Source organism: Macrotis lagotis, chromosome X (genome assembly GCF_037893015.1).
Source record: "Macrotis lagotis isolate mMagLag1 chromosome X, bilby.v1.9.chrom.fasta, whole genome shotgun sequence".
Classification (NCBI taxonomy): Eukaryota; Metazoa; Chordata; class Mammalia; order Peramelemorphia; family Peramelidae; genus Macrotis; species Macrotis lagotis.
The window spans coordinates 688,860,644-689,351,613 of NC_133666.1; the positions used below are offsets into that span (position 1 = coordinate 688,860,644).

General features: G+C 43.6%; 1 protein-coding gene, 1 long non-coding RNA gene and 1 pseudogene across 3 annotated transcripts; 1 reads left to right on the forward strand and 2 right to left on the reverse strand.

Annotated features, from left to right (window-relative positions):
* Positions 1 to 44,929: 44,929 nt before the first annotated feature.
* TTC28 (tetratricopeptide repeat domain 28) lies at positions 44,930 to 475,816 on the reverse strand. Of its 2 annotated transcripts, XM_074206222.1 has the most exons (22): positions 475,759 to 475,816; positions 322,468 to 322,615; positions 309,253 to 309,525; positions 307,965 to 308,095; positions 210,167 to 210,674; positions 144,330 to 145,671; positions 143,015 to 143,538; positions 137,513 to 137,622; positions 133,819 to 133,948; positions 132,713 to 132,931; positions 129,480 to 129,645; positions 90,794 to 90,934; positions 77,632 to 77,779; positions 65,951 to 66,130; positions 63,278 to 63,998; positions 61,697 to 61,821; positions 60,709 to 60,940; positions 59,529 to 59,605; positions 57,755 to 57,778; positions 56,454 to 56,583; positions 51,514 to 51,621; positions 44,930 to 51,013 (listed from the first exon to the last, which is right to left on the reverse strand). In XM_074206222.1, the coding sequence occupies exons 1-22, from the start codon at positions 475,783 to 475,785 to the stop codon at positions 49,398 to 49,400; spliced, it is 7,080 nt and encodes a 2,359-aa protein (XP_074062323.1). In that variant the 5' UTR covers positions 475,786 to 475,816; the 3' UTR covers positions 44,930 to 49,397. The 2 variants fall into 2 exon arrangements, with proteins under 2 accessions (XP_074062323.1, XP_074062324.1); XM_074206223.1 differs by lacking the exon at positions 57,755 to 57,778.
* On the reverse strand, positions 300,251 to 307,958 carry LOC141501855 (uncharacterized). Its single transcript, XR_012472319.1, has 2 exons — positions 301,311 to 307,958; positions 300,251 to 300,836 (listed from the first exon to the last, which is right to left on the reverse strand). It is a non-coding gene; the product is annotated as an uncharacterized LOC141501855 (long non-coding RNA).
* Positions 384,390 to 385,837, forward strand: LOC141496982 (X-linked retinitis pigmentosa GTPase regulator-like; annotated as a pseudogene).
* Positions 475,817 to 490,970: the final 15,154 nt, after the last annotated feature.

Consider the following 490,970-nt stretch of genomic DNA (forward strand, 5'->3'; position numbering starts at 1 on the left):
AAGAAGTTAGATGACAATTGGTTTGGACTCTGGTGAGGGAAAGTTTCAATTTAACAACATTAAATGTCTACTGATCAGCATTATACATTATGTATACTATGTTATAGTTACCATACAAAACATTAAATAATATATTTTCTGTGCAAGGCCTTGGGTTAGACTCAATTTCCTCTGTGATCCTTAGGAATTAATAGATAATCTTTGCACTTCTGTCAGTTCTCAAGTTCCTTCAAGTTCTCTCCTTTTTGCTGGCTCACTTAAAAGAATGGTGCTTGCCTGCCCAGGCAGAACCCAAACAGGTCAGAAGCAGAAGGTCTGTCCCGTCCTTCCTTTGCAAGTTGTGCAAGCCACTTGTTCTCCACCCCTCAGGTTTACCCTCCTTGTAAAATAGGTGATTAAACCTGATTCAGTCCAATGAGCATGTGTCAAGACACTTTGTTGACCCTGGACATAGAAAGATTAATGACCCCTTCACTCAAGGAGCTTGCATTCTATGAGAGGAAAAACAGTATGTACCTAGAAAACTGATTAAAAGATATATACAATTATATGCTTTATGGTTGTATAAAATATATAAATATATGCTTATATATTTGTATTTACATATGTTTATGTTTTACATGTTTCTCAGTAATTTATTTCACATTACATATAAATGTATATATAGATGTAACAATTGTGACATTTTATTTCCATAGATGTTTATATCTAAAAAAAATGTAAACAGAGTTGTTTCGGGGGAGAGGGAATTAACTTCTAAGTAGATCTATGACTTGTGGGGAAAAACTCCTCTGTGTCTTATTTCCTTCTGTTTGAATGATAGCCTCTTGAGAGCAGGGACTACTTTTCTGTTTTTATCTCCAGCCCTTAGCACAGTGTTTTTTGCACATTGTCAGTGGTTAATATTATTATTTTTTCATTCATCCCGATCTGGATAGGCTTCCGATAAAATATCAATCAGTCACTAAGCCTTTACTAGATACCTAATATAGTGTAACTACTAGATACCTACTATATTCTAAGAGCTGGGGATACAAAAAAGTAGCAAAAGAAGGAGCTTCCAATCTAATGGGAGAGACAATGCAAGCAAATATATTCAACGGCATTGCCTGACTCTATTCTTGAAGGAAAGTAGAGATTCCCAGAGGTGGAGGTGAAGAAGGGGGTCCCTTCTAGGCTAGGGAGATGACCCATACAAAAGCCAGGAAGTGGGAGTGATATTGCCTGAGACCAGTCATCAGACAGGTTGACCACAGAGAAGAGGACACAAGACAGTGGCAACTTCATCTAAAGAGAGAAGTGCTAACAGCCACTGGTGCTTCTTGAGCAGGGGGAAACCCGGTTAGACCTGGCTTCATGAAGAGCAATTTGGCAACCATATGGAAGATACATTAGAGAAAGGAGAATTCCTGGAGACCAATCAGGAGGAAATCCAAACCAAAAAGTCTAAGCCCAAAGTGGTGAGGACCTGAGCTATGAGTGAGCAGGGATAGTCTCACATTTATATTTCTAGTGCAGAACCCATAGTAAATGCTCAACAAATGGTTGCTCATCCATTCAGAGACGGACAAGCAAAACAGGGAATTGAAAAAAGCCACACTAAAAAGATAACAATTATTTCATTTGTCTACTTGCATTTCTTAAGCACCTGCTTTGTGCTAAGCACTTGGGATAGTGCTCTTAAAGAACTCTGTAATGGAATAGAAAGTCTGCATGTGCTAAAAACAAATCGCCCTACCTTTTCTGTCCCTGCCAAACTGCCTGGTTATGAACCCTTTTGATGCATTAGTGCATACTTTGTATTTATGCCATATATACTTGCATCTATGAACTGGTTTCCCCTCAGAAGGTGTTTCATCCTTTGCCCACGTATCCTCATCACCTAGCACAAAGTATCACGTGCTAGGCTCTTAATAAAGATTGTTTTCTTGAATCAATTGATGTCTGGTAGGATCACGATAGGTTATTGGGAGAAAAACAATCAAATTAGGTTCTATTTGTAAATCACTTAGCACAATGAGTACTGCTTAAATGCTAATTGTTTAAAGAATTTCACTTTTTTTTGTCTTCAACTATGATCCTGTGTGCTGCTTCATAGAAAATGATGGCCACATGGAAGTAGGTAGGCAGTACAATGGGCCTGGAGTTAGGAAGACTTGAGTTCAAATCAAATAGCTTGATGCATGACTCCTGAGCAAAAACACCTTCACTTTGCCTCAGTTTCCTCAACCATGAAATGGTTGTAAGAATAAAAGGAGATAATATTTGTAAAGTGCTTACCACAATTCCTATGTAAATGGTAGCTAGTAGTAGTAGTAGTAGTAGTAATTTAGTATGGTAGTTCCTTTGTTCTTGTTTTGTTTTGGTTTTTCAAGTCAATGGAGTTAAGTGACTTGCTCAAAGTCACACAGCTAAGTAAGTATTAAGTGTCTGAGGCTGAATTTGAACCCAGGTCCTCCTGACTCCAGAGTAGGTACTCTATCCACTGAGCCACCTAGCTGCCCCAGGTCCTTTGTTCTTAAGGGTGAGAGACAAACAATGGAAACTTTCTGCTGGCAAAGGTCGAAATTATATATTTTAATCAACTATATATATATATAAAAAAAGGAATGATATGCAATAAACAACTCCTCTGCTTTACTCTTTGGAGGCAGTAATAGTGTATTAAGCCCTGAAAGACTTGGGTTCAAATGTGACCTACCAGTCATTACCTCAGTTGACCACAGACACTTTAACCTACTTTCTTCATTTATAAACTGAAAAAGTTAAAATAAATGATCTGTGATATTCAAATCCTGAAATGCTATGATCTAATTTTTAAGATAATTAGTGGCTGACAGGACCATAATAGGTTATTGGGGAAAGAACTTATTTTAAAGAATGTCTTTAATGTGGAAAGCCTTACTGCCTCAAACATAAAATCCTATTCAATAGAGAAGTCAACTAGCCTTTATTAAGCACCTACTATGTACAAAAATGTTAGGATGAATACCAGAGCTACTTTAAAAAAAGGCAAAAATCAATCCTTACTCTCTAGGAAACTACTGGTGATTAAAAAAACTAAACTCAGTTATGTTCACTTAAACAGCAAGAATGCATATAGGATATTAAGTAGCAGAGATAAAGAACAGAGCTGTTCAAAGAAAGAAAACAAAAGAATTTGAATAGTTATACTTAACACTTAAAAAAAGTTTTCATTGTTGCAGCTGAATTTATTAAAGGGAGGAAAAAATGAATAAAAGAATCAGAGATAGATTTGGATATATGTTTAGAGAGATAGATGAATAGATATGGAGACCTATTGAGAGATGCACACATAAATAATGGATGGATGGATAGTTGGATAGATGGATGGATAAATAGGTAAAAGAATAGATGATAGATGAATGAATGGATGGAGTTACAAACAGGTAGAAAGATGATAGATGGGTGGATGGTTAAAGATATATATGTGAATAGAATGAACAAGTCTATTTTAAGCCCTTACTATGCTAGGCACTGTGTCAATATATGAGCATGCAAGACAGTTGTTTACAGTCAAATGGGAAAGATGATGCCTAAAGGGTGGACATATACCAACTCAGATGCATGGTAGTGGCAGGGAAATGAGGTAAATCTAAGGAAGTTAGGGAAAAAAGAACCCAGGGCAGTGGCAAGGTCAGAATCCAAGTTTCTACTGGAGAGGAAGTTATGGTATTAATAACTGTTATAGAGAAGGCATTCTAAGGAGATGACCAGGAAGTAAGATAGAGGTCTGGCCCATTTTTGCAAACAGCAGCACTAATCTCACAGGCTTGATGATATTGCAAAAGTCAGGGAAAGGATTCAGGCTGACAACTAGAGTTTTCAACCCCTAGAATGAGGAGAGAGAGAGAGAGAGAGAGAGAGAGAGAGAGAGAATGGGGGTGGGGGGGAGAAATACATAATGTCTGATAACGCTTGTCCTCCAAACCTATCTCTCTGAAGAGTCAACACATGAACTAGGGAATAGATATGTTCCACTCTGTCCCAATGGGCAAGAGGTAGAGTCCGGGAAAAGGAGCTATTGATGAGTTATTCAGGAGAGGAATGGGCAACCTCAGGAGGTAGTGGGCTCCTCTTTACTGGAGATCTTTAAATGAAGGCTGGATGCTCATTGATGGAGGTATTTGAAAGGAGGATTCTTTTTCACACATGAATTGTCCTAGATGGTTTTCTGAGACCCCCACTCTAGCTCTAAGATTCTATGTGATTCTGCAAATATATATATATATATATATATATATATATATATATATATATGTATATATATATACATAAATGCATATACATGTATGCATATAGTCCACATAGATAAGCATTCTCTAAATACCCACCTTGTTCCAGAGGCTAGGATTGCAGAGACTCAAAACTGACCCTTTTTTTTTTAGTTTTTTGCAAGGCAATGGGGTTAAGTGGCTTGCCCAAGGTCACACAGCTAGGTAATTATTAAGTGTCTGAGGCCAGATTTGAACTCAGGTACTCCTGACTCCAGGGCCAATGCTCTATCCACTGTGCTACCTAGCCACCCCCTTTTCTTGATTCAAAGTTCCCACTTTCATCAAACCCTCCTCACCTCCAGCCTGAACTGTTTCAATAGTTTCCTCATTGGTTTCTCGGCTTCCAGTCAGTCAGCTGGTATGTGTTACCTACTTTTTATCAGTCAGGCATTGTGCCAAGCTTTGGGGAAATAAAGAAAGTCAAAAAACAATCTCTACTCAAGATGACAACATGTGCAAACAAGATATATACAGGACAAATGAGAAGTAAGGAGTTCTAAGAAAGGCTAATTTGCAGAAATATGGAACTTTAGCTGACACTTAAACAGGGAAGCCATGAGGGAGAACATTCCAGGCAGGAGGGCAGGAAGTGAATGGAGTGCTGACCAAGGTAGGGCAAGGAGGTCAATGTAATTGGATTGTAGAGTACCCAGAAGGGAATAAGGTGGCAGAAGACTGGAAGGGGAGGAAAAGGTAATGTTATAAACAACTTCATAACATTATGTTTGATATTTGACATAATAGGGAGGCTTTGAGGTTTATTGAATAGAGAAGTGTTACAGTCAAATGTCAGTCTCTTCCCTTACTGATCAAGCCATCCATAGCTTCTAAAATGAAATGACCATGTCACTGCTCTGCTCAGAAATTTACAGTAGCTCATTCTTACCTTTAGGATAAAACACAAAATTCTCAAACTAGCATTTAATACCCTCTACAAAATAATTCCTACTTGCCTTTCTATTGTATTTAAAAATTAAATTCCAGTCAAACTGGCCTTCCATTTGTTTTCCATAAATGTGTAATGTAGCCTTTCCCCATATAGTGAGCACTAATATTTTGCCTCTTTCCAATGGCCCTATAGGAAAGACAGAACAGTTTCAAGCCACATATGACCCTTTGCTGGGAGATTGCAGATTAGTTGTTGGGATAGAAGAGCTGATGATTTAAGATGCCACATCTATTTTAAAAAAAAGAGGCCACTTTTGATGGGTAGGTTGTTGGATGAAGCTCTCCAGGTGACAGGATGTGATTGCAGTAAAGAGTTATAGTTTGTGTTCCATGAGGACTAACTTTTAGCTTTCTCACTAACTGTTCTAGTAGTGATGAGTTAAGCTACTGAATTCTGTTCTGGTTATTCTGCAATGCACATTATGGTTTCTTAAGCTTAGTCTAGTTTTTTAATAAGAAATCATCTGTGAAGGCAAAACCAAGATGGCAGAGTAAAGGCAGAGACTCACCAGAGCTCTACCCCAAACCACTCCATATACCCCTAAATAAGAATTGTAAACCAATTCTAGAGTGGCAGAACTCACAAAAAGTCTGAAAAAAATTTTCTAGCCCAAGTCAACTTGGAAGATTGGTGGGAAGGGTCTGTTGCAGAAAGAACCTGTGGTGCTGCCCAGATCATGCTGGAGCAAACCAACCCCAGATTGCCGGGCAACTAGTCTAGTGGCAGGGGTGGCAGTTTCTAGACCTCTCAGCCCAAGGATTGCCAAGAAAACCTTGAAGGGTCAGCAGGAAAACTCTGCTACACCAGGTCAGATTACAGCCCAGTCTAGCACAGGTCTCAGCAGCACAGCCGCAACTCCAATAAAGCAGAAGCAGGTCTCGGGAGCCACTGAATGAGAAGCAGCAGTTGTTTCCAGAACTCTCGGCCCACAGGTGGTACAGGGGTATTTTTGCTATCACTGAGGCAGGATTCTGTTATTTTGCCCATTCTCAAATCTGAGTTGCAGTCTGGAGCCCCAGGCCCAGGAAGAGGAGCAGAAGCAAAACAAAGAGCTTATTGCCACAGCAGAGCAGGAACTCTCCTCACAATTCTAGGGCAGAAAGGAGTGCTTGTGGTCACCCTCAGACCAGAGCACAAGACTGGGAGAGTAGTCATAACCTCACATAAGATTTGGGAAGAATTGGAAATTTTTAGGTCCCTAGAAGTATCTCTGAAAATACATGCAAAAACTTCAAAAGCTTAGCACAGTGCACTCTCCACCCTGGAAGCAGAGTTCCACCTTAACAAAGAGTTAAAATCAAGTCATGGGCTGAGGAAATGAGCAAACAAGAGAAAAGTTACTATGGTCATAGGGAAGATCAAAATATATACTCAGAAGAAGATAACAAAGTCAAAGATTCTAAATCCAAAGCCTCCAAGAAAAATATGAATTGATCTTAGGCCCTAGAAGAGTTCAAAAAGGATTTTGAAAATCAAGTAAAAGAGGTAGAGGAAAACTTGGAAAAAGAAATTAGAGTGATGCAGGAAAATCATGAAAATTGTGTCAGCAGCTTGGTGAAGGAATTACAAAAAAAAATGGAAGATAATAACATCTTAAAAACCAGACCTGGGTCAAATGGAAAAAGAGGTCCAAAAAAAAAAAATCAATGAGGAGAAGAATGCCTTAAAAAGCAGAATTGGCCAAATATTAAAGGAGATACAAAAGCTCACTGAAGAAAACGATTCCTTAAATCAAGAAATAATGCAACAAAACCAACAGAGTGAAAAACTAGAAAACATCAGAAAAACAACTGACCTGGAAAAAAAGATCCAAGAGAGAATTTTAAAAACTATTGAATTACTTGAAAGCCTTGAACAAAAAGATTGTATACATCATTTTTCATGAAATTATCAGGGAAAACTATCCTGATAGTCTAGAAGTAGAGGATAAAAATAGAAGTTGAAAGAATCCTCTGATCCCCTCATAAAAGAGATCCCAAAATTAAAAAAAGTTAGCAATATTATAGCCAAATTTCAGAGCTCTCAAGTCAAAGAGAAAATATTGCAAGCAGTCAGAAAGAAACAATTCAAATATCATGGAGTCACCATCAGAATAACACAAGACTTAGCAACTTCTACATTAAGGGATCTTAAGGCTTAGAATATGATATTCCAGAAGGCAAAAGAACTTGAATAGCAACCAAGAATCAACTACCCAGCAAAACTGAATGTACTCTTTCAGAGGAAAAGATGAATGTTCAATGAAATAGGAGATTTTCATACTTTCCTGAAGAAATGACCAGGGCTGAACAGAAAATTTGATCTTCAAAAACAAGACTTAAATGAGGCAAAAAAAAGTAAGCAGAAAAGGCAAATCTCTCTCACCCTAGAGGATAGTAGGAGAGGAAAGGGATGAAAGAAAGTAGGTAAAGGAGGGGGTGGGAAGGTAGTAGGTAATAGAAGGGAGAGAAGATTATGGGAAGGGCTAGCCAGATGCAAAACATTTTTGAGGAAGGACAGGATGACAGGAGAGAGAAAGTCGAATAAATGGGCATATGGGGGGGGAATAGAGTAGAGGGAAACAGAGTTAGCAAAAGTTATTGTGGAAAAAAATTAAAATACATTTCTCTGATAAAGACCTCTTTTCTCAAACAGAGAACTGAGTCAGATTTATAAAAAAATGAGTCATTCCCAAATTGATAAATGATCAAAAGTTATAATATTTAAATCATTTTTTGAAAAAATAACTCACTATTGATGGGAGAAATGTGGATTGAAACATTTCTGACACTACCTTATAGCTACTGAATTGGCTAATAGAATAGAAAGAGAAAATGACAAATGTTGGAGGGATTATAAGGGAAATGAGATTAATGCACTGTTGGAGAAATTGTGAAATGATTCAACAATTCTGTTGAGCAATTTGGAACTATGCCCAAAGGGCTATAAATCTATGCCTTCCCTTTGACCTTGCAATGCCATTACCAGGTCCATATTCCAGAAGAGATAAAAATGCAGGAAGGAAAAGGATCTCTATATATAAGAATATTTAATAGCAACTCTTTTCTAGTGGCAAGGAACTGGAAATTGAGGGGCTGCCCATCAGTTGGGGAATGGCTGAAAAAAATTGTGGTATGTGATCGAAATGAAATGCTATTCTGTTATAAGAAATGATGAACAGGATGCTCTCAATAAAAAACTTCCAGGAGCAGATGCCATGGGAAATGTATTGGATATAAAGTAACAGTAGGGTGATCAACTGGGAATGACTTATCTTTACTCAGCAATACTGCCATCTGAAAGAACTCTGAAGTACTTTTGATAAGGAATATTCCATCCCAAAGACAGAGCTGATGGGGTCTTAATACAGATCGAAGCATATTTTTTAACTTTATTTTTCCTGAGTTATCTTTTTTTTTGCTGGGGGGGGGAGCTATGTTTACTTCCTACTAAATGACTATTGTGGTAATGTTTTTCATGACTACACATTTTTAACCTAAATCAAGTAATTTGCCTTCTAAATGAAAGGGAGTGGGGTGGGAGAAAGGGAGAGAATTTGGAATTCAAGGTTTTAAAAGTTAATGTTGACACTTGTTTTTGCATATAACAGAGAAAACAAAATAAAATACAACATAAACAGAATAAATCTAATGTACTATATTGGAATATATATTTGATTAGATATACATACATATATATATATATATATGTATAATTCATGCTTGAACATCTTTTTACTTCCCCTATTTTGGGGAAAATCTTGGACTAGACCCCAAAATACAAAATAAAAAGTTCCTGGCCCATAGTAGGTGCTTAATAATGCTCAATTGAGGTACAATGGGGGTACTAAGTCAACAAATGTGAAAATAAATAACTTACTTTCCCTACAGAGAGGTCAGGTTTCCTCAGAACTGAATTCAGGCCAAACTTCAATGGCTGGGTATAGGAAATGGCAAATCTTCCCCTATCAGCTCTCTATTCCACTTTCCACAGCCTCTCTTATCAACCTTTTCAATTATCCTAAAATCTCCCAAGATCTCCCCTACTGTCTTGTTTTTCTCATATTTTACTTTTAAAATGGAGGTCATTTACTGAGAGTTTCTTCTTTTTGCCCTCTTTTTCATCTGATCATCTAGGTAGCCTCCTACCACTATCACCTTTATCCCTATCTCTCATGATGATGTGGCCCTTGCCTGTGCTAAGTTAAAACCCTTCTATCTACACAAGTGATTCTATCAGATTGTCTACTCTGTCTTGTCTACAATCATTCCCTGCAGTCTACAAACATGCCCTTAGCTCTCTTATCCTCAAAAAAGTCTCTTTTGTTTTGGGGGGGTGGCAAGGCAAATGGGGTTAAGTGGCTTGCCCAAGGCCACACAGCTAGGTAATTAAGTGCTTGAGACTGGATTTGAACCCAGGTACTTCTGACTCCAGGGCCAGTGCTTTATCCACTGTGCCACCTAGCTGCCCCAAAAGTCTCTTCTTGATCTATCAATGATAATTATCACTTTGTGACCCAGCTCCTTGAGAAAGCCATTTATAACAAGTCCCTCCACTTTCTCTCCTCTTATTCTAATTTTAACTCCTTCATTTCATCAAATCTACTGCCTCCAAAGTTACCAATGATTTCCTGTTTGCCAAATCCTATGTCCTTTTCTCAATTCTCATTCTTGAATTCTATGACCTTTGATATTGTTCAGAAATAACTGTCCCAGATAGCTAAACAAAGAAATCCCCTTTCGCATTGCTGTGGCTTGGGATTTCCCTGACTTTTCTTTTTTTAATTTTTTTACTTTTATGGTTAGTAACTTAGAAGGGAAGGTAGGTACTATAGTAGATAGAGCATCAGCTCTGAAATCAGGAGGACCTGAGTTCAAATTCATCCTCAGACACTTGTGAGTTGAATGATCTTGGGCAAGTCATTTAACTCTGATTGTCTCAGATCCAGGGCCATCTCTAGTCATCCTGATTCCTAGCTGGCCACTGGACCCAGATGGCTCCAGAGGAGAAAGTGAATTAGTGACTTAACACAGTCCTCCCTCACTCAAATCTGATTCTTTTATTTGTCATGGCATCACCTCCCTGATCCTTCTATCCTTGTTGTCATGGTCTTCTTTGAGAATGAAGGACAAATGTCATCATCAGTACTTTAGAAGTTTAAAATCAAATCAAAGGATAAGAGCTATTTATATTAAACATTAAGGTTTGCAAAGTGCTTCTCAAATATTATCTCAAAAGATCCTGACAATAATATTGGGAAGTCAGTACTGTTTTTATCTTCATTGTATAACTGAGGAAACTAGGATAGATGGAAGTTAAATGACTTGCTCAGGGTCACACAGCTAGGAAGTATCTGAAGTTAAAGTTGAATTTAGGTCATGTTGGTTCTAGACCCAATGCTTTATTCACTGTACTATCAGACAACAACCACCAACTATCCCCATGGAATAAGTGGAAGGATCCTATTTACAAAGTTGGCAAGATATAAGACCCTCTGCTAAATACTGCAGAAATTGCAAAAATAAATGAGAGGCATAGTATCCAGGATTGTGGTGATATTAATACTGCTATCAGATATCAGATGTCAGATATCTGAAGTATTCTTCTGTTCTTGGTACCATATTTTAGGAAGGATAAACTAGAGAATAGCCAGGGACAAGGATAGGAAAAAAACCTTGAATTCAATCAACATGAAAGTTGGTTGAAAAGAAAGTAGTACCAGAGAAACCATGCTAGATTTGAAGTACAAAGGACTTGGGTTCAAATCCCAGTTCTGCCATTTGTGACTTTGGATAAAATCATTTTGGTTTCTATGTTGTTGTATAATCATCTCAGTATAATCATCTCTATTCTTTATTGTTCAATCATTTCATTTGTATCTAACCCATTTGGGGTTTTCTTGGCAAAAATACTGGAATGGGTTTGTCCTTTCCTTCTCCACTTCATTTTACAAATAAGGTAAGTAAAGCAACAGGATTAAGTGACTTGCCCAGGGTCACACAACTAGTGTCTGAGGTCAGATTTGAACTCAAGTCTTCCTGACTAGGTCTAGAACTCTATTAACTGCTTTACCTAGATATCTGTATAATTCCTTCTAACTCTAAATCTATTTGTCTTTAAATCTTTAATTCTGAGAAGAGAAGACATGATTACTATCCAGAAATTAACCCGGAGTTTGGAGCTCAAAGTCTCCTTCAGGATGTAAATGAGAAATGGAAGCCTAGAGAGGGAGAGCAAAAAGCAAAAGAACAATTTAAATACACTACATTATTCCCTTTCTCAAGATAGTGGGGACTGTAGTGAGAAATAGGATCAGTGAGTAGAAGTTCCCGAGTGACAGATAAGGCAAATGTTGACTTAGCATTTCCTACTAATTAGAGCTAGGAATGGACCTTTGGAGGAGGTCATGGGTGTCTTCTGATAGGTCATCTTCAGGCAAAGGCTGGATAGTCCCTTATTTTAGAAAGCCTCTTTCTAAATCCATACTGAGCAGGGAGACTGGAAGTGGGACAGAGGCACCTGCCACAAAGAAAAGGTTTACATCCCAGAATTTAATGTCTGCTATTACAAATAGAGTATTGCTGAGCACCACTCACCCCATTCCTCCTTACAAATCTTAAGGTGTTAATCTTGCATCTACTTTCTCCCCCTTGGGGGGCCCTTCATGGAATCCTGAAAAACCTTCCTTCTTGGTACAAACAACATTTGTTTACCTTAATTTGCTTTAGGTTCCACAGCTTTTGCTAGTTCAGGTGCACTTTGGGAAATGAAGGGAATTGAGAGGAAGGGGAGCATTCTTAGACAAAGTAATTTAACACAGAAAGCACTGTTTCTCTCTGGGACATGGAGATAAAAGAAAATAGAGATTTTTTTTACCTTTATTTTTTTTCTCAATTTCATGTAAAAATTTTTTAACATTCATTTTTTAAAATTTTGGGTTTCAAATTTTCTTCTTCCCTTTCTTTCCCTTTCCCCTCATTGAGAAGGCAAACAATTTGATATAGGCTATATGTGTATAGTCATGCAAAACATTGCCATGTTGCAAAAGAAAATACTAGCCAAAAGAAAACACGAATAATAAAGTTTAGAAAGTGTGCTTCAGGGGGCGGAGCCAAGATGGCGACAAGAAAGGATGGAGTCTTAGGCGCTCTCTGATAAAACTCATCAGCTAAGGACTCTAACTAAACTTTGGAGAGACAGAACCCACAGAGGGACCCAGTGAGGCTGTTCTCCTACTCAAGGTAACCTGGAAAAGAGCAGAAAGGCTCTGCTCCCCAGGGTCAGAGGGGAAGCCCGCCAGAACAAAAGAACTTCAGCCTCCCGGAGGCAGCACCAGGGCACTGGGAGCCAGCTCACAGCAGCAGGGGAGTCTCCTGAGCTGCACCCCGGGGGAGCACTGGGCACAAAGTGGGGGAACAGTGGGGGGCCTCTGCCAGAGAGAGCACGTGGAGCCCAGCCCTCAGGGCACACAGCCAGCAGCCCAGATCCAGGAACAGAAGCAGGTGGAGCCGGTAAGCAGGAGGAGCCGTAAGCAGGAGCCCCCAGGGCATGAGCCCATTGAGTAGAGGGAGGGGAGTGAAGAGAGAGAGACTGCCCAGCTCTGTCCTCTGCTCCTGGAACAGGACTCTGGGGCTCTGAACACATTCAGATCCTGATCGCAGTCTAGGCCCCCCATAGAACAGCAGAGCCCCCCCACCTCAGGCCCGTGGCAGACGGGAGCGCATATGGTTATTCACAGACCAGGAGGGAGGACAGAGCCTCACACACTGAGACCCTTGTGGGAGTGTCCCAAAAGCTCAGGAAGCACCCCAAAAACAGGCTTAGACTGGGAAAATGAGCAAGCAGAGAAAAAAGAGGAACACCATTGAGAAATATATTATCTATGATACCAAGAAGGATGGATATACTCAGTCTGAAGATGAGGGAACACAAGCTCCTGCATCTAAAGACTTCCAGAAAAACAGAAACTGGGATCAGGCTATGACAGAGCTCAAAAAAGACTTTGAAAATCAAATGAAGGAGTTAGAAGAAAAACTGGGAAAAGAAATGAGAGAGATGCAGGAAAAACATGAAAATGAAGTCAGCAGCTTAGTCAAGGAAATCCAAAAAAAAAAAAGGCTGAAGAAAATAGCATGCTAAAAACCAGCTTAGGTCAAATGGATAAAACAGTTCAAAAAGTTATTGAGGAGAATGCTTTAAAAAGCAAAATTGGCCAGATGGAAAAAGAGATAAGAAAACTCTCTGAGGGGAACAAATCCTTCAGACAAAGAGCAGAATTCAGGGAGATCGATGAATTTACCAGAAATCAGGAATCAATACTTCAAAACCAAAAAAATGAAAAATTAGAAGAAAATGTGAAATATCTCATTGAAAAAACAACTGATATGGAAAACAGACTTAGGAAAGATAATTTAAAAATTATTGGAATACCTGAAAGTCATGATCAGGAAAAGAGCCTTGACATCATTTTCAAAGAATTACTACAGGAAAATTGCCCTGATATTCTAGAAGCAGAGGGCAAAATGGAGATGAATGGAGAAAATCCACCGATCCCCCCCCTGAGAAAGAGATCCCAAAAAACCAACCCCTAGGAATATTACAGCCAAGTTCCAGAACTCCCAAGTCAAAGAGAAAATATTACAAGCAGCCAGAAGGACACAGTTCAAATATCATGGAGCTGCAGTCAGGATCACACAGGATTTAGCAGCAACTACATTGGAAGCTCGTAGGGCTTGGAATACAATATACTGGAAGGCAAAAGAGCTTAGAATGCAGCCAAAAATGAACTACCCAGCAAGGCTGAATGTCCTCTTCCAGGGAAAAAGATGGACTTTCAATGAACCAGGGGAATTTCAAATGTTCCTGTTGGAATGGCCAGAGCTGAACAGAAGGTTTGATCTTCAGATACAGGACTCAGGTGAAGCATGGAGATTGGAGGAGAGGGGGAAATATGAGGGACTTAATGATGATGAACTGCATGTATTCCTGCATAGAAAAATGACAATGCGAATACTCATATGAACCTTCTCAGCTAATAGAGCAGGTAGAGGGAGCTTTTATAGTTGAAGCGCAGGAGAAAGCTAAATTCGAAGATAAAATATGGCGTAAAAATGGAGTCAATAGAAAAAAAGGGAAATGTAATGGGAGAAAGAAAAAGGAGAGGGGGACTAGGCCAAGATATTTCATATAATAAGATTTTTCTTTATTACAATGAACTATTGCAATGATATGGAAGGGGAGAGGCAAGGGGGAATGAGGAAACCTTTGCTCTCATCAGAGGTGGCTAGGAGAGGAAACAGCATATATACTCAATGGGGTATAGGCATCTGGAGTAAGAAGGAGGGGGAGCAGGGAGAAGGGGTGGGTATGTGAATAAAGGAGGAGAGGATGGACCATGGGGGGGGAGAGTGGTCAGATATAATACATTTTCTTTTTTACTTCTTACAAGGGGATTGGATGGCCTGTCCAGGACCATGGGGCCAGGTGGATTCTGGGCCTAAGGGGTGGTATGGGGGCTCAGGGCCTCTTGGCCCCAGGACCAGGGATCTTTCTGCTGCACCACTCAGCGACCCTAAAGCAGAGTCAGAGTGAAAGGAGAGAGAAAATAGAGTACATGGTAGTGGAGAAATAAGAAAGGAGGGAGTTGTGATCAGCAATGGCAATGTTGGAAAAATATGGATGTAACTTTTGCGATGGACTTATCGTAAAGAATGTGATCCACCCATGACAGAGTTGTTGGTGTTGGAACAAAGACTGAAGCACGTTTTTTATTATTATTATTTGGGGGGAGGGTGCCGGGGAAATGGGGCTGGGTGGCCTGCCTGGGGCCACATAGCAGGGTGGTCTTTGGGTGTCTGAGGCCGGATTTGGACCTGGGTGCTCCTGGCTCAAGGGCCAATGCTCTGTCTGCCACCCAGCTACCCCTACTATTATTACTATTTTATTTTATTTTGGGTCTTTTTTTTCCTTCTTTTTGGTTTTTGCAGGGCAGTGGGGATCAGGTGGCTTGCATATCACATAGCTGGGTGATTGTTGGGTCTACAGGACTGGATGTGGGCTTGGGTGCTCGTGGCTCCAGGGCTGGTGCTTCGTCCATTGTGGCACCTGGCCATACCTACAATTATTACTATTTTTTAAAATTTTAATCTTTTTTTTTCTCTCCCCTTTACTTTATCGCTCAAGCAAGTCTATATTCAGGGGGGGAAGGGGGTATTTCGTTTATTCTTAAACAAGAATATTTTATTAATGTAAAAAAATTTGTACAAAATGAGAATAAAAAAATTAAATTAAAAAAAGTGTGCTTCAATCTACATTCAGACTATATCAATTCTTTTTTGGAGGTGGATAGCATTTTTCATCAGATTCCTCCAGAATTATCTTGGATCATTGTATTGTTGAGAATAGCTTAAGTCATTCACAGTTGACTATGTACAATGTTTTCCTGTTTCAGCTCACTTTACATCAGTTCATGTAAGTCTTCCTAAGTTTTTCTGAAACCATCCTTCTCATCATTTTTTATAGCACAATAGTACTCCATCACATTCATATACCACAACTTGTTCAGTCATTCACTAATTGACGGACATCTTCTTGGTTTCTAATTCTTTGTCACCACAAAAAGAACTGCTATAAATTCTTTTGTACATAGAGATTCTTTTCCTTTTCTAACTCTTTGGGATACAAACCTTTTGTGGTATTTCTGGGTCAAAGGGTATGTATAGTTTTATAGCCTTTTAGGCATAGTTCCATTGCTATCCAGAAGTTGGATTGGTTCACAATTCTACCAGCAGTAGGTTCGTGTTCCTATTTTCCCACATTCTTACCATTTGTTATTTTTATTTTCTGCCATATTAGCCAATCTGATAGGTGTGAGGTGGCACCTCAGAATTGTTTTAATTTGAATTTCTCTAATCAATGGTGATTTAGAACATTTTCATATTGTTATACACAGCTTTGATTTCTTCATCTGAAAACTACCCGTCTATATTAGTTGAAGAATGTCTTATATTCTTATAAACTTGACTCAATTCTCTATATATTTGAGAAATGAGGCTTGTATCAGAGCAACTTGCTTCAAAATCCCCCCTCAGTTTTCTGCTTTCCTTACAGTTTTGGCCATATTAATTTTAATTATGCAAAAACTTTTTAACTTGACATAATCAAGATTATCCATATTTTATCCTGTCATGCTCTCTATCTCTTCTTGAACATAAATCTTCCCTTAACCATAAGGCTGACAGGTAAAATATTCCAAAATACCCTAATTTGTTTATATCACCATGTCTAAATCATGTACTCATTTGGAACTTATCTTAGTATACAGTGTGAGAGGTTGATCTATACCTAATTTCTGCCAAACTGTATTCTAGTTTTTCCAGCAGTTTTTGTTCCCAAAGCTTGGATCTTTGGGTTTTTGAAACTCTAGAACACTATGTTCCTTTATTACTGGGTTTCATGCACCTCATCTGTTCCATTGCCCCACCACTTTATTTCTTAGCCGGGACCAGATTGTTTTAATGATTATTGTTAAGACAGATCTTTTTTTTAGTTTTTTTTTTGCAAAGCAAATGGGGTTAAGGGGCTTGCCCAAGGCCACACAGCTAGGTAATTATTAAGTGTCTAAGACCAGATTTGAACCCAGGTACTCCTGACTCCAAGGCTGGTGCTTTATCCACCATGCCACCTAGCCACCCCAGATATAGATCTTTTTAAAAAAAAAAAACTTTATTTAAGGCAGTGGGGTTAAGTGACTTGCCTAGGGTCACACAGCTAGGTAATTATTAAGTGTCTGAGGTCACATTTGAACTCAACCCTCCTGATTCCAGGGGCAGAGCTCTATTTCGCCACCTAGCTGCCCCTAAGATACAGATCTTTTGATGCAACTTCCCAGATGAGAGAAGGAGCATTTATAAGTGAGAAACTTATCTAGGTCAATGGTGTCAAACTCAAATGGAAACAGATCCCTGCTAGCCTACCTATGACTTAGAAAACCACAGTTTCCTCTTGGGGCCTGTGGGCCTTGAGTTTAACACATTTAATCTAGATAATTAGTCAGCAGGAGATGAGAGAGGAGGTGTGGGAGCTCCCCAGCTCTCTCCATCACCACTGAAAATGAGGGTACCGGGCTCTCTTAAAAGCCTAAGTACTATCAGAGTTTAGGTGACTATTAAGCTGAGTCTTTAGAGGTGGATGAGATCTAAATGAAATGTTCACTCAGTTGAATGTAAACTGATTGAGCTGTTTCATTATTGTCTTTTTTTTTATCCCAAGTCCATAGGCCAATGGGAAGCCCAATCTTTCAGTCAACAAGTATTTCTCATATGTCTTCTGTGTGCCAAACACCACGCAATCCCTATAGATTATTGCAGGTTACATTCTAATGAGAAAGATAAGTTCCTATATAACCATATACAGCATGAATATAAATGAATATAAAATGGAAAGTGTATGAATGAACAAATAAACTTATGAGTTTATAGTTTTAACGATATGGACATATGTGTGTACACACAAAGTCTTTGGTAAGTTAAATAGATCAGGGGGATCAGGTAGCAAGAATTTGGCAATGACAGGCATGGACATGGGAAGTACAAAGGGCATTTTGGATTTTTAGAGTCTTCTTATCTCTGGGCTATTTCCCAAAGCAGCCACTCCCAGATCTGTCTCCATGCTGATCACCACAGCTTGAACCTGCTCTATTTTTTTTGTTTTTGATTTTTCACCTGGGTTGGTTCACACCTCTTTAAGAAGTCTGGTGTCCCTCCACTCCCTTGAAATCCTGTCAGTGGGGCAATTCTTAGTGTAGAGACCTGATTGGCATGGACCCTACTGGTACTCAGATCTCTAGAGCAAAAGAGATCCATCTGCCATACCCTCCTCCATAACATGGACACCATACTGGCAAGATGCATTTGCTGAGGAGAGAACCATCTATTTTGACTAGAACTAGAAGGATTATAGAGTTTGATGATGATGGAAAGGTAAGTCAGACTGTGGAGGACTTCAAAAGTTTTGGTGCCTATTGGCATTGTCTACTCCATCTCACTGAAATAATCTTTCTAAAATATTGCTTTGTCTAGGTTAGTCCCTGAAGCAAACATCTAGAATAGCTTCCACTTGCCTAGAGAGCATCTCTGGGCCCACCTGACAAGTTATTTCCCATTTCATCAATATTTCCCAATTGACTTTACTTTCAAGGTCATCCTGAATCAACTCAGACCTACCAATGGGAAAAGAAGCAAGACTGAGACTTTGCCCCAATGATACACTTTCACTTCTGGAATATATGTATCTTTTTTTTCTCTAATTCAATAAATTTAAGAAACACCTACTCTACTCCAGGAACATAGCAGTACACTTATGTTTTGCACTGCATTTGAAATTCTATTTGGGGATGATATGGATTGGAAGTGAGGAGTTAGGTCTTATATACACAGTACCAGAACCATATGGCTTCTGGGGAGTATGCAGCTTATTTTAAAAAATAATGGCATTCTTCCAAAAGGCTACCCCCAAATATTTTGGGGTAAAGGGAGTCTGATCAGTTCAAAAGTTGTTATTGCTCTCCACCAGTCCCCCACCTCATATTATGGCTGCCATTGCAAATTGTTCAACCACTGATAGGAAGAAACCCTAAATCTCAATTTTATATTTTTATCTGGACACAGAGCCACCTTAGGGGTTTGATAAATGTTCAGTATAAAATTGTTCATCTTAAGCTCTGGTAGGTACTCCATAGAATGGATAACTTAGAGTGGTGATGGATTTGTGGTTACTAGAGGAAAAAGAAAATTGCCGACAATATTGGGAAGTTCAAGATACATAACCATCTGTGAATTGTTGGGGGGGCTTTAACATAAAGATGTATGATGCCATTTGTAAAACTAATTTCTATTTCCATTTAATCTCTTGTTGCCTGAGAAAATGCAGCTAGTAATTAAGATACCATTTTGGTTTTGCTTGTAAATGTTGCTGCCTTTCATTAAATTTCACACTTGTGAAAAGGAGCCATTAAGAGGCAGCCTCAGGTAACACTCTGGAATAGCTAACTTTGTTAAAAATACGTTTTCCAAATTTCTTGCAATAAAATGTAATTGCATTTTCTGCTTTTCACTTGTGTAGAAACTACTCACACATTATCCACTGGAGAGGAGATTTCCTGCTAGAGGGGATATTCTGCTAGACTAAGAGTACAGTGACTTCTGATTTCTTCTTTCATTGCCATTCATAATAGATAAGGTAAAATTGTATGTTTCCTAATGCTGCTTATGGTCCCCTTGCTATGAGACCAAGATTGGACGCAATACTTACAATGTCAAATCTTTATTAACCATCATCTTGGGTCTGTATTGGGAATCGGGACAAGAAGGGAATGGTCTGCAGACTGTGAATGTGATGGGGCATCAGTTATCAGAAGACCAATGAATTCAGAATTGGGAAATTCTGATTTGAAAACTCTGAAAAGGAAAAAAGGAGATTGGAGATTGGCAAGGACAAAGGGACCCTATTTGTTATAGACTTGGATACTGTACACATGATTCAGGGTGACTATAAAGTGACCAAGAATGAATTGTGAAATTTGTTCTAATGCCAAAATATGTAATATCCTAACTATAAGGAAGAAAGGAAGGGAGAGAGGAAGGGAAGAAGAGAGGAGAAAGGAAGGAAAGGAAAAAGGAAGGAAAGAAGGAAGGGATAGAGGAAGGAAAGAAAGAAGAGAGGGGAGAAATAAAGAAGGATGGAAGGGAGGGAGGGAGGGAAGAAGGAAATACAGAAGGAAAAAAGGAACAAAGGGAAAGAGGGTGGAAGGAAGGGAGGGAAGGATTAAGGATGAGGAAAGGAAAAAGGAGGGAAGGACAGAGGAAGGGAGGGAGAGAAAAAGAAAAAGCTTAGGGAGAAAAACAGAAGAACCAGTTGCACAATCATACTATTAATCAGAATGGAGTGGGGGGAGGTAAGGAAAAAGGAAAGAACAAAAAGGAGGTGTTACTGCAAAATTTCTTTCTTAAGAGGTATGCCTTAACCCAAATCACTCTGGTTCTCACTCATTGGCCAACAATAGGTTGCTCAAGCTTCACTTAGGTATAGTTTGGACACAGATTGACTCATGATGAATGTAAATAGCAATTGTTTCTCTTATGGCCAGAAAACCTGAAGCTTTTCCTCTCCCAGATTGATTTTTTTCTCCACTAGGTAGAAGAAGTCATTCTCTGCCTCATTTCTTACCTAGCCTTAATCACTGAATGGGCATTGCCTCTGTCAAACTGAGACCTACTAAAGACCTAACCTAAAAAGGCCAACATCTCCCTCTCAAAAGGACCATCTCCAGATATTCTGATCCACATCTGGAGTGAAGTTGGTGACTTAGCACAGACCTCCTTCATTTTAATCCAATTAATTCACTTGCATGTCATGGCATCACCTCCCTGGTATCTTGGTCCTCTGTGAGAAAGAAGGGCAAACAACTGTTAATCACTGCAAAATACCAAATAGAAGCTTTGGGTTGGAAAGACTTCAGGTACACTCCCCATAGACTGTTGGGTTATTTTATTTTGGGTTGTTTTTGTTAGTTTGCTTCATTTTGTTTTTTGTCTGAGGACCAGCAATGCCTAATATGGAGAAGGAAGAAGCTTGGTATCAGGAGGCTAACCTTGAAGTCATGAATTCCTTGCTCAGAGGAACTCATGAAACAAAAAAATATACAAATCAGTTCTCATGCCTGGGCAGATCCCAAGTTTTCTTCCCCCCATCCCCGAAACAGTCACTTCAGAGGACTAAGAATTACAGTTTAACTTCCCCCTTGCTGCATTAAATGTGAGAAATCTGGAGGAAGGTCGATTCCCCATTGGGTGGGTGTGGTTGGGCGACAATTGAGGTCCCAATTAATCTGAATAATAAATCCTGAGGACTTACCTGAATTCAAATTTGCAATGCATATTTCAATTGGGCTGGAATCAGTGATCATATTTTATTGAAATATAATTTTGAATTGGAACAATTTGAATCAGTGTGACCCCTTCACGGGATTCCTTAGTTACACTAATAGAGAACTAGTTGTAACACCCACACTGATGAGGTTATGAATCAACTGGCTACATGGAATGAGGTTGAAACCTCAAATTTGCATTGACAGCATTAAACTGTTGTTAGATTGCAATCATTTTAAATCTCAAGTTGAAATCCAATTATTGTCATGAAATAGAGATGAAGGCTCCCACATCCTTTTCCTGACCTCCCAAGCCCTCCACTTACTCCCATTTATTCTTGTTTACAAGGAAGTTAATGCCTTTAAGAAGACATCCTGCTATAGACAGGATAGTTTTAGATTACTACTTCCTGTCCCTCTTGGCTCTGTGTCCAGTGACATGCATTGACTTAGCTTATCTGTCACTGTGTCTCTTTGTTTTCTTTTCTTTCTCACTTTCTTCTTGTTCAGTAAGAGTAATGTTTTTAAACATAAGAAAGCCAAAGACTAAATTGGAACCCATATATTTCCACTTTCTAGGGATTCTTCATGGCTGTTTCCATCTGCTTCTGCAAATGGGCCCTTTTACTCTACAAATTCATCTGTCTCTTAATTCACCTTCCTTTCCTAGTCTAGGTACCTGAAGATTAATTTATACTCCTATTTCTAAGAGCAAACAACCATAAGGATAGACACCACTCACCTGTCCTGGATAAATCAGTTTTACCTAAAGATATTTATTAAGAGTCTGCTCTGTATTAGGTACAAAGGCAAAACTGAAACAATTGAGTTACATCTATTGGAGGATCAACCAGGTTTATCCAGTGTGTATTATTATGATGAATCTGAAAATCTAGAGACTTTTACCATTAAAAGAATGTTAAAAATAGCAAATATTTAGGAAGCATTTACTGTATGCAGAGTGTTGGGAAAACTTGAAAAGTAACATAACCTGGGGCAGCTAGGTGGCGCAGTGAATAGTGCACCGGCCCTGGAGTCAGGAGGACCTGAGTTCAAATACAGCCTCAGACACTTAATAAATATCTAGCTGTGTGACCTTGAACAAGTCACTTAACCCCATTGCCTTGCAAAAACCTAAAAAAAAATATAGCATAACCCTTGTCTTTTAAAAATACAAATATTTTTGTTTTCCAATTACATACAATAGTAGTTTCTACCTATCATTTTTTGAAATGTTTTGAATTTTACAATTTTCCCCCAATCTTACTTCTCCCCCACAGAAGGCAGTCTGATAATCTTTACATTGTTTCCATGCTATACATTTATCAAAATTGAATGCATTGAGAAAAAAATAATATCCTTGAGGAAAAAAATAAAAGATAAGAGATAGCAAAATTATGTAGTATATAAGACAGCTTTTTTTTAAAAAAAAATTGAAAGTAATAGTCTTTGGTATTTGTTTAAACTCCACAGTTCTTTCTTTAGATACAGATGATATTCTCCATCACAGATACCCTAAAATTGTCCCTGATTATTGGGCTGAATAAATGAGCAAGTTCATTAAGGTTGATTATCACCCCCATATTGCTGTTTATGGTGTACAGTGTTCTTCTGGTTCTGCTCATCTTGCTCAGCATCAGTTCATGTAAGTCTTTCCAGGCTTCTCTGAATTCCCATCCCTCCTGGTTTCTAATAGAACAATAGTATAACCCTTGTCTTTTAAAAATTCACTAGATTATTTCCTAGATGGGTATTTTATTTGCAGAAAGAGTCAGGAAAAAAGTCATTTGTATGAGAAAAGCAACTTGTAAAAGTTTTAAGAATCCCCACCTTCAGTCTATACCTCAGATAAATAGGCTGAGAGCACCTTTGTGAAATTAGTTCAAAGGCACAAGTACTGACTGAAGGTGAGGGATAACTATAGGGTGTGATGTCCATCAGACATTTACACATCATTATTGGTTACTGGAATGATAGAACTGTGGGTTTTGAGTTTTCAACATGAATTAGCAATATATAGGTCCCTCCTCATGAGGAAGCCCAGATTTGAAGCAATGGATAATATGAGATATATGAAAAGGAAAGGAGAAAACAGAGCAACCATCTGAGGAGAAAAGCTGGTGGCAGAGACTACCTTCAGTTTTAAAGAGGCTGAATAGAAAACAATCTAAAGACAAAAACTCTATGTTTGTGTGTGTCTGTGTGTGTGTGTGTGTGTGTGTTGTGTGTGTGTGTGTGTGTGTGTGTGTGTGTGTGTGTGTATGGGGGGGGGTTATGCATAGGGAATCAGCTAAGAGACACTTTTGAAGCCGAGCAGGTTCTCCATCTACAAGGAGATCATTGTAAAAGGGCTCTGAGCCTGCTTTCAGCTGATTGGAAGAAAATGAAATCTTCCTGTGAGAATTGCCTAGGATTATTGCCTTTCAGCACTATTTACAGCCTGAAAAAGAGGAAATATTTCAGGGACATACTGTTATAGCTGTTTATTGCCCTTTATGTCTTGGAGAAATGAAAGGAAAAGTCAGGTTTAGATCTGTTTTGCTGTGAGGTGTGCTGATTGGAGATAAGGAGTGCTTTGTTGAGAGCTGATTGGAGAAAATAGAATTTTATGCTTTTTGAAGATCTGGGGTGGGTTGTCTTATCTCTGCCTATACTTTGTATTTGTAGGCAAGTGATGAAAATACCACCTTTTTCCATTAAAGATGAGAATTCTAAGCTTTTAGAAAGATCATTTCAAGTTTCATTTGTTGTCTGGAGTAGACCATTTATGTTGGTTCTCTATCAGCTTTTAAAACAAAAACAAATAACAATAACCTCCCAAAGGTAAAATGGTTTCTTTTGCTTTTATATCACAATATTTCTGTAGAGCATTTCTCATTCTCCTTTCCCTCCCCCTTCTCCTTTTCAGACATCAAACCTTCCCTTATAACTAAGAAAAGGAGTTTCATAAAAACAACTGGCAAAGTGAACAGTATTCTGTCCCATAATATCTCAATATCTCACTGCTGAGAAGAATATATATATATATATATCATGATCTGTTTCTGGGCCCAAGATTAGTTACTACTCAGAATTTAGGTCTTTTTAGTGTTCTTTTCTTTTAAATCATTACAGGATCAATGGAGCTTTTATTCTTCTGGCTTTGTTTCTCTTACTTTGTATCATCATACAGGCCTTCCTATTTTTCTTTGAGATCTTCACATTAGTCATTTCCTCCTGTACAATGATATCTCATCACATATACAAGAGTTGTTCAGTCATCCTGAAAATGTAAATATGATTATTCTGGTATAGGTTAGATCTTTCTTTCTGCCTTGATTTCCTTGGGATACATACTTGCTAATTGTATAATTCTGACTCAAAGGGTCTGAACAACTTAGTCATTTTTTTCCCTAAACTTTTTCCTAATACAATTCATTTCTACTAACAGCCTTATTAATATTCCTTTTTCTCCCCATGCCTTCCAACATTGTTTTATAGTTTTGTCACCTGCCAATGTGATGAATATGAAGTATTGAGTTGTTTTAATTTCCATTCTTTTTACTAAGTGATTTGGAGCATGTTTTCAAATGATCATTGATTGTATACAATTCATCTGAAAACCAATAGTAGCTTTGACCATTTATCTATTGGGGAATAGCTTTTAAGTGTCTGTGTGTGTGTGTGTGTGTGTGTGTGTGTGTGTGTGTGGTCTATATAATGAACTCAGAGTTTTATAGAAGATATTTGACACACAATTCTCCCCAACAATGATTTCTTTTGTTATTATATCTCTATTGACTTTATGTAATCAAAATCATCTATGTTTTCTTTCCATTCCCTTTTGCCTTTATTATGATGTCAATCTTTTGTATTTTGGTAATGTATAAGGTCAGAGCTTATTATGGTATATATGATATAATACGCTAGCCTAAGTGCAATTTCTACCAAATTGTTTCCAGTTTCCCCAGAAATTCTTGCTGAATATTTTCTTCATGTTTTTAGATTTGTAGAGTACTGGGTTGCTGTTTTTGGTGACTCCATTTCTTCTTTACAAAGTCTATTCCTCTGATCTACTTCTCTATTCTTTTTAAACAAAGGTCAATTCATTTTTGTTATATCAGCTTTTGATTTAAATCATACTAGAGAAGAAAATGATTACAGAGAAATGTTATTAAGCTTTCTCAGTTTATTCTGTAGACCAGTATTAGAATCTACAGGCTAATATGATAATGACCATGATATAACAAGATTTTAGCTGTTAGCAAGTTTTCATTTAAAATTATGACTTATGAGGGGCAGCTAGGTGGTGCAGTGGATAAAGCACTGGCCTTGGAGTCAGGAGTACCTGGTTCAAATACGGTCTCAGACACTTAATAATTACCTTAGCTGTATGGCCTTGGGCAAGCCACTTAACCCCATTTGCCTTGCAAAAAAAAAAACCTAAAAAAAATAAAATTATGACTTATACTTGAGAAAAAATCTAGAATAGAATTATTCAAAAGAATGAGGACAATCTATATTTTCCTATTTTTAAAAACTATGGAAAACTAAATCATCTAAATCAATCAAGGAAAAATAATAATGATAGACTTGTTGACTCTTCATGACACATTTGGGATATCCTTGCAAAGATACTAGGAATGGAATATGGAACTCTAAACTTAAATAAACAACAAATGTTAAAAAAAATTCCAAGTAAATGGGGGAAATAAAATATCATTTTTAAAAAAAGATATTAAAGGGGTTTGTCATTTCCTTCTTCAGCTCATTTTATAGATGTGGAAACTGAGACAAACAGTCGATGAAGGAACTTGCCCAGGGTCACACAGCTAATAAGTGTCTGAGGTCGAATTTTAACTCAGGAAGATGAGTCTTCTTGATTCCAGACCCAGCGCTCTACCCACTCTGCCACCTAACTGTCCATTATATTTGCAAAGCACTTTACAAAATAGCTATTTCACAACAGATCTATGTCAACCACGAGTATAAAATAAAGATCAATAAAAATAAAGATCAATCTACTAAATCTGGTACTTTTTTCCCTCCCCAGGCTGACTCCTATTTGTGCACAAATTCCAAGTGTCTCCACTCATTCCCTTTGGTCAATTCAGCTTGTCTTTTTGTTTTTTTTTGGGGGGGGGGTTATATTTTTCAAGGCTTAAGTAGCTTGCCCAAGGCCACACAGCTAGGTAATTATTAAGTATCTGAGGTCGGATTTGAACTCAGTTACTCCTGACTCCAAGGCCAGTGCTCTATCCACTGCGCCACCTAGCCACCCCTGAATTCAGCTTGTCTTGAAGGATCAAGGCAGATTTTTAAAAATCTCCACCATCACCCTTCTTTAATACAAAGGATTCATATTATCTGTAGAAGGGGTTAATGGGTTGTCCAATAAGGGTTCAGTCCTGGGGTGGGGGGGATTGCATATGGTACTCTCCTGGCTTCTAGGACCCATGAAACCTGGGGAACTTGTCTATGGCAATGTATGAAAATGTGTAACGGAGGGACCCTGTTTTTCTTGTTCAGAGCACAGAAGTTAGTTTGTGACCATTTTCTGTCTGCTTAGCAAGGGATAAAGAAAAGTCAAAAGATCCGCAGCTATGTTGGTGCTAAGTATACCTAGAGAGTACACCACCTGGAAAAATTGCCATCTGTTTCCTGTTGGGATTGAGATAAGGAAGGCTGTTGGCCTCTGGGTGGGGAGAGAGAGAGGACCAGCAGTTTATTTTCACTTCCTGGACCAACATGTGGTCTGTGCATGTATGGTCAGATTGTGGTTTCCGTCTTGATTGTAGCTATTAGGAGAGAAGGTGAAGGATCACTGGAGATGAAACAGAATAGATTTTAGAAGCTCATAAGCCCAAAGAGGCTCAGAACCTGGCATCCACATCAGTCTGCTGGCAGCTGGGTCCAGTGGGAAGGTAGTGCGAAGGCAGGATCTTCCAGGAGCTCCTCTACTCCCCTAGAGTAGAATCTTGCCCAAGAGTGAATTGAAGTTATCCTTGAAGCCACATCCTGTACATAGGAGTGTGTGGCTCAGCCAGAGTTGATGCCACATTTGGAGCTTGCAGAGACAAGTTCTGTATAGCAACCCATCGAGTGACATCCCTCTCCCCACTGGCCAAGGTGGCTAGAAGAGAGAACATACCCTGCTTCCTGGGGATATTCTATACTTTGGTTCATGCTGGATCTGTTCAGGAAACATTCCTTTGTGGAAACTAATTGATGTTCATTGATATTAATAAAAAATGTTTAAATTGATAGACCATTGAATCAGTCACATCAATGGAATTGATGAGATATTAGTTGGTATTGATCGATATTGGGGAGGAATAACTAAAACTGTGGCTTGAGATGATCACATCAGAAAGCGCCAACCAAGCCCAGAGTCCTGAGAGGAAGATCTGACCTTCTTCTGGGGACTTGAGGCCAGCAGTGACAGTCATCAGTTGCTACTTCTTTGATGGAGGAATTTGAAATCATCCCCAGAAAGCATCGGAGATGTTTGCTAGCCCATTAACTAACGATGTTGCAAATCTTTCTGTAAAAACATAAATTTTATTTTCTATGTGCTAGTATTTGTCATTTAAAAATCCTCGATGATTTTCAGAAAGAAGAAAATGTAGACATTTCATTCCCTGGCATTTTGCCCTTTAGAAATCTTAATACAAGAGTAGCAAGATAGGAGAGCCGTGACAATTGTAGCATCTCTTGAGGTAATAAACCATTACAGTTTATGAGTCATGTTAACAGAAAAATCTCCATTCCACCATTTCCCTTTAGCTTCTCTTTTTGCAATGAACATAAAATCTTGTGCCCGGAGTCTGGGGCTCAGCAAGGGAGAAAAGTGGCAGAACAGAAAATCCTGTAAGTAACATTCAATCAGGAAATGCAGAATAACATGTCACCTCCAGATTCACTGAGGAGATGCATGGCACAGCGCCCAGACCTCCAAGGTCTGCAGAGTGCCCCCATCCTAATAGAAGGCCCTCACTTTAGTCCCTCACCTGGTGGATTCCAGAAAATCAACCAGTGGCAGCCAGAGTTCATGGACTCTTTATCTTTTGTCAACCAAGTTACTACTAATTCTGCAAGTGTTTTTTTTGAGGAGGAGGAGGAGAGCTGAAAAGCGGTCTAAGGATGATCAGTCCAATTTTCTCATTTTTCAGAGGAACATCACACAAGAAGTTATTGGGAGAACCAGGGCCCCAGGTCTTCTGACTCCCAGTTCAGATTTTTTGTTTGGTTTTGTTTTGTTTTCTTTTTCCATCACTACTTCACACTACTTGGCTAGATGGTATATAGTAGTGAACATTTAAAGATGGGGCAACTAGATAGTACAACCACCCTGGAAGACCGTGAGGACCGTAGATGTACTTGACTCTAATGTAGCCCAGTTGTCACAGTATATTAGAATTATATCTTTCTAGGGAGAAGCTTTCTATTTTTTTGAGGTTTTCATGATGAAATAGGAGTGTGTGTGTGTGTGTGTGTGTGTGTGTGTGTGTGTGTGTGTGTGAGAGAGAGAGAGAGAGAGAGAGAGAGAGAGCAATAATAGGTTGAACCCTGCCTCCTCCTTTCCTCCCTGAAATGTTCCCCTTGCCTGAGGGTAGTCGTGGCAGCTGTCTTAGGAGCTTGGCCAGCAAGAGGTCCCTCGAACGAGATTGCTCAACAATCCAAGAAGTGAGGAATAGAGCTTGCTGATAGGTCTTCCTGCCTCCTTTCCAACTGCTCTCCAATTCAAACCACTGCCAAAATAATCTTAGGCATAAATTTAGAATGCTCTGCTCAAAAAAGCCTTCAGTGCCTCTGGAGTAAAATTCAAATCTTATCTGCCTGTCCCTTCCTCAAGTAATCTCCCAACCTGGTATCACCCTACCTTCTTAACCTTATCTCAAATTACTCCAAGTACTTGCCCCACTGAACAGCTCCCTACCTGCCTCTAGGTTCTGGAATGCCTTTCTTCTTTCCCTCCACTTATCTGAATTCTTACCTAGCCTTCAAAGCCTAAACTGGAATGGGAGCTCCTTGTGAGTAGAGATTATCTCATTCTTTGTACTTGTATTCCTAGCATATAGTAGGCAATTAATAAATGATTTGCTGACTGTGGTTATTTATCTGTGTTTGGGTCTCCTCCTCACTCCAGACTATGAGTTTTCTGGAAACAGGGGCCACTTTTGGTTTTGTTTTTGTTTTTAGTTTTTGCAAGGCAATGGGGTTAAGTGGCTTGCCCAAGGCCACACGGCTAGGTCATTATTAAGTGTCTGAGACCGGATTTGAACCCAGGTGCTCCTGACTCCAGGGCTGGTGCTTTATCCACTGCGCCACCTTGCTGCCCCGAGGGGCCACTTTTTATCTAAACTGTGTATCTTTAATTTATTGTTTGATAGATATTTATCTGTGTTTGGGTCTCTCCCCGCCCCCAGATTGTAACTCCTTGAGAGAATGAACCATCTCTTATCTAAATTGTGTATCTCTCTCTCTTAGCTTATGATTTTTGTAACAAATTCTTCCTAAAAATCTGTTGTATGATATTGGAGCAAATGAGTAGGAGAGAATGATTTGGTAAATTATGATGATGTTTGTAATGAGGGAAAGCCCTAAGAAGCCAGAAAACTTGAGTATCCCAGTGATGACTTGGATTGAGGTACCTAGGGAAGATGGAAGGAGATACATCAACTCACTCATTCTCTGATGAAACAGAGGTCCTGAGATGTCCTCTGGTCAGATGGAGATAACCTCTGTGGTCTAGTTTGTTCTTGGAGGGATACAGATTTATGTAATGAGGATTCTGATCAGGGTCTCACTTAGGACATTTTCAGAACCTTGAGGGGGGAAATGTTCTCTGGTCTGGGGATCACTGGCACTCTGAAATTCATCTCATCATCAAAAGAAACACTGAAAGTTTCCAATCCCATACCCTCCCAACTAGAATTAGCTGTAGGCCCTAGGGTGTGCATGTCAGGCCCCACAATTTACTGGTCAATCATGATTAACTGGTTATTTAGTCATCAGTCATTCAAACTTAGGATTAAACAGCATTATTGAATTCTATCCAATTTAGGAAAGCATCTGAAAACTCCCTCTAATGATACAAATCAGATGAACAACTGTTGGAACTAGTCCATGGTATATAGCAAGAGTTCTTACCCAGAGGTCAATGGACATTTTTAAAAAAATATTTGATAACCATATTTCAATAAATTAGTATATTTTGTAATTTCATGCATCTTATTTTATTATTTGAAAACATAATTCTGAGAAGACCCATAGGTTTCATCGTACTGATTGTCAAAGGAGTCCATGAGACAATAGAGGCTGAGGTCTCCTGGTAAAGAGAATTTCTTGAGATTAATTGTTTTGCCCACAGTCACTTGGCTAAGTTCCAGAGTCAGAATTTGAACCCAGGTTTTCCTGGGTTATTGTAATTCTAACCATAATTCTGTTTCTAACCCTCATTCCATTTCTAACCTTCAACTACAGCTACTCTATTTCTCTATATAGCCTCCCATTCAGTTATTAAATATCAGAAGTTATCTACACACCCAGTATTTTCATGAATGTAAAGAGAGTCACATTAAACCCTTGATCATATGACATTTCCTTCCAAAGAAAAAGAGGAAAGTCCTGAATTACTTCAAACTTATGCTTTGAAATCAATTCAAAGAACCTGCAAGTAGTCAAATGTCCATTTGTGGTTAGGCATGTTTACAGACTGTCTTAGCCATCTTATTTTCTATGAATTATAAAAGACTAAACTCTCTCTCTCTCTCTCTCTCTCTCTCTCTCTCTCTCTCTCTCTCTCTCCCCCTTTGTGTGTGTGTGTGTGTGTGTGTGTGTTGGGCTATGCAGGGATGCATGGTCCTAGGGTATGAGAAGGCATAGGATTAATGACTTGCTATCTTTCTATATGCTTTGACTGTGTATACATGTTCACTTAGAAAATGTCATTAAAAATTATAATGGTGAGGAAGAGTGAGTCTTCATTCTCATCAAAAATGGCTCAGAGAGGAAATAACATACACACATAATAGGGTATAGAAATCTAGCTTACGCTAAAGAAAAATGAGAGAAAGGGGATGGGATAAGGGGCAGTAGGGGGAGGGGAGGGGGAGTAGGTGATAGAAGAGAGGGAAGATCGTGGGAGAGGGTGCTTAGGGAGAAAGAAGAAAGAGAATAGAATAAATGAGAGTGGGCAGGAACAGAGTGGAGGGAAATGCAGCTAGTAATAGCAACTGTGGGGAAAAAATATTGAAGCAGCTTCTCTGGTGGACTTATGACAGAGAAGGCAACTCATCCCAGAGACAGAGTTGTTGGAATCTGAACACAGACTGAAGTATATTTTTCTCTCTCTTGTTATTCTTGAGGCTTCTTGTCTTTTTTGGGGGGGGGTTTATGTTTACTCTCACAACAAGATTATTGTAATAATATAAAATAAATAAAGAGTATATCTAAAAAAGTTATAATGATGTTTGTTCTTCATTCTTGAAGACTGTGACATCAGGGAGGTGATGCCATGACAAGAAAATAAATTGAATTTGAGTGAGGGGGAGATGCTGTAATTAGTCACCAATCCCATTTTCTTCTTCAGAATCATCTGGGTTTAAGTGGCCAGATAAGGGTCAGGATGACTAGAGATGGCTCTGGATGTGAGGTAATTAATGTTAAGTGACTTGCCCATGGTCATATCTGAGGTTGGATTTGAACTTGACTTTTCCTGACTCTAGGGCTGGTGTTCTATTCACCTAACTGCTGATCTAAAAAGGAGTTCCCTGATGTATCTATTTCTTACATATGCTTTATGCCCAGTTGGGATCTTTGGTGGAAATTTTGGGTGACCTTTGTCTAAATGCCCCAGGGATCTTTGACATCCTAAGTAAATACAGTTTGGTATGTCCTCTATGGAATAGGAGGTATGTAGATGTTTTGCCTAGATTTTCATGTTCAATCATCCTGGATGCAAAGAGGATCATGGAAGTATTTTCATTCAGGAAAATTTCATTTCTCACCTGAGGGTTATGGGGATGGTTTCCAGTCAAATTCAGATCCCAGTCTCTTATAGAAGTCCACATGTTCCAGGGGTTCTGTATGCCCCAGGCTTGCTCTCTGGAAAGGGAGGCTTAATTTGCTTTTCTTATTTTTCTTTATTGCCTGTGGGATGGGAAAGGAAGCTTTTTTGGCAAGATCAGTAAATGCATTAATCTATAAGAATTTGGTAAAAATGATATGTTTACCATATATCTGCATATATTCTAAATCATGGAGGGATGTTAATTTCCCATTGAACCATTCCACATGGATTTTTGTATCTGAAACTTCTCAGTATATGGCAGTGTGGAAGGCACTGGGAAAAAAAGCTGTGCTTGAACCTCACCCAACTTATTAGAGAGTTTTGAACCATGGACTATGCCAGACATTCCAATTGATTTTTTGCTATAGTAAATATTTGACTTTTGGGGGGAAGAGTCATATAAGAAAAGAATTCAACACCATCTTAATTAATCAATAGACTTGACAGGGAGGTTAAAGTGTGTAAACAAAATTATGTCTTCCTGTGATCTCTTTAGCAGGTATGATTGGCTTTTTAATTGAGTCAAGAAGAGAGAGAAAAAACAGTGCAAATGGTTAATCAAACAAATTAACCATATCCCTGAGGACTTTAAATAATGGTAGAAATTTCAGCAGTTCCTCAGTTGAGAGTGGTCTATTCAAGTGGGGAATAAAGATATCGGTGGACAAGGCTAAATTCAGGGGCTGAAGATTCCAAGTTTTTCAGAGGAAATGACTTTTGGGAAGAAGGAAGTTTCTTCCCTTCTATCTTCTTCTCTTCTCGATCATTTTTTTTTTTTTTTGGAGAGACTGGACCAGCATCTGGCTGAGAGAGTAGAGGGAATGGCACACACCAAAAGCCTTATCCAAGAGGAATTTGATGAGGACTCTACAGAAGAAGCAAAAGCTCTGGGAGTCACCCATCATAGATGTATTCTCTACTGGAATGCTTCACTGCTATTGTACCAGGACCTTTTGTTTGCAGGGTTTGCAAGGAGAGAGTTTGGGGGAAAAGATTTTATAATTTCTGTTCTTGCCATTCCTTCTTAATAAATACCGTTCCCAAAACCCAAGTAAGTCTGACTGAATATAAACAGGGATCACAGTGGTGGGGGCTTGTGAGCAATAGCACTAAAAACCACAGTTCTTCAGTAGAACCGGAAGGAAGAGTAGTTAGCTGTCCAATGGGGATGCCAAGCTTTACAGTGAGAATCCAACTGAGGTTGTGGCCCCAGAGGGCATGCTATGAATGTATGTATAACAAAAACAAATCAAGATTCAAAATTAGGCATGCTTTTTTTCCTTACTAAGGGCAAAATCATATCGGTTAAATCTCAAGAAAATAATTTATTATATGGGTACAGAGATCCCTAATGAAACATATTTAAACAAATTTGCCTTAGCAGATGGATACCTGGCCACATCACTGGAAGGGTTTAATGAAGAGGGGGAAACGTAAAGGGGGGAAAACAGACAAACCATAAACCTATTCTCACTGGAAAGTATGGAGTAGCTATCCAAACTCTCCTTACTAGAAGGTCAGTCCCACCCCACCCTACCCTCACTTGCAGTCAGGAAGATTCTGTTCACGTACAAGGAGGGGGAAAGACTAGTTGAACAACATAGTCTTTGTCGTAGAAAAGCCTGGAACAACTGTCCAGCTCTGGACCCAGACAGATAAACAAACCAGCTCTTCCACAACAGAGAATGAATTCAGCTGCTCTATTATCTCTTGCCAGAACAAAACAAATAGAATGGAACTCAAGTCAACCATCAATAAAAACAGAAACAGAATAACAGGAATAACCAGAAAAAAAATCTCACCCAACAACCCACAAACCAAGAGGGGAAATCCTTGTCTTGGAAAAGCGAAGCCACTTTTCTCCAGCTCCCTAAGAGAGAGATTTAAAAGAAATCTATTATTGGGGGCAGCTAAGGTGGTGCAGTGGATAGAGCACTGGTCCTGGAGTCAGGAGTACCTGAGTTCAAATCCAGCCTCAGACACTTAATAATAACCTAGCTGTGTGGCCTTGGGTGAGCCACTTAACCCCATTGCCTTGCAAAAAGAAAAAAAGAAAAAAAGAAATCTATTATCTTGGGAGTCATTTCAGTTGTGTCTGACTAGTGCGATTTGGAGTTTTCTAGGCAGAGATACTGCAGTAGTTTGACATTTCCTTCTCCAGGATTTTACACATGAGACTGATGCAAACAGGTAAGTGACTTACCCAGGGTCACACAGCTAGTCAGCATACAAGGCTAGATTTGAACTCAAGTCCTCCTGACTCCAGGGCTAGTGTTCTTATCTCAAATCTGACACCAGAAGGGAGACCTAGGGAAGGAGGAAGTTTTCCCCTCATTTCCTTGTGTTTAGTGTATCGCAATTCTGATAACAAACTGTTGTGACAAGAAAACCCAAGTAACTACAATTTAAAATACAAGTCTATAAAAAAAAAAGCGATTCCATGCATTCAGTTACAATCTTAGGCAGGGAGAAGCAGCAGTTGAAAACAGACAAGAATGTCTCTCTAGGGCAAAAGGACTTCTGAATAGGAGACACTTCCCACAGGTAATTCTACAAGGTCAACAGAAAACACATTGGGTTCATAACCAGGTAGCATTGGCCTTGGAGAAAATTTGTGTTCCAGGGAAGGGGGCAGAGCCTTTGTAATCTGGTGGTCTGATGTTGGCCTGAGTAATCTTAATGCAGATTCTACTTGTTCTTTGGCCTGGAACAAGAACTGGGGTAAAGGGAGGTGAAATATAGACCTGCCTGGCCATTTAATAGTGAACTGGCTGCTTATTCTAAAATGACATTAGTCATGGCAAGAAGGGAAAACATAGTGCCCTCTCCCCCACTTCTCTTTTTCACCAGACTTCTCAGTGATTAAGTTTCTTTCTCTGCAAAAAGAGAGATTGGACACTCTTGAACGTAATATTTCAGCCACTTTACCGCACCACCACTACCTCGTAGTCCCCCACCCTTTTGCCATAAAGAAATAAACAAAAACAATCCAGCCCCTATTCGCAAAGACTTCATGGTCCAATGGAGGAAGACAACTATGTGAAGGCCACATCTTCACACAAATAAAGCCAGATCTAAATAATACGAGAAATAATAAATGTTTTTAAATAGACAAAGTCTACTTAAGTTCTAAGAATCTGCCTCTTAGAATCCTTTTGAGGCTCCGTTTATGTACCATTTTCTCCTAGAAGTCTTCCCTGATTTTATCCTGACCTCAAGTACCAGGTACTCTCTGTCTCCATCTGTTTGTCTATCTTGTCTTTCTGTCTTGATCCCTTCTCTCTCTCTCTCTCTCTCTCTCTCTCTCTCTCTCTCTCTCTCTCTCTCTCTCTCTCTCTCTCTCTCTCTCTCTCCTTAACCCCCCCTCTCCACTTCTGTTAAGAAAGTAAGAAAACTAGACCCTGTTACAGTCAGGTAAATTATACTCATCAAAAAAATTCCTTCAATAGTCGTCCAAAACTATGTCTCAGAATTCGTCACTCTCTATCTAGAGATGGGTAGCATATTTTATGAGTCTCTTGGAATTGTGGTTAGTCATTATTTTGATCAGAGTTCCTACATTTTTCAAAGTATTCTTGTCTTTACAATATAGTTATTCTTATAGAAATTGTTCTTTCGGGGTCTGCTCATGTTACTCTGCATCTGTTCTTACAAGTCTTCCCAAATTTCTCTAAGACTGTCTCCTTAAAGGACAAGAATATCTGGTCACATTCACATACCATAACTTGTTCTGTCATTCCCCAGTTAATGGGGAGTCTCCTCAGTTTCCAAGTCTTTGCTGCTGTGAAAAGAGATGCTATAAATGTTTGGGTCCTTTCACTCTTTCTTTAGGTAAAGATCTAGTAATAGTATTAAAATATCTACATTATACACAGTTTAGGGGATAATTGCAAATTGCTTTGCAGAATAGTAGCTCATTAATATACTTGTCTTTCCATGGCTGCACCAGCATTTATCATTTACCTATTTTGTTAACCTCACCATTCTGGTGAGTGCAAGATGTGGCTTGGAGTTGTTTTAATTTTCAATTCTCTAATCTTAGGAAATTTGAGCATTTTTATATGATTATTAATAGCTTGGATTTCTTCCTTAGAAGCTTGTTCATATACTTTGATAATTTATCAATTGGGAAATAGTTCTTATTATAATTTGAATCAGCTCCTGAGACAGCTTAGAAATGAGATCTTTTCCAGAGAAACTTGCTGTAAAGTTGCCCCTCCCATCACCCCATTTCCTACTTCTCTTCTCATTTTAGCTGAACTGGATTTGTATATGGTTTCCTAATCTGTTTCACTAAGCAATCCCTCTATTTCTCATTCAGTACCAAATCGTTTTAATGATTCAATGTTTTAATATCATATAGTTTGATAATTGATACTGTAAGGCCCCCAGTTTTACCCTTTTTTCAATGAATTCCCTCGACATCCTTGATCATCCTCTAGATGATTTTTGTTACTTTTTTCTAGCTCTATAAAATAACCCTTTGACAGTTTGGTATGGCACTGAGTAAGTCAATTAATCTAGGTAATATTTTTGTTTTTAGTACAATGACTTCATCTACTTAAGAACATTTAATATTTCTCATATTATTTAGATCTGGTTTTATTTGTGTGAAGATGGTGGCCTTCACATGGTTGTCTTCCTCCATTACACCATGAGTTCCTTGAGAATAGGGACTGGATTGTTTTTGTTTGTTCATTACTTCCCATGCTTGGCGCAATGTCTGACCCACAGTATATGTTTAATAAATCCTAGATGATTGACTTATCTATAGATCCAGTCCCATTCTTGCCCCTGAATTTCTGTCCCATTTCACCCAATGCCTAGCCTAATGCAGTAGTCAAACCCATCTCCCCAGTTTTACTCTCTTCATCTCTCCAATCTTTCCATCACATTGATGGCAGAAGACTCTTTCTTATACATACCCATCCAATCACATTTGAGCTCTGCTCAGAAATCTTTACTGACTCCTTGCTGCTTCTGAGACCATTCGCTATGAGTTCTCTCTTCACCCTTCTGCCTCTTCTCCCTTTTTCCTCATCTCCTATCACTTAGATGCTTTTGGCAGGCTATGATCAACCAACTCCTTTAATAGACTCACATGATGAAGTGGCCTTGCTCCTTATCAAGGCTGACCCTTCTGACTAACTCTCTTTAACTACTATCTCCTTCAATTCTTGTCATCCCCCATAACATTTATTTTTGATCTCTCTCTGTCTCCTGATTCCTTCCCTATTGCCCATAAATATTTGCACGTTTTCCCCCCTCTCAAAAATCTCTTCCTTGATTCTTCCATCCATATTCAAAATCATTCCATATCTCTTCTGTCCTTGATAGTTAAACTCCTCCAAACAGGAGCCTCCATTTACTTTCTTCATCTTTTTTCTTAACTCTTTACAATTTGACTTCCAACCTCATCATCCCACTGAAATTGCTCTCTTCAAAGTCACTGATGATTTCTTAGTTGCCAGTTCCAACTTTTCTCTTGTCTCCATTCTCATTCTCCTCTACCTCTCTGAGGCCTTGGATACTACTGTTCACTCTCTCCTCCTTGATGATCTCTTCTCTTTAGGTTTTGGGATACCCCTTTCCTGGTTCTCCTCCTACCTCTCTGACATTGACTCCACCTCTGTCTTCTTTGCTGGATCCTTCTCCTGATCACCCTCTCTAACAGTAGGTGACCCCCAGGAGTCTGTCTTGGGTTCTCTTTTCTCCTCATCAGCTCCCATGGATTTAATTACTATATCTATGTTGATGGTTCTCAAATTTACCCCTCTCCTTCCCTAATTTCTCTGCTGACCTCCAATTTCACATCTCCAAAAGTCTTTCAGACATCTTGAACTAGATGTTCAGTAGACATCTTAAACTCAATATATCCAAAACGGAATTCACGATCTGTTCCCCTTCCTAAAATCACCCCTATCATATAGAGGGGCAATACTATCCTCTCAGTTCCTCTGGCTCCCAGCCTTGGAGACATCCTGGACTCCTCACTATTCATCATCACCATTCCCCATCCAAGCTATTGCCAAAATCTGTCAGTTTTAACTTCGCACTATTTTGAAAATGCATTCCCTTCTCTTCTCCCACCTTGCAGGCCTTGATCACTTCATCCCTGGCCTATTGCCATAGCTGCCGAGGGGGTCTTCCTACCTCAAGTTTCTCACCATTCTAATTCAATCTCCATTTATCCTCTAAAGCGATTTTCCTGAAACTCAGGTGTGATTGTGTCACACCCCACCCCCACCCTCCCCCTCAGTAAGCTCCAGTGGCTCCCTATTGCTACCACAGCAAATACAAAATACTGTTTGTCATCTGAAACCCTTCATCACCTGTTCCCCTCCTACCTTTCCCAGCCTTCTTACATCTTACACTGGACATATATTCTTTGATCCAGGGACACTGGTCTCCTGACTGTTCCATGAATGAGACACTCCATCCCTTGGCTCCAGTCATTTTCTCTGGCCATCCCCATGCCTGAAATCCTCTCCCTTTGCTCCAACCACTGACCTCCCTGACTTCTTTAAGTCCCATCTAAAATTTCACATTCTGCCCAAAGCCTTCCCCAAGGCTTCTTAATTCCAGGGCCTTCCCTCTCATAATAATCTCCTATTTATCCAGTATATAGCTTGCTTTGAATATATTGGCTTGCATGTTGTTTCCTCATTGGTTTGTAAACTTGAGGGAAGGACTGTCTTTTGCCTCTTTTTGTATCCCTAGAGATAGTAAGTGTTTGATAAATATTTATTGATTGATTAACTTATTTTAGCTAAGTTCGACAGCATTCAAAATCTTTTACAAATTGGTCTTTCCAGTTGATTCCATATGACTTTTTTCTACATTAACAGGCAGCAAGATATGATGGGTGAAGGAAGGCCTCTATCTGTTGCTGTCACTTACTGGTTGTGGGACCTTGGGCAAGTCACCAAAGTCAGCAGCTCTCTACAGATTCTTAGCTCATGACCCAAGAAATAACAGTAGGAACAATAATGATAATAATAAAGATTCTGATTTCTATATTTGGCACAGTTTTCTTTGTAATTCTATATATTTTATTTCACATATTTGAAGGGGACCATAGGTTTCACCAGACTGAAGCCAAAGGAATCCATCTCACACCCTCAGACACACTCACAGACACACATATACAATACACAAACACACATATATCCACACATCCTTAATATACAGACACATGGGCATTCATATATATATATGTGTGTGTATATATATATATATATATATATATATATATATACACATACTCATACACACTTTCAAGTTCAGAAGCTCTGCTCTGAGACTCTGGCTTGCACTCCTAATGGGACTTTCTGAGTCTGGGTGGTCCCAGGCTTCCTTCCTCCCTCCCTCCCTCCCTCCCTCCCATCACAGGTCTCTCCTCACATGCTCTGCCCTCTGGCCAAACCTTCCAAGCCTCTGCCTCTGAGTTCTCTGGCCTCTTGCTTCAGGTCATTGTCCTGTTCCCATGAGGTCCTTCCTCCCTAGCTTTGCCTGTTGAACTTGAGCCTATCAGTTAAGGCCCAATTCAAATACTGCCTCTTCCTCCATGACCTTTTCATCAAACCTCTCCTGGGAGCAACCCTCTCTTGACTTTGGGTGGGTGGCATCACCCCATCTTTGTTAGTCTCCTCATGTAACACTGTAGGGTCCATATGATGTCTCATCTCCCTAGACTAGGGGTTCAGGGGACAGAGAGAGAGAGAGAGAGAGCATCTTAATGATTTCCTTAGCTTCCTACCCAAGAAATCACACACAGCAGGTGCTAAATAAATGTTTGTGGTTGTTTCAGAGGTTTTGTATTTAGACCTGAAGAGAATTCACCTTCTTTTGGTAAAGAATTCTGGCAAAGGGGTGGCTAGATGGTGCAGTGGATAGAACACTTGCCCTGGAGTCAGGAAGACCTGAGTTTGGGTCCAGCCTCAGACACTTAATGATTACCTAGCTGTGTGTCCTTGGGCAAGCCACTTAACCCCATTTGCCTTGCAAAAACCTAAAAAAAAGAATTCTGGGAAAGACTGAAATCAGCATCCCTTACCTGTCTCTGCCAACCAAAGGGGCAGCTTCTGAGCTCTGCAGCTCAGATGTAAAGTTATTTGTAAATGTTTTAAACTGTGCATTTTCAAGAATATTATGGTACCCTGAAGGCCAATAGCACAATTGCTACAAATTTAATAAGTAATTAAGTATCTTGAGATTGGATGCAAATTCATTGGTGAGGCAAAATGTTTCTGTAATGCAGACATGTCCCTCTAATGGATTTAGATCCAGATGCCACTGCCTCATTTGCCAGGGTGGTTGCAGCATTAGGCTGTCAGTCCCCTGCTGTTTATCATTATTTAGTATTAGTAGAGGTTATAAGCATATATAGTGCTTTAGAAAGTAATGGGAAGGTATGAAGTTGGGAGAGATGGAACTGGGGTCTTTGCCCTGAATATCTGAAGTAGAGAAAATAAGAGTAGGGGTTATAGTGAATAAAGGTTCCAGGTCTCCTTTATGAGAGAGCTCCTGGAAAAATGCAGCTGCCCAAAGGACTCTACTAAATATATTTGTTTTCCTCCCTCCCTCCTTTCCTTGCTTGCTATCTTGTTCCCTTCTTTCTGCCCCTTCTTCCTCTCCATCCCTCCTTCCCTCTCTTTCTTCTTTTCTTTCCTCCTTTCTTTTCTTCCTTTCTCTCCAACTTTCCTTTTCTGTTCCTTCCTTTTCTCTCCTTCCTTCTTCCTTCCTTCTTCTCCCTCTTTTCCTTTTCCCCTTCCTTCCTTACCTTTCTTCCCTTCCTTCACCTCTCCTCTTCCTTCTCTTCCATTTTTTCTTCTCACCTTTCATTCCTTCTCTTCTTCCCTCGCTCCAACTTTTCCTTCCTTCCTCCCTTCCTTCCTTCCTCCCTTCCTCCCTTCTTCCTTCCCTCCATCCTCCCTTTCCTTCCTTCATTTCCTCCTTCCCTCCCTCCTTCCTTTCCTTCCTTCCTCCCTTTAAACAAGGTCTATCTTCCCAAACTGCACATGCAGTGACCACTTCAGCCTGATTCCATCACTAATCACCATGACAACTTTGACTGGGGGCATTTTCAACCTGGGCAGGTGTGGCCCCCCCTTAGACAGTCTTTGTCTCATGATCCTGGGGCTACTCCCAGATCTAGCCTTACTCTAGCTAAGAATTCCTAGCTCAAGCGAACTCCAGCCTCCTCTTCTCTCGGAACAGAAACAGTAAACATGCACCACCATGTCTGGGTCTCAAGTGTCTTTCTTATTAGCTTGTGTCCATTGAATTCCTTTGACTTATAATCAAACCTTCATTAATGGCCATTGTCCTCCTCTAAATATCCATTTAGCCATTGGATGCACAATTTTCTCAGAAATAGCAACATAACAAAAATTGCATTTCCTAAGGCAATAGGGGTCAAACTCAATTAGGGCCCATAAATCCCCCACCTTTCTGCTGTCCTTCCTACTAAAATGACTTAACCTGGAGATTGTAAGCAATGATTTAAAGCCTCATGACAAGGATAGCAACAGGCTGCATTACTCCATGGTTCCTTCTTAAGGAGAGGAGGAGGCCAATTGGAGGTTCCAGGACTTTGCCTTATGTAAGTCATTGAGTGACCTTGTCCAGAAGCATCACAACTCTTAATAGATAAGACCGGTGGGGCGCAGCCTGAGCTTCAGAATACAAGGCAGTTTGCTTTGTGATGGTCTCTGCAGCCTAATGCTTTTTGGCTTTCAAGATGCATATGTGTTTATCGATGTCCCCCAGGGCCATAGCTCTGGCCCCATATGGACACCATTTGTCTGTTTACCTAACCAAGGCGTATTTCATTGTGTGGCTGGAAATGCCCGTTTTGTCTTGTTTATATCTAGACTATACCTTGCATGATAATATCAGCCAACAAGACTTCAGTGAACTAGAACTCCATCTTGGGCCTGTATTTATTATTTTCTGCCCTACCCATAGTTTTCTAGGTGAAGAGAGATTACGTCTCACATAGTCACAGTAAGAGTCACACCGCAACTTTCTTGGCCCTCGGTTCTAAAGATAGAAAAGTTTGACTCCAGGCTATTGTAAATAGCTGGAAGTTTCTATTCCTATGAAGATTAGCCTTTTGTTGCATACTTTGTGAAATCTGAAATGGATAGAAGCAAAATGCTATGGTGAGTTAAAGCTGAGACTTGGAGGCAGAAGAACTGGATTCTAAGATCTAATAAATAAGACTACATGAGAAAAAGAGCTGGGGAGTTTGGAGAATGGCAATCAAAAAATGAATCAACTCAATGCGGCTAGGCTACATTGAATGGTGGTACCCAAATGTGAGTGGTGATGATCCTGCTGTTTGTTGTCTGCCCTCGTTGGACCCCATATAGGTCATCTTGTCCAGTTTTAGCTACCAAATTTTAGAAAGGACATTAACAAAATGGAAGAAAACCAGGTTGATAAAGAGACTTGAAACCAAAAGCATGTGACAGAACTGGGAGAAAATTTAAGGGACAGCGTAATTGTCTTCAAGATTTTGAAAGTTTGTTATATGGAAGAAGGATTAAAAAAAATTTCTGCAGGGTCCTAAAGGGCAAAACTAGGAGCAGTTGACAGAAGATAAATACATATTTTCCATCAACTGACCTTTTCATGTGAATGTTGGATGGAGGAGTTGTTTTGTTCCTGAATGGGTTGGACCAGGTGGATCTGAGGTACCTTCCAGCTCTGCCAGGTGACTATGTTCAAGGCCTTTCCCTTTCTGACCTGGTTTCCTCCTCTATAAAGTATCTAACAATGATCACTCACATTTAGACAAGACCTTTATAGTTTGCAAGGTTTTATAATATTCATTGTCTCATTTGAACCTCACAGTAACCTTGTTGTTTTAGTTCTTTTGGACTCTTAACCCAACGTACTTAAGCAGGGATAAATAGTACCCACACCAGATAAGATAACCCTCATGGGGCGATGAGGAGCCTTTGTTAAGTCACAAAGCACTGTAAAAATGGGAGTGCTGTTAATACAAAATAAACATGAAAGAAATATAGACTTCTTAAAGCCAAAGGAGGATCTGTTATCTGTCCTGTTCCATCTTCTGGTAGTTAGGAAGTCAGTAATATAATAATCCTCTTTCCATGAATTAATTTATTAAATTTGTCTTCCAACTCAGGTTATTAAAAAAAATACCATGCCTTTGGGGTTCTTGTCTTTAGGGTCTTGGAAAGGGAGCATTGTTTAATGATCTGCCCTGGAGATCATTGTCTTAATGATCTCCAGGTCAGATTGAGGTCATTTGAGTCCACAGCTTTTGGTCTGAGCTCAAGACTGGACTAAATGATGATTAAATAACTGGGGGTATAGGAGGGCAAAGGCACCCCGCTGCTTCCCTGGCAATGTGCAGTCTTTTTGTAGTCCTTTTTATTTTTAATGCTAGTCATTCCCTACCATGCAGATTTGACAGCGCCTAGCACGGTTCGGAACTCAATAAATATTTGAATAATTTTCCTGGTGGTTATTCTGTTTTACATCGACCCACACTGAAGAGGAATATCGAGAGTGCAGAGGTAGCTAAATAACTTGAAGGCAGCCCAAGATGATCTTCCCTCAATTCTCATTTCTTATAAAAGTACTGTGTTCATAAAATAAGCATTTACTCAGGTATCTAATAAATACAAGGTAGGGTGCCACAAATCTTAAAAACAAACAAATGCAATTCTTCAAAAGACCCGTGAATCCAACAACATGGCAGCCTTGAGCAATCCAAAGCCCAGTTCCTGAGTGGAGAGGGTCAATGAAGTTTTATCTCTCAGCAGCCATTCTCCCTAAGTTTACCTAAGCTGGTCCATGGATATGAGGATTCAGTGACATTCAAAGCACTTTAGAAGACTGAGCTCTGGTGCAGGTGCATCCACAGTGGTGGTTTTCCAAGTCTGTGCTTTGTTGGAAGAGTCTTGGGAATGTGGCACCACCTTCATGTCAAGGCGAGGCATTGGAATAAAACCCTAGTGGAGGAAATCATAAATATGAAAGAGACCACAGGACAGGTGCCGATAATGGTACTGACCAGTGTCTAGAGGGAATGATAGGATTCTAGTGAGCAGGAATGAGACCATTTTGACTGAGCAAAAATAAGGAGGTGGGAAAGATGGGGTATATTTGGAAACCCCTGAGGAGTCTTTATTTCTTTCATGTTTATTTTGTATTAACAGAAGCTCACATTTCTATAGGGCTTCATGATTTACAAAAGAATCCTCATGGCCCCATGAGGTTTATCTTTTGAAGCAGAAACCCTATTCCCAAGGAAATTTACTCTGGGAATTTGAATGACTTAATATGGTGATGATATTCTGAATCTGTTATTTTTTTATTTGGCAATTTACTTTTTATGGTGTTTGTCTACATAGCTTTAAGTTGCTTTTGAATCAAACCCCATTTCCATATCGTTGAATTTTCCAATTGTTGCCTTTGTGATGCCTCATTGTACATATGCAAAATACTATGATCCACAAAACAGGAAATAAAATTGTTTCTATTTGTAAGAAAGAATTCTTCATCATAAAACCATCTCCTAATTTAGCTTGAGAATAATAATAAAAAAATGGATTCATACAACTCTAAGTACTTATACTTTAGCAGATAAATATTGTCTAGATCTATAAAGCATGAGTTCCTGATTCTTGGCTTTTAACATCCTTCCTCATTTACCTATATCCCAAACTTAACATCCACGGCCTCTCTGGGCAGACCCTCTCCTTGGGACCAAACTGATCTGCTTCCCCAAGCACTGCCATCTTGGTTTGGAATATTTTATGGCAGAATGTCTGGGCTGGTCTCCCCCACTCATCTAAATCATAGCCTTCCTTCAAGGCTCAGCTCTGATCTCAACTTTTCCATGAAAATACACTTTCCCATCTAGTTGCAGGAGCCTAATTGCTCTTTCCTTGAAGCCCCAAAAGAACTTGTCATCAGGATCTTCCATCAGGCTCCTGATGCTGGCATGTAATGAAAACAAGGGGAGACCCCATCCTTCCACCAGTCTCTCAGCAGGAACAGTGATACCTTCAGAACATATCAGGAATTCAAATTTCTATTTATGATGTTAGAAAAAGACAGCTCTAGGAGTGGTATTAGTTCAGTTTTAAATATTCTTTGACAGAGGTCAAATGCTTTAATGCAAAGGAAGAATCAAAGAAGAGACTTAAGAGTTGGCATCAGTGCTTGAAGGCTCATCTGATACTGTTGGCCACTCAGAGAATCATCTAGAACTCTGGAGAACATGCAGAGGATGACATAATATGACAATGGAAACTGAGAGAGTTCATGCTTTTAATAGACACGGAAATCACAAAGGGAGAAGGCCAAATGCCTTAGCAATTTCAATAAAAATATGAAATTCTTTTTACATGGTAAATTTCATAATATAAAAAGTGTAATGTTGTCTGAAAACACAGAGTGTCATTTACAAAAAAAAAGTCCACGCAGGCCAAACATGGCTAACACTGCATACAAGGAGGGGCTGCTACCTGGGGGACACATCTGGAGGACTACAGTTGACCAGTGATCATCCTTGAGTTGAACATCTTTGAAGGATCTGGCAAAAACAAGGGCTCAGTTCACAAACCACATGTACAGTCTCTTTAGACAAAACAGCAAAGTGGGGTATGAATGTAATTCCACTTCCACTTTTCTCCTACTTACTAAAAACATTCCTGATGATTACTTCAACCTGAACCGAAAACAGTTCTCTTTGTGGGTTTTGGGTAGACGGGGTAGATGGGGAGACTGATGGGAGACAGAGGACGCCTACCCGATTCATTGCCTATTCACAGGGGGAGGCACCTGTACCCGGGCAGTCGTCACTGTGGGCCATTTATTAAATTAGGGGGTGAGGAGAGAAATCTGTCACTGAGATACATTGGTCTGAATCAAGTGAGGTGGTTTTTATTTTTTATTTTGGGGAGCTAATCAAAAATCACCAGAGTCACAAGATCATTTACTTATCATATGTAGAAAAACAAAGGTGGAACAGCAAGTCTAAGAGTCTTACTGTCTCAAGTTTGTCTCGGGGCTAAGCTTATCAGGAGGAGCAGACCTACATTGCTTATTATATTCGGTGGTAATATAATTTTCAATTGGCAGAGGAATATTTCAGGAAGGGCATTTCACCTTGCTGGCTTTGAACAAACATACAAACAAACAAACCCCGTGATTCACAAAATGGGAAATAAAACTCTTTCTGTGAATTTTGGGGACTCAAATCTGGCACCTGTCACATGAATGAGGGAAGGAGATGGATGAGGGAAGGGGAAGGCAAGGGGACTACTCTCCACATGGGAAAATGTGGGTTCGGAATTGACATGAATGCCAGTCAATCATATACAGAGTATGACAATGTCAAACATTAGTCATGGAAATCCAACTCCCAAATCTGGCTTTAAGCTTCATTCTGATAGAGTTCATTTTCCTTTACACACAACCATCTTTGCCAAATCTTCATGCTGTCTAAATTGCATACTTCATCCCTAGCTGATTTTATATTAGCAACTCAACTGTGTTCTGTAGCTTTATACTTATTTTGACCAGTGTAAAATCTCTGGGAAGGAAGCTCTATAAAGGGAGAGAAATGGCTCCGATTCTGTGGTATTATCTGGAAATATTCCCATTCTTCTTTCACGACTTTGAATTTCACACACATCTGAAGTTTTCATCAAAAAGGGACAAAAAGTTGCATATACCATTTTGGCTACTAAACATGAAAATAGTCCACATAAATGGGAATGCTGCCCAGGACATGGCCTCACAAATAAGTTATGACTTAAAAACAGGGCTCTTAGCTGGCTAGGTTATCATAAGGTATTATTTCCATTGGAAACAGCTGTAGCAGTCATGGGCATTCACCCAGATGGCCTGTCCCTTCTTAGATAAGAGATTTTGAGCCGGGAGGGGGCAGTGACTGTTCCTTATTTTGGTGCTGAGTCCATGGCTTAGGGAAGAGTGGGCAACAACAGCGTTGTGAGGGAATTGGCCATATGACAAAACACCCAAGGGCAATCTCTCTCTTTTTACTTCCAGGCTAATTTTTTTTGATGTTTTAGATCTCATTTTTCTTTTTTGACCAAATATGCAGTGCTGCAGATTTGGCTTTCATCTGTGGCTGGAGTTTTTATTATCACTGAAAATCATCCCCACCAGCCTCATCTGTTGCTTGAGTCCTTACAAAACAAGGGCCTTCAAATCTGAGGATTTAGAGTTGACATGGCTACAATGGTTTTTAAATGTAAAAAACCCCAACCTACATGGATTATGTTCAGGAAGAGAATTTAAAATGATTAACTCTCTACCTTGTACTTCTCTGACACATTTCTTCGGAAGATTTCCTAGTGTGAAAAATATGAATTAGACCAATATTATTCCATCCATTTTGCAAATGGATAAAATGAGGCACAGTCAGGTTAAGTGGCTTGTTTGTGAGCATAAAGTGATTTAGTGCGAGAAGTGAAGGTAGTACCCAGGCATCTCAACTTGAGTCTGCCATCCACCTAGCATGGTGTTTCTGCATCTGTCAGGGGTGATGGCATCCAACATTTTTGGGGTAAGGCCCATAGAGAATGACCATGGTGGGATTTTAACTTCTGTTAGCATATTTAAATTCTCTAACTCAACACTACATTGACATGATGATTTGGGGGCATTTCTTTTCTTGACAAATGTATACAATCTAGAGCTAATCTCCCCTTCAGTAGGGCACTTCTTCTCTCTTCCAATGGTGACCCTGGAAATTTGTGGCCTGAGTTACAGAAATGCTCTGCCCCATCTTTCTCTCCTGCTCCTCTTTCCTGCCATGTTCTAATGGATGTGCCAGCTAGAGGCACATCTCATGGGCATTCAAACAGATGAGTCTCCTGCCCGTGGGGCAGAGGACCTCTCTTGGGAAAGAGGGAGATGAGTCTTCCACTGCAGTCCAATCTACACTGCATGAATCATGAACGTGTCAATGGATGGGATTTTGAGAGATTTTGGACCTGGAAAAATGAGACTTTGCTGAGGCCAGGGAGAGAGAGGGAGAGAGAGAGAGAGAGAGAGAGAGAGAGAGAGAGAGAGAGAGAGAGAGAGAGGAGTGTTAGAATGGGGGGCAAGGGCTGGAATGCCACACTCCTCTGGTGACACCTACTGAGTCAAACAACTTACTTTTGCTTCTAACAAAATAGAGGAATTCAAACCACTTTTCTGCCAAACTTGGCCACTACCTATTGATGAGCATCAGAATTTTTAGACACATTTTAGAAAACGTTTTGAGTGTTAAAAAACAACAGTGTTGTATAAATGTAAAGTGTTATCATCATTAATAATAAAACCAAGTTGTTTCTAGTTACCCAAGTATAAAAAGGCCCAAAATGTTTTTAAAAGCATAAAAGTTGCATTTTTTTCATCATATTTGCATAGCTCTAAAATGCCTGGAGAAGGTTGATTCTTGAATTTTGAGAAAATTCAAGTTTGGCTGACATTGGGACCCAAAGGGACATTTTTAGAGAGAATTAGTAACTGACAAAAGTTCAGAGTGGAAGCACAGTTTTAACCTGAATTATTGCATTGTTGCTGTGAAATTACAAGACTATGAGACCCAAACTTCTATAATTTAATTACAAATCATTGGCATCTTCTTACCGTAATTCTATTTTTGGCTAATATAACACTTTCATGTAGGCTTTGACTAAGAAAAATTTTATATATACCACTTCTGCCAGCACCTGGAGGCCTTAAAAAAATCTATCTGTATTTGTGTACAAAAGGTATGTATGGCATATATACCTCTTAGCAAAATAGGTGCTCCCTTTCCTCTCCCCTCCCACCCCAGAGCATGAACAAGTTCTGTATAAAAATCCTCCTGCAGAATCAGATCAAGGATGAGAATCAGCAAGTTCCAAGGTTGCCATTTGGTGAAAGGTGTGGAGACTCTTCCCTAGGCTCCCCTACCCTGGCAGCCCAGTCCATCCTGGCCTTAGGTGGCTCGGGAGCTGAAGGGAGGGCAGGGGTCCCAGGAATCGGCTGTGTGGCCTGGGGAGTGTGATATGCAGTGCCCATCACAGAGCTGATGGGTCTTTAGCAAAACTGGCTGGTGAGCCACTTGAACAAGGCAAGTAGGCAGAAGCGAATCCAAGGCCCTCCACAGGATTGTAACTGGAGTTGACTGATGTGAAAGATAGTTTAACATTTGGAGGAAGGGAAAAACCTCCCAGGAGAGAGGAATTTGTAGCCATTGCCCGACGGCAGTCTCAAGGGGCGCAGGGCCCCTGGCACAGCGGGCACTGGGGAGGAGGTCAGGGAGGCGGCATCTGGGCGTCTGTGCCCATTGGGAGGGTTCACGGCTGGAGGTGCTGGGGTAGGCTGCAGGGACAGTTCTTTCAGCTCCAGCTTGTCCACCATGCCCTCCTCTTTTTTGTGGTGGCGGGGGGACAGATTGAGCAGATTCAGCACGTCCCGTTTGGAAGTCATGGTGCCTGGTGCCCCGCGGAAGATCTTCACGGGGCCCGGGGGAGGCTGGGGGGCACTCTGCCAGAACATCTTCAGGTTGTGGATGGCCTGCACCTTCTCGTCGATGGCTGACATCTTCAGCTTGTCCAGATCGGGGGCATCGGCCGGGCTGGAGCGGGCTGACCCTGCTGACGAGTAGGACAGGGCTGGTGAAGGGGCGCTGCCAGCCGGTGACTGATGCCCCGAGCTGGGTGACTTGGAAATGTGGGCACTGTAGGGAGAGCTGGGGTACTTTAACTTAAAGTGAGGCTGGTCCGTCAAGGAGCTAGGGGAGTCTGTGCTGGGCGAGGGCCGGCCACTGTGCTGGCTGGTGCCTTCCTTGGCTGACGTTTCTGAGGTGGTCGGGCTGTTGTAGCCTGAGCTCACCTTCTGGAGGGAAGAGCTCCTTGTGGGGGGCTTGGGCCTCCCGGTCACCGGGGAGGATCTCTGGCTCCTTTGGCTGGAGAGTAGAGGCCGGCTGAAGGCGCTGGTCTCCGAAGCTCGGAACGTACAAGGAGCAGTGGTTGGCATGGAAGGCCCCTCTTCGGGATGGGCACTTGGGGGGACCTGGGGGCCGCTCCGCTGGAGGCGTTCCACAGCAAGCAAGTGACTCTGGGTCTCCTCCAGAATTTTCTGGGCCAGTTCTTGTGGGTCAAGGTTTGGGTGGTTTTCTTCTTGGGATTTAACAGTACTATCGGTTTCAGTGCTAGACTGGTCAGATTCTCCAGTATCCGAACTTGCAAGTTTTCCAACTTTTTGGAAAGGTGAGTTTGGACTGGGAATAAGAGTCATCTTAACGGGAGAATTGGGGGTACTTATGCTCCCTTTGGAGCTGACAGATATTTTAATGGCCCCAGGAGCCCCAGCTTTGGATGGTTTGGGATCCGGAGAAAATCTCACTTTGACATTTTCCTGGTAAGTTGCCAAAGGCTCATTGCTAATGATGGAAAACCCTTCATATTCTTCTTCCTCTTTGTTGGTCGGAGCACTGGTCTGTGGAGACAGCTGGCTTCTTGGTGCCGAAGGCCGCTGAGAGGAGGAGTTTCTGGACTTGTCACCGTCCTGTCTCCCTCTGGACACGACACCTTCTAGTGTTCCTTCATGCTTGGAAACAAAACTCATGGAAGAGGCGATGGAGCTCAGACTGTACACAGAAATAGCATCTGATGCAACACTCTCTGGGCACGTTGGGGAAAATGGAGGGTTTGGATACCCCAAGGGAGCCTGGTTGGAGATGGACTGAGCAGATGCTAGAGACTCCAGCGATGAAGAACTGTCAAGACTAAGGCGTTTGGGGAGCTCTGTGGAATCTAAATAAAACCAGTAGTCTGTTAGAATCAGAAGCCTCAACCCAAGCTAAAATTTAAGACTAAACTGGGAACCCTGATGGATTTTCTTTCATTCTAATAAGCAATATGTGTGTGGGGGGGCATATATATATATATATATATATATATATATACTATATGTTATATAGTATATATATATAAATAATATATATACTACATTATATATACAGGCCATATATATATATAATATATTCAGTGTATATTATATACAATAAAGAAGACAGTAAGAAATAAAAGAAATGCTTACTCTACAACTTTTGAAAAAATACAAGCACTTATGAAATTGCATTTAAAATTTACAGAAGGATATATTCTAAAGAATAAATCAGGATCCATGCCAGAAATAGTCCCTGATGTTTGATCCTTAGGACCACGAACATGTTTAGATGGTCAAAAGAGAATGTAACTTAGCCGCACGTGACGTGGGCTCAGCCTCTTGTGCAGGTGGGATCTCATCTTACCAAAGAGAGACAGCAGGGACTGGAGAGCAAAATGGATGGTTCGTCGATTTGCTTGTTTTCCAGTTTTCAGAATCACCTCTTCCTGACCAACTTCACAGAGGTCAAAACCTAAAGGAAGAGATAGTTCAGAAATCCATGTCTACAGGGAAGGTTCTATATCTCAATGGGGGCTTGTGAGAAGCAAGTCTTCTTACAGTTTCCCTAAGAACCTGTCTCACCAAGCTGTCACCCTGTTCATCATCTACTCCAACCCCACTTTCTTGGGCTTTCACCTTCACTGTGCTCCTAACTTAGGATTTACCTAAATCAAAGTGAAAAATGATAGCTGTCCCCTCTTTCATTTTTCTTAGGGCATATGGAAATTCTGGTCCAAAAAGCTAAAGAGGAGCTGTCTACTTTATCCATAGCAAATACACAATGGACTTTTCTCTTCTCCCTGGGGATACCATTTTCATTGGATAACCTCACTGAGGCCACAGGTCAATTCTACTTCTGTCCTTCTCTTGAACCAAGTACAATTTCCTAGTCTGAAACCCAGAAGCTATGGGAACACAATTACAAAATATTTTTCACGCAGATAAAGTCAGAGATAAACAATTGGAAAACGTTAGACTGAGCAAATATAATAAAAAATGAAATTTTATCCAAATTAAATTACTTATTCAGTGCCATACCAATCAAACTACCAAAAAACTATTTTACGGAGCTAGGAAAAAAAAAGTAACAAAATTCATCTGGAGCAATAAAAGGTCAAGAATAACAAGAAAATTTATGAAAAAAATGCTTAATGGCCTAGCAGTACCAGATCTAAAACTATACTATAAAACAGCAGTCCTCAAAGCTGCCTGGTACTGGTTAAGAAATAGAGTAATGAAGCAGTGAATTAGGGTAGGTACAAAAGAAACAGTAGTAAATGACTATAGTAAACCTATAGTAAATGCTTGACAAATCCAAAGACATGAGTTTCTTGGATAAGAACTATTTGCCAAAATCTGCTGGGAAAATTGGAAAATAGTATAGCAAAAACTAAGGATAGACCCACATCTCATACCCTATACCAAAATAAGGTCAAAATGACACAGGATTTAGACATAAGGGGTGATACCATAGAGCAATTAAGAGAACAAGAAATACTCCGCCTGTTGGATCAATGGAAAGAGGAAAGATTTATTATCAAACAAGTAATGGAGAACATTATAAATTACAAAATGTATGATTTTGCTTATATTAAAATTAACAAAAGGTTTTACATAAATAAAACCAATGCAGCCAAGACTAGAAAGAAAATAGAAAGTGGGAAACAATTTTCATAGTTAGTGTTTCTAATAAAGGTCTCATTTCTAAAATAGATAGAAAATTGAACCAATTCTCCTCATCTATAACTTCACATAGTTGTAAATATTAAAATATTTTAAAATAATAGGATTGAGGGGGTGGCTAGATGGTGCAGTGGATAGAGCACTGGCCCTGGAGTCAGGAGTACCTGAGTTCAAATCCGGTCTCAGACACTTAATGATTACCTAGCTGTGTGGCCTTGGGCAAGCCACTTAACCCCCTTGCCTTGCAGAGAGAGAGAGAGAGAGAGAGAGAGAGAGAGAGAGAGAGAGAGACAGAGAGAGAGACAGAGAGAGACACAGAGAGACACAGAGAAAGAGTCAAGAGCAGAGACAGAGACAGAAAGTCAGAGATCAACAGAGATAGAGACTGAGAGACTGAGAGAGGGACAGAGAAGGACAGAGAAAACATATACGTGAAAAGCCCAGGCATCCAAAAAATACTGTACTAAAACCCAGGAGTGGCCAATGATAGATGTAGCGGTTTTCTTGTCCCAGGCTCCCCTCATCCACTCATTGAGTGCAGGTCAGAGGGTGAAGGCTGGACTAGTTGGGAAATGAGCAGCCCGCCAGCTGGAGCTACACAATCTAAGCCTCAAAGACTGTCTGGGACTGAATTGTCCTGAACTGTCTATCCCTGTCTCATCTAGTGAGGGATTTCATGACTCAGAGTTTACAGAAAGATGTAAACAAGAAAATCATGATGGTTGTTGTTTGTTTTTTCCTCTTAAGCCTGCAAGGTCCTAGACTAGAGAAACAGGGCTGGTCCCTGGACACTAGGGTTCATCCCAGTAGCTACCTGGGGCACTGGTTGCTATGAGACGTTTTCCTATGTGAGTGTGAGAATAAACAAACCCTAAAATCTATAGAAAAGTGTCACGAAATTGGATTAAAACAAGAATAACCATCAACAGTGCAAGGGCTAGGCCTCAAGAAAGGGAGGGAAGAGGGAAAGTTGAGGGATGACCAATGATCAGAACGAAGTGACCACTTCCATCAGAATCCATTGCCTTGGCTGCCCTGCCCCAAGAGAATTAAACTTCGGGCTTTTTTATATCATCTGATGCAAGAGTCTGAGGAAGGAATATTTATTTTTCTGTGCCCTGAAACCATCCTGTGAAATCTGTTGTATTCACAGAGGGGGAAACGTTCACCCTGAATCTGAAGTGGGTCCGGTCTGTGACTCTGGAGATGTGTGGGAATGGGAGGGCTTTCTCTTTTGTTTAGTTCTGAGGGATGGAGGAGATCCCTGACTGATGAGCTAGAAAGGATTTTACAGAAGAGGAAACTGAGGCCCCTAAGGTTTTGTGAATTTTCCAAAATCCTTCAGGCAGAAAATGGTGTCACAGCTGAGATTCAACCTTGGGACTCCTGACTCCAAATGTAGTATTCTCTCCACTAGATTATGCATCCAGAGCCAACCTTCCTTCTAAGCCCTTTGGCCTGATCCTGGAGCTAATACATGAATCCCCCCCCACCCCATGACTTCCTCATTTGCTTAAATAGTCCCAGAGAAGAAGGTTCAGTATTTCAGCTTTAGAGGGCCTCCCCTGAGTCCATCAAGTATAAGAAAATATTCTTTACAATATCCCCAACAACTATCACCTGTCATCTTCTTGAAGATCTCTGCTATGGAGGACGTTACAATCTCCTAAGTGGCCCACTTCACTTGGACTACTCTAATTGTTAGAAAATGTTGCCCGACTTCAAACCTAAATTTGTCTCTTTATAGCTTCTACTCGTGACTCCTGGCCCTGGCCTGGGGGGGACAAGCCTAAGAACAAGTCCTCCTAATTATCCTCCCTCCATTCCCCCCCCCCCCCCCGTCTTCTCTTCACCAAACTAAGCCTGAATGTCTCCATTTTCTTCAACTGGTCCATATGTGGCCTTATGCCATTGTGGACTCTGCTTTAGACAAGCTCCACCCATATGGTGCCTGGAATGGCAAGACATCTGTTGCTTGCCCAGTCCTGACATGAGGCTTCTCAGCAACTTGAGCAGAAGCTTCTTGGAGCTGTCATTTCACGTGACTGAGCTACATCTAGCTTGTGATCCACTGAAGTTCCCAGATCTTCAGATGAACTATTGTCTAGTCACTCCTTCATCATGTAGCACTTGTGAAGTTAAGTGACTTGAAATGTATACCAAATAAATTTTGTATTACTAAACTCAGCTCTCCAGTGTAGCGTGTTGGTCTGGGATGTCTAAAGGGCCACCAGGGGTACAGGGATCCCTGAGAGCCAAGATCAATTCTTTAATTACATCCTTGACTCATGGATAGACTGAAGATGTCTTCAAACCTTTTACAAGGTCATCAAAGGCGCTCTCTTTCCATCCAGCTTGACGACAAACTTTTTGTTAAACCTTATTGTCACATTACTGCCCCCTGGGATGAACGAGGCCATGGCAGATCCACCTGGGGCCATCTGATCAGCTCTTCCCAATCCACTATAACTCACTAACTCATGAATTAAAATCTCCTCATTCTATGTCTGGACAGTTCAAATGGTTAAGAAGACTGGCTTGATGGTGTGTGGAGCTGTTAGCCACAGTCACACAAGATCAGAAACCACTAAAGATGACAATGTGGAGAAGTGAGTACAAGAAGCTAGTGTTGCCCTTGGTCAATGAAAAGCAGCATTCTATAGAGAGACTTAGGGTGAGGAAGACCTAGCCTCTAATACTTCTTAACCTATATCTCTCTGAGTCTCAGTTTCTCCATCTGTAACATACCCTTAGTACCTGCCTCAGAGGGTTGACATGACCCTTAGATGGGGTAAGATATGTAACACATTTTTCAAAATTTATATTTTCATTGTTAATTTTAATAATACCTGTCATTATTATTACTGGTCTTTAGAAATCCTTAGGAAGACCTTAGAAACCAGTTCAACATCCTTATCTATTTAAAAAGAGGGAGTTCTTTAGGAGGCCCAAAGAGACAAGCCCACACAGGGATTTTTTCAGGTGTGAGCAGGTGCTCTTTGTCCATCCTTTTCTAATGAGTTAACAGGAAAATGAGAAGAAGTGATTCTCTGGCACTATCAGGGAAGCTAATATGCTTATGGTTCACTGCAGACCTCCGCGGGGGGGGATGCACCTCTAGGCCAAGAGAATTGTGTCCGACTTCTACTACCCCAAAATGCAGCAAATGTTTCTGAGAGAATAAGTGAAAAAAAAAGAGAAATTCATTGGAGCAAAATCAGGGGCTTGGAGGGGGGCGTTGACTGAATCTTCAGAATCACAGAATGGGAATTTTTAAACAAAGCTTCAATACCCCAAGATAATATTGAGAAGAAATGTTCAGTCATTTTTCAGTCATGTCCAACTCTTTGCGAACCCATTCTAGGTTTTCTTGCCAGAGATACTGCAGTGGTCTGCCATTTCCTTCTCTGGCTCATTTTATGGATGAGGAAACTGAGGCAGGCAGGGTGAAGTGACTTGCCTGGGGTCCCCCAGCTAGGCTCGATTTAAACTCAGGAAGAGGAGTTCTTTCTGATTTCAGGCCTCACACCCTACAATATCTAGTATCTCTTAGGTAAAGGCAAGAGAGGAAGCAACTAGAAACTGAGGAATGACAACTAAAGGAGGAAACTGTTTTCTTACCTAGGGCTGCCAGGAACTCATGACAGCCCGGGAGTCGCCAGAGCTGGACGCTGATGGAGACTTGGATTGGAGCCGAGGCAAAATCCTGTTCCTTCTCTCCGGCTTGGAGCTGGACCAAGACCTGGTGGAGCTGGGAGACAAGGGAGAGGCGTCAATGCTGGCCATCCTTCGAAGACTCACCATTCCCTGGGTCCCCCCCCCCCCCAACCATTTCTCAGCAGAACTGCTATCAACTGTTTTCATCACCATTGCAGTGACAACAAGACTAGCCACACTGGGCATGGGGATGGCATCTTTAAAAAGCCCGGCCAAAGAGAGAGCCCTAGGAGCCAGGAGACATGGGCTTGAGGCCATACACCCACTGGCCTCTGAAGCAATGATGGCTGACATGGATGTGGGGTCTTGTGGTTTTCTCATGTCATCTCTATCGACACCCAGGGAAGGATGGTGCTGTGACCATCCTCTGCTGGGGCGGTGAGATGAAGGGGCTGCTCTGAGGCTGGCCAGGAGCAGCAGGGTAAGGCTGGCTCCCATGCTTCTGGGAGGAAGTCGGGTCTCCAGCTCTAGGCTCACCCCCTCTGATGGACAAGGAGGATTCAGAGAAACACGGCAAGTCAGACAGTAGCAGAACCCTGAAGCTGCCGGGCCCAAGAGGAAGAAATGTCAAAGGGGAGCCGAAAGCCCCAACACCTGGGGACAGCCATCAGCGTGAGGAGCTCTGGGCAGGAGACCAGAGCCAGGGAAGGCCAGGGATGGTCTTGTTGGATTCCTAGAGCTGATAGGAATAGGTAGGAATGAAGAACTCTTATTTCAGAAATTCTGGATTGGATTAGACTAAAAGTTCGAGTCCCCTGAAGATTTGCATGGAGCTCGGCAATCGAATCAGAGAGAGACTAAAGAGGAACAGAGGAGGAGCAGATGGTGAAGCGCAAAGGGGAAATTGAGCCAGGAAAGGCCTCGGGGATGGGCTTTGGTTTCTCGCCTGACACCCCTCACAATGGGGAGTCCTGACATTCTCGTGTCCTGTCACCCTTTGGTCTGGAGAAGCCTCCAGTCCTTCTTGGAAGGTCTGGTGCCTCCATTCTGTATGGAAACCGAGGCTCCCTTTCAGGGTGAAGTGAAAACAAAGATGTTTCCTTCCCATCCCAGCTCCTGGCTGTCTGGGAGTCTGAGGAGCCCATAATAGAGGTCCTGCTCACTAGAGGTTAATGCCCGCTGGCAAATGCCTCCCAGAGGTCACCTGGGGGTGGAGGGTTCTTGGGCTCACCTGAGTCACAGCTGCTACACAGAGGAGTACTCACCATTCCAACCATATTTTTAACAGCCTTCAGCCAGCAGATTATAAGAGAAGGAAAGAGAAATGAGAGAAAGAAAGGGAGAAAGAGAGAGAGAGAGAGAGAAAGAAGGTAGTTTAGACTCAAGCATAGGTGGTTGCGCCACATGAATTGCCCATTGTCATTTGCAAGCTCCAGGTTGGGCCTACAGACTAGCAGCCACATCACAGCATCACAGGGGAGGGAGACAGAGTCAGGAGGGACGAAACAGGGATGTGAGCAGCCAGATTGGGAAGCTTTGCCTCTTGGGAGTGGTCCAAAGCCCCCCCCCCACCTGGCTGCCCCTACCTCCCACCCACTGTTCTCCAGAGGGGTCTGGGCAGGCTTGAAGGGGACCCAGGGGAAGAGTGGGGAGATTTTCAAGCTGGTCTAACAATGACTCTAGAGACACTGGGGACAGGTCAGCCAGCTGACCCTTGGAGCAGAGCCCCAGTCAGACCCCCAGGGGTGGGGGGTGGGGCCCAGGCAGAAGGTCTTGAGCTTCCCAAGGGGAGTCCTTGGGCCACTTGAGTTCTTCTCTGGAACCCAGTTTCCAGACTTTTCCCAGGGCGTCTCCTCCAACTTCCACCCCATCCCAGTAGCCCCTTCTCTCCTGGGTGCCGTAAGGAAAGCAGATGCCACGAGCCAGCCAAAAGGTGGGAAGGAGCGCAACTTCAGAAGGTGCCTCTGAAGACGCAGAGAAAGCCAGCAAGCTGGGCTGGGGGTCATGGTGAGCCTCCAAGCCATCCCTGGTAGAAGAAAGTCCAGGGAGGCCAATGGACTTCAGAGGGAGCTCCTGGACCAAAGAGTGCTATCTCCACACAGAAAAGGAGCCTGGCCAGCCCAGGAGGACAAGGGACAATGGGAGGGAGGGTTGTGGTTGTGGCTTTGTTTGGGTTTCCTCAAGTTTCCCCATTTTGGGGTTAGAACCAACGATGGCCGGGAGACACTGCCTATCTTTAGACACTGCCTTGCTTGTGACTGTCAGAGTCTTATGGCTTCTGGGAACGAGGGCCTCAGCCTGGGTGTGTGTGCGTGAGTTTGCGTGAGCATGAGTGTAAATGTGTGTGTGAGTAGAAATGTGTAGATGAGTATGAGAATAAGAACATGAGTGTGAGTGTAAGTGAATAAGAGTCTGAGTGGGAGTGGGCCAGGGCCACCAGGGAGGACTGGTCCCAGGGAAAGTCCAGCTGAGGGACCTCCAGAAGTGGAGAGCTTCGTCCCCAGAATCATCTCCTCCCCACCCCCCCAGGACCCCAGCCAAGGCCTCCTTTGCCAGGTGGACACAGTGAGGTTGCGCTGGGTCCCACAGCTGCGTCCTGTGCAGGCCACTTGGCACGGAGCGCTTTGGGCCGACCATGGCTCCTTAGTCCTATAAGCTGATCCTGATCCCAAGTTTCTGGTGGGTGAGGTGGGGCAGCGAGGGAGGTAAATAAAATCAGGGAATGGGGGGACCCTGAGGTCTTGGAGCCCCTCTTCTGAAGGTGCCAGCTGAAGGAATTGTCCTTCACAGAAGAGATTCTGGTTTTCACCAAGAACTGTGGGATCCAGTAGTAATGTGCCCCCCCCACCATCCCTGGCCCTACTCGTATCCTCTCAGGTCAAGGTGAGGGTGGTCCCCCCAGGGTCACAGCCTGCCCCACTCCCATTCCCTTCTGCGCCATGCCTGGTGCTTACAGGGACCACCATTCAGGGTGACATCACTCCCGCCTCTCTCCCCCAACCCCCAGTCTCCTGCACTGCCCGGGCTCTGCCCACTTACCCGGCTGATAAGTTGTTCTCCGGCTTCCGAGGTAGTGATGAGCTTGCATAGTGCTTGGAGGGCAGGGGCTGGCAAGCCTACAAGGATCAGACAACAAGGCTCCATGGGAGGGCTGCCCTGGTGAGGTGGGTACCCCAGAGGGCAGTGCCCAGGACCAGAGCAGCTTGGGGGGTGAGTGGATAGAGCATTTTCATTATTGGAAAATGGGGGGTAGCCAGGTGGTGTAGTGGATAGAGCACAGGCCCTGGAGGCAGGAGTTCAAATCCGTCCTCAGACACTTAATAATAATTCCCTAGCTGTGTGATCTTGGCCAAGTCACTTAAGCTTAGCAAAAACTAAAAAAAAAAAAAAATAATGAGCCAGTGGTTCCCTAATTAGCATCTGCACTGACTGTGGTGGGGGTCCCAGGGGTCCAGGGCTGGCTGTTCCTCAGTGGGCTCCAGAGCATTCTGGACCCTCTTAGGTCTCAGCATTCTTCTTCAAGGCGTCACCATGCTGGGAGGGAGCTGACCTGGGGCCAAGCCGGCTGCAGCCCCCCAGGCTCTGATCCAGCAGCTCCTCCAGACTGGGCAGAAGGTGACACACAAATAAAAAGGAGGCCACCCAGGCACGGGCTCCCTTGTGCGCCCAAGGGCGCAGGGGAGATCAGTGGGGGAAGCTGAATCCAAACTCCCATCTACCCCTTGCTCTTCCCCCACACCTCAAGAGGTGACCTTCTGTTAGAGGGACAAGGGGAAGTGCCTCGGGGGGGCAGAGAGCCAGTCCCTCAGGGTGGCCGGAACATAGAGTGAAGGAAGTAAGGTGGGAAAGCCTGGAGCCCAGGGGTTTGTCTCCCCACCTCCTTAGGACCCTGGACCCTGCCTCCAAACCCAGGGGAGCCACTAGGAAGAGTCTTCCAGGCCCATGGCCCCAAATCAACAACTCAGTACATGCTAAAGGAAGCAGAGCCTGCCCCCAGGAGCCTTCATTCTGTGGGGCGCAGAACACGTCTATAAAGTCAATACCATACAGAGGCTTGTTTTGAGGGGAGGAAGATGGAGAGCTAGGGGTGAGCCACGGGGTTCCCAGGTTTGAGGGTACCTTTCACCCTGGGACCCAGAGGCCCCCTTGACCTTGCTGCTTCCCCTGCCCTCTTTAGTGGGGGGGTCTCCATTGCCCCCAACCAGCACCCCCTTCTTACCCAGCAGAGACTGGATGGTGGTGCTGCACTGCTGGAGCCTCTCGCCAGGGTCCGAAGTGGGGAAAAAGACGGCTGCGGGCAGGCCGCTGGCAGGGGGGTCCAGTCTGAAGCCCACGGCAGTGAGCAGCGCCTGCCAGCCGGGGATGCCCCCCACCTTGTTCTCCACGCTCTGCTGGGAGGTGTACATGGCATTGCGCTGCCCATTCTGGATACGCTGCAGAGACTTCTCCACCTGGGGGGCAGAGCAGGGTGGGCATGGGTGGGGGGCTTCTGCCAGCGGGGCCCCCCACTACCTAGGGAGAGGTAGCACCTGCCATCTGACACACAGTAGGTGCTTAATCAAGGCTCATTGGAGGCCCCCTGGTGCCGGAGCTTGTCCTGAGGGTTTTGGGCTGGGAAGGGGAGCAAGCGGCAGCTTCCCTGGACACAAAGGTGACATTCATGGGGATGGGGGGATGAGATGAACCCCTCATTCACCCTGGACACCCAGTGCTGTCACTTTCTGGCAGGGAAGGGGGCTGCCTGACCCACATCTGTGGACTCAGGTCTGGGGCCTCCCATGGCTGGGGGCATCTGGAGCAGGAACTTTGGGAAGCATCTGGCCTTGGGCATTCCCTCCTTGAATGTCCACAAGCAAGTGAGGGACTTCCACTCTTGGAACTTTTATTTCCACATCTGGAAATTTCAGAGAGTGGGGGAAGAAGCACCAACCATCGGGCAAGGGGGGCCCTGGGAGGTGAGGGGCACTGAAGCCAAAGGAAAGTCTCTACTCTAGGGTATGGAATGGGAGGACTCAGGGAGGGGAGCCTTCCTGGAGGCTTGGATTTGGGGCTGCCCCTTTCTCTTTGGGGGGAGATGAAGCCCTCCAGTCTTCTTTCACTGGCACCTTCCATGGCAATGCCTGCTGTGCCCGTGTGGCATCCATGGGCCCGGTCCCCAGCCCCGGCCTTCCTGAGGCCCCAGAGCTTCCCCAGGGAAGCTCACTCACCAGGTGGAGCAGCACCCGGAGCGCATCTCGGGCTCGCTCTGGGTGCTGGAGAATCTCCGTCAGGGCCTGGCCGATGAGGGACGAGGGGCTGTTCAACTTCACGTCGCTGCCAATGAGCAGGAAACCTGTACAGGGCATGGGGAGAGCCGTAAGCCCCCTTGGTCACCTCAGAAGCACCTGCCCTAAGCCTCGTCACCCTACTCCCCCCAATCTCTCCAGTCCATTATTTGGTCATCCCCATTTGCCTAACGCCTCAGACAAGGCCCAGGGGACCATGCTCTTGGAGGAAATGGAGCAGGACACCTCAGAAAGGGCAGGGGGCACTGCTAAGCCACCCCAGCCCATCTGAGGAGTCCAGCCTCTTGGCCCCTTGCACCCACCATGGGCAGCACCTTTGTGCCCACCCTTGGGACTCATCCCTTGTAGTTTGGAAACTCTGGGAGAGGTTTTTCCTCCAGGGCGCCGTCCCCCTGTCACTGCAGATACTGGGCTTGGGGAGTGGGCTGGTGGGCCAGGCCTCTGTTCCCTCCACTGGATGAGCTAGCTTTCCATGGGGTCTCATGGGAACCTCATAGAGTGCTGGATAAATGCCAGCTGTTATCATCATCATTATTATAAGCATTATCATTATTATTATCTTCCTCAACATCCCGGCACATTGCAACCTTCTGGTTGTTAGAACGTGTCGTCATAACAAGACCACTCATGCCGCCTGCCCCGGGTGGAACACCTGTGGATGGTCGAGCTGGCCAGGGTGGCTTCCCACCTAACTTATCTTGTGGTGGTCTCATTTCCAAAGTATGGGCTTTGAGTGGAACACCAGAATCTCCCTTGGTTGGGGACAGATTTACGTCCACCCCCCAGTCAGAAATAACCTCTCCAGGAGGGTCTGAGTCTGAGGAACACACCGGGTGGCCTCCTGCCTTGCTCTGCCTTGGGAAGACCCATCTGGGCTACTCCTACCCCCGACCCTTGGGTCTGAGGCTGCTCTGTCTCCATTCTGCTCAGCGGGGCCTGCTCTGAGGAATACAGCTCCCAGAGGTCTCCCCCTTGGGCTGTCCTGCTCTAAGCTCCCAGGTGAGGCAGGTAGAGGGGAGAGGGTGGGAGACATGGGGGGGGGAGGGATGGAGACATCCGTGGTTCTGGAAGGCATCTGGGCCTCTCTAGGTCTTGAGTCAGAAGACTGGCTCTAGGTCCTGGTTCCAGGATGAACTTGGGAAAATCAGAGCCTCTTGGACCCTCCATTTCTTCATGGCTAGAACAGGACCCCTTAAGACTAGTTGCATGGTCCAGTGATGCCCCATCTGTAAAGGTGCCATGCAAAGGGAGGGGGGGGCTTTATAATGATGCTAAGAACCAGGGGTGAGGAGTGACCCAGATTGGCCACGGGCTGTCTCAAAGGCAGAGGGAGGGTCTGGAGTTCACCAGGACTCTGCCCCAGAGGAAGTATGCTCTTTGTGCTGCTCAAAAATCTGCTCATTGACTTGAAATCCAAAAATTGTTGATTTGCCTCCTGCCCTCTGTCCTCCCTGTGCCCTGCCCAGAGGCCCAAGGCCAGGCCCAGGATCCGGCCCCTCCTACCTGCCCAGTTGGAGGGGTGGGAGAACTGCTTGCTGCTCTGCACCCCCTTCATGGCTTCGCCCAGGGCAGCACTGGCCCGCAGTCCATTCAGCAGGGAGGAGTAGAAGGCCTGGATCAGCATCTTGGAGGCGGCCACTGGGACCGGCCACAGGGACACCAGGACACACTGGGCTCCTGCCGCCAGGAAGGCCCGGGTCAGGCCTATGACCCCATCAGCCGTGATCCTGCTGCTGGCCTCCTGATAGGAGCCCAGGACCACCAGCTTCCCAGGAAGCCGCAGGTCCAGGATATCGGCAGCCGTGAGCAGGAACTCCTGCAACGGTGGACAGTCGGAGATGCTTTCGGCATCGCTGGCATCGTCCTGCATCCTCAGGGACTCAGGGATCGTGTAGGGGTTCCCGAAGGAGCTCCTGCTGCCCCCGGGGGGGCTGTCGGTGTTGGGGGTGAGCACCAGGGCCGACAGTTTCCAGGAGATGTGGGTGGCGAAGTGGACGCATTCAGCCTGGCTCAGGGCGCTCATGACCCTCTCCTTGGTGGCCACCTGGCCCACCAGAGGCTGGCAGCCCAGCAGCTCCGACACCATGTAGGCTTCCTCTTCTGCGGATGGGACGGGGCCCCACAGCCAGCGGTCCATGACGGCCGAGGGCAGCTTGGGATTCCCAATGACGGCTGCCATCGAGGCTGAACTGGAGGGAGCCGGTGTGCTCTTCCTTAGCTGAGACTGGGAGGAGAAAGGACCCTAGTTGGTGCCCACCAGAGAGAAGACTTGGCTCCCCCCGCCTGCTTCTTCTCATTCCCGAGTCATCCTCCACACAACTGCTAAAAGAAGCATCCTGAGGCCTATGCCCAGACACCGGCCCTTCTCTGCCAAAGTCTGCGGCAGCTCGCTGGTGCCCCTCTCCCTAGCCAGGCTTGTGGCAACCAATCCTCTCAGAGACTGCCCATTCCAACTGTTGCAAAACTCACCATTTCCTCTTGGATCTCTCTCCTTTTGCCTAAGCCATCCCCCATGGCTGGGATCCTTCCTTTTCTTCTCCCCTTTCTCCTTTCCTCTACTTCTTCTTTCTTCTTTCTTCTTTCTCTCTCTCTCTCTGCCTGTTGGTCTGTCTCGACTCTCTCATTCTTTCTTTCTCTCTTTCCTTCCTTTCTCCCTCCCTCCCTCTTTCTTTTCTCTTCTCTCTTTCTTCCTTTTCTCTCTCCTCCCTCCCTCCCTCCCTCCCCTTCTTTCTTTCTTCTCTCTCTCTCTCTCTCTCTCTCTCTCTCTCTCTCTCTCTCTCTCTCTCTCTCTCCCTCCCTCCCTCCCTCTCTATACTTTCTTCCCAGAGAACAAGAAACAAGTTGATTCAGTAATAACTGGCACATGATTCGCCCCTTGGGTAACTTCCACACCAATGTTTAAGTTGGCATATCTGCTTCCCATGACTATGGAAATCCTCATGACTGACATGAGTAGTAACATTGCTATTTGCTATAGTTTATTCATAAGAGAAGATGCCCAACTGTGAGACAGAAACATCCAAGGTGGTCAATCAGACATTTATTAATTATGTGACCCCCCCCAACAAGTCCATCACCTCCCTGGACCTCAGTTTTCTCAATTGTCCAAGAAGGGGGCCTTCAAAGTCCCTCCTACCTCTGGGATCCTAAAACGGGCTCAATGAGAGCACCTCCTTCACTGGGATGTTTTTGGGATTAAAATAAGAGACACATATATTTTGTAACCCTGAAAGTGCCACATTGATGTAATTTCTTTATAAGTATTATGCAGATGTGACTCAGTTAACATCATAAAAACAATCAGTAAAAATGACATTCCCTCAAAAAATGGTGACCTAAACATGGTGCTCTTAAAAAAATGCATTTCCACTGAGCTGTCCATCATGGGCCTCAGGATCCAGGGGATCCCCCTTTCCCTACCACCTTTACTATCCACCAGGCCCCGACCCATCTGTGAGAGGGGAGGGGGCAGAATCATTTATGGGAACACCTTAGTAACTCCAGGATGGCTTGTCGGACAGGACCCAGGACTTCCATGGGTCCCTCTCCAAGCTGGGGACGGGATGCATAGGTCCAGGGAGTAAAGATGGTTTGGGTCCTGTATCTCGGGCAATGCCAGAGGGAATTTAGTTCTAAGGGGAAAGACCAGAGGGGACTCAAATGTGTTCTTAGACCAGAGTGGCAGCTACACGTTAGGAATGGGTAGGGGGCAGAGGCTGGCTCCACGGGGAGCCAGGCCAATTTGCCCCCTGCTCTCCCAAGGCTTGGTTACTGATTGGGGCCTGGGGTCTGCAACTTGTAAGCAGTTTGATTTCTTCTCCTTCATGAACCCTGCTCTGGTCTCTGTGAGCATGTGTGTGCCTCCCCAGAACATGCATGACGCCTCTACATAAAAGAGCATCCCACAGACGAGCAAAGGCTCCTGTTGGTAGATCTAAAGACCACCAGATTGCTGGGGATACACAAGGAGCAGCTGCTTCCCTGGCCCAAAGCCTCAGTGTCCCATGGGATCATTCTAATCAGATCCCCAGGGTCCTTAGAGATGACCCCCAAGGAGACCTGCAAGGTCAGGCCCAGAGAGACAGTGGGGCTGGACCTGAAGGAGCCACGAGGAGCCATGCAGGCCCACCCTGACACCAGACTAGGGGGGTTTCTCTGTCAAGCACGCAATCCTACCTTGGAGCTGGGGCTCAGGGCCCGGATGGAGGGCACAGCAATGAGGGTGAAGCGCTCATACAGATACTCGTTGGAGGCGCTCCCCTTCAGGAGGGCAAAGGGGATGAGGTACAGCTCCCCTTCCAGCACCAACACCAACTGCCGGTGACGTCCCACAGGCCCACTGGAGTGCATCAAGCCCTGGGGAGGAGACAGACACACAACTGAATGGGGGGGACCCATTGACATCTCTGGAAGCTTCCAAGTGACCTCACGCAGCTGGACGGAAACAGATCTATTAGTGAGCAAACAGAATTGCCACACCAGCCCAGGGACAGTCCTTGGACCCAGACGGACAGGCGCAAAAAGTAGTCCAGGAGGACAGGATGTGAGCTGGGTGGGGGTTCAGTTCATGGGTTGAGGGACTCGTTCAGTTGGGGTATGATCCCAAACTGGGGCCAAAGTGTTGCCACAGGGTTCAGGGTTCAGGTTACATAGAAAGTAGAAAAGAAACCATACTTTAATGAGATAGGGAATGTATGTTTGACTGGAAAAGTTGGTGGTCACAGTGGACCCACAATTTGTGACCCCTCCCCTTTGTGCAGAATGTCAGATTGGTGAACAATGAAGCCTTCCTTTCCTTATGCTAAGGCTGGCTATCAGCCTGGTTTAGGCTTCCTATCCCAGCATAGACATGGAGGGACATGGAGAGAAAAGGAGTCTGGGCTGATGGTACATGCTCCTGGAGAAGACACAGTTGCCTGGCAGGGAAGGAGGTGGGGAGGGCAGCCACGGCTCTGTGGTCCCTTCTAGACCTCTAAGGACCCAGGGGTGATATGGGTAATATTGATTTATTAATGTTCTGTAGAGCACTCTCAGCTCTTCAGAGAAAGGTGACCCTGAGATAAAAGTGAAGATAGCACAGCAACCTTCTCACCCTGCCTGGGACACCCACTCCCTCAAGTTTGCTAAAGAGGGGAGATTTCTTTCAAAAAGACCTGCTGGGTGAGCAAGGCTGCAAGAATATCGGTCTAAGAAAACGAGCAAAACATGTAAAAATGGCATTCAATCCAAGGGCAAGAGGACAAGAGGAAAGTGGGAACCGCAATTGTAAGAGGCGCTAAGCATCTTGGGGATCAAGGATAGCTGAGCCAACTGACACTCAGCCTCTGGATCATAAGGTGACCCACCAGCTCCTCTTCTGAAATCCAATTCTGCCAGAGGCAGAGGAAGGAAAAGAGTTTTCTAGTCCTAGAGGAAGGCACTTCCCAGTGTCCCCGGAGCTTCTCCCGTGGGCACCTGCCTGCCCAGCCCTCACTCTGCCACTAGGCTGCCGGGGGTCCGACCTATTCCTTCAGGAAGGTGGCCCACTTATCCTGACTGATTGGTACCAGTGCCTGCTGGCCCCAGCTCTGGGTACTCCTACTCCTCCTTCTGCTGAGCCCAAGGTCCCATTGGGGGACAACTGCTTTCTGGGGGGGGGGTGCTGCTCTCTTCCATTTTGACTTCCTGCCCTGAGAATTTGGCTGAAGGCATGCATGGTGGTCTCAGCTTAGCCAGAATGACATGTGCTTAGCAGAATTTTCAAGCGTCCCCAACGGTTTAATTTTTTCTCCTCTTTTTGCATGCAAGGGAGACATAAATAAAATTATTAGACTGCTTTGCATATGGCATGCCTTCAAGAGCTCTTTTTGAGGATGAGTTTACAACAAATGAATCTGTTCAAAGAAAACCAGGAGGCAAAGACTTTGGCGGGAACTCTTGGGTGCCATGGTTCCCCAGCACCATCTGTGGGAATATTTCTGGGCTTTGGGATGCTACAGAGGTGGCATTATCCAGAAAAGATTCCTGCCAGGAGGATCAGGGTCTTGGGTTCTAGGTCCAGCCACCATAAGACCGGGAACAAGCCCTTCACTTCTCTACAATGCAACATCGGTGGGAAGGCAGTGGGGCCACATCTCCACCCCACTTCTTGCTATCTCTGTGACTCCCAGACAGGTGTGGATCAGGTGATTGTACCTCTAGCAGGAGTGGTTTTAGGATCACTGGTTCTGCCTTCCTCAAAGGGATCCAGTGAGATTATAGATGGGAGATGTTCAAGAGAACAGTCCAAGAGAAGCATAGGAGAAGATGGACGATGAATGGGAGGCTCGGCCCCAGGCCTCAGGCCGGGTTGGGCAGCTGCGCTGTGGTTGACAGCCTGGACCACTCCAGGGCCCAGAGTCAGTGAGGAGCCACCAGCCTCCAAATGGGAATTCTGGGCCACCTTCCCTGGACAAAAATGATACCAAGGTGCAAGCAGCCTCCTGAATAAAATGATGGCAATGAGAGGCACCCAACAAGAGCTGGGTGCTTTTCTGCAGTTCTGTCTCCCCACCCTGAGGCTAAGATCACCCCTGGGAGAAATAAGGTCAAAATTGGCAAAAGCATAAAGGTTTGTGAGCTAAAGATTTCCCCTCTACAAGGTCCTGAGGCCAAGATCTATTTAGGAAAAAATACTCCAGGACAAAGCATCACCTCTGAAAAATCTCATTGCCAGACCCAGGGTTGGAAGAGGTATCATTATTATGGAAGAGTTGGTGAATCTGATCTGATGCACAGCTCCTGGTCCTGCCAGGCCACCCTGAGACAAACTGAACACACTCCAGTAGAACCCTTGTTTTTCTTTCCAAGCATATCCATGTCTTATTGGGCAATCCCAATGAGCTGGGGGAGGGAGGCTAGAAGAGGCATCAATGGGGAAGGCATGTCCCTGTGGGAAGCAGCAATTAATGGATGAGAAGGCATTATGTGGCAAGACCAGGACTGGGGCAAGGGCTGAATAGACAATAAACGCAGCAAGAGAACCAAGCGTGCGCAGTTCTCAGACCTCTATCCCTAGTCTTCTGCTAGGAAGGCAGGAGACAGAGGAGAGGGAAACATTTCAGGAGGGAGAAAGAGTGTGATATATGTGTGTGTGTGTGTGTGTGTGTGTGTGTGTGTGTGTGTGTGTGTGTGTGTGAGAGAGAGAGAGAGAGAGAGAGAGAGAGAGAGAGAGAGAGAGAGAGAGAGAACGAACCTCTGCCTGGCTTCCATGACCCTCTGTAATTGGCCCTGTCAGAGAAGGCTTCATGCCATGGGCGAAGGGGAGTCTGGAGCAGGAGGGATCAGCAGGAGGGAAAGTTAACTGGGAGGCCAAACCAAAGGGAGAAAGAACAGGTAGGAGTCAACTCCACTAATCCATAGCCTCCAGAAAGTGGTTGTAGGTGTAGAAATGGAGACAGGAATTCTGAGAAACATGGCAAGGGCAGAATGGACAGGTTTTGGCAAATGGTCAGTGAAAAGGGCCAAGAAGGAGGAGGAAGCCCAAGGCCCCCAAGGCTTTGAGTCTGGGAGAGGAAACACCTTTGCCCCTTTGATCCTTTTTACACTTGAGAATGGGCGCACCTCACTGGGAGAGGAGAACTTAAAACCCTATTCAGGAGGCTAGAACAGGCTAAGTCCTCAAAAACCTTAAGATGACGATGAAAAATAGCAATTATGATAAGGGCAGCTTTTTGATGCAGACAAGTATGAGGAAATGGGGCTCAACCACTCAACTGACAGCTCCCCATCAGAGGTGGTAAGGAAAGGATTGAGTCGTGCAGACTAGACAGAGCCCTTATCTGCTCTGCTGCCTCCAGGATGGGAGCTCTCGCCTCCTGAGAAGGGAGATCAGCTCTAATCCAAAATGAACTTGAAAATGGAAAGGAAGGTATGGTCCCTGTCTCTGACATGTTACCTGGAAGATGCTGCTCCAGGAGTCATATCAAGGAGACTCAGCCCAAGGAGAACCCCACTAACTCTATGGAAGAAGAGATGGGAAAGTGCCGGCTCCTCCTGGAGCCCTAAAGATGTATCAAGATTAGAAATCCTTCAATGATCCAAGTGATAGTACCCCTAAGGAGCTCATAAATTGGCTCCTTTGAAGCAGGGCACTAGGAAGGGAATCAGTTCACTAGATGCCAAGAGGGCAGAACTTCCAACTCTGTGTAGATGTCCGGGGACAGGTGGTCCAGACTACCCAAGTCAGAAGGGAGGCCAGAGAGTGGCTAGTTTAGTGCCCTCATTCTACTCATGAGAAAATGGAGGATTTGAGAGACCATGCGACTCACCCAAGGTCACCCTGCCCATCACGGTGGGCTGGTCTTGAAGCCCTGGTCTCTCTCCACTGTAGAGTGAACATTGGCCTCTGGGATCTGTCTTTTCTGGACCAGGAGGGTTTGGGAACTTTTTTTCTTCCTTGAGGGTGTATAAACATCTTAGAGGAAGAGTATACCCCCCCCAACACACACATTTTTATAACTATGGACCCACTTCTGACCCTCGAGTCTGTGCTGATAGCTCATCCCCAAGCAGTCAAGATGCCAGCATTAGGAATAACACCATGCACTGTGGTGACTGTAAAAGTTACAGAGCTGTTGCAATCACCTTCCCTCTCTGGGCCTCAGTTTACTTAAGTGTTAAAAGAAGAAGGTGGAACTAGTTGATCTCAAATCTCAGTCTCCGGCATTCTACCCTGTATTCTAGGGTCACTTCCATCTCGCATTCTATGCTATTCCAATCCCTTCTAGATTTAGCATTTTATTCTTCTTTACTCTAAGGTCCCAATTCTAGAATTCTCTGTTGTTCTAGTGTTAAATTTCTCTTAATAATTCCTGACTCTCCCAGTAGAGTTCAAAACCTTTTCTAGTAAATTCCCATTTATCTAAATTCTTGAAAGGAGGGAGATAAATAACTGAATATTCTGATATACTGGGAAGTGTCATACAAATCACACCATCAAATTGCAAACAATTGAAATATGATAAAATGTTACTACTGCCGATGCTATACTGTAGAAACATCCAACACCCAGCTCATGATACAATCGAGTGTGGCCTGAACCAGATTAAAATGCAATTGGGAAATATTTACCAAAAGAAATAAAAATTCAGTAAAACATAGATAACATAACATTTTACAACTAAGTCACTCTGCAGCCCATAGGGAGTTTATGTGCGGATTGGTGACCGTCGTTTCTATTTGTTTAACACCATGGCTGTACAGAACACAACTTAATTTTTCTTGGATGATACAAAAGATGTGGGCAAAAATACCAACCCATATTGGTGTTTGGGCTCTCTGGTTGTTTGGACTTGTGATAAATGGGTCTCTGCCCCAGGGAGAGGCAAAGGATCACCTCCCATCACATGCCTTTTCATAGGGCAGTTGAAAACAGTATGGAATGGTGGAAAGCGTTCTATATCGGAGGCAAGAGAATGAAGGTCACATTTCATCATTGCTGCAGGTAAACTGTGTGATCCTGGGTATGTCCCTGAAACTCTCTGACCCCACTTTCCTCTTTTAGATCACCAGTAAGGTGGAGCAGATGATTTCCAAGGATCTTTTTTGATGCGATGATCTATAAATCTAAGTCAGGAGGGCCTTAACAGCAGTTTCTCTTTGGTCTGTGTTTTCTTTTGCAACATGACTAATATGGAAATAGGTTTAGCATGATTGCTCATGAGGCCACCTCAGGAAAGGGAGTTCTTCATCACTGGGGGAGTTGGGGAGGTAATGAGTTCCCCATCACTTTATTATCTTCCAGTTGTTTCAGTCATGTCTGATTCCCTGTGACCCCCTTTGAGGTTTTCTTGGCAGAGATCCTGAAGTGTTTGCCATTTCCTTCTCCAGCTCATTTTACAGATGAGTAAACTGAGGCAGACAGGGTGAAGGTACTTGCCCAGGGTCACACACACACACACACACACACACACACACACACACACACACACTCTTTACCCCTGTTCTAGCCTCTTGAATAGGGTTTTAAGCTCGCCTCTCCCAGTGAAGTGCACCCATTCTCAAGTCTAAAAAGGATCAAAGTGGGAAAGGTGTTTCTTCTCCCAGACTCAAAGCCTTGGAGGCCTTTGGCTTACCACCTCCAGAATGGGGCAAAGGTGAGAGAGGGAGGTATAGATGTGAATTTAAAATGAATGTTAAAGAGTACTTTTACATGTAACTGAGAAAAAATAAAATAATATTGTAAAAAAGCAAGGTTTCTCAGAAAATAGATTAAGAAATATATTTCTTAAACAAAAATCAATTCTCTAAGAGACAAAAACAAACCATCAATGGAACTGACCCACAACAGTGCCAAAATGAGGGTGACAACTCAGTCCCTTTGGACTGTTTGGCCTACACAACATTAATCAAAGTGCTTCCTTATTTTCCTATGGAAATGATGCAATGGCAGGGCCGGAGCTGCCCTTTGAGGTGTGGCTGTCCCATCCATCCTGTCACTGAGTTCCTTCTGATGAGTTTGATAAGGGGAATGCTTCATATTTCAATTAGGAGGAAGAAGGCTAGGGAAAAGAAACAAGTCTTGTATCTTGGTCATCACTGAGTCAGCCCAAAGTTAGGGTTGGACATCGGCCTCTTGCAGGAGAGTGAAAGGTCCAGGTGAGAGGGCCACTCTCCTGCTCTTCCTCTCTTGGGGAAGCTGGTGGGCATCTCCCAATGGCTTGCCATTTCTGTTGGGGCAGACAGAAAGCCTGCCCTTCTAGATGGGCTTGCAGTCCCTGCATGGTGCCTGCCCTCATCTGGATATTTCTAGAGATGGCTCAATAGTCTTGCAGTCCCATAAGCCCTGGGCCACATCGTTCACTGTACTCTGGAATCCAAATTGGATTTTTTTGGTTTTTGCAAGGCAGTGGGGTCAGGTAACTTGCCCAAGGTCACACAGCTAGGTAATTAAGTGTCTGAGGCCAGATTTGAACTCAGGTCCTCCTCACTCCAGGGCCGGTGCTCTATCCACTGTGCCACCTGGCTGCCCTGGGATCCAAGTTTAATATCTGCATGAAAAAACCAAAACAACAACTTGGCTCTCTCTAGGTGTTTTACTCTCTAAAAGGTACACACAAGTGCCACTTTCATCATCACCCCTCTTTTAAAATCCATTGAAGAAGAGACTAGCTTATCACCCTCCCTTCCCTGACTATGGACGGATCAGAATAACAGGAACTCCCAAATCCAGTGAGGTCCAGCCCAAGTCCCCGTCAGGAGCCCATGAGGTGTGACGTCTGGCAATCCAGTCCATATGTCTGAGGACCAGCCTGAACCCCAGTGAAACCAAGGCCAGGGCAATGAAGGCTGAATAGATGGGAAATGTGGGCATGAGAATGATGTTGGAAGTATCTGGACCTTTCCAAGAGGCATGGCTCCTAGCCTCGCAAGTTAAGTGACCGTGTCTCCTTCTCTTTGGTTTCTAATTAGAAACAATCTGGCCAGGACAAAGTCTCAGGCTGGAAACTAAGTGTGTGCTTTGTCTGGTGGAATGTTCCGGGCACCACCTCTCTGAAACGGGAATTAAAGTGATGCTCCACAAATACCAGGGATGAGGCTTGTCCTGACTGCAGAGGGTAGAACTGGGAACAAGGAGGAAGTCACAGAGAGAAGTTCAAGTTTGGTGGAAAGAAAAGCCACTTCTCACACTGAAGTTGGTCAACCATGGAGAGGGCAGCCTCAGGGAAGGGAGTTCTTTATCACTGGGGGAGTTGGGGAGGTAATGATTTTCCCATCACTTCATTATCTTCCAGTTGTTTCAGTCACATCTGATTCCCTATGACCCCCTTTGGGGTTTTCTTGGCAGAGATCCTGAAGTGTTTGCCATTTCCTTCTCCAGCTCATTTTACAGATGAGGGAACTAAGGCAGACAGGGTGAAGGGACTTGCCCAGGGTCACACAACCAGGAAGCATCTGAAGCAGGATTTGAACTCAGGAAGAGGAGTCTTCCCAGCCCTGTGTCCTGTGGCACCCCCCAGACGATGGGGAGCATCATCCAATGAGCACTTACTAGATGTGGCGCAGGGAGCTGGCATTCTCTGGGTCTGAGATGAGGACATTCCTACAGTGGGAATGCTAAGCACAGTGGTTGTGGGCTGGGGAATGACGGGAGCTTGGTTTCCATCACCCTTCACAGAATCTGTGGTCAGGACAGATGGGCCTGGCCTTGGACTCGGGGCTCCCCATCACAGCTCAGATTCCACCAACCTGTGTGCCCATGGAAAAGATGAGGAAGACCTAGGAAGATGAGGACCGATGGACTTCTTGGCCCCCAAGGACCTTCCAGTTTGAGCTTTGTCATTCAGTGACTCGCGAGGGTCTTACCAAAGGGCATCCCCACAGAATTCACTTGCAGGCTGAGGCACGGGTGCTGCATCCTTTGTCCAAGCATGAATGGTGCCCTGGATGCCACCTCTCGGAGGCAGCATCAGCTCCTTGGAGGACGGGCAGCCTTGGGTGGGATGCCCAGCAACGGGGGGATGATTAGTGTGTCCTCTAGAGAAGGACTCGGATGCTGCCCGGCCTAGCAGTGATGCTCCCTCGGCCTAAGTCCACAGTGGGAAAGGGTACCCAAGGCCAATCCACTATCCCTGGGCAGCCAGGATGGGAGCAGGGCCTGGCTCACACAGTCTAAGTCCCAGTGGTGGTGAGGTGGGGTTGTGCTGCCCTCTGGTGGCCACTCACCCACCACTGCCTTGAGGACTCAGCTCCTGGGTGACAGAACCTCTCCTGGCCCCTCACTCATCCTCTTTGTTTTACAGTCGTGGGGTAGAGCTGGGAGACCCCAAAGGGTTAAGGGTCATCCTTGAGTCATTAGCAGGTGGTCAGCAGTGGCTCCCTTCTCTTTCCTGGGATGTTTTAAATGGGAATGGCTGCCTCAGCTCTCAGAGGATGACCTGGGGTGGGGTGGGGGGAACGCCGGGCTCTTCTCAGGAACTCTCCACTTCTCCATTTGGCTCAGACCACCTCTTCCTTCCAGTGGGCAGCACCTGAACCTGGCTGATCCTTGGGCAAAAATGATAGGACCCAAGACATCTTTTATTCTAATCGAGGGGAGCTGAGAAAGAGAGGCTTTTTGGGGGGGAGCTTGCTTTGCTGGCATGGCCTAGCAGCTTGCCAGATTCAGAACCCACTGTGGTCAGAGATCTGACCCACAGCAGAGCTTGCCAGACCATCTGCAGTCTCTCTGAGGTCCCCCAGAGCCCAGGGGAAGCAGTGTTGATAAATGTTTGGGGAATGAGTGAATTAAAAAGTAGTGAGAGGCCCAAACAGACCCCAAATGGGCCCTAAAACTACGCAGTCACATGGGGGCAGCTAGATGGTACAGTGGATAGAGCACTGGCCCCAAAGTCGGGTGGTCCTGATTCAAATCTGGCCTCAGACACTTAATAAATGCCTAGCTGCGCAATCTTGGGCAAGTCACTTAACCGCATTGCCTTGCAAAAACAAAAACAAAATTAAAATTTTTAAAAAAAATACAGATACCCAGTCCCACTAAGTGCCTGGCGGCACAAGCAAAGTGTGAATGAGGCTGTCCAGGAGGGTGGTCACCCCTTCATTTGCCTGATAGCACAGTCCCTGTATTTTCTGGTCACCGTGTCTGAGAGTGACCCTGTCAGATCAAGTAAGACTCCGTTTCAAATGTTGCTCTAATTCTCTAATTTATTTACGTCTCTGTGACTCTACAACTCTGCACCCTCCTGACACCCTTTTGTAGGAACAGGAATTTTGCAAGATAGGAGCTGCTACTTCTTCTTGGTGTATCTTATTCTCAGAGTCACTGGGGAAAGTCTGAAGGGAGGAAAGAGCTCCCCAAACACAACGTTCATCTTCCACAGCTCTTGTTACTGCCTTAAAAAGCAGCTTAGACCCACCATCTCTCTCTTTGGAGCCAAAAATGCTCCCCGCCCTGAGCCTGGGCCTTGGCAGAAATGCCCCCCAACTCTCAAGGCCTCAGTTTCCTCATCTGTAAAGTGGGGGGGTCTCTTCCACTTTAAAATGTTATAATTCTATGATTTCCTCTTCAGTGCCCTTTTTCTAATGCCAATTTGCATTGCAATGCAAAGAAAAAGAAAGCCCGTCCTTGCCAATCATGCCAAGTTCTTGGTAACCATTTTGCTCTAAGGAGCTATTGGTTGACAAGCACCACATTGACCCATCCAGGGCCTCTTCAGAGGCCTGCAAAAGGGGGCAGGGATCTGACTGGTGCTTCTCCCTCGCATGGCGCCCATTTGGCCACCACAAAGGAAGACCATTTGGGGGAGTCCGTGTGGAACAGCCAGGGCCACTGGCCTTGGAATGGCGAGGTTAGAAAGCAGGAGTGGGGGGGTCAGGGCTTGTTCTGGGGCCCTCAGAGATGCTAAGCTGAGGAAGAGGAGGAGTGAGGACAGTGAGAGCAATAATTCACAGAGCCTATTCTTGATGGTGGATGGCCATAAAGAAAACTCAAGATGTCCTCGTGACGGTTTCTATTTCTTTTGAGGCAGTATGGAACATAAATCAGGATAAGTTATGATGGCGTCTCTGGGAGTTGGAAAGACTTGTGGGGCAGAAGATGGAATATGAGATGGGATGGTAGGTCAGGACAGTGGGCTCCTGGACTCCACTATGGACTCCTTGTGTGACTTTGAGGTCTTATTTCCACAGAAAGAAGGGCCTTCGAGGCCTTTGGCTGAATCCCATCCATTTCATAGAGGAGTCTGAGGCCATGAGAAAAGAAGGGAGGGCCCAGGACGCAAGGAATGGAGGCAGGATTTGAATCCAGGTCTTCCATTATTCCAAATGATCTCCTCTAGACCTTAAAGGTTCATTCTAGCTGAGTGTTTTGTAACATGGCAAAATCAGAGACTATGAATTAGTTGCTGCCGGTCGGGAGAACAAAAGATCGGATGTCTTGAAGAGATCTGGGGGACGGGCCTCCCAGGGGACCACTGCCGACATCTGCAGGATGCAGAGAAGCTCTTACCTGGGGAGCTGGCGCACTGCCTGCTGATGGCAGCCCATCAAATCTAACACTCAAGACAGAAACTCCAGGCCCCTTGGGAGAGTTGAACATTCATCTGCCTCTAGGACGGTTTGCCTTCCGAGCCCACTACAAAAAGGCTTCTGAGAGCCACAGAGACCCCTGGGCTCTGGGGGGCAGTGGGGGCTGGGCTGAAGACCAGGGGAAGCACATTCACCCACTAGGCATCTTAGAAGGAATCTCAGGTGAGAGGGCCCCTCCGCCAGGGCACTCACCCAAGGCTGGGTGTCAGAGACAGAGGGGAATGAAAAAGGGGATCCCCCTTCTCTGGGACTCAAGGCCACTGGAGAGCACCAGTGCTGAGAGATGGGGGTGGGGGGATATCACATGCACACACACACACACACACACACACACACACACACACACACACACACACACAGAGGCAGGCTCTGGTTTCTCCTCTGCCTTTTCATAGCAGAGCTTGAGTTTGAGGCCAATGCTATAAGGAAATGACCATTTCTGAGGGCTCATGGCTCTCCAAGATGCCCCACAGAAATGGGAGATTTATTTTCCTTAGGGTTTCATAGTGCTCCCTGAATCCCCCAGATCTGAATGATCCCATATTCAGTCAATATCTTTTCCTTCCTCTACTTGGGCTTTCAAACACTGCTATTAGTGGTGAGACAGGAAAAAAGATGAGAGAGAGAGAGAGAGAGAGAGAGAGAGAGAGAGAGAGAGAGAGAGAGAGAGAGAGAGAGAGAGAGAGAGAGAGGCAGCAACAGAGAAAGACAGTGCAGCACTGTAGAAAAAAATCTTTCTTGACTTGAAGAGCGTGTCACCTAGCAGGAGATTGCTGTTGTTGACCTCAGCAGTCAGTGCTGCAGCCACTTACCCCTTCCATGGGTGCGATGAGCAGGTCATACAGAGCCCGGAGCGGAGGTTTGGTAAGGGAGCTGGGCCTTCTGGGAAGAGAGGATGTCCCATCCTTAATAGGTGACACGGCGGCGTTACTGAACAGACTAGTCATGCTGTGGCAACTCCTGCAGAGAGAGGGGGTGAGAGATTAATGGGGACCCAGAGACCTACAAGGGAAGGGATGGACACAGTGGCCCGGCCGCACGCCTTCCCACCCCTGGACAAGCCGGGGGGGGGGGTCAGCCTCCCTCGAGGGAGCACAGGGGGCTGCCTGGGGATGATTTCCCCATTTGCTTTCCTGGAAGGTAATTTTCCCAGTCCAGTGAACACTGACAGAAGCTGAGGTTCATCAGCTGCAGCCAACAGCTTACATTTCTATGGAGTTTTTTTGACATAATCAACCATCCCAAAGTGCTGTTCAAAGGATTTAATTACATCCTTGTGTGGTGGGCTTGTGCACAGACAAACATGAAGGTTGTTTAGAAGTGGCATCGTTGTTGGTGCTGGGAGGAGGAGGCCAATTAACTGGCAATGGCATCGGAAGACCGACACCCAGAGAACGATGAGGAGAGCATTGGTTCCACGCTGTAGAAGAGCGTGTTCACCTGAAGAGCTGGCCAGGAGGCCCCAACCCAGCCACTGTGGGCCGGGGGGGGGGGGGGGCTCTGGAGCAGATGGCTCTGGAGCAGGGGTGGGGAATGCTTTTACTGCCAAAGATCATTTGGATATTTAAAACATCATTCACAGGCTATATTTGGTTAAATATTTAATGAATTCACTTCTAAAAGTTCCTAGATTTTTTTAATTTTTTTTTTTGTTTTTGGGTTGTTGGGTTTGTTTTTTGTTTGTAAAGCAATGGGGTTAAGTGACTTGCCCAAGGTCACACAACTAGATGCTTGTAAGTGTCTGAGGTCAAATTTGAACTTAGGTCCCTAAGATTTATTGAATTTCGAGAACCACCCGCAGTTACCCTGGCAATGCCAGACCAATCCAGCCTGGGGGCTGGAGGCTCCCCACTCTTGCTTTAGAGAGACAGTCACATTCTCCTCTTTCAGCCCAAAGAATCTCTTCTGGTCCATATGTCCCCGCTGTGCCGTGGCTCGGGTTGTCTCTGGTCCCAAGAACGCACTTGTTCCTCATCCCACACGCCCAGTGGTCAGTCGGGTTGCATCTATCTATCGTTTACAAGAGATGCTGTGCGAGCACTAGGATACCAAGAAGGCAGAAGCACAGCTCCATCTTAATGGGGAAGACACACACAAGATGCACTGAGGCTCCTTGGGAGATGATCTTCAGACTATGATCTATGGCTGAAGGCGGAAGCTGAGTCAAGTCTTGAAGGGAAGGCAGGAGGCCGCGGTGAATGGGGGACCAATAGTCAGTAGGAGGGTACCCAGAGGAGGCCATGCTGGAAGGAGACTGGAAAGCTAGGAGGGAATCACATCCAGAGAGAGCTTAAGTCAAAGCAGAAGACTTTGTGTTTGATCCTGGGGCCACGGGGAGCCACTCGGGGCCAGATCTGTGCTTGAGGAAGACCATTTGGTCTTCACTCGGCTGAGTGGAGGATGGATATAGCGGGGAGAGATCTGAGGCCACAGACCCCCAGGAGCCACTGCAAGTGTCCAGGTGTGAAGAGATGAAAGTCTGTACCAGGCTGGTGGCGGTGTCAGAGGAGAGAGGAGGTTCAAGAGGTTCTGTGAAGGAATGAGAGTCAAGGATGATCTTGTTGTAAGTCTGAGAGTCAGGGAGGACTGTGTCGCCTTTGACAGTGATAGAGAAGTTTAGGAGGAGGGTTGGTTTGGGGGAAATAATCACAAATTTTGTCTTGGACATGTTGAATTTGAGATTCCCATGAGACTATGTTTGAGATGTCCAAAAGGTAAATGAGTGAGGGGAGCCTGGAGCTTGGGGAGAGATGAGATCTGGGAACCATCTCCATAGAGGTGATGATTGAGCTGCTGAGAGGGAGAAGAGAAGGGGGCTGGGATAACAGATGGGAGGCACATCCAGTTACCAAGCATGACCTCGAGGAAGATCCAGGTAAGGAACCTGAGGAGTGCTCCTCCAGGGAGGAGGAGAGGCAGCAAAGAGGAGAGAGCCCAGCCTCAGTTTCCTCCAGGGTGTCCACCCCCAGCCATGAGCTCCTAGCATTCCTGCTCCCTTTTCTACTTGTCTTTTCAGACCCAAAGAAATATGTCACCCACGATTTTTCATTCACTCTCTTACTGGACAGGATGCCGAGTCTCAAATAGTCTCTCTGTCCAGGCCTCACTCTACTGGCCAGTCAGACCTTCTGCATTCTGGATCAACACCCATGCCAAGTCACCACCCATCCTCTGTGGTGCAAAGTGAGATACCCATGAAATTTTCTGGCTCTGCAGAACCTTTTAGTATGGCTTTGGAGAGCATTCCACCAGGGAGAAGGAGCTGAATGAATGAGATCAGACAATTGACAATAGTCCTCACCCGTTGGCCAAGACAGAGAGATGGCCACATGGCTTCCCTCCTAGACTGGCTCATGACATGGAGTGGGAGGGCATTGAAGACTACAGACATGCTAATGGCATTTGTATGTCTCTCCAGCTCTGTGTGTGTGTTCACATATGAACAGCGTGATACTCAGGAGCCAGCCAGGCAGCTCAAAGAGTTTCTCCTTGCCAGAGTTGGGCAGCACGTACAGGCCCAGGCTCTGTAAATGAGGATGACCAGGTCAGAACCATTCGCCTTGGAAACATGTAATTACTAAGACCTCAGTCACATCACTTTTCTGACACTGCAGTCAGTGAGGCAGACACAGCCCTCAAGTGACGTCCACAAGCCCATTTAGATCACTCTGCCAAGTACACGGCAAAGCGGTGAGGTCTTGCTGGAGGGAACGTGGCCTGGCCGTCCTCTGGAAGGGGTCACTCTGGTGTGCCTGGCAGACGAGGCTCTGCATTAAACATGGGTAACCGGTGCCCTTGCAGGTAGACGCTGCAGAGGCGGGAGAAGATACCCCAGGGCTCTGGCTTCCCGAGCGGCTCCTTTCCGACACGAGGCAAGGCTGTCATAGAGAATGGGGGGCCACGAAACACCTGCTTGAAGTCATTTTCGCAGGGGGCTTGAGTCAACCTCATTCAATCACATGAACTGTCTGAAGAGGAGCACGCTGTCCTCCGGCGACAGGACTCACCAAGGGATGGATGGCACGGTCACTCCATGAAGGACTTTGGATAAACAAAGCCCAGGGGGCTGTCCAATGTCATTGTGTTAGAGAGCTCCTGCTGGAGAAACACTCGGTCAGACAGCCATAGGTCACTACCCATAGGCCTCTCTTTGACATGCTAACTTATAAGATGGGTACCCATAGCCACAGAGAAAGTCACATGAGGGTCACACAGCAGCTGGTCCAAATGAGGGCCATAGCTTACGTGTTTAACTTGTCCTGCCACGGCTCTGCGTTTGAGGGAGACAGGGCTCTTGTCTTCTCAAGCCTTGTGGAATTTCTGGGAAATGGGTAACGCCATCATATTAGCATCTTCATTTCATAACCTCTTGTGCTGTGGTCAAGTGCAAGTAGATGACATTTTTTCCTGCTTGGCCTGGATGGTCAAAAGGAGGGACAGTGGGGCAGCTAGGTGGCACAGTGGATAGAGCACCGGCCCCGGAGTCAGGAGGACCCGAGTTCAAATCCGACCTCAGACTTTTAATAATGATCTAGCTGTGTGGCCTTGGGCAAGTCACTTAACCCCATAGCTGTGCAAAAACTAAAAAAAGGGGGGGGCAACAAGAAGAAACTACAGAGAGGAGACAGAGGCAAGGCAAAGGCAAAACTGCCCAATGATTAGATTAAGGGGCAGGGGAGGAACACAGCTGATGTTCTTTGTTCTCCCCACCCCTCATCAAACATGCTACACACAGTCCCCACCCACTGCATGGAGTAGGGAGTTCTTTGAGTAGAAGTGCAACCATGGGGATGCGGAGGCAGGGACCCCTGTTTGCAAAGGGACTTCTGAGGACCCTTTCAGGTCTGTGATTCTAAAGGTGGGCATGTTGTTGTTGCTGTTTGCAAGGCCATGGGGTTAAGTGACTTCCCCAAGGTCACACAGTTAGAAAAATCATTAAGTGTCTGAGGTCGGATTTGAACTCGGGTCCTCCTGACTCCGGGGCCGGTGCTCTATCCACTGTGCCACCTAGCAGCACCCTCAGGGATAACATCTTAAGTCCTAAGGTCTATTCTATTTGTAACAGTAGTTCTAGTTTTACAAAATATATAGAAAGACCAGAAAACTTGGTCCTGCCACTTACTAGCAAGTACTCAGCCTCTGACTCTATTTCCTCATGTGTCTAAGGCAGACAATAAGCCCCCCCCCCCCCCCACCATTGACCTCACTGGGAGGTTTTCTTTTATTTACTTTTGAATTTTACAATTTTTCCCCAATCTCGCTTCTCTTCCCGCCCCCCCACTGCGAAGTAGTCTAATAGTCTTTACATTGTTTCCCATTGATCAGAATTGAATGTATTGAGAGAAAAATCATGTCCTTAAGGAAAAAAAAAGTATGAGAGAGAGAGAGAGAGAATTACACAATATGAGAATGGTTTGGGGTTTTTTTTTAAATTAAAGGCAATAGTCTTTGCTGAAACTCCACAGTTGTTTCTCTGGATACAGATGGCACTCTCCATTGCAGAGAGCCCCAAACTGTCCCTGGTTGTTGCACTGATGCGATGAGCGAGTCCCTCAAGGTTGATCATCACCCCCCATGTTGCTGTTAGGGTGGACAGTGTTCTTCTGGTTCTGTTCATCTCGCTCAGCACCCGTTCATGCAAATCCTTCCAGGCTTCGCTGAATTCCCATCCCTCCTAGTTTCTAATAGAACAATTCACCGGGAGGATTTGAGGGAAATGTTTTCTGAATGATAGAAGGGCATGTGAAATACAGTTATCGGTGTTCTGTTTGATGTTCTAAGTATGAGTATGATCACCTCTGCTCTGAGGCCCTCTGAACACAGAATCTTCCTCTGCCAAGGGACAGAACTGAGCTAGCTTCTCCCTGGGCTCTGCCTATGACCTGAGAACTGGGAAAGAAGGAGCATTTTTGGAACTCTCCTTCTTTGCATTACTTTATTTATTTATTTGGTTTTTTTTTTATCTTTTGCAAGGCAAATGGGGTCAAGTGACTTGCCCAAGGCCACAGCTAGATCATTATTAAATGTCTGAGACCAGATTTGAACCCAGGTACTCCTGACTCCAAGGCCGGTGCTTTATCCACTGCGCCACCTAGCCGCCCCTTTGCATTACTTTATACATTCTAATTGATTTCTTGGGTGTTTAAAGCAAAAATCTGTTCTTGATGCCTCAATATTGGCTGAGCCTTGCTTAAATGGAGGGAGGCTGAGTTCTTAATGGGGGCTAAAGAGGAAGAGAAGTCAGAAATAAAACAAATGTCAGAGCCAGAAGAAGAACCTGTGGTGAGAGAGCCCCAAGTCTTGGGTTCCAGTGCTGCCTCATCTGTAACATGGGAAGGATCCAGGGTGGGTGACCTCTAAGGTCTCTTCCTTCCCTAAAAAATGGCCCCCAGGGAAGCAAATCCTCCTGTTTGCTTCAGTGGGTATGGCACAGGACCAGTGTTTGCTGTTAGAAATAGAGCTGTGTTAGCATGGGCTCTGTGACTTGAAATCCAGGTCCAGTGACCGGCAGGCCTGAACCCCCGCCCCCTTTCAGGGTCAGACTCAGGGGTTCCAGCCCTGGGGAGATGGGCAGCCCCGGGGGCCTGGAGCAGCTTCTAGGAGCAGAGCACCCAGGCCACATGAAGGATCTCTCAGAAGGGCAGAAGCCCCCCCTTTATTTTATTTCTTGGACTTGGGGGGTCCTTGATTGTTGTGGCCTCAGCTCCCCCCGCCATGAGATGGGGGACAGCCCTCCTCCCTTCGGTGTGACACACATGAACTGTGCCACGGGAAATGGGATCACGGGCCGGCGCTGGCCGCCCAAGAGAGGCGCCCGGAGCACCCCCAAAGAGGAGGGGCGGCGAAGCCCCGAGCCCCCCCAGCCCAGGACTTCAGGAGGGCCGCGGGGCTCACGGTCACGGCCGAGGTGCCTCGAGGGGACCACGGAGGAGCCCCTCCCCCAGCGAAGCTCCCACAGAGTCGGGGCGGGGGGCCTGCTGCTGGGGTCCCGCGGGCCGGCCTTGCTGCCCGGCCGCGCCCGGGAGGTGGCGCCAGAGAGCCGCAGGTCCTCCGGCCGGACCCCGGGACCGCGGTTGGGAGGGCCGGGGCGGCGGGGCCCGGGGAGCCCCCTGCCCGGCCCGGGAGGACGTGCGCGCGGCGGGGCCCGGGGAGCCCCCTGCCCGGCCCGGGAGGACGTGCGCGCGGCGGGGCCCGGGGAGCCCCCTGCCCGGCCCGGGAGGACGTGCGCGCGGCGGGGCCCGGGGAGCCCCCTGCCCGGCCCGGGAGGACGTGCGCGCGGCGGGGCCCGGGGAGCCCCCTGCCCGGCCCGGGAGGACGTGCGCGCGGCGGGGCCCGGGGAGCCCCCTGCCCGGCCCGGGAGGACGTGCGCGGCGGGGCCCGGGGAGCCCCCTGCCCGGCCCGGGAGGACGTGCGCGCGGCGGGGCCGGGGTCGGGCCGGGGCCGGGGCGTCTGCGGCTCTGCGCGCGCATCAGCCCCCCGGGCCGCCTCGGGGCTCCCCATCGCTCGTTTTCACTTCCCAGGCCCCTCCCCGGCCCAGGTGCCCCCGAGGGGCCGGACGCGGGCGCCGAGCCTCAGTTTCCCCAGCGCTGCGGCCCCGGGCCGAGCCCCCAGGTCCTGCCCCATCTGCCCCTCTCAGTGAAGGCACGGGGGGGGGGGGGGTTGCATCGAGCTCCACTTTCCACCCGGTGACTCCAAGCCCCCCCCCCCCCGCTGCGGGCCAGCCTCGGGGAGCCCCCGGCCCCCCTCAGAGAGGTCCTGACGGGGGGGGCGGGATGTGGAGGCGGGGACCCCCCCTTCCATAAGACCAGGGAGACGGGGCCCTTCCAGCCGGGAAGGCCGCCGCCCCCCGCCCCCTCCCCGGACTCGGACCCGTCCTGCGCCTGCCCGGGGGCGCTGCAGCTGCGGCCAGGAGCCCGCGGCGCCCCTCCAGTGGTGCCGCAGAGGCCCCCGCACACCCCGGGGGGCTGCTTCTCGCCTGCCGGGCGGCCCGGGGCCGCGGCCGGGAGTCCCGCGGGGGGCCTGCGTGAGCCCCTCTTCCCCCGCGCCCCCACGGTCCTGCGGCGGCTCCACGGGCCCCGACGACTCCCAGCCGCCGCGCTCGGGCCGGCCCGTGACCGGCTCTCTGCGGTGGCCTAGAGATGGGGCAGTGCCCAGAACCCGGGGGCCGCGCGGCCCCGCTCCCTCGCGGCTCCCCGACGGCCGAGCTCTCGGGAGGTCACACGGGGACCAGCCACCAGCCAGGCCAGAAGGATGCCAGAGCGGGGGGCAGGGCGTCTCCGAAGCACGGGCAGCCCGCACCCACCAGCCCGCGGGCACCGTGGTCAACTGAAAACCAAGGGTTTGTGGCAGCCCGACGGGGAGGAGGTGTCGGAGACTACGCGGCCCCGCTGCCAGTCCGCATCCAGTCCCACCGTGGCTGGAAGGATGCGCCCCCGGGGGGAGGCCACTCTCCAGAGCCTCAGGAGGGGGAGTCCAGGAATCCACACAGGTCCCTCGGTCCGACGTGCCCTTCTTCTGAGGGGCCTCTGGGCTGGGGCCAGGCCCCGCAATCCTGGAGGGCCCCCAGTACCAGAGTGCAGCGGGAAGGTGGTCCCTGCAGAGATGGCTTCAGGTGGTCCGGCTCCACCCGGTCCACACGTACCTGCGCTCCACATTCATGCGAAGCTCTAGGTCTCTGAGTTGGGTGGGAGGGTCTGAGGTCAGTGAACTTCGACCTAGACTCTCATTCTTCCCTTCTCAAGGAGGCATCTGTCCGGCCTTCTCCTTTCTACTTCGCTATTGGCCCAGGGATCAATCCCACATTGGAGGAAAGAGTCAGGAGGGTGAAGCCCCCCTGCCATTTGCCGAGGCTCCCTGGCGCTCTGGGGGTCACTGGCACTGAAAAGGCTTTCAGACAACAAAGGCATTCTGGGTCTGAGTCAATGAGTGGCATTCTGCCTGTGGTTCAAAATACTGATTTCTCTTCCGTCTGGGGACCAGAGGCACAGCGGCCATTGCAAAACCCCAGGAAAAACCCAAGACTATTTCTCCAACATGGAAGATAAAAACCACAAAAACCCGTGCCTGGAATTATCGGTGGGGACCTCATCTTCCAGCCTGCCAAGACAAGTCACCGCCAGCTCCTGCGCCCCCAATGCTCCTATCAAACCAAATGGGGGAGAGACATTGGTCAATACTGAGATGCCTCCTGCATGGCTGACCAATTTGCCTCTACCAGATCTATCCTGGGTTCAGTCAGAAGCTGGGAAATCCCGCTCAGTTTTGGGGGGCACTCCCCTCTAGCTCCAAAATGAAACCCCAGCAGACCCAATTCAGCTAGATTTGGCAGAAGGAAGGTGACTTGACTCCTACCTCCTGGTGGGCTAATTGAAGCAGCGTTGGCCCTCTGCCAAGGCTCCAGCTGCTTTCTCATGCCCCCAGCCTGGCACCCTGGAAAGGCAGCTGCTTGGCTCTGAGAAGCCACTCTGCCTCTGGTGGTCTCCCCTCTCCATATTGCTTTGTGGTGATGTGGCACTTACACAAACAACACTTCACTTGATCCCCACAAGAGGAAAAAGTCCCCTCCATTTTACAGCTGGGGAAACTGAGTCTTAGAACCATTAGATGATGACCTCCCAGGTCCAAACCAGCTACTGCAGAGCCCCCTCAAGCAATGAAATCATGGAGTTGCAGATCTCCCCAAAGAAGATCCTCCAGTTAGAGGATCACCAAAGCCAGGGTTAGAAGGGGGGTTATGTCCCAAAGGAGCCAAGAGATGGGAGACCCCACCACTCCTCTCACTCCATTCTACTTTTTCCTTACACAAAACTAAATTTCTTTGCCTTCTTTAGCTTCCTTCTCCTGCTCCTCACTCTGCCTTTGGGTCAAACCATAAGAAGGTTAATCCCTCTTCTATCCAATAGTCCCTCCAATCCAGGGAGGCAGCTCTCTCAATCCTCCCCAATCCTTTGCTCTGGGCAAAATCTCCCCAGGTTCAATGTGGCCTCATTGAAGGTCTTTCATCATCCTTCTTGTTCCACTGATGCTTGAAACATAACTGGTGGTGGAATATTGAACTTGGATTCAGGAAGTGCTAGGGTCCATCCGACCTCAGCATCTTCACCTGGAAAACAAGGGGGACTGGACTAGATGCGTCTTGAGGTCCCCCAGGTCCAAATCTGTTTCTGCAATCATGCTTCATTCGGTGCCCCTGAGGGCTTGTGGAGAGGGAAAGTCCCACTCCCTTGTCCACATTCGCCCCTGGGCAGCCATAAAGACTCTCCAAATCTTCATGACAAGGCAGGTGCTGTGCCAGACAGCCCAGGAGCAAAACTTACCCAGGTCCTTCTGACATGATGCCCACTTAGAGCCACACACAACTGGGCAACAGATGGGGAGGCCAAGACCTGGGCCTCAGTGTGAGGAGAGGCCAATGCCAGCTGGTAACTAGAGAGAGTATATCATTAATGAGGTCAGGATTGGGGGACAGAGGATCTGGATTTTTCTTGGGTGGATCCACTGTTTACTAGTCACATGACTAGGGACAAATCAATTCATTTCAGTTTTATCTTCTCTAAAATGGGAATACTAATAATTGCCTTCCCTTTTGCCACTAAAATTTTGGGGGAGGGAGTGGTGGGCATCATCAGGAAAGGTCTCCTGAAGAATGTGGCCCTTGAATTAAGCCTTGAAGGGAGCTAGAGACTCCAGGCTGGGTCAGAGGAGCTGAAGGTCATCTATTGGGAACAACAAAGAAGTCACCTTGAATGGAAGGTCGAAAGAGGGGAGGATTAGTGTGAACTCAATCTAGAAGGAGAGCATATGGCAAAGAAAGAAACTGGCGCTTCATCCTGGGGCATGGAGAGAGCTCCAGAAACTCCTGGAACAAGAAGGGCCATGAACATATTTGTGCTTCTCACAGCAAGTGGAGAAGGGTGAACCAGAGAGGCAGAGAGGCAGGAAAGAGAGGCAGTCCTGAATGTCCAAGAGCGGCGGCTGTGTGTGGGGAGAGAAGGGCATGGATGTGGGAGGAACAGGAGATCCAACTGGCAAGACTTAGCAGCTAGTTCAGGGAGGGAGTGGTGAGGATGTGGATGGTGCTGCCCTCAATGGGAACAGGAAAGCCAAAAAGAGAGGCTGGTTTAGGAAGAGAATCCTGCCTCAGATGTGTTTAGTTTCAGATCTGAGTAGGACATCCTGGTGGAGAAGTCTGACAGGTGGGAGCTGGGGAGGTGGAGAGAAAGAAGTGCAGGACCATAGACCTGAGAGTAACCTTCATGGAGGAGGTCAGTAGACCTGTAGCAGCTGATCATCACCAAAAGAGAAGAAACAATGGTCGGGCCGAGGCCCAGAGATACCTGCTCACAGCCATATCTGATGAGCGGCAAAGAGGGATCCCAGGGAATCATTCTCAATACTCAACTATTTAAAGGGCTCTGGGATCAGCCCAAAGCTTCCTTTCAATGACAGAGCTGACCCTTCTGCCACAGCTGCCATCTTTCGAGGCTTCTCCCTATGTTCTCTTCCTACAGCACCCTAGCCAGGGTGGGCTGCCTCCCAGTGCTTGCCACATTGTCACATCTTTTCTTTATTCCTGTCTTCTTTGAAGGTCTTCACTGGACCAATGTCACAGCCACCTTGGACCACTCAATTGTCCTCCTGGACTATTTTTTTTTTTTTTAGATTTTTCAAGGCAATGGGGTTAAGTGGCTTGCCCAAGGCCACACAGCTAGGTAATTATTAAGTGTCTGAGGCCGAATTTGAACTCAGGTACTCCTGACTCCAAGGCAAGTACTCTATCCACTGTGCCACCTAGCTGCCCCCCTCCTGGACTATTCTTGTCCAGTTCTTTGGATACCATTACACTAGCAGAATTTTGGATTAGAAGCCAGGGCCTTTGTGGGAGAAGCTCCAGGTCATTAAAAGAGCTTTGTGATTTCCTAAAGGTGGTCCAGTCTCTTCTCTAATTCTGGGTTCAATTTGTTGTCTCTTGGACTGCCTGGACCAGACACACACACACACACACACACACACACACACACACACACACACACACGCACGCAGAGGCAAGCAAGCTCTAGAGGTCATCCATCCAACTGCAGCCTTATTCTGAGTGATAGATACTCTTCATTTGCTTTATTTTTCCAGGGAGGATGGTCAAGGGAAACTCATCAAAGACACATTAATAAAAGACGAGAACCTAATAAGAATGGCAGCACCATTTTATCTGTGCTCAAGAAATGTTTACAAAATACATAATGCCTCCACTAACTGGTGGCAGCGTCCACTTGGTTGTGGCAGGGGTGGGACGGGTCTCGGCTGGAGACCAAGGGCTGGGGCAGACTTCCTCAGTGGCTCTGCCCACAGCTCCTCTGGCCCTTTTGTCTTGAAAAAGACTCGCATTTGCTTGTGTCAGGAGACATCGCAAGTTGAGGCCTGCAAGTTATGGGAGGGGGACAGTTTTCTACCTGTCACCGTTTCTCTAGGACAGTGTCATCATACTCCAATTTGTCCCTTAATATAGCAATCATTTTGAAACATTCTCATTTCCAAAGCAAGAGTTAGAGCAGAACTGGCTTTGCTGAAGGATCCCCACCATCCTGACTCCCCAGAGCACAAATGTCAGCACCAGTCACAGGGAACACCACCCCGAGTTCTGAACAGCTGCCTTCAATACTCCCCTTAGGCATCACCTCTGAAACAAAACCCTGTTTGATTCTCTCAATTGTTAATCCTCTCTGCCTCTCTCTCTGTGTCTGTCTCTGTCTCTGTCTCTCCCCCCCTCCCTGTCTCTAGCTCTCTCCCCATCTCAAATGATCTGGATTCGACTTATTTGTGCATATGTCCTTCCCCTCAGCAAGGTCTGCTTCTCGAGGGCATGGACTGTTTCATTTTTGGTGTTTGTATTCCTAGTGCCCACATAGTAGGGCTGGCACAAGGTAGGCTCTCAGTTGATGTGTGTTGTATTGGACTAAACTGGGACACTGGTCAAAGCAGGGGCATCAGGAGCCAGACTCTTGGGGATGTCTTTCATGTGCTGTCCAGTGGGCACCACAGGCCCCTTGGCTCCCTTCCTGCCCATCTAGTGTATGGGAGAGGAGACCCACGTCCTGTCACCTGAACATAATGAGGACCAAGGAAAAGCCAAGGGGAGCAGCAGCCTCTCAGCTTTCCACCTGCAGGCCTTGTCTCTCTGTTCCCTATTTCAGGGCCCCTCTGTTCCTGCACCTAAGAGGACAACACCCTTTCCTTCACACCTGGTCCAAACTGGAGCCCCTCATTTGTGGCGGGGCCCCAGCCTCACCCCAAGGGGCTAGCAAGATGCGGCTGCCAGCCAGTTGCTAGGCAACCAGTGAAAGGGAGCGACAGCTGCCTCCCCAGCCGCCTGCATGCAGGTTGTCTCCCCATAACGGAGGCTGGGGGTTTATATAGATTCTCCCACCTGCACCCAAACCAGGAGAAGCCTTGGGGGAGTGGTGGTGGCTCCTTGGTGTGTCTCCACCTAAGCTCTGTGGAGGTTTAAGGGGGCTCCTTAAAACAATGGAGAAGGGTGAGGGTACAAGGAGGGTCCCTCCAGACTCGAGAATAAGCTCTCCCAGAGGAGTCCCTTCCCTCTGTCTTCAGTTTTCCCCCTCATACAAGGCTCATCTCTCCACTATTCCTGGATGCTCTAGGCCCTGGGGAGGGAACCTGGCCTAGGGGGTCAGTCGGTCACTCATAGAACTTAGTTAATGGGTGGGTCAAGGCACCTTGCCCTGTTTCTGTGAGATTATTGTTCCAGAGACAACAGAGAGATTGTTTGGAGAACCAGCTGATGCCCACCGGTTCCCACCTCTGCCAAGCCAAAAAAGGCTTGACCCCAAGGCTCGGCTTCACACTTTGAGTTAAGGAATGGCTTTGGAGGCCATGTTCAGGGAGGCCACGTTATCCTGCTGGAGGCTGCTGCTGCTGAGTTGGGGTCCCAGGACCCCAGCTTGGCCCCATCCCAGCACTCACCGATTAAAGAGATGATTCCGGCTGACCATTCTCAGGAAGCCAGTTGGGTCCGTGACAGAGGCAAGCTTGTTGTGCATCTCCTCAAACTGTTGGTCCATGATCTCTCCGGCCTCACTCTCTGTCTCACTGCTGGCACAGGCTCTGCAGGGAGGGCAGCAAGAAGGACAGATGTCATGGAAGGAAGAGGGAGGCCAGAGCCCCAGCCTTGCTGGGGACGTCCTGGACCTTGGCCTCTGCCATTACATTTTTGGGTGATTCTTCCCTTCTCTGCCCCTCACAGTGTTCTCAAATGTAAAATGAGGGTTGTGGACTAACACTCCATCCTGTGATTTTACAGAGTCAAGTAGCCAGGTGGTTATTGCTAGCCCTTGGGTGGGGGTCTACACTTGACCCAGGGAAACCCAGGGTGGGTCAGTGTCCCAGGTGATGACTCAAAGAGATTGAGTACAAGGGGAGAAGGAATTTTTTACACTGATGAAATCATTAATCAAAACCCCCAATTCTACCAAGTTCCCAAGGGAATTCAAAGGGCAAAAAGGTCTGCCTGCTTGCCAACACTGAATCAGGGTAGGTGGAGGCGAGATGTCCTTCAGACCAGCCCCTCAGTCAAACAACTTCCATGGCTCCCTGGCTAGTTCCAAGTCCGAGGCCAGGTCTGAGGACAGGCGGTACAGTTGGGGCTCTGATCCCTCAGGGAGATGGTGACCTCTATAAAGCATCTAAAGGTGGGTTCTGGATCGCCATCACTTCATGCTGGTTTAAATGGGCACTTCCCTGGCTGGAAACTGTCCCAGTGCTTCCCCAGGGCTATGAATCTGACTAGAAACCAGTCATTCACCCCTGCATATTGTCTATCACTTGACCAAAGCCCACAAGACTGAGCCCTAGTTGGCTGGAGGCTCCTGCAGGCCTCATTCGCCCTGGGCCATCTCTGGGAACCTTGGGAAGGCTCAACAGTGGGGGGATTCACCACAAGTCTAGAAAGGCTTTCCAAGAGAAATTTGGCCTACAGACAAAGGCAAGAAGATGCCCCAGCACCACATTGACCCAACAGTCAACAATGACCTTCAGTAGGCTGACCAGTTCCCATGAGACCAAGGTTTTGGACAGAGCTTCCAGGACACAGATGGCTCCAGGGAGGGGATTCAGGGGACAGTGGAGTAGGGAGCAGGAGATTGAGGACAAGGCTGCTCCACCCCCCCAATCCTCCTTACCACCTCACCTTGATTTCTGGCTGGCCTGGGATGATCTTACATGGGATCTTCAATTACGCTGGCCTTTGTAAGAGTGATTTTATCTTTTTTTTTGCTCATATTTATAGTCTAAGCCCACAGTGACCTTGTGAGTTAAGAAGGCTTCCTAAATTATTCCATTTTCCAGAAGGAGATGGGGCCCAGAGACTGTCGGACTTGCCCAAGGTCACATAGCTAGTAAAGTACGCAAAGACTTTGGAGCCCAAGCTTTTAAATCCTAGCCATGGGGTCTCTTCACCCCATCCTGCTGCCTTTCCTCATGGCTTTGACTCCCCTACAAATCATATGCCTTCTCTCTGATAGCTAGGGCTTGATCAGAAAAATAGAAGAGCGAGAAGTTACTTGTCTCCAGACGTCACTGCCCCTTCCCCACCAACCTTGGCTGAAGAGAGGGATGGGCAAAGACGCAGCCCCCTCCCTGGGGATTCTGGGCCCCTTGGAGAGTGTAAACATCTCAGAACAAGCTCTTTTGCCCAGGGACACATAATCATCCCCATGCCACCGCCAGCTTGGTTGTGACAGATTTTTGCTTGTCACTCAGCAAGATACAAAGGTGAGAAGAACGAGTTGTGGCCTGCGCTCTCCTCCATCATCTTTCACACTCTGGCAGCAGACATAATTCTCTCTGTGATTTTAATTCCTAATAGGATTACTTCCTGTTTCTTGACACTCAAGTACCAAACCTAAAGGGAAAAACAACCAGGCGAGGTAATGGATATTTCTAGCCAAGTCTCTGAGGGGAGGCGGTGACGGGCAGGCAGGGAAGGGACTGCAGGTGGGGGACTCTGCCCAGCCAGAAGTGATTGAGCAAGGAGCCATAAGCCCTCGTCTGGTGTGGGAGGGAGGAGGGATTTGTGGCTTAATTCAGATGGAAGGGTGGTCTCTCTGCCCTCCCTCAGAGGGAGGATTCCCAGCTCTGACGCTGACCGGCGCGGTGGCCCCAGGAACCTTAATGAGGTCCCCTAAACCTTGGCTTCCTCTCCTGTAAAATGAGAATGACTTGTACTACCAGCCACAGAAGATTAGGGGTAGGGACCAAGGCTATGATTTCACCAATGTAGAGAACTCTCACGAGAGGAAAAGACCCTCTGCCAGTGCAGGTTGGTACCCTTTATTCAATGGGTTGTCTCAGAGGGGAGTTGGATCCCTGGGCAAGACAGTTGTGACCTTGGGCAAGTCAGACCCTCTCTGGATCCTTGAGGGGTTCAATGACTTGCCCAGGGTCATAATGCTGGTATCTGTTAGAGGCAAGATCTGTACCCAGATCTTCCTGATTGTGAGCTGGCTTTCTCTCCACTCCCCTTGGTCACCTCTCTACCAAGGGGCAAACTATTATGGAAAAAAGTACTTTTTAAACTTGAAAGTGCTAAGGGATTGTAAGTTGCTATTGTGCAGGTGAAAAGAAGGTCCAGACAAAGTCTTGAGTGATTTCAAGATTGAGAGTCTTTGGGAGGAAACGTTGTGTGGCCATGACAAGGCCCTTTTCCTCCCTGGGCCAGAAGGGGAAGGTTCCCTGACTCCAAGGCATCTTAAGCCACATGCAGTGGAAACAGCCTGTACTGTTTGTCCAATGGAGTGACCATGAGGATGAGCATCAGAAGCTCCCAGGGAGTCTGGGGGGCTTCCTGAAGGAAGTGGCCCTGGAGGGGGAAGGTGGCTGGGGGCAGGGAAGCTGGCCATCCTATGCCCAGAAAGCAGCGAGATCAGACTCAGGGTTCCAGAAGGAGCCCGGACGAGGAGGGAGAACAATGGACAGACGGCGGTGAGCATGACTTGAGGAAGGCAAGAATAGCAATGGGCAGCATCTAGACAGCATTTTGAGGCTGGCAAAGCACTTTGTGTAGGTTGGTATTTTATTCAAAAACAAAACCCAATGGACTGGCTCCAGGTCCCAAAGGATGTGCTTCTGGCGACGGTGACAGTCAAGGATGTCCTCCAGGCCTTTGTCATCTGGGGAGCACCAATTCAACAGAAATCACACCCTCCAAAAAAGGCAATTTCGAGGGGAGCCCATGAACCAAACTTGGTGGGAGTCCTCATCAGAGCCTCTCTCTTTCCCTGCTACAGAACTGAGACAGAAAGTATTTTTATTTAAGCCCAGTGTCCCAATTTTCTTCCTAATTCTCAGCTGTCCCTTTGGTGTTTGTTGTTGTTGAAACTGTTTTTAAGTTTCCTAAGTCACAAAAACGATAAAACACATAGGATTATATCAAGAGATGCAGAAAAAAGTCTTATGTTTCGGAACCCTTAAAAGCAGGGGTATGGGAGATCTCTGATTATGGTAAACACAGGTCTCTAACTGAAGAGCTAGAATAGTTTGTAATGATAAATACTAGACGTTTTCTCTCTAGGTTCAGGCATCAGATAAGGATGTCCCATCCCTCCACTGCGATTTGACATTCTAGAATGCTAATTATAACAATATGAAAAGAGACAGACATTGAGGGAATATTAGCAGAGAGGAAGCCACCAAGATTCTGACGATCCATCTGACCAGACTCAGACCTGGGCCCCAGTGCCTTGGCTCATTCACATCTGTTTTGCCCCTGCTTCCACATCCGTTGTTCTGTCCTGAAACCTGTAAATAATCGTCGACCACAGGTGAGGAGCTTTCAGAGGAAATGGCAGCAGCAGGGCTATGTCACAGCTGAACTTTGGGATCAAACCACCTCAAAATGACCTATCGTTTCCAGAAAACTTATCTTCACAAAAAGATAAAATGGAAAGAATGAAAAGTTCATTAGGCACTTCCTCTCAGCATGTGTTCCTGATCAAGTGTAATCAGTTCAAGGCCTCTGATTGTGAGACAGGCCGGGAGCAATGAGCTTTCTTGTTCCTTCATGGTTTGTTGTGGTTTCCAGGCCACACCAAATGTATTGGAAAAGTAAAAGATGCCCAAACCCCGAGAGGCAGGGATAGAGCTCTCTTCTGCTTTGGAAGGAGACAGCAGACACTGGTGTTTGGCATCAGGGAACCTTGACTTGGGGCAGGTCTGTGACTAGTCAAGGAGATTACAGATACAAAAGCAAGAAAGACACCCTGAGAGCCCACGAGGCTCAAACCAACATCTCTTGGATCGATTCCTTCTTGGATCGGTTCTCCTTCTTAGGAATCAGAAATGTTATGGCCTCACTGGCTGGTGGCTGGTGGCTTCTCCTAGTGCACTGGGGGGGTCTTATCCTTTGCTACTGAAGAAGGTCAGGACGACATCACTATGTCTGAGACAAATGACAGTGGGTTCAGCTGTGACTGATCAGACCAACATGAGCTCGGAGTGCTCTGCCACAGGTCGGGCACATAGTCCATGGGAACACCTGGCTCCTTCCTCTAAACTTAAGTATCTCATGTTTCTTTTAACCTGCTTCCATTCTACTTTCCTCATAGGGCACAGTTGCCTCTCTCAGGAGGGTATACCATGCTGGGCAGTCCCGTGCGAGGGTCTCCCATGCTGCACAATCAATTCCAAAGTTCTTAAAGAGAATCTTCAGGGTGTCCCAGTATTGCTTCTTCTGACAACCCCTTGTGCACTTGCCCTATGGGAGTTCTCTATAAAATAATCTTTGGCAAGTGTACATCTGGCATTCTAATGTGGCCAGCCCATTGTAGTTGGACTCTCTGTAGTAACGTTTGTGAATACGTGGCTTTTGTCAAACCAAGGGCTCTCATGCATAGCAATTTCACTCCATTTCCCCTCATTGTGGGAGATAAGAGAACAATTAATTAGTGCCTTCTTTCTGACAACAAACCAAAGCTCTTTTCCATGACACATTTTTTTCTGTATGACTGATACATGGAGGTCTATAACACTGAGGAGAATTTCAGATAGCCCATGAGCATGGAGGATGATGACTCTGGGGAGTCCTTTAGATAGTGTATGAACATGGAGGCCAATGGCTTTGAGGAGACCTTAGCCCATGAGCATGAGACCAATGGCTCTGAGGAGACCTTAGCCCATGAGCATGGAGGTAATGGGGCTTGGGAGCTGCCTCCTCCTCCCTCTCCTTCTCTGACTTCCTGCCCTCCACTCCAGAGGTCTGGCTTTCAAACAAAATTGTCCAATTATACTCCTAGAGTTCTGATTTTAAACACCACCTTTTCACTCCTGATTGATTTCTGATTGGAAGGTATAATACGACCCCCCCTCCTCTCTTCCTGGTATGATATGCTATCCAGTCTTCTTCTACCTTGTGATCTCTATAATTCAATTTTGTTTAGCCTGGGTTTTCTCTTGTGTCTGTCCCTATCAGACTTTTGGATTTACCATTCAATAACAGCATGAAAATGTAGGCAGGTCAAAAGTTTAATTAAGAAAAACAAGAAGAATATGTAATATTCCCTCACTCTCATGGTATCACATTCTCTCTCTCTCTCTCTCTCTCTCTCTCTCTCTCTCTCTCTCTCTCTCTCTCTCTCTCCTGCTTATCTATTGCAAACCCCAGGACAGAAGAGGAGAATTCAGTAAGATGCCAGGATTAACTTGCATCTCCAGTCATTTAATTATTGCCTGCCTCAGTTTCCTCATTTGTAATATGAAAATAGTAATAGTACCTACACCCAGGGTTGTTTTAAGTATCAGATCATATTTTTAAGTGCTTAACAAAGTCCCTGGCCATAGTGACCACCATATACTTATTTCCTTTCCTCAAAGGCTCATAAGATTGGGTTAGGAAAAATGCATATTTCTCTCTCATTTAATAACTAATTATTGTATTTAGACCAAACTTTTCCCCTTTCTACTTCCTCATCCAGAAATCTGCCAATGTGGGAAATCTTAGGCAGAGATTAGCCTAGGCAAAAATCTAATCACAAAATAAAAGGAATTCTAAGTTTGGGCTAATGAATACTTTCCTGCTCATTGGGTTTGCTCAGACAGATCTGGACAGGAGTGGATTCTCCCTTTTTGTCATACAGGTGATATGGAAATGAATAAATCTCTGCAACCAACATTGGAGTGATTCAAGTCACATATCCCAGGACCCTCATTGTAATATAGCTCCCCCCTTCTTTGTGATATTCATTTTCTCATTGAATGCTGACCAATCAGAGTTGATCACCACCCTTAGGCACACCTACTCTTCAAAGGGCATATAAACTATGACCCATTGCCAGGATAGGGCTTTGGTCTAAGAGAGATATCCAAATGATCATCCTTTTATTAATAAATCTGCAGGCCTTATTAACAAAATGACTAAATTCCAGAAACTATGTCTGTCAGAACCGTTTTAATCATCACAATCCAATCGTGGATGTAGTACCAAGGAGGGAAAATAGATGGATAAACTGAAGCTTGATTCCCAAGTCCCAGAAGAGCCTGGGGGGAGGGAGAGGGTCCCTGCTGCTCTTCCAGAGCTCAGGAAAGCAAGGAACACTCTGCATGATGTGTTTTTGACTTAGCTATGCTTCCTCCTGTTTGGGAGGTTGAGAGTAGTGATGGGGGGATAAGAACAGCAACTTGACTTATTTTTAATGATTCATCCCCAAAATACTGATGGAGCACCTGGCTCCATGTCTGCTTCTGTGCTAGGGGCTGAACATGCACACTCAAAAGGATGCAGGCCCTGCCCTCAGATAATTCATAGAAGAGAAGAGGTGACAAAGGAAACAAACAAATCCTTTGGATAGAAGAGATGAGATTTGTGCGTTGGAGAGAGGCAGTCCCAGGCAGGACTGAGCCAACCAGCTTTATGGAACAGTTTCCTGGTGTCCTGCCCATGTCCTGAGTATTTAAGGTTTTATATACTTAAAATACAAAGAGCCCTGAGAGAAGTCATCCTTTAAGCCTTATCTGTCATCTTTGAGGGCCTGGGGTGAGCAGACCCCACTTCTCTGGTAGCTGTGGATGGGGGAAGGAAGGCTGAAGACAAGCTTTGTCAGCTCCACTCCAGTGGCTGGTGATGGAAAGCCTTCTGTTTTGAACTCTTGAAATTCTTTCATTTTCCCAGAGCCTCAAGATCTAAATCTCTTTGACGTGGCATAGGAGTTATTATAGTTTCTTTTCAGTAACTCAAGTCTTTCATACACATGCTCGTCTCTTTGGAAAAGCTGATATTTTTGTGTAATGGGATTTCATCCTTTGCTTCTGTATATTATACTATGAAAATTTTTTCCATATCATCTCAATACCCCTAATCCATATTTTTATCTAACAGCTGTTATTTATAGAACCTACCTTCTGTTAGTCTGAAGTCAAATGACTGTATTTACTATCCCTGCCAGGAGTCTACACACACACACACACACACACACACACACACACACACACACACACACACGAGCCATCAAGCTCTAAGCCTGGCTTCAGTTTTCAATCCTGTTAAAAAATAAAAATCTTCAAAGGGTCCTTCTCACTGAGTTTCATTTTCTGGGAGCCTTTCAACAGCACTCCTATTTGACAAATCTTAATTCACCAGCATGAGGTTTCCTTAGTGAAGACCAACACCCTGCTCCCTCTTAGCCCAGGCTTCCTCCTTTCCAGGTCTTATCTCCATTAATAAACATTTAGACAATGAAAATGAAGACTGAGCTGCAGCAGAGCGCCATATTGGAGAACTCGCAAGGTGGATGGATGAGCCTTTATCAGACAAGAATTGGGCCATCTCCAAGTCCCATCTGGAGGATTAGTTCATACCATCATTTGGGGTTCAGAACAGAACTAAATTAAAAACTATTTATCTAGCTAAAGAAATGGTTGTCTGAATTTGAAGATAAAACTAGAGGTGACCAGGCATTGAAATGCAAATGATGCTTTCCAGTTAGAAATACCACACCTAGAATCTCACACAAAAGACTACAGAATTGAACTGGGTCTAGAGCTTTCTTGGGAAGCTCAATGAATAGAATACTGGGCTAGGAATCAAAAAGACCTGAGTTCAAATCCAGCTTCAGACACTCCCTAGCTGTATGATCCCCAGCAAATCATTTCACCCTGTTTGCCTCAGTTTCCTCATCTGTAAAATTAACAAGAGAAAGAAACGGCAAATTGCTTCAAAATCTTTGCCATGAAAACTGTCCAAAAATGGGATGACAAGGACCTGGATGTGACTGAACAACAGACAACAATAACAATGCATGCCTGTGGCCAGAGTTCCTATTCTGCTCACTGTCATCTAGTGTGGCTGTGCAGTTGCCTCCCTTCTCCTCCTCTTCCTCTTCCGACCATGTCTTTCTCCAACCAGTTTGGGATCCCAGTCCCCCACGAAGTCCTCCTTGGCCAATCCCATCCACCCTGCCTTCCCATGGCATTAACTTTATTCTATGTTATCAGCATGCCTTATGTTTCCTATAGCCTGGCATTTAATTTGGTTCTGGGGATTCAATGTCTGAATTCCCATGTCTGAATGTGCAGAAAATGAGTATAAAGTGAATCCTTGTGTCTACATGTGAAGTAGCTGAATAGGTGGTTTGGAAGGGAGGGCACTGGTAGCTGACAGGATCGGGGAAAGCTTTGAGTTCAGTCGCATCAAACTTCTGTTGACCCCATTTGAGTTTTCTTGGTAGAGATATTGAAGAGATTCACCATTTCCTTCTCCAATGTATTTTATAGATAAGGAAACTGAGGCAAAAACGAGGAAGTCGTCTGCCTAAGGACACACAGCTAGGAAATGTCTATGGTCATATCTGAACTCGGGAAGAGGAGTCCTCCTGACTGTAGACCCAGTGATCTATTCCCTGAGCCACCCAGCTATCTTGAGAAAGTTGGGTATTCATAAATAAGAATCTTATTCATAAATAAGACAAGGTGTGCTACAGGTGAGGTACAGTGAGAAGCTAGGTTTGAATGGATTGCTGCATTGGGGGTGCCATGCACAAGACGCTGCCAAGGGAGGTTGGGCTGAGGTGGGAAAGGGCCGTGAAAGCCAAACAGACTCCAGAGGCAGCAAGGAGGCAAGTGCCGGGGTCAGTTCTACACTGAAGGGAAACCTGAGATCTGGTGGAACCACCTGGCCCCTCAGTCCATTCTCCAGAGACCCAGAAATTGTGTCTAGCTCATGACTCCAAACCCACTGGTCCTGCCTCTGAGCACTCACCTTCCTGGTGAGTTCTCCCTCTTGGCCTCACACTTCCCTTGGTGCTTCTTGGTCCTGGTGGTTCAGGTGTCTTTGCCTCTTGCTTATCGGGGGGGGGGGGGGTGTCTTCCTCCCTAAATACCCAAAGGAGACCTTGGACACAGGAGGACCAAGAATATGTTTGCTGCCTATGGGACACATTAATTCTAGGGACATGGACACAAGGCCCCTTTTTGGAGGTGGGTTCCATTCTTCTTCACGGGAGCCTCTGCTTTATGAAACTCTATCACTCTCTTCTCATGAATCCTGGCCAGGGGTTTTATCTTTAACTCCAGGTAGAGTATGATGCCAGACCCCTTGATGTTTCTTTTTTTTTTTTTAGGTTTTTGCAAGGCAAATGGGGTTAAGTGACTTGCCCAAGGCCACACAGCTAGGTCATTATTAAGTGTCTGAGGTCGGATTTGAACTCAGATCCTCCTGACTCCAGGGCCGGTGCTCTATCCACTGTGCCACCTAACTTCCCCCTAGACCCCTTGATGTTGGAATTCACAGAGCCCAGGTCACACAGAAATGTTACGTCATATGGAAACTGAAGCCCCCTAAGTCTGCTGATTTTTTGCTGTAGATGTGTCTGTGAAGAGAGGGCGAACCATCATTTTTAAAATCTTCCTCTTGGGGTGGCTAGGTGGTGCAGTGGATAGAGCACCGGCCCTGGAGTCAGGAGTACCTGGGTTCAAATCCAGCCTGAGACACTTAATAATGACCTAGCTGTGTGGCCTTGGGCAAGTCACTTAACCCCATTTGCCTTGCAAAAACCTAAAAAAAAAAATCTCTCCTCTCCAAAAGTCACTCCTCCCCAGGAAGCTAACAAAATAGTGGGACCAGAGAATGATTGGGGTGGGGAGGGGCAAGAATCTTTCCAAATGGAACAAGGTTTTGAACTCTAGAAAAGGGAACCCATAAAGAAAAGAGGGCAGGCCTGGCCAAACCTGAACTGTCACTTGTTTTTCCCAGACTCGGGATAGGTCTAAACTGATTTTTCTCCATTCTTTCACATGATCCTATGACTGGATTGGGGGAGAAGCAGCTTGTTTCAAGGGGGCACAGCTTCTCTCTAGTGACAATATAATAAGATCTGTGATCTTTGTCTTTGTGAGCTAGGGATACTTTCTAGGCTCTTGTTTTATCTTCAGGCTTGGGGTCAGATAATTTCACAAGTAGAGAATGGGGTAAAGTGTGGCTCGCCTACAGGGATGAGGAGATATTATCCAGAGAGACTCGGGGGGTCTAGGGCAGGCAGTGGGAGAGATGCCTTGCAACGCCCCTCCCCATCATCATGGTCTCTTTAGTTTTGGGGGGGTCATATTTTTAGGAGGACATTGACAATCTGGAACATGTTCCAAGGAGTGAGACAAGGATGAGGCTGCATATAAAACCTCGGAAGACATCATCATTGCTGGGCTCCTCCTTAGCTGAGCCTTGGCTTGCAAGTGTGGGGACAGGCAATTCCCCAAACCTTCCCAGGCCCTCAGGCCATATGAAAGAATCATATCATAATGGGGCTGGAAGGACAGTCCAGAGAGAAGACTAAATTAGGTCTCTTTACCTCTGCCTGTTGAGTCAGAAAAGTAGAGAATAGAATTTACGAAATTACTATCAGAACCTAAATGCCTCATAATAGAAGAATGGAAAATAGTGCCTTACTAACAGGACAGATTACTACGAAAATAGTTTAATGATAATTATGGATTAGGCATACAAAAAGTCCTGGATTTGTAGTCACAGATCCTGGATTTTTTTATGTCGTGACCTCCCCCGAATCACTGGAAATCTCTGAATCTCAGTTTCCTCCTCTGTGAAATGAGGATAACAGCTCATTACCCCACCTTTCTCACAGGTTATTCTTTTTGTTGTTTGTCCATTGACCTTTGATTGAGGGGCACCAGCCTCACTCTCTCTCCTCTCTGGAGCCAGATATGGATCAGGACAGATTATTCTATAAATCCATTGAGAGGATATTGACCAATGTGGTCGAGCACTGTCACATGCACATCTTGAAAAATAGTCAGCAGGAAAATGCCTCAAGAAGCCCATTGAAGAACCCACTGTCCACTCTGCAAAGGCATAGGAGAGAGGATGGGGATGTGACAAGATTATAGAAAGTCAAAGTCAAAAGATGAAAGCTCGGAACGGGCTTAGGCCAATACAGAAGCCATGAAGTTGGGGTTTGTTTGCTTTTTGAGCTCTAATGGAGGAAAATAAAATTCAGAAAATGGACAGGTCTACTTGTTGGAGAGGATGGGAGGAACATAGCTAACAACAGAGGGCAGCAGAGCTGCCCAAATCTCCTTTATCTTTTGTTTTCTCTTCCTAAGAAACTAACCTTGGGGCGGGAAAGGAAAGAACAAACCTGTCAAAGTGATCCCCAAGATCAGTAAAAAGACACTGAGAGAGTAGGGGGTTGTCCAGGACCCAGGTGAACTCTGTCCTCCAGGATCAAGGGAGAGAGAGATAGTTACTACTGAGCCACAGCCATGAGCAGGGCAAGCAGCAACTGTGAAAAGGATAGCAAGGGCCGCAGCCTGGGTAAAGGCAAAAGGACTGAGAGGAGAGGTTGAAAATTACAGTCTAGGGAGTCTGGGCAGATTCTAAGCTTGATCATTAAAGAACTGATTAGTGACCAGGGACAGGGAAGTGGTATCCACCAAGCACCAACCCTGCTTCCCTTTCTCCCAGGGTTGCTCTGAGAGAAGATCAGAGAATGCCACGGGCATTGCCTCCTTATAGTGATGATGATCTGTGCTTCACGTTATTTTATGGAAAAGACAGATATGGGTGAGACGTTAAAACAGCCTGGTGGGTTGAACATTGGTCAAATAGCTAACTCAAAAGTCATTTGTGGTTTTGTGGCAGGGTGGCAGGGGTCTCCAAGAGGGCACTGCCTTATTAATAATTTAAATAGCAAGGCTTGGCTGGATTAGATGGGTGGATGACACTACAATGGAAGGGATCTTCAGCCCATGGGAGGCAGCATCAGGAGTCAAAAGGTCTTGCTTGGTTCGAGCACTGAGCTGAACCAGTGTAGTTTTACTCTTGACTTCAAAAAATCAACTTCACAATTACAGGAAGAAGGATGACTGGTCAGACAGCAATTCATCTGAAAAAGAGCAAAGGTTTTGGGGATCTGCTGTAGCAGGTCGAGAAGCTCCTTGTAGCTTGTAGGGTTCAGAAGGAGGGTCTGGGTCAGCCCAACATAATCTGGACTGAGATAGTACAAGAAGGGAACTGAGATGCCTTGGGTTAACAGAGGAGAGCCCCTGGGACAGTGATGGGCCTTAAAATCCTCGACAGGAGGATTTACCAAAGGACCTGGAGAAAAAAATGGGAGCTGCCTTGGAAGGTCATGTGGAAGCAGGATCAGATTTATTCTGTGTGGCCTGAGAGGGCAGAGTCCTGATTGGAGCCAGGTGCAAAGATATCAGGGGAGAGTTCACACCATGACAGCAAAAGGGGCTCTGTCCCCCCCTTCCTAGAGTGGACTCTAGAGAGGATAGTGGGAGATGAGGGGAACTTGGTGGCCGTTCCATCTCCACCGATCTTGGATCTCTATGGTATAAAATGTACTGAAGGGCACCGCCTAGATGAGAAGACAGTCTGGGGAGAGGCAATGGTCAGGGTCTCTTGACTTGGACAGCCCAAGAGTCAACAAGCTTCTGAGGCATTTTTCTCGTCTCACGGAGTAACATGCCTGAGAAATATCGAACCCCTGCAGAAGCTGGGGCTGAACGAGCCATCCTTGCTGAGGGACACTTGGCTCTTTCCTAACCGCCTTCTAGGGGATTTCTTTGTTTCCTTTCTTTCTTCTTAACCTTGCTATTTAAAAAGTCTAAGTTGTCGCTGCCTCGTCTTTGATTGGAAACCACCAGAGCTTTCAAAGCCTCCTACAAAGCGATTGCTGCTGCTCTGTATGTCTCATTAAAAGAAGAAAAAAGAAAAGTCTAGAATACATCCCCATTCTTCCCCAAGCCTGTCTGACAGCACCATGGGAGGATGAAGCCGACATGTGGTTGAGGTAGAATAGGACTTGGGGGCAGGCACCCCGACTCCCCTTCCCCACTGAGGCCACAGTTTTCTCCTCTAAAATGAGGGTGATCACACTGGGCTGTTGTGAGCAGGTTGCCTTGTCACCTTGGAGCATTCCACATAACATGGGTTCCCGTCCTTCTTAGGAACCACGGCCACTTGCCTAATTGGACTGAACTGAACTAGAGAACCCCAGAACCCACATCCTGAAAAGAGAAGGAGAAGTGGAATTTAAGACTGTCTGAATGAAGGCAGAGGAGCTGAGGTCCCACTAGGTCTGGTGGCCAAGTCACCTATCTTTGCCGAGCTTCGATTTCCTCATCGTAAAATGGGGGTAATAATGTTTAGGGATATACAAGATTAAGAGTTGGGAGGCACTTGAGAGATGAAGGAATTAAGGTCCAGAGAAGGGAAATGACTTGTCCAGGACACTCAGGTTTAGGAAAAAGTAAGGTTCAATCAACATCCGGATTCTCTGGCTCTGTCCATTTGCAACACAACTTAAACAGAGGTGCTTGTTTGACTCTCCTTCCTCCTCCTCGTCTCCTCCTCCTCCTTCCATTCTTCCTCTTCTTCTTTCTTGCCTTCCCCCCTCCAGATCCTACCCACTCCTCATTTTACTTTCTCCTTGGAAACAGTCTGTTTCATTGAATTGTGGGCACTTGGCTATTTAGTCATCTCTGAAATAGTCCCCGGCAGGCTGATGCAGCTTTCCCCCATTTGTCCCTCTCACCTGAAGTTCGTGAGGTATCCTATAAATTATATCCCATTGCACAGCGTCCCTGAAATTTTCACCCTTAAGCTTCTGAAATATCAGCAGCTATTACAGCTAGGCTCCCCTGGCTTTATAGTTTTCTTCTCCCCGGCAGGCAAGGAGCAGATGAAGGGGCTGCTGTGAGCTTTCAAAGGGGAAGCTGTAGGATCACATTCATGTAATGGGGAAAGGAATTCAAACCATCACGTGACTTATTCAATAAAAAAAAAATCACTGCAGGGCTGAACCCTCTCCCCCTGTATGTACTGGGAACCTGTCGTCCCCCACCGTGTCTTTGTCTTTCTCCCGTCTTCTCTCCTCGTTTCTGGCCTCTGCCCAACTGGGTAGAGAGGTTCTGGGCCTCTGATGCCCTCGATGGGGGTGCTCACAGCTATAGTCGGGGCTCATAATGCAGTATGTGTGGGAAGGATAAGGGATGAAATTGGCCGTCAACTGGATAGAATGTTATGGATGGGAATGAGGATTTAACCCACTCGTCAGCCTCCCTGCGTTTCTGGATTCACTGCCCTTGGATGATTAAGCTCTGGGCCTTGCAAAAGTAGGGGCCTCATAGCTACTAACTGAATTGGATTTGTGACTTGAGACATGGGCTTGGCTTTTGGGGTCCTCAGTTCCTCAGATGGCCAGATGCTAGGATTTCAGAGGGATGCCCTCTCTTTGAAACGGCAGGTGCTGACCACCAGTCACCAACCTCAGGGTTCGGGCGACTGCCGAGAAAGGGGAGGAAGGACAGCCGGGCTTTGTCTGGACCTCATGCTCCACCTGGAGGGGTCTCCCCTGCAGACTCTGGCAGCTGCACTCACTCGTTGCCATGTCTCTACCCTCAAAGTGGATGAAGCTCCTGGGAGTCACGCTTCTCCCAGAGATGCCTATTGACTAGAAGCTTGGTTCTGGGACCAGTGTGTTCAAACTGCCTCTGTCATGGAGCTGAATGACCCAAGGAAGCACCAGATACAGCTGGGATCGTTGGGGGAGTTGCCAGCCCATGGGTGGGTCATCCTGGCCACCTTCTGCTGCCTGTGTGACGGCCTCCCCAAATCATTAGCTTCTCTTGGGGGCTGCAGGAAGGCTGGGGACAGAGGAGGTGACTCACATAATAAATTAAGTTACTTGTTATTAGCTTGAGCCACAGGCCCGATGCATGAGGGGAGTTCAATTTAAGGATTAAAATGAGGTTTGGGATTTTCGATGAATTTCAAATTATTATTAGTTGTGCCCAGAATATTGCAATAGATTTCCAGTGGATCTTTTGTCCTCTGGTCTCTCCTCACCCCAAACCTTACCCAGGCTGCCAGACTAGCTGTCCTAAACTGTTCCTTTCACCCCAGCCCCCTCCCACTCCAACACTGGAAGTGGCTCCCCATTCCCTACACAACTGATTCTGCCTAGTCTAGAAACTCTCCAATATACTCCCACAGAGCCGCAACTGGGTTAGGGCACCCTGGGTGTTGTGGAAGAGCACCTGATCTGTTTTTCTTGGGGTCACAGGCAGTTCTCTCCCATTTTTCTTCCAATTAAGTTCTTTGGAATTTCCTCTTCAATCTTTTCCCTTCACACTTTTTTGTATTCTGGACTCATGGAAACCTGTCTTTCTCCAGAAGATTCCACATGACTGTCTGCTCCTCTCCTACTCCTCAAAACACTGGGTTAGAAGGAGAAAAAAGACCAGTGAGTGTGGGGGTCCCACAAAGCTGTTTTAGATCTGTTTCCTTTCTCCCTCAATCTCCCCAAACTCAAAAGCTCCAAAACAATCTGAAATATCCAAGTATCTCTATGCAGATGATGGAGGCTACATCAGCCTTCATCTCCTATGGTTTCCAGGACAGCTCCACCTTGCCGTCCCAGGAGTATCCTAAAGTGGGACAGCAAAACGAACATTAGCTCAGGTGGAGAACCTTGGTTCAAATCCCAACTCAAATATTAGTATGTAAAAAGAGAAGTATCTTCACTTTCCTCTGGCTTAGGGTTTTTTTTTTGGGGGGGGGGCAGTATAACATAGTGGAGAAAGCACTGGACTTGGGAGTCAGGAAGACCTGGGTTGAAATCCTGCTTCAGATGCTTACTAGTCTTAATCTTTGCCTGCCTCAGTTTTTCTCATCTGTAAAATGAGTAGGTTGAGTTTGGCCTTCAAAGATCTTTCCTGGTTCTAAATCTTAATCCCATGAACTTGACATAACCAAAAAGAACCAATTTGCCCCAAATCCATCTAGTGGAAAAACTGGCACCTTTTTTTTTTTTTTTTAGTTTTTGCAAGGCAACAGGGTTAAGTGGCTTGCTCAAGGCCACACAGCTAGGTCATTATTAAGTGTCTGAGGCTGGATTTGAACTCAGGTACTCCTGACTCCAAGGCCAGTGCTCTATCCACTGCACCACCTAGCCACCCCAGAACTGGCATCTTTTTTTAACACAGAATGGCATGATTTTCCTTTAAGGAGGCAAGGAGGCTGTCCTCAGGAGTTTGGTTGGTCTAGGAGATGACACCGCTTCCTGTGAAGTCCATGGAGAGCTGGTTTGCCAGAGGTTTCGAGGAAGTGGTCCAATGGTGCAGCTGTGGCAAAAGCACAGGCAAAGGAGAATAGGTCTGTTGGAATCAGTAAATGAATCTTTCAAAATCTCTTGTGAGCATGTTGATTTTTATTGGATTTTATGAATACTGTTTCTTTGTATTTCATTTTGGAACCCAAACCAGGACTGTTCTGTGGGGCCTGGCTTCCCCTGATCCTGCTGCTATCTTTCCAGTCATGAGGTTCTCACACCCAAGACCCCCAAGCAATCACAGCCTTTGCCCTGGCTTTCACTGACCCAGGAGAACTGCCTCTCCATGGATCCTCTCATTTCTGTCTCTTGTCCACAAAGCCGCCAATTCCTAACACACAGATCTGAACAAGATTCTCCTACTCAACAATCTTCTATGGTATCCCATTTCTTGTACCCCTGTATTTGCCTCCCTCTGCCCCTCAGGGGACCATCACTCTGGGGTCTGCATTTTTTCCTTCTAGAAATTCCTTCAAAAGACTCATATGGCAGAGAGGGCACTGAGTGGTATTGACAGGAGTCACCTGGAAAGGTCCCTAGGTGAAAGAAACCACAGATATAGTCTTGGTCTCTGTCTCTCTCTCTCTCTGTCTCTCTCTCTCTGTCTCTCTCTCTCTGTCTCTCTCTCTCTCTCTCTCTCTCTCTCTCTCTCTCTCTCTCTCTCTTTCCCTCCCTCCTTCCCTCCCTTGTATTTTCTAGTCTGCCTCTTTTGCCATCAGGTCAGAGATTTTTGTCTTGGTCTTTGTACTAACATTTTATTGAGCTCAATGGGATCCAGAAGTCTGACATTCTTTCTCATACCCACCCCTCCCATTGTTGCCTCAATCATCCTAAAATGAATCTGAGCTTCACCTCAACCTCCAGTCTCTCCTGGTTTTCCGGCTCTCTCCAGGCTTGACCGTTCACCTCCCGGCTCTCTTCCACCCTTGACGCCCCTGCCTACTGTCCAATAGGCCAGTCACGCCCAGCTGGGCTTCATCACCTCCACAATCCAATTTCTCGGCTCATTTTCTCGAGCTGCTCCAGAGAAGTGTCCTGTCAAAAGTCACCCCGAGACGGGCCTGCACCCCAGATTTATTGATTCTGAGGGCAGCGCTCTACATACAACTCATCCTTTCCCCAAGCACCAAATCTACCATTTATCTTTGTATAGGAAAAGAAAGAAACCTGCCAACTTAAATAAGAGCTTTCACCGGAGCTGTAAAATGCTCTCCTCTTCTTCCTACTCAGAATTCAAAAAATGTTTCCCCCTAAGGTGTCTGGAAGGGAAGGGTGAGTCCTAGAAAATGGATTTTATCTGATTTGGGGGGGAGAGAGAGAACAGGGAGCTTGGTACCTTTTGTTCTCTTTAACCAAAAAAGTGAGTGGGGGGTTAGGAGGATCCATATTTGTGTGTTTGGACACACAGATACTGATATGTACATATAGAGTCACCCAATGCACCTGCAATTTATATGGTCAAATATGCCCACATAGGCACATGATACATACATGAAGTGTTTTATATTCCATCCACATGTCAGTATATATGCACATATATTCACATAGACATATATTTGCTGTGCGAGTGTTATTCAGGAGTCTTCCATGTAGAGTCACTTCTTGTCAATGAAGAGATGGAAATAAATGAATCTAAAGTCTTTCTTCTTGAGTAGCGGCTACCCCCAAGTAAACTGGGCTGAAGGGAAGGTAGAGCTTGTGTTAAGTTGCTATTGCCTTCTGGCCACTGTGCTCTTCTGTTTACAAAATCATAGATTTGAGAGTTGGAGCAGAGCTTTGAAGTCCCCCAGGGCGGGCACACCGATGAACTTATTTCAGAAAATGATTTTGATGACCATATTTCAAGACCTTCTGTTTCCACTGGAATCCCCTGCATTTTGTTTTCGGCATTTACAGCTGTGGTATGAGAAGGGGTCCTCAGTTTCACCAGCCTGACGCTGGAGGGGTCCAAGATGCATCAAAAATGATGGACAGCCCCTGGCCATCTGCGCCCTCTTCACTACTGGCTGTGAGCCCTCCGAGGTCATTGACATAAGATCTTCCTTTCCAGGTCAGGTCTGGAGCCTGGGTCTTTAGTCCTCTGTGTCTGGTTGCTTCCATGTCTCTTGGCAATGGCCCTTTGAAATAAATGGTCCATCCTAGCCCCCGGGGGATCTGGCATTGGCAGGCTGATCTGGGCTTCCGTGTTAGGTGAGGGAACATCTCTTCAGGAGTCCCAGACCCTGGGGGCCATTCATGGCTCTAGGGACTGGGTGGCCTTGGGTGGGTCAGATCCTTTCTCTTGAGTTCTCGGAAAAACCGGCTGGGGTGAGATAGGTGAACAGCTCTTAACAGAATGCTTCAGCTGCGGCAGGAGCGGGTGTTCTAAGGGGAGCCAAGAGTCAAGAAGCTCCGGCCTCCCATTCCATCCTGGCCTCCCAGGGTCTCTCAGCAGCCCCCCTCCCCAGCCCCTGCCCCCTCACCACTACATCCTCCTTCAAGGGCCTCCACCAAGGCTCTTTGTCTCCACCTAAGATAAGAGAATGCGAGCAAGCAGGGATACTGGTGTACACAGGATCCATCTTATATATTATTTACGGGTGTTTGTGCGCCTGGAACAAAGGAGCCTGCAAACCCACCATCTGAGTGGGGCCTGGGAGCTGGGCCTGGGACTACTGGCCTGGGAGGCCTAATGAGCGGCTCCCACCATGGGCCCCTTGAAAGGTTTTTGCCTCCAACGAGGCTGCTCATAGAAGCCAAATGACCCTTTAACCAATGACAAAGAGATGGGGTTTAGGATAATGAGGACATTGTCGCGGAGCCCCCACTGGGCCTGTTTCTAATGGGGGTCCTGCGGCTCTGACTCTGGGCAGTGCTACAAGAATGCCCCCCCCCCCATGAGAGCTGCCATCTGTCAGAATGAAGGTGTGGGTTTGGCACCCCAGGTTCCCCAATGAGGAGGGGGCACCATTCATCATCCTCCCACAGATGGGGTAAGGCCCCTCATATGTGGATGAGTCCAACCCGAGAAGGAGCTGCTTTCTGGGGGCTCTTGGAACCGGCATTTTCCCGTTGTCTGGGGGTCCTGGTAGCCCCCAAGTGTGGGTCCACGGCTGACCAAAGGGCCTTCTCCTCCTGGGGTCCCGCAGCTTCGTGGGGGTCAGAGATACCCCCACTGCCCAGCCACACCTCCCGCCGGCTCCAGGGCCTTCAGGGCGTGGCAGCATGGGGCGGGGTCCAGGAGGCCCCCCTCCATCCAGTTGCCTGGGCTGGTGCCTGTCTCTGGGGCACCCTGTCAGCAAGGAGCCCCGGGGGACACTCTCTGCCCTTCCAGCCCATCTGAGCCACAGTGATGACGGTGACCCCCCCCACACCCCTCTGGGGGCGGGGCAGGCGGGGGGTGCTTAAGACCACAAGGCAGCTGGGCGGCAGGTGGGGGTCGCCCTGGGCCCTGCTGAGGCCTGGGCTGGATGGGGCGTCTGGACGGACTGGGCGGGCTGGGTGGCACCAGCACCTGCCTCTGCCTGGGAGGGCATCAAAGGCACTGCGGGCGGGGAGGGAATAAAGGGGGGGGCCTCGGTGGGAGAGGGGCCCCCTCTAAAGTGGGGGTGCACATGGGTGTGTCGGCGGCCCCAAGCCCCCTGTAGAACGACTGAGGCCTACATGGGGGACCTTAGCAGGGGCGTGGGCTCGGGGCATGGGCAGAGTCCACACCGGGCCCCTCTAGACTGTCCAGACAGGAAGAAATGTCTTGGGGGGCAGCCAGTCCTGCCCCCCAAGTTTCCATGGTTACCAGGAGGACACTGTGTTCCACGCCAATACTGAAGCACCAGGTTTGGGGTTGGAAGCCCTGATTTAGGGAACCAGGAGGGGCATAGGTGGAGGGGGGCGCTCTGAAGAAATGACGCAGAGAGCCTAAGCAGGAGTCCAGCTGCTGGAGGGGAACCTGGCTCACTCTGCGCCCCCCTCCAGGGCTGGATGCCGGTGTGGGGGGCTGGAGAAGGGACCCCGCCCTGCGAGGATGGAGGATCTCTCAGGAGGAGGCCCCCCAAGGGTGCTCCCAGGCCGCAGTGTCTAGGCCCCGGTCTAGCTGGCCCCCAGACTGCCCCAGCAGGCCTTGGGCTCCCCCAGACTGCGGATGCAGAGATATGCTGCTGGCCCCCCCCCCCCCCAGCATAGGGGACAGGGCGGGCCCAAAGCCACCCCCAGGCCCCAGTCCACTCCCCCTGGTGCTGACCCTTGGGATGCCACTAAAGAGATGATGCCGAGAAAGAGCTGGGCCAGCCCTGGGCAGTGGGAATGCTGCTGGATCACTAGGCTCCAGGGAGGCTTCGACCACAGACACCCCAAGGGGAGCGTCGGGGGCTCCCTCACCCAATCTCTCCCCTGGGGGAGTCTCTCCTCTCACTCACAAAACAGGGAGAATGACTCCTGCTTAATCTCAGTGACCAGAAGATGTCTGGTCAGGTCCTCTGCATGGGAGAGGAGTGGGCATTCTGACAATAGCAGCAGCACCTGTAGCCCAAAGATAGAGGGCCAACACAAGCCTGGCAAGCCTCTGTGGCATTTCAACACCCCGGCCTGCTTATTGGTAGGAGGAGGGCAGGAACGCCGACAGTAAGCAACCGCTTCACCAGGAGGCTGTGTGGTTCTAGAGTGTGTGGAGGGTTTGGAGGATCTTCATTATCAACAGCACCCTCATCTTCACGACTGTTCTTTGAGAAGAATGAGCTTTCCTTGGTCTCTCAGACTTCTGAATATCCTGGAGCTCCAGAAGCCCCTGTTGGGGTCCAGGAACCTTGTTCTGATGTATGTACAAGAGAACAGTCTGAGTTCAAAAATACTAGCGAAGAAAAGGGAGTGCCCTGTCCTGCTGGTGAGGGGGAATGTCTTCCAGTGCCCACCTAAGGACACAAAGAATGTTTGATGCCAGCTGTGCTAAAGCCACATTTATGTGTATGTCCTTGGCTCTAAAAGAGCATCCCTATGATCAGAAAATGGGATGGACAGGTCCCTTATGGAGGAGGAGTCCTTTGGCACCCAAGTACTACCCAACAAGAACAATTGCCATGGGATGAGAAGGCCTTGTGGACACAGGGGTAGCCCTTCACCCCCACCCTCACTCCTTCAAAGCAGAGCCCCTTCAATCACTGGTGACAGTTTGCCATTGTCTTCTTAAATGTTAATACATCCAAGGGCAGCTAGGTGGTACAGTGGCTAGAGCACTTGGAGTCACGAGGATGGGAGTTCAAATGCAGCCTCAGACACTTGGCTCTTAACTATTTTTGTGATATTGGGCAAGTCCCTTAACCCTGATTGCTTCACATCCAGGGCCATCTCCAATCATCCTGATTCTTATCTGGCCAGTGACCCAAATGGCTCCGGAGGAGAAAGTAAGGCTGGTGACTTAGTCCACCTACCCCTCACTCAAATACAATTCACATGCATGTCATGACATCATCTCCCTGATGTGGTCTTCTTTGAAAACAAAGGACAAAACATTATTATGATACATCCAGATGGTTTTAGCAGCCAGGTAAACAGAATTCCTACATACCTCATAAATACTGAAATGAAAAGGAATAATTCTGGACAATAAGATCATTCCCTTGTGATCTTTAAGTTAAATCAAGGATCAGCCTATGTTTGTTAGACTCTAGGGATACAAAAAGGAATGCTCCCCCTTCTATTGGGGAGACTATGGGCACAAAGAAGTCTGTATGAAATCAGTACAAGGTAATGTCAGAAAAGGAGGAGGCAGAACTGAACTGGAATGAATGATAAATCATGATATGTACTGACGGTGCAGATTCTCATTGCTCCACATCTGTTTCAAACTACAGCAGCTGCTGGGGGGAGGGGTCCAAGTCTCTCCCCACGCCAATCTATGCTCTACTCAGCCATGAAAGTGATGATTCTAAAATATAGGCCTGATTTTATTGGATGGTAAGCCCCTTGATGTCAAGGTCTCCCTTTTGCCTCTTTTTGCAGGTGTTCAAGAAATGCTGATTGATTGCAGGCACTGGACTGATCTAGAAGGAGAGATTCCAAGAGGTAGAAAAGAGGAGAGAAGATGTTTCAGGCATGTGGGAACAGCCTGGGCAAAGACATGGAGATGGGAGATGTAGTATCACATGGGAGGAACAGCAGAATGGATAGCCAGTTTGGCCAGGGAAGCAACATGGAAGATGACTAGAAAGGCCCATCTGACCAAGTGGCTTTGGATGAGAAAAAAAGCTTAGTTTTTTGATGCTCCAAATAGTAGTGAGCCATTGGACTTGATGGAGTTGGGTGGCACAGACCCACCTGTGCTTAGGGAATAGGAGGGAATGAGAACAACAGCCACTGAAGTGAGAAGTGAGGAGACCTGAACCAGGGAGATGATTATGGAAGCAAGAGAGGTTGGTTGTTAAGGAAGAGTCAACAAGATTTGTCTGTGGAAGGGAGATCAGGGGATCCTGAGGGCTTGAACCTAGGTAACTGAAAGGATGGAAAGTTGAGAAGATGGCAGATGGGCCAGGAGGAAATGAAAGTGAGAATCCTGTCTTGGACAGGACAAGTCTGAGATGCCCCTGGGGCATCCCATGATGATGGCATAGGAAAGACTAGGGCTGGATAGAGAGAAGTGTGAGTTATCTACATAAAAATGATTGTTCAACCTTGGGAGCTGGAGAGAGCTAGGGAGGGGGGAGGGCAGGAAATGCATTATGACCCAGTAAAGAAAACCCTGAAAGATCATTTCAACAAAAGGACAAACATCTGAAAACACAAGAGAGGACAGACTTTCCAGGATGAGAGAGGGATCAAGAGAGATGGCTGCCAGAAGGATGAAGATGGAGAAGAGGACACTAGATTTGGTAGTTCAAACCAATGGTAACTGGGGAGAGGAAAGAATCGGCTAAGTGATAGAAATGACTTTGAACAAGAGGAAGGGAAGACCCAGATTTGTGTCAAGTCTAGAGCTCTGAAAGGGAGAAGGTGGAGGAGAAGGACTTGAGGGAATAGTAGAATCAAGTGACAATATCTTTAAATAATGGAGGAGACTTTGGGGTGTTTGGAGGCAGCAGAGGAATCCACACATAAAGGTTGAAGATTGGCAGAGGAATCATCGTGAGAGCAATCTCTGGGAGAGTATGAAGATGGGATAAAGAGCATATGTGTGGATATACACACATATCGTGTGTGTGCTCACATATGTGTTTGTGTCCATACATTAACACATACTTATATAATCATACACACACATATATATTTAGAAGAGCTAGTGTTGGTAAGACAGACAACTGAGTCTTCAGAAACTAGAGAAAAGAGAGAGAATGAGATGAAGTCAAGGGATTTTTTTTAGGTTTTTTTTTTTTTGCAAGGCAATGGGATTAAGTGGCTCGCCCAAGGCCACACAGCTAGGTAATTAAGTGTCTGAGACTGGATTTGAACTCAGGTACTCCTGGCTTCAGGGCTGGTGCTCTATCTACTGTGCTACCTAGCCGCCCCAAGGTCAAGAGATTTTTAAAGATATCAAGTAGGAGAAAAATATTGGCTTCCTTTCTGAGTAAAGCATGAGGCAAAGGCCTCTGCTGGGAGAGAGGAGGGCAAGATGCTGCCAGAAGTACAGAGAGACCTTAGACAGCAGCTATGGGCAGCATGACTGAGAATCATTTAGGGCTGAAGAAGGAATGTGCCTGCAGGCCTTGCCGAAGGTCCAGTTGAAACTGGATGACCCAGATGTGGGGTGATCTGCAACCACTGCAGTGTCTGGGCAACACCTACAAAAAGAAGGTGAGGCAGGGCTTCTGTAACTGTGCCCCCCTACCTCCCACCTCCTACCACCCAGGACCTCTATCAGCTGGATCATCTGGGAATGGCCTCATTTTACAGGATGACAGAGGTTCACTTTCTGAAGAGCAGCCTTGATCTTGATTTACCTGGATGGCACTGGGAGAATTCATTTCAGGACAAGGCCATGCCCACAGATTCTTTCTTGCTCAGGACAGTAACTGCCTTTTTCTCATGACTCAGAACATTTCTGATAGAGAAACTGGGGGTTCAAAAAGTAGGCAGTCTTATCAAGCTCCTGTTAAACCTTTGCTTGGCTTCCTGACATGGAGCTGGAAGGGTAGAGTTCAGAGGGTTTGCTCTCTAGCAGAGAGGGCTACTGCTTGGCTTCCACCCCAGGGGCTTGGTCCTCTTTTATCTCACCATATTTTGCTAATACATCACATTCAGGTCCCTCTAATTCCACATATGACTCACCTGCTGCCATTCCCAAGATAAATAGGAAGATAGTGAGAGATCCCATAGCTGAAATTAAGTCCCTGGACCCAGGTTATCTCATGGGATACTGAAAGAACTAACTGATGTGATTAATGAGCCACTCTCAGTGGTCTTCAAAAGACTGAGAAGAATGGGAGAAGTGCCACAGAACTGGATAAGGGCAAACGCCCCGATTTTCTAAAAAGAAAAGAAAAAATGAAGTTTGTAATCTCAGACCAATGAACTTGACCTTTGAAAATTCCTGCCAAAAAAAATAAGTGAACTGCACTACTAAGGAATCGTTTGTGAGCATGGAGAAATGACATTGGTGACTGCAAAGAGAGGATGGCTTCGTTAAGAACGGGTCACTGCAGACTAACCTCATTTCCTTTTTTGACAGGGTCCCTGGAGAGTCAGCTTGTAGATCAGGGGAACACTGTAGATAGAGTTTAACTAGATCTTAGCAAAGCATTTGATAAATTTGTTCATGCTATCCTTGTGGACAAGATAGAGATGTGAGCTGCATGATAGCGCAGCCTGGGGAATTGGGAACTAGCAAATGGCTGGGCTCAAAGAGGAGTCATTAATTTTTTGATATCAACTTGGAAGGTCTCCAGTGGAATACCCTAGTTATTTGTAACATTTTTTATCAATGACTTAGATCAGGAATTCTTAACCTGAGGTTCATGAACTTGTTTTTCAAAATATTTTGATAACTGCATCGCAATATAATTGGTTTCCTTTGTAATCCGATGTATTTTGTGTCTTTAGAAGCATTATTTTGAGGCTTGGTCCACAGACTTTATGAGAGTGCCAAAGGAGTTTATGTCACAAGAAAAGTTAAGAAACCCTGACTTAGATAAAGAAATAGATGGCATGCTAACCCAATTATCAGTTAATAAGGATCTGGTAACTGTGTATTGACTGGATTGGAATGGGAAGAAACCGAAATGAGAAAAACCTGTTAGAATGATGAGTGATCTGGAGTGCAGGATGTGACAGATGAGGCTATGAGGCTATGACAGTCACAATTCATATTTATACATGTAGATTTTTGGATTTGCAAGTCAACACACAAAGCATGGAGGAGAAGAGAGATACAAGATAATTCCATCTTAAAGCCTCAGGGCATAAGGTTCTAGATGAGGTCATTTACAGAAATGAAGAATTTGGGAAAGACTACTTAGGACCCACTTGAGGCACTGTTTTTGTCTTTAGGTTATTTGGGTAGTAACATAACGTTACATTGTTCTCGACTTCTCATTCCAGTCTTATACAATACTTCCTTCAATATACGCTACTGGATACAGCCATGCTTGACCTCTTGGCTGTTCCTTGTGCATGTCCCTTGATCAATCGACTTCATGTCTTTGCACTGCAGTCCCCATGCCCAAAGTGCTCCCTGTCCTTACCTTTTCCTCTTAGACTGGCTTCTTTCATGAATTGACTCCCATCTCCCTATCTGCAGAAGCCTCCCCCAGGAGCCTTCCCGTGTGAGCTACCTTGTGTTCGACTGTGTGAATTGTATATGGGCATGTATATGTATGTTTATATACATATATATGTTCACAAAACATATATAATATACATACCTACATATGTATATTCCTCTCCCATTAGAAGGCAGGCATCACTTTTGCCTTTTATTGGCACCTCCAGCATGGAATCCAGGGTTTGACACAGAGCTGATCACCAGACATTGTCTCACTTTGCTCTTTATTTTTGGCATTGTTGCGTTCAGATTCTTAACCTGTAATGCTTCTGGAACCCTCAGAGTCTTCAGTTGCTTCTGTGCATTCAGTCTCCAAGGTACCTTGCTTGAACTTGAATAGATTTTGTCTATTCTTTGATCACGGTTGCCTTTTGTTTCTCTTCTGCTCAATTTTCTTCCACTTTGGAGTTTTGTTTCCCAAATTTGCTCATCTCTCTTTCACACCTTTATATAAACTGCTAAGTGTTTTAATTCTGCATTGAGTTCACTTTATTTTTAATTTCTTCTTTTGTGGGTTTAATTTCCTTTTTAATTCATTTTGGAGGGTTTTTTGTTCCATACTCTTTGGGGAGTATAAAGGAGTCTGTATTTCATCAGGCATTGCTTTAGTTTCTCTTGTCTTGTGATATTTAATCTTTCTTTTAAATTTTTTTAGGTTTTTTTTGCAAGGCAAATGGGGTTAAGTGGCTTGCCCAAGGCCACACAGCTAGGTAATTATTGTCTGAGGCAGGATTTGAACTCAGGTCCTCCTGACTCCAGAGCCGGTGCTCTAGCCACTGCGTCACCTAGCCACCCGTCTTGTGATATTTAACAGAAATTTGTAGATATTGATTTTTTTGATGATGATGATGATGCTTGCTTGTCCTTTGCACTAGAAGATGACAATATCAGGGAGGTGTAGCCATGAGAAGTAAGTGAATTGAATTAGAGTGAGGTGGTGTGGTGCTGTGTCAAGTCACCAGACTTACTTTCTCTTCCAGAAATTTGTATTTTTCCTGGAGGATGTACTGTTTATTCTTCTCTTTGGTTTTAGGATTCTCTGTGTTCCTTTATTTGCTTATGCTCTGGGAATTTTTCCCTCTTAAAAGTCTTCGGAGTTTCAATCTTTTTTATGTGTCCTATCACTTTCTGTTTTATTTGAGTTTGCCATGAGCACGCTTCTGAGGCTAGACTTCAGGGCTTTTTCAGTTTACTCCATTTATAGGCATTGGGATTCACTGGCCAAAGTAGAAAATACATATAGGAAGTTTCTGTTTGTGAGCTGGATGGAAAGACCCCAAGGTCCTTAGGGCACAGTTGTAAAACAGACAACAGTGGATCTTCCTTATTGTTGTTTCTCCTAATAAAATTATATTCTTTTTAAAAAAATATTTTATTATTTATTAAATACTTCCCAATTACATTAAAAATTTTAATCTTTTAAAAAAATTGAGTAGTATCCAATTCTATTCCTCCTCACCTCTTCCCCTCCCTTAAGAAGACCACTTGTTTGATTACACATGTAAGATCATTAAATACATATTTTCATATTGCCCATGTTGAAAAAAAACAAATGAAAACAATAATCTGAATTCAGAGTTTATCAGTTCTCTCTCTGGAGGTGGCTATCATTTTTCATCATGGATTCTCTGGAATTGTTTTGGATCTCTACCATGATCAGAATAATGAAGTCTTTCATAGTTGATCACCATTTATTACCTTGAACCTATTACCTATTACCTTGTCCAGTGTTCTTCCACTTCTGCTTACTTTACTTTGCATAAATTCATATAAGACTTCCCAGGTTTTTTGAAGTCATCTTGCTTGTTATTCCTTATAGCACATTAATATCCCCATCACAATCACAGACCACAACGTGTTCAGCTAGTCCCCAATGGATGGATATCCCTTGATTTCCAGTTCTTTGCCGCAACAACAAAAAAGGCTATTTTTTTTTTGTACAAATAGCTACTTTTCCTTTTTCTCCTTTGACTTCTTTGGGATTCAGACCTAGTAGTGGTATTGCTGGGTCAGAGGTACACAGAGTTTGCGATAAAACTCTGTTTCTGACAACAGACCATTGGGCAGGACCGAGGACATTCTTGTCCAGGTCATCAGTCTAGACTACTGAAGTAGCCTTTTCTGGGGCTCCTTTATCCTCCTGCTTTTTCCTCTGAGCCTGCCTCCAGTTAACTGTGCTTGTATGGAGCTGTTTGCATCTTGTTTTCCCATGCTCCTTGAAAACAGAGATTGCTTTACTTTTGGGGGGGCAGCTTTTTTTTGTAGTGCCAGGGTCTAGCACTCAGGAAGTGTATACTCAATGATGGTTGACTGACTGATGGGAAGTAAGGGCTGCTGGGTGGGCAGAATGGCTCCCCTCAATGTTGTATAGGAGGACCAAGCTAGAAGCAGGCAGATGACTTGGGGAGCACAGCTATTGCCAAGGCTGTTGGCCTCAGGCTGCTTGGCTGGAGGTGGTCCTTAGTGTGGTGAGAGTACCACCATAGGAGTTGCTCCCATGAATGATAACTTCACTGACTGACCTGGAAGTAGAGTGCTCTGGAGTGGGGTGGACTATGGTTTTTGGGTCTCTGTGATCTCTTAGGCTTGTACTCTTGGGTCCCCATCAGTTGGTCAGCAGTTTGGGCTACCTTGTTAGGCAGTGAGTTCCCTAACACTGCAGGTGTTTAGAAGCTAGATGAATTCTTACTGGGGATTTTTTTTAGGTTTTTGCAAGGCAAATGGGGTTAAGTGATTTGCCCAAGGCCACACAGCTAGGTCATTATTAAATGACTGAGGCCTGCTACTCCTAAGGTCAGCTACTCCTGACTCCAGGGCTGGTGCTCTATCCACTGTGCCACCTAGCCACCCTGACTGGGGATATTTTTAGGAGAATTCCTACACTGAGGAAAAACTTGGATTAGATGACCCATTGAGGTCCCTTTTGGTTCTCTTGCTATATAGTTGATCTTAGATCTTTCCCCAAATTTGGTCTGATAGGATTGATTTTTGATGTATCAGAGTATTTCTTCTCTTTACAAAAGAGAATATCCAATGATAATTCTATTTCCTCCCAAAACTGCATTATTTAAAAACAAGGAATTAAAAACATTTGTTTGAACTTCTTTTATGTGCCTCTCATGTTTTATTTGGTATTATATTATTTATGTATTATACATGTATAATACATGTGGATAATAATATATAATATATATGTATGTATGCATTTTTCATAGCTCCCTTCACCTTCCTGTCCCACTAAGCCCTAAGAGAAATGATTATTTCTTTCTTGAATTTAATAACTAATTATTGAATTAGTTATTATTGAATTTTCTATTTCCTCATCAAAAAATCAATCGAAATCAAAAAATCACAGTGTGCGAAATTTTTCTCAAAGACTTGCCCAAGCTAAAGATCTAATCAAAGACAATAAAAAGAAATTCTAAGTTTAACCTAATGGGATTCCTGCTTATTGTGTTCACACAATGACATAGTTTATAGACATATCTGTGAAAATAAGGATTTTTCTTTTTTGTCAGACAGGTGATATGGAAATTGATAAGTCTTTGATCAAGACATGGATGATCCAAGTGACATACCCCAAGATCCTCATTAGAGTGAGCTCACATGTCATTACAATATCCATTCTCTCATTAATTGTTAACCAATCAGAATTGATTGTCCCCCTCAGGAACAGTGAGCCCATAACTATAAGAGGTCTTTGGCATTTGGCCTCTTTTATTAACAACATGCTCCTTACTAATAAAATGATTAAATTATTAAAAAATTAGGTCTCTCCAACTTTTTAACCATCACAGGAGGGTTGATCTTCTTTCTCTGTCTTGCACAGTCTTCTCTGCACATGGTATGCCATTTTAAACTATTTAATGAATTAAATCACTGGCTGCTTGACACAATATTGGTGATTCCTCCTCAGCTCACAGCTGGAGCACCTAATCTTGAATCTTTTTTCTTTCATCACCCTGGAACAGTCTTTTTCATAATCAAACACAACCCTTTGATCATTACCAGACAGTTACATCTAATGACTATCATCATCATCATCATCATCATCATCACCACCTTCTTCTTACTCTTCCCCTTCCTTCTTGTCTTTTGTACCACACAGGCATCAACAATATATATGGATGGTCATCAATTTTCTTTTGTTCAGCAGGCTAGGATGTTTTTAAAAATACTGTGACATGAGCAGGGTCTTATTTTAAATTAGAGACAAAAAAACCCCACAAAGGGACTAGTGACTTTGCTATCTTTGGACTCTTGTCAGATAGCATGGGCTTGTACAGAAACTCAAGGAACATATTTCTGACTTTTTTTCTGACCCTATTCACCATATGACTGTTACTGTCAGAATTAGCAGAGACCTTAAAACAGAGAATTTAAGAACAAGGTAGGGTGGCCTTAAAACATAGAATAAAGAACGTCAGAGATGGGAGGAACCTCAGAACTAGAAGAGATCTAAGAGATCATCTCCAATCTCCATAATTCAAAGAGAATATTTGGGGGCAGGGGAAAAATCTATGTCCCTCATCCTGCTAGGCCACCAGTTCCATGAGTTTTTGCTATATTAGCTCTGATTATGGCAGGCTGGGCTACAAAGGCCTAGATTCTTGCTGGGCCATGCACAGCTAAAATATAGCCTGCCCCTCTGAAAGTTAATTTTTGACAAGACCAAAGTCTTCAGTAGAAAATGTATATTTCCCCTTCATCAGCTCTGTAGTGTTCAGTGGGCCAAATCCAGAGTGAGAAAGGAAGGAAGGAAGCCTCCCCTATTATGGGGACTCAGTTACTTACTCAGGGACAGATGTTCTACATGGCTTTTAATGTCCAACAGTTTTAGTGAATGTTTCTAATGTCGTTTGTCTTAAGGCAGCAGGCTGTGGAGTCTTTTATAAGCTCCTCTGGGCCCACAATTTATGCTAGGAAATGTTCAGACAGCTGGGGCTCAGTAGGGAGAGTTTGGGCTGGCTTGGGTCAGAGAACTGGTCTGAGTTCTGCCCCTCCACGCACATGAGGCTGGTCCACTTTGCTTCTTTTGGACCTCTCTCTACTCATATTTAGATGGGTGTATACACTCCCTTTAGAATGGGCCTCCCATGAGGCAAAGAGACCCATGAGGCTACCTACCTGAGGTAAAGGTAGCTTGGCTTCCCTTGGTATATCTATGTAGCTACCCAGTATGCAAAATACTTTCAGATAAATGTCTTCACCTAGTCAAATTAATAAAAATAGGAGCTATTCTTCAATTGCTATATGGTCAGATGATCTGAACAGGAAATTTTCAGATAAGGAAACCAGAGCTAGCTATAGTCATATGAAAAAATGCTCTAAATTACCAGAGATAAAAGAAATGAAAATGAAAATGGCTCTGGAGTACAGCCCCACACCTATTAGATACACTAAATGTCAGAAAAGGGAAATGACAATTGTTGGCAGGAATATGGGAAAATTGTGACCTGATCCAACCGTTCTCGAGAACAATTTAGAACTCTGCCAAAAGAACAAGACCTACTCTCTAAGCCAGCAATACAAAGACTGGGTCTGGATCCCAAAGAGATTTGGAAAAAGTGGGGGGAAAGACCTATATGGACAAAATTATTTATAGCAGCTCTGTGGTGGCAAAGAATAGAAATTGAAGGAGTACCCATCAACTGGGGAATGGTCAGACAGATTGTGGTGGATGATTGTGATGGAATACTAGTGTGCTATGGAAATGATGAGCAGGATGGTCTCAGAAAAACCTGGAAAGACATGATGCTGAGCGAAGTGAACAGGAGAACACTGGACACAATTACAGCAATGTTGTACAGTGATCAACTGTGAATGGCATAGTTCTTAGCAATACAAAAATCCAAAACAATTCCAAAGGACTCATGATGAAAAATGCTATCCACCTCCAGAGAAAGAACTGATGGAGTCTGAATGTAGAGCCAAGATTTCTCTTTTTTATTGGGGGGGGGTTGGGGGTACATTTTCTTTTATAACATGACCAATAGGGAAAGTTATTTGACTTAACAGGTATAACCTATATCAAATTGCTTGCCTTCTCAATGAATGGGGAAGGGTAGGAAGGAAGGGAGAGAAACTGGATTTCAAAATTTTTCAAATGAATGTAAAAATTATTTTTACATGTCATTGGGGGAAAAATGAAATATTAAATTAAAAAAATCCATTGTCTCCCATGACCTTCACAATAAACCCAGTGTGGCCCCAATGACTACAAATCGTTCAGTGAAAAAGTCTTAGAAAGGCCCCTGACCTTGCCATTCACTAGCTAAATAAGCTTAGAGATGTTTCATAATTTCCCAATTGCCTCCCCAGTAGAAAAGGGGTGCTAATTCCTGCCCTGCCTCTCAGCAGCCTCCGTTAACTCTGGGCCAGGGATGCTACTATTGGTCTTTTCTTCCCATGCTCTTTGAGGGCAAAGGAGCTTCCCATTGTGTCTCTGCCCCCCCCCCCCCCCCCCCCCGGTAGATGAACCAGAGTTTTCCGTGTTTTATTCAGATCTCTTGGCCACTGTACATCTCAGCCTCCTCTATTGCTCAAAAGCTCTGGTCCAAAATGCCTGCCCACTATGATATTTTTAATCCTCAGAATTTCAAACACAACCCAGGATTAGCGTCTGGCTGGACAAACATAAAGAACACAATAGCTATTTGACTTCTGGGTTATGAGTCCCGTGTCAAAGGACACATCGCCACCCCTAAATGGGCTCTTTTTTCCATTCACCCCAGAGAGGACTCAGTGTGTTTGTGAGGCTCCTCCCTCTCCCTCACAAACAAGATTGCTCAGCCCTCTTTTTAATACAGAGGGCAAGGGGCAGGACAAAAAAATGGTCTATTTTGCTGACTGGCAGGTCATAAGGGTTGAGCTGCCTGGGGATGTGTGACACTTACAGATGGCATAAACCTAAGAATTATCTTCCAAAGTGTCCAACAACTTGGTCTCCAACACCATTAGAGAGAAAAATCTAAAAGGAAAAAGATGGTTTGAAGTGAAGTGACCGTCTAAAGAAATGAGAATCAATCTTAGGTATTCCTCAGTCTTTTCTACTTAATCTTCATCAAGAAAGGTTGACTCTAACCTTCTGATATAAGATCAATACGGAATACTCGCAGTTTCAACCCCCATTGGTGAGTCTAAAATTTAAAAAAGACAAATGAACCTAAAATGTAATTCAAAAGTTACCCAGAAGAAAGAGGACGTGTGACTCGTGTCAGAAGATCTCACTTCAGATCTTAGCATCACGTGATTTCATAGATTGAGGGCTGGAAGAAAGAGACCCAGTGGATCAGCTAGCTCAGGGGTTCTCATACTTTTTTGATCTCAGGATCCCTTTATACTCTTAAAAATTATTGAGGTTTCCCCCAGAGTTTTTTCTAAATATAGCTTATATCTCTATAGCTATTAACCATTTAATCAAAAATTAAAGCCTCTTAGTATAATTAAGAAAACAGTTTTGATCTCTTGGATGCCTTGAAAGAGTATGAGGGAACTGGGGGTTCCCATTTTGAAAGCCACTGAGGAAAGCTAAGACTCCCACAGGCCCTCTGACTCCAAACCAAGGTCTTGGTCTTAATCCCTGATACTTTTAATAGAAGGATGGCCTTGGGGAAGCCAGTCCACCTGTGCGAGACTGTTTCCTCTTCTGTAAAATGGGTGTAGCAGTCTACATCTCTTTTTGGAATAGTTATAAGAAAATCATTGCTATACTAATAAAGGATGTCCTTCATTCTCGATGAAGACCATGCTATCAGGGAGGTGATGCCTTGTCAAGCTCATGAATTGAATTTGAGTGAGGGGAGCTGTCTAAGTCACCAGCCTCACTTTTTCCTCCAGAGCCATTTGGGTCCAGTGGCCTTGGATGTGAGGTAATCAGGGTTAAGTGACTGGACTAAGGTCACACAGCTAGTAAATGTCTGAGGCTGGATTCAAGCAGTGCTCTATCCACTGTACCACTGCTACAAGCTCCACAGTGCTGTATAAATGGGGTTAGAGGATTCTTTTGGGGACAGGGTACTCTCCTACTATTTCTCTAAAGTCAGGGACCAGATGTCTCCAGGAGTTTAAGAGGCAGAAAAGCTGAAGGCCACTGAGGCTTGTAATTCTTGATTTTGCATAAATAAAGGGTCCTGTCATCAGGGTTCAACAAATGACATTCTCTTTAGAAGCTCTTGGGCCAGGGCTGGAGGAAGAAACATTCATCCTGTTCTAAAAACCCTGGCTCCAAAGAATTAAAACATTGTTTTCAAATGTCTATAATTAGGAGACAGACAGATAACAGTAAGAGAGGAATAAGGGGAAAGACAGATTGAAGGCCCCATGAATCTGTCTCTATTGTCAGTACATGATTTGGGAAGTGATAAGCTTCTCCCTATGTTCTCCCTTTCACTGCTGATTGGTTGTTACTCAGCATTTCATTAGCCCAAGCTTATACAAGCCAACGATGAGATTTTTCTCCTTTTTGAAGTCTTAATAAGACTAAAAGATAATATTGTTCGTGATCAGGGGAGTTGAGCAGACAGAAGACTGGCCTCAGACTCAGGAGACACAGATTAGGTCGTACCAGGTCCATTGGGGACAGCATGATTGTGAGTCTTTTGTCAGAAGGAGCCCAGACATGGATAAGAACCTTCATATATGAAGAGCCACCTTTGCAGATATGGAAGAAAAGGGGGGCACGTATCTGAATTATAAATAATGACTATAAGCCCCAACCTAGTTAAAGGTCTATAGCCTCATATAAAAGGGATAATTTGAAGCTATGAAAGAACTATAAAAGAGACACAGAGGGTCGGCCTGGAAGGAAGATCTGGGTTCGAGTCTTCTTTCTGACACACACCAGCTGCGGATTCATGGCCAATCCTTCTCCTTCTCTCTATGGATGGGAAAGATTTTCCAAACTCACAAGCTTCCTGTAGCCATGAAATCCCAGGTGTTGACAAAAACCAGAAAACCAAGAAGCCAAACCTGAGCATTGATGGATAGTGCTGTGAATTCCTTGGGGACAGGGCCAAGCATGGGGGTGATAATTCAGGATAGGAAAGGGACCTCTTAGATTCAACCCCAAAGGGCCAGCAGGCCCCAAGAGCATTGGGGTGGGTTGTGTAGGGACCATAAGTATTTCACTAGGATATAGGGAGTTGAAGAGGAGAGTTCTTTAGCCAATTTGATGTTGGTTCAGACTGTTTGGGGGACTCTGTACCTGCCTAGGGAGGGTGGGCACACATACACCATACTTCTAGATCCATCCACAGCTCAGTGAAGATGCTCTCATCTCCATCCCTCTGGATGACATGACTGGTTCAGACAGTTGTGGACAGCCAGGGTACAGATACCACATCTGGCCACAAAATCAACCCCAGGACACTAACTTCTTTAGCACCATGATGAATGAATTGGTTATCCTTTAGATTCAAAAAGTGCTTGGGTTAGCTCACTAGGATGCCCTCTCAATTGAGATGAGCAAAAGTAGTAAAATAATCCAAGATCTTGAACTTTTCTATCCTAAATTCAACCTGCCTAGAATCAATCAGAAGGTTAAGGAAGTAAATCTGGATGAGGAGACAAGGCTTCTAGGGTTCAAGACAGTCTGAGAGGATGAACAGAGTCAGCAGTGACAAGAGCCAACATTTAGATCTGTTGGGGAAAGACAAAGGGATCTGACGATTGGGATTAGTTTCAGGTGCCTTTCCCCAGGAACTAAATAAGGCACTTTCCTACCACTGAGGCTGCTCAGCAAAGAAGGAAGAAGGACTGGGGTTGGGGGTGCTGTCTGTGCCTCCTAAGGCTTACCCCCAACCTGATCAGGGACTTGCAGCTCTCTGAAACAGCTCCCAAGGTTTCTCCAGAGATGAAATTCAGAGGTTGGATTCTGAGCAGGATGGAACCCATCAGTCTCTGCAGGTGGGGGCTATGCTTTGTTTACCTTTACTCTTCCTCCTCTGCCTCATCCACTGGAAGATGCTCAGGAAGCAGCTGTTTAATGAATGAACCAGAGATCCCCCATCCCTCTCAATTGGATAAGCAGGACTTCCTACACTGGACTGTTACTGGCCTCCAAATATAGAAATCAACTCACATTTTTGGTAACCTATAGTTTCAGTAACTGTTGTAGAAAAAATGCTGAAGGGAAATTGGAAAAGGAGTCTTGATTTGGAGGTCACAGAGAACACAAACTGAGCTGACCCTGCTTGCCCAGGAGCTGACGCATTCTAAGAAGCTTGGGGAAAGCTTGCTGAACTTATTGTGTGCATTGTTTTTTGGAAATAATACAAATTCTGCCACAAATGTGCTCTAGTCATCTCAGATACAATTCACACACACACACACACACACACACACACACACACACACAGAGGTTGGTTGGAAAGACAACTGGAGTCAAAGGGAATCAGGGAGGGTCTGTGGGAGGGGAAGAGGAGCAAGGATTCAGGGAGGGATTGGGCAGAAGCAAAACGAACTCCATGTTTAATTGTGTAGTTGGGGGGAGAAAGAACGGAGATCAAGAAAGGAAGAGAAGAAAGAATAGAGAGCAAAGGAAGGAAAGGAGGAAAGGAGGAAGGAAGGAAAGGAGAGAGGGAGGGAGGAAGGGAAGGAGGGAGGGAGGGAAGGGAGGGAGGGAGGAAGGGAAGGAGGGAAAAAATCAGCAGGAAAGACCCAGTACACAAGAGTTCATCTGGGAAAATACCACATGAAGAAGGACAAACTGGGAGAATGAGGGGAGGAAAGATGGAGAGACAGAGTGTGCAAGGACAGGCACAGTTCCTCCACCCAGAGCTGGACAAGCTGTACGCAGGGTTTGCCTTCCCTTTCTCTCCCTTCCACCCCAGTTGTCCAGAGCTTCCTGTCCTGCATCATCTGCAGGCTCCTAGTTTGACTAAAGACTCTTGCCAACCCTCTGCTGAGCTCTGTAGCTGTTCTGTCTGCACCCTCTTCACTGGGCACAGTCCCAGTTGCCCTGCTCCAGGTCCTGCCCTGGGGAAGACTCCCTCTCATTTGACCCTTCAGACTGTATAAAAATGCTGGGGGCCAGGAATGTGCATGGCCAGGGACGTGCAGGACGAGTAAGATGACTCCAATGACCAGTGAAGATGCTCAGAGTATGATGGAGAGGAAAGAAGGCGGGATCTCCTTGTGGTTGGGCCAGAAGCCATAGGTCTCCTGTTTGTATTCTCTATTATGCAAACTGTATAGGAAAATCAGGAAGCAGCAGAGTAAAACTGAGTCCCAGAGGCTTGCCCAGGAGTCCTGACTTTGTTGGTTTGTTGACCTTGGTCAGGTCACTCAATTTCCTGAGGCTTCCGTGTCCTCTCCAAGGCGAGGGATGAAGCTGAAGTGATCTCTGGGCTCTCACGTTTTGTGATTTTGTGGATAATGAAAAGGGCTTTGTTTCCCAGGTGGAGATCTCTCTGTCCTCCCCCAAGTGCCACAAACGAGCCTTGGAGTATCACACCATAGCCATGTGATGCCACACTCGAGAGTCGAGCCTCAGCATCTCTAAAGAAGTCCGATAGGTACCCAAGGACTTTTTAGAATTACAAATGGTATCATTCAAGAGATAAACAGATGCTGCACACTGGTCTTGGGGACCCGACGCCAGCGGGGAACACCATGTTAATAGAACAGATAATCTGACAGACTGCTCGCTTCCACATAAGCTAATCACTGAACAGAGAACTGGGAGGGACAAGGGTGGCTTGGGAACCCCATGACAGGGCTGCACACAGACACAACCTGGGTGATTTTTCCAATGAACATTTGGGCACTTTTTCATACGACAAAATAATCTGATGATTCCACAATCATGCCGGCTGTTGGAACAGGTTTACAATCTGCCTTCTCTCTTCAGGTCAGACGGGCCAAGCCCCATGCACAGACACACATTCCATTCCTTATCACTAGCACTGAATTATTCTCCCCAACTGGCTGTCGCCTACCACACAAACCTAATCACTCTATGTCGGCTTATGACGGAAAACGGAGCTCCATTTTAATTAGCTGGTTACACTGAAATTAAATTGCTGGTGATGGCTGAACCACCTACACATTCTACTAAGAGAGAATGCCTAATTCTGCTGAGACTCTTCCCTACCTCAGGGGAAATTACTGAAAATGATCAAGACAACCCACCAATGTGTCATTTCCTGGGAGTCTGCACTCAATAAAAACCCACCGTTCTCTAGATAAAACATGTCAACAGTCAGATCTCAAAGTGTCCCTTATGAGGGCTCCTGGCACACACAGGATGTTCATGCCAACAGCTTCAAAGGTTGGGCTCTAAGGCCCCCCACCCAGGAATTTCTTGACCTACCTGCTGTAATAGGAATCCACTCCCAAAGCCTCCCGAACACTGGCGATATACTGTTCCAGGGCAGAGCTGGTCACTGTTTGGAGAATCACGCTGCTTGTTTCTTGGAAGTCACTGGAGGTTTCTGCCATGTTGTCACCCAAATAATATTCATGAAACTTGAGAATTCCTGCAATGAGAAATGAATTTCTGGTGGGACACCAGGTAGGAGGACATCACACAGTGATGACCATCCCAGAACAGTAGCTCAAGCTCACAAAGAATCAGGACAGCACCCAACATTTATAGAGCACTGAAGGTTTACAAAGCTCTCTACATGATTTCTTCTGGAAAAAGAATGACCTCCCCCCTTTCTGTCTCACCCTCCCCAGCTTTTCCCAAGAAGCAGAGAGGGGGCCAGGATGCCAGGGTGCCGGGTGGGCCTTTATGCCTTTTCAAATCTGCCTTGGTGCTTACAAATGGAATGGGTACTCCGAAGAGCCCCTCAGAAGGACCCAGTATCCTAACCACCTCATATCTATTTGAGAACAGATGCTTCTCAGCTGCGCCTACTAAAGAAAGTCCCTTTCCAATAACCACACAGAAGAGCAGCTCTGAATGGATGCTGATAATGCCTATACACAGCATCTGAAAGGCTGAACAAAAAAAATTGCCTTTATATCAAACACCTCTCATTTCTCAAAAGTGCATTAAAACAGATGCATTTTTAAAAGGGCAAAGGACTGCATATCAAAGTGTGTGTTTTTAAAAAATCTATATGGAGCAGACCCAGGCAAACAATATATGCAATGACTACAATGATGTAAACATAATGAACAATAAAACCAAACAGAATGCTAAGTAATTACAATGACTGGGCTTGGCCGCAGGCGAGACTGGAGGGAATGGACCTGCCTCCCTCCCTCCTTCCCTCCTTTCTTCCCTGCCTCCCTCCTTCTCTCCCTTCATACACTTTGGTCATGGAGAACGATGGATGTGGAATACTGTCAGGCGTGACTGATGGGATGGCAGGTTTTCCGGAACTGTTTTTCCCTCCTTTTCTTTTTTAATCTTTGTTACAAGGTTAGATTTGCTGGGGAGGTATCTATCTATTGTTAATAAATGTGATGGAAAAAGAAAAGACATCAATAAAAATAAATAAATTTAGTTTTTTTCAAAATGGTGTATCTCTTTTAAACACAAATGTTTTCCCAGTAATGCTATGGATCACAGGATCCTGCAATTTCCAATGATTCAAAATCGTGGACTAACCACAGGGCAATGGAAAATCTCTGGACACAAAGAGCTGTCACAGATTGTGAGAAGTGATGTGGGCAAGAGGAGGGAATCCCAGAATTTCACACTTGGAGGGGTGTTCCTTAGGCCACCAGGGAAAAGGAAATGGGCTACTCTGGTAATGAAGAAGAGTGAGAACAAGCAGGTAAATGGCTGGCCCGTGCACTGTGGTGGTGATGCCCATGCAATGGGGCAAGGCTGAGGAAAAAGGCAGGCCTCCTGTGCCCAATCCCATGGTATAACGGGGAGGCCTATGGGCAGCAGCGGCTCCGAGTCATTGGCACTGCTGGCAGGACCATCTCCAACCCTGGGATTATGGATATGCTCTAGTGCAAATGTGTTTGCATGGCCAATGAAGATGGCAATCATCAGCAAAATCAAGGCAGAAAACAGTGTCCGGGGCAGAGACAGAGATGAATAAAATTAAAACAACACACCACGAAAGCTAGGACAAGGCACAGAATACAGTAACGGGGCATGTCGGCCTTGGAAGACCCTGGCCAATTCCATCTGATCGGGGCTCTGTGAAGGAGGATTCCACCTTCAGAATCCCACAAACTATGAGGAAGAGAAACAGAGTCCCCAGAACCTCTGGAGTGCCTGGTTCATTATTACACATATCTGGCTTTAGAAGAAGCTTGACATCACATCCCAAGGGGGTTGGGCCTGCCTCTTGAGATCCTCATTAAAAAGAGGTTCTGCCATCATGGATATTCAAGGAATCCCAATGGGAATCACCAGCAGTCACAATTTCTAATGTGAAAAGGTCAGAGGGAAGAAGATTCTTTACGTGACACTGGGGAAAAGGTTATAGAAAAAATCTGCAGTCTTAGAGAAAGACTTCATAGGCAACAGAATCCAGGGGCTGGGAAACCTCTATGACCATCATTGAGGCAACATAATTCAAGGACAATTTCTCTGAGGTCCAAAAAAAATTCCCCAAATTAGTCAAAAAAAAGCTTGGTAATCCTTTTTCACTGCTATTCCTTTAGAAAATAGTTAGCACAAATTCAAAGAAGCCTGTGACTTCCAATTATAAGACCCACTTCTCCAGTCAATAAACTCTTATTGGATTTGGTGTCTCTCCAATGTGGGAGAGCCATCAGCATTTTATTATGCAAAAAATATGGCCCTAGCAGCTAATTAGTGATTCTGTATTTAGTCAAACTGTACAGCCCTTGCATTTAATGTTAATTTAATCATTAAGGATTTGGATGTAGGGTAGTAACGGAACCAGTTAAAATATGTACTGCTAGCTCAGAGATCCTTAATGGGAGGCTAGACTTAAAAGTCTGATGGAATCTCCGTTATCAGTTTAGACTCTTGAGCTGTCATGGTGAAGGGTCACAATTATTAAATTATATCCAGAAAGAACCCATTAAGACTTGCAGTCATCACTTTATTAGATAATGAACAACAGCTGCCTGCAAATAGGACTCTCCTCAAATTAATCCTCCCTGCACTTGGTCCTCCAAGATAAATGGTTCCATATTCACAAGGCGAGACTGTGAGATTTCTGGGGGAATGAGGAAGTTGGGCTGTCTTGTTAATTGAACACCCTACCATGAAAAACGCACTGAATCTGAATTTCTGTTGAAATTCCAGTGGCTTCTTGGAGTAATATATATATATAGGATCATGCCTTTCTTCCATTGAAATGTCACCTGTCTGGTGGGACAACACCAGGCATATATGAGAGACAGAGACAGAGATGGAGAGAGATGGAGGAGAGACATGGAGGAGAGAGAGAGAGAAGAGAAGAGAAGAGAAGAGAAGAGAAGAGAAGAGAAGAGAAGAGAAGAGAAGAGAAGAAGAAACAGAGAGACACAGACAGAGAAGAGGATAGGAGAGAGACAGACAGAGAGGGTCAGAGACAGAGACAGAAAGAGAGGAGAGAGACACAGACAGAGAGACAGAGACAAAGAGACACACAGACACACATACAGAGAGAGAGATGTTACCTGCCCCAGGAGCGAGTAGCCAGCTGTACAGATAGCCAGCTGCCAGGGAGTAGTAGAGCACGAGGCCCCGTTGGCCATTCACCATCTCTAAGATCTGGTCAATGGTCACTGGTGAGTAAGGGTCCGAGTCCTGATGACCCGTCTGCCGTTCCACTAGAAGATCAGCAAACGCCCTGGTCCTTCCCCTCTCTGCCACAGCCAGGGCCTCATCATGATGGCCTGGAACAGAGAGGCAGAGAAAGGCCTGTAAGAAGGCATCTGGCCCAGGGGGCCATCCCTCCAGTTCCAGCCCCACCTTCCTTTTCCCTCTGACTTCTGGGATGTAGCAACAGGCCAAAGTGCCCCTTCCCCTCTGGGTGCCCTGTCTTGGGATCCGTCCCCAGAAGGATGCTCGACTGCTCTGCTGAATGATTTATACACATGTCTAATGAATGCGCTTTTCAAAAATGCTGTTGTCATTCACTGGCAGAGGAGCGCTTGTTTTGTTTACATTTAGAAATCATCTCCAAATGCAGCATGAACCCAATGCTCTATTAGAGCTGATTAGATACAACTGCGCCAGATGACAGATACTCCAGAGAAGGGATCAATGCCAATAGGTGACTGAGAGAGTAGTGGGCTCAAAGGTACAGAGCACAGGTGAGTCACGGCAGGATGGCTCCCGGCATGGCCCACTACAGAGAGCAAGGACAGTGGGGTCAGGACTGCCGTGGATGCTCACCTATGGGCTTCAGGCTATGTCCACACACAAGTCAAATGGGATTAAAAATAACTTGCTTTTAAAATACAAAAATGTGAATTCAGCATTGCTTCTGCAAAGGGAAAGATTTCTGAGACCTCCCATTTGTCAGAAGACCTGGCTTCAGATCCTGACCCTACCATCTGGCCTGGGTGCTCATGGATGAGGAAGTGTCCCTTGGCCTCTCCTGGCTTCACACTGGATCCCTCTAAAGGAGCAGGGAGACTAGAGGGTCCTTCAATCTATGCCATGAGGTCCCTCAACTCTCCTGGGCCAAGATTCCAGGATTTCTTTGCTCTACCTCCTGGCCTCCTGAGGTTAAAAATCAGATCTTATCTGAATGACTCCAAAGTCACTTCTCTCTCACCGAGGCTGACCAGCACCCGCTGCAGGGCCTGGTATGATGATGTCTGCAGGTCGAACAGCGACAGCTTGTAGTCAGTGCTCAGCTGCACCTCGTGGCGGATCGTTTCAAACAAGGCCGAGGCTCGGTAGAGCTGCAGAGAGAGAGGCGGAGGGTGAAGGCCCCCCAAGCCTGTGCCCAGGCTGTGCCAGGGACCTGCCAGGATGAGGGGCCTGGAGCTTGCCCCACCTACTGCCTGTTCTGATGGAAGCACACAGCCCCTGAGTCAAGAGCCTGGGAGAAGGCCCTCAGCTGTCCTCCTGGGAAGCTGGCCTGCTCCCCCCATCTGAGTCTCAGGGGCCAGGATGGGCCCCCATTTCACAAACACAGCCACACTTCCCTCCTCCATCACAAAGAATGAGACATCCCACAGGACTGAACCTTTCAGATCAATATAGCTCAGGCCTAATATGGGCTCTGGGACCAGCATGAGGGTGGCCAATGTCACACATCTCTGACCTCCTTCAGGAGTTCATCAATAAGCTTTCCGATGGTGCAGACACCTCGTCCCAAACATCCCTCAGTTTGCATCCTGGCCATCCTCAGGGACCATGGAAGCCTAAGCCCCACTCACCACAACCCCAAATGGCCACAGGCTGTTGGGCTTTGTCATGTCTTGGGGTTCCCCCCCTTATTCCTAATGATAGGCTGCCTCACGAGGTCCCCTTTGCCACTCTTATCCAACAGCTCACAATCTGCTGCCTGGGTCTGGGACTTGGGCAGGGATCCACAAGGCTGCCTTTGGGTAAGTGTGTAAAAGCCCCTGCAAACATCAGCTCTGATTGCTTTCAGTGTTCCCAGTGTGGGTAGCACACGCTCTGTCATGGAGGAAAGAAGTATCTGGAGCTGGAAGGGGGCCAGCTCCTTCATTCTACACAGGTGGAAACTGAGGCTCAGAGTGGTGAGCTGGTGTGTCCTGGCTCACACAGTCAGGAATACAGAAGCAAGAGTCTGAACCCAGGACACCCTGCTCCAATGACTGGCCATCTCTGCCAAATTAAACAGCCTCCCTCAGGTCCTGAGCTTCCCAGATATTATGGAGCAAATGGATGGATGGATGACTAGATGGATGGTTGGATGGATGACTGGATGGATGGATGGTAGATGGATGGATGGGCTTTTCTATCTGTGGGTTGTAGCTTGCACTGGCTTAATGAGACTATCACATACCTAAGGCATCTTCAAGGAAGTGAAGAGACAATTTGGGATATACAGAATAGAAAAAACTTTGGAGACTGGGGTTTGAATCCTGGCTAGAATCTTTACTGTGTGACCCTGATCAAGTCATTTTCCTCTAGAAGCCTCAGTTTCCACATCTCAGTAATTAATAGCTATACTTGTTCTACTGCCTTAGAGCATTACTTTGGAGAAAGCACTTTGTGGGCCTTTAAATGCAGTATAAAATGAACTACTATTGCTGCCGCCGCCGCCACCACCACCACCACCACACCACCACCACTACACCACCACCTCCCATCTCCACCACCATTTCTGACCTCAGTGGAATGGGTCTTTGTAACCCTGTGTCTCCCTATAAATGTTCCAGAGGAGGAGAAATTTCCCTTGTTCTCACAGACATTGGGACAACAATTGGGCTGTCCATGTGATGGCTTGGACTGGTTGATTGGAGGACATCTAGCCTCCCTTAGTAGAATCTAAGCTGAGGGCAGGTTGGGTTTCATTTTTGTTTTTGTATCTCCTGGCTTGGCCCAGAGAAGCCACATCACTAGTCTTTTTGCAGTTGAGGTGAGTTGCTCTTGGGCAAGGGTCTTTGGCAAGAGATCAGGGTCTCTGTTCTGACTGCCCCAGAACAAGTTTGGCTAAGCACAGTCGACACACCCCCATGAGGGGGGCCACAAAGTGAGGGATCAGTAGATGTGTGTTTAGTGCACTAGTGACTTTATCAGTGAAGGGAGACACAGATAGGAGCCCTTGGTTCCCACTGAGAGTCATGGATGGTCTCTGGGAGTTGTCTATGGAACCAGGGACTCACGTCCCTTGCTCAGGGTCTTCTTGCCGGTAAGCAGCAGGCCGTGAAGTGAGGTTGTCTCTTTTTTAAAATGAGCTTGAGGGGCAGCTAGGTGGTGCAGTGGATAGAGTACTGGCCCTGGAGTCAGGAGGACCTGAGTTCAAATCTCACCTCAAACTCTTTTTTTTTAGTTTGTTTTTTTTTTTGCAAGGCAGTGGGGTTAAGTGGCTTGCCCAAGTTCACACAGCTAGGCAATTATTAAGTGTCTGAGGCTAGATTTGAACTCAGGTCCTCCTGAGTCCAGGGCCGCTGTTCTATCCACTGCACCGCCTAGCTGCCCCCTCCGACCTCAAACTCTTAATAATTAGCTAGCTGTGCGACCTTGGGCAAGTCACTTAACCCTATTTCTTTGCAAAAACAAATAAACAAAACAAAACAAAAACAAATAAAGTGAACTAGAAAGAAGTCATTACTTTCAAACAAGCCTTCGTAAGCCCTTGACCCCTTTGTTAAAGGTGGAACACTAACAAAAGAAGAGCAGTTCATTCAGTGGCAGAGCTCTAGCCTGGTGCTTGCTATGGACCACGTTCAGCAAACACTTACTGGTGTTCATGTTGTTTCTGAGGGCGGGGGCTGTTGCTGTAGCCCTGCTCCCTAGAACTCTGTCCAATGTGAGTGGAGACAGGCAGGTCAGTTGTCATCAGGTACCAACTTGGATGAAAACTTGGGACAACGCCGCCCCCTCTACCCCTCTCCTCCATAAGCAGGGGGCAGATCATCTCCTTCTAAGGGGAAGGACTGGTGACAGCCTCCCTACATGGGTCAAGCCCTGTGGTCCAGAAGACAAACTGACCATGTGGAAGTCACCCCTGGCTTGGGGGCTTTGGGGGGAGGATTTGGGACCCAGGCTGCAAATTGTTCCCCAGCCAAGGTCACAGTGGAGGCACTGAAAGCCCTGGGAGGATGACTGGGGTCTTGGAGGTCATCCAGCCTGGGCTGGAGAGGGCAGTGACTTGCCCAAGGTGACTTGGAGAGTTAGTGACAAGAGTCTGATTTCCAACAGATCCTCTAACCCCAAACCTAATATCTCTTCCACCCTAGCACAGGTGTGGCTCCTAGTAATAGTCCAAAGTGTTCCAAAGCCATGCTTGTGAGCCTAGTGTCTGTTGGCTGAGAGGTCTGTGTGGGTCTCCAAGCAAGCAGATGTTCGGGAGCAGGTTTGGGCTTCTGATGCCTCTGATGCATGCAAGGCATTTGAAAATAGAGGCTAAAACCCCTTTGTGAAGCAGCTGGACACCCCAGGCCACGTAAACACATCTGCACCCCCATGGAGGGGCAGAATTCTATACACAGACCTGATCTGGAGGCACTGGGAGAAGGGGTGCCCAGACTCTGGGTCCATACACACACACACACACACACACACACACACACAGAAACATGGACTCACACAGAGCCACATGGAGACATAGAAACATAGAGACACACATTGACACAGACACATAGACACAGATCATACATACAGAGACACATCACACAGACACACCCAAAGACACAGAACACACACACACACACACACACAACACACACAACACACACACACAGATACATGCCGACCCAGACATACAGACCCCTTCTGAGGAAGGGGTCCTCTCTGGTCTCTTGTCTGCAGCCCCTCCACCTGCTCACCTGGTGCTGAGACTCCTCCAGGTTTCCGCTGGCCCAAAGGGAGAGACCAAGACCATGGCGGATTTTGGCTTCGTCCTCTCTCCGCCCCAACTGCTCAGCTAGCCTCAAACCTGAAGCAGAGAGGAGACAGATGGAAGGAATAGAAGATCAGAGTTCTTCAGGAAGAAATGTGCTCTTTCTGCTCTGACAGGAGAGGAGAGGCTCAGTCTGAGACGGTGCCCACTGCCCTGGAGACCCTGGCACTGCTGTGCAGCATGTCCTAAGACCTGGCTTCGAGGCTGGCCAGATCGGCGGAGCTTGCGGGGCAGGCACAGGCTTGACATCACCAGTGGACTCTGACCTGGCTGCCCCTTGCCCCTGATCGGAAAGCCTTGGCCCCCGGGCCGCCACCCTCTTTTCCTGACATCAGGTTGTCCTAGTGTGGAAGCTGAGAGAAGCCGGTGGAAGGCAGCTTCCTGTACCCCATCTAAGCAGTGTTGAAGGACTTTATGATGGATTGGGGCAGGGGAGCAGTAACGCTGCTTGGTCCCAGACTGCCCAGCTCTGGGTGAGTGGGGGGACGCTCCCAGAGCAGCCTATGGACTGAAGTCTCTGATGTGTCCTCTGAGCCTGCAAAGCCAGTGGGTTCCTGAAGACGGCGCTCAGGTGAGGCTTCTGCCCATAGCCTCTGGCCCTCACCTGTGGTGAGGGGCACCCCCACCGACCAGAGCAGCTGGGAAGAACACTCCTTACCTTTCCATCTCCAGAAGGAAGCTTCTGGGTGCAGACTGAACCTGCCTGTCCCAAGACAGAAGAGACCAGGACAGGCCCGGCTTGGTGATAAAAGAGCCTAGACCTACAAGAGACTGTCAGGACTGGGCGGGGTGTCTTAGAACAGGGGAGATCAGGGCTGGGAGGGGGTCTTAGAACAGGGGATGTCAGCTGGGAGGGTCTTACAGTCTAGACTTTCCATGGAACATTTCTACCTTTTTTTTTTTTTTTTTTTTTTTAGGTTTTTGCAAGACAAATGGGGTTAAGTGGCTTGCCCAAGGCCACACAGCTAGGTCATTATTAAGGTCCTCCTGACTCCAGGGCTGGTGCTCTATCCACTATGCCACCTAGCTGCCCCCATGGGCCATTTTTAAATCCTCTCCTATCCCCCATACTTACTCCTGTCCTAACTTCTCCACTTCTGTGATGATGTCCCTTTCCTGCTAGACTCAGAAACTGAAAGGAGGGTCTCCTCGCCTCTCCCCTCCCACCCCACACCTAGGACCGCTCTTCAGCTCCTCCTGTGTGTCTTCTCCACACCTGGCCCCTCCTCACCACTTCCACTCATTCACCTTGGTTCAGCCTTCCCCCCTTTTCTTGTCTATATTATAATATTAATATTAATGCTAATACTACACTATAGTACTAATACTGATACCACTATTAATAATGTTAACTTTCAGATTTCAGGGCCTTCTTCTTACAAACCCAGCCAAGGGGCTGCTGGAGGCCCCACCTGTGTTATTCTATTTTTACCAATGAGGACATTGAGGTTCCAGAGAGGTTCAGTGGCTTGTCAGAAGCAGGATCTTATCTTGGATCTTTGCCAGTTCCAAGCCCGGGACCTTCCTCCCAGATGTCCCCCTCCTCTTGCTGGAGTGACAGCCCACACCCTCTACAGTTGTGGGACCCACAGCTGCTTCAATGACCCTGCTGCCCTCACAAGGCCCGGGGTCTCCCTCTGTCCACTCAATGATTCTCCAGTCCTGGCCTTCAAAGCTCTCCAGGTCTGGCTCGTCCTTCCTACCCTTCGACAGTCCATTCTTGATTCTGGATTTTGGTGACCCCATTCTCCGGGCTTTCAGGACAGGCACCCCTATCTCTGGCTGCTGGAGCTCTTCCTTTCTTGAAGTCTTTTCTGACCCCAAATGGAGCTTTCCTTGGCTCCGGGCCTCTGAGAGCTCCATGGTGGGGGTGGTTTCTCCTCTTCTCTGGTCTCACCTTTCCATCACAATTATTTGGGTGCTTGTTCTTCCCTCCAATAGAACAGAAAGGCCTGAAGGATAGGGGTTTGGTCTGCATTGCTTTAGATGGCCCCCAGCCCATGGCTTAATAGAATGGCTTCTTAATAAATGTTTAATTGAGTTGACTCCAAGGGAAGAGCCTGGGTCCCACGAATTAGAGCTGGGAGGGCTCTCCTCTCACTTAAAGATTTCTCTTGACAGAGGAGGAAAATTTCCTTATAAAGCTGACATGCAAGGAAAGAAAAAATAAATATCTCTGTATATATGAGTATGTCTATGTGTGTGTAAATAAACATATAAACACACTTGTTTCCTCCAAGCAGGGCAGAGGCCGCCAGGGAGCCAGGAACCACAGCCTCAGGGCGACCGGGGCAAGTCCCTTAGAACTCTGCCTCAGTTTCCTCAACTCAAAAACAGGGCTGACCCAGCCACCTCCCTCAGAGGGTTGCTGGGAGGATCAAACGAGATGATCTTTCCAAAGCACTTAGGAGAGTGAGATCTAGTAACCGACCTTATCTCCTGGTAATAAGGCAGGAGGATGGAAAAAAGCAGAATTAAAATCAAGCCGGCGTGAAACCACCTTCTCCAGACAGGCCCTCCATCGTGTTCCTGGGCAGAGGGCAGGCACCTCCTCCGGTTCAGGCCAGGCTCTGCCTCCAAATCCCCTCCTCCAGCTCAGAGGGGGTCAGTCCTGCAGCTTCAGGTATGGGGGGCCAATGGGGGGCTCCTGGTTCACCCACTTAATAGGTCAGTGGCCTTAGACAAGTCACTGAGAGCCTGCCGAGACTCATTTTTTCTCTTCTGCAAAATGGGAATGACGACATATCCACAGCCTCAGGTGGGGAGCTCTTGGGAGAACACTGAGGACCTGAGTTCAAATCCAACCTCAGACACTTGCCACTTATTAGCCATGTGACCTTGGACAAGTCAGTTCACCCAGGCTGCCTCACACCCGGGGCCCTCTCCAGTCGTCCTGATTCCTTTCTGGCCACTGACTCTGGAAGGAGGAAAAAGTGAGGCTGGGGACTTAGCCCAGCACTCCCTCACTCAAATGCAGTTCATGTGCTTGTGGCGGCATCACCTCCCTGACGTTGTGGTCGTCTTTGAGAACCAAGGGCAAACATCAGGTGGTGGGATCAGCGTAGACGCTAGACCAACGGCTCTCTGACAAGCAGCGCCTTTTCAGGTCCTCCGATGCAGCCTGTGAGGCAGGCAGTCACCATTGGCCCCTGCCTTCCAGGGCCTTCCATCCTTGTGAGCAAGGCCGCAGGTATAGAAGGATAGGCCAGAGAACCAAGAGAAGGTTCCTTCTGGCACTTGAGGTCAGTCTGAAAGGCACAGGTAGGCCAGGCGAGCACCCAGGCTCAGGGGACAGCTGGGGTGAAGTTCGGGAGGCGGGAGCTGGAGGGCCATGTGTGTGTCTGGACCCAGTACTGGTAAGGAGGGCCCCGTTTGTGAAAACCCATCAGGGCCAGAGGGAGGGGTGTGCAGTTGTGCTGGGGAGGCCCTGGAGCTGAATGAGGAGGGAGGAGGAGGTCAGATGTCCACGATGGGAGCCTCACTGTGGCAGCGGGTGGGTTCAGGCCCTTGGTTGGCCTAGGGGGCATGTCCGCTCCTCACCAGGGCTGACTCCAGGACCTTGGACAAGTCCATTCAGAATGCTGATATCCTTCCCAGCTCTGACATTGTGCGTGGAGGGGTCAGAGAACCTGGTGTGAGGACCTGGCTGTGCAAGGCCCCTCTCAGCCCTCTCCCTCAACCCCAAGGAGCCCTGGAGGCCAGGGTTCTTTAGGTGGGCTTCCCCCAGCTTGGCTCCTGCCCGCTCCCCAGGGCCCAGACCAGGCTCTGCTACCAGAGGGAAGCATTTGCTCCACATAAGGAGACTGGGCACATTCATGTGGCAAATAGCGTGGAAATGCTACAGATTGTGTTTGAAAGCTCTGAAAGATGATAGTGAGAAAATGAGAATGATAAAAATGTACGTGAGTAATTCCCATGAACACCGAGTTCTGTGAGAAGGCCTTGGCAAGTTGGCAGCGGACCCCACGTGGGACCCCAAAGGAGCACAGCTGAAATGTCACAGTGGGCTCCTCTGGATGGAAGGCCTGGGCTGGCAGAAGAGCAGGGCTCTTGGGGGTCTGCCCTGTCGGAGAAGCAGCAGGGCCTGGTGGGAAGACCTGGCCCGGCTCTGTCAACCTAGAGCAAGCCACCTGCCCTTTGTCCTAGAAAATGGAGACTCCAGGACCTGGGGAGCCCTGGAGAAGTTGGTGGTGGGCCAGGCTGTCCAGCCCGTAGCAAGGGAAGGGACCCCCGTGGCCTCCATGCCTCCCCCGGCCCACTACATGTTTGCCTTGTTGTCTTAACTGTCAAATGGGAATAATAATAGTGCCAGTGTACAGGGATGTGGGGAGGACCCCTAGCCGGTGCCCTGTGCCCCCTGCCCTTCCTTCTGGATCCCAGGGCTCTCTTAACACAGTCGAATATTCACTTGTGTGAGGTGTAATGAGGGTGGGAGCCTGGAGCGACAGGCAGAGACTTGGCCTTGGGCTGACCAAGCCCTGAATAGGCTGCATGACCCTGGGCAGCTTCCTCCACCTGCCCCCCAACTCATCCCCACCTGGGAGATGCTTAAGGGGTTCACTTACTTTCTGGGAACCCCCTGCAGAGAGGAAGCTGCAGGTCTCAATGAACCCCACAGTTCCCCTCCAAAGCCCGTGACCGCTCAGCCCCAGAGGGTCCACAATTCAATGAAGACCCTCCTCTTCTTCCACTGCCCACAGGCCAATGCTCCTCCTCATGCCTCAGGACCCCCACAAACATAAGGCTCACCATCAGTGACCCAACCCTGGCTTAACAGAAAGAACCGAGGCCCTGGGCCCAGGAGACTGGAGGTGAGGCCTCGCTCTGGCACCAGAATTGAGCTGGGGAAATTTAACAGCTGGCTCCCTGAGAAAAGAAAGTTCTGCAGGATGCACTTTTAGGTTTGATTTGCATTATTAACATTCCCTCCATCGCTCCACAAAACAAGCCCAGGTGTGTAGCATTGTTGGCTGTATAACAACTGGCATTGTGGTGCAGTGGATAGAGCACCGGCCCTGGAGTCAGGAGGACCTGGGTTCAAATCTGACCTCAGACACTTCATAATGACCTAGCTGTGTGGCCTTGGGCAAGCCACTTAACCCCATTTGCCTTACAAAAACCTAAAAGAAAATGTAGCAATTGGTTCTCCAGAGCTGGGTATAGCACCCCCTGCCCCTTTAAGACCTCCCCCTTTTGGGGCTCAGTTTCTACATCTGTTAAGTGAGGCCTTGAGGTCCTTCTAACTCTGAGCCTCCTCCTCTGGACCTCAGTTTCCCCATGGGCACACTGCAGGACCCAGCCTGTGATAGGAGGGGCTGGGAGTCCAGGCTCTGAAGATTCATGACCCAGCCCACCCCATGTGTTTAGAGCTGGCGAGCAGCGCCCTTTGGAGACCCCCAGGCAGACCCCGCAGGCCTCATTCACCCACCTTCCTGCAGGTACATCACGGCCTGCGAGTAGTTCTGCAAGGCATGGTGCGTCCGGCCCAGGCTGCTGTAGGACACGGTCTTGGCCACCAAGTCGTTCATCTGGGCTGCGATGCTGAGGTGTTGTTCCTGGTAGACCACCGCCCTCTCAAAAGTGCCCAGAGACTCATAAGTGAGGCCCAGGTTGCCATAGGCTCGACCCTGGCCCGTGGGGTTGTTGGTCTCCTCGGCTATCTGCAGGTCCAGCTGGTGGTACTGCAGGGCTGTGTCATACTCGCCCATCTGCTGGTAAACGCCGCCCAGGCCACAGGCGGCGTCGCTCTCCAAGGCCCGGTCTTGCATCTCGCGGGCCAGGTTCAGCTGGCGCTCCAGGCAGGAGATGGCCTGTTCGTAGTTTCCCAGCTGGCTGTGCAGGCTCCCCAACTCACCATAGGCCTGCGCCTTGTTGGCGGCCTCCCCCAGCTCGTGGGCCACCACCAGCCTCTTCTCAAAGCACACGAGGGCTTGCTGCAGACTGCCCATGGCCCTGGAGGGGGACGGAGGGGAGATCATGGGTGAACTGGGGTGGACCTTGGGCCGGGCCATTAGCGGCCCTCTGAGAGGACCTGGAGACCCCTCCCAAAGACCCCCAACTGACCTTCCCAAGAGCACTCAGGTGATGGCTGAGTCTACTCCTGCCCAGTTTCTGGAAATCTAGGCTCCTTTTAACCATAAATATTGGGGTATGAGAGGCCTGGTTCTGATACAGAGTGGGAAAGGAAGATGAAGGTCATCCAACCCAACCAGGATCTGGACAAGGTCCTGACAAGCTGAGCTTGTGGGTGACCGGACACTTTCTTAACCATTAAATGAGGATGCCCATGTGGCCTGGAAGGGACCCCCACCAGTCCAGCCTGGTCCCTGCAGATGGCTGTCTGGGGGCTCCTAGTGGGCTCTGCTGCTTCCTGGCTATAGGACTATTGGCCTAAAGGTTTCTTTTTCCTTCCTCATTCGCTAAGAGGCTGGTGGGGAGGAGTCCAAGGAGTGATTCTGGGGAGCAGGGGGCTTGTCATCTGCAGGGGTGGTCACAGACCCTCCAAATCAGAGCAGAGAGCGTGTTTCTCTGATCATCTCGGGGCAGTGGGAGCCCCTCTGAGCTACAAAGCACCAGAAGCCCCCAGGGTCCTTAACTAGCTGTTTAACTTTGGGAGGGGGTTGCTCCCCCCTCTGGGCCTCTATGAGGAAGACCTCTCCTGGAACAGCCATCCTATTGGGACTCTGTGACGATGGCCATCCTGTTCTCAGCCTTTGTGGGGGCAGGGTGGCATCCCCCCTTACCTGTGCCCATTTCCCAGGCCCCGGTAGGCCTTGGCCTGGTCCTGCATGCGATTCAGGCTCTGAGCCACCGACAGGTACTGCTCATAATGCTTGATGGCCTCCTCGAAGTCCCCCAGGGCCTCGTAGCAGTCGCCCAGGTTGCCGTAGGCACGGCCCCGGTCCAGCACGGCTTCATTGCCACTGAGCTGCTGCAGCATGGCCAGCTGCTGTTCAAAGTAGCCGATGGCCTCCTCCATGACGTTCATGTTCATCTTGGTGATGCCCATGTTGCCGTAGACCTGGGCCTCGACGCTGGGGTCCTTCAGCTTCTGGGCCAGCTCCAGCTGCTCCTCGTAGCACTTGAAGGCCATGGTGTACTTGCCCAGGGACATGTAGACGGCGGCCAGGTGGCCATGGGCGCGGCCCTCGCCAGGCAGGTCGCTCAGCTCCTGGTAGACCTCCAGCTCCTGGGTGTGGTAGCCCAAGGCCTTGTCGTACTTCTGGACCAGCCGGTAGGCAGTGCCCAGGGCGGCGTAGGCGCTGGCCTCCAGGCGCCGGTCTTTGACGTGGTGGGCCAAGCTCAGCTGCTGCTCATAGAATTTGATGGCGCCATTGATGTCTTTTTTACAGACAAAAATGTCCCCCAGGTTGCCAAGGGCTCTGAATTTTGCCTGGGGGTTGTTGAGAGCCTGGGCCAGGGACAGCAGATACTTCTGGCACTCCTCAGCCTTGGCCAGGTTCAGCAAGGCCTTGAAGGCCAGGCCCAGGTTGCAGTAGGCCTTGGCTTGGCTCAGCTTATCGTGAAGGTCCTTGGCCAAGGCCAGGTCCTGCTCGTAGTACTTGACGGCCTCCTCGTAGTTCCCGAGGCAGTAGTGGGCATAGCCCAGGTTGTGGCAGACCTTGCCCTCCCCTTCCATGTCCTGCAGCTCGGGGGAGAGCCGCAGGTACTGCGAGTAGTAAGGGGCCGCCTGCGCGTACTCTCCGCGAGAGCAATGGAAATTGCCCAAGTTGCTGAGGGCACGGGCCTCGCTCTGGATGTCCCGCAGCTCCCTGGCGATGTTCAGGTGGTTCTGGTAGTGTTGAAGAGCACGGTCGTGGGCGCCCAGGGCCTGGTAGGCCACCGCCAGGTTCCCATGGGTGGAGGCCTGTGAGGCACGGTCATTCACCTCCATGGAGATCTGCAGCTCCTGCCGGTGGTACTTGACAGCCTGGTCATAAAGGCCCAGGGCATTGTAGGCATTGCCCATGTTCCCGTATGCCCGGCCCTGCGCGGCATAGTCATTGAGCTCCTGGGCGATGGACAAGTGGGTTTTGTGGAGTTTTAGGGCTGTGTCATAGTCACCTTTCATCTGGTGTATTATCCCTGCAAAAGAAGGTAAAAAGGCAAGTCAAGGAGAGGAGAGGACCTGGGCTGGGGGCCCTGAGATGGGGATGCCTGTAGGGCCCCTGGGTCTGCTGCCCCCCTCATTAGCAGGCCATGATGCGACTCTATTGTACCTGCCTGCCAGGGATCCTATGAAGTCCCACATGAGCACGGTCCTCACTGTTATTCCATCACCCCCCCCCCCCAGCGGGTCACTTCCCCGGGAGAGCCTCGGTTGCTTTATCTGCACAATGGGGATCATCCTTGCCCTGCTCTCTCCCACTCTGGGAGTTAGAATTAGCTTCTCTGATCAGCTTGACGATAAGATGGTCCAGGGGCCAGCAGGAAATCATCTCTTTTTGCAGCCAAATCCTCTCTGTGTTGATGACCACAGGGATCAGGCTAAGGGGCAGCTAAGCCCTCAGGATGCCCACCGTGCAGAAAACCAACAACCAGGACCCAAAGATAAGCTGGAGAGCCCAGGGTGTTTCATTTCTTTTACTGCTTAGAATAAGACGGACTAGGAAAGACTGGACTCCAAGCTTCAGTGCCCACCTCCTTGGGGGGCAACAACCTGGGCACCAGGCTCACTCCAGGACAGTGGTAGAAGGGGTGGGCTGTTCTTTGACGGGCTCTGAATTCAACTCAGTAAAACAGCCAGTCCTGTATCTAGTACCTCAAAGACTCAGGGGGAGAGGCCAGGCTGGTGGGGAGCACCAGGAGGAAGAGACATAGTCCTGCCCTGCCCCAGGAAGACCCTAGGCTAGCAAGTGGCTGGGCCCAACACACATCCCAAACCAACCCAATGAGTACCAGTGGCAGCAGGTTGCGGCTGACCGCGCTGAATGATCTCGGGGGTTTGGGTCACGAGAGCTGTGACAAGGTGATGCCCAGAGCCTACGCTATGCTTGAGCTAGCCCAAGGTCAGTGGGAGGGGGTGCGGCCCAGGGCTGGGGTCCCCCTGCTGCCTCCCAGGGAGGTCACTTCCCACCTGACACAAACACACTGCTCCCACTTGGTCCCTGTGCTGCCAATTCTCCTAACCCAGAGGCAGGACTTTCCATTTATGCTCATTAGGATTTCCCTTCATTTGATTTGTTTGGCTGTCCCCACCTTTTGGGCCCATTTTATTACCCAGTCTTTCATTCAACGTGTCTGCAGCCTCTCCCTGCTTTAGGTCGTTTCCTGATTTTACAATCATGCAATCCATAGCTTCAAGTCACTGAGACCCTGTTTATCCTGGAGGACCACCGATCCCCGGCAACTTGTCTAAAGAAGGTCTTTCCAGGGGGCGGCTACGTGGTGCAGTGGATTAAGCACTGGCCCTGGAGTCTGGAGGACCTGAGTTCAAATGCGGCCTCAGACACTTAATAATGACCTAGCTGTGTGGCCTTGGGCAAGCCACTTAACCCCATTTGCCTTGCAAAACCCTAAAAAAGAAAAAAAAAAAAAGAAGGTCCTTCCAGGAGGGGGCCAATGGGCCGCCATATACTTTGTCTCCCCTTCCAAGTCAGCATTGTGGTCCTCTTGTTGAGGTTCCTAGTCCCAGCCCCTGCCCCTCCTGTCACAGTCATCCACTTTCTTTCAGGCTTCTTCCCCATCCCATCTCCCACCATCATCTTTGACCACATTCACATCTGCCTCAGGGACTCTTCTTATCTTCCAGCCTTGGCCTCCTCAGCTCCAGCCATCCCTAGATCTTCCTGACTCGCAGAGAAGTGAGAGGGCATGGAGCCTTGTGAAGCTGGGGGCAACATCTGTGTGACAGGGACCTGAGAGCAGCTGCCTCCCGGGGCCATGGTGAGAATCAGTGGAGACACGGCTATTAGGCACCTTGCCAGCCTATCATTACTCTCCCACCTTCCGTGGGCCCAGTCCTTCATTGTCTGCAGTCGTCCTCTTTTCTCTAAGGCCAGATGGGGCTCCAGGTCTCCAAGTGGCTGCACTTCCCAGTAAACACTACCAGAAAGAACAAATAGCCAGAGACTTTCACTTTGGATCGATTCTGGCGTCTCTTCTTGAGAGGTGGCCAGTCCCAGCTCTGGCCACCCCTCAAGTCACCAAGGACAAAAATGGGTTCATGTCTTCAAATAAGAGAGAATGGCTCAAGAAGAAAAACTGAAGGTTCCCTGGAGCTCCTTCCCTTTTCAAAGTTCATATTCATGGGAACCTTTTTAAACTTACAGTTCTGAATCTGTGCTTTCAGACAAAGGAGAGACTTGTAGCATTTATGTAAGAACTCTAAAGGAAACCCCTCAGCCATGCGGCACTTCACTCTCCACGTCTGTACAATGGGGATGACAATAGCAGCCATCCTCCTAGGGCTAGGGAATGCAAATCAAGGAGCAGATGTGACAGGGCTTTACAAATATGAGAAGGGAGGAGAGAATGAGGTGCCCGAGCAGGGCGAGGGAGAAGAGGAGGGAGGAAGATGGCAGGAGGGCCCAGAGAGAAAGGGAAGGAGGCAGAGCCAGGCAGCAAGAGGGGAGAGGAGGGAGATGGGGAGAAAGAAAATGAAATTGCCTTCTATCTCATCACATTAAAAATCTGGGCTTGTTAATAGAAGGCTATTGCTGTAATGACGGCCACTCAGGGCTCGTTGATTTGTGAAAGGAACTGCCTGCTGCTTAGAGCAAAATGATCTGAACTCTAGCCAGTTCCCTGAGTCAGGTCCTCCTCCTCTCCCTCCTTCTCCTCCTCCTCCTCTTCCTCCTCCTCCTCCTCTCCCTCCTTCTCCTCTAGTTCCTTTTCTGCCCTCCGTGTCTTAAGCTTCCAAAAGGCAACAAAGAACCCTGGGAGGTCTCCTAAAACAAAGATTTCTGTGTATGACCAAGAGAAGACTAGATGGGTCTGGCACTGAGTAGAGATGCCCACCTGCCACCTATGTGTCTACCGCCTTGGCTGTTGGCAGCCAGAAGGGCTCTGAACAGAACACCACCAGCTCTTGGCAGCTTCCCTCTTTGTTAAAGCAACCTGACAGGGATCCTGAGTGTGGCCAGCCACCGAACAATATCACCTGCATAGCCCCCTTCCCTTTAGAGAGTGACCCCAGGGCCCTCATCAGGGACTGCAGAGAGGAGGATTCAGAGAAGATTCTGGGGGCAGTTTTCTGTCTGGTCAAGGCCACATTCTCCAAGCGGAATGCAGGAAAGGTCACCCAGATATGATGCTGCCAGCTGTTCTCCTCAGCTGGGATGGGGTAGGAGATGCTAAAAGGAGCTGGGAATCCCACATGAGGCAGGGGAGATGCAACAACAAAACCAGAAACTCAATTAATTTAACCCAGATACCAGGGTTCTTTTCAATGCAACAAATTCTGTAAACTGAGGTTCTGCTTTTCAGGTCCCATGACTGCCAAGGAGGAGACGAGGAAAATGAAGAGAGCCCTGGACCTTGTGGTTGTCCTGCAACTGCCATTTACTGGCTGAGTGACCCCGGGCAAGTCCTCTCAGCTCTGGGAAACTCAAGTTTCCTCATCCACAAAATGGGACGAAGACTAAGTTGCATTATATAATGCGTGTGATTAGAGTGAGAATTGATTAGCCTTTGATGATCACAAAATGCTAAAGAAACTATTGCTATTATTGTTATTTGTTAGTCTGCTATGACTACACCTTACTTCTAGGCCAGAACTCTAAACTGAGATAATCGAAAGGGGGAAAAACTCTGTGTGTGTGTGTGTGTATGTGTGTGTGTGTAGACACACATACACACACACACATACAAACACATTGGATTCAGAGCTGAAAGGGAATCCAGAGGTGATCCATTTTACTACCTGCCCCCCCCCAGATGCTCAGAGCCATTAAAGGCCCCCTAATAGGAGATGGCTGGGCAGGAAAGCCAAATCCGCACGTCAATGGGGTGTGTGTGTGTGTGTGTGTGTGTGTGTGTGTGACACTGTGGATGGAGCTCACTACTGCACTCCTCTGCAGGGATCTCCAAGGCCTCTGGTATTTTTACCAAGAAAGGATTGATGGCCTGCCATCAAATCTTTAGCAGGGATTTGGGCTGGGGGGTCACCCGCATATTAATACAATTGGATGTCAGGGTCCTTGGCAGAACTAAATGGTGAGCTGAATCTAAAAGAATAAAAGTTAATAGGGATAAATATAAAGTTTGATGGTTGTCTTCAAACAATCAACTTCACAGATACAAGATGAGACGAGGTGACCAGAGAGCAGTTTGTGTGGGAAAATGACTGGGTCTTAGCAGGTGACAACCCAAGGTGAATCAGCAGTGGAACAAAGGCCAGCAGAGGGAGACCTGCCCATAGGGGTAAGAGACCCAGAAGGGCAGGTCTGGAGGGGGGTGGTGATCCCCTCAGACTGAAAAGGGAGCGGTCCAAACTCCTAGGATCCTGGCCGTAGGCTCTTGCCGGTGCAACCTAGTCTTGACTCAACAAACAACTAATTATTTCTAGGGGTCTATGATATGGGTTGGGGTTACATAAAAACAAAAACAAAAGGGTTCCAGGTCTGAAGAAGTTAACATTCTACCTGGTGCTATTTTCCTAATGGAAATGCACCTACTTGCTTACTCAAAGGCCACCCGATATCGCCAGGAAGAGCTGCCATGGTTACAAAAGGTATGTCACCACTTTTAAAACATTTGTCTTGTGTTCACTGCACACAAGGCTGTGCCACGAGCAGAGGGTGTCAAGATTGAGGCGGTTATAAGGTGTGGGCACTGACCAGAGAGCAAGGATGGAAGGGGCCCAGGGACACAAAGCTGCTGGGCTGGAGGCATCTGGGCTGGGATGACAGAGATCCAGCTGGAAGCCCTCAAAGAGATGATGGCATTGCTGTCAGATTCTAAAGGACTGCTGTCAGTGATCTATGGAGTAGGACCATCCAGCTTTGGGCCTTTGGTGCCCACCAGCAAGATAACGAGTAGTCCCTGCAATATCTGGCTTACAGTTTAATGGGGAGCCTGAATACAAGGGGCAGTAGAAGTAGGAGGAGAAGCAGGTAGAGAAACCATATGGAGAGGGAGATGAGTCAGGGGTCCTCCTCAAACAGTGGCTGGGGCAAAGGATTCTCCAGCCAGGAATGTGGGCCAGGGGCATGGCACCCCCATGCTGAGAAGAGGTGAAGAGAGTGTATCACACCATTCTACGGACCCCCGTGGCAGGCAAGGGCAGGGATGCCAACTCTCTGGGCACTGTGAGACCATGCCAAAATGCTGAGGTGGCCACTGCAGAAAGGCTGACCAATGCACTGGGGTCCCACAAGATTACAAATGCCTACTCACATCGCTGGATGTGTCCCTGGTGGCTTCATGCTCACATCACAGAGGGAGCAGAAGAGCAGATGCATTTGAAAAGGAAACAAATCCATGTTTCTTGAAACAGTTTTTAGAAGCTATTCTATATTAACTAGAAAAGAAATAATATAGAGTAGGGGCAAAAGATCATGCGAATATACAAACGGGACCATGCTTCTTAAACAATCAGGTGGCTACTAATAGCTCTATAGCGTTTTTGGACAGTATGGTGTACATGGTGCATAGATCCCTGACCCGAAGCTGAGAAGACTCATCTTCCTGAATTCAAATCTGACTCCAGACACTTACCAGCTGGGTGACCCTGGACAAGTCACTTTACATGGCTAAGTGACCTGTTAGGTGAGCTATTAAGTGAGCCAAAAAAAAGAATGGTCAAATCACTCCAGAATCTTTGGCCAAGAAAACCTCAAATGGGGCCATGAAAAGTAGGACACGGTTGAAAGGACTGGACAACACAACATTGAGATTTTCCTATGTGTGAGGCCTGGGAGGTGGGTGCTCCTATTTTGTCCCTATTTTACATTTGAGGAAATTCAGTTAAACATTAAATGATTTTCTAAGAGTCACCCATTGATTATCTGAGGCTGGAATTGAACTTGGGTCTTGCTAACTCCAGACCCAGCACTCTGTGTAATGTGGTGGCCCATCACAGAGGCTCATCAAGTAGATTCAGAAGTGAAGCAGGGGCCTGCCCCTGGGTAGGGAGACACAGACTATGTGAACCCAATTTGGGAGGTTTAGACGCCTGTTAGACCTCTACATAGTGAGTCAGGCCCAGCTGATTAAAGGGGTGTTGCTAATGGTGCCGCTAATGGTCAATGAATTTATCATTTCACTTTGGTGAGTGTATTGGTGGTGTGGTGATAAGGGCAAGGACCTAAGGGGAGCCGGGAAGTGAGGTTAATGAGAATGGGGAAGTGAGCAAGTTTGGAAGCAAGGCTTCTTTGTCCTTGCAGGGCATCCCTGCTGAGCTGCTTTTTCACCTGGAATCTCCAACCTTGTCAGAGCAGAGAATAAGCTAATGGCACAGTTCTTTGTTAGAATTATCCCACTTCCAAGGCTTCCCAGCACAGGAAGAGAAGGATGCTGGCCTCACGAAGCCCAGTCCGCTTTGGGGACAAGTTGTAGCTCTGGAACCCTAGGGTGGGAGATTGACTTGCCAAATCCAGACCCATTGACCAATCAGAGGCCTCCAGTGCCGGCCATTGCCCTCGGATTTCCGCCTCATCCCATGTTAACTGCAGATCTGCCTGTGGTCCGGTACTCATTCCATACTTTCCTGCCATGGAATTCCCAGCCCCTGGCCCATCTCCACTTATTGAAATGGAAATGATTCTCATTCTTTACCTCTCAGCTCAAATGTCTCCCAGGAAAGATCCCTGGAGGGGTGCGCTGCCCTCCCCCCCATTCATCCCCCCTCATGGCCCCCTACTTTGCAGAGTACTTTATATTTCCCTGATGTGTTCTAATCCATTATCTTGTAGAGGGTCTGTCTTGTGTATGTCTTATCTCCTTACTAGACGATGCTTCAAGACAGAAGGAACTGTGTCTGATTCCATCTTTTTTTTGTCCTTCAGTTCAGTGACAAGCAGGGCTCTGAACATCTCTAGGACTTCATAAACGTTTGTTGATTGACAGAATGAATGAGTTAATCTGGCCTGATATCACCTTTAGAAAAATCCAGCCCCACCAAGGTCCGTGGTCCCTGATCATTAATCAAATGCCTTTTTAGCCAGATCTCCCAGGTTCTCCGTTTCCTCCAAGAGCCCATCTGCAGCCTGCCGTGTCCTTAGACATCAATCACGATTTAGCCTGTCCTTGTTTACATTTAGGGGGCTGTGGCTCTTCAGTCTACAAGTCCAATTTCCCTTCCTTTCCTTTTCAATATTGAGGAAGATACTGAAAAAAGGGCTGGGGAATTCTTGTTATCCCTCTACCCTTTGACAAACCCTCCATTAGACCTTCGAATCAAACTGGGAGGAAAGAGCGAGAGATAGTGAGGCCCTAATTTGTTCAACTGCTTCTCCAGGAAAGCCTCCCACTGTGTCCCCAAGAGGCCAGGGTCACTTTCTCTTGGCCTCTTCCTGATTCCCATTTCAGAGGTCTGTGCCGGTGAACAGTGACACAGAAAAGAGACCTTCACCCTCAGAAGCTCGTGAACAGGAGGACCTTGTCTTCCAAAAGCTCTTGTCTTCTTTCCCCCGTTGAGTTACAAATTCTAGGGTAACCGGGGGCTCATTAGCCCAGTCTGACAACAGAACTATTCACAGATTTCCTGAGCCTGTGCAGGAATCTCAGCAGTAAATCCTAAGGCAGCCGGCAAGATTAATTGTGTTGCTGAGAAGGGGAAGTAATAATTACAAATATGAAAATGAAAGAGTAAAGATGGGGGACTCTGGTGATGGATGGTTAGGTACTAGGGGCTGCCATCCCTAATGGGTCTGGCCAGGACCATTGTGATAGAAATTGGTGGGGAGCCCAGACCATAATGAAAAATGTGGTGGTTCGGCACATCTGAGCTCCTTCATCAGTCACTGTTGGGAGAAGCCAAATGTGCTCAGTCTGGGCTCAGGTTCCCAGCAAGCAGAGAGGAAAACTGGAGAACCAAGGGAAAAAAATCCGAGCATTGTTTAGGTGCTAGGCTTTAGTTTGCAATTGGAATTTAAAGGCTGAAGGATGGATTCATAGGAGACAAAGAAGGGAGTGAGTTGCCATAACCAGGGTATAAAGATAGAAGAAACCTGATTCCACCTGTCAGACTGTGTCTGTTGGACAGTTCCTTTCTTTCCCAGCTCCATTTCACAATGGATGGCCTGTTCTGTCATATGTTCCCTGCATGAAACGGGGCAAGACACATTGTAGGAATACAGACGCAACACTGGATTTGGAACCAAGGGCTCTGAGGTCAAATCCTATCTCTACTACTCACTCTGAACATGCATGACCTTACCAAACCAATAGCATACATGTGAGGCAAAAATAATATGAAATACATATATATTCACACACATGTAAACACACACGTGTGTAGAGATCTCTCTCTCTCTTTACACACACACACACACACACACACACACACACACACACACAAGTCACTGACCCTTCTAGGCCTCTTTCCTTCCCTATCACATTGTATTAAGCACACACTCCCTTCCATGAGAAGCACCCTAAAGGAGAATGGGTTGCTCTCAGAGGCTCTTCCTTTTCGGGGGTGCTCTAGAGGGGTATGGGTTAGACAGTTTGGTCTCTGAGATCCCTTCTGACCCAGTGACTCTATGTCCACCTCCCAGGGATGCTAACATACACGCAGTCCTATAGGAAAGGAACTGACCATGGCTATCATCAAGGGTCCATACCTCTGTCTGAGGCAGGAAGGGATCTAATTCACCTTTTAGACAGGAAATGAGAATAACAGGGTCCAGGAATTTCAGGAAAATCATCGAACTTCTGCCTTATAATAGGTAACAAAGGAGCAATGAGCTTCTCTAACAAATCTGGCAGAATATATGAAGATGACAAGGTTGTCAACCACCTGCATAAAGATTCAAACAGACTAAGGTAGAGGAGAGAAGACAAATAAAAGGTAAGCAAAATTATCAGCTCATTTAGCAAGGGCAGATCTTGGGGAGCTGGTTCAATAACTTGTTTCTGGATTCCTAAAATCACATAGTCCTCTCTCCTGCAAAGCAGGAGCTATTTGCTTTAATCAAATGTGAATCATATCCCCAAACTCCTTCCATTTAATTCCTAAGATCATAGGAGGAGGTGAGTGGAGGCCAATTCAACAAGCAGTTATCAGGTCCTAATAAGGGCAGGGTTCAGAATTGGATACTTCAGAAGAAAGACCCCAAAAAGGCAGAAAATCCCTAACCTGAAGGTTTCTAATACCTGTCTGGGTTCCTAGCTTCCTACCTGTCAGGGCTTTTGATAATGTCCTAATCCACCCCCACGGATGCCTAGCTCTGCCAGGCCTGGCATCAGCCCGCAATTCCTTATCTGCATAGACATGGCTCGACAGATGGTTTTGCTTCCAATTAATATCTTTATTCAGACACGGTGCAGGGGCCGAGGAGGCAGGCGAAAAATGAAATTGCAACCTCCCTGGTACGCAGCTTCTGTTCTCGAATACTATTAGCTGAAGAGTCAAAGACTGTCTGAGGGAAGGTTTTACCTAGAGTCAATCCCAAAGGATGGCACCTGGGAATACTCTCTATGCGGCAATGACCCGCTTTCTTCAATGCAACCCAAGATCTGGGGCACTTTCACATTGTGAAGCCCTTCAAGGGAATCATCAAAGTTAATTATCCAATTAATATCAAGGCTGGATATACAGTAATCTGTCAAAAGACAAAGGGTTTAGAACTTCTATGCTGATCAGTTTCTTATCTTTTAAATGGAAATGAGGGAATTAGTCACCCTTCCAATTCACTCATTGTGAATATTAATTTGTCTTTTTTCTGGTTGAGTGCCTCCCTAACTTGATGGTTGTAATTAGTGAGGTTGAAGGGGCCCCCACTGCAGTCCCCCCCAGAGGAGCCACTGCGGCTGAATCCAGGCAGCCTGTCTAGGGCAGAGAAAGAACCCGGGGTTAAGGCCTAGGGGAGCGATGACAGGAAGAAATCAGGGCTGGGCAAAGAGGCCGGAAGAGCCATGGGAACACAGTAAGCATTTAATAAGTGCTTGCTGATTCTAATTTGTCTGCAGCAATGATATTTTCTGGCACAGGTCTGACCAGGTCAGTCTCCTGCTCCCGGTGGCCTGGAGGATAACAGAAAAACCATGCTCCGCCTCTAATGCCCTTTACAATCCGGGTCTGACCCATCTTCATCTGCTGATTTTATTTGACTCTTCCTTGGATACTCCAAGCTTGTTCCCTATACAATGGGATTTTTCTTGCCTCCTTGCCTTTGAATAGCAATTCCCATGCCCAGGAAATGTGGGGTGAGGGAGCTGACCAAGACAGCCTGGTGAGTGAAATCCCAGAAGAAAAGGGGCAGAGAACAGAAACAACACAGTGTCCAGATGAGTTTATATGCTGTTGCTCTTTATGAAATGGGAAGTCCTTGATAAAACAGATGGAATTAGAAGTTGCCTGGGCACTGGATGGCAAAGGGATGGTCACGACACCCTGCCGTTCTTTAAAAATCAAGAAACTTGCAACAGGAATCTGCCTCTGTTGTCCAGAGGACTGTAACCTTCAGTGGCAGAGAAGGGAACTAGCTATGGAAGATGAGCCCTGACCCTGAAAGGGAATTGATTCTTACCTCTGGGTGCAAAGGGGCTGGGGGGCATGTTCCCCATGGCCTTCCTTTCTTGTGACAGAGCTATTTTCCTGGGAAGAGTTGCTGTATCCAGTAGGAAGGGAAGCAGTACTAATTAAGGGCTTCCTATATGACAGTTGCTAAACTAATATTATTTCATTTGGAGAGAGTCCAGTGAGTTGAAGTAGGATATGATTCTAAAGAGGGTGAGCTCTGCAAGTGGAGAAAACCAGCCCTGGCCACTGGTTGCTGAACTCCACAGAGAAAGAGACTGGGGATTTGAACCATCTGTCCAGCCAACTCTCCACTAGGCAGACCACCTGAGACCACCAAGAGAAGGAAAAGGACAGGAGCCTGCAGAGCTGGCTGTCCATAAACGGGTTCCTCCAAGGGGTGCTCTCTGTGTGGACACACTCTTCCCCCAGAAACTGCTCATCTTTGTGGAAGAGAGACACCAGGAGGGAAAGTTTGGACCTATTGTTGGTACTTTGCCATCTTGGTAAATGTCTTTGTTTTGAATTAATCAAGTCTACTGGCTAATGTTTAAAGGAAGTGTACAAGTGGGGACCTATGAGTTAAATAGTTTTAGTAGTGTGAGTCCATAAAGGAATCTGAGGTCACTGCTATGCCTCCAGAGGACCCAACCTATAAGTTGGAGGAGTGGTCTCAGAGGGAGAACACCCCTGGAAAGTGTCCCTTCCTCCTCTCTGGCTTCCTTCCAAACCCAGTTCAGCTGTCATCTCCTGCCTAGGTTTCCTGGTCTCCCCATGGTGTGGGTGGTTCTTTGCATTTGCTCTTCTACATTTTGTATATACTTCCCTAAGTGTACCATTGATTTTTCTCCAGAGGAATCTCAGTTCTTTGCTGACCCAGGCTATGGAACTGCTGTCTACATCCTGGGTCCCTACTCCTCAATCCCCATCTGGAAGTATCCCAAGGATACTTGATAAATGGGACTGAAAGTGCTGCCTCCAGTCTGGGTGAGCATGTGAGGGGCACTGGCTCCAGACCCTGGGCAAAGTTCAACTTTGTAGACTTACTGCCCATGAGATGTCTTGGGTGTTAGAGCTATAAGGGAATACCGGCTCTTCCCTGAAGACATCACTCGTCTCTCACCTCGGGGCCTTTGCTGGCTGCTCCACATGCATGGAAACTTTCTCTCCTCACTCTTGATGGGTCAATCAGCTAACGTTTTATTTTCTGGGACCAGCCTACTGGTCCCAAGTGCTGGGAACCACAAACACAATGCACCAAGTCCCTCCTTGAAAGAAGCTTCCATTCTGACAGGGAGACAAGTGCCGGTTGAGGAATATGGGGAGTACATTCAAAGAAAATAAAACCAAATGAACAAAAAAAAAAGGATAGTCTGGGAGGGAGGGACAATCTTAGCCTCTTTCAAGGTGCTGTCCCCTTAGAAAATCTTTCCTGGGGCAGCTAGGTGGTGCAGGGGATAGAGCACAGGCCCTGGAGTCAGGAGTACTTGAGTTCAAATCCAGTCTCAGACACTTACTAATTACCTAGCTGTGTGGACTTGGGCAAGCCACTTAACCCCATTGCCTTAAATAAAGAAAAAAAAAAAGAAAACCTTTCTTGATGATCTACTTTTCTCATTCCTCGTCTGATCAGCAGGAATGGAGTTAATTACATAGACACTGTTTGTCTCTAAAGACTGTAAGCCCACTGAGGGTAGAGGTATCTTTGTGTCCTAGAAAGTATGGGAATTACTTGAGAGAGAGAGGTTCTGGAGATCAGAATGTAGCCGAGACATATTGATCATGTAAGAGGCCCCGACCAGCACCATGGGAGATATAATGAAGCAACATATGCAGAGACAGACACACATATACACATATACCATGCAGTCACACACACCACATACACACCAACACCACACACACACACACACACACACACACACACACACACACACACACACACACACACCCTCCTTGCAGAGCTCTCTGACTAGCAGCAATGTGGTAAGCTTGCTAAGCCCGATGGTTCTGTGCCCAAGGCCGGGATGCAGGCTATCCAATGTGCTCTCCACAGGCAATCAGGTCTGAAAAGCTTGATTTTAAGAATTTACACCAGATGGAAACACAAACCTTACTGGTGAGGGAGGCACTCTGGCTTGGCTACAACCAGCCAGTTTTGTCTCACACACGGGATCCTTGAAGCCGCCATTTCCAAAGCATGGGAAGAGCCACGGGGCCGACCTAAGCATTCTGCTGAGTCTGGGCTCTCCTTCTCCTTCCTTCCATTCCCTCCCGGGATGGTTCCTGGACTGCAGCCTGGGAAGCTGGCCCTGACTGCCCTCAGGAATTTCATTGACCTGCAGTTTCCCTCCTGGCCCAGATGAAGAACACCTCGGGGAGGGCCTGGTCCTGATCTTGGCAGGCATGGACCTTATGTGTACCATGCAGACAGATGGATATACATCTATGTGCAAAATGTATATATGAACACAGGGGAGCCACCCTCTCTGGGTACCTGACAAAACCTCAAACACAGAGAGGAAAACTAGCATTTTTGAGGCACCTGGGTAGCAAGGTGCGCTAGCGAAGAGATGATAGTGAAGGGGATCCCTTTGCTTCAATAGGACACACCACAAACAAGTCTGTCAATATACACCCAGAGAGATATGGAGAGAAATCTAAATATCCATGGCACATACCACATCTATGGACAATCTGTGCCTGACCCACAGCAGAGCTTCCAAGCTCAGATTGGTCTGATCGGTCATAGTCAGACACGCAGTACCTAGACCCCAATAGAGTGATGTCATTTTTGGTCATCTTTGAGAAATGAAAGACAACAACCAACCAACACACGCATATACACAAATATACATCTGTGTGTGTGCATGTGTGCGTGTGTGTGTGTATATATATAGAGAGAATCGAAATATATGTGTGTCTCATTATAACCTTGCTATAGATATGGGTATATGCATACACACATATATATATATGTATATATATATATATATATATATTTATATACATAGTCCTTTATTAAATTGGAAAGATTCTCTTTTCAAAAGAAGACCTCAGGAAAGCTATTCCTCTCCTCCATTTTATAGACTGATGCCAAATTCATTTCCTCAAAAGCCTTCCACCAATCTTTCAGCACATTGTACTTGCCTTTAGAGACAAATTCTAATTTGTACAACATTTATTTGTGAATGTAGCTTATAACTCTTACTAGATTACATTATCCTTGAGGACATATTTATTTATTTTTTTAAGAAAGATTTTATTTATTTAAATTTTACAATTTTCCCCCTACTCTCGCTTCTCCCCCTCACAGAAGGCAGTCTGTTAGTCTTTACATTATTTCCATGCCATACACTGATCTAAGTTGAATGTGATGAGAGAGAAATCATAGAGGATAGATGTATTTATACATGTAGATATGATAAATATATCCTAAAGCACCAATTTTATAGATGGAAAAACTAAAGAATAATATAGATACACAACTAATCAAAGACTTCTGCCTGTTCCTGCTCTCACCAAGACCCGCCCTACCAAGGCATGCATGACCTTTGAAATACAAGTGTTATCGCCTCATAATCTTAGGGATCTTCTGGTCAAACCCCCACATTTTAGAGATGAGTGAACTGTAGCCTAGGGATGTGAAGTGGCTTGCTGCAGAAGCGGAGTAATACATTAAGTAACTGATAAGGAAGAAGAGTCAAAAATTGGAAATTAGGTTCTTGATCCCCAAACCTCATTCACTTTCCACTACGCCACATTTTCATGCTATTTGTTTAATCCCAGGATTAGAACATCGGTTTTTTCTATACTGTGCTATGATCAGGAATTCTGAGTTTTCCATTCAAAATTAGACAGCTATCTAATTGAGAAAGAATATGCCAGATTATCAAAACTTCAATGAGGTAGAATAATGATAAATTCATGGATCTGAAATTTACTCCAGATCAAAACTCCTGTTTTAAGTCATTTCTGCACATATATTATCAATGCAATCAGAAAATCTTTCCCCAAAGACTCTAGAGGCAATGTGGCATAGTGGAGAGTGGTGTAGTGGAGAGAGCTCTGAGCTGACCCTAGACAGTTTGCTTCTGCCACTCCCTCATTCCCTGCCTTTTGGGTCAGGGAGGTCCTCACACTCTCATCCTCTCCAGGCCTTATTTTTGTCCATTGTGAAAATGAGGTTTGCCTTGATGTCCTTAATGTCCCTTCCAGCTCTGCCATTTAGGATGCTGCTTTTGAGGGTTACTACATACTTCAGGGGCTGCAAAAGATAGAAATCTGAGGATTATGGGAAATATCTGAAAATATCTGGGAGAGGCTCTGGGATTAGTACTAGTAGTAGTAGTAGTAGTAGAGAAAAAGGAGTTGTGCTCCATGGTTTTGATACAGATGCTCATCCATTTAATGCATCAATAAGCAGTGACTATCTACACGGACCAGAATTCTACTGGTTCCTGTGGCAATCGAGGTCCTGCTTTGAGTTTAGGTCCATTAACTACAATATGCCAATGATTATCAATGTAGGACAAATTTCTTTCTCATTAATTTTTCAGTGTTCCATTAGAAATGCCGAATAGGAACACACTCTGTACCAATATTCACAGAAAGGTCCATTTTTCTTAAAACAAAAAGCTAACCCAGTGATGCAATCTAATGTCACTAAGGACTTCTCTTATGTCTCAGTTGAGTCTGAGGAAGCCATTCAGGGAAATCAATCTCATAGTCAAACTCATATAATTCAACTGGAGACAGAGACTCTTTCATTCCACTCAGATCTGTCTGCAGTCAAGAGAACTGGAAGGACCAACTGGAAGTGGAAACCAAGGTTTAAAAGGGTTGAGTGACTACAACCTTAGTTACTCAAAGAGCTGAGACATGAACTCTAACCTTCACTCCCCAAATAAGAAGTTAAAAATTCTGAAAAACCACCTTCATTATCTCCTTTTTAAATCTGGGATCCCACATAGCCATAGAGTATTAGAAGTACATTGTGTGTGGGGTGCACTCTGCCCCAGGCCAAGTATCAGCAGTGAATGTGAAACAGTGTCACCTAGGCTTCATGTTCAGGAGGAATATCCTCAACAGTTTACCTATTGTGATAATTTCCCTCCTTCCTTTCCTTCCTGCTTTCCTTCCCTCCTTCACTTCTCTTCTTCCTTCTCTCCTTCCCTCCTTTCTGCCTCCCTTCCCTCTTTCTTCCTCCCTTCCCTTTTTCTTCCTCCTTCCTTCCTTCCTTCCTTCCTTCCTTCCTTCCAAGATGGTGTGGACAGTAATACTCCTGGGTAAACAAGAGATGGCAATCACACTTATTCCCTTCTAAGAAAAAACACTGATATGGAGATAAACTACGTTAAAAAGAGAGAACTCTCTCAGTCTATTTTGATCTGCTGGTTGGGGACACCCAGTCTGGTGACCCATTTTTCAAGAGTCTGGGCTTCTCTATGGGTGTCTATTTATAATAAGGGTATTGGAGGGGAATGGGGGAGGGGAGGTCTCTGGACAAATGCCTATTTAATTTTCTTTTGATTCTTGGTTTGATCACTGCATTATGGGGTGAATCAACTTGACTTCCTTTGTAATAATAGATAATAATTATTATCTTACAGCAATGCCTCCAGCTGCACAATCTCCTTGGGTGTCAAAGCTAACACATGCTAACTTCCAGATGTTGGAATGGGCAAGGGGAATGAGATTAGCCTGTCGTCTTCCCAGCCAGGCTCATGAACCAAAGGATGGGCAAGACAACTTTCCATTGCTGAGTGAGTGTGAACTCTCTTTATGCAAATGGAGGATTCCTGAAGAGTTGGGAGATGGCTTCCCATTCATAAATGCAGCCCAGCTTCCACTGGCCGGGATTCCAGTGTAGAGGTGTCCTCCACCTCCACAGAGTGGGTAGAGCTGAAGGAGCAAGGAGATGCCTGCTGAGATCCTGTGACCTGGTTTGAGCAGACAGGATAGACAGGACTTTGGGAGTTTGACTTCCAAACTCTTCCCAGCTCAAGGCGGGAGAAGCCCAGAAACCTTGCTTCTCCACTGCCTCTTGTGCATATTGGCCCAGATCATGAGTGTGTAGTCCAGCTTAGCTCTGCCACAGACCTGGGCTGAGGAGCAAAGGCTGGGCTTTGGAGACTTTTCCCTTTCCTTTTTCTCTCCTACAATCTGCGTGAGGAGTTGAGAAGTCCATGTTCTCTAGCTGGGGGAGGTGGGGACCAGGCACAGGCCTAGAACAAGTTTAACTGTTATCCATTAGAATCTGTGTCAGAGCATTATTGCTAAGGACTCCTATAGAAGAAATCTCTTATAAATTTGGTGATTACATTACTAAGATAAGAATTCCCCTGGAGATGATATTCTGGTGATCCCTTACTTGTGGGGTTCAGTTTTATTAGCATGTTGACACCAAGGCCCAAAGTTCCCAGAAATGGATTTAAGGGTACAGAGACCCAATGGCTAATGGAAGTTGGGGGAGGGACCCAGCGATGTGGGCATCTGTAATCTGCACTTGGATTAAAAGGAGAGATGCATGGCCAAGATTACTGTGTGTGTGCAAGTGTGTGTGTGTGTGTGTGTGTGTGTGTGTGTGTGTGTGTGTGTGTGTGTGTGTTGGGGGAAAATCCTCCTTGTTCTCCTCCTTTCCAGTGTGTGAGCCTCCACATTGCACCAGTGTTGCTTGAAGACCAGAGGGGGCAGAGTAGGTGACTGAAGAGCCAGGCCTGCCAGGTAAGTGATAGGTACTCAGCTTAATGGGCAATGGTTCCAAGTGCCAGCGACGTTCTTTCTGGACCAGGTGTGAGGAGCCCTCTCCTGCCTGCCAGTCTCCTACCACCCAGGGTTCAGAGGAGGGATCCAATGAGATAATAAATGTAAAATACTATGGAAAACCAAAAAGTATAATTAGAGAAATAATAGCTATTGTTGGCATTTGTTCACAGAATGATTCCAAACCAATTCAAAAGTGAATGGATAGAGCACTTTTCCTAGTAACCCTCTCAGTTCTGGAAGGAATGTGTTAGAACAGGGAAGAGGTTTTTGTTTCTCTCTTCTTACTACAAAGGCTTAGTAAACAAAGATGAATTAAAAGGAAATGAGGCATTCTAGAAAGCACTCTCGACTCATTTGTTAGATGCATCTGTTCTTAGGAAATTAGTGAGAAAATTTTGAGAAGACAAAGTGACTAGGCACTGGCCCCCAAGGCTTGGCACCAACCATTTCTTAACTGTGAGACCCTTGGACAAATTCCTCCATTGCCCTGTGCCTCTATTTCCTCATATGGGTGAAATGGGAATGTTTATGCTCCCTAACAGCACAGCCAGCAGGGAGCTGTCAGGAGGATCCCCACTGACATCCTCCCATAAGTCTGTCTATGGCAGTGAGGTGACACATGGAGGACTTTTCTCCTCTTTTTCCTTGTAATAAGGGGTGACCTGAGGCTTTTCAGGTTCTGCTCAGAGGTCGAAGCTCAGGCAGCTCCAATGAGCTCAAGAGAGAGCAGCCAGCATCAGAATGGGGCTCAGGGTTAGGCTGAGCACCCCTTGGGACACATATTGGAGGATACTTGTGGGGACATTTTTGACCCCTCCCCCCCAAGATTACCTCCAAACTGTAGGTCCATTCTGATGAAATCTCAGGCCTTTGACCTAATAAGTAAGAAGGGAAAAACTTATTGCCATGTTAGTACTCATTTTTGTTCCAGCCCCCATAGCACTTTTTTTTTAGGATTTTGCAAGGCAATAGGGTTAAGTGGCTTGCCCAAGGCCACACAGCTAGGTGATTATCAAGTGTCTGAGGTCCCATTTGAACTCAGGTACTCCTGACTCCAGGGCTGGTGCTCTATCCACTGCGCTACCTAGCCTCTCAGATCACAAGATTCCTAACAGCCTCCAACCTGATTTTCACTTCCTCCTGTGTTATAAGCAAATAACAATAACATACTGGTTGACAATTGTGGCTTTACCAATCAGATCGCCATTCTCATATGGCCCAGTTGGTCTCTTTTACACTGATAAAGCAGATTTATGCAAATGAAAGTATATTTTAGAGGAATGGAGAAATGGGCATTTACAGAAATCCTAAATGAAATCAGTTTAAGAGAAAATGAGAGCTAAAGCAGTGACCAGCAGTCAAGACACAGGGCTCTCATCTTCACTCAGTCTCTACGTCACTGAGTTACCTGGGGCAAACTATTTCAATCCATCAAGCATGAATTAGGTAAACTACTGTTTGCAAAGTGCTGTGTGAGGGATACAAATGTCAAGAGTGAAACAATCTCCATCATGAGCAGTGAACATGTTTCTTGGACTCAGTGTCCTCAACTGTAAAGTGAAAGGATTCAACTAAATGGTGTCAAGGCCCCTTACATTTCCCGCACTCTCCAGTCCACATTGGTGGCATCAAACTCAAAGAGAACAGGGGCCACTAGTTATACATAATGATCTTGCAGGCTACATATTAAATTAGAAAACCACAGATTAACATCTTTTCTGGTCTACAGCATTTTTATTTATTTTGTTAAATACTTCCCGAAGACACTTAAAATTGGTTTGAGCAGCACAACACATAATTTGACACTTCTGGTTTACATTTTGTTCTAAAGTGCTAACATGAGAAGACTCTAATTTATCATTGCCTTGATTAGGAAGTGTTCTCTCTGTGAAACTTGTCTTTTACATTCTATACTGGATTTATTAAAAAAGGGAAAAACCATTAACTGGCATTGGACATGATCATAATTATAGAGGATAATTCTATAGCATTCTATATGCCATTTTACAGAGGACGAAATAAGGCTCAGAAAGGGTAAATGGCTACATGGCTTGGATCTCCTGGCTTCAAGACCAAGGCTTTGTCCACTACACCAGAATGACAGAAACAACCAGTTGTGTACCACCCATTTCTAGCACACTATTGATACTGTGCTTTGGAAGCCCACTTCCTTCTGCCAAGGTCCCCTTTGTACAGTCCCCATTTGGTGGGTCTGGAGATGAGGAGCCATTGGCTCTGTTCATTCAGTTCCTTTAGTGATTCAGGGGTAGCAGAGCAATTTGTTATGTCTAGGAGGACCATGACCACAGTGGAGACTAATGAACAGTTACTGCATGTTTATCATGTCCATGGCAAACCACTCCAGTATCTGCTAAGAAAATCCCAGTTTGGGGTCAAAGGAGAATCAGACCCAACTGAAGAATGACTAAGCAAGATCTGCTCAGTGGCAAACTCACAGGTCTGATAACTGCTTCCAAGGGAGAGAGTTTTGCCTGAGCTGCCTGCTCCACTGCAGAGGCAGCAAACACCTAGCTTAGAGTCAGGAGAGTCTTGGGTTCAAATCCCTACCCCAGCACTCACTAGCTGTCAGCTCAGTGGATCATTCACCTGTGTGGAGCCTCAGTGGCCTGATTTGTAAAATGAAAATAATGGTTGAAGGGCCTGCCTCACCAGGTTGCTGTGAGATTAAAAAGAAATAACAGGGAGATTCACTTGGAAGACTTTAAGGTACTGTATGATTGCAGGTAATATTTGTTAACATGTGTGGTAGAAGAAGAGTTTTTCAGCTAAAATCACCCTTACTCTCTCCATCCCCTCCACCCCCTCCCTCTTCCTCTTTTTTTTTCCTCCTCCTCATTTCCTCCACCCCTGCACATTCCTACAAAGATAGCACAGGGTCAGCTGAGGACCAATCTGAAGGTTCTAATTAATAAAACCAATTTGTGGTCATTCTGCAGAGTAGCTGGTACCAAATCTTAATGTTGGGTCACCCCAGAAGCCACATTCTTTGGTCTTGAGATGGTTCCACACCAAGATGGGGAGGTGGAAAATGTGACCAATCTGTAGCAAGTAATTGAAGGAGAGGGAATGAAATGAAAGGAATTTCTAGACCAACCTAAACTACTGTGAGTAAATAGGCTAAATACAGACACATCCCAAAGTTGGTTAATTGAACAAAGGTCAGGATAATGTGTTTCCAGAGCTGTCTCTCCATGAAATGACAAATTTCACCAAGAGTCAGAAATGCTGAAAGCCATGTTGGTTGGTATGTGGGATGCTGAAGGGGAGTCAGAAGACTGAGGTGCTGCCTCAGATTGGCCATTTCCCATTTCCTACTTGGGTAAATAAGAGTTGAACTCAATGTTCTCTAATGCCTTTCCCAGATACATTCTGTCACTTATGTAGTTTCTGCATAAAATCAGATAGAATTCTATTCATGGGCCAAATTTCAATCTATTGTAAAGCCTTTACCCTTGTTTTTAGTGAAGTGTAGACTGTCTAATGAGGCTGCTCTCCCTGCTGCCCTGAGGGATCACCTCCATCTCTAAGCTCAAGGGCTACCTCCTGAGGAGGTTTTACCTGCCTCTGTGCTGCTGGTCCCTTCCCCTCCAAAATCACCCTGTGTCTTCTTCATATGTATGTTGCAACATACATAGCTCCATATTTACATGGTATTTACATGGGTTCCCAATGGGCTTTTGCTTAGGTCAATGTGTAGTATACAGCAAGTGCTTACTTAATGCTTTTTGTTGTTGATGATGGTGGTCCTGCCCCTGCCTCCATATTTATATGTTATTTCCACTGTCAGAATGTGGGCTTCCCAAGGGTTTTTGCTTTTGTGTTTCTATCTCTGGTGCCTAGCATACAAGAGGTGCTTAATGAAGGCATCTTGGTGTTGCTGATGAGGGAAGTGTTTATGGAGGCTGCAGATGCATAGAGTGCTACCGGAGTGCCTGAAATCCTTGGGAAGACTTTTAGGAAAACTGATACCTTCCCTGGAACAGAATGGATTTATAAGAAGCTATCGTCTGGGGAGCTTCTCTATCACTGCTACTAAAAACTAGTTAATAAAACAGCTCACATTCACACATTGTTTTACAGCTCACAAAGGGCTTTCCAGATGTGCAAATATGATTATCCCCATTTTATTACTGGAAAAACTAAGGCTCAAAAAGGTACGAGAATAAGTGGCAGAGCCAAGAGTCAGACCTGTCTGATGCCACGTCCCATGTGCCAGCCAGAAAGAGAAGTTGATCTCCAGACTGGTTCATGCTCCTGAGTGTGAAGTATTTCTTGGAACTAGAAATAACTAAACTGGGGACACTTGTGCTCACTCCAGATTTCAAAGCTTTATTTGTGAGGTTTCCAATCTGTCCCCCAACATGGCCTCAGAGAGGGAGGGCAGGAAGGTAGGAAGGCTGGGAGGGAGGGAGAGAGGGTGGAAAGAAGGAAAGAAGGAAGGAAGGAAGGAAAGAAGGAAGGAAGGGAGGGAGGAAGGTAGTGTCATTCTATGCCAAATACTACACTAAACACTTAAGACATCTTCCATGTGATGCTCACCATGATCCTGGAAGTAGATGTCATTATGATCCCTATTTTTCAATGGAGGAAACTGAGGCAGGCAGAAGTCATAGAACCCATTTTTTTTTGCCAGAGTCACACAACCCATTCTCATTAGAGGCTGGATCTGCTCTCAGAGATCATGGCTCAGGGCTGGAGCTCCAACTCCTGGACCACCAGCCTCTGAAGCTCCCACAGGTGGCCATGCTCTTGTTGTGTATCCTTTCCATGTAAATGGAAGTCTGTGGGCACTACATAGACCTTCATTCCTAACTAAGAATCAATGAATCCCCCAGCCTTTATTAAGCACCTAGTGTGTGTCTGACCCTGGGCTGAGGGAAGTAGCCCTGGTCAGGACTCTGGGAGGGTCAGATCAGCCCCAGCTGGAAGCCGTTGGCTGACCAGGGCCATTCCTAGTTATTTGGCAGGATCACTTCATGCCCATCTCTCTCTCTCTCACCCACCAACTGAATGATTGGAATGCAGTCTGTGAGTCCTGGGCCCGGAGTTCTCTCCTCTGACCAGGGAGCCCCTAGACTGGAGAATGGTGATGTTCACTTCTCTTCAGCTCTTCTCCTTCCTCTACAGGCATCCCCACCTCCTAATTAGTCACTTTAGGAAGGTCCCTTCTTTTCCTCTCCTCCTTCTGTAGTGTTTCTTCATTAAAATGTAAGCTCTATAAGGACAGAGACTGTCTTTGGCTCAATTTGAATCCCTAGTTCTTAATGCTGGGTAAACAGCATCTACTTAATAAAGGATGGCTAAGCAGCACAATGCTGGGCCTGGAGTCAGAAAGGCCTGAGTTCAAATCCAGCTTCAGACACTTACCAGAGTAAGCTACTTCATCCAGCCTCAGTTTTCTCATCTGTTAAGTGAACTGGAGAAGGAAATGGCAAACATGCACATGGTTGTGGGAGGCTGTGCTAAGTCAGAAGCCTCACTTTCTCCTTCAGAGTCACCTTGGTCCAGGGGACAGATATGGATCAGGACAACTGGAGATGGCCCTAGATGCGAGGCAATCAGGGTTAAGTGACTTGCCCAAGATCACACAGCTAGTTAGAGTTAAGTGTCTGTGGCAAAAATGCCACAAAACTTCCCAAAAAAGTCATAAAATGTTGGACATGACTGAAAAATGACTCAATAACAATGACTAATAAATGCTTTACCTTCTCATCTCTAGTTTACAAATTTTAAGGTGGACAGATTAAGATGAGATTAGATTAGTCAACAATAGTTCATAAGATCATAGGATTTAGAGTTGGAAGGAGAAAACTGAGTCTAGATTGGTTAAGAGATTTACTCCAGGACCTTCAGAGAAGGGTCTAGACATGATGTGGAGGCACTGGGGACTACTGTAGATCCCTGAAGAAAAGAACATGATCCAAGGGATGTTTTAGGAAGAACAGTCTGGCAGTGATACACAAGATGGATTAGTCAAAAGTAGAGAAGGTTTGTGTTAGGCTGGGAATAGTGAGAATAAAGTGTGGATCCAAGAGTCTTTCAAAACCTGAAGCAATAAACTTCCTTGCCAAATTCAGTACATGAGGTAAATACAAGGAGAAGTGATTCTCTTCTTAATCTCATTCAGAAAGCTTCCTGTTTCATTCTTTAGTTGTTTCAGTTGTGTCTTCCTCTTCATGACCCCATTTGGAGTTTTCTTAGAGAGATACTCAAGTGGCCATTTCTTTCTCCATTTCATTTTACAGATAAGGAAAGTGAGGCAAACAGAGTTAAGGGACTTGTCCAGGGTCACAATCTAGGAAGTGTCTGAGGTTAAATTTGAATCCAGGACTTTCTGACTCCAGGTCCAGCACTCTATCCTGTGTTCCCCCAAGCTGCCTATTCAGAAAGCGACCTGGTTCCAATAGCTGCCATGGCCATATTCCAGAAAGCAGATTCAAAGATCTGAACTTAAAATTCAAAAATTATGACTTCAGAAAAAGACCTTAAAATAAATGTATAACATGAAGTAATCCACTTCTCAGGGACCATCTCTACCCATCACCTGCTACTGACAAAGCCAGATAACATAAAGAGAATCTTCAGAATAATCCCTGAAGAAGATGTGCCCTTCTAAAAATGACCAGGCACCAACTGGACTGGCTAAATAGTCTCCCATGAACTTCTATTAATTTTATATACAGATGTTTTCCCTTTCAAGTGTGAATGGGCCAGACCTGCTGACTGCAGAGAGCATCCCATTCTTGGCATAAGCTCCCTCTGAACATCATCCAGCCTACACCAGGGGCACTGCCTGTACTGGAATCTATGGCCAAGGCACAACATGTTGGACACTTCGCCAATGCAGTGTCAGCACAAGATGGTGGCCAAATGACATTTAAAGACTTTGTTTCAAGAGGAACAAAAGGTCAAGACTATCAAGGGAATTAATGAAAAAATGCAAAGAAAAGTAGCCAACCTATACTAGATCTAAAACTAGATTATAAAGCAGCAGTCATCAAAGCTGTCTGGTACTGGCTAAGAAATAGAAAAGTAGAATAGATTAGGTACACAGTAAGTAGTACATAACCAGAGTCACCTACTGTTTGATAAACCCAGACTCCAGCTTTTATTTGACAAAAACTGCCAGGAAAACTGGAAAATAGTCATAGACGGACATCTTATCCTTGATGATGATGATGATGATGATGATGATGATGATGTTTGTCCTTCAATCTCAAAGATCCTGACTTCAGGGAGGTGATGCCATGACAAGCAAGTGAACTGGATTTGAGTGAGGGAAGTACTGTGCTAAGTCATCAGCCTCACTTTCTCCTCCAGAGCCACCTTGATCCACTGGCAGATATGGATCAGGAAGACTGGAGATGGTCCTGGATGTGAGGCAATCAGGGTTAGGTAACTTGTCCAAGGTCACACAGCTAGTTAGAGTCGAGTGTCTGAGGCTAGACTAGAACTTAGGTCCTTTTGAATCCAAGGTCAGGACTCTATCCACTGTGCCACCTATACTCTATACCAAGATAAGGTCGAATTGGGTATGTGATTTAGAGAAAAAAAAGGTGATATAAACCAATTAGGATAACAAGGAATAGTTTATCTATCAGATCCATGGAGAGGAGAGGAATTGATGTCTAAATAAGAGATAAAGAATATTATAAAATGCAAAGTGGATAATTTTGATTGAATTAAATTAAGAAGTTTTTGCACAAATAAAATGACTGCAAACAAGATTAGAAGGAATGCAGAAAGTTGTGGGGGGGGGGAAGGCAGCATTTCTGATAAAGGACTCATTTCCCTTTTTAGGACTCATTTCTAAAATATATGGAGAACTAATCAAATTTATAAGAATACAAGTCATTCTTCAATTGATAAATGGTCAAAGGATATGAACAGGTAATTTTCAGATAAAGAAATTAAAGGTATCTATAGTCATGTAAAAATGCTCCAAATCCTTATTGATTAGAGAAAGGCAAATTAAAACAACTCTGAGGGAGCCTCACACTTATCAGATTGGCTGACATGACAGAAAAGGAAAATGATCAATGTTGGAGAGAATGTGGGAAAACTGGGACACTGATGCCCTGTTGGTAGGATTGTAGTCTGATCCAATCATTCTAGAGAGCAATTTGGAACTAAGGCCAAAGTATAATAAAATTGCTTATACCCATTGATCCAGCAATACCACCACCAGATCTGTATCCCAAAGAGATAAAAAAAGATCCACATGTACAAAAATCTTCATAGCAGCTCTTTTTATAGTAGCAGAGAATTGGAAATTGAGGGAATATCATTGGGGAATGGCTGAACAAATTATGGTATATGAATGTGATGTTGCATTATTGTTCTGTAAGAAATCAGGATTTTAGGAAAACCTGGAAAGACTTACATGAATTGATGCTAAGTGAAGTGAGCAAAACCAGGAGATCATCATACATCTTAACAGCAATATTGTAGGATGATTAGCTATGTCGGACTTAGCTTTTCTCAGCAATAAAGTGATCAAAAATAATTTTAAAAGACTGGTGTTTGAAAATGGCAACTACACACAGAGAAAGAATTATGGAGCCTGAATGCAGGCCAAAGCATCCTATTTTCACTTTTTAAAATTTGTTGTATGCTTTTTCTTTCTCCCAGTTTTTCCCTTTTGATCTGATTCTTCTTTCACATGACTAATATGTTAATATGTGTAACATGATTACACATGTAATCAATATCAGATTACTTGCTGCTACGAGGAGGGAAGGGAGAAAAATGTAGAACTTAAAATCTTATAAAAATGAATGCTGAAAACCATAGTTACATGTAATTGGAAATGAAATAAAATAAAAAAAATTTTAAAAAGACTTTGGTTTTTGTTAACATTTAATAATGAGCACAAGGGGAGGCACTGTTAGTCCCCTGGGAGATAAGGCCCAAGCTGCATGATATGTTCCGCTCAGCTTCCCTACCACTACAAATCTTCAAAAAACAAACAATGAGGGAATGTTTACAAAGTATTAGCCCAATCTGAGCTAGTAAAAGAAGGCAGTGGAAAATTCGACCACCCAGCTTTGCCCTCACCTGGCAATCCCAGCAGAGGCTCCTTATGAGCAGGAGACTTGATCATGATGTATTAAGTGGGGGGAAGGTCTGATTTTAGACAGAACTTTGGGGACCCCTTCAGCACAGAGAGCTCCTGAAAAAGAACTGATTTCTCAGTCACTGTGACATTCAGCACCTTACTGAAGGGTCAGTGATGAACCGTGCAGTCACAGGGTGTATCTGGACCTCTCTCCTCCACTGTACAACTCAGAGGATCTTGAAGGCCCCTTCTTATTAGGCCATCCCCACTTGTTGATTTGGGGTCTGTGTGATAATAAACATATGCTCAAATCAGGGAAATGCTCCCTGGTCTTTTAGACTTTGTCATCATCTGTTCCAGCTAGTGGTAAATAGTCAAGCCTTCAGTTAACTAGAACTCAACTAGCCAGAAGTCCTACCTGAAAGTAACAATAATCAAAATAATCTGATGATTAGAAGACATAATGTTTAAATGCAAGGCAAGACTCAATGTGCCAACTGGTTGGTGTGGTGCTTTTTTTTGGGGGGGGAGGGCTGAGATGCTCCCAGAATATTTAACGATAAACACAATAGAGTTTGTGGGATGGCAGGCAAAATGACCAAGAGTCCAGAAAAAGCCTTTTGTTCTCAACAGCCATTTGGCTCCAAACTCCAACTGTCGCGGGGAGGCTCATCCCCTAGTTGAACACATAGAATGAGTTTAATAAATATTTCATAAATGAATGAGAAGCCAAGGAATGGTATCTGCCCTCCAAACCTGTCCTGGGCTGTCCCCAAGATGGTTCTCATTTGATGTCAAGTGCAAAGTTCGAATGGGTAGGGATTCTTGGTCAGTGCTTTTATTGAGAAAGAAAAAAGACAGCAATGTCATGGAAACCAGGTCAGCTCTCTTCTCCAGGAGCTTTAATTAAAGGGGAAAGGCAGTGCATGTTGAGAAAGAGGCAGCACAAAGGTCCTGAAAGAGGTGGGGGAGTCTCAAGGCTTTGACCCTGCTGGGCTGTTCTCACTTTCTCCTCTCCCTCTTGGAGATTTCACCAGCTTTTTCTAGGCATAAATAAATATATATATATATATATATATATACATATAAATATATAGATATAAAATTCTATAGAAATATAGATGCATGATGGATATGACTGATAGATGCATATGCACAGATGAATAAATGTTTATATTTACACACATATGTAATAATGTATACAAATAGGTTTATGATATGTATATGTATATAGCTTATAACATATACATTTCCTAAGCTTATATGCATGTGCACACTATGCATAAATGGTTATGTACAAACCCATAAATCTGTCTATATGCATATATCTACATCTATCACCTCCATCATCTCTGTCCATCCATACATTATCGATCTATCCATCCATCCATCTGTCCACCCTCCCACCCATCCATCCCTCCGTTCACTCATTCATTCATCTATCCATCCATTCATCTATCTACCCATCCATCAATTTGTCCATCTATCCATCATCCATCCACTCACCCACCCATCTGTGCATCCATCCATCCACCATCCAACCACCCATTCATTCATCCATACATCTATCTACCCACCCATCTATCTGTCCATCTAGCCATCCACTCACCCACCCATCTGTGCATCCATCCATCCATCCATCCATCCATCCATCCATCCATCAATCCAGCCAGCCATTCATCCACCCACTTATCTATCCATCCTCCATTCATCTACCCATCCGTCCATCTGTCCATCTATCCATTTATCATCCATACACCCACCCATCCATTCACTTACTCACCCACCCATCTGTGCATCCACCCACCATCCATCCACCCATCCATCCATCCATCCATCCATCCATCCATCCATCCACCCATCCATCCATCCATCCATCCATCCATCCATCCATCCATCTATTCACCATTCATCTACCTCCCTCTATCTCTCCTGATCTCTGGTCCTGACCAAGAAACTTTTGTTTATTAGAATTCATAAACTTCTCAAACTTAACAGGCATGAAACAGAACTTAGCTTTCTTTAAAGTCTAGATCTGGCCATGTGTGAACTCAAGTTACCTCCAGAAATGAAAACCTCAGTTTGACTTTTAAAGCTCTTTGAAAGCCAACCTTCCTGCCCATCCAGTCTTCTTCCACTTTACTTCCCTCCATATATTCCATGACCCAACAATGACCTCCTTACTGATAATAACACCAGCCAGTCTTTCTTAAGATTTGCCAAGAGCTTTACATTATCTCATTGGATCCTCACAGCAATACTTGGCAATAGGTGTTATTTTTTTTATCCCCATTTGAAAGATGAAGAAATGCTGACTGGTCCAGAGCCATACAACTAAGCAGTGTCTGTGGCAGAATTTGAATATACGTCTTCCTGCTTCATTAGCATATGGTGGGACCAAGGAAACATCACTTCAGGTGGCGGCGATTGAGCTGAGTCTTGGAGGAACCCAGGATTCTTTCAGGCAGAGGACAGCAGGGAGGGCTTTCAGGTGTGGGTCTGGCCAATGCAAAGGTACAGAGCTAGGCTCTTCTGAAAGAAACCGTACTTGGTCTGGTCCCACTTCTGGAATATTCTCCCTCTCCATTGCCACCTCCTCATTTTTCTAGCTTTTTTTCAAGTCTCAGTTAAAAACTCTCATTTTGGAGGAAGCTGTTCTTTGAAAGTTGGTGCCTTTCCTCTGAGGCAGTCTCCAAATTTCCCCATATATATCTTTTTTTGCATCTCATTTTGCTTTCCTGCATATATCTCATTTACCCTATATAATTCCCTTCCTTAGGAAGTGGCCTCCTGGAGGATAGAGCCTTCCTTCTTTGGCACTTCCCCGTCGCTGCCAAAGGCCCTGTCCAACTCCAGTCATCCAAATTGGTAACCTTGGTGTTATTCTCAATTGGTGTTATTCTCAACTCTTCATTTTCATTCACTCCAAACAGCAGATCAGTCTTCAAATCTTACAGTTTCATTCCCTACAATATCTTTCATCTACAATCCCTTTTTTTCCATTTACAGGGCTGCTACCTTGGAGCCCTCCCTGCTGTCCTTTGCCTTAAAGAATTCTGGATTCCTCCAAGACTCAGCTCAATCGCCGCCATCTGAAGTGACACTTCCCTGGTCCTACCAAATGTCAATGAAACTGAAGTCTGGATCTATCTTGTACAGACCTAGTTACATACTCTTCCCCAAGGGCAGAGAAGTGACACAGATGGCAGAGCTGAACCTGGAGAGACAGGAAGACCTGAGACCAAAAGGAGTTTCAGACACTGCCAAGTCAGGTAACCTTGGGCAAATCACTTCATCACTGTCTGCCTCAGTTTCCTCAACTATGAAGTGGGGATAATCATAGTACCTTCTTCCTAGGATTGGGGTGATGAACAAAGCAAATATTTTAAAGTCTCTGAAACATAACAGTACTTCCTTTCCTCTTTCCTTCTCTCCTTCCTTATTTCCTTTGCTCATTCCTTCCTTCTTTCCCTCTTCCCTTCTTCCTTCCTCCCTCCCTCCCTCCCTCTCTCCCTCCTTCCCTCCCTCCCCTTCCCTCACTCCCCCCTCCCCTCCTCCTTCCCTTCTCTTTCTTCCTCTTTCCTTCCTTCTTTCCCTCTTTCCTGTCCTCCTTCTTTCCTTCTTCTCCCCCTTCCTCCCTCCCTCCCCCTACTAGAATAGATGCTATCTGAGGGCAGACATTGTTTTCACGTTTCATCTATATCCTCAGTTTTTATCATTTTGACTGGTGACAGTAAGCAGTTCATAAATGTTCGTGGATTGATTTCCTGAACAGTGAGGATGAAATCAACAGATAGGACTGTGGGCGCCTCTTTTTGGAGCTTCTCCTCTGTAATTATGTATAGTGAGAACCTTCCCTTTCCTAGGTCTAATCTTCCCCAATCTATGAAGAGAGGGTTGGACACTGTGACCTGAAAGGTCCCTCCTAGTTCTATGACTAAAATTTTCTATTAAATTTGAGAATTGTGACCCATGGCCTAGCCCATTTAATAGGCCACACCAATAGGCAAAGTTGCAAGTTTATTGGGTGAAACATAAATGTACTGTGTGGGTGAATTAAAACCTCTTTTTTACCTCTCTCCTGTCTTGGCATCTGAGGAGCAATATTTGCCACACTAAACCCCTGATGCTCACTGATGCCCACACTGAACAAAGTCTCTTGAGGTCATTCCATCTTTGGAAGTAAAAGAAGGCACCTTAGAAGTCACCTCATGTAGAAGCTATCTGAAAATAAGCCCTTGTGCTTTTGCCTAAAGCCCTCTGGGGATGGAGGCCTCATCAGCCAGACCTTAGTTGCCCCCATTTGGGGTCATCCAGACTACAAGACTCTGGGCGAGCAGCTCTCTCACTTTTGCTTGGTGGTGTTGTGTAGAGAGGTAGGGGATGAGTCGTGATTTCTGAAGCAGCCCCTTCCCATTTTGGAAGCACTCCAATTCAGAGGTTCTTAACCTGGGGTCTGTAAACTTGGTTTCAAAAATTTGATAGCAATATTGCCATAGGATAGGTTTTCTTTGTTCTCATCTCTATTTTAGTTTGTACATGGTTCTGAGATATGGTCGAGAGGTTTTCCCAGGAGGATGGGGAGGAGGAAGCATGACACAGAGAAGATGAGGAGCCCCAACTCTCCCTGATATCAAGTCCACCTTCTCTTTGCATCATTCACACACTGTCCCTGTTCTGCTTCCAGGCAGTTCCAAACCAAAGAGGTCTAGTCTCTCTTTCACAAGTCCACTCCTGCCCCTGGAGAAATATTTTTCTTTCCAATATATACTCCATATTGAATAAGTGTTTTCAGTTCTCATATCATACCTTTGACCCATATTATACTTTAGTCTACTAATTCTCCCAGATCTTTTTCGTCTTTTCCTTTTTTTGCTTTAAATTCTTATTATTTTTAAATGGACACATATCTGTGATCTTGCTTTTCTACTTCCATCCCCTCCCCTTCCAATGAAAAAGAAAGAAAAATAAAATTCCAGTTATAAACACATAGTCAAGTACAACCAATTCTTCCATTGACCAAGATGACTCAATTCTCTCTGAGTTCCAAAAAGTGAACCCCCTGTGCCATCATGAATCTTCTAGAATCACTGTTGCTCACTGATCAGAATTCTCAAGTCTTTCACCTTTTTTTTATGTTATTGTATAAGTGGCAGCTATTTCTGTTCACTTCTCTCTGCATTGATTCCTTCTTTAAAACTATCCCCTTCAGCATTTCTTATAGCACAATAGTATTCTATCACATTTATATGCCATAGCATTTCACAACTGAATGGTAAGCCCCCAGTTTCCAATTCTTTGCCACCATGTAAAGAACTACTATGAACCTAATTGTTCATGTTGCTCCTTTTTCTCTCTTTTGGTCTCTCCAGGGTACAGATGATCTAAAATTGATATTGCTAGGTCCAGATATATGCACAGTTTAATAATATTTTGAACAGAGTAGCAAATTGCTCCCAGAATGGTTGGGACTAGCTCACAGCTTTACCTACACTGAACTGTTGTAACCTCTTTTCCTGCAGAGCATTTAGAATTTGTCATTTTCTTTTTTTTTGTCAACTCTGCCAATCTAAAAGGTGTGAGGTAGGACCTCAGGGTTGGTTTAATTTGCATATCTTTCATTCTTAGTGATTTAGAGTATTTTTCCCCACATGACTATTTCATATGAATGTTTCATCAAAAACAAATTACTGTCTGAGCAAGCCTCCTCGACCGTGGACTTACAGGTTTGATTTTTTTGAGCCCAAGTACAAAACTTCACATTTATCTCTATTGAATTTGATCTTCCAATATTCAGTCATCCCATTCTAGCTTATCAAAATCCCCTGCCTTTTTGATAGTCTCTGGACTGTCTCTGTCTTCCAGGGTGTTAACTCTCACTCACAACTTTGAATCACATGCACATGTGAAAAGGAAGACATGTGTTTATTTAAGTCACCAATAAAAATGCTAAGTAGCATCTGGTTAAGCAGTGATTTCTAGGGCACTTCCTTGGAAACCCCCTTCCAAGATGAATGTAGTTGTTCAGTTGTTTCAGTCATTCTGACTCTCCCTGACCCCATTTGGGGTTTCCTTGGCCAAGACACTGGAGGGATTTGCCATTTCCTTCTCCAACTTCTTTTACAGATAAGGAAACTAAAGCTAACATAGTGAAGTGACTTGCCCAGGCTCACAAGGCCAGAAAGAGTTTGAGGCTGCATTTGAACTGGGGAAGATGAGTCTTCCTGACTCTGGCCCTTTGGGTACTGGGCACCCCCTAGCAGTCCCTCCACACTAGACAGATAACCAAAAATGACACCTTGATGAGGCCATTTCTAAAAGTCTGAGCTGAAATCTCCCTCCCTATAACTTGCACCATTGGTGCCTCTCCAGGTCCTCCAGACCTTACCATGTGTGGAGCGCCTATGCCCAATAGTCCCCTGCCACTGGGATCTGAACCACTCAGGTAATCGAAAGCACTTCCTCTGTCCTTTTCATCTGCATAATGTATCACTGGACCCCTCAGGCTTTCTGTCTAAACGGTAAGAGGGGCAGCTGAGTAGCACAATGGATGGAGATCTGAACCTGGAGCCAGCGCTGAATTGAATTCTGACCTGAGACATTTATTAGTTGTATGAGCCTGGATAATTGGTAGATAGTCCATCTACAATCTCATCTGTAGAACACCTGCCTCCCATTGTGGTGCAGACAAAATGAGATCCTAAAATTGTTTATAGATTGTCATGATGATGATGATGTCTCTTCTGCCCAGAGAAGGAGGTAGCAGGAAGTGGCTCCATTTTTCTTTATCATCAGAACTCTCCTGCACTTATTGTTCTCAACAGGCAGGAACAACTTTATAAATCCTTTTTCATTCATTTGTTCATTCTTTCCACATGATGGGGCTTCAACTGTTTAAAACAAACAACAACAACAAAAAAAACACAACCTCCTTTCTAGGCCTTTGAGCTCATTTTCCTGTAATTTGAACATTTTGTGCATGTAAAGTAGCTGCTCTTCCCAGATGCAGCAGAATGCCAAAGCAGCTGGAGGAGGATCGATTTTAAAATGCATTTTGCCAAAGAAAGAAAATTGCTTCCTGAGAACTGGGGTCACCTGAGCGGATGCGAATTTTCCTTTATCTACTAAGACAAGGCCATGGAGTTCAACTATGCATCAGAGGCGTAATGAAAGACAGTCAATGCAGGAAGAGCAGGAGCCGGAGTCTCGCTGCCAGAGGAAATTCTCCTGGGAGGAAACTCTCCCGGTACAGGCCTAGGACCTTTTTCTGGAGCACTGATAAGTTAAGTGACTTGTCCAGAGTCATGCAGCCAGGATGGGCCTGGGGTAGGAAAGGACCCCAGGTGTTTGTTACTTGTTTTGAGGTCAGCTCTCTATCACTAAGCCTCTATGCCTCTCATCTAGTGTCACCAAAGAATAAGTGAGTCTTAATGATGGAGAGGGCCCCAAGTCCAGGGACTATCAAAGAGGCAGGGGGTTTCAACTAGAAAACTCCAGCTGGCAGGGAGCTTAGAATATAGAATAATAGAATTGAAAGGACCTGAAAAGACAGCCTGTGATGGCTAAGTAAGACCTTAGGGTCCTTAGGGATGAGGGAATTGAGGCAGAGAAAGAGGGAGTGGTGTCCTGGTCCAAGGCTGTGGAGGCAGCAGGAGCCACCACTGATGCACCCTTGGGCAAGGAGCCTGAGGCTGGATCTGAGTGACAAACCCCCTAAGTGGAGTAGAGGCTGGGAGAAGGAGGAGGAGGAGGACTCTGTGTCCTCCTGGGCTCGGCCTTGGCATTGCCCACTCCCTGGGTCTTCTCCCTTTGTCAGGAGGCTTCTGAGGAACAGCTGGAGAAACCCTGTGACTGTCCTTTGATCGGACATGAAAACCGCAGAAGCCAGTCTCAGGGTCCAGACTGCGGACTCCACGGCCGTCACATTCCATTATTTCTAGTGGAGCCATTTGCTCACATTTTGGAATGGAGAACATAAATTATTCAGAGTCTGAGCAAAAGAGCTGAAGATACAAACTGCTGTCATAAAGCTCCTGGCACTGGAATAATACAAAAGGAACAAAGGAAAAGCCCAGAAGAAACCTCAAGGTTGGACTTCCTGACCTGGTTAATCACTAAGCATGGTGAGAGCTGTTTACTGTGCAAATCCCTGCTCTGGACACCATCCATTTTTGCCGCTGAGAGCCTGTGGGGCCTTCGAGGCCACTCCAGTGCTGTGGGCCCAGGCAGAAACTGCTCCTCTTTCATGTGCTCCTGACCCAGCACTCTACCACTTTCCCATTTGCATGATTAACAGAATTCTGGGAGCAGCACTAGTTCTGGGCTAGTTAGATCATCCCTGTCTCCAGGGCTTCCATTCTCCTAGGGGAAGAAGGAGCAGAGGGTCTGGAGGAGGCAGCAGGAAGACCTAGTCCAGGGATCTGAGGATCAGAGAGGAGATGTGACCCACTCCCTGGGTCTCAATGGGAGTAAGATGGGAAGCTGAGATTCACCCCAGGGCCAGGGACCCCAAATGTGCTGGCCTCTGCCTTCATGAGCTGCCTCCTCCCTCCCAAACATTCTCCAAATGCTTTAGAAAGAACGGAGAGTTCACCAGGGCTGGAGGACTGGTAGGACTATATGCTCTCCTTCCCAGACTCTGCCCAGACTGGGCCCAGGTAGGCCAAGAGAGATGCTGCTGCTCTCTGACCTTTTGCTTCCACTTTGTTGGCCACTGTGAATCTGATCTCGGGGGCCATGGGCTGCAGGAGAAATTGGAGGTGGCCTCTTCTGACCCCTTCATGTTCCACTGGAGGAAGGTGGGACCTGGACAGTGTCCACACGCCCAAAGGCGGTAGAGTAGAGCCTGCAGATGTTTTTCCATTGAAGAAAATCATGAATAACTGAATAAATTAAAATATCTAAGTAGAACTCGCAAACCAAATGACCATCCTAGCCTTCCCGAGGTCACTTAAGTGTGAGAGAAGGTCCTGGGAACAGAGCCCTTGGTAGGGGAGGGAGAACATTGACTGCTGGGCTTGAGATGGTCTCTGGTGCCCAGCTCAAAATGTTCCATATGTGTAAAAAGTCACAGGGAGACTGGTCCCTTCCAATTCTTTAGAAATAGAGAAACCAGGGGAAAGAAATAAAAGTTCAGAGAGAAGCCTGCAGAGCAGCAATCTCATCCTGCTGGCGTTTCACTCCCTGGAGTAATAGATAGCTATTAGATGGTGAACACCCTCCATCCACAAATGGCCCAGAGCAGGTGGCATCTCCTAGGTGCAGCTGCTAGTGGAGGCATCACTGCCCACTGCTCTAGGAGGTCGCCTTCCACCTTTCTCAGGAACGTGGGAGGTGAAAAGAGACCAGGGGGCAGGACTGCCAAGAGGCCTGGGATTGAAAGCAGCCGAGGAAGTCCTTTGTGAGAGCATCTCTGCTTCTGCGTTTATAATTAGCCCAGGCTGCAGGAAACAACATGGTTTCCAAGATGGCACAGATGGAATAAGGAGTGCAAAAAGGAATCACAAAAAGGCCAAGGAAAAATAAAAACCATATAAGGGAAGAAAGTGCTTAGTTCCCTAGCCCCTGGCAGGAAGAGGAGAGCTGTTTTTTTATCCCAAGAATTCCACTGAGGGAAGTGATACTTTGGTGAGGGAGGCAACAAGGTGGAATGGAAAGAGCCCTGGCTTAGGCTCATCAGATGACCTGGCTTGGAGTTCTGGCCCAGGCCAGGGCTTGGCAAGGACACCGGGCAAGCCACTCTGCCAAGTGAGCAGAGGAGGTCAGAGCCCATACAGAGGGAAAAGGATGGGAATGAATGTAAAAGATTTCAAATCATTACCTGGAAAGCAGGAGAGGAAGAGATAATGTGGGATGGCACTGCAGAGTCCCTGGCAAAGCCTATGGATGGAAGTGGGCAGGGCAGGCTCCCATCCCGGGCAGATGATTCTAGCTAAGTCAGGGGCCACTCTTTGTGAACCTGGGGCCATTCAGAAGATCCAACAAGGTGTGCAGAGCTGACCTGCACTCAAATCCAGACTTAACACCAACCACAGGCTTAGAGACTTTCAGGCAGTTCCACAATGCTCCAGTCAATGCTGCTTTACTAGACTTTCCAAGCTCTAGACTTGCCTTCTGAACAGTTGTCCTCTTGAGGAGATGTTTCTTCTCCTTCCTTCTCCCAAGCAGATATGATAGTTGGACCAAACCAGTCCTGCAGCTCAAATCACCCCAATGAGGTTCCTATGTAGGGGAGCCCACACTGTGGTTTTTACTCAATTATTTGAGCCATCTTACGATGCCAGATCCTTCCCACCAACATTCAGGGTATCACACTATATAGCAGAGAGACCACTGGAAGCCTCAATGAGCCTGCTCTGTAATATGGGAAGAATAATCTTTCTCCTTCCATGCTGTAGAGATTGTTGAGAGGACCCAAAGATCAAAAGTGGACTGCATGAAAATGCTATGGGTTGGACTGTCCCTTAATTAGTGTTTTACATTGACTCTGCTTGTCTGAGCCACTGGTAGCCACAACATCCCAAGAGCATTGAAGGAAGGCCCTATGTAGAGGTTTGAGAGGGACCATGACCAGATGTAGGATGGAAGAGCATTGACTGGGTGTAAGCCACATCTCTGCGGGAAACATCCTCTGTCTCCTCTTCCATGACCCAAAGTTAAAGCAATGGAGAAATGTCATCTTGGCTAGTGCTGCTGAGGCCTATGCTGTGGTCCTACTCTCATAATGGAAGCTGTCTTCCATTATGGTCCTTGGAGGGGAGGGTACTTTTAGGTTCAGAGGATTTAGGTACTGTCCAATACAATCCTTAATTTTACAGATGAGGGAAGTGAGGCCCAGCAAGGGTAAATGATAGGCCCAAGGTCACACAGAGAGCAGCCAGAAGTACACCTGAGGTGGGAACCCAAGACCGTCTGACTCCAAATCCAGTTCTCTCTCCTTGTTCCACACTAAAACTACTGGTGGAAGTCCAAGAATAACTTCCTCATACCAAGAACCACTTGGCCAAAAACCATGTCCTAGGAAGGTTCCTGCCTTGCTCCTCCAGTCCCTTGTAAACTGGCAAACCCAGAAGCACTTGGAAAATTCTGGGGCACCAAAGTTCCCTTGAAGATTCTGTTAATATCCTAATAGTTTGGAATACTTTTATGGTTCTTTTTCATTTACAAAACTAAAAGAGGCTTCTCTTGCCAGATGTAATTCAGCAGAAAGTTCTTTCCAGTGGGAAAGGCAGCAGAGTTTGTTAGAAGGCGAGAGAAGAGATATAAACCAATGACGTGTATTCTCCCCCAACTCTGGCCCCTCTCCTTTCTCTGCCAAGTCTCCAACTGAGCCAGGGAAATGGGTAAGAACTTTGAACTGATCATTATAACATGTCGATAAAGAGAAGCATGTATTTTTAGTTACCTATTCTCTCCTTTTAAAATCACAGAACTGCAAATTAGAAAGGGCTTCCGAGACCAGTCTGGTTCCCAAGCCAACATGTTCTTGATACATTTGCATTGTTTAGGAAATGGAGTCTGGTCAATAGAGGCCAGGTCCCTGGAGTAGGAGCAATCTGTTCTGCTTGGTGCCACCACACACAGATCCTCAGTGAATCCGCTTCTGGAAGTGTGTGATGATATGGGGATGTAGGTGTAGACAGACTCCTAGTTCCAAGGACTGAACCTCCTTTGATCAGGCCCTCAGCTCTTGAAAATTTTACTGAACACACAAGCTACAGACCCAAAGAGTAGCAATATAAAGGCCTTATAAGTTGAAAACAAGAGCACTAATTCATGGATGAGCTCTCATAGCAATAAAAATAGTAAGCAAATGGCTGATTTTAGAGGTTGGGGAAAAGGTAGGACTATGGAGATGCTTAAGTGTGATAAGGAAGCACAGAATTAAAGACAGAAACAGAATGCCTTCAAAAAGGAAATAAAATGAGTTATCAGGTCAAAAGAGACCACCACCAAGGACATACCCTGGAGAGATCAGAGACTTCTAAGAAAGGTATGGGGTGGCTAGGTGGCACAGTGGATAGAGCACCAGCCCTGGAGTCAAGAGGACCTGAGTTCAAATCTAGACTCAAATCTAGACTAATAATTACCTAGCTGTGTGATCTTGCACAAGTCACTTAACCCCATTGCCTCTCCCCCCAAAAAAAGAAAAGAAAGGTACCCTATAAAACAAACATTTGTTACAATATATCTGCGACAGCAAAGAATTGGAAAGCAAATAGATGTCCATCGATTGAGGAATGACCAAACATCCTATGATTCCTCAATGTGATGGAATATTACCAAATCACAAGAAAAAAAAACATGAAAAATTAAGAGAAACATAGTAGGACTCACATGGAGTGATACAAACAAGTAAGTACAACCAGGAGGGCAATATATACATAACAATTACAATAATGTAAATAGAAAGAACAAAAAAAGGAAAACTGAATGTTCTATAATTGTAAGAAGCAAGCTTGGCCTTCGGCAAGAGCATTCTGGCCCAGTACTGAGTCCAGTTAAGCTGTTCAGTTCTCTCCTCTATCTCTCTTCTCCTCTTCCTCAGCTAGGACTGAAGTCAGGAAGAGCTGAATTCAAAACCAGTCTTAAATGCTTCCTGGCTGAGTGACCCTAGACAAGGCACCTCTACTCTGTATGCCTCAGTTTCCTCCATTGTAAAATGAGACCATCATAGGACCTTACAGTGAAGACCAAATGACATGACAATGGCAAAGTCCTGCCATTGGGGCTGGCCCTCCTTATTCCCTTCCCTTCTCTTTTTTAAAAATCATTTTTCCTTTTTTTTTAATTATCAAGCAGTTTTCCCTCTCTCATCTCCCCAAAACACTCACACCACTCACATATAGTCAAGGAAATAAGCTTCCCCCCAGTCATCATGTCCACTCATCCTCTCTCATTGATTTTTATTTTAAGGTTTTTGCAGGGCAAATGGGGTTACATGGCTTGCCCAAGGCCACACAGCTAGGTAATTATTAAGTGTCTGAGGCTGGATTTGAACCCAGGTACTCCTGACTCCAGGGCCAGTGCCCTATCCACTGCGCCACCTAGCCGCCCCTCATCCTCTCTCTGTCATGAGGTGGGCTGCCTTCATTTTTATCATTCCTCTGGAAATACAATTAGCTATTTTGCTGCTCAGAGTTTCTATGTCTTTCAGAATTGCTCTACCTTACAACACTGATGTCATAGTAAAAGTTGCTTTTCTGGTTCTGTTCACTTCATTGCATCATGCATAAGAATCTTCCCAGGCTTTGGGAATTGTCTATATTAATTTCCTACATTAAAATAGTATTCCATAATCTATTTAACCATTTCGCCAATGATGGTCACTACTTTAGTTTTTATTTCTTACTGCCAAAAGAGATACTATACTTATCTTTGTCCATCCAAGACCTTTTCTTCTGTCTTTGATCTCTTTGATGGATCAAAGAACATGCACAATTTAATAACAGTTTGGGTTTAATTCCAGATTGCTTTCCAGAATGGCTATACCAATACATAGCTTTACCAATGGGACATCAATGTACCTGTTGTGCTGCAGCCCCTCCATCAATTGTGTTTTTGTGCATTCACTCATATCTTAAACCTTTGCAATGCGACTTTGGATGGCATCAGTTCATTGAAACTGCTCTCTTAAAAGCTGCTAAAATTTCTTAATTTCTTCTACTCTGATTTCTCTGCAGGATATGTCATTGGTGACCACTCCTCCCAAACCAATTCTCTAAGTTTTTATGACTGCTCTCTCCTTTTACATAAATACTACTCCTTCTCAGTCTTATTTATTGGATCATCATGCATCTCATACTCTGCTCATACTCATGCTCTGGGACCAGTCTTAGCTTGCCCTGTTCTATCATCACCTTATATCTTTCTGATCTCATCAGCTGTAATAGGTTTATTATAATCTTTATGTTCAAAAATCCTGAATCTATACAACCCGCATTAATCTCTCCTGAGTTTGAAATTTGCATCACCAACTTCCTGTTAAACATTTTGAATAGATATCCCATAATCATATCAAACTCAACATGTACAAAGCAGAATTCAATATCTTTCCCCATCCATCAAAACTTATCCCACATCTAACCAACCGCAGTTATAACAAATCCTTTTCAAATCGTATTTATAAGATCATCCTTATGGTATTCCAGATTTGTAACCCTAGCATAATGTTCTATTCCTTACTGTATCTTTGTTACATGATGTTGGCGTCTTTCCTTTGTTCTTGAAGAAGACAATGACATCAGGGAGGTGAAACCATGACATGCACAGGTACTGGACTTGAGTGAGGGGAGCTGTGTTAAGTCACCAGCCTCACTTTTTCCTCCAGAGTCATCTGGGTTCAGTGGCCAGATATGGATCAGGGTGATAGGAGATGACCCTGGATGTGAGGCATTCAGAGTTAAATGACTTGCCCAAGGTCACACAGCTAGTAAGTGGTGAGTGTCTGAGGTCAAATTTGAACTCAGGTCCTTCTGATTCCAGAGTTAGTTCTCTATCCAGCATGTCATCTAGCTGCCCATCTGTGATACATACTGAACAGATAGAACCTATAATAAACCCAACGTACCTCTGTAGTTTTATTTCATGTTACTCTCCTTCACACTCACTAGCATCCCAGCCACTCCATCTCCCATGTCCATGCCTTTGCCCTGACTGATCCTCATGTTGGAATGCCATCCTTCCTCCCTGCAGCCTCTTTGAATTCCTTGATGTTTCCTTCGAGGCTCAGCTCAAATGCCACTTTCTTTTTTTTTTGGCAAGACAATGGGTTTAAGTGAATTATCCAAGGTCACACAGCTAAGTAATTTCTTTTAAGTGTCTGAAGCTGGATTTGAACTCAGGTCCTCCTGACTCCAGGCCCAGTGCTCTATCCACTGTGTCACCTAGCTGCCCCCCATACCACTTTCTATGTAAAGTCTTTCCTGCCTAATTCCCACCCTCATCTTCTCCTGCCTTAGCCCTTAACTTACCTAGTATCTATTCTGCATCCATTTTGTAGCTGCCTCTGTAAACACATGTGCCCCCTACACATCACAAGGCCATCTCCCAAGAGTGGAGTTTCCTTCTTGTCTTTGTATCTATATAGGTATGCAGGAGGCACTAGATAAATGCTTACTAAAGGATCTGATGGTGGCGTGAGGGATGACCTAGAGATCATGAAGAGGCAGGGCCAAATGACAGCACAATGACATGAACTCAGAGGTATTTAGCTGGCACCCAGGTTGTGGATCTTAGTAACCTTGTCAACTTGGAAGGTTTCCTAAGGACTGTCCATGGTCCTGAGCTGTCATTCATACTAAGGACACACATGGAATGATAAAGGCAGAGATGATGCTGTTATCAAATCTACAGAGAACCCCAAACAGGAAGGAAAGATTCAGGCTCCAAATGGATCTTCATTCACAGGTAAGGACATTCTATTGAATCAAGTAAGAAAATATTGGGTCAAGATCAATTTTAAGTTCTAGATTTGGGCTGAAAAACCCACATTACAAGTTCAGGATGGGGAAGGCAGGATCAGGAGCAGCTTGTCTAAAAGGACAATGAGTTCTAGAGGATTGCAAGTTCAATCTGACCCTAAAAATGTGCCAGAGTGGCCTGGGAACCTGATACAATTTTGGGCTGCATTAAATGTGGCATCACTTGTAGCAATCAGACTAGAGGGCATATTTCCATTGTATTTTGCCTAGGTCAGATCCCATCTGGAATTTGGAGCATCATTTTTTTTTTTAGTTTTTTTGCAAGGCAATGGGGTTAAGCGGCTTGCCCAAGGCCACACAGCTAGGTCATTATTAAGTGTCTGAGGCCGGATTTGAACTCAGGTCCTCCTGACTCCAGGGCTGGTGCTCTATCCACTGCACCACCTAGTCGCCGTGGAGCATCATTTTTAGAAGCTGGAGAGGACCCAGAGAAGTATAATCAAGAAGGTAAAGAGCCTTGAGTTCAAACCATGGGAGAATTTCTTAAACTTGTTTTTAAAATTTAAATTAGTTTTAAAAATTATAACTTGACATAGATCAACAAACAGACATTTCCATATACAAAGGGCAGAAAAAGATGATTGTATATGAAATTATAAAGCTATTAGATACAACTTATTTGTATGCTTGAGAAATAATACATCAACTGTAGTATTGCAGCACTAACACTTCCCTTTCCATCTGTATCCCCTCCTTCTTCCTGAGCTCTTAAGTGGCATTTTTATGTGTTTTCACTGACGTTTTCTTTCTTTCTTCTTCCTTCCTTCCTTCTCTCCCTCCTTCATTTCTTTCTATAGCACTGTTACATGGCCCTCACAGCCTTCCCCTTCCCCCAATCAAAACATTCTCTTGTAACAAATAAATACACCTGAGCAATACAAATTTGTATTACATCAATTTGGTCTAACATTGACCATCTCATTTTCCAGCTATAGGCCCACACCTCACTATCGAGAGGTGGGAAGCACACATAGTCATTAGTCATCTGGTATCCTGACTGGTCACTGAATTGATTAGAGAGGGTTCTTAGGTCTTTTAGTGTTATTTATAATGATGTAGTCAACATACAAATTGTTCTTCTGGTTTTATTGACTTTACTCTGCATTAGTTCATTTGACTATCCCAGGCTTCTCTGAAGGCATTCCTTTTGTCACTTCTAATGACGCAGAAAGCATTTCATTCCAAGAACACACCACCAGCTGTTTAGTCATTCTCCACATGATAGGTCCTAACTTTGTGTTAAATTTTTTGCTATAACCCAAAGGGCAACTATAAAAATGTTTGCGCGCATGGGTCCCTTCCCCCTTGCTTCCATCTTTTTTTTTTTTTTAGGTTTTTGCAGGGTAAATGGGGTTAAGTGGCTTGCCCAAGGCCACACAGCTAGGTAATTATTAAGTGTCTGAGGCCAGATTTGAACTCAGGCACTCCTGACTCCAAGGCCAGTGCTGTATCCACTGTGCCACCTAGCCACCCCTTGCCTGCATCTTAATTGAGGTATAAATCTAGTTGTGATATTTCTGGGTCAAAGTATATGTACAATTTCATGACTGGGGAATAATTCTCACTTTCCAGTGAGTATAGTGCGCTGGCCTTGGAGTCAGGAGGATGGGAGTTTGAATCCAGCCTCAGGTTACTTACCAGCTATGTGACCATGGGCAAGTCACTTAACCCTGATTGCCTCACATCCAGAGCCATCTCCAGTCACCCTGATTCATATCCAGCCACTGGACCAGATGACTCTGGAGGAGAAAGTGAGGCTGGTGACTTAGCATAGTACCCCCTTCACTCAAATTCAATTCATGGGCTTGTCATGATATCATCTCCCCAATGTCATGGTCTTCTTTGAGAATGAAGGACAAATATCACTTTCCAGACTCACTTTTCAGTGCTCCAGCAACAGTATGTCAACCTGTCTGACTTCCAGCTTCCATTTTTATCACCTCTTCCAGTCTGAGAGATGTGAGGTATGTGTTGTGCTGCTCTCTTAATTTTAGAGATTTGTGGTATTTTTATATATGATTGTTGATAGTGAGCATTTCTTCTTTTGAGGACTATCCATTCATAACTTTTGACTATTTATCTGTTGGGGAGATTATAATCGTTAGAAGAAACTGGGGATATTTAGCCTGAAGCAAAAGCCTAGAGGTAACACCTTTGAAAGTCTGTCATGTAAAGAGAGAATAAGGTTTGTTCTATTTCACTCTAGAGAGTAGAAGCAAGAGCAATTTAAGGTTCATGGTGGGAAAATATTCCTAGTTATGGGAATTATCCAAAGACTGGATGGGTGGCCTCCTTGGGAATAGTTGAGCAAAGGCTAGGTCACTGGACAAGTACCTTGGAGAAGGAATTCATTTTCAGGTATTGTTTAGAGAAGATCAGTGCTGGGATTTCTTTCAACTTTGAAATTTTGTGATTTTATGTGTGACAGACTAGAGATGTGGAGACCTGTTGGGTTCCTGAGATGATCCAGGTGTGAGCCAATGAAGGCTTACCCTGGCATGGTGCAACTTCAGTAGTGCTGTCTGAGGCAATTCAAGAAAGTTTAAATTTCTATGAGGATTGGTGGGTACCAATCCCTTTTTTAATTTTTATTAGATACCTTCTAAATGACATTAATGCACTTTGCAATAGAAGGTCCAAGCTTTCAGCTCTCGTAGTAACTTAACCCCCCCCCCAAAGGAATCAGATGGAAATTGAGATCTAGCTTGAGAAACAGCAAAGCAGGCTATTCCAGAGTGAAATGGAGAGAGGCTGAGTCAGCACTTCTGACTCAACATTGCATTCAGGCTTTAATCCAATTCAATAAATACATTTTCTGCTGCACCAAGGAGCTCTCACAGGGCCTGAAAAAAAAATTTCTGGAACAATATGTTGAAAATGTCTCTCAATAAAAAGGTCCTTTTTTAGAAGCTTCCATAAAATTGCTAATTATACTAAGAAAAGCCTTAAACAGTTTAGCCTCTGTGGATTTTATGCTGGAAAAGAGGTGACAATCGAGCTTTAATGTGAGAGAACACACATTTCTTCTAGACTGCAGCCTTTCTTCATGGTTATGAAATTCTAATTGCCAATGGGGATTGGGGAGCCTTTGGTGAAAGAGGAATAGCCAGATTCCATTGTGTCTTCCTTCCTTCCTTCCTTCCTTCCTTCCTTCCTTCCTTCCTTCCTTCCTTCCTTCCTTCCTTCCTTCCTTCCTTCCTTCCTTCCTTCCTTCCTTCCTTCATCTATTCCCATCTCTACTTCTCCCAATCCTCTCACTTCCATGCACAAAGAAGCGGTGGTGGAGCCAGGCAACACCCCTTCACAAGATAGGGTTTGTGTGAGTTTTAGTGACTAACAAATCCACCCTGGTTGACCTTTCCAGTGTTGAGGGACACTGAGTCTTGCTCCATGGCTTCTGCAGGCTAAGGACCCATGGGCTCCTATGGGGCCTGTACCCCTGGTTTTCCCAACCTGCTAGGATCTGTCACAGGCTGCACCCCAGTATAGTAGCATCTAAGAACAGAGAGTCCCCTCCAAAGCATCCCTTTTTCCACTTCAGGCTGGACCTCCACTATCCAAGGAGTAGGGCTTCCTGACTGACAGCCACAATCCAGACTGGGTCAAATAGCATCACCCACAGCCTTAGAGCCCAGATGCACTGGCCTCCTAGGGATTCAACTTCTATGCTTGCTCTAACTTAGGGATTTCATAGAAGAACAGTGAGGTGTGGGTGGCTAGGATTGTATTTTTGTGACTTTATAACATTTCTTTGGCAGATTAAGATTTTCAAAGCCATTTTACACATCAATCAATCAACAATTGACGATTGAGCCCCTCCTCTGTGATAGTCACTATGCTGAGCAGTGGGGATCTCAAAGAGGAAGGAGATAGCTACTGCCCTCAAGGAGCTTACAATCGAATGGGGGAGACAACACACAAACCAATTTCTACCCAGCAAGCTAAATGTAGAATGAATAGGAGATGCTTAATGGAGGAAGGAACCAAATGAAGAGAGGTTTGGAAGAACTTCTTTTTTGAGATAAAGGAAGCCAGAGATGTCACTTGTTCAGGCATGGGGCACAGCCAGAGAAAATTCCCAGTCATGAGACAGAGGAATATGTTCAGGGAACAGCAAGTTGGGGTCACTGAATAGCAAAGTACATTCTATTTGGTTCTGTAGGTGATAGGGAGCCAGTGGAGTTTATTGTGATCTGGCTGAAATTGCATTTTAGGAAAATCATTTGAACGACTGAATGGAGGCTAACCCTCCTTCCAAAGCAGGTTATTGCCAAAGTCCAGGGGTCAGATGATAGGGACTTGCAGAGGGGTTAGCTGTGTCAGAGGAGAGAAAGAGGCTAGTTGATAGATCTTGCAAAGGTAAAATCAACAGACTTTGGCAAGACATTATATGTGGAGTGAGAGAAAGTGAGGAATGCAGGATGACTCCTAAGGTGAAAGCTTGAAGTACTGGGAGATTGATGTTCTTTCCAGGAAGAGGGAAGAAAGGACTAGGAAAGATTTAGGGGAGAGATAATGAATTCCATTTGTGAATATAATCAAGTTTAAGATGTCTATTGGACATCCATTTTGGGATATTTAAAAAACATTGGAGATGTAAGACCAGAGGTGAACAGAGGGGTTAAGGCAGGCTAGATAGATTTGAGAATCAACAGATGGAAATTAAATCTATGGGAGCTGAAGAGATCACCAAGTGAAATAGGATAAAGAAAGAATAAAAGAGGGACCAGGACAGAACCCTGAGGAACACCTAGATCTGGATGAAGATCTAGCAAAGGAGACAGAGAAGGAGTGGTCAGAGAAGTAGGAGAACCAGAGATGAGGGCGGGGAGGAGAGAAAAAGAGACAGAAAGGGCACAGAGTCCTGAAAACCTAGAGAGAAGAGAGTACCAAGAAGGAAAGAGTAATCAATAGTGTCAAAGGCTACAGAGAGATAAGGGAGAATGAAGATGGAGAAAAGGCCACTGATTTGGTAGCTAAGAGATCACTGATAATTTTGGAAAGAGCAATTTCAGTGGAATGATAAGGTCAGAAGATAGACTGATCCCATGAGGCCTGCACTTCTTTTGTTGGAAGAAGAAAGTGAGAGGAGAGAAAGTGGAGATGCCGATTGTAGATGGCTTTTTTCAAAGAATTTCGCTAACAAGGGCAGAAAAGATATAGGATGATAATTAGCTTGGATGAAAGGATCCAATGAGGGCACTTTCCGGTTGGGGGGAGACATGGGCATGTTTATAGGCTATAGGGAAGAAGCCAATATAGAGGGAATGAATCAAAGTAAGTGAAAGAGTGGAGATGACAAAGTGGGGTGGTCTGTTGGAGGGAGATAGGACGGAATGGGATTATTTGGACAGGTAGAAGGGTTGGTCTTTATAAAGGTAAGGCCACTTCATCAGGTGAGACAGCAAAGTAAGAGGAGAGGGGCACAAGGCACATGAATGATAGGAGAGGAAGAAAAGGGGAGGAGAGGGCATTCATAGCAAATGACCTTATTTTTTTTCTGTAAGATCTGGAGCAAATATCTTGGCTTGAGAAGTTTGAGGAGGGGAACTATAAGAGGTTTGAGGGGGCAGCTAGGTGGTGCAGTGGATAGAGCACCAGCCCTGGAGTCAGGAGTACTTGGGTTCAAATCTGGCCTTAGACACTTAATAATGACCTAGCTGTGTGGCCTTGGGCAAGCCACTTAACCCCACTGCCTTGCAGAAACAAACAAAACAAAACAAAACAAAACATAAGAGGTTTGAGGAAGAATAAGAAGGCTCAGGAGAGCCACTGTGGAGAGCAGGACAGCAAGTGGACAAGAGAGGCAGAGGAAGATTGCCAAACATCAGTGAGGACCCAGTTGAGCTCGTGTAACATAAATTTAGAGTGGGACTAGTGAAAACATTGTATGAACATAAACTCATTTGATCATGCCTACCACCCTGGGAAGTTGGCACTATTTATTATTCTCATTTTACAGATGAAGAAACTGAGGTAGAGGTAAGTGATTGGTCCAAGGTGCCTCAACTAGTAGACAGATAAAGAAAACACTGTGGAGGACAGTGGACCTTGGGTTCAGTATAGACTAAGAGATCTAAGTCCTGCCACTAATGCCACGTCACCTATATCAAGTTATTTCTTGCTGCTTCCTGGGGCCTCCATTCATTTATCTTTCAAATGCAGGGGTTGATTGGGTGGGTCAATCTTCTGTGATCCCAATAGTTCGACAGCCTCAGAGGTTTTTGCTGCCAGTGGTTCCGAGCCAGGAGAGGCATGAAGCACACCAGCTCCTTTTCATCTACTCTTTGGAACCTGCTATTTGAATACTAAGAACACAGAAGATAGCATCATTTTCCTCAGGCTAGAAGTTAAACACAAAGGGAAAATATACAATTAAAGATCATGTATTGAACAATGAGATGCGCCCTGACTTTTCATTCCTGAAGTCATAAATATTAGGGTTCTTCAAACTCCCACAAAGCCATTCTTTGGAGTCATGCTTTGTGAGCGACTTGGCGAAAGCCCAAAAAAGGTGAACCTGTCATTTGGTTAGCTTGCTTATGTCCCATTCTTGTGTCACTGTGGGGCAAAGGACTATATGAAGGAAGGGAAAGAATCAGCTCACTTCAGGAGCCTTAGTCAAAGTAATAATTAAAACTAAAAAGGTGTCATAAAATCTAATCACTGTCTGCTGGGTTAACTACCAATTTCTCAGGTCTGAGATCATTTAAGAGACTCTTGGAACCTTGTTCCATCTTGTATTTACATGAGTTTTTCCTCTGAAGAATCAAAGTCCTTTATCAAATTCATTAAAATGGGCTGCCATCCTCCCGACCCTAAACAGCCTTCTTGTGTATTGGGAGCAGAGTTAGCAGCAGGTATGAATTGCATGGGAAGAAGGTGGGCTGGCGGCGACAGGGAAGGATGAAGACACGTGAGAGCTAGCGAGGCCTCTGGTGTAAAGACAATCTGAAGTTGGTTTCTGAGGCTGATCTGCCTCATCATTTCAAGCCTGCCCTAAAAGCTCTTTGACTACTCTAGGCTTCTGCTACCATGACTGTAATGGCAGCTTGGCCCATCTCCTGGCTAAAGAGGACCAGGGCCCATAATTCTGGGTCAGGAGCTCCTGGGTCTGGCTGTGGTGTAACCATAGACAAATCATTTCATGTCTCTGGGTGTCCATTTCCTGATCCACAAATCAATCAAAAAGTATTTATTAAGCAGCTACTCTGTACTAGTCATTGTCCTAAGCACAAATATCGAACAATCCCTACTCTCAAGAAAGCCCTATGTAACCACACGATCACAAGTTGGCTGACTCCAACATGGCTTTGGAGAGAGGATGCCCCCAGCAGCTAGGGGGAGCAGAAGAGGCCCATGATGGAGCTTGGGCTGCATCCTGAAGAACTCTAAGACCAAGGTAAGGATAGACCACACTCCAGTCTTGAGGGACAGCCCAGTCCAGTCAGGGATGTGCATAAGGAATAGAGAAGGCAGATCGGTGGAGCACAGGAAGGGTCATCATGGAGAATGAGGCAAGGACCAGGTTGTGAAGGGCTGTAAAGGACAATAAGGAAGCTTCAGTTGTAATCAGGAAAAATCTGGAATTTACTAAGTATGGGAGTGATGGAATCAGATCTGTGAGAAGGGAAATGACTCAAAAGCAGTCGAGTTGAGAGAGGAGCTGGAGAGAGGAGACAAAGTGGAGGCCACTGCAATCACTTAGACAAGAGGGGACAAAGACACAGACTCTGGAGACAACCTTGGGAGCAGAGAGGAGTTGAAGGCAAGAGATGCTGTGGAGACAGAAGTGTTGGGGAAGGAAATGTGAAGGAGGAGGAATAACCTCAGTGGGAAAATGGAGGGGTGGGGGACTACACAGGATGAAGTTAAGAAGATGGTAGAGATGAAGAAGAAGGTCTTGTCAAGTCTGAAAGGAACCAGGACTTCGAATGTGAAATGTCTAAGAGACAGTTGGAGATGTAGACTGAAGTTCAGGGAAGAGACTGGAGGCAGATAGATAAAGATGGTACCTGCAGATACTGAAATTACCTGGCAAGGGAGCATGGGAGAAGAAGAGAAGGGGGCCCAAGATGGAGCCTTAAGGAAAACCCACAGTAGGGGCAGTAGATGAATGGGGATTCAGCAAGAGAATGAGGAGGAGCCTCCACTCAGGAGGGAGGAGAAGCAGGAGACAATAGAACCATGTGAAATAATTCCAGGTCAAAACGATGAGCACCTGGTGGCAATATCACAGCTCCTCTTTATTTCTGTAGAGAGTTCGTATTAAATGATAAGTTAAGAACACCATTGCAATCTGTCTATGAGACCCCAGCTAGGAAAATTCCTAACATTTAGAAGCAGACTTGGCTCTCTGCCTTAGATTACATTTATATCTTGCTAATGCTTGACCTTTGGTGAGTTGTTGTCTCAGTTATGTCTGACTCTCCATGACTCCATTTGGGGTTTTCTTGGCAGAGATATTGGAATGGTTTGTCATTCCCTTCTCCAGCTCCTTTTACAAATGAGGAAACTGAGGTAAACAGGATTAAGTGACTTGCCCAGTTAAGCGTCTGAGATTGGATTTGAACTCAGGTCTTCCTGAGTCCAAAGGCCAGCAGAGGCAAAATAAGGTCCAGTGAGAAGCAACAGAGCATATTTCAGCGCTTGTTAATCCTCCCTTGGAGGGGAAGTGAGGAAAGAGCAGCCTTCAACTTGGACCTTCCTTTAGTCCTGGAAGAAGAGGGAACAATAGCAGTCACCTGCCAGATGCCTCTGGGACCAGAGGTTCTCCTCAGTCTCTGTCACTCATCTCCACACCAAGAGGTGGAGATAAAAAAGTAGAGATGGAATGAGAAATCATTCTAGGCCTGGAGAACTGTCTGTGCCAGGGGTGCAGCTAACCAAGGAGGGCAGTATGGCTAGATGTCAAGGTCTGGAGAGGGGAGTGAGGGATTTAGACACTGGAACTAGAGGAAGTGGGGCTTGTAAGGAGATTGAATTACAGAATAGTTTGTAATTCATCCTGGAGCCAGAGACAGGAGAGGGCCTGGTTTCCCTCTACTAGCCTGGAGGTGCAGGGCAAGGCCTTGCACCACTGCCCTCCACCCTACAGCAATGCCTCCCCAAGAGCCAGGGGGCATCACAAGTCATTGTCACCTTCCAGCATGCTAAGCAAGCAAATATGTATCACAACTCATCTTAAGGTGATTTAATCACCGGCTGAGAGGAGCAAAGCATCCTCAATGCCCACACATTATTATTCTCTCTTCCCCATCCTCCTCAACCCTATCCCACCCACATCCTACTCTGGCTTTTCCCCTGTGCCTTCTAGAATTTCCATTCCAAAATGAACACATTTCCCTTCATTTTGGATTTCTTTCTAATTATAGCTAGGTTTTACATATTGCCTTTCTAAAAAAAAAGTTTTAGAAATATTATTTCATTTGATTCTCATGAAGACCTTGTGAGGTAGTATGTAAGACTAAATTTGAACTGAATTCTTCCTGATTCTGTCAATCACCCTACCCCATGAGTCACCTAACAACCTACTTCTTTCATTTCCATAGTCGTAATAAGATCTGGTTTCCCTCATAAGACAACACACCCTGGCCATCCGCAGTGGCATCGACCACCTCTTCTCTCAGAGCCCCCAAGACATGGTGGGTTCTTGTTCCCCACTATCACTTCTTCCATATCCTTTTGCCTCCATCACTATCCTCTGAAGTTTACCTTATAACTCTTCCCCAAGAAAGATCACGGTGACTCCTGATGTTCTCCCTCCTTTCTCAAGTACTTGGCTCACAGAGGAAAAATGAAATACTTTAGGCCATTTGTTATCAGCTCCTCCTCTTCCTCTCCAACACTGCTTCGGATACAATTTAGCCTTCCTTATCACAGCCAAGTTCTCTGAAAGAGTTCTTGATCCCAACCCCCTACTGTCTTCGCCCATCACCTGCCACCCCAAATATCTCTCCCCTTTCTCGACTCTTCAATCTCCTACCATTTTATGATTTCTTTCCAAAGCTAATCTAAGTCTCGCATCATACAACCTTAAAATCTTTCCTATACTTACCCATCCCTTCCAGCTACAATCTTATAAAAGAGGAGGTGGGGGCGGGGGTGAAGTGATTTCAAAAATAGCTTCCACCTCTAGCATTCTGTTATATAGTTCTCAAGTCCCTTGTGACTCTGATATTTTATTTTATCTAAGACCCCTTTTGGCTTAAATATTCTATATTCAGTTCTGACATTCCCTGTTCTAAGACCCCTCCCAGCCCTGAGGCAAGTCATTGAACATTTTCTGTATTAGTTTCTCCATCTGTACCAAGATGAGGAAGGAGAGAATTGCAGGCATGGGAAACACAGCCAGAATGTGGCAGAGGAGCTTGAACCCAGGTAGTCTCTCTCTACTGTTGCTGCTTCTTATTCCATTTAATAACTTTTACAAAGAACTGGAAGCCATTAAACCCCATAGAAAAGTCCCTAGTACACAGTAGGCACTTCATAAAGGTTTGTTAATTGACTAATGACCTTAGAGGGAACAGGATAAGGAGTTGATGCTTGGGGAAGTGGTGGGGGGGGTTCAGACTTGCCCAGGATCACAAAGGTGGGAGATGTCTGACCCCAACTTCTGACTACAGACCAAGCACCTCTGAACACTGATCGGACCTGGCATTGCCCAGTCTTTGGCTCCTGCTGCCCTTGGCTGCCTATGCCCAGCCATCAGGAATTTGGGAGGGGTTTGTCATCAGCCCCTTCTGCCGCAGCTGGCGTCCACCCCCAGCCCGTGAGGCCTCCAGATGGTTCATCTGTGGGGGCTCCTGGGCAGCACAGCGCTGTGCCAGCAGTGGTGTGCAGGTGTGACTAGGGCCTCTCCATCTGTGCTGGGCTCCTGCACACACTGCCCGTCGTCTGGAATGTTTACTAGCACTGACCCCCATTGGGGTCTACTTTTAGTCCAGGCTCTAGAAACCATTCTCTACTCTTCCCACAGGTTGTGTGAAGGCCAAAGACAACATGCAAATCAAGGTAGAACAGGGAAGGGGTGTCAGAGCTGGAGGGACCTTAGAACAGGGGGAGATGTCATAGCCCTGGTCTGTCTCCCAGCAGCCTCCTTACAATTTTTGGGGGGGGGTGCTCTTACTCATGAAGGAGGAGGAAGAGGAGGAAAGGGAGAAGGAAGATGAGGAGAATGAACCTCTCCTGGGATTCTCCCAATGGTCCCTCAAGCTACAGAGGACATGGGTGCTCTTAGCCCAGACTCCCCAAAGAGGAAACTGAGGCTCTGCTCCCTCCAGGGACTGGCCCTGCTCCCTGGGAGTCAGTTGGCTGGAGGAACAGGGCCAGATTCTTAACTGTGAGTCTGGGGCTTTTTCAGCTTCAGTCTTCCGGGGTGAATGGGACAGCGAACCCACTGATGGCAATGCTGACCCCAAGACCAGGGAAGCAGGAGGAGCTATGATCACAATTGCTCCCTATTTCTTTGGGAGGGGATCTCTCAGTCACCTGGGATGGTTCAGGCCCTGATCTCCATGAGTTTCTTTTCAGTGGTTCCTTCCTGTCATAGTAATAGAAATGTTATCAATGCTCAGTCCTGGGCTTTCTAATGGGAAATACCCCACAGGGCCTTTTGCCTCATAAACCCATTTAGCCTCACATGTTCATAATCATTTGTGTAAAGAAGAAGAAAACTCCAAGCACTAATTAGAAAGACAGAGCTGTTGTGTTTTCTTTCTCATCACCTTATCTTCCTTATTCAGTTCTTGAAGACTCAGCTATTAAAAGAAATTAAGTAATTCATCAGGCCCATTTCAATTACCTGCTGCTGATAACATCAGATTACAATTAGCATCGACAAATGAACCAAGTGCCAACTGCCAAGCAGAAACATAAGCTAATTTACTGCCAGGCTCTGCCTGCTGGAGATGGGATCCTGGAAGCTGGCAGCCACTCCATTATGGCCACAGTGGTCCTCTGCAGCCGCGTCCACCACCTACCGCCTACTGGACAGACTTGGAGGCCAGATAAGATGAACTGGAAGCGGAGATTCTACTGATAGTCACAGAAGTCCACAGCTGAATAGGGTCAGAGCAGAGAAGGTTGGAGTTGAGGAGGGCTGGGGAAAGTCAGGGCTGGGAGGGGCCTTAGAACAAGAGATGTCAGAGTTGGGAGAGGGTCTTAGAACAGGGGATGTCAGAGCTGGGAGGAACCTTAGAGAAGGGGATGTCAGGGCTGGGAGGGGTCTTAGAACAGGGGATGTCAGAGCTGGGACAGACCTCTCGGATGAGCGAATCTTCCACTTTTATAAAAGAGACAGCAGCGGAAGGAACTTGCCCAAATTCACAGAACCCAGAATAAGCAGATCGGGGACAAGAATCTTTCTTGAGGGTTATTTATGTAGGAACAACTTCAGTCACTTCAAGGCCACGGTTTACAGAAAGACCATGTCTTCAAGAAAGTCATTATCTTAGGTAACAAATTAGATCAAAAGGAGATCATCAAATGAGGAGACATGGTGGAGGATTATAATTGAATGATTCTCTCATAATAAAAATATCGGTGGTAGCCCAGTAACCACTGAGCCTGGAGTCAGAAAGATGAGTCCAAATCCTGCCTCAGACACTTACTGGCCATGAGACTGGCAAATCACTTCCTGCCTCAGTTTCCTCATCTGTGAAATGAGGAAAACAATAACCCCTACCTCCCAGGGTTGTGGTGAGGCTCAAATGAGAGAACAGTTGCAAAATGCAGAGCAAACTATAAAACCCAATACCTGCAAGTTGGCATCATGATTACAGGAGTCAGTCAAAGCGCTTCCCTTAAAAACCACCCATACTGATGGGGAATTGGGAGGGGCTGCCACAGAAAGAGTCCAAAGATAAGGTATGGAACCTCAGATTTTTTATTCCTAGACCTGTACCACGCAAACAGTTCACAGATTAAACTTCATCTGGAGAAACAGGTGGAATAACAAAGGTTGAGGAAAGAGTGTCTGAGGGAAAGGGAGAGGAAAGGGGCACCGCCGTAAGAAAGGACTGGACTTGGACCCGCGTGAATGAGTGAGTCCAACTCTGGAGTGGGGCCCATCCTGATAGTTACAAGCTGGGAAAGATGGTGATTCACTGAAAGAGAGAAAGAGAGGAAAAAAAGCTTAGAGCCCATGTTAGTTATGGATCCAGAAAGAAGTAGTTTCATTGAAAGAGAGAGGAAAAAAAGGCTTAGATTAGACCAATTAGCATTGGTTCAGGACAGAATTTAGGGGAAAGAAGGGGGAAAGAAATGGCCGGGAGCCCAGGAGAGGAGAGAAGGAAGACTTAGAGCACTATAAATCTGACCACGTGGATCTAGGGCCATATTGCTCCAGCAGTACAGGCCAGACTCTGTGGTTCTAGCTTAGAGAGAGAAATGTGGTAGAGAGGCCGGGAATCCAGAAAAGACAGCCCTCCCCCGCTAAGGACCTTGCTTAATTGAATTTCATTGATGGCCAGGACAAGGCAGGAGCTTGGGGAGTGACCTAGCACCTGGCTCCAGGTATTCTCCAATGTGTATACCACAGGGACAGCCCCCAAGGAGTGGCATTCTGCGCACTAGTCTTTCCTGTCGCAAAGGCTGTGATCTTCAAGTCCAGAAAGGCCAGAGGATTACATCATTTCCCTGTGCCCCACTTCAATATTAGCAGGACTGGCGTGATTATCTCTGAGAGAGTTGGAATGACTTGAGTCTGGGTCTCCTTTCTACAGAGAACAGGGTTTTTCCTATTATGATACATATGCTCTCTCTGCCTTCCTGTTTCTTTTTCTCTATGTCTGTGTGTGGATGTCTTTCCCTATCTCTCTGTGTGTCTGTTTGTCTGTCTCTCCATCTGCCTCTCTGTCTTTCTTTGTCTATCTCTCCCCCTTTCTCCTCCCCTCCCCCTCTCCCTGTCTCTCTCCCCCCCTTCTCCCTTTCCCCCTCCTCTCTTTCTCTTTCTCTCTCTCACACGTAAGTCTGTTAATATTTAATTAGAAAATATCCTTTGGGGTACTTTATATTTCTCATTTCTCTTTCCAAGAAAGAGAACGTTATTTCTATTGATGTTCGGGAAATCCGTTTCAGGCTCTGGGCCATAAAAGTTTATACTTTTCTCCTCACCACCTGACCCCTTGGAAAGACTGTTCTAGAAGAAACATGAGTGAATGAATGAAAAAGCATTTTTAAGTGTCTCCAATGGGTCACGGACTGTGCTAAGCACAGGACCTTCAATACACAAATGAAGATGACAGTGGGGCATCCCTTGCCTCTAAGGAGCCCACACTGATCTTAGGAGGCCACAATTAGAATGTTCTCTAAAGTTTCTGAAGAAAAGGGATGGCATAGGGGCAGCTAGGTGGCACAGTGGATAGAGCACTGAACCTGGAGTCAGAGGACCTGAGTTCAAATCCAACCTCAGACATTTAATAATTACCTAGCTGTGTGACCTTAGGCAAGTCACTTAACTCCCTTAAATAAACTAACATAAAATAAAAAAGAAAAGGGATGAATGAGATGCTTCATGGAGATGCTCAGCCTCATCTGTGCTTCCCAAGTAGAAGGTTCTAAGAAGAAAGGGTGCTGAGGATACAGTGGCAAGCTGAACCACAGAGGAAGGGCTGCTTGGCGAGGTAGCGGGGAGGGATCCCTCTCAATGGAGGCCTATAAGAAATGAATGGATGACCACTTGTCAGGGGGTGGGGTTCTTGAGTGGAGGATTAGACCCACACATGGTATGATGGAAAAGGTATTGACTGTGCTCCTGGACATGAATTCAAATTTCACCCCTTACGCCCTGTGTTATTTTGTACAAATCACTTACATTTCCTTGATCTCAGTTTGGTCACTTGAAAAAGAAGAGGTCCCTTCTAGCTCTCAAATCATGGCTCTGTGGGTAGATGGCTGCTGAGGTTTCTAACTGGGAGATTGTTCTTCTGCAAAAATGAGCCTGTGAAGGAGCAGGACAGAAGGACAAGGGAGAGGTCCACAAAGAACAGGACCCAAATGCTGCCACTTGCTACTGGCTCTCTAGAGGAGGAAAAGGCTGGATGAAGGGAGTTCCTGGCTAAGGTCAACACTCCCTCTCCAACCATTTTTTGGCATCTACCATGGTGGCTACAAGGGTTAAGCTCCAGGAGACCATTCCCCAGTGACCTCCTCCTCCTCAGTAGCCTTGGGTTTGCTGCTCTTCCCAGGCTCATTGGGCAATGTCAAGCATTCCCATGGGGTCCATGATCATTGCTATGAAAATATAACCAAATTTATTCTCTCTCTCTCTCTCTCTCTCTCTCTCTCTCTCTCTCTCTCTCTCTCTCTCTCTCTTCTGGATTCCAATCCTGCATCAAATTTTCTACTAAATATTTTAAACTGGATATTCTTCTCTTTATCTCAAATTTAAAACATCCCAAGAACATCACCCCTTCTCCCCAGACTCCACATCTTCTCCAGGTCACTACCCTCCTTTCAGTGCCAGCTACAAAACTGTGGAACTGTGGTTCATTCATGCCTTTCCATTGGGGCTGCTGCCCTCCATCTGGAGCATCCTCTGGAACACTGCCCTAGCCTTCCCTCCCTGCTCTAACCCAGCTGCCAATGTGATGTTCCCAAAGACCCTCCCTGGCTTCAGAAGCTCTGGGGGATCAAATATATTTGTTCAACATTTAAAGTCCAGCTCACACCCACCTTTCCTGGGCTCTACTATCCAGACAAACTAGTGATATTACTGCTTGCATTCAGACAATGCTGCCTGGCCTTGAGCGTCTGACCAAGCTGGCTGACCTTGGGTCTGGCATGTTCTCCCTCTTAGGAGCCCTCATTTCCTTCAAAGCACCCCTCAGATGCTACCTCCCTATTCTCCCCAAGTGCTGGCACCCCCCACCCCCACCACTGTGTGACCCTGCTGTGTGAAATGGAATGGAAACTCCTTGAGGGCAGGGTCAGTCTCTTTTTCCTTCCTACCTCTAATGGCCTGGTAAGGAAAGGACCCCTGCCATCTATTCAATCTCAAAGCCTCTCCCAGTCCTAATGATCCCTAATGAGACCCAGAGGTTCAGTCAACTCTTTGGAATGCAGAACTCTTTATTTAGGGAACTCAAAGTTTCAAAAGTTTCACATTTTAAATTCAGTGAAGTGGCATTCTTTGAATCCCAGAATTGTGACAGAAGTTGAAAACTGCCAACAGTGTGTTTTCCTTAGAATCTTTGTTGACTCCTTGCAATTGCCCTTCATCCTAATGAAACAACCTTGCCCTGGGGTCTTCCAGGACCACAGCAGCCCAGTCATAGAAGGGCCCAGGAAGTTTCCCCCATCACCAGGCCATGCATCTGATAGAAAACCTTGACTTGTGAATCTTTAGTGAATGGGAACTCATTAGCTCCTGAGTTGACACAGTCCATTGTTGGGCAGCTTTGAATATTACTGGACAAAGCGCTGCCTTCAATTTCTCTATTTATTATGCCCCTGCCACGAGTCCAACATTGGGGGTCCAACTGGGAGGATGGAAGAGTCACAATCCCTGCCCTCAATGAATGGACCATCCAGCAACGGAGTTGCCCTTAGACAAGTCCCAGTCACTTTTGTCTCTCCTCTCTCTTCCTTACTGACCCTGGATCCAAGCTCAGGGCAAGCATACTGCTGGCGCTAAATAGGGGCTGATTGAATGGCATCGAATTCTCCATTCTTTACAAAACAAAGGGGTAACACCATGGGTATAATATAGCAATGCTGATACACTTGCACCCCTATAGTCTAAAAGTTCGGATGAGTGTCCATATTCAAGGATATGTAGAAAACACAGAGGTTCCCAGCCTAAGGACATTAATTCATTCTCAAAACTAAATTAGACCAAACAATCTTCTAAGGAAGGGACACTGGGGTACCAAGAAACATTGTCACGCTTGGGTGACTGCTACACCAAACCACTTTACAAGGAGTCTTTGATGTTGAGGGGGATTTAATAAAAAATGCATTAGTTACATTATTATTAGAATATGTTGCTTGGGGCACTATGACGTGTAGTATACCTGTATTAGAAAACGATTTTCTCCACTTTGAAATGTAGTGGGACCTGTTTTTCTGTCTAAACAAAGATTTGCCATGTAGAAAACAAAGGGAAAGAAAAACAGTCAATTTCTTTGGCCTGAAAGTCAGAAAGCCGGCATTTCCCAGAGTATCGCATTTCTGAAGACAAGCTCTCCGGTTAGGCATGGCAGGGGAAATGGCAGTGGCTCTCTCAGGCTGCCCAATGTGCCCATGGCCTGGTACACTGTGGCAGGTGGCAAAAGTGCTTCCCCAGGCCCGCAGCCAAACAAAACAAGGAGGTGCCTACAAACTATTCAGATTCAGATCGTCAATAATGTGGGTGGCAAGGCACTGGTGTCATCATTGATCTGGTTCCCAGGTGAATGAGCAAAAGGGCTTGAGGAGATGACCTAGGAGGGTTGTTAGAGTTAAAGAGCAGGAGAGGGCTTTCCTCAAGTTCCCATGGATTTTCCTGTGCTGCCTACTCTACAGGGTTAAGGAGATAGCCAGACAGAACTGTGGGATGTCTACACTTAGGAAAGAATTGCTCCACTGTATGTGTGACCCTGGGTAAGTCACACTCTCCTTTCTGAGGTTCAATTTCCTTATCTATAAAAAAGGGAAATGATTTCTGTTGGATGACTTCCCTGTTTCTGAGTTTCAAATGACTGTTTAAAGCTGAAACAAAGCCAAAAGAGAAGGAAAAAGAAAAGGGTGATGGCGGAGGGGTGGAAGGTGGGGAGAAAAGAGAAAAGTAGAGGGAGACTGACAGACACCAGAGGCTGATGGGGACAGTTGAGGAACTATCACCCGCATTTGTAGCTATTGGGGGCAATTTTCCCAAGGTGGAACCAAAGCTTACTGAAGTATCACTCCGAACATGGAAGATTTACTTTCTTTAGAATGTCAACAAGTCTACAAGCAGTTACTATAGGGTCACTGGTAAATCAGGCATCATGGAAGCAGTGGGAAATGAAGGCCAACCCCAACCAAGCGACAATCAGCCAGCCCCACTCCCCAGGAGCTCACGGTCCATTGGGGGAAGCCTCACTGGGGAAAACCAAGATCAAGGAGGCTCAGGAAAGGTTCCTGTAGAATGTGGGCCTTCAAGCAGAGATGTGAAGAGCAGCAGGGAAGGATCTAGGTGTGGGGTCAGCCCGGGCAGATGCCTGCAGTTGGGCTGGAGGGGGCTGGGAAAAGAGGAGCAAGGAGGCCAGGCTAGCCTCGCTAGAGCAGAGGCCATGGAGGAGGACAAGGCAAAAGAAAGCTAGGAGAGGAGGGGGCCAGGTCCTAAAGGACTTTTAAAGCTAAACAGAGGATTTGATATCTGATGCTGGAGGTAAATACAATCTTTTTATTGATCATTAAAATACCGAAGAGTCTAAATCGGCTCCATCCCCCTTTCTTTAAAAATTAATAAATGGATAGGCAGTAAGAGCTTGTCCCTCCCTACTCCTGCAGAACCCACTCCCTCTCATGTCTCCAATGGCACCATGACCCACTCTTTCCCACCCACCCAGGGCTCCGCCTGCCTGGAGCCTGCCCTTCATCCTGCTGGCATCTATGGCTGCCTCCCCTTCTTTTCAGGGGCAAGCTATCCTGGGGAACTTGGCACCTGCTTTGCCCAACCTTTAATGACCTACTTATGTGTATGTGCATGTGTGTTTGTGTATGAGTATGTGTATGTGTGTACCTGGGTGTATGTGTGGTGTGGTGTGTATATCCCTGTGTGTTTCTGTGTCTATGTGTGTCTGTCTTGCCACTGGACCAGATGGCCCTGGAGGACCCTGCCCAGCCCAGCCTCCCTTTAATCCCATTCACCTGCAAGTCAACATAAGCCCCTCCTGATGCTATGGATACTCTTTGAGAACAAGGACAAACTGCAACACTATGTCCCAGCACTCTGTGAAGCCGTTTACCAATGTCTCATTAGAGACATTGTTAATTATCCCCATTATACAGTTGAGCAAACTGAGGTCGACAGCAGGGAAGTGCTTGCCCAGATCTCACAGTCTGAGGCTGTATTTGAACTTGGGTCTTCCTAACTCTGCACCCAGGGCCCTTTGCATGGTCACTCCTGGAAGAAGGCAGCAGATGCTTAGCAGATCAGCATTAAGATGGAGGGGCTGGGGCCAGAGGCAAATTGAACCCCAAGGTCAAGTTGAGGGAAGGAGGAGAGGGAGGGTCCCTGGATTCGAGTCTGGCACAAAGAACTCAAACCTGCTGTGATCAGATATTGGGATGTCAATGTTCATAAGATGGAAGGGATGCATCGATGAGGGTGAGATCAAAAGAATGACCCCATGGGTGTAAGGCTAGAGTTGGGTGGAGAACTGGGTCATGAGAAAGGACTAAGGTGAAGAACTGGGAGTGAGGAGTTTTAGGACATCTGTCCATTTATTGGAGACTACAGCCTGAAGCTAGCTGCTGGGGAATGGGACGAGAAAGACCATGAGCTGGGCAACCATTATGGGAGGAAGGAGAGAGTCCTGGAGGTTGGTAGAGGGCTGTCAAGTGAATCATAATTGGGTGATAGCGACAGATTGAGCAAATGTCAGAGGCAGAGGGAGAGCCTCTGTCACAGGGTTATAGTCATCATAGGGAGCAAGGAGGACATCACCTCCCCTTACTCGACCGGTGAGAAAGTGTGGCTAAGGACGGGAGGCTGTTACTGGGAGGGAGCCAGAGCTCAGACATGGCTAGGGATGCCAACCAAGATCACGTGTCAACTGCTCAATTTGTCATCTTTAGTCCTTCCCAACCCAGTTTTGACCTCCCTCTCCAAGACCAGAGATTGCTGGTCTAGCCAAATGGACCTTCCGGTGGCTCCTCACGCGTGATCTTCCCTGTCCTCACCTCACCCAATTGCTAGCATAGGCCCTCCAAAACGGCCTTATATGTATTGTCTACACATTTAAACATCCCCATATGTCCATGGATTATCTCCCCTCATAAAATGTAAACTAGAGAAGAGATTGTTTCCTTTTTGCCTTTTGATCAGCCCTATCTAGCAGAGCGCCAGTAAACAGCCAACACTCAATAAATGCCTACTGATCGACAGATCCGAAGAATCCAAACTACTCCTTGTCTTCACTTAAGATTAGGGAGGTGGCAAGGGTCAACAACTAAGAGGTGATGATGTTTTGTCCTTTGTTCTCAAAGAAGACCATGACATGCAGGGAGGTAATGCCACGACAAGCACATGGACTGGGTTTGAGTGAAGAAGAAGGGGCTGTGCTAAGTCACCAGCCCTACTTTCTCCTCCAGACTCATCTGGGTCTAGTGGAGATGCCTTGAATGTGAGTTAAGTGACTTGCCCAAGGTCACACAGTTAGTGAGTATCAAGTGTCTGAGGCTGAATCTGAACCCCATCCTCTTGACTCCAAGGGCAGTGCTCTATCCACTTAGCCATCTAACTGTCCACATCTAAGAAGCAGCCAAGGGCGACAGTATACCTATGCATTTATACCAGAACATTAAAGAAATATTTTCTAAATGCCTATGTGTACAAGAACCTCCCAACTCTGGGCATGACACACCTGAGGGAACCGATAATGGTAAGACATGGCTCCTGCCCTGGATGGAGATTAAACCTCAGAGAGATTTTGTCCTCTTTCCCCATTGTTTCAATCATTTTGTCCATTTAATAAATGAAGCAAATTGACTAAGGTCAGAAGAGCTCAAAGAGGAATGATCAAAGCTCTACAAGGCTATTTCTAGCTGCAGTTTTGCACAATCCTGGAAAATGCATATAATATTGGTTTTTATTTGATTTCCATGACTATTAAATCAATCACTATGATTTTAATACTTTTCAGTGCTATCCCTAGGAAAATATAAGAACCCCCCACCTACATATATATGTGAAATGTGATTAAAATGAAAATCACATTTGGGAGAGAGAAGGGGCAGAAAGATACAGATTAAAATGGTAGCTATAGTGGGGAGGAGGGAGCTACTTGGGAGGAGGAGAGTGGGAGGTTTGTATCCTGAGGCTGATTGTATGGGATTGTAGGAACATTACCTCCTTCTCCTGCCCCTCCCTTCTACCATGAGTCTCGGAGCACCAGGTTCGGCTGCATGGTCCCCAGAGGACTCTGGGGCCTCTCTGAACTCCATACTCCGGCATATCACCCTGATTTTTGCAATCTTTCAATATTTCTTAACATATGTAAGCCTCTCATATATTTTTGGTTATAAGAACCCCATGAAGCCCAGGGGCAATTCTTTTAAAGCAATTCCAGGTTTCATCAGAGTAGGCATTCCTCCTTACAATGCGGTTTATAATCCTTCCATTCCTTAGCAGATGAGCTCTCAGGACCAAAACCCTGATTGCCTGGGGTTCGACCATCAAGTCTCTGCACTCAAGCTAGTCCTAAGATGATAAATGTCATCAACTGCATCAAAACTTTTCCAGTCTGTTAGGCCCTACCACCACCTCTATTCTACTGGAACTAGAAAGTAAGTAAAATGACATCCCTCTAACTTTACCTAGTTGTTCCATTCATCGATCCCAATCTTTTATTATTTGACTCAATGCAAGTCTGCCGAATTCTAGAAGTCATGACCTCGTGCCTCTCCTTTCCATTTCTACCCAAACAATCAGACTGACTCATGTCGCATTATGGTCATCCTCCCAGTTAACTCTTCATGGCTGCGGGGGATCCCCATTCAAATGTGTCATTCTCTCTACCCAGATCCTTCTGCCACTACAGAAGATGAAGGACACCACAAGACCAGGGGTCACTTTGTGTTTTTCTTTCTTTCATGGGTTACCATGGCCAAAGGATTCATCAGCTAGGAAGAAGGGAGACTAGACAGTCTCTAAGGTCCTGCCAAATATTAAAATGATGATCATTGCAGTTAGTTGACTTATCTAGTCTGGTTCTCAAAAAAGGAGACATATTCTTGAAGGTTTTTCAGTGTGGCTGGCCTTGCCAGAGTTTGCTTTGGGTTGGCCTTGCACAAGAACCCAGGAGCATAACCATAACCCAACAAGTTATCTCTATAGTTAAAGGGGCTCTCTATAAACCAAAAGAGTTTACTTCTATATTTATCATTGTAACTGAACATCACCCCAACAGTCACATAAAAATGATTTGATTTAAACAGAACTTTCCCATTTAAAAATAGAAGTCTGTGTTCACATACGACTGCTTTCATTTGTGAGCAGAGTAGGAGTCTGGTAAGCTACATTCTCTGTGATATTAAATGCACTAACTAAAGAAATCTCTTTAAAACAACCTCCAATTCTAGTCAATTGATGACTACCTAGGAACTGCTTTTTCATTTAAACAAACACAGCCTTGTATCATTTCATTCCCTTCTCTCTAATTAAATAAATCTGGTCTTCTACTTTCCAGACAGATTAAAAGGCTGGGGTGTTTTGTTTTTCTCTTGCTTCAGTGTTCCAGTCCTAAAGCTTACTGGGATGACAAGGAGGGTTTGTGAGGTTTCTGAGTCGGTTCTTCACCAGAGCATCTGAAGGTCAGAGGCACCGATCAATGTAAAAATGAGTCTGACACTGAACCAACCTTGTAGTGACAGACCAGCCAGACTTTCTCTTCTCCCTCCTCCCTCCCCAAGGATAAGAGTGGGCATCTCAGGCCTTACCCAGATTGGAGGAAGCCCGGCCCTCAGCAGCTCGGTCCTTGAGGTTCTCAGCGATGTCCAGTTGCTGTTCGTGGTACTGCTTGGCCCTCTCCAGGTCCTGCATACATCTGGCTGCATGGCCCAAGCCAGCATAGGCACGCATTTCAATGGCCTTCTCCAAGAGCTCCTGGGCCAGTTCCAGCACATAGTTATGGTAGGACATGGCCTTGTCGAAGTTCCTCCTGTAGTGGTAGGCACTGCCCAGGTTGCTGTAGGCCCGGGCCTCCTCTCGTTTGTTGCCCAGCTCCTTGGCTATCTTCAGGTGTCGCTCATGGCACTGGACAGCATTCTCAAAGTCTCCCATAGCGATATACACAGCACCCATGTTGCCCAGCTCTCTGGCTTCAGATAGTTCATCTTTGGACTGTTTGGCCAGAAGAACACATTGCTTGTGGCTGGCCAAAGCATTAGGATAGTCTCCGATGGCTGTGTAGACATGGCCTAGGCTGCTCAGGGCTGAAGAGGCAGCCTAGAAGGAAGAAAAAAGAAGACAGGTTAGGAAATCCAAGTCCTTCAGAAAATCACGGGCAATGTGATGGGCTCTCAGAGAATACTGCATGTTCCCCCATTCCCAGAATCCTAAGGGCAATTTTGCTAGTGCTCCGTGAACCTCATCAAAGGCAAGAATTATTCAACTGTACAATATAAGCAATAACAACAATTATCTTTAGAAGCAACAAGATGCAGTGACCAAAGAGAAGGCCTCAAAGACACTGCGTCCCGCCTCTGAACCACATGTGGGGTTTGACCCTCAGGGTGCAAGGCCCTTCACCTCCATTAAGCCTAGACCTCGTGGAGAAAGCGAGCTGTAGTGGCAGAGAGCATTCCCTCCCCAAGGAAATCACAGGTTCAATCCGCATTTCTTCAGAAATACTTCTTATGAAACAACTGAACAATGAAAGGGTTTCCCCACACAATCTCATCTGATCCTTACAATTCCTGTGGTTGGTAGGCTTATATTGGGATACCCCTTTACAAGTGACTTCAAGAAGGATCTGCCAAGGGCATCAACTGGACACTTCTGACCCTGAAGGGACCCATTTACACACAGTTCTCCTGACTCCAAATCTAGGGCTCTTCTCCTACATCCCTTGGAAACCTTGTCACCTGAGATGGGGAGAAAGGATTCACACTTTTTGGCAAGCATCTTCATCAGAACTCTGTGCCATTTACAGAATAATTTGTCCTAATTCTTAATGTGCCTGATGGGATAAATCTATTATCCCTACAAATCTCTCTGGCAAATGATAAATAATGATCAAAAAGTGGAAAAACAAATTGTCAGGCTTCATTCCAATGAGCACAAGTGACCGATGACCATGAGCCTCTTCCAGTGGTGTGAGTATGCAGAGATGAACCCCCCCACACACACACACAGTAGGCCATAGGCAGAATTCGACTTGGGGGAGGGGGTGGTTGAGGCACACTTGGAGTCGATGGAGTCGATGTGCCTACCTTTGGCACCTTTGTAGCAAGGCAGCAGGGCCTTGGGTGCATCTCTGGCATTGATGACAAGAGCAAGGCTGCTGTGGAGTGATTAGATAGTTGTGGTATGGGCAGCAAGAGTAATGATTCCACTGTGATGTGAATGTGTATGTGTTGAATGGAGGCACAGGAGACAGTAAGGGGGCTGCTGGGACAGAGAGGCAGCTGTGAAATGGGGAGCTTGCCCAGGAACATGCATTTAGCCAGAGGCAGGCACTGAAGTCTGGTGCCCATGTGGTCCACGTGACCCAGCAAAGCCAAACGGTTACACAGAATGCAAACAAACTGCAACTCGGATCTGCAGAAGTCTGGACTCCATCCATGGCCATCCCTGGTAAGCCAGATCCTGCCCTTCCCCAACAGCTCTTGTTGCCTCCCCACAACAATGTCACCCCGATTTTTTGGTAGAAATTTTAAATGTCCTTCTCTTTGTCTGTGTTATCTCACATGAGCATGTAGGCTCTTGGAGGGCAGAGATGATTTTATTTTGGGTCTGGCATACAGTAGGCACTTAATAAAGGCTTGCTTCAGTGCTGGAGACATGGGGCTTAATAGAGGCTCATCCAGGAAGAAGCAGTGAACCCCATGGGTGTGATGGCCACCTGATGTGGTGGAAAGAATCTGAGGTTGGGAAATCCAGCTTTGAGTCCCCTCTCAGATACTTCCCAACCTAGTGACCTGGACAAGTGTGGACATTCTCACTTCCTTCCTCTGCCAGATGGCAGTAGCTGGACCTTCCATCCCCAAGGCGGTTGGGAGAACAGTCTGGAATGCTACAAATCCCAACACTGTGCTACCTCTGGACGAGCTGTTGTTGGTGGTTCAGAGCTAGACCAGCTCTGGATTGTGGCTGCGGTCGGGCCCTTTCTTGAAGGCTCCAGGCAGGTCTGCACGGCCTGGGCTTCTGGGACCCTCCCATCTGTTCCAAGGCAGCTCCCAAGGAGATCACGGGAGGGAATCCTGGCCTCAGCAGCTGGTTCTCTAAATGCACTGTTTTAGTTGCGGAAGCCCCAGAATTCCTCTATTCCCAGAGGAGAGCATCTCTGAACAGAAGGCCAATGACTTTCCTCGGCTTCACTCTCCCTGCACCTGTTCAAGTAACTGCTGTGTCTACTCTCTTCTGCTGTGATTTATCCCTTCCTATCTTTCTCATCCAAGGGCAGAAGTTATGGAGGGGCGGTCAGCTGGCCTATATGGAACACATCCACCACAGAAGTGAGAAGGGCCTTTCCTGACTCCTTGAAGCCTTGGATGCTCGCTGCCCTACGCAGAGTGGTAGAGAGTAGTGTTGTGGGAAGGAGGCACCTCAGGCAGGATACAGGGCTTCTCTGAGCCTCGACCTCTCATCAGAGGACCATCTAGAAGATCTCAGGAGGTCCTTCCAATTCTAAGTTCTATGATTCTCTCTCCAACTTTCAGTGTGGCAAAGAGGGGCAAGAGAGGCTAACCTTCCCCCAACCTTCAACGAGCAGACAGGATCAGAAAAGATCAAGAGAAACCACAATTCCAGACATTCCTTTTCTCCTGGTTTACCTAAAGAAAATTGTATTTTTAGTGGAAAGAACATTGAACAAGAGGTGAGGAGATCCAGGCTCAAAGACTGACTCTGCTACAGACTAGCCGGGAAAGTGTGGGCAAGCTGCTCCAGTCTCTGACCCTTGGTGTCCTCATAGGGCAAATGGGATAACATCATCTCCATCCAGGATGCAGAACTGTGAGCTAGTATTCATTCAGTCCACATTCATTCATGGAAAGCACATTTATGAAACTCCGATCCGGTGCACTCAGAGCCAGAGGAGATGAGACTTGGCCCCTACCTCCGGGAGCTTACAGTCAACTTGGGAGACAATTCGCTAATAATATTATTATTAGTGCATCACACAAAAAAGTTAGGGAAGGTCCAAGGGGAAGACCATGACCTACCAATGGGAAGTCAGGGAAGGCTTCATGGAGAAGTTGTGGTTGACTGGGGATTTAAAGGATTCCACAGATATTGGAGGAGGGAGCACCCTGGAGAACTGAGAGCACACTGTATGTATGTATGGAGGGAGGGAGGGAGGGAGCAGCTGAAGAGGGTAGTGGGAAAGCATAAGATAAGGCAGGGATTCTCCAGTTGAAAGGAAGGACTTTCCCTCTTTGCCAAGGTTAGGAAAGCCCCCAGATCCTTGAGGAGGTCAGAACAGACACAAATGTGAGGCTACTGATAACTAGCTCCTCTGGGATGGGATACTTAATAGATCTCTGATTGCACTAGCCTGGGGAGTCATGCAGACCGGCCCAGTGTCCAGGGGTGTCCTCCCTTCTGTCGGCAGCTTGCTCCCAAGAAGGCCTCAAGAGAGACTCTCTTCCACAGTGCTGGCCTCCCCCAACGTCTGCCACCAGAAGTGGGTAGCAGGAACTCCCCGTGTTATAACCTGACTCAAGGGCCAGATTCCCATCGGTCACTACAGCAAAGTCTTGGTGTTTTATGGCTCCAAGGCAAATAGTCTTGTAACAAGATTTATCAGTTATATGAACTACAAATGAATAACTTGCTTTGGTTCCTATTGCCTGGAATAAGGTTACAGCTGTAACCAGCTAAAGTTTCAAGTCGCCAAGCCACCTCACAAGACTACCATCTATGGGAAAGATGTGGCCGGACCACAAACAGATGTCACCACTTTTGACCCTGAAGCTCACTGGCCGCCTAAGAATTGAGTTGTTTGCGATCTGTAGGCCAGGACCATGGCCCCCAGCCAGGTTGAGCGGGACAGAAAGCGGCCGTCTGCTTCCCACAATGGGAAAATATGTGAGCATCTGTATTCAAATAAATACATGCAAATAGTTATCATCAAATATTTGGTTGGAATAAAACAATGTTTTTTCTCTTTCCACAATAAATGAATCACTTATGGTCTCACCAGAGCATATAATCTTGACCAGAGATGCTGAGTCGTATTCCAAGGAATCACTCACCCTGGGCTGACATTGAAAAAAGGAAAGACACCAATTTAGTCTTCAAGACCCTAGAATCACAGACTGGAAGAGGTGAAAAGGATTTTTAGAGACCCCTTCATCAAACCCCCTCGGCTTCTTAGATAAAGAAATGGAAGCCAGGCCAAGAAAGTTGCCTGCCCATCCTGGGGTCTGAGGTCCCACAAGAAATCAGGGAGAGGCCGGGAACAGAACCTGGGTCTCTCTTCAATGCTCTGCAGGTTGGGGCAGCAGGAAAGGGGAGGGGTTCATCCTGAAGCAGACTGCCAACATTTTAGTTTGAGATATTCTAGAAGGCTCCTCCTAAAAGCATCCTACAAAAATACACAACCTCGATAATGGAAATGATGAGGATGATGGAGTACGATGATAATAGCTGTCATTTCATTTCAGCTCAACAAATATCTCTTCCAAACCTACTATCGGCCAAAGACTAACAAATACAAACCATTTTCCCACCCTTGAGACCCTCATCTCATGGGTCATTCCCCTATATACAAAAAGATATAAATATAGGCAAGTCAGCAGAGGAGAGCGCACCAAGGACTGGGGAAAAGAATAAACCCTTTGTGAGGAGGTGGTATCTGGTGTGATCCTGGAGATGAAGGGGAGGTGGAAGGGCAGGGAAGACACAGGGTTGCCAGCCCAAAGGCATGCTGATGGGGGATGGAACAGAGAGCTTGAAGTCAGTCTGAATGGAAGCTGGAGTCTGCCCCAGACTGTAGAAGGCTCTTACAGAACCTGTGGAGGGTTCTATTCTAACTTAGAGCCAGTAGGGAGCCACAGGAGGTTTTTTAAAACAGGAATGATGTATCTTGGGAATATTCTTGAGACAGTTGGGCAGAGGATGAACTGAAGAAAAGAAGATGGGATAAGGACAAAAATAAGGACTATCATCTCTATATTGCTTGCTTTTGTGTCATGCACTTTACAAATAGGATTTCATTGGATCCTCAACAACCCTGGAAGGGAGGTGCTGTTATTATCCCCATTTTACAGGTGAGGAAACTGAGGCAGACAGGAGCTAAGTGACTTGTCCAGAGTCATATGGCTGGGAAGTGTCTGAGGGTGGATTTGAACTTGGGTCTTCCTGACAGCTCTATTTAGGGCTGTGTTCATTGCACCCCCAGTTGACCCAATTAGGAAGTTGTTCATATAATTCAATTAAAGGTCATATGAGCCCAATTAGGGGGCAACTATGTGAGTGGAGGGTGACACGGACCAGATATTCTGAATGTGGCGAATAAATGATTGCATTAGAGGCAATAGGCAAGTAGAAACCCATGTGCCCCAGAGGGTGGTGACAACCTGAACAGAAGAGTCTATTTTGGAGGGGGGGCAGGATGGGGGTGGGGTGGGGCATTGGGATGGAGTCTTTGACATAAATGTGGTCAGAACTGATTCCATTTTTATAATGATTTATGTAGTCTTGGTAGAGTGCAGTAAATGATGATTGTCCTTTTGACAATCTTTGATCTGCAGACTGAACCCTAGGAGCACTGCCACTGTCTGCAATATGGTCACGGGCAGCAGCTTGCCTCCTCCATGCCTCAGTTTCCCCAGCTTTGCAGGGAGCCAAGCACAATACCAATACGAGGTGTTGGAATGACTGTGACCGCTGCTCCTGCTGTCACTCTGGAGCTCAGTGAGGCTCCAGGCTCTGAAAGGAGAGCCCACAGGCACAGACCCTGGATCCAACATCCACCTGAACACACAGTGCACCCCAACCTCCCTGTGAGGGCTCAGACGTCTCAGCATCAGGTCCTTCAATTCCTGAGGGAGAATTCACCACCTGAGGCCAGACACCAGCATTCTTCAAGGCCAGGGACCCCGATTTGGGGTTTCAACCCACCTGTTGAGCTATTTCTATTCTTTTCTTGCCAATTCAAAGATTATTTTCCTTGTCAAAGAAAACAGATGCAAAATAGCCAAGCAGAGATGTCTTCATGGCACCTGGTCTCCTTCCTGAGCAGGTCCTTGTTCTTCCCATGATCCTCTTCTATTCTCCACTTTATACAAAAACATAGGAGTCAATCGGACCCTTTTGGGCTGTCTTCATCATTCTCCGCTCAGTGGTTCCAGTATCCTAGCCCTCATGGGAATCTTACCTACTCCATCCTTCTACAGTTATTCTCTATTACCAACCTGACCGTTACTCTTCAAGTCTTTGGAAACAGAAAGTGAATCTAGGAAGTCTATTCAGATAACTTCCCCCATTTCTCATGACAGTGGTCTCTCTCTTTGCTGCCTTTACAAATTCATTCTTGACAGCTTCCCCTCTCTCCTGGGATAGACTTCCTCTCCTATCTCCATTTAAAATCAGCTCTTCCAAAACTAAGGGCCATGTTATATTCTCTTCTATCACCAATCTGAAGAGGAAGAAGTCACTTTTTAACCAAGGTCCTCCTCCCTCTCTCCTATGTCCAACCCAATCCTACCCTCCTGTCCCTTTGAATAAAGTAGAACCTCCCAAAGTCTTATTTCAGTCATTGGTGCCTTCCTAGCAAGATTCAGGATAACTAGAAGGTGATATTCTTCCTCTCTGCTTTTCAATTTTAAGTCTTTATATCTATATAAAATTCATCCTTGTTAGATGCAATTTATCCTTAACAAAGAGCTCATCCAACCATTCTGAAATCCAAATTTTGTGCTCAGATATGCTCTTCTAAAACTTTCTTTGTTGATATTTTATTTTTACATCACCTTCATTTCTGAATACATCACCCCCGTCCCCACTTCCTTTATAGAAAACCATTGCTTATAATAAAAAATAAAAAAGGGGAAAAAAGCATTTCAGTGGAAGTAATCAATACATCATCCATGTTGGACAATCTCTTCTGAACCTGTTGTGACTCAAACCAAAGAGAGCCCTGTCTCCAAAGCCAGTGTTCTCCCCCCAATTCTAAGAGTTATCTCTTTTAAACTTGTCCTGCCTTTCCCACCAGATCTTCTTCTGTAGCAACTTAATTATACTCTTCCTATTGCCTTCCCACCTTCTAACTCTGAATCCCGATTAGACTGGAGGCCAGGAGGATTGACTGATTGATAGAGACGCTTAGTACCCACTTAGTGGGGCAAATTCACCCCAATAAAGACTCGTTCCATGACGCACCCATGTTTCCCAAGCTGCAGCTCATTCCCAGAAGGTTAGTGTTCTGGTGATTAGGCCTCCCTCTGTTCTTCATGAGGCATCATCCCAGGACTGCAGAAGAGGGCATTGCATGTAGTAGACACTTAATAAATGTTTATTTGTCGGAAAGGCTCCTCTGGCTTAAATCTATATGGCGATAAATCTAGAAAGGTTCCTTTGATGTCTGCATTTATTTATAAAGCCTTCTGTGTGTACTCAGCCCACAAAAGCTGCCAGGTAGGGGGGCATTCAATAAATACTGATTAAAGATGATGAAAATGGCCAAGAAGTCGCCAGGAATACTGCTTTCCTTCCCCTTTATCATTAAAGTCAGCCACATGTCTGGGGTCAGGGAATTCAGATGCCTCTAAAGAAAACAGAGCCCTTGGAAGCCCAAGGAGAAACTGTGCTTACTTAGTTCAATCTGGTTCAACAGTTGGCAGCTGCCCTTAGAGGGAGGGGGGGCCACACATCGCTCAAGAACCCAATGGGTCATTTTTAACAGTGGATCCTGTTCTTACTCTAAGGCATAATATTACATTGGAAAGGTCGTTGAAATAATAATAACTCAGAGTGCATTAGGATTTAAAGAGTTTAACCCACAACCACCAAAGCTGATGTTTATATACAATTTCACAAAGCCAGGTGACGTGAATGAATAGAATGGCATACTACAGTGTTGTAAGAAATGACATGGGAAAAATGAAAGGAAATGATTCAAAAAAGTAAGCAGAATTAGGAAAAAATATCTTTAATAACCACAACAATGAAATGTTAACTGGTTTTGATTTTTTTTTCCCCTCTTCCATTTTTTAAGTTCTTTGTTATAATGGTACCTGGTTTTCTGGGAAGAAAAGAGAAATGTAGGGAATGTAAAATCAAAATACATCAATAAAATTGATTTTTACAAAGTAAATAGGAGACATAATATCAGAATTAGAAAAGACCTTAGGACATGAACTGGCAGAACTAGAAGGGGTGGGTCCTGAAACTCTGAACATTAAACCCAGGAGCTGGAAAGCTCCTTGGAGCAGAGACCAGAGAATATTAGAGCCTTGAGGAAACCAGGAGATCATTTATTCATTTACTGAATGCAGGGCTTTTAATTTGCTTTATTTATGAATATTATGCAAATTGAAGGTTTGCCAGGAAACTGGTTAGTGTGCACAACCTTTTAAAGGTGCAAATCAACCATGGGTAAGACCCACCAAAGAGTGCATTCAGGTGTTGTTGTATTGTTGTTGTGATTACGGTAAGAAAACCTCCTCGATGAAACTCTGAGCAAAGGGACCTCAGAACCACAGCCTCCAAAGAAGAATGGGCTTCGGGCCACTGACATGGAAAGGAATTTGGCTCCGTGGTCTGGGAAATCGTCAATCTTTTCCATGTTGCATATTTGTGATTCTCGTCCAATGAATTACAGTGCATCGAAGCCTCTCTTGCCAGGCCTCCATCTGGTCATGCAGGAGGAGCCTTCAGCGGCTCCTGAAAAGGAAAGGGAAAGTTGTCGGACACATGGGGCTTTCCTTGGACAATAACAGGGAACGGAAATGGAAGAACGGGAGCTTCCCAAGGCTGAGAGGTAGCTGCAGTATCTCCATGGTAACTGGGAGGCTCTCACTAATACCGACACGCAGAAACCTTCCAAATAATTATTTTTATCAACAATATCTTAGCATCAAAAGAATAACGCCATGCCAGAAAGAGCTATTACCTGGACTTAGGACTTGAGATCACAGGTGACAGATTATTCGTAATGGCCAAGCATTAATACACAATGTTTTCAAACTAAGAATTTGTAAATGTGCTTGGCTGATGCAAATTAACAAATTAATAAGGAAACCAGCTTTCTGGTACAAGACGCTGAGGTGACGGATTAGCTATTAAGAACAATTTATAGGTCATAAGATATGAAAGTTGGCAAGAAACCTTCCCTCTGCTGGCTTCATAAACAGTAAAGCTACATTTGGTTCCCCAGAGGTTTCCTGTTAGGCATTTTAATTATACCATAAAACCTCCAGAATTTATAAGGATTTCTTTTCTTTTCTCAAACTTGATGCAACACCCAACAGGCAGGTTGGAGCCGGCCAGGAGAATCGCACTGAAGCTAATGACAGCCACCAAGGGTGCAGGCAGCTGTGTTCAGTTGTCTTCAACGCCACAGACCCCAAGTGGCGCTTTCTTGGCAGAGATCCTGGAGAGGTTTACCCTTTTCTTCTCCAGCTCATCTTCCACATGAGGAAACTGAGGCAGAGAGGGTCACACAGCTAGTAAGCATCTGAAACTGAATTTGAACTCAGGAAGGCGAGTCTTTCTGACTCCGGGCCTGGCACTCCATTCCCCAAACCACCCGAGTTGGATGAGGTTGGGTCACGCAGGCAGGACCAAGTGATGCTGAAGACCCCCAGACTGTTCTTCAGTCCAAACATCTGCTTCCTGGCTATCCTGCCTAGGAAAACCACATGCCCACTGCCCACCAGGTGGGCAGCCCAATGAACAGCTCCACTGGTGCATATGAATCTATGGCAGGGAGTGTCTATGTGCTTCAAAGTTGCAGTCTCATTGGTGTCAGGAACTCCCAAGAAACAACTCTATCAATGCTCATTATCACTTTTTTTTTATGTTTTTGCAAGGCAAATGGGGTTAAGTGGCTTGCCCAAGGCCACACAGCTAAGTAATTATTAAGTGTTTGAGACTGGATTTGAACCCAGGTACTACTGACTCTAGGGCTGGTGCTTTATCCACTGCACCACCTAGCCACCCCTCATTATCACTTTGAAACAAACTCTCTGGCAAAGTGAATTAGAACGTCAGTCTCTCAAAGCATCATCGTTATAAGGGAGCCCAAGATCATGGAAAGATACCTCTAATGGATGTGGGAGGGCTACAGTTTCTGACCAAGCACAGCTGATATGTAAGAAGGGCTGGGTGACCCCGGGAAAGTCTCTGCATCTTGCTCTCCTCCACTGGGGGGGGTCTTATCTGGAAGTTGCCTAACTCCCTAAATTTCACCCTCAGTGAAATTACTGGTCGGTCCAATCTTCTATCCCTCATCCCCAGGGAAGAAACTAGAGGAACTAAAAATAGAGGTGAGGTAGGTGGCAGGAAATGGCAGGCATGGGGGCCAGCCACTACAAAGGCCCAGAGATGAGTCTTGGGTGCTGTGGTAAGTTGGGCAGAATGGCTAGATCCTGGAAAAGTGTTGGGGTGCATGGTGAATTGGAATGCCAAACATGACTTTACATGTAGTCCTAGAGGTAATAGGGAGTTCTGGATATTAGGGGACAGTAACAACTTCAGGAAAATCCTTTTGGCAGCTGAATGGAAGACAGATGGAGGGAGGAGAGGGACAAGGCAGATGATGGTCCTGAAAAAATTTTGCTGAGAACTATGCCGGGGGTGGGGCAGCTGGGTGAGTGGGCAAAGCATGGTATGAGATGGGGCTAGGAGCTCCCGTCTCCTCACATCTGGACCACAGTGGTCACTTTCTGGTGGCTCTTCCTGCCGCAGGTGGCTCCCATACAATCCCTCCTTCACTCTACTGACCATGTGATCTTCCTGAGCATGGGGCTACCCATGAAACCCCTCCTACACAATGACCTAGATGATGAAAAAAAAAAAAAAGAAAATCCTCTAGGTCTCCAATCTTATATTATCCTTACTCTTTTCCCCATACTTTGGCTTCTCCTCACCTAAGACCCTCCTACAGTTCAGTCTCCCAGCTTCCCTGGCTTCTGCCCAGGCTCAACTAGACCTCAGCCCATCTTTCCTCTGGCACCCTCCCTATCAACCCTGGGGGCAGGGTATTTGTGCATCATAGTGGCTGGTTGGTTTCCCCATCAGACTTGAGAGCAGGGTCCTTCTGCTATGGCTGCTTCTCCTCATATTCCCAGCCCTTCTCAGCATTAATCTTCTCTTGCTGACTTGACTTGAGTAAGCATGATGCTTGAGGATCACATCAAGGTCCAGGCCAGGTGACCAGGAAGATGGTGATCTTGGGAGGAGGAGGAGAGTTGGGATGAAGGAAGGGCTTGGGGTTTAAAATAAAGATTTCAGTTTGGCCCAAGTTTGAAAGGGCGTCCCTCCCCCATTTCCAGCAACCAACACAGGCCTAGATGAAGGGGGAGCTGGGTGAATGTGTGAGGTTGACCCACCCACCGATGAGGTGTTCACTAACTTTGGCCCTTTGGGACCAGCCATTTTCCCCTCCCTTAATCTCAGTTTCCTCATCTGTAAAAACCGCACAGGAGAAGCAGTGAAAATGGTGGCAGGAGAGCGATACAGTTGGAAGAGGAGGCCAGCCTAGCCCACCATGATGATCAAGTCCTTAAAGACCAGCTGTCAGGGTCATGTCGAAGAGAACAGCCAAGAGATTGACAGAAATGGGAGTCACTGTTATTATTAGCTTCAAATGCTCCATTAAGCTTATTCTGGTGACTGTTACAGCAGGAACCAGTCACCCTTGATTTCCCCTTCCTGGTCTCCCCAACATCTCAAGTTTTATTTGGGGGGAAAAGTCTCGTCTCAAATGAGCTCCTCTAGGCACAAGACTCAGGTTTCGTCATTAATGACTTGCTCTGGACCGTGAGATAGACTCCAGCCCAGCACACACCATCCCCAAGTTGGTCAGAGCCAGCCCCCCTTCCACACTCCCTGGTTAACCTGAACTACTGGGAGCTGTAAACCATTCTTTTGTAGGAGGCACTGGAACATGGCCAATCCTCCTTCAAAGGAAATATTTATCCTGAACAGGAAAACTTGGTGTCGGGGGGGAGGGAATCAAAGTTAGGCCAGAAAGTGAAGAGGCGGGGTGGGGGGCATGATGGGGGGAGGCCAACAGGGTGAACATTGAGAAGGTAGATGAGGAAAGGAAGGGGTGACTGTAGCTGGCCCAGGTCCCCTAGCCCAGGGAGGTTCTCCCAAGGCCAGGCCTCCATCCAGGTCTGGTGGAAAGGGGAAGTAAGAAATCTTGGACACGAGGAGGCCACACAGTTTCTCATTTTACCTTAAGGCATTATGTTCCAAGCCCCTAGTAGCATGCAGCTCTAAATCTATGCCTTTAGTCAGATTCGTTCTTCTTTAAATTCCAAAATCTGTTGAGCTATTAGCGAGCGAATCTGACGTCTGACATGAGAGGCCTGAGGCAAATATGTCAAGAAAATTAACAACTTTCAGGAAAGGGATCTCCATCCAGTAGACCCCAGCCAGCCTGCCCGAAGGCCCATCACCAGCATTTCCCAATGAAACATTGGTCCTGAGCTCATTCTGCCACCCCCTCACCCTCCAAACTCCTCAATTCTGGTTTTCAAATGCTGTAATGAATCTTCCCTTTTTTGCTTGTTTGTTTTTTGCAAGGCAATGGGGTTAAGTGACTTGCCCAAGGTCACCCAGCTAAGTAAGGATGAAGTGTCTAAGGTCGCATTTGAACTCAGGTCCTCCTGACCCCAGGACTGGTGCTCTATCCACTGCATCACTAAGCTGCTCCGGGTCTTCCCTTTATTAAAAAAAAAAAATCTCCCAAATTAGTGAAGGACCCTTTGCACACTTCATAAAACAATCTCTGCTAATAAATTTCCTAGCTCATATTTTATCAAATAAATTAGAAATTTATTATAATTTTATAAAATACTAAACAAGAAACAAAATTATGGTATAAATTAACAGATAACTGCTCTACTAAATTAGCTGTCAAAGTAGCAGAGAATTAGAGCAGGGAGAGGAATTTTAAGGTCATCTCCAGCCCCCTTATTCTATCTCTGTAAGAGTTAAGGCCCTGAGAAATTAAGTGGCTTGTACAAACACACATAGGCAGCACCAAGATTTGAACCCAGATTCTCTGATTCCAAATCTACCACTTTTTCTTCTGCACCATGATGACCTACAAATGGGAAAGGGGAATTTAATGATGCTGTATAGTCCCCCATGATCCCCAAACCTTCAGACTTTAGTGGTTGAAAACCAGCTATTGAGCTCAAGTTAGAAAACTCTGCTTTGACATTAAAGGTCCTCTGCAATTTATTTACCTTTCCCATCTCATACTACTCCCATTCAAATGCCTACATGTAAGCCACACCTTGGGTTGCAGGTCATGGCAAGAGTCTTATTTTTCTTCCTTCTGACTTTTTTATTTTATTATTAGGGTTTTTTTTTTTTTTGCAAGGCAAATGGGGTTAAGTGGCTTGCCCAAGGCCACACAGCTAGGTCATTATTAAGTGTCTGAAGCCGGACTTGAACTCAGTTACTCCTGACTCCAGGGCCAGTGCTCTATCCACTGGGCCACCTAGCTGCCCCTCTTCATCTGACTTTTGCCACAGTGTTTCATAGGTCTGTAAAACCTACCATGTGAAATTCTGCTGCTCTTTTATGTATCAATTCAAGTGCTGCTTCACTGAAAATCTACCACTCCCACCACCATCATCACCACCACTACCATCACTACTGCCACCATCACTACCACCACCACCATCACCACTTTCACCATCACTATCACTACCACCACCATCACCATCACCACTAGCGCCACCACCATCATGACCACCATCACCACTATGACATCACCACCATCAGCACCATCACCATCACCACCACTAGAACTATCACCATTAACACCACCACAACCATCACTGCCCCACATTACTGCCACCACTACCACCACCACCTACCACCATTATCACCACCCCCACTGCCACAACCACCACTACCACCACCATCAGCAGAACTACCACCATTAATACCACCACAACCATCACTGCTCCACATTACTGCCACAACTACCACCATCATCATGACCACCACCACCACCACTACCACTACCATCATCATCACCACTACCACTATCACCACCACCATCATGACCACCACCACCAGAACTACCACCATTAACACCACAACAACCATCACCACCCCACATTACTACCATCACTACTACCACCACCACCATCACCACTACCAAAATTACCACTACCATCAGCAGAACTACTACCATTAACACCACCACAACCATCAGCACCCTACATTAACTGCTAACACTACCACCACCACCATGACCACCACCACCACCACTACTACCACTACCACCACCATCACCATCACCACTACCACTATCACCACCACCATCATCATCACCATCATCATCATCACCACCACAAGAACTACCACCATTAACACCACCATCAGCAGAACTACCACCATTAACACTACCACAACCATCACTACCTCACATTACTACCACTACTACCACAACCATCACCACCACCATCAGTGGAACTACCATTACCACCACTGCAACCTTTCCAGACTTCCTTCCCCATCTCCACCTATATCTTTCACCTGGAATTCTTAAAACCCTCTGGATCTCTCTAACACTTTCCTATTCTGATTGGTATTACATTTGCACACATATTAGCCCTCCCCACTGGACCATAAGACCCACATGGACAGAGGCCATTTTTAAATCTTTGTCAATTTGCCAATATGGGGTACAGCAGACTCTAGCTAATGGTGGCCCAATGAATGAATGTTCAGTTAAGTAAATTGAGTTGCTAAATTGTAGAAGGCTAGAATATCTCTGTTGTCTCTTTCTGTTCCAAAGTCCTTGTGGCTATGAATATAAAATGCGCATAGAACAGGCAATGTTGAGAGGCTATGCAGCACAATGGAAAATAACCCCAAGGCAAAGTAAGGAAGCCCCCCAGTTTGAGCCCTCCCACTGGCTGGCCCCAGGCAAGTCCACCTCTACTGCTGACCTTAATCCCATGTACATTCATTCGATAGCTACTATGTAAAATACATTATGCTAGACATGGGACATGGAAGAATAAAAACTGGGATAGTCTGACTTTGAGAAAATGAGTTTGTTGTAAGGAAGGGGCTAGAGACCTTAATGTATCATCCAAACACCTAATTATCACAATAATTATCATTTCCAGGCACTGAGGCCCCTTCTGGCTCTAGCATTCTGTACTTTATAGTCCAAAACCAATTTAATCCAACAAGCCAACATTCAGTGAGTCCCTACTCTGACAGCCTCTCATTCAGGGCCAGTCCTGCTGATCCATATCTGGCCCCTGGACTCAGATGGTTCTGGAGGAGAAAGTGAGGTTGGTGACTTAGCACAGCCCCCCTCCCCCAAATTCAGTTGACAGGCTTATCATGGCATCACCTCCATGATGGCATGGTCTTCTTTCAGAACGAAGGATAAACAACAACAGTTTCACGGCCCCACACTTCCAGCTCCAACAGGCTATGGCATGTGGATTTTGGCTTCTTCACTTACTAGCATTAACAAGCTCTCTAAAACATACATTTATGGTAAGAGAAAGCTAGAAACAAAGTGTGTCCTCAACAGTTAGGTAAACCATTGGGTAGATGATGAATTTAATGGTCTATTATCAAAGTATAAAGGAAACAAAATGAAAAATTCAGAGAACTGCACAAGGATCTATGTGAAGGAATATAAGGTGAATGTTCAAATATATATGTATATATAAATTATATATGAAACCATATCCAATAACTAAAACATCAGAAATTATGTTACCAACATTGGTGTCACACTGCTGTCATTGGCCCATCTTTGAGGAAGGCCAAAGGGCAGGACCATTCATTCCAACATCAAGCAGTTTGGCTTCACTCTCAGAGGGATTGTGCTCTGAGTTCTGGGTCTGGAGTTAAGGAGACATGAGTTCAAATCTAGTCTCAGATACTTCCTAGCTGAGTGATCCTGGGTGAGTCACTTCACCCTGTTGGCCTCAGTTTCCTCATCTGAAAATGATTTGGAGAAGGAAATGGTGAACCCCTCCAGTATCTCTGCTGAGAAAACCTTCTAGACAATGAAGAGTTAGTTAGCCAGGTCTGAAATGAGTGAACAACCACCACCCTTTGTAAGGTCACTGGAGCCCTCTGTCAGTACCCTCACCATGACATGGGAAAGTGAGAAAGTGTCTGTTGAGTTTTTGAAAAAGGGATAGATGGAAAAAATGACATTTTGATGTACCCAGGCTTATCTCAATAGGATTCACTGTTTGCGAGACATCCAGTCTATGAAATTGTAAAACAGTTCCTCTCTGTGCAGGCTTTCCCCAAAGTCCACAAAGCTCAGTTTACTTAAAAGATATTTCTGAGAGATGAAGGTGGGAGGGAGAAGAGCTGAAGGTGAAGGGGTAAGTTAGCTACAGTTCTGTGGATCTGTTGGAGCCTACTTGAAATGAGGCGATGCAGGCTTAGAAGGTAAACTCAAGATTTCCCTTGAGTCACATTTCTTTAAAATGTATATTATTGGAGGAAAAGGGGGAGGGGGAGGAACAGCCTGAAGAATTTCAAGAATGCAATGATGGAAAAACTTTATATGTACATGTGTCACTTCTGGAATATGTCACCCAAGGCCCAGATCCATGTTTTTGTTGTTTGGTCATTTCAACCATTGCCAGCTCTTCATGACCTCATTGAAGGTTTTCTTGGCATTTCCTTCTCCAGCTCCTCCACCACCGCCACCATTACCACCACCATCAGCAGAACTATCACCATTAATGCCACCACAACCATCACCACCCCACCTTACTGCCACCAGGAAACTGAAGCAAACAGGATGAAGTGAATGGCCCAGGCTCACACAGGTAGGAAGTATCTGAGGCAGATTTGAACTCAGGTCTTCCTGTCTCCAGGCCAGACTCCACTGCACCTCCCAGCTGCCAATAGTCTATTTGAAGATCCCTTAAAGGTTCTAAGAAAGTCAAAAATCAAATGACATTCATGACTTTTTTAAGGCCTATGGAATAGTCGGGACCCAAGCTCCAGGGTTCTGGCCCTGACCTTCTCCTCTGGTCTTGCCATCTTCTCAGTAATCTCTACCATAGATTCCACAGCACTGCCATATAGATGGCTCTCAAATTGACCCATGTACTCCTCAGCCTCCTCCTTCTCTCCCAAGCCTTGGACGTCTTGGAGGCATCTCTAATTCGGCAGGTCCAAAGCAGAGCCTGATGTCATTGTTTCCAAACCTGTTCTTCCAGTCAACCCAAATTGCTCCCTGGAGGTCACCATGGCCTTTTCCTCCACATTCAGCTGGTCAGTTACCAAGCCTTGTGCATCCTTCTTGTACAGAATCACTCTTTCCCATTATCACCCTGCTAAGGAAGGCCCTTAACTTCACAAGACTGAACAAAAGAGTTTCTTAACTGCTCTTCTTGTCTTTACAGTTAGATGGCACAGTGGTTTAAGCACTGGCCTTGGAGTCAGGAGGATGTGAATTCGAATCCAGGCTCAGACACTTGACTCTTACTAGTTGTGTGACCTTGGGCAAGCCACTTAACCCTGACTGTCTCACATCCAGGGTCATCTCCAGTCATCCTGATCTACATCTGACCACTGGATCCAGATGGCTCTGGAGGAGAAAATGAGACTGGTGACTTAGCACAGCTCCCCCTCACTCAAATCCAATTCACTTGCTTGTCATGGCACCACCTTCCCGACATTGTGGTCTTCTTCAAGAACAAAGGAGAAACATCATCATCTTAACTTTCTTATCTAGCCTTCACACTTCCACCAGGAAAATCATTCTACAGATACACTATCAAACTGTCTTTCATGTGCTCAAAAGCCTGCAACATCTCATAACCATCTATGGATAAAGTCACAATTCCAAAAGCTGGCATTCACGGTCTTCTGCCTTCCCAGACTCAGAACTTTTTAACATCAAGATTCTAGTGGTATTACTATATGACGGCAAAAATAGTATAGTCTCTGAAGGACTGAAACTGGGTATCACACAGAGGGTCATGGAGCTGCCATGAGGAGAGTGGGTTAGCAGCAAGCTAGAACCAATGAAGAACTTCCAGGAACAGAAGTACAAAATGAAATCCGGAAAATGTAAGGAGAAGATGGGAGGGAAGACAGTCAGCCAGTTGGAACTCTCTGAGGGTCTTCAGAATACTGGGCAAAGCCCCTGTAATGGTCTTAGGAAAGGCTATAGATGAGAACTACAAAGGTGTGTGAGGGGGAATAGCCCTCAACTCTTAACATCTTATGGAAAAGTGAGGTTCCTCAATAACAAGAACAATAGCATCGTTTTCCTGGTAAAATTCCCCAGGTTCTGATGCTGTTCTATGTGTGTCAATAAATGTCATGGAATCTAAAATCTGAGAGTTGGAAGGGACTTGGGAAACCATCCCAGGTAGGATGAAAAAGTGAGGGAAGGGGTAGCTAAGTGGTGCACTGGATAGAGCCCCAGTCCTGGAATCAAAAGGACCTGAATTCAAATCTGGCCTCAGACATTTAATAATTACCCAGTTGTGTGACTTTGGGCAAGTCACTTAATTCCACTGCCTTACAAAAAAATAAACAAAAAAGATCTAATGATAGATATTAATATAATCATATTAATAATAACTAGCATGTATATAGTGCTGTAAGAATTTGGAACATGGTTTATAAACTATATTTGAAACTCACAACAACTCTGTTGGGTAAGTCCGAATCTTATTTCCACTTTACTAAATGAGGGAGCTGAATCACAAAGACTTGCCTAGGCTCACACAGTCGGACTAGAACACAGGCCTTCCTGACCAAGTTCCGTGTTTTCTGCCCCTTGTCTCAATGCTGAGCTATCCATTTTCATGGAGAGTAAGTGGTGAAGTCAGAATTCAAATGCAGATCTTTTGTGTCCAAATACAGTGCTCTTTTGATTAGACTACAGTGCCTTCCATTGAATTAATTTTTTAAAAAATTATTTAGCATTTCAAATGATTGTAGAAGGAAGTCTACTTCACCTTTAAGGAATATGATGAAGTTAATAAATGTAGTCTTTTTAGAAGGGTAGATTTCCTCTGGAAATATATGATGCTACTTCTATTGCATTGATTATATTAGTTTTTTTAAAAAAAAATATTTATTTAAGGCAATGGGGTTAAGTGAGTTGCCCAAGATCACACAGCTAGGCAATTATTAAGGGTCTGAGGCTGGATTTGAGCTCCAGGGCTGGTGCTCTATGACTATATTCATTTTTAAAGAGGTGGATAAGGTACTGGGTCTGGAATTAGGAAGATATGAGTTCAAATCTAGTCTCAGACACTTGTGAGCTATGTGACCTAGGGCAAGTCACTTAGCCTGTTACCTCAGTTCCCTCATTTGTAAAATAAGTTTGAATAGGAAATGGCAAAACACTCTAGTATCTTTGCCAAAAAAACCTCAAGGACACTGTTGGCATGCTAAAGGCTAAGGGGTCACAAGGAGTCACACAACTGAATGACTAAACAGTAAATAGTAGTTTTGACAAGCAGGTGTGTATTGCTGTGTCAAAATAATTGACAAGGAGTCCTTGCCCAGTACCTGGGAGTCAGAACCAGACATGGTTAACACTTTATAAAGGGAGTATGTGAAGGCAGAGAGAACTGTTAGAATCCTCATTCCATTAAAGAAGAAATTCAGTAGAAATTTCAAGCAGCTACCGGTTCATCACGGCTTCTTTGCAGACCTTCAGCTTGCAAAGTTGGCCAACTAGAATGTGAAGCACTGTATTTTTCTTGATTAAGTTAATTCTCAAGTTTCCATAATGGCATCTCAAGTCCTGCAGGGCCTGGGCTGAAAGGTTAGGGGCATGTGCCAAACCCAGAACTGGTAATGTATTTGGCATGACTGAAAAGTCCCTGGAGGTTGCCCCTGAATGCCTATAATTATAGACATTTAGATGATGGAGTACAATTCAGGTATGAATTTGTTCAATTTAGGGATACAGATGCTTTCAAGAATGGCAATGGATGGTGGGTTAGAGAGGAGCTATTTCAATGTGCCCTATAAATGTCTATGGCCTAGAGAGAACCACAGGAAGATAGAATTAGCAAAACGGCTAGTGTAGCATGGCCCAGGTCCAAGAGACTTCACTCCAAAGTCTGCTGTGATCAAATGAGGTTGTTGAAATCCACTCCCTAGGAGTTTCATGGACTGTCAGAAACCTGTATCTGAAACACCTTGGGGGCAGGTGAATTTGTTTACCTAACTTCAAGGTCAATACAGGCAGAAAGTGATGAAATGATCAGGAAGGGAAAGGAAGAAGGGATGAGAGGAGGAAAAGGACAGAGGGGGAGGGGCTAGATCAGAGTCAAAGGACCTGGACATGGTCAGTCAACAGTCATTGTACCTGACCCAGTCTGACTGGTCCCAGGTCATCTTTAAGCAGACTCCTGGACTTGGGGCTCCTACCCTGAGATCCTGAGCTATGTTTGGTGATTCATCTCATCATCCCTAGATCCAGACCACCACAGAACTTCACTACCAGGGAAGTCATTCCAGGGGCCCTCTCCACCCCCATGCCTCCTTCCTACTCAGCTCAGGCTCTGAAAACAATAATCAGATCCACACAACCATTCTTGAATCAATTGATCCATGTCTCCAGGCACCATTTCTGTGATTTCTGAATGGCTACCACACACTCCCCAGCATGTGTTGTCTCTGCTAGTGGACTATAAGCCCCTTGAGGGGAGGGGCGAGCTTAGCCTGTGTCCTGCTGCAGAAATGCTTTGCTCCATCTGACCTGGCTGAGTGTCAGATCAGTACTGTTCATTTCTATAAATCAATCCCCTCCTGCCCAGGATGGAGGAGGTGGAGGAGGAGGAGGGTGAGGAGGGAGGAGGAGGGAGAAGGAAGAGGAGGCTTATAGAATTTCCACTGCCTTTGTGTACCTGTCTTGGTCTCCTTTCCTTTACCTCTCTCAGCCCCATTCCTCACTGAGGATGGAAAGCCTGTCTCACTCATTGCTGTATCCCTCATAATACAAGAATAGATGAATATCTGTTGGATTTGTTATTCAGTTGTGTTGGCTGGATCATGACCCCTTTTGGGGTTTTCTTGGCAGAGATACTGGAGCGATTGACCATATCTCTCTCCAGCTCATTGGACAGCTGAGGAAACTGAGGCAAACAAGATGAAGTGACTTGCCCAGGGCCACACAACTAGTGAGAATCTGAGACTGAATTCAAAATCAGGAAGATGAGGCTCCCTGAGTCCAGGCCTGTTGCTGTGTGTGCCCCTAGCTGAATTGTTGTTGGATAGAGTTGAATTAAAGTTACATTTGGGCTGGCCGCCTCAAAGCCCATGAGATTCGAGACATTTTTCAAGTAAGCTAACGAGTGGCTACAATTGAAGAAAGAAGGGAGAATGGCCTTGGGTGAAGACAACAGGAGAGGATGCAGAGTAGAGGATGAGTGAAGAGAAGCAGGAAATAGAAAGTGGTTAAGACTGAGATTCCACAGAACTATGGGATTGTGTTCAAGGTGAAACCTCAGACAACTTGGCTGAATGATATTTCTCAAGCAATGGAATGGCAGATCCCTTCAGCCAAAGCACGACTCTTCTGTATGTCAGCCCTGGAGCTAACCTCCAGTCTCCACTTTAGCTCCTCCTGCCCAGGGAGAAATGCCAACATGTGATCCCTGCTGGATGACCTGGGGAAAGATAATGCTCCAATATATTTATTTCATGCCTACCACGGGCAGAACCTCCTATAAGACACCAAGAGATTAATGAGGCAAAGGGCCTGCCCCCAAGTTCATCAGACCTAGAGGAAGACAGGACAAATAACTCTAATATAACACAGACCATGCAAACTTCTAACCAACAGAGTTACAAGGAGAAATCCAAGGAGATAAAGGTTATTTCTAACTAGCCAGAGGGGATCGGTAAGGTAATCAATTCTGCTCTGCTAAAATGATGATACTAGGAAGGGGACACTGGAGTGCCAAGTATGGAAAATCTCCTAGCCTTCCTTGTCCATCTTTTACAGGGAGAATCCAGAGGTGCCCAAGTAGGCATCTTCCCCTGGGACAGTCCACTCTCCATAGCATCCCTTGTCAGACCAGACAAATATTGGTCCTCCCAGCTTCTCCTGGGGGCCATTAGTGAAAAAACCAGAGCAGTGCAATAAAGAAGTCGGGGTACTTGAGAGCAATTTGGTGATTAAATCAGTTGGGGGCAGCAAGGATGTGCTTCAGGGGCTTGGTAATAAGACTCTGGGAGATATATTCATCATTGTATACTTAATAAAATCTGCTGCACAACAATATCCATTGGGAGCTCTTGAACATGGAGGGAAGACCAGCTGGGCTTGGAAGAGACCTGCTTCCTGGCAATGGCAGCATCAGGACTGGCACCATTCACCTGCCTCTGGCTTCAAGGCAGGGAAAGGAAATGGGTGCTCGAGAAAACTATCAAAGGCAAAGCGTCATTCTCATCTGTAACAGAGAGCAGACCTTGTTACTGGAGAGTTGGAAATTCTTTAAAAGATGAAGCATCATTTTAACTGCAGTTTTCTTTTTTCAGTAAGGATGCAACTCTCCTTTGGCAGTAGGATTTCTTGAAAAGAACCCACCCAGGATTGGGGGCACCTGCTCCTGGAACAGGGTTGCTACTTCTAGGCTGAGTGACCAAGCTGTCTATTAAAATAAATAAATTCAAACAAAGAATGTTCACTTCTGGGAGGTAGCAGGACCCTTGGGTGGGGCGGGGGTGGGGGTGGCAAGGGAAGCCCATTTACTAAGTGTCTCCTATCTACCAGTCCCTGGGCTGAGGCAGACAGAAGTGAAAGGACTTGCCCAAGGTCACCCAGAACTGGGGTCATCCCACCTCATTTCCTGGAAGGGCCAGGAGGCTCAGGATCTGCTGCCTTTGTTTTACTGCCCTGGATGTATGATGACTGTGTCTAAGAGAAACACTTTTCTGTGGATGAAAGAAAGAAAGAAAGAGAACAACTTCCTTCGGTTCCTCCTTGCTGGGGGCCAGGCCAGTCTCACTGACCACCTCCTACCAAATGGGTTATGGCCATGACTCATATGGAACTATGTTAAACGTGATTTTACATATAAAACCTCCCAGCAGTCCTTTGACCAGCGCCAGCTCTGACCTAATGGTTTGCATTAGATGGGAAGCTCCCTGAGAGCAGAGCTGCCCTGGGCCTTCCTATGGAGCCCCAGAGTTGGTCTGGCATGGGTCTGGCAGACAATAGATGTTTAATGATTGCTACTTTACTTATCAACAGGATCCCAAGCTATGGAAATATATATAGACAAGAACACTACTGGCATTTCTGCTCCTTGGTGGAGCAGGGGAGCCCTGGTTCCGAAGTGTGCTTCGAGGTGATGTTCCCTCAGGAGTCATCTGACTTCCCTCCCAGTGAGACAGCTTTGCTGGAATTCCTTAGGGAGTTTGCAAATGAGTCAATGATACTGTTTGAGCTCATGGTCTCCAAAGGCCCTGGAACCCAGGGACACCATAAACCCATTTGGCTGTTTTTTTTAAAAATTTTTTGAACATTATTTTATTTTTTCCAATTACATGCAAAGCTAGTTTCCAACATTCATCCTTTTTGCAAGCTTTTGAGTTCTCCAATTTTCTATCTCCTTTCCTTCCCTCCTCCCTCCCCATGAGGGAGTAATGTGATATAGCTTTTATATGTACAAATCATGTTTAACATATTTCCATCTTAGTCATGACCATAACCCATTTGTACAGGGGTGAGTAAACTGACTGCTAGAAAGTTCAAAGGACTTCCCAAGGTCACACCTTGGTAAGAGGAAGATACAAAATCACTTTCTATAAGGAAATTTTGAAAAGATTAATTTATAAGGGAGGAGACAAAGTTCAAATGAGATAATATGTTCAAAGTCCTGTAAATATGTGAAATGCCCCCAAATAGCAGTTATTTGCATTATTATCCATAGGAAGCTCATTGCAGCAAGTCAATAAGTCTGACTGAACACTGAAGGGCATGGAAGGGAGCTCTTCGTTGTTGCAGCTTTAGGTTTTTCAAATAACATAAAATTATTTCATTAAGTCAAATAATCAAAGATGTAAAACGTAAAAATGGGAGAATGACAAGAAAAATGGAAAAACTCTTTTAAAACTATTTCTAATAAATGGATTTTGTATTGTTGGTTGAATTTTTTGAGTTGAAAACAAGAAAGGGCAAACATTTTCTTTCTTGTCATTTGTCTTACATTTCTAGAGCAATAAGAAGCACCTATCAAGTACCCACTACATATGAGGGGCTTTGAAAGTCGTGAGCATCCAGAACAAAAAAAGGAGCAGTCCAGGTCCTGAGGAGCTCCTAGTCTATCTGAGCAGGAGAGTGCCAGGCTAAGCCCTCTGCCTGCCAGGGCAGCAGGCCAATCAGAGAGGTCAGCGCCTCTCTGAACAAGCTGCCCTCCGTCCTCTCTCCAATAGGGTCTCACTTCCCCATCCTTCCCTCTGTGGGGCTCGTGCCCAGGGCTCAAGGGTCAACCTGCTTGGCCAAGGCAGGGCTGGGCTGCTGACACCTTTACCCAAGGGAGGGGGAAAGTTAGAGCAGGTATGTAGTAAAGGTCCATGTGGGCTAGGATCTCGTCCTCACAACCCCAAAGAATGTCTGATGATATTATTCCCATTGAAAGATGACAGAACCAAGGCAGACAAGGTGTTATGACTGGCTCAGGGTCCTACTCCAGGGTCCCCTAGGTGACATGACCAGCTCAGGGTCCCACTCCAGGGTCCCCTAGGTGACATGACCAGCTCAGGGTCCCAGTCCAGGACTCGCCTAGGTGACCTGATCAGCTCAGGTTCCACTCCAGAGTCCCACTCCAGGGTCCCCTAGGTGACATGACCAGCTCAGGGTCCCAGTCCAGGACTCGCCTAGGTGACCTGATCAGCTCAGGTTCCACTCCAGAGTCCCACTCCAGGGTCCCCTAGGTGACATGACCAGCTCAAGGTCATGATGAAGCTCCCCCTCTTCAGCCCACCTGAACTTTCCCATCTCCATCCTCCACTCCTCCCTCAGCTCTGTCTGTCACAGTCCTGGACTCAGTTGCAGGTTTAGCTAGGACATCATTTCCTCAATCATTCTTCCTCTTTGATCAGCTTGCATTTATTTAATTGTGAGTGGTTATGTGAGGAGAGTCTGAGGACAGAGCATGTTGTTCCTATAATGTAGCGCCTCATAAACAAACAGTAGGCACTCAATAAATGCTTGAATTGTGACAGAATTAACTTCATAATTCCTTGGTCATCTATGAATTCAATCCAATTTAGTTCTGAACAGAGTCTTAATCTCAAGCCGTCTTTCTGATCATAATCCCTTCCTAAAAGGAGTTAAGTCTCTTTCAACTTAGGATCACCCAGAAACTTAATGAACACCTAGTGCATGCCAGTCACAGATGATGGTGGGAAATCATGGTCCAGGACAGATGATGCAGGAGAATTCTGATTGGTCCTCTCTGCTCCCCTCTCGCCATGCCCCCTAGCCCATGTGCTGGGTGCCCTTGGACTTTCCCCACCCAAACACAAGCATACATTCACATTTAAGTTGTGGCAGAGTGCAGCGGAGACCCAACTCATACCATGACTAGTCATCAGCCAGCTCAGGTGATCCAAACTTCCCAAAGTTCTAAGAAAAGAGTTTGGCAGCTGAAGTCCAGCCTCCTTGTATGGCTTGGCACCAGACCCTAGGGGACAAATTGGCCAAGGTGCTCAGAAAGTCAAAGTTGAAGGGCACATTAGAGAAAGCAATTTCCTTTTTTTACAGATGGGGAAACTGAGGCCCTGAGGGGATAAGTGACCTGAAATTACATGGCAAATGACCAAGGTCTCAACTCCTTGTCCACTGTCTCTGGCCTCTTCTACTCAACAATGCCATGATATTTGGGAAGTGCAGTTTAGACTTTCTCATCAATTCTCGTGCTCTCTTTCCATTCTCTTCAGATAGAGCTGTGGATGTCAATTATTATTATTATTATTATTACAATTTATTAAAAACAAGTGCTCAGCAATGGACAGATAAACAGCCTCTGTCTTTGAACTCTTCTTCAGAGCAGTAGGAACTGTACTTCATTAGTCATCTTTTTTCTGCTTTGAGAGGGAGGGTGGTCCAGCAGAGAAAGAGAGAGAGTGTCAGCCATCACCATCTGGAAGACTCCGGCTCCCCTTGCCATGGGATCCAAGCCAGATCTCTGCACCTCTGGGGGCAGTGATGGCACAGAGGATCTCCCTCACCTGGGAAACGATTTGGAAGGAACCCAAGGAGCCACTCCCTGTCTAGCACAGGTACCCCTTGGTTCCCTAGCCCCTACTGGAATCTACCTGGGCTCCCTCACCCATTTCTGGACCAATCTGGTGTTTAGAAAGCACTTCTCTCTCAGAATTACTTAGATAAGCCAATACAGAATGAAGAAGGAGGGACCAGAAGACAATAGATGCGAGACACCCAAGGATGGGAAGGGATCTTAGAACTGAAATGAATCATTTTGATTCTGGAATGATAAATATGCCCTTTAGTTTTTTGTTTCTCCTTGTGAAGAGGAAAACCTCCCTGAGGGAGATGGTGGACAAAGGGAGAGAGAAAAAGACAAAACAAAGTCTAACTCAAAGCATCAGGGACCCTCTAAGGCAGAGGGCCTGGGTCCTTGGGAACTAGGCCATCAAGAGTGGACCCCTCTTCCCCAATGAAGGTAACATGGGATAGGGAAAAGAAGGCCAGAACTGCAGAGAACATAGGCTGAAACATGAGTAACTGTCTCTCTTTGGGTCTCAGTTTCTTTACCTGTAAAAGGAGGGGGTTGTATTGAAGATGTCAGATCAGCCCTGAGAGCCAGGGAGATCTCTGCAGAGAGCCCTCCAGATCTCCTAGGACTCTGAAGGAGAACGACACTGCCCAAGCTGGCAGGCTGCTTCTCGCTCTTCAGCTACTTTTCTTTGGACAGCACACCCCAGGCTTGAGGATGCCCCTGTTTGCTATCCTACAGGCTTCATAACGCACAGAAGGTCTCAGAGCAGAGCCACAGTGGGCCAAGCCAAGCCTTCCTTTTGGCTTCACAACTGTGGCATAACCCAGATTAAAGCAGATAGGAAATGCCAACTTAAAACATTTAGAAAATCCTCCGAGTAGTGCCCATGGAGACCGACTGTCTACCTCTCAGGCTCTGCACATTGCATCCCTGGAAAGAAGGCCAAAGAAGAAGATAGAGCACCTGCAGTCAATGAGTAGAAGGTGGTTGGGAAGGGAGATCGGTGAAAGGGTACTCACAGGAAGGGAGGGGCCTCAATCAATCCTGTTGGCTTCCAGAAACCAAGCCTAGTGAATATTCCAATTATTCCAATTATAAGGTAATTTGAAAAATAATGCAAAATACTGCTCATTAAATTATCTATTAGATGCAGTGCACTTTTCAGGCACCAGGAGAGAGATACAGTTGTGCCTATGGTAGGGGGACCATGCAAATGAGTCAAATAGACAATTATTACAGATTATTTTCCAGAGATCATTTTTTCCAGCTTGTAAACTGGCCAAGAATGGCCTGTACAATGGTCCTGACAAGGGACACTCCAGCTTCCCCTTGAATGCCTTCTGGAAGGAGGAAGTCACCCTTTCCCCAGGCAATGAATTCCATTTGAGGAGAGTTCTAAGGGTTGGCATCCAACTATACAGGGTTCCTGGAATCCTAAGTAAAACGCAGGATGAAGAAACAGAGCTGAGGTCCCTTCCCATGTAGCGTATCATAGCTCCTGATCACAGACTGGGACCAACTCAGATCTTCCTAATGAATTCCGTAACATTCCAAATTCCATTCTGGGCTCTGTCAGAAGCCGTCACCTCTAAGCCTTTGTTTAATTGAACAGAGGAATTACAAAAGGTTTTCCCTCACTAATCATCTTGTACCTTTAACAGCATCAGATGCTAATCTCAGCCTTGGTTGTCCCCTAGAGCAGTGGGGACATGTCCAGATGCAAAGCCAGCTGCTCTGACATTACAGAAAATCTGGCCTCTTGAGCCCAGAGAGGAGCATTCAGTCAGACGCTGATGCTCATTTACAGAGCGCAGCAATGAGGCAGGGTCTAAGCTCTACAGCAAAGGCAGTCCAACCTCTCCTGGGGAGTGGAGGCTAGCCATGGTGCAGCTTTGGCTGAGAGCTCCTTCATGTCCCCTCACTATCAGCTAAAGGAGAGAGTGATCAAATGCTCTCATTTCAGAAAATATCAACTCAAATGAAATTGTGTCTCTGACCCAGTCCAACGGAAAAAATGCCACATAAAAAAAAAAGAAAACCCAGCAAGCAGAAAGGCCAAAAAGGTCAGGGGACCAGTCACACCATCTTTTTCATACTGGCTTAACAAAGAGCGGACCAGGGTGACATGGGGGTCTCCTATGGCAGACTTGGGCCTTCCGACCTCATCTTTGGAATGTCTGCAGGCTGGGCCAGCCCCCTTCAGAAACCAGAGGAAAACTGCCCAAAGCAGATGGATCTGGTATCTGTCCACACTCTGGGGGCCTTCAATCTGCCTTTGTGACCTGGCTCTTTCCAACAGCATCTGGTCCTGCTGTTACGTGAGAGTATTCTCAGATTGGCAGCTACAAGTGGAGCTACCAGAGTGGTCTGTCAACCATCAAAACCTCTGACCCCTCGTAGGAGAGGTTAACCCTTGACACTCTCCCACGTGGTGCTGGCATGGCAGTAGTGGTGATAGCACCCCACTGCAGTAGCAGACACCACCTTCTTAGGAAGCCAATTCAGGAAGGGAATCTGAGGCTCATGGAGGGTGGGGTGCAAGCCTGGGCCTCCGGACTCTGAAGTTCAGTGCTGCTCTGTTCACTATCTCCCAATGTTCCTCTAATGTGAAAGGCAAGGTCTAGAGAGTTCATACTATATATATCTTTATATCTATCTATCTATCTATCTATCTATCTATCTATCTATCTATATCTATCTATCTATCTATATATATATATATATATATATATTACACACATACATACATAGATTTTTATATATATACAGAATCCCTGGAACATTTCTATGGAATGGCTTGTTCTAGAATAACTGAATGGGGAGCAAAGCTTCATGGTAAGAGCAATGTCATTAAAAGAGAAAGAAGTAGGACTGGTCAAGATGGAGGAAATCAGAATAGAATGGCCCGTTCTGACATAATCCTCCAGAAAAGATGAAAGAAAAGAATGCCATATCAAATAAAAGAAAAAAAGAAAAGAAAAAAATGAAAGAAAAAAATCTACAGGGAATTCCTTTTTTTCCTGCCTAGGCCAACAAAAGGGGACATCCAGAAGCCTATGGGAGTTTTCAGTGCAAAAGGAGCAGAGCCCTGGGTGGCCTTCCAACCTCCACAATAAGGGTCAGCCAAGGGGTGGCTAGGTGGTGCAGTGGATACAGCACCGGCCCTGGAGTCAGGAGTACCCAAGTTCAAATCCGGCTTCAGATACTTAATAATGACCTAGCTGTGTGGCCTTGGGCAAGCCACTTAACCCCATTGCCTTGCAAAAACCTTAAAAAAAAAAAACCAAAGGTCAGCCAAGAAGCCTCTGGGTAGTCAAGCATAGAAGGTTGGATATCAGCGCAATCTAGCCAGGCTGCAGGCTCTTTTGAGTCCTAAATATTGACAAGGATGACTTAAAGTGCAATGTGCGAAGGTTACAGGTGATCTGCTAGGGGCGGCTAGGTGGTGCAGTGGATAGAGCACCAGCCCAGGAGTCAGGAGGACCTTAATTCAGACATTTAATAATAACCTAGCTGTGTGATCTTGGTCAAATCACTTAACTCCAAGGGGTGGCTAGGTGGTACAAAAAACAAATAGATGACTCTGAACACAAAAGACACCACAGAGGTCTGCACAGGATACCAAACAATACAAATCTACATCAAATGGGGTTAACCATTCCCCACAATGTATGGGAGCAGGCAGCCCTTGACCAAAAGGGAAAAAAAATTCCAATTCAGGAAGGAAATTGTGAAATATTAATAAATAAAAGAACACCGATGATAACGAAATTTTATATATCCAGGGGCATCTAGGTCACCAGCCTAGGGGAAATGAGTAACCCCACAGCAACTTCAGGCAGAATCTCAGATAGAAATACAAATTATCTACATGGCCTACTGACATTCCTAGAAGATGTGAGATAAGAGATAAAAACGGATTATTGTAAATGAAATGAGAATTCTAGTGGAAAGAAGTGGAAGGAGAATAAACAGTTTTATGCAGAAGATACAACCTCTTACACAAATAACAGAGTCCTCAAAAAATTAGTATGTACCAAACAGATATAAATAATCTTACAAGACAGCAAGAAATGCTAAAACAAAGTCAAAAGACTAAAAAAAAATAAAATAACATGTAAAGTATCTCATAAATATAACTGACTGGGAAAACAGGACAAGGAGAAATAATCTATGAATCATCAGATTACCTGAAATCCCCTACCACAACCACAGTAACAACAAAGCTTCTTGATAGCATTTTTAATTAGCTATAGAGGAAAACTGTCTACATCTTCTAGAAGGCAAAGGGGAAATAGATTCCTCTAAAAGAAATGAATGGCCTGAATAGCATTTCAGAAGGGCGAGATGTGAGATGCGTTGATTATGAAATAGGAGCTGAAAGGAGGAGAGATATAGATTTCTCATCCATTTGTGATACTCTTACTTCTAATAAGGTTACTAGAATATGAAATTAATAAATTCAGAAAATCAGAAATAATTTACTGACCACAATAAAAATGATATTCACTAAAAGGTTTTTGAAGAAAGGATTTAAAAGTAATGGGAAACTAAAAACGTAAGCCTAAAGAATTTTATTGTCCAAGAATAAATTTTTGAAACAATAGAAAATTTCAAAGAAAATGACCTTGAGATAAACAAATTTTAAAACTTCAACTAAATATGAAACAGAAATTTTGAAAATCAGAGATAAGCAAAAACTGAAAACATAAACATCAAATTAAAAAAAGAAAATGATTTTTTAAAAATTAAAATAAACCTTTAATTTGATTAAAAAGAATAAAACCAATGTACCTCTATCAAAAGAAATAAAAACCACTGAAGCAGAAATAAAGGAAATAAAACTATTTTACTCAATTAGACTCCAAGCTAAGCCTAACTCAATAAAATTGTCAATCTAAACAAAACTGATAAATGACTACAAAAAAAAAAAAACCCAGCCAGATTAACAGAAGAAGAAACAGAATCTAACAGATTGGTCTCATAAAAAGAATTTGAATGAGCCATAAATAATCATCTCCCTCAAAAAAGAAAAGAAAAAAAGAAAAGAAACCAACTAGGATCTCATGGGCTTATAAGATAATTTTGTCAAACATTCAAAGAAAAATAATTAAAATATTACATGAACAGCAAAAATGAGAAAAAAAGAAATTCTACAAACTTAAACCATGTGAGATCATCTACACTAAGTACCTTTCCTTCTGTCCTCTCCCTTTCTTATCTTTCCAAACCCTTCAATAAACATCCAATTGCCAGAGTGTCCACTCTTTTCTTACCCCTCTGCTGCCTGGGTCTGACTTGGGGGTTTATTCTCTCCTCCTCCTTTCTGGGTTTCTAGGATGCTGCTCTGCCCCTCTCCTCCAGCTACTAGTCTGACCTCTCCTCCGCAGCCTCCTTTGAGTCCTCACCAGTCATGCCACTAATTGGGAATATCTCCTGAGATTCTCTGCTGGATGCTCTTCTCTGGAACAAGACCACCCTCCATCAAAGAAAAGGACCCTGACGACTTGAGACCCTAGCTTCAACAGAATGGTGAGAGAGTTAAAAAGAGAGTGAGAGGAAAGGAAGACAAGAAGTAGTCACTGGAGGTAATCTTGCAAGGGACCTTTAGCCATGCAAAGGAGGAGATGGAAGACCAGAGTCATAGGGTACAGTGAGATGCTTTAAGGCATTGTCATAAGAGAAAGTGGGAGAGGGTCTGCTAATTTGAAAGGAAAAAGCAGGTGGAATAGCACAGTATGAGCTTAGATTAGGTTAAAAAAAACTAGGAATCAGGATGTCCTTATCTAGTCCTAGGAAAGCACACAGAGGCCAGTCTAGTTTAGGGAGGGAGGGAGGGAGAGAGAGAGAGAGAGAGAGAGAGAGAGAGAGAGAGAGAGAGAGAGAGAGAGAGAGAGAGAGAGAGAGAGAGAGAGAGAGAGAGAGATTGAGATTTGAGTTAGAAAATGATAGCCTTAGTGCAGATGAACTTTTGTTCTTGTATTTATTTGCATAGCAGAAGCAGAGATATTCAGAGGCAGAAGGAAGCTAGATAATTCAGATTTCTATAACTATCTCTAGTTTATTAGATAGAATACAGCTGCCTCCCACCATCACCACAATTTGAGGAGAAATGCAAGATAATGAGACACTGAATGGAATTAAATGGGGCTTTTCTAACTCTAAGTCACACAAAGGTTTGGAACAGACAGTGATCATATGAGAGGAGGAAATTGGGCCAAATGACAGACTGAATCCTAGCAGGTTCTAACTGCTAACAAGTTGGTCTATATACCAAGAGTTTAGCTCCTGGGATTAAATTGGACTAAACCATTCTCCTTAGGGAGAGAAAATTACTATTCTTTAATCTGATGACTAGATTAGTGAGGATCTGTTTTTGGTTTTCAATCTGGGAGTCAAGTTTGTCCTCTAAGCTGAGAGACAGAGACAAAGACAGAGATGGATGGATGGATGGATGGATGGATGGATAGGCAGACACATGGGCAGATAGATAGATAGATAGATAGATAGATAGATAGATAGATAGATAGATAGATAGATAGATAGATGATAGATAAGGATATAGACAGAGACACACACAAAGAGAACCTATTCCTCCTGAGAGGAAACAGCAACACCTCCAGTGAAGACAGCAGCTGAGGCCCAGGAGGTGAAGTAGGGAAGACAAACAGAACCCCCAGCAGGGAGGAGGCCAAAGACCAGTGCAATGACTATGCCATCAGACATCCGAAGAATCAAAAACAAACTTGAAAGGGTCCTCATAGACCATTCAGTCCAAATCTCTTATTTAACTGGAATCCAGGACTGCCAGGGTCTCTTATACATGTCACAGTCTCTCAGTCTCTAGGGCATGAGCTGCCCTTGTATGGTCACTCATTGCCCTCTTGTTTTTCCCTGATGATATGTTATTGGCCTACATGTTCACATATTTTGCTAACTATGTATGTACCTAACATACTTCCCTATGCATATAGCCAGCAAACTTATTCCTTATACACATGTATTCCCCAAGATATGATCCTTGTATGGATTCCTTTTACCAACTTTATCTCAGGTTTAGATGGGAATGCTGTATTGCCTTTTTTCTTATTAGGATACTTCATTAAATGCTTTGGGCTTTGAGCTGTGTACCCTGAATGAATTAAAAAAAGTAAAGACAGTGATGGGGGCTCAGTGATTTTTTTCTGTGAATGTGTGCCTACAAGAAGAGTGCCTTGAACTTGAGATATATTTTTCTGAGGTTCTAAATGGAAGAAGAGGTTACTTCTACAATATACCTGCAGTTGCTGTGATAGCTGTGCTATCTCTAATGGTATTGATAATGTAATGAGCACTGGATTCTTACTAAGAAGCTCTAGCTAGCTTCAAACTCCAGTTTCTGCTTCTTATTAACTATTTGATTTGGGCAAATGATATTATGTCGTTGCCTTCAGAATCTCCATCTGTAGAATCAGGTTCCCTCCAAGGATATGTATATGTATATATGTATATATATGTATGTATATATATGTATATATGACCCTCTCTCTGTCTCTTTCTCTTCTAGACTGTAGAATGTGCTTCAAAATAATATCAGATGATACATTTTCTGTAAAATGTCACAAAATGCATTTCCACAGCCAAAGAGAAACTCTACTGTGCAATTGCTCCTAAACTGATAGCTGCTTAGAACAACATTACCACTTGGAAACCAAAGATGAGCACCTAGCATCAAAACCAAGGAATTTAAAATGAACATCATTTGTCATGAACTTGGTAAAATGACCTTTCTGGATCTGCAAACTAGTGGTTCAAAGGGCATCATCAAAGTCACTCAGTGAGGTTTGATAGCCTGATGCTGACCTCGCAGTATCCTGAGCCTTCTTGCCAATTCCCTGCAGTTCAAAGTAAGTGCAGATGCTCATCTCCCCCAATCTCTTCTCCATTCTCCCTGTCCAACTGAAACAACATCACGGTTATCACTTAAATACCAGAAATCTACAGCCTCATTTAGGGGAAAAACTGGAATCCTGGAGGCCTCAATCTTCACAATTTTCACAATATTCACCCTTGCTCTAGCACTGACCCGGCTCTGCTGCCTGACAAGAGACTCACTTTCCCCTCTCCATCTGTTAAACAGAGGTGGTCTCCTCCAATGCACATGAGCTATGACTCTTCTTAAATTTTTTTTAAACTTTTATTTAAGGCAGTAGGGTTAGGTGACTTGCCCAAGATCACACAGTAAGGCAATTATTAAGTGTATGAGCTCATATTTGAACTCGGGTCCTCCTGACTCCAGGGCCAGTGTTCTATCTGCTGTGCCACCTAGCTGCCCTGAGCTATGACTCTTATTGCTAAAATGACCCCATGATCATGGGGACCATTCCAAGTTCATCAGGTGGGCCACACAGCTGAAGAGGGTCGCTGCTAAAAGGTACCTCACTCCTCTTTAGGAGTCCAGTGTGGAATTGCAATGATAGGAGCTGTCACTACTCCTAGGGCCGGGCACAAGTCTGTGGACCCATTGGACAAAAGCCTCAGTGCTTCTTCAGAGATGCAGAGAAGAATGAGCCAAGGCTGCCTCTTAGTGGGCTGCCCTCAATAATGTGGAGAAGGGCTGCAGCCTTGGAGAGGAGTCTGCCTCTTTGTTAAGCCCATGCTCGGGTTCTCGGTACTGGGTTCTCCTCTCCTGTGGAGGTTCGGTCATCCACCCTTTGTCAGGGATTCAGAAAGTAAGAGGGAGGCCATGAAGGCTTGCTGACCTGGCATCAACTGTAGTAAGGGAAGCAGTCACGGAAAACAGCTGCTAAGAGAAACAGGGCTCTGCCAATGATGCTCAGGGATGTCAGCCATTAGCAAATGCCACTTCACCTTCCAGGAAAGGGAAGAGAAGTCTCTGATGGTTTTTCTTTTGGAGATCCATCATCAGAAGATGTCACCTTTGGCCTATTGTTTATCCTTAACTATGAAAACCACATATTAACATTATCTATGATTTATCATATTTGTAATCATTCTGTTAAATATCTTCCAGTTACATTTTGATCTGGTTTGGGCCCCATGTGGCAGTTTTTCAGGCTGGGCTGGCCGCATATTTGTCACCTCTTCCCCAGGCAACTCTCAGAGAAGGTGCCAGCCTGCATCAGTGGAGGGAGTTCCCTCACCAGGGAGTCCCTGATACTGGTGCAATCTCAGGATCAGACCGTTAGTGAGTGATAGAGCCAGGACTAACACTCAGGCCTCCAGAGTCCTCCTCCGGTGCAGTTGATACTGAACTGGTCAGTAAGAATGCCTGCCTAGGTCATCAAAATAGCGTAGCCTTCCACAAAAGAGACGAATGGCCTTGTAGCCCATTCACAGAATCACAGACTGGCAGAGTTGAGAGGGACTCTGGAACCTGGCCAGGCAAGCTATCCTTGGACAAGAATTCCCCTTTCAGCATTTCTCCAGAGGGGTCTTCCAGCCTTTGGAGGATGGCCAAAGAGGGTGGACCACACTCCCAGCTCTGGGTAGCTCTTGAAGCAGGTTTCTCCTGATATCACTCTAGACTAGACCCACTTTTCTGCACCTTATCCTCCAATCCCCACCCCTGTCTCATCCAATGTTTCCAGCCCTGCGAGTGGAGGTAAGCCCAGCCCTGCAGGCCTCCTACTTCAACACCCTCTGGAATCCTGGTAATTCTATGAGCAAACCCTGACAGCAGAGCAAGGAGGGTGAAAGGTTTTAGTGAAATTCAGTGGTTTGACTGAAGATTCAGAAAAGAATAATAGTGATAATAATGCTACAAATGGCATTTCTACGGTGCTTTAGGCATTTAAAAAACCTCTGTACTAGTTCATCTGATCCTCACAAGAACCCGGAGAAATACTAAAGATATTACTGGACCATTTTAGAGATGAGAAAACTGATGTAAGTGGATAGTTTGATGCCAACAGTTGTACAGGCCCCTTAAATGACCTAATAGGGCCCCCCACTGATTTGTATCAGATAGATTCATGAAAGGCCAGTCAGTGCTGGAACTTACTGGAAAAGCAGATCACCTGAAATTTTATTATCATTTTTACATTCTGCACTTTCTCACCATCCCACTGCTGCTCCCCTCTGGCTGGAGGCTGTTCAGTAGAGCATGAATTCTGAGGTCTAGTCAACCCCCCCCCCCCCATCAACTTTGCTTCTTCTGGGGGACGGGTCTCAGGAACTGTCAGAACCCTCCCTCAACTCTTGGGTTGGTGGAGACCCAAGAAAACAACAGTCAGGGTGCTGGGCATTCCCTGGCAACCCTCCCCACTCCTCTTGGTTCTTATCTCTGGTTAGACTGTAAACTCCTTCCTTGAAAGCAGAATAGCTGTCTTTTAATTGTCATTTGCATGTTCCACACTTACTTAGCACATAGTTGGTGCTGAATAAATGTGAACTGAATTGAATGAAAAGATCACAAGAGCACAGACTTTGGGCTGAAAGAAACCTCTGGGGCCATGGAGTATAATCTTTTCATCTTACTGATATTAAATCTTCTTAGAGAAGTTAAATTGCTAGTCTAAGATCTCCTAGGAGATGGTGGTAGTAATAGTAGCAGTGGTGGTAGTAGTAGTAATGGTGGTGATAGTAGCAGTGGTAGTGGTGATGGTGGTGGTGGTGGTGCTGATGGTAGTAGTAGGGGTGGTGGTAGTAGTAGTAGTAGTAGTAGTGGTGGTGGAAGTAATAGCAGTAGCAGTGGTGGTGGTGGTAGTAGTAGTAGTAGTTGTGATATTAGCTGGCATTTCTATAACTCTTGTTCTGTGTTAGGCACTGTGCTTTACAATTATAATCTTACTTGATCCTCACATCAACCCTGGGATGGGGAGGCTATTATCATTCCATTTTACAGTTGAAGAAACTGAGGCAGACAGTAGTGAAGTGACTAGATTTGGTCTCTTGTCTTCTTGACTCAGGGACCAGCATGTGCTACCCAGTCAAGATTCGAACCTAGGTCCTTTGACAACAGTTTGGTGTCAAAAACCAACAACCTGGATGTGAAGTTGAGAAGAGCCAAGTTCCAATCTCACTCAGGTACTTCCTAGTTGTGTGACTCCAGAACAAGTGGACTCCTCTCCGGAGCTCAGTTCAAAGATAGCTAAGCTTCCTTCCAACTCTGTCCACTTGTGTTGGTGAAAGCTGGTCCTGGGTTCCGAATCTCTGTCCCTGGTCTCCTCCCTTTCTGACTGGCAGGGCACTCTCCCTGAGGGAGGCAGCTCATACGTGGAAGAGAGGGAGGCTCCATGAAGTCCAGCATCCTGCCTCCAGCACCAAGCTCTGCCAGTCTCCTGCACCCACCTCATCAGAGTTTGCATGCCCACTGCTCTGTTTGAGAGACTGGCTATGCACTGTTTCATTCCATTCTCATAATGAGATCTTCACTGGTTTTACAAATGAGTAACTATGGACTAGAAACTTCCTCCAAGCAAATGCAAGGAGAAGCCGATGGTGGAGAGAGGAATCAGCTCCTCGCTCATGTTCTGCCCATGGAGTGAGGTCTACTGGACTGGGACAAATGGTGCCCATCTTTTGCCTATACAAGATATAGGCAATATATATGTCATCTGTCAGATGACACAGGCTCTTCCCAGTCTGTTACCAGATTCGAGGCCTTCTATTGTCGATGTCTCCAGACATGTGGCCTGTGGGAGTGACAGGACTGCATGGTGCATCCAACACTTCTTATAGCTGCCAATACCCACTTGGTGATATGGGTGTGGGGGCCTCTGCCTCAGGTGAGGAGAAATGAAGGTGATGAAAGAACTAAGCACCTCTCCTGCTTCCCTCATCCTAACACAAAGCCCCCTCTGTCTCTATGTCTCAGCAGGCAACTCTTCCCCACTATCAACCCTTCCCTCTTCCAATCCCTATCTGCATTGGATTTATATTCTAGAAACATCCATACTAACAAAAAAAAAACACAAAACCAAACCTAACCAAATCCCCCTGACCAAACAAACAAAAGAACATAGCCTTTCTAAAGAATGATCATGTGCCTAAATACCAGATGTGAACCCCTCCACAAAGGCTATTCCAACTGCCAAGAACCAAGAGCAGCGCTATCTGCAGAGCTTAATTGTGTCCTCTAGTATGCACACAGATTCCTTGTGACAGTCACAGTCATTCTGGTGTCCATCTCTATTTCCATTTCAGCTCACCTTTTAAAGATTGGAATGCGGGGCAAGCATCAAAAACTGAGCTGAGCAAACCTCCCCCTACTTGGAGAGTCCACCAGCAAGGCTGTGGGCCTGGGTGGGCCCTTCCTTGCCCAATGACCCCAAGCCCCTCCTGCCAGACCCACAGAGGGCTTGGCCCTGAAACAGTTCCACAAGGGCTTGTGGGCGCCACGGGACTGGACCACATGACTGTGCTGTGTTTATAAAGACCCGCACCCTTTTCTGGCTGCGAGAGGGAAACCGAAGCTTTTAAACCCAGCACATTTACAGCTCCATTACAAGCATTTCCTCTTCAAAACTCAATTTACATCTAAGAATGGCTTCCTTGTGTACTGATGTGATACTTTCATCTCTAAATCTAATTTATAAGTACCAAGTCAGGGAAAATACTGAAGGATCGCCACTTCTGAGCCTCACAAAAGAGCCCACAGAAAATGCACAGAGGCTTTCTATTAACTGGCTGGGCAAGAGCGAAGGGTTATCCTCGCCAGCTCATAGATCACTCCCAGACAGGACTGGAGCCGAGGCCATTCTTTCTAACTGCGTCATCCCCTTGGAGAAGGAAAGAGAAGCACCCAGTTCAGGGGGCCTTGCAACCATCTTGTTCCCTCGGAGTCCAAGCAGAAAGGGACCCCTGAACATGCAAGGGGGACCCTTCGAAGCCAGACAAAAGCCTTCTCCAGCCTGATCCTACCTCTGAGAGGTAGCCTCTTGTCCACTCTTCCAGCGCCAGAGGACAGAGCAGTGGACAGGCTCCTGAAGCCCAGATCTGGGATCTTGCCAATGACACCCAGTTCTCACACTAATTCCGAGTGATGAATGCAATTTAAAATGAATTCTGGCAATGAGAGAGTTAATCCCAAGGTCAGTGCAGTCAGAATGGAGATGGGAAACAGGGTCTTCCCAAGCTTGAACTATGGACTCCCTGATCTTTTGGCCACTCAGATTTCACAAAACAGGACAAACTATTCATATTAAACCAGAGAATGGAAATAAATTATGCACGTGATGGTTTAATTTTATTTTAAAATATGCATCAGTTCCTGTTTTAAAATAACCCTTTGATCTGGGACAATGAAATGGCTCCATTTGGAATGAGGGACATCCATTAGTGAAGATTAGGACAAAAAAAGGGCATTGATTTCCTTAATCTGTATTTCTGTAGAGCCAGACTAGAAGAGAGAACTCACAGAGGAGTGGAAAGGGCTCCTCTATCTGTCAAGATGCTTTCAGCACCACCCTGAAAAATAATGGGGGTAGTTTTCAATATCTGGAAGTAATATCAGGAGGAAGAGAGACCAAAGGAGAACAGATAACACCTCTCAGGGCAGTCAGAGCCTTCCTTCCAGTGCTTGGTACAGGGAAAAGGGGTGCTGGGTTTGGGGGCACAGGAGCCAGGTTATCCTGGGGGACCCTGGGAAAGCAGGGGGGCTCTTCCTCAGCAATAAAATGAGGACTTAGATGAAATGATCGCCAGTTCTAAATCTATGAGCCTATCATTGCAATGACAAAGAAATAAAAATTCACCTGACCAAACACCTTCCTCAAAGGATGAGTTATTTGAAATGGTAGAGAAACCATATAATATTTTAAATATCATATGTAATTTTAAAGCTCTATAGTTTTAAATGTCTCTTTTCAAATATGGATTCTTTTCTTCTGTCAAGAAACAGATATTCCTTATGGAGATTTCTGGGGAGTCTTGGTTTGGAGTTTTTGCATATGTTTTTGTTTTGGAGACTGGACCTGTAAGGTCTTTCTGGGGAGCCAGAGAGAAAATTTCCTGCCTTAATGCAGGTAAGGATCTGGCCTGTCCTTCAGGCTCTTTGAGAATTGCCTAAGGGCTGAAAGGCGACCTCTCCTATCCAGAGCTACCCAGCCAATTGAATCAGATGGAGGATGCGAATCCCCATCATACAAACCCTCTGAGTCAGCTCTCTAGGCGCTCGCTGCCCTGCTCTGCCTCTAGCTCTAGAGGACAGAGAGTAAGAATCCTCTTTGAGAAATTTATTGTTGTTGTTAACATCAAAATAGACTCAAATAGAGTTAGAACACGAAAGTATGTGATGTCTACATGCAAAACTGCTCTATTTAAAACACCCCAGCAGACAATCATGTCAAGAATAATTGCTATAAAATGTGGCATTTTTCAGGAAGACAATTTAAGTCTATTATGCTTAGGCCAGTCAGGTCCATTATCATCTCTCTTGAGAGTTGATATGGAAAAGACGGAGTCCAGTCAAAGCATCTTTATCACTTGATGGAACATAGAGGACATCGAACTTGATAGCGCCACAAAAAAATCCATTAAAAGGCTTCTTCATCACATCGAATCTTATTCCAATAATATCAAAATGTCATTTGGGCTTGATAAGTATACAATTCTTAATGCATGCCAAGGAAATATAGAGAGTGCAGACTTTGAGCTTGAATCTGGAAGTAAAATTGAACCAGTGGATGAAGGAGACTCTTAGAAAAACCTTGGTCTTTAGGCAGGCTATATGGAGCATCAACCTATCAGTGAAAAAGTAATGGCTGAATTTATTAAGAAACTTCAGAGTATCTTTGAAATCAGAGCTCCAAGGAAAAGCACTTGAAGGCAGCTTTTGAAGTAATGCATTCTTCAGAACCGCAGAATGGGTCATAACAGATTTGGAAAATATTACAATAAAAACTGGTATAATATCAATGAAATGCAGAGCCCAGCATCCAAAGACAAATGAATACTGCCCTATCAAGAATTGCAGAAGAGGATTGAAAGACATTCTCAGAGCACACAAGAAACTAGATTTTAAAAATCTATCAAAACACTTTGAAACAAGCAACCGCCATTTATTTCACCAGACAGCAGTGAAGATAAGAGAACAGGTCCGCTCCCCTGTTAGGGACTGTTGTGTGTGGGAGCACTGTAAACTATCATCACCTGGTGTCCTGGAGCACCAGAGCCTTTTTTTTACTAAGTGCCATGGGAGTGGACCAGGGACTGGAAGGGATATTTAAGCACTGGCATTTGGTTCAATAAAGGGAGACCTTGGAGACCTTGGTGTAAAGGGAGAACTTGTCATCTTTGTCTTCCTTGTCTCCCACCCCTCCAATGCTCACCTGGGGAAGATTGAGGGAGTTCAGAAGGGGGACTCAACATAAGTGTCTGGTAAAGGGACTCAACACTCCCTGATGATTTACCTTCAAGTAGAGATTGAGATATAGTTAAGATCCAACAATGGCATCAAAACACCCTCCATGGGTGATATCACCTGTGTGTGAACACAGCCTATGTAAGTCAAGTAATCAATAAATGTCCAGTGGCTAAATAGTATAGATCTGATCACAGAAACAGATGGAGATTTATGACCAGGTCATCACCACAAGGAATTACAGAAAGGTCATCCTTAATATGCCAAGACCTGGTGATCAGCATAAACCAATGATGCATCAGAGACACAGTGCTTACCAAAAATAATAGTGATTACTGTTATTATAAAACTTTTCTAATTCTTTTATTTTACAGATTAATAAATGGAGGTCCAATTAGCTCATTCTTAGGGTTAAAGAGATGATTGAAAATTTTACTTTTTCCCAGATGGAAGCAAGAAAGAATAAATTATGATATGAAACAGAAGCATATTAGGTTAGTTTTTAAAATATTTTTATTGAATATCATTCTCATGAATCCCTCTAAGGATGGTCTGCTCACTGCCAGGCACACTTCCCAGGTGACCTTGATCCCCTTCCTAAGGTCTGTTTCCATGGCAGGCAGCCTCCCATGGAGCCATCAAGTATCTCTTAGGATACGCTTTAGAAACATCAGCGCTGAGAACCATCTTCATTACTCACTGTGAGGGGACAAACAGAAGCAAGCTTCTCTGCAATAACACCAGATTTAATCCATTCTCAGGCACCTCCGACATCTTTCAGAGTTCTCACTGGGACTTAATTATTTGAAATGCACTTGCTCTGTTATTACAACTCTACAGGTGGTAACAGCAGCCCTCCCAAAACGATTCCAGCCCTGGACTCCAGAGACATTTCTCCAAAGTAGTAGTGCTTATCTGGCTACCCAAAGTAAAACTTGCAGGGGGCATGGTGAGGAGGGGAGGGGCTTGGGAGGTGGGGGGCGAGACTGGATGATTTGAAGGATCTGTAAGAGCAAACCTTACCTATCTCTGGGCATCATTTTACTACCTAAAACAATCTGCAATTCTGTTGAGGAAAGATACAAATTAAAAAAAACCACCTTCCTTTTCTCTATTAGTAGAGACAGGTTTAGAATTTTAAAGAAAGATAAACTCAAAACAAAGCTGCCACAAAAAGGTTCCTCTGGTGTGGCATCCAACCCAGGGAGCCTATGGTTGAATCCTGAGAAAATGAGTCCATCTGCGAAACTGTACATCACTGGATAAGAGGAGCCTCAGGCAAACAGGTCCCTGCTCCCTCTCCTAGTTCCATCAAGGCAATGAACCATAGTCAACATTTAATATCCAACAACAAATTAATCAGGCCTCAGTTTCCTCATCTCTCAAATAAAAGGCTCAGATTATGACTCTAAAAGTCTCTCCCAGCTCTATCATTCTTTATTTTTTATGGTTTTTGTAAGGTAAATGGAGTTAAGTGGCTTGCCCAAGGCCACACAGCTAGGTCATTAAGTGTCTGAGGCCAGATTTGAACCCAGATCCTCCTGACTCCAGGGCCAGTGCTCTATCCACTGCACCACCTAGCCACCCCCCAGCTCTATCATTCTTGTTGACTTGACCTAGGGTCTCTTCCAATACAACATTGCCCAGATCTATCTAGGAATGGGGGGGGTGGTCTGACCACAGTTTCATGTTTCCCTCCCCCAGAGGCATGCAGCTAAGAGAGATGCTCTGCTGTGTTTCCCAAGCATAAAATGAGGCAGTTTGACTGGACCATTGAAGACTAATGGGAAAAAGCCTGGATTTGGATATGGAATACCATGTTCTGCTCTCTAGGTCTCAGCCTCCTTGCCTGTAGATGGAAGGGGCTACACTGGCATACCCCACCCCAGGTCCTGTCTAAACCCCATGATCAGAGCCACTTCCTGGGTTTGACAAGAAAGAGGATCTGGTCAACATGGCGAGTAAAACACGGAATTCTGCTGCACCTTCTTCTAGATGTCTGAGGTCAAGTGACAGTGGGAAATTTCAGACTCTGGATACAAGTACTCTTGACAGTAATCTTGCCTCTTCTTCAAGGCCTTGGTTACTAAGTCCCACCAAATCTAAGCTCAAAACACCCGACCCCTGTGATTTAGAAGCCAACCCTTAATTGTTTTGTATTATTTCCTAAGAGCTTCATTTGCCCAGCCAGACATGCTACCCCCCCCACAAACTGGAATGCTAGTGCTCCCACTCCCAAGACCCACCAGCTTCCCTACCTGAGACCCCCGGCCTCAGCCCTGACTTGAGTGCTTTATACTTAATCTGTGTGGTCCTGTGCCCACCACCTCATTTTGTCCATGTCTCTGAGGATAGGCCCCTGGTCATTTTATCTTCCACTTCCAGTCCTGAGAGCCCGGCACACCAATGACACTGAAGAATGCTTTGTCCTCCCACCCATGGTCAATATGCCTCATGTCTTCAGAGAACCGGTTACAATATGCCTCTTAGTGTGGACAGTTCTCAATCACAATATGTGGATAGCTCTGAAGGTTTCCCATCGATCACACTGTTGCCTAACCTATAGTTCTCCTTTTATTGGACAAAAATAGCATGAGACACTTTATCTTGGAATAGTATTTAGAACACTAAGCTTGGGAATTGGCAGAACTTGAGTTCAAATCTTGCCTCAGACACTTCCCAGTTGTATGACTCTGAGAAAGCTCTTGAATCTCTGTCTGACTCAACTGTCTCAGCTGTAAAATGAGGACAGCAGCACCTCCTTCTAGGGCTGTTGTCAAGATCACATGGAATTTTCTGAAGCTAGAATGTACAAAAATAAAGCACTTTATAAGCCTTAAACATTAGCTGCTGTTGTCATCACCACCATCAAATGCTTGTTCAGATCTAGAACAACATCTCCAGAATTCTTCTAATTGGTCAATTTAGCAAGCCAGTCAAAAAAAAAAAGATGTAAAGCGAGTCTACCTTAGGTCCTTGTAAGCTAGACTGGTTCTTTTTATTTACCATAGGCACAAAATCATTAGCCATCTCTTTCATTAAACTTCTCGATTTTGCACAATATTTGAGGTCCAGTTTAGTGGCCTAAAGTTTGCAGATTTTTTTTAAAGAGAACATTTGCAGGGGTGGCTAGGTGGTACAGTGATTAGAGCACCGGCCCTGGAGTCAGGAGGACCTGAGTTCAAATCTGGTCTCAGACACTTAATAATTGCCTAGCTGTGTGGCCTTGGGCAAGCCACTTAACCCCATTTGCCTTGCAATACAAAAAAACCTTAAAAAAAGAGAGAGAGAACATTTGCCCTTCTTCAGTTCTTGGAGAACCTTTTCCATGCTCTAAAATCTGAACTATTGTTGTCATCCTGTGACTGGGTAATTATGCCCAGCAGTGTCAGGGGACTTGAAGTCATCAAAATGAAGTGAAGCACTTGGGATCTTCTCATCCTGGATCATCCCTCTATCATGCTAGCTGGAGAAAGGTACAATACAGAAATGCTTCATTACCAACTTTAGGCAGGTTCCTTCCTCCTCTTCCATTCTCAGTTCTCATTAGAATGGAAACTCCATAGTAGGGAAGGGCTGCCTCTTTCTTCTTGTATTTGTGTCCCCAACACTTAGACTAGGACCTGGTCCAGAATGACTGCTTGGAGACAACACTGAAGAATTTCCTAAGGGCTCATTTTTGGATTTGTCCCCTCTGAGCTTCTTATTCTTTCTTTCTTTTCTTTTCTTTCCTTTTCTTTCTTTTTTTAGTTTTTGCAAGGCAGTGGGGTTAAGTGGCTTGCCCAAGGCCACACAGCTAGGCAATTATTAAGTGTCTGAGGCCGAATTTGAACTCAGGTACTCCTGACTCCAGGGCCGGTGCTCTATACACTGTGCCACCTAGCCACCCCCATTCTAATTCTTTCAACAGCATTTATCCAGAGACATCTACAATGGTGGATTGATTTATGTATGTTTCTTCTCAATTTCATCACTTTTTTAAAAAAAATTTAAAGTATTGCATTCAAGGAAATCTAAGGGAGAATTCACATAGTTGGGAGGAGAGGAAAGAACAGTGTCCTGAAAACTCTGAGGGTCTCTACAAGGAAGGGATGGTTGCAGAGGTCAAGAAGGAGGACCCAGAAAAAACCACTGGTTTTGACAAATACGAAGGCATTAAAAACTTAGAATAAAGTGTTTTTATTTGACCTTAGCATCCCCTCAAGTCATCATCCTATATCTCTTCTCTCTTTTACAGGCAAGTTCATTGAAAAAAATTAACTACACTTTTTGCCTCTATTTTGTCTTTTCTAACCTACTCCTCAATCTATTCCAGTATGGATCTTGGGGAGCATTTAATCCAATCCTTTCTTTACAGAGACAAGGAAACTGAGGTCCAAAGTGATGCCAGCTACAAAACCAGAATTAAACTCCCAAGTAGGTTAAGGGGAAAACAAATCCATCAATCCCTTGGATATGGTCCATATGGCTCAAGAACAAAAGTTCCTTAACGGCTTCTTGAAGTGAGTTACTAGCTAATAAAGAATTACTAGAAGAAAGTCTTCACTCAGTCAGTGCCTTCATTCTCCTTTCCCATCAGAGAGATTGAAATCAAATGGAATAGAACCAGTCTGATCTGCAAGGATATCTCCAAGCCCACCAGGTTCAATGTCTCTTTGCAGAATGACAGACTGCACTTGTAGCTTCCTAGCAGTGAAGACCAGAAGGATGGGGTGGGGAAGCAAAAGGCAGCTTCCTAGGGGTTAGAAGGAGGGCTATCCTGGGCCTGCTATCCTGCTTTCCCCCCTCTCAGACAAGCTCCATCCTCTGCACTTCTCCTCTAAAGTCATAGGGATGAAATAGAGGTTTGAGGGCAACTGGGAAAAGATGGGAACCCCAACCAGGAAGATGATCAACCCTGATAAAGCACCCCAAAACCCCTTGTAGGTTACTGTTCTTTTACAAGGACTTGGTTCAAAGGAAGATAGTGTTTGTAAAGTACTTGGAGAGCTTCCAATGAAAGGACATAAAGACAGACAAAACTCTAATCATTATCATTGTCATATTACGATGTGGTAGTAACTGGGATGCCCCCGGACAGACAGTGTGTCTGGACTCCAGATGGGACAGTTGATTAATGGTGGGAGTCTGCTAAGGAGCCTGGCCACCAGCTGGCAGATGCTTCAAGGAAATGAAGGAATGGAAAGCAGAGCAGGCAGTAGCAGGGCCTGGTTTTGGCCAAGACTGATCCTGGACTGCTGTCACTTCCACTGTGAAAAGGAACAGATCCTGACAACAAAGGATGTGGGCTCCCCCCAAGCCAGCCCTGGGCAGACGACAGCCGGTGGCAGAGTGATGTACAGAGGGAGCCAGATGACAGCCCATGGCCGGGAAGCCACCTCCCTGTGGGGGCTGACACTGGGGGCTGCTGGGATACAAGATGCATGCTGAGGACCCTGTGGGCTATTGATCCGGCTTTAGCATTCTGAAGGTAATTCAATGAAGCTGGAGGAGGGGGGATGAAAACTTATTAGAAACTCCTTGCTTCCCAAGACTGATCTCTAGAGACATGTCCAAGTTCCTATGCTTCCTCAGTTGTCTAGGAAAGAACTCTTGGCTCTGTAGGGCTTCAGTCCCTCCCTAGAAGAGTTTGACCATACAAGGAAGGAATAAAATAAGGTTCAAAAATGTCAAGTGACTTGTCCCAGCTTCCCCAGCAAGGATTCCAAGTTCAGGTTTTGGGCTTACAGGCCAACTCTCTTTCCACTTCACACACACAGCTGACCCTCAGAATTGAGAGAAATCTCATGATTACCAGCTTAGTCAAACTAAGGAAGATTGGGTGAGGGAAGATAGGCAGAGAAAGTAGACAGGGCCTGGCATGACCCAAGGACCAAGAATCTCAGGAAGAATGAGTGGGGGAAATTCTGTCTAGGGCAGGGAGACTGTGACCCCACAAGTAAATGTGCACAGCAGCCTTCCCAACAACCCTTCCTTAGGATGGAACCAGTGGTGGAATTCAAATAAATTAACAACCATTCGCCAAACTCAATGTAAAATTCGGTATCGGTTCTGCCGAACTGGTGCGAACCAGCTGAATTCCACTACTGGATGAACTATCAGGAGAATTCTTTGGGCTATTTCTTACCAGAGGCAATCACCGAGACTTATCTTGCTTCTTTTTCAGGTATTTTACTTCCCCGGCATTTCAGCATGTAAAAGACCCTTGTAAGTAAGACATTTTTCTTTGGAAGAATAGAGCAATTGCTACATTTCTATTAGCTTCTTGAACCCCACAATGATCTTGTGAGATCAGGTATATGAACCATCCTTGCACTGATGAGAAAATGGAGGCTCAGAGTTGGCAAATTACTTCTTTTAGCCTCAAGTCCAGTGTTCATGATCACAGGTGAAATCCATGAGGGTTGGGGCCCAGATTTGAGTGATGCTCAGTGTTTACCATAGTCACAGCCTAGTCCAAGACCACAAAGGACTTATTCAAGGTCTACCAAATGGGCTAGGAGCAAAGATGGCAGAATGGAGGCAACAATCCAGCCAAACTCTCCCAATGTCCCTTGCAAACAACTTTACAATAAGACATTCAATCAAATTCTGGAGAAGCATAGGAAGAAAAGGTCAGGGTGAGATTATTTTCAGCCCAAGACAATGTAGGAGGTAGGAAGGAGAGGTCTGTGACCATGAGGGGGAGGCAGCAGCAGCAACACCTTGGGAAGCTCTCAGTCCAGAGATGGTTAGTGGGTCAGACAGCCGGCCAGAAAGAGACTACAAGGGAACTCTCAACTGACCTCAGGCACTGTTTGGTAACTTCATAGCTGTTATGCAATTCCAGGTGCAGAGACATGATTATGGTCAGTCCAAAGGGGCCCTGGTCAGAGTTCTAAGGGTGAGAGGAAGACTAGAGCTTGTAGCTACAGGGGAATAGGAGCCCTTCCTGGACAAAGAGCAAAGCACAGATCAGGAAAGCATTAACCACACCTGTCCCTGGATCACACCAAGCTGGAGAAGGAAATGGCAAACTACTCCAGTATCTTTGCCAAGAAAACCCCAAATGGGGTCACAAAGAGTCAGACATGACTGAAAACAACTCAACCTTGGAACACATCACCCTGGAAGCACCCAAAACTAGCTCTGAAAGTATGAAAAAGCCTGAAACTTGGGATAGTTCCTCCCTATTCCAAGATAAGCAGAGCCCAACTTTATTATAAGTCAAAAAATAGGCTAGAAAAATGAGCAAACCACAATAACAAAGAATCTAACCATAAAAATCTACTACAGAGACAGGCAAGATAAGACACAAACTCATAGGATAACAACATAAAAAACAACTGCAAATAGAACCTAAAAGAAAGATGCAAATTATACATAAGTCCAACAAGAATACCTGGAAGAGGGGCAGTTAGGTGGTGCATTGGATAGAATACGGCCCGGAGTCAGGAGGACCTGAGTTCAAATCCAGTCTCAGACACTAGTTGTGTAACCTTAACCCCAGCACCTTAAATAAGTTTTTAAAAAGTTTAAAAAAAATACTTGGAAGAGATAAGAATGGTAGAGGAAAAACTGGAAAAGAAAGGAGAGTGATGCAAGAAAATTATTAAAAGAGAATTAACAGGGGTGGTTAGGTGGCACAGTATATAGAGTACCAGTCTTGGAGTTAGGAGGACCTGAGTTCAAATATGACCTCAGACATTTAATAATGACCTATCTGTGTGATCTTGGGCAAATCTCTTATCTTCATGGCCTTGCAAAAACCAAAAAAAAAAAAACTTTCAAGAGAGAATTAACAGCTTGGTAAAAGAGGCACAAAAATACTGAAGAAAATAATATTTTAAATAAAATAAAATTGGTCTAATAGTAAAGGAGGTATAAAAATTTTCTGAATAAAAGAACTTCTAAAAAATCAGAATTGGGTAAATGAAAAAAAGCTTACTGAGGAAAGATTCCTTAAAAACTAGAAATGTGCAAGCAGAAGCTGATCCTTGAGACCACAAGAAACAACAAAAAGTCAAAAAAATGAAAAAAAAATAGAAGAAAAGGTGAAATATCTCACCAGAAAACAAGTGACATGAAAAAAAAAGATCAAGGAAATATAGTATAAGAATTTCTAGGGGTGGCTAGGTGGTGCAGTGGATAAAGCACTGGCCCTGGAGTCAGGAGTACCTGGGTTCAAATCCGGATTCAAACACTTAATAATTACCTAGCTGTGTGGCCTTGGGCAAGCCACTTAACCCTATTTGCCTTGGAAAAAACCTAAAAAAAAAGAATTTCTGGACTGCCTGAAAGTCATGATCTTAAAAAAGAGTCTATGGGGCGGCTAGGTGGTGTAGTAGATAAAGCACCGGCCCTGGAGTCAGGAGTACCTGGGTTCAAATCTGGTCTCAGACACTTAATAATTTCCTAGCTGTGTGGCCTTGGGCAAGCCACTTAACCCCGTTTGCCTTAAAAAAAAACCCTAAAAAAAAGAGTCTACACATAATATTTCAAGAAATTAAAAAGGAAAACCATCCTGAAATCTTTGATCCAGAGGGTAACATATAAAGTGAAAGAATGCCCTAATCACCTGTTGAAAGAGTCCCCCAAAATGAAAATGCCAAGTCCAGAACTACCAGGGCAAGGAGAGATGATTGCAAGCAGTCAGAAAGAAACCGTTCAAACATCCTAGAGTTGAGAGTCAGGTGGCAGCTTGTGTTAAAGAAAAGAAGGGCTTGGATTTCAATATTACAGAAGCCAAAGAAACCAGAACTGAAGGCAAGCATATCCTAGCAAAGCTCAGTATGATCCTTCAGGAGAAATGGATATTTCATAAAGGAGAAGACAATCAAGCATTCTGATGAAAAAACCAGAGCTGAATAGGACATCTGCCATTTAAAAAGAAGACTCAAGAAGCATGAAAAACGAAACATGAAAGATGAAAAAATGATAGATATAACTTTATCATATTAGGGCAATTAGAAGGAGTCCACATAGGCTGAGGGCATTAGGAAATCAATTATGTTGTTAAAAAATGAAGAGGTAGGGGTGGTGTAGTGGCGTAGTGGATAAAGCACCAGCCCCGGAGTCAAGAGTACCTGAGTTCAAATCCAGCCTCAGACACTTAATAATTACCTAACTGTGTGGCCTTGGGCAAGCCACTTAACCCCGTTTGCCTTGCAAAAAAAAAAAAAAACGCTAAAAGAATGAAGAGGTGAGAATGTGGGGTTTACTTGGAGAATGGGAAAGGGAAAAGCAGAATAGGGAAAATTTCTCATATTAAAGAGGCATATAAGAGCATTTATAGTGAAGGGAAAATTAGAGTTGGCAGACAATGCTTGAACCTCATTCTCATCTGAAATGGTCCAAAGAAGAAAGATAGAGATCTATCTTACCCAATAAGGAAATAGGAGGGGATAAGAGTTATGGGAGAGAGGAAAATGACAAAAGGGAGGGTTGATTAAGGAGTCTATTACAAAATAGACATTTGAGGAGGGAATTGGATAAAAAGAGAGACAGAAGGATAAAGAGAAGAAAATAAGATGGAGAGAAATAGAGTTAGTAATCATAACTGTGAGTGTAGATGGAACAAACTCAACCATAAAAAGCCAACTGTATAGCAGAATTGAGAAGAAAGCCGAATCCAAATATATACTCTTTACCAGAGATATACTTGAAAGAGAAAGATACAAAGAAAATTAAAATAAGGGGCTGGAGTAAAATCTATTTTGCTTCATTCAGCTGAAGTACAAAAAGCAGGAGTAACAATTATGATCACAAAGTAAAACAGACCTAATTCAAAGGATAATTAGTGAAACTACATTTTGCCACCATAGACAAAAAAAAGTAAATCAAAAAATATAGAGCAAGTTTTTCTGAGAAAGACTTTATTTGTCAAAGATATAAGGACTTAAGTAAAATTTATAAAAACAAAGGCCATTCCCCAATTGATAAATGGTCCAAAGATATAAAGGCAATTTTTAGAAGAAGAAATCAAGGCTATCTATAATCAAATGGAAGAATGCTCTAAATTACTACTGATTAGAGAAATGCAAATTAAACCCACTCTGAGGTACTATTCCAAACCTATTAGAAATGACAAATGCTAGAGTGGATAAGAGAAAATAGGCATACAAATACTGTTGGTGGAATTGTGAGCTGGGTCAACAATTCTGGAGAGCAACTTAGAACTATATCCAAATGGCGATAGAACTGTGCATACCCTTTGTCCTAGCAATATCGCTATTATATCTGTACTCCAAGGAGATAAAGAAAGAAATTACTTATGTGGACAAAAATATAGTAGCTCATTTTTTGGTGGCAAAGAATAGGAAATCAAGTGGATGTCCATTAATTGGAGAATCGCCACAAGCTATGGCATGTGATTGTGATAAAGTAGTACTTTGCTATAAGAAATGATTAGAGAGGGTGATTTCAAAAAACATGATAAGACTTAAATGAACTGAGACAAAGTGAAGTAAGAAAAACTGAGAGATCATTGTGCAAAGGGGTTGTAATTTTGTAATGGTCACCTGTGAAAGACTTGGCTACTCTGATCAACATAATGATCCAAGACAATTCCAAAGGACCCATAATGAAAGAAATGCAATCCACCTTCAGAGAGAGAAATGATGAACTCTGAGTGCAAATTGAAGTACAATATTCTGACTGTCTTTATGGTTCTTGGGTTTTCTTTTGGGGGGGTATGACTAATATGAAAATCTGTTTTGCATGATTTCACATGTATAATTGATATCATTGTTTGCCTTCTCAGTGGTGGGGAAAGGTGTGGGAGAAAGATAATTTAGAACTCAAAATTTAATAAGAAATTAATGTTTAAAAATATTAAAATAATATTTTAAAAGAAATTAAATCAAAGAAAATGGCCCCATTATCTTAGAACCAGAAGGTAAAATATTAATTGAAAGAATCTATCAATTATCTCCTGATATGCCAAAATGAAAACTTCCAAGAATATTATATAGTCAAATTCTAAAGCTTCCTGGTCAAAGAGAAAATATTGCAAACAGCCAGGAAAATGCATTCAAATATCATGGAGCCACAGTCAAAATCTCACAAGATTTAGCAGCTTCAATGTTAAAAGAACACCACAGAAAGCAAAAAAAAAGCAAAGTATCTTACCCAGCAAAATGGAATCTAATTCTTCAGGAGAAAATGGATATTTAATGAAATAGAGGCTTCCAAGTACTCTTGATGAAAAGACCAAAATGGAACCAAAGATCTCATACACAAACACAAGACTCAACAGAAACATCAAAAGGTCAATAAGAAAAAGAAATCAAAGGGTCTTAATACAGTTAAAGTGTTTACACTCCTCTGTGAGAAGCTGGTGCTTGTACCGCCTAAGAACTTTATCATTATTAGGAGAGTCAGGAGGAATTCACATAGACAGAGGGCACAGGTATGAGTTAACTATATTAAGATGATCTCAAAAGAATGAAGAGGTGAGGAAGAGGGATGCTCTGGGAGATGGGGAATGGGAAGAATTACTTCACATAAAAGAGGAATACAAAGAAAGGAGAGAAGGGGGAAGAAGGGTAGAGGATGGTAGGCAATGCTTAAACTTCATTCTCATCTGAATTGGTTTGAAGATGAAAATACATGCACGCGCGCACACACACACACACACACATACACACACACACACACACACACACACACAGAGGTGCATATAGAAACCTATCTTACCCAACAGGAATGTGGGAGGGGAAGGAGGATGAAGGAGTAATAAAAGGGAGAGTTGGGTAAGGGATACAGTGGTCAGAAGCAAGACAGTCTTTTGAGGAGGAACAGGGTAAAAAGAGAAAGAGAAACATGAGAAAATGGGATTGAAAGAAATACACAATTAATCATAACTGTAAACATAACTAGAATGAACTCACTGATAAAATTTAAGTGGATAGATAGATTAGGAACCAGAATCCAAAAATATGTTGTTTATAAGAAACACACCCAAAAGAGAGAGACATATACAGAGTTAAAATAAGGGGCTGAAGCCAAATCCATTAAGGTAAAAAAAATTTATGATCCAAAGTAAAAGCAAAAGGAGACTTAATTAAAAGAGATAATCATGGAAACTACATGTTGCTAAAAGGTACTTTAGACAAGTAACATCAAAAAATTTTATAAGTTTTTCTGATAAAAGTCTTATTTCTTGAACATATAGGAACTGAGTCAAATTTATAAAAATTAGAGCCATTTTCCAACTGATAAATAATCAAAGGATATAAATAGGCAGTTTTAGATAAAAAATCTATCTATAATCATATGAAAAAATGCTTTAAATCACTATTAATTAGAGAAATGCAAATTCAAGCAACTCTGAAATGTCACTTTACACCTGTCAGATTGGCTAACATGACAGAAAACAAAAATGACAAATGTTGGAGAGGATGTGGGGGAAAGGGACACGTGCACTGTTGGTAGAGTTGTGTGAACTGATCCAACCATTGTGAAGAACAATTAAGAATTACATCCCCAGGGTTATAAATGAACATCACCTTTCATCCAGCACTACCATGACTAGGCAGCTAGGTGGTCAGTGAATAGAGCACTGACCTTGGAATCAGGAGGACTGGATTTCGAATCTGGCCTTAGACACTTGCCATTTACTAGCTGTATGATCTTGGACAAGTCACTTCACCCTGACTGCCCTGCATCCAGGGCCATCTCCAGTCATCCTGATCTATATCTGGTCACTGACCCTGTATGTGTCTGGAGGAGAAAATGAGACTGGTGACTTAGCCCAACCCTCTTCACTCGAATCCAATTCACTTGCTTGTCATGGCATCAGCTTCCTGATGTCATGTCTTCTTTGAAAATGAAGGGCAATGTGGCGGCTGGGTGTGGAGCAGCAGTGTATAGAGCACCGGCCCTGGAGTCAGGAGTCCCTGAGTTCAAATCCGGCCTCAGACACTTAATAATGACCTAGCTGTGTGGCCTTGGGCAAGCCACTTAACCCCATTTGCCTTGCAAAAACCTAAAAAGAAAATGAAGGGCAAGCATTATCATCACCATGACTAGGTCTGTATCCCAAAGAGATTAAAGAAAACACACGTATGCAAATATTCATAGTGGCTCTTTTGTGGTGAGTGAACAACACTCGCTGTCTTTCTATACTGCAATTCCAGATTTACAACATGTTTTCCACAGGCGATCTCATTTGGTCCCCCAACCACCTTGGGAGTAGAAGCTATTACCCCCAATTTACAGATGAGGAAAGTGAGGCTCTTAGAAGGTGACCTACAGAGTTCCCTAGTTATCAAATTTCTGAAGCAGGTTTTCCATTCCATCCTTCCTGACTCCACATCACCCCAGCTATGCCCTTTACAAAACCAGTTAGTTGGCAAAGGTCTAGCTTGCCAGGTATGGAGCCTGTAGATTTTGCAGCAGAATCTTTTGCAGAGTAAGCTGTAATATAAATGTGAGTCACTATTACAATCCAATTTTTGCTAGCAAAAAAGGTTTTTGGGGGTAGGGGGTATATGGGTAGAACAGAAGGACAATAGTCTTGGTGGTATGGTTGCTTGACACTGACAAGCAGCATATTGCCTGTGGGCACCATCCCAGAAGGAACTGCCATCCCTCCAAATTTCAGGGCCTGGAGCAAAGCCTCACTTGCCTTCCCTAATTCTAACTTTCAAGAAAAAAAGAGCATTTGTTTATTTTTTTAATTTTCATATTCCTAACCCTATCACAGTGCAAAACCTAATAAATGCCTGGTGAATTGAATTAAGCCAATTCTCCCATGGCACCATCACTCCTCTGCTTTGTCGTCCTTTATCAATGGCCTTTCTAAAGGACGGCCCTGAGAATTAAGCACACACTTCCGATATGGGAGGGCCAGGGCTCAGGACACTTCTCCAGTTCTAAGATTGTATCACCTTTGTGAGCTGGGGACCTACACTGATGCCACACTGAGACTGGAGTCCACCAAATTCCCCCCCCCCAACCCCCATCCTTTTAATACAAACTGCTATTGAGTCACATCTCCCCTTGCTTGTACTTGGGAAGTTGATTTTCTGAATCCAAATGTAAAATTGTGCATTTATCTCCATTATATTTAATCTTACTAAATTCAAACCAATTTTCTACCCTATTAAGATCTTTTTTAGGTTACAATTCTGTCTTTTTTCACCATTCAGTCTCAGTTTTCTGTCATCTGCAGATCTGATGAGCATGCCAAATATACAATTTGTTTTTATTTTCCTTTCAAATTTCAAGATTAGGACTTCAGGATTAGAAGTAGTATAGCCATGAAAATGAAAATGAAGCCAAGAAAGGTGTAGTAAGGGACAACCAAAGTTTTTGAGGGCATAAAAACAACCTCAAACTATAAGGGAATTCATTAGTAAAGATAAAGACTAAAAGGAAGTATGATCAATATTTTAAAATCATTAAGTGTATGGGGGAAAAGAGATCTAATCCCCAAATTACAAAATTCTCAGAGCCTTAATGGCTGGCCTAAATTCATTAGGATAATTAAAAAGTAGCACTATGTTAGCAATCTAGACTAAACTTACTTTAATAAAATTTTACTGATAGCCTTTGTTTCCTTAACATCAATTTCTCCTGGTATACCTGTCTCCTTTTCCAGAAAGCTATTCCATATAACAAGCTGTATTTTTAAAAAGCAAAACGAGAAAAAAGAGGGAACAATCAGTATAATTAATCATTATAATAAAAAGTCTGAAAATGTGCACCATACAATTAATTGTGGACCTCCCAAGGTTATCTTCTCATATCTCTTCTTTTGAGCCATTATAATTTTGCAACAATTACTTTTGATGCCCTGGTTGTTTATTCCATTTATGTTGCTATATGCATTGTACATACTATTTCTTGATTCTACTAACTTTCCTCTGCATCACTTTGTACAACTCTTTTAGTGTTTCTCTTTATTCATCACACACATTATTGCTCACAGCTCAGTAATATTCTATTCTGTTGACACATCACGATTTGTTCAGTCATCCCCAAGCCATGGGTATCCCCTTGGTTTCCAATTCTTTGTTCTCTGTACTAAACTTGCAGCATGATTGACTACCATTTCCCTAACCCTACCAAGAAAGGGTAATTATGCAGGAAATAAAAAAGGATTCCCCCAATATTGAAAAAATATCTCTTACTTTAGAAACTGAAACCAAGAAGAACCATCACACCTTATGGCCTGTGGGGAGCCTGTGTACAGGCACACAGACCTGAGTCGGTGTAGGCAGAGGAAGAAGAATCATACCCAGGTTTCAAAACCAGCTCATTGTTCAGACTTTAGTACAGACAAACCTGGATGTGATCGTAGGCTTGGACAACTTGGGGAGAAGAACCTGGGGTGGGGCAGCTGGTCGGCAGCCCTCCTCTGGTCTCTCAGCAGGTTCTGAAGAACCAACCCTTCAGAATATGCAGCCGAGGCACCACCTTCAACAAAAACTGCCCCCCCATGTCCTACTTGCCCAAATACCCTCTATTTACCCACAAGTGTTACTTTATGGATATGGGGAAGTCAACTAAGAGCGGATGATGGTTTCATTACATTTGATCTTTGTTACCCTCAGGACTGAGTAATAAATGAGTATTGGTTGATTAATCCTCTAAATCTCAAGGCAAGGATAAAGTGTGGGTTTCTTAAGAAAAACCTCTCCTAGTTTACTGTTTATAGTTTAAAAGCATAAAAAGCAAGAAAGACGAATTATACAGTGAATGCCTTTTTATTGATTTTCTTGTCCAAACATGAGGGAGAAATATACTGTGTATATTTGAATATTTGAAACAAAATGTCAGAAGATAATGAGTTCTGTCCTACAAAAAAGCTGAAGGACTGGACTGAATAAAACCAGACCCCCGAGACTTAAAGAAACCAGACCTCCACCAACTGGAGAATCAAAATCAGAATCAGAATCGAAGAGGTGGGTACTAAGTCCTGCAGACGACTGAGGGGCAACCCAGGGTCCTGGAAAGGACCTCGACTTCAGATCAGCGATTTGGGTTCAAAGTCTGGCTCAACCAGTTCAGCTCTATTTTCCTGGACAAGTTCAGCCTCCCCATTAAGGAAAAGGCAATGGCAATCCTTCTCTTCCCCACAGATCTGTTGTGCGAAAGTTGAAAAGCAAAGAGCCAAAGGTGGGCAGTTATCGCTGTGGCCATTCATCTTCTCACCTTTTCAGCCTATTCAGAATTCTCATCATCTCTTCCTCCAGGGATCCTTGACCTATTATTCAATGTTTTAAATTGGCAACAAGTTGTGTCTAAATTCTCTCGCCCACAGCTGTTCCCAGGCTTTTTGATCATGTCACCTTCTCCACATGCCGCAGAGGCAGGAAGAAAAGAGGGGGCTCCTGCGCCCTTCAGAAATAAGCTACTGTGCTTGGTGGCATCAATTTCACAGCTCACTGAAATGAGAGCATCTCATTGCCCCCCTCTCCCATGCCTCAAAGGAGACCCACTGTGAGTGCCCAGCCTTGATGTGTCTGTGCCTACAAGCAAGATCGGCTCAAGAGGAGACATTACACTTGATAAAAGAAACCGTTATCATTCAAATGCCCGCAGCTGAGGCTGAAACAGGAGAGCAAAATGAGAGCCTCTTCTTCATTGCACGTTAAGTGCTTGGGTTGGTTTTGTTTTTATTTTTTTTTAGAAACAAGGCTCATATCTGTAAACGGACACAAAAGAGTGTCTTCCCTTAAGGAATACGATGATAATAATTAGAATTAAAGATATTCTCTCACAGATGTATAAGGTGTGATTTGCTCCTTTCCCAGTTCTCCTTTTCAGTATGCTGCCCATGGCTCCCGAGAGAAAACAGAGCAGACTTTGACAGAACAAGCAATGCGGAACCCAAGCCCACCAGGCAATGTGGGCAGGAGAGGGAAAGTGCTGCATGAAATCAATACCTCACCTGCACCGCATGGGGAAAGTCACGGACTGCAAGACTGTCCTAGGCCAGGCCCTCGGGATAAGAATGGTGCTTCCAAAGTGAACAACAGCCATCCACATGGCAGCTGCTTCTCAATGCCCACTCTGGACTGGGAACTGTGGAAGAACTAGATTTCACCCTTCTGGGAGCTGGTCCTGAACCAACAGTGTGAGGAGGGAAGATGAAACTTAGGATCTGAGATGGCAACAACATGGGTCCAGGTAGATAAAGGGACCAAAATCCTGCCCCTATGGCAGGCACTGCCCTACTAGCGACAATGCAGACCTCTGTGTTGAACAGGGCCCTGGAATAGACCCTCAAGTATCTCCCTGAGGCAGTCCATCACACACGGAGCAGGTTCAGCAGCTCCTCAATGCCCATGATCACAGCTGAATTCCTCAGCCTAGAATTCCAGGTCCTCCAAAGTCTCTGCCTTGGCCCTACCTACGATGGACTCTCAGCTCTAGTCGATCTCATCTTTACACTATCACACATGGGCTGGGCATTCCTGCCTCTGGGAGGAATATCAGGCCATACCATTCCCTGGCCACTGGAACATGGCATATAAACTTAGGAGCAATCTTTGGGTTATCTAGTCCTGCAAACCAAGAAACTGGTTCCAGAAAGAGTGTGCCCAGGGTCACACACGCTGTACATCAGAATTTGTTCTGCTTGGCCAGAAGGTGCATCTGGGAGCAGGGAGCAGAAGCTGCCAGGAGGCAGATACTGTTGCCATAGAAAGAAGCACTTTCTAACCACCATCACCCTCCACAAGTGAATGGAACTTCCTCAGGAGAGTCAGCTAAGGCTGGAAAACCATGGAATCTCCAAGGACAGAGTGGACGGCTTCTGGGGTCCCTCCCTTCTGATTTGTGCCCACAGCCACCTCACTTCCAGTGTCCATCTCATCCACCATGAGGCCTTGATGTTCTCCAACTCTCTTCAATTATTTTCAGGCCCAGGTCAAACTACTAAGAGTAGTAGGATGAGAAGTCTAGATCTCAAAGATCTATCACTCCCTTGGTCTGGGTCTTCCTTTCACCGAGGAAGACATTTCCCTTATTTTTAGTAGAGCCTCTTCATGAATTCCTACAAATAGCCTTATCCACAGGTAACTGCTGTTCTCATGACAGACGCATTGGGCCAAACTCTGCTAATTATTTCCTAATGGAAACCACGTCCATTGTGGAGCCTTCAGACTTGAAGTTTTCACTGCCTGATTGGGCCGGCCATAGGCAGAGCTTCCAGAACTGCCAATGAACTCCTGATGTGTTGGGAAAGCCAAGGAGGACACTGGCAAGAAGGTCCTTGATCATTACTTCGAGGAATCAAGAAATTTAGGTGCTACTTTAGAGCTGACAGCACATGGCATAAGGAGTCTGGCTCCTTTTTCAGAGATCAACATGCCTAAGGCGACACTTATTAATCAGGGTCCCAGGCAGCACTTGAACCCAGGAGTCAGGATGTTCAGTCAAATCCTCTTTGCATCAAGGTAGGCTGGGGCTCAGCCTCTGAGTGTCACTCACCTGAGGCTCTGAACTACTGTTTGTGCATTTTCCATGTGGAATATCCCCAGGGGTCTAGACATGCATGCTCTTCATGTTTAGACCCTTCCATTATGCCTCCTCCATACAATGCTGAATATCCTAGGGTCTGGGCACACATACTCTACATGTTCACACCCTTCATCATGCCTCCTACACACAATGTGTCCTAAATATAATGGGACCTAGACAAGCATGTTCTTTCTGTTCACACCCTTCATCATGCCTCTTACACACAATGTCTCCTAAATATCCTGGGAACCTGGACATGCATGTTCTTCATTTTCAGACCCTTCATCATGCCTCCTACACACAATGTCTGCTGACTACGTGACTGAAAATACAACAAAGGAAGAAATGGGAGGTTGTTTGAAAGAAGAAGGGAAGATTCAGGCAAGAGGAATGTTGCTGATGCTGATGCTGCCCTGGACTGTCTGGAGTCTTTCTTACAAGGTTCCTTCTGCCCCAAACGCTCTTGCAGTCAATTTTTATCAGGAACACCTGAGCCCAAATCATACTCCTACTGGCATGTCCCTTCAGCACTGCCTGCCTCAGTTACTTCAGCTGTAAACTGAGGATCATAACAGCCTCTCCCTTGCAGGCTCCTTGTCCAGTGAGACATATGCAAAATGCTTTGCAAACTGCTAGTGGTGGTGATGATGATGATGAAGAAACAGATGATGATGAGGGTGATGTCTCCTCAATGATAGGGTCATATCTGCTTCCTCAACACCCATCACAGTCCTGGGCTCGTAGAAGCTCCTTAATAAACATTGCTAACTGACAATGTGTACACTGCATGGACCAAGCCCATACAGAGTCAGAACTGAGAGGGGCCTCAGAACACAGAATCAGGGATTAGACAGGACCAGGGAAATCACAGAACCTAAAATGGCAGAACTGGATGAGACTGTTGAGGCCCTTGAATCCACATTTTTTTCACAAATAAAGAAAAGATGCCCCAGGTTGATGGAGGAGGTCTTTTCCTTAGGTCTCATGGCTGATTGATGACAGAGTGAGGCTAAAAGCCCAGAGCTAAGAACGGCTGAGGGCCCTGAGTAAAATTGAAGGTTGAGAGGAGCTCTCTGCCCTTTAGCAGGGGGACTGAAGAACATGGAGAAATGAATGAAATCCCCCAACCCTGACTCTTCCCAAGTGACTGCTGGGCACAAAGGAGAATCTGGTGGCTATGGGCCTGCTAGTGTTCTCCTGCAACAGTCCTTGATAAGGAAATGAGGTGATTTGTAAAAATGGAACATTTTGGGAGGCCCAGCATCACCTCATTCTTCTGGGTAAACTTTCTTGTTTTCAACTTGCTGGCAGTCACGGTAGTCCTGTGGGATCCTGCCTAGCCAAGCTGTGGGAAGAAGCACAGAAATAGGGTCCAGGGCCACAAGGATGCTCTAGGAGCCCCTGGGAACCAAGGAATGCTCAGCAGGAAACAACCCTGGGGACTAACAGGATAGTCCCCAGTCCTAGCAGAGCTCAATTCTGTATCTGGGATGCAGGAGGAAGATCTCTCACTTCAGGGAGGAGTTGGGGTCCAGGAGCCCTAAAGGACTTGAACCCTCTACCTGAGGTTTTATGACTCTTTGAGTCAATCAGTGAATAAATGTGTATTAAGCACCTACCACAGCCAGGCACTGGGCTAAGTAAGGAGCTCACAGTCTAATGGGGGAATGATGAGCAGCTAAAATGGGAAGTAATCCATAGAGGGAAGGTACTGAAATCAGGAGGGCTCTAGAAAGGCTTCTTGGAGAAGGCAGGGCAGCTAGAGCACAGGGCCTGACCCTATGAAACTCATATGACCCCCTGCCTCAGTTTCCTTCCCTATGAAATGGGGGTAACCACCCTGCCTACTTCCCCAGATAGGAGGATTCAATGAGAGAATATTGAAGTGTTTGGCAGAGCTTCCAGTACCATGGATGTTAGTTGTTGCTATGATTGTCAGGGTCCAGTATGAGTTGAGACCTGAATGAAGGAAGAGGTAGACCAGAGGAGGGAGGATGGTCAGGGGATGCTGGGAGTTTCCTGGATGGACTGAGCTGAGACCAGACAAGTGCGAGACACCAGGCAATGAGAGTCTGGCCAGGGCTGTGGCCTGGGTCAAGGCTGAAGCACAGATGACGTGGTGATGCTGAGGACGGCCAAGGAAGGGCCAGTCGCGTTAGGGAGGAATGGGGCCTTCCCTTTGGCAGGGAGGCGGGGTCAGAGTGGGCTTTGTGGGGTCACTAATGGAAACTGCATGTACTTACATCTTGGTATGCGCAGAGTGCAGCCACATGTGGTACCCACACATTGTATAGCTTCAGGCAGCCTGGGCACCCCCATCTATCTCCCTGACAGGTCTCCCTGGAGCCGGCCTGAGACAAGGGGCCAAACTGAGGTGGGGGGGTCTCCTCTCCTCTCAGTTATTTGCCAGCAACTCTTACCTTCCAGAAAACTCACTAACTAGTGATATCAGAGATGGCAAGGCATGGAGTCTTTAAAGTGGCACCAGTGCAGAGGCCTGTGCCCAGACTGGCAAGGGTGGTGGCTCTGGGGGCTCCCTGTGGTTCTAGACAAGAGTTGATCACAGCTCTATTTGTGTTATGACAACAGTGCCATCCAATAACTATTGTTTTCGAATGGCAGGCAAACAGGGAGACGGGGCTGAAATAATTATCATTGGACAGAAAGGGGACATCGAGGCACACTTCCATGACACAGGATGTCCCCTTTGGCCCTCTCCATCTGGGTGCAGCCTCATGATCAGAGCTAATGCAGGTTGTTTTCCTCAGTTTCTGGTGCAGGCCCCAAGCCTGCCCTCAGGAAGCTTCCAGTCTAGATCAAACTGTGCTTCCAGGTCAGCAGAGCTGTGCCTGGGTAGATGCCAGTGGCGGAGGTGCCTGTGTAGATGCTCTGAGCCCAGGCAGCTCAGCTTGGCCTCCCGGCACACCCACAGTCACACCTGAGTCTGCAATGCCCTTTCTTGCTCAGGGACCCTTAAATTCAGAATGCCACCTCCTCATTTCTTCCTGCTTTCACAAAACCTTACCTAATCCTCTAACACCCCTCCCCCGCAATTATCAGAAATGATCCTTCCTTGGTCAGTTTATATCTTTCTGAAATCCTTGTCTTATTCTATGGAGGGCCACTGCCATCTAAGCTCCGTGAGGGCAGCAGTCATGCCTCACTGAACAAAGCATCCTTCAGACCTAACTATAGGGCTATGTATGTCTGGTTGAGTGTGTGTATGGCTGTATCTGTACTTGCATGCACACGCACACACACACACACACACACACACACACACACACACTTCAAAGATAGAGATGACAGCTTGACAAGGCCCCATGACCCACACTGCAGGATTGTACTTGTCTCTCCTTGCCTTTTGGACTGCCCCCCTCCCCAGCGCAGTTCTGGCCTGTGTCACACTCTCTAGTTCAAAAGGGCCTTCAAGCACAGTGCCCAGCTACCCTGGGCCAGGGGGCCGCCACTGGAGCCAGTGCCCCAGTCACACCCCGGCCAGGCATCCAGAGAAGACAGGCTTTGGGACTTGGGAGGGAGAGCAGCTCCTGGGACCCCCAGCTTCCTTGCTGATCACCATTAATCTTGGCTTCTGCCTTTTGGTCTTCTTTTACCTAGGAATTGCTGGACATATTTTTTATTAAAAATTGTTTATCTGAGCCTTTGGGCTTATTGGACAAACCACGCAAAGAACCATGGCTAGGAAAAGGCACAGCCTCCCCTGGGATCTCTCACAACAGCCTAAAGGGGAGGAGGGGACAGAGGCTCACTGTCTGCATCCTCAAGAGAAGAAATCAAGGGCCAAATGGCTAAATTTAGGAGGGGAGGGAGGCAGGGCTTGTTCTGTAAGTGTGTGTCCTGGGTCTGGGAGGATCCGGGCTACTTGAATGACCCCAGGGGTAGAGGAGGGAAGGGGTGTCAAGTTGAAAACCTTCCCATGGGAGACTGAAAGTATAGGCAATGGCAAGTGGGTCCATATTCTATGTCCTCATGCCCCCCGTGATCTGAGACCTGGGGAGATGGTGACAAAACCTGGTAAGATTCTGCATAGTTCAGAACTCAGCCCATATCTAAATAACCAGTTTCTGAGATCCTGGAAGCCCCTACGGAGAAGAGCAAGGATAGATAAGGCACTCTAGGAACTGAGGCCTTTGGAGCATACATGTCTGTGGGTGGGTCTATAGCTAAAAATGCTGAAGTGACTTTCACAAGGTCACTCTAAGTAAAGCTGGGACTAGAACTCGGGGCTTCTAAAGCTGTTAGGTGTAGAGATCCCATTTTAATTTATCAGATAATTCCATAAGTCCCCAACCTTTAAACCAGTTTTTTCATTAGGCCTTACTCCATTTAAGCCTTAGACATGAGCATGGAAAACAGACGGGGAGGAGAGAGTGAATGAACCTGAGGACACAAGGAAAGGCTGCCTGCATCTTTAAATACTGAAAATGATTAGGAACAGACCATTGGGTCTTCTTGCTGGGACCTGGAATAATCTTGTTCACCCATTTAACAACATGGTATGATTCCTTATATGAGGCCATAGGGACAGCTAGGTGGGGCAGTGGATGGAGCACTGGCCTTGGAGTCAGGAGGATGGGAGTTCAAATTCAGCCCCAGACATTTGGCATTTACTAGTGCGACCTTGGGCAAGTCACTTCACCCTGACTGCTTCACATCCAGGGTCAGCTCCCCTCATCCTGACTCATGTCTGGCCACTGGACTCAGATGGCACTGGGGAGGAAGTGAAGCTGGTGTCTTAGCCCAGCCTCCCTCACTCAATCCAACTCACATTTGTCATGGCATCACCTCCCTAATGTCGTGGTCTTCTTCGAGAATGGAGGACAAACATCACCATCATGATTCCTTAAAGAGAATCCCCCAACACAGCAAGGAGGGAAACGGGAGTCCATTAGACCCCTGCTGACAGAAGTCCACCTTCTAGCGTGGCTCACATTTGGACGAGTGCATTCTACACCATCATTTCTTTTTTTTACTTTTCTGCAAGGTAGTGGGGTAAAGTGACTTGCCAAAGGTCCCTAGGTCCCAGCTAGGTTAAGTATGATGTGTCTGAGGTTGGATTTGAACTCAGGTTCTCCTGACTCCAGGGCCAGTGCTCTATCCTAACTGCCCCCTTATACCATCATTTTTTTCACAAGCACCCAGGAGGTAGTCAAGGTAGGGGTTACCATCCCCATTGGAGCAGAGAGGAAAAACTGAGTCTCAGAGAGATGAATGGACTCCTCCACGGGAGCCCAACTGGGAGGAGGAAGACTAGATGTTCCTCCAGCTCCATTCAAGTCCCAGGGTCTTCTACCTCTTTCAAGTTGTCTTTCCATATGATGACCATAGGAAGCCAAAAGGACATTGCTAAACACTGTGGCAGCTAAGTACAGATGACTATTCTGCCCAAGAGCTATCTGGCTTGGAGGATTTGAGGCAACGTGGCCCAGTGGGAGATAATACAGATTTGAAGACAAAGGACATGCATCCGCAGCTCAAATATATAACTTACTAATGCTGTGACTGACCTTGTGCAAAATAGGAAACTCGGTCCGAAAATCCCTGTAGCTCCTTCCAGCTCAAAATCCCAAGATCTGAAGTTGGGCCTGGCATCAGGTTGCACAATTCCATGGTGGGACAGGAGTGGGCAAGAGGGGGAATAGCAGAACTCCCATGAGCCCTGGCAGCTCTGAGCCCAGAGCCCACGATGAGCTCTGCTCCCTTCTTTGTGTTCACAGAATCCCTTGGCTTCTGCCAAGAGGGGCAAACCATTTAGCCACACTTAGGGTTAATAACAATTCTTTATCTATTTTATGGAAATTGCCATCCTGAGGCATGAGATCTGAGGCCAGGGGAAGGGCAGGGGGAGGGGAAGAGGCATAGCTGACCTGAAGGCCAGTCAGACTCAGGCTCCAGCTCCAAGCTGGCAAGTGAACAGATGCTCGGGGCCACCTCACCCGACCCCCTCCTCCCCAACCTCCCAAATGTCTAATTAGTACATGACTAAGAGAGTGTATCCACATAGGAGAGAAACATCATAGTCCAGCCCAGAGTGTGGGGGCCTGGAGTCCAGACGGCCAGGCTCCACACTCACCACGGATGCTGAAGAACCAACCAAGAGAGCTCAACAAATCATTCAACCTTTCAACTGCCTCTTCTGACAAATGGGAAAGATGGCAACAGTTAGCACTCGCAGCTTTGTTTCTCTGGTCCCTTGGCAGATGGTTTCTACACAGCAGGGGCTTAAGAGAGAAAAGCTAATTCTTTCCACCTGTCCACTACCTCAGTTGGTCTACAGGTCAGCTTTGGGAAGAAGGCAGCTTCGATGCATAATGGGTGGCTGGTCATCAGGGCCCAGTTATTAAAGACCTGTATAAGGCAGTCATTGACCTGATGCCATTGGTCATGAGAACAGTTTAGTAAGTCTGTTTCTGGGTGTCCATCTGGAAGGACTCTGGTTCTTCTCTTCAGAACTTGGATATGTATGGCTTGGGGAGTGAAGGAAAAACCTTTGAATTGAGGGCTGGGCCAGAACGGAGAGCATGGATAATGCCCCAGTGGAGGAGAAGCTCATGTTTTTCTTTCCATATTATCTATGGGATCTAAAGATGCCTCCTGAGGTGGGGGCAGGTGGGGACAGGTAGGCTGTCTAGGCAAGCCTGGCTCTTGGAGAGGGTGTGTGGCTTCCTTCCTTCCTTCCTTCCTTCCTTCCTTCCTTCCTCCCTCCCTCCCTTCCTTCCTTCCTCCCTCCCACCTCCCTTCCTCCCTTCCTTCCTTCCATCTACCTTAAAAGATCTAAGAACTGCCATCTGCCCCAGAGTTTGCTGGGAGTCAAATCCAGGAGAAGGAATCAATGCTGAGGAATGAGGAGCAAGATCCAACCCAGCAGTATTTGATTTTTAGTTTTGGGGAGAGTTAGAACTATGCTCAAAGGACTACTATGGTTTTTATTTTATTTTTTCCAATTACATACAAAGATAGTTTTCAACATTCATCCCTTTGCAAGCTTTTGAGTTTCACATTTTTCTACCACCCCCTCTTCCCTCCCCCCTCCCCATGGCAGTCAACAATCTGATATAAGTTGAACACTCATGTCCAACATATTTCCATATGAGTCATGTTGTGAAAGAAGAATTAGAACTAAGTGGGGAAAAAACCATAAGAGAGAAAAAAATAACATAAAAGAAATTTTTAAAAGTGACCACAGTCTGTTTTGCTCTGCATTCAGACTCCATGGTTTTTCCTCTGGATGTGGATAGCATTGTCCATAGAAGGTCTGACACTGCTGCTATTAAGGTGCACAAGAATCTCCTGGTTCTGCTCATTTCACTCAGCATCAGTTCATACAAATCTTTCCAGGTTTTCCTGAAATCCCTCCCTCGAGATTTCTTACAGAACAATAATACTGCATCACAATCATTTAACACAACTTGTTCAAATACTCCCCAGTGAATTCTTTGCCACTACAAAAAGAAGTGCTATAAATATTTTATGATTTCTTTGGGATACAGACCTAGTCGTGGTTTGCTAGATCAAAGGGTAAGCACAGTTTTAATGCCCTTTGGGCAAAGCTCCCAATTGCTCTCCAGAATGGCTGGATCAATTCACAACTTTCAACAATAGGGCATCAGTGTCCCAGTTTCCCCCCATCCCCTCCAACATGGATCATTTTCCTTTTTTTTTGTCATATTAGCCATTCTGATAGGTGCAAGGTGGTACCTCAGAGTTGTTTTTAACTTACATTTCTCTTATGATTTGGGGTGTTTTTCACATGATTATAGATAGCTTCGATTTCTTCATCTGAAGACTGGCTGTTCATATGGTAAAGGGAAGTCTCTGGAACAAGCTCTGGAAGTCTAAGTCCATTCTTTCCAAAGACAAATGTGAGGTGGGGAGAGTGTGTCTTGGGGGGCATTGGAGAAACTATACTAGAATGAAAGCTTGATTTAACAACACTAGAAGGACCCTCTGGATCTTGAACTCAGAACCTTTGTAGAATCCCAGGGGGGGGGTATAACTAGTGCACATGGGAGTTAGGATTAGGACCTCCAGAGCCTATTTGTGGTGCATCTGGTGCCCTACCCATGCTACAGATGCTATGGTGATGTATGAGAAGGGGCTTCACCACAGCCAGGTCAGAGAGTCTAGAGGCTCCTGTTGTCCCCAGTTCCCAGCTGATGGAGCCCTCTCTCAGAGAAATCCTGATCAGGGTCACAGAGGTTGGGGATAATCCAAACAAAGTTATTGTATAGCTACCCTCCATGTGTGTATACATAAAAAACTCACACACTCTCATATACCCACACACCCACATACACATTCACACTCACTCACACATACACAACTCACTCACACACCACTTATACACACTCACACACACTCACTCGACTCATACCCACACTCACACACTGACACACAGACACACTTGCACACATACACATACTCACTCCTCACACATTTACACATACTCATATACTCATATACACACCCACACCTATACACTCACATTCATACACATACACACACACACTCAAACCCACACTGACACATACACATTGACATACACACTCATATACATTCTCACACACTCATTCATACACACACATACCTCCATGAGGGCAGGAACTATTTTTTTTCTTTTCATCCCTAGGCCCTATGTGCCTGCAATATATAGAAGGTGCTTAATAAATGCCTATTGATTGCTAGTTCCCAGCAGGCATTGATTAATCATCTCCTTGGAGGAGGCAGGAGGTCCTGCTTTAGGCACTGGGGCCACAAAGGGAAGTTGGAAAGCAGCTTTGTCGGGAAAGGCTGAGCCAGGCCCCAGTGACCTCTCCACTGCCCACTCCAGCCTCAGGACACAGAACGAGCTCCAGCCTGGGCAGAAGACTCTCCCTCCTGCTCCCTGCAGGTGATCCAGCAGGTTTCAGGGAACCTCTGCAGCTTCCTACCCCGTTCCCCAATAAAAACAGACACCCCCCCCCAAGAAAGGAGAGGCTGCTGCTGCTTCCAATCCCCATTTCCAACCTGCCACACCTGTTCTTCCTCATTCTCAACTAAACTGAAATGTGTGGAGCAGAGCCCAGCTGAGGGGGCCCGGAGGGAGGGGGAACCGCTGGAACTGCCCTGATTAGACCTGTAAATGCGACCGGCGCTGCCTCGTCTGGCTCAGAGCATTTATCTGCAGAGAGCAGCTGGGGCTGGAGGGACGCTGGGCCTTTGCAACAAGTTCTGTCCTGGCTCCCCTTTCCAGTGCCATTGGGTTTGGAGGCCAAGTCCTCCGGCACAGGAAGAGCTGGGGCCCTTTACAGCTGCAGACATCGGGGAAAGACTCGGGTTGGGCTCCAAAGGCCTCAAAAGGATCTGGCGCCCCACCTCCGGCAGGCGGGCCGTGGCCCTGTGGACAGATGTCATGTCAGATCCCCCACTCAGAGAGCCAAGATCCATGTGCAGGGCTCTCAAAGGGGGTTCTTAAGTGCATAGTTTAGTCGTTTGTTTTAGAAACATGTTGGCTGGGTTTTAACCAATAGGAATAAACCAAAGACTAAGATTGTGTGTGTGTTGTCTGTGTGTGTGTGTGTGTGTGTGTGTGTGTGTGTTTAGACAGGAACATCACTGTCCTATTTTTCAATGAATTCAGCAAAAGGCTTGAGTGACCTGACTAGCATTAACCACTGAGGAAAAGTGTTTCTGGCTGAGCCAAGGAATATCATAACAAAGAACTGGAGAGGAAGCTAAGGCCTCAATAACCCCCTTCCCACTCTTGGTGAAGTGGAGGGACAATAACATGAGTCAATCCAAATAAAGTGGACCAAAAACCAAAACCAAAACCCCCAAATTACCCCCAAGAAGGAAGGGGGGGGGCATTTTCCAAATGCAAGCCGGAAAAGAGCCGAATCTGGATGCTAATAAGTGTCCTTGCCCAATTGCTCCTCACTTGACAAATGAGGAAACTGAGGCCCCATCAGAGTGAGTGAGTGACAGAACTGAGTCTAGAAAATGCAATCTCCAGGGACTCATCTTTCTTGGGTGTCCTTACTCCTCCCCAGGTCTTCACATTCTCCTGGGCTCTCAGACATGAACATAAGTTTTGAACTCCATGAAGTCAGGAATTACCCAAGACAGTGAGTACATTTTTCAGAAAAGAACTTAACTAACAGTGAAGGAAACATGACTAGAAAAAATAACTTAGAGATGACAGGCTGGACAGCGCTTCCACGCCACCAGTTAGCCGCAAAGTTTGGCCTGGTCTGGGGCAAAAAGAGTTAGAGGGTGACAGGCAGGGCTCAAGATCCTCCCAATCTGGTGCTGCCCGAACCCTCTGTCACCTATGAGAGGGCTCACCACTATGATCAGCCAATCAGAAAAAGAATTCTCAGGTTTCCAAACACACCCCACATTTCCCACCTCTGTGCCTTTGTCCAGACCATTCCCTTGGCCTCCAGTATCTCCTTCCCCTTCCCCACCCCATGTGTTTGCTCTCTTTTATAGTCCCTCTCAAATGCTGCCTTCTCTAGGATGCCTCCAGTGACTTCCCTGCCTCCTTTGAGACCTCACAGAGCATCTGTCTGCAGTCCTCTCATAGATTAATCAGGTCCTGTGTGTGAGCACATGCATGCACACACGCACACACACACACACACACACACACACACATCCCTTCATACTTATACTAGAGTCATTTCTATCTGTGGCTCACATGCCTCCTAACACTGTTCAGCAACCCCAAAATGTTCTCTATAAAAGGTCATTTATACAGGCTTCTTGAATTGCAGCACTGTTCCTGGGGTACGTTTTTAATTTTGAGTCTCAGGTATTCATGGGACATCAACTAATAAGAGCTAATATTTCTATATCACTTTAAGGTTTACAAAATAATTTACAAATCTCTTTTTTACTCTCCCAATAATCCTGGAAAGTAGGTGCTTTTATTAACTTCATTTTGTAGATGAGGAAACAGAGGCTGGTAGAAGTAAAGTGACTTGCCTAAGGTCACAGCACCAGAAAGTGTCTGAGGCTGGATTTGAACGCAGAGCTTTCCGACTCCTGCACTCAATCTCTGTGCTATCTTAGCTGTCTCAAGTCTTATCATCAGGTGGAGATGTTTATGAAGGATTGATATGGGACTGGAACTCAGCAGCACATATACAGACAATAGTCAGCTACAAGGATAATAGACTCACAAAGGTGATGAAACAGTGGTGAAGGGGGAGGTTGAAAAGCGAAGACTGTCTGCTTTTTAGTCCTACTTTTATTTCCAGTGCTTAGCTCAGTGCAGATACGTATAGGAAACATTTAAGAAATGTTCTTTCTATCATGGTGTCCATCCAACCTTCTAGCCAGCCAATTCATCCTCTCCCTGTCTAGGTCTGTGTGTCTATAGCTCCATGTCTCTCCCTTTCCATCTATCATGTCATATCTTCCTCTTGTGGCTTTTCCTCTAACAGCTTTCTCCTCTTCTGATCATTTCTGTTTCAACCCTTTATCCTGTCTCCCTCCTTGCCTTAGTCTTCCCCAAGGGTCTATCTTGGGCCCTCGTCTCTATTCCTCCTCCCCCTCTGGAAGATTTGGGGTATAGTTAAAAGAACTGACCTCCTACATGTAGAGCTCCATTTTAAAACTTAAATTAAAAAACACCAGAAACTCATCCTATGATGTCCAACCTTTACTTGAAAAGTAATCCTTTCTATGGCATAGCCAACATATTATTCAGACTTTGCTTGAAGACTTGTCCAATGTGGGATGAGCCTGCACCTACCAAGGTTAACCATTACACTTTTGGATAGCATCCATTATTGCAAAGTTTTTCCTACATCAAGGCTGACAATTATTTACCTTTTAGCAGCATCAACCCATTGCTCATAATTCCATGCTCTGAGGCCAGGAAAGGTTTTGTTCTTCTGTCATTTTAGTCTTTCAAATATTTGACAGCCTTATTATATACATATATAATATCTCCCCTATTCTCTTCTCCAGCTCCTTCACATGAAACAAGCTGAAGACCATTCACCATCCTGGTTGCCCTCTGTTTTTTAGGTTTTTTTCAAGGCAAATGGGGTTAAGTGGCTTGCCCAAAGCCACACAGCTAGGTAATTATTAAGTGTCTGAGACCAGATTTGAACCCAGGTACTCCTGACTCCAAGGCCAGTGCTTTATCCACTACGCCGCCTAGTTGCCCCTATCCTCTGTTTCTTCGACATCCTTCCTAAGATGTGGCACTCAGCATCAAATACCAAACTCCAAATTGAAGCTGTCTAGGGCAGAGGATGGGGGGGCTCTCACCTCCCTGGTGTTGGATGCCATGCCTCTCAATGGAAGCCTAGGAATTCAACAGTTTTTTGGGGGCTGCCACATCATCTCAGCTCCTTCTGAGCTTGAAACCAACTTGAAAACATCCCAAACTTCTTCACAGTTGTCTGTTTAGCTAGAATCCCTGAACTGTCTATTGGGGAAGCTGACTTTTGGTACCCTAAGCATATGACTTTACACTTACACTGTTACATTTTTTCTTATAGCTTCACCCTAATGTTCTAGTCTATTGTGAGATGCCGACCCTTGGTTTCATCCTGATTTCATGAAGTGGGTCTTCTTTCCATCCCTTCCTTACTATTCTATGCCTCTCCTGTCCATGTTGGACACTTGAGCCACCCCCTGTCATCTGTACCCTTCACCACATGAAAAACTCATTTCTAGTTCTAATCCCACCCTGGACAGTTCTACTCACAGGTGAATCAATGCACTACTGGACAAAGATGTGACATTTAGAGTGCCCATGCGGAACTGTCTAAAACCTGTGGAGCTTTTAGTCCCCTATGACCCCTCTTTTAGTATACCACCACTGCTACTGCAGAAGCAGAAGGGTCACACAGGTTTAAGGGTTGTTTCTTTTGGGATTTGGGGGTTTTTGTCTTTTAATTTTCTAGGTTTCCTGGATTGTTATGGTTAAATCATTCATTATCTAGTGACCAACTTACTGGGGATAAACTTCTCTGTTCTTAAAGAGGCTGGTTATCAGATAGCAGACCTTCTCTGTCATTAGCACTAGGAGGGTTTAGATAGCATGAGAGTTATTTCCTAATCCAGCCATAATATCAGACATGCTTCTCCAAGCGAAAGCCCCAAGCAGAGCTCCTCCTCATACATCAACCTTGTCCTAGAGATAAGGCCTTATGTTCACCATAACTATAATACTAATCTGAAGAGGAGGATAGCTCTACATTCAAATCTCCTTTTTTTTGTGAAAATGACTCAGGAGTTTCAACTTATGAAGCCTTGGCTAGGGAAGGGAAGTTTTAGTGCTTAATTCTGTGGCTGGATCTTGAGGGGGGGGTGGAGAGAGAGAGAGAGACACGGAAGGAGGGAGAAAGGCATACAGCCAAGATGCTTAGACTTCGGGAAGAAAGATTCTAATGGAAGTGTCAGATGAGGCAATCTCACTGTTTGCCTCTGAAAGTAGCCCACTGTTTTTTCTTTCTTTCTTTTTTTTTAGGTTTTTTTCAAGGCAAACAGAGTTAAGTGGCTTGCCCAAGGTCACACAGCTAGGTAATTACTAAGTGTTTGAGGCTGGTTTTGAACTCAGGTACTCCTGACTGCAGAGCCAGTGCTCTTTCCACTGTGCCATCTAGCTGCCCCAGGCCCACTGTCTTTTAAAGACATTTAGCGATCTGGCATGATCCACTCTAATGACAGGATCACATGCTTTTTCTCAGAGGAAATTTCCAAAAGAGTAAGAAACAATGTGGCCAGAAGAGTCCCAGAGTCAGCTGCTTCTAGGCCCAAAGCCTCTAATTCCCCAGGATGCAACTACAGCAACCAATCCCTTGTCTGCGTGTTTATCGCCAAAACGTCTTCAGTCATATTTGATATATTCATTTAATACTTTATTCCCCAGGATGAATGCTTCAGAAAGCAGATGTGGAAGATTCATAATTATTTATTACAAACTAAAGGAGTTCCTGCCTTATTTATAGCCATCTTCCGTTCTGTGACATAATCTCACAAGACATAAAAATCTGTCAGATCTGAGGCGAAAGAGAAAATTACCTTAGCCGCCTCTTTCCCTTCTGATTCTGTTTTAAGGCCCCTCCCAGGCCTGATATCCCCTGTCATCTCCTGTTCTAAGACCCCTCCCAGTTCTGACATTCCTGTTCTAAGACCCCTCCCAGCTCTGACTCTATTATTCTAAAAGTCCCTTCTAGTTGGTTAGGGATGCTGCTATATGCAGTCCTGACAGTGAAGCACTGAACAAGAAACATCCTCAAATTTTAAATGTCAACAGCTGCTTCTTATCGCTAATAATAATTCTCATCTGCACAGCCTAAAGATCTTTACATTCATCATCTTATCTGAATAAAAAGCTTTCCACACAGGATCTCATTTGACCCTCACAATAACCCTTGAGGTAGATGCCATCATGATCATTCCCATTCTGCAGATGAGGAAACAGAGACTGAGAGTGGTATGTCCTTGAATCCAAGTCTGGTATTTCTTTTTCAAACAATACCTTGCAGGGATCAGTAGAAAGTGATTCTCAGAAGGTCAGGGCTAAAATTCCCTTTAGTGACTTGGGTCAAGGGCTCAATCAAAGGACCTGCTTGCCACCCAACAGCAGGGCACCCTGAAGCCATCGGTATCTGATTCAACAGTTTTTTTTTGTTTGTTTCCACTGCTACAAACTTTGTAAATTAGACTTCACACAAATGATAGTTCTGAGCCACTAAACTAGAAAAATGGAATTTTCTGCTCTGCAGCAGGGCAAAATGTATGGGGCAGCCTTTAAAGTATCATCTATTATCCAATGGCTTGATATTTTCTCATTCACTCAAAGTATCCCTAAGTAAGCCTCCTCTGGGTTCAAAGTCTCTCTTCATTGAAATTTAATATAAACTAATAGTCTTTCCCTCTGAGACTGAGATTTTTCATGGAGTTAAAATAATAATAATATGGATCCACTGAAGTCAGTCTTAATGAAAGAATCTAAAGGGGCAGCTCTAGAAACAAGTTATCTATCTGCTGGGCAACGGCAACAAACCCACCAGCATCTCCTCCTAATGCAACAGCAAATGGTTTATCCAAACAGAGGATTTTATGTTTGATCCTGGAGGTAATCGAAACCCAAGAGCCACTAGAATGGTTTGAATAGTGTGTGAGAGGGGTGTATGTGTGTGTGTGTGTGTGTGTGTGTGTGTGTGTGTGTGTGTGAGAGAGAGAGAGAGAGAGAGAGAGAGAGAGAGAGAGAGAGATTGAGAGAGAGAGAGACAAGGTCAGACCTGTTCTTTAAGAAAATAACTCTGAGAGCAGGGTGGAGGATGGGCTGGGGGAGGGAGACCCTTGAGGGTTTCCGACCTCGCCACACATCAGCAGCTCTTGTAGTGATGCAGATGTGAGGTGATGAGGGGCACACCAGGGCGAAGGTGGTGTCAGGGGAGAGAAGGGGAGCATATCCCAGAGATATCACACAAGGAAAATCACCAGACACAGCGCAGAGGGGAAATCGAGCAGCCCTGGCGCCATACTGGATTGGGGTGGCCTGGGCGACATAGGGTGGGAGGGGGGTGCCCTCCACAGTAAGAGGCAAGTTTGGGATGGGGAGCGTTAAGGGGGAAAGATAATGAGTTCTCTTTTGGCCATGTTGAGTTTGAGAATAAGGCAGCTGGAGTAGTGGAATGGGAGCTCAGAGAACAGGGGGGATATCTATAGATATAGATTAGATAGAGATAGAGATGACAGAGATAGAGATAGAGATAGATAAGGATAGATATAGATGGAGATGGAGACAGAGATAGATTTGGGAATCATCTATAAAGAGAGGAGAATTAAACTGATCTGGGGAGGTTTCTCAACTAGAAATCTTCAAACAGAGGCATGATAACCAACTTCGGGGTGACTTTTTAGCTGCAGTTCCTGATTCTCCCCTCCTGGCAGGCTGGTAAAGCCTGGGGACTCCTTTCTAGAATAATGCTTTAAAATGCACAGAATATAGAAGATTACAAAGGAAACCAATTTATAATGTAATACAGCTGTCAAAATAGTAAATAGTGAAGAAAGTAGAAGGGGCAATGAGGAAACAAAACTTTTACTCTTTGCAAACATAACGATGGTATACTTAGATAATCCTAGAAAATCAGCTAAAACTACTTGAGACAATTAACAATTTTAGCAAAGTAGCAATATATAAAATAAATCCACATAAATCATCAACATTTCTATATATGACCAATAAAGCCCAAGAGTAAGAAATAGAAAGAGAAATTCCATTTAAAATAACTGTAGAAAATATAAAATAATTGAGAACCTACCACCCAAGACAAACCCAGAAACTATGTGAACACTATTATACTACATTTTTTTCATGGGTTTTTTTTTTGCAAGGCAGTGGGGTTAAGTGGCTTGCCCAAGGCCACACAGCTAGGTCATTATTAAGTGTCTGAGGCCAGATTTGAACTCAGGTACTCCTGACTCCAGGGCTGGTGCTCTATTCACTGCGCCACCTAGCCGCCCCATGAACACCATTATAAAATACTCTTCTCACAAATAAAGTCAGATCTAAATAATTGGAAAAATGTCCATTTATCATAGTTAGTCTGAGCTAATATAATAAAAAGGACAATTCTACCCAAATTAAATTACTTATTCAGTACCATGCCAATAAAACTAACAAAAAATACCCCCCCCCCTATTTTACAGAGCTGGGAAAAATAGTAACAAAATTCATCTGGAGTAGTAAAAGGTCAAGAATATCAAAGGAATTGAAAAAATGCAAAGGAAGGTAGGTTACCTTTACCAGATCTAAAACTAGATTAAAAAACAGCAGTCAGCAAAGTGGTCTGGTACTAGCTAAGAAATAGAGTAATGGATTAGACTGGTACGAAAGAATGACTACAGTAATCTACAGTAATCTAATAAACCCAAAGACACTAGCTTCTGAAATAAGGACTCACTATTCAACAAAAACTACTGGTAAAACTGGAAAATAGGGGCAGCTAGGTGGCACAGTGGACTGAGCATAGGCCCTGGATTCAGGAAGATCTGAGTTCAAATTGGAACTCAGACACTTAATAATTACCTAGCTGTGTGACCTTGAGCAAAGTTACTTAACCCCATTTGCCTTGAAAAAAAAGAAAAAAACTTGAAAAATGGTGTGGCAAAAATTAGGCATAGACCCACATCACACACCCTATACCAAAATAAGGTCAAAATAGGTATAGGATTTAGATATAAAGAATAATTCCTTAGACCAATTAAGAGAAAAAGAAATACTCTATTTGTTGGATCTATAGAAAGGGAAGAAATGAATGATCAAACAAGAAATAGAGAACATTAAAAATTGCAAAATGGATGATTTTGACTATATTTAAATTAAAAAGCTTATACACAAATAAAACCAATGCACCCAAGATTAATAGGAATGCAGAAAGCTGGGAAATAATTTTTACAGCTAGTATTTCTGATAAAGGACTCATTTCTAAAATATATAGATGAATGAATCAAATTCATAAAATTTCAAGTCATTCCTCAGTTGACAAATGGGCATAGGACATAACAGGCAGTTTTCAGAAGAAGAAATAAAAACTATTTTAGTCATATGAAAAAATGCTCCAAATCATTATTGATAAGAGAAATTCAAATTAAAACAACTCTGAGGTACCACCCTTCATCTATCAGGTTGACTAAGATGGCAAAAAAGGAAACTGACCAATGTTGGAGAGGATATGAGAAAGTTGGGACACCAATACATTGTTGGTGGACTTGTGAACTGATCTAGAGAGCAATCTGGAACTGTGCCCAAAGGGCAATAAAACTGTGTATAGCCTTTGACTCAGCAATCCCATTACTAGGTCTACATCCCAAAGAAATTATTAAAAAAATTCAGAAGTATTTGTTGTAGTTCTTTTTGTAGTGACAAAAAACTGGAAATTAAGAGGATTTCCATCAATTGGGGAATGGCTGAACAAGTTATGGTTTATGTATGTCAAGGAGAATTACTATTCTATAAGAAATCATGAGTGACCAGACTTCAGAGATGCATGGAAAGAATTACATGAGCTGATGCTAAAGTGAAGTGAACAGAACCAAGAGAACATTGTACACATTAACAACAATATTATGAGATGATCAACTATCATGGATGAAGCTCCTCTCACCATTTCAGTGATCAAGGACAAATCTATTTAAAAAATGACATCTTGGGGCAGCTAGGTCGTGCAGTGGATAGAGCACCAGCCCTGGAGTCAGGAGTACCTCAAACACTTAATAATTACCTAGCTGTGTGGCCTTGGGCAAGCCACTTAACCTCATTTGCCTTGCAAAAACCTAAAAAAAAAGTCATCTACATCCAGAGAACAAACTATGGATTCTGAATGAAGAGTAAAGCATACTATGTTCACCTTTTTAAAACTTCTATTATATATTTTCCTCTTTTTTCTCATGGTTCCCCCCCCCCCTTAGTTCTAATTCATCTTTCACGACGTGACTAATATGAAATTATGTTAAACACAATTGAACATGTACAACTTTTATCAGATTGTTCGCTGCCATGGGGAGAAGGGAGGGGGAAAAAAAGGTGGTAGAAAAATGTGGATCTCATAAACTTACAAATGGATGAATGCTGAAAACTAGATTTGCAAGTAATTGAAAAAATTAAATAAAATTTCAATAAAAAAGAGTTAAAAATAGTTACATCATGTAATGGAAACCAAGATAAAAATTAAATAAAAACTAAATAATTAAATGGATAAATGACTTTTGGCTAAATAAATAAAACAAAAGCACATTTGACTGTTGGCTAAATAAATAAAACAAAAGCTTCTGCCAGGTAAAGAAGCCCCTCTCTAGAGGGGTTAAGGACCTAGGCCAGGGTCATGGAACTCATAAGCCTCAGAACTGGAATTCCAAGTCAGGTCTCTTGACTGGCTATGAGCTCTTCATTAGACAGCAACAAAGATTCTGGGATGCTTCTCTCAAACCTAACACCTGGCTTGCCCTCCCAGCATTCTAACAATATACACCCAGGTGAGTAACACACAATACAACAGGAGCAGACCAGAAAAATAACCTGGACATCAGGAGTTATTTGCACTACAAGGGATCAGAGGTCCCTCTCTGCACGTGAATCTTTAACCCTTTCTGTGCAGTCCTCATTAGGGGCTCTCTCTGGCTGTATGTGAACATTGGCAGTGCTGGCAAGTTGTTAAATACCCCAAGTCACCTTGTTCCACTGTTTGACAACCATGCGACATCTTTGCTAGGAAGGTCACCTCCCCCCCCCCCCCCCCCCCCCCCCCGCCCCGCCGCCTCCATATACCACCTGGTGAATTTTGCCTCTCCAATCCTACTTCTGGTTGCTTCTTAGGGACAGAAATGATAAATCTACTCCCTTCCTTGAGATGAATCATCTTGAAGGAAATGAAGCCACTTGAAAACATGTTGATATTTGGCTGGATTCCTCTTTAGGAATGCTCACTTATCAGATAATTGCAATATTACAGAAGACTTAATTATTAAGCATTATTTGGCACTTGACATCTGAAAATTGCTCTCTAACAGTTTATTAATTTCGATAAGAGCATAGTCTATACTATAAAATGAAGAAACTGAGGCACAGGGCCATCCAGCTTTAAAGGAACTCTGTTGGACTAAAGATCAGAGGCCAGAGCTTTCAACTGGAATCTAATACTACAGAACAAAGACTTTGGTGTCCTCCAGGGCATTTATTTTCCACCTAGCAGTTGTGCCTCCCTTAGGACTTCTCCCTCATAGGTTCCTCATCAGCCCCTCTGTCCCTGAGATGCCTCTTCAAGACAGTCAGATATTAAAGAACCCTGCCCCAAACCTCCCCAGGAGAGGGATGCTGGGGCACCTGTCCACCCCACCCAGCTTCTCCCACTAGACTGTAAGCTTCCTGAGGACAGAAATGAGCTTCTTAGTCTATATAAGTTCACCAGATATTATTAATAATCTGAACCTTTTTTAGGGATCCCTACTTTCAAATCAGAATTATTAAATTGTTGAAGAAAACATTAAACAACTAACATTGTCATCATACTGATGATATAATGGACAAAACATTGAATTTGGTTTTAAAAGTCCTGAGTTCGAGTGCCATCTAGATGGTGATTTACAGATAATCCCTGGGGCAAAATCTCTAAGTTGTTTCCTTCTCTAAGCATCAACTTCCTCGCCTGTGAAATGGGGACATATTGGTATTAGCGATCTAACTTTTCCAATTTAACTAAAGTCCTTGTTCTAATACACGTTCAAATGTGTAACCAAGGGATTCATGGAGGCCTTGCTGGGAAATCAGATTAAAATGTAATGGGACAGCTAGAGTCTGACGCTGGAGTCATAAGGACCTGGGTTCAAATTTGGCCTCAAACACTTAATAATTACTTTGCTGTGTGACTTTGGGCAAGTCACTTAACCCCATTGCTTTGCAAAAACTAAAAGATAAAAAAGACACCCCAAAGTGATTAATAATAATAACAACAATATCTAACTTTTACATAACACTTTGATGTTTGTAAAATGCTTTACAACTTATTTCATTTAGTTTCTACAATGGCCCTGTGAGGTAAGTGCTAGTATCATTCCCATTTTACAGATGAAGAGACAGAGGATGAGGGAGGTGAAGAGATTTACCCAGAGACACACAACTAGGAAGTACCATAGGTAAGATTTAGGCTCAAGTCTTCCTGATTTCAAGTTCAATGCTCTATATTAACATACTGAACAAACTTTTCACTTTACAAAAGCAAGCAAGTGACTTGTCCAAGGTCATACGAATGTTCGGTGGCCAGGCCCAGGCACCAATCCAGGTCTTCTCCAGGACTGTCTCCCAAGAAGACCACGGAAGGGTCCAGTGGTCTGGTACCCCTGACATCATAGTGTAAGTGACTTTAGCTTCTGATCTTAAGACAAGTGTCTGCAGCCTAGGGAGGAACTGGAACTCTCCTACCATGAACCAGTTCTGCCAGATGGGTAACCCCGAGCTAGTCCCCTCTTGCTTGTGCCTTCATCTGCTAAATGAGGACCTCAGGCTACAAGATTTTTAGGATCCCTTCCAAGTCAAAGTGTAACCTTGACCTCTGATAGCAAGCCATTTTCTTCTATATCTATATCTCCAACCCATCATTCCCCCTCTGTGAGAATCTAAAACTTGGGGGAAAATGTTTTATAGCCATGTGACACTATATGCAGTTGTATGTGAATCCCAGATACTGCTGGAAAGGGTGGAGAGAGAGAGAGAGAGAGAGAGAGAGAGAGAGAGAGAGAGAGAGAGAGAGAGAGAGAGAGAGAGAGAGAGAGAGAGAGAGAGAGAGGAAAAGACAGAGTCATAGACAGAGAGACAAAGAGACAGAGAGAGAGAGAGAGAGAGAGAGAGAGAGAGAGAGAGAGAGAGAGAGAGAGAAGAGAAGGAAAGTGAGGCAAAAGGAAATTCCAGGGAAGCCTGGGACTTCCGACATCAAATGTGATAATACATGGAAAATGCTTTAAATTCCTAGGGGTAAAGGCATTATATAAATCAAGCACAGGACTATTAATATTATCATATTAATATGCATGAGTTAAAAGACTGTGTCCTTGATCAGAAGAGAGCATCATTCCCCAGAAATTTTAAAGTCAATACAGTCAATTACAGGGCTTCTAAATTCCAATGTATTTGAGTGTATTTGCTTGGGATTTCATTAATTGTGTTTGCCATCTATCTGCAATGATTTATACCCAACATACTCATGTAGCAGTGGAGGGGAGAGATCAAGTCCCTTGGGATGAGGGCTGTAATACCATTTGCTTGGCTGCAGTAAAACCTTTTTAAATGGCTTTTTCCAAGTTTGTGATCCAGTATTTTATCTTACTTAAAACCTAAAGGGCATGTCCAAACCAGACTGCCTAGAAATCTTGAGTCATTTATTGTCAGTTTAAAACAAAGAAATGAACTTTGTGCACTAACACAATTAAAAACAAGGGGGGGATATTAATCAGATTGATGTGCTGGCCCATGGCCTCCAATGGAGGGTTTATTTAAAATAAAAACATTGTGTAAGACTCTTAATTTTCCTGATTTCATCAAGGTCCCTGTTTGAATGGGCCTGATGATGATGTTACTGCTGAAAGTCTAAGCGTAGCAATGATGGAGACAGATCCTCTCATTTTACTGATGGGGAAACCGAACCTCAAAGAGGTTGAGCCAACAGCAGATACAGAGTCAGAAGCAGGAGTAGGGTTCAAACTCAGGTATCCCAACGCCAAATTCTTTCTGCTCTAAAATTTGACTAAAAGAAGGCTTTCCTAAGACTGAGGGTGGGGGCACCCTGAGAGGCAAAGGCTTGCTCAGGGGTGGGTGGAGGCTGCCACTGAAAACAGGAATGTTTCAGACAAACTTGATCAGTCTCTGGGGTTCAATGGCTTGTACAATCAAGCAAACCAGCAGTGAGAGTCTAGCCACAAAGATGTTTTTGGATCTGGCAAATAAATTGGTTAAAAGAGAAGAGATCCAAGATCTTGAATTAAATCTTGTCATCCAGGTCACTGGAAGCCATCCTTTCAGGCCCATGTGACCTCAAGATTCGTATATGTTAAGAATCTATGTGGGAACTGAAGCCGATTGCCAAAATAAAGAATATTTAGCAGCAAGGTCTCATTGAACCATAGCTGACTCTGTGACCCAGTGGCCTGAAACTATCTGATTCTCAGAGAGAATTTGTTTTTCCCTTCAAAAGGTAATGAGAATCCCAGCCCTTCCACAAGGAGCTTTTCATGGGAAAGGCGCCTCTGCTCAGCCCACCTTCATGCCTTTTTTTTCCCTTGTTGTTCTTTCTCCAGACATCTCGCTTCTCCATATGCCAGCCCTCGGTCACCCTTCACTCAATCTTGATCTTTTTGAGAAAAACGAACAGTAGTTCTTCAAGAAAACTGAATTTGTTTTCACTTCAGTTTCCATCCAGAGAAAGGTCAGTACATTTATCCCTGATCACAATCCAATAGCCCTTCTTCTCTTCCCTTCTACTGACTTTGAACATTGCCTTAAAGAGAGCCTCCTTCCTCACAACTCAGAAACGTTCGAGAAAGGGGACACTCCATCTTTAATAAAACCCCTAATTCAGTCCTAACCATTCTGCCAACCCCCAGAGTCTTCTGGCAGCACCAGGCCTTCCCAAGGCTGGTCTCTGGCAACAAGCTTCCACGCAAGCACTAATTTTATTATCGCTAGTTTATGAGTTCCCCTCTTTTCCCTGCTATTTTTAAATGCAGGACTGTAACAGGAGGCATCTGAAGGCCCATGCTATGAAGGAACATTATACTATTGATTCCCTGTGGCATCGGTGGCCTTTGGATGTATCAGGAAGGAGGTCAACACCAGGCTTCTCGTGGCTGCCCAATGAGAAACCCATTTGATCTCCTCTCATCATCTTCTTTTTAATTTTGGTTTTTTATATCCTTGTGATCTCCCAATACTCTTCTCAGTTTTGTTCTTGGGTTATTTTAGTCCATTGGAAGTGCAATTTTCACTGGGACTATTTCATTCAATATTTCATTTTGAGGACATTGAGTAACGGATGTTTCACTGAGCTCAATGATGGTCACTGCAGCTGGAGCCTGTAATGTTGGGGCACAGTGCTCTGGCCAGAGAAGCCACTCTGTTGGGATCTCTCTGACCCTATGAGCAAATGAGGAATGGAAGGAGGAAGAAACCCCTTTCCAGCCTGTTTACTAGGACTCACTAGGACAGTGGGGTAGGATATAAGAAGTCCTGGAATCAGAGCTAAAGGCCCACATCGGTGCCCTTAGTCTGCTTTTTCCTATGGCATTTATTTAATATCTCAGAGATGGTTTCCTCATTTTTCAAATGAGAGTAACACTATTTGTCCCTTCCTCCCCACCCAAACCCAGCCTTACTCCCTCCTGGTTTCCTGAGGCTCTAGAGAGAGTGGCATTCTGTGAGTGATCTTCTTTCCCAGAGGCCTGTGATCCGAGGAGGCTGGGGCAGGACTGCAGGTCAAGAAAGCCTGCAAACAGTTTGTTTTTTAATGAAGGGAAGGAAAGCCAATTCACTTTTCACAGAACAAATCCGGAGTTCTGACAATGGGAAAGGAGAGCTCTCCTGTGGGAAAATCTTCTTCGTTTTACTCCCACTCACATAATCAGAACCAGAAGAGAAACCAGGCCAAGATGGAGAAGTTACAGGATGATGAAAATGGACAATTCAGACCCAAGCCTCAGGGTTCACAGCTCCATCTCAAGAGGCTTCACCAGCTGCTGAGATGGGTCAGTCTCTGAAGATGGGCCTCTGCCCCTGACCAGAGCCTCTAAAAGCAGACACATGGCATATCAATGGCCTTTTCCAATCTAGAGGGGTTGAACTGGTCAGTATGGATCATCCCAGAGAGGGTAGGCTCACATTCTCTAGAAACTTCCTGGGGACTCCAGGGAGAAGTGACTCAGCACTTGGGTACATAAGTGACAAAACTCCCCAGCGGCTTCCAACTCTATGGTGGCCTCACCTACACAAGAGCCAAAGACTCAGTGGACCTTTCAAAGGAAAAGATGATTTTCTGGTTGGTCTCTGGCTCTGCCACATCTGTGTGATCTCTAGATTATGGTGAGGGGACCCCCACTCCACTGTTGCTCCCCACATGGAGTATGGACTCAGTTTGTTGAAGACATATGTCAGCCCCTAGATGTCTTTGATACTTTGCTTTTTCTTTCTTGTGAGAAGTGACCAAATAGGGTACCTCAGGTACCCAGGCTTGGGGTTGACCATGAGAGTTCCAAAGAGTTGGAAGTCCTGGGTCCAAGGTGAAAACATGGCTGTGGCAGTGGGTCAGATGTCATTTGAGTTGAGTGAAGTGACTGCAGAAATGCAGGAAGATGTCAACTCCCACAAACTACTTTATGTTCTGATGACAGTTGAGGGTCCTCCTCCAACAGAGAGACACAGCTACAGTCACTGAAGCCTATTTTAGGTTTATTTTGTCAAACATATTTTTTTGTGTTTCACATTCCTTTTCTGCACAAGAATAAATGATTTGTTCTCTACCTGATTCACAAGATTCATTCAGTGCCTTGTTTATCCCTCTTGAGGGTAGGGGGTCCAAGAGGTCTAGTCTAGGTAAAAGCATTCCTGGGCGATAGGTGGGGGGGGGGGAACCTAGCAAGGCAATGAGAATAAGTTGGGGAAGTCAATGAGGCACTAAAAGAAGCCACTGGGAAAAATTTTTGACCAAGAGAAGGGACTGTGGCAAGAAGTTGGGGTATCATTCTCTGCTCCAGATGCAAAGGATGAACAAAGCAAGCCAGCCTGGGTCCCCCAGTAGTAGAGGAGTGGGAATTAAAAGGGGCCTTGTGTTGAATGCTTCCTAAGTAAAAAGCACTGAGCTACATTGGAGATACCCAGAAAAAACAAGACAACTTGGGCTTACATGAGTCCATGTTCAACTGGAGGCTGTAACATACGGAGGAGGTTTCAGCTAACCATGAGATGGAAAGATCCAACATCCATACAAGGGAAACAAACTACATTAGCTCCTGGTGTTGAACCCCACCAGCAATTTTGGAGACAAGAGAGTCAGTGTCCATTGCTGGGATGGTATGTAGGCTGCAAAGCAGGGCTGATAGCAAGAGAGTAGGGAGCTGCAGATCAGGGCTGATCATCAATCAGGGATGGGAGAGGTAGGGGGCTGTCTGCTCCCAAGAGTATCTTGGGCTTCCCTGCCCACTAGCAGTAGTTGATATGGAGGTAACAAGGTAGACACTTAACCAATATCAATGCCCATATTTTTACAATAGAAAATTCTGCTTTCTGTGGCTTGAAGGTGTCTGTTTTCTGAAAAATCATTTTCCCTATGACTGTAGAGTACAGTAGTTTGTTAGCACATTAAGGATCTGTGATGTGGGGGCTCTACAAGTTCCCTTTACTAACAGTTCCCAAGCCTTCAAAAATGTACTAAAGAAGTCTAAAGAGGTGCCTGAGGTTCAGGTTCTCATAAATGTTGTGATAGAATTCAAACCCAGGTCTTGCTCATTCCAAGTCCAATTGTGAGCCACAATGAAAAGCAATAGACAAGAGTGCAACTATGAGGAAAAGTGCCCTGAATTTCAAACCAATGACTTATCTCTCTCCCACTCCACAAGAATTCAAACTTTTTGAATCACAATCTATTTGTAATGCTGGTGCTGCCTAGATACAAAGACCTTATGAGTCAACTGGCTGTCATGGAATAGAGGATCTAATCAGGAAAGCCTTCCTGAAAGAGGTGGAGAAATGCATTTATTTTTAAAAAATAAGTTTGTGTGAGTATATTTCATTTTTATATTACCTCCATTTCCCAAAGGAACCCTCCTCACTCCTCCTCCCAGAAAACCTTAGAATTCAATAGTAAAGAACAGGAAGGAAAGAGAGAGAGAGGATCACTTCTATGCATAGTGGTGATTGGAGTGAAAAATCCAGTCCCAGGAGATGAGAAGCATTTTCTAGGTCAGGGCAAGGGAACTACCTGTGCAGCCACCCTTCATTACCTGGTTCTTTGGGACTCAGGAGAGGAGCATATGGATGGCCATGAATTAGTGAAGAGAATGAATCATTTAAGGCAGCTATACAAAGGACAGACTTCAGAGTTCAAAGGATCTGGGAAAGAATCTTAGCTCTACCATTTATGACCTTGGAAATTCACTGGTTAAGGGACTTTCTGAGCAGTTTGCTCAGCTGTAAGAAAAAGAATAATATTGAGCTACTTACCTTGTAACTGCCAAGAGGATCAAATGAGATAATGTAGGGGGAAGTGCTCTTGGTAACCATGAAGCCCGACTCTTATTTCAGCTGTCACATGCTAATCCTGAGGCACTTCAATGGCAGCCCAGTCCTGCCTGACTTCAGACTCTTTCTAGAGTGACATTTAGAATGTCTCTTATTAGTCTGGGGTAGAAGCACCCACAGAAGGGCCCCCCCCGATGCCATCCATGTTTTACTTCACTTAAAATCAAGATGTCTGGCATTTCATTTGAATTCTTAACAACAAACTGGTTTTGCCTCCAAGAATAGAATTATTAAAGAGAGATTAATAAATAATACTTTGGCTGGGAAGTTGTTCATTCACCATAATTTCCTCACAGCAGATCCAATGGGGATTATCAAGGAGAAGTTAGAAATGGGAGCTTTGTTTCCATAAGTTACAGGTACAGAAATCTTTCTTTAAAAATGTCTTCATTAAATTTTATTTTTATTCTAAACTTAACAAAATACCATATAAATGAGCATTTCCACATACACTGCAAAACAGGAAATGATTGTATATGATAACACTATAAATTTCCATTACATAGGATTTTGTTTTTCTTTTGAATCCTTTAATAAATTCAACATCAAACATTCAAAGTTATATTGCTTTTCTGTAATTTCCTTCTGTTCTCTTTTTTTCTGAGATCAGGGCAACCCTAGATCCTCTCTCCCGCTCATCAAACTTCCAATGGAAAGAAATAACAAATAGGTTTACTAAAAAAGAATTCTCACATTGTCTATGTTTTAAAAAAACCCTGCTTCATTCTGAATCATGAACATAGCACGGTGACACAGTAGCTAGATGGCAGGCTTTGGGAGTCAGGAAGACGAGTTCAAATGCAACCTCAAAATCTTACTCACCATATGACTGAACTACTTTGTGACTCAATTTCCCTATCTATAAAAGAGGCATATCACACAAGGTTGTTGCAAAAATCAAATGAGTTAACATATCTGAGGCACTTAGCAAACTTTAAAGTATTGTAGTAATATTAAGTGGTGGTAATAGTAGCAGCAGTGATAGTGGTAGTGGTGGTGATGGTGGTAATAGTAGTGGTACTGACAGTGGTGGGGTAGTAGTAGTAGTAGTAGTAGTAGTAGTAGTATCAGAGGTGATGATGGTGGTGGTAGTAGTGGTAGTAGTGGTGATCATGGGTGGTAATAGTAGTAGTGGTAGTGGTACTGGCAGTGGTGGTGGTAGTAGTAGTAGTGATTGTGGTAGTATTGATGGTAATAGTAGTAGTAGTAGTAGTAGAAGTAGTAGTGGTGAGGGTGGTTGTGGCAGTGGTGGTGGTAGTAGTGTCAATAGCAGTAGTGGTCATAGCAGTAGTAACACTACCCCTTGTCCTATGCTTCTTTATCAGTCCTCTGGGGTCATTGCCACTTCATTGGTCTTATGAGCTCTTAAGTCTTTCAGAGTTGTTTTTCCTTAGCTCTCTGAGGTTCTTTTGGTTCTGATCATTTACTCTGCATTGATTCCTACAAGTCTTTCAAGTCTTTTCCATTTCTTTCTCACAGCACAGTATTCACACTATAATTTATTCAGCCCTTCACAGATGAGCACCCCTCTCACTTTCCAGTTCCCCATCACTATAAAAAGAACTGCTAGAAATACTCTGTGTAGATGAGTCATTGTTTTCTTTCTTTGATCTTTTTAGGGACCAGGCGGAATGATGTTATTCCTGGATCAAAGGGTATGGCTATTAAATAGCTCGGGGAGTGTGGCTCCAAATTGCTTTCCAGAAGAGACGACTGGATCACCAGCCTCACCAACTCTACATTCATGTGCCGGTTTTCCCAACAGCCCTTCTAACATTTGTCAATTCCCTTTTCTGTCATCCTTGGCAATTTGATGAGTGTGATGCCGCTTTCATTTGCATTTCTCTAATTATTAATGACTTGGAGCATTTTTCAGACAGTTATGGATATCTTGGGCTTCTTTCTTTGAAAACTGCCTGTGCAGATCCTTTGGCCATGTATTTACTGAGGAATAATTCTTGTTCTTATACATTTGAATCAATTCCTTACATTTCTCAGATGTGAGACTTTTATCAGAGAAACATGCTGCAGAGGTGTTTTCCCCAGTTGGCAGGCTCCTTTCTCATTTTAACGGCACCAGAGGTTTTGTGAGCAGGAAAGTTTCAATTTTATGTAGTCAAAGCTATATCTTCTACCATCTTCCCTAACACTAGTTGTGAAGATACTTTGTCCCTGCCTCTCTAATCCGTTTATGAACTGTCCTACAAATGTCTTTTCTGGCCTTGAAATGGAGCAAAACAAAGTGGAACCAGCCTCTCATGGGCCTGGGAGTGGGAGGCTGGGGTCCAGTGTTGTAGGTGCCTCAGTTCCCTCACTCCCTCTCCTCATCCAGTTCATTCTTGTGTTCTTGGGGCTTCCTTCAAGCCATCTGCAAAGAGTACCTTCCATCGTGTTTGTCTACTTGTCTCCATGCTGTCTCCCCCCATCTTCCATCTTTCTTTGTAACCCCAGAACTTGGTCCAGAGCCAGCATTCAGTAGGTGCTTAATAAATATTTACTGATTTAACCCTGCACTCTCTTCCTAACCTGGCTCCCAAATGCCTTTTCAGGTTAATGACACTACAATCCAACCAATACAGCCTCATCTTTTGTCCCTCAAATTTGGCCCCAAGTTCTCTCTATCTGTCCTCTAGGCCTGGAAAGTTGGCTGCAGAGTGTGGGATTCGGGGGTCAGGAAGAGCCGAATTCAAATTTGACCTCAGACATTTAGTAACTGTGGGATTTCAGGCAAGTCACTTCACATCGGTCAGCCTCGGTCTCCTCATCTGTAAAATGGGGATAAAAATTGCATCTACCTCACAGAAAGTTGTGTGCTTCAAATGGGATCATGTTTGAACTTTGCCCATCTTACAAGGGTTCCCTAAATCTCTCTCTCTCTCTCTCTCTCTCTCTCTCTCTCTCTCTCTCTCTCTCTCTCTCTCTCTCTCACACACACACACACACACACACACACACACGCCCCCAAAGTGTTAAATTTTTAAAGTAGTTTGAAGCCATTAGAGGGCACAGAAAACCCTGAAGTTCTCCCTCCTCAGCTCTGCCTTTTCCAGTGCCTAGGGTCCTCTAGGATGCCCCCAACCCCATCAGAAGCTGCCTTTCCTGATGAATGCACCTTGTATCTCACCTGTCATCTCCCCAAACAGAATGCAAGATTCTAGAGGACAGGAATCCATTCCTTTTCTTTCGGTGACCTCAGCATCTAATGGTGACCTTGTCCTTCATTCTTGAAGGAGACCACAACCTCGGGGAGGTGATGCCATGACGTGTGTGTGAATTGGACTTGAATGAGGGGGCCAAGTCCCCAGCCTCACTTTCTCCTCTGAAGCCCCCTGGGTCCAGGGGCCAAACATGAGCCAGAATGATTGGAGATGGTACAAGCAGGTGAAGTGACTTGTCCAAGGTCTCTGAGGGGAAGCTGAGTGGGCAGTAGATAGAGCACCAGCTCCAGACCCCAGCTTCTACCCCAGGGATGGACACAGACTAACACCTAAGTGCTTTTTAAAAGCAGAGAAGTTGGGGGACACAGCTCCCACATCAGAACACTCTGGTCAGTTGGGCTGTCTGTCTGTCTGTCTGTCACCCCACAACAGTCACCTAGTAGTCATCAAACCATCCCTGAGGGCCAGGCCAGGTGCTGAGCACTGAGAAACAAGCAGGGTTGAGAATGGAGGGCCTGGCCTGGGGGGCAGTGAGGGGGGCTCCTGCTCCAGTGAAGGAGACAACTTTTCCAGAACCCTCTGGAGGTCCCAGGCCTGGACCCAATCAGAGGGGATTGATGAGCTCCCCAAGACTGTAGAGATCAACCCAGGGCGAGGGACTCACAGAGCAGCCCTAAGCGTTTGCCCTTTGGTCCCTGCATCCAGTTCCCTTGGATATTATTAGTTAAACTGTGTCATTATTCTCTTCAGTTAATTAATAGGACCTAAAGCTTTCAGCATCAAGGGCAGTGTGGCCTAGTGGACAGAGGACTGACTTTAACCCTGGCAGTCACTAATTAGTTGAATAACCTTGGGTGAAAACTTTATCTCTCTGGACCTCAGTTTCCTTATGGGTTAAAATGAGAAACCTGGATGATGTTCAGTCTTTTTTAGTCCTAAGAATTCAAAAATTCTTGTTTACTTTTCCATAAAATTAGGATGATGAGAATTCCTACAGAATGGACCATGCTATGAGGCAGCTGTGTGGCACAGTGGATAGAGCACCAGCCCTGGAGGACCTGAGTTCAAATCCAGGCTCAGACATTTAATAATTACCTAGTTGTGTGACCTTGGGCATGTCACTTAACCCCAATGCCTTGGAAAAACAAGAATGGACCTTAGAACACCCAGTGAGATAATGGACACCGGCTATTCATTGACCATGATGCTTCATAGCAGGCAGCCTAGCGCAGGACCTTAACATCGGGACAGTGTCTTTTTGTGACATACCCTACATGTTTACCTTAATTAGATTTCTCTCAATAGGAAAGCTTCTGTGTGGGGTTCTGAGGAAGAGGGGCAGCAGGGGCAGGTTGTCCACCTCTTGAGCTGGCCCTGGGCATCAGAATGAATGTGATGTGAATCTAATCCTTTCCTGACCCCCTCCAACAGTCCCCCCAGGCAGCTCCTTGCTAAGGGACAGAGTCACCAGAGGCAGTGGAGCCTCCCCATCTCCTTCTGTGGGAGACTGTGTCTCCTTGCTTATAGATCTCACAGACAGCATCATTCATTCTCAAGTAGCCACCATCTCATAAGCAGCAAGGGAAGGCTTTTTTTTTCATCTCCAACAACCCCCAAAGGGTCCAGACACCTGATTTATGATACTAAGGAGCTGGAGGAAAATAAAGAAGGTCCCACCAGCCTTCTTGACCAGTCCCTCTTGTCGAGGCCTGCCTGGGCTGCAGGAGTGGCCGGCTTGATGATCCAATGGGTTTCACTGAAGCCTGTGACACACACACGGTGTTGGAAAGGTTGCCAAGTCATCAGCTCCTGAACCCAATACTCCCCCAGAAGACCCACGTCTCTAGTACAAAGGCACATTTTTACCTTTTCCCCCAACCTCCTGAACTAGTGGAAGTCAAACAGTGACCTCATCACGGTCACACACACACACACACACACACACACACACACACACGCAAACCTTGGGGTGGAATTCACATCAGTATGCTTGCAAACTTTATAATAATATACAGATTATGAACACGTCTGCAGAGCAGGCCAAGAAAAACAGCATTGTGTTGGGAGGAAGCGCTGTGGTCAAGATGATGTCATCAGAAAGCGTCAAACTCATTTCCTGCGGTTCCATCCTGCAGGAAATCCAGGAGCTAGGCTTACTCCACACCCCAAGAGCCAGTTTTTGTCTATAACGCTAATTAAGAAGCCAGATGGTGATCAATTTGGGCCTGGGGTGACTGAGCCCCTCTCTTGATTAGGCCTCGAGATAAAATGTCATTATTAAAGATTTAAGGCATTAATGGGATCAAAAGGAGGCACCTCCTACATAATGCTGTTTCCCCATTGGCAGTTAGGCAAGTAACAAAGCTCAACAGAAGACTGGGGGATCAGTTGATTCCTCAGTGAGGAACCCAAGGACCCAGGCCCAGCGTTCAGGACAGAGAGCCGACTCTTCTCCTCATTAACTGGCTTGACCACAGGTCAGTCATCTCACCTTTGACCCCTGACCTGCTCATCTATAAAATGGATGAAGAAGCCTCAAACTCCCCTCCCTTATAGAGTTGTGGTGAGGGCTCCCTTAAAGGGAGAATACAGAGCACTTTGGGCCCACAAAGTACCATACACCATGAGCCAGTAAGTATTCCTTCACTGATTTGTCCAAGGAACTGTAAGCATGGCATCAATTTGGCTTTGTCTTTATCATCATTGTTGTCATCACAATAACCTCAGTTTCCTCATCTATAAAATGGGGAAAAATAACATTCCCTTCCTCAGAGCGTTATTGTGAGGATCAAAAAGATAGCAAGTAGGAGGAAAACACAGCAAACCCTGGTCTACTCTTCTGATTAAGGAAGCAACCCCGTTACCCCACTAATGAAATTACAAATCAGCCCTTCAAGTATTCATATGATTGTTATCCCCAAGTAACCCACCCTCCAAAGCCAGGGGCAGAAAGACTATGACCACTCCATATGAGGTTCACATGATAATAGTTTTAAAACCAAAAAGAAACCAATGGAAAGCAGGCCAGGAACAAAAAGATTTGGAGAGAAGGGATCGTCTTCTATCTTAAAGCGTTCAGGAAAAAGTTCTGGAGCAAAAACCACAGATGCTTAAAGGTCAGGCTGATAAAGAGGTTGGATGCAAGGAGGGATCCCTCACTTGGACTAAGGAGGCTCCTCTTGAGGGGTCCTCCAGACCAATTCCTACATTGGGTGCACTTCAGGGAACTCTCTGCTCTTTCTCTCTGCCCTTCTTTCCCTTCTCTCCTCTCCCATTCATTTCCTTCTCCCTTCTCTTGTCTGCCTTTTCTCTTCCCTTCTTTTTCCTCTTTCCTTCCCTCTCTTTCCCTTCTCTCCTCTCCCATTCCTTCTCTTCTTCCTTCCCCTCTCTATTCTGCTCTATCTCTTCCTCCCCTCCTTTTCCCTCCTCTCTTCTTCTCTCCTCTCCTCTCTTCTCTTCTTTCACCTTGCTGTCACCTTCCAATATTGTTATCCTGGACTCCCTTGGGACACCTCAGGAAAGTCAACTAACACAGATGAGATCAGGGGCCCTGAGTGAGAAGGCAGGCCTCAATCTGCTCCTTGGCCCCTTGGATCTCTGGGGAGAGATAGAAGGTGGGCTTCCCCAGCAGGGTCTGGAACATCTGCCCGAGCTCCCACCTTGCTCTGGGGCTTCCTGGCATATTGGGGCTCTGAGAACCAACCTGGTTCTCCTTCTATCATGTTGCATCATCTCCTACAAAGCTTCCTAAGTCTTTCTGAATGCTTCAGATTCATCACTCACCACATTCAAGGACCAAAATGTGTTGCTTCCTAATGATAGGTCCCTACTTTCCTCCTACCTTCTTTCTCCTTCTCTGGACTTGCTTTTCTAAATATTTTTGTTTGTTAGGTGACCTTGGCATCTGTCTTGGACCTCCTTGGGAGTTCTGCCTAGTTCTTCCATTGCTGAAGCAAAGGCTACGGACAGTTTAATGTCTTTTTTAAAGTATAATTTCAAATTTTCCAAAACAGATGGACCAATTCACAGTTTTATCAAAAGTACACTTGCATGCTTGGCTGCCTACAGCCTAACATTTATGATTTATGTATTTTGATGTTTTTGCCCATCTGATCCATCCTCGTTTTACCAGTGAGGAAACTGTAAGGAAACAATCTGCCCAAGATCACAGAAGAAGTAAATGGCAGAGTCATGATTCAAATGTGGTCATTGGAGTTCAGGGTAGCAAGGTGGGGCAGTGGATAGTGTCGACCTAGAATCAGGAGGACCTGAGTTCAAATCCAATCTCAGATCCTTACTAGCTATGTGACCCTGCGCAAGTCACTTTATGCTATTTCCCTCAGTTTCCTCATCTGTGAAATGGGCTGGAGAAGGAAATGACAAATCACACCAGTATCTTTGCCATGAAAACCCCAAATGGGACCATGAAATGTCAGAGATGACTGGAGACAAAAATAAAATAAAATAAAATAAAAGATGCATTGGCCTCCAGATTCTGAATTGTCTTCCCTGTATCATGTTACTAAATCCCAAGAGCCTGAGAGAAGGAATAAAGAAGGCCCAGCATGCCATGAAGAGCAATTTAAAGAGGAAGAAAAGCTTAGCCTTGGGCGATCTGTTCTCTATTCCCTTGCTGTGTGATCACGAATACATTCCTTCCTTTCTCTGGGAGGGCAGTTCCCTTATCTGGGCCTCTGATCCTAACAGCCTGTGATTTTCTGCTTCTGTGCATTGGTTCTAACATGGATGCACATTTCATATATGTGTGTATGAATACATGTATAAAACACATGTAGCATCTTCATACATGGTTTGTGGTTGCCCCTAACACTGTTCTTTTCCTTTTCTTTTTCTTCTTTTTTATTGCAAGGCAATGGGGTTAAGTGACTTGCCCAAGGTCACACTGCTAGGTAATTAGTAAGTGTCTGAGGTCACATTTGAACTCAGGTCCTCCTGACTCCAGGGCCGGTGCTCTATCCACTGCACCACCTACCTGCCCCTCATTAACACAGGTCTAAGGGAGAACAGGACCTCAGGGCAGGCTGGGTCCCTCTGGTCTGTTCTATCAAACACAGAACTGCGGAGTGCCCAGCCTGGTGGGCAGCAACAGAGCCCGAAGAGCATGGCCTCCTTGGGTAGCCACAGAGCCAGGGAGCACTTGGGTGTTTTCCTCTGTTCTAACTCTGGATGCTGCTTCCTCCCACTGTCCATGGGGGCTATTCCTAGATGGCCCATCTCAGTGCAGCTATTTGGGTAAACCGAGGTACCAGAAAGGCAGACAAGGCTGTTGATAAGACTCTGGGAGAGCTAGAGCTCTGGGAAGAGAGCTCAACACTCCAAGGCCACTTTGAAGTGTACAGAGTAATACACTGCATAGGGAAACCAGGGAGGTAGAACAGCAATAATGGCACCCCAGGAAGCAAAGCACCTAAGGAAGGTGCAGTATGAGCAGTGTTACCCCATGGTATGGATATGGAAACCGAGATTTGTAGGGGTGAGGCAATAGGCTTGTGGTTCCATGTTTAAGAAGTGTCATCACTGAGACTGGAACCCAGGACTTCTGCCATCAGTCCTACCCTGGCTTCCAGAGGAAGCAGTGAAGCAAGGCTAGACCATCATGTTCAGACCATTTCTTAAGTCTCATGTACATCAAGGCTTTCCAACTTCAAAGGACCCTGGAGAAAGTGAAAAAAGTCCAGGGGAGGGGGTCAGGATGATTCAAGTTTCAATAAATGAAACCTCTTAGCAAAGATGGATGGGTATTTTTCCAGATAGGAGAGAGAAAGGCCCAAGACCTTGGATAATGGCAGTCAGCTGTGCTCTAACTCCCCACAGAACAGAGAAATAGCCCTTGAACACCCCACATCTAGAGGTGAAAAGCTTCCTGGATGGGGGGTGCTGTTGAATTTCCTTCCACTATGTCTTTAAAAGCTGAATTAGCAATGCATTAGTTCAGACTGAGCCTGGGGGGGAGGGGAGGCAACTGGTCCAGATGACCTCCCAGTGTCCCTCTGGTCTTTAGAATTCACTGATTTGATGAAAATATACAAAGGTAGAGATTTACAGAGCTTAGAGAACACTGACCATTATGAAATGCCCTACTGTGAAAACAAAAGAAAATCAATAATATTTGCTTTCTTTTTCTTGCTTTTTAAAAAATACCAGTTGTTAAATTGATATTTCTTTGCCATTAATCAGGGCATCACTCTTTCTACTTAACCCAGTGAAAATCTATGGTTTGAAGTTTTAATATTAGAACATATCATTTATTTGCTATTTTCACAGAATCAGCTGCATGTGAAGAAAGATGGTAGTTAGCCTTTGAGGTTGACACTAAAATCACTATGACTTTTTATTTTATTTTAACCATTTGTGATGGAAATCTCTTTTATACATGCACACACACATACACACACACACACACACACACCTGCTGCCTTCTGAAATGCTTTGCACTGAGCATCACTGAACCTCCTCTTGGAGGTTCTAGATCACTTGCTGTCACCAACAACCCACATTGCCCAGTGTTATGAGTGGCCAACAGTTTTCATGCCTATTGAGGGGGCAGATCTCGCTGTGGCCAGACCCCATGCCCACCACCTGGTATACTTTGAATAATAATTGTATTGGCTTTTCCCAGTTTTTCTCTCTCCTCTCACCCAGCCAACAGCTCCCTGTTAATGCTCCTCATGGGCTTCTCTCCTTCCTGTCTCCTTTCTAATTGGCTATTTCTAATAGACTGTGATCTACCAAAAATCAGAAGAGTTTAAACAAACAGGCTCTGAGTGAGGCTTCAACCTAAAGCTTCGTGCAGAGGCTTCATGACTGATAGCTCTTCTGGGTTCAGAAGAGCTGGGATTAACAGATTACTAAAGCATGACCATAAATCGTGTTCCTAATATAATACCCCTTAATGAGGTCTGATAGCAAACCTGTGAAGTGCAAGCATGTTTACAAACGGTTTCTCCTGACGCCCATCCCTTGAGTCCTGGGCGCCTTCCTAGGCTGGCCCAGCTTCTCTCCCCATTACGAGAATTAATCCTCTCTGGGTTCACAATAACTGAGCATGAGCTGTTACTCCAGTCCTCACGCCCCTGCCATAATTCAGATGAAAACCGCATTCTGTCTGTCTCTCATGACTCCCACAGTTCCCAGATGATACCGGCCTCACACACCTGCGACCAGACAAAGCGCCCAAAGAAAGAACCCACAGCCCTGATGGCAAAAAGAAAGGCTATCAGCCAGAGGGAACCTTTCAGACAGCCTTGGTACTAAAGGACAATTAGGTTAGACTTGAAGAGAAGAGTGTATACATTTCAGAGATGGCCCTGTACATCCTGGACAGAAGAACAATTCCAGGGCTCAGGGGAGGGGGTCGGTACAGCCATGTCTCCCCCGCCAACTTCTCGGTAAACAGACTCCTACCTCTCGGTCCTTGAGCTTCATGGCCAGCACCAGCTGATGTCTGTGATTTGTGAGAGCCTCCCGATAATTTCCTTTGGAGAAGAATGCGGAGCCCAGATTCCCATGAGCTCGGCATTCACCCGTCTGGTCACCTGGATGGCAGATAAGCAAATGGAAAGCTTTGTGAGGACCAAAATGAAGTGTTATCTCTTAAGGACATCTCCATTAGAGGACTACCGATGTTCTCCATGAAATCTAAGCCTTAACTGGCTCTCTCTTGGAAGAATGACCCTGGCCAGAAAGGGCACCCTGGACAAGGAACTGTTCAGCCACTAAGATCACAAGCCACAAGTGAAGTGAGGGATTTTGGCATTCAGGAAATGAGAGGTTAAATACCTTGACATGAGCCAGATGCTCTGAGAGCCTCCTCACTGCTCTGCCAATGACCCTTCCCTCTGAGCAGCTAAGGAGCAGGCCTGTTCCATTATCACACATTCCTTTGGTTCTCAGTCCTGATTTGAGCCTGATGTTCAACAAAATTCAGCAGAGCCAGTTGTCAGGGAGGCTTCTCAGTCAAAGCTTTGCATGCAGTAAGTACTTAATGCTTGCTGATTGGAAGGTCTTAGGTGGCGGCCCACGGCAGCCTTGCTGTCACTGTTTGCTCTGAGATGTTTCTAAGGGTGGGGGTAAACCTTGACAGTCACAGCCCCATCCAAACAGGACCAACAAGGGCACAAATCCCACAGATCCACCCTTGGAACAAGCAGTTCTTTGGGTGGGGTGGGGGGGGCAGGATTTCCTTATCAAGATGATAAGCACCCCTTCTATAACTCTAAATAGAGATAAGACAGAAGAGCCTAGGACAGAAGCCGACCCCTTGTAAACCGGCTCTGCACTGGAAGGTTGACTGAGATTCGAGGTGCCCATGGCCAGGACTGTAAGTCCACCCCCCCCAAATCCCAATGGCCATTGGATCTGATTATCTGGTGGTGGTTTATTCTGAGCAGGGGGAGGGCACTAGAGGGCAAAAGACCCATCTCATCTAAATGTGAACCTTTTCCCTGATGATTTTAAATTCCTGAGCTCAAGTCTCCAAGGAGAATATAAAACCTCATCTTTTTAGAATCTCAGCACAGGTTACATGAAAAACCCAGCTAGCCCTGAACTCTTCCAGCAAGCCCAGAGGACAGCTAGGATTCTCAGGCTTTTCCAGCAGGCCCCCCACTAGGCACCCAATCAATGTCTTTGGATGAATCTCCCATCAGTTCTACAAGAACCCCCTAAGATGGAAAGGCCCTCAGACCCCTACCTAAGGTCTTGGCTACATCCAGATCCTGTTGCATATAGCCGGTGCTTTTCTCTGTGTTGCCCAGGGACCAGTAGGCACTGCTCAGAGCAGAGAAAACAGAGCCCCTGAGCTTCAGGCTGCAGGTGCCAATCTTCAGCGCGGCCTCCAAGACCACCACAGAGGCACCGTGATGGCCAGCCGTCAACAACTCCTGGCCAACCACAGACACCACCACAAAGGGGCTCTTGTCCAGTTTCATCTTCTGAAGCTGCTGATACGTGGGCTCGAGGGACTCTGAAAAATACGAGAATGGAGGAGGATCAGACACAAAACAACCCTCCCCCCCCCAGACCTTGCTTGAAAGATGCTCCTAACCCACATTGACAAAGCACATCATAGAGCCCCTATGCACCAGGCCCTGTGACAAACACTAGGAGATCACAGCCTTTCAGGGACTCCCATCATCTAAGGAGAGATAATGGGTCCTACGATAAGCAAACCCATGTAGCTAAGACAGGGACAACACAATGGAAAGGTCCAGAAAGGGCTCCCCTAAGACGAGACACTTGAAATGAAGGGAAGAGAGTTGGAGAGTCTGGGAGGTGGAGGTGGGAAGTGGGAAGTGGGGAGAGCCTAGACAGAGGCACAGGTAAAGGAAAGACTGAGTCTGGCTATACCACAAAAGGATGTAAACAAGACTGGAAAGGCAGGTGGGAACCACCTGGAGAAGGAGGCGGAATGAGCAGCTTACCCAGCAGGCACCTGGGGAACAACATGTTCCTACCTGGGGGGCTCCCAGACTTAACTATCCACAAAAGTTCTCTAATAGCCAGCCACCTCCTCCTGGCTATCAATGCCCTCCTTAAGCTAGAATCATGCCCAGTGGAGCCTTATTTCCCACCACCACCTAATCTAAAAGCTCTTCAATGAGCCATGTTTATTCTCCCTCAGGGTCTCTGCACAAGAAATACACAGAACTTTACATATGTTTACATGTACATTTTTATGTATGTCTATAGCAATAAATACTCCAGAGACTACACAGAAAGACAATTTCAAGTGAGACCATGCATGCAAACATGCTATGAAAACTCTAAAATTGTCAGGCAAATGTTAGTTATTATTTTATAGCATTTCAATGGTTAGAGAGGATATGAGATAAGGAATAAAAATATTATTTGCATTTCACAGATAAGCAGACTGAGGCTCAGACACATAAGCAACCTTATCTTTCAGTTTCACACTTGGTAACCATTGGCACCGAGATTTGAATGGAAAAAACAAGACAGACAAGAGAAGGAGAAAATGAATGTGGGAAAAAGACTGAGATAAAGAAAAAGAATACGAAGCAGATAATGTGTAAACAGAAAAATATATGGATATAGATCTGTGCCTATCTGTATTTTGAGCAAATGAAGAGCAGCAATTACAGAAGAAGCCTCAAATTCTTTCCCAATGAAAAAGATCAAATAGCTCCTGAATTCTGACTGGCACAAGTGAACAACATGAATCAATTAGCAGAAGCCAAGAGAAATATGAGAAACATTTAAGAATTGTCCTCAGAAAACATTTGCAAAGGTCTGTAGTAGACACTGAAGAAGAGAGAGTGTGGTTAAGGTTAAATAGCTGGCCTCAAGGAACTTACAGTTCAGTAAGGAGACGAGACCCAAGCCGGATCACATGAGAAGTAAATTTCTGAGTTACAAAACAAAGTCCTACATGAGATTAACAGTAACGCTGTGAGATGATCATCTATGATGGACATAGCTTCCCTCAAGAGTTCAGTAATCAAGGTCAAAACTAAAAGACTTATGGTGGAAAATGCCAACACGTTCAGAGAAAGAACTGTAGAATCTGAATGCAGATCAGAGTAGACTATTTTCAATTTTTAAAACTTGTTTTATGGTTTTTTTCTTTCTCGTGTTTTTTTTTCCTTTTGTTCTTTTTGTTTTTTAGGTTTTTGCAAGGCAAATGGGGTTAAGTGGCTTGCCCAATGCCACACAGCTAAGTAATTATTGGTGTCTGGGGCCGGATTTGAACTCAGGTCCTCCTGACTCCAGGGCTGGTGCTCTACCCCACTGTGCCCCCTAGTCACCCCTTTCCTTCTGTTCTGGTTCTTCTTTCACAACATGACTAATATGGAAAGATGTTAAACATGAATGTGTGTATATATATAGCCTATATAAGATTACTCATTCATGGGGAGGGGGAGGGAAGGAAAAGAGGGAGAAAAGTGTGGAACTCCAAAGCTTGCAAAAGGATGAATGTAGAAAACTTACTTTCACGAAGTTGGAAAAAAATGAAATAAAATAACTTTAAAAAAATAAAATTCTGTGTGAAGCCAGAGTGGATAAGAAAACTTAGCAACAAGGATTCTGGGAAATAAGTGTCTCACACAAATGATACAATTGTGGACGTCAGAAGAATGAAGCTAGCATATAAAAAAATAAGATGAAGAACCTGGATGAATTTTAATAAAAGTAATCATCTGAGCATTGAGTCTGAACTTCAGGCAGCCACAGCTCATGCTAAGAGTCAAAATGGAAAGAACATAGGAAGGAAGGAAGCATTCTAACACTAGAAATTGTGCTGCTCTACAAGAAGCCTGTGGGTAGCCTCAGGAGTTAATAGGTTTTCTCCTCATTGAAGGTTTTTAATGAAAGGAGGAATGATCAGGCCTTGAATTTATAGAGGACTGTTTGTTTTCCTCCCTCAGTGGACACTGAGGTCTCTTCCAACTACACATTCTAACCAAGGTCTAGCTGAGTAATCCTGGGACAATCTCATGCCCTTTGTGAGCTTCAGTTTCCATATCTACAAAACGTGGGAGAGTGTTGGGCCATGAGACCATGAAGATGGAAGACCAGACATTCTTTCTGGTCCTTACAACCTCTCAAAATCTCTCCAACATCAGAATTATGCATGAGATGCCCCCTAAGACAGCAGGAACCCTAATGAAGCAGGACTTTGCTGAAGTAAGGGCAGATAAACCCCTAACCACAGAGCCTTCCCTCCCAAGTGCCCACCATGATCCTGCTGCTTGACTGTGCAAGCTGTCCCATCTCTTCTCTCCTGTCCTCCTGCTGTCAGAAAACCAAAAGACAGAAGCTTGCTTGAACTGACAGCAGCACAGCAGGACCCTTGGCTATAACAAAATTCAATAAAACAAGTGGAGAACAGAGAGTAAGAAGGGGAAGCGTGGGGGCTGGAGGGAGGAGCCTAGGATTCAGGTAGGGGTCACTTCTGCCCCCCCCCAGAAATCATCTGGGGCAGGGACTGAGACCTGAGAATAGGAACCCCCACTGTGAGAGGAAACTGAGAGGGCTTTGAGGTCCAGTCTCCAGGGAAGCCTCCATCAAAGAGGAAGCAGTCAGAAAATGAATGACAGGGGGGGAATATAAGGCGGTGGGGGGGGGGGAAGTCCAATTACTGACAATCTCATGAGAATGAAAATTCAAAGACTTTGAACATATGCAGATAAACCAATAGGGACATTTAATAACAAAAGGTAATATGGCCTCCAGATCAACTAAAAGAGTCCAGATATCTATGAATAAATAGTTCAAGAAAAAGGAAAATGAAATAACACTTGATAAAGCAGAGGATGCTATGGATCCCCAAGAGAGCTTGGGACCACAGCATCATGTTCCCAAATGGTTTAAAAGAGAAATAAACATTGTGAGAATAAAATTTACAGCCTGCACAGCAGAAATAATTGGCAGACTAGAAAAACTTGAATCCAAGATGGATAAGAAACAAAAGAGAAGATTACTAAGTAGAAAGGCAGATATCTAGAAGTACAACTGGAAAAAGAGAAACTAAAACCAATAATGTTAAAAGAAAATAAGATCTCCTTACAAGCAAAATACATTCTCAAAGATGGCATGCAAAGAACTGACTTGCTCTCAGAAGAATACAAGTTGGAAAAAAAAAACTTCTTGTGATGTGTGAAATATTTTAATAAAACTGCCCAGAATTTCAGAACTCAGAAAACAAAATGACAATAGGAAGAATCCACAGATTGCCTCCAGAAGAAAAAAAAAGCCCTATGCTGCAAACTTCAAGACACCCAGTGGTTAAATTTAACAATTCCAATGACAAATACCACATTTTGCAAGCAAACAGGAGAAAGACCTTCAAATAGAGGGGGAAAGAAATTTGAATAAAATGAGAAAAGAGTCACTAGATTTTCTTAGTGTTATATCTAGCTCTGATTTCAAATATTCTGTTTCTTAACAGCTCTACCATTCTATGCTAAAGATTGGGGGATGTAGGGTAGAAGGCCAGGTTCTTGGTCTAAAATAGCTGCCTTCCTCACTAATAATTATGCCAACACGTTGTCACAGGCGCGACTTCTCTGTGCTAGACACAGATATAAAAAAAAGCCAAATATTTGCAAATCCCTTATTACAAGCATGTCTCGTTTTATGATAAGATGATATGTCCTCCATATATACCTATTCTCTTTCACAATTCAATTTTAAAGCATCACTTGGAAAGGATATGAGCTAGAAATTAGAAGGGTATCAAATGGAGAAAAAGAAGCTATTTCTCCTTGGGCATCAACAAGAACAATTGAGTAAAGATCAGAACACCCAGGTCCACATTAACTGGCTGTCAGGGCCTCAGCTCATGGTTACCACCTTTTACCTCAGGCTTTCAGCTTTCAGAGCTATAAAAAGGAGGAGGTTAGACCAGGAAGAATGATACAGTGGAAAGAGTCAAAGAACTTAGTTCAAATTCTGGTTCTGCTGCTATGTGACTTGGGCCAAGTCCCATGAACTCTGAGGCTCTGTTTCCTGGGATCGCAGTGAACAGATGCTGGGCTGAAGGTCTCTTCTCTAACAAGGACAAACGGCAGCACAGGATGTCTCTGGTCTTTCCCTTCCTTTCTCTTTTTCTAGGTCCTTTTGCTGAATCCTGACCATTACAAGGTGGCATTTCAACAGCAGTTGTTCCTTTTCTTAGAAAACAGCTTCAGGCTGGCAGCTTGACCTAGAAGGGTTGCTGGCCAACCAAACTGGGGTAAAATGCAATTTTTACAATTTAAGACCTCAAGTCTCATTTCTCAACTGAGCAGCTCTCACCAAACTGACTGAGGCCTGGAGTGGTTTTTCCTTCAATCCTATTACTACAGAGTGAACAAAGAACATGTTGACATTGCAAGGATGCCAATGAACCCCTGAAGAGCAGCACAGAGGTGGAGATGATCTCATGAAGAGGACCAAAAGGACCTTCCAGAATAGAACATCCTACTCTTAAGATTATACACAGAAGCTCAACGGAACCCTTTAGTTGCTCCACCTACAGTAAGGAGAATGGGACCGTTTTAATGGACATGTAGAAGAGAATCAGAGTCTAGAATCTCAAAATCAGAGAGGCCTCCCAGACCAAAGGAATACAGAATGGGAGGAAGATGGGACCTTCGAAGTCACCGAGTCCCAGAAAAGCAGTGCCATACCCCACATCATCTTATCAGGAAGTAGAAGAGTCAGGGTTCATCCAGGATTACCACCTGTGCTGTCTCTCTGGGAAAGAACAATCTTATGACATCCCTCATTCAGTCTTTGGCTGACCCCTACTTCCTCCTGAGGTTGGACTCATTCGGGGCTACCCTCCCTGTTCAGTTGAACTTGCTCCTTAGGTCACCTGTCCCCATTGCTCCTTTTTCTATCCCTCTTCCTGACCTTCAAATGCTTGAGCAAAGCTCTCATGTTTCTCAGTGTCTTCTTGTCTCCAAGCTAAATATGCCCAGTTCCTTCCATTGACCCATTTGTGGCCTAGACTCTATTTCCTTCCCCAGCCTGGATGCTCCGAGCACCACCAGTTTACTAATGTCCTTCCTATAACACATCACCCAGAATTGACCAGGGTAAAATCAATGAGACTCTCACTCTATTGACACTGGGATCTATTCCCTTCCCAGGGCAGACCAAGAACTCCTTAGCATTGAGGGCTCCCATCCACTAAAAACACCAACTCTTTGTAAGACACATTTCTCTCTAGTCAGTTTATCCAAATATCTCATTGTTGGAGAAGGAAACTGAGGAAGGACAGAGATTTTTCCAAGGTCACAAGGCCAGTCATTGGCAGAACAGAAAGTAGAATCCCTGGTCTCTGGTCCTTCAATTAAATTTCACTATTATCAATTTTTTTCCCTTGGGGAAGCCAAGATCTGAATGTCTTCAACATATTTAATTATAAGGATCAAATCACTGGCTATAAAGGCCTTGAGTGAACTGTTGAGTATCTAAAAATAGATATAAAATGGTCAGAACAAGGCACAGCTCCAAATTTCCCAACACTACCTGGAAGAAAGTGTGGCTATCTGTAATAAGAGAAAATAGGCACCAGGGTCAGAAAGGAATTCCTGGCTCAGACACTTAGAAGCTTTGTGGACCTAAATAAAACATTTAACTTCTTAAATCTTAAGTTTCCTCATTTGTAAATAACACAGACAACCCACCCAGTAAGGTTATAATGAAGAAAGAACTTTTAAAGCCATAAGCACTAATGTAAATGCAAGCTATTATTGTAATTATTACAATAAAAAATTCTGACAATTAGTTGGCGTCTACAAAAAAATTGCCTCAAGGTAAAAGTTGGACTCCTAACAAGGTAACTCAGTCTTCAAGGGCTTAGGAGCTGGTGGCACAAGCTCACTGTGGGCATTTTTGTGGTTTTCTTCCTTGAGTCTGTATAAGCTGGGCAATGCCAGACTGAACTCAGGGGACACAGAAATCATCGCAAATGCCTCCTGGTCCCCTGGGACCTCAACATTGATGGTCTCTCCCCTTTCTTTTAGCTCCCATCACTGCCTTCACTGTTCCCTTCCCTCAGGGGCTTCAGCATTGCCTCCTAATGCTCCCACACTCCTCTCTAGCATGCTTATTGACTGATGGTGAAGGATGGTGGATCAAGGTTTTGTGGGGCACTAACTGGTCATAGGACCAAATCCCAGATTCAGATATTACCTTATACTAGCTGTGTTCTAGAAAGAATGAATGAACAAATAAAAAGTAATTTGTTAAGTATAATAATGTTGTTTTTTAAAATGACAGAATATTCACTCAAAAAGCTGACAGTTTAAAAGGAAAAAAGTCATACAAAGGAGAGGTGATCAGGGAAGGGAATTTTGTTCTGAGGAAATGGAGGAATATGTAGCAGTGACAGACAGAAAATGAGATGGCCTGGAGGCATGGTTGAAGGAGGCATGAAAATGAAGCATGGGTCATGGGGCAGCTAGGTGACATAGTGGATAAAGCACTGGCCTTGGAGTCAGGAGTACCTGGGTTCAAATCCGGTCTCAGACACTTAATAATTACCTAGCTGTGTGGCCTTGGGCAAGCCACTTAACCCCATTTACCTTGCAAAAACCTAAAAGAAAAATAAAAAAAGAAGCATGGGTCAATGTTTAGGACCTCCAATTGAGAGGTAGCCAAGATAGGCTCCTTTGCACACACTCAGGCAACAATACAAAGATGAGTGGTTCAACTGTGCCAGGGACTGGGGCCTGGATTCAGGAGAGCCTGGGGATGGAAGTCCAGGGCTCAGAACTGGTGCCAGTTGGGAGGTGGGGAGGTGGGTGAAGCCCATCCCTGGGGGCAGGTATGTGGTGAGGCAGCCTATGGAATCAATGAGACATAAAGCTGAAGAATTGCCTGGTATCACATTACAGCAACTGGTGCTAAGGTCCTCCACTCCCCCCAGTCTAAACCAAGAGGGACCAAAGGGGAGGGAAAGTGCCTTTACTATCTTTCCTATGCCTGGAATAGGACTTTCCACATAGCAAGCACTTACTGCACATTTTTTCATTGATTTATTATAGCACTTTATAAATATAAGTTTCTGTCACAACTGATCAAGACAATGTCCCATCTAATGTTGTAAAAATATGATTAAAAGAAAAAACATATGGGGGGGCAGTTTCAGAGTTGTAAAATTTTAAATAAGTGATAAGACAGTAAAATGATGTTGCATGAAGACTTCTTAAGTTCTGGGTGGGGGTATATTAAATTAAAGGCAGTTAGGTGGTGCAGAGGGTGGAGTATCAGGTCTTGAGTTACAAAGACTCATCTTCTGAATTCAAATTCAGTCTTAGCTACCTTCTAGCAGTGTGACCTTGAACAAGTCACTTAATCCTATTGGCCTTAGTTTTCTCATCTGTAAAATGAACTGGAGAAGGAAATGGTGAAACCACTCCAGTATCTTTGCCAAGAAAACCCCAAATGGGGTCACAAAGAATCAGACATGACTGAAAAATGATTGAACTAAAAGTATTATAATTTAATGGAATAGAATAAATGGAATAGAATGTAACTTAAACTAGGGATGTTCATGGTCAATGTGGTACAGAGTAGGCCTGCATTACTGTTATTTTCTTTATTGTCATCACCATTACAACCATTATTATTACCCTCCTCATGGGAAAAATCATTTTAATGTAAGAAAAGGTCTTATCTCAGAGCAATGATTCCACTGGTGAAATTCCATACATCATCAACTTCATTAACAAAAAGTTATCGAGCAACTAGGATGTGCAGACCATATGGAAATATGTATGGTAGAAGGGAAAGCAAGAGACCTTCCAAGGGTCATTCCAAGAAAAACAAAAAACAAAAACACAAACCCTTCGTTTCTCAGCTACATATGCATAAAGTCAGCCTCAGCCAAGCATTTCCTTTCCCCTTCACTACTATTATTGGCTCCATTCCCAAAAGCCAGAGATATGCTGCAAAAGTCGGGGAACTACAGAAGGGCCGCTCTCCACCCCAATAGAGGACAATAGCCTTTGTGACCAAAGATATTTCTGATATGTCATTAAAATGAGAAAGTGAAGAAAATACATTGAAAGAAGGGAAATCAAATGTTCAAACTAAACAAAAAAGGGAAAGAAAATACATGGTAAGTTAAGATTTGTTTCATTTCAATTCTGTTTCTTCTCACAGACCATTTCCTTTGGGAAGAAACTTGATCTCTTCAATACATGGGATGAAGTGGTTATTCAGTCTCTCCAATAAGGGAGACCCTACTACTTTTTGAAAGAACTGCACCTTATTCTTTGATCCACTCATTCTTTAGGATGAAAATACTATTCTCCAATTAATTATAATCATTTAATCAACAGCCCTTCATAGAATATAATTTTTATTGCATTGCATTTCATTAAAAATGTTATTTGTTTTTCTGTATTTGTCAGCCTTTTTATGCCCTAATACATGATCAGTTTTTGTAAAGGTGCCACACACAACTGAGAAATGTGCATATTTATTAATATTCCCGTTCAAAATTTTCCCAAGTTCTATCATATCTAACTTTTTAAAAATTCGATTCAAGTATTCATGTCTTTATTCTATTATTTTTTGGTAAGACCTACGTAAGGTGGCAAATTGCAGTCTCCCACTATAACTGTTTTATTGTCCATTTCTCCCTATAATTCTTTTTCTTTATGTATTTACATTTGATGCATATATGTTTTCTAATATCATGAATTCATTGTCTATGGTAACTTTCAGCAAAATGGAGTTTTTCTGTATTTTTTTTGTTTTTAAATTAAGTCCATTTTAAAATATTTCTTTGTTGGAGGCCATGACTACAACTGGTGTTTTGTTTTGCTCTTTACTTCATCAAAAGCATGAAATATTTTCCTCCAACTCCTTATTTTAACTCTTGTGCAAATTTCTGCTTCAATTTTTTAAAACAACATATAATTGGATTTTGCATTTTAAACAAACTATAGGGGCGGCTAGGTGACACGGTGGATAGCGCACCGGCCCTGGAGTCAGAAGTACCTGAGTTCAAATCCAGCCTCAGACACTTAATAATTACCTAGCTGTGTGGCCTTGAGCAAGCCACTTAACGCCATTGCCTTTCAAAAAAAAAACCTAAAAAAAAAAACCCAACCAAAAAAAAACATACTATGCTGTCCTTTTACATATGTAGATGTGCACATGCCATTCACATGCATATCCATGCTTTTTAATTGTGTATTCTCTCTAGCCTATTCTTTAAAACTTTTCATTTTCTTTCTTTCTAACCCTGATTTAACACATTTCATTCAAGATTAATTCCTATTAAGCTACCCTCTTGTTCCCCTTATCTCCATTTCCCAACTATTTTTCTGTTGAATTACATTCTTTGTTCACCCAACTCCATGTGTATGTTTTTTTCCTTCTTTGTCTTGTTCAAGTGAGAATGAGGTTTAAGCGTCACTCTACCACTCCCTTCTCTTCCTCATTGTTTTTGCATGTCTACTTGTGCATGCCAATAATTTTCTCCATCCTTACCCTTCCTTTTCCTCTTCCATTCTTTCTATTCTTCTTTCAAGATCATCAAAACATAAGAGAACCACTCTCAGTACCTTTGAATGACCCCTAAGGATATTAGAATTTTGAGAGGATTCATACATCATCTCCCCATATTAGAAAGTAAATAGTTGTTTAGTCTCTTACAGTTGCTCATTCATGTTTACCTTTTTACATTTCTTACATATTTTCACAGCTCTGATATTTTTATCAGAAATTCTTAGAAGTCTATTTTTTTCTTTTTTTTAAGTGGGGCAATGGGGTTGAGTGATTTGCCCCAGGTCACACAGATAGTTGGCATCAAGTGTCTGAAGTCAGTTTTAAATTCAGGTCCTCCTCGTTGATATATCTACTGTTCCACCTAGCTATCCTGGGAATCTTCTTTTTCATTGAAAGTCTGTTTTCCCCAAAGGATTATATGCTCAGTTTGGTTAGACACATTATTCCTGGTTGTGAACTTATGTCCTTTGCTTCCTTTGAGATTGAATTCTAAACTCTCCACCTATTGCAGTGAAGGCTATGAAATCTCACCTGATCTAAGTATAGTTATTCAGTACTTGAATTCTTTCTTTCTGGATGCTTACAATCCTTTTCCTTTGTCATGGAAGCCATGGATTTTGTTTATAACACTCCTCAGAGTTAACATTTTGGGGTTTTTCATGACGTAATTAGTAGATTCTATGTCTACGTTGCCCTCTGGTTCTAAAAGATCTGGTAATTTTTCTTTTGTGATTTCTTGAAATATGGCATCTAGCATTTTTTTTTTGGGTCATCAAGGCTTTCCAGTAGTCTAACAATTTTTAAATTCTCTTTCCTAGATTTATTTTTTAGGCCAATTGTTTTTAATATAACATATCTTATATTTTCTTCTATTTTTTTCAGTCTTTTGATTTTGATTTTTGTATTTCTTGTCTCTTGGAGTCAACAGAAGTTTTATTGCTTCTTCTAAGTTTCTATTGGTTCAATTATATTTTTCAAGAAGCTGTTTATTTCAGCTAAAGTATTGTCTCTCTTGAGTCAAACCATTAATTTTCTTTCCAAATCTTTCTCTCATAGTTCTCATTTATTTTCCCAATTTTTTTCTCTAGTGCTCTTATTTGGTTTTAAAACTCATTTTCAGCTCTTTTTTGTACTCTTGTTTCATCTCTTCCAAGGATTCTGGTTCTATTTGTTTACAAGTTGCACATAGCTTTCTTGAGGATTTCCTTGAAGATGTTTTAGAGTCTTTCGCTTCTTCTGGGATTGTATATTGAACATCCCTTTCACCATAATAGTTCATTATTTAAGATTCTTTTGCTGACATGGGTGAAAAAAATAACTTGTGACTTTTTCTTAGATTTACTGATCAAAACTGTTTTTTTTTAATTTTTGTGAAGAAATCTGGAGTGGGAGTGAGGAGTTCAGTTCTTCTTGCTATTCCCACACGTTGGTTCAATTCTTAGTTTTTCCATATTCTAAGGATTGCTTTAGCAGGTGGTCTTCAACTGGACCTAAAGCTTCTTTTTAACAAATTTGGATAACTGTATTTCACTGTAATTGCTTTTCTTTGTTATTCTAAGCATTTCATTTTATGCTTTAAAAAATTATATTCCAAAGGCCAGTATATAGGTTTCACTGGTCTACCAATGGGATCCCAGACACAAAAACGATTAAGAACCCCTGCTCTAGGGGTTTCTCCTAAATTCTCTTTGAAGGCTGCCTAAGATCCTTTCTAAATGACAATGAAATACTTCTGTTAAACATGAACCACCACCACTACCACCCTTCCACCTCCACCTCCAAAGAAAACACATTAATTTCTTTAAGATTTGAGGTTAAAGGGGGCAGCTAGGTAGCACAGTGGATATAGCAATGACCCTGAGGTCAGGAAACCCAAATTCAAATCCAACCTCAGACACTTAATAATTACCTAGCTGGGTGACCTTGGGCAAGTCACATAACCACGTTGCCTTGCAAAAAATAAAAACAAAAAATATTTGAGATTAAAATGTAAATTGACTACTTTAGAGAAGTTTTGGTCAAATGTAAATGAGCGTAGAAAAATTTAAAACCTCTCTTTTACCTAAAGAGATGCATTCATATGTGAGCGTGTGTGCAAATGTGTGTGTGTGTGTGTGTGTGCTGCTGAGGCACTGCCAAGGCAATGTCCTGGGCCCTCAGCATACCAAGACAAAAACAAAATTGTCCTTGCCCTTGTAGAATTAATTTTCTATTATGGGACAGTGTCAGGAACCCATATAAGCAAATATCAGGAGAAATCAAAGAGAAATCAAAAGAAATCTCCCATAGGAAGTTTCCTTAAGGTCAGTTGTGACTTTCAGAATCACATAAAGGAAAATTCACTGAAATGAGAAACAAAACAGCAAAAAAAAGTATATGGTATAGCCAGAGTCTTAGGGAGCTCATGGGACAAGAGGCAAAGTGAGCAAGGAACAGCCCAGGAGGGATCCAGAAATGGGCTCTGGAACAAAACAAAGAAGGAAGGATAGGTCCCTCTCAAATGGGAGGATCAAGAAAGGCCAAAGTAAGAGAAAGACTGTGGGAGGCACAGATGGAGGAAGACATTCTTTCCAGCTCTAGGGGACAGAGAGGTAGAAGAGGTTGTCCTGGAATGTAGAAAGGCAAGGGGGAATAGTCATGGGGTCCCTTCACCAAATACTCTTTAGACAACCTCACTACCAGTGAGAAAGGGGACACATGTCATGATCAAGGCTATCTAGTCAGGAGCAAAATTAGTTTGTGAACCCTGCCTCCTGACGATCTGTCTGATGTTGCCTCATCAACTAGATATTCACTTTCTTTTACATGGAATATCAGATCCTTGGAAGCTGATGTCTTGCCAATGATGGGATGTCCAAGAGCAATAAGCCTTTGGAGGCAGGAATTTCCAACTCCATACCACTGTTATTTCAAGGACTTTCCATAGTCTTACCTCGCATGGGAGATTTCATGGCGGCTTCCACCATCCCAACCAGAAGTTGTAGACTCTTGGGATCCTGGGCCAAGCCTGATGCAAAGGCTGCCAGAGCATCGGCATGGCGTCCAAGATACTGGAGGGCAACACCCTGTCGGAAGTATGCCTAGAAACATAAAAAGATAACAAGTATTTTAAACAGGACTGCAGAAAGATTGATGATGTCACAAAGTCAGATCAAACAGCCAAACCGCCAGGCATAAGAACCTTGACAGAATAAAATGAGTAAATATCTTTTCCTTCTTAAGTCACTGTCTCCCAAGAGCAAACTTCAAGCCTGACTCAAGGGGTCTAATGGGTCACATTTCTGATCATTCCCTCTTATGATGCTTCAAAAACTTAGGATCCAGAAATCATTCTCTTTTCCAGCTGCCAACTATATCCAAGACACAGGGAGGAGATATGAAGACACAAATATCTTCTAACATAATAGAGAAACGACACCAAGTACAAAGATAAGATAAGCAAGAGGTGTGGGACCACTTTGGGAATGATCTTGATCAGTCCTGTGGATGACACACTGTCTTCTCCCATCATGCTTGGCACAGCACTGAATGTGCTTTTTCTCACTTCCACATCCCAGAATTCCTTACCACTTTCTAGTACCTTAACTTGTCAAATAGTTTTGTGTTTGCTTCCTATCTAGTTTGTATCCACAGATATATTACCATCCATGTTGTTCCCTTCCTCCAAGAGTATGTGATGAAATGCAGGCTCCTCAAGAGCAGAAACTCTAACAGCCCACCTGATCTAGACGGGTGCTAAATCAATGCTAAAAGAATGAGTGCATACACCACTGATTCTGTAAATTTCTTTTTCTTTGTCATCCTTTTCCCAAGTTCCCTCAGAAATTACAGTGGTGTTACAGGCAGAGCTCATTTAACTTACTGAGATGAATTTTTCTTTTTAAATCATTCCAGATATGACTAATCAGATAGAGTCATATTAATGCTCAGCTTGAAAGACAATCATAATAATACAGAATAGCATAATATTGGTATATATGAGTTTAATATTTAACAATTAAAACAAAGTTATAATTATACAAAATAAGCACATACTTTACTTCAAAATAAATCATCTTCCATTATTGTTCCTATTTTTTAACCAGATCAGTTTATAAAATAAGGTTATCATTAGTGATTAAAGTAACATATTAACTGAAGAAAGAAGGGATGGAAGAAGGTCAAATCTAAATGAGAGGAAAGTTTGAATCATCATTTTTTTCATGCCAGTTTAAATGACTTCCAGTACATATGGTAACATGAACTAGGCTAATTAAGTGTTATGTTACCAAGTACAGACCTGTGAACCTGCTTTAATGAAAGAATAAGAAGTTATGTGTAACTAACAGCCATTCATTGTAATATGTGTTTCTAATGGTCTGAAATAACTTGTTCTCTTAAATAGGTCAAACATTCTTCATACAAGAGTGTTTACCCTATACATCTGCTTTGCAAACCCATTAGTAAAGGTAAACTTTGACCCAAATCACTCCGCTTTTATAACAAATACCATTAAAGGAGACTGAATAAAATGTACAGTACAACTCATAATCAATGCCTTAAATATCCTTTGTAAATGCAGAGACAGATAATCATAAAGATGATTATTGTAGATAGATTATTATATCTATTATTATACAGATAAATGTAAATCTACATATGTGTTTATACATTTTCTAAGCTGTTCCTACACATCCATAGAAGATAAAAAATGATATTAGGTAATGAAGTATTAAACTATATATACCTTGATTCCTTTATGATTTATGAACACCTTTCATGAAGGGAAAAAAACAATTGGTCCTGCTTTTTCATGCTTTTAAATGGTTTGAAGGACAACGTTTTTTGAAGGAAACACGGGTTTGAGAGTCCTTTTTTTGAGGAAACATCTGCAGGGGGAGGAAGGAAGGCATCTCCCTCTCTACTCTACTTCCAAATACAACAGTATCTAGTAACAACTTGCCAGGCATGAAACACTTCAGCCAACACTCAAGAGTTCATTCATTTGAGGAAACTGGAGACACAACTAAATGAACAAGGCACACACTTGAGTCAGGATGCAGAAAAGCCTTTAGTTGAGAAAGTAGCTTCAAGAAACAAAGAACTTGACATCAGAGGAAAGAGTCAGCTATGGATTCAAGTGAAAATCAAGTTGTGAAGAGGAACAGACCTTTGGAAGCCAGTTGACCAACTTGTCTAGTAGAGAAAGAGTTACAAAAAGAGTCTATTGGGGCAGCTAGGTGGCACAGTGGATAGAGCACCGGTCCTGGAGTCAGGAGGAATGGAGTTCAAATCCAATCTCAGACACTTAGTAATTTGCCTAGCTGTGTGACCTTGGGCAAGCCACTTAACCCCCCATTGCCTTAAATATAAAAAAGAGAGAAAGCAAATTGAAGCATACTTCAAAAAAAAAATTCGACCAAAAAGAGTCTACCAAAAGAGAAATGACTTTCAGGTCCTCCAGGACCAAGGGCTACCTTTGCCACAAACATATACAACTCTTAACAATTGCATTTTAAATTTGAGTCTAGTCTTCCCATGGATGGGTGTCTATTTGTGGAAGCATTGCCTCATGTTCATGGGAGAAATGCTTTATAGCAATTATTTTGATTATGTATATGTCAAGGCTAATTGTGTCTACTGGACGACTTTTAATGGGAGGTATGTTTATAGGGGCTCATGAGCTACAGTGTTAGGAATGCATAACCAAAGGGTTACAGGGAGAACCAGAGAGCCACAGCCCCCCTAGGGATGCAGCCCATGAGTGCAAGTTGGGGAAGTAGCCTAGAGGGGGAGCATTATTACTACCATATATTATTGGCTGGGAAGTGGCAGCTCAATGAGATCTAATAACTTGCCTATGGTCACATAGTTACTTAGGTTCAGTGAGAAATGCAATTTTTATTCCTTTTTGCTACAATCTGATATAGTGGAAGGAGCACTGGATATAGTAGTCAGAAGACATAGATGCAAGTCCTACCCTCAAAATTTATTAAATCATTTTTGCCCCTGTTGTTAAAGCCTCCATTTCCTGGCCTACTCACTACATCAGAGAATTATTATGAGGAAGGCTCTTTCCACTTGCTCAACAAGGGTCATCATTCTTGTTTCCTCAATACCTTAAGAACCTGCTTCCCTCAGTCACAGCAGCCAGTACCCACTCAAGCCACTAACACTGATCCATACACAACACTCCTTTTTTTGCTCATTTAAAAACAACACAAATGGGGTAAATATGAGGAATTTTATAGATTGAACCATCAAATCCCAATTAGTTTAAACTACCAGCAGCCGTAAAATCTCAGAGTCCTGTAAGACAATAATAACCTGAGACTGCATTTTGAACACTAATTCATAGAGTCATTTCCTTTCATGGGGCCATCCACTGTTTTAATTTTTAATGTATTTATAGACATTTGCTATTATTTTTCTCCTTTCATATTTAGGTAGGATATAAAAAAGCAAGGCAGTGTAAGTACCAACATCTAACATCGGCAACCTCATTTCTAAACATTTTTATTAAAAATAAACTAAAACTATTTAAAATAAAAATTCATGACCAAATTTTGAATCAACGACAAAAGCTATGGGGAGGTCCAAAAATCAATGCAAAAAAAGCAAAAGAATTAAACATCTATGTATTTGATAATCAGCTATCTCTGTGTAATTGACCCCAATCAAGAAGAAACAGAATACTTTTGGTCATCTTCCTGGTGCTCTGCCTTTGTTCGACTCTACCTGGAGAACTGTACTTAGCTCTCCATGCTTACATTTTAGGAGGGTAGGAATGAGCCCAAAGGAAAGGAAATCAGATGAGAAGGAACCTGAAACCATTTCACATGAAGGACATGGGGATGGTTTGCCCTGAGAAAGTAAGATTTAGAGAAATATAAGTAGTGGAAGGTAAATAAATTTCTCCTCTACTCTAAAGGTCAGGCAAAAATGGTTCAGGATTAGAAACTCAAGAAATCTAGTTCGGTTCAAACTAAAGAAAACTCTATGACATATTCAAGCTTCTAGAAATGGAAGAAAACAACCTAAGAGGAAAATGGGCTTCCCAATACTGGAGCAAAGGGCAAGATGACCACTTGTCCATGAGGCTGCAGGGATTCGTACTTTGCAGAGATTCAACAACTTAAATATAGAAAATTTACTGATGATTGGTAACAATGCCTCATGTTGGTACGACTGAGCTTTAACATCTACTATCTCAATGAGAGAGAAAAACGTTCAGCTGTCTGCCAAATACCAAACTGAAAACCCTCATTTATCTGCCCCTGTAAGAGGTAGGCCAATCCCTATGTCAAGATCAAGCTGTGGCGTCAAGTTCCTACTGGGACTTGAGTGATTCTGAGTGTTTACTTGGAACATTCAGAATTGAGAAAGGGAATGGTAAAAAAAGAGGTAGGAGGGGAAAGCATTGAGGAGTGGGCTTTCAGCTTAAGTGCCTGCCGACAGGGACACTCCCTTCCTCTAAGTCTGCTCGGCCCCCTCCCTGCTGCCCTTCATTTCAGCCCTGGAGAGAGTAAGTGAGGGGTCCATTCTTCCCCTTCCCCTCTTTGGGGTAGTTCCAGAATTTCCAGCCAGATATTCATTGAAGGGCAGTACATGTGTGTGTATGTATTTTATATATGTTTGTGTGTGTGTGTGTGTGTGTGTGTGTGTGTGTGTGTCGGTACCATCCTTCCACAAACAAGCTTCTCTTCTTCCTTCCCTGACATGGAAATATCAAAGAAACCTGGACTACCCATCCTAACAAAAACAATAAGGACTCTGAAGAAAGGAGAATTTAGAGTTGGGAAGGGTCTTAGGGTTCAATGACCTCATGAACATATGAGGCCATGAGGAAATGAGGGGGTTGGCGCTTTCCCAAGATCACAAAGGGAGACTTCAGAAATGAGTCTTTGGCTTCTAGGTTATTTGCACTCGCTGAACAATGTTGCTTGCTGTTACTATCATTATTATCATTGCCATCATTATACTATCATCTCCATTATTATATCTCCTTCTACTAACATTTCCCACTGCGACTTACAGTGGTTTGGCAGGGACACTGGGTACTTGATAGTTATGACAGTTAAATACAACAAATGTGGATGCCTTCTGGGCAGGACCTGTTTTTGTTTTTCTTTGAGAGAATCCCCCTCTTCTTTCTTCCTCATCTCAGAGACTCAAATGTCCCTCAGATGCTTTCTGCCACAGCCTCCTCTATCATCTCCACTCACTCATTGTCAATCTTTCCCTATCTCCTGGCTCCTTCTCTACTGCCTATAAATACACCTGAGTCTCTCCCATTCTCAAAAACCCATCCATCTCCCACATTTTCCTGTCTTTTTTGACTGAGCTTTTTGAGAAAGTCTCCTAGAAGAAGAGCTTCATATTCTTCCCTCCAAGTCTCTTCTGAATTCTCTACAGTTGATGACCCAAGCATTAGGCAGCTGAGCCTGGAGTCAGGAAATCGAGTTCAAATCAACCTCAAATACTCACTAGCTAAGTGACCCTAGGCAAGTCACTTAAACTCTGTTTGCCATCATTTCCTCCACCTGAAAATTGGGATAATGACAGCAGCTCCCTCCCAGAGTTGTTGTGAAGATCATCTGAAATATCTTGTAAAGTGCTAATCAAGGCCTGCAATTAGGTGCTGTGAAAATGCTCATCTCCTTCCTTTCCCTTCTCTGGTTTCTGAGCTTTTCATTTTATCATCACTGCCTTTCCAAAGCCTAGGTCACTGCTGATCATCCTCTTCTCCTCCAAACACCCTTCTCTCTAGGATTTTGGGAACTGTTCTCCTGTGGCTCTCCTCTTACTTTTCTGTTTCTTCTTCTGTACCCCTTCTGAATCCTAACCCACATCATACCCACTAAGAGTCCTAGCTCTGTCATGGGTCCTTTCCTCTATCTACTTGGGGATCTCAAAAGCTCCCAGAGTTAAAAAAAAAAAAAATAATCTCTATGCTGATGACTTTCAGAGTTTTTTGTCTACCCCCAACCTTTTTCCTAATCTCCATGTCCAAGTATTACTGGAGAACTTTTTTTTTAGCTTTTGCCAGGCAATAGGGTTAAGTGACTTGCCCAAGGTCACACGGTTAGATTATTATTAAGTGTGTGAGACCGCATTTGAACTCAGGTCCTCCTGACTCCAGGGCCGGTGCTCTACCTACTGTGCTACTTAGTCATCCCTGTTACTGGAGAACATTGACTGAATTTCTCATAGACAACTGAAATCACTATGTATAAAACTGAACTCTTTGGCATTCCTTAGAATCCTTCACTCTTCTTACTTTCCCTATGACGGTGAAGGGAAGCACCATTCTCCCACTCATTCAGACTCCCTGCCTACATGTCATTTCCCTATAGTGAATTGGCCAAGCCATGTTTCTACTTTCTCACCATCTTTCCTATACACCCCACCCCGACACTGCCACCACCTAGTCCAGTCCCTAATCACCTCACAACAAGAATACAGCCATAGCTGCTAGAGGATAATGTCTGTTGCCTCAAGTCTCCCCTCATTCCAGTCTGTTCTCCACTTAGTGCCAAAGCAATCTTCTTAAAGGGGAGGTCTGTCCATGTTACTTTCTCTATATGATAAACTCCAGTGACTGCCTATTGCCTCCAATACAAAATCCTGTTTGGCTTTTAAAGTCTTTAATAACTTAGCCCCCCCCCCTCCACTTCCCAATTTTCTTTCATTTGGTTCCCATGTATTCCAATACTGAATGGAATGACTGAAAGGAAGATGGACAGGAGCAAGGGGAGACTTGAAGCCAACCCACCAATAAACTAGTTCATGAAATCAAGAGGGCTACCCCGGTAGCGCCACTATTAGAAGAGAGAAGGAAGCATATTCAAGGTATTTTTCAAAGGTGACATCTACAGACTTTGGTAATAGTTAGGAAATAGGGGGGTTGGGACAGGGAGATAAGGAATGAGTGACCATAAGGAATCAAGTGTGACACCTAAATTGGGAACTAAGAAGATGATGAGGATCTTGACAGTAAAAAGAGAAGGGTTTGGAGGAGAAAGAGAATGAATTCAGTTAAACATATCAAGTTTAAGACATCTAGTTAGAGGACATCAGTTTGAAATATCCAAGCGTTAAAGATGGGAGATGGAAATCCAGGTTAGGGGTAGATGAGTAGATTTGAGAATCATCAACATCAAGCTGATAACTGAATCCAAAGGAGATGATGTGAAGTCATCTTAAAGGAAAGGAGCCATTGCGGGGCTTCCCATGTTAATGGTGTGGCATGGCTTCTTACACCAATAATAGGAAATGATGGTCCTGTTGTCATGAGGTCTAAGGGCCCTTCCCACTTGAAATCTTTGCCCTTTGATCTCCATTTTATATATGATACTGAAGCTAAGGAAGAAATGTTGTGGGAGTCAAAATTCAACTCTCTGGCCAAGGAGTAAATGAGATCAACCTAGTGTATACAGAGACAATCCAAGGTTCTTGCCAAGTAATTGCTTTGGAGGCAAAAATGAAATTATCCAAAAACAGATTCAGTAATACACCAACTGTGTGGAGGTCAAACCTTGAATCTGCCTAAGATTCTGTTGAGGAATCACAATAAAAAGCACTGAACCAGGATCTTCAGGGGAACAGTCTACCTGTATCATCAATAGGGATTTATCTATGACACTCCAACTCATCATCCCTTGGCTCTCACATTAAATGGCTTCATCTTTTCTTGTGACACAGCCAACAAAGAACCTTCCTGTTGGGAATTAGGTGCCCAGGAGGAGCTAGGAAAAGGAGAGCTGCTCTCAGCTGACCCTTGGGCCTCTGAGCCTTTTTCTCCCCAAAGAAAGAAGCCATTTCAAAGGTAGGCCTGGAAAAGGCAGGGCATTTTTCTTGTTACCTCAAGTGCATTTCTTTTTTTGCAAGGCAAATGGGGTTAAGTGCCTTGCCCAAGTTCACACAGCTAGGTAATTATTAAATGTCTGAGGCCACATTTGAACTCAGGTCCTTCTGATTCCAGGGTCAGTGCTCTATCCACTGCACCACCTATCTGCCTCACTCAAGTATATTTCTTAATGTGAATGAAGCCAGATAGATATCTCCCATTTATAACCCTCCAGTCCTCTCACCACCCCTCACCCCCAGGCTTACACCCCCAAATCTTGCATGGTTAAACAGAAAGAAGCCAGAGTCTGGTCAAGTACTGGCTTTTCTATTTACTATCTGGGTGACTATGAGTAAAATATTTTTGATGGCCTGGGCCTCAGTTTCCTCCTCTATAAAAATGAGTTCTCAATAACCCCTAAAGTCCCCACCTTAACTCCAGATCTCTGAACCACTTTGCTTAAAGGCTTTCTTGGTGGCATATGATACAGTTAACAATAACCAGTATGGGGCTTGGGATTTCTTGCACTTAGAGACTTCAACCTACACAGGCAGAGATTAAGGAAAATCAGAAATGACACGGGAAATTTATGGACATGAATATTTAATCTCTTTTCCATTAGCCAGCGTTGATTGTAGAACAATTTTTATAATGAATTGCATGGAAGGGAAATTCATTTCATTAACCTTTCATATAAATGTGTTATTATTGAACCAAACAGGCCACTGTATTCCAAACTAAGTCCGATGTGAATTAGATTATAGGCATCAAGGCTTGAAATCAGAGAGGAACAGCAGGAAGGAGCGCGACTTCCCCCCACCCCACCCCCCACCAATGTAGGGCCCTGTATAGGAACCTTACAGCCTCGAAGGGGCTGGATCTGCATTAAATCAGGTACACTGGGCTTTAGCTTCTGGTCATCTTCCTGCAAGAGCCTTTCTCGTTCTTAGAGGCTGACACATTATTACAAATAGGCAGCATGCTTGACATGGCAGTGTGCGCATGTTCACCTGCTCATCTGGGGGCAATCCTTCCTATCTCTTCAGGAATCTGAAATTCTGGCTTTTGTTGGAGGCGGTCTACTGAATGCTCACCCGTGTGTGCATGTGCTGATGCTGTGTGTTCACACAGGTGTGGGATGACTGCTGAGAGCTCACATGTACATGTGTGTGTACACACCTAGTGATAGGTTACACATGTATGTGTATTGATGCTCAGCATTCACATGTGTGTAGGCATGCCTGCTGAGAGCTCACACATATGTGTGCAGGCACTGATGTGGAATATTCACACATGTGTGTACACACACTTGCTGAGAGCTCACATGCACAAGTGTGTGGACACCTACTGAGAGCTCATGCATGTGCACATGTATACATGCCTGCTGAGAGCTCACACACGTGTGCATGCCAGAACTCTTGCTGAAGGGATCAGGGGTATTCTACAAATGAAGAATCCATCTTTTCTTTTCCTAAAATAAACCTTAGGCTGACTGTGTCCACAAGGCAATAAAGGTAGAAAGCCTAGGATGAAAACATAAACAGAAGACACAAAACCATTTGTTGAGAACAGAAATAGCAAAAGACAAAGCCTGGGGAATTCAAGGAGCCGTTTCCCTACAGAAGGGATACCAGTGTAGTCAAGGTCTGTTGGCTGGGGGTGGGGGGGGCCCTCTGAGCCCTCCCTTATGAATTCCAGCTCTGAAATATCTGAGCCAGGGAACACGGCAAACTGGGAGCTGGGGCAAGCCCCACTGAACACCATTCATTTCAGCATCTATAAAATGCCAAGAAAGAGCGTCGTGTGACCCACTTTACTCAGGGTGGCTGTAGGAAAACCATTTAGGAAAGCCTAAACTGCTACATTGCTGCTGCATGATTGCACATGGTCACCGACAGACACACTATCATTCTGAGCACCCTCCTTGAGATGACTTGGAATTTAATCTTGATGGCTCACGTTTAGACAGCCCTTTAAGGACCTTTCTAGTGTGGACCAGTCAAGTCAAGAAGCCTGTCTTCAGTCTCTATACCTGCAGAGGTTGGTGCTGGGTTCAAGAGATATCTGTCTCAATGGACTAAGTGGAACCAGGATATCGACCATGAAAGAATTTAGGAGTCGATGTTGGAGTCAGAGGAGGAAGGGATTCAATGGTCAACCAAGATATTATCCCAGTGAAAGAGCAGTCACTCACGATTCTTGATCAGGGAAGAAACAGGGTCAGAGCTGTGCTTTAGTAGACTGAACTGGGTAGGGTGTTGAGAAACAAGGGAAACAGGGATCTGAGAGCTGTCCTCTTCCTGGAGCAAGTCAGGGGCCCATTCAGTCCCGCTGCTTCTCCACTGAAAAACTGCCAACACACCAGAAAAATGACTCAGTCGGAAACACAGAGGCCGGAGTGGTAAGGGCCAAGTGTGGACATGGGAACACCTCTGGTTAAGGGGCTATTCAAATACTCCAGTGAAAAGATATAAAGATCTCAAACAACAGAGGTTGTGGGAACCAAAGTAAGGAAGATCCTGACTGAGAAAAAGGAAGAGCAGTGTCCCAGAGGGAGAATGGACCAGACCTGGTGACTGATTCAATGGACAAGGTAGAAAACTAGGCAGAAGTCAAAGCATCTCAGACTGGGAAGGGACCTTGGGAGGTGCTGAACTTCAAGACATGTCTGACAAGTGATGATCCAGCCTTTGCAAAAGGCCTCGAGAAAAGGGAATCTTTCCCTTCCAAAGATGGCCACTCTGTTCTTCTCTATTTGTAAGGTTTCCCTTAAATCCAGTTGAAATCTGTTTCTCTACAGTTTCTGCATATTTCTCCTAGTTGCTGCTGTTACTGCTGAGAGTGGCTACCATTTATACATCTCTTCAGAGTATAAAAAGTACTGTATGGAGACATGATTTCATTCAAACTGCTCTCTCAAGCAAAAGGCAGATGGTCCCTCGTATCTCCTACAGCCCTTCCCCTGTAGTGTATGGCCAGAACACTGACTCCAAAGTCAGTGGGCCTGGACTGAAATCTTGGCTCTGTCACTTCTTACATATGACCTTGGATAAGTCAATTAAACCTTCCTGCACCTCAGTGTCCTCCTCTAGAAAACGAAGGGATTAGACTCAGTGACTTGGAATGTGCTTTCCAATGAAAATCTATGACATTGTGATTCAAAATATTTGAAAATAGCTATCATGTCTCAACAAAATATTCTCTTAATAATTAATAATAACAGAAAAACCCATATGACCTCAATCAATAATATGACAAAAAACTAGAGAATAAATGGCTGAATCAGAAACAAAATGGTTTACAATAGCAAGACAAGAACAGGTCATAGCCACCAGAGATTACAAGAAAGAATATATTCAAAGAACTTCAGTTTATGAATTGATACAGATTTTGGAAGAAAATGATAGAAACAGTAATATTTTCATGGTGACTTAAAATTGTTCACTTCTACAAAGTAAGAAAGCACCAGGAAGTGACCAGAACTATAAAACAGACAAATCCCTATTCTATAAACACTGCAAGTAAGCTGTGATCTCAGCAGTTCGAGTGTCCCCTCCATGTCTGCTCACCCTAGGTAGCTTTTATTCCTCTCCTCCAGACAGAATCTGAGAAAGCACTGGGCCTGGAGACAAGTTCATGACTTAAGTTCAAATTCCATCTCAGCCATGTGACTGACCCTGGCCAAGTCACTTCATCTATTTGCCTCAGTTTCCTCAACTGTAAAGTGGGGATAATAATAGAATCTAGTTTTCAGTGTTCGGTTGAGAATCAAATGAGATAATTACAAAGCAGAGAGCACAGAGTTTGGCATACAATAAGTGCCAGCTGCTACTCCATTACTACCACCATTAGCACCATCATCATCATCATCAAATGAAATAGAAAAGAAATGACAAGAAAAGTATTTTTGGGGAAAAGTTGAGTTTGGTGTTGACCATGAAGAGTGGATATCATGATGGACACATGTACTAGAAATAGAGACTTGGAACTCTGGACAAGTGTTAGGCCTGGAAAACTAAGTCAGGGAGTTATACCACAGAAGACAAGGGAATGGAAGAGAGAATGTGCAGAGAAAGGAATAAACAAGGTCAAGTACAGAATTTTGGCAGGAAAAACACCTACAAAATAACAGGACCATAAACTGGTATGGTTGAAAGAGACTTTCAAACAAAGAAGCATCATTGAATTTAAAACTAAAGTTCATCCAGTTCAATCCATACATTTTCTTAATGGAAAACTGGATACAGAGACCTGAGTGGACAGGGCATCCTTTGATGATCTGTGGAAAATTAGTGTTCGAGCCCAGCCTTGGGTCTCCATATGTTACCCTTTCCACCACAACACACCACTGATGTGACTGAGAATGCCATCATTGTCATTCCATTTCTTGAATTTGGGGAGTAATAAACATGAGCATGGATTTCTCTTATGAGAAAAAAAATTAAAAATTGCTTGTATTCGTGGATGGGAAAATGAAGGCAGAAAGAGGTCCAAGTTCACTTTTCCTTCTCATCGTCCATCACAATGGGCACAGACCCAAACACTGGCACGAGATGTGTCCAGGCACCATCCCAAGCTGACTTCTTACCAAAAAGGTTCTAGGCCAGTGATTCAAATTTCCCATTTTCTGTCTTTGTTTTTGTTTTCTTAGGTAGTTATTTATGTGACTGTCATCCTAACTAAATGGACCTTTCTGAGCATAAACCATTTTCTTGTTTTCTCTGCTTGGAGAACAGAATGGTTTATTTCAGCACTGCAGATAGCATCTCTGCTTCTCAGGGGGATGACTAATTGAAACAGTCTCTGTCTCCCCTCACATTTCTTACCCAAGAGTCAAGTGATGATGTTAAGGAACAAATCTCTTTTCTCCTGACAATTTGCACTTCTTTTCCTAATATCCCTGTGAAGATTCACTGAATCCCAGCTTGTTCAAAGCCTACTTAGCGCCTGCCAACAGGCAAAGGAAGATTTCATTCATCAGGGTCAGAGTCCTACTGGCAACGCATTCCTAGATTATAGCAGCCATTCTAATAAAGAAACTGTGATGGGGCAAATGAACACTACCTCATGAAAACATTCAGGATGCGGCAGCTGTCATTGTACAGGAAGAAACTTCATCAATTCTTCTCATTGAGAAATGGACTGAGATTGTATCTAGGAACTATATCACTATCAGTCAAATGACCCACACACCAGGATCATCTATATCTTAGGAAATCATATGAAAACAACCCTAAGCACTATAAACAAATGCATACCAGTAGTCATCAATCCAAGCCAGAGGAATGCTGTATAAATGGCAACTTCAGCAGTGGAGAATTACCAAAAGATTAGTGTTTCCATTTGCTAAATAGCTCTGTGTTTATCTACCTCTTTGCCCTCTTAAGGCCCTCCAAAGCATAATTTCGGCACTGTAGTTGACAGGTATCTTTTGTGCTGGAAAATGTGTTTTCACACTTCTTTGCAAGGAGTATAAATTGCTGATATGGCTTTCTTTGCTCTTTAAGGTCTCATTCTATGAAACTTAAAATTTGGAGTCCCTAAGGAGCAGGAGGAAAATAAAATTTTTAAAAATTTCCTCTGGAATTCTAAGTTGATCAGTCTAAAATTTCCAGCTTAAGTGATAACTGCTTACATTTATTTAGCCTTTTACAATTTACTACTTACCTTCCACTAACCATCCTATGAAGGAGGTGGTCCATGTGATGTGACAAAGAAAATTAGTTAGGATTTGCCCAGTCATAGGACTAGTGAAAGGCAGAGGAATTCAAATCCTTCTTGGGAGACCTCATCCATCATTAACCTCCCATTGTGGGATGCTATTCCCAACATACCACAGTGCCCTTCAGTTGTTTTTTTTAAATGAACTCATGTTTGAAAAGCCTTCTTCCATTCAGACTTGTGACAGATATCATTAGCATTAAAGGCTAATTTGAACCATTCAGTTCTAAAGTCAGGTAAGTACCTACTTCACTTAAATGGAAACTGTCCATTTTGAGAAATCTCAGTAGAAAAGTTTTCTAGATGCAGGTACTCCACTTGTAAAATAGAAAAGGAGGTACACAGACTAGAGGACCTGCAAAGGTTCAATTCATTTAGCGAGTACCTTCTCTGAGTCTAGCAATATATGCAGTACAATTGGAAAGGGAAAACAGTCCTGGTTCTGAAGGTTACGCAGTAGTGAGAAAATGTATATCTAGAATCAGAGGATGACATGGAAGTGAAAAAGATAAAACATCATCAACCATAACCAGACAGTCCTTGACTTACCAAAGGATTATACTTCTAAAATTTGTTTCTAACTCAAATTTTGAAAGCTGGATATTACTGCAACCAATCTCATCCCTTTATATCTGCCATCTTTTGTCTTCCCTGATTCTATTCCCTTGCCTCTCTTTCAAATTCAGTTCCATGCTGAAATCAATACTTTCTCCAACTCCCCAGGTCCCTTTCTCTCAACCTTCCTTTAATGCTGAGGCCTGGACAAATGAAATCTATACATTCATCTTCTCTGGACTCAAACATGCTTTAGCCAGGAAGAGATAAAATTCAACGAGAAAGCTTTCCCCATAATGCTACTGAGTCACCGAGGTGGAGAAAGATGCAGGACTCCTTGGGGAGAGATTATCCAAACCAATATCAGCAGAATGGATTTACTGAGTCCAAAGAAAATGCTAATGAAACTCAGTAGCTCGTACCTACTGACACAAGACTAAAGCAAATGAGGAAACCCTTTCCAGCTCAGGTCAAAATCCCTCGAGTTGACAGTTGCAAAGAAGTCTTCTCCTTCAACAAAGGCTCTTATAAAGTATTTTCAGTGGATCCTAGAGTTGTTAAGAGGCCCAAGGACAAATATTCAACTCTTGAATATATACTTAATGGAATACAAGAACAGTGTTCCTAGTCACTTTTGTCATTCTCTCCCTCTCTTTAGAAAAATTCATCTTTTAATAATGATTCTTTTAAGTGGTTCTACAGCTACAGAGCAGACAATCAAATCTCCAACAAGGCTGCACAAGTCTCCACTTTGGTATCAAGCCAGTTCTCATTCTTTTCAAAAACATGACATAGAATTAAAAGTACCCAAAGATGGGAGCAGCACAGGAACTGAATGTCTCTAAGTCCAAGTTCCTTGTCAAAAACCAAAACCCAACAACCCTCAATCACTTTCTTAAAATTCCAAGAAATATATGACTACTATGTGGACTGTGTTTGTAGGGTTCCACCCTCATTTCAATTAATGTAGTACACACAAAATTAATGTATACATTTCATAAAGCATAAAGGAATTTTCCTACAACCTAACAAAATGTTGTTACACTAGAAGTCATTTTGATGTATAAATAAGATTTTCTCTGCTCTGATTGGTCTCTTAATGAGGTACAAACTTCTTTTTTGATTAGTTTAGGAAGGGAATAGTATAACTAAGAAACTCAGTCATACCTCTGAATCTTTTCTTAATAATATTAGGTGACATTAAGAATATCCTGAAACTGATGCTGAGTGAGATGAGCAGAAGCAGAACAACACTGTACACCCTAACAGCAACATGGGGGCAATGATCAACCTTGACGGACTTGCTCATTCCATCAGTGCAACAATCGGGGACAATTTGGGGCTCTCTGCGATGGAGAATACCATCTGTATCTAGAAAAACAACTTTGGAGTTTAAACAAAGACCAAAGACCAAGACCTTCAAATTAGGGGGAAAATTATCTTATTATGTGATTTTGCTATCTCTCATACTTTATTTTTCTTCCTTAAGGATCTGATTTCTCTCTCATCACATTCAACTGAGCTCAATGTATACCATGGAAACAATATAAAGACTAACAGACTGACTTCTGTGGGGGGTGGGGGGAGGGAAGCAAGAATGGGGGAAAATTGTAAAACTCAAAATAAATAAAATTTTTCTAAAAACATAATACCTTGAAGTTTGTAGAGAACTTTGAAAAGAGGACATCTTCTCTTTCTATCCTTCCCCATCAACCAAGTCTTCCAACTGGACCAACAAGAAATGTTGCATCCATCTAGGAACAGGGACATAAAACCCAATCATACAGACTGAGGGGAGGAAGCAGTTTCAAGGATATGACTGTTCACCTCCAAGAAGAATGCTGACCATGGACTCAAGACAAGAATAGACTGTGAGTTTAGCTGTCCCTGAGGGAAGTTGTGTGAGAACTCTACAACTTAATCTGTGTCTCACAAGTGTCTTAAATGTGTATCTCTCTACCACTATCTTCCAAGTCTGAGTCATTCTTCTTGTGGATGTTGCATGTATTTGAAGGAAAGGATACCCCAAGCGTGGAGTCAGAAAGACCTGAATTCAACTTTGAGCTGACTCAAACTGGTATAACCCTGGGCAAGTCACTTCACCCTGTTTGCCTCGGTTTCCTCATCCGTAAAGTGAACTGGAGGAGGAAATGGTAAACTAATCCAGTCTCTCTGCCAAGAAAACCCCAAATGGAGTCACAAAGATTCAGATCCAACTGAACAACAACAAAATACTTCAAGTTATAGAGGTGGGGTGAGTATTTTTGAAACAATTGTTTTTATTTTACTTGCTAAGACTGAATTATTTCCACTATCTTAATTGTTAATGGGAAACATGCCAGTAGGGCTTCATGAACTACAATAGTTAGAGTAGCCACCCCTTTAGGAATCTAAACTGAGATTACAAGTGGGGGACCTTTGTAGAGAATGCTGTACAAGTAATAGCAAATATTGAAATTATACAGTATCAGAGCCAGGAGGGCTCCTAGAACCAACCCAATGGCAGAGATAGGAGGAATTCTAGAGAAATAAGGATAGGAAAGCAAGGGGATCTTAGCGGTCCCTGGTCCTCTTGTCATATAGGAAGAAAGAGAAGAAAAGGGATATGACCAGAATGAGACAACAATTATGTAGCAAAGGGGGATTCTAATGTGTGTATCTCCTGACCCCAGATCAAGATTCCTTCATCTAAACAAAGTTTTCACTAATTGTTCTGAGGCCTCAGAAGCCATCTAATCCATTCCTTTCATTTTCTATGGCATATATTAAGGCCCAAAGAGATGAACCATCTTGACCAGTACCACACATGTTTGCCTCCCAATCCAGTACTGTTCCACTAGGGCTATATGCTGACTCCATGAATAATGAGCTTAGAGAGGGAAGGGACATCAGGAACCATCTGGCCTAAATGCTCTCAGTTTACCGGTAAAGAAAAGAAGGAAAGCTGGGGAGGGGGGCTGGGGAAGGGAGTAATAGAGTGATTGTCTCAAGTCACCCAAATAGCAAAAGTCAAAGGCAGGCCTGGAAAGCAGGTCTTTTAAATTCAAAGTCAGGGTTCTTTCTACTATAAGATGCGGTCTCTGAGGAGATATGTGGGAAAATTTCAAAGCAAACAATATTTCCTCCCATAAACTTTAAAGATAAAATTTATATATTGAAAGTATTTTTATATGCAACAGTTCTGCAGTAGGAAAATGAGATAAATGTTCTTTCCCTTTTGCCTAGAGGTTTTCCTGCCCTCTCTTTCTTCCCCTGAGTATTCCAGTTAACAGAGACCACCTGGATGGACATTTCTGGGTTTTATCAACCAAATTTAAAATCCAAAAGGCTCTGTGGCTACCCTGGTTTGAGAAACCGCTTGCTCAGGTCACAAAACTTCCTCTGAAATGGCCTTTGCTATGGGCATCTCCTGTCTGATGGTAACATAACCTGGCGTAGCAGCGCATTTATGTTCATAGTCTGGAACAAGAGAAAAGAAAAAACACTCCAAGGAAATAAGAACCCTCCAGGCTCTCTAGCCTTGTTTTGTAATCCATGTTTTTAAGTCATACCTTAAATTCAGACTATTTAAATGCCTAATTAATTCTAATAATTAAATGCAATCACTAACCATTGGCTTTGCTGGGTCTTTTTTTATTTCCATAAACTCGAATGTTTTTAATGGCAAATCACTATGTCATTATGGTCAAGGGTAATAAATGACTATTGGTCGATAAGCTCTGAACCTTAACAGGCTGTTAACTAATTCAGCTGGAAATAAGACCAATAGTTGTAATGTCCTCTAATTTCACTCTAAGATTCCAGCCTTGTGATCTCTATAGGACTTCTGTAAGGCCCTCATTCAGCACACTGTCAGAGGACAGCCATTAGATGACTTTTCTAAATAATTGGACAGGTTCCATTTGCTAAGTCACCCACGTTTGGGTTTTTTTTTTTTTTAGGTTTTTTTCAAGGCAATGGGGTTAAATGGCTTGCCAAGGCCACACAGCTAGGTTAATTATTAAGTGTCTGAGGTCAGATTTGAACTCAGGTCCTCCTGACTCCAGGGCAGATGCTCTATCCACTGTACCACGGTTTTTTTTTTTTTAATGGTTCTTGGGAATGGAGATTACAGAACCAGAATGACCTTCAGATATCAGTTAGTTCTGCTTCTTCCTTTTACAAATGTGGAAACTCAAGTCCAGAGAAGGTAAATCTCTTTTTACATGTCAGATATCTGTGTTAGCATCCTAGACTAGAAACCAGATGCTCTTTCCACCAGGCGTTCCTAGAGAAATCAATGAAATATAATAGATAGGGATAATATAAATGATCAGAGTTATTCTCAGAATCAGGAAGACTGGGTTCCAATCTTGATTCTTACACTTCCTAATGGTATGATCTTGGGCAATACCATTAGAATGATGTGAGCACACCGAAGACAGGAAAGGTCTGGGGTTGGGACTCCATTGGTGCCCCTTCTTTCTGGTATCCCCAGAACTTAAGTTGACCCCAGAGTAAGTACTCATTAAGGGCTCGTTGACTGGCTGGTTCAACTTCTTAGGGTCTTGGAGTCAGAGGTAAAGGAACAGATCCAAGCAAATACAAACAAGTCACCAAATGTCAAGACTTCCTAGATTCTTAATTCAAACAAGCTGGAAGGAAAAACAAAAGGATCATCTTGACAAGTGTAAATACACCTTTGAATAATAACACAAGGGGAGGCTCAGCAACTTTATCCCTTCCTGCCTCCCTCCTCATCTTCCCCAAGGAAAACAGACCCTGTTAAGACCCTTGGCTACAAAATAAACAGAAAATTTGAGGATCCAGATATCTATGAATTTGAAATGAAAGTAGGCCTAAGGTATTAGCACCTACTTCAAGCTTCAGCTTTTCAACTATTTTGCCTCCATGTTGACAGTAGAGAATCGGGGCTCTGCAGGATGAGACAGAAACATTCGTTTCAATATGCTCCCAAGGGAAGCTGTCATAGTAAAAGGAACATGGGCTGTGCCCAAAAACATGGCTCTGTGTGTTCATGTGTTTGTGTGTGTGTATGTGTGTAGATACTGCCCCCCCACAAAAGATGCTGAGATAGGCACCATAGGATCAAAGTAGCCCTTTAACCTTGGCATTAGAATTTAAGATAGCCTGGGACATAGGAAAAATAGAGGCTCAAAACAAACTGATAGACTCTAATCTAGGCAAAGGCAATAAGAGTCTAAAGATGGGGAATAAAAGAGTCAATGGAGAAGAGAAGAGTACCTGGATCTGGAAAAAGGTGGGAGGTAGAACAGCCAATACGACACTTGATTAGACTTGGGTAGTAGGGAAAGAGTCAAAGACATCAAGAATATGGATGTAAAGTATTAGTGGTCATCTAGGCCATTCACTTTAGATTTAAGTAAATCCAAAACCAAAGAGAGGGTCAGTGATTCAACAGAATATAAAATATTGCTCCTTGAGAGAAAGAACTGTTTTGTTGTCCCTGTATCCCCAGGGCCTGACCTATCAGTGTACCACATAGAGGATCTAATAAGTGCTGGCTGAATTTAATTTGATTTAATTTAATTAATTGGCTGAAGAAGTGGCAGTGGCACAAGCAGTAAATGATGTCTAGGATGCAAATCCAAGTCTTTGGAGTTTTGCTCTGGTTCTTCTGCCATGACTTAGAAGATCATAGTGCAATTAATAAAAAGAAAGGGAACAAAACAGATAGAGAATTGAGGGTTTTATATGATGAATTGGTGCAGATATTCTGAAAACAATTGGAAATCTAGAGTGCATAAAGCCACAAAACTCATTAGCATTTCTGAATATTACTAATGAAAATCTGAAGGAAGACATCATTAGAAGTTGTATTTAAAATGACACCATTCATGGCAACATGGAAACAAGGAAGGGTTGCAGAAAGAGTGGCATCCAACAATCTGGTTTCTAAGGGCATCTCTGCCATTTGATTCCTTATGTGATCTTGGACAAGGCACTGACCCCTCTCCATTTCTGGACCAAGCTGCTTCCATCCTTCTCAAACCCATCCCATTAGCACCACCAGGATCCCTACCCATAGGTCCCTAGGCTTTGAGAAGTGGGTTTCAGCCCTGCCTTGCCCAAAGGAGGCCACATGTCATTTTGTGGGCATTTCCAGACTCTGATTCATCTCCCATCTCTAACCCTTTTCTAGTTCCCCTTAATGCTACTTTCTCCCTTGAGGGTAGGGACTATCTTTCTTGCATTTATCTGCATACAGCTCTTTGTTCAGTACTTGGAGTATACAAAGAGTTTAATAAATGCATTTTCATCCATTCACTCCCTCAATTTCAGCATCTATAAAAATGAAGGTGTTGGACTAATGGCTTCTAAGGTCCCTCACATTTCAAAATCTTTGATTTTAGACAACAGAGTACATGAAATATCTAAAGATCTCAGACTTAAGCTACAAGACAAACAATATGTCAAGACAATGTTAAAACATTTTATAAAAATCACTGAAGAGAGATTAAATGTTCATAACTAGGCCCACTTGTATTGTAAAAATAAAAATACAACTCAAATTACCGTACAGATTTAGTGCTGTATCAATCAAATTGCCAAAGGAATAATTTCTAGAATTAGACAAAATTATTTTTAAAAACTCAAAAATAAGAATAAAAGGTCAAGAATATCAAGGGAAATATTTTAAAAGGAATAAGCAAGGATGCTGCCTACTAAAGATCTTAAATTATATTTCAAAACAGTAATTATCCAAATATCTATTATTGGATAAAAACAGAAAAATAGATTAATGGAACAGATGAAATAGGCAAGACCTAGAAGCAAACAAACACTGCAATCTGGTGTTATGTGAATCCAAAAACCTATACCATAGAGTAAGGGACTCTATTGGACTAGAATACTGAGAAAACTGAAAGACATAGTATACCACAGGCCACCGTAAATACCAAACATATAAAGACGCTAAATCCCATCATTAAAGTTAAGGTGAATGGAAGGTTCTCCGTTTTACCATTATTATGAATACACACACACACACACACACACACACACACACACACACACACATAGTGGGATCACTCTACCAACCCACCCTTTATTAGAAGATTGGTCCCTAGAGCAAGGTTAACAATTTCTCTCTTAGACTTTTGGGGTAACCCTGAAGGGGAAAAGTGTGAGTTTCTAAAACTATCACTCAAAGCTCCCTCTATCAATTATCAGTTCATTTATATCAGTCAGTCACATTTAAACTGATGGACCCCAATCATGGTTGGCATTGCTAAGATGCATTTGAGAAGTCCAAACCTCCTAGCCCCTCAGAGTTCACAAAGTCATCTTCTGAGGAAAGGAGAAAGCCCATCTTCTCCTTCCTCTTCTCCCTGCCATACTGATGCTTTCTCACTGGCTCCTCTAAGCTTCCAGATCTTTGAATTCTGGATTCTATACTGGCTCATAGAAGACCCATCCTACCCAGCAGGGATTACATTAGTTTAAGGTCTTGATTGGTTGATTGGTTGATTGATTAAATGGAGATTTTTCACCTGATAAAAGTATCAGGGCCAGAGGATGTAGTTACTTTAATTGGAGTGGGGAACGGGACTGATTGACTCCACTGATCCCCCCATACATACCCACCTTTACAAAAGAAAACCTTTATAATAAGATAGGGGACAGAATAGATTAGAAAAGATGAAGTAGACAGTCTTATTTGATAAAAATAACATCAATGCACCTCAGGTTTTCAAAAAGGCTAATGTTTGAGGGAAAACTTTTACATTAAATATCTCTGATAAAAAAAAGAATCAATTAAATTCCATATCAAATAACAAGCCTTTCTTAAACAGTGGCTCTAGGCCAAGGTGCTCTGGGCTCCCAGGTTCTCAGGGGCAGACGCTGAGGATGTACAGAGCTACAGAGTCCACGGGCACTTATGATGTGCTTGCTGTTTGTCAGGAGCTGGCTCTTGTGGAACTCACACTCATGAAGCTGGGGATGTGCAAACAAAAATGTGCATCCATCCACAAACATATAGTGTACATGGAAGAGTTGTGGGGAAAAAACCAGCGGGAAGGGGCAACAGGAGTCAGGGAAGCCAGAAACAGAAGTGAGGGGGAGTGCATTCCAGGAACGCACCAGGCCAGTCAATACATAGGGTCAGGAGGGGTGTGTGTGTGTGTGTGTGTGTGTGCGTGCGCGGACATGTGTATGTGTCCATGTATGTGTGTGTAAATTTGTGTGAATGTGTCTGAGTGTGTTAGTGGGTATGTATATGTGTGATTGTGTGTCTGGGGGTGTCTGTCTCTATGCGTTTATGTATATGTGTGTGTCTATGTGTATGTGTCTGGATATGTACATGATTGTGAGTGTGTGTCTGTTCTGTGCCTATGTGTGTGAGTGTGTGTGTGTGTGTGTGCATGTATCCATATGTGTGTCTGTGAGTGTCTCTATGTGTGTGTGTGTATGTGCGTGTGTGTCTGTGTGTATATCACAGCAAATAAGAAGACTGGAATGGGAGGAAGCAATCTATTATAAAGATCTTTAAATAAGGCAAAATTTCATGTTTGGTCCTGGAAGTAAAATATAGCTATTGGACCCTAAAGATCAGGTGAGATTAAGACTGGTTATAGAGAGACTTGGGAATCATTTGCCTAGAGATGAGCACTGAACCAGGGGGAGCTGATGAGATCATCAACATACAGGGAGAAGAAAAGCAGGACCAGGAGAAAGCCTAAGGGGGGAACCCACAGTTACTAGACCTGGATGAAGATCCACAAATGAAAGTGAGGTGTGATCACACAAGGAGACCAGAAGAGCAGTGTCATAACCTAGAGAAAAGAAAATATTCGGGAGAAAAAAAGTGACCAGGTGCCAAAAGGTTAGCAAGGAGGAGAAAAGATTCATTCAATTTTGGCAATTATGAGATCCTGGGTAGCTTTGGAGAGATTAGTTTCAGTTCTATGATGAAGTCAGAAGTGAGAGAAAGAACATGCACCCAGAGTAGAGGCACCCAGGGTGAACTGCTCTCTCAAGAAATTTAGCCAAGAGAGGGAAAATATAGGATGACAGCCCAAAAGGAAAGCTCAATCAAGTCAGGGTCTTTTAAGGAAAAGGAAGATTTGGCATATTTATAGGTAGGAAGAACCTCTGTGTGTGTGTGTGTGTGTGTGTGTGTAGATTAGAGAAAGTGAATCTGCCAGTGCCAGACAATCTAGATGAGAACAGAGGGGATCAGATCCAAGGAATATGCAGAAGGCTTGCCTTGGCAAGGAGGAGGGTCACTTCCTTGAAGAAAATAGTGTATATGAATGATGTGAAAAGAGGAGAATGGGAGAAAAGCGAGGTCTTAGTGAATGGTCTCCAATATTACCAGAAATATAAAACAAGCATCTTCTGAGAGTTTAGGGGGAAGGGAGCCACTGGAGGCCTAAGGTGTTTGGAAAAGGCATCCATGGTGAGGGAGAGAGAGAACTGATCAGAGCTCAGGTGAAGTCACATAATATAAATTTGTAGTGGGCCCCATCCGACTGTTCTGTAATTTTTTTTCTCCTGCTCCATTCAGGATCATAAGAATGAGACAGATAATATGAATAATCCAAGGCTAGGACTTGGCAAGGTGAGGAATGTTATCCTTCTACATAAAGAATGACAAATCTGAAGTATTCTGACAAAGAGGTGCAGAGTGAGGATAATCAAGACAGCAAAATGACGAAAACAGTAGAAAGCTTAAACAGCCATAAAACTCAAGTCAAGAACAAAAGACAATGCTGATGCCATATCATTAGAGTGAGAGAACCCACCCTTACTCCCTGTTAACAACAATAAACAAACGGAATAAATGCTACCTTCCATCAGGCATAAAGGTCCTTCTGAATAGTGTTGCTTAACTGCTTCCTGGAATGTACTTTTTTTGGTGCCAGTGAGAAGTGACTTTTGTATGGGAAGCATCTGCTCAGCCAAAAAGAAAATGAAATAATCTTCATTTTTTTTTTGGCAGAGGGGGGCTGAGTTTGCAAGGCAATGGGGTTAAAGTGACTTGCCCAAGGGCACACAGCTAAGTAAGTATTAAGTGTCTAAGGTCAAATTTGAACTCAGGTCTCTTGACTCCAGGGTCGGTGCTTTATCCACTATGCCATCTAGCTACCTTGAAATAATTTTTTAAAGAAAATGTAGGGTTGAAAATCAAGTATGGGAGAGAGGTGACCAAGCTACAATTGGGAGTTACCTTTATAAAAGGAATAGTTAAAATTATGGGAGTAGATGACAATCTCAAAAAAAAGTAAAGACATGGAAGACAAGAGAACAGCACCTCAGTTTCAGAGCTAGGGCAAAGAGAATAATCTCTTGACTTCCAGGCAACTTGTCTTCCTACAATACTACATTTAATTATAAGCAAAATTTCTAAGGCATCTAAGCGGTCTCTTTTCAAACCTCTAAAAACAGCATATTTTCAGTGGATGATAGGACTTAGAGCTCAGATCGGTCAACAGGGTAAAGTGACTTGCCCAGGGTCATCCACCTAGTAATTGTCTGGGGCCATATTTGATCTCAGGAAGATGTGCTTTTGGGATTCCAAGCCCAAGGCTCTATTCACTATGCTACCCAGCAGCCCTGCACTGGTCGCATGAGGACAAATGAAGGAAAACGCATTTATATAGCACTGCCAAGTTTGTAAGGAACTTTCCATGCCTTGTCTCATTTGATCCTCATAATAACTCTGTGAGACAGGTATTGTTATTATCCCCATTAGAGGAGGATAATCCAATCACTTTTTATTGATGAGAAAACTGAGGCACAAGAGTCAAAGTATGCCCAGACCACATAACTTTTCAGTAACAAAACTAGGATTTGAACTCAGAACCTCCATTTCCAGAGGAAATACCTTTTACCATGCCCAAAGTATCTCACTCCTTTCTCAAGTGTCCTCTTCATACAGGAGAAAATAAATGCATTTTTTTTTCATAGCAGAACTTACTTTTAGCAAAGGAAGTGTGAGCTTCAATTTCTATGTCTTAATATGTGCTAATGAATCACTTCTTGCCAAATGAAACTTCTTAATTCCAAACTAGCAAACATCATTTTCCCATGATGTAAAATGACAAAGTACTAATTAGAAGGGACTAAATCTGAAGTCACAGCTCTTATTAATTGGAAGTTAGTAGACTAATGACTAACAAGTCACATTACTTATTATACCAAAGGAAATGTCAAAACTGATTTATGCATATATTATCCTCTAATAAACAGGACCCGCAATCAAGGTATTCTGCAAAATGACCGCATAAAGAAGATTAAAATGTTCCAGAGACTTAATAAGGAATAATATATTGCTTGTTAAGATTTTTTTTCATACACTGGAATTGAAAAGTCTCGTGAAAACTGTCATAACTGCAAGAATAAGAGGTTTTATTTTTGTGCTCTCTGAGGAATACAACTGGCAGAAATTCCAAGGAGAGCGAGGAAGGCAGGAGAGTCGAGTGGAAAGGGTGTGAGATCTAGATAAGCCAGAAGATTTATCTTCAAGTTCCGGCACCATCATTTAATAGCCATGTGACCCTGGGCAAGTTCCTCAACCTTTGGGTGCCTTTTTTGTAAAATGGGGACAATCGTTCTTACACTAACTACCTCACAGGAGAGTCAAATGAGATAAGGCATGTGAAGTTGTTTGAAATTGCATCTAGGAGACTAGCCTTGAAGGGAGAATGGGAGGAATTTATTCCACAAACATTTAGAAAATGCTCCCACTGGGGTATGGAAATCTGAGACAAAATCACAGAACCACTAGTATAGAGAGACAGAGAGATGTTCTAACACAGGGAGCCGAGGCTAGCCAGGAACACAAAAGAGAGGCTCAGGGACTGGATTGAGAAAGGCGTGCAGCTACAACAAGAGGACACTAGGAAAAGGTGCCAAGTGGCAGCACCTCTGTTGCTCAGACTCCAGAGCTGGATCACTAGCCATTTCAGACTGAGAGGGCAAGCTGCACCTTGGAATAGTGGACCAGGGCAAGAAGCAGGGCCAGAAGTGAGGAGCAATGGTGTGACTTGGGTGGAACATCTCAGCTTCAATCCACAGCCCAGTCTCAAGCCCAGCATAGAATAACCAAAGCAGGGAGCTCAGACCAAAAGAGATCTGCTTATTTTACCAGGCAGAGCTCTTGAACCGGCTGGCAGTGGCAGAATCCAACCAGGGACAATGCCAAAACTGGGCTGCTCAAACACAACCCTAGCTTGCAGGGGTGAAACCCAAAAGGCAGCATTCAGACTTTGCCCTGGACCCGACTACTTTGGGCAGACTGAAAACTTCTAAGTCCCGATAACAGAACACTCAATACCAGAGAAAGCAGCAGGACCCAAGAGAAAACCAAAAACCATAACCCAGACATTCCCTCAGAAATGTAGAGTATTCTTGATAAGCAAAGTCCAAAATCGGAATGTAAGGCTAGAGGAATGAGCAAACAAACAAACTCCACCCCCCCAAAAAAATTCATTATACAGGAAGTCCAGGAAATAAATCCATTATAAAAGAATGACTCCAAAACTCATAAGCAAAATCACAAAGAAAAACACAGTCAGGGCATAAGTTCAAATAGAATTTCTATAAGAAATAAAGTGTTGCTGTTTTTTTAGTTGAAAATTATTTGGTCAAATTAAATGAGAATCATAAAGAAGTGGAAAATAAATTAGAGTTATAAATGAAATAATGTCAAAGAGAATTAACTGTTTGGTATAAAGAGCAAAAAACATTACCCAATAGAATCCTTGAAAACTGGAATAAACCAGCTAGAAGTTAATGACTCCTTGAGACAAAAAGAAAAAATACTAAATCAAAAGATTAGGAAAAATGAAAGAAAATATAAGGTATTTAACCTGAAAAACAGGTAAAAAACAGATCATTTAAGAATACTGAACTATTTAAAAGACAAGAAAAAGAAAAGAGTTTATAAACATTATATATCAAGAAATCATATCTCTTACAAATAGAGGCCAAAGGGGGAAAAAAAAATCACATTGAACTAATAGGATAAAACTCACCACTGGGTTGGGGGGCGGGGGGGGGCTTTGGGAGAAAACTAAAATGAATCCTTACCTAATTCAAGTTCAAAGAAAGAAAGAAGAAAAACAAATTACTATTATCAAAAGTGAAAAGGATGAATTCACAAAAAATTTAAGAAATAAAGGAAATTATTAGAAACTAGTTTGTCTGACCATGAGCCAAAAAACTGACAATCTCAATGAAATGGATGAATATCTACAAAAATGTAGACTCCCCAAATTAACAGAATAAGAAAGAGGATTTATATAATCTAATCTTAGAAAAAGAAATTCAATAAGCTATCAACGATTACCCCAATTATCCTGAGTGTCAGGATAATATGACTTCACAAGGGAATTTAACCCCATGTTTGTCCTTGAAGACCACAACATCAGGGAAGTAAAACCATGACAAGCACATGAATTGGATCTGAGTGAGGGGATGCCGTGCTAAGTCACCAGTCTCATTTTCTCCTCCAGAGCTGTCTGGGTCCAGTGGCCAGATATGTCAGGACTACTGGAGATGGCCCTGGATGTGAGGCAATCAGGGTAAAGTGACTTGCCCCAGGTCACACAGTTAGTGTCAAGTCTGAGGTTGGATTCAAACTCCTGTTGTCCTGACTCCAAGACCTGTGCTCTATCCACTGTACCACCTAGCTGCACAAAGGAATGTTATATTATGGAAGTTATTCGAAAAAAAAATTAGAAGAGAATGAGTCCTACCAAATTCCTTCTATGATATAAATATGAGCTTGATAATCTAAACCAGGGAGAGTCAAAACAGAGGAAAAAATAACTATAGATCAAATCCTTAATGAATATTTATGAAAAATTCTAAAATAAAATATTAAGAAGAAGACTATGTAGGATATCAAAGATGTTATATAGTAGAACCATGGTAGATTTATATCAGGAATAAAGTACAGGTTCAATATTAGGGAATTATCAACAAGATAAACAATATTAATAAGAAGAACAACAAATATCTTTTAATCATATCAGTCAATGTAAGGAAAGTTTCCAAAAGGATATAACCCTAATCCTGTTTTTAAAAAACAACTAGAACATGTTAGAATAACGGTTATCCCTTTAATGTAATAAGTGAGATCCAAGAGCCAGTATTATATATAATGAGGATAAAATTATCATCATCATTATCATTTGATAGCATGAGCTAGATGACCTGGTAGTAGAACGCTGGACTTGGAATCAGGAAGACTTGAATTCAAATATGACCTCAGACATATACTAGCTGTATGTGCCTGATAGTGATGTCACTCGTTTGCCTCAGTTTCCTTACTGGTAAAGTGAGGATAATAACAGCACCTACCTCCCGAGCTAGTTGTGAGAATCAAACTAGATATCTGTAAAGGCCTCAGTAGAGTGCCTGGCACATGCGTGGTGGGTGCTTGTTCAACAAACACATGTTAATGTAATTTTCATTTAATGCTAAGGGGCTAGAAGTGCTAGTGACGGTGATGAAACAAGAAAAAAACAGCACAGAGGAGATAAAATCATTGAGGTTTTTGCAGATGATATATAATGTACTTAAAAATACTATAAATATGAATTAAAACAATGACTACCTCCAGCAGAGTCACATCAAATAAACTAACCCTACACACCTTGTCAGCATCTCTGTGATGTTGCCCATAAAACCCAACAGGAGAGAGAGGAGGAGAAATCTCATCTCTAGAACTAGAGCTTTGATCACCAGCCACACATCCAGGGGACACTTCCTCAAACATGCTGCTCATCTCCAAACAAGGAGGCGGCAGCATCTGGTGCAAACAGGGACAGGTCATCTGCAGATATGACCAAGAAAACAATGTTCAGCTTTACTCTGAATGTTTATTACAAGAGGGTTTTTTTTTTCCTTTTTCAATGAAAGGCAAGGCAAGAATTAGAAAAGGTAGATTTGGGAGTCATTACAAAAAAGAAATTGAAGATGAATATGAAACATCAGCTAAGTGGTGAAGTTACTAGAGCTCTAGGTCTAGAGTCAGGAAGACCTGAGTTCAAATTTACCTCAGACACTCCCTAGCTCTGTGACCCTGGGCAAATCACTTCACCCTGTCTGCCTCAGTTTATTCATCTGTAAAATGAGTTGGAGAAGAAAATGGAAAACTGCTCCAGTATCTCTGCCAAGAAAATCCCAAATGAGGTCAGTGAGAGTAAAATATGACTCAAAACAACTAAAAAAATAACAAATGAAATTGGAGTTTGTAACTCTGTGACTCAGGATTTCCTATCTATGGAATACACCACTGTTGATTTAGAAACAAAGTCCTAACAACTCTAGCAACCTTTCTTCTCTATTGGTCAGTCTCCTAATACTTTTTCTGGAGCAGTCCAACTGGACTGTCTTATGTGCATATAATCCTGTTAAACATCAGTGAAACATGGTCCACTATTTACACTCAAGGTCCTCATCTACCAGATGAGCAGGTAGACTACATGGACTTCAGGCACCTTCTCTTTTAAGCCCCAGGTTCCTTTGGTCCTCTCAGTCAACCTTCCCAGACCTTCACCCCTCAACAGTTCCTCCTAAAGACCCTTCTTGTTGTTCCTCCATGACTAGTCATCTCCTGGCTCCATGATATCACACGGGCTTGTCTCCTGTGGGGCCTCCCCAGATCTCCAGCCTTCTTCAGGATCAGTACATCTTCCACCAGGTCTTTTCTGACCCCCGGTCCTAAGCCAATACAACTTTCATATGTTACCCTGAGGTGGAGGTCGACTATGTTCCTAAAATTACTCTTCCCCCTCTTCAGCAGGGTCTTGTGCATTAATAAAGTTGGATCAAATCCAAAGGTTATCTCTTGTAGCTTGGGCACCCACACCAGGCCTTGGTGATGGAGAGGCCCTTGATAAGCCCTTGGTTTTAGGGAGAGGACTCAGTGGAGTAGAGTCCTGCCCTATGCACACACATCAGACCAAGAAGGGATGAACGGAGGGGAGGCGCGGCTGAGCCGGGCATCCACCTGGATAGGATAGCCGCAGAGTTCAAGGTCGTGATTACAATAGTGACCATTTATTGGTGTGTAACTAACTCTGGACCTATCCCGTGATGAGCACTGTCCATTTATTATCTCTTTGATCCTCACAGCAATTCTGGAAGGGAGTCTAGGCAAGGGAATTCATGTATTAAGCCTCCTTTACAGAGAGGAAACTGAGGCACCCAGAGTTTAAGGGTCTTGCCCAGGGGCACAGAATGAAGAAGCATCTGAGGCTTGCAGCTGACTCCAAGCCCAGCCTCTATGGGGTTCCCTGTGGTGCTCCCCAGCTACTCCTACAAAAGAGCTTAAAAAGAAAAACTCCTCTAGACCTAAGGGGATCACTTAAGAACACCCCCCAAAGAACCTCCAAAAGCCAGGATACTCCCCTGCCTAATGTGCTCTCTAAGCCTGAGTCAATCATACATCATAGACTTTTGGGGGGATGTTTTGTAGTAATTGTCCTAAGAATACCTCTTGTGTAAATATCCTTTCTAAAAGGGCCCTCAACTAATAATACTGTAAGGAAGCATAATCTGGAAGTTTGTGAGCTACACAGCATTAGAAAGGGACCCCAAGGGGCCCTCACTCATCATGGGCTATAGTTTTGAATTTGTGCCACTTATCACCTAGGAGTACCTGTTATCTCACCAGAAACAAATTGCAGGAAGTAGCACTTCTGGGTGGGTTTTTGTGAGATTGGGATTGTCTACATAAAGACCAGGAGGTAGTGATCCTGATAAGGCAGCTGAGCCCCTTCTGGGTGATGCCAGAGGTCTGGTACCCTCCCCTCGACACCTCTGGGATGTACTGTCCAAGCATAAAACTGCCCTGGCCGAGTTCACAAGACCAGATTCAAGTTAAATTGTGGACAATTACTTCTGAACCTTTCTATATTGACTTGGGCAGCCCTTTCTCTGAACTGAGAGACCATATAATCTTAGATTTAATACTTAGACATATAATCTTAGACTTCTAACATTTTATAATTCTAAATAAATTTTTCCCAACTCAAATATTACCATGATTCTATTTTGAAAGAAAAAAAAGCAAGGAAAACCCTTTCCAGGTAACTACCATGAAAATGAATCTCTATATGGCTTATAAGTGCCATAATTTAATTGATTTATACAGTGAATCTGTTAAACTACTGTGTACCAATTAATTAGGGGAACTTGTATGCAATGCTTGATTAAAATGTTCATGTTCATTTTACAGTGAAGTAAAAACATAATTCTTCCAAAATTAATCTTGAAAAATATTTAATTCACTGCAAAGATTTGGTCTTTAAAAACCTCATTCTAACAAATTTAAATATTTATTTCATTAATCAAGTTGCAAATATTATTTTTTTCAGTTCACTAAGAACAATGTACCACAAATAAAAAAATCGAGTATTTTCTCTAAGCAACAACTAAATTGGTTTAAAATTGTCATTTGATTACCTAATTAACTCAGATCAGGATTAGGCAAAGCAGAATAAATTGAACTTGTAATTCATCTCTGGTCATTTGTGTAGAGCTTAAAATTCAGATTTAATAATTCACTTGGCATAGGTCAAGTCAAATGTAAATTTCATGATAAGTTTCATACCACAATTCTGCCATAAAACTGAATCTAAGGAGCCAGTCACATTTATATAATGAATTGTCAATCAATCTGGAGGAGGATTATGAAAACAATCTAGAAAATGGAAGTTAACCATGATAGAAAATGAAGGATAAAATTACTATCAAGTACATTTGGGAAATTAATAAACACTTAAATCTAGACTAAAACTTCTATTGGACCCAAGAGAGGAAATTCCACACACCTTTTAATTTACCTCAGTCTATACTACTGGAAAGCCAGGACATTCTTGAAGAAAAATAAAGTGGGTAGAAATATTGCCTCTACAGCACCATGGATGTTTTTGGAGGCCCAGTATTTGAAAAAAGTAAAGAATGAAAAGAGTAAGAGTATCTCAAAAATGCCACCCATGTCAAAGACCAAAGACAAAACACAAAGGATTCAATGCTCCAAATGGACTCTTCATCAAGGATCCCCGAAAAGGGATAAGAGGTGAGATCAGAGGTGGGGAGCCTAAAAGGGATGAAGACATTCCTGGCAGTAAATTTTCCCATTTGACCAATCACAAAAGATTATTTTTAGAGAGCACGGGTTAAGTTCTTACAATGGGATTCCAAGAATGATGCACTGGAGATGAATCTATTTTTAATCTAGAACATCGAAGAACATCTCTTGGAAACTTTTTGGATTACAACAATATTTGGATTACAACAATATACCAGATATAACTGTTGTATAGTTTTCAAGTCTTTACTTGGCTTTTAAAAATACATTTGGGCAGCTAGGTGGCACAGTAGATAGAGCACCAGCCCTGGAGTCAGGAGGACCTGAGTTCAAATCCAGCCTCAGATACTTAGTAATAATTGCCTAGCTGTGTGACCTTGGGCAAGTCACTTAACCCCATTGCTTAAATAAAAAATAAAAATGCATGAAGCTCCTGTCTAATTCTTAAAAATCCAATGGGTTGTCATTTGGATGGTTAGTTTGGGAGTTTTCCTTCTATTATTTCCCCTCTTTTTTCTACCTTTCATTCAACAATATCATTAGCACTATTTTGATTAATAAACACTTAAAGTTTATAGCATTCTTTACATTTCCAAAATCCTGAGCATTTCTCATTTGAAGAACACAACCATATTGTGAGGACAGAAAATATGTCATTATCCCCATTTTTAAAGGTGTCACGTGATGCCCTTCTGAAATCTCATGAGAATCCAAGAAGATCCTGTATTGGTTTGCTCACTGGCACCTGTTTGACGATGTTACTCCAATAGTTTTGAAAATGTCTTACGAAGAAAGGGCCAGGGCCATGATGTTATACCAGAATGGGCAATTTCTCTTCCAGAATTGGGCTTCAGATTTGTCCAAAGTCACATAATTATTGGACAAAGCCAACTGCATTCCTGGACACATGACATCCATGGAGGAGGCAGTAAGTCCTTCTACCATAAATTCTGGTCAGTTCTGGGATCCCTGGCTAACTGCTCCAGTGTGAGGTCTCACAAAGAGTCCAGTATCTGGGGGCATGAGAATTGCAGTCTGTGGGGTTTTCAGGGGCTTTAGCTCATCTAAAATTAGAGGATGTGAGAGTATCTCTGACAGTTGAAGAAATGAAGTTATCAGGGAAAAACTCACCTATGCTATAAAGCACATGTAGTATTTCATTTAATATAATATGCACATATGAAGCACCCACTGTATGCAATAACTGCCATTTATAGAACATAAGCTGTGCAAAGCACATTATCTTATGTGATGTTCACAACAATTCTGAGAAGTAGACATTACTATGCCCTTTTTACAGGTAAGGAAAGAAGTTTGTAGAGGTTAAGTGACTGGCCTAGGCTCACAGTGCTAGTCACTATCCAAGATGGGATTTGATCTCAGGTCTTCCAATCAACCAATCAACAATCCTTCATCAAGCACCTACTATGAAAATGTGGAAAGAAAAACAGAGCAGTCCCTGACCTTAAGAAATTTAGGTTTAATTGGTAAATCAATTCCTTTATTGGGCATTTAAAAATCTCCCTGAGCTGGCACCTTCTCCCTTTTCCATTCTCTACCTCTCAGACTGTCCTCCATCTCCCCCCCCCCCCGCCAAGTGCATTGGCTGGTCCTGATGCCAGGCATGCTGCCCCTTCCACCTCTGCAACCTGGTCTCCCTGGCTTCCTTTGGGGCTCGCGCTCCACGTTCAGCAGGAAATCTTTTCGAATGCCTTCCTCTAGGAAATCCCTTCCCTTCTACACTGGATCTATCTAGTTAGCTACTTACCTAATTTCTTCCCCATTAGAACAGAAGCTCCTTAAGGCCAGCAACTATTTTTCCCTTTCTTTAAATGAATGAATGACCTGCTACCCTATGGCTAATCTTGGAGATAGAAGGCCTCAGAGCCAAGGTCTCAAGTCCACAGGGAACTGAGAATGAGGAAGCATGAGGAGAGGAAGGCCAAGAGGGAGGTAGTGGGAGCCAAGTGGGCTGACCAAGTCAAAGGAAGAGACAGGCCAGAACTGGCCTCTGTCCCTTTCTGAAGAGTGTCCTGAGAGTCATCAGCTTTTTCTGCTCAGTGACCAAGAAAAAAGATGCTTCATCATCTCAAAAGGCAGTCGGCTGGCAGGAAGGAGCCTGGCCATGTGCCATTCTCAAAGTGCCCAGCGCCTTGAGCACTGCATCATCTGCCTGGGTTGGCAGAAGGCAGAAAAACAAGCTTTGGAACTGTCCTGGTCAACCTCAATAAGCAGATGCGCCTCTTTGGCTCTTTATGACATTTCTCAGCCTCCATTTTCTTTCCTTTTGGAGCAACCTCTACCCTGTTCCTTCTGTGGCATCTTTGCTCTCTTCCCTCAGATCAAACTAAAAATCAGGAGAACTGGGCTCTGGTCACCACTCTCTTAGGAAAGTCACTTCCTCTTCCTGGACAACTTTGGTTTTCTCATTTGTCCAATGAGGGTGATTTGATTAGATTATTTCTAAAATCCCACTGACCTCCAACATTACATGTCCTAACATCCTTTCAAGGTCTCACATCCAATCTATGGATTTAAGTATTTTACTGAGTTAGAAAAAAACTAATCTTCTCATTCCCATAAGGATGTCTGAGGAGAGGTTTTTCTATTTCAACAGCTTCAAAAAAGGACATTGTTATATCTTGTAGTGCCAGGAATGAAGAAGCAAATTGAATATTTCTTTTAAGAGTAAGAATAGCAAGAGAAATGATTGAACTTTTGCTCAACAGGGTTTGGTTTTAATACCTTATTGCAACAAGTCACATAAAATAACTTGAGCCAGCTGGTCCCAATATCACAGGAACTGAAATTAAAAAGAAAAACTCCGAGCAGCCACAAACATTTGGAATCACAAAAGAAAACATCTTACAAGGGCCAATAAAATGCTAGTTAACAGAACTTCCAAACCTAGACTCAAAAAAAGCCTCACACGGAGGGGGGAATAAAAGGAACTGCCTCCCAAATACTAATAATCACCTCCTAAAAATACTTACCCAGTGTGTGGGACTGTTGAATTCCAAAGCAATGAGGCATCATCTCCTCCACCCTCAGCTCCTCAGCTGCCCACCCCTTGGCTCTCTCAGGGCCCTGAGGTGCTCTCCATGACCCTGGCTAGAACTGTCTCAGAGGCCAAAGCTTGAGGCAAAAACCTGGTGACCTTACTCACTTTAGTTCTCAAGTTTAAAAGAATAGCTCTTCACAAAGATGGTGATGCTCTGGATATAACAATGAGCCTCATTTCCCTGGATCTCACTTTCAAATACATGTACTATGGAACAGCAGAACCAGAAAGTTGATTTTCTTGTCTAAAAACAACAAATCCAAGGATAGAGATCACCAGCCTATCCCTCTGCCTTGGATCAGAATTATATTCAACTATGGTAAACAGGTAAGATGTTTCATATTTTCTTAAGTTTAAAAATCTCATTTTCTGTTTCTCCCTGTATGTGTGTGTGTGAGAGAGAGCATTCTGTTGGAAACACTTTTTGCTTTCAATGAATTTGGCTACTGAATTAAACTTTCAGTAAAGTTTGATTTCTGAACTAATGGGGAGAGGATGAAACTAGGGACATGCTAAAGTAAGCTAGGAGAAATGATTGTTAAATTTTCACTGTGAGCATTTATATCTCAGAAATCAGCACACTGCAAATCAGCACTTGATTTACTGTTTTGTTGATTGTCTACACTTTTTTTTTTTTAGATTTTTGCAAGGCAATGGGGTTAAGTGGCTTGCCCAAGGCCACACAGCTAGGTCATTATGAAGTGTCTGAGGCTGGATTTGAACTCAGGTCCTCCTGACTCCAGGGCGGGTGCTTTATCCAATGCGCCACCTAGTCGCCCTGATTGTCTACACTTTTAAAGTGGTAAAGAAAATGTTAATAATGAAAATTATATGTGACAGTATGCTATGGGTACTTTTTCCCCTTGGGAAACTGGTTATTAAATATTTACCAGCATTTGCCTAAATGAAACCTACCAGATTTATGTATATTCTGCCTTTAGACAATGCTAAAATCTGGGAGCCATCTCTCAAGATGAAGACTTCATTGTTTTGGGAAATTTCCTTAGCAAAGAGAGATTAGAAGGCAAGGAACAAGGGAAGGTGTCTTACAAGCCTAAAAGGAGAAGACTTGAATTCAGCTCCCAACTCTGCTACTTCTTGGCCCTATAATGGAGTCAAGTTCTGTCACCTTTTGGGCAGCTTGCCTATGGCCATGATGGCTTGGGAGGGATACACCAGAACTGACAACTTTGTGGATCTGACCAGCCCATTTCTCGGTCTCTCTCCCCCGAGCTACTAAATCTGAGATTGGCTAAATCCCCAACCTGACCGTCTTGCCGATGGGCATACAGGCTCTCCATTTCTTTTGTGCTTCTTCTTCCCTGACCTCTGGAGAGTTAAATAGAAGTGTCTCTGTGATGGAGGGAGTCCAAGAAGTCCAAGAAGTCCCACTGAATTTCTAGGTAGTGGCAGGGGCACCCTGGGAGGGGACTAAGCAGCAGTTTTGCCCATGAAGCAACCCCATAGGCATGCCAAGGTCTAGAGAGATTTCAGGGCAACTGCTGGCATTTCCCACTGCCCAGCACTTGAGCAGAAGGGGCAGAGTACAATGGCAGCCAGTAGATCAGTGACCTGCTCCTCTCACAGGCCACTATTTATGTTTAAGTAAACCTCCTAAGGCCTTCTTGAAGGGGAAAGGGCTTTCCTTTGCCACACATCTGTCTGACCACCACTGATCTTTAAATGGAAGTCCTTTGTGGGCCGCTCCCCAGAATAAGTTGGTCTCAACTGCTTTTTTTCTATACTTCTATGCAAATACCTCTTCTGAAAGTAAAGGAGTGAAACTGGTTTACTAGGACCGGGGAGCGGCTGAGAAGAAGCTCCTGAACATCCATCTAGGACAGTCCCAGGGAGAGTTGGCAGCCCTCTGGGGACTTGGCCAGCAAATGTTGACGAGTATTGGGGAAATGTGAACTCAAACTATTTCTGATGATCCGAAATGTAACTTCAATTGGAACAGTGCAATTTTGAGAACTGCCTGTCTGCCAACCGTACAAGGAATTCTGAGGAGGGAGAGACGTCCAAGCAGAGTCTTGAAGAAGAAGACTTCTGAGGGGCAGAGAGAAGGAATGAAACTCACCTAGGTCTGCAGAATTGCCAACATCACTTAGTGTAGAGGACGCCTGTGTCATTAATTACAGTTGCCTGTTTATAATCATGAGAACTCGATGGCTAATTCCATGGTTGATCAACTCCAGTTGTTAGAAAGTTCTCTGTTTCAGTGAGAAGCAATCTGGCCCCCTAATTCCTACCTATCATAAACTTTAAAATATTTAGAGGGTGATCAACTCTTTTCTCCCTGTTCCAAGATTTGTCTTCTCTTAGTTAAAAATCTCCTGTTCCTTCAACTGCTTCTCATAGAGATCGTGATCATGCAGATGTCATTTATACAATTTAAAATTTCTGGTTTAATGATAATAGGACCAAACTATAACCAAAGAAACTAGAGGCAAAGCAGGCAGTTTGGAGGAGTAGGTAAGGCTACTGGGTTGGAGTCAGTGGCTAGAATCCTGGATTTGTAGTAAGAAAGACCTGGTTTAAATCCTACTCTAGACATCGAGTCACTCAACGACCCTGAGAAGTCCAGGTGATTCCCCTGTCTCTGGACACCCATTGCCTGGCACAGTGCCTATTATACAGCAGGTGCTTCATAATTGCTCTTTAAGTAACAGAGGCAGAATAACAGATGAGCTACAGTGGAGGATGGAAACAACCTGCATTGGTAAACGAAGGCCCCACATTTGGATCTGCTCAGGCTGACAAAATCCCAGATTCTTCAGCATTCATACCCATCTGATATTATTATGCCAATGACTCTATCAAAAACTTATCAGAAACTTAGTGAGTGTCAAAGAGCTCATCAGTCTTGGTGCCAAGATTAGAAAACATCCTCCTGTCTATGAGGCTGAATCTGCATCTTGGTCCAAGGCCTTTTCCACTCTTCTCTGCTACTCCATGAAGGACAGAGGTGAACCCATAATGCTTGTGGTTATGACCAAAGGCTGCCTAACCATTAGAGACCAATTTTCAATTTATAGCAGCCCTTTTTGTAGAGGCAAAGAATTGGAAATTGATAGGATGCCCATCAATTGGGAAATGACTGAAAAATTAATGGTATTTGAATGTTAAGGAGTACTATTATTGTTAAAGAAAATATGAATGGTCAGACTTTAAAGAAGCATGGAAAGAATTATAGGAACTGATGCTGGCCTAAGAGAACACTGTACACATTGTGAGTTGACCAGCTTTGATGGCAGTTCTTCTCAGCAATTCAGAGATGTAGGACAACCCTGGGATGCCAGTTATGGACAACGCCATCCACATCCAGGCAAAGAAAAAAAAACCAAAACACACAGAATCTGAATGAACATGATATTCACTTTTTCAAAATCTCTCTTATGCTTTTCCTTCCTATCCCATGATTTTTCTTTCTTTTTCCTTAGTCCTAATTCCTCATTCACAAAATGACTAATATGTAAACATGATGAACACAAATGTACATATATAAGATTCACTAGACTGTCCACCATTGAAGAAAGGGTGGAAGAAAATTGGGTAACTTATAAATATGCAAGTGGAGGAATGTTGAAAAACTTTCATAACAAGTAATTGGGAAAAAATAACCAACTTTCACCAATCAATGACCTTTGTTCCCATGTTCTGTGCTCAAATGAACCCCAAGAAAGCAAAATGTCAAACTCTTTAAACATGCCAACTGGACATCAAAGTGAGATGGTGAAAGAGAAGTGACAGCCCAGCATTTCTTTTAAGTGCCAATTCCCGGATGGTCATTCTTGAAGGTTCCCCTTGAGCTCTGTCATTTGACATTTCTTCTCTGGCTCCAGCTTTAACCCATCCCGTGCATAATCACTGATGAAGGGTGGCCACAAGACACCATACAGGTGGTACCCCAAGAGACCTTGAGAGAAAAAAATATCAATAATGTGCCATTGGCCGTCACATGGAGAGAGTCACTTTACAACTGCTGTCAGCAGCCTGGGCAGAAAGCCTTCGGCTAGATCTCTGGCTATTCGTGCCACTGTTAAAAGCAAGGAGAAAGTAGGGAAATCCCCAAGGGTTTAGCAGGGAAGCATCTACAAAAGTAAGTTGAAACGAAAGAGTCGTGCAGCCGGAGGTCATGTCTTTGCATCCCACTAAATTAAACACACTCAAAGCTGCTGTAATTACAGAGAAACAGTTGAACTTTTGTATCTTAATGAAATTTTTAAAGCACTTTAGATGTCATAAGTTTTGATGCATCGCAACATGTTAAATGGACATTGCGCAGCATCTCCACTGCTCTCTACGAAGCAGATGGGGCAGCTAGACCCATCATAAATACTGAAGCGACGCCCATCCATCTGCACAGGAGGAGAGGGATGATGGGACATGTCCTGAAAGCAAAGCATCACCGTGTGTTTAGGGTGAAGTGAAGAGATGCATGTCTTCAGAAAACTGCATGCCCATGCAGGGAATGACTCGCCTTTAACAAAGCAGACAACCAGATCAAAGGCAGCAAAGGGCCTGGAGGCAGGAGGACCTGATCTAGCCTCAGATGCTTTGATAGCTCGGTGAACCTCTACCTGCCTCAGTTTTCTTGCTTGTAAAATGGGATAATGATGGATTCTAATTGGTACAGTCATTGTGAGGATCAAGGACAATATTGGCAAAGTACTGGCCTCATAATAGGCCCCATACAAACACTTATTCCCTTCCCTTCATTGGGAGTTTAGAGTAATATCTTGGAAAAGCACTGAACTAGAGGAAAAAGAGACCATCCTGTGATGTTCCTTAGCCATGGGACTTGCACCTTGTTTGACCAAGGGCAATCATGTGACCCTGGACTTCACTTTTACCACAAGGGATTGACCTGGATGAACTCCAAAGCCCTCTTTCTAAATTTATGACACCCTTTGGTTGCCAGGGGAATATGCCATCAACAGAAAAGCAACTGGAGTCTAGACTAATGGAAGATGAGACCAAAGAGGCTTTTTGAAAGACAGTTACACTTTTAATGCTAAGCAGAGGCATTTCGAGTTTATCCTCAAGGCAAAAAAAGGAGTTGCTGGAGCTTCCCAAATTGGAGAGGGATGTGATAAAATCTCCCTTAAGGAAAAAAATCACCTTGGCAACTGTATGAAGGATGGATCAGAGTGAGGGGAGACTTGGGGCAAGGAGACTAATTGGGGCACCATTAAAACAGCTCAGGTTAAGGATAATGAGATCACTGTGAGAGTAGAGAGAAAAGGTCAGATGTGAGAGATGCTTTGGAGGAAGACAGATTGTAGATGGGATGAGGATGCTTGTCCTTCATTCTCGAAGAAGCCCATGACATCATGGAGGTGATGCCATGGATTTAAGTGAGGAAGGACTGTGCTAAGTCACCAACCTCACTTTCTCCTCCAGAACCATCTGGATTTCCAGATAGGAATCAGGATGACAGGAGATGGCCCTGGATGAACAGGGTGAGTAAAGATGAGGGGTTAAGGATAAAGTCAGCGTTAGGACCTTGACGGAAATAGGGAAGTTGGCTTATAGGTGGGGGTTTGGAGTGAAGGAAATTTAGAATTACAGAATCACAGAAGAGACTTCAGAGTCCCTGGGATATTGTTGGAGGGAGGAGGGCATAAGAACCACAGGATGTGAGAACTAGAAGTAATATTATACTACAGAAGGTGGTATGTTAGCACTGGAAGGGATTTTAGAGTAAAGTTGCAGAAAGCCATAAAAGTAGTATTGAAATGTCTGGCTTAAGCATGAACTAAGGGCCAGCTAATACATACTCTGAGTCTCTCCAGTTACATTAACTCATTCTCTACAATAATCCTACACCTATATACTTTAGATCCAGCAGGTTCATTTGGCTTGAAGCATTCTAGAAATGCGTTCATCTGATGAGAGTATCTAGTACTACTTTCTTTTTCCTTCTTTTAAACCATCAACTGGCTATTTATGTAACTAAAAAGAATGAAGAGGGAGTAGATTTCCACCCCCCCCCCCATGGTTCAATGAGTTTAGCTCAAATTTTCCAAAAAATTTAATTTTGGCCGTGTCCCAAGAATTGGAGGTTTCAGCATTAATGGAAAATTTTAGAAAAAGCTACTAGTGACTAAAATGAGACTATAACTAGAAAATGAATCAAAAAATTGAGTGTATCCACTAACTCAGGAAATAATATACTTTGCAAAGGTCCCAAGAAGGGTTTACTTCTTGGTCCCCTTGACTTTTGTCACAGGACATAGAAAGAGAAGACACAATCCAAAGCCCTCTTCTTAAAAGTGAAGAAAAACAGGCCTGGAAATAAGAAGTGACCTACTTGAGGTCACCCAAGTTGTAAGTGACAAAGCCAAGAACTGAACCAAAGTCTTCTGAATTCCTTCCCATATAATTAAATTTTTTTTAAAAATTATTATGAGAAAAGGGAAATGAATCTAATATATTAATGAGTTCCATTTCAAATCATCTCTTAGGTACAGCAGACACAGGTGCTCAAGATAAAACCCTAAATAAGGCTTCAAGGACCTTACAATTTAGTCTAGAAGATGATGAATGCACTAAGTGATAGGAGGTCTGATGGTGGAAGGCCCAATCTGTGATCACTTCCAGCTGGAGAGAAGGGAGTGGCTGTGGCCGGGGTGGTGAAAGGGTTGTGGGAGAGCCGGACTTTAGCTAGACTTGGAAGGAAGGCTTGGAATTCAACAGGGAGATATAGGGGCTTGGGTGGGGTGTGTATTCCAGGAATAGGAAATATCACCCACAGAAAGGTTCAGAGATAGGAGCCCAGGACACATTAGGATGGTGGTATACCTTTTTAGCTGAAATCTATATGTAAGAAGAGATGGGCAGATTGGAGGGGGAGGGGGTTTGTAGGTAGTTTGGGGAGGGACTTAAAGGTCAGTGAAAGGAGAATGGTTTCATTCCATTGGTAATCCCAGTACCGCTTCTTCCTGCCAGGATAATCTTGGGAATCATTTGGCCTTTCAAGGCCTCTGTTTTCTTCTTCTGTAAAAAACAGGGGATAAAATTAGATGATGTAAATCTCCTTCGAGATCTGACTATCATTTACTGGAAAGTTTTTGAAAACACTTTGTTGTATTGAATGTTTGAAAAGGCAGACAGACCTATTGAACACGAGCATCTCTGATCCCAGATCACTCTTCTTTTTCAAATGTGAAGACAAAGAAATGATTTTCTTCCTTTGCCGGCCAAACACAGCCATGAAGTGCCAGAAATGAGATCAGGACCCACATGTGGAAGGTCAGATGATTTCAGAAAAACCCGGAAAGACTTCCCCAAGCTGATGCTGAGTGAAGCAAGGAGAACCAGGAGACCATTGGATGTGGTAACAGCAGAACAACAAATCCCAAAGCCCTTCAGATGAAAGATGCTCTCCCTCTCCAGGCAAGGAACTGACAGGCTCTGAATGCAGATCTAAGCATACTTTTTTTTAACCTTATTGGGGGGTGTGGGGTTGGTCTGTTTTCTTTCTCAACATGATTTAACACAGAAATATACTTTGTATGATTAATGTATAACCTAAATCAAATTGCTTGCCTTCAATAATGGAGCAGGGGAGAGGGAGAGAATTTGGAACTCAAATTTTTTTTAAATGAATGTTAAAAATTATTTTTATATGTGATTAAGAAAATTAAATATATATGCATATATATGTGATATATATATATATATATATACACAGAGAGAGAGAGAGAGAGAGAGAGAGAGAGAGAGAGAAAGAGAGAGTTATTCCATTAACTGCCACAGCTTTGAATTGTCTTTGAACTGTGGCTCCAGACCCCAAGACCCAGGGAGAACTCAGAGCCCAGAGGGCTTTGCTTTGGCCACCCAGCCTGCAACTTGAAGAACCCTAAAAAAAAAACACAAGAGGTCAGCTCATATTCCTTTAGCCTATGTGACTCTGCCATGTGATCAGTCATGTGATGGAAAATAAATTGTGGTCAAAGACATGTAGCCTCAGAGAGTGGCATCCTTGGGACTCTCTGGCCCAGCTCCTCCAGCGATGCTCCCAACCAAGCCCTTATGGTGCTCCTCAAAACAAGCCAAACTCAGACTCAGGGAGATGATGCAGGATCAGAGTGATGCCAAGAGCTCACTTCTGAAAGTGCTTTAGGATGACGAGCTCGTTCAGAAGTGTCATCTGAGTCCACCCTTGCCCAGTTACCTTGTCCAGTGGCTAGGGCAAGGAAACTCTGACTTTATGGATGAGGCAGCTTTTACCTGTCAGGCCATTGCCAATGGTGCCCATTGTACCGAGAACACAGGATCAGCCTCCTGCCATCCTCTCTGCCTCCATCCTCTTCCCTCCTCTGCCCCATCCTTTCCTCCCATACTCAACAAGCTCCAGAGGTTCCTACTTTCTTTAGGTTATTTTGAGCCTGCCCCACCTCCTCATCCAACCTCACATCCTTTACCTGAACTGTTGTCCAGCCAAACTAGCTTTCTGGCCATTGCTCGCCCTGTGCCTCCATCACATTGCCCCCACCTTGTTTCTGCCTCTTAGACTCCCCCTTAACTATTTTATTCACACACACACACACACACACATTTTTGTATAGACATTATTCATCTTATCTCCCTTGATATAGAAGTCCCATGAGGGCAAGAATAAGCTCATTTTTGTCTCCAGGTGTTGAGTTCCCAATAGGTGCTTCATAAACTCTTATTAATGAGGAATCCAAAGGTCAGAGGGCAGGTGACCCACCTGAGGTCACTTTTAAGCAGCAGGTACCAGAAGTGGCTCCTCAGAAGTGGGGGAGTTAACTTTGCCCAGGATATCACATCTAACTTGTTTCTTCTCTAATCTTGCAGGAGATAGAGGAGGATTCCAGACAGAAACACTTCAGCACCAGATATGGAGGGCTCCTTAGTCAGAGAAGAAACTCCAGGGAAAAAGCTTGGGTCCACCCATCCATCCATTTGTCCAAAAAATTCAAATGAATCTAAAAGGAAATAATTCCAGATACCTAGGTGAAGCCTCTTTTTATGATTGCTTCTTCCTGCATAAGGGAGGAATTTACCTGAATCTATGGTTGTTGTTGCTGTTCAGTCTGACTCATGACCCCATTGGGGGTTTTCCTGGCAGAGATACTGGAGGGGTTCACCATTTCCTTCTCCGGCTCAGATGGGGAAACTAAGGCAGCCAGGGTGCAGTGACTTGCCCGTGGTCTCACAGTTTGTTAGTATCTGAGGCTACTCATGAGCTCAGGAAGAGGAGTCCCCAGGTCCTATGTACCATGATGCCCCTAGTGGCCTCAAACCTCAACAAGCCCCTTCAGCATCTTCAAGATAAAGGTCCCCCAATTCTTCCTGTATCTCAGTCATTTGAACCCAGGCTCTGGTACCGGCTCCAGGCTGTTTCAGAGGACTTCAGGGGAAGACTGACTCATGAGGGTCAAGGGTGGGTCTTCTTGTGGTAACCCCTCTCTATTCTGGTTCACATGAAGCTGTAAGTTCAGTGCTAAATACTGTGGATCCAAACAGAAAAATAGAGGCAGTCCCTTCTTTCAAAGAGTGGGTTCCTCATTAAAGGAGGCCCATGCAGCATGGGGCAGCCAGGATGGTCCAGAGGCCCCACACACACAAGCTACCACCTGGAAACCTAGCTATCTTCCACCATCTGGTGGCTCTCAGCTGACTTGAGTAGACAGAGGGTGGGATCCCTCTTCCCAGGGCTGTCCCATGGAGTGGACTTGCTCAGGAGAAAGTCAAAGGGAAAAAAGGCAGAAGAGCACCCCATGTCTTCTCATGGTTCCTGGGCCTCAATTTCTTCCCATCGTTGAGTTCTTCCAGCTCTAGGACCCTAAATGCTGTGTCCTACTTTCCATCTGGGGTCAATCTACATTCCAAGATTCTCCAGTCCTTTCTTAGGCTGGTCCATTAAAAAACTGCTTTACATAATACCTTAAGTCCAGTCTCAGTTGAGTCTCTTTGAGGTAGGTAGGATACATACAAGAGTTATGATACAAATGAGGAAAACTGAGGTCATCGAAGCTCAGGGACTGCCCACGGCTACACAGCTTGTCAGTGGAGCCCCTCGGAGCCACACTCGGCTTTTTGGGCTCTGAGGTTGGGGTTTGAAGAAATCATGACCTTTCAAGGATTCTCCAAATCTAATGCATACTGCTGGGGGCAGAGAGTGGCAACAACCACCAAGAGGCTGCTGACACTGGGTTACCACTCATCTTAGCCCCAAAGCTCTCAGTTTATAGGGAGCAGGGATAAAAGGGTTTTGTTCTGTCTGAAAGGAAAAACACAAACCACCAAAAATGATGTCTTCATAAAATGTCTTCCGTCTCCTCAGCCTTGGGCTCCCTTGATCTCAAGAATTCCATATAAGCTGTGAGAGGTGAAGAGCCTTTGTGAATAATTGAAGACAAAATAATGAAACCCCAGAATGTCAGAGACATAATATAGTTTTGTAGAATTCATCATGGAGCCTTTAAATTCCCAAATACTACAAGCTGAATAATTTATTCCTGTGTCAATACAGGGCTAGCAGATGTTCATCCACAGCCAGTTTTAACCCTACTCAAACTGAAGAGGAGGAGAGAATGGAAGAAGGCACTTGGCTTAAGGGAAATTATCCTTCCCCATGTTCTGGTTAATGAAAATATCCAAGTGGTTGTGAAAATGTAGGGAAAAAAACCCAGGGAATATCAGAGAATGGCTGACCATCTTCCCCTTATTCAGAACCCCCCACAAATACAGCTGCTAGTGTGGAAGCTGGGACACTAATGTTCTTTTCTTTCCAGGAGAATTCCCAGGGGCAAATGACTGATTTCTAACTAAAGCCCATCTTGGAGCTGTGTGCTGATGTTGACCCCACTTCTCAGAACGATGGTTCCCTGGGCTACCCCAGGGTAACAGCAGGTCAAAATTATCAAAATGAAATCAATTTTTTTCATTTTGATTTAAAAATAAAAACATGCTATTCTGTGCATGCCACAGCACTTTGGTAATCTCCTGGTAGGGATATGTCCTCTGTTGAGCCTAGAGCCCACCCCCTCTCCCATGTTGGTCTGTAGAACCCTCCACCACATCCAGTCTCCACAGCAACCACTCGATGGTTTGGAGGTCATTGTTGAGGCCTTTTACCATTTTGAGGATCTGGAAAAAATAAGTGTGGAAAACTGCCCATGACCTTTCAACCTCAACAATGCGATTAATGACAGTGAGACCAGCTGGCCCAGCCTGGAGCTTTCAGCCTTATAGAAGGTCTTGGATTTATCACCTCAGTTAAATCCCACAACAATCCTGAGAGGAAGATGCTGTTATTATCCTCATCTTACAGGTGAGTAAGTTAAAGCTACCTCCACACACACGTGGAGTGGAGTGACCGCAACCACAATCAGGGAGTTGTCTGCTGAGGGAATTGAACTCAAATCCTCCCAACTCCTTGCCCACATTTTCTTCTCTACACTTCTATAAACAATAGAGGATCCTGCCTCTCAAAGTGACAGCAGCAAAAACAGGAAGAGTCAGCCAATATCTCCAGTTATAAAATGAGGGGGCCGGGTTCAATGACCTCCAATATTCTAAGTTTTAAGGTCTCTTCCACATTCTTGTACACAGCAATCCAACTACCACAGAAACAAAGACATGTATGTGGCTGTGACTTCTATAGTCATTCTTTGTTCTGTGGTTCTATGAGCTTATACAGTCCTATAAACCATAATTGAAGTTATTAGCTGAGTGAAATCCACAACCACTGGACATAGAGCCATCGCTGGCCAAGGCCACCTGAGGGTCTGCATTTTAAAGTTGGAGATCATTTCTACCAGAGCAGTTAATAAAAAATGAGATGAGGAATTTTCATTAAGCATGTTGAAAGTGATTATAGGTAAATGATGATGAATGGACAGGATGCTATATACCCTCTATTCACCGTATCTCTCTCAAATAATCAAGCCATAGTATCTTGGGAATGGAAAGAGACCTCAGAGGTCAACAGATTCCACCCACTGGCAACAAGATTCTCCTCCAGCCCCCTCCCACTGAATTGGTCCTTCCCTCCCCACCCCCCAACTCCATGGCCTCTGTTCTGTATCTGGGGAGAGCTGATGAGAAACAGAAAGGTGCCTGCAGCTATGAACCGGACAGGGGCAAGAGTCTGGACCAGAGGCCGAATGAGTGAGATCTAGCTTCTTCTCATGCTGGCTCAGTCATTAACAAGGGACGTTTTGGGTAAGTTACTTCCCTTCCCTAGGCCTTGCTCTCCTCTTCTACAAAATGAGAGGGTTGGGAAAATGATTTCCTAGATTCCTTCAAACTCTAAAATGCCATGATTCTAAATTGTTATATCACTTGGACAGAAATAACTAGTCAATTCACAGTCACCAGTTTAACTGATTCTTTAAAAAGTAATTGGCAGCATGTTAATTTAATAGCTTCATAAAGATAGGCTCTGAGTATAATAATAGTAATAATAATATGAGAATGAGATAATAGCAATAAAAGAGAGTCATTTCTATCGGAACTTCATTGAATAAGATGAGAAAAATCAGATAATAATAATAAATAGTTCACATTTCTAAAGTACCTTATGGAAACAGTTCTATCTCTTGACATTTAAATAATGTTTGATGCTTTGAAAAAAGTACTTTACATACATTCCCTCTCATTTGACTCCTCCAATAGCTCTGTTAAGTAGGTACTAATAAAAGTGATTTTCTCTTTTTTTACAAATAAAGAAACTGAGGCTCAAGGCTAAGAAGTGAGCTAACCAATGGCAAGTGGCAGAGTGGAACTCAAGCTGAGCTCTTCTGACTCCATGTCTAACAGTCTTCCCATTGCACCATACTATCTTGCAAAGAAGTAGCGAGATTTTTCTGACCCTCCTCTGTTTCAGTTGGATTCTCCCTCTAGAGCTACTAAGGGACAGCATCTCATAATACCATATGACAGTTAAAAACTCTGGCACACAGGACCAGGTGATAATCTCCTCACCCAATATAATGGAACTCAATTTAATAGGCAAAAAAATTTCCTTTACATCCTAGGTGGAAGGAGAGTAACTTTGGGGGCAGTGATCACCCAAATCAAAGAGGACAGGACGCTGCTCTCTGGCCTCCCTCTTCTTTACCCCCATTCTGTAAGCCCATGAACTGTGAAACTGTAAATTAAACTTTCAGTGATATAGGTCCAGATGGTGCGATTGTTGCTAAATTGCCTCATGAAAACGGGCATTGTCTGGTCTATACCTTGCTTTTTAAGAAGTGAACTGTCTTCCTTTTATTCCAGTTTCTTAAATCAGTTAAGCTAATTCTCACCATGGAAGCCAGAACAGAACATTTTTTTTGGTTGAACTAATATGCATTTGTTACAACTCTTAGCAATGATGACCTCTCTCACCAGCTGATCACCCAGAAAATCCGGAAGGAAAGAGCCATGCAGCTAGTTGCCGAGGCCCAACAGGCCAATCTCTCGGCTCACTAGAGCAGATGCTGCTCTGATCCACTGGTCACAGGCCCTAGTCCCACTCCTTTATCCTATCTCAAGGTACAGAGGCCATCATTTACACAGACAGTGTGGCTTGTCATGAAGTGGAGGGTTTACAATTTCTAAATGTCAGTCTGAACTTCTGATGAGTTCCTTGGAGCACTGGTGTTTGTTTCTAAATGAGGCAACTTGTCAACTCTGCATACATAAAACCAGTTAATCAGCAACCAGCAAAGAGACGAGAGAGGAATCAGCTGCCTGGCTAACAATGATCCCCCAAAGCCCTTTCAGGGAGGAGAGAATGCCTTGTCCTCAGACTATAATATTCCCTATCCATCACAAGATACCTTGGCTTTCCCCTTCAGTTGATGAAATATTTCACTTCGGGGTTAGTGCCATTTTGAAGAAATTAACCCTAACTTTCTTCTAAATTTTGTGTGGGATCATCAGTTTTCCTCCATTTGATGTAAACACTAGAGATAAAAGATTCTCCTTTGCCAAGACCTCTCTGTACTACCTGAATGTTCATATTGCAAGGCAGGAGAATAGAATATATCTGATAAGCACCAGGCTAGGTTCTAATATTGTCTCTGAGACTATCATTGTGTGATATGAGAAAAAGTCACTTCTCTATGGATCCAGTCCCTCATCTAGGACATAAGGCAGTTGGACTGGGTCAGGGAACTCCTGTGGCCATATGGTGAGGTTTCTAGATCCCTTCACAGAAAAAGTTTTTTTAAATGTATAGGCTAAGAAAAGAAAACAATTGTGCTGAAATATAGTCATGACTTTTTTTTAAATGATTTCAAGGAACTCAAGTTAAGAATCCCAGGACTGGGGCAGCTAGGTAGTGCAGTGAATAGAGCACCAGCCCTGGAGTCAGGAGAACCTGAGTTCAAATCCTGCCTTAGACACTTAATAATTGCCTAGCTATGTGACTTTGGGCAAGTCACTTAAACTCATTGCCTTAAATAAAAAAAATTTTAAAAATTACTCCAGGACTAGATAACTAAGTGCATTCTAGGTCAAAAAGTTATTGTTGTTCTAATGATAAATGATGCTCCCAATGAGGAGGGAATAACTAGGTAGCCCACTGAATCAAGCCCTAGAAGATAAGGCATTTGGTGGGCTCTGCCCTTAGGGAGGAAGGATCCCCATCAGGGAACTGACTCATGAGTCTCCCAAAGCACTAATGTGTTGATGAGACCTTTATTCAAGCCTTATCTGAAGACCTCTTTGTGGTGTGGAGGACATCTATCTCTGCTATTAGAAACCTAAGTTCAAAGAGGCTTGTGATCAGCAAATCAAAAGTATAATTGTCTAGCAAAAGATAAATAAGGCTCACTCATAGATCCTTAAAGTATAAGTTTTGAAAAATTAGTAATGCTGGTAGGCTGTTGATGACAGTATTCTACATGAACCAAAAGATATGATTTGCCTCCTACTTTGCCGATGTCATGAAATTGATAGTTACCCTTAGCCAGTGAAAATGAACATAAATAAGGGGGTAAAAATAGAAGGGTCAAATGCAGTCTTCCTTCCAGTTAGGGCTGGACTTCAGACCAATTGCCATTTAAAAGTTCCTTATATATTAGTCATAGAGGAGATTTTATGGATGTAAATTTAATTTTTTTAAGTTTTATGAGAATAAAACTATAACCATAAGAGAAGTAAGAGATGTAATAGAAAGAAGATTTCCTCAGGGAAGGGGCAAAAGATCTCTCTGTTTATTTATCTCATCAACAATAAATTATGTAAAGACAACCCTGAAAGACTTTAGAAATATGATCAATAGAAGGGAACCAACCAGCATCCTGGGGGGACTCATGTTGGCCCTTCCAGATAGAGAACTGATAAGCTAAGAGAACTGACTGAAGCATCAATTTTTTTTGAACACTGCTAATTGGAAATTTGTTTTATATAACTATAAAGTTGTAATAAGTTTTGCTTTTCTTACGTCTCAGTGGGTATAGGGAAGTATAGTATTGTAATGGGCCTCTATGGTATTGTAATGAACCGCCATAGTATTAGGAAGATAGGAGGGAGAGAATTTGGAACTGAAAACAAAATAAAATTGAATTTTTAAAAATATTAGATCTTGAAGGTGGCTTAACCCTACCTGATCTAAAATTATATTATAAAGCATCAATCATCAAAACTGTCTGGTAGTGGCTAAGAAACAGAATGGTGGACCAGTGGAATAGACTAGGTGCAATAGCAGGAAATGATTATAGTAATCTGCTGTTTGATAAACCTAAGGAGTCCAGCTATTGGGATAAAAACTCCCTCTTCAATAAAAACTGCTGGGAAAATTGGAAGTTAGTATGCAAGAAACTTAGATTAGACCAACACCTTATACCCAATACCAAGATAAGATCCAAATGGTTACAGGATTTAGACATAAAAAACAATATTATGGGGCGGCTAGATGGCGCAGTGGATAGAGCACCGGCCCTGGAGTCAGGAGGACCTGAGTTCAAATCCAGCCTCAGACTCTTAATAATGACCTAGCTGTGTGGCCTTGGGCAAGTCACTTAACCCCATTTGCCTTGCAAAAACCTAAAAAAATGTATTATAAGCAAACTAGAAGATCAAGGAGTAGTTTACCTGTCAGATCTATGAAAAAGGGAGCAGTTTATGACTAAGGAAGAGATGGAGAACATCACTAAAAACAAACTAGATGCTTTTGATTACATTAAATTAAAGAGCTTTTGAACAGACAAAACCACTGTAACCAAGATCAAAAGAAATGTAGTAAACTGGGAAACAATGCTTGCAATTAATGTTTCTGACAAAGGACTCATTTCTAAAAGATACAGAGAACTGAGTCAAATTTAAAAAAGAAAAAGTCATTCCCCAATTGACAAATGGTCAAAGGATATGCAAAGGCAATTTACAGATGAGGAGGTCAAAGCAATCCATAGTCATATGAAAAATTGCCCTAAATCATTACTTATTAGAGAAAGGCAAATCGAAGCTTCTTTGAGGTAACACCTCACATCTCTCAGGCTGGCCAATATGACCAGAAAGGATAATGATCATTGTTGGAAGGGTTGTGGGAAATCTGGAACACCAATACATTGTTGGTGGAGCTGTGAACTCATCCAACCTTTCTGAAGAGCAATTTGGAACTATGCCCAAAGGGCAACAAAAATGTTCATCCCCTTTGATCCAGAAATACCACTACTGGGTCTATACCCTGAAGAGATGATGAAAAAAGGTAAAAGCAGCACTTGTACAAAAATATTCATAGCAGCCCTGTTTGTGGTGGCAAAGAATTGGAAATCAAGTAAATGTCCCTCAATTGGGGAATGGCTTAGCAAACAAACTGCGGTATATGTATGTCATGGAACACTATTGTTCTATTAGAAACCAGGAGGGATGGGAATGAATTCGGGGAAGCCAGGAGGGATTTTCATGAACTGATGTTGAGTGAGATGAGCAGAACCAGAAAAACACTGCATACCCTAACAGCAACATGGGGGTGATGATCAACCTTGATGGACTCGCTCAGTCCATCCGTACAACAACCAGGGACAATTTGGGGCTGTCTGTGATGGAGAATACCATCTGTATCCAGATAAAGAGGCATGGAGTTTGAACAAAGACCAAGGGCTATTAACTTTAATTTAGGGAAAAAACTGGTATCTTATTGTCTGATCTTGCTATCTCTTATACTTTATGTTTCTTCCTTAGGGATATGATTTCTCTCTCATCACATTCAATTTGGATCCATGTATACCATGGAAAAAATGTAAAGACTGACAAATTCTGTGGGGGTGGGGGGGAGGGAAACATTGTAAAACTCAAAATAAATAAAATCTGTATAATTCAAAAAAATCAGATCTTCATCTAAGTGCCATCTTTGCCATTAATTAGCTGTCACTTTGGGCAAGTTTTTAACCCTCCTGAACATCCCTTTGCACATCAGTAAATGCAGGTACTACTCCTGATTATCTCACAAGTAAATGTAAGATGGTAGGTATTATTACCAGGAGAATCACATTCCTACTCAGTTCCTCAACTAGCCAGTGCAACCTCATATCATTGTTGACAGTGCCTATTTAGTTATAATTTGTCAAGGATCAAACCACTGTCCACTTCACAAATTTTCTCAATATGAGATAAAGCCATCTGCTCAGCTTTTATACCTCATCCTACAGTATTACAACGTGAATGCCCTTTCCCATCCCTCTCCCAACACCATTTTAAAGGAAAGGAAACAAAGGCATAGAGATACAAAGTGACTTGCCCAAGGTTAGGGCAGCTGAAAAATGGCTAGCCAAGGTTTCCAGTAAACAGGTCCAGTCGTATTCTTTCCAACAGACCATACTTCCTTCTCAAAAAAATAAAGGGGTGACAAAGGGGGGGGTCAATGGGATTGAATACTGAGTAAATAAACAGGTCATTTTCCATTCTTAGTTTGGCTTATTTGGAGTTAAGGCTGGTATCAAGTTCAAAAAAGAAAAGTAGAAAACTAGGTTTATTTTTAATAAGAACTTGAAAGGTGTAATCCTTTTATCATTGCTGGTGTCTAAAAAATTTGGCCCAGTCCCTGAGTTGAAGAAAACAGCTGCCCAGTCACCATGTGAACATTGGGGGTTTTCTTCCTAGCAGGTACATTTAGTATCAGAACCAGAGAGCAAGTGATTCTGAATGTGTTTCAAACACCAAAAATGAGGTTTTTAAAAAATATCACTCTTGGGGGCAGTTAGGTGGTGCAGTGGATAGAGCACCAGCCCTGGAGTCAGGAGGACCTGAATTCAAATCTAGCCTCAGACACTTAATAATTCCCTAGCTGTGTGGCCTTGGGCAAGCCACTTAACCCCATTTGCCTTTCAAAAACCTAAAAGAAAATATCACTCTTTCCCCTGGCTCCAGTGGTATTTGGAGGCCAATCAAAGTACAAGGGTCATGCCCAAGAGTCAGATCCTGGATGTCCAGGCCCATGAGATCCAGCTTGTCAGGGATGGTAATCGGGGAATGTTCATTCCCAGTTCGTGGCAGGCCCTGATCCATCAGATGACCAGTCTCCATACAGAGGTCAGCCCTATCTTGATGTTCACATCAGGGTCAAAAGGCACTCCTCCCTTTGCATGAGCAAGCTTACATGGGTACTGCTGCAGTGGGCAATTGCTCAAGATGTCTATACTTAAAACAATCATATATTTGCAAGTTTATAGAAGAATAGAGTTTAATGCAATTCAATAAGCATGGATTATTGACAGAAATTCTGAGCACTGAGGGATATATATCAGTGCTAGAAGGGATATTTAGGTTTATCAAATGTTAAGAGATAATCATGGATGTTTATGAGCACATTAAGGTTGGCAAAGAGCTTTATATACTTTATCTCACTTGACCTTACAATAATCATATTATTATTTCAATTTTCAGATGAAAAAACTGACATGAAGAAGAAATTGTGACTAAGGCAAGTGACTTATCCAAGATCATATAGTCATGAAGAGCAGAGCCAGGAATCAACCCCAGGCCTTCAAATTCCAAATCCAGTTCTATTTTCCCCTATGGTCAAATATATTTTCTAAATCTAAAGTTATAGAGTAGTTAGGGAAGAAAGGGAGACCATTTCCTCTGAAAGGATATAGGATAATACATGGTAGCAGGGTCAGAATTGCTGAGCCAGGAATAACAAAAATTTCCAGCTTTACAAAACAATCCCATCATCACAGCTATGCTCAAGTGCACTTTCTCACAAAGACCTCAATTTTAACTCTGAGAATTAGAAACATTAATTTCCTTTAATATTGCTAGTTCACCCAAACAACTCTGGAGTTAATGGATTTATTTGGTTGCCATTCAAACTTGAACACCTGGCCTATGAAATGATTTGTAGTAACAAAATGTGGCTGAAGTCCCTGCAGCTCTGCCACCAGGAAAAAGAGGCAGCAATGTGGACAGAGAGAGGCAAGTTTCAGTAAATTATTTGCAACAGAAAACATACATATGATTACTCCATGCAAACACAAGGCATCCATCTTATTCCCCTGAGTGACTCTTTTCATTAGAGCTAATGGGCTGAGGGCTCCTGTTCAGAGGCTGTTGCTGTGAAGGCTCAGGAAAGAACACAAATCTTATTTTGTCTGCTTTCTTTCAGCCCAAGAATGAAGCAAATCTGGGTAACTACAATCACACTTGGAGGCACGAACTGTACAGGACCAAGTTTCTACTCTCCACTCAATTGCATGGGAAGGATCTCAGTTTGGGAATCCTGACCACTTTTCTAATGAATGGCAAAGTTAGACCCATTAAAATGAAATCAAAACCTTGGAAGAATTCTCAGGTAGAAAAGCCTCTTTCCACAGGTACATAATAGAGAGTGATATGGAAAAATAGTGTCAACCAAATAATAATAATTGGCATAGAACATAGATAACTACATCTCCAGACACTAGCCAAGACTTCTTCCTTTAATTGTATCATGAGGGGGTTCCTTGTACCCATGTCTGGCTTGACAGGGTTTCTATGGCCAAAACCCGTATCATTCTTTGGCCAACCTGAACTCTCCCACTTAGGTAGGCTAGTCATTGGAAGATGGATTGCTGGCCTCATAATATAAGTCTTTTCCTTTTAATAGGGCAAGCCCTCCATTATCACAGGGTGGGGAAACCTCCTTCAGATCTAGGTCACAGTAAGGTTACTAGTGCAGTCATTTAGTGGAGACTGTTTCTATGACAAAGAAATACCAATAGATGAGATTACAAAACCCAGACTGGCACCAGAAACTGGAGGCAGAAATGTTCACATGCCAAATGCATTATAAGATGTGTCACCTAGACATCTTTGTTATATTTCATTTCTTTTTTTCCTGAGTTCATTAGACACCCAATTCAACCTTTTATTTATATACTATAAACTTAAGCTTAGAATTCATAGACTCACATTGGTCAGAGCTATGAAGGTCTCGAGAACAAAGATCAGAGCAGAGAGATGGACCTTAGATTACAGGACATCAGAACTGAGAGGGACCTTAGAACTCAGAATGTCAGAGAAGAAAGACAGAAGAAGGGATGTGGGATCTTAGGATATAAGATACCTGAAATAGGAAGGGAATAGAAAATATTGGAGATGGGAAGGAGTGGATGTGGAATGTCCAGGCCAGAAGATTCCTTAGCCCAGAAAATGTCAGCTATGGAAGAAGCCTTAGAAAACACACAGTGCTGGGGTTCGCAAGGACCTTAGATCAAAGAACAGCAAAGTTGAAAAGGACTCTGAGATGAACTGATCCAACCCTTCCATCTAGTGATGTGCTGAGATAGAAGTGACTTGTTCTAGCTTCCTCACATAAGGTAATGGAAGTACTAAGCTGGTGCCCCAACTTTCCTCACCTCCCAGGTCCAGGTTCTCTCCACTACCACCTATTTCCTGTCTTTTTTTATTCGAAGACTGTACAAGGAAAAGCTACAATGAGCATTTCCTTCCTACAACTGCATGTTTTGAAGCCATTAGAACACACTCCTAGTACTAGGAAACCATGTTTGAATTTGTGTACTTGCTGTCTGATTTTAAATGCTATGACTGGTAGATTATCAGTAAAAGTGAGAGACAGAGCAGTAGGTGGTGTTGAAGGAATGTGCAAAAAAAACCATTAAGAGAGCAAAAATAAAGGCTTTTTAAGAAGTTTAAAATGCAGTTCAAGAAAATTTGCAAAAATATGCTGGCAAAATAAACTCTTAAATATTTTTATTTTCTCTTCCCCCCCCCCTACCCTTAAGCATGAAAATATTCTCTAAAAAGATAGCTATGATATTCTGAGGGCATGCATTTTAAGTTACTTACTCAAACTGTAAGCAAAGAAATCCTATAGATATGAGCTAAGTGAGCACAGGGGAAAGCCTGGAATCTCATCTATTTGGGAGAGGCTAAGGCTAAGGGAGTAGGGAGGTCGAGTTCCAGGCTACAGTAAAGCCACAAATAATGTTGGATTTGGAAGAGCCTTTAGAATCACTGTCTCAGTTCATTCATGAAGTTTGGGACCTTCAGAGAAGAGCTGGAGAGGTCAGCAAAACATAATACAATGAGAAGTTTGAAGTAGAACACCTCCAACTTCCCCTTCCATATCTCTATGATCATATGAGGCACCTATACAACCTTGATTTTGCACATAAGGAAAGATCATGGAAGTGAAGAGAGAGTGAATAGGGCCAATGGTGGTTCTGCCAGGCTCTCTGTCATTCACTCCTCTGTCCTCCAGGTCAAATGGGTGAGTAGCTCAGGTAGGGCTGACTAGCTTCCCTACTCTGACATCACAGACAGGGGGAATGGATCCTTGGGTTTGGCTGATGAAGTTTAAAAAAAGAAAAAAAAGACACAAATATTCTTTTTTTTTTTCCAGAAAAGGGGAAGAGGGGAAAAGATTAGCAAGGAGCCAAAACTGGATCAGAGTTGAGTCAGCCAGAGGCAGTGCTCAGAGATCCAAGAAGAAGAAAACAAAGAGATTATTAGGTCACAACCATGGAATGTCAGACCTGGAAAACCAGCTAATCCCACTCCCTTATTTTACAGGTGACTTTGAAGATAGGCCATGAGTGAGAGTCAGAGAAGGCACAGGATGCCAGAGCCTTCTGACTCCTTGCACTGTGGTCCCTGCAGAGGAGACCCAGCTGTCCGGCCCTCAGGTTGGCAGCAAGAAGGAACCTCTCCCTCCAAACTAATACGGCTTCTGTACCTTTCACATGCTACCTACACACCCTACTTTGTAGTCACATTATCTTGGTACATGTCTTTTGCCCCGTACTAGACGGAAAGGTACCTGAGACTATGTTCTTCTTTAGCTTCCTCTCAGAATCTAGAACACAGATTTACTGAATAATTACTTGTTAAATTGGATTAAAACTACCACAAGAGCTACTCTGCATTTCAGATCTTAATTAAAAGCTTTCAAATAGAGAGCAAATATATTATCTATTGTTTCTTCTTGTTCCTATATTTTTGGACAAAGAAAGAACCAAACCTTCACTTTTTTGGCTCAAAAATCTATTTGTAAAAAATTATCCTGATTCCCCATATGAGTACATTCACGTTGCAATGAGGTGTGGAGAGTCTGAGCTCATTTTCCATAATGAATTCATTTGTTCAGGGTCTTATCAGTAGTGTTTAACCGTGGGCAGTCACACAGTGACAGAAGAGCAAAGCCAAGTGAACTCTCTTATCAGGTGTACACCAAAGAGCACAATCTGAAAGGCAGGACATTGGAGGTATGTGCATATCCCTGCAAACCTCTGTCTGTTCCTCCCCCTTCTTTTTCTTTCTCCCCCAGGTCTCTCCCTCCCATTTTAACTGACACATACACATACACACACACACACACACACACACACACACACACACACACACACACACACACACAGAGAGACACACAGAGTTATCTTTCTCTCAGACTCACTTGGAGTAGAAGCAATAGGTATCAATGCATAGGACACTGGCCTATAATATGTGAATATACTACTCAGATCTTACCTAGGGTCACAAACCAAATTGACTCTGTGAACCTCAAGACAGACTTGAAAGGGAAAAGGCTAGAAGTGGGGAATGAAGCTGGGCTGAGTGTAAAAATGTCTGCAGAGGGTTATCCTCTGAATGATCAGCTGTGACAGCTACTATAATGAGGCCAGTAACAGATCTCTCCAAAGAAAAGCTCCAGTACTGACACAGGGAGGCTACATCTTCACACAGTCAAGGTACTTCAGAGACGTCGTCATATTTAAAAATGAACCAGTAGGCACTTGAAGGTTCAAACTTGATTTCAAGTAGCTTTTATCAGCATCAAAAGCAAATGTCAACACCTCCAGCTTGTTCTAGTCTCCTTGTCTAGAAGTGTAATAAAGATTTACAAAGGTAAACAGACTCTATTAACTACTTGGTTTTTGTTTTTAGCAGTCAGAATTGTACCAGCATGAGATGGGAGAGAGACAAGAGACCTGAAATGAGATAATCATAAAGCAGAAAGAACTAGGAGAAGTGTGACAGCAGATCCATATTAGCCATTCTTTCACCCAGGTGGCACTAAGCTGGACTTGGCAAGCACTGGAGGGAAAGACAGTGGTTCTGCTGAGGACAGTCCCAACACTGGCGCCGTAATGCAAGAAGGGAGTAAAGCCTGTCCCTCCAAGCATCCAACCCTGGCCCCTGAAAAAGACAGGGAAAAGAGAAGCCTAGGGAGAGAGGTGCCAAGTGGACAGGACTTTGGGAATGGGGATTTTGAGAAAAATCTTTGTTTGCCCAATGCCAGTTACAAATCTGTCTTATGCCAATCCACTCACTTTACCAATGAGTAAAATGAGGTTCTAAAATGTAAAGTGACTTGCCTAAGATCATATAATCAGCTACCAAAGAACCAGAATCAAAATAGTGATCACCTGACTCTTGGTCTGATACTCTTTAAAGCAGAGGTGTCCAATCTTTACCTCTTCTGGGTCTCACTGCCCAACAAAACTTGTCAAGGGACACATATGAAATTGAATATTTATTTATGACTACAGTGTAACCCATATTACCAATGGGTATAATAATAAAATATGAAAATGCCACACAAATGGGTTTTGAGGGTCATGAATTGGATACAGACTTCCTCTTCTATATAATGGACTCAATTCAAGAAATTCAAAGAATTTATCAAAATTCAGTGGAAGAAGATCCTAAGAAATGAAAGACAAAACCAATGGCACAGAATTCCACTGACTCCAGAGTGGGTATAGGGTACCCTCACTTTACACAGTGGACATGCTCCTGAAAAGCTAGGTAGTGTGAAACAAAATCTATTCCTTTTATAAGATCTTATTTTTGATCCTGAGTTTTCTGAAGGTGACTATACTTGTATTTCTAAATTTATATTTTTTCACTTAAAAAATAATTTTCTCTCCCTTCTAAACCTTACCATAAAGGGGAAAAAAGAAAGAAAAAACCTTTGTAATCTCACTCAGCATCTTGAACCTATCACTCCCAGTCAGGAGGAGAGCAGCACAGTTTTTCATCCAGGAAACAAAGGAAAAGGAATTAATATTTATTAAGCACATTAACCACTAGGTGTTAGATTCTGTGCTTTACAAAGACAGCCCTCTGGAACTATGGTTGAACACTAACTGAAAAGAGTTATTCTGTCTTACAAAACTGTTTGTTTTTATAATAAGACTGTTATTGCATAAATTGTTTTCCTGGTTCTGCTCACTTCACTCTATATCAGTTCAAACAAGTCTTCTCATGTTTCTCTGAAATCATCTCTTTTATCATTTCTGATGACATTATTCTTGATTCCTTTACATCCACATAAGGTAAATTGCTTAGCCACAGGCTTCCTTTTAGTTTATAGTTCTCTGCCACCACAAAAAGAGCTACTCTAAATATTTTTGTACATAAGAACCCTTTTCCTTTTCTTTGATCTCCTTGAGATGTAAGCCTAGAGATAGTAACACTGGGTAAAAAGGTATGTACAGTTCAGTAATATTGAACCACAGTTCCAAACTGCTTTTCAGAATAGCCTGATATGTTCACAATCCTACCAAGAATGCATCAGTTTTCCTGCTGTCCTTTAGTCTTGCCACATTTGTCATTTTCCTCAAAGCAACTTTAATTTGCATTTCTCTATTAGGAATTAAGTGCAATTTTTCACATGGCTACAGATAGCTTGGATTCTTGACTTGAAAACTGTCTTTTCATATCCTTTGATCATGCATTAATTGGGGAAACATTTTTATTTTTATAAGTTTAAGTTAGTTCCTTATATATTTTGGATATAAGATCTCTTTATAAGAGAATTTTGCTACAAAAATTTTTCTTCACTTAACTATTTCCCTTCTAATCTTAGCTGCCATAGATTTGTACCAAAAATTTTTAATTTTATATAATAAAATTATTAATTTTATCTTCTATGATTAACTCTATTCTTTATTTGGTTATATTTTCTTCCCCTATCTATGGATGTGAAATGGAGATTTTTTTTCCTTGCTCTTCTCATTTATGACATTTCACATGCAAAGTTATAACTTTTTTAAGAGTCAAAAGAATGGGAAATTTTCTGAGCCTCCATCTTATATCTTCCCATCATCCTGAATTTTCCAGAGACATTCGTCATGATCTGCCTAGATCAAGATCTATAGACTCTTTATTAGATTTTACCTAGCCAAAGGCTTCTGTGCAAAGATGAAAAACTATACCTAGGAGTATAATTAGGCAGACTCAGCCTTGGCAAATGCATAATCTGACAGAGAACATGCAACGTGGGCTTTTCCTGGAAGCTTTTCCAGACTACCTAGGCCAATCAGAAATAAATATATAAAAAAAGACAAATACAGGCAATACCGATGAGGGCAGATAATGAAGGATGAATATAAAATGGTGGCAGGGCCCTGAAAGAATGTGTTTAGAAACTACAAAGGACAGAGGCTGGTGAACGAAAGGTAAAGAAAATGATGCCTTTTTTAAAAGTGGAAAATAAACTAAAAGACAGGACCACATTTCTGAATGGATTAAATGGATAAAGGGAGGGAAAGAATGAGTGTATGAATCAATGAAAAGGAATTTATTAAACAACCACTTTGTATTCTGGCATTGTGCTAATGCTGGTGACCCAAAGACAGAAGTGAGGCAGGCCCTGCCCTCAAGGAGCTTACATTGGGGATGACAACATATACAAAGAGCAGTGACCCAGGAAGGGAGCTTTGCTTTGGGAAGGTACAAGAATGATAAGTTGATCCAGGGGGCATTCAAATGATGCAGCCTTTTCAGGAGCAAAAGTAGTACTGATTTGAATATTGGGCCCAAAGCTTGAGATGAAAGAATTCTTATGTCTGTGGGGTAGAAGGGAGGGAGGTTGTGTGAAGAGGGGCATTAATGCACAAGCGTTTGGACCTGTGTTTGCGAAGCCTGGTGTGGACAAGTGGATGGACACCAAACATAGTCTAGTCTGAGGCCAGCAGATCAAATAGGATGCTGAATCTGAACTCAGCCCAGCCCCAGGGAAAGAATTTCCAAACACAATAGATTAACTGGGGAGATGCTTCTAAGTGGTCTGGGTTAGAATGCCCTCTTCTATTGGACAAAGTGGACAAAGTAAACCATGGAGATGGATGAATGAGATATGAACTCTTTGTTCTGGGTCCCATTGGCCAGAATTTGTTTTGATAAAGATTGGGAGGGAGGATGCTCCCTCTTGGCCACACCACTTGGGAACCTGCTGCCAAAGACAATCCTAGATGCAACCCTAGATTGTATCTGGCTTCATCCTCCAACATGGGGGACCCTAATGAGCTGGTGCCTAATTCAGGTGTGGTTTTGCTTTCAGAAAATATTCATAGCAAGTTCTGGTCAAAAAATAACACACATGCATACCTCTCAGGTGGAGAGAAGCATACAGCTCATACAAGAGGAAATGGTAAGTAAACTCTCCATGACTGGCAGCAACAACTGGGGCCGGTTAGAATTGGTATCAAAGACAACTCTCAGCAAGTCAACTTGGGCAAGTGAAAGGAACCATGCCTTTGTCTACACAGAAGAAAACAAACTTATGGGAAATGGGAGATAACAGTGATGAGCAGATGGGACATGGGGACGGCAAAGGGAGGGCAACATTCCATCCCATCAACTTTTTAACATCCCAGCCCAAGATGAAGCAGCTCTCTCCTGGATTCAACATTTAATGGCAGAGGGGGAAGTCTATATATTTGAAGAGTCAAAGAATGCAAAATTAGGTCTATCACCTGAGAAACTGAAAAAAATCACAGAACTCCCCAAATGGTTCTTGGACTTCCTGGAAGGAGAATCAGGGCTTGTGATGGAGGACAGACAGTAACTTTAATAGAGGAGAAGTATATTTGACTTTAGACAGTTTGGTCAGCTAGGTCTTGGCACTTTTATTTTTGAAACCTCAAAATGTTATTAAAACCAAACAGTCTTAACATAAGATACAAGTTGCATATATACATTTGGAGACAGGCTACATGGAAAATTAGGACTTGGAAAGGAAAAGTTTACTAATCAATTTGCACTCACAATGCACTTTCATTTTTTGAAATTTCTAGTCCATCTGTGCTTGTGGTGGATGTCATATACTAGTTTTTGCTACTCAAGATTCAACAAACATGAAGAAATTACAGTAGAAAAGTAAATGATAGTAGCTTGACTGTAGTTTCTTTTCTTGATGATTATCAACCATCAGGAAATACTTTGCAAAGAACATTATCCACAAGGTCACTGAGAAGAGAAAGGGAAAATTCCCCAGAACAGAGAAATCAAATGATATGAACCCCACCCCCACTGGAAGTAACTTTCAAACCAGCAGTATATATGTCAAGACAGTCCCTCCCAGGTTCTCTCTATAAACAACTACCCTGATGCATCTACAAAAAATGAAAACAGCATCAGCCAGAGCAAATGAACCAAGTCAAAAGAAGGGAAAAAATAGCTCTTCTGCAGAAGAGTCAAAGAATGGAAATGAGCATAGAAGTCTCAGAGACACTACTTATGTTCTAAATATGATGCAGATGATGAGCCTGAATCCCAGTCATCAATCTTTAAGATTGTCATTAATTCAAAAACAAAAGGATCAAGAAGATTCAGATGAAGAAACAGACACCAGAAACAGATGCTGAAGACAGAGAAGCTAATAATGAACCAATATAGAAAGAGAGGAAAACAAAGCAGAAGAGATCAAATCAGAGTGCATCAATGAAACAGATATAAGAGTCAATGACACCATGGTTGCTACCATGGAAAAGGAAGAAAAACATTGAGCAAGGTGAGCAAGTTATTCAGGAATACAATGGAGATCAAAAAGGAAACACAAATAAAGTAGGTCAGAAATCCAGGAATATTCTATGGAAGTACCAGATAGACTGTTTAAAAAAAATCATGGATGGTTTCTCTTTTTAAGAGAAAGGCAAATCAACAAATGGGCAGAGTATTCTTGAAGAAAAGCCTTCTAGGAAGCCACTTGTAGTTATAGAAGCAAGGCCAGGAGGAGAACAAGCAAATACTGGAAAAAATAGAAAAGATGAAAATCTGGGAGGTTTTCATATAGGGCAAAATCATATGGAACCTTCATCAGTTAATCAGGAGAGGAAGTCAAAGTCAGGAATAATTCTATAAAATACATATTTATTATTCATGGTCTCTAAATACATATTACAATTTATACTTAAAAATAATTAAGACTTCTGAAAGAAAATTGCTGATAATGAACTTTGTACTGTAAGTTAATGATGTGTTCTCTTGGGGTTTGAATTTCTACTGCTAATATTAGTATAAGAATTACACTCTGAAAAATCTTACTAAAATGTTGTGGCCTTAATTATTTTGTGTTGTAATAAAAATCTATTTTTATGTGAAGAGAAAGATTTTGGGACTTTAACATCATTAGATGCATACAAGGAGTCACTGGAAGAATGGTAAAGGGTCCTAAGTGACTAAAGCCAATGATACATAGAGCATCTCAGGTTTCTGGGATGTGAAATGGTGCCTGTAAACTGAAGTTATCCAATGATGGTAGAAAGGGAGGAGAAACACACAACCCTCATTCTATTTTTGCTTTCTCCACCAAGAAAAATGATGGGGAATAAGAGATGATGTCCAAGAGTCTAAAGATAATAGGATAGTTCTGAGCTTCCTTTAACAAGATCAAAATGAATGACACTGTCAGGTGCAGGGAGGACTGGTAGATGTGAGTGTTGAACCATGGCCAATGAGCCCTGAAAGATCATGGAGATCAGGGTAGGTACACCACAAGGATGGATGAGGGGGAAAAAAGAAAGGAGAAGGGTCCTGTTGGGAGCTTAATTTCAGTTCCTGGCAAAATTATCAAAAGTTTTTTCTTTTAAAAAGGGGGAGGGGGATGATTAGTGAACATCTGGAAAAAAAAAGAAAAAAGGAATGAGCACAAGGAGCCAATATGGTTTCATCAAGAAGAGATCATCCTAGACTGACCATAGTTCCCTCTTTGTTTAGACTACTAAACTCATAGGTCAAGGAAATGAGGTTCATATAATTATCTTAATCTTAGCAAAGCATTTAATAAAAATCTCCTATTTTACGAAGAAAATAGAGAGCTGAGGACTATGCCTAATCCAATTAGATAGGTTTGGAATGACTGAACTCATTAGTGAGTCACTGACAAGTCGGTGAAGGATGTCTCCAGTGAAGGGCCTAAGCATTTGGAACCAAATTAGCCTTGTACTCCTTAACACCCTGATCAATGAAAGGCAAAAACCCCATAAATGACATGCTGATCCAATCTGCATATGACACAAAGCTGTCATGTGCCAACCCAGTGGATGACAGAATCAGAATTGAAAAAGATCTTGACAGGTTAGAACGCTGGGCCAAATCTAATAAATACAATTTAACAAGAATAAATTAAGATTTTACACTTAGTTTTAGAGAATCTTTTACAAGCATAAGGTGAAAGAGGAACAGTGAAAAAACTGTTTTCTAAAAATGATTGGGGCTTTAGTGGACTACAAGCTTATTCTGAGTCAACAGCATGATGAGGCAACCCAAAAGTAGGAATACCATCCTGGGCTACACTAAGAGAGGTAACATTCCAGGAATAACCCTCTGTACTCTGTACTGGTGAAAACAACATTGGTCAGTTGGAGGACCTCCGTAAAAGGGCAAACAGGTTGGTGATCGGTTTTAAGTTCTTGCCATATGAGGACTGTTTACAAGAACTTTAAAATGTTTAGCCTAGAGAAAAGGCCCAGGCGGGAGTCAGGTCAGCAAGCCTCTATTAAGGACTGAAGAGACAGCACTAAGGCTAACAGCTACATACACAAAGACAAAAAGCCAAGAAGTCAGCGTTTTAATGAGGGAGACAACATATAAACAACTAGGAAAACAGGACTTCTCTCCACAGTAGGGGGAAGGCATTCTAGGGGGCAAGGCCTTAGCTTGGGCAGGTGAAACTGCCCGAAATAAGGGGGTGTGGCCTAATTCGTTTTTTCTCCTAATGCCCAAGCAGTTTTTATTTTTATTTTTTAAACATTTTAAAGTTTTGAGTTCCAAATTCCATCCATCCTTCCCTCCCTCTGCTCCCCAGTCCCAGACATATTAAGCAAGCAGACATAGGTTATACATGTGTAATTATATAAAACGTTTCTATATTAGTCATTGTGTACGAGAATACTCAAAAGAAAGAAAAAATGAAAAAGAAAAAGTCAAAAATAGCTTGCTTCAGTCTATAGTCAAACAATATCAGTTCTTTCTCTGGAGGTGAATAGTCTGCTTCATCATGAGTCCTTTGGGACTGTCTTAGATCATCATATTGCTGAGAAGAGCTAAGTCATTCACAGATCTTCATCAAACAGTGTTGCTGTGACTGTGTTCAATGTTCTCCTGGCTTTGTTCACTTCACTCTGCATCTTTCCAGGTTTTTCTGAAATCATCCTGCTTGTTATTTCTTATAGCATAATAATATTCCATTACAATCATAGAGCACAGCTTGTTCAACCATTCCTCAGTTGATGGGCATCCCCCCAATTTCCAATTCTTTGCCACTACTAAAAAGAGCTGCTATAAATATTTTTGTACATATGGGTCTTTTTCCCTTTGTTATAATCTCTTTGGGATACAGACCTAGCAATGGTTTTGCTGGATCAAAGGGTATACAGTTTTATAGTCCTTTGGACATAGATCCAAATTGTTCTCCAGAATGATTGGATCAATTCACAGCTCTATCAACAATGCATTGGTGTCCCAATTTTCCTACATGCCCTCCAATATCCACTATTTTCCTTTTTTGTCATATTAGTCAATCTGATAGGTGTAAGGTGGGGTGTTTTAGTTTGCAGTTCTCTAATCAGTAGTGATTTAGAGCATTTTTTCATCTGACTATAAATAAATTTATTTTTGTGAAAAATGAATGTTCATATCTTTTGATCACTTATCAATAGGAGAATGGCTCTTATTTTTATAATTTTTGACTCAGTTCCCTGTATATCTGAGAAATGAAGCCTTATAATTCAGCTTGCATTGGCTTAGCTTGTGCAAAAACTTTTTTAATTTTATTTAATCAAAATTATCTATTTTACATTTTGCAATGCTCTCTCTATTTTCTTTGGTTCTAAGTGCTTCCCTTATCCATAAATCTAGTGAGCTAAGTCTTAAAGGAAATCAGGAAAACTAATAGACATAGGTGAGAGGGCAGAACATCTTTGGCTTGGAGAACAGTCACTCAAAAGGTAGACAGAGGAGAGATGTAGGATAGTGTTGGGAGAACTGCAACTAGGCCAGTATTGATTGGAGGGGTAAGAAGGGGCCAGATTATGAAGTTTTATGCTAAACTAGGAAGAATACATTTACCCTAAAGGTAAAAGTTATCTTTTGTTTTAGAAAAATCACATAGGCTAGACTGGGATTGGAAGAGATTTGAGGCAAGAAGAGGAGTTACAAGGCTACTGCAAAAATGTTAATGAAATAGTAAGAGCCTGAAGTCCATGGTCATCTGAGTGAAGAGAAGGGGATGATATGAAAGATGTGAAGGTAGAAGATTTGGCAAGGTATTGGATATGTGGAGTGAATGAAGGTGAGGAATAGAGACTGGCACTGAGAATCCAAGCCAATGAAAAGATGGAATAGCCCAATAGAAAGAGGGAAGTTGAGGGAAGAGGAGTTTTTGGGGAAAGATAATGGGTTCTCTTTTGCACATATTGGTATTGAGATCCCAACTAGTAAAGGAAACTGAGGAACAGATAGGAGAAAAACCAGTAGAGAACAATGCAACAAAAACCTTGTGCTCTAGTGAGGAGAGAAGATCAAGGAAGAATGTGGGGTCAAATTCTACAAATTAAGTCAAAGCTGACTGGGATTGAGAAAAGACCATACAATCTGACTCTTGAGAGCTCAAAGGTCACTCTGGCAAGGGAAGTTTCAGTGGAAGGTAGGGTCAGAAGCCAAACCATAGAAGGTTTGGAGGAGAGTGATAGAAAAGGGCTTATTCAAGGGGTGGAGAGATGGAGGATAGCAAACAGTCAGAAAGAACAGATTGAGGGAAGGGGTTTTTCTTTGTTTCTTTTAAAGGACAGAGGAGAAATGAGCATATCTGTAGGGAGGAGGAAAGAAGCCAGGAGACGGAGTGAAAATGAGAAAAAAGTGGTGTGATAGAGAGGGTGATTCTGCTGGAGGAAATAAAAGACGATGGGGTCAAGGGTGTTTGGAAAGGAGTTGGCTTTTTTGAGAACAAGATGTTCTCGGAAGTATCAGGGCTGAAGCAGGCTGGGGACTGAGAGGGAATCCTCACAGTCATTTGCTGTGTGACCCGGAGCAGGTGGCTTCTCCTGATATTTTATGGTTTTCTCCCCAAGCAAATGAGGGGTTGGGCTGGCTGGCCTCTGGTGGTGCCTTCCAGCTTTAGGTCTTTGATCCTAAGAAGTGGATTTCAGCTCCCTGAAAAAGGAAACTAGAAGGGCTAGCTGAGGCCTCTCAGATCCAAGATTCTTCCTTTTCAGGCAGAAAGTTCTCTCCAAGGAGACCTGCAGTCTCAGGTCCTTCCATCCTAGCCCCATCATTCTCCAAAGTCAGTCCAGGTTGAAGAGGAAATCACATCACCAAAGCACTAACTCTAAGCTCAAGGAACACAGAAAAGGCAAAAACTGAGCCTGAGGGATCTGGGCTGGTAACTTTACATTTATTATTCCAAAGTGGAAAAATCTCTAAATATCTGCTACTGAAAACATTTAATTTCCTTTATTCCTCACCAAAAAAAAATCACAAAAGGTACAGCCCCTCCCAAGAGAATACATGTGTTTAAGATGTTCTGTATTTCAGCTCCTCTGTAAACACCCAGTAATATCACTAGAGGATGTTTTTGCTAAACAACCAAGTACATAATTACAGGCATTTTCGGTTGAGGAATTATTACTGCTTTAAAGCTACAGCATCTCATTCACCCACAAAGTAATATTTCTTTGTCCCTCTCGACACAGACGGGCATTTTGCCTAAATCCTCTGGCGGCCACTTTTCCTTCCTGCCCCTCTATTGTCTACTGTGAGTCTCCTGCAACTCATCCAAGGAAAATAGGAAGAACAGACATGCTAGAGCCTGATAAAGAAGCTAAAACTACCAGCCGACATGGAAGCTGTGTGAATCTCTCGGATAAAATCGATCTGGTGCAGCTCCAGGCAAGTCAACCAGTCTTTCTTATGCCTTTACTAGGATACAAAGAGAAGCAAAAACAGTCTATTCTCAAGGAGATGCTAGTCAAGGGGGGGTGGGCGCCATCCAAATGAGGAGGCCTCTATCAGATGGGAGCCAAGGGAAGGGCACCCGGGGAGTCATCTGAAGGAGTGTCTCCTTCTGGGGGATCACCTATCTGGGCCAAGTCCAGGTGCTCTGGTCTCTGGACTGCTAATCCAATGCCTTTTCCACTGGCAAAGCCAGGGGGGCTCAGAGCCCCAGTTTCTTCAGTTGTCTAATGGCGGTCATAATTGCTAATCTGATACTTCACAGTGTTGTTCTGAGGATTACATGAGATGCCTAAAGAGAACATTATAACCAGAAAACACAATAGAATTCACTATCATTTTAAATAAACAGTCATGTCACTTATTTGGGAGACCTTGATGACCAGCCTTCCCTTTCCCTTCATATCCATCATCCAAATGCCAACCACTCCCTTTTCCTGGTAAACCCTGATGGCAATGAGGTGACTTTTGTCTTGGGAAAACCTCCTGCATTCCACTCCCCCAGTTAAATGAGGAGAGAAAAGTAAAGGGACTGAGGTCTGCAGAGTAATGATGAGAAAAATAGAGTAATGGGGGATGGCAAAGAGGGAGGAGGTTTTTTGACATTGACTACCATCACAATTTTCATTTCCTTCCTACTTTTCTCAGGATTTTTACATAACTTCAATCTCAATGCATACACAGTTTCCAAATCAGAACTATTTTTACCCAGTTTGAATTCCCATCTCTGAAAACAAGAGCCATTCTGATCATAGCTAATTCTTTTAAGCTCTGACATATAAGGAAGGGTCCAAAGGGCACGAAGTTTATGCTCCATTAATAGTCTCCTTATTCACCAATCCCCTGACCCTGTCCTTTCTACTTCAATAGAAAACATAAAGCAAATTTCTCTATATGTAATATATGCATATAATGTTTATAATATAATTTTAATAAAAGCTAGCATTTCTACTGCACAAGTATAGTGCCAAGTGTTTCTCAAGTTTTCTAGAAAGAATATGAAAAAAAGGGAACAGATAACTAGCTCATAATCATAACATGAGATTAAACCTTCCTGGGAAAGGAGATATTATCGAGATTTAAAAACCAAAAGTGGGCTTTGTGTCCCAGCTCCCCTACTTGCCAACTTTGTAAGCCTGAATAGCTTACTTCCCCTTGCGAAGCCTCACCTACCTCATCTGGAATAGGAGAATAACTTGCCCCTTCAACCTCACATTCTTTTCTGTAGGGATTAGAGAATGTTAATGTGACAAGTAAACCATTCTGATTATAATATCACTAAGCCTCACACCTTATTTTTACCTTTGTGTCACGTAAAAAGTTTGAGACATGGTTTCTAGGCAATTTAATCATTTTATTTTTATTGATAAAAGAGGTTAAGTGGTACTCTGGAATTCCAAAACCCATCATGGTAGCAAGGGGTGTTCCCGAGGATGGCCATCAACTCAATTGGTTATCAATATAATGAAAGAATGAATATTGCCATGAGGTGACATCCTATCACAGAGACTATTCCTGTACTAAGCCCATCCCCATCCTTAGGCAATCTATTCAAAGAATTCATCCCTACCGAAATCTAAATAGAAGGCTGGGTGACCAAGACTGAGGATAATTAATTCAATCTCATTTATCAGTAATGTCCTTCAAGAGATTGAAGTTTTAAAATGAGGATTTTAGGGGCAGCTAGGTGGCACAGTGGACAGAGCACCGGCCCTGGAGTCAGGAGTATCTGAGTTCAAATCCAGTCTCAGACACTTAATAATTACCTAGCTGTGTGGCCTTGGGCAAGCCACTTAACCCCATTGCCTTGCAAAAACTAAAAAAAATAAAATAAAATAAATAAAATGAGGATTTTAGAAAAAGAAGGAACTCTGGGTCTCCCCAAATCATTAATCATTAATAACCATTTCTCTTAATAATCATTTCTCTCATCTTATAAGTGACTGATAGGCATGTACACTTGACCAATTCTGGAGAAGAAAGCTGAAAGCTTCAGTGCCTATTTAGGCTAATGGATCATAAGCTAGAAGCATCCAGGGAACAACCTGCGAGGGAAAAGTCATCAATATAATGCATCAATTTTTTTTGGAGAAGATAAGAACAAGGAAGGACCAGGCCATCCAACCTTTGCTTTGAGGGTATTAAAAACACTGCATAAAGCATCTTATTGATTTTCAAATCAATAAAGTAAAAAGGTCTCCCTGTTAAAGTTGTGGCCAGTTTGACAGGGGAGTCCAGCAAATGTCAAAGTCCATCAATCAGCCAAGGAGGTCAGAGTGGAAGAAGAAAACATGCCAAGAGTAGGTTAGAGGAAATGCAATCAATGGTATTGGTGATAGAGTACAGCAGAATTCTCTTCTAATCACCCTCTATTGCCTTAAAAAAAATGGCATAGGGGGAAAAACAGACTTAGGTCATATTTTCCTCAGAAAAAAATGATGCATAACTCAGTCTTCACTTTAGAAATAATCCATGCAGCCAACACTCAATTTTCTAATATTACATAGAGTTACTTTTATTAAATTACAAAAAAAATAGTCATTTTCTTTAGCGGCACAATAGGATACAGCACAAGGGCAGGAAAAGAACCTTTCCAAGCACTATCTTTATTTGAACTTCCCCGAATTAAGGTGAGTGGTAGTAATGATGATAACAGTCCTGGACATGCAGGCAGCCCTTCGAAGCCTGCACAGCACTTTCCTAGAGGAGCTCATTGGATTCTCTCAGCAGCACTGCGCAATGGATTCTAGTGTTGCCATCATATTCCCAACCTGCCATTGAAGATGACAGAAAGTATGGGGGGGAGGTCAGGATGGAGTGTAAACCTGAGTTTTCCTGATTCATTATCCAGAAGTCTATTCTCAAAATCAAATGAAATGCTATATTAAAAAAATGCTTTAAGAAGATACATATAAAATCCCATGCAAATGAAAATTATTAAAATTAATGTTAGCAATAATAATAATGTTCATAAATCTTGCACCACATCAGATCATCTCACAAGCTATCTTTAAAATGGTATTCCATATATGTTTCTAATTCTGTTCTGAGATGACTTCAATTGTTCTACAAGATATCATCACTTGTAATTTATTACACAAACTGAGCCTATTTGACTTAAATTATAGTGAATCAAACACATCATGGCATAGTGAAATGAGGTGATTCTCCTCTGGGTTTGGCTGGTGGCTGTGTCATCTTGGACAGATGACTACTCACATTGTGGCCTTTGTCTCCATATGTAAAATGGGGCATCAAGCTTAAGTGGTCATGGGCCAGGTACTAGACCAGCACTTTACAAAGGTCTCATTGGATCCCACAACAACCCTAAGAAGTAGGTGCAGCGATTATTCCCATTTTTTACAGACAAGGAAACAGAGGCAAACAGAACTGATGACTCTCCCAGGGGCACACAGCTAAGTGTCTAAGTCAGATTTGGACCCAATCAGGACTTCCTAACTCTAGACCCAAGCTCTGATGACTCAATAAAGATGTCACTGTGTTTTATTTCTGGGAAGACACTCTTGAATGAACTCCAGTATTGGATCACCCTACTCTATTGTCCTTGCCAATAGATCTCTCAAGTTACTCTGTGTGTGTGTGTGTGTGTGTGTTTGTGTCACGTAAACAGTGATGTGTATAGAAATCATCACTCTTAATATACTGTAAGCTCTTAGAGGACAAGGATTGCTTCATGTTTATCATTGTATCCAAAATGCAATATACCACATTAAATTACAAACTTTTATGGTATGGTGGAAAGAGCACCAAATTTGTATGCAGGAGTCTTGAGTTCAAATCCTTCTGTTTCTTAGCAATATAATTTTGATCAGTCCCTTTCCATTTATTACAAGAACCTTCCATATATGACAGGAACCCTACTTTCCCAAGGAAAGCACTTTGTACACCTTCATATGCTATAGAAAGTGAGACTGGATTATTCCTGGAGGATGTTTGGCTAAGATGGGAGGTTTGACATGAGAAGAGGAAGACAACAGTCTGGACTGCCTTTCCATTTTTTATTTTGTCTTTGAATGGTGCCTCATTGTCTGGTTCTACTTGGTCATCTGGTGTTTTCAATCTTACCATATTTTTGGTGGCATCCTACACATGAGGGTACAAAGCAATGATTCTTCTCAAAGATTAAAATCACTGCTTAAGTCACAAATACAATGAGGAAGATGAGGCTGGAGGAGTGGAGGTTTAAGAAAATGTTCTTATAAGTAATCACAATGCAAGTAAGTGAAGTGGCTTAATCCAATATTTTACTGGCTGTGGGACTACTTCCAAACCCCTTTAGGGCACCACAAATTTGGTGACCAGATGTTAATACTATTTCTATGCCAAAGACAACCAAAAGATCTGGGGGCTTTTTTCTTCAAAAAAAACTCTCAAAAATAAAACTATGTCTACTTCAGATCATTATAGGATGACAGAAAGTGGATTCTCCCATCATCCCCACAGGTTTCTCCATACCCCTGAGGGGCTGGCTGAGCAAGGTAAAGCAGGACCCTTCAGGAATGGGACAGTTTTTTATTTTGCAGCTGACTGATAGACAACCCCACCATTCAAAATAGCCTACCTATCACTCAGACTACAGGTACACAGAAAGGAAGCAATGCAGGAGGGGACAAAACATGCTGGATAGCAAGGCTGGAGTCCCTGACACAAGTCCTAGTCAACATGGGTTGACTGTGTTTTAGGGTCTCAGTTTCTTCCAATGTAAATATCAGATAACATCCCTACTCCCTCATGGAGCTGGTCACAAGATAATGAAGGTACTTACAGCTCTTCCAGGGTAGAGAAACTCATTGTTATTGGAACTGACAGTGTTTCTGAAATATCAGTGCCCAATGGGATTCTGAACTAAAGGCCAGGATTTTTCAAAATTGCCTCTATTTATTTTCTCTATGATCCTATATTACAAAGCCTCATGAGCCCATGAACCCATGGCCATGTCATGACCAGTGAAGGACACGGGGGTGATCTGGGCATCCTGTCCCTGCAATGACCCATCAGGGTGCCCAAGCCGGATGTTCCAGAAGCAGCCAGTCGAGGAGGAGAGAGCTGTTCTGGTGGCAGTGCCAGCACTTCTCTGCCACAACAAGCTCCCGCTAAGTCCAGATTGGCCTTGGTAAGATGTAAGCTTTCAATGATGAGCGATCCACTCTCAAGATAAAAGCTACCATCCAGGTAACAGGTAGGATAACTAGCCGGCACTACTCCATTCTCAGCCCAGGCTGAGATCTTGGCAGAAGCTCCAAGCTGCTTTCTCCACATCATCAGCTGGGTCCTCCCTGAATCTCTAAGCTTTTTCAGACATGAATAAGACCCAGTAAATGAGATGTTCACAGAGTGTGCAGTTCAAAGAGCTGGCAAGAGAATCAAAGCTCCAATTCTCTTTCTCAACCTGACTAGAGAATTGCACATGATTATCAACAGGCCACGCCTTTGTTAATCGATGATGTCCACTAGAAGCATGAGACAAATAAATAACTAAATGAAAATAGTGAGAGGGCACAATGCCAAACCCATGTCCCAACACAAATGCCTAAAACCTTCATTAGGGACAAAGAGCTGAAAATTACATTATAATTTTATTTGGTCAATAGCACTCAATCCACTACAATAGTCTTATTAAGATCCTAACTAGAGTTTTGTCTTCCTTGAGAAAGACCATGACATAATGGAAAAAGTGATGGATTCATATCTTGGCTTTACCACTACTTCGATGTGTAAACAGAAAAATCATGTCACTGAGCTTCTGTTTTCTGTTTCACATGAAAAATGAGAAATCTATCAATACTGGAGAACCCGAGGAAACCCTCATTACAGAATGGAATAGAAAGTGGAGCAGCCTTAGAATCTTCCTCATTAAACCATGAAACTCAAAAGAATATATTTTGAAGGAAATCATTAAAAGAAAAAAAGATGTATTTAGACAAAAATATTGATATTCTATTTGAATGAAAAAAATATATAATCTATAACACTAAAAGGAAGATAAGAAAAAATTTAGGGTAAACCCTTCATTTTATAAAGCAGGAAAACCAAAGCTGAGAGAAGTTAACAGATTTGCCCAAGTGATACTTTATAAAGGAACACAGCATCCACCGTCAATCCTTTTAGAATAGGGTTTATTCAATGTATCCTGTATCAACAGAATGGTGAAGACAAATAATGGAAGGATTTGGGAACACTAATAATTGGAATCCTCCACCAGGATTCCAGAGGACTCAAAATAAAACATGCTACCACTTTGAGACAGAAAAGGGATGGATTCAAAGGGCAGACTGAGACATTTGTTTTTAACCACAGTCAAAAAATATTATCGCATAGCTGTTAAAGGTTTTTTTCCTTTCTTGCTTTCTCAGTAGGGTTTGGGGAAGGGGAGGTGGAACAGTTGGAGGGGAAGGGGAGGTGGAACAGTTGGAGATAGGGAGAGTAGATTTTTGCTGATTAAAAAGAGCCTGGATGTTATATTTCAAGAAATCTTTTTTTTTTTTACAAACTACCCCAACTCTCTTAGATCCAAAGGACAAAATAGGAATTGAATCCACTGGTCTCCTCTTAAAAGAAACACCAAAGTGGAAACTCACAGGAACATTATAGACAAAATCCAGAGCTTCTAGGATAAAGAAAAAGATGCGGCAAGCAGCCAAAAAGAAAGAATGTTAGTACTGAAGAGCCACAGTCAGGATCATACACTAAAATTTAGCAGCTCCCACTATAAAGGAAATGAAAAACCTATAATATAATATTATAGAAGGCAAAGGATATGGGTTTACAAACCAAGAATAAGTTAATCCAACAAAACTGAGGATAATTCTAAAGAGGGAAGATGCACCTTTAATGAAATAGGGGACTTCTAAATAGTCCTAATGAAAAGATCAGAGCTACATAGAAACTTTGAAGATCAAACGAAGAGAAACAGACAAGATAAAAAAATGAAGTCGTAAGGGTCAAAGAAAACACAAAATGGCTTACATTCTGTTATGGAGAAATGATAGATGGATGCTCTCTGAACCTTATCATCATCATCATGGGTCATGGGGGGGGGGGTCTATTTAGACAGAAGGCCTGAAAATTGTTTTGTATGTCTTAATGATCTTAGAAGAAGAATATAAAGAAAGAGAAAGAGGAATACACTGGGAGAGAGGGAGGGAGAAAAGATTAAGGGAAATTATCTTACCTAATAAACAAGCCAAAGAATTCTATATGAGTCATGAAAGAAGAAAAGGAGAGAAGATTATATAGGAACACTCAATGGGAAATAAGAGGAAAGTGTAAAAAGGAAGGGGGGGAATTCAAAGCAGAAGAAATTAAGAGAGGGATTAGTCCTAACAAAACAGACTCTTAAGGATATACAAAAATGTAACTCTTATTTTGATGGGGCAAAGAGATTGTGCCAATCAACTAGGGAATGGTGATGATTAATTTTGTCCTTTATTCTTGAAGAAGACCATGACATCAAGGAGGTAATGCCAAGACAAGTAAATGAATTAGATTAAATGGAGGGTGGGGTCACTAGCCTCATTTTCTCCTCTGAAGCCATCAGGGTCCATTGGTCAGATATGGATGAGAACTAGAGATAGACCTGAATGAGAGGTGATCAAGTTAAGTGACTTGCCAAAGGTAACATGACTAGTAGCATCCAGTGTCTTGAGGTTAGATTCAAACTCCTATTCAAACAGTATCCACTGCACTACTTAGCTGCTCATCAACTGAGGAATAGGGAAGGAAGGTACAAGGATTTTTAAAATGCTTTTCATGTGTCAGATACTATGCTGAACTTTACACATATGACCTCATTTGATCGTCAGAAAAACCTGGGAAGTAAGGTCCATTATTATCCCCATTTTACATTTAAGTGAACTGAGGCAGGCAGAAGTTATCATGGTCCCATTGCAAGTAAGTGGCTGAGGTCACATTTGAACTCAGATTTTTCTAACTCCAGGTCCATCACTCTCTCCATTACTTCCCTCCCTCTAACACAGCTGAAGTTATAATAAATACATAGGGTGGAATCACTTATACTGTAAGGAATGATGAAAGGGATGATTTCATAGAAACCTGAGAAGACTTCCATGAACTGATGCAGAGTGAAGTAGCAGAACCAAGAGGACTGTGAATACACTGACAACAATATTATATAGAAAAACCAGTTTGAAAGACTTAGGAATTCCTATCAATGGAATGATCAACCAGGATTCCAGAGGACCTTGGATTCAACATGCTGCCTACTGCTCCCTGATAGAGAGGGCTCAGAGAGCTGAAGAGAGCAAATTTACAGAGAAGCGCGCTCTCTCTCTCTCTCTCTCTCTCTCTCTCTCTCTCTCTTACACACACACACAGAGAGAAACACACACACAGATGCACATACACACACCACACAGACATAAGCACATACATGCACACAGACACACACAGATATACTACACACTCACATATACACACACAAACACATGCACACACAGACACACAGATGTACACACACATGCAGAGACACATCACAGACACACACATATACACATGCACAGCAGACACACACACACACACACACACACACAGAAACACACACTCCACCTTCCTCTTTTGCCCAGGTTAGATTTTTTTTCACTAATCTAGCAATTACCTCAGACCAAATCCCGGACTCCTTCAGAATTCTTTGAGGTTGAGGTATTGCCCAAATTAATGTCACTGAAAGGATTAATAACTTCTCATAATGTTAGGTTCTCCTTACTGTAGCAAGAAATCTCAATTTCCTATGAAATCAGTAAAACCTTGAAAACACCCCAAATGACCATGTTCTCTTTCATTCTCTGGGATTCACCTTTTATGGATCAAGCCAAAAAATGACTACCTTTTTGGGCCCCAGTCCAATCTCCATGCCAAACTTGGTCTTGTTCCCTTGCACGCCATGGAATGGAAAGTGCACGGAACAAGGGTAGATTCCCAAATACCGTCATCCCTAGATGCTCCATTTTTTTTCTTCTTCTTTGGAAAAATCCATACTATGTTAGAACTATACTTATCCTACCTCCAACTAAACTACTTGAAGTGGTCTCCTTCCTGTCAACAAGACAAACAGCTCAAGGATGCATCACTGGAAGTGAGAGCTTCTGCCCCTTCTGAAATTTGAATCTCCCTGGTGTATTTTCTGTCTAAGGACCCAGATAGCAGAAGTTCATTATGTTGAATTTCCAAGCAGTTTTAATATATTATCTTCAAGGCAATGCTAATTCAATAATCTAGCTGCCTGTACATCTAGAATTATAAATATTAGAGCTTCAAGAGACACCGAATATATTAAGAGTTTAAGAAAAGGTCTTAGAACATTAAAAAAATAGAATTTTGTAACAGGAAGGGGTCTTAGAACAAAGACTGTTAGAGCTGGGAGAGAAACATTAGAATCACAGAATGTAGGGCTAGGTTTGCAGCAGTCCTGAGCACTAGGGGGATCTGTGTCTGACAAACTCAAAAGATTATACAACTTAATAAGAAAAAGAAGCAAACTTTCCGGGCATCATCACTGTCATTGTGTATTTTTTATAAAGTTGAAGTAAACAACCCCCATCCTTGGAGACCCATTTTATCTATGGCATTTGTTACCCAGTCAAAATATTTACATTCCAAAATAAAACAAAAGTACGAAAATGGGGAAGCGTCCTGGGCCCTGGCCTGGTGATCACTAGAGCTTGAGTAACCGCTTTTCCCTCCCACAAGCACCAAGAGCCCAGGAGAATGTCGTGTTCAACAACTGTCTGTCCGGGCTCGTAGGCACCATGGGGAAAGCATGGACTCACCCAGGGGCCTGGGTCTCACTCCAGACTCTGCTCTCTGCTCCCTGCCTAACCTAGCCAAGCAGGAGTTTCCTCACCTATCAAAGAAGGGGATTGGATGAGGTCCTTCACGTGAAACACATGTGGGACTAGTGACAACCCCACCACCCTCCATACTGTGAGTCCTCCTAGAATTGCCCGTCCTTCACAATGGAATTCCCACCCATCATTCCATACTCAGGTCACACACTCCCAATACTCTGCTTCTGCCAGACTTGCCCACACATAGTTTTCTGGGCACAGATACCGCTTACAGCTTCTGGCCTTCACCAACACTGGCAGCAAGGCCTCTGATGCTCCTCTTCCTCACCTATATCTCCACCAGTCCCTAGCTTCCCTGAGAGGACACTCCTCAAGGGGGTTTTTCCTAATCCCTCCATTATTAAGGTTCTTTTTATGCCCAGAAAAACCATACTGCATTTCTTCTATATATGTTTATCTGTGCACAGCCTCTTTGAGAGAAAGGACTGCTTGGTTCCTGTGGCTGTATTTCTAGTGTCTACACTGTGGCCGATATATAATAGGTACGAATAAAGATTTATGGAATTGTTGATTCACTGTCTCTATGGAGATCACTGTGTGTTATTCAGTGTTTGGTGAGATGCAAAGCTGAAGACAGAGAGCCTTCCTTCATGGAGCTTATAGTCCATGTAGGGAGCTAAGATAATGACAACTCACACTCCAGACTGCAGGAAAAGTGCATCAGAGATGCAAAGAGTCCCGGGGAAGGTTGCTGCTTTAAATTGGTCCCTATGACCTTTCAACCCTCACTTGCCCCTCAGGTAGATTCCAAGAGGTCAGCTGTCATGTATCAGGGTCCCGGGATGATACTGGGGGTGAGAGACATCTTTTGCTATAGCACATGAGTCTCCTTCAATGATTACCACTTGGCATCCATCAGCCAGGTCTAATTAGCTTTTAGAATCAGGCATATACTAAGATGGTGTAGGACGTACAGTCAGTATAATATCTCTACCTCACCCCCAAATTCTCTGATCCTCCCCCACAATACATATATAGTCCAAGGGAACTGTTGACTTAAACATGGAACACCTGTGACCTAAGAAAAACTCACAGCTTCTTCTGATTGCCTCAAGTTGTGCCCTTAGGCTGGGCTCATTTTTCTGCTGTGCTCCAGGGAGAGTCTGAAACCTAACTTTTAGCACCGTGTTCAACCTGTCCTTGGCTCCCATTGCAGACACTGTTCTTCAGATATGCTGAGCTCATGAAAAATTCAAAGTCTTCAACCTTTTGAGGTTCAGGAATTTCTTCTAGATGAGAGAAAGAATGAGAGAGAAGATCCAGATGCTTTATGCCAGGTCAAAGAAGCTCACTGGTTTCACGTAAGCTCCACAGGATGTGAGGAGACTCCTCAACCCAAGTGAATCCACTTCATGAGTGTCACCATTTCACTTCATCCAATGACTTTCAAGGTCTTCTAAAAGTAACTAAGGACATTTTGCACTTAGCCTAAAGCTTATTATTGACAGATTGATACTTAAGTCTTGATAACACCTAGCAGCTCTGGTTGATTGAGTGTGTTCACCTGACAAAGGTATCAGGTAACAGCATCTCTCACTTTAAGTGGGTGAGGTAATGAACCGAGTCAATCAACCCCCATTACACTGATGTTTGTGTTTGATCATTTACAGTCCTGCCCAACTCTTCCTGACCCCATTTGGGATAAAGAAAGTTGCATTTGAAATGGGTTTTAAAGAATGGTTAAGGATCAACAGGTGAAAGCAAAAGAAAGTATTCCAGTTGGAAGGTCTACCATGAGCATATGTTTGGACTCAGGAAAGTACCAAACATATGACCCAGAGAAAAGTCCAAATTGGCTAGAGTGTAGATTGTCAAGGAGAAGTCATGTGATATAAGACTGGAAATTTAGGTGACACGAGATTATTAGAGCCCTGAATCTCAGAGCTATTGGGCAATAAGTTGGGAATGAACACTTCCAAACAAAGGGAGGACATATACACAAGTTTCTTCTTGCAGCAGAGGGTGGTGCAGGAGAATACAATGTGCAAGAGCACAGAGATAGGACAATCTATTAGGAGACCACATTGAGAGTCCAGACCCCAGAAGGGTCATGATGAAGACAGAATTGGTCACTTGTAACCAAGTGACTTTTTCCTTTTTCTCAGCTCTAATCTCCAAAGATATCTCAAGGCTTCAAAAAAAGAGATACAAGTAAAGGGTGAGGTTGATAATAACAATAATAGAAGAACAATGAGATTTAAGAGGGAAAATAATAAGCTTTGATTTGGACATATTGGTGAAAGGTTTTGGTAGGCCAGGCCTATGGGCGGCAGCTAGCGAGCTCAGAGGAGAGATCAGGGATGAAATTCTGGTTAGGAACATCTTCATTGGGGCCAAAAGCTGTGGAAGAGAACTGGGAAGAGCCCGAATGAAAGGTTCTTGAAAAGAGTTATGGATCAGGAATCAGGAATCAGGAATCCTGGCATTGAATCTCAGCTCCATCAGGAACTCCCTATGGGTCCTGAGGAAATCACTTCATTTCCTAGGTTCAACATTTCTTAACCTTTAAAATAAGGGTGTTGCACAAGATGCTGTCTAAGTCTCTTTGTAGTTCTGACATTCTATAATTTGGTAGGTAGGAAACCAGAAAAGACATTGTCATTTTTCATACTGTAACTGTTAAATTCTGGCAGATAGTTACAACAAAGATAAATGCCTATATATAACAAAGTGATTTAAGAATAATTTTTCATGCAGTTTTTAGGACCTAACTCTTAATAATTCAAAAAATCATACCATTTAAAAACTAGTTCCTTCCCAAACTCTTCATAAAGTTATCACAAGCATGGAATTATTGTTGCAAGTTATAGCACTGCATTGGTTCATCTATCAACTGAATATCAACTCTTGGTTTTTTATATTCTAAAACATATTTTAAAGGACTTGGAATTTGAAAACTCAGGTTCAAGTCTCAGTTCTGTGCCTCACTAATAGAAGAGTATGTAGTCCTTTTCCCTTCCTCTACCTCTATTTCTTCATCAACAACACTCACTCTGCTAAAATCTGGCAACATAAACTACACAGAGATCATAAAGCCATCATGTGCTACAGAAACTCTGGCTTGGAGGGTGATGCCAGAAGGCCACTGCCACTGCCCAAGCAAGCATCCACTTGGGCTCTGCCATTGGGTGTATCCTCAGGAGATATAAGCTCATGGAAGCATCAATCTAAACTGGCACAAATATAAACATAAAGGGAGCCAGACTTAGGGTTCACTGATCAAGCTTGGAGTCCCCCTTCCAACATTACTGCTTTGTGAATTGGGGTAGGGCATTTCACTTATCTGGATCTTGTTTGCCCCAGTTATCCTAGGGATTTGTATCTCTAAATTTCTTCCACTCCAACAGTACAAATTTTAGATTCTAAGACTCCTCCCAGTTCTGACATCCCCATTCTAAGGTCTCTTCCAGTTCTGACATCCCCTGTTCTAAGCTCCCTCCAAGCTCTGACATCCTTTTGTTCAAGATCCCTAAGAGCTTTGAGTCTATCCTCATGTGTTCCCACGTTGTCAGGTAAATGCTATGATTTAAGGAGGCAGGTGAACCCACAGGTACAGGGATCACTGGCTTTGGTGCATTAACCATACATGCTACGGCTCCCTTTCAGAAGCAAAGATAACAGGACTAGGTATCAAAATGAAACTGAGTAATGACCCAGAGGATATACTTTACTTTAGGGAAAGCAAAATTCCAAAGAAGTGATGCATCAAAGAATAAAGCTGGGGTATAATTCTGTGATTCCATGTTCCCCAACCAGGTCCAAGAGATTCCCCCAGTTCAAGGCAAAGGTTATATTCACCCTTCAAAAAAAAGAGCAATGGTGCTGCCACCACCTTACATTTCAGCGTGCCAACGTCCAGCCACACACTTGGCAGCAGAACACAATTGACTCCCAGCTCTGTTCATGACAACAAGGAGCGAGGCATGGAATGCCTCTAATTCTCAGTATCAGTTGTGGATGCTTGTGTTAAACAAAGCCCACGACGCAGTACCAATCATTTCCTCCACTGGTAATCATGTCTAAGTCTTCTTTTTAAAAAAATGGAAACAACAAATTTGGTGGAGTCTGGAGATTTAAATTCTAATCATTTTCCCTTTGCCCTTTCACACTGAAGTTCCCCAGGGAGCCTTTGCTTCCAAGCATTTCTATTCTCAGCTCTTGAATCAATAACCCGTAGCTTCTAAAGGCAAGAACTCCAAGGAAATGCAGTTCCCTCTCCTCCCTCCCCTACACCAATTAAAGAAAATGAAATCTATAAGCCTGTGGACTGGCCTGCAATAGAAATATAATAATAATAGCCACTGAGCACATTCTGCACCAGGCTCACTGAAATGAGGCTGGGCCTAGCACTGGGCAGCTGCTGGTTCCATATCTAGAGTTTTCAGAATCAGAATTTTCAAAGGTTAAAAATCAGAAGGAATCTTGGAATTCCAGAAAGTGAAAACTGTAAGAGGCCTGGGATTCTAGAATGTCTGAATTGGAAGGAACCCCAGATCACAGCATGTCAGAGCTAGGAAGGACCCACATTTTAAGATAAGCCCTTCTCCCAATCATTGTTCCCTGACCATCATTTCTTCTTAGTTCTCTTCTCCCAGAGCACTCAATAGAGAAGTGAAATTTGGATTTGAGGGCTCTAGGGAGAAGAACAGAACTAAGAAGAAATAGTGGCAAAGGGCAACAAAAATGTGCATACCCTTTGATTCAGCAATACAACTAATGGGTCTATACCCTGAAGAGATGATGAAAAAAGGTAAAAACATCACTTGTACAAAAATATTCATAGCAGCCCTGTTTGTAGTGGCAAAGAATTGGAAATTGGGTAAATGTCCTTCAATTGGGGAATGGCTTAGGAAACTGTGGTATATGTATGTCATGGAACACTGTTGTTCTATTAGAAACCAGGAGGGATGGGATTTCAGGGAAGCCTGGAGGGATTTGCATGAACTGATGCTGAGGGAGATGAGCAGAACCAGAAAAACACTGTACATCCTAACAGCAACATGGGGGTGATGATCAACCTTGAAGGACTCACTCATTCCATCAGTGCAACAATCAGGGACAATTTTGGGCTGTCTGCAATGGAGAATACCATCTGTATCCAGATAAGGAGCCGTGGAATTTGAACAAAGTTCAAGGACTATTCCCTTTAATTTAGGAAAAAAACAGATATCTTATTGTCTGATCTTGTTACCTGTTAGACATCTTGTCTCTTCTCTAAGGATATGATTTCTCTCTCATCACACCCAATTTGGATCAAGGTACAACATGGAAACAAAATAAAGGCTGACAGATTGCTTTCCGTGGGGGGAGGGAAGCAAGATTGGGGGGAAAATTGTAAAACTCAATATCTTTAATAAAAATTAATTTAAAAAAGGAAGGAGGAGGAGGAGGAGGGAGGAGGAGGAGGAGGAGGGAGGAGGAGGAGGAGGAGGAGGAGGAGGAGGAGGAAGGAGGAGGAGGAGGAGGAGGAGGAGAAATAATGGTGGCCAGAGAACCAAGAGCACATTATTCACCCTCTGCAGACCTGGTTTCTCTGGCTGTAGGGGAGATTCTGAGTTCCTCCCCTCCCAACACTTGGACTGGCTCTCCTATAAACTTCTAAATAACTGTGAGTAGCTATTGCCCCTTACCAGCCATGCCGGTGAGCCACAAGGAAGTGAAGGACTCACCTTGCTATGGCATTTAAATAATAGGCTATGGAGGACTAACCCTGCCTAGTGCCCAGGCACCCCAGGGGAAGGCCAGGTTGATTTTGAAGCCAATCCAAAAAATTAATAACCCTTACATTTGCATGTCATTTCAATACTTCAAAAAGCACTTTGCCTCAATTATTCTACTTGATCACAATTCTAGAAGGTTTACCCAATGCCAGTACAAATAACTCTCCTTTTTTAACCTAGGGATCCTGAGATTTAGAGATGGAGGGGACTTTAGGAATTGTTTTGCTCAACTTCCTAATTTTCTGGAGTCCCAATCCACCCACTTTAACTGGAACCTAGAAAGGGCTGTTCCAATTTACATATGTAGTATGAGGCATCATTAGAATCTGAAAACAGGTCCTTAGGTATAGATCGATTGGATCTATTGGATCTATAGGTTCCTTCCCACCTTCACCTTCTTTCTCACTTCCCAGACTGGTTAGAATACTTCTTTGACTCAGATTATTATTTCACCAATTCTCTTTCCTATCTTACTTTCTCCTCTCAAATATGCTGTCTTCCTCAGTTCAGATTAAAACAGGTATTTAAAAAAGGAAGCAAAAAACCTAATATAAAGAATTTTTTTCTTTTCCAATATTTGATAAAGTGCTCTATCCCTAGCTCAATATGTATATACACTTTTGTCTCTTTCAGAATTGTAATAGGAACAGAGATTGTCTTTGCCCTTAGGGATGCCAAGAATGGCCAAGAATGATGGAGGCAAGGAAGCTTCTGCTCACTAGAGAAAGATCCAAGACATAAGAATGTCATAAAGCCTGGATTCAGAGAATAGGAAAGGAAGAAAAGAGCCCCTTGAAAAATAAACAAAAGTGAGAGATGGGAAGGGCATGGAGAAAGGAAAATTCTGGGCTATTCTTAAGTTCCATCTCAGCAAAGAGCTGATCTTGAGGATCTGATTGAAAGGACAAAGGTTCCTAAAAAAGCAATACTGGTCACCTCAGCATGTCCTTGGAAAATGAGAACCTAGGACAAAGGGGGACTCCCTTTGAGGATGAATGCAGTCCCAAAACCTAAATTAAGATATATCTGGCCCAGAAGAGCATCCGACAGGTCAAAGAGAAGAACAGAGAACTAACACTTTTTTTTCCAACCTCTTCTCCCAGGAGCTAAAGAATAGTTTCCCCAAACACAGAGAATTCTATCCCATCCACCAAGCTGGAAAGTATTGGAAATTGTACCCATTTATGTTTCAGGACAGAAATTGATTCTACTATGTGATTCCCTTTTGTTGTTTACTTGGTTTTATGCTTTAATTAGATATTTTTGCTATTGCATTTGTAGCTACACATCTATGAAGAATATTCTATTAGTGGGGACTCTGGGCAAGGAACTGCAGAATTGATCATTGCCCCCCCAAAACACACCAAATCTTAGAAAATTAGCTTAAGTTATCCAGGGTTTGGAGATCTGTGGGGTTCGGAGAATAGGACAGAACCCCTTGGTCCAGCTGTAGCTCTCAGAATAGCAGAACATCAAGTCTCTTGACCCAGGCCCTTAATTCACAGATGAGGAGAATGAGGTCTAGAGAGGTTTACCCAAGATCATGCCTTAGGTGAGTGGCAGAGCTAGGCCAAGAATCAAGTCTCTGACTCCCAGGGCAATGCTCTCCTGGCCATGCAATAAATGTGAACAAGACCAAGTCACAAAAGGAGCCTTCCAGAAAGTCCTTGGAGGTCACTGGCTGTAGAAAAACCATGGGAGGATTCATGGGGTGCCAGAGAAGATCTTCAAAGGCAGTTTGTCTTACAGAGGCGCAAACAGACCTAGAAAGAGGAAGTCGCATGTCCAAGATCCTACAGGTCACAGAGAAGAGGTAAAATTGGAACCCCATTGTACTGGCCACAGTAGGGGGCAACTGGATCACCTCACTCTCCATGGTTTGGGTACCTTTTCCCCATCTCGACTACAATGTGAGCCACAAGTCCATCTTGTCCTAATTACCAACAACATCAAAAACTAGGGGAGGCTCTATGTAGGCTCCTATTAATTCAGGCTCAATCTTGGGACAAAATAAGGCATTCATAGTCATTAAATAGTTAAAGAAAGGAGGTCTGCTTACCCCTAACATAACCATGGACACACAACACAGTGACATTCAGTAGCCTCTTCATCTCCATATGGAAATGCAACTGGTGTGAGGGGCAGGGAGGGTGCAGTATCAAAGTCAGAAGGGTCCGAAGGCTACAGAAATGGAAACTTTTGGGTCCCTTTGTCAAGGGAGGCATAGCTCAAGTGTTGTTCCACCTGGTCCAATCAAGTCCTGGCTTTTCTGCCTTTTCCTAAGGCATGGCAGACAAGGAGCAGTAAACTCTGACAGATACTAATCCTACCTCAAGATGAATAGACTTCATCTCCCTCGGAACTCTAAAACTGAAATAACAACATATAATTATGCATTTTAAAGTTTTCAAAGCATTCTCTTCACATCAACAATGTGAGGTTAAGCAAACTAAGGTTAAAAGACTTAGTAGTGATCATATTGGTCTTAAGTATTGGAGAATTCCAACTGAAGGTTTCTGACTCCAGGTCACGAAAGATCAGTTTTCACTATCTCCCAGGAAGATGAGGAAAATGCCTTTTAAACCATGAAGTACTAACTATCTAAGACTCAACACTAGGAGCTCTGGGTTTATTCAGATCAGGTTCAATCTTGGGATTTCTCAAATCATTCTATCTTTCTCTTATGTTTCAATCTCTACAGATTTGGGCAAAAGGTGCTCCCATGCAAGTACCTGGTCAATTACAAATATTCTGACTACAGAACATCCTTTATTTATCCTCAGATTCTATATAAATGCCTAGCCAATAATATATTTTGAACACAACTTTTATTTCACTCTAAAAAGAGTTCATACAATACAAAGGTGGTACTTTAAAAAAATAAAGTAAATTCTCCATCTCTCTTCACTAAGACTTACTTTCTGACACTAACTATATGACTCCATGTTCATTGTTCCAGTCTATGGATTAAATTCCTTCTTCAAAAGGCAAAGCATTTAGGGTTGCTTGGAAGTCAACCCCACACCCACAAAATAGGCACAATCCAAATAATCCCCAACACTTGTAGAAGTCACGTAATCTCTTAGCCAAAGAAACCCGGGGCCAGAAACTCAGAACTCATCCATATTCTCTTCTCTTTTCTCTAGTCTGTATTTCTTGAATGGTATTCTCAATGGCTCCAAATTGAACTTTCACCAATTCACCATTATATCCTGGCTATTGACAATTTTCAAACCATAGTATTTCCTTTTCTCTTGGGACTACTAAGTCTTCGCACAGCTGTCATTTCTGGGATCAAGTTTCTACATGATCTCTCCCCAGAAGGGTCCAGAAACTCTAAAAACCACAAGACCCTTCCTGGCTATGGTTCTCTCTTAAACCAAGAAGATCTGCTCTTGCCTCTTCACCACTATCATTTTAGGCTAAAATTCTGGTACTCATGCTAGAGGTGGTCCAGAGAACTCTGGATGCTCAGGTTTTTTGACTCGTAGAAACCAAAGCCTGGACTATCTCAGTCCTCTCTGGATCTCCCTTTTTGCTACATTCTGTCACTATGGCTTAGAAGGGCAATAGCTTAACTCAATCATATCTTGTCAGAATGAAATGATCAGCAATTAGTGGGGATATCCTCACTTACCTGAGAGGAAAAATGAAAGTCTTCAGGCTTCTTAATGTTCAGGCAGACCTTAACTCATACCATAAACTCATATAAGTATTCTCATCTCCATCTGTTTATCTTGGTCTTTCTCTGGCACTCTCTTCTCTCTCTCTCTCTCTCTCTCTCTCTCTCTCTCTCTCTCTCTCTCTCTCTCTCTCTCTCACACACACACACACACACACACAAAAACCATCTACTGTTAGTAGTTTTCAAAACAGTGAACAGGATCAAGCTAGCTCTTTCATCTATCATCCTAACCTAGGAAATAAAAGCCTGCCTACCCTATATTACAGGGCTTTAGAAAATCATGGAACTTGGAAACTTAGAGCTGTGAAGGGGCCTTACCCATAAGTTGGGGGGTATTTCACCCCAAATTTGGAACTAATCTAGAGCACTTGGAAGCTATACCACATTAGTATCCATCTGTTACTTGAGACTGATTAAGAAGAGATTTAAATTGCTTTAGGATATTTAAGATGACTAAAAATTGGCTACTTTGGCTAATAAAGCAGAAAGTACCAGATGGTGACTGCAGTGATGCCAATTCTCCAGGCCACTTTTCCTGTGTGTTTCTAGTGCAACGATGTCACCCTTGTGTATTATAGACAATGTAGTCTAAGAAATCTGTCAAGAAAAAAACGATTCCATGGTTTTTTTCCTTTGTGTCCTTTGAAATATCAAAAAAAATTTAAAGATAATTTGGAGGTAGTATAGAATTGGAGACACTGATTCTATTGGCCAGTTGTATATGGGGACTCCTCTCCACTGAATAGGGAGAAGGCTTCCACTTATGTGGAGCGATCAGTTTAGCGGATACTAGAGAAGATTATGAATAATGGTATCCAAAGTATTCCCTGATTATTGATGATCCTGAAGAAGCCAGACTACCAGAAGATTGAAAGTCATTTGGCACAGTGGTTCAGGGCCTTTGACAACTGAGGGGCAGCTCACGCTGTTGGTTGACAGTATAAGGAAACTCATGTCTCCTGACATGCCATGGTTTAAGGACTGGCCACTGGTCTCCAACCCAAAGATTTCACTGCATCCCACTGAGACCAGAGCCATGAGATGAGAAAATGAGAGCAAAAGTGAAGAAGATATTTGGAAACCTCTATTGATGATTAAAAACAGACCTTTTCTGGGGTGGCTAGATGGCACAGTGGATAGAGCACCAGCTCTGGAAGCAGGAGTACCTGAGTCCAAATCCAGCCTCAGACACTTAATAATGACCTAGCTGTGTGGCCTTGGGCAAGACACTTAACCTCATTGCCTTGCAAAAAAAAAAACAAAACAAAACAGACTTTTCTGGGGAAAATAGTCATTTCCTCTTCTATGGGAATGGAAGATGGGTAGACCTTTGCCAAGAAGGAACCTGGGAGATTGAATGAGAAGCTAGAACAGAAACCTCCCCATCCCTGGAGTACTTCACTGGGCTAAGGCTGTGGTCTGCTGAAGTAAGGAGAATATTCTCAATAGCTGAGTTTCGTAGGACTCTCTGAGGATTGGTATTAATTATTCGTAGAATTAAATCATTTGGAGAGTCCTTACAGGAAGCACTCTTGGACTTTTTTTTATGTGTGAGATAAGGAATTATTTACATCTGGACCTATAGAGATGAATTCCTGCCAACTATCCATTGGAGAGGGCATCTAGTTGTTACAATAGATAAAGTGCCAGGCCTGGAGTCAGAAAAAGGCAAACCACTCCATTATCTTTACAAAGAAAACTCTAAATGGGGTCATGAAGAATCAGACACAAGTGAGAAATGATAGAACAAGCCCAGCAGAGAGCTGCTCTCTCTCTCTCTCTCTCTCTCTCTCTCTCTCTCTCTCTCGCTCTCTCTCTCTCTCTCTCTCTCACACACACACACACACACACACACACACACACACACACACACACACACACCTTTCCCCACATTTTACCAATAAGGAAAATGAACCTGAAAGACCAAGAAAGTAGACCAAAGTCCCATAGGTAGTAGAGCTGGATTTTGAACCCAGATTCTCCAAAAGGAAGTTTAGTGACTAAAATTCAGAATTTCTTTTCAATTAACACGCCTTTGTCTTCTCTCCCCCTTCTACCTCCCCTCTAAAAACTGAAAAGGAAAAGAAAATTCTTATACCACTCTAAGAGGAGTCAGAAAGCTGGGATTCTCATTGTGTCTTCACACTGTGTGACCTTAGGTAAGTCCCATCCTCTCTGGGTCCTTCCCCATCTATAAAAAGGGAATGAGAGTCCTGGCCTTTCCCACTTCCTAGGTTTATACTGAAATTAAAATGAGATTCTATGTATATTGTCAAGTGCTTTGCTAACTTAAGGGTTATGTAATAGCAAGTAGTAGTAGGGCTGTGGAGAACTGAGTCAGAAATATCAGGTATTATACAGAGCCAGCCCAGGGTTTACAATTTCCCAGAATGGATGCAGAGCTGACTGCTTTCAGAATTTGGCACAGATCCTTAGGAGCTGAGAAATTTTCAACAACGGCTGACAGGAGACAGGTGGCTGAAAAACAAAGAAATCTAGGAAAGTTGGGCTTCTTCATCGATCAGGGTCATCAGCCACACGATGAATTTTCATTGCCAAAACCCAGGAGTTATAAATGGCCTTCCCAGGCCTTTCTGTGTTCTCCAATCCCTGCATTCACAGACCCTCCCCAGCTTCTTCTAGAGACTGAGACTAGATTTAATAAAGGAGAGAGTGGAAGCTAATCCTGCAGAACTAGAGGGGTTCTGGGGGCAGGGGGAAGATGGAGAAGCAGAACAATGGGTCAGGGCCCAGGGTGGATCACATGGTGCTTTCCCACTTGTTATTTCCAGGTAATACTTGGCATAGGTATGGGGAGTGATATTGTGACCTGGGATGCTATTTAAGCCAGGTCTGAAGGCAATGTGATCTGATTCTGATAGAGCTGGTGTCTCCCCTGGGTCCCGAGGACAAAGAACCTGGTCTAAAATAGCAATGATGTATCCCCAAAGAGATCATGAAAAAAGGGTAAAAAACTCATATGTACAAAATTATTTATAGCAGCACTTTTCATAGTGGCAAAGAATTGGAAATTGAGAGGATGCCCATCAACTAGGGAATGGCTGAGCAAATTTATGGTATATGAATGTGATGGAGTACTATTGTTCTATAAGAAATCATGAGGGAAGGGATTTTTGGAATAGCCTGGAAAGACTGGCATGAATTGATGCAGAGTGAAGTAAAGAACCAGAAGAACATTACACACTAACAACAACATGGGTTGATGATCAGCTATGATGGACTTGCACATTTCAGCAGCATGAAAATCAAAGACAATTCTAAAAGATTTGTGATGGAAAATTCCATCCATAGCCAGAGAAGGAACTGTGGAGGTTTAGATGAAGTCCAAGGTTTATTATATTCAATTTTTTAAAATTGTGTTATATATTATGCTTTTTCGCTCTAACATTTTCCCATTTTGATTTGATTCTTCTTTCACAACATGATTAATATGGATTTATGTTTAACAGGGTTATACATTTATAGCCTATATTAGATTGCTTTCTGTCAAGGGGAGAGAGAAAGGGAGGGAAAGAGGGAGAAAATTGTGAAACTCAAAATCTTGCAAAAAAACAATTGTTGAAAACCACAGGAAAAAAAAGCATTGAGATAGACAATCCTCATCCATCAATCCACAGGAACCCTGGAAGCCTGGGTAGTTTGAAGATTGCTGAGAGCCTGGATCAACTAGGGATTGGAGTCCAACTGGATACCTAACTCTCTTGAATCTACTTATGAGTTTACTATGTCTCTACACCACAATTTAATTCATATCAATATAATAAATGTTTATTGAGTGTGTATCATATTCAAGGAACTGTGTTAGATAATGAATGCATAAACACATGCCTCTGGGGAAAGGGGAGAACTAACTTGGAATTTCATAGAAACTCCCTCAATCAATACAGTAAAGCAACTATTCGGCAACTTGGATAGTCTTAGGAAATTGCAAGGAGCATGGAGAAGCTAAGATTCTTGCCTGTGTGTAAGAGTGCAATGTCTGAATTCAAGTCATCCTGAGGAGATGTTGAGGGCTTCTCCTAACTCACTATACTGCCCTCCTCACCCCACACGTATAGTTTGTCTACTTAAAAGCTATCTCATTTCATTATAGTAGGGGACTCTCCACCAATGTTGCCTACAACTCCTCTGAACTGCAACTCATCACCTGTGAGTGCTACCATGCCCATAATTGATTATCTTACGACCAACCTGGTCATGAACCTCTCTGAACTGGACTAGACTAATACTACCACCAATAGATTTGCATTGAAGGCCTTTCATATTTTTCCAAATCTGCCAGAGCTCTACTGGCACAGTATTCAAAAAGCCAAAACACCCAACAAGCCACCATGATGGGTATAACACACAAACACACACACACACGCGCGCGCGCGCATGTATTTTTATATTCAGTAGCAGGCTCATACTGGATACCATTAACAAATTAGTAAATTGTCTTTGCATTGACACTTGTGTTCTTAATGTTTTCTTTGCAAATGAACAGTATAGCAAGAGGGCATAAAAGTCAAAGGATAAAAGAGTAACTACGACTCAAATTTATCACTTTATAGGCTCAAAAAACCTCTCTGATACACTAATAGCTCCCAATGAGCAAAGAAGCTGTAAGTTATACAAACCAATCCATTAGGCTGAAGAAATAATCACCTAGTGTGCTGGTGGTTTATGACCAGACCCAAATACATAAGTAAAGGAAAAGGGATGGAAATTAGATAAACAGATAGATGGAAAGATAGATGGATGGATAAATTATATATATACATTCCTTTAGCTATCTATCATAATGTTTCAAATTCAGAATGATTTTTTAAATTGAAGCTTTACTCCCAAATAGATAAAAAAAAAATCAAGATTCCATTCATCCACTGCCTAATCCCATTTCCCAGCTCCCATGCAGTCCAGCTTCACTCTACCACTAATTATATTTAAGGATGGGCTCCAGGGAAGTAAGCACATTCATCTTTAAAGACTGATCATATTCTGCTCAGTGAAAAATTGAGAGGACCTGCCCTGGAGATAAGAATCTACTAAACTCTAGAAAGAACAAAGCAGGACAAAAAGCCACAATCAAAACACTTTTTATGATCTCATTAGAGTTCAGACAAATAAGGTGGACAGGCAGAAGAAGTGGGAAAAAGAAGAGGAAGAGAAGATGGAGAAAGAAGAAGGGGAAGAAAGGAGGGAGAAGCAGAAGGAAGGGGAAGAGGAGAAGCAGGAGGAAAAGAAGAGAGGAAAAGGAAGAAGAGAAAAAAGATCCCCACTCATATCACTGGAAGGTATGCAACACTTTTTCCTCACAACCTCTGAAGCTACAGGAATTACTAACCCTCTCTTCTAAGTAGGGACACAATGTGGTCAGACAGCTGTCATCTGGACCTAAGGCTCCTTTTGCCATATAACTGCTGTTATAACAGCATCTCTCTCCAGAGGCAGAGAAGTCGCTATATTTTCAAGAGGAGTGCATCCTGTGTCATACTAAATAATACCCGATGTGGACAGAGGAACCACTATATTCTAAATATACCACCATTCTGATGTTATGTAAACTCAGGGCTAACCTCTCTTCAAGATCTGACAGAAGTATTCTAAAGCATTGACTCAAAAAATATTATCATATAGTTCAACATTCCACTTTACAGAGTGGAAAACTGAGGCAGACAGAGCATATATTGATAGTAATGGAATAGTTGACCCCATTCAAGTAAAAGAGTAAAATAAAATTTTTCTTCCCCAAGAGAACAGTCATGGTGATGGGTAGGACTGGTAACCAGGAAACACTGAATGGGGGTTAAAAGAAAGGCAATGTGAAAAAAGAAGAGGTGTTAGTGACAACTAGAAGAGGATTTTGTCCTTTGCCCTCATTTTGCCCTTAGAAAGGCCTCTTTAGAGACTTGCCTGGCTTCAGAACCTGGGGACAATCAATGAGAAAGCAGAGGAAATGTTTCTCACCACTTGCCCCCATCACCAATGCTTCTCCTCTGGGCAGCAGATGAAGTGAAGAACAAGGCAGAGCAGACTCCAATCAAATGAGATCTCGGACTTCACCCTTAAGTGACTGGGAGTGTACAGACATCTTTGGGACTCGTGGCTCCACAGTCTTGGATTTCCAGTCTACTTTTCTCCTTTTAATGATAAACTTTCTTCAGTTATGTTGGATATTCTAAGAGGGAAGGAGGTTCAGTATTCTACAGAGTACTTTTCACATGTTTTCTCCAGTTTCCTGGGGTGAACTTGTAAGACAAGAGAGGAGGCTCATCCTAAAATGGGCCACTCATGGCCATTACTTCTTCAGTAGGTCTGATCCAAGAGAGGGAAGCTTAGGCCAAAAGTTACCAAGCTTATTAAAGAGCTAAGCATTGGGAATGTTTCTCTCATTCAGTTAGCTGGGGAGGAATTTTCATTTACTTAACATTTCCTAGAAGTTTTGGAGCAACAGTGATTTTCTTCATGTCTCATTTGTTGATGGTTTATGTTTAAAGCTCTTATTTCTTCCATTGTAATTGGTTTGAACTTTATCAAGGCTAATTCTGAATGTATTGCTCTTGTTTGGCAGTAATTTTCTTTCTCAAAATACCAAACTCCACAAACATAGTTTAGTTTTATTCCTTCACATAGCCTTGAAAAAAGGTTTTCGAGAGTGCTGAGGACCTAAAGTGGTTTCACCTTGGAACCAGTTCAAGACTCCAGATATTCCTTTCAGCCTTATAGCTCGAGCTAGCCACTCATTTGTGCATCATCCTTACTGCCTTTCAGAAGAGGCATTTCATCCTGTGCTACTAGTCATTCTATTTTTTTGTTGTTTTTGCAAGGCAATGGGGTTAAGTGATTTGCCCAAGGTCACACAGGTAATTTTTTTAAGTGTCTGAGGTCAAATTTGAACTCAGGTCCTCCTGACTCCAGAGCTGTGCTCTATCCATTGTGCCACCTAGCTACCCATCACTAGTCATTCTAATAGCATTTAGATCCTTCCTTCTCTTATCTTTTACCTGAATAAATATATAAAGCAACCTTGCAGAAAAGCAGAAAGGTTTATTAACCTAGTTGAACCAGCACCACTGGAACTGTAAATGCACACACTGCTCTTTGCTATTGATCAATCAACCATTGTTAACCAACTCAGGTCCACCTGCACTGGACAATCTAACAAAGTTGACATATGAAGAAACAGCAAATACAAAACACACTTGTTTCAGCAGCAAAGGAGTGAGTTCTGAACAAAGTTGTTCCTCTCAGATAATATTAATGATGCTTCTGCTACAAGAAGGACAAGGCTTACTGAATGGGCAGGTGGGAGAAGACGCTGCTCATTCATCTTCCAGCTGCCTTGATCCACTATTGAACATGACGCTCTGCCAGCATTCATTCACATCACGTCCCATTCTAGCCCAGCGGTCTCCCTTGGATCTGCCCGCCCCTTCTCTCAGCTCTCTGACCCAAGTACTTCGAGAGAAAGCCCCCCTCCCAATGGACCCAGCACACTCAAAGCCATCTCCTGACTGTCAATGATACTCTGTCTCACAAGGCACCTTGTGTCTTCTGATTCATCTAGAGCACATGTTGGTGTGATCACAAAGGTTAAGGAAAGCATCCAGCCCCATGCCCACAGAGATAGCAACTCAGAGCACTTGACTCAAAGTAGTTACAAGTTTTGGGGAGTGAACATCACTTTGGGAAAGCAACTTGAGGAGGTCACTGGCTGCATTGATGAGGGAAGGTGGAGAAGAGTGACAAGGAAAGAGCTTGGGGATGTCACCCTTATTCTTGGGAGAGCAGATACGCCTCCGACCTTCAGCAGTGAAGGGACCAGCTTAAGTCCTAAGATGGCAGAGCTTAACATTAGCACCCCCCCACACACCTGGAAGGCAAGGTCCTAGGAATATCAGGCATCATCATTCTACAGGTAAATAAGATCACAGACTGGTTTGTGCTGCATCTTTTCTTCCATCAGGGTTTATACTTGATCCTGAAGGTAAGGTGATAGAGAGCCAATGGAATTAAAGCAGATGCCACATATGTCTCATCATACTCCCCAGTTCAGCTCAAACCAAATAAACATGTAATTGGGAAAAATTAGCAAAATTAAAATGCAATAAAACACCAATAAAGTTTACATGTGCTTTTCCTTTTTTCATTTTTTCCAATTGATATTTTGCTTTCCAATTACATGTTTGTAAGTTTTTCACCATTTATCCCTACATTCATGTGCATATTTGTAAATTACATAACTTCCTTCCACCCTCCCTTTCTGCCCCCAGCATACATATTGTGCATACACATTTGTGCTTAACAACTATATAAGGTTAGTCATTTTCTGTATGAGGAAATAAGATTAGGGGAAAAGAAAGAAAACCATGAGATAGGAAAGAAAAACATAAGAGATATATTTTTTAAAATAATGTAATGTTCACAGATTCTATAAAGTTTTTTTGTTGTTTTCTTTTTCTTCCTCTGAATGAGGATACATTGTCATAGCCAGTCTCTTAGGTTGTCCAAGCTCTCTAAACTACTGAGAGAAGCTGCATCCATCAAGGTTGATCAACTCAATATGAGCTTTTCTATGTTGCTATATGGACTATAAGGATCCTAGGATCCTAGGACATGAATGATTCAGTAGCCCCGTTTCTACAAGAGTTTGGCACCATTGGTGCCAAAGGTTGAGATCAGTTAGAGGTTGAGATCAATTAGAAGCTTATGATAAGAGACCACCTAAGAGGTGGCAAGGGCCTAAATGAGGGTTGTGACTTCGTGAGTGGAGAGAAAGAGATCTTCATGAGAGATGATGGGAAGCTTTGTCAATTAGATTAGAGATTAGAGATGTATGAGAGTGACTGCAAAGTGACCTGAGTAACTGAGAGGAAAATGATACCTCCAGAGTAATAAGAAACTTAGGTGGAGAAAAGGACTTGAGGGTAAAGATAAGAGTTTTCTCTTGTATGTGTTATTCCTGAGATCCCTAAGGGATCTATTCAGAAACATTCCTCAGGTGGTTAGCGGTGCAGGACTGGAGTCTGAAAAGAGGATAGAGTAGACAGATAGACACAGATATCACAACTGAAGCCAAAAAAGCAGGTCCTAGATTTCTCCATTGAAACAAGACCTTATATGAGTCTCTCCCTATGGATGTGATAAAGTCAGGCCACTGGGGCAGGGAGGCTGGGAAGGAGGACCCAGAGGCCTGCCAGGCTAGACCATAGAACCTAAAATTCTACTTCAGTGCAAAATTTTCAGGCAAGAGAATTATTGCTTAGAAAAAGTTACAGAACATAGGTTGAGACCCAGGGGTAACAGGAGAATGTTTGGAAAGAAACATAGCAATTTCATTTTATTTGAGAGGTCTCTGACCAACATTGTTGTACAAATTAATATGACTAAGATAAACAGTACAGTCAATATATCAATACTGAAAACCAAGATTTGGCTTGGCCGCAGCAACTTAGAGGTCCAAGAAGAATATTCTCCCAAAGTAGATGCTTAATGAATATTTGTTGAATTTAATTTATTGAAATGGGAGGGCTGTGCACTGTGTTGGGCTCATAATAGATGCCTAATAAATACCTACTCCCTTCCTTTCCCTTTACTGATTCTTTGGGACAAACTGACGAGACAAAGACAAGTTCTGTAGGGATGAGGATGGAAGTCTCTCAGAAGAATGGGGAGATAGCTCTGAAGGTCAGTTCTAGGAATTAGCAGAAAGCCACAGCAACAGAAACAGCAATATACTCCCATGGAAGATGCCCAGGACCCAGTCAGAAGGAACTGGGCGAGAGATCCTGCTATAATCACACTAGCTGTGTGGTCTCTGGAGAGTCACTTCAAGCTCTGGCCCTCAATTTACTCATCTGAAAACAGGGAAGTTTCTGTGGGCACCACCCACATGACTAGGGTGCATGAGCATACAAATAACTGTGTGTTAATAGTTTCTCTCATGAAAATTTGCATCCAGGGAGGGTAGACAGGATGGTGAAGAATCCCAAATCCATGTTAGGATGAGGATCAGTTGAAGGATCCAGGAAGAGTCAGAGGTCACCAGTAAAGGTTATTACACTGGAAGACAGGTAGAAGCTCTTCCCACTGAGAGGTGCTCCATAGTGGAATGGGCCCCTGTGGAGGAAGGGCTGAGATGAATATGCCCAAGGGTGTTAGAGGAAGATCCCCTTCTTTTCTGGACCAGATCTCCACTGAGCTACCTTTCCACTTATACATATGCCATGATTTGTCTTCATGGGGGTCTCCCTTTTCCATTATGCAAAAATCTGCTCATTCGATGAAGTGATCCAAATCACAGAATGACAGAATTCCTAGTATGGGGGGGGGGGGGTGCTCCAAGTCCATCGAGGTCAGCCCATGCCCAGAGCAAGAATCACCTTGTTCAGGGATTCTGTGAAGAGACAGTTTCATTAGGTTTGGTCCTACTGCCTCCACAGTATGATCTTGTGTACTCCTGCCTAACAATGGAAAGGATTCTGAAAAGACTGAAAATGTAAGAAAAGCAACTTCTAAGAATCCTATTGAGACTTGGAGCATCATCACATAAGACAGAAATGGACCCATTCTACAATACTACTTCTTCTTACCAACGATGACAGAGAGTCCCAACAAACTTGTAGCTACTTTGAGCACACAATCCTAGGAATCTGTCTGAGACTAGGTCTAGTATAGTATTCCTGTATATAAGTTCCATGAGTTTCCCAATTCACCAAGTTGAAAAAGGTGGTAAATAAAAATGTTAGGTATTATTTGCTTTGTCTTTAACCTACCACAAATTTAATAAAATATAATGGAAGGGAAGCATAATTTACTTAGCTAAGCCTCATGCCCTTCATAGCTGATCGCCATAATCCCATAGCAACTGGAAAACACACTTATCTTATTAACGAGACTGAAATTATTTTAATTAGGTATCTCCACATGCACCAACTGTTAGAAATCAGACTGTTTTGAAACAGTTGTTAATGACTTAACACAGCAAACGTTTTCCTGAATTTCAGACTGAAATCCATGATAGAAACAGATGGGACGGAGTCTGATCCTGCTGTGTACCAGAGGGACAGCTTCATGTGTCTCGAGGAGTGTTCTCCAAAGGGAACTGGGAATGCAATCCTAGAGACACCCAGAAATACAATAAGAGACTGGGCCACATCTGTCAAACTCACAATGTAAAATCTGAAGCTAGAAAACTTCAAATATTTAAAATTATAGGACAAAATTCTTTGTCCCAGAAAGCAGAATCTCAGTTTGGAGGTAATCTAACTCCCAGTCAACAGCACTAACTTAGAAAAGGCAAGAAATGGGTTCTCATCTTAGTTCTGCTTATGAGAATCCTGGAGCAAATGACTTTCTTTCAAGGTACTTCAACTTCTCCAAAGGCAAAAAGGGAGTGATAGAAACAGAGGAAGGACATATAACGCATCACGTCTTAACGTGGATATAATGGGCCAAGGAAGGCCCTGAAGACCTAACATACTTAAACTCAAAAATTAAGAGTGTCTAATCCTACAAGAGGGTGGTGAACCCAGGACTAAACGGGTGAACCATCCTCCCTTAAGAGCAGCAAGGAGCATAAGCCGGAACCTAACAAAAAGCCCCAGGTCTAGAATCAGAGCTAGGGAGACAAGTAAAACAGCAAAAACAACAACACTAATGAAAAATATTGCAGAGCTTAGAGATCCCTCCAAAAGGAGAGTAAATAAACAACAGCCAAAAAAGTGATTTTATTAGAAAACAATGAATTTTCTACAGTGATAATACCTATGAGAAATGAAGCAATCAAGAAAAAAGTAAAATAAAAGTCCTAGAAGAGAATTATAAGGAGAATAAAAAAAAAATGGTAGATCTTATCCAGGATAGACCAAATGTTAACCACTGATTCCATGAGATAGAAAAAATACTCCAATAAAACCATATATTGAAACAAATTATTGAGGAAAAAAGAAGAAAATGAAAAAATATCTAATATCAAAAACAATAGCCAAGAAAACAGATAAAGGAGAGAGAATGAAAACATCATTGGACTCCTTGAAAATTATGGCCAAAAAAAAGCCTAAATACAAGTTTTCAAAAAGAAAATGAAAACTGCTCAGATCTTTTTAGAAACAAAGGGTAAAATAAAGAATAAAAGATTCCTTTAATCACTTTCTGAAAACAAAACAAAGGAGAAGGAAGAAGGGAGAAGTGGGGGAAGAAGGAGGAGAGAGGGGAGGGGGAGAGGAATGACCAAATGAAAAGACCAAAAGAATGACCAAAAGAAAAAGTGTCAAGAAGAGTCAAAATCTGGAACTCCAATGTCAAAGAAAATAAGCGTTTCCAGTACCAAGGAATCAGGACTCTACAATACTTTCTAGTATAAACTAGAGACCTTGGAATTCAACATTCCAATAGGCAAAAGACATAGGCTTACAACCAAAAATAACTAACCCTAAAAAAGTGAGTGTAATCCTATGTGGGAAAAATGGATTTTAATAGAGTAGAGGTCTTTCAGGTATCTCTGATAACACAACTGGAGCTGGGTAGGTACTCAAATATAAACACAAAAGTGAAGAGACACTGAGAAACTTCTTTGAATAATCACAAATACTTGTGTGAATATGTATTAATAATCTAAAGAAGGAGAGAAGAAACAAGTGCATTTCAGAAACCGAATGCCTTCCAAAGGTAGTGAGGGAGTTAAACAAGAAAAACAGTTATCCTGTTAGTGGGAGGTAGGGGTGGGTCACATTCTGGAAGCTTAATGAGGGGAAGAGAATAGAAGGCAAAAGGAACCCATAAGTATAGTCCAATATCAGAATAGAGGATAAAGGAATCCATGAGTGTAGTCCATTTTCAGAGTGAACCATTACCACAGGATTCCTAATTCCAAGTCTGGCATCACTGTTTACATTATTAACACATTCCTAATTATTTGGTGGTGGAAGAGATGGTATTGTTCAGCCCTTTAAGTCATGTTCGACTCTTTGTGGCCCCTTTTGGGCCACATCTTAGTAAAGATACTGGAGTAGGGGCAGCTAGGTGGCACAGTGAATAAAGCACCGGCCCTGGAGTCAGGAGGATCTGAGTTCAAATCCGAACTCAGACACTTAATAATTACCTAGCTGTGTGGCCTTGGGCAAGTCACTTAACCCCATTGCCTTAGAAAAAATTTTTAAAAAGCTACTAGAGTGGCTTGCCTCTTCCTTCAGCTCATTTTATGGATAAGGAAACTGAGGCAAGATGAAGTGATTTGCCCATGGTTGCACCCTGCTAGTAAGTGTCTGAGGCAAGATATGAATTCTGGTGCTCTATCCACAGTATTCTATCTATTTTATCCTAGCTGCCCTATTAATCATTACATTATTATAGTATCACTGTCTACTTGGTACTTATGTTAATAATTTTATGAACACATAATTATAATGTGATATGTTTTAAAGCTCTGAAAAGGAGACTCCTACATATGTATGTGTACTTAGTTTTATAAATACTTGCATATCTCAAGTATTCCCTATGGATTTCAGATCAATATGAGTCAACAGTATAACAAGCTAATAAAAAAAATGGAGATTTAGGGCTCTCAAAAAGGACATAAATGCTCAGAGAAGAGATGGAAGAGAAGGGCCATGTCCCTGCTCAGATCAAGCCCCTTAGAGTATACTGTACTCATCTCAATGTGTCTCCTTTTCAAAAGAACATTCATGATGTGGGAATCCCTTCTAGAGTGTGGTCGAAATAAGATGACTTGGAACCTACTTTGGATTCTGAGGCATCCCTCACTGGTTATGGGAAAATAAAATGACAGTCAAACTGGGAGTAACTGGGTCATGAGGTTTTCCTCCTAGGTATTACTGCAGAAAGATTTTCCTAACATTTCTGTGTGTACTCATACTGAAGCTGAGAGGCAATGGGGGGACAGGCATTGGACAGAGATGGCCACAGAAGGAGAAAGACCTAACCCGTAGGGCCAGGATAACCCTTGGCCTCTTGGTGGCCCCAAGAAAAAAGCTAAAAAGTTAAAGAGCTGCTAACAATCTTTGCTTGTGGAAGCAATATCTTCCACTGGGATTCACTACAGAAATGTACTCACGTGTCCACACACACACACACACACACACACGTAAAAATATACATATATGCATATGTATTGTATTGTAAATAAAGAGGAACAAGTAGATTGTGCTAAATACACGTTTCTGTCACAAGCATAACAAGTATTAAAAGATTTATTCCTATATGCACATATATATATATATATATATATAGAGAGAGAGAGAGAGAGAGAGAGAGAAAGAGGCTTTGTCTCTCAGAAACCTGAATGTCATTTTAGAGGCAATATGACCTCCCAACAAGAAAACTGGCTTAGAAAAAGGGAAGAAATCATTATGTATGTCCCTGTGTGAATACCTGTACATGTATGTCTCTTTATGCATGTGTGCATCGATGTGTATGTGGACAAATGGAATCTGAATTCTAAAGGCCTGCCAGCGCTAGGAGGGAGGAGCACTCCTGGGGGGCTCCCAGAGGAGGGCATCTTTTGGCAGGTGCCTCATCATCCCCGCCCAAGCACAAAGCTTCCCCTCCCCATCTCTGTTTTTCCTTGGCTCTGTGGAAGTTGCTTTTGTCCAATTTCACAGAAATTTCTATATTACAGTATTCCCGATAATGACTAACAACTGACATGTCTGTAGTACTGCTGGAAGACAGTACTGAGGCTGGAGGGGGAGCAGCAGGATTCATGGGGCTCAACCTGAAAAAGAGAGATTTAAGCCTGTTTTATCTGCCTCTCCAATAAAATTATTGATTTGTTTTAACTCTTAAAAGCAGAAAGTAAACATCCTAGGATGTCCTGACATGAAGTCAGGAATAAAACAAGAAGCTAAGAGGCCTAGCAGACCAGCAGGTCAGGTGCCCCCCACATTCTGAAAGTTGGGCTGAAAGCAACACCTCCCCAGAGGAAAGAGTCCAAAGAGATCAGATCCCCCCCCCAAGAGGAAATTCATTTGCCCTATAAAATGGGAAGAGAGCCATGACTTATCCACACCACAGCAAAGGGCACTCTCTCTCTCTCATGCTGCTGGGGCATTCAGGTGCCCAAAAATCATGCTGCCCCTTTACAGTCATTCTGCACAGCATATGCCATCCCCCATCCTTCTGTGATGCTGAGAGGAGAGGACTGGCCTTGTCTTCCATCATGGTCAAGGGGAGCGGTGATCATCCCCAGCCAGCTCTCACCATCCGCCATCGCTCCTCTCAGTGGACGTTAATCCTATTTCACAGCTCAGACACAAAGATTACAATTGCTCCAAAGCAACAGGCATCCTTTTAGCGGAGGCCTCTGCCTCTCTATTAGTGGCTTTGTGATTTGCACGGAATAAAAAATGAGGTTATCTGGTCGACTTTGTAATTAAAGTAGAACTCTGCCGTGAAGAAGCAGTGAGGAGCCAGGGGATGGAGCTCTCCTCTCTGCATCTTCCTTCCTCCAGTCATCCACAACTAGGACATACAACTAACTGTTGGGCCCACAGGGCTTCCCCCCTGCTGAATGTTATTCAGAAGAGGTCAAACTCAGCCTTTGGTTGGCTCCTTCCAAGATGCTTCTCCCCCCTGATTCCCATCCTGGGAAAGTGAGCCTGGCATCTATTCAGAATTTCAGAGCTTCAGGATCTTAGAAATCACTTAGTCCAATCCCTTCCTCATTTTACAATTAAGATTAAGAAAACTGAGGTCATCACATTCAACTTAGATCAATGTAGACCATGGAAAAAATGTAAAGACTATAACAGACTGCCTTCTGGGGGGGGGGGGGGCGAGCAAGTTAGGGAGAAAATTGTAAAACTCAAAATAAATAAAATATTTCTTTTATTTCAAAAAAAAAAGAAAACTGAGGTCCCCAGAACTTAAGAATTTGGTCCAAGTCCTATGGCCACAAGCAGAGCAGGAAAAGACCTGAAATGTCCTAGTTCTCAATATTGAGTTTCTTTTCTCATGAGGTTACCCACCTTAAAAAGGAAAGTACTCAGGGTCCTAAGTCTCTCTCAATCATGATAACACACCTGAAAGGTGTGAAAGGTGCAAGAACCACATCTCTGCCAACTATATCATATTTCAGATGTACCAAGTTAACTTGATAGTGAAAGGAATTCTGCCAGGAATCCTGGGACAATGAAAATAATCACCCCCTATTTTTATCTGTTTAGTCAGACTTCGATGACATAACAAATTTCCTTAAGATAGAGTGCAATTTTAATGAAATCTAAGAAGCTTCTCTTTCTGAAACAAAGAAATCAATACTGATTAAGTACATAAAATACTTAAGGTCGGAGTCTGGTGATAACAAAGAGGAAAGCTAGCATCATCTCAAGAAGCTCACAATCTGAGACAAGGTAAAACATGTAAACAGCTAATTATAATACAAATTAGTATACGTGTAGAAGAGAAGAAAAAAGATGGCAATAATCAATAAAGAATGGATTGTGGAAAGACAGGCACACTCATGCACTGTTGGTAGAGCTGTAAACTGATCCAATCATTCTAGAAAGCAATTTGGAATCATGGCAAGAAAGTGAAAGAGATTCAACTGCTAGGTATGTATCCCTAAGGAGGAGAAGGTTTAAAAGAAAAGAAGTTTTTTACATATACATATTATTATTACATATTTTATATATATATATATATATATATATATATATATATATATAAAAGAACTGGAAACAAAATAGATACTTGTTGACTGGAGAATAAACAATTACTTAAAATGATTTTGCTATAAGAAATAATAAATATGATGAATGAAGAGAATCATTGGAAGATTTATATTAACAAAATGAAGTAAGTGCTCTGAGGGAAATAATAAAGCAACAATGCCCAAATTAAAATTGAATGTTGAAATGACAATGGCCAAGCGTGACTCCAAAGGGCAGAGTGAGTGGAGGAGGAATTACAATCATTTTTTGAGGGGGAAGAGGGGAGGAGAGAGGAGAGAAGAGCCTCAGTGTGAAACAATGCATAGACTGCTAGATTTTTTCAATGCCTTAGTTTTGTTGAACTTTTCTCCCTTTTCTTTGCCTTAAGGAATGACTCTCTGGGAGACAAAGATGATTTGCTCCAAATCCTCACTTGATAGGGCTTGTGGTCTTGGGTGGGGGCATTGATTTGCCCAAGGCCACACTCTACTTGTGACTTTACCTGTTCCTTGAGGTGGTTCCTTTCTATATCTACCTTATTTCACTAGATTGGCAATGAATCTGCAATGAGCTTGTGTCCTCAAGTTAAGCCCCCAAATACCTATTTAGCCTTAAAAACTTTGAAAAAAGTAAAAGACAAACAATATGGCAGCCTGCACCGTATATTGGGTAGAAGAGAGAAATACAATGAGCACTGGACTTAGAGCTAAAAGAGACTTGGATTCTTGGAAGCACAAAATTTGAGGAATCCAAAGCACAATGGAATTCCTCAATTTTTCATCAAAAAATTATTTTTTCCCAGTAGCAGAGTATAGCTGCAAATGTTGGATTATAAAGAAAGTAGATGGGAAATTCTTTAACTTGAAAAGGCTACAACTCAAAACCAAAGTGGAGGTAGTGTTGGTGCAGATGATTGTGCCTCAGTGCAGCCTCTGAAGCTGAGATGCAGCAAGATATGGAACGATTCTTTACTGCCTGTGCTAATTTTGGTCTAACATTGAACAACAAGAAAACCCAGGTGCCCCAGCATCCAGCACCACACCATCCCTATGTGGAACCATCGATTACAGGAAATAGAGAACGTATATTTGCCAAAAAGACTGTTTTACGGAAAATGCATACAGGGCAAGCACTCACAGAGGGGTCAGATGAAGCAACATAGGGACACACTGAAGTTCTCTCTTAAGAACTTTGGAATTGATTGTGCAGAATGGGAGACATTGACACCAGACTGACCAGGATGGCGTGCCCTCATCAGTGAGGGGGCTGTGCTCTGTGAGTAAGGCAGAATGGAAGCAGCTCAAAGGAAACATGACCTAAGTTTAGAATCAACACTCCACCCAGCAGGTGATCCCATATACTATTGGTGCCTGTCCTGTGGTAGAGCAATCATAGTGGTCAGATCAGCCACTACTGGGCACAATATATCTTGTCTCTAACATGGTGGTATCATTTTGATCTTCAATAACAAAAGACAGGGGCAGCTAGGTGGCACAGTGGATAGAGCATCAGCCCTGGAGTCAGGAGGACCTGAGTTCAAATCCGGACTCAGATACTTAATAATGACCTAGATGTATGGCCTTGGGCAAGCCACTTAACCCCCATTGCCTTGCAAAAAAACAAGCAATAATGATGATGATGATGATGATGATGATGATGATGATGATGATGATAAAGGATATGAACCAAACGACCATAAGGAAAGCTGAGTACCCCATAATCAATGCTTTTAAATTGTGATCCTGAAGAAAACTTTTGAGAGACCCTTGTACAGCAAGAAGATCAAATCAGTTGGTACTTACAGAAATTAATTCAGAAATTAATTTGGATGGTCAAATACCAAAGCTGATTTTGATCATCTAAAAAAAGACAGGACTCACTGGAAAAGACTCTGATGTTGGGAAAGATTGAAGGCAAAAGGAAAAGGGGGTGGTAGAGAATGAGATGGAGAAATGGTGCCATGGAAGCAATGAACATGAGGTTTGCCAGACTTCAGGAGAATGTGGCAGACAGAAGGAACTGGTGTACTTAGGTCCACAGAGTCTCAAAGAGTCAGAATGACTGAATAACAGCAAAGAACAATGGAAAAACACATGCTAGTATGTGTAAGTGAACTGAAGCATATTCCCAATTGAGAAAGCATATGACAAGAGTTTAACCATCATCAGGAACATAAAGATGTTCTGGTCATGTACCAAGAACCCTATAGAAAAGGGCTGAATGAATGGTAAATCCCAAATATCCTAAATTTCATTCCTTTTCTACTGTATTGCATTGACATAGAGCAATAACTCAAAGCAGTTTAAGGGCATAAAGAATAGCAAAAGAAGTATGCAATGAGATAAGATAAGATAAGCCAGAAAACAGGCAATGAGAAAAAGTAAGTGAAGAGTGAAACTTTAAAAACAGGGAAAGAAATGGGGAAGTCAGGAGAACTGAAAAAGCATATGACAGGTTTCCAGCTCTGTGACCCTTGACCAAGTAATCGAATTACACGATGTAAAGCATTGAAATGACCCTGGAGGATCTGAGAAGCTTAAAATAAAGTTTAGTGATGAAATAGCAGAAAAGAATTAGGAGAGACCCAGGGGCTCATCCACCTTCAACATTTACAAGGTGGGCAACAATGACTCAATTTTCTCATCTGTCGAATGAGGGGATTAGGAAAAAGGATCTCTGAGGGCCTTTTAGCCCTATTTGAGTGTTTAAAAACCCTTGAAAGTTAGGGGAAGGCATAGATAGCAGGAAACAAGAGAAGGCTAATGATACAAAGAAATAGGTAAATAAAGCAATCAGTTGGGATGGGAAGGGGAAATCCCATTGCTACAACCCAACAAATTGGGCCTATTAATTAGTCAACATGAGTTTCACACAAGATTATCCTTTTCAGATACTGGAGGAGGTTCAAGAGGGAAGAATGTACTTGGCACAAGGATGAATTTTTTCCCTCTTCATTCTAAAAAGACTCTGCTCAGCTGGTCCAGAGAGTTGGTGGGTTTCCCCCAGCTGTATTCCAGATCCCATCACAATGTTTCTAACAGACTTTGGACAAGAGTCTTACATTTTTATTATGCTCTGTCACTTTTATAAATTTCTCTCATGTCCAGCTGCAAAGCCAATGAAGAGGAACACCTGCATGTCCTATCTGGAACCAGACAAAGCAAATGTACAAAGTCATTCACTTATTTTTTAAAAAGACATTCCTATACATAATACTACATAAAAATACCCCCAAGGCAAGTTTAGAAATTACAGGTGTTGGGGAAAGTGTGCTGATTCCCAGAGAAAGAATTATTCTAAGCAAGTATATCATCATTTTTCCCCTAAAATACTGTGGAATCCTGAAATTGGGTTCTATGGCTGCACCCTGAGGTCACACCCTCAGGGGCCATCTCATTCAAGCTCTACCTGAGGCGGGACTCTTCTGGCAGATGGAAGAATTCTAAATCAACCAATGAAATGGCACCGGATGAAATTGCTAACAGCAGGAAAGGACTAGTCACACAGCAACAGCTGGAACGCTATCTTAATAGCTGTTGCTATTGATACATCTCCATGGCAGCAAAAAAGGCAAGAGATGAATACTTTCAAAGTCATAGCTCTGCTTGCTAGGAGTCTAGCAGTGGGAGACAAATAACCCATTGGTAGATTTAAGTTCTTTATGTGAGAATCTTTTGCTGTCAGAGGTCAAGACTGCCAAATGCACTTCTCCCAGATTCTGCTCTCCAAAGGCTCAAGATAAGGCAAAAGTTAGAATGCTATGCCATCCCATAAGGCAAGGAGACTGCCAAACTTGCTCACCCATGGTGGCTTCTGAACTGATGGGAAAAGAAACGGGCACAATATTATCTCTTTGAATGCACATATTCTCTGGGAAAATTCAACATAGTTAACCCACATTCCTTTAGGATTTTAATGCTTTAAAAATAAACACTTCCATCATCCTCTGAGGAAGGTATCATCACTTTTGATTCAAAAACATTGATTGATTTGTTCATGATCTGGTCACTGCTCAAGCTTTGGAGGCAAGATTCCAATGCAAGGTCTCCTGACTCTGTTTCTTAACTAGGCACCACCAATCATCAGATCCCTCAGGACTGGGACCATCAAGTCATTCTTGATACCCATTCCTTCCTCTTGCAAATAATGAAGTGCCACATTGACACCTTCTCTTCAATCACAGGGCCACCATTTTCCTAATCAGTCCTTTTACCTCTAGTCTCTCTCCGTTGTCACTCAATCTCTTCATGGTTGTCAAGGGGACTATGTCACTTCCCTAACTCCTCTGTTGGACATTTAAGGCCTTTTACAACCTGGTCTCCCATCATGCTTTTCCAATTTCCTTCACTATTACTCCCACTGGGATGAGTCAGTCTTTGTACTACTCACAGATCCCATATCTTTTGCCAATCCCATTCACTTTTGTGCTGGTTGTCCCTGGTGCCTGGAACGAGCTCCTTCCATAGTCTCAGAACCTTCATTTCCTTCATAGGTCAGTGCAAGTGCCACCTTCCACATGAAACCCAGATCTCCCCACAGTTGTAGACACCTCTCCCCCTTTCAGATTACCTTAAGTTTGTTTTGTATGTACATATATAATATGGATATTCCCCCCCCCAAATAGAATGCAAACTCCTCAAGAACAGAGAGCATTCCACCAATTTTGTTTTTGAATTCCTATAACCCAGCACAGAATCTGCTACAAATAGGGAGCTTTTTCAATGCTTCCTTATTCACTGATCAACTCCATATTTAAGCTTCTTTCCATTATATTCTGATGGAATCAAGTAAGAAAGTTCTTAGGAAAGCTACAAAAAGCTGAAGCATTATGATGATTTGTTATTATGAGACATTTGTGGTACAGTGAATGAAAAGATGGTCTCAGAGTCAGAAAGACCTGGCTTCAAATCCTGTCTCAGTCACATACCCTGGGCCAATCGCTGAACAGCCCAGTGCCCCAAGCAACATTTGAAGATTGAGCTGAAGTGAAAGTGCTGACCTGCATCAGGAGAGGTCATTTCTCATCTGTGAACTCCCTGAACCAACAAAGCCACTAATCCCATCTCTATCCCTACCTTCTTATTTTAGCAGCTAAGAGAGATGAATAGACCTAGTAAAGGTTCTGCCCCTAATTCTGTGACTTCAGACAAGTAACTTCACTTGCCTTGGACTCAGGTTCCTCTTCTTTATAATGTTGGAATGGTACCATATGGAAGAGTTTAGAGTTACATGAAAATGGGGTGTGGGGTAGGCATGGGTGCAGGATGACCAGGACTTGAGGCTGAGTAAGAAAAAGATACCAGGAGACAAGAAGAAAGTGAAGAAAGATAGGAGAGTCAGTCCATTCCTATGATCATAGGAGTTTCTGGGAGGCCAATGCCTTGGCTACCCAAATAATGAGATAAATCTTGGACCTCATCAGAAAGTACATCTGAGGTCAGAGATAATTATTCCAAAGAATAGATTATATTCTAATAAGTTCCAAATACCAAACGAGTTTCCTTAAAGCTTTAATATTTGACCTTTCCTATTCACTCACATTTTATCTCATTGGGAAACAATATGAATTGGATTTTGTTCCACTGAAATCCTAAGAGGGAAGGGTTTAAATGTCATAAAGAACTATGATCCTTCCCCTAACACTAGGAGAAGCCTGGGAGGACACACAGGGGTGACTCAAAAACTCAAAGTCTCAATGCAGGAAAAGGAGACCTTGTTTCCGATCTAAAAGGCTTTAAAAGTTCAAACACAATCAAATTCTTCCAAAAGCCCAGCAACCAAACTCATATTTTCAGACATTTTACAAGTGATGCTGACAGCCCACTAAAAAAAGGAAGGATAACTTTGACCCTCTGGTCCCAGAGAGGTGCTCTTTCCAAACCATATCACCTATGTTACTGGCAGAGAGAGAAATAAACAAAGGATTGTCAGACTGGCTCCCACTAATTCAGAAGCCAATACAATGGCTGCCAAATGAGGTAGGATGCTCGGATGCTACAGGGAAAGGGAATGAGCTATGTTATCCTCAAGCTTTGAAGAGGGTGTTACAAACAGCAGAGAGAGAATAAACTATCCATCAGAGGCTGACAGCAATTTAGACAGTAGAAACAAATCCCTATTTAATTCACTATGAAACTTGGACATGTGTCAATGTTTAGATGAATTTCAATATTCTTCTGATTTTCACCTTTTTCTGACTGTGTCTATATGCGTCAATCATTAATATGTCACATCATCATCTACTTCTGTGGGATCGGCAGAGCCTTCGTTTCTCTTCCAAAGAAGCCAGTGTGCAAGAGGAGAAAGGCTCTCCTTGGGCTCAATCCTCTTTTGTTGGAATTCACACCAGGAAATGACCTTTCAGATACAAACACCCTGCCCAGATGCACCATGGCTCTCTAGAGAATAGCAGTAAATCTGGGGTCGATCAGCCTGTAACTGGGGAACTGCCTGCAGGAGAGAAGATTAGAAACATCTGGGCTGCTAACAGTGAGCAACTTCAACTCAGTGGGGCCTAGTGGGAGAGAAGGGAATGTAGGGAACCCAAGGTCTAGTGTTCTCAGGGCCATCTTGTCCTTGTTGGAAGGTAGGACCTCAGGATAGAGATGAATCTTCTACAGGCAATGCCAGTCTATAGGTGAAAGGAAGACTCTAGACACAGAAGCCTCAACATGAAAGAGGTGGAGGAGGGGATCTGGGCAGTAAAAGAGAGAAAAGGTTCTTGAAAAAATCAAAGTACCAAATCAGAGATCTAGAAGGGGCCCTTCTAGTTCTATCCCCTCATTTCAAAAAGGAAACTGAAGCTCGGAGAGGGAAATGATCCGTCCAAGGGTCACATAGCTAGGAAGTTGAAGAGTTAGGACTAGAAGGCAGGTCCAACTCTTTCCCCTACACTCTGCTGAATCATGAAAGGAGATAATAGGAATGGAGTCCTGAAGAGGTGGGCAAAAGGACAAGAAGAACTGTAGAAGACTAAACCAATCAAAGTGAGACAAGAAATGACACAATTTTCAAATAAAACTTACTCTGCCGATCTGGACAGTCTGGTTTTTTGGGAACATATTCAAGGAGAATATTCCTTTGGAATAATGGAATAATCAACATAAATCAGTCCAGAGTTCAGTAAAAATTCCCTAAATTTATCAAATATAGTTGGTCAATTTATTTTAATTATGAAACGCCTCAAATAAGAAGCATGTCTTATTTATTACAGTACCTCCTAAGCACCTTGCAGGGAATTTTTTTTAAATGTTTCCTGGTTGAATGAAAGGCAATGCCACTTATTTATAACTATGTTCTAGTAAAATATCTGATATAGAGGTGCAGCCTACTTCACAAGCTTAATTAAAATTGGCTTAATATGAGCACCGCCAGATGGATTGAAAACTGGCTCAGAGATCACATAGGATGAGGATAAATGGAAGGATGTCAAAAGGGAGGAGGCATCCACTGGGTGTTACTGGAGCTGGTACTGAGTCTGAGATTAATTAACACATTCATTACATGACAAGGGGAGATAGAAAGAACAGAAAGTTAAATGAAATTCACAACCAGGATGGTACGGCTGGAGAAGCAAAAGTGGGACAGGCCAAGATCCCAGAGAAGATCTCATCCAAGAAGTGCAGGCAGAAAACCAAAGGTGATTTTGCTTGAATGAGGCCAATTCATATCTCACTCATGCAATAAACATGAAAACCTTGTTCAGTATGCACAATAGGCCAGTCTGGCTCATGGTTCTCTGAGACCATTCTTCACTCCTTACACTGGAAGCTTCTTCTCATGGACAGGTCTGTCTTTATCTCTATCCTTCCCTAGGACCCAGCACAGGGAGCTTTAATATAGCAGAACCTTGAGAGAAGGAGGAAACCATTGAATGGATGAATGCTACAAAAGAAAGCCTTCACGTTGGGGAATTAAGTAAGAGTTTCAATGTCATGGAGGAGATAGAATGGGAATGCTGCAAATAAAATAAGTAGGACTATTAGGATTGTGCATGTATAACCTAAATCAGATTACTCACTGTCCTGGGAAGGGAAGAGGGAGGTAGAAAAATGTGGCACTCAAAAGCTTACAAAAAGATGGATCTTGGAGACAATCTTTACATGTAATTAAAAAACAAAATAAAATAACATTCAAAAAAATGAATAGTTCAACAATGTACTATTCCCTACCAAGGCAACATATGACAGATTAAGTGGGAGCATGATCGACTTTCTCTAGTAAATCTTGGACTTACACCTGGAGTGCTTTATTTATCCTTATTAGGAATGTGAAATGTTCCAAACTGGGCAAAATTTAAAGAATTGTGAAATTTGCGAAATGTGGCAGGTCCTAACAAACAAGCATTTCACCTCTGGCAGCTTCTGCTTCCCCACCTATAAAATGGGGATAAAAACTGCACTAACCCTCAGTCTTGTTGTGAAGTTCTCTGTCTGGAACCTATCTAGATACTAGCTGTCATTATTATTGCTAATAACAACAATAAACAGAATTATTAAAACACTAACTAAACATAAATAACTCAGGGCTTCTGTAAAAATCTCAACTATGTAGAGGTTTCTAAAAGGGTAGGGGAAATGATACAAATGAGATTTAGGCTTCCTGTGACAGAATTTCAATAACCATTAAGAAATGGGCCCCAAATTAACCACTTAGGATGATCACTATTCATTTAATACAAAGCTAAGTATCCAAGGGGCCTTTCTGAAGTCTATACTCATCAAAAGATGTTCACCCAACTGTCATGGAGGAAACCCAATGCAGATTCAAAGTCAAAGGAGGGGATTAATGGCAAGGTCCTCCCAACATTACTGATTTTGGATGGCACTGTGCTGAACTGCATCATGCCCTAGAACTCTCCACTGCCTCTCGATGACAATGACATCACTCAAAAGAGTCTGTCTGGTCTAACAGATAAAAAACACCTAGTGTCCAGACAATGCTGAATGGACAACCTAAAGGACTTGTTCCTCAATACATGGACCTGGAAGATACAACTATCCATGCATAAGTGAGCTTGGTCCACAACAAAACTAATGAATAGAGGGAAGAGGGGAAAAGGAGAAAGAAAGAAGGGAGAGGGTGATCATCCTTGTCTTTTCAAGACTTCAGGCATCTCTCTGAAGCAAAGTTCCTTTTTTTTAACTCCAACACTCTTAAAAATAATTTGGTATGGCTGGCAGTCATGGAATTATATTACTATCTTGAAAAAAATTAATTTAAGGATCACCCAAAGAAAATGAAGATGCCCATGATGGGCATGGGTAGGATGTAGCAAATTACAAATGAGAAATTGTGCAGTAGAGAGACTGTGCAAATAATATTATCAAAGAACAGCAATGACTAGAAAAACACGGGTCATTCATGTGTTAAGATGTTTAGCAGGTTCTACTGCAGGTGTACATTTCAAGAAAATTCAAATAACGCCCCCAGTACATTGAGGGGCCTACCTCAGGTGAAGGTCCCATTGGACATGAATGAATCCCATAGGACAAACAGGCCCAAATAGACCACAATTAGCATCCTAGGAGTTAATATTCTCATCACAGAGATCACAGATTCCAATTGATCAGTAATAGTTTATATGCTTTCCTGTCATCTTGAACAAAAGTCAAAATTCAAAAGTCCCCTTGGATTTAGTCTAGGAGGAATCACCTAAAGTTGACCAGAACTTTATTGATCAGAATTAAACTCATGTGTTCTCTCATATATATGAACACTGCCAAGAGCAGTGACAGAATAAAGGCTATGAAAGCATGGAAAAAAATACTCTTTAGAGAGGAGGGAATAGAAATTTCACCAAACAATTTAGGATCAGTGTACAAAGTATACATTAAGTGCTAGGGTATAAAAATTTTGAAAAGCCAGTTCTTGCCTAGAAGACTGAATCCTGTTTGGTGGGGGGGGGGGTTACTGAGGAGAAAAAAGAGGAGAGGAATACACACTCAACATTAACTCAGATGACTACAATATAAATTATGGAGTGATGAAAGCAAAGAAGCAATCCAAAGTGCTCAAGAAAAAAATTGAGAAAAAAAGTGAACCTTTTCAGTTCAAGGATCAGTGAAGCTCTCACAGAGACAATAACATCTAAACCAAATCTTGGAGCAAAAGGCTACTGAAGGACAATGCTGAGGAAGGAGGAAAGGATGCAACTGATGATGTCCAAAACTGGCCTGCATCAGAGATAAAAGGGTTCTTCCCCACCGTGAACAATTCTGTCCACAGCAGCCTTAAGTACCAAACCCTCATCTTTTTGTGTCAGATCACTGTACCCCACCATGGTGTCTCTAGGGAAAGGTGGTTGTATGTGTCTGTGTGTGTGTGTGTGTGTGTGTGTGTGTGTGCGTGTGTGTTACTCTGGAACACATTTTATCTGTCAAGACCTGAAAGGCAAGTAGGCAGTGGTTTGGGCAAAGGCGTTCCCCAAAGGGAACCAGTTAGTAGACAGAGCAATCCACATTCATGGTATGTCTAATCTCCCAACCAAGAACACTGACCTTCTCTCCTTTTCTCTGAGGGCGGTCCCAATTCTGAGGTCAGAGCCAAGACCAGAAGAGGCAGATCATATGAAGCCTTGTCAAAGGCATGTATGGCCATCTTTGTTCCAATAGTGCCCCAAGTCCAACTTCTATAACATTCATTTCTTGATCCTTGTCAGGGAAAGCCATGCAAACCCTGGGGGCTTGGAGCTGAAAACCTCAATAAACTCCAAATGCATAGATTGCAGCCCTTGGTTTGAATTTTAACCCAGGAATCAGAGACCAGAAATGGCTGTGGCTTGGGAAATATGAGCTCCATCTTTTTCATTCAATAGTAGCGGCCTGTGCTTACATTAAATAACAATAAATTTTTATGGGGATCCTGACCCACTCAAAAAAAAAGGATCTTTTATGTATATCAAAGAAAATGCTAGTTCTAAACAGCATACAAACATATTCCATAATAGGGAAAACCTCTTCAAATTTGAGAATGAAAGAATTAAGGGAGGAAACCTTGAGGAGCCAGTAATTGGGCCATTGGAATTTCTTCTCACTAATTATCCCCGAGTGGCCATTAGCTATGTAACCAAGGAGGAAAGTGTGTCAGACTTTAGCAAAGCTGTGTCTTCAGCATCTAGTGGAATACACCCTGAAGCCACTATGTAATTAACTGCCAGGAAAATGCTGAGCCGGTGGAATAAAGAAGCTATAACAAATCAAATATACTACTCTGTGCGACCCCCAATGACAGCAGTTCAACAGCTTAGAACAAGAATACTCTTGTCAGGGTAGATTTCTCTTATAGACCCGCTAGAAAACAACAAGATCTGATCTAAATAAGAAGTCAAATAAAAAATCATGAAACAATATGGAAGCTGAAAATTCATCGGATCTCAGCCCTGGAGGATCTCTCCAATAGCAAGCAGGAATCCCAACTAGAGCATCGCCAACAAGTGGTTGACCATCAAGCCTCTGCCCAACAAGCTCCAAGGAGCCTCCAGTTGATAAATAACCCAGCACTCCTGCAGAAAGCAATTCCACTGGAGGAAGTGGAGCTTTCATATCCTTGGGAGGCTTGTCAAGTTGGGAAGCTGATGTCAAGTCACATTGTGCTTCTCTACAGTTTCTATCCATAGGTCCTATTTCAATTCAAAGCAAAGCAATGCAATTTGAACTTGGGGACCCATTAAGAATTTTGCTGCTTTATACCTTCTGGACTCTCCTCAGTTTATCAGAGTGCTTCCTAAACTGTGGTGCCCAATGCTGAAAATAGTAAGCCAAGATATTCAGGAGGAATTTCAGTGGTATCCAATGGCATCCTGTAAGACCATAAGAAGGTACTCTTTCATGCCAAGGCCTCCATTTGGAACATGAGAGTTGGTCCAAAATGGAGGCATGGAACAGAGAGTCTAAATGAAACTCTAAAATGGCACAGAACAAGAAATCTAAAATATTACAATAGCTTAAGCAAATTTATTGCTTTTTTTCCTTATTTAAAATTTTCTTATTTTTTGATAACTTTTTTGAATACCATATTTCGATTCAGTAAAGAATCATTCCATATAACAAAGATCTTAAAAAGAGAAAGGAAAAAATAGTTATTCAACAAAACTCACTGGTATTCCAGTGGTGGTTATCAGTTTATGCAATAGTCCATAGTTGCCCATGTCTATACAGAAGGCAGGGAAATGACACTTTCTTGATTCTTCTTCAGAGCCTAGGTTGATTGATATAATTGCACATCATTTTATTTTTTGTTCTTGTTGGACTTTCTGTTTACACTATTGTCTACATAAGGGAATGAGAGTCAAATTGGAATTCTAAGATTTTGTTTTCCTGTGATTTTTCCTCTTTCAAAGTCAGTGAGGAAAATTTGAGTTCAAATCTGGTCTCAGATTCCAACTAGCTGTGTGACATTCGGAAAATCACTTAACCTTTTTTGCCTCTGTTTCCTCATCTGTAAAATGAGCTAGAGACGGAAATGGCAACCACTGTAAGTATCTTTGCCAAGAAAACCCCAAATAGAGTAGCAAAGAGTTGGACATGACTAAAACGCCTGAACATTAACAACAAAGGGATGTTGCAGCCCAATTTAACTTATCTCACTGATGCCTTATACAAGCAGCTGCTTAAAATTGTCAAATTGCATGAAACCCTTCCATTCTCATTTCCTGCTGACAGTACTCCTGCTTAGAATTTTTGGCTTCATATAACCAACCAATCAACAATCTAATTAAAAAAAGAACAGCACTTCTAAAATGAAATAACTTTTCTCTGCAGTAGGTTGGTCCTCTAAGCAGGACCAAGCAAGAGAAATATAGACTCAGAAATGTGATGCAATGACCTTTGAGAGATCATGTCATCTCTCTGGGCTTCCTTCAGTCTCTCCATGCTTAAAGGTGGCAGCCAGTTTAGACACTGTGATGACGTCTAAGACCCAAGTCCATGATTCTATGAATCAAAGAGACCTGGACTTGGGAGGGACCTTACTCCAATCTTAAAATATAGTAAATTCTTCCAGAACATCCTTAAGAATTATTCATCAAATGACTGGAAATATGATAAAAGACAGAACACTTACTATCTGTTGAGGCAGTCTATTTATTGACACATTGAATGGTTAAAAGCTTCTCCAAGTTGAGGGCCAAAAGCTGCCTCCCTATAACAGGATTCTGTCCTGCCCCCACAGAATGGAGCATAATAAGTCTAATGCTTCTTTCACATGACAACCTTTCAAATATTTGCAGACAGCAAATATTCATTCTCTCTAAATCTCTTTCCTAAACTAACCTTCTGAAATGATCAGATCATCACTGAAGGCTTTTGAATATGGAAAAGAAGCTCAGAGATTGCTACTTCCTTTTATATATGCTGTAAATGAGGTGCACAGAAGCTCAGGGACAAGGTCATAAAGCCAAAAGCAAGGCCAAGCCTGGAACACAGATTTCCTTATTCCAAATTTTGTGTTATTTCCAATAAACCAACTAATCCTCCCAGAGCAGTTTGCAGGCCTCACACTATCCTGGCCACACTTTTCTGGACATGCTCTGGCTTGCCAATGTCCCTCTTGAAATGTGGTAGCCAGAAGTGAAGAGAATACTCCAGATGTGGATGAGAGAGGAGGGCAGTGGGATCATGGTGCCCACAAGGGAGTGGGTTGGCCCTAACATAAACAAGCTACATCATTTTCTCAGAGATTACACATGCAGTCTATGGAACAATTCTCATTTTCAATTCTTCCACATGGAACAAATACCCAGATATCTTAGATTGCAGTTATTTTCCCAATTAGCAGCTGGGGAAGGAGCATGGAGCTCATTTCATTCTTAGCACAAATGGCTGGGCTTGATTCTAAACAAAAGAGGAAAGTCCTGAAACCATCTCATTGAATGCTAATTTGTGGCATCATCAGGAGATCAGTGCTGAGGTGGCCATCACAAAGGAAAAGTCAGTTCTTTCTCTGTAACTGAAACTCTCCAAAGTGTGACATCTTGGATTTCCTGGCAGCTGTGGCTGCCACCGTGTCCTCACTCCTAAACGAAGGCTGATTGATAGACAGCATTAATAAGGTTTTTTTTTAATGACAGATGAGTATTTGGGGCTGGATCACTAAATACTCATTTTAAAGAGTGAACTGACAACTCTAAACTAGTAAATCTATTCTTAAAGGGCTATTAACCAATAATTAGGGGCAGAAAAAAGAAAGGAGGACAATGGTTTCTATAAACGCTTCCTATTTCCTCTCAACTTGAAGAAGGATTTTTCCCCTTTATTTTAATCCATAACAACAAAGACAAAACCCGCAATCAACAGACAGAAGTTAAGATTTCTTCTTTATAACAGCTTTGGAATCTTGTTACTTCTTGGAATGACCCCTGAAAATGATACTAAAAAATCTTGGATCTCTTGGCTCTCTTTTTCTCTCAAAAGCAAATCCAAATAAAAGCTCAAATTCTATTTTTACAGTCCCTTCATAATAATTCAAAGTAAGGATGTGATCTATTGAATAACTAAAGGAAACCTAACACATTTGTTAAATCAGCAAATATGCATATACATAGATGGTGTGTACAGATAGGAAATGAAAAACTCCCATTAGCCATTCTAATGGATCTCTTAGAAAACTACTGTTCTGATTTACTGTGAAAGAAACTTAAAAGAGACTGGAAGTATATGCATCCATCTACCCATACAAACATACATACAACAAAGCAATGTAAAGGCAGATATGCAGAGACAAAACCATCTAGGCCCAGATGCTTGCTTACTGGTTTGACCCTGGATAATGTAACTCCAAGTCTCAGTTTACTTATCTATAAAATGGGTAATGGCATCTACCACTTAGAAAATTGCTGTGAAAACCAAAAGAGATCATGTGTGTAAAGTGCTTCCCAAACCTTAATGGGAAATAGAAATGTGAGAGATTATTATATGCATGAAAATGTAGAAAGAGTATGCAACTGAAATTTCATTTTCATGATCTTTGAATGCATGGTCTCTGTGCTGATTTAAAAAAATAGAATTTGACCCCGAATGAGAAAGAGGTACTTTTTCCTCAAAGGTAGCATCACAGGGAGGAAAGGGCAAGAACTCCGAGGTTATTCCTGGAGCTGGGATTCTGTCCAGAGGCCAGAATACAATGACCTGTGCTTTTGTTTGTAAAAGGAACAGCCCCATATGTTTGGACACGGAGACAGGAGAGAGAGGCCTGTACTCCTTCACACGAATCCTTGGCTTTGACGCTTCAAAACCATGACAAAACCCTAGGGAAATGTCCATCAAGCCAGCAGTCAACAGGCCTTAACCAAGTAAAGGTTAAGAACAGGGTCCCTGCCTTCAAGGATCTCGTGTTCTAAACAAAGAAGAGATAACACAAGAACTTGGTCATTTAAAGATATAGGCATTGTAAAAGTATGAGTTATTAGGGTAGCTAGGTGGTGCAGTGGATAGAGCACTGGCCCTGTAGTCAGGAGGACCTGTGTTCAAATTTGACTTCATACACATAATACCTGGCTGTGTGACCTTGGACAAGTCACTTAAACCCATTCCCTTGCAAAAACAAAAAAAATATGAGTTATTACTAACAACACTATTATTTTGTTAGATTGGCCTAGTCTTTTGCAGCCATAAACTATTGGGCCCATCTCACTGCAGGCATTGCTGCTGTGGCCCCACCAGAGTTCAGCCCAGACCAGAAGCTTGTCATAGCGTCTGCTCCCCTTCATTCTGAATGTGGATCCAGTCCAGAAGAATATCTAGCAGCTAGTCAGTATTTCCGAATTAAACCAACGAGGCTATAATTCTGGAAAACAGATTTGTCTTATTCTGAGCCAATTCAAGCATTATGGTTAGACCTTTTAAAAATTACAATCATTTTAGGTCTGTTTCTACATCACAATTCCCTGAATATACATCTTTGAGGAAATTTATAGCATCAAGGGGATTAGAGGCCATTTACAGAAGCAGTGATAAAGTTCTAGTATCTTTTAAGACATTCATCATGATGACATTGATCAAGGTTCTCATTTCAAAATTAGGATATTCTAATAAACATTTGGTCAAGAAAATGCCAGAAAATAGAATGACATTGAAATGAGATTGATTGGTAAACTATGACCATTGAGAACTTCCAAAAATGAGAGAGTCAAAGACAAAGATAGAGAGAGAGACAGAAACAGACTCAGAAAGACAGAGAGAGAGAGAGAGAGAGAGAGAGAGAGAGAGAGAGAGAGAGAGAGAGAAAGGGGGGAGAGACAGAGAAAGAAGGGAGGAAGAGAATGAGATAGATATAGAGAGAAAGGGGGTGAGGGCCAGAGAATGCAACTGAGTCAACAGTTGTCATTAAACACCCAAGGGCAGCCAGATGATGCCATGGAGAGCACTGGCCTGGGAGTCAGGAGGACAGGAGTTCAAATCCAGCCTCAAGATACTTGACTCTTCCTAGCTGTGTGACCTTAGGGAAGTCACTTAACCCTGATTGACTTGTATCCAGGGCCATCTCCAGTTATCCTGATTCATATCTGGTCACTGGACCTAGATGGCTCTAGAAGAGAAAGTGAGGCTGGGGACTTAGCATAGCCCCCCCCCCCTCAAATCCAATTCAAGGGTCTGTCATTGCATTACTTCCCTGAAGTCATGGTCTTCTTTGAGAACTGGGTTAAAACTGGAAATGCAAATGCAAATTTTTTTTAAAAAAAAGACCATCCCTGCCTTCCAGGCTCTTACTTTCTAATTAGGAAAGGAAACAGAAGAGTGAAAGCTGAAAGAGGTCCCTGAGAAAAGAGTCATCCACTGAACAGGGGAGGCCCTGAGGTGCCTGGACACTTGCATTAAAAGGACCTGTACCATTTCTTTCTCCAGGATGCTTCAAAGCTTCACGCTTCAGATACATTATCTCACTTGGTCCTTATAACAAAGTGGGTAACAAAGTGTTCTCATTTTAATTATGGAGAAAGTTAAACTCCAATTTTTAAAAGAAAGAATGATCCAATGGAAAGAGAACTGGACTGGAAGCCAGAGGACTTACCAATGTACTCTGGTTCAACATGTCATTACCTCTGTGACTCAGTTTCCTCATCTTTAAACACTGAGACTGGATTAGACACCTTGGAGGTTCCTTGGAGCTCTAAATAGATGTTCTGGACAACTTATGAGGATGGTATTCAAATGTCTGCCTGTCTTTCTGAACCATAACTGGATCCATTATGGACCTAAGCTTCTGCTGGTGTCTGCCCAAGAAGGATCAGAATGCAGTCTTGGTCAAAATCATTTCACGATGCAAGCATGAATACGATACAATCAAATGCATATAATCATAATGTCACAAAAGTCTGATTATCTATTATTATGCTGGTCCAATCAAAACAGGTGTCCCCATAATGCTTTTGCACTCAACACTACACTTCCCAACATCACTACTAACAAACCTATTTAAGGGTAACCATCAGGTGTTAAGAGAGTAAAAGGATAAGTAATAGTTAAGATCCTCCAAAGAGGAGAATGTTCTGTCTCCTTTCATGCTAAAACAGCATTATTGCTGAATTGCAATAAAGCATCTGCTATAGGAATGGACAGCATAAAGGAAAAAAAAAAGAATGAATGTTGAAAACTATCTTTGCATAAAATTGGAAAATAAATAAGAAAAACAAAGGGGAAAATGAGTGATGGATGGATAAATGAATGAGCATTTTTATTAGGCACTAACTATGAAGTAAACACTATGCAAAGTATCACTTTGCACAGTGATACAAACAAGAGTGAAGGCAGGCCCAAGCCTCACTCAGAGTTTACATTTTAAAGGAGGGATGGTAGCCAGGGAAGGGCAGTGGTGGGGAAATTACAAGATGGCTAAAGGAGCCATGGTAGAGGAGACTAATGAGCTCTTTTCATAGCAATGATAGTACTAAACTAATGACAGTTCCAGACCTAGAAAGGGGCAGGAAAGGGAAGTGTGGAGGCTGGGAAGGCCCGTACTTGTTCCACATGTGTGTATGTGCACATACACACACACTCACATATACACACATGCACACACACAGGACCTGGGTAATAGTCCATTAAATATATTACCATCCACATATCTCTCCATCTTGTCCATAAAAACAACATGTATTACATTATCGAAAGCCGAGCTAATATCTAGGGACACTATGTATGAATCACCCTAATTTACTATTTTGATTAAAAGCAAAAAAACTTCTATCCCCTTATTATACTATGACAACTACTAAGAAAACTATAAAAAAGGCTTCCTGTCTAACAACATTTTTTAGTTGACTAAAATATTTATATATTAATAAGCCTAATTTTTTTGTTCATGCCAGCAATGGACCTTCTTGAGTTAGCGATCTGACTGCCCATCCTTGCCAAGAAAAAACCCACAGCTGAATTGTACAAGGAGAAGAGAGCAGGGTTCCTCTTTGAAGAAGCCAAGAAACTCAGCTTTCATTTCCTTAGTGGAGCCAGGCCTTTCCTCTGTCCCAACCTCAATCCTGCCATCCTTCCAAGCCTAGGTAATTCTCTCCCTCCTCAAGAAGCTTCCCTCCACCCAGCCCACACTGATCTGAACTCCTCCATAGATATTTTGTCAGCCTAACTAATTTTGGCACTTGATCTATCATCTGATGCCTGAAATTGTTTGGAGATTATCTCTTGTCTTCACTATCAGATGGTGGTCTCTTGGAGCCCATCCCTGTCAACACATAGAACAGTACTATACAGACAAAAGGAATTTATTCATGACTTCATTTAACAACCATTTAGTCATAAATGGCATGAATACTTTTGAAAAGAAGGCAAGGAGAAAGAGAGGGAGAGATGAACGAGTCAGATGCACATTTAGTGACCACATTGTGTTGGGTGCTCTCCAGAATGGAGTCAATAAACATTATCATGTCACTGAATACTTTTCAAAATCAATCTGGAAGCATGGGTGTAGTCAGCAGGCACAAATGCAGGCAGTCAAACCCATCTTCGTGATGAAACATAATTTTCTGTGGCTGTAACTCGGACGCGTAGTTCTTATCACTATGTCATTTACTACCAATGGGTCCTTCTCAACCCCACTATGGGTAGCCATCAGCCACCTTACATTTAGGAGACAGTCCCTGCTCTCCAGGAGCTCACAGTCACCGCTCCCTTCCCTAGCCCAATCTCTGTCCATTTATTTTTCCGGGCCTAGTTCCAAAGACACCTCTGCCAGGATCTGCTCTGGAATCGGGTTCTCTCTCCTCTAAGCTCATTGCATACTTTCTATTCCTCTCATAGTGTTTATAGAGTAATAATATATTGGCAAGAAATACTAGAAATAGAATTATGTCATTTGTGTACCCAGAGACTTTTATCAATTTTTATTTAACCCAATGCCTAGCCCAGGTCCTATGCGTAATATACATCTTATAAATATTTGAGTAATTGATTATTGATCCACTAAGTGAAACAGGTTTCTAAACTCCTTCTGGTGTATCTAGTAATAATCTCTCTTAGGCAGGATCTGAATCATGTGCCAGGGAGTTTGCAAGAGTTGTTTCACCCTAATCACTTGACTTAGTAATGAGGGTCCAGTGATTCCTCATCAGATCACAGGATGAACACAAAGGGTCTGTGCCTGAGTCTCTTCTCATTTCCAGTTAGACCCTCCTTCTATAAACCTGGGTTAGATCAGTCAAGAATGGCTACTGGCAGCTGTTTGCCTTTCAATCTTGCTACCACGAAAGAGGCAAACATTTCATTGTTTAGGAATTGCAGAGACTCTCAAAAAACATTTACTCAGGGCTTTTGGATTAGAAGAAGTTTTTTGTAGCCAAAAGGTAAATAATGAACCACAAGGCTGCTTAACTGGTGACCTCCCAGCCTTCTGACATCTGCCTCGCTTGCTTCCTAAATCACAGTACAACATGTAAACACAACCCAGGTCCTCTACTTCTCCAGAAAATTCTATTCCCAAAGGGAAGCTAGATCTTCCCTGATGCAGCAATTTTAGCACAGGGCTGGTATAGACAGGCAACATTAAGCAGAAAGAATCAGGTTCGAAGGGCAGCCTAGGCCTAATCTATTCACCAGGACCATCTTTACCATTCACTGTCATTATTCTGGTATCTTAAGTCTTTGACAAAGGCCACCTAGTTCAGTTGAGTTGGAGACAGCAGTCCCTGGCCAGCAGAACCAAACCCCTCTGGAGGACTCAGTAAGCATTCTCCACATAAAAACACAAGTCAAAGAAACATCAGTTATCATAGACCAGCCCAAGCACCAGGAGTTTCCATTCTGAGGATCACAGAACCACAGGACAGCATAGTATTTAGAGCCTATGAGGCACTTCATCCAAAATGACTAGTGGATGACTTTGGAGCTATAAGATTCCTTAGAAATCAGCAGGAGGGAATTCCCTGAAGACCAGGAAAGAAGGGTCCTAGGCCAACTTCACAAAGGTTAGGAAGCCGAAATAAAATTGAAGGAAAATTTTCCATTTCTAACAAGTGATATTTCACAATTAATTTTTAAAGCAGTTCAAATGTACAATGATCCTTTGATAGACAAGATGTGTGTTAGCTTTCCAAATGTTAAAGCCAGTGACAAAGGCCCTTCCTTGAGCCCCCTCCTCCTCTCTGAAGCAGGAGCAGAAGTAGCACAGATGGAAGGCAGCCCAGGCAAACCAAGATCCAAGCTCTTGGCCATGCCCCTTGAAAACTGTTAGTGTAATTATGCATCTGCCAACCACTATCACCCCTACAGCTGCTTCCAGTTTTCTTCTTATCTTTGGACTAATTAGTCACTGGACTTTTAAGGGGAAAAGCTATTCCCAGCTTCCCCCTCCTAACAAACTATCAATCCTATGCATTCATATCCCTCTTCAACCCTACCCACCCCTTCCACCATGCCCTCTGAAATTCCCATTACATAATGGACAAATTTTCCTGCATCCTGGGCCTATTTTTCTCTCACTCCTCCATCTATTATTCCTAACAGATTTTGCTCCCCCAAGAATCCTGAATTCCCAGCTATCCTCTCCAACATTAACTGTACCTTTTCTTATGCCAACACACACCTTGGTCCTGAAGGAGTCAAGAGACTCCTTCTTCCCCAAGTCATTTCTAGATTCTTCCTTTATCCCTCCATTTCTTTCCTTTGTTATACAACTAACCAAAATCTTCCACTCCAATGAAATTATGGCAGCTGTAGTGTGCCAATATTCTACCCTCCCAAATCACAACTCTCCTACCTGACTCGTCATCTTCCTCTCTTCCCTAATTCCTAGCTTCCTACTTGTCCCCCATAGAAGCTACCCAAACCTCTTCCCTTCTAAGTTTCCTTCCCTCTCGGCTTTCTCTTCCCTCTTCCTTTACCAAGAAAATGGAGGTCATTCAGAACATTCAATGTGAGCACCCTCCTTCTATGCTCTTCATCTCAAAACCCTTTGCAATCTTCTACCACACTCATTCTTCCTTTCCCTATCATCCATTTTTTTTTTGGTTTTTGCAAGGCATGGGGTTAAGTGACTTGCCCAAGGTCATGCAATTAAGTAATTATTGTCTGAGGTCAGAATTGAACTTAGGTCCTTCTGACTCCAGGGTCAGTGCTCTATCCATGTGCCACCTAGCTGCCCCTTTTCCCATCATTTCTGACAAAAGGAACTTCTTCTTTTGACCAAGGTCAACCACTTGACATGTGTACTCCATTTTCTCCTCTGTCTTCTTCTCCAGAAGACTGCATCCATAATCATCCCTCCTTATAAGATCTTCCCCAGACTGCCATCCCCTCAAGCTCTTGCCCTTATCTTGTCACCTTTTCTAAGCCAAATTCCTAGAAGACATTGTCTCCATTCCCTGCCTCCACTTCTGCTCCTTTCACTCACTCCTTAAACCTTCTGCAATCTCCCTCCAGACCTCATCACTCAACCACTGATTTTCCAGTGATTTTTTTTTTTTTTTTTTGCAAGGCAAACAGGGTTAAGTGGCTTGCCCAAGGCCACATGGCTAGGTAATTATTAAGTGTCTGAGACTGGATTTGAACCCAGGTACTCCTGACTCCAGGGCCAGTGCTTTATCCACCATGCCACCTAGCCACCCCCTCAGTGATTTCTTAAAAGTAATATCTGATGATCTTTTCTCAGTGCTTACTTTTCTTGATCTATATGCTGCATTTGAAACTATTAGCTCTACTCTCCTCCAAGATCCTCCCTCCTGCCCTGAGGTTTTTTCATAGAATTTTTTCTTCCCCCTTTGTAGCCCTTCTCAAGTCTCTTTTTCTGGCTCCTCATCTCTCTCATGCCTCCTTATTGTGGGTGTTTCACAAAGTTCTGTCCTAGATTGTTTTCTCTTCTCCCTCTACCCACATTCTCAATCTCATCAGTTCCTGAGGGTTCAACTCTCATTGTTATGCTGATAACACATAGACAGAAAGAGTGATAAAGGTAGACTAGTATGGATGCAATAGATAAAAAAACATATATGCATGTATCCAGGCCAAATTTCTACTGAAATTCAGTCCCTCAATACCAATTTCACATTTGACTTTTCAAACTGGATGATGTCTCCAACTCAACATGTCCAAAACTGTATTCATTATCTCTTCTCCAAAACCCTCTCATCTTCCAAACTTCCCTAATTCTATCAAAATTCTATCCTTCCAGGCTTTTAGGTTCAAATCAAAGCATTGTCTAGACATTTCACTCTTCCTCAACCCCATTCATCAATCAGCTGCCAATTCTAGTCACATGGCTCCCACTTTATCTCTTGTTGAATATATTGCAACAACTAATATCCCAGCTGGTCTCCCTACCTCAAGTCTCTCCCAGTCCCAGTTCATCTTACACCCTGAAGTCAAAATAATTTTTCGCAAGGAAATATCATTCAACTCCAGAAATTTCTTGTTGCCTCAAGAATCAAATAGAAACCTCTCTGTTTCACTTTTAAAGCTCTATATATCTTGGTCCCAGTCCATCTTTCCAGCTGGGTTGCAAATTACCCCCTCTCTCCTTGTTATCTCTCTGGTCCTCTCACATGATACTCTACCTACTGTCTCCCTTTGCACTGACTGTCCCCCATGTCTGGAATATACTCTTGCCTTATCTCCACCTTGCAGAGTTTCTTCTCTTTGAGAGAAAACTCAACTATCATCTTCTGCATGAAGCATTTACTGATTCACATAACTGTAAATACCAACCATCTCAAACTATCTTGTCTTTGCATTTGTTTGAATTTATTCACTTTATATTTATATTGCATAAATTTGTATATGTATTTGTCATTTCTTGCATTGATAATAGCTAGTATTTATATGGGCATTATATGGGAAGCTGAATGGCACAGTGAAGAGAGCACCAGATAGAGACCTGAGTTCAAATTCAGTCTCAGACACTTCCTGGCTGTGTGATTCTAAGCAAGTCCTTCACCCTGGTTGCCTCAGTTTCCTCATCTATAAAATGAGGTGGAGAAGAAAATGGCAAGCAACTGTAATATCTCTGATAAGAAAAACCCCAAATGGGATCATGGAGAATTGGATACAACTGAAAATGATTGAATTACAAGCCTTTATGTAGAGGCTTAAGTTTTGCCAAGTATCTTAGATGTGTTCTCACCTTTGATTCTCACAACAACCCTGAGCAGTAAGTGCTCTTATCTTATTTTACAGATGAGAAAGCTGAGATTGAACATTTGCTTAGTTACAGAGAGATAGGATTTGAACTCAAGACTCCATGACTCCAAATCCAACACTAGAAAATTATGAAATGCAGGAGAGTGGTTGGGTGAGTCCAGAGAGAGCCATCCTTATGTGGAAATGGATTAGGGGCGAGGTCTCCAAAACCCATCCTCCACCCTTTCTGACAGGGAGGGAGGGGCCTTAGGGGCAGGGGACTAAGGAAGAGTGAGCTTCAAAATTGATTTCAGCTTCCAGAATGATGAATTTTTAGCGACAGTGAAATCTAGGAAAGGAAACAGGTGGAAGAAGCTTAAATGAATAGAAGCTCCTTGTGAGGAAGGAATGTCTAATTCTTTGTTCTTGAATTCCCAGCAGCTAGGAGAGTGATTGGTACATGGTTGGCACTTAATACACACGTTAATGGGTCCTCAGAGTGAACCACAGTCTTTCTTATTTTCTAGTCTAAAAATGGAAGACAAATAACAGAGTGACAGTCATGGATAATGTGGTTTTGCTTGTGGTTTTTGGGAGAAATGGCAGGAAAGATGTTTAAAGTGAGGGAAAAAATACCATGACAAAGAAGATGTGTGCTTTTAGCAAGGCTTCTGAAATGCAAGGGAAACATTAAATCCAGAAACAGACCAAACGAACTTCAGTAGGAAGTATTTTTAACTCTTCTGTAAGATGACCCTGTAATCAACTCATGTCTTTCCACACAGAATGGAAGTTCCTTGAGGGCAGGGACTATTTTCCCTTTTTTCTCTCTCTGTGGAAAAGGATCTAGCATGGTGTCTGGAATGGTGTCTGCTCAATAAATATTTGCTGACTCCATTGGTCAATTTGTTTTTTTTCCTTTTCCAATTATCTGCCTACATCTGTTCCTTCTTATTTCAATAAGAAAATGTGCATGAAATGCTTTGAAAAATGTAAAGCATTAAATAAATATTAATATTTTCCCCTTCCTATGTTGCAAAAACTAATTCTGCAAACATGTATTAAACATGTACAGAACCTTAGAGGTCATCTTGTCCATTCCCCTTCCTCCATAGAGGCAGAACTATGAGTTTAGGGAAGTAAATATCATTCTTAAACAATTGAGCATTTCCCATGTGCAAGTATTCAAATATCTCTGTGAATGTTTATAGTCATAGATAATATGATCAAAAGGAATGATCCTTATCCATGAGGATTTTACAAGTTAATATCAAAAGGGGGGTTATACAAATGATTTGTTCAAGGTCACAAAGTTATTAATGTCAAAACCAAACTTAAGAACCCCTTGCCTGGCCCTTGATTCCATGTCTTTCCCCCCTCTTCCCATAAATCCTCTGCCTCCATTCTTTCTGCTTTTTAATCTGTCAGTTTGGGGTACTAGGCTAACCATTGGGGATACCATGAAGACCAGACAGTCTTTGCTCTCCAAAGTTCACAAACTAATGGCAGTTGAAAAGGGCAGAAGGGCACAAGGTGACCCAGGAGGGCAGCAGGTGACTGCCAAGATTCCCTCCCTCAATGGCAGATCAGGAAGGAGTTCTCCACCGCCCGCCAGAGGAAGGGCCGGTGAAGGTGTGAGTTGAAGCACTGTTGAAGCAGCAGGCCCCTGGTTTACCATTGACAGTACAGTGACTGGCACTTTGGCAGAGTGGAGAGAGTTCTTCGTGTAGGGTCAGGGTGTCCTGAGTTCAAATCCCACTTCAGAAACTAAACAAGTCACTTCATCTCCATCAGCTTCAGTTTCCTCATCTGCAAAATGGGTCTTATAAATGTTTGCTGATTAATCAAAGAGAAAAATTTTGGGATCAGATCTGGGAGTTATCCATGAGGAACTCCATATCAATATAGATAAGCAACTGTTCAGTCATTTAAAGTCGTCCAGAGCTGCCCAGTAGGGGTTGGAAACCAGAATTATATCTGGTCTTCTTGATTCTGAAGCCAGTTCTCCAGCTACTGGGTAGTCCAGGCTGTCTCTCACAAAATGTGCATTTGCCAAATTCTGTCTGAGTAGGGCTATTGAATTTCCACAGCAGCTGACCTCCAAGAAAAGAGAAACTAGAAGGGAAAAGGCAAACCTAGAATAATGGTAGAGGACAAGGATATCATAGAAACAAAGGGCCTTCCCATCAATTGGGGAATGGAATGGAAGATTATTGTGCTATAAGAGCTGATCTATGTGATGAACACTGAGAAGCAAAGAAGGTTCTATATGCACTGATACAGAGTGAAAATAACAGATCCAGGGAAACAATGGACACAGTGACAAAAATGCAAATGGAAAGAACAATCACAAAGCAAATCAAAAGTAAATGCTGCAAAACTACAGCAAGCAACTACTTATGAGATACAAGAAGATCCCCAGACTCTACCCTTCTACAGAGGTGGGAGATTCTCAAGAGCTCTATACTGCAATATTTCCAGATTTCTTTTAATGTAATCAGGATGAATTTTTTCCTCTTCTTTTTAAATTTTATCTAGGAAAAACTACTATCAGTTCTATGAGATAACTGAAAAAAAAGGGGGAAAGGAAGGGATAGAGCACAAAATTTAAATAAAAGACATCAAGAAAATCTTATTGTAAAAGAGGATAGGACACAAGATTAGAGGAAGAAAACTTGGAGATCATCTAATTATCACAGTTGAGAGAATATGAAGGAAGTATAGATGGAAGAACCTGTTCAAAACCCAGGATTCAAACCCAAATGCTTGAAGCCAAACCCACATATTTCCCTCTCCCAGATGGAAGGCCAGACACCAAGGGCCTAGATAGTGATGTTCCTATAGGAAGAAGTAACACTGTGGGGGTGGTCAGGAAAGGCCTCCCTTAGGAGGGAGGGGTCACCTAAGCTTTCTGAAAGGAATAAGAGATTCCAAGAGTCAGTGCAGAGGAAGGAGTGCATTCTTTAGCAACTTGCCATACAGTATAACAATACTCCATAGTAGCACTGTCTTGGCCTGACTCTTTTATAACTCTAGAACATACTTAGAAAAGTGTTTGTTGAAGGAATTGCAGATTTCCCTCCCCTACTATGTACTGATGACACTGATGGTGACTCTGGATTCTAAGAAAGTAAGAGAAGTAGCTGATTGATACCCACCATTACTTTTTTTTTTTTTTTTTTTTTTTTGCATTTTGCAACATGGTTAAATAGAAAAGGCAACCAGGTCCTGTAAGCTGCATAACACTTTCAACTCTTTTTTTCAGGACCTCAGTTTCTTCCTTTGGAAAATGAGGAGATTCAATTAAATAATTTCTAAAGTCCTTCCTAACTCCAACAAACAATGAATTGATACCTATTTTTAGCTATAAATACATATTTATCTTAATCCAACTTTCTCCATTTCCCTACCTGCCTAAGGGTCACCTTTTTCACCAGGAACAATTAAACAGACAAAAAGAAAACGAAATTCAGGCTACCTTCTCTATATAAATACCCCAAGACAGAGGCTTTCTTCAGCTCCATGGTAATTACCCATAAGTCTAAAGGCCAAGTTAAATTTTTAAATCTTCTGGGAGTCTCATGACAGGATAATGCTCTGCGTATGTTCCAAAATCTCTTTTCACCATCCCAGAATTATGCCTTTTTGGGGTGAGCCTATTCTATTAACTAGAAGTATACTATTCTTTAATAGTTGATTAGGGCAAGGAGGGGGGATTCTCTCCAGAAAGAGTTCTCAACATGCTAGTGAATAAGATTTTTTCTTAAAATTGAAGACTGCATTTAAGAGAAATTCAAACAGAGTGAATTAAAGGGGTAATTTCAGATGTACTGAAAGGCTGTAATGTCCATTCAAACTAATGAAGGCACAGGACATTAATCTCCTAAAAAGATTCAAGCACTGTAAGTGGAGCAATTCTATTCCTTAGTAGGAACAAATTAAGATGATTTCCCTTGCAGAAATCGCAGTAATTACGAGTAATTATCTTGTACTCTCTAAATTTTCCACTATAGCACTTTCCGCAAATATCGTTCCCTCTGAATACTTTATTTGGAAATACAGGAGGAATTGTTTCCTTCTGAATTGTGCTACAGAGCTCCCCCTGATTGTATAGTGCCACTACTTCATGGTGACCACAGAGATGGCATCTTGAAACCTAATATAAATGTGTCTCCATTACTCCTAATCTACAAGACTCTCCTCTCATCAGGTCTCAGAAACACCTGGGAGAAAACAAAGAAAAGGGCCTTTGAGGTTTTATGTAAAGCTAATATGGACTTCTGCAGGAAGTAACTGGAAAAGCTGCTCCAGTGTGCACATCTTGGGGCTATCATGAAAAATATGTCAACAGCTGTTGTCAGAGGTTAAAAAAAAATGATGCAAAGCCAAATACAACACTAGAGGTTATGACTGAGTGTTCGTTCTGCTTCTGAAGGGTGCACCCTTGGGCAAATCACTTCTAAAGGATGGGGTGGAGGTAGCAACTCCCAAAAGAAAAATCTTGCATCTTTATACTACATAAATGTGATTCCTGACTAAAGACAAGACCTCTGAGTCCATGAAACTGTGACCATTTCAGAAAAGGAGAGGGAAATGTAGGTAGAAAGATGAAGGGAGAGAGTTACAAAGGATAACCTCTGCATGGCCGACAGAAGATCTCCCCAGTATTGGGCATGGGGGGACAGGAAAGCTGACCCCCAGCATGTTCCTTCACCCCTAGAAATTGCTCACAGTGGACTTCTTCAAAGAAATCATCCTTTTCTTGCTTGTACTGAGATTTGATTTCATTTCAGAATTGAAAGGCCCATTTACTAAAGCATATTCTATCATCTGCCCTAATTTGTTTAACTTCTTCATTCCTGTCTTACTACTACCTTCTATATATGCTTGATTTTTTAATTTTATGGGTTTTTTCTTTAATTATCCAACATTCTTTTTTCTCTCTCCCACCTCTGTCATCCACCTTAAAAGAAAGCAAGGAGAAGGAAGGAAGGAAGGAAGGAAGGAGGGAAGGAAGGAAGGAAGGAAGGAAGGAAGGAAGGAAGGAAGGAAGGAAGGAAGGAAGGAAGGAAGGAAGGAAGGAAAAGAAAGTGAAGAAAGAAAAGAAAGAATCCCACCATTATAGAAGCACAATAAAAGAAAACGTTCCTATATTGGTCACATCCAAGACTGCATTTGTATTATGCACTTTGATCCATCATCTCTGTCAAGAAGCAGTTCTTTTGTGGAGGCCAAGAACTGGAAACTAAGGGGATGCCCATCAATAGGGAATGGATGAATAAATTGAGTTACCCAAAGGTAATGGAATATTAATGTGCTGTAAGAAATTGGGGAGGGGGGGGGAAATCTGTTCTAAAGTACAGAGACTTTTATGAACTGCTACAGAGTGAAAAGAATGGAACCAGAAGAACAATTTATACTAAAATATCAATACAATAAAAATTAACAATTTTGAAAGACTCCAGGGTTCTGATAAATGCAAAGACCCACCATGATTCCAATAGAATGATAAAGGATAATGCTGCCCACATCACAACAAGGACCTCAGATTCTGTGGCTCAGATATATTTCCCCACCTTCACTAAATCCCCTTCAAGGCTGTTCCAAAACTCTTTTAGATTCCAGTACCCCAGAGCATCCTTCTTATCTTCTGAAGGAGATTGCTACTATTAGCAATTCCTCTCATATTAATCTTCAATCTCTTCAGAGGAAAAAATCCAAACTATCAATAGCCATGTGGAAAAAAATGCTCAGTCACTAATAATTAGAGAAATTCTGGAAACTTAGAATTTCTACTTCAATGCCAACAGATTGGCAAAGTTGACAAAAACGGGAAATGACAAAAGCTAGACAGGCTCTGGGAAAATAGAAAAATTAATACACTGTGGGTGGAGCTGTGAACTGGTCTAGCCATTCTGGAAAGCAATTTGGAACCATGCCCAAAAAGCTATTACATTGAAAATACTCTTTGACCCAATAATGTCACCATAGGGTCTATACCCCAAAGAGATCAAAGAAAGATGGAATGAACTCATGTATACAGAAATATTTATAACAGCTCTTTTTGTGGAGGTACAGAATAGAAAACTCATCAACTGGGGAACAGTTGAACAATATATATCTGGTATGTGAATGTGACAGAATGTGATACTCTTGTGCCCCAAGAAATCATGAAGGGGGATGATTTCAGAGTAACCTAGGAAAACTTGAAAGAACTGACACAAATTAAACTAAGCAAAATCTGAAGTACAATGTATACAATAAGAAGATTGTAAGTAAAGACTAAAGAACTGTGATCTATATGATCACTAACCACAATTTCCAAAGGACTCCTGATAAAATAGACAATCCACCACCAGATAGAGATGTTTGATGGTCTCAGAAATCAGAATGAATCCCATGTTTTGTTGCTGTTTCTGTTCGGTTTGGATCATGACCCAAAATAGTTAAGACATATGCTGCCCACTATATATGTTTCCAACAGGTTTTGTTTATCTTACTTCTCAATTAAGGAGAGAGGGAGAGGAGGGAAGTGAGGAGGGAATTCAGACCTGAAAATAAAACTGAATTTTTAAAAATTCCATCTCTACCTGTCTAAGGGCTCCTTTCCTGAAATTCACAAACACACCCAAGTCTCACCTATCCTTTTAAAAATCCTCTCAAGGTCTTACAATCCCTGTCAGCATCTGCCCCCTCCCTATCCATTCTTCACAAAATTACCAGTAATTTTCCTAAATTTCTGACCGGAAAAACCTTTTGGTTCTTTCTTTTCTCCACGACCATACAGAAACACTTATGATTAAAATTTTAAAAGATTCGCCACTTGGCCCATCGTCCCTGTCCCTGCCCCCCACCACATTCTCTAAGGATCAGAAAGCAGTGATGATACAGTGGACAGCACCTGGGCCTGGAGTCAGAAAAAACAAAGTTTGGCTTTGACCAAGTCACTTCACCTCTGTTTGCCTCCATTCCCTCACCTGTAAAATGAGGATAATAGCAGCACTCTACCTTCCAAAGTTGTTATGAGGATGCTATCAATGCTACAGAAATGGGAGTTAGCAGGAGTTCTGGATTTCAGGTGACCCTCTATTTCCCATCTTCCCACCTTTTCCCAGGTTGTCCCCTGAGCCTGAAGGCCTCTCCCTCCTCAACTTAGAAGCCCGGACTTCCTTCAAGCACCTCCTTCTGTCAGAAGCCTCCCCAGACTATCACTATCACCAACCCTTCCCCATACCACCTCCAACTGCTATAAACAGACAAGGGCGTGTGTGTATGTGTGTGTGTGTGTGTGTGTGTGTGTGTGTGTGTGTGTGTGTGTGTGTGGTGTGTGTGTGGTCTATGTACCTCCTACAGGATTAGCACTGCAATGCAAAAAATGAGAACTTGGAGGAACTCTGAGAAGGATGAACAGATAGACTGAAGTAAATAGGATCAGGAGAATGATATAGAGGATCAAAAGGGAGGGAGGGAGGAAGGGAGAGAGGGAGGAAGGGAGGGAGGGGAGGAGGGAGGGAGGGGAGGAGGGAAGGAAGGAAGGAAGGAAGGAAGGAAGGAAGGAAGGAAGGAAGGAAGGAAGGAAGGAAGGAAGGAGGAAGGAAAGGAGGAAGGGAGGAGGGAGGAAAGAAGGAAGGAGGGAAGGAAGGAATGGAGGAAGGGAGGGAGGGAAGGAGGGATGGAGGAAAGAAGGAAGGAGGGAAGGAAGGAAGAAAGGAACGAATGAACGAACGAAGGAAGGGAGGGAGGGAGGAATGAAGGAATGGAGGGAGGGAAGGAGGGAGGGAGGAAAGAAGGAGGGAAGGAAGGAAGGAAGGAAGGAAGGAAGGAAGGAAGGAAGGAAGGAAGGAAGGAAGGAAGGGAGGGAGGGAGGGAGGGAGGGAGGGAAGGAGGAAGAGGGAGGGAAGGAGGAAGAGGGAGGGAGGAAGGAAGGAAGGAAGGAAGGGAGGGAGGGAGGGAGGAAAGAAAAAAGAATACATTTAGAAAAGCTACAAGAAGAAGAAATGAAGCTATTAGATGTCTCAACCTTTTAATGTCTAACATTATAAGAGCCTCTGACAATCCCTGGCTGATCTCACAGAAAATCTAGGAAAATAAACACCATGCTAGCTGGTCTTCTTAGCATCATCACTGCAAGCACCTGAGGGACTGAAGAGACATCAACCTTTGGGGTTCAGTGGCAAAATTTCTTGGAACAATCCTGGCTCAATTTATAGTTGTTGAGATAATGCAGCTACATATAATACTCAGGGAGAGTATGTCTTTAAAAATCTTAAGTTAGAAAAATTCTTGGCTCTATTTAACAAAAAAAAAGAGACAGAGACAGAAACTTTTTATATTACTGTTTAAAAATCAGTCACAGTGAGAGGTGCAGACTCTGTGCCTATTAATCCTCTCAAGTTTGCTAGGTCAGTAGAAATGTAAAATGGCAGAGAAATGATGGAATGTTAGAGTTAAGGGGACCTTAAAATTATGGGTTTGTGGATTTGTTACAGCTGGAAAGGAACTTAGAACATAGAGTCTCCTTGCCAAGAACAACCATAGAACATAGAATGTCAGAGCCAGAATGGACCTATACACAGAGAATGTCTGAGCTGGGAGGGGCCTTAGAACAGGGAACGTCAAGAGTTAGAAGGAGGCTGAGAATAGGAAATGGTAAAATTGGGGACATGTTTATATACACATATGTGTATTCACTTATAAAATGTATTTCTATTAACTAATAGAATATGTATTATGCCAGCAGCTGTTATTATTTGTTACATCTTAAATCTCTTGTTTACACTTTTATTCTCAGTAATCAAATAAGCTTGAAGGCAGAATTCAATTCTATAGACATGAGCTTCACTTATCCAACAGTTACTATTTAAAAGCAAGAGAAAATAAGAAAACAGACTAAAGTCGCTGAGCTTCTGCCAAAAGTGATAACACAAAGTGCATCTACTAAAATGCATGTATTTTATTCACTTTCATGATTTTTACATTTACTTACTTTTATTTTATAGGAAATTTTGTAAAAATCAGTTTTCCTAGCCAAATAATATTAGAAGTAAAAGATTAGAAAAATAATTACTAGAAGAAGGTAAGCCTTCTGGTACCAACAAAAAATCATATTTAGATTTAATAGGACAATTAGGAAATGTCATAAAAATTATAAAAAGTAGACACAGACAGTTTATAATCATAACAATCTAGTGCAATTTGGTGTACTTGCAAACAAACAGGTCTCCACACCTCAGTGATCCTTGAAAACAGCCCTACAAGACAGATTAACAGATATTCATAATGATGACCCTGAACCATCAAAAAAAATCAAGTCCTGGTCCTTGCACTCTCTTCTTGGAAAAGGCTCTAAAACATAATGTGGTGAGTTTCAGTCTTAACGGGGATTTGACTGACTTGAAGCAAATCATAGTCTGATAATGGCAGATAAATGTGTTGTTCTATGGCGGCCCTGGAAAAGGGGAAATGGAAATCCACAGCCATCCTCCAAACCTCCTTGGAATGGTCAGTCCCAAACAACTCTGCCCACCTCCTATCCTCCTGGGAATATCCAGGTCCCATAGGCTGTGTTCACCTCTCAGATCACCTGTCCCAATCTTTTTTCACCCAAAGTGTTAGCAAATCACCAGATGAAGTAGCAGGAATATGTTTTCTTCTCTCCTGTTCATTCTATAGTAGACTTGGAAATAATGGTTTGTGAGTAAGGAATTGTGGGAAATGACTATCACTCCAGATTACAATGCTAAGACTGGGTGGGAGTGGTGATGGGGGGTTTACAGTCTTCTGCCTCATAAGTCACCCTAGGCCATCTTTTTTATCCCATTACCTTCAGATTCCTTCTGGCTCAGTATCCACACTCTCAAGATCTCATGATGCAGGGTCCCTATCACTTACTGCCTGTGTGACCTTGGGCAAATCATTTCTTCTCCCTAGGCTTCTGTTTCCTCATTGATAAAATGAGAGGTTTGGCCTTACCAGCTTTTGAGAAGCCTTTGCGTTCTAGATCAAAGATTCAATGATTCTGCTTTACTGAGACTTGGGAATGGCCTCACTACCTACCACAATATCGGTCTTCTTTTATCTCCAGGGTCTTTGGCATTATAATTTATCATCTAATTCAGTCTGAACTGAAAATGCCTTAATGCTTCAGGTAAAAAAAAAAATCCACTTATATAAAATGAATTAGTTCCCTATTTTCTATAAAAGGATTATAGAACTTCATATATGTATGTGTGTACATAACATACAGGGAGGCCTCGTAGCCAGAAAGTCCCAAGTTCAGGGTTGGTCTTTGACACATCTAACAGATTTCAGACTTCAGTGCCCCCAAAAGAGGCTCTAAGAGCAAGGATAGACCTGCAGGGTGGAAAAAGTCCCAATTACCTCCCCAGTCCAATTCAAATGGAGGAGCCAGGAATAGAGAGAGAGAAGGGCTCTGATAGAACTAAGCAGGTGTTCAAGGCAGGTCCATGATGATGACAACTTCATGATGAAGAAGCTCCCAGGACCACTATCAATGCAGAGACAGACAACCAATGCCAATGCCTCAACTTCTCCTCAAGCAGAGCTAGAGGAACCCAGGGCCGTGTCACACTTAAGAACACTGACTAGAGGTCTAGAAACACAGCAAGGCTTCGCCCAGCTACAGAAGAGAGGCAAATCAAGAAGTATCATTTATAAAGGGCCTACCACGGGCCAGGCTCTGGGCCAAGGACTGGGGACACAATGGAAGGCAAAAGACAACCCAGGAGGAACAACATGCCAACAGCCTTGGACAAACAAGGGGTAGAATAGATTAAAGGGATAAGATCTCAGAGGGAGGCCAGGGAAGAAAGTCTGCAGAAAAGGGGATCAGGGCTGGGAAGGGGGGAATCTGGGCTGGGTCTTAAAGGCAACCGGGAACAAGGATGAGGAGGGAGAGAACTGGAGGATGTCTAGGGAAAACCCAGTCAGGAGACAGGGTCCTGTGTGAAGAACAGCATTGAGGCCGGTCAGTGCTGCTGAGTCTCCATGGTGCACATGGAGGTAAAGTGGGAGATTGGGAAAAGAGAAGGGGTGAGTTTACAAGGGCTCTGAAGGGGATTATCTATTTGGTTCTACTCCTATCTCTCGGGTTGTGGAGCATCTGTTATCTCCTGATGGTGTGGCCCTCTGATGGTTGCCACTCTAGGAAAGTAGCCCTGGGCCTGCTGCAGCCCAGGTCTGCCTGGCATCCCTTACTCTCCTCAGGTTGGAGGTAGCAGTCTGTCTTCTCTTTATCCTCCCCAAGTCCTAATGTAGCAGGTTTGCATGTCCCTCTTGCAACCTTGCCTCACAGGGCTCCAGGCATTATACCTATCATCTGGAAGTACCTCCTCCCCTAGGGAAACAAGAATTTTTTTTTTGGGGGGGTGCAAGGTAATAGGGTTAAATGACTTGCCCAAGGTCACACAGCTAAATAAGTGTTAAGTGTCTGAGGTTACATTTGAACTCAGGTCCTCCTGACTCCAAGCCCAGTGCTTTATCCTTTGTGCCATCTAACTAACCCTGGGAAGCAAGGTCTTAAAGAACATTAAGTTAGATCCCTTCATACTAGAGGAGAAAAAAAAATCAAAGCCCAGAGCTAGAGGGACTCTTAGACTTAAGGTCACCAACAAATTTATTTTTGTCTTTCTTTCGCCTGTTCCTGACATGTGACCTGACACAATAGGTATTCATTCAATGGCTGCTTGTTAAATTAAATTTCCCCAAGTCTCACAGGTAATCAAGGAAGGGATTAGAACTCAGCTCTCCACTCTCCTGTGCTATTTTTCCCCCCCTACTACACAGTCAGTACTGGCAATAGGACAGCTATCCAGCTTAGAATCTTAAATTTCATTTGAACAACTTCACTGATGGGGAACCACAATCTTTTTAAAATAAATTTTTGTTTTGGTTTATTTAGGTAAAAGATACATAACTAAATTTTTTCAAAATTTGTCAACACGAAATTCACACAATTCATACCAAAATCCCTATTTTCTTTTTTCTTAAAATGTTATTATTTATTTTATAACATTTTTTTTTATTTTGAATTCCAAATTCTTTCCCTCCTCATCTCCTTCCCTACTCACTGAGACGTCAAGCAATATGACATCAATTATATATGTGGAACCATGCAAAACATATTTTCATATCAGCCATATCACAAAACTAAGCCAAAAAAAAGAAAGAAAGAAAAGGGCAGAAAAATCATATTTCCATTTGCATTCAGAGTTTTTCAGTTCTCTCTGTAGAGCTAGATAGCATTATTTCATCATGAGTGCTAAGTTTTTCAAGGTTGATCATCTCTGCAACATTGTGGTTACTGTGAACAATGATCATCCAGGTCTTCTCTCTTCAGGTTGTAGACATAGGTCTTGTCAGGTTTTTCTGAAACCAACCCCTAACACAATGGTATTCCAATAGCAATCATATAGCCATCTCCCAATTGATGGGCAGTCCCTCAATTTTTTTTTTTTTAGGTTTTTGCAAGGCAAATGGGGTTAAGTGTCTTGCCCAAGGCCACACAGCTAGGTCATTATTAAGTGTCTGAGGCTGAATTTGAACTCAGGTCCGCCTGACTCCAGGGCCAGTGTTCTATCCACTGTGCAACCGAGCCACCCCGATCTATGTATCTTTTAAATACAATGTTGCAGACCTTTTAGCAAAATGTAGTTTCCCTGATTATCTCTTTCCTAAGTCGAGTTTTGCTTTCGCTTTGTCGGAGATCTTGATTATTGCCCTGCCTTTTAGGTAGTTCAATAATTCTTAAATTATTTCATTCCATACTATTTTTTGAGGTCAGCTGATTTTCCAATAAGATATTTAACATTTTTCCTTCTGTTTTTTCATTCTTTTGACTTTGTTTTATTGTTGATTGATGTCTCCTAGAGTCAGTAGCTCCTACTTGACCAATTCTAATTTTTTTAGGTTTTTGCAAGGCAGTGGGGTTAAGTGACTTGCCCAAGGCCACACAGCTGGTAATTATGAAGTGTCTGAGGCTGAATTTGATCTCAGGACCTCCTGACTCCAGGGTGGGTGCTCTATTCACTACACCACCTAGCTGCCCGTCAATTCTAATTTTTAAGGAATTATTTTATTCGGTGAGATTTTATACCTATTTTTCCATTTGGTCAATTCTGATTTTTAAGGAGTCCTTTTTTTTAATTCAATGGATTTGTGTACTTTTCCCATTTGACTTATTCTGTTTTTTAAGGAGTTCCTCCTTTCCTCAGTGAATTTTTATGCCTCTTTTACCATTAGATCAATACTGCTTTTAAAGTAGTTATTTTTTCCAGTATTTGTTTCGAGGGGCAGCTCTTTTACCAAACTCTTAATTCTCTTTTCATAATTTTCTTGCTTCACTGTCATTTCTTTTCCCAATTTTTCCTCTATCCCTCTTTGAGTAATTCCTTCTGGGCTTGGGTTCAATTAGCACTTTTAAGACAGTGTTGTCTTCTTCTGAGTCTGTTTCTTGGTCTTTCCTACCTCCTTGGTAGCTATTTATGGTCAGGTTCTTTTTGTTGTTGTTGTTTGCACATTTTTTCAGTCTATTTCTTGACTTTGAATTTTATGTTAAAGCTGAGCCCTTCTTTAGGGGGTAAGGGGCTGAAAGGGCACTGTGCAAGTGTGGGAGTCTGCAAGTTTTCGAGCTTCCAAGGTAGTGCGATCCTGAGAGAGCATTAATCACTGCCAAAGTTCCCTACTTCTTAAGACAGTTGTGTGAAATAAAGAAAAAAAAATACAAAATAACTGAGTCAAATGGGACAAAGATATTCTTAGCTACAAAATCTTCTAGAGGAGAACTGACAAGAGGGTTTGAGAACAAAACTTCATATAAATCCTACAAATGTCAGTGAAGTGATACAATTTTTATAGCTTTAAATAAAAGGATATGGTTTTAGCACATCAATAAAAACTGCCTTAAAGCTGGGCCATACTTTATTATTAATGACTTAATGAACTCACCATGGGAACTGAAGCTGATGGGATCAGTCAGTCATTTCATGGTTTCTCTTATCACAGAAAGATTTTGCCTAGTACACCCTCCTTATGATTGTCCAACAAAATAGAAGAGGCTGACGGGATCCTTCTGGAGACTAGCTCATCTCAGCTCTGCCAGCTTTTGCTTTGGCATTGTTTGATGATTCTAGATTACTTTTATTTCCCATGAAGTTTCCATGAAGATCTTTAGATGTAATCATGGGCTTATCATTTTTTCTAGATCACTTTTCCCAAGCATTTCCAAGGAATTATGGAATCTTAGAGCTGGAAGGAAATCCTAAGAGGGTCATCTAGGTCAATATCAATAAAATCAATTTGCTGATAAGAAAACATAGACCCAGAGATGTGAGAGATTTGACCACATTCTCTCAGAAGGGAGATGAGACTCGAACCTCTATTTCCTGATTAATATGCTGTATCATCCATATGAGATACATGTAGAATAGACAAGCTAAAGCACCTTAACCATTCACTAAATGGCCTTTTTCTTTCTATATCTGCCTCTAACCACAAAATCAGATCATTTTGTTCTCAAATTATACCAATGAACAAATTTTGGTATATCATGGGTAAAGCATTCCACCCTTAATATATTCTATTAAATGGTACTCAGACAATTGTTAACTGAGTACCTAGATCAATTATTCAATTGACCTTTATTTGAAACATGTAGGACCAGGTCATTCCAGGTCATCCCACTACTGCAAAGCTTTAATTTTCATTGCCTTTGAAACAAGGACCCAACTCCTTCTTAGCTTGGTACTTTCCCAGGCCTTACTCCTACTATTCTACCTCTCTATGCGTTAGTCAGACTAGAACAACGAAAGGTCATGAAGGTCTCACATACCATTCCCATCTTTTGATGCCTAGATGAGTACAGCATCCCCTAAACTCTCAGGTACTGGGGTTAGTTCCTCTAGAGTCCAGAGCTGGCTCTTTTCTGCCCAGGGTCACCCTCCTTGAAACTGTTCTTCTGTGTCTGCCTCTGTCCCTCAACTAGGTCTTTAATTCTCTGTAACTTACCCTTTGACCGACAGGTCATGAGTCTCTCTCTTAAGTGAGTAGCTCAGCTAGAGAATAAGAATTTTATTAGGTGCTGAGTATTTTACAAATATTACTTCATTTGATCCTCTCAACAACCCTGAGGTGCTATTATTTTCATTTTACAGTTGAGGAAACTGAGGCTGGTAGAGGTCAGGGGACTTGTCTAGGGTCACAGAGCTAGCAAATGTCTGAAATCCGATTTAAACTTGGATCTTCCCAACTCTAAGCCCAAAGTTTACACATTGTGCCACCTAGCTGTTCTGACCAGATGCTCCTACGAGAGACCATGGCCAGTGGAGGGGGACAGCAAAGAGGAAATCATTCTTGGCCTGGGTTCATCTTCCACTTGTGACTTCTCTCAAACTCTTTTCCCTACAAAAGATATGCTCCTAGCTCTGTCACCCTCTATCCAGTATGCCCTACTGACTCGGACAAGCTCAAATCCCCTTCAGTGAAAAATGAGTTCTCCTTCACCTGATCTCACAGCACTTTATGTTTCTCTTATAAGAATCATAAAGAAGTTACAGGCATGGATTGATTGTAATATTATTTCTGAAGGGAATAACCAGATTGATAATCTAACAGCTCATAGAGCTATTCAAGTATTATAAAGTAGCTACTTCTAAATTATTATTGTAATGAGAGTGGTGAGATATTTATCCCCTTCCTTCACCCTTATCCATTTAAATAATTGAGAAAATAAACTATCTGCCCCGCCAAGATATACACATATTGGTATAGATAGGACTAGGAATTAGGGAAAAAATGAAGAGGACTGAGAAAAGGAATGAACTGTAGGGAGAGAGTAGTGGCAAACGAGAAAATGATCCAAAAATTGGGCTGTCTTTATCCTATACCAGGGACAATGCCCTGAAAGACAGTAAATTCTACAGAGGTTCGTCTCGATCTGAGAAAGTGAGGTGGAGGGGGGAGAGGTTTGTGGTATAGAGAAATGCTGAGCAAGAGAAGAGAGGGTCATAGAGAGTGAGAGGGGGACAGAGGGGGATTGATTGTGGAAGGCAAAGAGAGCAAGACAGAAACAAGAGAATGTGTGTGTGTGTGTGTGTGTGTGTGAGAGAGAGAGAGAGAGAGAGAGAGAGAGAGAGAGAGAGAGAGAGAGAGAGAATGAGAGACAGAGAAAATGGGTGTATGTATTTGAGAGACAGAGAGAGAAGGGAGGAGGAGAGGGAGAGAGAGACAGACATTCCTTGTCCTACTCCCTTCAAGCAAATAGTAATTGTGGGAAACATTTTATTTCAGAGGAACCTGAATACTTGGGCCTGGAAGAGTTTTGTAAATTTGTAAACATATCTGAGATTAATCGTTGCTCACTTGAAGACCCCCATTTTGCTTTCCTTATTCTAATACAGCTTCATTCTGTAATGCTATGAGCTATACTTACAAAAAGGGTGTCACCCAAGACCCTGGTAACTACTGTGTCCACCAGACACCTGGCCCAGGTTTCCAGAGTGGAGGGAGAAAACTCCGCCCAGGTCCTCTTGGGTCTTTCATGTGAACTGATGCAAGGATTTCAATCAATACTATTCCCTGACCTTACCATCTGCTACTAGGATGTTAGGTTCTTGAGGGCACTGACCTGATCTTATCTATCTTTGTTTCTCCCATGTCTTCTTGCACAAGAAGGTCCTAAGCATAAATATAAACTTAAGTGCATTTAATAAATGTTTGTTGAATTAATAAGTTTGGGGCTTAGATTTCCAGGGAAGAAATATAGAATTTTCTCCACAACAAAAATGTTATGATAAAGATTTTTAAGTGTGTGTGGATGGGGGGAGGGGGGGAATATAATAGGAAACTCCAAAATACAAACATATAGAATGCAGTATGGATAAGAGCATATTGGAACAAGCTTCTAAAATGCGGCTCTGTCATTCACATAATATTAACGTGACAAGTATTGCAAGATGAATATATCATTTGATTCTCAAATGACATAATTAACATAACATATTTGACATATTTCTATTAATGATCTTTTATTATGTATAACAGTCATATTACATTAGATAAGCCATGAAAAGATCTAATCACTGTCAACTTTCTTAAAGGTTTTGACTGCATTCTTATTTACACAATGTTATCTCAAACTAATCCTTGGATTTAAAAGAATATAAATCTTCTTGAAATTGTAAACAAACATCATTGTGAGATGAGCATTTTAATTAGATTTGCATGTGAGATGCAAGATATAAAAATTCTGTAATCCAGAGCTGCCCTCTAACAGTCCAGTCAAATAAGGAAGACTGTGGTGGTACATGTTATACCACCATAATGATAAAAATGTTGAAATTACTACAATGAATCAAGTCAGTATTCTCTTGAAAAATGGTATCAGTAGCTAAGTTAGTGGAAAGGCACAGACTTCTTCCTGATATAAAAGTGAAAAAGCTAGGTTTGTACCAACCCAAGTACCATCATTTCCCTTGAAAATAGACCACTGATTGAACATTCATGAATTCATCCAATGTTCTTTTTGAAACTTGTATTTTCTAGCCAACCCAGGTCACAGAATAATACAGTCCAGGTTTAAACGATTTATTATTTTGTATACTGTGTATTCACTTATCTATGAACATATATCTAAAATTGACCATACTTTCTGAAGAGCAAACCTAGCACCCTTTTGGTGACATTAATGTGCTGATCCTTTCTGATGGGTCCCTAGACAAAAGACATGCAACTAAAAACTGTTGATTGGTCACCTGTGCCCTCTCCACATCCATTCATGAGGTAGGTTGGAGGAGCAATCTAGAGGTCGCCAAAACTCTCTCAATCACCAAATCTAATAGCATTTGCTCAGTCCTCATCCTTTTTGAACTCTATGCAGCCTTTGAAGCTGTCAATCATGTTCTTATCTCTGGGATTTGGGGATGCTGCTTTCTCTTAATTCTCCTTGCACTTTTCTGATCTCTTCTTCTCAGTCTCCTTTATTAAATCTTCATCCATGTCATATCCACTAACGATGGATGCCTCAACTTCTCTATCCGGGCCCGCTTCTCCCCCCCCCCCACTATTTTACTTGGTGGCCTGATCAGTTCCTATGCATACTAATCATCACTTCTCTGTAGAGGAGTCTCAGATGTACTTATCAACTCTCTCCCATCTCCAGCTGCCTACAGACATGTCAAACTGACATCTTAAACTCAGCCTGTCCAAAACTGAACTTCTTCTCTTTCCCCAGCTGTCCCCCTTTCATTACTTTCCTCTAATTTTCAAAGGCAATGTCTTCGTTCAGTCATCCAGGCTTGAAAGCCAGTTGTCATCTCCCACTCCTCCCCCCCCCCCCACTTCTCCTTTTCCAATCCTTTACCAAGGACTGTCCTTTCCACCTTGGCCATGTTTCTCATGGAGATTCCCTTTTCCTTTTGACCCAGCAGCCATCCTGGTACCTTGGTCTACTGCAATCATTCTGAATTATCCTCTGCCTGCTCTTTCAGTCCCATGGTCCTCTCCACTCAGCTACCAAAGAGACCATTCCTACAGCCTAAGATCTCACTTTGGCAGCTCTCCTTTCCAGGGGCTTTCCATCACTGCCAAGGTAGAATATAAAATCCTCTTTTTGTGTTCCAAGTCCTTCATCACCTGGCCCCCTTCCTAGATTCTCAGTTGTCTTACACTTTCTTCTCCCCTCCCAAACCCCATAATTTGGTGACACAGGCCTTTCTTGCCATTCTTAGAACAAGGCACCTCAGCTCATCTCTGAGATAATAATTGTAAAGTGCCTTGCCAGTCCCTGGTATAAAGGAAGTGCTGTGTGAATGTAGCTGTCATTATCTGGACCGTCTGACTTCACCCTTCTCTGTGTGTTTGCACATGGGTTTGACAGGTACTGCCCCTAGTGAGGGGTGTCTGGAGAGCAGGGATGGTCTTTTGCTTTTCTTTGTATCCCCAGGGTTTCGTATGGTGCCTTCAACTCACCCAGCCTTGAGCCACTGAGTTGGAAATGTGCGCCACTCTATGGATTTCAGAAGGAAAGAGGACTGCTGGAGCAGCATCTCCTCCCAGCTGGGGGGAGGGGGTCTTCCTGAGCAACAGGATGGCCTGATTAGGGGATCCTGGGGCCTTTTCTTCTCTTTTTCTTTGCTTGCAACTAAACAGAAAGCTAAGTTGGACTTGTGATCTCTCTTCAATGGTGCAGGAACGTGGTCCAAGGAGCTGGTGGTGACCTCTAAAAACCCTCCCAAAAGAGACCAGTGCCAAGAAGCAGGAGTCCTAGCCATGCCCTGGCTAGCCAGAAGAGGAAGGACTTGAATGGAGCGGTCAGAGGGAACGGTCGAGTGAAGATGAAATTCTGCCCAGCAGTTTCAACAAGTGTGTCGTGTTTCAGTGTTTTAGTATAATCTTCTAGCAGGCTAATGTATCATGTTTTATGTAGCAAGAATCTGTCAATATGCCATTCAGGCAGTCAATAAATGTTCATTTAACACTGTCAATGCGCCTAGACAGTGTAAGTGCTGAAGATACAAAGAAATGCAAAAATGGTTGAGTCTTTGGGTTTTAAGCTTAAATATCTGCTCCCAAAGAGGCTTTCCAGGAGCCATCAGAAGACAAATTTCCCCCTCATCACTTTTATTCAAGAACAGAAGTCATTTTATCCATCTGTGTAATAGTTTACCTAACATTAAGCAATAAAGAACAATAGTGGGAGAGTGACTTATCCCAGGTCTGTTTCTTTCTAAGCTCCATCAAATATAAAAAGGAGAATAATGGCAAAAAAGACTAAGTAATCAATTGGTATTTACACAGCACCTGACAGGTCAAACCTAATGGCCTTTTTTCCATCCTCATTTTCCTTACCCTATCTGCAGGTTTTTGACACTGCAGATCACTCTCTCATCATCCTTGATCCTCTCTTCTTTCTCTCTAGTTAGTCTCTCTCTCTCTCTCTCTCTCTCTCTCTCTCTCTCTCTCTCTCTCTCTTCTCTCCTCTCTCCAGAAAGATAGGGAAGGAAATTTCCAGGGAGTTCTGGACAGTGAGCACTGAAGAGAAAGTTTTGCAGAGGCAGAAATGAAGACAGAAAGGGTTTGAGACAAGGAGACCAACCTGAATTTAAGTCCCAAAGTGAAAAGATAAGACCTGGAAGACCACGTGGTCCAGTTTAGGCAGAGGATAGTGTGTGTGAAGAGGAGGCTAAAAAGGTATCCTGAAACTAGACTATGGAAGAAGAGCCTTAAAAACAAGGTCAAGGAGTTAGGAACAACAGGGAGCCAATGGGGGGGGGGGGAGAGAGTGACATCTATGGCATCTGGGCCTTTCTGGTCACTGTGTAAAGATAAGAGATGCTGGCAAGTATCTTGGTTTGGGACCTAGGATCAAAGTTCTGGTGAGAGATGAGGAAAGTCTGGACTAGGATAGAAAGAAAGGATGGGGCTGACTATGAGAAATGCCATGAAGATAGACTAAAAGGACTTAGCAACTGACCAGAATTGGGTGGCAAAAGAGAGATGAATGATTGGGGAAATGAAGTTACCATCATCGGAAATAAGAAATTTGGAAAGAAGATGATGAGTTCAGTCTTGGACAAGTTGACACAGAAGTGCTAGTGATATATCAGATGGAGATGCCCAGCAAGCAGCTGAAGATGAATGACTATAACTCAGGAAAGCAACTGGATCTACAGTCTTGGGAGTTATCTCTATATAAATCATGGAAACCATAGGAGGATGAATTGGTAAAAGGGGTTGAAGATAGTCTCTGGGGACATCCACACTTCCATTGTGTTCCTTTGGCACGTTTACGAACTACGGGAGTTCAGAGGAAGGACAGATCACTTAGTGAGCAGTGAGGGGAAAGTGCTGGACAACAAAAGGAGGGAGAGAGGAAGAGGTGGTGACAGGGAAAGAGAACTAATCTTGAAGTTGTTAGAGGACAGGAGTCTGAGGACAAACTGGGACCCTAATGGCTGGGAAAATCACATGATTTCTCTAAGACTCGGTTTTTCTTAACTGTGAAAATGGAGTGATCATACTGTACAACTTACATGGGCGGGGGGAGGGGGTAGAATTTGGTTAAACCTAGAATTGCTGTAGAAATGGAAGCTGTTGTGACTTAACAAGTACTAAGCCTTAAGGGTGCTGTGCTCTTCAACTTGGGTTCTTGAGAGGTGGCAAACAAGTCTCCTGAATTCACCCTGTCTAGACCATTCATAACATCAGAGACCAAAGTCCTATCATTTCCCAGACTAAATAGCCATCTTCTCATCTTGTCCACACACACACACACACACACACACACACACACACACACACACAAAAAAAACACAAACACACACACAGACAGCACTGCCCAGCCCCAGGCCATCAATTCCCTTCAATGGTATAATGTACACATTCCATGATGATGTTCTCACTGTATTCAGTGCATATGTGACCTATTTAGAGTACAGAAGCCAAGAGAAATTTGGGGTGGGAGGGAAAGGAAGAAGAGCTCTAAAATGAATGAGTAAACAAAATAAAAATTCAAATGATTTTAAACAATTTTAGTAAGCCAAAAATAATCCTAGACTTTCATAAATATTTGTTATACCATATTAAATAGCATTCTTACCACTCAATGCAACAGATCCTTAGCAACTGTTATTAGTTAATGATACAAAACAGCAAAGTGACAGCCTCTGCCCTCAAGAAACTTGTGATTCATTAGTAAGACTATGACATAAACTCACATAAGTAGAATACAAAGTAGGGTGTGATAGAAAGAAAAGAGATATCTCAATAATGATGATGATGATGATGATGATGATGATGATGATGATGATGATGAAAAAACTAACAACTGCAAAGAGCTTAGCAACGAGTATGCCATTCTATCCCATGCAGAGAGACGGGTGCTATTCTTTTTCCCAGTTTGCAAATGAGAAAACTGAGGCAGACAGAAATAAAGTGACTTACTCAGGATGTATCTGAGGACAGATTTCACCCAGTTTTTCTAGAATGCAGGTCAAACAAGCCATCTACTGCACCATCTAGCTGACACTTGGAAGCAAGAATTCAATGAACACCAGAGTCCAGGAGAATGAAATGCAGACTGTGTGAAGGGGACTCATGAAATAAGGCTGGAAAGATAGGCTTCAGCCAGATTGAATAAATACATTTGTCTTTTAATTCAAAGGCAAGGGTGAGTCACTGAAGGCTTCTGAATAGGGGAGGGCCATGGTCAGACCTGACTACTAGAAAATCCTTCTGGCAGCTATATGAAAAATGAGGGGAAATGGGGAAATGATAATCAACACATGAACAGCTCTTGGTCTTGGTGTTCGGCGGAATCCTAGGGTACATGAAATGAAGTCCCACGAGGACCCTCAGGTTAGAATATCTTGTCTTCGGGGGGCAACCCTATGGAACCGAGACTCAATTTGTACATACCAGTGCCCAGTCCTGTTATTTGAGTAGTTGGTTTAAGACTGCAAGAGCCCAGAAGAAAGGAGAGAGGATTTCTCTTCAATTATGCATCCCAGCCAGCTCCATCTTCCATCAGACACTCACTCCACTCATAAATCTGGAGACCACGGGTACTCTTTTACCCTGAGCCTAACATTTACAAAAGCCAGCCCTAGTAATGGTTGACAAGGGAAAGTGATAGCAAGCCACTGCCATCGATCATTCTCTGCCCAATTGTAAATAAATGCTGCTTGGGGCTATAGACGTGGATGGTCTTCCAAGCTTTGTTAAAATTACATCAATACTAACAGAATGAAGTATCACTTTCCATCTTTAGTCTAAATGGTTTTCATGATACCCTTCAGTAAAACACACGGCGAGTGACTCTTCCCCTGCCGATGTGTCAGCATACCCAGTCATAGTAATGATCTTGTAGGTGCCTTGGCAAGAATAAGAAAATAAACCCGGTCCCTCCAAGACTTTTCATCATCTTTCACTGACGGCTGTACAGAAGACTATTAAGTCCCTTTCAAGAGAGCTTGGGATGCAGAAGCGACAGGAATTATTCTCAAACTGTCAAACAAATATTCAGGGAATCTTTGCCAGCTCAGGTTATTTTCAATTCCCCTAAATATAATGAGGAATCAAATTTAAATCCTTTAGCGTTTTGATGAGAAATCTAAACGGAAGATTAGGCCGAGGAACAAACAAAACCTTCTGGAATAGCCATTTTGGTATCTCCCAAGGAGTAAATACTGCAGAGTGAATCCTGACTCTGGAAGACAGAATCTTCCAGAGTCAAGACATACACCTGACTGCCAAGAATAATACTTCAGTGGTTCGAACAATCCTCTGGAACCAGGGCCCAGAGGGGTTTCCACAGTCATAACCACAGGAGTTACTGCATATCGGGGAAAATTGGAAAAACAGACAGTTAGTAATATACAGTTTGCAGACATCTTAAAGATATCCTTCAAGACATGCAGTTAGAGGAATGGAAGGCTTTGGAAATAGGCAGAAGCCTTTGGCATTATGTCTTTTCACATCGGTTTCAACGCCCCTTCCAAGTGATGGTATGATTTAGCTTCTAGGTTGCCTTCATATTGGAGGGGGGAAAGGGGAGGAAGGAAGACATAGACTCCCCAGTGAAATAAGGAAAACCAATCTCACGGGAAAGAGAAATCTCCAGGCTCCTGGGGGAGAGGGATCCTCAGCTGAGGGATGAGGGAGAGACAATGTCAGATGAGAAGAGCTAATCAATTAGCTCTACCGGGAAGACTCTCAATTGACCAGGATGGGGCCAGTCGAGGGCCATCCAGGAACCGGGCCATCCAGAGCCGGGGCCAAGGGACAGGCTCTTGCAATCAGATGGGGAACACTATCCTCTCCTTCACTTCCACATAGGATTTCCATTTCCAACCCGAAGCAAAACGCGATCTCTCTTGCCCATCGGGCCACAAAGAAAGAGCCCTTTTTGCGAGTTGATCAGAACGGGGCAGGCAGCGGCTAGTGGCGAAGGGGCAGGCCGGAGGAGGGGCCCACTCGGCCTGCTGGATCCGCTTCGTTTTCCTTTAGAAGAATTCGAGGCAAGAGAAACCGCAGCCAAACGAATTTAAAAAAAAAAAAAAAAGCCAGGCTAAGCAGGGAAGGGTGAGCTCCGGGCGAGGAAGTTCGCCCAAAGGTGCCGGGCCGCGGCTGAGCACCAACTTGCCCAGAACGTCCCATCCTCACAACCGTTCGTTCTGTGACCAATAGCAATTTATTTTGATACAACCGCTGGATTTTTTTCCGAGTTCTCAACAAAGGAGCCATATTAGGGAAAAATCTCGCAAAAAGAAAATTGCCCCCTCCCCTTCCCCCCCCCCCAGCGCTGTCTTACAACACACGCCCTTGCACGCCGCTTCTCCCTCGCTCACACACGGAGGCTTGCACAAAGATCGGTGCACACTCACACTCACACACGAACACACACTGCAGTCCAAGGAATGCTGACTGCGCCGCACGGAGCGGGGAGGAGGAGCGGGTGTACACACAGACACACTCACAGGCACATCCACAGACACTTACTGTGACACTCACCCACACAGACATACCCACGCACACAGACACGCGCGCGCGCGCCCCCCACCCCAGGCGCCTCTCTCGCCCTCGGGGGCCCCAGCCCTGGGCGCTCGGGCTCGGCTGGGACACCATCTGTTGGGCGGCTGGGGCTCGGCCGGGGCCGGCTCGCCCCCCAGCGGGGCCCGGGAGAAGCGCCCCGAGCCGCCTTAACCCCTTCGGGCCGCGGGGGGCTGCGGGCGCCCACCTGCAGAGCGGGGTGGCTCCCCGGGGAGGCCGGCCGGCCCCGAGGGGCGCCCCCGCCTCGGACACTCACCTTCTTCCGGGGCTGCCATTTCATCATATTTGTAGAGCCGGGCGGGGGGGCATCAAGGGGCTGGCTGCGGGCGCGGGGCGGGGGCCGGGCGGCCGCCACTGCGGCGCATGCTGCCCCCCGGCCGGCCCGGGGGCGCGCGGGGGGCGTCGGCGGGCTCCCCGTCAGGGCCCGGCCCGGCCGCCCCCGAGGGGCATGGTCCTAGCGGCCGGAGGCCACGGATGCAGCCGGCCCCCGCCGCCCCCCGGGCTCCGGGCAGGGGGCTGCGCCTCAGAGAAGGGCCGGCCCGAGGGAGGCGCGGCGCGCCGGGCGGCCCAGAGCCATCCGAGCCCCGGGGGCGGGCCGGGCCGGGGCTGCGAGCTGCTCTCCGGGCGGGCGGCGGCGTCCTCCTGCCGGGGGGCCGGCTCCCCGAAGACGGCCGGGGCCGGGAAACTTGCGGGGCGCGCGGGGCGGGGCGGCGGCGCGCGGGGGGCCGGCCCGGGGGGCCGGGGGCTGCCCGCCGGGGCTTTCTGGTGCCCGACGAGCTCGGCGGGGAGCCGCGGGCAGCCGCGAGGAGCCGGAGGAGCGCCTGGCCCGCTCCGTCGGCACTAATGACTTCCTTCCCTTCTGGGCTGCACAGCCAGCCCCGCTCCCCGGGCCCGGCGAGGGCTTCTGGGTCTTAGTGCCACCACACCGGCTCCGGGAGCGGCGGGGCGGCCGCGGCCGGCCGGCGCGGGGCGGCCTCGGGCTGGGGAGCCGGCGCCCTGGCGCTCCGGGCTGCGGCCGAGGGGTGGCGAGGAGGCGGGGGGGGCCGGGTCACCGGGCTCGCCTCCTCCTCCAGGGGCCGGTGGCCAGAAGAGAGCCGGGACGGCCGGAGATGGGCCTGGATGCCAGCCCGGCAGGGTCAAGGGACCTGCCCAAGGCCACACGGCTAGTCAGTGGCCCGCGTCTAAGGTCTGATTCGAACTCCGGCCTCCTGACATCAAGGCCCCGGGAACTTCAACAGAAGGGTTGGCGGGTCAGTGTCGGGCCCTCATTCTACTGCCCAAGGGTGGGGGCCCGACCAATGCTCTGGGTAGGAACATGTGGCCCTGCAGGCTTCAGGGGAATGAGAGGGGGCCCTGGTTCTGTGGGCACCGGCCGGCTATGCTTTAGGGAAACAGAAAGCCTGTTATTTCTGTAAGAAGAGGAATGATTTTCCAGCGGTATGATTCTATTATCTGTGAAATCACACCATTAGGGCCGCTGCCATCTACTGAAGGAGAAACACATGCCTTCAGAGCCCTGCTCTTTGCTCCCTGGCAGGATGACTCTGACCAAGTCACTTGACCTCTCCGGCCTTCGGGATCCTTATTTGTCAAATAGAAATAATCTGAGGCTCAAAGAAGGTGATGGCGTGGGAAATGCCTTCCGATAATAAAGGAGGAGAGAAAGGTGGAGTCCTGGCTCCCCATCTTACAAGGAGCTTCTCTAGGCCTAAATTAAAAGCCTAGTGGAAGGGACCAGAATACCAGGAAACAGGATTTCCTCCCCCCTCCCCCATACACACATAGACACCAAAATCAAGTTTATCTTTGATAGAGATCATGGGGACCAATCTACCCTTCACAGTTAAGGAAACTGAGACCACAGATGGAGTCAGACATTGTCATTAGCTCCCACATCGGTAACAACTGGAAAGCAAGTCCAGATCTTCTGGCTTCCTACCTTCCTACCTCAAAGCCTTCAGCAAGTCACGGACTCCGCCACCGAGTCCAGAGGCTTTTCCTGCCACCTATTATTCATTTGGCAAATGGTCCCTTTTAAAACTGTGAACGGATGACTAAACTATATTAATAACGGAAAACTAAGAATACATTCATTTCTTCCCTCCTCTCAGCTAACAATAAGTAATAGCAACAGTTAATCCTTTTAAGATTGATTTAACCTTTTACTTCATTTGATCCTCACAGCAACCCTTTGAAGTAGGTGGTATTAGTATCCCTCTCTTAGGGTTGAGGAAACAAGCAGACAGTGGGTAAGTGATCTGCCCAAGGTCACCCCAGCAGATGTGAATGTAGGGTGTCCACTCTACCACCTCCTTCTAGAGGCTCTTCCAAGCTTTTTCCTTGAAGAGGTTGTTTAATCAAGTTCAATTCTCTATAACCCCATTTAGAGTTTGCTTGACAAAGATCCTGAAGTGAATTTTGCTGTCTCTTATACTTCATTTTTCTTCCTTAAGGACATCACATTCAACTTAGATCAATGCATACCATGGAAACAATGGAAAGACTAACAGACTGCCTTCTGGGGGGGGGGGAGCCAGATTAAGGGAAAAATTATAAAATTCAAAAATAAATAAATAAATTTTCAAAAAAAAATTCCTTAAGTGATTTGCCACTTCCTTCTTCGGCTCATTTGACATATGAGGAAACTGAGGCAAACTGGTGAAGTAACTTGCCCAGGGTCCAACAGCTAGTACATGAGGTCACATTTGAACTCAGGTCTCCCTGACTTCAAAAGCCAGGTGCTTTATCCATTGTACCACCCAGCTGCTTTTCTATCTCTCTTCAAACCTTCCATGACTCTCACTCCCCATCTCCCACTCTCTCTCAGCTGAGACCTTTGGTTTGGAGACCTTCTCTCACTCTCTCTTACTTCACACTTGTCTCATGTAAGGTCTCCCTATTCCTTAACAAGGCTAACCTACCCAGTTGACTCCATTCTACCCTATCTTCTCCAACACGCTGTCCCCTCTCTGGCCTCCCCACTCTTTCACTTATTTTCAATCTTTCCCTATTGATTGGCTACAAAAATGCCCATCCACTCATCTCCACTTTGTAGCTAAACTCTCTGAAAAGTCATCCTAAGCAAATGCTTCTACTTTCTTTCCTCCCACTCTCTTCTTAGCTCTTGATAATTAAGCTTCTGATCCTATTTTTCCATAGAAACTTCTCTCTCCAAAGTTTGGCAACACTATCCTCCCAGTCATTCAGGCTTGAAACTGAGGTGTCATCCTCCACTTCTCTCTTTCTTTCCTCTCCTTGCCATACCCAATATGGATTTCACCCTTGTAGTATCTCTCAAATAAGTCTTTTCTCTCCTGTGACACAGCTACCACTTGGTACAGACCCTTATCACCTCATATCTGGACTACTGCAATAGCCTGCTGAGGCAGAAGGGGGATCTCTCCCCACTAGTCTCCCCTTCCTCCAATCCATCCTTCACTCCGCCACTACAGTGATCTCCCTAAAGCACAAGTTCAACCCTGTCACTCCTCTTACCTAATAAACTTCAGTGGCTCCCTATCACCTCTAAGACCAAATACAAAGCCATCTTCTTGGTGTTCAAACCCTTCATCACCTGGGCCCCTCCTATTTTTCCAGTCCTCTTATACCTCATTCCCCAACACCTATTCTTAGATCCAGTGGCACTGGCCTCTTGCCTAGCTATCGACTGACAAAATCTGGCAATTAAAAACCTCAGAGCTTCTGAGGAAAATGGAGTGAGGGGCCCGATATTCAAAAACTTCATCAATGACACATAAAATAAATTAAAAATAGAAAAGTAACAGTTTTATACATGTTAAGTAAATGTTTAAGAAATACATAAATACTACCATTGATAATGGTGGTGCCCTGGGTCCCTCAGAGTCCCAGCTGGCACACTCTAATCCCCGATGAAGAAAGGCATGAATCTTGGTGGCTGCAAGTCCTGGACAAGGGAGTAAGGGAGAAGAGAGAAAGATGGAGTTCCCCAGCCTCCCCTCCAAGCCAGCCCCAGAATACCCTAAATGGGACATTTTGTCTTGACAAGACCTGCAGTTTGCTTGCGGCCGCTAGGTGGCGCAGCTGAGAGAGCACTAAACCTGGTAACAAAATGAGTTCAAATGCTGCCTCAGATCTTTAGCTGTTTGCCTTGGTTTCCCTATCTGTAAAATGGGGACAAAAAGAGCACTTCCTTATCAGAGTTGTGAGGATTGAACGAAATAATATTTGTAAGCACTCTGTACAGTCCCTGGCCCCCAGAAGGTGCCACAAAAAATAATTGTTAGGTAGGATTCCTAGTATTATGATGGAAATGTCCATCCGAAGGGTTGATGTTTATGAGTTAGGAAATGGTACCATTTTGGATGTTCTTTCAATGAAGATGAAATCAAGCACAAGAAAACAAAAGAATTCAAATTATGCTTCCCTAATCTAGCAATCACATTGGAATAAATTACCATTTTCAAAACAAGTGTTAATTGAACTGGATGTCAAAGGAGCCAGTACCTGCCAGCAAGGAGTGTCCATTCTAATGGGGAAAGATAGTGTGTAAAAGGGAGCTGAAAAACAAGGCGAAGGTGTCCACCCCAGGAGATGGCAGAGAGTTGGTGGACTGAATGAGGACGGCTGGCCTGGGCTCATTCTCAAAACAGTGGCAGTGGGAGGAACTCACCTTCAGAAGAGCAGTACAGAAGAGCAGGGGGATCTTCTGGGGTGAATGCAGAGCAGGTAAAAAGGCATGTTCCAAGGGAAAAAGACTTTGGGGGCAACGTGTTTAAGACCAGAGAGTCAGGAACGGAAATAAGAGAGGGCCGGGATTTGTAGCAAGAATTTTAAATGTCCAAGGAGCTGGGGAAACTTTTCAATACTTAGTAGCAATCCACTAATCAACAAACACATCATGTAGCAGCTATATAGCAAACACTAGTCTACCTCAATAAAAATTAGCCCATTCCTGCTCTAAGCAGTTTATATTCTTTTTTGGTTTTTGTTGGGGTTTTTTGCAAGACAATGGGCTTAAGTGACTTGCCCAAGGTCACACAGCAAGGTAAGTACTAAATGTCTGAAGTTGGATTTGAACTCGGGTCCTCCCTAGCTGTCCCTAACATATTCTTTTAAGGAAAACATGTATATTAATTAGGCAACTGCTCACTGAGGCTAGCTCATATTAGTTCACAAAAGTTAACTTTGAATTTCAGTATAATCGTTTGGACCTCAGAAATGGACAAATGCTCCAAATCAGAGCTTGGTTTGTTTTTTTGTTGCTTGTCTAGACTTGAGAAAGTGATGGGAGAAAAATGTGAATAATTCAGCTTAAATTTAAAAATGTGTCATATATCCTTCTGGTTTTTTTCAGAGTGTCAGTTATTAAAACTCTACCAGCACATTCCTACATATAAGTACAGGTATAGAAAATATACTCTGAATACAGAAATACAAGGTGCTTTCAAGATGAGAGGACATTAGGGAATCTGAAAAGCCTCATGTAAGAGGCAGGGCTTGAGCAAAGTCTTAAAGGAAGTGATGATTCCAAAAAGTAGAGGTAAGAAGATAATGCATTCCAGGCAAGGATATGGATATTGGAACGTCTTGTGTGAGGAGAGCAAGAGTAGAGAGCTGTCAAGGGAAGAGAACAACTACAAATACCAGTTTGGTTGTGGAAAAAATATTAATTTATTTTCTTGGATAAGGTATTTGTTCTAAACCATTAATTCTCTTTGCATGTCTTCCTTTCCATTGCTTTCATGTCTTTTCCAATTTTTTCCGCTACTGCTCTCACTTGGTTTTAAAAATCATTTGTAACTCTTTTTCAACTTCTATCATCTAGAAATTCTTGTTAAACTTGCGTCCAAGCTGAATTTGTCTTTGAGGCTTGTCTTATTGATGTTTTTAAGTCATTCTCTTCCTCCTATGCATGCATCCCTCTTCCCATTTAGATTTTTGTAGTGGGATTCCTTTTTTGTTTGTCCATTCCTCAATCCATGCCCTGACTTCGGACTTTATTTCAGGACAGGAGGGTGCACACTTTTGGAGTGATCAACTAGGGCTAAAGGTCTGTCCTTTCATATCCTGTTGCATTCTCAGCTTATAGTAAGCTATGCTCTCAGAATGATGTGATTTGGGCTTTCAGCTCATTCCTCTTCTGGTCTCTTCCCCACCCAGGTTTAGTCCATTTGGTCTGTCCATGCTTGGGAACAGTCACTGGGAGACCCTGCACATTCACAGAGACTGAGCTGTAAGTGTGGGATTCCTGCCCTTCTGTCCTCCATTCCTGGGCTCCTGTTTGCTATTCTGCTTTCTCCTTGCCAGGGTCACAGCCAGGTCCCACCAAGACCACTTCCATCCACGACCACTCCCAGGTATAGGTCTCCTCCTCTGTCAGCCTTGAATCTATGACTCAGAACTGGGGAGTGGACAACAGAGCTGCCAGTAACATCCCTTCCTGTACTTGACCTCAGTCCCTCCTCAAAGCACCTCCAGTCCTAACAGACCTCCGAACATCTCCCTACACCATCCCTGGCTGTGACATTTTCTTGGATTTCCTAAACTGAATTCCATCTGTGTTTCCTATAGCCCTGTGGAGGACGTGTGTGTGTGTGTGTGTGTGTGTGTGTGTGTGTGTGTGTGTGGCGGGGGGGGGGGGGGGGGCGGGGGGTTAGACCTGACTTCTCCTGCTACTCCATCATCTTGACTCTGCCTCCTCTGTAGAAAAATTGGATTATGTGAACTGCTCCTGTTTGTGGCTCATGGTGTCTTAATAATGCAACTTATTCAGATCATTAATATGTACAAGGAAGAGACCAGGAAACACAAATTAACCCATTTTTTAACAATAAGAGTTGCCAGCTTCCCACAACCATACAGCCACTGTTCCAACTCAATTTGAGTATTGGTTTCCTTGGGATTTTTCAAGAATCTTCTCTACCCTTTTGCACCTAAAAAAGAAAATTTCCTAAAACAGAAGTTACAGAACTGACCCAGACAAGAGAGGAGAATTTCTGGAATGGGAGCTGAACAGACTACACCTGGTTTGCTCTGACAATTCTATGGCAGAGACACAATGAAAATCTGCACGGCATAGCATCTTCACTACTTTCTGGATCAGAAGTCCCATTTCCACTGTCAAATAGTTAGATGGCTCCATGAGGCAGATAGGACAGGGCTCTCAAGAAGGCTCATCTTTTTGATGAGCCATAGCTGGCCTCTGTGTGACCTTAGGCAAGTCACTCCTCCTTGTCTGTCTCAGTTTCCTCATCTGTCAAATGAGCTGAAGGAGGAGATGACAAACCACTCTGATATCTTTGTCATGAAAACCTCAAAAGGGTTCACATGATATTTGGCACAAAATGAACAACAACAATTGAATTGATCACAAAATCAAATCCCCCCCTTTTGAAAGATTAAAAAGAAATTTCATGTAGAAATGGTCCAAACATAATATTTGAATAAATAGTCCAAATATAACATTGACTAAAAATGAAAAGAGGTTTCAAGATAATAGAAGGACTGAGAAAACGTATCACACCTAATCTTGATGAGGAAATTTTTTTAAAAAGCCGTAGTTAGTCATTTTTCCAGCCTAGGTTGGTACAGACAAACAAACAGAGGGATCTGAGGACACTAGAGGACAGGGTCTGACCATGGATGTACCAGTGCCCAGGAACTGAAAGAGGATTATGGCTTTGAGAAGAAAGTCCCAGATCCATAGTAAGACCACCCAATCTCACGCAGGATGCAAGAACAGATGCCAGCTGGCAGCCCAGTCACCCACCCCTAGGCTCTGGAGCAGAAACCCATGGTGAACTGAGGAGGGTATCAGAGTCCAAGGTGCAGGTGTGAGCCCTGTGGGGTATCCCTAGCAAAGAGCACATGTAGAAAGGGAGCAGATGAGAGTCTGATACCTGGGGAGAAATGACTAGGACAGAAGCCAGCCCTTGGAGAACACCGAGAGCTTACAGGTCATCAGCTTCAGTGACCCTAAGAACACTCCTATCCCCCCACGAAAGCAACTGCCAGTCACCTCCAGAAAGCAGCCCAGGCCAAAGAAAAAAGTGAGGAAGGAGGCTGGAAGCATAAGCAGCAAAGAATCTCACCATGAAAAATGGTTGTGGTGCCAGGGACTCTGGAGACACAAACTCCAAAACATCTGCAAGCAAAGCCTCAAAGAAGAACACAGCTTCGGCACAAATTCAACTAGAATTACTGGAAGGCAGGAAGGCAGTTTTTCAAAAGTTTTAAAATGTTTTTATAAATGAAATAAAATACTAGAGGGGAAAATGGAAAAAAAATGAAAGCTATGAAAAAAAGAATTGGAAAAAAATAACAGCTTAAAACAAGAAGTACAAAACCCACCCAAGTAAAAAACTCCTTTAAATTTAAAATGGAGAGAGTAGAAGAAAGTAACTCCAGGAGACAGCAAGAAATATTAAAGTCAAAAGACTGAAAAAAAAACTCATAGCAAAAATAACTGACCTTAAAAACAGATGAAGGAAAAAAATTCAAGAATCACTGGACTACCTGAAAGCCATGGCCAGAAAAAAAGAGCTTAGACATCGTATTTCAAGAAATAACAGAAAATCCAGATGTCTTAGAAACCGAGGGCAAAGAGGAAATAGAAAGAATCCACTGGTTATCTCCTGAAGTCCCACAATGAAAACTCCCAGGAACATGATGGCCAAAATCCAGAATTTCCCAGTCAAAGAGAAAATATTGAAAGCCACCAGAAATTAAAAAAATCAAGTACCAAGGAATCACAATCAGGATCATACACAATTCAGCAGCTGCCACTACAAAGGAGTAGAGTCTGGAATACAACATTTCAGAAAGCATTCCAGGCCTACAGCCAAAAATAACTAACCCAAAGAGTAGGAGGAAGGGGAGAAGGGGGAATGGACCTTTAATGAAATGGAGAACTTCCAAGCATTTCTGATGAAAAGACCAGAGCTGAGGAGAAACTATGAAGTGCAAACACAGGAGTGAAGAGAAACATAAAAAGATAAATATAAGTGAGTGATTTTTAAAGAATTAAACAAAGATAAGCTACTTACATTCTAATAGGGGGAGATGATGTACAAGTCCTTTCTGATCCTTATCATAATTAAGGGTCAGAAAGAATCTAATTAGAAGGTCTGTTAGTGGTTCTGCTATGGTCTGAAAAAAAAATGCAAAGGGACAAAGATGAATGCATTGGGCAGGGATGGGGAGAGAAAAGAAAAGGAAGGTTAAGGGAAAAATCATCTCATATAATTGGTGTGGAAAGTTTATACAGATGAGAAAGTGGGTAGAGGAAGTGGCTGACACTTAAACCCTCACTCTCCTCTGAACTGGTCAAAAGAGGGAAGAATAGAGATGCCCATACACATCTGAGTGTAGAAATATTTCTATATATCTATGCCATTTGTGCCTTAACCACATCACCTATTATCTCTAGGAATACTTGTGAACTATAATTATCCCTTCTTTATCATGGGCGTTAGGGGTGTGAACACCCATACTATGTGGAAAATCTGGGCAAATTTTTTTGACTTTCACTCATTGGGGAAATAGGAACAAAGAGAAGAATGAATTAGAGGAAGGTACTGAAAGCTTTGCTGACTCAATGGCCCACTGATCCCAGACCTCAGTATCAATCAAGGTTAGGGGGAAGTATCACCCAATCCCCCAGGTCAAGTCACTTCCTGTCTGTATCTTCATGTGCTTGCTACCTTGTGGAGGGATGCAAGGCCCCCCCACCCCTTCTGTCTTTATCTCATTACTAAAGTTACCAATAAAAGCTGGCCCCACCCTGAAGCCAGATGATCTCCAGTGACCAACTCTCAATATGTTGCTACCTTGACATATTTATAAAAAAAACTAAGTTTAATTCTTATTATTCTGAATTTTGCCTCATTGACAAAAGCCCAAATAAAGAATTTACTTTTCAATGGAGGATAAATTAGGAGATGAATAGATCCCAAGCAAAACAAACTCTAAGGATATACAAAAATATCTATAGCTCTTTATGAAGTGGCAAAGAATTGCAAACTGGAGGGCCTGGGGAAAGGGGGAAGTGCCAATCAACTGGGGAAGGTCTGAACAAGTTATAGTAAATGTCATAGAATACTATTATGCTATAAAAATGGTGGAGGAGATGATTTCAGAGAAACCTGGAATGCCTTGTAAATTCAGAAAGTGAAGTGCACAGAACCAGGAAAACAATTATACGGAAACCATATTAAAGACAAACAACTTCCAAAGACTAATGAACTCTGATGAGAAGAACGACCCACCATGATTCCAGAGTTCCAGCGGACTCATGATAAAACATGTTACCAAATGTTCAGAATGAGACATAAAATGTATGTGCAGGGGCGGCTAGGTGGTGCAGTGGATAGAGCACTGGCCCTGGAGTCAGGAGTACCTGAGTTCAAATCTGGCCTCAGACACTTAATAATGACCTAGCTGTGTGGCCTTGGGCAAGCCACTTAACCCCGTTTGCCTTGCAAAAAAAAAAAAAAAAAAACCTAAAAAATGTATGTGCATATGCATACGTGTGTGTTGGCATACCTGTATTTCATGTATACATGTGTATTCACCTTTTGGAATGGTCAGTGCAAACATTTGTTTTACTTGACTTTATATGTTTCCAACAGGAGTTTTGGGGAGTTTCCCTTCAATTGGAGGTGGTAGGGGTACGGATGGATATATATACATACATATATATATATATGTATGTATATATATATATATATACATATATATATTGCTGATTGAATAAAAATAAATTTTAATTAAAATAAAAGAAAGGAAAAAACCTCAACATATTTCTTCGTCTTTGCTGGATATTTCTGTTGGATCATTTGCACATGCTTTTTCCAGCAATCTGGCAAGAAGTATTTCGGCTTCCATTTAAATCAGGTACCATTCAATATAGTAGTATTACTTTAAGGGTCTTAAATACTAAGATTAATGTCTTTAAAACACTTAATTTTTTCTCTTTTGTCCCTTAAATATTTTTTTTTACTTAACCCAAATTGAATCCCCCAATTACAATTGGGATGTTTACAGAATTACTGATTAATACACCTGCTCTATTAGAACCTATTCAAATAGACCATTACTGAACCAGCGCTGTTTAAAATATTATAATTTAGCATTATCAGCTCAACAGCCACCAAATGACATTTTGTGAGCTGTGTAGTTACAAAAGGCATTTTACAACTCCTTCATTTGTGAATATAGTACTGTGCAATTCATGGTTTTTTTTCCCTTTTAAACAGACTGTAAAGGATTCTATTAAAATGGCATTTTCCTCAATAATTACTTGTTTCATTCAAACCAGAACAAAAGGAAGAAGGGAGAAATACGAAGAACACACATACCTTTCCTCCTTTGGGAGAATTTGTGCCAGGCCCCCTAAGGTGTGACAGGGATGACAATGAGCCACAAGGACTTGGCTCACATTTATTGACAGCCATTGTGCTCTGAGTACAGCCTTAATCCCAGTTCTAAACAGAATTTGAAAGACTATTGATTGTCCCTAAAGACCTTGGAATTGTTTTCCAGTTTTCCTAAAGAGGTGGTGGGAGAGAGTAGCCTAACTCCACGTATGTTTGTGCTTCTCATCATTTGTCCCAAACAGTGAAGTCAGTCCCTCCTCACCTCCCACCCCCATCCGCTTCCTGGGAAAGTGCCTTCTGAACATAAAAGAAATGAAAAACACTATGCTATTACAATAACAATTGAACACCATCTTAACCACATCGCCCCATCTTGGAGTGTAGGATCGTGACAGTATTACACCACCCCACCTTCGAAAATGGGTCCCAAGCTTGTCTTGGCTCCAACCAAATGCCTAGCTCCTAGAGTGGGGCTAATGTGAACTAATGCCTAGCATGTCCCCTTTGCCAAACCTTGCCATTTGTATCTTAACCATATCACCACCTGTAGGAATACTTGCAAACTATAGCTATCCCTTTCACATCATGGGCATTTAGGGGTGTGACACCCACACTATGTGGAAAATCCAGGCAAAATTTTCTGACCCTCCCTTCATACCAGAGAAGTATGAATTTGTAAATCTGGGTTGATATTCTACAATTCTATGTATATATTTTTGGTATTTCTGAGTTTCTAAACTTTTTCTGTGTTGTCTGCTGGCCTTCATGAGTTGTCTGCAATTTCTGCAAAACTCTCAAAAAAATTCCCACTTAATTTCTTATGCCAAACCACAATTTATCAAAACTGAGAAGGGGAACAGTTGCGATATAGAAGGGATATCTTTTTAAGTCCTACACAACCTGACCCCAGTGCATCTTTTTCTACTCTCACTGGACAATATTCCCCTTCTCACATTCATCCATCCAAATGCACTTCCCTGTGGACCCTCTGCCATCTCTGTGCCATCCCACCTGCCCAGAATGTCTTACCTGGACCTCCTCACCCAAGCACCATCTTCAATACAATCTTTTCTGATCCTTTCAACTGCTAGGACCTGCCCTCTCCAACAAGCTTTATTCCACTTCTGTATATATCTCAGTCTATGGGAATTCCATGAGAATGCCAATTCCTTCCAAGCAGGGCATGTTTTACTCTTCCTACCATGTCACAAGGCAGGTACCATTGCAGCATGGGTATTCACCTGGTTGAGGTCCTTCACTGCTGCCTCTTCCTACAAAGCTACAAAGTGAGACTACGGACCAACATCAGGTTGGGTTTGTTTGAATTTTGTTTCTAATTTTTGCCAAAACTTTTCCTTCACTGGGATAAAATCAACAAAATTCACTGTAATTAAAAGCTAAGATTTTAACCTTATAATGATAATAAAGTATGGACATTAATAAAGGTTTGTTTTTGTTTCTTAAATTGAGGCAGGGAAAAAGACGATTTGTTCATTGTTAGACCAAACTGGGCACAAGCAGAAGGGAATCACTCCATCCTTTGCTGCATCTCAATTTCAGAGGCTACACTGAGGCACAATCATCTGCACCAACCCACCCTCCACTTTGGTTCTGGCTTCTAGCCTTCTCAAGTTGAAGAATTTACCCTCTGTGCGGCACCTGACCTTGATGCCCATAATTCATCCTCAGTGAAGGCATCTGATAATATGGCTGAAAACATCATACTAAAAAGTCTGGGAGCAAGGACACATCCATCTGTGACAGGGAAACCACAAGAGAATCATTCAGCATCCAGAACCAGGCAAGTACACTTTCATGAGACTAAAAGACAATACTGATGAACTTCTCTGCGCAAACAAATGTTGACATAATTTTCTATAAACCTCATGACTGATGTAGTCAAAGACCTGAATCAGATCTACAAATGTTGTATACAGACCTCTGTTCTGTTCCTGGCATTTCTCCTGGAGTTTTGGGGCAGCAAATACCAGACCAACTGTCCCTTGACCCTTTCTGAAGTAACACTGGCTCTCAGGGAGGTGAACACCCTTCAGGTGAAGGATCAGCCTATTGAGAAGGACTCTGGCAAGTATCTTAGCAGCAATGACTGAAAGAGAAATACAACATGATTGTCACAGGACAATCTATTCCCTTTACTTTTAGAGAAATGCTGGTAAGCTTGTGATGACAAGGATACATTCACCTGAATGTTTTACTGACAACTTTGAGATGATCTACATAGGTAAATGAACTAACCCCACTGGGGCACAGATGAGAGTTAGTGTGCTCAAAACCATATAAAACTGTATAAATATGAGACCTCAAATTCCTGCCCCCCCCCCATTTTATCTCCATCGGGTCCTTGCTGCTGAGTGTTCCCAACTCTAATCCATGAATACCTGCTTTCCTCCACCAGTTCATCCCTTGGTCCTTCCCATCTGGTTCTGTATCTCTCTTTTAACTTTTACCTTCATACTTACTGTGCCTTTTGCCCTTAGACCTTCCATTCAATATTAGAGTGTGAATGCAGCTTGGCTTTCCACTGCCATCATGGTCTTTCCCAGTGAGTATACTCAACTATGTTGCCTGCCCCAATTCATAATTTCATAATTTAATTAGTTCTGTTAATTCTGTTCATCCTGATTAATGATCTAGGTTAGTCACTTAAATGTTTAGTTTTCATTTATTCATTCAATAAACATTTTTTAAAAAATGAAAGTCAAATCTCAATAATACTTAAGTTTACTTATTCGGTGCTGCTTATTCAGTATCATATGAATCAACCAAAGAATTATTTTATAGAACTAGAAAATAAAACACAATAAAAACCATCTGGAGGAACAAAAGAGCAAGAAGATCCAAGGAATCAATAGGAAAATATTGAAAGAAGATTGCCTCCTTGTACCAGATTTCAAATTATATTATAAAACAGTAATCATCAAAACTATCTAGTATTGGCTACAAAATAAAGTAATGGATCAGTGGAAAAGATTAAGAACACAATACATAGTAGTAAATGACCATAGTCATCAGTATTTGATAAACCCCAAAATCTAAATTTTAGGGGCAAGAGCTCACCATTTCACAAAAACTGCTGGGAAAACTAGAAAGCAATTTGGCAGGAACCAGGCATCAATAACAACTTACACCATATACCAAAATAAGGTCAAAATGGGTAAATTATTTAGACATAGTGTTAGATATAATTATAAATTAAAGAAAATGGAAAATTTTACCTATAAGATCTAGGGATGAGGAATCAATTTATGACCAAATGAGAGAGAGAGAGAGAGAGAGAGAGAGAGAGAGAGAGAGAGAGAGAGAGAGAGAACAATTTTGATTATAAGAAATTTAAAAACAAAAACCAATGCTGCAAGAAACTCGGCAGGAGGTAGTTTATAAAGCTAGTTTCTTTAATAAATTCTCATTTCTCAAATATATCAAAAACGTAGTCAAATTTATAAAAATAAGAGCCATTCTTCAATTAATATGGGGATATGAACAGTTTTCAGAATAAGAAATCAAAGCTATTGTCACATGAAAACGTGCTCTAAATCACTATTAGAGATTTGCAAATTTAAAAAAACTCTTGAGGTACCACCTAACACATAATCAGAGTAGGTAACATAATAGAAAAGATAAATTATAAATGATAAATGGGATATGTTAAAAATAGGAACACTGATGTGGAGTTAGTGGAGTTATAAACTGTTCCAATTGTTCTGGAAGAACAATTTAGAACTATGCTCAAAAAGTGAGAAAACCATGAATACCCTTTGACCCAGCAAAATGACAACTAGGTCTATATCCCAAAGAGATCAAAGAAAAAGGAAAAGGGCCTGTACAAAATTTTATTCATATATATTTATATATATATGTGTATATATATATATATATATATATATATATATATATATATATAGCCACTTTTTTGTGGTAACAAAGAATTGAACATTGAGGGGATATTCATCAATTGGGAAATGGCTAAATAAGCTGTGGTAAATGAGTGGAATGGAATACTATTGCGCTATAAGAAATGATGAAGTAAGTGGTTTCAGAAAAACAAGACAAGACCTATAAGAACTGATGCAAAGTGAAATGAGAAGAATCA

Excerpts from the sequence above, each read along its gene's own strand:
- TTC28 (XM_074206222.1), bottom strand. The coding sequence starts at position 475,785 with ATGATGAAATGGCAGCCCCGGAAGAAG. Across the intron at positions 77,780-90,793 it reads CGGAATCATCTCTTTAATCG|GAGTTGCCACAGCATGACTA; the intron begins GTGAGTGCTGGG and ends CTCTCTCTGCAG. Across the intron at positions 66,131-77,631 it reads TCATCGCACCCATGGAAGGG|GGCTTGATGCACTCCAGTGG; the intron begins GTAAGTGGCTGC and ends TCTCCTCCCCAG.